Source organism: Myotis yumanensis, unplaced genomic scaffold (assembly GCF_028538775.1).
Source record: "Myotis yumanensis isolate MYYU_CA2020_CCGP unplaced genomic scaffold, mMyoYum1.0.hap1 SCAF_2, whole genome shotgun sequence".
NCBI classification, from domain to species: domain Eukaryota; kingdom Metazoa; phylum Chordata; class Mammalia; order Chiroptera; family Vespertilionidae; genus Myotis; species Myotis yumanensis.
Window position 1 is genome coordinate 164,095,449 of NW_027223753.1, and position 576,716 is coordinate 164,672,164.

Below are 576,716 nucleotides of genomic sequence, written 5' to 3' on the forward strand. Positions count from 1 at the left end.
ATTAGATAGGATAGCGATGTATAGATATATACCTATATGTAGATATGTAGATATTGACTTCAGACAGGGAGATAACACATCAATGAGAATCATTCATCGGCTGCCTCCTGCACGCCCCCTACAGGGGATCAAGTGGGAAACCCAGGCTTGTGCCCCGACGGGAATGAACGGCGACCTGGTTCATAAGCCAACACTCAACCACTGAGCCACACCAACCGCCCCGCTACCTCTTACTTCCTAGATTAATTTTCTCTTATAATTCGGAAAAAAAAATGTTCAGTGAATAGTGCTGCTACCTATCAGGCTGATGTCACTTTCCTCTCTCGTCTGAAATAGCAGGAGATTTACTGCACAGACTTAGCACTTGTAGCTCAGTCGCTATTTGGTGCGGGGGCGACTACAGTGCATGCGTCCGGGCTCTGTCCGCCAGTGACATTGTTCTCAGGTGAGGAGAGGCCTCGCCATGGGAGAACCAGAAGAAAAGCCTGGGAGCAGGAATGCCTTGAACTTAGCAAAAGGGATTGGCGGAGGGAGGGGCCATAGGGTAGTGGCGGTTGGCCCTAGCCCTTCTAAGGTAAACATTTCAGAGGGGGCTGAACTGAAGTCTCAACCCCGGTTTGTTGAGCCGCTGCAATTTCGGGGTCTCAGTTTCCACAAGCCCTCCCGCACGCGGAAGGTGGCGCCGGCCGAGGCGTGCCGGGCCGGGCCGTGGGAGCGCAAGTCCAGGCAGGCCCTGCGCCGCGCAGCCGCCGAACGTCCCGGGGGCGGGGCGCGCACGCCGCCGGAAGCGCAGGGAGGCGGAGCCACGCCCCCACCGCACGCTGCGCAGGCGGCGCTGAGGCGGAAGGGCAAGGAAGGAGGTGACGATGAAAGCGAGCGCCGGCAGCAGCCGCGGTTCCGAGGGAAGCTCAGCGGTCGTGGGCGCCGGGAGCAGGCCGGACACCTCGCTGACGGGCCGTCCCTAGAGCTGGCGAGGGCGGGGCCGCAGAGCGAGCTGCCGCAGTGTCTGGGCCCGCGGCGGGCCAGGTGAGGACTGCGGGGGACGGAGGTAAGCGGGAGCCGGGGTGTCAATTCGGCCGAATGACAGCCCCCTGGCCCTTCCCGCACCCGTGCGCGCCAGCTCAGCGCCCCGGCTTGGAGGCCTCAAGCGCTGCCCTCCTCCCACGTCCGCCACGGAGGCAGCGGATCCCCTGGGGCCGCTGCTGTACCTTTCTCGGGGCGGGAGGGAGCTCGGCCCTAGGGACCGCTGCCCTCCTGTTTCTTTCCAGTTCGAGCTGTTCGACGCAGAAGCAGAAAAAACTAGCGCCCCCGGCAGCTCCTCATGAAGGTAGGGAAAGCGCTGAGAGAAGGAATTGCTGTTAGGGGGCCTCCAGCCCCTGCCGTCTTCAAAGTCAAGGGTTTTTATTTATTCGGACAGTTCTGCTTCTTTCCTGCCCTGCCCCCCCCCCCCCCCCCCCCCAACACACACACACACACACTCCTGGGACCCTGTGCTAGGGGACGTGCACGGCACACTTGCATATTAGGGCGGTGGGAACGTGGTTTCCTGTTCTGCCTGTAAGGGCAGCAGCCACCACAGTTCCGCTGTCTGGCCACGCTGCTGGGAGCGGAGGGATGCGGAAGAGGGTGTGAGAAGCGCCTGCCGTTTGGTCGCGGTTTTCATCTCGTGCTAGGCACTTGGACATTTTTGACTGCATGTGAAGTGGAGCTTTCTTATAGGACCTGTGTAAATTCGTGGTGAGAATTAAACGGAATGAAGCAAGTGGAACGTTAAATGGATAAGGAAATCTTTGGGGGTGGGGGGTGTCTAGTTACACGCGGTTTAAGAATATCCGGGACATAGATGTGGGTTCCTAATGATGCCTTTTGTCCAGAATAACTGAGCTTAGTCGGGAGAGGGGTGCCAGAGGAGATGCTAGGATCTTGTGTGGTTAGAGCCTGCTTTGGGCTGGCCAGCATTTAGGAAGACGTCAGAGTCTCCTGGTCTCCCAGATGCCTCGTGCTTATTCGTGAAACATTATTAGTGTATGAAGAATGACCCAACCCACTTTCGCCCCTTACTCAGAATAACTTTGCCCCCCCCCCCCCCCCCCCCGCCCCGGCTCTTTCTAGGAGGAAACTGGAAGGGGTTTCATTTAGGAGGAATTCTTTGCACGTGTTTCAGAGGACCCCCTCACTCTGCCTCTAAAACATTTCATGTTAATTGAAAATGTGCAGGTAATAAATACAGGAATTTGAATCCTTTGAGTGCCTGGGCATTACAATTCTAAGTCACTCTGAGGAGGTGCCTTTCTCTGTATTGGAGAGAAGAACATTCACTGCTGTGAGATTTAATAGACCCGAAGTTAGAGAAGTATTTGGGGAGGAGGGACGGGAGATCCAGTCAGTGGCTTGAGTGAGTAGTCCCAGTTCTTATAATTGTTTGCCCAGACAAATTAAGAATGCTTTCTTTCCCTGGTGGGATGTGATGATGGCGGCGGTGCAGTGTGTAATCAAGTGCTATCTTCAGTGCTTTTGACAGCATTGTCAATTTGGAACTTTAAGACATGGATAAGAAGTGGACATTGAGGGTCATCCATCCAGTGGTTCCAAAACCTGGACATCAGATAGTCGAGAATTCAAACCAAACCCCACATGCCTGGACACTACTTCAGTGGATCTGAAGAGGAACCTGGGTATTTGTAGTTTTTAAAAAGCTTCTCAAGTGACTCAAGGTTTGAAAACACAGATGTAGATCAGGTTTCACACTTTAGTTTATAAACAGACTCAAAGATGAGTGTCATGCCCAAATAATTCGTTGTCTTCTTAATATCTTTCTCTTTCTCTTCCTTTCCTTAAGGATCTCACTTGAATCAATAGTACTGTTTCAGGTTTTGTAGTGCCTTGAGCCCAGAACTTACAAATAAGTTATTTAAGTCAGTATGTGTAAATTAGTTTTTATAGATTTCTTTTTTTAAAAAATATATTTTATTGATTTTTTACAGAGAGGAAGGGAGAAGGATAGAGAGTTAGAAAGATGAGAGAGAAACATCGATCAGCTGCCTCCTGCACACCCCCCACTGGGGATGTGCCTGCAACCAAGGTACATGTCCTTGACTGGAATCGAACCTGGGACCTTTCAGTCCCCAGGCCAACGGTCTATCCACTGAGCCAAACCGGTTAGGGCTAGTTTTTATAGCTTTCTATGCAGTTAGATTCCTTAATACTCTTTGATGAAAGTAGATTTTACAGTAAAATTTCTTACTAAATGTTTAGGTTTGTTTGTTGGAAGAATATGAAGATTATATCACTTTATAAATCAATTTTTTTATCTTTTTTAATCCTCATTTGAGGATATGTTTTATTGATTTTTAGAGAGAGAGTAAAGGGGAGATAGAGATGAATATATCTATATATATATATATATATATATATATATATATATCCTATCTAATAAAAGAGAAACATGGTAATTAGCCATACGGCCCCTACCCTTCCCATTGGCTAATCAGTGAGATATGCAAATTAACTGCCAACTAAGATGGCAGCCAGGCAGCTGACGGGAACAGGGAGGCTTGCTTGTTTCAGTGACAGAGGAAGCCAGGTTCCCCGCCTGCCTTGCCGGCCTCTCAGCTGCACTCTAAGCAACATTGTAACAAATATAGAAGCTAAACAAAACCCCAGGCTTCAGCCAGCAGGACCGCAACATTGTTTCAAATACAGAAGGTAAACAGAGGCCAGAATCCTGCTTTCAGCAGCGGAGGTCTCATAGCTGGATCCGAGCCTCAGAGCTAAAGCTGGCCCAGAATAAAAAAAGGAAAAAAGGACAGGTTGGGAGCTTCAATCACCCGCCAGCCTGAAAACGGCCCTCAGCCCCTCACCCAGGCTGGCCAGGCACCCCAGTGGGGACCCCCACCCTAAAGGGGGTGTGACCAGATGCAAACAGCCATCATCCCCTCACCCAGGCTGGCCAGGCACCCAAGCGGGACCCCCACCCTGATCCAGGACACCCTTTAGGGCAAACCAGCCGGCCCCCACCCATGCATCAGGCTTCTATCCTATATAGTAAAAGGGTAATATGCCTCCCAGCACCGGGATCAGCGGAGCAGCGAGGCCTCCCAGCACCGGCACCAGGATCAGCATGACGGGGCAGTGACCAAACCCCCTGATCGCCCTGTGACTCTATGTGTGACAGGGGGCGGGGCCACAACCTCCCTATCCGCCCTGCTCTGTTTGTGACAGGGGGGAGCTCCCCAACCCCCTGATCGCCCTGTGGCTCTGTGTGTGACAGGGTGCTGCGCCCCAACCCCCTGATCGGCCCTGCTCTGTGTGTGATGGGGGAGCTCCGCAACCCCCTGATCGCCCTGCGGCTCTGTGTGATAGGGGGTGGGGCCACAACCTCCCTATTCGCCCTGCTCTGTTCGTGACGGGAGGGAGCTCCTCAACCCCCTGATCAGCCCTGCTCTGTGCGTGATAGGGGGGAGCTCCCCAATCCCCTCATGAGCCCTGCTCTGTGCATGACAGGGGGGAGCTCCCCAACTACCTGATGGGCCCTGCTCTGTGCGTGACGGGGGGGAGCTCCTCAACCCCCTGATCGGCCCTGCTCTGTGCGTGATAGGGGGCAGCGCCCCAACCCCCTGATGGGCCCTGCTCTGTGCATGACGGGGGTGGCGCCGCAACCTCCCTATTGACCCTTCCTTGAGTGTGACAGGGCGGTGCCCCAACCCCCCAATCGGCCCTACCCTGAGCGTGACTAGGGGTGGCATCGCAACCTTCCGATCTGCCCTGCTCTGTGCATGACAGGGAGCAGCGCCCCAACTCCCCAATCGGCCCTGCTCTGAGCCCAAACAGGGGCTGCACCTAGGGATTGGGCCTGCCCTCTGCCACCCAGGAGCAGGCCTAAGCCAGCAGGTCATTATCTCCCGAGGGGTCCCAGACTGCGAGAGGGCACGGGCCGGGCTGAGAGACCTCCTCTCCCCCCCAAGTGCACAAATTTTTGTGCACCGGGCCTCTAGTGCATATATATATATATATATATATATATATATATATATATATACACACACACACACACACTCATACATATATATGATATACTAGTATATAAGGATATATATATATATACACACACACACACACACACACACACACACACATACATACAGAGAGAGAGAGAGAGAGAGAAACATCAATCAGTTGTCTCCAGTATGTACTCTGACCAGGGACCAAACCATCTGGTGCACTGGATGATGCTCCATAAATCAAATTTTTAATAGGTTTTTATGCCAACCTTCATAAACCATTGGGAAAATTCCAATTTATGAATATTTTTCTTTTGTATTGGCTTATCGATCATAAACCCAGTGCACTATATGCAGACTCCCCCCCACCCCCCCCAATCTGGTATGCATGACCACTTAACTTTGTGTCACTAGTCAGCTTCCTAAGAGGAACTCAGTTTGAGAATTGAGCTCTATATTGCCTTGTAAACACCTGATTTAACTAAAGGCTTTCACTATTTGCTTTAAGCTTCTTCTTGAATTTTTAGTCACTTTCTTTTCTTGGTTAAATTGTACTGTGCTACGGATTTTAAAATTTTGATAGATGTCAATGTCAAAGCATCAGCTGATGAGGTGGTAACAGTGCCTCGTGTATTTTTCTTATCCGTTATAGTGAAAAGCTTATGGCTTTTTTGGAGGGGAGGGGAATGGTTAATATTTAAAGAATTATTAAGGTAATAGGCTATCAGGGAAATATATTCACCCTCAAATTATTCTTTGATAGCCTTCTCATTGCTCCAGTAATTCCTATTCTGTGTTAGTAGTGAAATCAGAAATGAACACTATATCACAAATCCTGTAAAGCAGAGGTGGGGAACATCCGGCCTGCAGGCCAAATACGGCCCACAAAATCATTTGGTCTGGCCCTGTGAAGGCATTAGGGGTGAGTTAATTAAATGTTTGACCAAAGATAGCAGGGTAATTTTTTAAGTTGATAATTTTGTATGTCTCTCAAATGATGTTATAAATATCCAAATAGCCCTTGGCAGAAAAAAGGTTCCTCACCCCTGCTCTAAAGGAAGATGCTGAATTATTTTCTTTCTAAAAATGACCCCGTTTATAGCACATTAACTTCCTATAGCCAGATGACAAAGGGCATTCTAAATTCACTGATTAAAAAAGCCATGTTAGTCCAGCCAGTGTACTCAGTGGTTGAGCATCAAACCAAGAGGTCACCGTTTTGATTCCCAGTCAGGGCACATGCCTGCATTTTGGGCTTGATCCCAGTTGGGAGCATTCAGGAAGCAGCTGATGTTTCTATCTCATCCATGGTTCTATCTCTCTATTCCCATCCCTTCTCTCTAAAAATCAATAAAAACGTATTTTTTAAAAAGCCATGTTAACAGGTAGTCTATGAATTCATAACCTAGAGAAACATATGGTATGTGACTCATGAAAAACCAAGCTGCTGAGTCTCTAAATTTTTTATTTTTGTGAGTTTGAAGTATTGTAATTTTGAAGTTTTAAAAATTGTTGAATTTCAGCTTCTGATACAGCAAACTTTTTAAGTAGAGGTATTTAGAAATGATAAATATGAACCCAGGGTCACAATTTTAATTTAAACTGATATTAAAGTGGGGGAGGGGTGAGTGGAGGTGGAATAGGACAGAGGGGATAAATGGTGATGGGGAGTATGTTTTTAAAAAAAGAATTTAAAAGACCTTATATTACAGAGTTAACATAGAAACAAAAGCAGGGTTAATATAACAACTTGAAGATTCAGTGAAAAGTGGAATTTAGAAGTCCGCTTTTCACTGGTCCTTGCAGTAGTCTTCTGTGTCTGTAAGGACTTGAGACCGAAATTGGATACTTAATCCACTTTATATCTGGTGGCTGACTGTGAAGAAAGTATCATCCGTAAGTACCATAAATGTACAAGTCTCCAATTCTCAGTCTTGATCTTTTTTAAGATTTATTCATGCCCTCTGATGCCAATGGGAAGTATTTGTTTTGTTTTTAATCTTGTTTCCTACTGCAAACCATTCTGTCTCAGTTTTCTGAGGTGGGTAACCCCACTACTGTTTATTTACTACACAACAGCTATTCTCATTACTGTCTTGTTACCTCTAAAGGAAAGAACTTCTTCATAGTAATGCTTCAGTTAACCTGTCCAGTAGCTGCCCTTAAAATTTCTACCTAGCCCTAGCTGGTTTGGCTCAGTGGATAAGAGCGTCAGCCTCCGAACTGAAGGGTCCCAGGTTCGATTCTGGCCAAGGTCACATGCCTAGGTTTCGAGCTCGATCCCCAGTAGCGGGCGTGCAGGAGGCCGCCGATCAGTGATTCTCTCTCATCATTGATGTTTCTATCTCTGTATCTCTCTCCTTTCCTCTCTAAAAATCAATAAAAATATATTTTTTAAAAAGTTAAAAAAATTTCTACCCAAATATTGGGCTCCTTAAAGATTATTCAGAATTTGGGCTGTCTTAGGGTCAGTGAGTACCTAATAAGAGTTGAAAGCTTACTTCTGTTTTCCTTGTGTGTGTGTGTGTGTGTGTGTGTGTTATCTTCCAAGGAATGTTATTTGGTGAACATGAACACATAAAACATGGCTAAGAATACAGGTGTAGAAATGTAAAGGGACCTCATGTGGAGGTTGCTGTTAATTTTAATTACATGTGCTCTGAGTACAAGCTTTGGATTTGTCAGTCTTAGGGTGCACTTGCTGGAGTCTTTATTAGAGAAGCTTAAATAGCAGTATTGTTGTCTTATTTCTTGAGCTAGTTAGATTTCCCAAAGAAGAGTCTTCAGATCTCCTGCTTAGAGCTTATAAACTGGGCTCCCAGCAGTCTGGTAGCTAAATTGGGGATAAGGGCAGAAGCCTTAGCCCTCACTTAGGTTCATTGAAACTCAACTATTTTTAATATGATACCCTCATTCTCAACTGTACTAGATGTTTCCCAGTCCAGGAATCTTTTGTTTTACCCTTTAGAGCTGCATTGTCTAATAGCCGCAAGCCACATGTAGCAACTTAAATAATTGAAATTAAATAAAATTAAAGATTTAGTTCCTCGGTGGCACTGACTAGACACATTTTCAGTGGTTAACTATGTGTTAGAGGCTACCATATTAGACAAGGCAGTTGTAGGATAGTTTTGTCAGTGCAGAGTTTTATTGCACAGTGCTGTTCTAGCCTAGAAAATAATGCTCCAAGCTTCTGCAAAGATGGTGAAGGGGCAGTAGGCTGGTTTTGAGGAAAGAAGGGGGGTATCTAAGTGATTTGACCAATCCTGTTATTTTTAGCACCATATTTACCAACCCCCTCTTACAGAACATGCTGCTGCCAATTCCTGATCTGTTTTGAGGCACTGTTGTATATACTAGTAAATTGGATTGTCTTCCTCATTGCAAGCTTGATATTTAACTGTCTTAGATCTTTAAATCAACAGTCCAACTTCCAAAAGGTTCTGTTGTCCTCTCTTCCATTTTGTGTGCATATGCTTTAAAAAAGACACAAATAAATAAAACAAGCCCTTAAGATCTGTGCATTTCACTATATGTAAATTATATCTTTTAATAAGTAGTTTAAGAAAATTTTACTGATTTTAGAGAGATAGAGGAAGGGAGCGAGCGAGAGAGAGAAACATCAATTTGTTGTTCCACTTATTCATGCATTCATTGGTTGCTGCTTCTAAGTACCCTGACAGGAAATCTAATCCACAACCTTGATGTATCGGACGACACTCTAACCAACTGAGCTACCCAGCCATGGCTAAGAAGTTCTTTATTTCATATTGATGGGGTTTTAGAAGGAAGTGAAAGTAAAATGCATCTGTCTTGTCTGTTAAGTCTGCCATCTTTATCCGTAGTAAAGTACTTCATCAACATTTAAACATGTACACCTCTCTCCTTTAAAAATAATATAGCTTGATCTAATTTGAAACTGAACTGTCCTGAACTGGTAGTTTGTGAGGTGCTTGACAGATAAAGAATATTACTTTTCCCCTTTGCTTTGGAATATCTTATAACATCCCCGTGAATTCACTGCAGAATCTCAGGGTGCCTTGGCACACAGTTTAAGAACTATGGATGTAAACTGTAATAATTTGGTGTATATTCTTTTAGACATTTGTCCCCTATAAATACTCAAATATACTTACATTTTTTTCTTTCACCACAGTGGGCTCATAACAACTTGGGGGGGGGGGGTTGGTTTATTTTCATTCAAAAATATGTTGTAAAGATAGTGGAATGATAATACACATTTAATTCCACTTCAGCCTGAAAAGTCCATTAAAACGGTAGAGAAGTATGTGGGGTTTTTTAGAACCCAAATGACAAAGAGCGAGAGCAGTGAGAATAACAAAATTCTGGAAGCTGGAAAGCAGAATAGGTTAGTGATAACTGATTAGCAGACTTGAGAAAGCCAACGTATAGTCATATTTTTGTTTTAGAGCCTTTTAAAATTTTCAAGATTAGTGGTGGTATGTACTGTAAAGGTGAAGGTGGGGCAAAACATAGAAGCAATTGTGTGAAAGTCTGTTTAAGAAAAATACTTCCAGATGTGACCTTTTTGTCCCATACATGGTAAGTAGAGATTTAGTATCTGGATGGAGAGGGTAAAACAGTCTGGATTTGGTGGATACCATGCACAGCTGAGGGTGGGGTACCGGCAGAAACATCTAGCCTTCTTTCCCCACTTAATTTGCAGAGTCCTGCCCCTTTCCACCATTTCCCATTCACCAAAGGCAGCCTTTTTCAAGTCTGTGAGATATTTTTTGCTATAAACAGCAGATCTCTGAATTACCTTTTTTTAAATTACCTTTTTATAATGTTACTTTTGATTTCTTTTTAGGCTTTATAAAGGGTGTCCCAAAATTCACGCAAGATTTGAATTTTGCGTGAGCATTAGCAACAACAACAAAAAATAAAAGCCTAATTTTACTTGGTTTATTGAATCAGATTCTAATATCAGTTGCCCTTTGATTTCAATCCCTTCAATTTGATAAGCATTACCAAGTACCAATTATGGCCCAGGAGCAGGGACAATGAAGACCAATGAAGTCCACCGCTTTGCGTATGTGCCAGCAAAGCCTTGGAGGCCATTTACCTGATGTGCTATTCCATACATAACCCTATACAGTATACTTTATGAATCAATAAAAAATTCACAATTTTTAATTATAAACCTGTGTTTTCTATCAAAATTACTTCTTGTATGAATTTTGGGACACCCTTTTTATTGACTATGGAAAATAAAATAAATGAAGATTTAGTTTTCTTCTTCTCCTCACTTCTGTATACATGTACACTTTTTATTTATTCTCTCACCCATCCTCCCAGTATAGTGATACCATAATTTTGGCTAAAATCAGTTTCTCTCAATGTGGGCAGTGTTGTCATTTTGGATGAGACAGTTCTTCATTATCCTGTTCATTACATATTATTTAGCATTCCTGGACCCTGGGCATTAAATATCAACAACCTGAATTACCCACAACCATGAATTTCCCACACATTTCCAAATGTTGGATTGGTGTGTGGTATAGGGTATCTAGTTGAGAACCATTGAGTTAGATCAGTGTTTACATTATTACCATTATGTAAATGGTAGTCACAGCTAAACTGCATAGTTTACTATGATTTGCAATTACTATTTTTCCTTTCTTATACAACTTTTTGTTGACCCTGAAATTAATAATTGTCTTGTTTTGTTTGGTGTTATCTGAACTTATTACTAATTTATCTTCATGCTCTCTTCTAGCAGTCTATATCTCTATCTTTGCATTCAGACACTTTAAAAATACTGTCAGTTTTACATTTTTAAAGTCATCTCTTCCATTCTGTTCCCTTCCTTCTGGTTTGGTGGCTCTCTAGGCCTAAGGCACAATTGTCACTCTGTGATCTTGACCATTTTCTTTAGTATTCCTCTTGCCTGTCTCTTGTTTCAGATCTCATTTTCTGGTTCTCATGTTTTCTTTTTTGATTCACTGCCTCATTTTGTCAGTTATTCCTCTTGTGACTCCCTGAGAAAAAGGATGCAATCTCCGAAAACCTTTTTTCTATCCAAAATTTTGGTCAGTTGTTTGTCTAAAATTCTGTGCTCAAAATAATTTTCCCTCTGAACTTTGAAAACATTACTACATTTTCTTTTAGTTTTCAATGTTGCTATTAAGTCCATTGCCATTCTTATTCCTGATTTTTAAAATATATATTTATGTGTTATATATTTATATTTTATATATGTAGTATATGTGTATGTGTATATATCTATATCTCTATATATGTGTGTGTGTGTGTATATATATACATACATACCAGATATATACACACACACACACAAATATATACACTAGTGGCCTGCATGGGTTGGGTCCCTAGGCCTGGCCGGCGATGAGGGCCAATCTGCAGGGCGACCAACGGGGCGAACAGGGGGCTCCCGCCGGCACCTGCCTTGGCTGGCCTGGGGCCTGCGGGCTGGGGGCAGCTCCTGTGTTGAGCGTCTGTCCCCTGATGGTCAGTGTGCATCATAGCAACCGGTCATTCCAGCAGTCGTTCCACCCTTTGATCGATTTGCATATTAGGCTTTTATTATATAAGATTTTTATTTACCTGACCCCGTCCCCAAACTTGTAGAGGGTTGTTTATGACCCCAGTGTTCTGGGACTGATCTGTTTTCATTCATTGATAAGTTCTTTCCATGTGCAAAATCATGCCCTTTAATTCTGAGAATTTTATTGAGTTATGTATTTGACACCTCCTTTCTCCTGTACTTTCTTTTTTTTAAAAATATATATTTTATTGATTTTTTACAGAGAGGAAGGGAGAGAGATAGAGAGTTAGAAACATCGATGAGAGAGAAACATCGATCAGCTGCCTCCTGCACATCTCCTACTGGGGATGTGCCCGCAACCCAGGTACATGCCCTTGACCGGAATCGAACCTGGGACATTTCAGTCCGCAAGCCGACGCTCTATCCACTGAGCCAAACCGGTTTCGGCCTCCTGTACTTTCTTAGTTTATTTTCTGAAACTTTTATTTAGATATTTAATCTCCTGGCCTTATCCTTCAATTTTCTTATCTTCCTCCATTATTTTCAGTCTCTGTCATTTTGTGCTACTTTCTGGGAGAGTTCTTCAAAAATTTAAATGTTTAAGGGGGAAAAAATGTAACTTTTTACTTTGAAATAATTTAAATTTTACCAAAAAAAAATTATATACTCTTCACCCACCTTTCCCCAATGTTGTATTATGCAACATTATCAAAACTGGGAAATTAACATTAAGATAATACTGTTAGCTGATGTATAAGTCTTTTTTTTTTTTTTTTAATATATATTTTATTGATTTTTTACAGAGAGGAAGGGAGAGAGATAGAGAGTTAGAAACATCGATGAGGGAGAAACATCGATCAGCTGCCTCCTGCACATCTCCTACTGGGGATGTGCCCGCAACCAAGGTACATGCCCCTGACCGGAATTGAACCTGGGACCCTTCAGTCCGCAGGCCGACGCTCTATCCACTGAGCCAAACCGGTTTGGCTGATGTATAAGTCTTATTCAAATTTTGTCAATTGTCCCATCAATTTCCTTTTTCTGAGCTGGGACCCAATCCAGGATTTCATGTTGCATTAGTTGTCCTTTCTCCTTAGTTTTAAGTTTTTTAATCTGGTACAGTTCCTCAGTCTGTTTTTTTCTTTCATGATCTTGATTGACACATTTGAAGTGTATTGGCCAGATATCCTGTAGTGACCCTCAGTGTGGGTTTGTTGTTTCTCCTTATGATTAAATTCAAGTGATATATACATATATTTTTTTAATATGTTCTTATTGATTTTTGTAGAGAGAGAAATATCAATGAGGCACACATCAACATTGATCGGCTGCCTCCTGCACACCCCCTACTGGGAATTGAGCCTGATACCCCTGCAAGTGCCCTGACCTGGAATTGAACCATGACCTCCTGGTTCATAGGTTGATGCTCAACCATTGAGCCACTATGTCTGGGCAAGTTATATAATATACATATATTTTTTAATTTTTTTATTGATTAAGTTATTACATATGTGTCCTTATCCCCACATTACCCCTATCCCCTCCACTCATGCCCTCTCCCCCCTGTTCTCCGTGTCCATTGGTTAGACCTATATGCTTGCATATAAGTCCTTTGGTTGATCTCTCCCCCTTACCCTTACCCTCCCCTACCTTCCCTCCGAGGCCCGACAGTCCAATCGATGCCTTTCTGTCTCTGGATCTATCCTTTTTCATCAGTTTATGTTCATTATATTCCACAAATGAGTGAGATCATGTGGTATTTATCCTTCTGACTGGTTTATTTCACTTAGCATAATGCTCTCCAGTTCCATCCATGCTGTTGCAAATAGTAAGAATTCCTTCTTTTTTATAGCAGCATAGTATTCCATTGTGTAGATGTACCACAGTTTTTTAATCCACTCATCTACCGATGGGCACTTAGGCTGTTTCCAAATCTTAGCTATGATGAATTGTGCTGCTATGAACATAGGGGTGAATATATCCTTTCTGATTGGTGTTTCTAGTTTCTCGGGGTATATTCCTAGACGTGGGATCACTGGGTCAAATGGGAGTTCTATTTTTAGTTTTTTGAGGAAACTCCATACTGTTCTCTACAGTGGCTACACCAGTCTGCATTCCCACCAGCAGTGCACGAAGGTTTAATTTTTGACAAGAATACATACATAAGTGACATTGTGCCACATCAGGAGGCACATGATGTCCATATGTCTCAGTAGTAGTGATGTTAATTTATTGTTGCCTGATTAAGGCCAGGTTTTTCCATTGAAAGTCACAATTTTTCCCTTTGTAATTTTAACTTTCTTGTGGGAGATACTTTGAGACTATGTAAATAGCTTGTTTTTCATTGTACATTTTCCCTCTAATTTTAACTTCCATTGATGATTCTTGCTTGAGTCAGTTATTTCTGAGAGGAGTTACAAATGATAACTTTTCTATTTCCATCATTTCTATTTCCATCACTATATTTATTAATTTGAAATTAATAAGTAAGGAAGAGCTGTCCCTTTCCCCTATTTATTTAGTCAGTTATTTATATCACTGTAGACTGAGGATATTTATTTGTGGGTTACAATCCATAATTATCATTTTAAAAAAAATACACACACACACACACACACACATATACACATATATTAGAGGCCCGGGGCACGGATTTGTGCACTGGTGGGGTCCCTCAGCCTGGCCTGCGGGAATCGGGCTGAAACCAGCTCTCCAACATCCCCCGAGGGGTCCCAGATTGCCAGAGGGTGGTTCTCGGGTGACGCACCCCGGAATTGGCTTTCTTCTCTCTGGTTCCAGGTGCATCACCCGGGAACTGCAGCTGCCAAGTCACTGTAGCTCGGCAGCTCCTGCATTAAGTGTCTGTCCCCTGGTGGTCAGTGCACGTCATAGCTACTGGTTAGAGCGTCTGCCCCCTGGTGGTCATTGCACATCATAGCTACCAGTTGGTAAGTTGCTTAGACTTTTATATATATACTAGAGGCCTGGTGCACGAAATTCGTGCACTAGGGGGTGGGGGTCCCTCAGCCCAGCCTGCCCCCCTCACAATCTGGGAGCCCTCAGTGGATGGCCTACTGACAGCTTAGGCCCACTTCCTGTATGGCAGCAGAGGCTCGGAGCAGGTGCCCCGTGTGTGTGTGTGTGTGTGTGTGTGTGTCCACTGGGTGCCTGCCCCCAGCCACACCGCGGAGGCTTGGAGCAGGCATGCCTCTGTGTTGATCTCTCAGGCTCTTGGCTGTGCCTGCATGTTGTTCTCTCCCTTGAGCGGCAGCCAGGGCGGGCTGGAAGCTTGGCTTCCTCCATCGCCGGGGGCAACCCAAGCCTCCACCTCCATGGCCGTCGTCATCTTTGTTGGGTTAATTTGCATAGTCGCCCTGATTGGCTGGTAGGTGTAGCAGAGTGACACCAATTTGCATGTTTCTCTTTTATTAGTATAGCTATATAGATACTTATTGATTACAAAGAGAGAGGGAGAGGGAGAGATATAGAAACATCAATGATGAAAGAGAATCATTGATTGGCTGCCTCCTGCACGCACCACACTGGGGATCAAGCCTGCAACCTGGGCATGTGCCCCGACTGGGAATCAAACTGAGTTCATAGGTCAGTGCTCAACCACTGAGTCACACCAGCCAGGCCCCATTACTATCATTTTATATTCAGTTGCTCAGTGTGTGTTTTTTGGCCATTGTGAGTCTCTTAAAGTTGGCTCCTGTGTCCTTTTGACATATCTCATAAATTTTTGAGCACTTCTATACTTTCTGGCACTATAATAATAATCCAGATTTATCTTATACTTCCTCTGCCCCAGCTCTGGAATCAGCCATTTCTTTTAAGTGTAGAGTAATATTTAGAAACCAAGATCTGGGTGCTAGAGGTGCTCATTGCTACTGAGATGCTATTGCTTCTAGACTCTCTAAGTGGAGAGAGCTAGGAAATAAATATATGTGTGTGCACACTTTTAGATATTTGTGTGTGTGTGTGTGTATCACCATCAGTTCATACAAATACCTCTGGTTTCTGTCTGTCACTACGGATTCAAAGCTATCTCACTTTGTCTCTCTCATTACTTGTAACTCACCAACATGAAACCTAGCTTAGTTACCCACAACATATGTACTTACTTGATTAATTTTAGAATAATGACAAAGCAGTTTCACAATTTCATCCCTCTGTGAAAAACAAATTCAATAACTAAAGTATAGTATTTGTATAGTTCTTTTGTTTCTCATCTTACACAGTTAATGTTTTCCAAATTTGCTTTTGGCTAACTCCTTTCATTCTGGTTGTGTTGATTATTTGTAATACAGTTAGGTTCATTTATTATTGTTTGTATTTCAGTTTGGATTTACTGTACAGTAAACCCTCAATTTTGTGGACCTCAATTTAATGGACTCCCCAGAAAGTAAGACATTGGTTATCTGCCAAGGTAGGATTAGGGATCTTAAGGCTTGTTTTTTATTCAGACTTTGAACCAGTTCTTTATTTTTCCACTCCCCTCATACCCTGATAGGTATTATTGCTTTCAATTCTTAAGCCTTTCTGAGATCCTGTAGCTTGCCTTTTGGCTTCCACTACTGCTGGCTTAGTTTCTGCTCTTTTGGCCTGCTAAGTCTGTTAATACTCATTCATCTGCTTTCTTCTTTCAAAAATAGTATTGCTCTCATCTCCTTTTTCATTTTCTTTGTCCTTGAGTGTTTTTACTTTTTTAAAACCCGTGTTTGTCATCTTAATGGGATTTAGAGAGGGAACTGAGGTAAACATGTGTTTAGTCCCTGCATATTGGGAAATGATTCTTGAAACTTAGTTTATTGTGGGCAGGTATAGCAAACAGGGTCATGTTAGAGTATGCATGATTTTCTTCTCAACTTTCACTGTGGGGAATTCCTAGAATTCCTTGATCATATAGGATTTCATTTTGTCTGATAGTCTAGTTCAGCGGTTCTCAACCTGTGGGTCGCAACCCCTTTAGCTGTCGAACGACCCTTTCACAGGGGTCGCCTAAGACCATCCTGCATATCAAATATTTACATTATGATTCATAACAGTAGCAACATTACAGTTATGAAGTAGCAACGAAAATAATGTTATGGTTGGGTCACAACATGAGGAACTGTATTTAAAGGGCCAGAAGGTTGAGAACCACTGGTCTAGTTGAATTTTATGCGCTCTTTTTATTCAATTTTCTAATATATATTCCTGTGAATATATCTTTATGATCTATATTTATTTAAAGACTTTTTTACTGATTTTTAGAGAGAGGAAGGGAGAGGTAGAGAGAGAGAGCAAAACATTGATGTGAGAGCGGCACATCAATCAACTGCCTCCTGCATGCCCCCTACCTGGGATCAAGCTCACAACCTGGGCATGTGCCATGACCTGGAATCGAACCGGCAACCTTTCAGTGCACAGGATGACACCCAACCAAGCCACACTGGCCAGGGCTTGACCTAAATTTTTTTTATTGATTTTTTCAGAGAGAGGAAGGGAAAGACAGAATCATCAATTTGTTATTCTACATATTCATGCAGTCATTGGCTGACTTTGTATGTGTCCTGAATAGGGATCGAACCTGCAGCCTTGGTGTATCTGGACGATGCTCTAACCAACTGAGCTACCCGGGCAGGGCTCTTCATGACCTAAGTTTTAGGGTGGAAATGTAACTTTTCTTTTTCTCTTTTACAGCTACATCCAGATCTCATTATGCATCAGAAAGATGAAAAAACAGAGGAAAATTCTATGGAGAAAAGGAATCCACTTAGCCTTTTCTGAGAAATGGAATACTGGGTTTGGAGGTTTTAAGAAGTTCTACTTTCACCAGCACTTGTGCATTCTGAAAGCAAAGTTGGGAAGGCCAGTTACTTGGAGCAGGCAGTTGCGGCATTTCCCGTGCAGAGAGAAGGCCCTTCAAATCCAGCAAACTTGGATCCAGGATGAACCCCTTTTTGCTAAGAGAAAGTCGAATGTGGCTGCTGAAAATGTTAGTACTCTGTCCTCTAAAGTGAAAAGGAACAGCACTAAACACTTAGTTTCCTCCTCAAGGACCCTCCTGAAACTCCAAGCAGAGAATTTGCTGTCAGCAAAGAACTCTGACCATGAGTACCACGGAGAGAAAAATCTCTTGCAGGCAGTTGCTGACTTACCAGCAAATAGTGTTTTAGATCAGGCTATTGGTCACAGACCTAGGACGGAGCTGCAAGGTTCTGACTTTCCCATGAAGTTCAATGGGGAGAGCCAAAGTTCAGGTGAGAGTGGCACAGTTGTGGTCACCTTGAGCAACCATAAGAGAAAGCGCTTTTGTTATGGCTGCTACCGAGGGCTGGAGCACCACAGGAATAGGGGACCTCTGACTCCAAAAAAGTTCCAACTTAACCAACATAGAAGAATAAAAGTATCTCCTCTTATGATGTATGAGAAATTATCCATGATTAGATTTCGGTACAGGATTCTCAGATCCCAGCACTTCAGAACAAAAAGCAAAGTTTGCAAGCTAAAAAAAGCCCAGCAAAGCTGGGTGCAGGTCACTGGGGACCATCAAGAGACCCTTAGGGAGAACGGTGAGGGTGGCAGTTGTAGCCCATTCCCTTCCCCAGAACTTAAAGACCCTTCTTGTCGGCATCAACCACACTTCCCAGGTATGGACAGCAGTACTGTGATGAAGGGAAAGAACTCTCATGTGCCTGATGGCTGCACTAAAGGAAGCCCTTTCTTGGGCAAGGAGCTTAGTTTAGCTGAAGCATTCCCTGACCAACAGAATGGCAGTGCCACATGCACCTGGGACCAGTCACCCTCTTCCCCTCCTAAGTGGGAGTTTCCAGAGCTAATTCATGACATCCCCTTACCAGACCATCATTCTAGTAATGTGTTTATCTCAGAAACCGAAAGAGAAAATATGACTCTTGGTCAGGAAAATCGGACAAGTACTGTCAATGATGACACAGTAAAATTGTCAGTGTCTGGGGCAGATCAATCTGTAAGTAATGTAGATGGGTCTATGTCCGAAGAGACTGTTCAGAAAGTGAGCTCATACCAGATGGATGAGGATGGATCTCTCAAACAGAATATTCTTTGTTCTAAGTTGCTGGACCACCCTTACTGTAAAAGTCCGCTGGAGGCTCCTCTGATGTGCAGTGGAGTCACACTAGAAAATCAAGTGGGAGATGGGAAGAACAGTCAAAAAGCATCTCCAGTCGATGATGAACAGCTGTCAATCTGCCTTTCTGGTATGCACTCTTCCTTTATTCTCCCTCAACCTCCAGTCCACACTTGCTGTCCATTATCCTTTCTGGGATGGTGTTTTTCCCTTCCACACATGGATTTCCCTTTAAACAATTAGACATTCTTCTCGACATTCGTTTTTTATATTGTTTTATTATATAGATGTCCCATAGTTTATTTAATTCTTGATTGATGGACACTTGTGGTGCTTACAGTTGTTTTCTTCTATCAACAATGGTGCAGTGAAACTACTTCTTTATAATTATGCAAGAGTTTCTGTAAGTGAAATTCCTAGTAGTAGAATTGATGCTGGAAGAATATATTTAAAATTTTAAGAGAATTGTTAAATTAGCGTTCAAAAAGCTGAACCAGTTTACCCTTGTTAAACTTTGTCAGTCTTACAGATCATGAGAGTTTTCACTTTAATGTTCAGTTTTTATTTTTTTTTATCAAACATTTTTTAATACTATTGAATTTCTTGGGATGACATTGGTTAATAAAATTATATAGGCTTCAGGGGTACAATTCTGTAATACCCCTGGGGTACGTCATCAGGGGTATATCATCTGTATATTGTATTGTGTGTTTACCACCCCAAGTCATAATTTGCATTTTTTAGTTTAAAGTTTGAACATTTTTGTCTATATTTGTTGGCCATTTTTTGTTTGTATATAACTTTTCTTTGCCTGTTTTTCTATTGGGTTATTTATATTTTATTTATTTAATTATAAGAAGCTCTTATGTACCAGGCAGTGTGATAGTTCTAAGAATGTAGCATTAAATATTCTGTGAGGGTAGGATACACTGATTCTTACCTTCATAGACCTTATCATCATTCTAGTTTTAAAGATGTTAAATTTTAATTATAAATATTATAAGAGTTTAAGTTTTTCTCTCCCAAAAGATGAAAGCCTCAACTTTGTATATGATATTTTTGCTTAACAGAAATTTTCAGTTCTTTCATAGTAAAATATATCTGTCTTTATGGCCTCAAGTTACTGTGTCATGTTTTAAAGCCTAATTGTTAAAATCTACCCCACAAAATCAGTTGGCATAAACATTTTTGGAAGACACTATGGTAGTATCAATTTTTGACCCATTCCCCTTATTGCAATTTATCCAAGATCTAAAAGAGTACAAATATATTTGTACGGGGACATTACTTAAGACAACAAATGTTTCTATGGAAGTAAAAGTTATGGCACATCCAAGCAATAGTATACTATGAAGCTGTTAAGGAATAAATTTTATCTGTATTTTGATACTGAAAGTTGTATATAAAGTGAAAAAGCAAGTTGTAAAATGATGCCATTTTGTTAAATGATACATATGCACATATGTAGGATAAGCATATGTATTTATGTGTCCACATATGTATAAGATATATCTTGACAGATATATCAAATTTTTATAAATGGCTTTTCTGCGGAGTTAGGAGAGTTACTTCTTGGTGGTCTGAACACTTTGTTTGCCCAACAATTAAATCTGCATAAAAAGTTCCCAGACACACATGCAAAAAACCTCTTCAAAGTACAGAGTCCTAGCAAATCTTTAAAAAACCTATTTCTGTCATTTATACTGTCTAGAAGAAAGACAAATTTCCCTACCATGAGGTTAGCAGAACCATGATACACAAATCTAAATAGTTAATATTTACCCACAAATACCAAATTAATTTATACATATAGATGTGCACTTCCAAAAACAATAGATACATTGAATATGGCATATAGTAAAACTGTAGCATGATGTGAGGAAGTAGGAACTTTTATAGAATTTACATTTATTCACATTAGTGATCTGTATTGTAATGCATGAAAAGTATGTTAAAAACACATGTATCTCTCCATACCCAAAACTAGGAAGAGAGTTTGGTAAATCAGAAACTGAGAAACTCCCAAAAGGCAGAAAGTGGAGGGAAGGCCCAGAGCATAGCCCAGCAGCAGAAGGAAGATTAGTGTAGGAAAATGATGCAATATCAAGTGAGTCCCATTTCTGGAAGATGGAGTTAGAGAGGAAAGCGGAGGCCTATGATAAAAGACTGAGTAGGGGAATCTCAACAAAAGTATCTCTCCCTGCCTGTGCCACATAGCAGCAAGGAGGATATCTGCTATCAAGCTGAAATCCTCGCCCCCTTGACATACAGCATTGATATTCTAACCAGAGTTTGATGGAGAGAGAGGACATTTCCCATCCCCCCTGCTCCAATACTGTAACACTTGGCAAGAATGAGGAACAGTCATTTCCAGAAGAACAGTTTTTGGAGTTCTTATCATCTGCACCACATTGAAAATAGTTCAAGGCAGAGCAACATCTACTGCCCATCATAGCCCTCCCTCCACCCTTCAAGTTACCCAAGTAGACATGAGCCCAGAATCTATCACCAAACATCCGAAGAAAGCCAACACAATGAAAGATAGATTTAACAAATAAAAGAACTAAACCTGAGTAATCAGGATTAATAGAGCCATTAGAATAAGACTCAATATAGGATAGTCAGTATAGTAGATGCTCCCTTCACTGACTTCTATAGCATTAGCCAATTAAATCCCATGGTATGCTGAATGCTGCCTCTTTTCTAATATAACTGTACATTATGCTCATTACAGTGGGCTTACATATTTATCAACAGCTGTACTTCAATATACTTACTGCTTCATAATTTTATTCATTAGTTTAAATGAAATACGAGTGTAAAGAGAAAGTTACTCTCTTCAAAACCAAGTTAGATGCTTTGCAATGACAGCTGTGAGTTGCTGAAAAAAATTAATACTGAGTTTTGCTTGTACAAGATAACTTTTTAAAAGTATGTTTTTGTTGATTTTTTTAGAAAGGGGGATAAAGATGGAAACATCAATGAGATAGAAACCATGTATACCTTAAAAGACTTGAGGGAAGATATGAAAATCTAGGGTTCTGTATTAGTTATCTACTGTTTTGGAAGGAAAGAAATAGATTCCTATGTCACAACATTCTAGAATAGATGGATTAAAAATTTAATTAGGAACAAGTAAATACATAAAAAACTTGTACACAATGTTCATAGCATCATTATTCATAATAGTCAAGAAGTGGAAACAACCTAAATGTTTATTAACTGATGAATGGATAAATAGAATTTGGTATATCTACACAGTGGATTATTGTGTCATAAATAGAAATGGAATACTGATATACAGTATGCTTCAGTGCGGATGAACCTTGAAAATGTGCTAAGTGAAAGATGCCAAACAAAAAGGCCACATACTGTAGGATTCTATTGATTTGACATGTCCAGAGTAGGCAAATATGTGGAGATAAAAAGTAGATTAATGTTTGTCAGGGGCTAGGGAGAGAAGAATGAGGAGTGACTACTAACAAGTTTCTCTGTGGGGTAATGCAAATGTTCTGGAATTAAGTGATAATGGTTGCACAATTCTGAATATATAAAATCATTGAATTGTTCACTTTAAGAGGTTGAATTTTGTGGTGTGTGAATCATAGTTCAATGTATATGTATATAACAAAACTCTTAAGTGAAAAGTTAAAGTTTTAGACATGCAGTTGTCCTTTGATCCAGAAATTTGACTGTTCTGGCAACCAATAAAACAATGATATGTCAAAGGTTTAAGTACTTAGAGAACTAAAAATTAACTTAAATGGACATCAGTAGGGAATTGGTTAAAATCTGGCATATCCATGTAATGGACTACTAGGTTGTTTTGAATTGACTTAGGGAAAAACATGTATTGAAGGGAAAAAAAGCAGATTCAAGAAGAGTAAATAGTCCTAACCGGTTTGGCTCAGTGGAGAGCGTCGGCCTGTGGACTGAAAGGTCCCAGGTTCGATTCCGATCAAGGGCATGTACCTGGGTTGCGGGCACATCCCCAGTAGGAGATGTGCAGGAGGCAGCTGATCAATGTTTCTCTCTCATCGATGTTTCTAACTCTCTATCCCTCTCCCTTTTCCTCTGTAAAATATCAATAAAAAAAATATTAAAAAAAGAAGAGTAAATATAGTGTACTATTTGCATGTTTAAGAAAAACATGTTCATAAGGGTGTAAAGTTCTAAAGTAATTACAGGGTAATTGCCACTTTATTTTAAAATGTTTATGGTCATATGTTAGAAAAAAACCTTAAAATTGAAGCTTTTTCCTGTTTCAATACTATAAAAATATTCGTTCCTACTTTCTTCTAGACTATTTTTTTTGTTGTTATTAATTCATTCTTCTAGACTATTAATGTGTTATTTTACATTTAGCCATTTGGAAAAAAGATGGATCCCTACCTCATTCTTTTTTTTTTTTTAAATATATTTTATTGATTCTTTACAGAGAGGAAGGGAGAGGGATAGAGAGTTAGAAACATTGATGAGAGAGAAACATCGATCAGCTGCCTCCTGCACACTCCCCACTGGGTATATGCCTGCAACCAAGGTACATGCCCTTGACCGGAATCGAACCTGGGACCCCTGAGTCTGCAGGCCAATGCTCTATCCTCTGAGCCAAACCGGTTAGGGCCCTACCTCATTCTTTACACCAAGATGAATTCCAACTGTGAATAAAATATTTGGTCACTGGTTCTATTTAGTACTATTTATTGATTGATTCATCTTTTCCCCAGGGTCATGAGATGCCACCTGCCATTGGGTCTGTTTCCGTGCTAGCACTATTCTGCTTTAATTGCTAGTTAGTTGACTAGGCTCTCTGTTTCTTCTCTTGATCCTTATTCACTGCTCCCTTTTAATCCTTAAAAGTTTATAGGAATTTCTCACATTTTTGTCTCAAGAGGAATTTTTTTTTTAATTAAAAAAAACATGGCTTTTAATTGGTATTGTATTACATTTATAGATTAATTTGGGGAAAATTGCATTGATTACAATATTTGTGTTTTCCTGTCTAAAAACAAAGAATTATTCCATTTATTGACCTATGTGTCCCTTATAGAATTTTATAATGCTTTTTACTTAGATTTTGCACAATCCTTAAGTTTATCCTTATATTTCATTATTAAAACATTTTTTTAATTGAATGTAATGGGGTGATATTGATTAACAAACTTACATAAGTTTCAGGCATATACAATACCTCAATACCTTCCTTTTGATTTCTGGCATGTGCATTATATTTGTTGGAGAACCAGGTGGTTGCATTTCTTATGTGTATAACACAATCAGCCTTTTTCCACTTTTAGGATGGGATGCTGTTTCAAGAAAAAACTGTCCAATTTAACTTCTAAAATAATACCTCAGGTTTTATTTTTTAAATTATTACCTTTTGTACTTGCGGGATGGACTATAATTTGAACTGTAGTTTTTTGTTATTTTGTTTTTTCCTAACATTTTGTCCTTTGCTTCTCGGTCACATTGAAATTTTAGTACTTTTTAAAAAAATATATTTTATTGATTTTTTTACAGAGAGGTAGGGAGAGGGATAGAGAGCTAGAAACATTGATAAGAGAGAAACATGGATCAGCTGCTTCCTGCACACCCCCTGCTGGGGATGTGCCCACAACCAAGGTACATGTCCTTGACTGGAATTGAACCTGGGACCCTTCATTCCGCAGGCTGATGCTCCATCTACTGAGCCAAACTGGCCAGGGCGAAATTTTAGTACTTTTGAAGTAAAAGAAATTGTATTCCAAATGCACTTTTCCTTTTTGGTTCATTAGTTTGGCGATAGCAAGTGGGTAAAGAATAATAGGCCTGGCCAGTGTGGCTCAATTGGTTAGAATGTCATTCCCTACACTGAAAGATTGCTGGTTCCATTCCTGGTCAGGGCACATGCTCAGGTTGCAGGCTTGATCCCTGGTCGAGGGTGTGTAGGAGGCAGCCAATTGACATTTCGCTCTCACATCGTTTCTCTCTCTCTAAAAATCAATAAAAAATATATTTTTAAAAAGTCCTCAATTAAAAAAAAAAGAATGATGGATTTAACCCTCATTTTAAGTCTGTTTTCTGGGTAATTCTTGTCCCACCCGTGTTAAAAGGGGAAGGTGCAGTGAACAAAAGTTGTAGGGAAAAGATGATGGGTAGTTCTTGTTTGGGAGGTGGCATAGCATAAGAGCTAACTGCTCAGTGTCTGTTGTCGTTTGACCTGCAGTCAGTCTTAGTTCTGACATATGCTAGTTAGGGATCCTTGGGAAAGTTACTTAACCTCCCTAAGCTTCTGGTTTCCATTTGTAAAATAGGGATACTGTAATACATAGGGTGTTTACAAGGATGAAGTGAGATAATGCCAGTGCCAGTGAGTAAACGGTATGCATCAGTGAGACGTTGTCATCTAAGATTCTCCCTGAAGACTCAGGTAGGGCCTTTCTATGCATTAGGAATCCATATTTATCATCTGAAAGTGAAAACAAAAGTACAGATAAGGGGGGGAAAATATCCCCTTAATATCCCTCAAAATATTACCATCCAGAAATAACAGTGTTAACAGGGACACCTCTTTGCCATGGTACTTGTTTGGCATTGAAGTCCCTATGCCCTAGATAGAGGAGCCTGCTTTCTTATTTGAGAAGTTTCAGTTAAGGTTGCTGGGCCTAAACTGTAATCTTTTGTTATTAGAATTATTTTTATACTAGAGGCCCCGTGCACAAGATTTTTATATTAGAGGTCCCTCAGCCTGGCCTGTGCCCTCTTGCAGTCTGGGACCCCTCGGGATGTCCACCTGCTGGCTTAGGATATCTACTAAGCTGGCAGTCAGTCATCCCTCTCGCAGTCCAGGGCTCTCACCGTCCATGACCCCTCGCTCCTTACTGCTGCTGGGCTTGCCAGCCGAGCCCAGCTTTTAGCTGAGCTGCTCTACCCCTGTGGGAGCACACTGACCATCAGGGGGCAGTTCCTGTGTTGAGCTTCTGCCCCTTGGTGGTCAGTGCACATCATAGTGACCGGTTGTTCTGCCATTTGGTCGATTTGCATATTATGCTTTTATCATATAGGATAAAATGTCTTCCTTAAATGCAGTTTCTCAGATGTTGGGATTTTTATTTTCTGTTTTTGGCCCATTCTCCCTTGTATATACAAGGCTATAGTTAGATAACTATAAGATATGACATAGTAAATGTTGTAGGTAAACATATGCTCTATTCCTTCTTAGAAGCCCCAAATCTCTATCTCCTACTCTGATTAATCTGGATCATGGGACCTCCTTTTTTTTCCCTCTTCCGTATGCCTAAAGCCTAGATCAGGACCAGGCATAAGCAAACAACTCTGCTGTTTACTATACCTTGACCTTTGTTCTTGTCTTAAGCCTTTCCAATTGGGAGCCACTCCGATGAGAGACTAACAGGAAGAAAAATGGGGTTTTCACACCCTTTTTTTGCCCCTTCCCTATACAAAACACTCCATTTCCCAGACAGTCACTTTGTTGTGGTCCTTCCTGTTCATTCTGTGTCGATGTATAGCAGAGGCCATTCTTAAAGTTAGAAAGGAAGCTGAGTAAAATGTCTACTGTCCTTATTTTTCCCATGTTAACCTAGTAGACTTAACTGTCAGACTGATGGTCAGCGAGGCTGTTGCTCTCCCCATTCAGCATCAGTGAATAGCACAAGTCACGCCTGCACTTTTTTTTTAAATATATTTTTTATTGATTTTTTACAGAAAGGAAGGGAGAGAGATAGAGAGTTAGAAACATCGATGAGAGAGAAACATCGATCAGCTGCCTCCTGCACATCTCCTACTGGGGATGTGCCCGCAGCCCAGGTACATGCCCTTGACCAGAATCGAACCCGGGACCTTTCAGTCCGCAGGCCGACGCTCTATCCACCAAGCCAAACCGGTTTCGGCGGGCCTGCACTTTTGTGAGCCTCTCAGCCTTTCTTCAGCTTCTTTGTGTTTACTTAGAATAATGTCCTGGTTTTATTTCCTAGGGCCTTTTTAGGTATATTCAGTGGGTCATTTTGGAAGCCATTAAAATGCATATACATTTAACCTAAATTGACCTGAAGACGATTCTCTATTCTGGCCAAGAAGTCATCCTTAATTCAGTTTCCCTTCTTAAAATATGCTACTTGCTGTTATTCAGTTAAGCTTACCTCATAGTGTTTTTCAGATTATAATAATGCTATCAAATTGTATATTTAAAATCCCTTCGAATTTGTCCCTTTTTTGGAGATGAGAAATTACACACCTTTACCAAATGATACTTTGACAGCAGTCTCAACAATTCATTCCCTCTAATTGTGATTTAAATATATGTATTATATTTATATTTATTGATTTTTAGAGAGGAAGGGGGAGAGAGAGAGACAGAAACATCGATCAGCTGCCTCCTGCTAGCCCCCTATTGGGGATCGAGCCTGAAACTCAGGGATGTGCCCTGCATGACCAGGAATTGAATCAAGGATCTCTGGGTGCGTGGGACGATGTTCAACCAACTGAGCCACACTGGCCAGGGTTCTAATTGTGATTTTTAAAAAAATAATTCCTTTTAGTTACCAAATGTGATAGACACATTTAATCAGGTAATTAAGCCCTTTACTAGTATATTTCACTCTTTCAGAGATAGGATTCTACTGCAAGGTTAAACTACTAAAAGATGTCTGTCTTTAGTTTTAGCTAGCCATTTCCTAACAGTGCATTGCTAGCTTAGAAATCCAATGTGAAATGTCTTAGAACATTTCTCTATGTGGAGAGGGTCTGATTCATTTTATTTTTTTCACAAAACATAACTTTTAAAAGATTTTGTTGCCCTAGCTAGTTTGGCTCAGTGGATAGAGCATCAGCCTGTGGACCAAAGGGTCCCGGGTTCAATTCCCATCAAGGGCATCTACCTTGGTTGCAGGCTCTTGCCCGGCCCAGGCCCGGTCAAGGCTCATGCAAGAGGCAACCAATCGGTGTGTTTTTCTCACATTGATGTTTCTGTCTGTCCCTCTCTCTTTCACACTCCCTAAAAATCAATGGAAAAATATCCTCAGGTGAGGATTAACAAAAAACAAACACTCTCTTCTGCCAGCATCAACCTATATCAATCAGGAGGTCACTGTTCTATTACCCATCTGGGCACATGCCCAGGCGTGCAGGAGGAAGCCGATCAATGATTCTCATCATTGATGTTTCTGTCTCTTTCTCTCTCTCTCTCTCTTCATCTCTGAAATCAATAAAGAAAATTTTTTAAAGATTTTGTTGTTAATCCTCACCCCGAGGGAGGTAGTGAGAAAGAGAGAGAGAAAGAAACATCTAGGTGAGAGAGATACATTGATTGATTGCCTCCCACACTTACTTGCAACCCAGGTATGTGCCCTTGACCAGGAATTGAACCCTCGACCCTTTGGTGCATGGGCTGATACTCTAACCAATAAGACACACCAGCCAGGGCAAAGATTTTTTAATAGTATGGTATATGTAATACTATAGGTTAAATATAGGTTAAGTATTGGGAGAATGCTGAAAATGGTTTTTCCACCTTAATCTTTCTTTCTTTATTTAAGGATTCCTAGATGAGGTTATGAAGAAGTATGGCAGTTTGGTTCCACTCAGTGAAAAAGATGTCCTTGGAAGATTAAAAGATGTCTTTAATGAAGACTTTTCTAATAGGTTTGTCAATGATGCTTAGTTAAGCCCTTGACAATAAAATTTAGTATGTGTGACTTTTTTCTTGATTAAAAAAAGATACTTAGCAATAAATTGAGTAGAACTCATGTTTTTAATCTTCTATTTCAAAATCTTTCTGTTTCAGAAAAACATTTATCAATAGGGAAATAACAAACTATCGGGCCAGACATCAAAAATGCAACTTCCGTGTCTTCTACAATAAGCACATGCTAGATATGGATGATCTGGCGACACTGGATGGTCAGAATTGGCTGAATGACCAGGTTAGTGTATTGTAGGTTCTCATCATGGAAAAGTTGCAGAGGATGTTGGACAACAAAATATAATTAATAACTTCTGGGTTGGCTTCACAGTTATCTTTTGGAATCAAGGATTCTTTATTCCTTACTGAAGTGACTCATTCTCTAACCCCACTATCCAAAAGGTTTGATTACTGTTAGCAGTATCAATGTGTTATTCATTCTGAGTGGGATGTTCTAAATTGTATAGGGTTAGTAAGCTGGTTTTATGTTGGCTTCTTTATAGGTCATTAATATGTACGGTGAGCTGATAATGGATGCAGTCCCAGACAAAGTAAGTGAAAACTTACTCTTCTTTAGGAGCAAGAGTCCTTGTATATTAAAAAGTGTTGTTTTTAAAAAACAAACACTTTATATAACTATTTGATATCGCTTGGATTTTTTTGAAAAGGATTAATTTTGTCTTGATCAGGTGCTAGGTTTGGGCATATGTTCTACAAAATCACTTCTGCATAAGAAAGTCATGCTGGTGTTTTCCTGCTTATTTGTTTCAAAGTAGATATGGTTGTTGGTATCTTTTTTTTTTTTTAATCCTCACCACAAAGGATATTTTTCCATTGATTTTTAGGGTAAGTAGAAGAGAGAGGGAAAGACAGACAGAAATATTGATGTGAGAGAAACACACAGATTAGTTGCCTCCTGCAGGGCCTGACCAGGGCCCAGGCCAGGGAGGAGCCTGCAACCAAGGTACATGCCTGTGACCGGAATCAAACCTAGGGCCCTTCCGTCCACAGGCCGATGTTCTATCCACTGAGCCAAGCTGGCTAGGGCTGGTTGTTGATATCTTGAGAAGGCTTTTTCTTAGTTGAAGATGCACAAAAGGGACTATTTGCTTTAAGCTTTAAAATTTAACTTAGTTTTACTATCTTTTAAAAAGTGGTAAAGTAGTATTCTGCTTCACTTTATTTTGGATTAATCTTTGATACTCAATTCAAATACAAACTAAATTATAAAATGCCCTTAAGAGCTTAGTTACATATTAAAACTATTCTTACAATGTAATATATTAATTTCTTTCTGAGTACTCAAATTGCTTAGTGAGCAGCCTTTGATTTCAATGAGCAAAACTTTTCGAAGTACTTTATAAACTTTTGTAAGTCTGATAGTTTAAACAGGTAATGTAATGAATCTCAGATTGCAACACTATTTATGAAAATAGACAAAATGTCATAACTTTCCACTTAAAACCACAAATATGTTAAGTATTTTAAATTAGAATCATAAAGCTAATCTGTCAGATTGCATTCCAGATTCTGACGCATACAAAGTTTGAGACTCACTGCTCTAGAAATAGCTACTGTAAGCTCTTTTAAAAACCAATATCTTAAGCTACATGGTTCTCAAAATATATGTGCATCAGAATCCTCTGAAAAGTTTATAAAACCAGATTGCTGAGCCTCAACCTCAGAGTTTGTGCTTCAGTAGGTCTAGGGTAGAGTCTCAGAATTTACATTTGGCAAGTTCCCAGGTGATGCTGATAATGCTTGTGTTCTGGTGACCACATCCTGAGAACCTCAACAGGAAGAGAACAATTTTATCATTTCAAGTGAGTCAAAGTTATTGAGGAAACACTTAAGACCACAATTGTTTACTATCTCAGGTGGGCTGATACTAATTTAGAAGCCAGAACTCCGAAACCATGTATGCAGGACATGATGCTCCATATGATTAGAATAATTCTTTCAGTGCTAGAAATGATTAAGCTATGGCCTTTTTATAGTTGTTATGACAACAAGAATTTCCAAATTCACATTCTTCATATGAGGTTAGTTTTGTAATCCATATCCTTTTAGTTCAAGGATTACCTCATTATACCTCATTCTTTCATAGCCTCTTTTAACTTTATCACCTGATTTGGAGAAATCTGTCAGGTTGCTTGTCTACTTGATTGGATTCAGGTAATCTGTTTACTGTCCATTCCAGTTCTAACTTATGAGAACCATGCAATGTATTTTTTATATTTTGGTTATTATTTTAAAGAAGAAAATTCCCCTCACCTTTTTGTTTATCTTATATTTAAAGATTTTTAAATTTCCTTTTTTTTTTTTAAGTTAAACCTGGGCACAGTCTAATATAATCTGGGTGCTTGTATTTGATGTCTCTTCTAGGTTCACTTCTTCAACAGCTTTTTTCATAGACAGCTGGTAACCAAAGGATATAATGGAGTAAAAAGATGGACTAAAAAGGTATTCTCTTCATTCTAAATTTGAAATGTAGATGATAATCCACTTTGAGTGGAAGTATAAGAACTTTATTACCAATGTGATGTTAAGTAGAAACAGCCTTTAATGTGAAAGTTTTTTATTGTTTCTTTTAAATCTTGTTCGAAAGATAAGACGCTAGTAAAATTGAGTCTATCCACTTGATTGGAATGTGCTATAACAAAGCACTGGGCAGAAAGTTAATGGTTTGTACTACTATTAGCTTAATGTACAACTTGGACAAGACAGTTTGGGCTATAGATTGCTTATTTATCAAAATGATAAATCAGAGTAATCCCTAAAATCATTTTCAATCTTTTTTGAAATATATATATTTTTATTGATTTTAGAGAGGAAGGGAGAGGGAGAGATAGAAACATCAATGATGAGAATCATTGATCAGCTGCCTCCTGCAATACCGCCTGCTGGGCATCAAGCCAGCAACCCTGGCATGTGCCCTGACTGGGAATCGAACTGGCAACCTTTTGATGCAAGGTACGACATCCGACCAACTGAGTCACACTGACCACAGCTATTTTTTGATATTTTGACAAAATTACCAACAAGTTCAAATTTCATAGTCATAAGCCTAGAGCAACAATTTTCAACCTTTTTCATCTCATGGCACACATAAACTAATTACTAAAATTCTGTAGCACACAAAAGAATATGTTATATTTTTGCCTATCTGATTTTAAAAATAACTATAATTTTGATTCATTAACACCAGATGGCTATTGTTGTGTTGGCTGCTGTCATTTTTTTATTTGACAATCTAGGGGAAAAGAAGTCAGTGCTCTGACTAGTAAGTATTGCATGTTTTAAAAATTCTTGTAGCACACGAATTGAAAATAGCTGGTCTAGAGGTACTATAACTTTTTACTTTTTGTTGTTGTTGTTAATCCTCACCCAAGGATATTTTTCCATTCATTTTTAGAGAGAGTGGGAGGGAGAGAGAGAGAGAAACATCAATGTGAGAGAGACACATCAATTGGTTGCCTCCTGCACATGCTCTGACCTGGCCTTGAATCAGGCCTACAACCCAGATACTTGCCCTTGACCAGGAATCGAACCCGGACCCTTTGGTTCTTGGGTCAATGCTCTAACCACTGAGCCAGGGCATATAACTTTTTACTTTTTATACTGAATGGGTTAGAGAAATTAAGAGTAAATCTTAAGAGTAGATGGAAATAACTTTTTGCAAAGTACAAAAATACCTGATTGAACATTACTATTCAAGGCATCATTAGTAGTGCCAACATATATGAAATATGGTTGAAGAGTGCAAGTCTGAGGAAGTAGATATAATAAATTTAGAAATCAGACCTAGGTTCAGATCATAGTTTAGCCACTTAACTAGTTGTAAGACCTTGGGCAAATTACTTAATTTAAAAAAAATTATTGATTAATTTGAGAGAGAAACATTGGTTTGTTGTTCCACCTATTTATGCATTCATTCATTCATTGATTCTTATATTTGCCCTGACTGGGATCGAACCGGCAACGCTGGTGTATCAGGATGATGCTTTAACCAACAGAGCTACCCAGTCAGAGTAAATTACTTAATTTTTATAAGCTTCAGTTTCCTTATCTTTAAAAAAAAGAATATGAATAGTATTTACCTTGTTGTGAGGATAAATGACATAATGCATGTAAACCACTAGGTACATGGTAAACACACAGATAGTCATTATCTATAATAATAAAAAGGTGCCGAAACCGGTTTGGCTCAGTGGATAGAGCGTCGGCTTGCGGACTGAAAGGTCCCAGGTTCGATTCCGGTCAAGGGCATGTACCTGGGTTGCGGGCACATCTCCAGTAGGAGATGTGCAGGAGGCAGCTGATCGATGTTTCTCTCTCATCGATGTTTCTAACTCTCTATCTCTCTCCCTTCCTCTCTGTAAAAAATCAATAAAATATATTTTAAAAAAAAAATAATAATAATAATAAAAAGGTAATATGCTAATTAAACCAGACGTCATTCCAGATGTCTTACCTGACAAAGCCAGAGAGGAAGGGAAGCCAGCCCGGGTTCCGGGTGCCTGCGGGCAGCTGGAAAAGGAAGCCTGGGTTCTGGGTGCCGGAGGAAAGCCGGTGCCGGCACCTGGGGGAAAGAAGGCCTACTCTTGCATGAATTTTTGTGCATCAGGCCTTTAGTCTATAATAATAAAAGTAATATGCTAATTAGACTGGACAGCCAAAAGACCTTCTGGACGTCATTCCAGACAAACTTCTGGACAAAGCCGTGGCTGCGGGGCCAAGGCAGAGGCGGTTAGGGGTGGGCAGGCAGGCAGATTGGTTAGGGGTGATCAGGCAGGCAATGCGAGCAGTTAGGGGCCATCAGGCAGGCAGGCAGAATGATTAGGGGCGATCAGGCAGACAGGCAAGTGGTTAGGGGCGATCAGACAGGCAGGCAGGATATTTTTTCCATTCATTTTTAGAGAGAGAGGGAGGGAGGGAGAGAGAGTGAAGTGGATCTGATCCAGAGATGTAGGGCCTTGAATCTGTTTTGAAATTTACCCATAATGTATAGGAATCTATAGAAGGGTTTTAGGTGGGACATCATCCAGTTTGTAGTCTAACAGCACTGATGAATATGAATGAATGTGGGAGCAAAGTTGATGTAGGTAGAACAGCAGATTGATGATATTATTTTTAAAATACATTTTTATTGATTTCAGAGAGGAAGGGAATGGGAGAGAGATAGAAACATCAATGATGAGAGAGAATCATTGATCAAATGATTCTCTGGGGATTGAACCTGCAACCCACACATGTGCTCTTGACCAGAATTGAACCTGGGACCCTTTGATCCGCAGGCCGATGCTCTATCCACTGAGTCAAACCAGCTAGGGCTTAATGGTACTTTGGGATAGAATAGTAGCAGGAGAGATGGGAGATGTACACAAATATGAGTGTGATCTAGGAAGTAAAATTAACAGGATTTGGTGATGGATTGGTTATGGGGATGGAGGAGAAGGAAATGTGAAAGGTGACTTCCAAGTGTGTGGCTTATACCACCGGAATGGGCTATGGTGGTGTTTACATTAGAAAAACTTGAGGACAATTAATAGGGGATTGGTCAAATAAATAATATTCATCCATTTAATAGGATGGTACTTAACCAGCAAAAGTTATATAGATAAGGAAAAATGGTCATATGTAATGTGGAATAGAGAAAGGTTATAAATAGCATGATAAAATACCCTGGAGGTATTGTGGGTTCAATTCCAGACCACTGCAATAAAGTGAATATCATGATAAAGTTATTCACACTAATTTTGGGGTTTCCCCATGCCTGTAAAAGTTATGTTCACATTATACTGTAGTCTGTTAAGTGTACAATAGCATATGTCTAAGAAAACAGTACATGCCTTAATTAGAAAACACTTTATTGCTAAAAAATGCTAACCATTCAGGCCTGTTGGGAAATGGCACCAACAGACTTGCTCAATGCAAGGTTGCCACAAGCCTTCAATTTTTTTGTTTGTTTTTTAAAAAATATATATTTTATTTATTTTTTACAGAGAGGAAGGGAGAGGGATAGAGAGTTAGAAACATCGATGAGAGAGAAACATCGATCAACTGCTTCCTGCACACCCCCTACTGGGGATGTGCCCGCAACCAAGGTACATGCCCTTGACCGGAATCGAACCTGCGACCCTTCAGGCCACAGGCTGACGCTCTATCCACGGAGCCAAACTGGTCAGGGCATAAGCCTTCAATTTGTAAAAAATGCAATATCTGCAAAGCACAGTAAAGTGAAGAGCAATAAAATGAAGGATGCCTGTACACTCATGGAAAAATAAACACGAGAGAAAAGGACTAAAATCAAGTATGCAAGTCATTTCATTAAATAGAATGAATTAAGTTATTCTGTCTTCTGGATCCTTTCAGATTGGATTAAGTCACAAAATTCATTTTTATGCTGTATATAAGAAATAATATGAAAAAGAAAGGTTGAAAATAAAGCAACAGTTAAAGAGGTAGAAGGCAAATGCAAATCAGAAGAAGGAAGTCACACACATAAAAAAAGAACTAGCAGTATTAATAACATTTGAGGTAGAATTTAAGGTGAAAAGTAAACTATGATAATTTCAATATATAGAAACGTAAAGATTGATAAAATAATGATAGCGGGAGACCTCTTTCTTTCTTTTTTTTTTTTTTTTTTAAATATATTTTATTGATTTTTTACAGAGAGGAAGGGAGAGAGATAGAGAGTTAGAAACATCGATGAGAGAGAACATCAATCAGCTGCCTCCTGCACATCTCCCACCGGGGATGTGCCCGCAACCCAGGTACATGCCCTTGACCGGAATCGAACCCGGGACCCTTCAGTCCACAGGCTGACGCTCTATCCACTGAGCCAAACCGGTTTCGGCAGGGAGACCTCTTTCATGGTTGGACAGATCTAATAGATTAAAAAAGATCATAAAAAAAAAGAATACAACCAATATATTTGGTTTAATAGATATATACTAGATCTTTATACCTCTCAAAAAGAAAATATACATTTATTCCTTTAAGAAACATTTGTAAAAATTGATTGTATACTTGGCAACAAAGTACATATATTATTTATTTATTTTTTAAAATATATTTTATTGACTTTTTACAGAGAGGAAGGGAGAGGGATAGAGAGTTAGAAACATTGATCAGCTGCCTCCTGCACACTCCCCACTGGGTACATGCCCTTGACCAGAATCGAACCTGGGACCCTTGAGTCCAGAGGCTGACGCTCTATCCACTGAGCCAAACCGGTTAGAGCTACATATATTATTTCTTGATCACAATTCAATCTAATTAAAATAAATAAAAAGTGGTTTAAATCTTAATAATTTGAAGATTTTATAGATGCACACGTTACTAGCTATAACCCTTGGGTCCAAAAGAAAATAAAAAAGTAACTTATATACAAACTGTCTAGAAAGGGATGGAAAGGGAAGTACATCTTACCAACTACTATGAAAAGCTGTTTTGAGAAAGTTAATGGCCACAAATGCCTTTATTATTAAGGAAAAAATGAAAAATAGAAGAATTAAGTAAAATTAAATTACAGAATGACTAAGGATTTAAATGCAACAAAAATGAAATAGTGAAAGTAAGAAGAGAATCCATAAGAGAATTTTTAAAAAGCAATGTCAGGATAGTGAAGTCTATTCTCTATACAACTTAAAACTCAGATGCTATAAACAAAATTAATTCAACTACATAAAAAGAAAAATAATTTTGCATTTAAAAATAGCAATGTAAAAGGACAAATAAACTGGGACAAATATTTGTAATTCATATCACAAAACTAATTTTCTTTTTGTCTTTATTGATTTTAGAGAGAGAGAGGAAGGGGAAGAGAAAGATAAATTTGTTGTGGTACTTATTTATGCATTCATTGGTTGATTCTTGTATGTGCCCTGACCAAAGATCAAATCCCCAACCTTGGCATATTGGGATGATGCTCTAACCAACTAAGCTACCTGGCCAAGGCCACAGAACTAATTTTCTTAATGTATAAAGGGCTTTTTCTACAAATTAATAAGAAAAAGACCCCACAAACAGTAGAAAAATGGGTGAAGGATATAATTGAAAGGTTTAAAGTAAAGAAAAGCTTATCATTGGGTTCTGGATATAAGTCTTCTGTCAGATCTATGTTTTGTGATTGTTTTCTTTTAGTCTGGCTTTTTATTTTTTTAACCATGTCTTTTGATGAATAGAGATTATAAATATTGATGAAACCTAATTTACCATACTTTTTTCTTTTATAGTTCTTGATTTGTATAACCGATCTAAAGAAATATTTGCCTCTGATGTTTTCTTTTGATAGCATTATAGTTTTTAGGTTTTATATTTACATCTCTGATATATCTAAATTTTTGTGTAAGACATGAGGTAGAGATCAAGATTCTCCTCCCCTAAACCCCCACTCCCCCATATGAACATCCAGTTGTTCCAATGTCATTTGCTGAAAAGACTTCTCTTTCCCAGTTTAATTGCTTTGGCAACTTCGTAGAAAATCAATTGATCATATATATGTGGGTCTATTTCTGGACTTTATGTTCTCTTACATTAATCTCTTTATTTGTTCTTATGCTTATATCATTATATTATGCTAATACAATGTTCTTTGCATAAATATTAGAATCATTTTGTCAATCTCTGTTTTTGGTGTGTGTTTTTTTAATTTGCTGAGTTATTATTGGTATTGTATTTACTTTGTATGTTCATTTGTGGAGAATGGCTACCTTGACAATATCAAATCTTCCAAACCATGAACTGGCATATTTTTCATTTGTTTGGGACTTCAATTTTTCTCAGCAATATTTTGTAATTATTTTTTTCTTTTATCTTATTTAATTCTCTCCTGAGGATATGTATATATTTTTTGAGGACATATTTTTATTGATGAGAGAGAGTGAGAGACATACATATGAGAGAGAAACATCGATTTGTTGCCTCCCATATGCAAGGGGATCGAACCTGCAACCTGGTTATGTGCCCTGGGCCTTTTGGTGTATAGGATGATGCTCCAACCAACTGAGCCACCCAGCCAGGACTGTTTTGTAATTCTTAGTGTGCAGGTCTTGTACATGTTTTTAAAGTGTATCCCTAAGCATTTATATTTCTGAAACTGCTATAAACAGAATTTTTAAATTTTTATCTTTCAATTGTGTGCTGTTAGTATGCAGAAAAACAATTGATTTCTATATGTTGAGCTTATATCCAGTGACCTTGCCAAACTCACTCACTGGTTCTAGGAGGTGTTTTTTGTGGATTCTGTGGGATGTTTATAGGAAGTAATGTTTGTAAGTAGTGACTTTTCTTTCTTTCTTTCCAAACTGTATGTCATTTTTTTCTTGCCTTATTGCTAGGACTTCTAGTACACTGTTGAATCAAAGTAATGAAAGAGGACATCTTTGCCTTGTTCTCAATCTTAGGAGGAAAGCATTGAGTCATCCACTAATAGTTACAATGTCAGCTGTAGGTTTTTTTGTAGGTGCTCTTTATTAAGATAAGGAAGTTATCTTCAATTCATAGTTTGCTGACAGTTTTTAATTATAAAATGGATGTGGAGTTTTATCAAATAGTTTTCCTGCATCTGAAGAGATAATTTTATGGTGTCTTGTCTTTAATTTTTATTTTTTTAAGATGCACACATATATACCTCTTTAATGTGGTTCATATACATTTAGACTCTTTTCTATGTACATGGATGCATCTATTTTTTTAATGGGACTCAGACTGAAGGAGCAGCACCTAATCTTAGGACATTCCAATCTCAGCTTCAGCTTGGTCATGACATAACTTCAGTTCTGTTTACAGTACATTGATTAAAGCAAATCACATAACAGGAATACATTTCTCCCCCTGCGAGGGTCACTTGCAGCCACATGGCAATAGGCAGTTCTGTATAATTTTATAGGGAGGACTACAAATAATTGGGATCAATACAATCTAGGGAGACAAAAATATACATATGGAATAAACTCAGTATTTTATTCTTTTTTAAAATATATTTTTGGGATCAATACAATCTGCCACACACATTTAAAAAAAATATATAGTTGGCATCCATAAAGAGGGAATATGCAAATTGACTGTCACTCCACCACAAAGATGGCGGCGCCCACAGCAGAGGCAGGTGTTTCCGTAACACAAGATGGCTGCGCCCACAGTGGAGGCCAAGTTCCCATAACAAGCCTTAACGAGCAATCAGCAGGGACCTGAGGTGTGCCCCCCCCCCCCTCTGTCCCCGTGGGGCTTGACAGGGACCTCAGGCCACACCCCCCACCCGGCAGGGCTTGACAGGGGACCTTAGGCCGTGCCCCCTGCCCTGCGCCAGGCTGGGGGACCTCAGGTCGTGCTCCCCGCCTGGCGGGGCTTGACAGGGGACCTCAGACTTTGCGCCCCGCCCCCCCAGCCCCAGCACTGGGCCAGGGGACCTGAGGCTGCGCCCCTCGCCCCAGTGCCAGGCCGGGGGACCTGAGGCCGCACCCTCTGCCCAGCGGGGCTTTATAAGGGTGGGACCGGCTGAGTCTGGATTTAGCCCAATGTGCGGGGGCCAGCCGGGTCTGGGTCTCACATGATTTTCAGGTGCACATGGGTGGGCGGGGACTTGACTCTGGGTCCCATGGTACGCCCCAGACTCTGACATGAGGAAGATTTTCATACACATTTTACTAATTTCCTTTCATCTCTGACACTTCTATTATAGAGAAAGGGCAAATAGCAATATTAAAATATTTCCTCTAATTAATTCCCTTTTAATGTGCATGAATTTTGTACACCGGGCCACTAGTACAATATTATATTTGTTTCAGGTGTACAACATAGTGATTCAATATTTATTTACCTTATGAAGTGATCACCATGATAAATCTAGAAAACATCTGTTGCTATACTTAGTTATGATACTAGAGGCCCGGTGCACAAAATTCATGCATGGAAGGGGTGTGTCCCTCAGCCCTGCCTGCACCCTCTCCAATCTGGGACCCTGAGAGGGATGTCCGACTGCCGGACATCCCTCTCACAATCCAGGACTGCTGGCTCCCAACCACTCGCCTGCCTGCCGGCCTGATTGCCCCTAACTGCTTCTGCCTGCCAGCCTGATCACCTCCTAACCACTCCCTTGCCAGCCTGATCGATGCCTAACTGCTCCCCTGCCAGCCTGATTGCCCCTAACTGCCCTCCCCTGCAGGCTTGATCACCCACAACTGCCCTCCCCTGCCAGCTTGTGTCCACATGGTGGTGGCCATCTTTGACCACATGGGGGTGGCCATCTTGTGTTGGAGTGATGGTCAGTTTGCATATTACCTCTTTATTAGATAGGATTATTGACTCTGTTCTCTGTGCTGTACATTATACACCTGTGACTTATTTTATAACTGGCCATTTGTACTTCTTAATCCCCTTCACCTTTTTTGCTCACCCCTCTACCCCCACCCCACTCCTCTCTCTGGAAACCATCAGTTTATTCTATGTAACTGTGAGTTTGTTTAGTTTTTGTTTGTTCATTTGTTTTATTTTTTAAAGTCCCCATATAAGTGTAATCACACAGTATTTGTCATTTTCTGTCCAGCTTATTTCATTTAGCATTATACCCTCTAGGTTCATCTATGTTATCATAAATGGTAAGATTTCTTTTTCTTTTCTTTTTTTCTTAGTGGCTGAATAACATTCCAGTGTGTGTATATGTGTGTGTGTGTATCACATCATCTTTATCGATGGACACCTAGGTTGCTTCCATATTTTACCTATTATAAGTAATGCAGCAGTGAACATAGGTGTGCATATGTCTTTTTGAATTAGTGTTTTCAGTTTCTTTAGATAAATTCCCATAAGTGGAATTGTTGGGTCACATGGTGGTTCTATTTTTAAATGTGTGCGGAATCTCCATACTGTTTTCTATAGTAGCTGTACCAGATTACAATCCCCCCAACAGTGCACTAGGGTTTCCTTTTATCTACATCCTCATCAATATTTAGTCTTTTCTTTTTTACTTTATTAAAATACTGAGTTTAGCCCTAGCTGGTTTGGCTTAGCGCATCGGCCTACAGACTGAAGGGTTCCGGGTTCATTTCTGGTCAAGGGCACATGCCTGGGTTGCTGGCTTGATCCCCAGTAGGGGGTGTGTAGGAGGCAGCTGATCAATGATTCTCTCTCATAATTGATGTTTCTATCTCTCTGTCCCTCTCCTTTCCTCTCTGAAATCAATAAAAATATATTTAAAAAATAAAATACTGAGTTTATTTCATGTGTATATTTTTGTCTCCCCACCATTTCCATTTGTCTGACCTTCACTACTACTGTGTCCTATTGTAACATTTCATACATAGTTAAAACCAAGCAAAGGGTGGAGTTTCACTTTAAAACGAATCAGGCAATTTGGACAACACATTCTTGGCAATGGAACCTGGACAACATTTATCAGACAGGGTAGGGAAAGTTCTCACTCTGCATTATGAAAAGGACAGCCAGATATCAACTGTTACAGAAATGAAATAAGACGGAAAATTTTAACAAACTGTTTAAACTATTCTCTTAAAGAAACGTCCTCTACCGCCAGAGACCTTGACTAGCCTCCTGGTCAGTCATCTGGAAGCAATTCACATCACTGATGCACTTGGCTTCCACTTTGGGAAGAGAACCACCTTTTTCTATTTGCTGGTATTTTTGCTTTAATATCATCTACAGAACTCGGTCCTTTTAGTGTTTTAGGATTTTCCCCCATTTTTTTGAAGGATTCTTGACCTTTTGATCTTGGTGTTGATGGTTTTAAGTCTTTTCCATTATGGTTTGATTTTTGGCTGGAGTATCTCATATAGATTTCTTTACTGGAGTTTTTTCTTCAGCTTCCTCATCCTCAAAATCATCATCCTCATCTTAATCATCCTCATCTCCATCAGCAGCAACTTTTACCTTTTTTCTGTGGAACCTTGCTACCACTTCCAGGGGCAGAACGCTTAGCAGATGTACTTGGGAGTTTCATTTCCTCCTCCTCCCATCTTCTGACTGCTTCTCCCTCCACAGCTACTGAGTGCTCTCCACTAGTACTCATAGGCCCTGAACCACACTTGAGCCATAAGACAATTGTTACTTTAATTGGCCTGCCTTCATAATTCATTATCTGCTTCAACAATGTGCAGTTCATCCTTTGCACCAGCCCCTAAACTGACAGTTCTTAAAGATAACCGTTGCTCATTTTTTTTCATTATCCATCTTGAAATGATAACCTTTGTTGGTCTTTTTAAGTTTTATTTTAAAAATTGACTTTAGAGAGAGAGAGGAAGGGAGAGGGAGAGAGAGAGAAACATCGATGAGTTGCCTCCCATACGCACCCGGACCAGAGATTGTACCCACAACCTGGGTATGTGCCCTACCAGGAATGAACTGGCAACCGTTCAGTGCACAAGACAACACTCAACCAACTGAGCCACACCAGCCAGGGCTCTTAGTCGGTCTTTAGTTAAAAACTGAAAAGATAGTCCAGGGGCCTCAGGAGGCTTATGTCCATGTCCATTGAATCCTCCATGGGGTGGTGGCATGCAATTAGGTGGGAGAAAAGGCGGACAGACAGATAGCAACAACCACTTTTCTGCAGAATGGATGTGCAGGACAGAATCGCACCAGGGAAAAGCAGCACCACTCTGTTGTCTTCTTGATAATAGTCATTCTAACAGGTATGAGGTGTTATTTCATGGTTTTGATTTGTATTTCTCTGTAGAATGATGTGGAGCATCTTTCCATGTGTCTGTTGGCCATCTGTTTATCATCTTTGGAGAACTGTCTATTCAGGTCCTCTGCCCATTTTAAATTGGATTCTTTGTGTTTTTGATGTTAAATTGTATGAGTTTTTTATATATTTTGGGTATTAATCCCTTATTAGACATATCATTTGAAAATTATCTTCTCCCATTCAGTAGGTTGTCTTTTGGTTTTGTTGGGTTTTTTGTTCTGTCAAACCTTTTTAGTTTAATGTAGTCCCATTTGTTTATTTTTGCTGCTGTTTGCCTAAGGAGACATATCCAAAAAAATATTGCTAAGACTATATCCAAAAAAAATATTGCTAAGACTGATGCCAAAGAGTTTATTGCTTATGCTTTTTTCTAGGAGTTTTATAGTTTGGGTCTTACATGTAAGTCTTTAATCTATTTTGAGTTTATTTTTACATACATAGTGTAAAAAGTGGTCTGGTTTTCAATTTTTGTAAGTATCTATTCAGTTTTCCAACATCATTTATTGAAGAGACTGTCATTTCCCCATAGTATATTCCCCTTTGTCATAGACTAATTGGCCATATAGGTGTGAATTTATTTCTGGGCTCTCTGTTATATTCCATTGACCTATGTATCTGTTCTTGTGCCAGTACATACTATTTTGATTATTGTGGCTTTGTAGTATAATTTAAAATCAAGGAGCATGATATCTCTAATTTTGTTTTCTTCCTCGAGATTTCTTTGGCTATTCAGGGTCTTTGTGATATAAAATTTAATATTATTTGTTCTAGTTCTATGAAAAATGCATTGGTATTTTAAAAATATATTGATATCAGAGAGGGAGAGGGAGAGAGAGATAGAAACATCAGTGATGAGAGAAATTCATCAATTAGCTGCCTCCTGCATGCCCCCACTAGGGATTTAGCCCACAACCCAGGCATATGCCCTGACTGGAATTGAACCCTGACCTCCTGATTCATAGGTCAGCGTGCAACCACTGAGCCACACCAGCCAGGCAATTTATTTTTTAAAGAACCAGCTCTTAGTTTCATTAATCTTGCTGCTGTTTTTTAAGTCTCTGTTTTATTTATTTCCACTCTGGTCTTCATTATTTTCTTTCTCCCACTTTGTCTTTGTTTGCTCTTATTTTTCTAGGTCCTTCAGATGTAAGGTTAGATTGTTTGAGATTTTTCTTGTTTCTTGAGGTACGCCTGTATCAGTATAAACTTTCTTCTTAGAACTGCCTTTGCTATGTTACATAGATTTTGGAATGTGTGTTTCCATTTTAATTTGTCTCAAGATATATTTTTAATTCCTCTTTAATTTCTTTTTATACTCATTGGTGGCTTAATGGCATTTTTAAAAATATTTTTTTATTGAATTCAGAGAGGGAAGGAGAGGGAGAGAGAGATAGACACATCAGTGATGAGAAAGAATCATTGATCAGCTGCCTCCTGCATGTCCCCTACTGGGGACCAGCCTGCAACCCGGGCATGTGCCCCCACCGGGAATTGAACTGTCACCCCTGGTTCATAGGTCGACACTCAACCACTGAGCCACACCAGCCAGGCTAATAGCATGTTTTTTAGCCTCTATGTGTTTATGTGTTTTTTCCAGTTTTTGTCTTATAATTGTTTTCTAGATCCATAGCATTATGGTAGAAAACAGTGCTTGATATGATTTCAGTCTTAAATTTATTGAGACTTTTTGTGGACTAACATGTGATCTGTCCTGGAGAGTGTTCTATGTACACTTGAAAAGAATGTGTATTCTGTTGTTTTTGGATGTAATGTTTTGTATATGTTTATTAATTCCATGTGGTATAATGTGTCATTTAAGACCAGAGTTTCCTTGTTAGTTCTTTTTATTTTATTTCTTTAAATTATGGTTGTGTGTTGTTGTTTTTTTAGATAGAGAGGAAGGGAGAGGGCAAGAGAGAGTAACATCGATGAGAGAGAAACATAGATCAGCTGCCTCCTGTACACACCCTACTGGGGATCAAGCCCACAATCCGGGCATGTGCCCTGTCCAAGAATCAAACCAGTGACCTCTTGGTACATAGGACGGTGCTCAATCCATTGAGCCACACTGGCTGGGCTCCTTGTTATTTCTATCCATTGTAAGTGAGGGGTTAAAGTCCCCTACTATTATTATAATACTGTCAATCTCTCTCTTTATTCCACTTAATATTTGCTTTATGTATAGGTGTTCCTATTTGGGGTGCATTGATGTTTACAAGCGATATATCCTCTTGTTAGATTGATCCCTTTATCACTATATAATGCCCTTCCTTGTTTAAAGTTTATTTTGTCTAATATTAGTATTGCTACTCTAGCTTTCTATTCATTTCCATTTTCATGAAGTATTTTTTTCAGTCCCTTCATCATGTGTGTCTTTAGTTCTGAAGTGAGTGTTTTTTAGGCAGCATAGATACAGTTCTTCACTTTTTTTTTTTTTAATCCTCAGCTGAGGATATATTTTTAGTAATTTTAGAGAGAGAGGAAAGGAGAAAGAGAGAGAGAAACACCCATGTGAGAGAGAAACATTGATTGGTTACCTCCCGTAAACGCACCATGGGGGATTTAACTTGCAACCTAGGTATGTGCCCTGACCTGGAATTGAACCTGCATTCTTTTGGTAAATGGGATGATGCTCCAACCAACTGAGCCACCCGGCCAGGGCCATCACTCTTAATTATATGTGTAAAACTGCGTGTGTGTGTGTGTGTGTGTGTGTGTGTGTGTGTGAGAGAACATTAATATATTAGAAAAAAGAAGAAAAAGATCTGGAAAGATACACACCGAAGTTTTATATTTTCATCTGTAATTTTCTAATTTTTATTTTTTAATTTATTTGAGAGCGAGGAAGGAAGAGGGAGGGAGGGGGAGAGAGAGAGCGAGAGAGAAAGAAAACATCAATTAGTTTGCCTCCCACATGCACCTCCACCGGGAATGGAACCCGAAACCTGACTGGGAATGAAACCCACAATTCTTCAGTGTTCGGGAATGACGCTGCAATCGAGCCACCCCGCCAGGGCTAATTCTTATGTTAAAAATTGTTTCTATAATTTAAAAAGTTTGGTGTTTCCTCTCTTATTTTTTTATTGAGGGAAAGTTGGTATATAACATTATGTAAGTTTCAGGTGTACAATATAATTTGACATCTGTATACACTACAAAATGATTGCCATCAAAAATCTAGTTACTATCCATCACCACTCAATTGACCTCTTCACTCATATTGCCCACCCCGAACCCTCTTCCAATCTAGTAATCACCAATCTGTTAATCACCAACCTGTTCTCTGTATTTCTGAGATTGGGTTTTTGTTTGGGGTTTTCTTTTAGATTCCACATATAAGTGAAATCATGTAGTATTTGTCTTTCTTTATCTGACTTATTTCACTTGGCATAATACCCTCTAACTCCATTCAGGTTGTTGCAAAGGGCAAGATTTTATTCTTTCCTGTGGCTGAATAATACTTCAATCTATTTATATACCACATCTTCTTTATCCGTTCATTCATTTATGGACATTAGGTTGCTTCCATATCTTAGCTATTGTAAATAATGTCGCAGTATAAGGGGATGAATACCCAGTAGTGGAACAGCTACATCATATGGTAGTTCCCTTCTTAATATTTTGAGGGATCACCATACTGTTTTCCAAAAATCTTACTATTTTTTAATTATTAAAAGCTTATAAAGCGGTTCTGGTTAGGTTCTCTCCAGCCACGTGTTATAGATGTTATGAAGCTTGGTGGTCCAGCTTTTGGAGCTTCTTAAGTTGTATGATTCAGTGTTTGGGAGGATCAGGTTGGTCCAGAGAATTTCTGGAGGGTCTTAATGCCTGGCACTTTCCTTTCTGTTTGTTGTGGTTACCCAACACTGGGTATTTGGGGGTGCTTTGGGAACCTCAGACAGCGTGCATACCACTCCTGGCTAGGATGGAATGAATACATTCTCCAATCTGCAAACAACTGACCTTTAAAAGGCCACCTGGGGAACAGTGCAGGGCCACTCTCATTCACCCGTTTCCCAGATTCATATGCTGTGATGTTGCCATTATCTCAGTTGCCACGCTCAGGAATCGAGGCGTGGCTTAACTGCATCCTCTGCTCAGGGTCTCAATAGGCTGCAGTCGAGGATTCAGCCAGGCTTCATTCTCATCTTCCAAGCTCATTCAGGTTGTTGGCAGAATTCAGTTCCTATAGTGGCAGGACTGGAGCCCTCAGCTTCCAGAGGCTACCTCTCTCTGTAGGAAGCTTCAGCATGGCTATATATTCCTCCCCAAAAGTTTCTTTTTGAGAAGAATATAAATTTGGTGTAATTGAATACTGTATTTTAAATGATTCCTTGTTTTAGATATTCAAAATTTTTGAGCTGGAAAGAACCAGTTATCAATCCTTTCTAATATTTCCTTCTATCTACCTCCCAGGTTTGTGGATGGAAAAACTGAAAAGCAGAAGTGCTAATGTGCTTTGCTCTAAGGCAGTGGTTCTCAACCTTGGCTGCACATTAGAATCACCTGGGAATCTTTTTAAAATCCTGATTTCTGGGCCTCATCCTCCAGAAATTCTTTGTTATGGGGTGGGGCCACAACATTAGTAATAAAGAAACAGAATTTCTGGAGGATGAGGCCCAGAAATCAGGATTTTAAAAAGATTCCCAGGTGATTCTAATGTGCAGTCAAGGTTGAGAACCACTGCTCTAAGGTCATGTAGACTAGCAGAAGATTCATCTAGAGCAGGACATTATCTGAATATCAGAAAGCAAGGAAGGCTTGAGAACATTGCTAAGAATCTGGTGTGGTTGTAGGGGAAGTGGAGGGGAAAAGTGGGGATGTAAGGAGACTTGACTTGGAGTGGTGAACACACAGTACAGTGTACAGGTGATGTGTTGTGGAATTGTGCACCTGAAACCTGTATAATTTTGTTAACCAGTATCGCCCTAATAAATTAAAAAATAAAAAGAATCTGATGTATTTTAAAATAACCTTGTAATTGTTTTAACCCAAGGAACATCTAAAATAACCTTTAAAAGTACCTGAAAAAAAAGAAATTTATTAACTCTCTTACAGATGTTTATTAAACACCTACTACTATATCATCCACACTAGGATTTTGGTGGAATAGCAAGTATTCCTAGATTGCAAAGGACATATTGGGATATAAAGGATGAATTAGGATGTATAGGATATGTGAAGTATTATCAGGGATATTTTTCTCAATTTTGACACCTGGGAGACCCGAGGTAGTAATAATGGTAATAGCTAGGATTTATTACTTACATATCATGTGCTGAGCACAGTTCTTTGCATTTTACACTTATTATAACTCTCAAGAACTTTATAAGGTAAGTACTATTGTTATCTGTATTTTATATTGAAGAAATCAAAGCACAAAGAAGCTATGAAAATTGCCAGTTATCTGGCCAGTAAGTGGAAGAGCCACAATTTGAACTTGACCAGACTTACTTCAGAGCCCACAATCTTAACTACTATACTGAGTCTGTAGAAAGATAAAAGCTGTATAGCCATATTTTCTAATACCATGACTCCTTCCTAAATAAGAATTGAGTCGAGGTTAAATATGAACACAAGAAAATTAGTTAAGCATAAAAATAAGGGGCCAAATCATATCTGGTAGGTGATAAGCACAGCTTTAGCAGGTTAAATGGAAAACGGTGCTTTCTATATCATCAGTTTTCTTATTGTGTATTATAGCTTAATAGTTACAATATGTGCTTCAGACTAAGACCTGGGTTCAAATTCTGGCTTCACCACTTCCTAGTTTTATGACTTTGGGCAAGTCAGAGGTCAGGAAATTGAAGCAGCTGTTTATTATTGTTGATTTGGATAGCCTGTGGTGATGGCTGCATTTCTTTTTCTTTTCCTGATTAGGTGGATTTATTTAAAAAGAGTCTTCTGTTGATTCCTATTCACCTGGAAGTTCACTGGTCTCTCATTACTGTGACACTTTCTAACCGAAATATTTCATTTTATGATTCACAAGGCATTCATTTTAAGTTTTGTGTAGAGGTAAGTTAATATAATGCCCATTTTTTCCCTTTATCTTGTGATTGACCAAATATTATCTTAGCACTAGATATCACGGAGGATCGATTTCTCTCATAAAACCCCTCTGAAATGTTGGCAGAGGAAAGACTGCCAGAGGACTCTCCACGTGAGGACAGTGGCTGTCTGTATCTGGATCCTCTCTGAGATTCATTTGGATGTTATCACATTTTATTATGCCTTTCCCTTAACACTTTATTTTGAATGTGGATAGAAAACGTTCTCTTTAGAGCTGAAATTTGCCTGTATCTTCAAAATAACTTCTCAAGAGAATCAACTGGCAAATATGAGAGTTCAACAAGATGGGGGGGATACAAAGCAAGAAAATTCAGTAGGTTTCTTAATTTTTCTGCACTGGCAAGAACCAGTTAGAAAATGTGACTGAAAACAGAAAGATTCCATTTTCAAAAGCAACAAAGACATAAATTACCCAGGAATATACCCTAGCAAAAAAAAATGTGGACATTTTTAAAGATGAAAACTAAAGTATTTAAAGGAAATCTGAATAGATGGAAAGATAGACACACTCAGTATTGGAAAGAGATCAGTTCTCCCCAAACTAATATATGCCAATTCTGTCCTAGTTAGTTTCCCATCAGGATTTTGAAATAAACCTAATCAGCTTGTCATGGGATTCATATTTCAGAATTCACGTGCATGAACAGCTAAAATAGTTTTGAAGTAGAATAGTGAAGGAAGGATTACTTGGTCTACTACATGTCAAACTACATCATAATTTTTTTTCTTTAAAATTTAAAAATATTTATTGATTTTGGAGAGAGAGAGAGAGAGGGAGGGAGAGGAAGAGAAAGAAACATTGATTTGTTGTTCCACCCATCTGTGCATTCATTGGTTGATTCTTGTATATGCTCTGACTGGGGATCAAACCTGCAACCTTGGCATATCAGGATGATGCTCTAACCAACTGAGCTACCCAGCCAGAGCTATGTCATAAAGTTTTAATAATGAAAACTATGTTTATATTTATTTAGGAATAGATGAGTAAACTGGTGGTACAGCATAAAGAATCTAAAAACAACTGATGCATATGTGGAAACTTAGTGTATGATAAAGTTGGGAAAGGACAGGTTATTCAGTATATGCCATTGGGAAGATTAGCTGTCGTCTTGGAAAAGTAAAATACAGATCTTTACTTCATACTATTTAGAAAAACAAATTTCAGATGGAATAATGACCTAAATATAAAACTGTAAAAGTTAGAGTAAAATACAGAAAATGTGATGTTCTTAGAGTAGGAAGGCATTCTTACGCAGAACCAAAAGAGCAAAAGATATAAAGGAACAGATTGATAAATTATAACATATCATAATTTAAAACTTCTGTATGCCATAAAGTTAAAAGACAAGTAGACTTGAAGAAAGTGTTTGTGACATATAATAGTCACTGTCCTGAATATATAAAGTACTTCTACAAATGCTTAAGAAAAAGAAGGATCTAATAGAAATAGACAAAGGTTAAAATAAGTAATTTTTAGGAAAAATGCAGATAACCATTAAATGAATGGAGAGATGCTTGGCCTTACAGAAAATATGGGAAATGCAAATACAGTTCCATTTTTTGCCTGGTATATCAGGAAAATTTAATGGTATTCAGTTGGTAATGTGGGTGTAAGGAAACAGACATTCTCATATTTCTGGTGGAATGTATATTTGAACAGTTGCAATTCTAATCAGTTCTAAGTACCTTATAAATTATTGTATACCAATTCTACTTCTTGGTATCTACTCCATAAAAATATGTATTTATATACAAGAATGAGGCATACACCAAGATGTTCATTGCAGCGTTATTGCTAATAGTGAAAAAATCCAAACAACCCAAATCTAGTTCTGCCAACAGATTAGCTAAATATGTACATTATAGTCATACTGTTAAACTGATCATTACAGTTAAAAAGAATACAGTAAATCTCCACATTCTAACATGGAAAGATCTCTAAGACATAATTGAGTTTAAAAAAGCAAGTTGCAGGAATGATACAGTATAACATGTTTATGGCAATAAAAAATATATATGCATAATATACGTATGTGTGTATACTAGTATATGTGTGTATATATATACAAACACACACTTATGTATACACACATACACCTACTCTGCCCTTAGGGGGGTTAATTTAATTCATGAAACCTCTGCACTTTTTTTTCCCCCCTCAAGGAAGATCAGTTACTTATTTTTTAATATCTTTATTGATTTTTAGAGAGAGAGGAAGGCAGAGGGAGAAAGAGAAACATTGATAGGAGAGCTGAACATTAATCAGCTGCCTGCTGCACACCCCCTACCAGGGATTGAGCCCGCAACCCAGGCATTTGCCCTGACCAGGAATCAAACCAGCAACCTTTTGGTGCACAAGATGATATCCAAACAACTGAGCCACACTGGCCAGGGCCAACTTTACTCTTTAGAAGAGATACACAGAGAGAGATGCATGAAGAGGTTGAGGGCATGAGGGAAAATTTGAAACTTCAGTAGGCTTCATCTTAGTAGAAATTTCAGGATTCTGACTCTGTTTAGTATTTAGAATGGTTTTAATTATAACTCTACAAATTGAATGATACTTTTATGTGCAGTTCTCAAAAATATGGAAACAATGTTTTTCATTTAGTTTCAGTTATTAATGATTTCTACCATGAGTTCCTTCCATTTATTGAGCTTTGGCAGTAATTTTTAACTTCGAAATTCAGCAGGTTGACTTACCGCTGAAAAAGGCTGACTATCTCATAAAAAGTTCTTATTACAACATATATCAGTGTCCACAGTCTAAGTGCATACATACCTGAGTACAGGGGGTCAGAGTCCTTCTTAATACTATAGAGTGAAAGGTCTGAAATAAAGTTCCAGCTTTAAACTTGTTCATGCATACTCTGCCCAATGGTGGGGCCACAGTCTCCTCTTCTGCTTGTGTGTGCTGTGGGCAGGTTCCATTTTTCACCAACTGATGGAACATAGTATCTGTGTTGTTGTTTCTTTTTAACCAGAATATAAGAAAGTATTTGCTGACTGAAGCCAGAGAAAAAAATAGACCTGAATTTCTTCAGGGTTGGCAGACTGCTGTTACAAAGGTAAGTATGTGATAAATATGAAAACCCAGGCATATCAAGGGGATGGAATTATCAAAGAAGTAGGAGTCTTTAAAAGCATTTTAAAACTGGTGATGAAGACCCGGGAAGCTCAAAACCTTAGTGTTCATCATCTGGCTGTTGTTTCCCAGTGCTTGCTAAGAACAAATAAGTTTAGTAATTTCATCCCTGGGGCAACTGCTAATGATATGGTTATACTACTTTTACGATGATATGATTATTATAAAAAAAATTTTGGTGGCATCTGCCTTTGCCTCATAGCTCTTATTTCCAGGAGATTCATATAGACCCAGAGAAAATACTGAAACAACTATTTGGATCGACTAAAAGGAGCAAGTGCACTGAGCTACTTTCCAGGCAGTTGGGGAAGACAGTGGCCTGGGTGTTCCAGTGTGAGCACAATCTGGAAGCAGCACTGTTTGGCCCATAGACACTTAAAGCTGGACATGGGGCACAGTGCTAGGGCAGAGCTCTCAATCCTGTTACATATACCAGTGTCTTATGGTCACTGCTTTCATGTTTTCAAAGTGTTTTTGCTTGTGTGATCTCATTTGATGATCCTTACAGCCTGTGAGGTAAGTGGGTCATTTAGGGATAAGTATCCTCTTTACTCTATAGATGAGAAAACTGAAGCCTAGGTATGACCTTCCCCAGAGGCCACCACAGCTGTTGGTAGGACCAGATTCTTGAACTCAGGTCTGTCTGGATCATTGACACGTTATAAAGGCAGGGTTTTGAAACAAACCTTTATAACAAATAGATAAGATTTATTTGTTCATTGTTGAACTGAACCAAGAGCTAAATTTGAAACTTAAGCTTCAGTTTTATGTTTTAAATAACTTAGTATATTAGTTCAAACTAGAATTGAACTTCTAAATTTTCTGAATTTACCCAACTAGAATATGTAGGTATTCTCTTAAATTTAGTCATGACCTTTCATATTCCCACTTTAGACAGGATACAGTAACCAGTTCTTTTGAAAACATATTATTTACCTTTACAATTTCTTTTGAAGAATAGGGCTGAGTTGTGTAATATGAGATGAAAAGTGAAGACTGCTAAGCAGGATTGTTACTGTCTAAGTATTCAGAGTCTGGGCACATGTTCTCTGATCCACAATTCCATTGTCAGTATATTCATAGCGAAACTAATTATCCAAATGGAAGTTTTTAAATAGTATTTTATTTTGTTTCCCATTTCTTATATCTAGGCAAAATATTATTCTATAAATTGTGGTTCATTGATAGCTTTTTTCATGTGGTCAGATGCCTCCATAAAGTCAAACATTTTATTTTTCATTAAAAAAAAAATATGTTTGCATTTATTTGAGAGGAGAGAGAGAGAGAGAGAGAGAGAGAGAGAGAGAGAGAGAGAGAGGCGCGATTGGTTGCCTCCTCCAGTATGCACCTCACTGGAGATTGAACCCACAATCTGGGCATGTGCCATGACCAGGAATTGAACCAGCGACCTTTCAGTGCATGGGATACGCTCAACCAATGGAGCCACACCGGGCAGGGCTAAAATCAAACACTTTAAAAACCAGTGATAAAAAATATATATATAAAAATAAAACCCAGTGATACACACCAGCTGTCCTGGATAGAGATACATTTCATGTCTCTTGCTTATTTTTTTATAAAAATAAATTTTCTTATCTGAAGAGTATTATTTAGTCTTATTTTAATGATCATTTTGTTTTTCCCCCACAGTGTATTCCACAACAGAAAAATGACAGTGACTGTGGAGTCTTTGTGCTCCAGGTAAAAAAAAAAAAACAAAAAACCTCAGAATTTTCAATGTGTGAATTAAATTTGTTGGGTTTAGAGAGGAGCGATGGGAGTCCCCACGATGTGTACATGGTACTAGCTACAGTTAACAGGGTACTTTTCCTTCCTCCCTTTCTTGTTAAGAAGCAGTAGTTTCTGTATTTTCAGATGTTATCATTAGGAAGAACCATCTTTGAAGGCCAAGAATGAGTAATTGCTAACATACATGTCTTATCAGAGGTTAGTAGTGAGCCACATTGGACACTGATCTGCATTTGTCCATATCATGGACCCTTGGCATTTGAAGAATTAACTATGTATTTTTAAACCATTGGCAAGTGGTCTTTAGCTATGCTTTCTCATACTGTAGGTTCCCTTAGTGATCAAAAGGCTATTGGAAATTTTGTTATACATTATATATGTGAAGGAAATTATGGTATACCATCCATGAATTTAGAGAACTGCAAAGATCTGGGAAGATGGGCTCATTCATATGACGCATGAATGTCTGGGGTTTGAAAAATTCAAGTTCTCAGTTATAGGCCATGTGAGGTCTAGTTGTACCTTGAGAAGAAATGGAACCTCTTGTCAGTTTCCCTTTTCATAGTATTAAGTGGGGATGGGGGGACATCCCAGGCCATGTACTTACATGGAAGGTTAACTATAATTTGGAGGTAAATGTTTTAAAACAGTGCTTTATAACAAGTTTAAACAAATTTTAAAATGCTGCCTTAGACTATTTATTAGGTCTGCATCTGATAAAATACACTGGGCTGGTACATAACTCCATAGGCCATTTAATGTTTCTGGGTCCTTTGCAGTACTGCAAGTGCCTCGCCTTAGATCAGCCTTTCCAGTTTTCCCAAGAAGACATGCCCCGAGTACGGAAGAGGATTTACAAGGAGTTGTGTGAATGCCGGCTCATGGACTAAAACCCAGCAAGGCTGGGAAGTCTGACCAAGTTGGAGCAGATGGTTTGTTACTTGAATCTCCAAACACTTATTTGAATTCTAACAGATATTTCAGATTGGTGGTATTGGGCCACTATTGTTACCTCAAGTTTATTTTTAGCCCTTATTCATTTCTCTAACTACAATGTACTATTTTTTAATGTTCAGATTGGTTTCAGTTTTAACTTTATGAATTCCACATGTTCTCCCCACCCCATATTTAATATTTATTATCCAAACGCATGCATATAGACAGAGCATGCAGTGCAGAGTATTAAAAAAAACACACAAAAAAAACCTAGATTTGGTACAGCTTTTGAAACTTAGATATGAACTGAATACAGGTTTCAAATATAATCCCAAATCCTAAAAAATATGGGATGTTTTTGATACAACATAACTCTGAGAGTATTAGGTATTCCCTGGGCATAGAGGATAGCTAGTTGTTTTGACAAAGCCAGTCCTGTCTTACTTTTACCAGCAGTACCTTTCACTGACTTTCCTCTCTGAGTCTGGGAACGTGAGTTGCATTCCTTTTGAAGGGTGAGAAGGAAGTGGCCAAAAACTAACTGGTGTGTTCTCTTCCTGGAGGCACATGTGAGAAGAATTATAATAAATGCCTGAGTCTTACAAAGGCTTTTGCTGGAACACTGAATTCCCTAGATTTTTGTTTTTGACCCATTAAAAAACTTAGTATCTAAAACAAGTGGTCAAACAGATGAGAATTCAGCCTAAGAGTAACTTACAAGTTGACACTTCCCTTGTATTATCTCCCATAAGAAATTAGGATTTGCCAAATACCTTTTTATTTCAAGGGTATTTAAAATATAAACATTCAAAACTGAAGACTGGCTTCAGGTCCTTTTCAGGTGGGTGCGGGAAGAGGAACGGTTAATAGAGAAGACTTGATTCCTCAGGAGTACAGCAAGTGTTTTTTTTTTTCCCCTCTTAGCTCTTTAGTGATCTCAGCAACATGCAGGGCTCCTCATTTGGCCTCTGCTTGATCAAGGAGTCCTTTTTTTTTTTTTGGCTTCTATGAACCTCATCTTCTGGAGAAAGGCAGAAGTGGCCCTGTTCTTACACTTGACTGCATTAGGGTTAATGTAATGGATCTTGCATCTTCAATCTAGCTATTTGTGGCATTTGAAAGGAAATAAACGATGCATGTTAAACTACCCAATTATCCGTTCTGAACTGGGCAGGAAAAACAACAGATACATATGTAAGAAACTTAGAAGTTTGTACAGAAAAATACCAAGAAAATGGCAGAAGACACTTGGGATGTATGCCTAGTTAGGTGTTGAAAATAAAAAGCTAAAATGTGCAGTTTAACTTGGCCATAAGGTAGGACTGACTGCCAGCAGCAGCGGGTGGAGTCAGACATGTTTACATGCAGGGTTCCCTCCCCAGGCAGACCAAGCACCAACACCAGTGTTTACAGTGTAAACAGCCTCAGCACTTTCCTAAGTCCCCCAAGACTCAAATTCTTTAGTATAAAACCAGGTCAGTATTTCTTGTGCTTCAAGTCTTTAAAAAGACTGAGATTAGAGGCACTTCATGCTGCTATAGATAGGGTTGTGTCTGCATTAGAAAAAATTACAATTTAAAATGGGGAGGACTTCTTCTTGAGATTTTGTTTTCAGACATAAAATATGCAAAATGAGATTTTTCAAATTTGTATGTGATACATTTACCTAACTTTTTGTAGCTCTACAAAGTAGCCAATAACTAGACTATTGATTCAAAACATCTTATACTTTAGAGCTCCATATCTCATTTCCTTACTGACAGAATTCGGCATGCAGAATCTTAATTAGTGCCCAAAGCCTGAGTTGCCATTTCCTCCAATCTGAGAAACTGTTCATCATCTCCACATTGAGGCTTACAGGGATGTTCACAGAGAACCTAAAGTGAGCTGTCCAAGTCATTTCTCATTCACTTCCAGCTTTATGGGACACCTTGAGATGCACTGCTCAGCATGCTTTAGCGTAAATTACAAATATTTTAAGTCTGATTAAAATGTTTCTCTGCATTCATGAAACTTGGTTTTAGCACATAGTCACTTGTTCCCCACTTGTGATTAGTTATAAACCTCTAGGCCAAGTCCTACATTAGAATGGTCTTTTTTTCTTGATGTTTGCAATAATTGCTTCCTTGCAACAAAGACATTTTTGAAATACAGTTTAGGCTGTTGGTGGAAGGGACAGACATTGTTTTACTGGCACTAACTTGGCCCTAAATTGTTGCTCACAAGGTGGGTAGACCTTATGCTTTTGGGGTTTGAGTGCAGGCCTTGTACAAAGTAAAAGCTACTCATGATGTGTCTTCAACAAGCTGCCCGGTTTTCTCCATCAGCAAACTTACCAGTCTGTAGCTGCTGCTTTCCAATGTTTTTTTTTGTTTGTTTGTTAAATGTATAGCAATAAATGTAGATTTAATTCTTTTAGTTAAGCTCTTGCAAGAATTGTAGAGAACAAACCTTCTCTTAAGGAAAGGAACCTCCTAAAGGAAAAAGCACTTGCTCCTCAGAGTCCCCAAATCCTTTTTTTGGCTTTGCATTGTATTTTCTATTTATCATTAAATACGAGTAATATTGGTCATCTTGAATTCATAGTTGGAAAACCAGAACAGCCAGCACTAGTCTAAGTTGAGCTGCCCTTTCTCTGCAATTAATTGTGGTTCACTGGTTTAAAAGAGATAACTGGGAGTTCTGGGTGGATCAGAACCATCAGGCGAGAAAGTGTATTAATAGTGTGAATTGGATATATTGACTACCTGCTCTGCTTACTGATGTTAAGAAACCAAACTAATCTGTAATTATAAAGCACATACTTTATGTGCGGGGCTCTGCCTCCTGGCCAGTAGACAATTAAGGCGGCCTAGGGAATACCATCAGAGAAGTGCTAATTGTATTGGGGTATTACAAAAGCAGACCTAGACAAGCTGTTCATTTAAGTCGTACCTTTTGGTCAGAAAAAGTTTATTTAAAGGTTGTGATCATGTAAAATGACTCAAACCTTCTAGCAAAAATATTTTTTTGAAAAATAAATGAAATGCCTTTATAAATGTGTGTGCTCTTGTATTAAATAACATGTACTGTTTGGTGAGTAGGAATTTTCCAAGTGACATTTCAGTCATGACAGCACTCATTTATGAATATGACCAATGAAGGCTCCAAGCAGCCTATCCTTAAAAAACACTGTCCAATAGAATTGTCTGCAGTGATGGAATCTATATATATGAGGCTAATATGCAAAGTGTCCCCTTGGGAGTTCAACCAGAGACTGGGAGTTCGATTGCTCGCTATGATGAGCGCTGACCACCAGGGGTTGGCGCGGAACAAAGGAAGGCCCTGGCCATCAGTCAGCAGCTGGAAGGAAGGCCCCAATCAGCCCTGATCACTAGCCAGGCCTAGGAACCCTACCCGTGCATGAATTTCAAGCACCGTGCCTCTAGTGTTCTATATTTGCATCCACTACAGCAGCCACTAGCCACATGTGGCTGCTGAGCATTTGAAATGTGGCTAGTGTGAATGAGGAACTGAATGATTAGCTACATGTGGCTAGTGACTACCATACTAGATAACTGTCATATCAAAATGGGCATGCAAATTCTGCACATTATTCATAGATTTCTCCCCCAAACGTAATCATAAATATTCCAGAGTAAGATGGTTCCACTGTCCCTCTTTATAGATGAGGAAATGGGCACAGACAAGGATAAGTTGGTCCAACTTTATTGAAATCTGTTACAGAAGTCACAATTCCATGTAGAACCACTGTCTGGTTTTAAGGTCTGTAGAAATCTCAGTTATGTTTTACTAAAATAAGAATATAAAATACATTAAACTCAAACTATAGTGTAAAAAGAAATTTAAAAAGTCAATAGTATGTCCTCATAAAATTAAAATATCTGCAAATGTTTTTTTCTTAAGCACTTACAAGTAGTTATAGCTCTTATAAAAATTCAAATAACCGGTTTCAATGTAATGAGAAAACCTATACTTACCTAGTGTCAAAGATGTTCACATTTGAGATACTTCAGCCCCACAAACTACAAGAAGTTTGGAGATACTTTGTTGCTAGATGAAAAAATGCCACTTATGTCAGGAAAAATTATATCAGATTAGCAGTTTTAAATGAATAATAGAGACAACCAAAGTGTCCTGCGATAGGGGATTAGATAAAGAAGATGTGGTACATACACACAATGGAATACTACTCAGCCATTAAAAAAAACAAAATACTGCCATTTGTGACAACACAGATGGATCTAGAGAATATTATGCTAAGTGCAATAAGCCGGTCAGAAAAAGCTAAGAACCATATAGTTTCACTCATGTGTGGGATATAAAACTGAAACTCATGGACACAAATAGCAGTGTAGTGGTTGCCAAAGGGAATGGGTGGGTGGGGATGAAGGGTACCTAATATATGTTGACAGAAGATTTGACTTTGGGAGGCGGGCACACAATACAATATATAGATCTTGTATACTAGAAATCTACACCTGAAAACTCTATGATCCTATTAAACAATGTCACCCCAATAAATTAAAAAAGAACAGTTCAACACACTATTAGAGAGAAATCGCCTCTTGCCTTACAAATGCAAAGTAAATACTCTAGACTCCTCTCTGTGGAGACTGTTGCTATCGAGGCTCTGAAACTCAGTAAGCACAATTAGTAAAAAAAACAACAACAGACTTCAACATGACAATTGGCCAAAACATATTTCCTGAGGAAAGCATTTCTGATCGTTTTTCGTTAGGCAGTTTCTCAATCTTCAAGCTCTTTTTTCAGACCTACTCTATTCCCAAGATCACTCTGAAAATGAAAACAATAAATCTGATGGTCCTCACAGCAACCTTCAACGTGTCAAGACAATGTTTTAACTAGTGTCCTCTGATATTTCATCCCATTTCCTACTGACAATGTCCCCCACTTCCCTTAAGGTATTTGAGGTTCTTCCTAATACAAACCAACCCTGGCTTTTTTTAGCTTTAGGTAAAACACACCTTCTAAAAAATGTGCTTAGTAAATACCCTTCAAGTCCTGTGCCTAATTTCCTGACATATAAAGCATGTGAGCAGGTTGTATACCCTGGGACTGACTAAGGCTTACTTTTGCACCAACTCTTTAGGAAGGTCTGACTCCCAAAGTTTGCTTTTAGAGATTAGCATTCAACATAGGGAAAAATTCAGTTGTCTGATCCTAATTTAGAGCAAAGATATGAATATAACAAAACTCCTTTTATTAAACTTTATCTCAAGGCAACTAAAAAAATTTTTAGATGATTACAGGCCCCAATGTGTAGACCATGAACCTGCTTACACACAAACACGGTAAACAAAATTGTAAACTTTTTCCAACTTTCCTAAAAGACGTGTGGTGTTTTTGGCTGATAAATCAACATTATAGATAAACTCCGTTGCCAAGGAACACGATTTTTGACCTGGTAAGAAAATCATTCCAGTAACCTTACACATGCCCAATATTCTAAGGCCAGAATTAAAGGCATTCTTTTGGATTCTGTCCTTTAATAATTTTCAGAGGAAAGCCATGAAGTGGTGTCTGGCTCAGTAGAGACAGTGATCAAATATTTGTAAAAATGGCAGGTTTGCAGACCTTAGGTAATGTACATCAAATTCAGCAGGCCAAAGGAGTGAGTTTTTCATGATGGTTTTTGCTCACTGGTTTTGGGCCAGTTTTCCATAGCCTCCTCTCCCAGCATCATAGTCTTGTCGATACTCATCTCGTACCTTAATGAAAAGAACACAGGTTACAATATAGAGAAGATTGGTGTAACAAATATGCCTCCCATAAATATGTCAAACAGCCAAGACTTTTCAGATATAATGTGAATGAACATTCAAGCAGGATATAATTTTTTAAAGCAACTGCCTTGCAGAATTATCTCAGACTACCTCATAGTTTGGTTTTCTCGTTGTTTCTTACCAAACATCAGATGTATACTCATTCACCATCATTCAAAAATAGCTCATTGCAAGGTACTTAAATTAGGCTATTTTAAAGTAAAAACAAAATTCATTTCAGTGCATTTTGCTTTTTAAAATATATCTTTATTGATTTCAGAGAGGAAGGGAGAGGGAAAGAGAGATAGAAACATCAATGAGAATCATTGATTGGCTGCCTCCTGCATGTCCTCTACTGGGGATCAAGCCGGCAATGCAGGCATGTGCCCTTGCCCGGAATCGAACCTGGGACCCTTCAGTCCGCAGGCTTACTCTATCCACTGAGCCAAACCAGTTAGGGCACATTTTGCTTTTGTTCTAGACACTTGTGCAGGTGGAAAATATCTAACCTCTAGCAAAAATCCAGTAATGTACAGAATATATCATTGCATTGGTTAAGAAAGTAATTACTAATCCCAATGGGTGATTTGAGATTCACTTCAAGCCCAAGTTAGAGGCACAAAGTTATTTTCAAAAGAGCAAATACAAATAAAAACACTTGTCATTAGGACTGGAATCCCAGGTAAAGGCTGAGCCCAGAGAACCTTCCTGCATACCTGGCCTCCAGACCGTCCACGGCCGTACTGCCTGCCCTCCTTAAAACCTGCATCCCAGTCTGTGCGAATGATCCGGTCATCCAGACGAGTTCCGTTTATGTACCGCATGGCATTTTCTGCATCTGCTCTTGAGTAGTACCTTAAGTATAAGTATTAAGGAACACTATATAGCATTTCTCTAAACCTTTTTGGAACTACAAAAACTCAACTAGACAGAGTTTAAAGACATCAGTTTGCAAAGGCCTGTTTGAGGTTGGTCCAGAAGCACTAGAGTCAAATATGACACTTACCCATGGCTACATTGATCATGATTTCCTGAATAATCCTGTTAATAACTATTTGGTCCCATTCTCTCCATATTTTGATTGCAAAATATAAAATATGTTCAGGGCAGGTTTAATGCCGCAAAATGCACTTATCTAAGGAATCAATACCATCCATATTTGGAGCTGTATATTCAAGAACAACCTTATGAGAGGTCACAGTGCATATGGAATTGCCATTGTATTTCATTAGAAGGAAAAGACTCAGAAATGCTGATCTAGACATTTTCCCCCTTGTCTTGAATTACACAGGGAAATACTTGCTGAAATTCCAGTGTCCCACACCCAGTAATTTGTTGAATGAATGGAATGCATGCTAAAGGGCAAACAGAAAAACAACACTGCCAATGCAGCCTCTCTCTTGGGTATTTGCCATGATTGTTGATCTTTGACTTTACAAGAAAAATGCAAAAATACTAGTTCTCAGAGACTGATTATTATCTTTGAGGAGGATTTTGTCTTTTGTGTTTTCATTGTTCTCCCTGTCCCCTGTGAACTACTGTTACCAGAGGCAAAAGCAAAACGTGGACACTCTGATCCCTTGCATCTGAAGGGAGAATGGAAGGAAGAAGCTTGTAGAGCCCAGAAATTAGACACCAAAATCAAAAGTGGGGTTTCTGGATCGAGCTGATAGTGAGCACATTTCCCTCTTTTCCTTCTCAAGACCCCCATTTAAATTAGAAAAGAAACATACACCCAGGAAAGAGAAGAGGCTAGCAGCAGACTAGTGATTCAACAAAAGCCAATGGGAGAGTGTTCATGGATGAAACAAAGTCTGAAATATTCTGAAGGAGCTTAAGGAGACAGTAAACCCAGGCGGCTCTTACCTAAATTGAATAAAAAGTGAAGCTGCAGAAAGGGTTTAGTTAACAGTGTCTACGTGGGAAGGCTTGCTAGCAGGAGGGCATTAATCCCGGGCAAGTACAAATCAAATGATAGGGTTCTGAACAAACTGTCTGGAGAAACTAGGGCACAGTCTTGATGTGAGCTGGCCAAAATACAATCCCCTTTTTTCATGGCATTTGGTAAACCCACATATCCAAAGGTAAGGCAACAACTGGAGACAGCAGCTCTGCTTGGGTCCACAAAATCACTCTTCTTTCCCCTCATTATGATTGCAAACCCAAAGATCACCAGACCTTTATGGAAAATTCACAGCATAAATACAACCAAAAGAAACAGATCATTCAGGACAAAGAAAAAATTTCACATGTTAGATCATGTTTTAAATTTCTCAGAATATAAAACAAAACGACCAAAGAAAGAAAAATATTAGGAAAAGAAACAGATAAATCCAGAAGTTTCAATATTTAGTTTCCTGGGAGAGAATAAATGATTATAAATACAGTTTTGGTTTTTATCTGCAAACATCAAGCTATATATATCTAATATAATGAGTATACCTAATATAATTATATACATCTAATATAATGAGATACATACTACAGAGCCATTTTAAAAAGAGGCAGACCTACATGTGCTAATATGGAACAATCACTAAGAGGACTAGTATACGGCTACCCATGCACAGGACTTTTTCTGGAGATACCCAAGAGACTGGTAACTGACTGTCTCTGGGCTTAGAATGATACTATTCCCTTGACTTTTAAAAATTTATTATTATTATTGATTTAAGAGAGGGAGGGAAGAGAGAAATATCAACTTGCTGTTCCACTCATTTTATGAGTTCAATGGTTGAGTCTTATATGTGCCCTTGACTGGGGATCGAACCCACAACCTTGACCTATCGGGACGATGCTCCAACCAACTGAGCTCTCAGGTCAGGGCTTATGTGAGAGAAACATTGATTTTTCTCTTCTCCCCTTCCTCTTTCTATAAAATCAATAAAAACATATCTTTGGGTGAGGATTTAAAAAAAAAAACTATAAACAAAGCATGGATTTCAAGAACAAAATGTAAATGTTACCAGCTTTCACAATGTAAGAGTGCAGACATACTGGACAGAAGGTAAGAAGATGAAAGAAGAGACAGAGATAAGTGTAGGGATTGCTAATTAGCTAATATTCTCACTCATTGTTTTTAAACAGGTGACTAACCACTCAGGTCCCATCCTCATCCAACAGCCACCTAAGACACAGGAAGGATACTCCACAAAGCAGAAACCACATGCTGTTTTCTTCATTTTATCCAGGCCCATAATGATTTTCTTTATGTCACCACTTTTGCTGAAGAGTTCATAGATTTGTTCTTCAGTTGTATAAAAGGAAAGATTTCCAACATACAATGTACAGCTTTTCTTCAGTAATTTTTCCTGTTCTTCATTGTCACCCTGAATTTCAAATAGAGAAAAAGTTAAGCAACACAATCTAAGAACAGCCCTGCTTAAATAGTATTCCTATTATCAATTCTGCTTCAGAATCAGCTTCTCTTATCATCCCAATCTACCACAAATACTTTGAGGGGGCTTGGGGGGGGGGGGGGATGAGAGAGAGAGAGAGAGAGAGAGAGAGAGAGAAGAGAGAGGAAGGGGGGGAGAGAGAGAGAGGAAGAGGGGAGGAGAGGGAGGGAGGGGGGGAGAGAGGGGGAGAGAGAGAGAGAGAGAGAGAGAGAGAGAGAGAGAGAGAGAGAGAGATTGGTTCACAATGTATGAAGCAAGGCCAGATTGCTTTTAGTAGCGGGTCGTGGCTGGAGGTTGCATTGCATGCAGCCCTCCTGTACCACGCTGTCCTACAAGTGGCGTGCCTTTCCCCCGCACACTCCATATTCTCAGCACTGGATCCTTCTCCAAGGGTCCCGGTTTCATTTCCAGACCCTGAACCAATATATTATTATAAAGGGGCTTTTTATCCTTTGTAGTGAAAAAAATAATACATGGGTTTGCAGAGACGGGATACCCCTATAATACTCCCACAGAAAATGTTCAAAATAACTGCTTATTTACATGCTCACATATTTTTCACTACAATAAAATAAAAAATAAGAAGCCCTGGCATCTGAGTCAGGAAGGCGCCTCCCGGTACTCCAGGCGTCCAGGACACCCTTCCCCTCAGCGCAGTCACCGTACCGAGGCACAGCCCGTGGAAACGGGGGCCGCCACGACCGCCGCTCCAACGCCTCTGCACGGGCCCGGCGCCGGGAGCGGCGTCGAGGGGCTGGGAGAGCGAGCCTCAAACCCCCTTTCTATGGGAGAGGGGGATTCGGTGACAGCCCCGCGCCCTCGGCATCCCTTCCCCAGCAGGCACTGGGGCCTCAGTGGGTTTCGGGAAACCAGAGAGTGGGAGACGACAGTGAGACCGGGGAAAACCAACTCGCAGGGTTCTGGCCCAGGGCCCCCCCTCCTCGCGGTCCGGCCCCCCTTACCCGGAAGTGCTGGTCCCGGTACTGGCTCAGCTCCACATAGGAGTCGCTGCGCAGCGCCTTCAGGAGGCCGCTGGACATAGTGCACAGAGGTCGACGAGGACGCCGCCACGACGGGAAGAACCAGAGGTCGCGGAGGTGGGGGAACCGGAAACGCGAAAAGCGGGTTCTGCCGACCAATCCCAGCGCGGCAGTGTCGTCACCCGGCGGCGCGGGCTCAGACGCGGTCCGTCGTCGGGCGCCGCCGGTCGGAAGCCAGAGCGAGGCGCTCCGGGTTCCGGGCCGCTCCAACGATGGTTCTAAGGCGGCTGCTGGGCGTCTTGCTGCACAACCCGCAGCTGGTGGAGCGCCTGTCCGAGTCGCGGCCTATCCGGCGTGCGGCGCAGCTCACCGCCTTCGCCCTGCTGCAGGCTCAGCTGCGCGGCCAGGACGCGGCCCGGCGTCTGCGAGGCCTCGCGGCCGGGCCCGCGGGTTCCCTGGGTCGCCGCGCTGCCCGCTTCAAAGACACCTTCACTCGGGAGCTCCGCCGCGGCCTCCGCGAGCGCCCGGGACCACCACCAGGTAGCCAGGGGGGCCCGGGAGCAAACCACTAACCCCGGGCTGGGCCGGGCCGAGGTCGCCCCTCTCCCTTCCGGCTGGACACGGGCCTCGGCGCTAAGGAGTCATCCCCAGCCCCGCGCACGGCTTCTCCTCCTGACTCCTGTCGGCCTGCAGAGCTCCACGCATCAGAGAGCCCAGGCCAGGCGGGCACACCCGGTGAGCCCTGAGAGCGGACAGGGGCAGGGAGTGAAGGCAGCCCCGAAGCCAAACAGAAATGAAGATAAGCTGGGCCCCGACCCACCACTTGCAGAGCCATGGACCGTGCCACAGCCCGAAGGAGAGCCTGCCCTCCGAGTAGGAGACTGAAACTCCTGACGGATGCTGCTGCCTCTGCTCTGATGCAGTGGGGCTCTGCTTCCAGCGGAGATCATGGACGGAAAGACAACCCCGTAGACGCCAAAACCCTCTGATTAAATGTGCGAGCTGAGAAACGGTATGAGTGTGGTACTTCTCCCATCCGCAGGACGGACTAGGGTTCCTCGGACGGTAGTTAACACACATTGAGTGCTTACTCTGTGTTGGCACTGGCCAATTGCACTCTGAATGGGTTATCTCATTTAATCCTTAACATTTATAGGGAAAGGTAGGCTACTTAAGTTGCCCATGGCCTTACGGAGCCGGATGTGAATACAGGTGCTTAACTCCAGGTCCCAAGTCCATATTCAGCTTTCCATGGCATTTACCAGGCCTGATCTTCGATGCCTGCCTTCCCACTCCTGACGTCACCGCTGGGTGTTAGGACTGCTGCCTACGAAGGAACAAGCTACCTGGATTCCTGTTTCCCATTTTAGAGGGTCAAGTCATTTGAGGCCTCTGACTGAATTTCTGATCACCTCTGGTTAAGCTACACAGTTATTCCATCAGAAAGCTCAGAGCCACAGGAGAAGCTTTTAGACTGGCGGGTAACCAAACAGAATTTATACTCTGGCTTTTCTGATAGTCACAGGAAGCTGGAGAGGGCCGGAGACCTGCCCTGGGGATGGAGGAGCTAAAGTAGCTTGTCCTCCACTTTCCTTATGGTCAGACTTCTCATTGGGCATCCCATCCCCCAGTCTTCCCATCAGAGGTGCTGTGTGATCCTCTTTGAGGCCAGAAGGCCCATCCCCTAATGACCAAAGACCTGGTTTGGCATCCTACCCTCCTCTCCCATCACAGGAGAAATCGTTCTCCCAGCTAGAGGCCACTCGTTGGATTTTCCTTGGAGCCTGGCAGTGATGAGCCTAAAGAGCTTGTTCAATCTACTGTCTTGTCTGCCTCATTGGCCTCAGTCCCACCCATTGGTCTCTGGATATCAGAGTAGCACAATATTAGCAGTCCCCAGCCCAAATCCATACCTCAACATAAATTCCATACTCAGTGTTTTTTTCTAGAAGAGACAAAAAGGGAAGAAGTGCAGGAAACAATGAAATTTCTAGACAAACTGGCCATTTAGTAAGAAGGGAAATCAAGATAATTAATTTTTGTGGAAGGAGTGGATAAGAAGTCACACACACATACACACACCCTCATTTCTGTAGGAGTCTGGGAGCAGAGAAAACTGGGTCCTTTCTGCTCCTACTAGATGCCTCCCCACTTCATTGTAAACGCCTCCAGTGTTTGTAGTCAGTGGCTTGCCTTCTCACCAGTTACCCTGTTACTAAAGAAACAGACCAGGCCTAACTGCTATTGCTCAGTGGTTGAGGATCAACCCATGAACCAAGAGATTCCCAGTCAAGGCACATGCCCCAGTCTCAGGCTCGATCCCCAGTAGGGGGTGTGCAGGAGGCAGCTGATTGGTGTTGATATATATACCCCTCTCCCTTCCTCTCTCTAAAATCAATAAAAACATTTTAAAAAGAAAAGAAACAGACCAAATTCTTCCCATTGACAACAGCCTCCTAGCATGCCTTTCAGATTCTAAGCTCTGCCTAAAAGGGAAGCAATTCATCCCCTCATCCTGCAGGGCAATTCCAACTCACCTTTTGATGCCACACGGATACACACCCTTTACAGACAAATTTAGAGCTCAGACCACCACAATCTACATGGACTGCCATACCAACAGTTTCTCCAGGGAGTTCATGGCTGTCGATCCAAATGGGAAAGAGAAGAGGCAGAAGCCCAGAGGAGTTTGGGACCCTAGAGTCTTGGATGTCTCCAAGGTGGCCTTTGGAATGCCATCTTTGGCTGCAATGTAAGTGCTTATCATTTGCCAGAGATAATGCTAAGTACTAAGGGGTAGGAAGACAAATGAGCGGTCCATAGCCGAAACATGAACCAGAAGAACAATGAGTTGTCATGAACGGGTCTCTAGAGTTTAAATCTGATAGTGCGCTGGGGACAGCGTATACTATTTCATGAGTAGATCCTTGGCATCTCCTCCCAACTTGGAGTTCAGTAACATCATTTTGTAGTTTAAAATCAGCCATGTGGGAATATTGACACCACAGAAATTGGCAAATGCTACAAATTGGGGCACTTTTTTTTTTTTTTTTTTTTTGCCCCCGAGAGGACATTGCTACACGTTTAGCAGTGTACCACTGAATTTCCTCTTCCTTAGGTTGGAGTCATGAGGAAGATGTGGCACTAAGACCCTAGTAGCAGTCATAGAACAGCATACTTGTGAAGGGTGTAACTTCATGATGACCCACGGCTCTAGCCAGCAGAAGGCAGAACTAGGAAAGGACTCAGGTTTGGTCTCCTGCTCTGTGCTGACCTCCAGCTCACTGATCTCTGTGGCCTGTCAGCCTCTTGTTCTCATGAGAGGGCAGAGGTGTGAGGAGGGGGATGAGGACAGGTGTAGAGCCACAGTTCCTCAGGTTCCCAGTGGACTGGGTAGAGGGTACCTGCGTTGGGAGCAACATGCTCAGGGGTGCGATGGCTTCCATCAAAGCAACAGGTGCTGCTTTGGCCTGGGGTTTGCTCTCCCTCCTGTGAAGAGGGCTTTGCGCTTGCAGAGGGACCAGATCACATTTACAAAGAAAGGCTTCTGGGGGCACCTGTGTATCCTCAAGTGCTGCTAGATGCTGACTGAGCTCTGTGTTCTCCGCTCTCACTGGGCCAGGCTGAGGAGGGGAAATGATGCCTAGAGAGAGAATGATCCATAAAGGATGAGATGCTGAAATGTCCCACTGCCGTTCAGGGACAGGAGTAGAAGGGAGTGGAGAGAAATATTCCAGAACTACTTTTTTGGTTAAAAAACAACAGCCCGGCCAGTGTGGTACAGTGGTTGGGTATTGACCTATGAACCAGGAGGTCACGGTTCAATTCCTGGTCAGGGCACATGCTGGGTTTTGGGCTCGATCCCCAGTGTGGGGTGTGCAGGAGGCATCCCATCAATAATTCTCTCTCGAGCCGAGCCAAGGTGGTGTTGTAAAGGCTGTAGCGAACACCTGACCATGTGGAATCCCAGTGCCGGGCAGCCAGGGCCAAATCCATATCCTCCTAATGTCGGGTACCCTGGAGGTTCCAATCCTGCCCATCCACCGCCTGTCAATCCTGCCTTTCCTCCGGGCCCGTTTCCTACTCCCCTTGGCCCCTTTCCCACTCCCCCAGGAGCTCCCCAGGGGAATCCAGCTTTCCCCCCAGTCGGGCCCCCTTATCCTGTGCCACCACCAGCATATCCAGGATACCAACCATCAGGCCCCTATCCCCCTCCATACCCACCACCTGCCCCTGGCATGCCTCCTATTAATCCCTTGGCTCCTGGCATGGTAGCACCAGGAATGGTGACGGACAAGAAGATTCGGAAGAAAACGAAGAAAGCTCAAAAAAAGTCGCAGGCGCACCATAAGCATGGCAAGCACTCCTCCTCCTCCTCTTCCAGCAGTGACTCTGACTGAATACAGGGTCTGGACCCTGCCTTCAAGTCTCTCCAGTTCTGCTCTCCCATCAAGCTTCAATGCCATCTTGCCCTGGAGAAAATTAGCGATTGTGCCCCCCTACCCCTCTACCCCAATCTGAGACTCACTCTGCTGTTTAGCCCTAACTGCTTAGGGGAAATGGGAAAAGAATTGCCATGGGCTAGCAAAGGCCGTCTTCACAGTGCTTGGATAGAGCTTTTAGCTGATGAGGTTTAAGGAGAACTATTTTTTGAAGACGGTGAAACCTTTGAGCTAAATGCTGAAAATAAGTCTAAAGATCTAGAAAATGTGATTTTTAACTTTCTTTTGTAATATTTGTAGTTGGGGAGGTGTTGTGGAAACTTAATTGTGGGAGAAAAACAAACTACTTTTTTTTTTTTAATTGTGGCATGCTTGGCCAATTTAATGGCAAATACATTTCCCTGCAGACCTTTAATTGATTGCACTAACTGCAAGGCTGCTGGGAAGTAGAGTCCATTTGTTGATGAGTTCTGACTGCCATTTTGGAATTTAATCTCTATTCTTTAGTTCAGTATGCTATTTTCAGGTCCTCCCCACATTCTCCAATTCTCAATCCAAATAAAGCTGTTTGTCCTGGTCTCTGCACACCTGTGCCATTACCTTGGTTGGGCCTAGTACATTCCACTACTTTTGCTGCCCTTCCACAGTCGCTTTAAAGTGTATCAGTTTGCCCTGGCTGGTTTGGCTCAGTGGATAGAGTGTCAGCCTATGGACTGAAGGGTCCTCGGTTCGATTCCAGTTAAGGGCACATGCCAGGTTTCGGGCTCAATCCCCAGGGGGGGATGTGCAGGAAGCTTCCAATCAGTGATTCTCTCTCATTGATGTTTCTATCTCTCCCTCTCCCTTCCTTTCTGAAATCAATAAAAATATATTTTAAAAAAATAAAATAAAATAATTCTCTCTCATCATTGATGTTTCTATCTCTCCTCCCTTCCTCTCTGAAATCAATAAAAATATTTTTTTAATTTAAGAAACAACAACAACAAACAAACACTAAGATGGCAGACACCAAAGTGCAATTAAATATACCGCCACACTCACTTCCATGCTTGAAGAGCCTGTCTAGCCAGGGCACATGTGCTGCAAACCCAGGAATGACTCAGTGTTAGCTGCAGACACCTCAGAGATGCTCTGATCCATCGTACAGGTTAGAAACAGGCTGGGGGAGGGGAAGGAGGTTTTTTTTTTTTTTAAATATATTTTTATTGAGTTTTTACAGAGAGGAAGGGAGAGGGATAGAATTAGAAACATCGATCAGCTGCCTTCTGCACACACCCAGTGGGTATGTGCCCGCAACCAAGGTACATGCCCTTGACCAGAATAGAACCTGGGACCCTTGAGTCCGTAGGCTGACGCTCTATTCGCTGAGCCAAACCGGTTAGGGCAAGGAGCTTTCTTAAGATCACACAGTGAATGGCAGACCAGGGACTAGAACTCAGGTCCCCTCAATCTGCACTGCCTACTCCCTCTCCATCCCCACACTGCCTCCTTCCAGGTGTCTAGGAAGCAAAGGGTTGTCGTGACATCAAGAGGTAAGGCATCCTGGAAGGTTTGGAGGTCAGTCAAGAATGTCATTCTCAGATCCTTGTTCTTCACAACAAGGTGCTATTATATATTTAAAACATCACAGTTTCTGGAAGGAATAGGGCAGGGACCAACATTAGGGACCGATTGGTTATACAGATTTTTGGGGGCATCAGGACCTTGGCATCAGGACTGTGACTGGTCAGATCTTTGGTCTTTGAGGGCAGAAGGGTGCCAGATTACCCAGAAAGTAAAGCAAGGGCTGTGGACAGGAGAGGCAGTGGTGGGAATTCTGGAAGGGAAGGGAACGGAGAGAGTCAGACTGTCCCAGCCCAGCTTCCCAAAGAGAAGGTGGAGTGGGGCCTTCATCTACGGCCACGGATTCTCTGTCGTGTTGTCGGGCTTCTCCCCCAGCTCTAGGATGTGAAGGCTGAGATGGTCCCTCCAAGCCCCACTCAGCAGGGAGGACATGGCCGGTGGGTCCTCAAGGGTCAAGTGGGGAAACACAAGTGTCTCACTCTTGAGGGGAAAGCTGCACTTCTCCGTGGCAGGCCTGGTGGTGCCGGGCGTCACCACAAAAAGGCGGCAGAGCCACGGCCCACCGGCCACCCGGCAGGCCGGTTGTCTGGTGAAGTTGTTCAGGGTTTGGCACAGGACCGGATCCTCAGACCCACCCATTTCCATCACCTCCACAAGTGACCCCGGCGCGGGGAGGTGTAGGAGGTGCCGCGGGGGCATGTAGGTGTGGGTGAAGAGGAGTGTGTAGTGGGTAGGTACGTTCGGGAGCACAGGCGCATGAACCACCTGCTCCAGGTGCTCCAGGCCGGGCACGACGCCCCCCTGGTGCAGGCAGCCGAAGAAGAGGGCGCCCAGGGCATTGAAGAGGACCAGGGTGCCCTTGCAGGGCACAGGCTGAGTCTGTGGACTACAAAGCAGGACCAGGGGGACTAGGAGGGGGATCAGGAACCGAGCCTCCTGGTGGCTAAAAGCAGACAGCAGTGCTAGGGGCGTGAAGTAGAGGAGCAGGAGGTGAGAGCTGGGGCCGGGCAGCAGTCTCCAGGCCTCCCACACCCTCAGGGAGCGCATCTGTACCAAGACCTGGCGGCAGACTTGCAGCTGTTGCCACCCTGCCCTCAAGGCCTGGGCATGCAGCATCCCAAAGAGCAGGAAACCATTGACAGCCAGGTGAGTGAGCCGCAAATGTGTGCCGTGCCTCTCCAGGTTTTGAGGATCCAGGTTGTATTGCAAGAAGTTGGCAGGTGTCAGGACAAGGGTATTGGGTCTTTTAGTAAACGGACTGGAGAAATACCAGCTGTCCGCAGCCACAAACACTGCTGCTGTGATGGTCGCTCCTGGGAGGAGCCCCAGGGCTGCCTTGGTCAGTGACTTGAAGGCAGAGTTCGTGGCTCCGCAAATGCCCCAGAGGAACACGGGAACCAGAGCGAAGGCCAGAAAGGTGGGCCGGTTGAAGAAGCCGGCAGCCAGGATGGTCCCAAGAAGCCAGCTGTGCCACCACGAGCCTCGAGCAGGCTTCCCCGGTGCGGGGCTCCGAGCTACACGGGGCGATACCAGTACCAGCAGCCATGCAAAGAGCAGTCCCTCGATGGCATTGGAGAAGGTCCTTGTGTAGAAGACCAGGGTGACATAGGAACCAGACAGCAAGACCAGGGCGTTCCAGCGCTCCGCCCTCCACAGCGGGGCCAGGTGGTATATGGCCACGTCCAGGGCAAAGGAGAGGGCAGTGAGGAGGAGCCGGGGCCCCACCAGCAGCGCATAGCCACTTACCAGGCCAGACCGTGGGCCCAGTTCTTTCCAGATCTTGAGCAGCCAGAAGGCAAAGCCGGAGGTCAGCAGCGGGAAGACCACCGTGCGGCAGGCGCTGCTGGAATGAAACTCCCAGGGCCGGGCGGCCTCGATGTCCAGGATGTCCTCTGCGGAGAGAAGTGGGGGTGAGCCAGTCCCCAGCTCAGAGAACACGGTCGACAATAACACTTCAGGATGGCCACCTGGATCTTCCAGCCCCCTAGCGTACACTCCCTGGATCAACCCTGGGACTGTGAAGATGATGGATTTTCCTCCTGTGATTAGTTTATGTCCCGGGGGACAGCAGAACATCAGACAGGGAGATAATGCAGATGGGCCCGACATAATCACACGAGCCCTTTAAAAGCAGAAAAGGACGTCAGAGATCCAAACCATTAGAACGATTTGATGCACCATTGCGGTCTCAGATGGAGGGGGCCATTGGCAAGGCATGATCTAGGAGCCGAGATCAGCCCCTGGCTGACTTTTAGCAAGGAAGTGGGGGCTTTAGTCCCATAGCTGAAATAAACGAAATTCTTCCAACATAAAGAATGAGCTTGGAACGCAGATTTCCCCCCAGAGCTTCCAGACAAGAACTCGGCCGGGCCATACTTTGATTTCAACCCTGTGATGCCCTGAGCAGAGAGTCCATGCCGGGCTTCCAATTTACAGAGCGGTGACCTGACAGTTTTAAGCTGCTGGGTTTGTGATGATTGGTTATGCAGCACTAGAAATGAATGTAGGGGAGTCCAGCCCGTCTGAGGCCCCCCTGGGAAGGAACCATTCCTGAGATGTGAGGTGACAATGTGCCCTGGACAGGTGTATGGGGAGGATCAGGGGGAAGGTCCATTCCTCTCCTCGGAGTTTAAAGTCTCCAAAGTGAGGTAAAAAACCCGTCTCTGTAATTATGACTGTGTTCCAGGGTAGGCAGTGTGAGAAAGGGAAAGGGGATGAGCAATGTAGCTATGGTCAAAAGTGACTTTAGATTTGTCTATGATATTTAAATTTTTCATAAGAAGAATATATTCAAGCAGTACTTGTGTCATTAAAAGAATACTCGCTGCCTGAGTCTGGCCTGTGATCCTGCACCCCGTGTCCCAGAGCTCTGAGGGGTGGGGTGAAGGAAACAAACGCTTCATTTCTGCACCTCAACTCAGGCCCACAGCTTCTCATGCTCGACGACACTGCTGGTTTTGTTTAGGGCTCTTTGTTTCTCCTACTTATTCGTCCAGCCTGTTAGCCATTCTCTCTCTATGTCAAAAGGGAAACAGAAAAGCTAGGATCAGCTCAATCTGGCTGCTTTTCACTGGCTCCGGTTTTTTAAAAAGTGTGGAAAGGAAGACTGGACCTTTCCAGTTAAATCCAGCGTTGAGCCACGTGGCAGAAATAGCTAAATAGTCTCCCCAGTATCCACTCCCTCCCCCTTCTTCAGTGGGATGTTTGGTCGGGTTTGAAGGCTATATTTTTCAGCTTCCTTTGCAGGCTCGGTGTTGCCATGTGACACATTCTGACTGATGGGATGGAGATGGTATGAGAGAGCAGGCATGCCCATCAGTGGCTGCAAAGACTTGGTTTTAGACTTGACGGCTGGAGCTCGAGCAGCCATATGGAACCGAGAGGAGGAAGCCATGTGCCCCCAGCATCTGAGAACCCTTACGGTCCCTAGCAACCATCCTCATGATGTGCTCTACACCACCTGGTAGATAAATTCTAACAATGGAGCATCCAGGTCTGGGTTCCCTCGCCCTCATATAAAACTACAGAAGAAAAGTTTCCCAGGGGACTGGGTAGAGGGTACCTGCGTTGGGAGCAACATGCTCAGGGGTGCGATGGCTTCCATCAAAGCAACAGGTGCTGGTTTGGCCTGGGGTTTGCTCTCCATCCTGTGAAGAGGGCTTTGCGCTTGCAGAGGGACCAGATCACATTTACAAAGAAAGGCTTCTGGGGCACCTGTGTATCCTCAAGTGCTGCTAGATGCTGACTGAGCTCTGTGTTCTCCGCTCTCACTGGGCCAGGCTGAGGAGGGGAAATGATGCCTAGAGGGAGAATGATCCTTAAAGGATGAGATGCTGAAATGCCCCACTACCGTTCAGGGTCAGTTGTAGAAGGGAGTGGAGAGAAATATTCCAGAACTACTTTTTTGGTTAAAAAACAACAGCCCAGCCAGTGTGGTACAGTGGTTGGGTGTTGACCTATGAACCAGGAGGTCATGGTTTGATTCCTGGTCAGGGCACATGCTGGGTTTTGGGCTGGATCCCCAGTGTGGAGTGTGCAGGAGGCATCCCATCAATAATTCTCTCATCACTGATGTTTCTCTCTCTCTCTCCTCCCACCCTCTCTTTCTAAGTTTTCCCAAGCACTGAGGAAGCCTGCCGGGAGCCAATTCCAGCATGACAGCAGGGCTGGATCTGGAGTGGCAAGCGCATTTCCCCAAACCGGAAAAGGATGCTTAAATTGCTTGCTTGCTGCCAGACAGCTCAGGGCATCTTAATCTACATGTTATTGCCTCCTACTGGCCAAACACCTGAACAGCTGTAGGCTAATTCTTCCAATCTGACAATGGACTCTGTATACGAAACCCTACCCTTTGAAGTGTATATCTCTGCCTCGCCTCAGGACAAATTGTGTTAATAAAAAGCATGGGGTCCTGAGACAAGGAGGTCTTGGTTTCTTAAGCTAGGCTCTTCTGACCCCCAAATGCCTTTCAAAATTACACTTCGTCTCTGGACTCTTTATTAAGTTACACACACAGCCCTTCTTCAGATTGCTGAACCCTTCTTAATGCCAGAACAAGAACCCCGGCGAAGCCCAACTCAAATCCTTCCCCGAGAAATACAAAACAGCTTTTCTTTTCAGTGACCTCTACTGTTGGTCCAAACAGGAAAACACCAAAGAGGCCGGCATTTCATGAGTATCATCCAGAAGGTCAGTGTCACCCTCGGGAAGGAGATGCGAGGTCCCCACTCGCAAGCTCTTACTCCAGAGGGGCTCACTGGTTTTCTGCTCACGTGCACAGCCTTGTGTCTCCCTCCCCCCGGACATCCAACCAGCTCCAACCCAGACTTTGCTGTGATGAATCACAGCCACACCTGGGGCGCTTTACCTGCCATGACCTCCGGTGACTGGAAGAACTCATCTGGGTGCACGTAGCCTGTCTGTGGAAGGACACACCACACCAGGCGGAGCAGGCTGAGGCTGCCCCACAGCACCCGGGGTGACATCTTCAGATCAAGGCGCTGCCAAGACATCGGGCCAGGAGCCTAGAGATACCTCTCAGGATACACTCTGGAGCCACAGATCTGCATCTGCTGAGGGTAGCATTCGTTAGTTATTATCATGTTCAATCATCTGAACGAGCTCTAAAGCAGTGGTTCTCAACCTTCCTAATGCCACGACCCTTTAGTACATTTCCTCATGTTGTGGAGACCCCCCATTTCATTGTTCCAAATTGAACATAATTAAAGCATAGTGATTAATCAACAAAAACAATATGTAATTATATATGTGTTTTCCGATGGTCTTGGCGACCCCTGTGAAAGGGTCGTTCGACCCCCAAAGGGGCCGCGACCCACAGGTTGAGAACCGCTGCAAAGGGATCTGTGTAAAATTAAAATGACAAGACTAACAGCTGCTATCCGCTAAGTGCCTGTTAGGTGCCAGGAAGATTACACTCACATCCCATTGGATCTTTTCCACAGTCTGGGACGGTGGGTCTCATGTTCTCCATTTCACAGATAGGGGAGCTGAGACCTGTTGAGTAACCTGTTACTTGCCAGTCATATTTACTAAGTATCTACATATAACATTTGCGAGGAGGATTAGGGTGCCCTCCAAATCTGGGTCTCACAGCCCCAATCCTGTTCACAGCTCCTATCCATAGGCAAGCATGGCAGCCTGTCTCTTGCAAGTCTATAAACTTGGGAATTCTCAATGGATTCCATCCAATTCCCTGCAAAAAACGCACCACATTCCACTCCATTGTCTTCAGTCGCTCCCTCCACCTTTCACACACCCTGGAACCTTTAGAACAAGCAAGTCAAACCCGTGGCCCTCGGGCCACATGTGGCCCACAACAAATATTTTTGCAGCCCAGCCAATATAACGGTATGTGAGAAATGTTTTAATAAAAATTTCGTAACTTAATTTTTACAAAATCCTATTACACATAATTATAATAACGAACTACAACGTTCGCTAAGGACTGATTACTATAATCGTGTTGCATTCATTTCCCTTACGCGCCTTACGTGCAGGCGCACCATTTCTCTCCACTAATACCAGCAGCGAATATTTTAGCAGCCAATTGCCACATCATTAGTCTTGGACTGACTTGTGTGGTGTGCGCAACAGGAAATATTTCGCTTTTGAAGAACAAGAAAAATAGGTTTATTTGCTTTACGCTTATTAATTTGTGCAGTTATTCAGTGTCTGGTAAGTTAATGTTCAAGAAAAATTAATTTTTATTAAAATGTTCTATTATTTTATGTTAACGATTACTCATTTATTACAGCCCTTTGTATTCAGCATGTCCATCGAAATAAACCCACGTTTCTATGAAAATTGAAGCTTTTGTTTTTTTGCGGCCCACATAAACTTAAACCTTGTTTATGTGGCCCGTGTTAGCCTTTGAGTTTGACACGCTTGCTTTAGAAAGTGATGAGAACTCACTGCTAGGGTCTCTCCCCTCCCACTCATATGTTGAAATCCTAAAGCCTGATGTAATGGCATCAGGAAGTGGGGCCCTAGAGGGGAGGTGATTATGTCATGAGGGTGGAGCCATCATGAATGGGATAGTGTTTTCATAAATGAGCCTCCACAGTGCTCCCTCATCCCGTCTACCACGAAGGACACAGCCAGAAGCCACTGGCTATGAACCAGGAAGAGGTCCTTCACCAAGCTGCTGCCTGGATCTTGGACTTCCCACCCTCTAGAACTGTGAGAAATAAATGTCTCTTGTTTATAAGCCACACAGCCCAAACAGACAAAGAACTTACTTATATAACACCTCTTGCTAGGGATTCTCACTTCCTAGATTCAAAGAGGAAGGGGAGTCTGAGCCCGTTGCTTAGTGGACCTATCCATCAGCACCCATATGGCATCTCTGGTGAACAGAAAAACAAGTTGGACAACAAGTTTGTCACTTCTTCAAAAATGGTGACCCTTTCCTGACTTCTTGACTTTAAAATGCTAAAGCAGCGGTTCTCAACTTGTGGGTTGCAACCCCTTTGGCGGTCGAACGACCCTTTCACAGGGGTCGCCTAAGACCATCTGCATATCAGATATTTACATGACGATTCATAACAGTAGCAACATTACAGTTATGAAGTAGCAACGAAAATAATTTTATGGTTGGGTCACAACATGAGGAACTGTATTTAAAGGGCAGAAGGTTGAGAACCACTGTGTTAAAGCCTGACCTTAAACAACTATTGTTCTCAGGTGTGATACATCATAACGAACAAGGCAAAGTAAAGCAACAGAACAGGAACCTGGCAGATGTCAACAAGGACATCTTGGTACCGTGGACGACAAAGGGGTGCTTTAATAAGTTACAAATTCCTGCCCATTGTTCTTGTGCATCCAGTTTAACGCCTTTGAAATGTCAGAAGTGGTACCCCTCCGAGATGTAACCACCCTCAAGAGAGCCTCATCTTGTTAATTGTCCTGTAATCTGATCCCCGCTTTGCTTTCTCCCACCTTCACTTTATCTTCCTTTAATCCCTCCTTAATTCCAAATGCATAAAAGAAACTGCAAACTGTCACTCATCTAGAGCATCTTACTTTCTGCCAATTGTCAGTTTGGCTCAAATAAAATATAAAAATTATTTACAGGTTTAGCCCTGGCTGATGTGGCTCAGTTGGTTGGGCATCATCCTGTGCACCAAGAGGTTGCCGGTTCTATTCCTGGTCAGGGCACATTCCTTCCTTGTGGCTTCCATCCCCAGTAGAGGGCATGCAGGAGGCAGCCAGTCAATGTCTCCTAAACCTCAGGTTCCTCATCAGGAAAGTCAGATAACAATATAAACCTCACGGGACTGAGGGAGAATTAAAGAGCTGACTCATGGATGACACAGTGCATGGAGCTTGCATGTATAAGTGATCAATCTGAGGTTGCCATTGCTGCTTTTGGTAGCGGCACAAATAATGAAATCCTGGCTGCTTCAGACACTCTAGGACAGTGGTCAGCAAACTGCGGCTCGTGAGCCACATGCGGCTCTTTGGCCCCTTGAGTGTGGCTCTTCCTAAGCCTTAGGAGTACCCTAATTAAGTTAATATCAATGTACCTACCTATATAGTTTAAGTTTAAAAAATTTGGCTCTCAAAAGAAATTTCAATCGTTGTACTGTTGATATTTGGCTCTGTTGACTAATGAGTTTGCCGACCACTGCCCTAGGACAGTGATTCTCAGCCTTGGCCACATTAGAATCACCTGGGAATCTTTTTAAAATCCTGATTTCTGGGCCTCATCCTCCGGAAATTCTGTTTCTTTGTCACTAATGTTGTGGCCCCACCCCATAACAAAGAAACAGAATTTCTGGAGGATGAGGCCCAGAAATCAGGATTTTAAAAAGATTCCCAGGTGATTCTAATGTGCAGCCAAGGTTGAGAACCACTGCTCTAGGAGATCCTCAAATGGCACTTCCACTGGCTATGGAAAGAAATAGGATTTGGTTAGTATAACTATTAGCACAGGTAGCTACTTAGTTAGGAAGAGAGCAAATGGAATTGACCATTACGCTTGATTCATTAGGGAGCTGAATTAGACATTGAGCCTGATTCACCAGGAAGCCACAGCATTCACAGGGTCCCCAGGTGATAGCCTCATTCTCCACTAAGGAACTTAATCCCCTAAATGGGCAGGAGGAATCTGCTACTGGTCATTACCCACGATAACCGGATAACCGAAGGAGGAATAAAAACAGCAGGGGAGCCTGGCCCGTGTGGCTCAGTTGACTAAGCATCCTCCCATGTCACCAGTTCGATTCCCAGTTAGGGCACATGCCTGGGTTGTGGGCTCGATCCCCAATAGGCGCCTGCAGGAGGCAGCTAATCAATGTTTCTCTCTCATCGATGTCCCCCCCCGCCTTCCTCTCTCTCTAAAATCAATGAAAACATATTTAAGCCCGGCTGACATGGCTCAGTGGTTGAGCATTGACCTATGAACCAGGAGGTCATTGTCCCATTCCCAGTCAGGGCACATGCCCGGGTTGCAGGCTCAATCCCCAGTGTGGGGTGTGCAGGAGGCAGCCAGTCAATGATTCTCTTTCATCATTGGTGTTTCCATCTCTCTGCCTCTCCTGTCCTCTCTGAAATAAATAAAAATATGTTTTAAAAATAAATAAAAACATATTTAAAAACAAACAAAACCAAAAAAACAGCAGGGGAAATGTCTTTGCTAGCCACATGCCCAGTAGAAACCAAGATGGTGAAAAAAAAAAAAAGCCCTAGCCTACCTCAGTGAATAGAGCATTGGCCTGTGGACTGAGGGTCCTGGGTTCGATTCCAGTCAAGGGCATGTACTTTGGTTGCAGGCTCCTCCTCAGCCTGGGCCCTGGTCTGGGCATGTGTAGGAGGCAACCAATCGATGTGTTTCTCTCACATCACTATTTCTCTCTGTCTTTCCCCCTCTCTCTTCCACAATCTCTAAAAATCAATGGAAAAATATCCTTGGGTGAGGGTTAAAAAAAAAGAAGAAACCAAGATGGTGCAGGTGGAAACTAGATGATGCAGCAGAACGTTGGGGCATGCACAGTCGGAGCGTACGGGCAGAGTCTAACCTGGGAAACTCTGGGAACAGAATCAGCTTGGCCCAGCCAGCGTGGCTCAGTGGTTGAGCGTTGACCTATGAACCAGGAGGTCTTGGTTCGATTCCTGGTTAGGGCATAAACCTGGATTTCGAGCTCCATCCCCAGTGTGGAGCATGCAGGAGGCAGCTGATAAATGATTCTCTCTCATCATTGATGTTTCTGTCTCTCTCTCCTCTCCCTTTCTCTCTGAAATCAATAAAAAATATATATTTTAAAAAAAGAATCAGGTTAAATAAGGGCGTGGAACCCCGGAAGGCCCAGGAAAGGGATTGGTTAGGAGGAGGATCCAGCACAAGTCCAGGAAAACCAAAAAAGTAGGTTGAATAGTTTGAAAGAAAGCCTGCTTGTTCCCCCAAACCAAGAAATTACATACAGAGGATTATCAGGGATCTCAGGGCAACTGCAACTAGAGAGTGCCTGCCCTCTGCATCCCGAGAGTGTGTTATTTCCCTTCACCCCAATAAATCTTGTCACTACACTTCAACTGCTCCCAGCCATGCGCCCTTTGAAATTCCTTTCTTCTGATACCTAAAGAACTCATTTTCATCGGCAACACCATTGCCTAGACCAGCCGTGGGCAAACTACGGCCCGCGGGCCGGATCCGGCCCATTTGAAATGAATAAAACTAAAAAAAAAAAAAAGACCGTACCCTTTTATGTAATGATGTTTACTTTGAATTTATATTAGTTCACACAAACACTCCATCCATGCTTTTGTTCCGGCCCTCCGGTCCAGTTTAAGAACCCATTGTGACCCTCGAGTCAAAAAGTTTGCCCACCCCTGTTCTAGACACATTTATGCACGTAGCTCAAGCTTTTCTCTAAGAACAGGACTTGTACTCTGTGATTAGCATAACATACCAAACCCACTGCACTGACTGGGGACACAAACCCAGCCCACCCTGCACTGACGTGGGCAGTTACAGGACAAGCCTCGGTGTGAGTCTGCACTGCTTTCCCTCTGCAGCAACAGAAGAAATTCAGCAAGGGGACACCTGTCTAGTTCCCCCATCTATTCCTCCTTTCCCAGGTAACAGTATTCAGAATTCCCACCGCGAGCTGCATGCCTCACCCCATACCACCAGTTTTCAGTGATAAAATTATAATAGAGACCTTCACCTGGACAGAAATCAGAAGGGCCTGTGGGAGGATTGCTCCGGTGGCCCGGCTGGTGAGCATGTGGTACTTATACAGCTGTAGATGTTCTTCATGCACGTGCCTTGCCATGTCTGCATGTATTGGATTGCAATCTTTTCTTTTTATTATTTTAAAAAATATATGGTTGATTTCAGAGAGGAAGGGAGAGGGAGAGACAGATGGAAAATCAATGATGAGAGAAAATCATTGATCGGCTGCTTTCTGCATGCCCCACACTGAAGATCGAGCCTGCAACCCAGACATGTGCCCTGACCAGGAATTGAACTGTGACCTCCTGGTGTATAGGTCAATGTTCAACCACTGAGCCATGCTGGCCAGGCTCTTTTTCTTGAATGAATCCTTTTGGTGATGGAATACATAGTTGACTTTAAAAAAAAATTAAATCTTTATTGTTGAAAGTATTACATATGTCCCCCTTTTCCCCCATTGACCCCTTCTAGTCCGCCCCCACCCCCACCCCAGGCCTCCCCCAGCACCCCCACCTCCCGCCCCCCTCTTCCCTCTGCAATTCCGAAGTCAGTTCTCTGCTTCTGTGTCCCTGGATCTGTTTTGTTCGTCAGTTTATTTTGTTCATTAGATTCCACATATGAGTGCTATCATGTGATACTTGTCTTTCTCTGACTGGCTTATTTCCGTGCTGTCTCAAAGGGTAAGAGATCTTTCTGGTTTACTGCTGCATCGTATTCCATGGCATACGAATTCCTTATATGAATTCTTTTCCTGCTTACTTCTTTTAAAAATTAAAAATTCCAATAGAGTTGACATTCAATATTATATTAAATATCGTGTATAAGATAGTGGTTAGACATTTATATACTTGTGAGCTATATTCCCTATGTTGTACTTTACATCCCCATGATTATTTTGTAACTGCCAGTTTGTACTTCTTACTCCCTTCACCTTTTCCACCCAGCACTCTACTCCCCCTCCCATCAGGCAACCATTAGTCTGTTCTCTGCATCCATGAGCCTGTTTCTGTTTTCTGTGCCACTTTTTTGGTTTGTTTTTTAGATTCCACATATAAGTGAAACCGCACAGCATTTGTCTTTCTCTATCTGACCCACTTCACCCCGCACAGCACCCTGCAGGTCCATCAGTGTTGTCACAAATGGCAAGGTTTCTTTCTCTTTTTATTTTTTTTTATTATTTATTTATTTATTTATTTTTAAATTAAATCTTTATTGTTCAGATTATTACAGTTGTTCCTCTTTTTCCCCCCATAGCTCCCCTCCACCCGGTTCCCACCCCACTCTCTGCCCTTACCCCCCCCTCCACTGTCCTCATCCATAGGTGTATAATTTTTGTCCAGTCTCTTCCCACACTCCCCATACCTCTTTCCCCCTCAAGAATAATCAGTCCACTCCCTTTCTATGCCCCTGATTCTATTACAATCACTGGTTTATTCTGTTCATCAGATTATTTATTCACTTGATTTTTAGATTCACTTCTTGGTAGATGTGTGTTTGTTGTTCATAATTTGTATCTTTACCTTTTTCTTCTTCTTCCTCTTCTTAAAGGATACCTTTCAGCATTTCATATAATACTGGTTTGGTGGTGATGAACTCCTTTAGCTTTTTCTTTCTTTCTTTTTTTTTTTTAAATATATTTTATTGATTTTTTACAGAGAGGAAGGGAGAGAGATAGAGAGTTAGAAACATCGATGAGAGAGAAACATCGATCAGCTGCCTCCTGCACATCTCCCACTGGGGATGTGCCCGCAACCAAGGTACATGCCCTTGACCGGAATCGAACCCGGGACCTTTCAGTCCACAGGCCGACGCTCTATCCACTGAGCCAAACTGGTTTCGGCCTTTAGCTTTTTCTTATCTGTGAAGCTCTTTATCTGACCTTCAATTCTGAATGATAGCTTTGCTGGGTAAAGTAATCTAGGTTGTAGGCTCTTGCTATTCATCACTTTGAATATTTCTTGCCACTCCCTTCTGGCCAGCATAGTATCTGTTGAGAAATCAGCTGACAGTCATATGGGTACTCCCTTGTAGGTAACTGATTGTTTTTCTCTTCCTGCTTTTAAGATTCTCTCTTTGTCTTTTGCTCTTGGCATTTTAATTATGATGTGTCTTGGTTTGGTCCTCTTTGGATTCCTTTTGTTTGGGGTTCTCTGCGCTTCCTGGACTTGTAAGTCTATTTCTTTCACCATGTAGGGGAAGTTTTCTGTCATTATTTCTTCAAATAGGCTTTCAATATCTTGTTCTCTCTCTTCTTCTGGCACCCCTATAATTCTGATGTTGGTATGCTTGAAGTTGTCCCAGAGGTTCCTTATACTATCTTCATATTTTTGGATTCTTTTTTCTTTTTGTTTTTCCGGTTGGGTGATTTTTGCTTCTTCGTATTTCAAATCTTTGACTTGATTCTTGTGATCCTCTAGTCTGCTGTTGGATCTCTGTATAATATTCTTTATTTCAGTCAGTGTACGCTTAATTTCTAGTTGGTCCTTTATCACAACATCAAGGGTCTCACTAGATTTTTTGAGGGTCTCACTAAATTTATCGGCGGTTTCTAGAAAATTCTTGAAAAACCTTATATCCATGGTTTTGAACTCTATATCCAGTAGTTTGCTTTCCTCCATTTCTGTCATTTGTGACTTGTTTCTTTGTCTCTGCATTTTTTATGCTCCCCTGTGTTGATAGAGTGGCTTTCTGTGCTAGGTGTCCTATAGGGCCCAGTGGCTTAGCCTCCCCAATTACCTGAGGTGGACACTCTTGGTGCACCCCTTTGTGGGCTTTGTGCACAGTCTTGTTGTAGTTAAGCCTTGATTGTTGTAGGTATCACTGGGAGGAATTGACCTCCAGGCCAGTTGGCTGTGAGAATCAGCTGTGTCTGCAGTGGGAGAACTTCTGAGCTGGAGACACTCTTCTGCGGCAAGACTTGCTTCAGTGGGGCTTTGGTGCTCACTGAGTCTGCCCCCTGAGTGTGTCCCTTATGGATCTGAGGAGTTGAATCTGGATGGTCTCACTCTGACCACTGGGTACACTGGCTCTTGGATCTCTAAGGAGGTGCCAATTTAGCCTCTGCCTGAGGCTACCAAGCAAGAGCTATGGAGAGATTCCTCTTCTTTGTTTGGGGATTGGAGGTGCCCCGATGAGGCCCAGCTGTGAAGCAATGCAAGCTGCTGTGGAGCCTTGGGCCTTCTTTTGGAAGTTTTGGGTCTCTCTGACCCAGCTGCAGTTTGTTAGGTAATTTTCAGATTGCCAAGGGCCAGGCGTTTCATATGCAAAAGCCTCTATGCACAGCTTGGGTGGGGCGGGGTCTCAGGGGATCAACAGGGCGGAGCAAGCAGCTATGGCTGCTCCCCAGTCCTACCCTAAGAGGCCCCGTGTCTCAGTGTCCCGGTAATCGCTGCAAGCACCTCTGAGAGAAAGCCTCCCTTGAGTTCTGCCCGATGCCAGACAGTCCAGTTTCTCCCCGTATGAGTCTGGGTCCCCAGAGACTCGCCCGGAACTGGAGTTTAGAGCAGTCGGGAGCTTGAGACTCCCTCCCGATAGAAAAAGACAGCCCTCTCCACGTGGGCTGCGTCCTCAGTTGCCAGCCTTTTCGGCATGCGCCTCCATACCTCTGCACTTTACTTCCACACCTCCTCTGAGTCTAAGTGCTTTCCTCTTTCCTTCTAGTTGTAGAATTTCCACTCAGCCAGCCTTCCTGTAGTTCTGGATTTGTCTTTCAGTTGTATTTTTTAAAAAATATATTTTATTGATTTTTTTTACAGAGAGGAAGGGAGAGGGATAGGGAGTTAGAAACATCGATGAGAGAGAAACATCGATCAGCTGCCTCCTGCACACTCCCCACTGGGGATGTACCCATAACCAAGGTACATGCCCTTGACCAGAATTAAACCTGGGACCTGTGAGTCCGCAGGCGGACGCTCTATCCCAGTGGTTCCCAAACTTATTTGGCCTACCGCCCCCTTTCCAGAAAAAATATTACTCAGCCCCTGGAAATTAATTTTCTTAAAATTTTAATAGCAATTAAACAGAAAGATATATGTATTAATGTTTCTACCTTTTTCGTAAAATATAGTAAAGAAAGGTGTAAATTAGAAACATTGAAGTTTGAAATTATGAAACTATTTATTGAACTCAGAATAGAAAGGTAATACAAAAAAAAGTTAAGACAAATGCACCTGTGGCCATCACCGCCCCCCTGGATCCCTGCAGCGCCCACCAGGGGGCGGTAGCGCCCACTTTGGGGATCACTGCTCTATCCACTGAGCCAAACCGGTCAGGGCTTTTAGTTGTATTTTTGAAGTGGTTGTTCGAGGCAGCAATTTCCGGTGTTTACCTATGCTGCCATCTTGGTTTCTCTCTGGCAAGGTTTCTTTCTCATGGCTGAGTGGAATTCCATTGCATATATGTACTCATCTTCTTTATCCAATTGTCCATCAGTGGGCTCTTAGGGTGCTTGCATATCTTGGCTATTGTACATGAAATGTCCTTCTTTGTCTCTCGGTGTAGCCTCTGTTTTAAAGTCTATTTTGTCTGATGTAAGTATTGCTACCCCAGTTTTTTTTCATTTCCATTTGCATGAAATATATTTTTCCATCCCTCTACTTGTGTCTTTTGATCTGAAGTGGGTCGCTTGTAGGTATTACATGTATGGGTCTTGTTTTCTTCTCCATTCAGCAAACCTATGTTTTTAAAATTTTTTATTATTGATTATAGTTTATATTATATTAATATTACAATTCAATATTACTTTGAATCACCATGTCTTTGAATTGGAGCATTTACTCTATTTTCATTTAAAGTAATTATTGATAGGTATGTAGCTATTGCTATTTTATTATTCATATTTTTAAATCTCCCCTCCTCCCCCCTTTTTCTTCTTAAAGAAGTTCCTTTAACATTTCTTGCAAACCTGGTTTGGTGGTGATGACCTCCTTTAGCTTTTTCTTGTCTGTGATTTTTTGCTGACTTCTGTACTGCATTCTGGCCACGTGGTGTCCGAGGTGGCTGTCGGTGATGGGCTGCTGCCAGGAGGAAGTCAGTCACATGCTGAAAGAGCAGCACTGCCGGCTGGCTGGGCAGGGGGCCTGGGCAGACTCTGAGATGAGCACCCTCCCCCTGTGCTTGTCCCCACAGCCTTGCAGAGCTTCTCAGTCAGTCGACAACCAGCAATGCCACCCCAGCAAAACTCCATCCTGCACCCCTGCTTTTCTTTGACCATGAGCCTCATAAGCTGATTTCACCCACCCACCCACTCCATGCCATCGGCCCCTTGTTGCCCTTCTTCCGGACCGTGTGGTCCCGAGGCCTCAGTCTCAAATCTGGTCACCCTTTGAGTCCAGACACCTGCTTCCCTTCCCTTCCACAAGAACATAATAAATAAACAAACAAACAAACAAAAAGACAATGACTAGCAGTCTATCTTCTCTGTTGTTCGTTTCGGGTAAGCACCCCCCTCTGGAGGGCTGTGTGCTTCAGAGGAGGCAGTTCAGAGCCCAGCTCCAAACCCGGAGGCGAGTCCTCACTGGCAATCCATGTCCTTTGTTTTTTTTTTGTTTTTTTTGTTTTATTTTATTTTATTTTTTTTATTAAATCTTTATTGTTCAGATTATTACATTTGTTCCTCTTTTTTCCCCCAATAACTCCCCTCCTTCCAGCTCCCACCCCACCCTCCACCCTCACTCCCCACCCACTGTGTTCATCCATAGGTGCATGATTTTTGTCCAGTCACTTCCCGCATCTCCCACACCCCTTTTCCCCCCAAGAATAGTCATTCTATTCCCTTTCTATGTCCCTGATTCTATTATAATCACCAGTTCATTCTGTACATCAGGTTATTTATTCACTTGATTCTTAGATTCATTTGTTGATAGATGCATGTTTGTTGTTCATAATTTGTATCTTTACCTTTTTCTTCTTCTTCCTCTTCTTAAAGGATACCTTTCAGCATTTCATATAATACTGGTTTGGTGGTGATGAACTCCTTTAGCTTTTCCTTATCTGTGAAGCTCTTTATCTGACCTTCAATTCTGAATGATAGCTTTGCTGGATAAAGTAATCTTGGTTGTAGGTTCTTGGTATTCAGCACTTTGAATATTTCTTGCCATTCCCTTCTGGCCTGCAAAGTTTCTGTTGAGAAATCAGCTGACAGTCGTATGGGTATTCCCTTGTAGGTAATTGAGCCTCTTTCTCTTGCTGCTTTTAAGATTTTCTCTTTGTCTTTTGCTCTTGGCATTTTAATGATGATGTGTCTTGGTGTGGTCCTCTTTGGATTCCTTTTGTTTGGGGTTCTCTGTGCTTCTTGGACCTGTAAGTCCATTTCTTTCTCCAGATGGGGGAAGTTTTCTGCCATTATTTCTTGAAATAGGTTTTCAATATCTTGCTGTCTCTCATCTTCTGGCACTCCAATAATTCTGATATTAGACCGCTTAAAGCTGTCCCAGAGGCTCCTTACACTATCTTCACACTTTCGGATTCTTTTTTCATTTTGCTTTTCCAATTGGGTGTTTTTTGTGGGATCTTTGGTTTGATTATTGTGCTTCTCTGGTCTGCTATTGAGTATAATATTCTTTATTTCAGTCCATGTATGCTTACTTTCTAATTTCTTTATCGTAGCATCGAGGGTCTCATTAGTTTTCGTGAGGCTCTGCACAAATTTATGGCAAGCCCTCAAAATTGCGATTCTTAGCTCCATATCCTCCATTTCTGTCATGTTTTTTTGTCTCCGCATCTTTTATGCTTTCTTGGTGCACCCCTTTGTGGTCTCGGTGCACAGTCTTGTTCTAGCCAAGCCTTAATTGTTGTAGTTAACACTAGAGGGATTTGACCTCCAGGCCGACTGGCTATAGGGATCAGCTGTATGGAAAACGTCTGCCTTCTGGGGAGGCGCTGATCCAGCCTTTGCCTGAGGCGATTGGCAAATGGCTGTGCGCAGGGCCTGGGCGGGGCGGGATCAACAGGGCGGGCGGAGGGAGCAGTTATGGCTGCGCTCAGTCCCGTTCCCAGAGGCTCTGCTTCTCAGAACCCCGGCAGCCGCTGCAAACCTCAGAGAGAAAGCTGCCCTCAGGTTCCAACTGATGCCGGATAATCCCGCATCTCCCGTTTGATTCTGGGTCCCTAGAGACTCGCCCAGATCCGGAGCCCAGAGTCTGAGACTCCCTCCCGACAGAAAACGACAACCGCGCCCTCAGCCACCAGCCCGCTTTGCGCACGCACCTCGGTACCTTTGTATTTTCCACACTGCGCCGCCTCTGAGCCTCGATTTGCTGTTCTCTTTCCTTCTAGTTGTAGAGTCTCTCTTCAGCCAGCCTTCCTGTGGTTCTGGGTGATGTCGTTCCGTCTTTTAGTTGTATTTTTGAAATGGTTGTTTGCGGCAGCGGTCTCCGGTGTTTACCTACGCCGCCATCTTGGTCTCCTCCCCATGTTTTTTGTTATTGATGGGTGTAGGAAGGTGTATTTAATACTATTCTCACCAGTGGGACTTGGTGGAAAGCCTGCTGGAGGACTTCGGGAAAAGAGTTCTCTGATCTTAGAAAAAGATGCACATGCAAAGCAAAACCGCTTCAAATCCACGTGGATGGCTAGAATCAAAAAGCAGATCACAACAAATGTTGGTCAAGATTTGGAGAATTCAGAGCCCTCCTACACTTGCCAAACAGTCTGGGAGCTCCTCTAATCATTAAATACAGTTACCATATGACCCAGAAATTCCATTCCTAGCTATATACCAAGGGAAGTGAAAGCATTATGCCCACACTAAACGTATGCACAAGTGCTTATAGCAGCATTATTCATAACGGCCAAAAAGTGGAAACAACTCAAATGTTCAACAAAGGAATGGACGCTAAAATGCCATCCCTCCACACAATGCAATAGCATCGGTCCCTCCTCTATTCTGCGTAGTTTCTCACTTCAGCGCCTCTGCTCACATGGCTGTCTTTGCTGGCCGTGCTTATAACGTAGAGGCTAAAACCAGCTTTGGCATCGACTAGGCCTGACTTCAAATCCTTGCTGTCACTTGCTCATGGCGGAAGAGCACTTAATCTCTTTGAACACCATTTTTTTCCCGCTATAAAATGAAGATAACAATGGCACCGGCTTCAGGGCTGTTGTGAAGATGAAATGATTGTAAAAAGCAAACATAAGTGGTTTCTTGGATTATCTATTTTGCTTCCACTGCCGAGGCCCAGAGAAGCCCGCCTTAACTCCATTTCCGCAGGACCCTGTGCCAGGCTTTGCACTTGGCGGTGCACTGACCGCTGGGGCCTTCGGACAGTTTCTCTGACCTGTGTGACCGACGTCCCCCAGGTCTGGGATCCATTCGGATTCGGCAGCCCCTCGAGTCCACCTGGATAGGCCCCCTGCGGGGCCAGGGTCTCGGACAGAGTCGGAGGAGGTGGGAACATAGCGGGGCCCTGAACTGAACAAGTGCGGGTGTTCTCCCGCACGAGGCCAGCCCGCTGCTCCTCCCGGGCTTCCCAGGCCGAGGCCTGGCTGGAGCAGTGGTCCCTGTGGCTGCTCCCCGCAGGGCGCCCCGGGGGCGGGGCCAACCCCGCGGGGCGTGGCCACTACTCACCTCCACCCGGTCCCATCCTGCGGTGGCCGCGGAGCGGGAGGCTTTGGAATCAATGGACGGCGCCCGGGGCCGCGGGGACTCGGCTGTGCGGCAGGGGAGCGGGAGCTGCTGACCACAGGGGCGCCCCGGGCGCGTGCGGGGCTGTATGAGGCCAGCCAGCAGGGAGGGACCACCTCGGGAGCAGGGGTACCGCGAAGAGGAAACCACTGCGTCGGGCGCGGGGAGCGGGGGAGCTCGGGAAGAGATGACATCAGTGCGGCGAGAAGCTGGCAGGGAGACCGCCTGCCTGGCCGCCCGTGAGCCCAGACACGGGGCTCTCTCGCCGAAGCGGGGTCCCCCCACCTTCCTCCCGCGCCCGCGGAGCGCGCGGCACCGGGCGCTCTGGGGACCCCGCTGGGAACCACTATGGTCCCGAATGGCAGCCATCGCGTGGGGGCAACTTCGTGACAAAGCTGCTGGGTCGTTGCTTCCTGGGGAGGGCGGCAGGTCCCAGGTGCGACCCTTTCCCGGATCCGGCATTTGGAGCAGGGTTTTATTTATTTTTATTTTTGTTAATTCTCACCGGAGGATATTTTTCCACTGATCTTTTAGAAAGAGTGGGAAAGAGAAGGAAAGACAGAAATATCGATGTGAGAGAAACACATCGATTGGTTGCCTCCTGCAGGAGCCGGGACCAGGGCCTGCAATCAAACCCGGGACCCTTTGGTCTGCAGGCCGAGGCTCTATCCACTGAGCCAAACCGGCTAGGGCAGGTTTTTTTAAAAAAATATATTTTTATTTTATTTTTATATAGTTTTATTGATTTCAGAGAGGAAGGGAGAGGGAGAGAGAGATAGAAACATCAAAGCTGAGAGTGAATCATTGATCGGCTGCCTCCCGCACGCCCCCTATTGGGGATCAAGCCTGCGACCCCTGCATGTGCCGTTGATCAGAATCGAACCTGGGACCCGCAGGCCGATGCTCTATCCACTGAGCCAAACCAGCTATAGCTAAAACATATTTTTATTAATTTCAGAGAGAGGGAGGGAGAGGGAGAGAGAATAATTAATAGGCTGCCTCCTGCACGCCCCTTACTGGGGATGAGTCTGCAATCTGGGGATGTGCCCCAGGGGGAATAAAAGGTGACCTCCTGGTTCATAGGCCATTGCTCAACCACTGAGCCACAGCAGCCAGCGGGGCTGGAGCAGGTTTTAAAGACTGCAGGGGGTGGGAGTGTGGGAGAAGGGGGTGGGGGTCCCTGCACAACAGCATTGGAAGGTCTGACCGTGGCCGCCTCCTTTTTCTGGCAGTGCAAACGGACCCCTGCTTATCCTCTGATTAACAGAGATTGCAACAGAGCATTAACACACAGGGAAGGGTGGAAGAGAGTAAGTTCTCTCTACGAACTGGCCTACATCACTTAACCATCCGTGACCTCGGTTGCCATCTGCAAAATGGGAACTGTGCCCTGTAGGGGGGAGTTTTGCAGTGTTAACAGTTGCTTGTTTGTGTTTTAAGTATATTTTCATTGATTTTAGAGAGGCAGGAAGGGGGAGGGAGAGTGAAATATCTATTGGTGGCCTCCTGCATGGCCCACCACTGATATTGGGGATGGAGCCCGCAACCCAGGCATGTGCCCTGACTGGGAATCAAACTGGCGACCTCTGGGTGCATGGGATGACGCTCATAGTTCATAGTTTTGACAGTGATTCCCTGAGGCAAAGATGTCTGTGGTGAAGAATGACAGTGAGGCCGAAACCGGTTTGGCTCAGTGGCTAGAGCGTCGGCCTTTGGACTGAGGGGTCCCGGGTTCAATTCCGGTCAAGGGCATGTACCTGGGTTGCGGACACATCCCCGGTGGGGGATGTGCAGGAGGCGGCTGATCGATGTTTCTCTCTCATCGATGTTCTGGCTCTCTATCCCTCTCCCTTCCTCTCTGTAAAAAATCAATAAAATATATTTTAAAAAAAAGAATGACAGTGAGGGACGCCCTCCTTAAGGACAGCTGCAATAGTCCTTGCCATATTGTGCATCCCATGCAAAGGCCCAAGCAGCCACTAACCAAAGCAAGGTCAGTGCTGGCCCGCATGTTTGCCTGGAGCATCCTTGGTGACAGAGCTTTTGCCTTTGTCTGTGCCCCCATGAGACTCCTGGGCAAGGAGGCCATTCTCTCATCCTTAGGAGTGTGGTAGGCAGGTAGACAGACATGAGCAGAGAGACGACCATGGGCTAGGTACAGAAGGTGGCCAGGGCCCTGGGTGTCTAGCAATGGGCGAAACTGGAAAAATAAGGACCTGGCCCCTGGCATGTTGCCAGTGTAGGGTAGACCCCCTGGGAGGAAGAACATGGGGTGGGAGAGTGACTTCATGGGACTCCCAGGCAGGCCCTTGCATGACCACTCCCTTAAACATTAACATCTAGGGCAGTGGTTCTCAACCTTCCTAATGCCGTGACCCTTTAATACAGTTCCTCATGTTGTGGTGACCCCCAATTTCATTGTTACAAATTGAACATAATTAAAGCATAGTGATTAATCACAAAAACAATATGTAATTATATATGTGTTTTCCGATGGTCTTAGGCGACCCCCGTGAAAGGATCGTTTGATCCCTAAAGGGGTCTCGACCCACAGGTTGAGAACTGCTAATCTAGGGATAACATCTAGGCCTCAGTAGTGTTTCAGTTCCAGGCCCAGAATAGCAGCAAAACCAGAACAAGCAAGGCCATGGCTGACATCAGGACCAGCTGCATTGCCGCATGAACCCCTGCCCAGTCAGTAGAGACCAGGACCCCAAAGGACACACTTGGACAGCTGATGATATTCTATTGGGATCCACCCTGAGACCCCCAGCTAAATACCCTCAAGCTGAGGACCCAGCACGGCTCTCTCTGCGGAGCATCCTTCTCCAGGCTCCTTTTCCTTGACTTTCTTTCTCCTAAGCTCCAAGGCCCCTTCTTTCGCCTGTCACTTATTTCCTGGGCCCATTTCTTCTACAGCTCACTTCTTCTACCTGTGACTTCCCAAATAAATGTTCTTTTATAGTTTGAGCCTTGGCTCTGAATCCTTTTAGCCAGAACTCAAATACCAAGATTGCTGAACCCAGGTCCAATGGCCGGGAACATTCTGGTGCCCCTTTCGCTGCCAACAGGAGGGCAGGCCTGGCCTTAAGTGTATCTCACAAGGCCCGAGTGGAGAGTCTTCTCCGCTAAAACAATGTGAACCCATCTGCTCTCACAGGCTTCCTGCTCAGCTCTTTGCAGCGTCTTTCGGATTCATCCTAACAGGGACCCTGGGAGGTAGCATTACACTCCCATTTTATAGATGGGGAAAGTAAAGTTCCGAAACGACCACGAAGGCCCGCCCACAGCAGGAGAGGATTCAAGTCTAGGCCTTCGTCCGGGTCCCTAAAGCGGAGTTTGCCTACAGCCTCCCTTCCCCAGAAAAGTCGCAGCAGGTCTCCAGTCTCCTTCAGCCTGGTCAGTGCTGCGCCCGCGGCCGGGTTTGGGGCAAGTTGCCTGTGAGAATGTGTGGGAGCCCATAGCTCCCCTGCCTGCCTCCCTGGCTCTCGCATCTGCTGGTCTCCTGGCAGCTAGCGAAGGCAGGAATAGGAACAATTACCTTCCCCCCTGCCTTCCCCCCGCCCCCCCACCCCCACCCCGCGCCCCCCTTGACCTCCTTTAACTCCTCCGAGCTGCTCGGGCCGACTCACCCTCGCGCTGCCTCTGGGCGGCACCTGCGGCGCTGGCGGCGTCTGCACCGGGCGAGACCCTGCCCTGCGGGCGGTGGGCCGGGAGCCGCCGGGACAGAGGGCCGGAGCCGGGAGGCGTCTCCGCGGCCTCCTCTCTGCAGGGTCCAGGGAAGTTCGCAAGCTCTGCAGTGCGCCAGGCGGGGCGGAGGAGAGGCCGGGGACAGGGAGCCAGCGGGCGGGCGGGGCTGCCCACAGGCGTCGCCCGGGGTCCGGTTGCGGGCGGTGGCCACGGGTGAGGGAGAGGATGGGGGCCCCGGGGCCGTGGGGCCGTGTCCCTGGGGCAGTGACTGCGCCCTCCCCTCTCCGCACTCCAGCCCATTCCCCTGGCAGCCCCTCCTTGGCGAGCCAGGGCTGGTGAGTCGCCTTCTAGCAGTAGGGACAATTAAGCCATTAATCTAGGCCACGCTTCTGTTGTCATTCAAAAGAAAAATATTTAGTTCTATGTGGGTGGGGGTTTGCGGAAGCTCAGATGACCTGCTTCTCTGAGTGGAAGGAGGTCGGGGAGGACAGAGGCGCCGGCCTGGTTCCAGGAGCGGAGCCAGAGCGCGGGTTCTGTTACACCCGCAGCCGCCGGCCGCCGCGCGTTTGGTGCTGGAAGCCGTCCTGCCGCGGGCACGGCTTCCCTCTGCGCGGGCACGGCTTCCCTCTGCAAACGTGGGGCTCGTGGCCGCCCCGTGTCCATGTGGGTCCTACCCGCGCCCGGTGACTGACGGACAGAAGGTAGTGGCCGGCGGGCTACGACACTGCCCTCTGGCGGGGAAACGTTTCACTACACCTCTTGCTGAGGCTGACTTGGCGCGGAGTAGAACATCCATCCCTCCTTCCAAAATCAATGTTTTTTTTGAAGGGTCTTAAGCAGAACCCCTTCCCCTATGTTCTCCTTTATGCTTCACAGCAGCCCTCACATTAAACACACACACACACACACACACACACACATACACACCACATAAACACACTACTTTAGCCAGACCTGTGTGGCTCAGTGGTTGAGCGTGGAACCAGGGGGTCACAGTTAGATTCCTGGTCAGGGCACATGCCCGGTTGGGGGCTCCATCCCTAGTAGGGAGCGTGCAGGAGGCAGTCGATCAATGATTCACTCTCATCATTAATGTTTCTATCTCTCTCCCTCCCTCTTCCTTCCTCTCTGTAATCAATAAAAAATATTTTTTAAAAATACTACTTTATTGAGATATTTACATGCAGCAAGAGCAGAAATTTAAAGTACTATGTACAGTTTTATGACTTGACAAGTGAAAACACCAGGCTAAACACTATCCAGTTCAAGATGTAGACTGTTTCCATTCTGCCCCTTTGCAATTAAGTCTTTAAAAAAAAATCTATCTATATAATCTAATAAAAGAGAAACATGCAAATTGACTGCACCTCTGCTACACCCCAAGCCACACCCACCAGCCAATCAAAGCGATGATATGCAAATTAACCCAACCAAGATGGCGGCTGGCAGCCACGGAGCTGGAGCAAGCAGGAAGCTTGGTTGCCTGGGCGATGGAGGAAGCCAAGCTATCCGCCTGCCCTGAGCCAGCTGTGGCCTCTGCTCATGGCAATAAAGTTTCAATTATAGAAGACAAATGAATCCCAGATACCTGCTTCCAGCCAGCCTCCACTGGGAGCTTGGGTGGCTGGGGGCCGTGGCCAGCCTGCAAACAGCCATCAGCCCCTTACCCAGGATGGCCATACCCTCATGGGGTGAGGGTCCCCGCTGGGGAGCTTGGCCAGCCTGCAAACAGCCATCAGCCCTCACCCAGGCTGGCCACACCCTCATGGGGTGAGAGTCCCTGCTGGGGGGCTTGGCCAGCCTGCAAACCACCATCAGCCCCTCACCCAGGCAGGCCAGGCACCCCAGCAGGGACCCCCACCCTGAAGGGGCTGTGGCCAGCCTGCAAACAGCCCTCAGCCACTCACCCAGGCTGGCCACAACCTCATGGGGTGAGGGTCCCTGCTGGGGGGCTTAGCCAGACTGAAAATGGCCCTCAGCCCCTCACCCAGGATGGCCAGGCACCCCAGTGGGGATCCCCACACTGAAGGTGCTGTGGCCAGCCTGCAAACAGCCATCAACCCCTCACCCAGGCTGGCCAGGCACGCCTATATAATAAAAGGATAATATGCAAATTGACCCTAACAGCAGATTGAGTGGATATGACTGGTCACTATGACACACACTGACCACCAGGGGGCAGATGCTCAATGCAGTGACTTTCTACCTTTATTTTCAGTTTCTTATGCTTTATTTATTTAGCTGTGGTCAATTGGGAGACTATCCCAGTTGCCTCCAGCCCCATAAAATCCTCTGGCCATACTGCAATATCCTGATATAAAAGACTCAAAGTGCCACTAGCCATAAGGACAGGCTTTTTTGTTGTTGTTTTAATCATTAACCGCGATTTTGGGTAATGTGTGAATGGGAACATTTTATATGGATGGTCAGATGAAAGATACCAAAATGTCAGCGTTTCAATTGTTTTCACCTCATGGCGCACATAAACTAATTTGCTAAAATTCTGTGGCACACCAAAAAATACATAATATTTTTTTCTGATCTGACAAAAAAAAGTATAATTTTGATTCATTCACACGAGACAGCTATTGTTTTGGCTGTTGTCATTTTTTAATTTGACAACCTAAGGGAAAGGAGGTCAGTGCCCCTGACTAAATAGTCGGGTATTGCGTGTTTTAAAAATTCCTGGGACGCACCAGTTGGAAATTGGGGCTGTTATTATGAAACAAGCTCTGCTTACTTGCTCTGGCCACTGGGTGGCACCACGGATTTGCTTCTGTGACTCTGTATTTTGGTCTCAAAGGCAGCTTTTGTGTTTGAAACATATAAGGGTGTTTTTTTATGTGTGTGTGTAGGTCAAAACCAGCATATTATTGGCAGTTTCCCATGACTCTCCCTAAATTTCTCAGTGCCGCCTGCCTGTGCTGGTTACCTTTAGCTTTGTCTCTGACCGTTTCCAGGGGCTCAGCAGCTGCAGCCGGGGCTGTGCTACAGCACGGAGGGCCCGAGCCTGCTGGGGTACACCCGCTAGTCAGCTGTACTTGCTGCCGGAGACATCGAGTCAAGGCCCATCCAAGCTGGGCAGAGAGAGCTCGAAAAACAGCACCAGAGTTAAGGACAGAGCCACAGAGAAGAGTAGACTGGTGATCACAGGAATTTGCTTTGTAGAAGCAGAGGTCTCTCACTTTATAGGAGTACAATTTTCCTGCTGAGCCCAGGAAGCCATTTCCCAAGAAACTCAAAGGACACCCCGTGCCAGGTGACCCTGACCTCTGTTCCTTGCTCCCGTTCCCTCACTCCCTCAGGAGGGTGCTGGCCTTGGGCCCCCATCGTTGTGAAAGAGGTTGAGAAACAGGAAGATCTCAGATCATTAACAGAGCTGACTGGTGGCTCTGAGAGGTAGGAAGGAGTGGCTCACCTGAAGGCCGGGTGGGGCTCCAGGCCCATAGCTCCCTGGGCTCAGGGCAGGTCCTCAGGCAGAGCCCACCCTGTCTGACCTAAAGCTAAGCAAAGCTCCCTCCATATTTATAGCTGGCGAGTGGGGTGGGGGTGGGAGGCTCCTTTGGGCCATCTGCCTGTGCCTCTCTGGCTGCTACAAGAGACTCACCTCAGATCGAAAGGCACACACCTACTGTAGGTAAAGGGATGGGAAAAGGTATTTCATGAAAGTGGAAATAAACAAAAAATGCTGGGGTAGCAATACTTATACCAGGCATATTAGACATGAAAACAAAGGCTATAACAAGAGACAAGGAAGGACCCAGAAATTCCACTTCTGGCTATTTATGTGAAGAAACGCAAAACACTAAATCGAAAAGACAAATGCATTCATATATTCACTGCATTACTTACATTAGCCAAGATATGGAAACAACCTAAGTGTCCATCAGTAGATGAATGGATAAAGAAGAAGTGCTGCATATACCCGGTACACAATGGGATATGATTCAGCCATAAGAAAGGATGAAATCTTGCCATCTGCAAAAACATGGATGGCCCTAGAGGGTATTGTGTGAGTGAAATAAATCAGACAGAGAAAGATAAATGCCGTTTGACTTCACTTATATGTAGAGTACAAAAATCAAAACAACTAAACAAGCAGAACAGAGACAGTCTCATGAATTCTGAGAGTACTTTTTAAAAAAATCCTCACCTGAGAATAGGTTTTAATTCAGCGGTCCACAACCTGTGGGTCGAGACCCCTTTAGGGGTCGAACGACCCTTTCACAGGGGTCACCTAAGACCATCAGAAAACACATATATAATTACATACTGTTTTTGTGATTAATCACTATGCTTTAATTATGTTCAATTTGTAACAATAAAAATACATCCTGCATATCAGATATTTACATTACTATTCATAAAAGTAGCAAAATTATAGTTATGAAGTAGCAATGAAAATATTTTTATGGTTGGGGTGAGGTGCAGGAGGTGGGGACAGGAATTGGGCCCAGAGATAAAGGGGGCCGATAAAGAAAAGAACCAGGAGAAGGGCCTTGTGGGCTGATGGTGCTGATAAACTCTGACCCGAGTAGGATGATAAGCTCTGAACCTTGGCTGCAAGCCTGATTGCAATCTCTCCTATCAGCAGAAAGGCCCCTGCTTGTGCTCAATGACTCCAGCTGTCATGTGGCCTGTGGACAGAAGATCCTCCCCGAAAATGGCAATCAGCTGGGGGCCTGAAGACAGCTCTGGAGGTGGGCACTGCCCATTCCTGGCACCGGGCACTAGGTCAGCTGCTCTCCCAGCTCAGGCAAAACTCCCTCAAAACTGGCATCTTGCTGACTTGTGGGAGCCGCATGTACTGGAGCCATCCGGAAACTGGCTGCGGCTCAACTCGAGTTTCTGATGTCTCAAGCAAGAGGGTTGAAATCCTGCGAGCTAAGATCTCAGGCCGGGTTTCAAGGTGGGCGAGATTCTCTTTGCGGCTCCCTCTCCACCCACATCTGTTCCCACAGGAATGTCTGAGTTGGGAGCAGGTTCAGCCCTGAAATGGGCCACAAGAAATCTCAGAAAGAAACGATCTCAAGTGACAACTTTCACAGTATCAAGAAGGGAGTATTTTTATAAAAAATGTGAAGTTGCCTAAGGACTTCTCCAAAGAAGACATACAAATGGCCAGGAAGCAGATAAAAAGATGCTTGACAGCACTACTTCTTAGGGAATTGCCAATCAACATCGCAATGAGATGCCACTTCACACCCCTTAGGATGGCTATTACTAAAAAGAAAAAGAAAGTAAGTGTTAGTGAGGATGTGGAGAGATTGGAACTCTTGTTCACTGCTGGTGAGAATGTAAAATGGTGGAAAACAGTATGGAGATTCTTCAAGTGATTAAACAGAATTACCATATGATCCAGCAATTCATTTCTGGGTATATAGACAAAGGAACTGAAAGCAGTATCTCAGAGGCATTTGTACTCCCATGTTATAGCAGCTTTATCCATCATAGCTACAATGTGGAAGCAGCCCAAGTGCCCACACGACTGAATGGTTAGGTAAAATGTGGTGTATATATACCATGGAATAGTACAGTGGGGCCTGACTTACGAGTGTTCCGACTAACGAGTTTTTTGAGATACCAGCTGCCTCTTGGCCGATTTTTTGCATTGAGTTGATAGAGTAATTTGAGTTAACGAGCTCCTTAACGAGCTCGGTCTCGGAACGAATTAAACTCATAAGTCAAGGCCCCACTGTATTCGGCCTTACCATGTAAAGTAATTCTGTAATATGCTGCAATATGTATGAATCTTAAAGACATTATGCCACGTGAAATAACCCAGTCACAGTAAGACAAATACTATATGACTCCAACTATATGAGGTACCTAGAATAGTCAAAAATCATAGAGACAGAAGGTAGAATGGTGCCCGGCTGCTTTTGGTCAGTGATTGAGTATCGACCTATGAAACAGGAGGTCGCAGTTCGATTCCCGGTCAGGGCACATGCCCAGGTTGTGCAGGAGGCAGCCGATCAATGATTCTCTCTCATCATTGGTGTGTCTATCTCTCCCTCACCCTTCCTCTCTGAAATCAATCGCCATTCTCTAAAACAGTGGTTCTCAACCTTCTGGCCCTTTAAACACAGTTCCTCATGTTGTGACCCAACCATAAAATCATTTTCGTTGCTACTTCATAACTGTAATGTTGTTACTGTTATGAATCGTATTGTAAATATCTGATATGCAGGATGGTCTTAGGCGACCCCTGTGAAAGGGTCGTTTGACCGCCAAAGGGGTCGAGACCCACAGGTTGAGAACCGCTGTTCTAAAAGCAGAATGGTGGTTGTCAGCAGCTGGGGGCAGGGGGAAGGGAGAGTTAGTGTTTAATGGAGAAAGACTTTCAGTTGGGGAAGTTCTAGAGATGGATGGTGGTGATGTACTTATTGCCACAGGACATTCCCCTTAAAAATAGTTAAAATGGCCCAGCCGGGGTGGCTCAGTGGTTGAGAGTCCTATGAACCAGGAGGTCACAGTTCAATTCCCGGTCAGGGCACATGCCTGGGTTGTGGGCTCGATTCCCAGTGTGGGATGTGCAGGAGGCAGCAGATCAATGATTCTCTCTCATGTTTCTCTCTCTCTCTCTCTCTCTCTCTCCCCCTCTCCCTTCCTCTCTGAAATCAATAAAAATACATACAAAATAAAGGTTAAAATGGTAAGTTTTTATGTGATGTGTATTTTACCAAAAGAAAAAGAAATAAAGTTGCCTAAGAGGAGACTATGCAAAGCAGAAGCATTTCAATGCAAAGTCGACCCCACCCTTGGGGGTCCTTCTCAGTCTCAAAAGAAACCCAAGGCTGGGGTAGGAGGAAAGAGGCCTGGCTTTAAAGAGCTCTTTGGCCTCTGCTGGGAGTGGACATGGGGAAAAAGAACAGAGCCTTCAGAAGTTTGGAGTCCTGCCCTGGCGGGTGTGTGCAGAGGTTAGAGCATCGGCTGGAACACCGAAGGGCTGTGGGTTCAATTCCCGGTCAAGGGCATGTCCCTGGGTTGCAGGTTCCATTCCCTCCCCCCTCCCTGCTCCCATTGGCATGCGTGTGGGAGGCAACCAACAGAGGTGTCTCTCTCATATGGATGTTTCTCTCTCTCTCCCCTGCCCTTTCTCCTTTCCACTTTCTCTAAAAATCCATGGGAAAAATGTCTCTGGGTGAGGATTAATACCAACAACAACAATGTTTAGAGCCCTGAGCCACCTTTGGGTGAGGACATCTGTCGTCCTCTGCTGAGCAGGAACCAGCATCTCTGTCCTTTTGCAGGAGGAAAGGCCTGGAAACAGCTGTGCACGCTTACACTCGTGTACACACCTCATCATGCACACGGGGTACATGCACACGCACTCCCCCGGGATTGGTGTCTCTTACAGAAAGAAGTAAGTTAATTAAACCATCCCGCTGGCCACTGAAGGTGGGGCAGGTGGCCCTTGTCAGCCTGCATGTCCCTCCTCCCTGACCATATCCTCTCTCTGCCGTGGGGCAGAGACCCCCTCAGGGGGACTGGTGGCAGAGCAGATGTGCAGGCAGAAACCCTTCTCTGCTCTTGGTGCCCCTGCAAGAGGAGGAAGGTTCTTCATGCCCTGGTAGGGGCGCCTCTGGGCAGCCAGCGCGCTGAAAAAGCCTTGCTGAGGACTTCCTCTCAGAGATGGGCTCAGTCCCCAGGCCGTCTCTAACACTGGCCTCTCAGAGGTAGGTTCAGTCCCCGGGCCATCTCTAACATCGGCAGGGCCAGCACTTCTGTTATCAGCTATGAGCCCAAGCTCGACAAAGGCTGACCCAGGCCTCCTCAGCAGTCGGGCCCACCTGACCGGCCCTAGATGGTTATGGAGATGTGGAGCGCAGGAGATAAGGACAATTGCTCCTGGACTTCGGTTCCCGTGTCCTGGAAGCTGTGGGCAGGCAGCCCAGCCAGCCATGTGGCAACTTCTGAGTGTGGCCTGGGACAGACTTGCCACCACCATGTCCACATCCCAGCTGTGCCTGTGTTCCCATCCCAGCAGCCCCTTGGTTCTCACAGCCTCACCTACCTGTTCAGTAGAATGGGGGGTATGCGAATAGGCCCCTGTGGGTGTGTTGGGAGAGAGAGATGAGGTAACAATGACTGTGGGTAATTGATAGCACAAAAGGCAGCATCCTGGGAAACGTCACTGCCCATTTGCTTCCTTTCCAGCTCATGATAGTTTCCAACAACCAGTAGCCGATGCTCTAGGACGGCTGGAGCTGAGAGGGAGAGAAGGAGGTGGAGGAGAGAAAGGGAGGGTGAGGGAATTGGGGCTGGGGCTTGAGCACACCCAGGGGCACCAAGTCTGGGGTGCAGAGGGCAGCACTGGGCAGCCAGCTGCTCTCCCTCCCGGATGTGCCAAAGCCACGGAACCAGAGAGAGATCCTCTGGGCAGTCTGTACGCAGTTCAGAACCGGCTGTACTTGCCCCTTTGCTCTTTGCAGAGGGAAGGTAAGTGGGGGGTTGAAGCACATCTAGGAGCTGCTGTCCAGATGGTCTGATCTTCTCTGAGGGTTGGCCTCTCACCCAAACATCATCAGCATTGGTGGTGGAGGAGGTGGGGGTGGGGCAGAGAGGGGGGCAGAGGAACTGTGAGGCATTCTGTACCCAACCCTGACCAACAGAACAAGAGCAAACTGTTACGGTTGATTGTGTCCCCCAAACTCATAGGTTGAAGCCCTAACCCCCAGAACCTCTCCTGTGACCTTGTCTGGAGACAGGGTTGTGGCAGGTGCAGTTAGTTGGGGTTAAGTCATTAGGGTGGGCCTTCATCCAACTGCCTGGTGTCCTTATAGAAAATGGAACCTTGCGCAGAGACACGTGCCTACTTGGAGCATGCCATCTGAAGATACAGGCAGAGATGGGGGTCGCCTACAAGCCAGGAGCCAACTCCGCTGACACCTTCATTTCGGACCTCTGGCCTCCAGAACTGAGACAATAAATTTCTGTTGTTTAAGCCCCCCAGGTTGCGGTACTTGGTTCTGGCAGCCCCAGCAAACAAACACATATACCCTGGGGAAGGGATCAGCCTTGGCACCAGGGATAGACACTGGCCAGCCCCGGTGCCAACAGGAAGCTTTTTAAAAAATTAGCTCCAGTCTGAAAGTTGCCAGGAAGGGCCTGGCCACCCAGAGCTCTTAGAACTCCCCTGGGAGCAGTCCAACTTCCAGAATGCAAAGCTAACATCTTATCTCTCTCTCATTCATTCATTCATTCATTCATCCATTCAGCAAACACCTTATTGCAGTGGTTCTCAACCTTCTGGCCCTTTAAATACAGTTCCTCATGTTGTGACCCAACCATAAAATTATTTTCGTTGCTACTTCATCACTGTAATTTTGCTACTGTTATGAATCGTAATGTAAATATCTGATATGCAGGATGGTCTTAGGCGACCCCAGGGTCGTTCGACCGCCAAAGGGGTCGGAACCCACAGGTTGAGAACCACTGCCTTATTGGGTCCCAGCTGTGTTTCAGGTGGAGGTTGGCCCTGTGCATGCAGTGGGCGGAGGGCAGGCTCAGTCTGCCCGGAGAGTCCTGGTGGGAAAGGCAGACCTTCCCAAATAGAGGCCCCTAATCAAGTGGGACACAGGGCTCCAGTGACAGCCTGGCCAGGGCCCTCTGGTCTGTTCCTCCGTGTCAGCCCTCCCCATGCAGCTGCCAGGCTTTGGGGCATGAGGATAGGTTCCTGGGACAGCCTGTCCCAGGTGGGGAGGGTCCCAGCCCGGGGAGGAAACATGCTACTTCTGAGGAATGTGGGGTAGCTGGCTGTCAAAGGTCAACTTCTGTTGGGGCTGGTGACACTGCAGAACCCATCCGGCACGGGTTTTGCAATATGTATTGTAATCATTTTCACAGCAGTCCTCTAAGAGCCCTGGTGGAGCAATGCCATGGTGATAATGAGGATGACCCCTTGTTTACAGCCCTGTAAACTAAGGCTCCCGGAGTCCCAGCCAGGGCTCTGCGGGGAGTGGGGGTGGGGCGGGATGGGGCCAATGCCAGCATCAGCTGCTCCAAGCAGACTTGGCCGTGAGCAGGGGTGAGACATGGGACTTCCCCAGCCAGGCTGCTCTCCCAGAGCGCGGGGGCTCTGAGGGCTTAGAGCAGGGAGTCTGCAGGCAGCGCGCACCCAGGCAGGCGCGGCCTCCGCAGACCAGTGGGCAGCCTGCGGAGGTCAGGGCTCACCACGCTTTCTTCTTACTCCAAAAAACAGTGTAAAAAATACATGTTACCTACAAGCTACTGGACAAGGTTCTAATTTGTCAGTGTGGCCTTATCACATAGTGGCTCTAGGATTCAACTGCCTGGCTCAAATCCTGGCTCATTAGTTCAGTGACCTTGGACAAGTTCAGTGGTCGGCAAACTGCGGCTCTCGAGCCACATGCGGCTCTTTGGCCCCTTGAGTGTGGCTCTTCCACAAAATACCATCTCTTCCACAAAATACCGACTTCTGCGCATGGGCCATGAAGTTTCAATCGCACTGTACGTGTGCACCTGCACGTGGCATTTAAAGCACTAGACATGCATATGATTATTGGGATCCAGATGTGGGCCTTGGTCATTGGATTGAATTCAGAGCTGTCATGTACCGGTTGTGTGATCTCGGGCAAGTGGCTGCCTCTCTTTGTGGGGGACGCTGTGGTCCCTGCCCAGATCCCCATCACGACTGAGGCTCTCACTCCCCCATTGCTGGGAGTGTTGGCAGTTGATGGGTTCAAGCTGGGTTTCTCTCTGGGCTTTGCCTTCCCCTGAAGAGAGCCACCTTGCTCAAGGTAAGCCTGCCCTTGACCTGCATGTGCTGGGGGGTGGAGGTAGGGGAACCAGACCCTCGTGTCTCAAGGCGGGATAACCCTGAGGGACAGCAGAGTTCCCGTGGGATCATCCCGAGCCTCCCTGGCTGTAGCACTGCGTTCAGCTCTCTCCCTGCCCACCCAGGAGTCCTCATCCCCTCTCGGGGGTTTCTGAGTTCACTTCCCGATAAAGCTGCACACAAATCTCTGTCTCAGGGCGTGCTTTCCAGGGAACCTAACCTGTGCCAGTGGAGCAGGAGAATCCTAGTGATCGGCTCTAAACTGGAATTTTGGCACCACTTCATCGGGGGGCCAGCTGGCAACGAGGACTTCAGGCACGAGGCTGTGGTGTAATTGTTAGCATTTCCCAGGGGGTGAACTGGGTCGGGACACTGGTGGAAGGGATCTCACTGGTGCGAGCTGGTCACTGGACATTATGTCGTGTGCTTACTGTGCTAGTTTGAGCCGGGAGCTAAGTCGCCATCAGTAGAAAGTCCTGCCCCGTAGGCCTTGGTTTCCTGAAAGATGAGGGGGTGGAGCCAACCAATTGGACAAGCTGATTCGCTGGGGCCCTTCCAGCTCCAGCATCGAGAACTAGTGATGGGGGTTTAGGTGGGATGGGAGTGCCCTGGAGCCAAGACAGTACAGAAAACGAGGGTGGTGGGTGGGGGGTCCTGAAGGAGATTTTCCGTGTCCCCACCTTGCCTGAAGCAGAGCTTTATCCTTGGCTCAGTGCCCTGTTATGCCGCCCCCCCCCCCCCCCGGCCCTCCCCTGGGCTGCTGGGCTCTGATGCTAGTGTAACTGTGGACCAGCTCAAACTGGTCCTATTCTGCTTAAGATCTGCAGCCAAAGTTTAAACCTTGCATACACCACTAGTAACGCTTGTCAACCCTTCACTGCTACCCCTTAAAACCTTGCCCCGAATCCTGGATCAGGAAGACAGATTTAAAAAGATACATATTTTTATTTATTTCAGAGAGGAAGGGAGAGAGAGATAGAAACACCAATGATGAGAGAGAATCATTGATCAGCTGCCTCTTGCACACCCCGTAGCCCACAACCCCGGCATCGAATCATGACCTCCTGGTTCATAGATTGACACTCAACCACTGAGCCATGCTGGCCGGGCAGTTTTGAGCCTAGTGTCCTGTCTCCATGCCAGTCGACTTGCAAATAAAGCTCCTTTCTTTTCTCAAAAGCCTGAGCCACAGTATCAACTCTAGTGTGCAGTGGGCAGTGAACCTTCATTCGGTAACAGTTGGGCTCCTGTAGCTGACCCAGCTGGGCTTGGGTTTTTGTCCACTTTCCTCAGGATAACGTTGGCCTCATAGACTTCCCTCCCTCCCTCCCAGGTCTCCCCGCACCCTGACAGGAAGCTGTGGCTCAGGATCACAGGCAGTTGCAGAAGTTGGAGACGACAGAGCCCCCTGGGCAAGCAGGGGCCTCCCTCTATCCCCTCAAGATGACGGTGTGGGCACCTGACTCACCTGTCATTCACGCCTCAGCCAGCCCATGAGCAGACACTCAGGGAAGAAATGGAAGCTTTGAAGGGTTGAGTGGCTTCTTGAAGGTTCCACAGCTCGGGGCAGAGCCACACCCACATCCGGCCGGCGTCCTCCAGGCCTGCTCTGCAGCCCCACTCTTCCCCCTGGTTGGGGCCCACTCAGAACTTCTTGACAAGACATGAGGGGACGTGAGACATTGGGGCTGTGATCAGAAGAGTGGAGGGTTTTATTTTTTGTTTGATTGTTTATTCATTTCAAAGTGGAATGATTAATAATTTAGAATAATTTAAAATTCAGAATATGGAATTTAAAGAACAAAGTAAAAATTATCCTTAAATTCCACCAACTGGAGAGAGTTACTGCTAACAGTTTGGTGAACAGATTTCCAGACAGCTCCGAGTGCGTGTGCGTGTGCGATTTTATGATAATGGGATCATACACTGTCTCATAATCTGTTCTTTTTACTCAACAATATGTCATGGAAATCTTTCCATATCAATAAATATAGCTCTTAATGGCTGCAGACTACCCACTGTATTTCATTGCCAATGATAGTCTGCCCCAGCTTTTATTTATCAAAGCCAATACTGCTGGGCATGTGGATTGTCTCCCGTATTTCACTGCCATAAAAACTCCAGAGTGAACATTATGACCCCTCTGCCTTGGCCATTGGTCCACCTGCCATCTTAGGTTACATTTTAGCAGGCTGATCTTAAAGAAGAGTCCCCAAGTCCACGGCCTTGCTCGGCTGCCTCACTCGAGTCCCAGATTCCTCCCTGGGGTTCAGAGGCCCCCTCCCAGGTGCCCTCACAGCAGGTCAGCAGACACACTCAGGGAGGCAGCTTTTCCTCCTTGGGCAGTGCTGGGTAAGGGACAGGAATGAGCCCTTGCCCCCGAGCTGTGACATTTCCGAGTCTGAAGACACCACCAAGGCACAGAATCGGTCCTGCCCCCGTCCGGTGGGGCTTGTAACTGTGAGGGGGTTGGCTTTGCCCTCGGGAGGCCAACGGGCCAGCGGAGACTGAAGCAACTTGGGCAAAGGCTGCCAGTGGGCCAGAGGGCATTCCTGCCAGGATGGGAGCCTGCGCTTGATGCTCCACTGACTTGTGCTGTATTAATTCTTCTATTCAGGAAGCCAGGTCTGAGGTAGGGGCTGAGCATGTGAAACTGAAGAAGACAAGGCTCCCAGTTGGTAGGGGAGAGGCTGCTCCACCCCAATGCTCGGCTCTGCCCACCCTGCCCTTTCCTGTGCTGTTGCCTCACATAGCAAGATGCTCCCTTTTCCAGCTATTGTGTCTGCTTTCTGGGCAGGAGAAGGGGAAAGAGCTATGTTAGCGCAGTTTGTCCTTTTAAAATGCTTTTCTGACACCCATACCCTCTAACTTCCCCATATATTTCATTGGCCAGAACTGGGTTGCCTGGTCACCCATATTTTTAGCTGGGTTCATTGCGTTCCCAAACCACATTGGGGTCTGCTAGAAAGGAAAAAGGGGAGAAGGGTATTGGATGCTATGAAGTTGACTGGATTGGAATTTTTTGCTAAGAATGTCCTACTTGGTAAGTCACCAGCCCCTTCGCTTCATCCCAAAGTTGGCCACAGTAGAGAATATAGAGTGGAATTCTGCCGAGTTGGGGGTTTCTGGGATATCAGAAGCTAGGAAGAGGAAGAGGGGTATTCCGGCCACACACCTTCCTCATGCTAATCCTTGAGTCCTCCCCTCTACCTGAAAGCCTTACTCGGAAATGCAGGGTGGGGTGCAGGGGCGCAGGACCAGTGGGAGCAGGCAGTTTTGCTAGGCAGGGGAGTGAAGTCCGAAAGCTGCCCCAGAACCTCAGCACCTTCCGGGACACCGGGGCTGGGGGCTTAGGTATTGTCCTGCACATCCCATCCTCCCCATGCACAGCATGGTGGCCGTGGTCACAGGCCTCTCTCCCTTCCTCCAGGCTCGGCCCAGCTTCCTCCCTTAGGACCACTCACCCTTCCCACCCCAGCCGCCCACCTCGCTGGGGCAGGATCTGTCAAGCTATTGTGGGGCTCACACTTTTTTTCTTTAAAAAAAAAAATATTTTTTATTGATTTCAGAGAGGAAGGGAGAGGGAGAGAGAGATAGAAACATCAATGATGAGAGAGAATCACTGATCGGCTGCCTCCTGCACATCCCACACTGGGGATCGAGCTCACAACCCAGGCATGTGCCCTTGACCGGAATCAAACCCAGGACGCTTCAGTCCACAGGCCGACATTCTATCTACTGAGCCAAACCGGCTAGGGCAAGCTCACACTTTCTTTAACGGCGGTCTTCAAAGTGCGATAGCCTGATCAGTAGCATCAGCATCGCCTGAGACTTTGTCAGAAATGCACTTTCTTGGGCCCAGCCCGGCCCCTGAGACTCTGGGGTGGAGCCCAGCCCTCTGTTTCCAGCCCTCCAGGTGATTCTGATGCACGCTCGCTGGCTGACCACTGACGTAGACGGGCTCAAAGGCTCTGAAGCAGCGTCTGGGCTGTGGGTGGCACCCCAAAGGCAGCTGGGAAGGGCAGCACTCTAAAAAGGAGCCCACCTGACCCTCCACGCTCCAGCACAGGCCAGACCAGGCGATAATGCTGTGAAGACTGAGATTTGGAGTCTAAGAATAACTGTTTAGAGCTAGAAACCGATATAATTTTATAGATTTGGGCACTGAGGCTGAGACAGTAGAAAGTATTTGCCTAAATTGAATAGCAAAAGTGGAACTAGAATTCAAGTTTCCTGAATCCTAAGTGAGAGACCCAACTTTTTTTTCCAAATTAAAACATCTTTAAAAAAGGTACTATTTATACCTATTGGGAGACTCTTTTAGAAGAATGTGGTTCTAAGGAACCATCCTCATGTGAAGAAAGCCCTGGGGAGGACTCTGAGGTGGGTGAAGCCTTGTCTGCCATGTGCTGTGTGGGCCAACCTGCCTGTCCTCACGGTTGTCACTCCCCTTCTCACTGCCCTTCTTCCACCAGCACAGAGGCCTCTCCAGATGAGACCAAGGTCGGGGCAGTGGGCCTCAAGCTTACTTGTGTCTTCAGAGCCCTGAGAACAGGATCGCAGAGCTGGGCAGCTGTGCACCCAGCAGGCCAGCCCACCCAACCACTGGTGGGGCCCAGGGCCAGAGTCCCCACGGAGGCCTACCTACCATGTGGCTACAGATTTAAAAGATACAAACCAAACTAACAAACTTAAATAAAACTTGTTTTGTCTTCCCTTTAACAAATGAACCTTTATAAAGACTTGGCAAGCTGGAATATGAGGTGCAGAGAGAACAGGCTCCCACCCCATAGCCCACCCCTCCGCTTCCCGTCCAGGCTCCATCCCAGACTTGGAGGGGCCTGTGCATGTCAAGTGGACATCTCGGCCTGTTCATCTCCTGCAAAGAGCCACCTGTGACCACCGTTGGGAGGCAGGACCTGGAGAAGGAGAGGCCTGTCCAAACTCTAGAGTCTGGAGGCTGGCTCAGGACTGCTCAGGAGCCTGGTGTACAAGATGGGGTGTGGCCCGACTGGCGTGGCTCAGTGGTTGAGCATCGACCTATGAACCAGGAGGTCATGGTCCGATTCCCAGTCAGGGCACATGCCCGGGTTGCAGCTCGATCTCCAGTGTGGGATCTCTCATCATTGATGTTTCTCTCTCTCTCTCCCTCTCCCTTCCTCACTGAAATCAGTAAAAACATATTTTTTTTTTTTAAAAATGGGTGTGAGCTCTGGGCGAACGCATCCCTTTTCCTGTGACTTCTCCTGCGGCTGGAGGGGTGCCGTCAGAGAAGGGCTTCAGCAGACGCCCCTGAGGGCTGCTCCTCACAGTGTGGGCACCACCTGGGAGCTGTGTAGAGCTGCTACTCTCAGCCACGCTCCAGATCCTACTGAGTCACAATCAGCATCCTAGCAAGGTTTGGGATTTGTGTGCACATCCAAGTTAGGAAAGCACTGCTCTAACGCACAAAACCCAGGCCCAGGCTCCCTCTTGTCCAGGTTTGGGGGTACTAGCAGTAGGTATCAATAAGTATTTGCTCAATGAACGCCAAATGTCACCTAGAACAGGCCTGGTAGCCACCAGTTGGGGTGGCTGCCTGGCTCACAGCGCTTTCATTTCCTTTTTCTCTGGGGCCTCAGTGGCTCTTTTCACTGTGCCCTGGTCTGAGCTGATTGGTCCTATAGGAGTCACCTGGCCCACAATGGGCCAATCAGATGATTTCGCTCAGAAATTTGAAACTTAAGCCCCCAAAACAAGCTCCTGGAGTAAGCATGGTGCTGAGTTTTATGTGCAGTATAATCCGGTCTTCACAACAACTTCAGCAAGTGGGTGTTATTGTTCTGCTTATTTTTCAGATGAGGAGACGGGGCTCGGATGTTAACTCTCCCAAAGCTCAAGGGGGCCAGGGCAGCACCGGGAGGGCGAGGGCTGGGCTGGGCTGACACCGAGCATGTGGGGTGGGGTGGGGTGGTGTGGGGTGGTGTGGGGTGGAGTGGGGTGGGGTGGTGTGGGGTGGTGTGGGGTGGGGTGGTGTGGGGTGGTGTGGGGTGGGGTGTGGTGGGGTGGTGTGGTGTGGGGTGGGGTGGGGTGGGGCGGGGTGGTGTGGTGTGGGGTGGTGTGGGGTGGGGTGGGGTGGGGTGGTGTGGGGTGGGGTGGTGTAGGATGGGACACCGTCACCAGCGCCTGCTGCCAGGTCCCCAGCCCCAGGATGACTGGGCCAACCACCCAGGAATGGCTGTGTGCGGGGGAGTGACCCCGGCTCTGGGAGATGGCTGCGGCCGGGGAGGATGGGTGGCCGGGGGACAGAGTGAAGGGCAGGAGATGTGGGAGAGGGGAGCATAGAGAACCTCCATTCCCCAAGCAAGAGCAGGGCGCTGGCCAAGACCAGCCGGGCCATCATGCTCCAGGACAGGCTCGAGAGCTCCCACTGTGAGGACAGCTGGAGGTCGGACCCCCTTCTCCCTCCAGGGAGTTAGCGGCTAACTTGCCGAAGGGAAGGTGTGGGCAGCAGATTGTGGGGGCACAGGGGAGGGGCAGGGACGTGTGCATCTTCTTCTGTTCACCCCAAGAGGCTGAGGGGCAGAGGCAGCTGGGCTGTGCCAGGATGACAGAGGCCCTGTGAGGCCCGAGGACCAGTCCATAGGGGAGAGGGCAGCGGGAGCCTCACGGGCTGGAGGCCAGACAGGACCCTGATTCCAGTTCTCAGGGAACAGGGCTCTGGTGGAAACTGCCACCTGGGCAGGGGTGTGGCCTGGATCTGGGCAGGGGTGTGGCCCGGGGCAGGTTGGCCTCCCACCACCTCAGAAGACAAACCAATCAGCAGCAGGAAGTTCTATCAGAACCCCCGCCTCAGCAGGTGCAGGGCTGTTGGCTTTATTGAAAACACACCATCTTCTCTAGGCACTAACACAGTGGGGCCGCCATCGCCTCACATTCCACGTCACACCGCACTCACTCAGGCCACACCTCGGGCGCTCACACGCTGGCGGCTTTCTAACCCAGGGCGGCCATACTGAAGTACACGTCTCACTGCACGGATCTCCCTTTAAAAAATCAAACATCATCAGTCAGAGAAGAATCCTTTGCTGCCCCAGTGGAGCGGGTCCAAAGCTTGAGAGCAGAGGGGCTCCTCCTGGTGGTGGTGGTGGGGGGGGCCTTGCCCAGCATGGGGGCCAGGACCCCTCAGGACGGTGTGACTGTGACGATGGCCAGGGTGCTGCCAGGGGCCTCCTTTGCTGCTGAGGGAGGGCGGGGACCCCACGCCCACAGGTGGGGGCGCAGCACTGGGAGCCCCGCTTGTGGTCAGTGTCTCTGAGACGCCGCAGACTGAGCTGGAAATAGCTCCAGGCCCTCGCGGCTCCCGGTCTGCTGCCGAGGGGCCTGCTCCTGTTTCTTTTCTCTCTTTAGTTTCTCAGGGAGCAAAATTCAGGATGAGAGCTCGCAGTGCTGGAAAGGTCTCCTGGCTCCTCAGACAACTGTGGCAATAATGGGGTAGAGAGAGGACCCTCTCCAGGCACTTCCGCCGACTCACAGGGACAGGAAGAGGGGCCCTTCCTCTGGGAAAGTGGCTTCAGGTCACCCAGGGCCCGTGGCTCTTCTGACAAAGAGAAAGGCACCTCCCATTCCCAGTGCCTCAGAGGTCCTCGAGGTCCGGCCGCCCCTGCTCCAGGCTCGAGCTCCTGGGCAGTCAGTCCCTGAGGCTCAGCCCTTCGCTCTGGACCCAACTGCTGCTGCCTGGTGGGCAGGCATGGCCGTGCAGGGGGTGGGGGGGCTGGGGGTGGGAGGGTGTCACACGGCTGGTGGAGAAGCGGTTGATCTGAGATGGAGCCGAAGGGGAGGAAACGCAGGAGGAGGAAACGCAGGAGGAGGAAATGCAGGAGGAGGGACTCCTGCTGACTGGACTTCACCCCAGGGCAGAGCCTGGTGCAGCCGAATTCACTGAATGGCAGGACAACAGCATGTGTAGCTCTGAGCCTCCCTCCTTACAGCATACAGATGTTCAGGCAGAATTTTAGACCCTGACCCTGCCTCGGGCCCCAGGCCTCTTAAAAAATCTTACTAAGGAGCATTTCCTTGGTCTGAGGAGCCCTGGAGGGTGTCGTCCCAGTGGCCCAGCCCCGGCCTCCCTGGCCTCGCCAGCCCAGCAGTCGGGGGGCCAGTGGTCTGGGCCACACCAAGCCACACAAGACGAGAGTGTGGGGCTGCGGTGCCAGAGGCGTTGGCTCCGTGGAGGGAGGGCCTGGCTGCAGCTCATCTGGTGGATGCTGTGGTGGACAGACACAGTGTCCTCAGGAGGGAGGCTGGGACTGAGTCTTGAGGACAGATGGGGCGGGGGCTGATGGAGGGCAGGGTCCTTCTCCAGAGGGGAAGTGGGAACCAGCAGGGAGGGGCCAGCAGGCCCTGTCATCTCACAGCCCCCTGGGCGGCTCCAGCAGAGGGGCCGTGTGGGAAGTCCGGCTCAGCCTGTTTCCTTGGTAACTGGCCTTTTCCAAGCCCAAGCCTGTGCGGCCCCAGGTGGTGGGAGCTGCAGGTTTGGGGGGCGAGTGGGCCGTGCCTGGGAGGCGGGCCAGCTGCCTCAGGTGCAGAGGGACAGGTGGTGCGGGGAAGGCAGGGGCTGGGTTCCAGCAGGAGAGACCTGCTCGCGTCCGGCGCGAGGTTGGGGGACTTTTCTTGCACATCCATCTTCTCCCACTTGGAAGCAATCACAGGCACTTCAGTGTCGGATCACAGCTCTGAGGAGCTCCGTGGTGTCTCACACTTCCTCTCCCATCACGCGTTTCTCGCTGAGTGTTCGCTGGGTTTACTGAGGAGAACAGCCTTATTTATAGAGGTTTCTGGGTCGGTTTCCATTCCAAGGGAGGGGAGGCTTGCCCAGGGCCACTTCAGAGGGAGAGCTGGAGGCGGCCGGCCGCGAGGGCCAGCGGGAGCAGCAGCAGCGGGGAGGCGCTGGCGGCAGTGAGGCCTGGGGATGAAGCACAGGCGTTAGGCCCCAGGCACCCTGGCTGGACTTGATGGCGCACATTTCCTCGCGCTCAGCTCACCTGCCGCCTCTTTCTATGCTGCTACAATTTTTCTTTCCCGTTTTTTTTTTTTTTAACATATTCATTCCTTTCAAAATTATAGCGCCTGTATATTTATGTAGTTGCCTCATCCTTTCTGAAGGTTATTTTTAGCCTTTCTATTCATTATCCAGGTCTATCTGGGCGACACAGCCCGTTTCTGCTGCAACTCCCTGCAGTACCCCCTCCTCCCCCCCCCACCATACACTTCACCTTGATCATCTGTAGCGACCTAGAGCGCCCTTGAGTTCACTTAAGTTTCGAGTGACAGGCTCGGGAAGATGCAGGGCAAACATGGCAGGACACCTGCTCTCCTCTGTGGGCTGTGCACCTGCCCGTCCAGGGCTTTCCCAGCTGCCCCGCAGCCCCGGCCCTACCTGCACGCGAGCACTGCTGAGCCAGCATCCCTTCCAGAGCCGCCACGTAGTCGGGGCCCAGCCACTCGAGGTAGGTGGTTCTCTCCCCCACAGGCTCCGCCCGGATGGTGGCGTCCTTGAAAAGCAGATCTTGGCCATGATAGTCGGAGGAGTCGAACATTTTGAACCCGTTCTTATTGTGGTCATCTCCAAACAGGCCCTGGAAGCGCCACACGCAGGCCAGCTTTTTATCTGGGCCCACAACGGGCCACCCAGGGGCTGCTGCCAGTCACTGCCCCCCGACCCCCACCCCGGGAGGAGAGCCAGGGAGCAGGGCTTGCAGGGCACCAGGCCTCGGCCTGGAATCACAGGCTGGCAGCTCCCCGACCACGGTCGTCAGAAGGGATCGGAGTGAGGTGTGAGGAAGCTGCCACAGGGAGGAGTGGAGTGGCTATCGGTCTTTCCTGGGGGACTCAAGGATCCTCTAGAGCAGTGGTTCTCAACCTTCCTAATGCCGAGACCCTTTAATACAGTTCCTCATGTTGTGGTGACCCCCCCATTTCATTGTTACAAATTGAACATAATTAAAGCATAGTGATTAATCACAAAACAATATGTAATTATATATGTGTTTTCCGATGGTCTTAGGCGATCCCTGTGAAAGGGTCATTCGACCCCCAAAGGGGTCGCGACCCACAGGTTGAGAACCGCTGCTCTTGAGGATCTGATGAAAGTGCTCAGCCTTGTTCCTAGAATAATGCACATCCAAACAGGGTCCGTCCCCCAGGGCATGTCAGAGAGTTTGGGGGTGGGGAGGTTGTGGGGGTGGGTGGGAAGCGGTGGTTTAGGACCAGGACCCTGTTGTCAGACAGCCTGGGTGAAATTCTGGATGTGTTTTGAAAGTGCAGCCACCAGGACTTGCTGATGGATTGGATGCAGAGCATGACAGGAAGGCTGGAGTCCAAGATGACTCCCGAGAAAACGGAGGCTCAGGTGGGAAGACGGAGGGAAGGGCGTCCAGCCTCGGACTTGTTCCAAACACCAGTTGAAATCTCAAGTAGGCAGTTGTTAGATGCAAGTCTGAGGCTGAAGGGTGGGTGGCAGCGGACGGAAGATGCACATTGGGGAGCCATCGGTGTATCGATGGGAGTTAACGGCCTAGCACTGGGCGAGGGCCACAGGGTGCAGGTGCAGGAGAGGGAGGTTTAGGATTGAGCCCCGGGGCACTCCTGCAGTCACAGCCCTGGGAGGCGAGGAGGGACGGGAGGCTGGCAGGAGGGGCAGCCAGGCAGGCAGGTGTGGGCCAGGGCCAGGGCCAGGGCCAGGGGGAGGCTCCAGGACGAGGGAGCTGCGCCCAGTGCTGTGGAGAGGTCAGGGAGATGAGGCTGCGAAACGGCCACTGGACGTAGCCACCTGGGTCCCTGTGCCCTCGACCAGGGCGGGTTCCGGGCCGGGTGGGGGCCGGTGTGGAGTAGTCTCCATCCTTAAGGGAGCCCAGAAGGGGAGGAGTGGTGGCTCCAGAGCAGAGACAACGCTTTGAAGGAGTTTTGCTGTAAAGGGCAGTGGGATTATGGCTACAAAGGGATGTGAGACCAAGAGAGGTTTTTTGTTTCTTTTTAAAGATGGTAGAAATAGCAGCATGAGAGTGGTCCAGCTGAGAAGGGCAAATTAATAATGCAGGAGACAGAGGGGAGAGTGGTTGGAGGGAGGTCCTAGGCTGAGTGAAAAATCACTGAACCCCCTCCGCCCCCCCCAGCCTCAGTGTCTCCTGAGGTCGGCTCCAGGCAGACCGAGGAGTGCCGGGGGCTTGGCTCCCCTCCCGTCCACCCCCACAATGATGTGGGCCCTGCCCGGCTCACCTGGGCCTTGTCCAGCAGTCCATACACGGCAAAGATGTTGGTGTCCGGCCGCACCATGACGGCGTGGGCCGGCATCTGTGCCAGGTTGCAGTCTTTGAACTGAAACACCTCGGCCCGGGCCCCATTGGGACACAGCAGCTCATAGTCCTCCGACCGGAGCTCAGCAGCCCAGGGCTCCGAATTGTGGCCTGAGGGGAGGGAGAGGAGAGGCTGCTGTCCTCCTGGACCCCCAAATCCCTGGCTGGGAAGAGGTGGCAGTGTCTGCCCCACTCCCAGAAGCCCCCATCCTCCAATTGGTCTCCCTATTGCCGGATGAGAGAGCCTGCTGGGTGCAGTGTTGGTAGGAGCCACGGGTCGCAGGGAGTAGGGAGTGCCTACTCGGCAACAGGCGTTTCTCAAGCACTGCTCCATCCTCACGAGAGTAACAAGGCAGGCAGCCCCCCTCCCATTCTGGGGGTGAAGAACGGAGGCTCTGATCACTCTCAGGCAAAGCACCCCATCGGGTCTCCCAGGGCGCAGGCCTGAGGGTGGGATGCGTGTCTGAAGGTGGAGGTTGACCTCCTCCCCTGACAGCTGACGGTTCTCAAACCAGATGGGGTAGAGCATCCTGTGTGGACCCGTGAGAGGCCGTTCCAAGGGCCCCACCTGCAAAGAGTCTCTCTCGTTTGGTACGTCTGGGGGGCCAGGACCCTGGGCTTTAAAGCAGCCCCCGTGATTCTGAAGCAGGTTGGCCCAAAGGCTTCCGAGAAACAGTGCCCTTGGGGGTCATCACTTCTGTGTCTGCACGTCTTCACTTGGTACCCACCCTCGCCCCACTTCCCGAAGGAACGTCAGGCGGGCCCATGAGTAGAGACAAAAAAGAAAAAGGGAGCCCTGGCCAGGGTTGCTAAGGGGCTCGAGCACCAGCCTGCACACCGAAGGGTCGCAGGTTCAGTTCCTGATCAAGGGCACGGACCCGGGTTGCAGGGTTAATCCCCGGTTGAGGGTGCGTGTGGGAGGCAACCAACCGATGTGCCTCTCTGACATCGATGTTTCTCTCTCTCTCTCTCTCTCTCTCTCTCTCTCAAATGAGAGAGAGAAAAGCAGTGCCCTTGGGGTTCATCACTTCTGTAGTGACTCCACCCCTTCTCCTGGGATGAGCCCCAGGCTCAAATGACAGAGAGAGAGAGAGAGAGAGAAAGAGAGAGAGATTCTTTCAATGGAAAAATATCATCTGGTGAGGATTAACCAACCAACCAACCAACCAACCAACCAAAAAAATACACAAAAACAACAACAGAAAAGGGAAATGAGCAGCCCCGGAAGGCGGGTGTTCACTGCAGGTGGTTCTGGGGGGGGGGGGGTGGTGGTGGTGGTGGTGGTGGTGGTGGTCAGGACCAGGCAGGCTCCCAGGCGCCTGCAGGACACTCCACCCCGCTCCCGGGATGAGCCCCAGGCTCTTGGTGGAGGTTGGCAGGGGAGAGGGGCTGTGGCAACAGGGCCGGGAGCCCTTCTCAGCTCGGTTGGGGCAACTGGTCTGCAGCCGCGGTGACCTTCACAGGCCGGCGGGTCCGAGTTCTGAAATATGAACTGATGTTCTCCCTGCATGTCTTGCTTTCCCTCCACCCACCTCCGCCTCCCCTTCAGGACTCATCATGCCTTTTCTACACTGAGTTTCCGTGCAGCGATGTGTCAGGAGAGAGTGGGAGAGACTGTGCCTTGAGTGTGTGGGGTCCAAAGCCTGGGTGTAGCAGGGGCTACGGACAGTGCAAACGAGGGTGTTGGAGGGAAATGGCCTCCAGTTTTCAGACGAAAAGATTCCCTGCCAGAGGGAGCGCAGGAAGGGGAGGGACGTGGTGCATGTGAGGGGCCCTGCACCCCGACAGGACCCCGGTGGCCTCAGGGGTCCTAGAGCACAGAGGTCCTGAGCTTTTTTCCCCAGAAGGAACCCAGAAAGGCGACTCCGGAGGAAAAACCACCATGTGCCCTGAACGGGGTGGGCCCTGCCTCTCGGCTGCGGGGCTGCAGGGTGGCTCCCCTGCACCGGGCATTGACCCGCTCGGGACTAAAGACCAGAAGCTGCTGTGAACTGATGTCCCTGGAGAGAGGCCCCTGCCACCCCACCCCTTGGCACCACACAGACACCCCAGTCTCTCCACCCTGGGAGATTCCTGGTCCCTGAGTGAGACTGAGTATCTACCATTTTGGTGGAACCTGCATTTGGACTCTGGACCCGTAAAGACTGCCATGTGCCCTGTGTCCCGGATGTGTGGCCAGAGGTCTGTTCTAACCACGAGGCGCTCGGGGCCCCGGGATCCCCAAGGGCCAGAGACTTCTCGACTCCGTCTCTCCTGTTGCTGCTTGGCCCCCAATCCAGCAACACCTGGTGCCTGGATTGTGCTGGGGATGGGGAACAGCCCCCCCACATCGGGCCTTCCTCGGGCCCCAGCCCCCATCATGTACCATCTGTGTTGTCAAAGACAGTCGTGTGCTTGACAAAGGCAACGTCCCCCGCGTTCTCAGCCAGGCACCTGCCACGCAAGAGGCCAAAGCGGGTGTCAGCAGGAGGGTGGCAGCCCCTGTGCCCGGCCCAGGCCCCCTGCCAGGCCCCCCAGAGTACCTGAAGGCGCCGCGGTAGCCGAAGTACCTCTCCTGGCTGTTGCCCACACACTTGTGGCGGCCCTGCTCGTCCCCCACGCAGAGCGCACACAGCGAAGACGGGTAGCGCCCGGGGTTGTTCACGGGCACGCAGCTGGCGCTGAAGAACTCGCTCACGGCTGGGGAGCAGGGGGAGGGCGGGGCTCAGGGGCCTGCGCAGAAAAGGCCTCTAGGCGGGAGAGGGGAGGGCTGCTCCCCACAGGTCTGCCCACCCTGTCTGGCCTTATGGCTCAAGCCACCCATCTGCCCACCAGGCTCAGAGTAGCAAGGCCCCTGTGGGGAGAATGCAGAGGCTGTCTAGATACAGGGATCCCACGGGTAACCTGGTGAGCGGCCACCCAGCCTTCCCTGGAACTCCCTCAGGGATGGGGAACTCACTACCTCATCAGCTAGTCGGTGCCAGTCAGAGCCCCTGCCCAGCTGTCAGGGAGTGGAGGCAGCCAACCCCAGCACCCTCTGTGTGCTTGTGGGGGTGACTAGAAACAAGAGTGGTGTCAGCCAAGACAGAGGTGTGTGCCCATCAGCCCAAGGATCGTGCCAGCTGCCTCCTGCCCTCCTCGAATGTGCACGATTTAACACACGGGGGGCCCACAGATGGCACATGGGGGTGAGTGGTAAGGTGTCTTCTTCAGCACTCACACAGATGGAAGCCACTTGCCAACCCCCCCGGGCTGCTGGGGGGTGGGGCAGGCCCCATGCACACCCCGCTCCCCATGCCCCCTGAAGCCGGTTCCACTCTGGTGGTAAGTGGGTAGGGGCACCATGGCACCCTCCACAGAACCACCAGATACCCCGACAGTCACCAGAATATTTCCCACCCTCCCCTGTCACGGAGGAAGGGGAAACCTCTCCGGCTGCCTTCTGTGGGTCCTGGCGGGAGAGGGTCCTCGACCCCAGCCAACCCCAAGGAGGCTCTGCGTTCCCGCGGAGGGTGGCACCTGTGAGCACGTCGCAGTCCCTGGGCTGGATGAAGCCCCTCTGCACGAGGGCGCCCACGGGGATGTCCCAGCCGGCGGGGCTGCCGAGGGCCGAGTGGCAGGAGCGCCTGCCCCGCAGCTCGTTCAGGCTGAAGGCGTCGGAGCTGTTCCGCTTCACCACGGCCACCACGAAGTACGAGTTGCTCCTGTCCTCCGCTGGGCGGGCGAAGGGGACACCGTGAGGCCCCTTATCCGTGCCTTCCTGGCCTCAGCTGGGTGAGTGCGGGGCACATCCCCGGGGGCCCTTCTCCGCCGCCCCCCCTCGCCGCTCTGCACCAGGGGTGCCCAGGCCTGCGGGCTGGTGGGTGTGCAGGAGCACATCCCAGGGGACCCTCCTGTCCCCCCATCATGGAGAAGCAGCTCAGCTCTCTCTCCCACCCCCTCCCCTGCCAACAGTCATCACCAGAGGGATTTCTTTCTTTCCTTACACCCAGGTGGCATTTTCCCCGCCTCCTGGGAGAGAGGCGGAGGCTCAGCCAAGGCTGCAGAAGCATTTTTTTCTAAGCCCAGAGACTTTTCACAACTGGGTGGAAGGGACTGGAGGTCGTGGCTGAAGAAGACAGAGCACCAAGGCCTCAGCCTGGGCCCTTCCAAGGGGCGAAGGTGCCATGAGCAGGCAGGGAGGGGGTCGCCTCTGTGAGCCGCATGGTCAGGCTGGACGGGGCCCGAGGAGGCCTCTGGTCCAAGGTCGGTAAACGAATCGCCTGTTCTGTACGGCCTGGGTGACAAGCGAAGAACGGCTTTGATATTTCTAAAGGTTTGTTAAAAAACGAAGAAGAGTATGTAGCAGAAGAGTGTGTGGGCTGCAAAGCCTGAAGGGCTGACCCTTCACAGACCTCGCAGACTCAGCCAGACTTTCAGTAACAGTGGGAACACAGGCCTGGGGCCGGAGCGCCTGCCTGTGACAGCCGCTGCCAGCCCAGGACAGGGGCACTGAGGGAGAGCTGGAGCTTTGGAAACAGCCGAGAGGGGAAGTTTGTACACATGTCAATACCAACCACCTCCCAGCCAAAGCCAGCAGCCTGGCCCCTGCACTCACGGGCATACTGCTCGCCGGCCGCCGGAACCAGGCCATACGCCTTCCCCGCTGTGTAAATGTCCTCACCCCTCAAGGTCACGGCGTCGATTTGCCCAGCCTGCAGGGGGACAGAGGGGTGGCCAGGATGGGGTGGGCTTCAGGATGGCTCTGGGTGTCGGGATCTGATGGCGGTAACAGGGCCAAGTCTCTTGTGGGCTTTGGCTCAGGCTCCCTTCCCCTGTGACCCCCTCCTGCCCCATGAGCTCTTTCCTCTCCTTGTGAAGATGTGTGGGCAAGAGCGGGGGCGCCTGGAGGACCAGAGGCCTGGGGCCAACCCCCACCAGCACTCCCGCTCATGGGTGTCTTTCATTCTTCCAGCAAATGTTTTCTGAGGGTATTCTGCTGCCAGGAGAGGGTCCCTGGCTGTGAGGGTCTGCTGAGCAGAACCTAGCATGAACCCTGCCCTCTTGGTTGGTATGGGTTCTCCCCAAGGAATGCCCGCCCTCAGAGGCCTGGGCAGGGTACTGTATCCCTAGCCCCTGGCCAAGGATGGGCACACAGCACGGGTGTCAGACGTATTTGTGGAATGTGAGTGCAAGTGGACGAATTAGAAGGAAACAGTCTGCGGGCCCGTGAAGGAGGCTACAGGGCTGAGGGCTGAAGCCCTTCCTCAGGAGGCAGGGGGACACCCTGAAAAGAGCTCCTCACCATCAGGGCCCACCTACTTGCTCTTAAAAAATAGGAGGGATCTGGCCAGTGTGGCTCAGTGCTTGAGCATCGACCTATGAACCAAGAGGTCACGGTTCGATTCCCAGTCAGGACACATGCCCAGGTTGCAGGCTTGATCCCCAGAGTGGGGTGTACCAGAGGCAGCTGATCAATGGTTCTCTCTCATCATTGATGTTTCTATATCTTTCTCCCTCTCCTTTCCTCTCTGAAATCAATAAAAAATACATATTTAAAAAAAAACAGGAGGGGAGGAGTCCAGGAACCCAAGAGCTGCAGGGACACCTGTGGCCATGGTGGGAATTCATCCCTAACTGCAGGGCCTCACGCCACCACCGAACCCTAGCCTCTGTCTCCAGTCAGAGCAGCAGGACAGAGCGGAAAGGGCCTCTGACACCAGGACCAGTGCTGCTGACTGTGGGTGGCGGGCATCGTAGTGGGCCATGACAAGCGTTAAAACAACAACAAAAGCCCCCTAGAACAGTGGTTGGCAAACTGAGGCTCGGCAAACTGAGGCTCGCGAGCCACATGCGACTTCTGCACATGGGCCACAAAGTTTCAATTGCACTGTACGTGCGCGCCCGCACGTGGTATTTTGTGGTATTTTGTGGAAGAGCCACACTCAAGGGGCCAAAGAGCCGCATGTGGCTCTCAAGCCGCAGTTTGCCGACCACGGCCCTAGAAGGTAATGGAACAGGAACTATCAGCATACATTGTACTTAGTAAGGGAAGTACTGGTTTCTTTCATATCACGCTATATAAAGAATTTTTAACTTATATATCTGAGTTTTGTGTACGAGACTGTGACCTGTGTAAAATGTATTTCTGACTGTGGTTCGCTGTCAAAATGTTTCACCAACAATGACCCAAGCCCACCCCCATTGTGCACGAGGGGACACTGAGACGCAGCAGGGAGAAGGGCTGCCCAAGGCCGCAGGGTCAGCCAGGGCCGAGCTGGGCCGGTCTCACACTCCTACTCCTGGCCCCCGACCGCTCAGTGAGGAGGAGTCCCTGTGATCCCCGAGGGAAACAGCCCCCCTCTGCCTGCTCCCTGGGGTGGGGCGGCGGGTCCCTGTGGGTCCTTCCTCCTCCCCTGTCCCTGTGGAGTTGTCACAGGAGACCTTCTCCTCCCCAGGCAGCTCTGTGGGGCAGGGGGAGGGCAGGTAAGGACCATCCCGGGCACTGCCGCCGCTCCCCACAGGTCCCGCCCTGCCCCTCTGGTCAGGGCCCCACCTGGATCCGTTCCATGCAGTGCTGGGGGGACTCGGCCGACACGCACTGGATCTCCGGCCTGAGCCTCTGCCGGCTGAAGGCCACAGCCATGTCCCCACACTTCTGGATCTCAGGAGTGGACAGCACACACCAGTGCAGGTAGCGGGGCAGCCCTGTGTGAGTGTGAGCGCGTGGTCACCGCACGCTCGCCTGCTGCAGGGGCTGCCCTGAGCATGGCCCGTGGGGTCGGGGCCGTGGGGCTAGTACCTCAGCAAGAAGAGCTTGGAGTCAGACCCCAGGGAAATTCTGGCTTTTCCTCGTTAGCAGTAAGGGGTAAGGTTTTTAACCGTCTGATCCTGTGTCTACATACAGAACCAGGATAATGACCTCTTCCTTGGGGCTGCGAGGAAGCTTGAGGCAGACCATGGCTGCCAAAACTCAGTGGCACACCAGTTCCCTGGTTGTAGGTGAAGGAGGCATGGGGCTGGGCTGGAGCAGGAAGCCCATGTGTAGACTACTGCAGTAGTCCAGGCTCTCGAGACAACGCCTGAGCCAGGGCCGTGGCCATGGTGGAGAGGAGGAGGAGTGAGGCATGGAGGGAGAAGGACAGGATTTGATGACTTTAGTGCTGAGGGGTAAGGCACCTTTCCCAAGACAGACCCTGATGGCCTGGATCCCACCCTGAGAGGCGGGGCTTCTAGGGAGCCCACCACCCATGCAACTCTAGAGACACTTCCTCCCCAAACCCCAGAGGCAGGGCAGTGGAAGCAACAGGTTCCCTCCCTCCCCCTGACCCGACCCCGGGGTGGTGTCCTCCCTGGCCACCCCTCCAGGAAGCCCTGCCATTCTTGCAGTCAGGCTGGGCTGGAGCCGGAGGGGAAGAGACGGCTGGACTTACGATTGGAGTCACAGAGGAGACCCTTCATGGCACGCAGGTACTCAGGGCCCAGCCATGCCTCGTAGGTCTGTGTGGCGATGGGCACCAGCTCAGAGGTGGCGTCTTTGAAGAGCAGGTTCTTCTGGCCATAGGCCTCAGAGCTGAACATCTGGAAACTACTGTTCTCATGGCTGAACAGACGCTGCGTGTCAAGGGGGGCTGGTGAGGTACTGCAGGGGTGCATCCCTTCCTCCCAGATCAGCCACCACCTCCTTCTTCCTGTGCCCTCAGGGCAGGAGCTCACTCTGAGGACGGGGTGAGGTGCCACCTGCCCCCTTCTTCTGTGCTCCCCAGTGTGTTCTGCCTTGTCACACTCAGCTGACTAGACATAGGACTCAGGGCCCAGCTGTGGGATGGTACCAAGGACCAGCAATGGGTGTGGCAGTGGTGGCATGAACAGGGCAAAACTAAAGCTGGTGGGCCCAGCAGTCAGTAACTTGTCTCTTTTGTAAGCAGTGGTTTAGCAAGACATTAGTCACCATATGTAATTAATGGTGTACTTGGACATTTATTGGTTTTGCCATTTTGTTTGTTTGCCCCTATGTTCCGGTTTTGCTTTTCAGAGTTAGCTAGCACAGTCAGTGCCTCCTACACTGACCTGGCCTGAGGTTGGACACCACAAAGGCCTGGGTCCCCAGCTGGGGTGTGTCCCAGGGGAGGGCCTCTGGGTCCTGCTCCTCCAGCTCTGGCCGGCCCAGCTTCAGGGTGGCTCTAGCCTTGAGCTCCCACCCTGGTGAGAAACAAGTCCAGCACCTTTTAGGAAGCTGAGTGGGATGCCTTGAACTCACCTGGCCTTCATTGAGCAGCCGGAAGATGAGGCCTCCATCTGTGTCAGCCCGGACGACCACGGCATGAGCGGGCACCCGGGCCAGGTGACAGTGTCTCCATTCAATGACGTCGGCCCGGCTGCCATCCAGGCACAGCAGTTGAAAGTCCTGTGACAGCAGATCCTGGCCCCAGGAGGGCAGGGTTTTTCCTGGGAAATTGGGAAGCCTCTGGTGAGCGGACGGGGAGGATGGTGGTATGTGTCTCTTAGGAGGGCCTCAGGGATAGCCCATGAAAGGGAGCCTGGGGAGAAGTTAGGATGTCATGGGCCACAGCCCTAAGGTGAAAAGAAAGTCTTTCAGGGGGTTAGAACCCAGAACTTCACCAAGGGGTAAGAACCAGAATCACACCAGGAAGTAAGAAACCTAGAACTTCACCTGGAGCTAAGAACTCAGAACTGGACCAGGAGGTGAGACCAGAACTTCACCAGGAGGTGAGACCAGAACTCTGAATGGAGAGAAACTTGGTGGCTGTACAAGGTCGGGTGTCTTTTTAAAAAATATATATTTTATTGATTTTTTTTGCAGAGAGGAAGAGAGAGGGATAGAGAGTTAGAAACATCGATGAGAGAGAAACATCGATTGGCTGGGATGTGCCCGCAACCAAGGTATATGCCCTTGACTGGAATCGAACCTGGGACCTTTCAGTCCGCAGGCCGACGCTCTATTCACTGAGCCAAACTGGTTAGGGCAAGACCAGGTGTCTTGATAGACTGTATCTACTTCCTTAAATTTTCTACCTCACCAATTTCTACAAAGATGGATTTGAGGTTACAATACAACACATATTAACAATGCTATTTATTAAGGATAAAAAGACTAAGAGAAGCGGAAGGTGAGAGAGAAGTGCCAGGAACTCACTGCTGCCATCAGGCATGAAATCGGCTCTGAGCAGAGGGCAGCGGGCAGGGTGCCATCTGGAAACAAACTCTGACAGAATCTGTCCAGAACCACGTCCCAGAGAGAAAAGGGTAACTCTTCAAAGCTCCCCCCACATATTAATCCAATATTAATCTACTTATATTTTGGTATATTTCCTCCACCTCCAAATCCTTTTTCTATTCTAGTTTTTAACCATTTTAAATATGATTAAGGAATACTTGATAGGCAATCTTATATCCTACATTTTTTTCATTTGTCATTTTAAAGTAATTTTCCACATTGTTGTAAACTTTCCATAAAACTCATTTATAATAGAAAACAAATTTCCTGGAAAGAACGAATATTGACACCAAATAGGAAAATTAAGAAGACTAGTTTTAAAATGAGGAGGATAAGCATCTACTAGTAAATGGAAGGGAAAAGATTATTTGTGGGTTCATGAAAATTCTGTTCACCCCAAAGCTATTTAAAAACAAAAATCCACCATTAAGAGGGTAATAGTTTGGAAAACTCCATAAAGGTCATTTTTAATGACTACATAGTAATTTATAGCACTCTCAACAATAATTATTTAGTGTCATTTTCTCCTGCTCCCCAACTTTTCTCTATTTTTAAACTGTTGCAAAACCCTTGTATAAAATTCTGGGGGATCATTGGCCTTCCTGTGAGACAAATGCACCATGCAGGTATTTTGCCTGCCACTCCTGTTTCTATGGTTAGGGGCAATTAGAGTCATATTACTTCACTACTTTAGGCATTTGTGTCAGTTCCACTCTTTTGCTCTTACCAATTGTTTTGCATGAAAACCTTTTAAAAAATTGCTACCATATGACCCAACAGTTCCTCTTCTGGGTACCTACCTGAAAACTTTGCAAACATCTGTTTGTAAAGATACATGTACCCCTATGCTCACCGCAGCATTATTCACAGTAGCTAAGACATGGGAACAACTGAAGTCCTTCCATAGATGATTGTTTAAAGAAGAGGTGGTACATATATACTATGGAATACTAACCAGCCATAAGAAAAGATGAAATACTGCCACGTGCAACAAGATGGATGAGTCTTGAGAGTATCCTGCTAAGCAAAATAAGTCAGATGGAAAAGGACAAATCCTTTCTTTAATTCTAGTTTCTAACCATTTTAAATATGATTAAGGGCATACTTGATTAGGCAATCTTGACTTCACTAATATGTAGAATATAAAATAGAAAGCAACAAGTAAACACAAAAAACAAATAAAAACTCATAGACACAGACAACAGAAAGGTGGTTACCAGAGGAGAAGGGAAGGAAGGGAGAATGAAGAGGGTAAAGGGGTCAAATATATGGTGATGGAAACTAGACTTTGGGTGGTGAGCACCTAATGCAATATACAGGGGATGTAGTATAGAATTGTACACTTGAAAGTTATATAATCTTATTAACCAATGTCACCCCAATCTATATATATAAAAGGCTAATATGCAAAGTGTCCCCTTGGGAGTTCGACCAGGAGACTGGGAGTTTGATCGCTCATTATGACATGCACTGACCACCAGGGGGTGGCACGGAATGAAGGAAGGCAGCCAAAAGGGCCCGATTGGCCCTGATCCCTGGCCAGGCTTAGGGACCCTACCCATGCATGAATTTCGTGCACTGGGCCTTTAATAAATTTAATAAAAAGATGGGCATGATAGGATTTGCCTTATCTACCTCACAAAGTTGTAGTAAAACTCTAAAGAAATCATTTAAAAAATTGACTTTCTTAGATTTCCTTAGAATACCATTGAAATTCTAAAAAAGCCAATTTTATTTTATTTTATTTTTTTAAAAATATATTTTATTGATTTTTTTACAGAGAGGAAGAGAGAGAGATAGAGAGTTAGAAACATCGATGAGAGAGAAACATCGACCAGCTGCCTCCTGCACACCTCCTACTGGGGATGTGCCCGCAACCCAGGTACATGCCCTTGACCGGAATCGAACCTGGGACCTTTCAGTCTGCAGGCCGACGCTCTATCCACTGAGCCAAACCGGTTTTGGCTAAAAAAGCCAATTTTAACCAAATACATCCCTATTCTTTCTCCACCTTCCACATTCTCCTTTGCTTGACTCATCTTGGGGCCCAAATCCCTGCTGCCCATTTTCCTAGGAACATCCTGCTGTGGAGACAAGCCTACGAGCTTCCTCTTTCTTTAGAGCACTTTTTTCTTTCTCAAATCTGGCTCCTATTGCTCTCCTTCATGCATGTCAGACTACATGATGGACCTTCTGATTTAAAAGGCAAAGATTAACAAAAAAAGGAAATGATTTAAAAAAATGGACAATGCTCTGACATTCTGGAACAGGCAAAACTATAGAGACAAAGATTGGTGGTTGCCATGGGGGCGGGGTGGCGTTGACTAGAAGAAACTTTTGGAGTGAAGGGTCCGTCACAATCACCATCTTGATTGTGGTGGTGGTTATACAACTGTTAGTTCTGGGCAAAACCCATAGAACTATACTTCAAAAAGGATGCATTTTTGCTGTATATAAATTATATAACTCAATTAAAAAATGATTCTTAGGCAAATCCAAATTAAGAGACAGTCTATAAAAGAACTAGCCTGACTCTTCAAAAATACCAGTGTCTCTCTCTCTCTCTCTCACACACACACACACACACACACACACAACATAAAAAATTCAAGAAACTGTTCAAAGCTAAAGAAAACAGAAAAGACCTAATAACTAAACACCGTGTGTGATCTTACATTAGGTCCTGGCCTGAAAAAAATTGCTGCAAGGAACAGAATTGGGACAATTAATGAATCTAAAATATGGATTGTAGATTAGATAATAGTATTGATATTGCTGTAATTAACCTAGTTATGAGTAACTGGAAAGGAGCAAAGGGAAGGCCAAATATATATTTTTATTGAATCTTTTGCTTATTTTTATTTCTTAAATTAAATCTTTATCGTTGAAAATATTACATATGCCCCCCTTTTCTCCCATTGACCCTGTTTAGCCCACCCCATTCCCCACCCCAGGCCTTCGCCACTCTATTGTCTGTGTCCATGGGTTGTGCATCTATGCATAGAGTGCTTTGGTTGATCTCTTCCCACACACTCACCCTCACCAGGAGGCCAAATACTATGGGCATGCCACTTGTGCAGCTTTGCCAGAAAGCTGCAGTTTAGATGCATGCGCAGTAAAGTCTGGGTGGAATAGGGGAGGTACTCGTCTGTCAGTCACACCTGGGAACAGGTCATTGGTCAGAGTAGGTGTGGCCTCTGCAAGTGCAGCATGATAAGGCGGGCAAAATCATTTGGTCTGGCCCTACCAAGGTATTAGGGGTGAGTTAATTAAATGTTTGACCACATATAGCAGGCTAATTTTTAAAAAATATTTTTTTTATTATTGATTTCAGAGAGGAAGGGAGAGGGAGAGAGAGAAACATCAATGATGAGAATTATGGATCAGCTGCCTCCTGCATGCCTCCTACTGGGGATTGAGCCCATAACCTGGGCATGTGCTCTTGACTGGAATCGAACCCGGGACACTTCAGTCCGCAGGCTGGTGCTATATTCACTGAGCCAAACCAGCCAGGTAGCAGGCTAATTTTTAAGTTGATAATTTTGTGTGGCCCTTGAATAATGTTATAGTATTCAGATGGCTATTGGCAGAAAAAAGGTTCCCCACCCCTGTGAAAGGAATCAGCTCCTTCGGTTCACGTGCACTCTTGCTCTTAGTTGACTCTTGGCTTGCGGGGCCCTCATGCTTCTGCATTTGCCCACATGGCCCACAGCCATGTGGACCCCACACACAATGGACTAGTGAACTGCACCGCTTAATGCTACACCGCACCCAGCTCCACCATGGAACGGACACTCCGGACACTGGCCTTGCTCCTAGCTCTGCTGAAGGCCCAGCTGCACATCTTCTAGGACTGGGTTCAAGGAAAATGGGACTCTGGGAATCCAGAGATGTAATCCCACTCAAATGAAAATCACCCATCCTCCTGTGCAAACCTCAGCAAACTCTTTTACTCAAGATATAGTAAGGACCCCACTCCCCCTCGCTACAAAGAAAGACCATCCACGCACTTCTTGGGTAATAGTACTGTGCTGATGTTACATTTCCCGAGTTTGAGAACTGTGCCCTGGCGAGGGCCACATCTCCCGGGTCTGAGGAGGTACGATCTGAAGTATGGAGGGGGTGTGACAGGCAAACATGCTGTCAAATGGCTCAGAAAGAGCACAAACATATGGAAAGAACAATGCGTCAGCATGGCAAATGGAGGGGAGTTCTTTGAATTACTCTCGCAATTTTTCTAAAGTTCAGTTATTTTGAAATTTTAAAAAAATTTAAATGGCAACGATGTATTGGATCAACACTCAACCCCTCGTCCAGGGATAGAGGGCTGGCTTCTTCAGATAAGAGGAAGATGCCAGGAGAGTTAGTGCAGAGGTTTGCAAACTTTTTTTGGAAAAGCAGCACCCAATCTTCAAGTGGAAACAGAACCTAATGCCATCTGCAAACCAGGGCAGGTCAGAGCTGCTCGCCCAGCCCCCTCGCCCGCAGAGCAGTTTGAGCTCCATTGCTGAGACCACCTCTGCCCACTCCTGGGCCGCCGCCCTCCCGCTCAGCTCACCATCCGTGTTCTCCAGCACCGTGCTGTGCTTCACAAAGGCCACGTCCCCCGCCCCTTCTGCCAGGCACCTGCCGAGGAGAACGCTGTGAGCCTGGCTGGCGCTGAGCTCCCGGAGCCCTTGGCCCTGCCCAGCCTCCACCTCTGGAGGCCTGGCCTGGACGTGGGGTGGCCACGGTGGGCCTGGGCGGCCAGCTCTCTGTGGCTTGGCCACGTGTGGAGCCTTCCTAGCCTCATCCATCACCTGTGAGGTGAGGGTGAAAGGTGGCTCCTATGGGGAGAGATCCTGTGTGACCCGTAGAGATCCTGCACATCCGGGGCCTCAAAGGAGCGGAGCTCCTGTGGCAGCTGCTACCGACAGCAGCAGTCGCCTTCCTGCGCAGGTTTGGAGATGACTCTCCCCTAAGGCAGGGGATGGACTACCAGGGGTCCTCAAACTTTTTAAACAGGAGGCCAGTTCACTGTCCCTCAGACCGTTGGAGGGCCAGACTATAGTTTAAAAAAAAAACTATGAACAAATTCCTATGCACACTGCACCTATCTTATTTTGAAGTAAAAAAACAAAACGGGAACAAATACAATATTTGTATTTGCATGTGGCCCGCGGGCCATAGTTTGAGGACCCCTGGACTAGACCTTCTCACGCCATAACAAAAACTCCGAGTGCAAGGGACCAGGACTGTTCTGCATCCTCTGTATGTCGCAGCCCAGGCAGGGAGGCGGGGCAGCGGGCTGCCTGGTCCAGGGGGAGCACACAGGAGAGTGGGTGGGCGAGCCTCTGGCTTGGAGGACAGAGGACTGTTTTTCTGTCTGTGCTAAACACTACACTGACCCAGCCTGGAGCGTTCCCCTCCTCTCCCTCCCCGCCCAAGGTTTGAGGGGCTCGATGGGCTTCCATGCCAGTCCCCGCGGAGCACGGTTCCTTTTTTAAGGACAGACAGATGTGCACCACAGCTGTTAGGCTGTCTTCTGGATCCACACAGGCTCCTCTAAAATGCCAGCCTGAACCGAGATCCCTGGCAAGCTCCCCGCCCCCATCGCCCTCCCTGCAGCTCCGAGACACGGCATGGGCCCAGGGGAGTGGCAAAAGGTTGTTTTGTCATTTTCTTCGCTCTGAGCCCTCACCTCTCTAAATATAGCAAACATGTTGATTTATGAGCAATTCCAGCCTGGCTGTTCCGGTGTGTTGTTTTTAAGTCAGCCAGGGCACAGGAACTACATAAAGGGCGCTTTGATGTGATGCAGCGGCATGGCCGCTCCCCCGGCCCTCCCTGCCCGAGTGTTTTCCCAGCTCTCGCGGCCCCCAGGCCTCACCCCTGACTCAGCTCGCCGCCCCCCTGAGCGCCAGCCCCGCCCAGGCCCCTCACTCACCGGAAGGCCCCGCTGTAGTCGTAGTACCTCTCCAGGGGGCTCTTGTCACACACGCCCTCCCCAGCCGCGTTGCCCCGGCAGAGGCGACAGAGGGACTTGGAGTAACTGGTCTCTCCTGCCCCCGGGACGCAGCTGCCCCCAAAATACTCGCTGACAGCTGCGGGAGGAGAAGAGGGCGGTCAGGGTCAGCCAGCTGTGCAGCGGGGTCAGGCCCCTCGCCCTGTCCCCGAGGGCCCTGTCCCCAGGGCCGGCGCAGGCCACTCAGGCTGGAGGGGAGGGCTGGCTCCCCAGGGACAGGGCTGGACCCTTCAGGCTTCAGTTTGAGCAAAACTGGGGAGCTGGATCCCATCGGTGACTCCCAAACTGGGGCCACAAAAGTGTAGGCATTGGGGAGGGGCCGTTGTTCTTCAAAAATGGCTTCGGAAAGAAACCACTTACCCCCAAAGGCCGCATGGGACAACTAAGTGTCAACTAGATACTGTTCTCATTGAGGCTTTCGTGCCAACATCAGTATGGCTCATCAGCGAAAGCAGGGAAAGACAGCAAGTATTACTGAAGGAGTATGGTTAGTTTGATAGACAGTGCTTCTCAGAACAGGGAGGGGGGCACGGAGGAGAGGGAGGTGTTGTGGGCAAAGAGGTAGGACTCGTGGTTCCAGGCCCTGCCAGCCCGGAGGCCCATGCCCACCCTCTTGACAAATATTTATCCTGTGCTGAGGACAGCGCCGTGCGGGGAGCAGGGAGCCAGTCACAGGGTGCTCATCACCAGACAGACGCACCTTTTCCAGGGCGGGCCCTTCTGGGTCTCTTTCTGCCTCCTCCCAGGGGAGGAGCATGTACTAACTGTGCCCAGTGACTGATCAACCACCCACACCAGTGCCGTCTGAGAGGACATGGCTTCCGGGCTTTTGTGGGTCGTGCTGGTTTACTCCGTGGTGGGGGCAGTATGGGGAGCCGTGTACACATGGGTACATGTGTGTGCACTGTGGGTTTGTGCATGTGTGTACATGGTGCATGTGTGTGCACAACAGTGAAGTGCCCACCGAGAGGTGTGGAAGTTGAACTCATGATAATGACAGCTCCGTGAGGTGAGCACCTACCCCGCCCCATGCATCGTGCGAAGACCGTGTGTGAATCATCTCAGTCCTCTCAACCCCACAGAGCTCTCCTCGCCTCATCCCTGCTGGTCCCCTCGAAGGGCAACCTCCCTCCAGGAGCTGTCGTTAATTTCCCATTTCACACGATGAGTTAACTGAAGTTCAAGGAGCTAGAGTAACCCACTGAGGGCAAACTCAGGGCTTTAAAAGACCATTGTTTCTCCCGCAAAATCCCGCATCCTGCACCCACCCTCAGAAGCACTGGTCAGCGAACCAGGAGGCAGCACACGGTGGACAAGGGATTTGGGGACACCACAAACTCTACTGGGGTGGGGGTGATCCCAGGAGGACAGTTTGAGAATGTGGTGGTCACGTGTCAGGGGCCACCTCAGCTCTGTATTGTGTCCACTGTGGAGAGAGTGACAGCCAGGTGGCCAGGAAAAGAAGCCCACGGCACGAGAAGCAGGCTCCCACTCTTAGCCGGACCTCAGGCCTTCACTGACACCCCCAAGTACTGCATTCTCAGCCACCCCATTCAGCTCACCCTCAGCTCCCTTCTGCAGAGCTTCCTGTCTGCATGACAGCCCTGTTCCCTGTCAAATGGACCAGTCAGGGAGCAGCAAGTCTCTGACTCGCTACATGTGAACTTTCTGGGTACAAATCAGCAGCTTGTTTGGGTCCTGAAGAAAGAGAGTTTCTAGCCCTGACCGGTTTGGCTCAGTGGATAGAGCGTCGGCCTGCAGACTCAAGGGTCCCAGGTTCGATTCCGGTCAATGGCATGTACCTTGGTTGCGGGCACATCCCCAGTAGGGAGTGTGCAAGGGGCAGCTGATCGATGTTTCTCTCTCATCGGTGTTTCTGACTCTCTATCCCTCTCCCTTCCTCTCTGTAAAAAATCAATAAAATATATTAAAAAAAAAAAAGAGAGAGTTTCTAATTCTATGGAGGACACGTTTCTGGAAATAGCGACCTACGCCAGGTCTACACCAGGTGAGAGCTGCTCTCTGGTGAGTCACCAGGTCCCAATGGGTGAGTGCCAGCTGAGTGCTCTGGGGGCCTCCCCAGAAACTAAAACAGCGGCAACAGTGGGCGGCCCAGCATGAAGACAGGAGGGGCCGAAACACCCACTAGGTGGTGTCTGGAGGCCCCTGGAGAGGTGGGACTGTGCGGCTCCCTAAAGGAGATGCAAGATGAAGGCGAGCCTGGAGGGAGGCTGCCCTGCGAGGGGACCAGCAGGGATGAGGCGCGGAGAGCGGAACCCAGAGGCCCAGGAGAAGCGGCTGCCGTGGAAGCCCTCACCTCTGAGCACGTCGCAGCCCATCACCGAGAGGCTGCCGCTCTCCACCAGGTAGCCCACGGGCACGTTCCAGCCCACCGTCCTGTTGATGCCCGTGTGGCAGGACTTCACGCCCTTCAGGGTGGTGATGGTCAGGTTGGAGCTCCTCTTGACCACGGCTACCGCATAGTAGGAGGTACCAACCTCTGGACAGAAGAGAGGGGGGGAGTGAGGGCAGCAAGGGAGAAGCCACGAGAGAGGCCGGGGCCCTGCCCGAGAAGGCTGTGGGGAGGGTGTGTGTGTGCCACGCAAACTCGCACGTGAATGCGTGTGTGTGTGGATGTACCCGCGTATGTGTGCTTGGGGTTCTCATTACTGAGAGAGCCAGTGAGTGCAAGCCACGTGTCTTATTACAGACCCCGCCCTCCTCCACCCTCACGTGGTAGATATTATTTCATTAGTTAATTTTCACCTTTCCTTCCCGAGTCAGCTGGCACATAGCTGGATCTATGTCTATGTCAGGGGAGCTCTGCAGCTGGACCAATAGCAGGAGTGGCCTGCGAGTTTTGTTTTCCAAAAGTGAAGCCCTTCGGAGAACTTAGGAGGATTGAGGGAATGGTATTGTGGTTATGGGGAAAGGGTGGTTGAGAGGAGCAGGGCAGTGGCTTCCCCAGGTTAGAAAAAAGTGATTTCCTAGTGCTGAGGGGAAAGGAGAGATAGATAGATAGATAGATAGATAGATAGATAGATAGATAGATAGGATAGATAGATAGGATAGATAGGTGATAGACAATAGATGGGTAGATAGATGATAGATAGATAATAGGTAGATAGATAGATAGATAGGATAGATAGGTGATAGACAATAGATAGATAGGTAGGATAGATAGATGATAGATAGATAATAGATAGGTAGATAGATAGGTAGATAGATAGATAGATAGGTAGATAGAACAATGTGGTCTCACATCACTCAAGATCCTGACCAGGGTGCATGTGGGTGGGCAGGAGTCTGTATCCTGGCAAAAGATTCCCCTGGGCCAAATATGGCGGAGAAGGTGCCATTCACACAAGAGAGGAAGAACTCATCTCTGGGACGGATGACCAGAGGACACCCTATAGGTTAGCACGAATGTGCACACACTTGACTGCCCCGTGTGGTGGGTGCCCGGGATCCGAATGAAGCTGAATTCTAGAAAACAAGCCAGTGTTGTTTCTTGCACACCTGCGCCTGGCCCCTGGCAACCAAAGTGGCCTCCTCGGGTCCCACCCTCTGACTTGTCCCCTGTGCCTTTCTCTTTAGTTCCCTAAGCTCACCAGCTCTTTCCCACCCGGGACTCTGGTCCGGGCTCCACTTACCGTCACCTCCCCAGGTAAGCCCTCCTCTCCTGTCTGCTCTGTTTCCACAGGCCCCCCACACGCCTTATTTTCTCCCTCATGGCCTTTGCTTTTTCACGCACGCACCCACATCTGTAACTACATTTTTTTGGTGTTTATTTGTTTACTATCTGACTCCTGCTCTTTGGGGGCAGAAACTGGCTCTCTTTTGCTTACCACTCTATGCTCATGACTGGCATGTAGTAGGTGCTTAGTAAATGTGTTGAATTAAAGAGGAAGAGCTGTTTCTGGCCGATGAGTTAAAAGCCTGGCTAGTTTGCAGGGCTGGACTGTGTCCTGTGTCATCAAGTAGCCAAGTAACCAAGAGGGACCCTGTGCTGGGCACCGAAGGTGAGGACCAGGGCCTCCTCAGGGGACTCGCTGTGGTGACAAGGAAAACAAGACCGAAGGGGCCACGACCTGAGCAGAGTGAGTCAGCGCTCTGGGAAGCAGGAGACAGAGGCCCTTTGCAGGGGCGGGAAGACCCAGGGGAGCTCCTTGGAAATGACAACCGAGCTGGGCTGTGACGGAGGCTAGGCCTTGGGCCAGTGGACGTGGTGGGAGAGGTGAAGGGCAGGCTGAGCCTGAGGTGTGTCTGGTCTGAGGTGCATGGTCGGGGGCAAAGGGACTCACATTTCCGACCACACATGCTCCCACATGGGCTCAGTGAGTCTGTGTGACAGGGCAGGGACCACTGTCCCCATTTTACAGTCAAGGAAGTGGAGGTTGCCCGAGGCCACAGGAGGTCACAGGAAGGGGCAGAGCTGCGAGTCATGTGTGGGCTCTGCAGCTCCCCGTCACCACCTCTAGCCTGGCCCCACCCCCACTCCTGCCGCTTCTGACAGACGCCACTCAAATGTGAGGCAGCTGAGCTCTACTGACGCCTCCACCACCCCAGGCGATCACGCCCAACACCATGCCAGGCTCGGGCAGCCCCTCAGTAAGAGTTGTGGGTGCGAGTTAGGGGGCTGCTGGGATCCCTGTGAGGAAGAACAGATGCGGGTCAGCCCTCTGCATCTCTGGCATCCCCCTCGCAGAGATTTAGGGGGGCCCCTGAAGGTTTGTGTGGCCAGGATCCCAGGGCTGCTCTGAGGACAGGGTGACTGACCAGCTCCAGGGAGTCAGGGCAGGGCCAGGCCCAGCGAGGACACTTCCGCTCTCCCCCCACCTCCTCCCACTCGGCCCTCTGACCTTGATCATACACTTCACCCACCACGGGCTTCAGGCCGTGCTCCTTCCCCGCCTCATAAATGGCTCCTCCGTCCAGAGTGATGGCATCTGCCTCCCCAGCCTGCTGGGACACGTGAGTCAGCACCCCTACCCCTGCTCCCCAGCCTTCCCCACCCCTGCTCCCCAGCCTTCCCCACCCCTGCACCCCGGCCTTCCCCACCCCTGCTCCCCAGCCTTCCCCACCCCCCTGCTCCCCAGCCTTCCCCACCCCTGCACCCCAGCCTTCCTCACCCCTGCACCCCAGCCTTCCACACCCCCCTCCACCCCAGCCTTCCCCAACCCTGCTCCCCAGCCTTCCCCACACCCCTGCTCCCCAGCCTTCTCCACCCCTGCACCCCAGCCTTCCCCACCCCCGCCACTCAGGGACACCCACTCAGGGCCCCTTGAAAAGCCCGGGAGGTCCACCCTGTCCTGGGTCAGCCTTGCAGGCCCCTCCCCCACCAGGGCACAGGGGACAGCTCTCCTAGGCTACGGGCTCACCTTGTTTTTCTAATTATGTTATTTGAAAAATATTAATTTTAAAGGACTTATAATGGATGTACATGGTAACGAATCAGATAGTACAAAATGGTACGTAGTGAAAAGTGAGTCTCCCTCGCTCTCCTGTTTCCCAGCCCCCTGCTAACCTGCTCCTCAGGTTTTCTCTCTACCATGTAGACTGAATCGCATACATGCATTATGCCCGCTTCCATTTTCCCCTCTTCCTTTTAAAACACAAATGGCAGTATACTGTCAGTATGTCACGGCGTCCATGAACAGAATTACAGTTCAACAGAGATGGTTTGCGCCCTCAGAGTGGACCTGGCCCGGACCCTTGGCCCAGGTGGGACTGGATAGGGCCTGGGGGCCTATCAAAGGCTGAGGGGACCGAAAACCCAGGGCCCCTGAGCCTGCCCCTGAGGCTCCCCCCACACCTGTCCTGCCCCTAAAGTCCTGCCTCTGAGTTAGCAGGTCTCCTGCCTCTCAGAACTGCTTTCCCACCCCCCACTCACCCACCCAGGACCTCTGTCCCCTGGTCCTCCTTCCCCAGAAACCCCACAAGCCCCGATCTGGAAAACTCCGTGGCACAGTGAGGGCCCCTCCACCGAGGAGTCTGCTGTGGGCTCCCCTCAGCGGGGTGGGCAGTGTCCCCAGTCCAGCAGGGGCCTTGCGGGAGGAAAGCTCTGCCTCTGACACCTTTCCCGGCTGCGGGCGGGCGCCCATCTGAGCAGGGGCCTCTCCTAGGCCTCCTGGCGCCTGGCTGGGGCCGGGCAGGAAACAGACGGGCCCTAGTTACCTGGGAAACTCAGGAGATCCTATCGCCCAACCCTGGCGGGGGACATCCGTGCCCTTCCCAGTGAATGAGGCTGTTGTGTGCTCCTCCTGAGTCAGAGGCCTCTTGTCCAGCGGGCGGAGGTGGCAGAGCGGAAGGAGGGGACTCACCGTGATGAGCTGGATGCAGTGGTCGGCGGAGGTGCCCTGGACGCACCGCAGGGAGGGCTGGATCCCAGCTCCCTGGAAGGCCTTGCCCATGTCGCTGCACTTCTGCTGCTCCGGGTCTGAGGTGGAGCACCACCGCACCTCCATCCCGCTGAGCGCTGGGGGCAGGGGACAGTGAGGCCCAGCTCCCGGGCGGCCCAGCCCCTCCGGGGAGGGTGGCTCCAGCAGCTCTCGGTGACCCAGCCTGTGAGCACAGCCCCCCCCCCCCTCCGGGGGACACTGAGGCACAAAGAGGTGCCCCTCACTGGCAGGGCCGGCTCACTGGCAGGGCCGTGTGTGGGGCCATGCATGTCCCCGTGCTCAGGGTAGATGGGTGGCTCGAGCCTGGCCTGGCCCATAACAGAGGCAAGGGCGTGCCTCCAGGTGCCAGCTGGCTACCCTGACCCTCGGGGCCATCCCGGGAGGCCTGCGGCTCTGTGATAGGCCAGCTCCTGCCCCTCTTGGGGTCTCTGGGTCTCCTCACGACTGAGGAAGGAGGCAGAGAAGTGGTTGTGGCTGCCCTTGAGGAGCCTTGCGCCCTCGTGGAGAATCTGTGATCATGCCCGTTGCAAACCAGCGGCCTCGCTCCAGTTCCTGCTGCTCCAGCTGGTGACTTCAGACCTCTCTGATCCCGTTTCAGACGAGCAACCCAACTCTGTACTGTGAGTAAACCTAAGCTGAGCCAGGACTCGGGTCCTCAGTGGCCGCCAGCGTAGGGCCCTTCTTCTGGGGGGGACCCTGTCGGGGCCCTGATCTGACCAGGCCAGAGTCCGGAGCGCTCCACCTCGGGACCCAGAAGAGCGGTGCCAGGGCTCCCAGGTCCTGAGGCTGATGCCTTTGCAGACCCAGCTCCCCAGCCCCCCCCCCCCCCCCCCCCCCAGCCAGGCTGCCGGGACCCCTGCGCGCCCCCGGCTTTGGGTCCAGTTTCCACCTCCCACCCTCTCCCGGCAGCCAGCGCTTCCCACCCCCACGCCAAGGGTCAAGGCTGCGGGTGTCCTCATCCTCCCTTCCACTACCCTCCGCCTCCCCAGCCAGGGCGGCACCCCGGAATGTGGAACCCCCTGCCCCCCCCCCCCCCCCCCCCCCCCGGCCCCCAGTGCTCCAGGACTGCACCCTGGTGGGCGGCGACCGCAGATCGGACAGGGGTGGCGGGTCAGAGCGGTGCCTGAACCCGCCTTGCAGCAGGCTCCGCCCGAGACCCTGCAAGCAGCTACCGAGGTCCCACCCCCTCCCACGGTCCTGGCCCTGACTCCCTTGGGAGGGGGCGCTGCGGAGCCCCGTGGGGGCCCCCTTCTCCACCCCTGCGCCCTGCAGGGAGCCCTGGAGCGGTCTCTCCCTCCCCCTCCCTCCCCGGACTCTTCTCCTGTCTCCTTCCCGAGGGGCCGCCGGAGAAGTGGAGCCGCCCTGGCCCCCAAAACCTCCTCTGGCTTCCGCGCCCATCAAGAGCGTTCGCCCCCTCCACGGCCTCCGACACCCGGCTCTCTCCTCCCCGCCTCTGCCCGCGCATCAGCAGGTCCGCTTTCTCCGGGCCCAGCTCCATGCCGCTTCCTCCGCGAAGCTCTCCGGACTGCCCAGTCCGCCCGGCTCAGCGCTAGTTCCCCGAACCGTCCTCATCCGCTAGACGCGGGTTCAGGACACACTTCCCAGCCCCCAGGTCCTGCTCAGGGGCGGTGGAGAGCTCCGGGCCCCCGCCCCGGCTCCTGCTCCTCACCAGTGCGCAGAGTCAGGAAGAGCCACAGAGCCACACTCGGGCCCCGCATGGCGGGCGCCGTCTAGAGCCGGGTTGGGTCTAGGTCTGGGTCCGAGTGGGTCAGCAGTAGCCGGAGCTCTGTCCCTCCTTCCTCCCGGCCCGGGCTCTCAAGCTGGTTAAGTGTGTCTGGGGCGTGCCTTGGCGGTGTCCACGCCCCTGGGGCGCACCCGCCACCCAGGCTGGACACCTGGGATGACCAGACTGGCCTTGGCCTTCTCTCTGGCGCCCCTTGCTGGAGCCTCGGCCGGTGCAGGGGCCCGAGCTTCGCCGCTGGGCTGTCTGGATCCCCGTGCTCACCTGGGCACCACACTCAGCTGTCCCTGGGAGTCAGGTATCTGCTCTCCGAGGCCTGATTCCCTCAATTCAAGGGCTCTGTCTCCAGATCGCCGGCCTGCGGGAGCATCTTCACTTCCTCGCCTAGACCCCAGATATCATGTTCAACTGGAGAGGGAAAAGCTCAGATCTGGAAGGAAGAAGAGGTCAGAGTCTGGGCTGCAAGGACGCTCAAAGGCCATCGAGTTCACTCACCAGCCTCTCTTCAAGCACACATTGCACCAGGGATGTGGGGATACAGACACAAACCCTGATGGACACAGTCCTGGCTGGGAAGGAGCTGGGGGGTAGGGGTAGGATTTCTCATTCTAGGCAACTGCCTCTCCTGGGACCTAATGAGGGAAGTGAGTTGCCCAGATCACTCATTTGTCAGTGACAGAGCTGGGACAGACCCAGGTGGCCAGCAGAGCCTGGCTCACTCCATTAGCTTTGGAAGGTGGGAAGAAACCCAAGAGGGGAGAGGAGGAGGAAGCAGATGAGAGGAGGAAGCGAGTGAAGAAGGCGAGGGAGGAAAGGATGGGTTGTCTGTTTCTCTAGGCCACTGGTTTTCAAAGTGTGGTTCCCAGACCAGCAGCAGCAGCAGCATAACCTGGAACTTGTTAGATACACAAATTGTCAGGCCCACCTCTGATCCACTGAGTAGAAACTCTGGGGGTAGGGCCAACACTCTTTTTTTTCTTCTTTCAAGTATATTTTTATTGATTTCAGAGAGGAAGGGAAAGGGAGAGAGAGATATAGAAATATCAATGATGAGAGAGAATCACTGATTGGCTGCCTCCTGCACTCTCCCCACTGGGGACCGAGCCCAGAACCCAGGCATGTGCCCTTGGCCAGAACTGAACCCAGGACCTTTCAGTCCACAAGCCGACGCTCTATCCAACGAGCCAAACTGGCTAAGGCAACACTATGTTTGTTACCCTTGTGCACAGCAGAGTTTGAGAACCACTGTTCTAGGTAGACCAGGACTACAGCTCACCATGTGTGGTGGGGATGCAGAAATTGTTACTCAGTCATCTGCCTCCATTTATGTCCTTCTCTTTTATCACCCCCTCATGAGCACCCAGGACTGCGACCCTGCCTGCCTCAGGCAGAGGACATGTGTTATAAGAATGCTGAGCGAGAGAGAGGACCCCTGGGTCTGAGTTTGTCAGTCCTCCAGCCTGCCCTGCTCCCTGGGAAAGGAAGCCCTGGCTCCTGTGATTGGGCGGTGAAGCTGCTTGTCTCACACATGGACATGATCATGGGGGAGGGGCTTCAGGAGACCTGAGCTCTACTCTTATCACGTGTGACCTCGGCCACATTCCTTCTCTCTGGGCTGCATATGGATGTCAAAGGTAGATCATTATGGCTCTGATGCACCGTTCTTCTTCCCCTAATACAGTGGTTCTCAACCTTCCCAATGCCGCAACCCTTTAATACAGTTCCTCATGTTGTGGTGACCCCCAACCATAAAATTATTTTCATTGCTACTTCATAACTGTCATTTTGCTACTGTTACGAATCGTAATGTAAATATCTGATATGCAGGATGTATTTTCATTGTTACAAATTGAACATAATTAAAGCATAGTGATTAATCACAAAAACAATATGTAATTATATATGTGTTTTCTGATGGTCTTAGGAGCCCCCTGCGAAAGGGTTGTTCGACCCCAAAAGGGTCGCGACCCACAGGTTGAGAACCGCTGCCCTAATAGCTGTCTGCTCTGGAGAATTTGACGGGGCATGTGTGGTGCAAGCTGTGTGTCCATCCCCAGCGGGAGTCACCAAGAGGAGGAGGCACCTCTTTCTACCTCGCACAAGTGGACTGGCAGGTGGCTCTGGCAGAGGGGCTATGGCCTCTCCTAAGGGCATGGAATACATAAAGTGTCCTTAGCAAGCCCTATCCTCCTGACTGAGGATGAAAAGGCTCATATCTGCAACTCTGAGAGCAGCCAGAAGGTATTGGCAGGGTTTGTGTTAAGTTGGTCCTTTAGCAAAGCTCCAGGTGACACTGATAAGGTGTCAGATAGCAGGGCCCTTTCCTCAACTCTCAGGTCACTCCCCCACTGTCTCACCAGGGAATTTGCTGTCTCTGGACTCCAGGGGCCTCTCGATCAGGCCCACTGCCTGGCTCTAACATGCACATAGCTTGTGTGTCATGGGGAACCCTGCCTCAGCTTGAGCCTGGATCCTGCCATTTCTGGGATGCAGACATACCCAAGTGGTCAGAGGATTGGGGGGATGCAATGAGGGTATCATGAGCTAGCAATTTTACCAAAGAACAGCCGTATAGAGAAGCAGAAGCACTAAGGTTTACTGGGTCCCCAATCTGGACTCATTGAGGTGAAAGTCTAAAAAATACAAGGCCTGGTTTCACTGACGCTTCTGTAAGATGTTGGGGCCTAAGCAAGACCGCTCTGGGACCCCCGACCCTGTTCCATGATATGAAAGACAAAGAGCTCTTCTTCACTCTGCCAAGGCCACAGCTCTGGCACTTGCATGGAGCTTGCTGGTCAGGGAACTGGAACACAGTGAAGAGCGCCTCTGGGGACTCAGAGAGAAGAGGGAAGGTCCTTGGACAGAGGCAGAGAACCGGTACTGGTGGGGTGAGGGGGCTAATGAGCCAGCAAAGTGTGGATGAACAAGTCTTCTGCCCAGAATATTAGGACAATTAATGGTTTTTCATTTCAACAAGTCATACTTTATATTTTTCTATGTCTAGGGGCTGTAATGTCTTTGACTAAGAACATGTCCAAACAATTTTTTATTCTGGGGACATTTGGATGAGCTGTTGTGCACAGAGAAAATTAGAAATGCAGCAGTAAATATGTTATCAAAGAATATCAGCCTCTTACAGTAAGCCTCAATGTCGTTGATAGGTTCTCGGAAACTAACTTTTAAGGGAAATGACGTATACAAAACCAATTTACCATAGGCTAATTGGCATAAACAAGAGTTAAGTTCCTGCCGAAACCGGTTTGGCTCAGTGGATAGAGCATCGGCCTGTGGACTGAAGGGTCCCGGGTTCGATTCGGTCAAGGGCATGTACCTGGCTTGTGGGCACATCCCCAGTGGGAGATGTGCAGAAGGCGGCTGATCGATGTTTCTCTCTCATCAATGTTTCTGGTTCTCTATCTCTCTCCCTTCCTCTCTGTAAAAAAATCAATAAAATATATTTAAAAAAAAAAAAAAGAGTTAAGTTCCTATGGCATATTTCTAGTCACAAAAATGTTTCCAAATCCCTAAATAAAGACCCAAACACTCCTTTTTTAAAAATTTAATTTTCTTTATTGATTAAGGTATTACATATGTGTCCTTATCCCCCCCCATTTCCCCCCACCCCCCTGCTCATGCCCTCACCCTCAAACACTTCTAATATTGAACTTTGAAATAAGTGTGAACTATACAGACATTTAAGAAAGATCAGTAAAAACAAGTAAGATAATTGTTTTCCAACCTGCTTATTTCAGTTCAGGGTCTCAGTGGCCAGAACCTATCCTGGCACCACCCCCGGACTGGCTGCGCATGTAGGGCACATCCAGACACCCCACTCACTCAGACGTAGGCAACGCAGACACCCGCCCCCCCCCCCCCCTCCGTTCACCTCATGTGCACATTTTTGGGATGTGGGAGGAAACCAGGCGACCCGAAGAAAACCCACACCGATATGAGGAGGACGTGCGAACTCCACAGACAGTGGCACCAGCAGGGAATAGGTTTTTTCTTCTCGACATTATAATGAAATGATGTTATTTGAGGACATGCTGTACTCCTGACATCATTCACCATGAATTTGCTGACTGGTCAATACATCTGAATTTGTATATTGAGATCAATGGTAGACATTTGAGGGTTTTGGGAACAAAAGTGTTTGCCACTTTACAAGTATTTTCCCTATGAAGCTGGACTTGGGGAAGCCTGCTCAGAAATTTGACTTTGGGTGGTAGGCACATGGTGCTATATACAGATTTTTTTTTTTAAACAGGTATGGAAGCAGGACTTTCATTCTTTCTTTTTTAAAAAATATGTTTTTATTAATTTCAGAGAAGAAGGGAGAGGGATAGAGAGATAGAAACATAAATGATGAGAAAGAATCATATAGATCAGCTGCCTCCTGCATGCCCCATACTGGGGATGAAGCCCACAACCCGGGCATGTGCCCTGACTGGGAATCGAATTGTGACCCGTTTCATAGGTCGGCGCTCAACCACTGAGCAACATTGGCCGGGGCTATATACAGATTTTGTAACTTAGAAATCCCCACATGAAACCCATGTGGTCATGTTGACCAATGTCACCCAATAACACTTAATTATAAGTATGAAGAAAAGAAGCATTAAGATTAAAATGTGGGTGATGGAGAGGATATCCTATTAAGCACAACTGTTACTAACAAGATGTAGAAAAATAGTTAAAAGCTTTTTCCTAGTGAGACTGAGGAATGTCAGATAAACTAGACCTGAACTAAGTACCGAACTTTCAGAGAAAAGAAAGAAATCTGTCATCAAAAGATATCGTTTCTAGTTTTAAATACCACTAGGAAAGTAGATATTTTTGATCCACTAACTCACAAGATTTAGAAAACTTTTTTGTAGAGCTTCATAGTGTGGAACATATGGGACTTTCATCGCCTTTAGCACTCCCATCTGTGAGTTAAATGAACCTAATTTTAGACATTCTAAAGAAAGATTACATCACTCGCTCTAATCTTTTCTTCCAGAAAACTCACTGTATCTTGTTTCGCATGCTAATTGTTTTTTACAGACTTCTACATAGTTAAAAATCCATTCTACTGTTAAACATTGTCCAAATGAAATGGGTCATTAACACTGGATTAGAGAAAATAGGGATGAATATATGTTCAATTTGAGTAGTTTATTCTCACTTAGGGCAAACACCAGTAACTCCTAAGGTATAGTGTAGAGCCATTTTAAAGGAGTGACCTGATATTTTCGAAAACACACATGTGAGAAATCAAGTCATATTGTGGTAAGAATGAAGAAGACCGACAAGGTCACGTGTGCTCAGCATGCAAAAGGGTTGAGTGTCAAACCAATCAATCAGAGACCAGCTCTGGCTCAAGCATTCCCTAAGTACGCTGCACTAGAATTAGATTTCTGTTAATCACAGAATATTAGTAATATTTAAGATGCAGAGAGGTTGCCACCTAAAGAATATTGGTAGTTAATAATTTTAAAAAACAAACTACAATCCTTTGGGGCTCAACGAAGATTTTCTTAAGAGTAAGGCGTCTTGGTGGACTATTTTCTAAATTGTTACCTTATTAGACAATCTCATTTTTAACAAATGGCTGGTTTCATTTGTTGCTCAGACCATTTTCTCCTCATTTACTACTGCCCTAAATAGACGACTTATTTCCCCTGGGACACCAGCAAGGAGAACGTGGTACCAGTCATGGGCACATCTAGCTATTGGATCATCTGAGTGTTATTCCTGGGAATTTGAAATTCTAAAAACTTTAATTGCTTATTCTTGCCGTCTCCAGCTTTAGGAACAAATTTGTTCTGTATCCAGGCCCCTGGGATCTGTCATTCTTCATTTAGAGTTTATTTTAGGATGATAGGCTCCTGTGCCACTGCCACAATGTGTGGATGCGCGCGGTAGAGATAGAGGTGGAGTGGGGGAAGGCCTGTCATGGCTGTGAGATCAGAAACCCATTTCTGGTTCTGCTTCTTGTTCCTGCAGGCCTAGCGTTGCAAAGGAGTACACAAATATAGCAGGATAAACTGGAAACAAGCCAAACATCCACTTAGTGAGGGGCTAAAAAAAATTGGAGTGTATTTATAAGTGGAATACTACCCAGCAACGAAAAGGAACAAACTATTGATGCATGAGCAACATGGATGAGTCTCAGATGCATTTTGCTAAGGGAAAGAAGCTACATCCAAAATGCTACATATGATATTCCATTTATATGATATTTTGGGAAAAGCAAAACTATAGGCACTGATAAAAAATCAGTGGTTGTCAGAAGTTGTGGGTGGGAGAAGGTATTGATTACAGAGGGGCAAGCATGAGAGAAATGTTGGGATAATGGAACTGTTTTGTATTCTGGATTGTGGGGGTGGTTACATGACTCTATGCATGTGTCAAAACTCATAGAATTGTACACCATAAAGAATTTTACAGTACATAAATTAAAAAATACAGTAAGTTAGGATAGTGGCTTCCCTTGGAGTAGGAGTAATGACTTGGAGAAAGCTGATGGGGGAGTGGGGCGGGGGGGCATGTCCAGGGTGCTGGTCATGTTCTGTTGTTTGAGCTTCATGTTGGTTGTTACATGGTCACCCATGTGATGCTTGTTGCTTGAGGTATATGTACACTTATGATATTAATACATTTTATCTATGTATACTTCAATAAAAAGCAAGCAAGAGAAGAGTGGGAGAATTCCAGCCTTTACTCTCCTCTGGTCTCCTTCCCCTAATTCTCCCCATGTGTTTTTTACTACTATGGGGAATACAAACTGCTAGAAAAATTGTAGTGACACTCGCCCTGGTCAGGTTTGGTATCTGTTTCTTAAAGCCTCAAATAATACCAGGTTACCTGGCCACCACGTCTGTTCACAGTGTGGTTTAGCAGACCAGGATTTGTATTGCCAGCTCTCAGGTAACCATATTTGGGGGTGGAAAGGAGAAAGAGCTGGCAGTAAAGTCAGTGAGAAAGTAGTAAATCGTGACTCTTCTGGTCCTAGTTAAATTGAAGGAAAAAATGTACCTTATCTGGGTCATTTAAGTAATCTTTTCCAGGCATTAATAGACTCTCAATAATAAATGTTCTGGAGAATTGCTATGGATTGTTGGGTCTAGCACTATGCAGGGATGTGGGAATAGCTTATGAAATCATGTCTTTCAGTTCCATGTTGAGTTAGGGCAGTAGGTCAAAGTCACAGGCATCTCTGACAGAGTATGGGTCCTTAAAGGAAGATACGAGTAAACAAGATGATAGGAACTGAAATGTAAATAATTCCTTAACTAAAAGTCTAAGATTTCTCTACAGGGGATGAGGAAAGGTGGACCATATTCTTCTGTCTTCTGCTACCCACCATAAATAGTACAGGGCAAGAGGAAGAACAGGAAGTATTGAGAGTCAAGTATCAGATGCTGTGATTGGTATTTTGCATACACTAGTTTATTAACCCTTATAACAATCCTGCAAGTTAGTCATTCGAATCCCATTTAAAATATGGCAAAATGAAGGCTCAGGTTAATTTCTACAAGGGGAATTGGAACAATTCCAGGCTTCTGATGCCAAAGAAAAAGGGAATTAACTCATAGAGTGTACTATGTGCTAGCTAAGATTTATTTGTAATTTTACTGCCTCTCAAAATATGTCCATGTTGCAGATAAGTAATAAGAGGAATGGTACAACTTGCCCAATCTTAGTTATATAACCAGTAGGAGGCACAGCTGGCATTCAGATCAAGCTCTGATTCCACAGCCCACATTCTTCACATTATAGCACTCTGCTGCTAAAGCTAAGGACAGCTGTATTATGCAATTCTTCAGGGAGATCAATGGAATCTTCAACATTCAGCTAAAATACCAGGTAATCTAAACTGGGTCAGAAAAGTAACATTCCTGTTTTTCCTAGATATCTTTCAAATTCAAACACAGCAATAACAATCTCTTAAATTTATTGACATTTACTTTCTTTTAATTAGTAATTCAAACCTCGAGGGACACATCACCCATTAAATTCAGCTCACAGCATGGGAGGAAAAGAACTGGTAGAGTAGAAAGACCACTGTCCAGGAGTTAAAGCTTCTAATCTGGCTCTCTTCCTGGTTTGCATTGTAACTTTGGTTAAGACATTGGGACCTCTGGGCTTCTGTTTCACCACATGTAAACCGAAAGTATCCAAGACAGAGAATCTTGGAAGAGAACTGTTTATTTCTTTAGAAAACAAATTTTCCTTGTAAGTGAAGTCCCCAAATTGCCATCTTTGGAGTTTAAGTACTATATAATGGTTTAGCATGTATTTGTTAACCAGAGCAGTTCCTCCATGGATACTACAACCCATGGATGCCCAAGTCCCTTATTTAAAATGGAACGAGCTCTGCAAGTTTGCTTCATTATTTTTTGAAGAGCCCTTGGCAGATATGGAATAGGAAAGCAAACAAAGATGTGTATTCGCATTTAAAATTTTTCAACTTAAGGATATAAAGAAGCATTTATAAATAAGAAATATCTCATAAGTCATTCAAATAGTTTTAGCCTCTGTGAGTTCGAATAGTGGATACTGTTCCATTTTGGTTCTCAGGAGGTTCTTCCTTTGTATGTCACTGTGACACTTAGTGTGGCTTGTTTCCCACAAACAGTTGTTTCAGCTGTAATGGGAATGATTTGTTCTATGTGTCTGTTCCCTACTTATCATGTGATTCTGGGCAAGTGCCTTCAAATAAGTCAGTGGTTCTCAACCTGTGGGTCACGACCCCTTTGGGGGTCGAACGACCTTTTTTCACAGGGGTCGCCTAAGACCATCAGAAAACACATATATAATTACGTATTGTTTTTGTGACTAATCACTATGCTTCAATTATGTTCAATTTGTAACAATGAAAATACATCCTGCATATCAGATATTTACATTACGATTCATAACAGTAGCAAAATAACAGTTATGAAGTAGCAACAAAAATAATTTTATGGTTGGGGGTCACCACAACATGAGGAACTGTATTAAAGGGTCGTGGCATGAGGAAGGTTGAGAACCACTGATCTAAGTCTTTATCTGTAAAGGGACACCAAAATAACATAACTGAAGTCATAGTGCCTTACATAGTAGGGGCTGAAAAGAAGGCAGCATAGTATATTAGGAAGAACTAGGGGCAGAGAGACTTGGAAACAAACATCAAACCCTGCTCCTTACTAGCTAAGTCATCTTCAGCAAGTGATTTCACTTAAGCCTTATAGTGGGGTTACTAACTCTTATCTTCTTTATATTAATTAAATAAGAATATACTAAAGTGGCTGTTGCAGAGTTGTACTAAGCAATTAGTACTTTTATTAATAATTCTATACAATCTAGAACGGTGCACAAAAGTTAGTACAGTTGACCCTTGAAGAACATGAGGGCTAGTTAAGAGGGGCCAATCCCTGTGCAGTCGGAATTCTGCATATAAATTTTGACTCCCCCCAAACGTAACTACACTTGTCGCTCGGTATTGGAGGACCACCCACAGATACCAAAATCCATGGATGCGCAAGTCCCTTATATAAAATGGCGTAAACAGTGTACAGTCAGCCCCCCGCACCCCTGGATTCCCAATCCATGGTTGGCTGAATCCGTAAATGGGAAACCTGGGGATACAGAGGGCCGACTATATATTTATTGGGGAAAAAAACACAAATACCAAAAAAACCCCACATATAAGTAAACCTGTGCAGTCGAAACCCATGTTTTTACAGGGTCAACTGTATTTTCTTACAAAAAAATCAACTTACATAGTAGGGGCTGAATATACATATTTTAATACATAAGTGGAATAATTTATAACCTCTCAATATTTTACAACATTTGACCAGTAAATACTTCATAAAGTCTTATACTGGGATCTTGTTGTATGGTGATTTTGGGAGCTCTTGAAGGATTTTACAATACTTTTTTTAGTATATTTGGTTTGGTACCAATCTACTATATTTAGTATAACAGCTACAGTATTGTGTTAACATACTTAATACCGAACCTACAGAAGAAATTTTGATTATCTTGCCTAATAGCTCTTGAATTGTTTATAAATTATGTGATGCCCAAAACTGTTCTAAGAAAATGTTAGCTTGCAAAATAATATTTTTCTTTCAAAATTCAAGACACATTTAACATATGGATTTCACAATAAAGTTTATTAGCTGTTCTCCTCTTTCTCATAAATGGAATGGATAATGTTGATAATTCTTTACAAACCAGTACTCATTGTTTAAGAAACTGTAAGGTGGAGGTTGTCAAAAACACATATTTAATAAACAACACCAAAAAAAGCAATGGGAAGCTAAACAATATTATTAATATAAAAGACCAGAGAAACTGATTTCTGAAACCATATCTACCTTTCACTACAATTTCTTGAAATTGTTCACCAGGAAGATCTGTGCAACTCTAGTGAAAAGCAGCCATGAGATGAAAGGTGTTCAGTCTGAGGGGAAAACACTCACACACACAAGGTTTTTTGCCTGTTTTCCTATTAATGAAAGGAGAACTGGAAGGAGAGGCATACAACCAAATTCAAACCCAATGACAAGAATAACAGTAATAAAAACAAAATCAAACCAACCAGGAACCATTTGAAAACTTTTATAGAAAAGAGGAGAACATGCATACTTTTACATGTAATCTAATTTCCCTAAAGATTTCTTTCCATAACCACCATACCCCTGTTTTCAGTTCACATGATTAAGGAAGATAAAGTCTAATCAATTAATATTTAATTAAAAAACAAACAAAAAGAGTAGGTGACAAAAGAAAAAAATATATTTTAAATATATATATATGTTTGTGTGTGCAACTATGTAAAGAAAATAATTCCCATAGTTACAGAGTTTAGTTAAAGAAAGTTTTATATATATTTATATATATATATATATATATATATATTTATTATAACAAAATAGGCAGTTATTGTGGGTAAAATATTCATTAAAATCTGACCCCTAAGGATATGTTGAAAGTTTAGACTATGAGTTGGACTCCTTTTCCATGGTCATGATTACTATATCACCACTATAATGTTGGTTTTGTCTGTACTTTTGTCTACGAAATTTTCTCAACCTTATCTGTAAAAGGTGAGCTCCCCCTAGCACCTAAACATGGCCTCATTTCAGAAATGTGATGCTTATTACATATGGACAACTTTTGTAAGAACAGTGTTGCACAAGTATGTTAAAAACATTTAAACATTGTTATCCCTAGCAGATGTATTGGAAAGAAAAACACAAAGCCCTTAAACAATAATAGACTTTAAGAACTCTTATGAAAAATGAATATCCCTTGTGAAATTAAGTTAATCCAGACATTAATTTTGAAATGAAAAAACATACATTTTCTTATTTGCCTATAATGAAATATTTGTTGAGATAAGACAGATCAATTGAGAAAAGGATTTGAGAACTAGTATATTGGCCAAACCATGCTATTAAAGTTAAGCGTGCACTGTTGCTCCAAGTTTACTAAATCATTGATTAAAACCACTTTTCTTTCATTTATATTGAAATTTGAAAAAATGTATATAAAGCTTTTCTGAAAATCTTTTAAAGTTACTTTCCCTTAAACATTAAGGAATTTTACCACAATTTCCCCATCTTCCCAAATTCTTAATAGCTGGTCAGGCCATTCCATTTCCAGTTCTGAAAAATGGCCACAAACCAGTAGTGATATAAAATAATACAGATGCTACAACTTGAAGGAGACACTAGGTTGCAAAAATAAGTGCGATTTGCAGACCATGATGAGTGGGATAAGATTCAACATGGAAGGAGTATTAAAGACAGACTCCAGAGGAAAGGGAAAAGAAATGTCAAAGAAAATGAGACTGGAACAGAAAAACATCAGTCCTCATAACTTTTCTTTCGCTGGAATCCAGATGTAAGGACCAGACTGTTCTTCTATGATTTGCTTCACTTGGTTGTAAATGTCTTCCAGCGTATCGCCCTGTACAATAGCTGTAATGAAATCAGAAACTTCCATTAAATTGTCTATCTTCACCATTATAATTATTGGTGAAATAGTAGATACCAAATCTTAGAAATAGTTATTCATTCAGGAAGGGATACCATTTATGTATTGTTTGTTTAGTTAAATTGCTCATTTAATTAATTTTCCCATTTGTAAAATATAAAAACTTTTATTTTAAAAACTGATCAAAAAGTGGGATTTGGTAATTTTTACTTTCTTTTGTGTATTTGGGAAATACACACTGAAGTATTTAGAGCCAAAAGAGCATCTGTCTGCAACCTACTATTAAATGTTTCAGAAAAAATTATAAATGTGGTAAATGTTAACATTTGGGGAATAAGGAGTAAGAGTATATAAGAATTGCTGGTACTTCTCTTACAATTTTTCTGTAAGTCTGAAATTATTACATATATAAAAAAAAAGCAAATGGGTCACAACATCATGGCACTTAATGGTACTTAGTGTGACTACCAAGTATACACTTACCATTATTTCAAACAAATAACAATAATGACAAAAAACTGTTCAAAGATACCTAAGGGGTAATTTAAAGGACAAAATGAATTAGAAAGATTATTTGGAAATTGCTACTCATTCTTTTCTTTTTAAACAAGTAATATCTTAAAATGGATCAAGATTTATAAAGGATAAAAGTCAATTTCATAGAAGAAATAAAATCTGAGTCTATTTTTCTCCAGTCACGTGAGTTATTCTTATACATGCTATCCTAATCAATAACCCAAGAAATACTAAATTTCAAGAGTCCTCATCATCACTACCTAGGTTAGATGTATTATTTTGAAAATGATAATATCAATTACTACTGGTAGACGTGGGCATAGTTCAAAATCCTTTTCAATGGGTCACTTCATATGGCTCCAAAGCAAAATTCTACCATAAAGGGAACTGCCACATATGATGCCAACCTGTGAAATGCTCAGTAAATTCTTGTTCCAGTTTCATGGCTCTCTCAAATGTTTTTCTGGCTTGTTCTTCTGTTAGTCGCTTATTCATTTCCCTATGCAAATAAATTTAGAAATTGTTAATTACTACATTATAATACTTTCTGAAGAAAGATGACAAAGGAGAGAAGACATAAAAACATAAAATCATGAAAAGTTGAGCTCTGTTGAGACAATGAATGTCATTAAAACTAGATTCAGTCACTGAATATGTAGCTTTATACTTGGAATGACAGAGGGTTTTAACACATCTTTGCATTGGCACAAGGCAGCCAAAAAAACCCCTAAGATTTGACAGTTTAGATTTTGATAAAAACTTCATATCTAAATACGACTTACAGATCTCCTACCAATTCATAGATGATAAAGGGGACATAAACATTAAACAACACTATGATAAGGCAATTAGAAAAATATAGTCTGGGGAAAACTACAGAAGAAATGATTTAGTTTCTTCAATAAATAAATAGGAAAAAAAGGAGATATGTTTGAATCAAGTTCCAAGTAAGGTCTATTCATGACAATTCAGAAACTGATTCAAACAAACTGAAAAACATACACAAAACTTATAAGCAATCAGGAAAATTTGAACTGATGATATTTAACGAGTTATTAAGTGTGACATAATGATGTTTTTAAATAGGAAATTCCTATCTTTCAAATAAATACTGAAATATATGGATGAAATCATATAATGTCTGGTGGGGGGCAGTGAAACAAGATTCATCATAAATGATAATTACTGTTGCAGCTGAATGATGGGTACATGGGAGTTGGTTTCCTATTTATTTTTTTATTTTTATTGATTTTTTTTGGTTTCCTATTTAAAAGAGTGAAAACTTTCAATATTTCACCATTAAATATGATGTTTGCTTTTGTATTTTGTAGATGACCTTCATGAGATTAAGAAAATTCCCTTCTATTCAGTTTTTAAAATGTTTTTATCATGAATGGATGATAATTTTATGGAATGTTTTTTCTGTTTATTAAAAGGATCATATGCTTTTATACCTAAAATCGCTAATGTGGTATACAACAGTGATTAGAAAAAGCAAATAATTAAAAATTGTGGCCTGGCCGGTGTTTGAGGATCAATCAGTGGTTGAGGATCAATCTATGAACCAGGAGGTCAGGGTTGATTCTTGGTCAGTGCACATGCCTGGGTTGCAGGCTTGATCCCTTGTGTGGGGCATGCAGGAGGCAACTGATTGATGTTTCTCTCTCATCATTGATGATTCTCTCTCTCCTTTTCCCTTCTTCTGTGAAATAAAAAAATATTTTAAAAAATTGTGGTAAAATATACATGATGTAAAAGCTACTATTTAAACCATTTTTACATGTACAGCTCAGGAGTATTAATACCTTCCTTCATGTTGTTGGAACCATCACCATCATCCATCCCTATAATTCTTTTTATCTTGTAAAACCAAAATACAAGACCTATTAAAAATAACTATTCTTTCCTCCTCCTAGCCCTTGGCAACCACCATTATACTTTCTGTCTCTATGATTTTGACAACTCTAAGTACTTCATATAAGTGGAATTTGTCTTTTTTTGTGACTGGCTTATTTTACTTAGCATGTCTGCAAGGTTCATCCATGTTGTACCATATTGCAGAATTTCTTTCCTTTGTATGTATATTCCACATTTGCTTATCCATTCATCCCTCGATGAATACTTGAGCTTCTTCCACATATTAGCTATTGTGAATAATGCTACTGTGAACATGGGTATACAAATATCTTTTCAAGACACTGATTTCAATTCTTGTGTGTATATATCCAGAAGTGGAATTGTTGCATCATATGGCATTTCTATTTTTACTTTTTTTAAGAACTGCCATACTATTTTTCATAGCGGCTGCACCATTTTACATTCCTACAACAGTGTGCAGGAGCTCCAATTTTCCCACATCCTTGCCAGCACTTGTTTTTTTTTTGTGTGTGTGTGTGTTTTTGATAGTAGCTATCCTAGGACGTGTGAGGTGGTATCTCACTGCAGTTTTGATTTGTATTTCCCTAACAGCAATGTTAAGCATCTTTTCATGTGCTATTATTGTTCATTTGTGTATCTTCTTTGGAGAAATGTTTATTCAAGCACTTTACCCATTTTTGAATTGGGTTGTTTTCCCATTAAGTTTTAGGAGTTCTCTATATATTCTGGGTATTAAGCCTTTATCAGATATATGATTTGCAAATATTTTCTCCCATTCGGTGGGTTATCTTTTTACTTTGTATATTGTGCCTTTTGATACAAAAAAACTTTAAATATGAAGTATAATTTTTTTAAAAAAATCCTCCTCACCCAAGGATATGTTTTCATTGATTATTGATGAGGAGAGAGAGAGAGAGAGAGAGAGAAAGAGAGAGAGAGAGAGAGAGAGAGGGAGAGAGAGAGAGAGAGAGAGAGAGAAAAGAGGGGGGGAGACACACACACACACACACACACACGTCAGTTGCCTCCTGTATGTGCCCTGACCGGGGATTAAACCCGCAACCTAGGTATGTGCCCTGGGAATCGAACCTGTAACCTCCTCATGTATGGGATGATACTCCAACCAAGTGAGCCACCCGGCCAGGGCAAGTCTATTTTTTTGATTGTTTCATTATCTACGCCTTTAAAGTCATAACTAAGAAATCACTGCCAAATCCACTACTGTGAAGCTTTTGTCCTATTTCTTTTTCCCAGGTTTTATTGTCTTACATTTAGGTCCTTGGTCCATTTTGAGTTTTTGTGGAAGGCTTAGGTAAGGGTCCAACTTCATTCTTTTGCATGTGGGTATCGTTTTTTCAGTACCATCTGTTGAAAAAGGCTGTTTTTTTTCTCTCCCTCCTTTGAATGATCTTGCATCCTTGTTAAAAAGCAATTGATTATATATGAGGGATCATTTCTGAGCTTTCTATTCCATTCCATTGGTCTATATGTCTGTCTTTAGGTCAATACCACACTGTGATGATTACTATAGCTTTGTAGTAAATTTTGATATCAGGAAGTGTGAGTCTTCAAGTTTTTCTGTTCTTCTTAAAGACTGTTTTGGTTATTTGGGTGTCTGCTGAGAATCTGTATGACTTTTATTATGGTTCGTCTACTTCTGCAAAAAAGTCATTGGGATTTTGATAGCGATTGCACTGCATGGCACCTGTAGATCGCTTTGAAAAGTTTTGACATTTTAACAATAAGTCTTCTTCCTAATCCATGCACATGGAATGTGTTTCAATTTATTTATGTCTTCTTTAACGTTTCATAGTTTCATTGTACAGATCTTTCACCTTGGTTAATTTTAGGCATTTTAATGTTCTTGATGCTATTATAAATGAAATTTTTTTTGTAATTTCATTCTCAGATTGTTCACTGTGTAGAAATGCAAATGATTTTGTTGACTTTGAATGCTGCTACTTTGTTGAATTTATTAGTTCTTTTTAAAAAAAATATATATTTTATTGATTTCTTACAGAGAGGAAGGGAGAGGGATAGAGAGCTAGAAACATCGATGAGAGAGAAACATTGATCAGCTGCCTCCTGCACACTCCCCACTGGGCATGTGCCCGCAACCAAGGTACATGCCCCTGACCGGAATCGAACCTGGGACCCTTGAGTCCACAGGCTGATGCTCTATCCATTGAGCAAAACCAGTCAGGGCTATTTATTAGTTCTAATAGCTTTTATGTGGCATCTTTAGAGCTTTCTATAGATAAAATAATATAATCTGAAAACAGAGATAATTTTACTTCTTCCTTTCCAATCTGGATGTCTTTCATTTTTTTTCTCACCTAGGATAGTTTTTTTCTTTGATCTGGCCAGAACTGCCAGTACCATGTTAAATAGAAATGGTGAAAAGCAGGCATCCTTACCTTGTTCCTAACCTTAGAGAAAAAGCTTTCACTCTTTTACTGTGGATTTTTTATTCATGGCTTTTATATTAAAGTAGTTTCCTTCTCTTCCTATTTTGAGTGTTTTTATCATGAAAGAGTATTGTCAAATGCTGTACCTGCATGAGTTGAGATGACTGTATGGATTTTCCCTTTCATTTTGTTGATGAGGTTTATTATGTTTGATTTTCATGTCAAATCATCCTTACATTCCAGAAATAAATTCTACTTGGTCATGGAGTATAATCCTTTTAATAGACTGCTGAATCTGGTTGTTGAGGATCTTTGCATCAATGTAGTCTTTTTCCCCCTTATAGTGTCTTTGTATCAGGGTAATACTGACTTCACAGAATGAGTTAGGATATATTCTCTCTTCAATTTTTTGGAAAAGTTTGAGGATTTGCATTAGATCTTTTAAAAATATTTGGTAAAATTCACCAGTAAAGACATCTGGTTCAGGATGCTCCTTTGTTGGGAGTTTTTAATTACTGATTCAGTTTCCTTACTAGTTATAGGTCGCTTTAGATGTTCTATTTCTTTGTGATTTAGTCTTGGTAGGTTTTATGTTTCTAGGAATTTATCCATTTCTTTTGGTGCTCATTTGTTCATAGTACTCTATTTATAGTCATTTTATTTCTGTAGAATTAGTAGTAATGTCCCCCGTTTCATTTCATATTCTAATAATTTGAGTCTTCTCTTTCCCCCCTTAGTCCATCTAGCTAAAGGTTTGTCATTTTTTGCCCATCTTTTTGAAGAATCAACTTTTGGTTTCACTGATTTTTCTCTACTGTTTCCTATTTTGTTGATTTCTGCTCTAATCTTTATTCACTTCCTTCTGTTAGTTTTGGGTTTAGTTTGTTTTTATTTTTTTAGTTCCTTAAGTTATAGTTAGGTTGTTAATTTGACATCTTTCTTGCCTTTTTTTTTGAGAGTATTTTTTCCATTGCTTTTCAAAGAGACTGGAAGAAAGAGGAGAGTGGGAGGAGAAGAGAGAGAGAAACATTGATGTGAGGATACATCAACTGGCTGCCTCCTGTATGTGCCCCAACTGGGGACAGGGAGTGAATCTACAACCTAGGTACATGCCGTTGACTGGGAATCAAACCTGAGACCCTTAGGTGTGAGGACTGATGCTCTAACAACTGAAGACCACCGGCTAGTGCTTTCTTGCTTTTTAATGTAAGCATCTATAGCTATAAATTACCCTGTTAGCACTGCTTTTGCTGTGTACCATACATTTTTATGTTACTGTTTTCATTCATCTCTTAAATATTTTCTAATTTCTCATGTGATTTCTTCTTTGATCCACTGCTTGTTAATTTCCACAATTTTGTCAAATTTCTAGTCTTACTTTTGATATCTAAATTCAACCTACTGTAATCAGAGAAGATACTTATCTTTTAAAATCTATTTAGGCATTTTGCCACCTATGGTCTATCCTGGAAAATGTCGCATGTGCAAATGAGAATGTATACAGGATGGGGCAAAAGTAGGTTATAGTTGTGAGTACACAAAACAGTGATTCTTGTATTATTTTCCAAACAAAGAACTATAAATCTACCTTGGCTCCATCCTGTAATCTGTTGTTGTTGGGTAGAGTGTTCTGTATGTGTCTGTTAGTTCTAGCTGATTTATTGTGTGGTTTAAGTCCTCCATTTCTTTACTTATTTTCTGTCTGGTTGTTCTATCCATTACTGTGAGTGGGGAATTGAAGTCTCCGACTATTATTGTAAAACTTTCTCCCTTTATAATCTCATGATAAAGTGAATGGATGAGGGGTTGCTTTATATGGATGGACAAAGAAAGTGATTTATTGAGATGGAATCTACTCCTGAAGACACTGTAAAGGTTGTTGAAATGACAACAAAGGATTTAGAATATACATAAACTTAGTTAATAAAGTAGCAGTTTACTCTAATTTTTTAAAAACCTTTTCTTTTTATTTATTAATTTTTATGGACTCAAGGGTCCCAGGTTCGATTCCGGTCAAGGGCATGTACCTTGGTTGCGGGCACATCCCCAGTAGGGAGTGTGCAGGAGGCAGCTGATCGATGTTTCTCTCTCATCGATGTTTCTAATTCTCTATCCCTCTCCCTTCCTCTCTATAAAAAATCAATAAAATATATATTTTTTAAAAAAGTGCTGTTTTCCACTTAGCAGGATATTCTTTTTAATATATCTTTATTGATTTCAGAGAGGAAGGGAGAGGAAGAGACAGAAATATCAATGATGAGAGAGAATCACTGATTGGCTGCCTCCTACATGTCCCCTACTGGGGATCGAGCCTGCAAACTAGGCATATGCCCCTTGACCAGAATCAACCCCATGACCCTTCAGTCCACAGGCCAACTCTCTATCCACTGAGCCAAGCCAGCTAGGGTAGTTTACTCTTATTTTGAAAGAAGTTCTACTGTGGGTAAAATGCTATTAAACAGCATTGCAGGTTATAAGAGAAGCCATTCATGAAAGAAAGAGTCAATCGATAGGGGAGACTTCACTGTTGTTTTAATAAATTGCCACAGCCACCCCAGCCTTCAACAACCAGCACCCTGGTCATTCAGCGTCACATCCAGGCAAGACACTTCACTGTCAAAAAAGATTATGACTTGCTGAAGGCTTCAATGATGGTTAGCATTTTTAACAATAAAGTGTTTTTTAATTAAGGTATGTACATTGTTTTTTTAGACATAATGCTACTGCACACTTAATAGACTATAGTATAGTGTAAACATAACTTTTGTATGTACTGGGAGACTAAAAACTTGTGATTTGCTTTATTGTAATACTAGAGGCCCGGTGCACGAAATTCGTGCACTGGGGGGGGGGGGGGGGGAGGAGGTGGTGGTGGTGGGTCCCCTAAGCTGGGTCTGCGCCCTTTCATAGTCTGAGAGCCCTCGGGGGATGTCTGACTGACGGCTTAGGCCTGCTCCCCGCAGGAAGCGGGCCTAAACCGTCAGTCGGACATCCTTAGTGCTTTTGTGGAGGCAGGAGAGACTCCTGCCACCGCCGCTACGCTTGCCAGCTGTGAGCCCAGCTTCTGAGCGGTGCTCCCCCTGTGGGAGCGCACCGACCACCAGGGGGCAGCTCCTGCATTGAGCATCTGCCCCCTGGTGTAAGTGCATGTCATAACAACCAGTCATTTGCTATTTGGTCGATTTGCATATTAGCCTTTTATTATATAGGATTTGCTTTATTGTGTTGGTCTGGAACTGAACCTACAATATCTCTGAGGTATGGATATACTTTTGTGTGTAGTGAAGACTGCTCATTATCATTAATGTAGAACAGAAATGTTCAACCTGCATGCCACAAGAATGTTTAAAACATGCAATACCTGACTATTTAGTCAAGGGCACTGACCTCTTTTCCCTTAGTGTTAACCCTTTGCACTCCAAACCATTCTGGACATTGGCTACCAGCTACTTGACGCTACTTTGCGGCGGAAACGTGCATTTACAGACCCTCGTATTATTTAGTATAATTTTGGAACCAAGTAACGTATTATAATGATATTAGACTTATATGAATTGGGTGACATCGAGGAATGTATATTTGCAAAAAAACCAATATTTTATTGTTTATAATTTTGTACAGTATGATAAGTTTTGTAACACTCCCCAATATGCACTGCAGGCTGATTAGTGCATGTTTGACAGTAATAAGTGGTTTGACGCCTGCCACCAGGTGTTTTCCTGTTAGAACACACAATGCAGTCCCGTTTTCTTTGTCCCACATCGGGAATATGTAGTTTATTGTTTAATCCGACACAAAACCCGCTGACATTTCTTGTATATATCTTAGTAATTTTATGATATTTTGATTTAATTTCTTGTGCCATTTCAAGATAAAACTTCAGGGAAACATGCATGTCTCAAAAAGTTGCGTTGAAATAAATCAATTCCCCGTAATCACTAATAAACTGCAATGTCCCCTGAGAGGGGACATCCGAGTGATATGCTAGAATTCCGATGTCCCCTGAGAGGGGACAGCGGAGTGCAAAGGGTTAAATAAAAAAACAGTGACAACAGCCAGCACAATAGTCATTTGGTGTAAATGAATCAAAATTGTGACTATTTTTTTTGTTAGATTAGCAAAAATTTATTTTTGGGTGTGCCGCAGAATTTTAGTAATTAGTTTATGTGTGCCATGAGATGAAACAAGTTGAAAATCAGTACTGCAGAATATTTCATTGTGTGACTATGTCATAATTTATGTATTCACTGATGGGCATTTGGATAGTTTCAATGTTTTGGTTATTTTGAATAGTATTTCTGTCAACAACCTAGTACATACATGTCTTTGGTAAACATCTATAAACATTTCTATTGAGTATGTATCTAGGAATGAGACTTCTAGTTCTTAAGTTATGTGTATGTCCAGCTTTAGGAGATACTATGAACAGTTTACAAATGTGCAAGTTTCAACTTACACTCTTATCAGTGTTAAGTTTCAGTTGCTCTATATCCTTGCCAACATTTGACATTTTCTTTCAGCATGTGGGTGATAGAGTTTGACACTGTGGTTTTAACTTACATTTCCATAATTAATTGATCACCATATCTCATGTTTACTAACTATTTGGATATCCCCTTTTGTGAAGTGTCCAAGTCCTTTGCTCATTGATTTCCTGTGCTAACCTTTTTAATGTCTATTGAATATATAATGATGTTCCCACTTTAATTCCTCATATTATTTATGCCTTATTTTCTTTCCTTAATCTTTCTTATTAACATTTTATAGTATTTTTAAAGACAATTTTTGGTTTTGTTGATCCTCTCTCCCATAATTTTGTTTTCTATTTCATTAAGTTCTACCTTCTTGAGTTTAATTGACTGGTGTTTTTCTAATTTCTCAAGATCTTAGATTTTCAACATTTATTCCTAATATTTGACTTCCAGCATTCTTTCCTAATACTTATGGTTGTGGCTTTCCATTAGCAAGGCTGCTAGATCCTCCAAATTTATTTACTTGGTAATTTATTTCTTTTTTTAAAAAAAAATATATTTTATTGATTTTTTTTTTTACAGAGAGGAAGGGAGAGAGATAGAGAGTTAGAAACACCGATGCGAGAGAAACATCGATCAGCTGCCTCCCGCACATCTCCTACTGGGGATGTGCCCGCAACCCAGGTACATGCCCTTGACCGGAATCGAACCTGGGACCTTTCAGTCCGCAGGCTGACGCTCTATCCACTGAGCCAAACCGGTTTCGGCATCTTTTTTTTTTTTTTATTAAATCTTTATTGTTCAGATTATTACATTGGTTTGTCTTTTTTTCCCACCATACCTCCCCTCCACCCAGTTCCCACCCCACCCTCTGACCTCATTCCCCACCCACTGTCCTCATCCATAGGTGCACAATGATTGCCCAATCTCTTCCTGCACCCCTCAAACCCTTTCACCCCCCAAGAATAGTGAGTCCATTCCCTATGTCCCTGATTCTATTATAATCACCAGTTCATACTGTTCATCAGATTATTTATTTGCTTGATTTTTAGATTCACTTGTTGATAGATGTGTATTTGTTGTTCATAATTTTTATCTTTATCTGTTCCTTCTTCCTCTTCTTAAAGGATACCTTTCAGCATTTTATATAATACTGGTTTGGTGGTGATGAACCCCTTTAGCTTTTTCTTTTTTTTTTTTTTTTTTAAATATATTTTATTGATTTTTTTACAGAGAGGAAGGGAGAGGGATAGAGAGTTAGAAACATTGATGAGAGAGAAACATCAATCAGCTGCCTCCTGCACACCCCCCACTGGGGAAGTGCCCGCAACCAAGGTACATGCCCTTGACCAGTATCGAACCTGGGACCCTTCAGTCCTCAGACCGACGCTCTATCCACTGAGCCAAACCAGTCAGGGCTCCTTTAGCTTTTTCTTATCTGTGAAGTTCTTTATCTGACCTTCACTTCTGAATGATAGCTTTGCTGGATAAAGTAACCTTGGTTGTAGGTTCTTGCTATTCATCACTTTGAATATTTCTTGCCACTCTCTTCTGGCCTGCATAGTTTCTGTTGAGAAATCAGCTGACAGTTGTATGGATACTCCCTTGTAGGTCACTGACTTTTTTTCTCTTGCTGCTTTTAAGATTCTCTCTTTGTCTTTTGCTCTTGGCATTTTAATTATGATGTGTCTTGGTTTGGTCCTCTTTGGATTCCTTTTGTTTGGGGTTCTCTGCATTTCCTGGACTTGTAAGTCTATTTCTTTCACCAAGTAGGGAAAGTTTTCTGTCATTATTTCTTCAAATAGGTTTTCAATATCTTGTCCTCTCTCTCCTTCTGGCACCCCTATAATTCTGATGTTGGTACGCTTGAAGTTGTCCCAGAGGCTCCTTACACTATCTTCATATTTTTGAATTCTTTTTTCTTTTTGCTTTTCTGGTTGGGTATTTCTTGTTTCTTCATATTTCAAATCTTTCACTTGATTCTTGGGATCCTCTAGTCTGCTGTTGGATCTCTGTATATTATTCTTTATTTCAGTCAGTGTATGCTTAATTTCTAGTTGGTCTTTTTTCATATCCTCCAGGGTCTCACTAAATTTATCGGCGGTTTCCATAAAATTCTTGAAAAACCTTATAAACGTGGTTTTGAACTCTGTATCCAGTCATTTGCTTTTCTCCATTTCTGCCATTTGTGACCTGTTTCTTTGTCTCCGCATTTTTTATGCTTCCCTGTGTTGGTAGAGTGGCTTTGTGTGCTAGGTGTCCTATAGGGCCCAGTGGCTCAGTCTCCCCAATTACCTGAGGTGGACACTCTTGGTGCACCCCTTTGTGGGCTGTGTGCACAGTCTTGTTGTAGTTAAGCCTTGATTGTTGTAGTTATCACTGGGAGGAATTGACCTCCAGGCCAGTTGGCTGTGAGAATCAGCTGTGTCTGCAGTGGGAGAACTTCTGTGCTGAAGACACCCTTCTGGGGCAAGACTTGCTTCAGTGGGGCTTTGGTGCTCACTGAGTCTGCCCCCTGAGTGTGTCCCTTATGGATCTGAGGAGTTGTAATCTGGATGGTCCCACTCTGACCACTGGGTACACTGGCTCTTGGTTCTAAGGAGGTGCTAATTTAGCCTCTGCCTAAAGCTACCCAGCAGGAGCTACGAAGAGATCTGCAGATTCCCCTTCCTTTTTTGGGGGGTTTGGAGGTGCCCAGATGAGGCCCAGCTGTGAAGCAATGCAAGCTGCTGTGGGGCCTTGGGTCTTCTCTTGGAAGTTCTGGGTCTGTCTGGCCCAGCTGCAGTTTGTTAGGTACTTTTCAGATTGCAAAGGGCCAGGGCATTCATATGCAAAAGCTTCTGCCACAGCCTGGGTGGGGCGGGGTCTTGGAAGCAACAGGGCAGAACAAGCAGCTATTGCTGATCCTCAGCCTTGCCCTAAGGGGCCGCGCGTCTCAGTGTCCCGGTAATTGCTGTAAGCACCTCTGAGGGAAAGCCGCCCTCGAGTTCCGAGTTCTGCTTGCTGCCAGACAGTCCAGTTTCTCCCCGTATGAGTCCTGGGTCCCCAGAGACCTCCCGGAACTGGAGTTCAGAGCAGTCGGGAGCTTGTGACTCCCTCGCGATTCAAAAAGACAGCCGCATCCTCAGGTGCCCGCCCCTTTCCGCGCACATGCCCGAGCCTCCGTACCTCTGCACTTTTACTTCCGCAGCTCCTCTGGGTCTCAGTGTGCTTTTCTCTTTCCTTCTAGTTGTAGAATTTCCACTCAGCCAGCCTTCCTGTAGTTCTGGATGATGTCCGTTTTGTCTTTTCATTGTATTTTTGAAGTTGTTGTCGGAGGCAGCAATTTCCGGTATTTACCTATGCCGCCATCTTGGTTTCTCCGCACTTGGTAATTTCATTAGCATTTCAAAATACTTATTTAAGCTGATTTCTCATTTAGTTAAAAACATTTATTAATTTAGGCTGATTTCTTTTTTGACCCATTCAGAAGTATAATGTATAACCCCCAAATATATGGGAATTTTCTAGTGATCTTTTCATTATTGATTTGTTTTAATTTCATAATGGCCACAGAATATTTGTTTTTAATCATTTGTATTCTGTAGCTTAGCATATGATTAGTTTTGGTAATTTTATGCATGCTTCAAATAAATGTGTAAATTTTGTTGATGTCAAATGTAGTGTTCTACATATGTAAGGTAAAGTTCGAAATATGTGCTGTTCTATATCCTTACTGATTTTTTGTTTGTTTTCTTATTCTATTACTTTCTGACTGATGTGTTAAAGTTCTCCCACTATGATTGTGGGATTTTTCTTTTCCTGTACAGTTGTATATTTGTGCTTTATATATTTTGAAACTGAGCTACTAAATGCAAATAAATGTCTAAACAGATCTTCCTGATAGAGTGAAACTTTTATTTTTGTAAAATTGCTCTTTTATATCTCTATTAATACTTCTTGCTTTAAACTATACTTTGATATAGTAATATAAACCAGCTTGCCTATGATTAATTTTTGCATGGCATATCTTTTTTCTATTCTCTTACTTTTGGTCTGTCCATAGCCTAATATTTAAGGTGTGCCTTATGAAAGCAACATATAGTTGAGAGGTTTCATACACACTATCCCAAAATATGGTATCTTGGCATACTGCATACATTAAGATAAAGGAATTTGAAAAATGACAGGTGCAGGAAGAACTCTGACCTACCCCTTAAATAAGTCATAAGATCTTCATGTGAGAGATGACCTCCCTATACCTGGAGAAAAGAAGCATTCCTGGAGGGATGCTAAGAGGAATTTGAATGAACAGGCCTTCGTAAGTTTCCTCTAGTTTACTACTCTTAACTCATATCCTATGGTCCTATCACATTTACCCGTGACTTTCTACTCTTTGTCAAACCTATAGTATAAAAGTGCTCAGGTTTAACCATTTCTTTGGAACTTCATTTCCTTATGAAGGCTTCTATGCCATGAAAAAATTAAATCTGTAAGCTTTTCTCTTGTTACTCTGTCTTTTGTTACAGCTTAGAACCTAGAAGAGTAGAAGGAAAATATTTGTTCCTCTTCTACAAAAGCAACACACAATTGTTTTTTCTTCATCCATTCTGATGATCTTTGTTCTTTAACTGGACTATTCAGTCTATCATTTAATTGATGAAATATTTGAGTTCATTTATACCATATGACTATCTGTATTCTTTTTGCCCCACCTATGTTTTTATTTGCCCTTTTCTCTCTTCTTTTAGTTTTTATTTAAATTGTATTTCTTGCCCTCTATTATACAACGTTTTATTTCTTAACTAGAGGCCCAGAGCACAAAAATTTGTGCACTGGGGGGGGGGGGGGGGAGGGGTGGTCCCTCAGCCTGGCCTGTCCCCTCTCGCAGTCTGGGACCCCTTGGGGGATAACCACCTGCTGGATTAGGCCCGTTTCCCGGGAGATTGGGCCTAAGCTGGCAGTCAGACGTCCCCCTGGCAGCCCGGCAGCCCTCAGGGGATGCCCACTTGCTAGCGGGGAGCAGGACTAAGCTGCAGTCGGACATCCTTAGCGCTGCTGAGGAGGCAGGAGAGGCTCCCACCACCACCACTGTACTGACAGCCGTCAGCCTGGCTTGTGACTGAGTAGAGCTCCCCCTGTGGGAGCACACTGACCACCAGGGGGCAGCTCCTGCATTGAGCGTCTGTCCCCTGGTGGTCAGTGTGTGTCATAGTGACCAGTCATTCTCCTGTTAGGGCCAATTTGCATATTACCCTTTTATTATATAGGATAGAGGCCTGGTGCATGGGTGGGGGCCAGCTGGTTTGCCCTGAAGGGTGTCCCGGACCAGGGTGGGGGTCCCGCTGGGGTGCCTGGCCAGCCTGGGTGAGGGGCTGATGGCTGTTTGCAGGCTGGCCACGGCCCCCAGCCACCTAAGCTCCCAGTGGAGGATGGCTGGAAGCAGGTATCTGGGGTTTATTTATCTTCTATAATTGAAACTTTGTTGCCTTTAGCGGAGGCCAGAGCTGGCCATGGCAGGCGGGAGGCTTGGCTTCCTCCATTGCCTGGGCAACCAAGCCTCCTGCTTGCTCCAGCTCTGTGGCTGCCGGCCATCTTGGTTGGGTTAATTTGCATATAGTTGCCGAATGGCTCATGGGCGTGGCTTGGGGCACAGCGGAGGTATGGTCAATTTACATGTTTCTCTCTCTCTTTTTTTTAAAAATATATATTTTATTGATTTTTTACAGAGAGGAAGGGAGAGAGATAGAGAGTTAGAAACATCGATGAGAGAGAAACATCGATCAGCTGCTTCCTGCACATCTCCCACTGGGGATGTGCTCGCAACCCAGGTACATGCCCTTGACCGGAATCGAACTCGGGACCCTTCAGTCCGCAGGCCGACGCTCTATCCACTGAGCCAAACCGGTTTCGGCTACATGTTTCTCTTTTATTAGATTAGATGGTTACTCAGAGCTATACTGCTGCTCCATTCAGTAGGTACTAGCGCCAAATGTGACTGTTTAAATTTAAAATTCTAATACACGTTCCCTTATTCTTAAGTATATTAAAGTTGGTGATGATGATAGTTAATATCACAGAGTGCTTACTTAATCTTCACAACAATCCTAAGAGGTGGGTATACTATTAATTTCTCCATTTTACAGATAAAGAAACTGAGATACAGGGAGGTTAAGTAAATTACCTAATCTAATAAGTGATAGAGACTGAATCTCTACTTTGAGCCTGTGTCTTATTTCACTTACATGATATTTTCCACGGATTTGGGCTTAATAAAAATGGAGATTGGGTAAAGTTGTGCAATCTGTAATCTCTTTATGGCATTTCCAGACACATCAAGGATACAGTGTTTGCCCTAAAATAGAGAGAATAAAGAAGAAAAACAAGTGAAAACAAATATTTTCAATAATATCAAAGATATATTTCCTATAGGTACAGAATCAGAATTATGATATGTTTGGATCCTGTTCACTTTAACAAACTTGTTATTTTATTTTTTTAAAATATATTTTATTGATTTTTTACAGAGAGAAAGGGAGAGGGATAGAGAGTTAGAAACATCATGAGAGAGAAACATTGATCAGCTGCCTCCTGCACACTCCCTACTGGGGATGTGTCCACAACCAAGGTACATGCCCCTGACCGGAATTAAACTTGGGACCCTTGAGTACGCAGGATGACGCTCTATCCACTGAGCCAAACCGGTTAGGGCGAAACTTGTTATTTTTGTTAGCAAATTAAATAAAGACAATGAATAATGACTATGAATAATTTTCCATTCTCAAATATTACATTTAAAAAGGAATGAAAATACATTAAGAAACCTGGCTCTCATTATTGTCAATATATTAATTTGCTCAACTCTAGAATATAAATTAGTTTCACAACTGTTAGCTCATACCACTCTGAAAAACAAAAGAAGAGTTCAATATCTGTTCACAGATATTTTTGTCTTTAACCTGTGGTTCAGGATTATTGGAATTAAGACTCTCCTCTCTTCCCCTCCCCTCTTTAATGCAGTGATTTGTTTGAAATCTAGTTAATTTAGTTCCTGTTTGTATATCATTTTTCATTTCCCCTCACCTTTCTTTTTTATTTTTAAAAATATATAAAATGTTAACATAATTATAAAAGTCAAAATTATATAAAAAGGTATACTTGAGCCGAAACCGGTTTGGCTCAGTGGATAGAGCGTCGGCCTGTGGACTGAAGGGTCCCAGGTTCGATTCCGGTCAAGGGCATGTGCCTGGGTTGCGGGCACATCCCCAGTGGGAGATGTGCAGGAGGCAGCTGATCGATGTTTCTCTCTCATCGATGTTTCTGGCTCTCTGTCTCTCTCCCTTCCTCTCTGTGGAAAATCAATGAAATATATTTAAAAAAAAAAAAAAAAAAAAAAAAAAAAAAAAGGTATACTTGAAGAAATGTCAAACCTTCATCCTTTCTACCTCATTTCCATCTCCCATCCTTTTCCACCCCTTCCTCTGTAGCTAATCAATCTCATTAGTTTCTAATTTATTATTTCTACACCTTATTTTTGTGTGAATTGTGTATTCATATCTTTTTGTCTGTTATTTTATTAGGTTTTTGGTCTCTATTTCCTTAATTTTTAAGAGTTCTTTATATATTTGGAATATCAGCCCCTTGCTTGGAATTTTTTCTCTGTCAGTTGCTTTTTGACTTTGGTAACAGTGTTTCCCACTAGTTTTTGGAAAAGTTTTTTTTTTACCAAGTAAAAACCATTTTTATTTTTAATTTGGTCAAATTTATTAGTCTTTTATTGGATCCAAATTTTAATTCATAGTTAAAAACTTGCACTATGATTAGGTTATATTTTCTTCTGTCAATTGTATTACAGCCAATGTTTGTGTATAGTGTGGTTTTAAATTAATTAATTAACTTTTTTCTAGTCGTCCCAGCACTAGTTACCAAAAACTCTTTTATTAAAAGCCTTGGTGACTGGAGATTGCACCTTCATCATCCTATAATAAAACCCTAATATGCAATCGACTGAACGGCAGAACAACCGGTTGCTATGATGTGCACTGACCACCAGGGGGGCAGACGCTCAACGCAGGAGTTGCCCCCTGGTGGCCAGTGCACTCCCACGGGGGGAGGGGGGGGAAGCGCCGCTCAGCCAGAAGCCTGGCTCATGGCTGGCAAGTGCAGTGGTGGTGGTGGAAGCCTCTCCACCCCTGCGGCAGCGCTAAGGAGCAGCGAGCAGGAGGGTGGTTAAGGAGCGAGGGGTCCTGGACTGTGAGAGGGATCCTGGGCTGCGAGGGGGATGTTCACCTGCCAGCGAGAGGGTGCAGGCCAGGCTGAGGGACCCCCTCCGGTGTACGAATTTCGTGCACCAGGCCTCTAGTATACTATATTTTCATATATATTTGGGTCTTGCCTGGATTCTCTTTTCTATTCTACTGGTCTGTTTGTCTATTCATGTGACAGTACTATACTAGGTTTTAATTAAGAAGACTTTATAGTATGTTTTAATATGATAGGGCTGGAATCCCTTGTAGCTTTTTTGTATTGTACTTGCTTCTCATATAAACTTCAATTTGACTTATCAAGTCCCATAATAAAGGTGGTATTTTTTATTGGGATTGTGTTCATATATAAATTAGCTTAGACAGAACTGATAGCTCTGCAATATTGAGTCTTTAATCCATGAACATGGTGTATCTCTCCATTTATTTAGGTCTTTAATTCTCTGAGCAATGCTTTGGAGTTTTCAGTGTATTGGTCTCAATATCTTTGTCAGCTTTATCTCTAAGTATTTAATATTTTTTGGTGCCACAGTAAATAATATTGTTTTTAAAATTTCAATTTATAATTGGTCTGGTATATAGAAATACAACTGATTTCTGTATCCTTAAATCTTGCTAAACTTATTAGTTCTAGTAGCTTAAAAAAATGTTTATTTTTGTATTTTGGCCAAATTACTGGGGAGTAGGGGAGAGATATAGAGAGAGAATGAGAGAAACATTGATCAGTTGCCTCCTGTATGCACCCAACCAGGCAATGAATCCACAGTCCAGGTTATGTGCCCTGACCAGGAATCAAAACCACAACCTTTCAGTGTATGGCAGTAATGACGAACCTTTTGAGCTCGGCCTGTCAGAATTTTGAAAAACCCTAACTTAACTCTGGTGCCGTGTCACATATAGAAATTTTTTGATATTTGCAACCATAGTAAAACAAAGATTTATATTTTTGATATTTATTTTATATATTTAAATGCCATTTAACAAAGAAAAATCAACCAAAAAAAATGAGTTCGAATGTCACCTCTGACACGTGTGTCATAGGTTCGCCATCACTGGTATATGGGTTAATATGGGATAATGCTCCAACCAACTGAGCCATACCAGCTAAGGCTCTAGTAGCTTTCTTTCTTTTTATTTTTTTGGTAGATTCTATCAGATTTTTTATATAGACCATGATGTCATTCGCAAATACAGGCAATTTTACTTCTTCCTTTACAATCTGCATGAATTTTCTTTCTTTCTTTTGCCTTATTGTACTGGCTAGAACCTCTAGTATAATGTTAAAAATAAGTGGTGCCCTAGCCGGTTTGGCTCAGTGGATAGGGGGTTGGCCTGTGGACTGAAGGGTCCTGGGTTCAATTCCAGTCAAGGGTGCATACCTTGGTTGCAGGCTCAATACCTGGCCCCAAGTTGCAGTGTGTAAGGGAGGCAACCAACAGATGTGTCTCTCTGTCTCTCCCCTTCCCTTTCACTCTCTCTAAAAATCAATGGAAAAATATCCTCGTGGAATATTGTTTATCAATTTGAGAAGGTTGTCTTCTATTCTTGGTTTGTGGAGAGTTTTAATCAAGAATTGATGCTGATTTTGTCAAATGCTCTTCCTGAACTAAGCAAGTGATCATATGGTTTTCCTTTTTTAGTTACATTGACTAACTTTCTAATATTTAAATGTACCTTGCATTCTTTGGATAAACACTACTTGGTCATGACATATTACCTTTTTTATATATTGTTAGACTCAATTTGCTAACATTTTGTTTAGAATTTCTGCATTTCTCATGAGGGATACCAGTCTGCAGTTTTTTGTAATGTGTTGTCAAGTTTTGAAATCTAGGTAATGCTGGACTCTCAGAATGTGTTGGGAAGTGTTCCCACCTTTTAAATTTTATGTAGAAAATGGTATTATTTTTTCCTTAAATGTTTGGTAGAATTTATTAGTGAAGCCATCTGGATCTGGGTTTTCTTTGTGGGAAGGTTTTTAAGTAAAAATCAATTTTATTAAAGATATTGGGCTATTTCTACCTGAGTGAGCTTTATTTCTTCCTAGGATTTTATCCATTTCATCTAAATTACTTAGTGGTAAAAAGTTGTTTCTAATAGCCTCTGCTTTTTTTTCTTTTAACATTTGTAAATTCTGTCACTTCTCTCATTTCTGATATTGGTAATTTGTATCTGTTTAAAGTTTTATCAATGACACTGATCTTATAGAAAAACCAGATTTTATCTATTGTTTTTCTGTTTTCTTTTTACTAGTTTCTTCTCTGACCTTATTATTTCTCAGCATACCACATAATCTGCACTTTTATTTATACTATGTGACTTGGGATTTAGTTTATTTATTCATTCTTTTCTTGTTTGAAAAATTTTAAGGTAGTAAATTTTCCTTTAATCATGGTTTTAAATGTATCCTATGAATTCTGATATGTACTATTTCATTATTATTTTTAAGAAATTCTGTATTTTCTCTTTCATTTAAGAGTTAACAGGTGGTTTTAAAATTTCCAGTTGTCTGGGTCTTTTTGTTTTGAATTTTCTAACAACCTATAGATTTTTCTTGCATTGTGATCTGAGTATTAATTGTAATATTTCTACTTTGTGGAACTTCCAATTATTTTCTTCTCCACAAGGTTTGCACAAGAAATAGCTTGCTGTGATTTGTTGTTTACTTTTCAATTGACTAATTTGAAGTTTGGTTATTATCAGTTTTTCAGTTAGGCTGAACGTATGGTTATTTTAATTAAAAAAATATTTTTATTGACTTCAGAGAGGAAGGGAGTGTGAGAGATTGCAACGTCAACAATGAGAGAGTATCACTGATCAACTGCCTCCTGCATGCCCCACATTGGGGATCGAGTCCTGAACTCAGGCATGTGCCCTGACCTAGAATTGAACCTTGACCTCCTGGTTCATAGGTCGACACTCAACCACTCAGCCACTCCGGCTGGGCTGAATTTTTAATAAATTTGAAAGAAATACAATATTACAAATAAAATTAAAGCTACAATTTCCTGTCCATTCTTCCCAAAGGAAAACCACTGGATATTGGCTGCATTTACTCCTGAAGCAGATGTATCATTCCCATGCATGTTTTTACGTTTACTAAATATGTATTCATTAACTATACAGGCTGTTTTATGTTATTAAAAGTTTACATACATAGTATCATACTGCATATATCCTTTGTAATTTTACTCATTCATTGTAATTTTGAGATTTATTAATGTGGATACACTTTAGTACATATTAGTTTATTCATTCTAGCTGCTATCCCACTGCATGAATAAATAATATTTAATTATTCATTTCCCTTTGTTGATTCTAATTTTTCACTATTATGAAGTGGTTGGTACTATGAACATTCTTATAAAGGATCCTCATGTGTGAATCTCTACCAAGATACCAAGAAGTAGAATATCTGAGTCATAAGATATGTGCATTTAGTAGGTACTGCCAAACTGTTCTTAGAAGTTCTATTAATTTCTATCTCCACTAACAATATCTAAGATTTCCTATTTTCTCACATTCTTGCCATCACTGACATTTTCATTTTTTCAATTTTTAAAACTAATCAGAATTAACCAAACCTTTTATAGAAAAAGTAGTATTTACAGATGGAAAACTGAGATGCTGAATTACTGCTTTACATTTTGTTGGTATAATATGACTGAATTTTAAACAACTAGTTTTGAAGGTATACAATAACTTGATGGTTGTTTTCTAGACCCAAGTAGTGTTTTAAGCATAGTACCACATCTGGGTAACACTTTGGCTTCACTTTAAAACTGTTTTAACTCAATGTCAGTAAGTCATCATACTACCCTGAAGGATGCTTTCAGATAATCTCTTGCTGTTACAGTATTGTTGAATATTTTTTACATGGTCTTTTATTAATTGACTCTTTAGGAGAAATTTCTGTCTAGTTTCAGAACCAGCAGCAACTAAACTTATCTTGAACATCTGGTTCATTTTTACTGATTGACATTGCTGATCTGAGCTCCTTAATTATGCTAGATGTTGGAAACACAAGGTCTATCTCTAGCAAACGGATAGAACCTTAAAATAATCTCCCTTCTTAGAGAGATTCAAGTTATCATTTCTATCTCATTTTATCTTCTTTATCTTGTATGTATTTTCCCAAGCCATCTAATATTATTTAGTTGAATGAATTAGTAACATTAATCAATTCTTCAACATCTGTATTTTTAAAAAAATATGAATTAAAAGTTTCTATCCTACTGTCAAAGGCATATCTAATTAGAAACTATATTCTGGGATCATTTTGATGCTTACCTTTTCTGCTACTTCTCGCACAGACTGAACACTTGTTCCATACAGATGGTTGTTATACTGGCCAGCTTCAATGAATTTATGTTCCTGGATATCTTTTTCCATCTGTTCTCTTGAAGTCACAAAATGATAATCTCTTCCATCTACCTCATAATCTCTTTTTGGTCTAGTTGTATCTTTAATAGAAAGAACTTAAGTGTTTAGTATTAAAAATACACAAATCCATTTTTATACTTAAATACCTATTCTATAAAGTTCAATGCAACAGAGGTTAATTTAAATTTGAAAAAGGACAATAATATGAAGGATAGAAGAATAACTGATAAAATAACTATATAAACCACTAAAAATGATGATGTTTACTTTTACCACACACAGTGACAAAATGTTAAGAATGATAATTAAGATTTTTTTTATGGGGTTACTCACGAGGAACACATGATCCAAATTTGTCCGGAAATTCTGAGATCAAGTCATCATTTATCCTGTCTTTCATAGGTCCCAATATAATCACTGGTCGAGTGTAATTAACTATCAAGATAAGTATACTGCATGTTAAAAGGAATAAACACTAAAAAAAAATCAATGTATTTTATTTCACCAAAGAACAAAGTATCCTTAATAGATAGTAAGAATTTTTTTTCTTTTTCCACCAATGATGCCTAACTTGCTAGTTTATTAGCATTCACTAAGATCTTAAGCTTAAGTCAACCTCCTGTTGGAAGAATTGATAATTCAACCAAGTTAAATCCAGCATTTTAGCAGATAATGTTTATGTACATTGCTAACATCATCTCATTACAAATGAGAAAACACAGTCCTGTATTTTACTAATCATTTAAAAAATGTTTTTATTAATTTAGAGAGAAAGGAAGGGAGAGGGAGAGATAGAAACATTGATGTACCAACATCGATTGGCTGCCTCCTGCAAACCCTTTGCAGGGGATTGAGCCCAAAACCCGGGCATAAGCCCTTACTGGGAATCAAACTGGTGATCTCTTGGTAAATGCATAGGTTGACACTCAACCACAAAGCCACATTGGGCTACTGATGATTTTTGAAGTAGAAATTGTAAGAAAGCAGGTCAAAGAAAAACAAAAAGAAACTGAGTATTAAGAAGTGATTTAATCACAGTAGTAATCTAGAAAAATAATCTACTAGAAGCGTATACACTGGATTGTAATCATGCTGGAAGACATCCGTAGTGACAGTCAGAATTAACATTGTGGTAGTAGGGATGACAAGGAGGTGATAAATAAGAAAGATATGATAGAAGAACAATAGTTCCTAGAAACTGATTGGACAAGGTAGATAAGGAACAAAGAAAGATCAAAGATGCTTCCAAGATTTTGAACAAGGGTCAGTGGAAGGAGAGTAATACTTTTATGAACTCTGGAAAGACATTATTACTTAGGAAATAAGACACCAATACAAAACCACTAGATTTTATTATACTCTGGGCTAAAACCCGTATTTCATAAAATACATATAGTAAAGTTCCACATTTATTCATATACTAAAAAAAATAGTAAGATTCTAAAAACATTTTTTTGAGGTATGATTTAGAGCTATTTCCCAAATTAAAAAGTATATTTTTCTAGATTATAAAACATCAACAGGCTTCACAAACCTTCTTGTTGGTTCACTGGTTCATAAGACAAGACATATTCTTCTTGACCACCTATTAGAAGATTAAAATACAGATAAGAAAATCTGTAAAGATAACTAATGCTAATTTAATTCTTCATACATAACATAAAAATTACTAGGACGTTGCTAAGGAAATAGCACAGATGTAGAAAAAGGTACTTTGTAAATTATTTCTGGCAAGTTTTAGTAAAAAAGTGGCAAATCACAAAGCTATAAAGATAAGTTTGATAAATGTAAAAACAAAATGTAAATGTGCTATGTATTTCATAAGTATCTTTCTATTATCTGTGTTTACAGATTATCATTAGATCTATTTAAAATTTTCATTTGTTATGTCAAGTATGGCCCATTAATCTAAGAACTATCAAATTTTAAAAAGATTAATACTTTGATGAGCAGTTCTACATATGTGTATATTAGGTAATTTCCAGCTATTAAGAATATGCAGCTATTTTAGTCCCGTCAGGTATAACATTTAATAGAACACATGCATATTTTTATAATTACAACTATTTTACAATAAAAAATTTAAAAAAATATTTTATTGATTTTTTTACAGAGAGGAAGGGAGAAGGATAGAGTTAGAAACATCGATGAGAGAGAAACATCGATCAGCTGCCTCCTGCACACTCCCTACTGGGGATGTGCCTGCAACCAAGGTACATGCCCTTGACCGGAATTGAACCTGGGACCCTTCAGTCCACAGGCTGATGCTCTAATCAGAGCCAAACCGGTTAAGGCACAATAAAAAATTTTAATGCAGAGGTAAAACTACTGTCACTATTTCACTGATAAAAATTCATTTATTCAATTTTTAAAAAATTACATGTAAAGTAAGCTAAAAAAAAGCTTAACATAAAACTAAATCCATTCCCTTCAAACAAAATAAATCACACAGTAAAGGAGATAAAATATATTTTGCTTTTATCTTATAAGTTAAATCTTCTAACATTAATTAAAGGTTTAGAGCTGTAAAAAGTTTAGAAATCATAACTCAATGAAAAGAACTATAAAAGAGTTAACAATTTCAGGAGTTCTTAACACACACACACACACACACACACACACACACGTGAAAACAAATAGGAAGGGCTGTTAATTCAAGTGGTTCCATGAAAGCAAGCAATATTGGATAATGTATTTAAAGATTTTTTTCCTGGATTAGCACAATTCTTTAACAACCTTTTCACTAAATTTGTCAATGGTTTATATTATATGTATGCAGCTGTAGATCTTTTAAATTTACATATTGGCATAAATATTCTTTTCTACTTTAAAAGTATATTTCATTGTTCTAAGATTATTACCATAATACACATTTACAAACTGCTTTTTAAAGTACTGTATGCAAAACATGGTTTACATATTAGCAAAAACATGCAATTTTAATATTCCACACCTAATAATTCATGCAAATGATGAGACAGTATATACTTTCATTACCTCTTTTTAGTCTAGAAAGCTACTCAACTACTCTATGGTGAATTATGATTATAATAAAATGCTAAAATATATAAAATCACATTCCCATACCAAAAAAGGAAAATTATTAAGTAATTATTATGCAGAAAAAAATAACCAAATGAGTGAGGATTAAAAGTATATATTGTCAACATGAGAAATAGTAGGAACTGATATTAACAGGATGGACCTTTTGAGCAGCCATACTCATCTGTAATCAAGATTACTTTCATATTAGAGAGCAGTAAAAAAAAAAAAGTTAGAAAAGCATTTTAATTTTTAAGGTGCTAGAACTGACAATATTCATGTACTCTCCCCTCCTCCCATGCCCAAATCTGTTTAAAAACTTCACATGCTTGTAGAGTTCACTTAATAATGAACAACTTGGGGGTTAGGGATGCTGAGTACCCACACAGCTGAAAATCTGCATATAACTTTTGATTCCTAGTAGCCTACTATTTACTGGAAGCCTTACCGATAACATAAAGTTGATTAGCACATATTTTGTATGTGTATTATATACTGTAAGAATACTTACAGTAAAGTAACTAGAGAAAAGAAAATGCTAAGAAAATCTTTAAAAAATACATTTACGGTATTTATTGAAAAAAATCTACATATAAGTGAACCCGTGCAGTTCAAACCCATGCTGTTCAAGGGTCAACTGTAATACCCAGAATGTAACACAAAACACCAAAAATAAAACCAGTATTATAGTCTGAGCAACTGTTGAAAAGTCTTCCTCCATAATTTCTATATTCACCAAAGGCTGGTGATAAACAATAACTTGACCCAGACCAATACTGGTGACACAGTAAAAAAGGAAATAAAGCCAATTATAATTTAGTATTACTGAAAAATGATTTTAATGCTCATATTAAAACAAAATAAGTACTAAAGAAAATGGCAAAATGTAAGTTTACCCCTCATTTAACTATATATTTACTCCATTTAAAGATATACACACATATATGTACTATGTTCACAAATAGCACTCTTTGTAAAAAAGATTCCAGTATTTCATTAAAATTTTGGAAAGTAACTTCTATACATAATTTTTTCTAGTTTTCTGAATTTTAGTTGTCTCTCCCTGATTTTAAAAGATTAAGTATTTAATTTTCAGTTTTTAGAACACATCACTAAGGGAAAAAAATTCCAAAGAATATATATTACTTGAGATTACAAAAGAACAAGTAACTTAAAACACTTACGGTAACTACTTTCACTATCGCTGGCATTAGAAGTTACATGCTCTGAAATTGCAGGATAATGAAAAAAATAAAGAAAACACAGTGTCATGAGTTTTAAAAAAGTAAATTATAAATATAATCATAAGGTGACATTACAAAATATTGATATACACCACATACTTAATAAATTTTTAAAAAGCATTTTTGATTTTCTTTGAAAACTTTAATTTTTTCAAATAAATAAATATGAATTAGCAAGGAAAAGAACTCCTTAAGGACAATGCCCATTTTTGTATAACACAGTTTATGAACAAAGAGGTCAGAGTGATTCTAAATTAGTTCAACTGTAGACATAAAACCCCCAAAGAGAAAATGGCACCAATTAATTTAGTTTATGAAATAGTAATGACTGACAAAGGTGACAAGTTATATTTGAGCAAACAGATGCCCATTTTAATGGAGATGTCTCAAAAAATAAATGATCTTGTTTTTAGTTCAGTTTTCTTGTTCCTGAAAAAAAAAAAAGTTAAAGTCCATGATCCTGAGATCATACAGATGAAGCATTTTAGATGTCACAGATTCAGATGCTCCAATAAAAGTCAAGTGGAAGGGAATTCTAGAAGATGGGACTGTTTTCGAAAATAGATTAATATTTTTGTGAAACTCTGCTTTGATGAAATTGACAATGCCTGCTTAAAACAAAAAAGATAAAAGCAAATACGCTTTCATCAGTTGCATATTGCCAGGCCCCTCCTGAAAGTGACCCCATTTCATAACTTGATTGTTCAGTAAACACCAGGTACTCTTCTTATGTAAATGTAATCTCAGATGTCCTCTCAATAAATATTTCCCTTGAATAAAAAAGTAATTTTATTTCTAAAAACTAAAACCCAAAATTTCCCCAGGCAAAACAGTAGATTAAGAAAAAATTTCAGGAGAAATCATCTGTTGTATCATACCATCCACAGAGCCTCCTAAAGTCAAGTAGCACTATTGAAAACTTCAGAGAATGATAGAACTTAAGATTTCAGATAAAGATAACAGTTTTTGAATTGTTATAGTAAAAAATAAGTATGTTATTCTAACCTGCAAAGATAAAACTTTCTTAATTGTGATTATGTATATTTTAAATAAAGCAAAAACATTAAAAAATAATTTGTAACAAGAACATGTAGAACTGTGGTTTTTAAAAGTTTATACTTAAAAATTTCTTCCCATATTACCACATGAACTTCAAAACAATTATTCTCAATCATCATCATCATATATATAAAAGGCTAATATGCAAATTGACCGAACAGCAGAATGACCAGTCGCTATGATGTGCACTGACCACCAGGAGGCAGATGCTCAATGCAGGAGCTCAGCCAGAAGCCGGGCTCACGGCTGGTGAGCGCAGTGGCGGGAGACTCTCCCGCCTCCGTGGCAGCGCTAAGGATGTCCAACTGATGTCCACAGGGAGTGGACCTAAGCAGTCAGTCGGACATCCCCTGAGGGCTCCTGGACTGTGAGAGGGCGCAGGCCAGGCTGAGGTACCCCTCTTCTTCAAGTGCATGATTTTTGTGCACTGGGCCTCTGGTTCTTGTATAATATTTTATTAGACTGATCAGTCATGATTTACTTTACTACTTACTACTTAGACATTTTAGTTTGCTTTAAACTGTTTTCCACAAACATCAGTAATTATTATAAATGCCTCCATTTATATAGCCTTTTATCTTTTGTCCTATTTCCTTAACATTCATTCCCAGAAGTAGGAATGCAAAAAAAAAAAAGTTCTCAAATTTATATTAGGATTGATATTACACTCTGCAATCTCTAATATGTAAAGAAACATTAATTACTGCAATGGAATAAAAGGAGGGGGAGAGTAAGTGGGAGTATAGAAGAAATAATACTAATCATGAGTTGATAATAATAGAAGCCGGGTGAAAAAGAATACTCTGGGTTTATTTTATTATTATTCTACTATTGAATATGTCTGACATGTTAAATAATAAAAAGTTAAAGTTACTACAATCTTCTTTCTATCTTTTCTGGGGATTTCTCCTATTCATCTTGAGTTAGTTTTCTAAGATTACCAGTATCTTGTTACTCAAAGTATGGCCCATGGAAAAGCATAATCATCATTGCTTGAAGTTTATTAAAAATATAAAATGCTTTTTTTCCTGATAATTAAAATTAATCTTCTTCAAGGCACTTCATCAAAGATGTTCAAATATCCAATAAACATATATAAATTTTTACTTAAAGGGAAATGCAAATTAAACCACAATGAATACCTTTACCATCCACCAGAATGGCTAAAATGAAAAACAAAAACAAAACAGGCCAAGCATGGAGAAGGCTATGCAGCAACTGGGACTCATATACTACGGGTGGGTATATTGGTACAGCCACTTTGGAAAGCTACTTGGCAGTGCCTACTAAAGCTGAACATACATAGCTATGAGCTAGCAATTTCTTTCCTAGTTATTTCCCCACCTGAAAAACACACATATATATGCTCACCAAGAGACATGTATAAAGCAACAATATTCAAAATAGCCCTAAATATGTTTTTTAAGTCTGAGACTATAGTTCTGTATTTTATTTTTTTCACTTACATTGTGAAAATTTTTCCATGTCATTTAAAAAAAAAATTAATTCTTGATTGTTGAAAGTACTACATGACCCCCACTTTCCCCCATTGACTCCTTCTAGCCCACCCCCCCTTGCAGGGCTTCACCACTCTATTGTTTGTGTTCATGGGTTATACATATATGCATACAAGTTCTTTGGTTGATCTCTTCCCATCCATCCACCTTCCCCCACCTTCCCTCTGTGATCTGACAGTTGGTTCCATGCTTCTGTGTCTCTGGATCTATTTTGCTCATCAGTTTATTTTGTTCATTAGATTCCACATGTGAGTGAGATCATATAATACTTGTCTTTCTCTGACTGGCTTGTTTCACTTAGCATAATACTCTCCAGGTCCCTCCATGTTGTCTCAAAGGGTAAGAGATCCTTCTTTTTTACTGTTGTATAATATTCCATGGTATAAATGTACCACAGCTTTTTTATGCACTCATCTACTGATGGGCACTTGAGCTGTTTCCCGATCTTAGCTATTTATGTCATCATGTCTAAATATGATTTTCAATGGCTATATAATATCATAAAGTTATGGATAACTTCATTAACCACTCCTTAATTGTAAGACATTCTAGGATGATTTCAACTTTTGAGTGCCGTAATTTCTAAATAATATTAAGCACCTTGACATATAAACCCTTATCTCCATCTCTGATTACATTCTTAGGATAAATTCCTTTTTTTTTTATATATATTTTATTGATTTTTTACAGAGAGGAAGGGAGAGAGATAGAGAGTTAGAAACATTGATGAGAGAGAAACATCGAGCAGCTGCCTCCTGCACACCCCCCACTGGGGATGTGCCCGCAACCCAGGTACATGCCCTTGACCGGAATCGAACCCGGGACCCTTGAGTCCGCAGGCCGACGCTCTATCCACTGAGCCAAACCGATTTCAGCAAAGGATAAATTCCTTGATGGGGAATTATTATTAGGTCAAAAGATATGCTTTTCCAGAAAGGCTGTACCAATTTACACTCCCAATAATAATATGTTAAAAGTAGTCATTCTATAGAACCCTCAACATTACTGAGTTGTCCTTTAAAAGAAAAGTTTACCAAGGTAATCAGTAAAATGTCATTTTGTTTATTCCTTACTAGAAACACTGAACATTTTTATATGCTCATTTCATTTATCTTTTGAGCACTCTTCTCATATCTTTTGTCCAGTTTTCTAATGGAGAGTTAGTCTGTTTCCTTTCATGTTAGAAATGTATAGTGTAAGGATATTATCCCTTTGGCATACATGGTATAAATATATTCTTCAAGTTTTTGCTTTTATTTTGTTTATGGTATTTGATGAGCATAATAATTTCAAATCTCTTTAACCAAGTCTCACCTTTCTATCAAACATTTCTTCCTAAGAATGCATCATGTGTTTTCTCTTTGTGCTCTTGAAATACTACACATCATTAATCTCACGTAATTCTAGTACTATTATACTTATTCCAAGTACAAATGAAAATAAGTCTGGTTTTGGCATCTAAGAACTCTGTACAAATCTGCTTAATAAGTCTTTAAAATGACAAGAAAGGAGAGATAGAATCGAAAACTTGTGTGCCTAACAGAAGAAGTCTTTGAGGTGTTCCACAAAATAAAAAGCTATAAAAATTGAGCTATGTACAAGAGATAGGTACAAACCTTGTCTGAAATGGCATGTCATAACTACACTTCTGAGCACCTTTTATAGTCCCTCCTGAACTATATTTCTTTTGGTCACTGTTAAAGGAAATCTTACCGTTTTTTTCCTCCTGAACTTTTTCAAAATTGCCTTATTAAAGCATAAAATCTGCACAAGTTTCTATTTCTAGCTCTCTACAAGCTATCATGACTTAGTTGCATTCTCTCAGATTTCCATCATTCTCTAGTTCTGTGAGTCAAAATTAGGTTTTGAAAGACAGTTTTTCTCATTATTTCATATTCTACTGCCAACAGGGCAAATCAATAATTTATTTTATTCTCTTCTTCATAGAATCACTAAATTCATGTGTATGAAAAGTATTCTAGGGTATCACCTTTGTTTCTCTCTCTGCTCTTCAATTAAATATCCTCAAATTTTCCAGAGGTTGTGTGAAGTTACATGCAAATGTACATTTTCCTTGATGTTCAGTTTTATTTCACACCTCTTCAACAGGATTGTTTCTCTGGAATAATTTATCCTTCTATTCTTAGTCCCTTTGTGAGTCCTATTACAACAAGACTTGATGAGTACCTAATATGAGGTCACATTTATTTTCTTATATTAAAATCTCACAGGATTTTTCTTAGTTTATTCCCTGTGTTAGGACCTTTTGATAACCGAGGCCACAAATGTCCTGGATACATCCCCTTTCCTAGCATTTTCTACTGTATAATAATAGGCAACTTGCCAACTGCTAGTCTTCTGTTTTATGTAATAACCTCCATCATATCCAGTATTAGAATTTTACTTATATGTTTCTATTTCCTTCAACATTTTCCAAATAAAATCTTGATCTGATCATTAAATTACTGGGTGGATAATTTCTTTCAGTTTCTGGGAGATGAAGCACAGAAACCTACCATTCAAAGGATCTTAAGTCATTGTCCAGAAAAATTTAAATTCTTTTCTAAATCACATTGTCTGGTATTCAGTTACCATTTTTTATTTGTTGCTCTTCCCAAGTACCAATCCTCAATTAAAATGAAAGATAAAATTATGATTTGGTCAAGATGTAATTATCATCCACCGTAACAATATCAATATGGGAACTAAATTCTTCCTTAAATTCCTTTTTAAATGAATTTTCCTTAGGTCTCCAATCACTCAACAGATAATAAAAATCTGTGGGTACATATGCTGATTCATACCATCTCTAAAACATGTTATCATTCTCAAAATAAATTCTACACCATTAAAAATCTGTGGAGCCAAGGGCACATACCTAGGTTGCAGGTTTGATCCCCAGCCCTGGTTGGGGCATGTGCAAGAGGCAACCAATTGATATTTCCCTCTCTCAAAAAAAAAAAAAAAAAATTATGGAAATATTTTCCACTTTTGAAGATTTTCACAAGGGTACCATAGTGATAGTAAATTCGTGGGTTCTTGCCAAATCCTAAAGAGGCACATGCAAAAATAATAGAGAAGAAGAGAAGGGGCAAAACAAAGGGATGTCTATTGTCTGTGTGTCTAATAAAAATAATTACATATAAAGCATACTGCCTTCAGTCTAATACAAACTTTTAATTATTAAGGTTGAAATAAAAGTCAAGTTCCTATAGTTTAAAATACCAGGATAGTTAGGGTAAATCAGGAAAAATTATGAAATTTAATGATTATTAATATAGAGCTTAAAAAGTTGAAAGATACTGGTTAGATCCTTAATAATCAATGAATTATAAAAAAAGAAGTTTTTAAAATGCTTAATAACCCAAAGGAAAAGAATTATCTAGAAAAAAACTTTAGCCTAAAAGGTTACTTCTATGAGTCACTGTCACCTAAAATAACTTAGTAATATTTGATAAAATTTCACATTTAATCAAATTGAAAACACCCACATTTAAAATTGATTGCTTAAATGACTTCTTGTTTTATTCATTTATTCTAACATTTATTGAATGATTCCTATATACCATACTCTGTACCAAGCTTTATATGAAGACTAAGTTCTAGCTAGAAAATTAAACAAGAAAAACAAACAGCAGAGACAACATCATGGTTAAATAAAAAAAAAAAAAAAAAAAAATTCTTATAATTCTTTTCATAAATTACAACCTCCTTAAAAAAGATATGTAAATTTCCCTCTACAAAGACTGCTAAACTTGAGGTCCACAATTCTTCTCTAACATTTATCTATTGTGTTTTATAGTTTCACATTATAGCAATGCTTTTCTAAAATCAAAGTGATATTAAATTGTTTTTTAAAAAAAGGGTGATATAAAACTGTAAGGAAGATTATTTTCTATATTCTAATAATGAGGGCAGGTAGTACTATTTTTAAAAACGTTAAAAAGTTTTTATATTTAAAAATGTAAATATTGAGCAGAGTTTTTCAAATGACTGAAAAATGGAGCATTAGAAAAACAAAAGATGTGTGTTATAGAAATAAAAATCCCAAGCATTTTATTAACATGAAAGCCTAAAAGCAATCTAAATCATACACCTCCTCATGCCAGAAAGGCACTACCATGATTCTCAAAATGTATCTAAAAAAGGTAGGTCTGTAGATGGAGGTTAAAAAATAACTTGGGAGTATTTTGATCACTTACTCAGGCCTTTTGATCCCATGTCGTCAGGGATCTCCTGTAGAGAGTAGTTCCCAGAGAGCAAGCAATAAAAAGATAATCAAAGAAAATAGTTGTCAGTAATGCATAAAATTGGTGCTACAATAAGAGACAGTTCCAAGACCATTACAGGTGCATATCTTATAGAGCATTTTTGCAGATTTCTGAAAGCTTGAAATAAGCTAGCAGTTAAATGTAATCTACTAAAAGAATGTAAGTTCTATCTTAGAGCAGCAAAGTTTGAGATTATTACTTGCTATTTTAAAAGTAAAATCCAGGCTGTCTACATATGAAGAAGAAATAGGATAAAATGGAATAATTTCAGAAGATCTATTTGTCAAAGATTGGCAATACCATACTTTGAAGTCACTAAGTAGCTTCCCAGGTATCCATGTTTTTCCTCTAAAACATTCTTTGAGAGTATATTATTTATTGTAAGAATCCTTACATCAAATAATACTATGTTAAATGTACAGCTTAAAAATACTGTTTACTTTAAATTAAGAATTCCTAAGGTACCAGAAAAGTTAAGATTGGTATACAAATTAATTTATGCCTGTTAAATTGCCCCTGGTTAAGACAATTAGTAACCTGTTGCAGCTCTTGAAACTGTCTCCATGGTAACAACCAACTGCAGGGCAGTAGGTCCCTCTACATTTATTTTCAGTTGACCACCGGATCCACATACTTACGGTCAGCATCACTTGTTTCCTGCTCACTCTGGTCCTTGTTCTTGTAGAAGGGGAATTTTCGGGAAAAGAGGTTCTTTTTACGCTTGTCATTGAATGACTGCTGAAGAAGAGAAGGAGGGGCAAAACAAAGGGATGTCTACTGTCTGTGTGTACAAAGGCCCAGCCAGCCTAGCAGCTCTGTGGAAGCTGACTCTTGTGACCACAGTGTGCAGTTTATATATGAATTTTACTTAATTCACATATAGAGTGAATTTCTAATTTTGTATTAACTCCTCTAATTCTAATGTTTTATAACAGAAAATATTGAAAAATTTAAAGAGTGTAATTCAGTAATAGCTAAAAATAAGGAATATATGCTACTTGATAAAACTGAAAAGAATAAATCAGGTTAGGTACTACTATGGTACAGACCAAGCTAACATCTATTCATATCAATAAATATTTTTCTAGATTGCCAGGAGCTAGATGTTCTATAGCAAAAGTTATTTTAAATGATTCCTCTAGCTGTTCAAATATTTTTTATGCATTAGGTAATAACCTTCAATTTCCTTTTGCTTAAACACATTTCCCCTCCCCTCTCTTCCTTCCTTCCTCCCTTCCTTCCTTCCTTCCTTCCTTCCTTCCTTCCTTCCTTCCTTCCTTCCTTCCTTCCGTGTGGCTCCAACAAACTAACAAAGACCTCTATTTGAAAAGAAAACCCGAACAATTGAGAAATTGCCAGTGTTGAATATTTAAAACATAGTTCTATCATCTATCTATCTATCTATCTATCTATCTATCTATCTATCTATCTATCCATCCATCCATCCTTGAAGAGAAAAAAGATAACCAAATGCTTTTGGCATGAGTCAGAAAATAGGAAGAACACTAAGAGGGCTCTATCAAGGCCAAAGAGTCCAGCAAAAGTCTTATCAATGCTATCTAACCAAGGAAGAAGAGTTAGGATTGTTTTAGCCACCATGAGTGCTATCATAACTGATTCCTTTGTCTTTAAGCTTTACTATACATATCTATTTTTAAAAGTATATATAGATAATATAGAACCAGATTTGATTCACCAGCACCAGCAATCTTGAATAGAGAATAAATAGTTTGGTGCCAGTAAGAGCCAAATAGACAATTGAGATTTGAATAGTTTATACATAATTGCTATAAGGAAGATATTCCTTATTGCACAGATATTGAAAATTTTTTTTCTATTCTTGAATGTCCCATTTGTGCATTCATAGATTAAAAAAATTATATTTTTATTGATTTCAGAGAGGAAGGGAGAGGGAGAGAGAGAGAAAGAAACATCAATGATGATAGAGAATCATCGATCAGTTGCTTCCTTCACACCCTCTACTGGGGATTGAGCTAGCAATCCTGGCATGTGCCCTGACCGGAAATCAAACCAGGACCTCCTGTCCTGATTTATGTGTCAATGCTCAATCACTGAGTCATACCAGCTGGGCTGTGCATTCAAAGATTTAAAAACAACAAGCATGCAGCACAAGGAAAGATGAGCCTATTAAAAAGGAATAGTTTATTTTGTAATTTCTGTCATAGGCACACATGTCTTGAAGAAAATGACCTTACATACAATTTACACTCGAAATTATTATTATACTTTTTGAGGTGGGATCAATATTAAGAATAAAAATTTTGTTCTGATTTTTTCCCGAGTTTATTCACATTAAAAGATGCTTTCATTATTTCAAAGTGTATTGATACCAGGCAGTATGTTTTCAGCATGCCCATATTTTTAAGCATAAAAAGCCAGGTGATTATGGCTCTGAAATAGATTAAAGTGGCTTTTAGCTCAAATTCCATTACTTCAAAGACTTCATTTTGATAAGAATCTTTACAAAAACAAGGTTAAACTTTCATTTTTACCTTTTCATATCAATAATTCAGGATTAATAAGTTCATAGTTCACAGTCAATCAGATTGTCTTGATTTCAATCTTAAAATTTGAAGGCTCTAATACCTCTAAGTGGAAGTTGAAAATTAAGTTGAGTAAAAAATAATTGAAGAACTCTGGGCTTATAATTATTTTATAAACTGTCAAGTAGCATTATTTAAATAAAAATCTTTGAATCCAAATTTTAGAAAAGAGAACGAGAGGAAAACAAGTTTCAATAGAGAAAGATTTATGGTAATGTAATATCAGGGAAGGACTAAATCTTTTTGTTCATGACAATCATTGCTTTTGAATTTAGTAATCATTTTTATATCTGATAAAACTAATTTTTATATCTGATAAAACTAATCCTCCTACTGCATCTATAGTGGTCAGAGTCAGTTTCACAGCAAACAATCGAAAGAAACATGAAGTTTAAAATGTTTTGATTTTTGATATCTTTGCTGTTAGCCAGAATGAGATATCATAAAGATATCATAATATGGGACAGAAAGAAATGCATGTTAGTTAAGAAATGGATTAATTGTATTGCATTTAACATCCTCCAGGTGAAAAATATATTAAAGTAAAAATAGCAGAAGCAAACAACAGAAAAATGTGAAGGGAAAACACAAAGCTAGAGAAACCATACTACTTCCAGTTTCTCTATATTTCCTATACAAAATACTGTCTAATTACTTATTATTATTATTAATGCTACATTGCAAGAGAGACAGAGTGTAATAAATATTAGAACTGAAAAATATCACAAATTCATGATTCATATATTAAATATCTAAATATATTATCTCCATATCGTATTTCAAAATAGTTCAATGAATGTTAAAAATATTAATGAGAAACTGAAATGTTATAAGTCTGTAGTGGAAATAAAAGTCCATAAACCATGTAAGGAAAGAAAAAGAAGAATGGGAAATGGTGTTACAGAAAGAAATGCAGTTCTGTATCAATGGCAAGCGTATTTTTACCCCACTCAGTATCATGCATACTTTTGGTGCTGTGTTAGAACACAGTGACTGTGCATAAAGTTGGTTACAGTCAACAAACAAGACTAAGATTTAAATATGTCGTTAATTCAGTTAACTTCTTACAGTATAAAAGAAAAGTTACAACATGCAACCTCTTTTTAAATACATTGACAGTGTATTTTACTAAATTATTTTAAAAAACATATATAAAATAAGCACAAAAAACACTGTATAGATTTCAAATCCTGAGCATTTACTTGAAATTTTTTTCCTCCAAAAAATTCTATCTTAAATATTGCCTCAGGTCACACTATATAATTTTGTATTTTCTGAAAACTACAAGTTAATTTTAATGGAATTTATCATTCCTAAAATAACTGAATACATTATACAACTTACTCAGATTTAATTTCTTTAGTCAAGGATCATATTTCTTTTAAATTAGAAGCTTTAGGTTTGAGTGCTTAGTTATATCAGAGATGTACAGAAAATAGGTTTAATTTATTTGCTGAATTTTACATTCCTTTGAAATATGATCACAAGATGTATAAAATTTTAGCTTTAGATTAAAAAACCCTACAAAACAGAAAACATTGCTACAAATAGTATTTTCAATACATTTTGAAATTCAGCTCTTTCATCAGCCTTTTTACTAAAATATTCTATTGCAGTAATTATAAACAGTACAGGACAAAGCCCGTAAGATCTTTTTCATTTATTGACAGCCATTTGAAGCAACACTTAAATAAAAACAAAAACACGTCTAAAATATGTATAAAAGAACTTTGATATATTTTTTGACTGTCTCTTTATTTTTTCAAACTAAAAATTCATATTGACTCAAACATCTAAACATGGATTTTCCTAATAAATACTAGGTATAGAGAGAAGAACAAGAAAATTTCCTTGAATTTACTCAAAATCCCCCCAAAAACAGACATTATGATTTCATTAATAATTTTTTGGAGGCCTATTAATAATTTTTCAGATTTATTAACTATCATGATTAATTTTGGTAACACAAGTTTCTAAGTGAACATGTGAATGAAGACTAAATTAATTTCACTTGTAAAAATAACCTTGACCAAAAGTATGTTGTTAAGAAAAAATCAAATCACAGTTTTAATTTGAAAAGGTCTGTGAAATGGGTGCTTTAATTTAATTCAATATCTACTATTGTAAAGCAACACTGCCAGAGTTGTTGATAGTAATTTTCATGGCAAAATCCTCACTTTAATAATGTAGCTCAAATAAGAATGATAAAAAGGCCTATTACCCTCAACTATTAATTTCTAGAAATAAGAGATTGCATATACTCACCCCTTTGTCTCCTCTTGTTTTAGAATTGAATTTCACTGTTTTTAATCGGGCTCGTTCTTTCTTCTCAACCCTGTCGAAGTAGCCAATATTATTTTTTAGGTAGACCAAATACATCTAAGGTTCTAACTACAATTCATCAGAACTGATACCTCAATACAGGGCATCTTTATATTCTAAAACCTTAGGAAGCCATCTAGGTTTGCATCCCAAAATTAATTAGAATGTCTAAAAAATAAAATACAAGACTTATTTTATTATTTAAAAAATATTTGTGAAGTATCAAAATACAGTATATATATGTGTGTGTGTGTGTGTGTATATATATATATGTATATATATATATATACATATATATATATACATATATATATATACATGCGCACTCAATTCCATTAATTATACTGAAGATAAGACTTCAAAGTTTAGCAATTTTCCAGGTTTTATCCTTTTTTCTTTTTGTTTAAACATTAGCTTAGCATGAAACACATATGCTAAAAATTAAGCATGTGAAGAGGAGGGGAATGAGGTGGACTGGACATAATTAACCAAAGAACATATATACACAGCCCATGGACACAGACTATAATGTGATGAAGACCTGAGTAGAGGAAGGGCAAAAGGGAGGAAAATAGGGGACAGCATGAAAAAGAGAAAGCAAATGGGGCAAAATGTCAATAATTGATGAAAGTAGGTGAAGGATATGTGCGTGTTCCTTGTACTATTCTTGCTTTCTCTTGTGCTTATTTCTCTGTAGCTCTGAAAATTTTAAAAATAAGGTGAGAAATAGAAAAACTAAGTTTAACTCCAATGACATTTTTTTTAAAAAAATATATTTTATTGATTTTTCACAGAGAGGAAGGGAGAGAGATAGATAGAGAGTTAGAAACATCGATGAGAGAGAAACATTGACCAGCTGCCTCCTGCACATCTCCCACTGGGGATGTGCCCGCAACCCAGGTACATGCCCTTGACCAGAATCGAACCTGGGACCCTTGAGTCCGCAGGCCGACGCTCTATCCACTGAGCCAAACCGGTCTCGGCTCCAATGACATTTTTGTGTAAATACATAAATTAACCAAGTATAGTGTACAAAAACAGTTTTGAAGTATCTCTGGAAGGATATATAAGAAATAGTAACCTTAGCTATTCTTATGAAAGTAAAATGGCCGCCTGGGGTTAAGAGGGAGTTGGTATAGCTTTTAGATCTTTTGAATTTTGTACCTTGTTAAAGTGTTACCTATTCAAAAGAAGCAAGCAAACAAAAATATAACAAATGTTTTAAGTAGATTGTAATACCAATATGCATTTTGCAAAATTTCATGTAAATCAACCTTTTATAAATCCTTGATATCAACACAGCAATTACGTTTGTATATAGCAGAAAAACTTACCAAAACAGTCTATGAATAAATGCATTTTCTATTATTTTTTCTATATTATGCAATATAGTTTTTACTGTGGGATAGTAAAAGAACCTTAGTAGTCACAGATTTTTAAAAAAATGCTCATCCGAGGATGTTTTCATTAATTTTTAGAGAGAGAGGAGGAGAGAGAAAGAGAGAGAGATAAATTGGTTGCTTTGTACCAATGCTCCAATCAACTGAACAACTGGCCACAGCAGCAGTCATAGATTTAAAACTTATGTTTTTTACTATTCCAGAGCAATCCTGAGGATCCGTGACATGAATAATAAATTTATAATTTTTGTCTCGACACTTACTGAGGGCACTGCAAACTAACATTTAGTGAGTGAACATTTACAAGTCAAAATGGCTTTGTCTTCTAATCATTATCTTGTTTACTCAATAGTTGAAGGACTTAAATTTTGTTTATTTGTAAATGCTGTTCCTGAAAGAAAGCTATTTGTAGAGATCTCAAGATATGTCTTATATCGCTTTTGGCTTTAAAAATAAGCCTTATAGAATTTTTATACAAAATGAAAAAAAAATCTCTTTCCATCAGTCAGCTGTGTTACTAACTTTTTTCAGTAAAGCCTTATAAGAAAGATATGAAGAGCCAAGGGATAAAACAATTTTTCTGAATTCTGACCTTAATATATAAGATGTGAGGTTACTTACTGACCTGATAAGGCACAGAGAAAGCATTTCTGAATTTAAAGGAGACTATTCTATTTCACGTAAAAAATTACGCTCAGGGCTACACTGCTAAAAGAGGAGTTGCTACCAAATATAAGATCTAACTAAATAGTTGGATCTTGCTAACTATATAGCCAACAACAGTCATAAATCCTGAAACTGTAACTACATATCTCTGTAATATTTTAATATTTCTACTCTTCAACGTCTACACACACACACACACACACACACACACACACACACACACATATCCCACACATAGAAGTCTAAAATAGGTATATGATTTGGCATATTTATCAATTATAGAGACTCAACAAAATAAGTATAAACCCAACTTATTAATAAGAAAAATACAAGTTGTTACATCATAAGCCTGACCTGAAGTGAATGAACTATCCTATCCAATAAAAGACAAACATGCAAATTGACCGCACCTTTGCCACACCCAAGCTACGCCCACCAGCCAATCAGAGCAACTATATGCAAATTAACCCAACGAAGATGGCGGCCGGCGGTCATGGAGCTGGAGCAAGCAGGAGGCTTGGTTGCCCCCGTGATGGAGGAAGCCAAGCTTCCCGCCTGCCCTGGCCTCTGCTGAAGGAGTGGCTGGGGGCCTGGGTCACTGGGAGCAGGGCAGGAACTAAGCAGCTGGGAGAGGGGTGCCGGGCCACTGCTGGGAGCAAGAACTAAGCAGCCAGGAGAGGGGTGCCGGGCCACTGCTGGGAGCAGGAACTAAGCAGCCAGGAGAGGGGTGCTGGGCCACTGCTGGGAGCAGGGCGGAAACTATGCAGCCAGGAGAGGGGAGCTGGGCCACTGGGAGCGGGGCGGGAACTTCCCGGGGTGGGCGTCAGGTGTCCGGGAGCAGGGCGGGAACTTCTGCCATGTCGCCATAGCAATGCGGCAGAAGTTCCCGCCCCGGAGCTGCTTGCTCATTCACTTTACTCGCTCATTCATTCACTCATTCACTTACTTAATATTCATTCACTCAGCAAACCCTCTCTGGTCCCTGGCACCAGGCCAGACACTGAACGTGAAGCAGGATAAGACAGATCTATGTCCTCAAGATGTTAGTAATTCAGTAGGGCGAAGCAGGCACATGAACGAGGCAGTTGTATGCACAGATGCAGTGCACTGGGTTCTGTGAGGACTGTAACTAATGCCGACTTTGTTCTCTTGATAAAATGGGGCCTCGGGAGCCAGGCCACCCCAAGCCTGTAGGCCTGTGCCTAGGCCGGGAGCAGCCGGGGTCCTGGAACATGACAGAGGGTGCAGGGCGGGCTGAGGGGTCTGACCCCACCCCTCACCCCCCCACCCCCATGCATGAATTTCGTGCATTGGGCTACTAGTCCTATATAATAAAAGAGAAACATGCAAATGAACCATCTCTCTGCTAAGCTCAATCCACACCCACCAGCCAATCAGGAGCGAGTATGCAAATTAACCCAACTAAGATGGCGGCGGCCACAGAGCTGGAGCGAGCAGGAGGCTTGGGTTGCCTCCGGTGATGGAGGAAGCCAAGCTTCCCGCCTGCCCTGCCCAGCCGTGGGCTACGCTCAAGGCTACAAAGTTTCAATTATAGAAGATAAATAAATTCCAGGGAAAAAAGGAGAAGCTGGGAGCTTGGGTCGCGGGGGTGGGGGGGGGGGGGGGCGGGTGTGGAGTGGTGGGGGGAGGGGGGTGTGTGGCCAGCCTGAAAATGGCCATCAGCCCCTCACCCAGGGTGGCCAGGCACCCCAGTGGGACTCCCCCACACTGAAGGGGCTGTGGGCAGCCAGAAAACGGCCCTCAGCCTCTCACCCAGGCTGGCCACATCCCCATGGGGTGAGGGTCTCTGCTGGGGGGCTTGGCCAGGCACCCCAGAGGGGATCCCCACCCTGAAAACAGTCCTCAGCCCCTCACCCAGGCTGGCCAGGCACCCCAGCAGGACCTCCACCCTGATCTGGGACACCCTTCAGGGCAAACCAGCTGGCCCCCACCCGTGCACCAGGCCTCTATCCTATATAATAAAAGGGTAATATGCAAACTGACCCTAACAGCAGAACGACTGAGAATGACTGGTCACTATGACCACACTGACCACCAAGGGGCAGATGCTCAATGCAGGAGCTGCCCCCTGGTGGTTAGTGCGCTCCCACAGGGAGAGCTCTGCTCAGTCACAAGCCAGGCTGATGGCTGCCAGCACAGCGGTGGTGGCGGGAGCCTCTCCTGCCTCCTCAGCAGCACTAAGGATGTCCAACTGCAGCTTAGTCCTGCTCCCCGCTGGCAAGTGGACACCCTCCGAGGGCTGCCGGGCTGCCAGAGGGGTGTCTGACTGCCAGCTTAGACCCAATCCCCTGGGGAGCGGGCCTAAGTCAGCAGGTGGACATCCCCCAAGGGGTCCCAGACTGCGAGAGGGCACAGGCTGGGCTGAGGGACCCCCCCGAGTGCACAAATTTTTGTGCACCGGGCCTCTAATCTATATATATAAAGAGCCAGCAACTGTAACGCCGTAACTACCATAACGACTGGTCGCTATGACGCCCACTGTGGCGAGTGAACTGGCCCGATCAGGTACATAGGTCTCCTTTTTTCCACATTGACCCAAGAGCTCTCTATATGGTTTGATGAGGCTGATCCCTGGCCAGCATTGCAGCTTTACTTATTCCTCTGCTCAAACCTGCTCTTTTTTCATTCTTCCCAGTTACTATTCTCAAAAGTAGCCTATATAATAAAGAGAGAATATGCAAATCGACCATCACTCCCTCACCCAAGATGGCCGCCCCCATGGGTCACAAGGTGGCGCCACAAGATGGCCAGCAGGGGAGGGCAGTTGGGGGCGACCAGGCCGGCTGGGGAGGGCAGTTCGGGGGGACCAGGCCTGCAGGGGAGGGCAGCTGGAGTTGACCATGCCTACAGGGGAGGGCAGCTGGAGTCGACCAAGCCTACAGGGGAGGGCAGTTAGGGGTGACCCGGCCTGCAGGGGAGGGCAGTTAAGGGGGGCCAGGCCTGCAGGGGAGGGCAGTTAGGGGTGACCAGACCTGCAGGGGAGGGCAATTGGGAGTGACCAAGCCTGCAGGGGAGGGCAGTTGGGGGTGACTGGGCCGGCAGGGGAGGGCAGTTAGGGGTGATCAGGCCTGCAGGGGAGGGCAGCTGGGGGCGACCAGGCCGCAGGGTAGGGCAATTAGGGGCGATCAGGCTGGCAGAGGAGGGCAGTTAGGGGCAATTGGACTGGCAGAGGAGGGCAGTTGGGGGGCGATCAGGCTGGCAGGGGAGCAGTTAGGTGTTGATCAGGCTGGCAGGGGAGCAGTTAGGTGTCGATCAGGCTGGCAGGGGAGTGGTTAGGGGGTGATCAGGCTGGCAGGCAGAAGCGGTTAGGGGCAATCAGGCAGGCAGGCAGGTGAGCGGTTGGCAGCCAGCAGTCCCGGATTGTGAGAGGGATGTCCGACTGCCGGTTTAGACCCGATCTCACAGGGATTGGGCCTAAACCGGCAGTTGGACATCCCCTGAGGGGTCCCAGATTGGAGAGGGTGCAGGCTGGCTGAGGGACCCCCCCCCCCCCCCCGTGTATGAATTTCGTGCACGAGGCCTCTACTCCTTTAGTAAGTACTGCCCACTACTGGACTCTCCCACCCTGATCAAGGGCGGGGCTGGCTGGCCAAATGCCCCAACCACTTTCCCCTGGCCAGCCCCACCCCCGATCGGCCCGCCCCACCATGATAGGCCCGCAGCCTCACCCCCGAGCTGGCCCTGCCCCTGATTGCCACCCCTACCCCAATAGGGGGCAGGGCTGGCTGGCCAACCACCCATGACCCTACCCCCAGGATGCTGGTCCCCGATTGGCACCCCCACCCCATTTGGGGGTGGGGCCGGCCAGCCCACTTCCCCTTCCCATGGTCGGCCACGCTCCCAATCAGCCCCGCAACCCCATTCGGGGGCGGGGCCCACCAGCCAATTGCCTGCAGCCCCTCTGCCCAGCTGGCCTGGCCCTGATTGGCCCCGATCAGGGTGGGCTGGCCAACCAACCTCCTGTCATCTCCTCCTCCTGACAGGCCCTGCCCCGATCCACCCTGATTGGGGCTGGGCTGGCCAGACCCCACCCGTGCACGAATTCATGCACTGGGCCTCTAGTCTATAATAAATATTAATGTCACATCATTAATTTTTACTGGCTATCTTAAAACTTAAAAAAGAACTTTTAGGCAAAGATTTGGATGAATTGGATCTCATAAGTAACTACTTTAGGGGAATTATGAACTGCTATTTAATCCCTTTCCTACAAAAGAAGAGACATTTCATAGATCTTAGAGGAGGTTGTCTAAGGTGGAATCATTCTTTCCAAGACAATCTGCACTTAACCATTTTTGCCACTAGCTATAAGTATCCACCAAAAAAATATTATCATAAATGGTTAAATGCAAAGAGGAAAGGCATGATTGCACGAATACTTCTAAATTAAGCAAGAAGAGATGTGAAACATATCACCAGATATTTCTAAACATTTTGCATTTATTTACAAGGATTTCATTTTTTTACGTCTAAAACAATCAGAAGCCCTGAAAATTTAGGTTTAACAGTACCTTAATGGGAAAACTATAGAGGCTTTTAATTCTCTTTCCCTCCACTGGCATAGATACATGGCATAGTGTCTTAAAAAATACTTTGTTTTTTAGCAACTAGTAGGAGCTTTAGAAAAATTTCTATTTGGGGGCATCATATTCTCTAGTTATGTTATTGGTTACAATATAGGTAAATAAAATGGTTGTAAAACACAATATGAAAAACCAAACATAAAATCACCTCAAAAAATAAATTTAAAAGAACAGCATTTATTTGTTTATGTTGCCCAACTTGCAAGTGATAAGACTGTAATGGACTTATATTTACCTGCGTTTACTGGGAATCACCCCAACTTCATCACTCTCACCATCTGGTGTAACCTGTCTGGCTTGCCACCATTCATCATCAGAAGCATTAATAACATGGAGGATATCTCCAAATTTGAAGTTCAATCCTTGACTGGGAAGGCCACTGTCTTTAGTTTTGTCATAATCAAAAAGGGCTCTAGGGTAAGAAGAAAAAGTTCACAATTACTTGTTATAATGATGTTATTAATAGTAAATAAACATAGGATTCTGAAAATGTTTATAATTTGTGTAATAGACAATATATCATCGCAGGCAAAATAATGCCAACCTCAATTTTGTACTATATATATAAGATGAGGCAAAAAAGAAAAAAAAAAGAAAAATTAACTTGTTATGGCAATAGTTTGTTATTGGGTATAACTCTCTTATTTCTTTCAGTGTTGTATAAGAAATTTAAAAAATACCTTTAGTACAATCCAATGGCAACCTATATTTAATTCTAAAATGAAGACAAATCTAGAGTTTTTTTTACAATTAATAAACAAAAGTAAATATTAAGAGATACTCTTTTCTTCTCTTTATTTTGACTGGACATACTTGGGAAAACAAATTCTCTGATAGATTTGACTCATTTATTGTGAACTCTAAGACTAGATCAACAGATTAATTATTTTTCCAGTTAATTATTCCTTTCATTTGTTCATAAAATTAGAGTTAACAGGGTTTTCAGAATCAGTAACAATTTTGAAAAATATCTACAGATGGTTAATAGCTACCAAATATTTGGGAAAAATAATGTATTAATTTAATATAGTAACTGGAAATGTTAAGAGTATTTTTAGTTTCATAAAAAGAAAATACTGTGTCCTATGACTTGATTAATTAATGTACAATATTTAACCCTTTTTAGTCCAACATCCAGGCTGACTCGACAGACCAGGCGCTAGGAGCAGGTCCAACATGGAGCTGAGGTCAACACCGCAAACTGCTGCGATTATATGCGTTGTCAGTAAGGTGCTGGATTGCATGTGTGGAAATGTTTCAAAAGATACCACACTATGAAATGTTTTAAAGAATAAACTCTTTGATTGACCATACTTAATAATATAACCAGTGAATTTTTTGTTTAAACTTTAAAGTAAGAACATTAGAAAGTTCAACATTCAATCCTGTCAATTAATTTGGACCAGACTGTTTGAATTCCAAAAATAAAATTGGACCGCAAAAGGTTAAAATAATGAAATTCTTAGAAAAGGATCCCAGCAATTACATTTATAATACAATTTATTTGTTCTTTTGTTCTAATATGACAACTGAAAATTAGGACACAAATCATATTCCATTTCATACAACCCAACTTTTAAGAACCTATCTCTTCAAGTAAAACTGAAGAGGGTGGAATTATTTGATGACTAAATGTATTAAATAGCTAATGGTTTTCAAATGTGTTCTTTCTTTCAAGTCTTTTCAGGGAAGTGGGTGTGAAGGAAGTAGGTGGGAACCAAAAGTGGGAAGGCTTAAACATATATTAAAGCATTTATAATATATTTCTGAAGAAAAGAATTCTATAGCGGAAAAAATAAAGATTACAAATGATATAAATGCTAAGTCATTATTCCAATCCATAAATTCTGAACTCTAAGGAACTGTCTTTCTACTAAAAAATATAGCTGACCTCAAATAATACAAAAGTTAGATACAGTCACTCATTTATTAAATATTTATTTAAAAAGGTAATGGAGTAGATATGGCAAAGATAAAGATGACAAAGATGATGAGGATACAAATAAACATAATATAAAACAGAAAATAAAGTACATAAGAAAAGGAAAATAAAGTACATTAAGAGGTAGAACAAATGCCAGAAGACATTCAGAAAAGGGAAAATACTACTTTGGAACATTTTTATTATCATAAATTAATCTTTTGAATTACAAAAGTAATATAACAATATTATTAATGAGCAATGGAGAAAAGAAATCACCCCCAACCTCTCTTCCCTAATTTGTACTCAAGCTTTGTCTTTTAATATATTTGATTCATAAAATGGAACCCATGGAATATCTATGTGAGTTATTGATCATTGGAGTATAATAAACATCTGTTAACCTACTATCCAACAAAAGACTATAAACAAAACCATTAGCAGTAACTCATGTTCACCAATGTATTTTTTCCTCTTGATCCTGATTCCCGCAGATTAAGAGTAAAGTACTCTTAGAAGGTAACCACCATTTTGAATATAGTGTTTATCAGTTCCTTAACCCTCACCTTTTTTTAAAATTTGGTTTTATCACATGTATGTAAATGACTATGTAATCATGTATGGTTTTACTTGTTCCAGAGCTTCACAAATGGTATCATATTGTATGTTGCCTTTTGTACTTGGATTTTTTACTTAAAAAAATGTTTTAATTGATTTTTAGAGAAAGGAAGGGAGAGGGATAGAGAGAGTGAAACATTGATGAGAGAGAAACATCAATCAGCTGCCTCCTGCACGCCCCCTACTGGGGATTGAGCCTGCAACCTGGGCATGTGCCCAACCAGGAATCGAACCAGTGACCTCCTGGTTCATGGGATGATGTGTAACCACTGAGCACACCAGCCAGGCTATTTTTTACTTTTGAAATTAAAAATATTACTAAAAAGAATCATATGACTTCTGGTTAACTATGGGAGACAGGCTATATGTGCCTATTTCCTCACTAAAGTGACCAAAAAACAAACCAACAAAATAGACAAATACAAGAGAAACAACAAGAAAAGAGTGTTTAACACAGTGATGGTGAACCTTTTGAGCTCGGCGTGTCAGCATTTTGAAAAACCCTAACTTAACTCTGTCACATACAGAAATTTTTTGATATTTGCAGCCATAGTAAAACAAAGACTTACATTTTTGATATTTATTTTATATATTTAAATGCCATTTAACAAAGAAAAATCAACCAAAAATATGAGTTTGCATGTCACCTTTGACACGCGTGTCATAGGTTCGCCATCATTGGTTTAACACCTTTTGCGATGACGGTAACTTAACCTAGCAAAGTGAAGAAAACTCCAAATGGAGTGCCTGAAGAGAGGGATATTGAAATAAGATTTATTCCACAAGATCCTAGAAATGCTTAGGAATTAGAGATGTACAGTTCTAGGTAGGCAGATAAGTTACAATAATGAAAACAGAAGAACTGTTGAAAACACTGTATATAGCACTTAGACCCTCCCAGTCCCTTTTCCTGTTCTCAAAGCCATAGAAGGCAAGATGTTTAGTTTCCAGAGAAATTCAATTCCAAAAGCTCTGTACTTTAGAATGTGGTAGGAAGGTGGAAGATGTTGGGCGGAAAACAAAGGGTTAATAAGGAATCGGCACACTGAAAACTGAAATCTACCAACCTGTTTTATACTCCAGGCAAGAGATTAAAAATTCTTCTCTAGAGATATTTAATGACCCCAAAGGAAAGAATGACATGGAGAGGAAGAGGGCAAAGAAAAACTCAATAATCTTCCAGTTAAATCCACTAGCTTCATTCTCCATTCATAAGAATAGAAAACAAGGATCACTAAACATTTAAACATAGCCTCACATATTAAAAAAACTCACAAAACTAAAGGAAAAAAAAATCCCGAGAAAACAAGAAAACTAGAAAAAATAGAATAGAAAGCCGAGAATTCAAGAAGCAGAAGAAAACACCCCAAATTCTCCATCAAGGAGAAGTCAAAATAAAGCAATTTTCAGACATGTTAAGACTCAAAAAATACCTCCCACACCTTTCTGTCAGGAATTTACTAGAGGATGTACTTGGCAAAATAGGTAAAAGTAAATTAAGAAAGAAGAAATTGTGGAATGTAGGAAACATACTGACACAGTACAGAGCTAAAGGGAATAGGATAATGGCAAAGGCAAGTCCCAGGTGAGAGCTTTACAGCAAGTCTATAGAACAAATAGTCCAGGTTGGAACAGAAAGATGGAAAAACTGAACTGATAAGACCGTATGTGGGACCATATGTTTCATCATGTAACAAACTCTAAAGAGATTAGTAAGGACAAAGGAAGACACTTAATAGTAAGTGTAGGGAAAATTAGGCAAATCAAAATGAGACAACTATTAAGTCCAGGAAATATGAAGGGTTGCAGAAAAAAAGAAGTGTGGTCATAATAAACTGCTTGACTACGTAATGACAGGTATTACATAGTCACAAGACTCTAAATGCTATTAATTTTATTAGAAGTGATAGGATTATGTTTGAGCAATAGGGAAAGAGACAGAATGAGTGGTTTGGTATGAGAAAGTTCTCGTCTACCAAGGCAGTAAGTATATACTGTCCAAAGTTGGTAAATTAGAAAACAGCAGTATGTGCATATTATTTAAAAACTAGAGGTCCAGTGCACAAATTCGTGCATGGGTGGGGTCCGTCCAGCCCACCCCAATTGGGCCTGATCAGGGCCAGGCTGGCAGGGGGGGAGGGACGGTGGGTGATTGGCCAGTGGGTGCCGCCCCCGATTGGGGTGGAGGGGCTGACTGGGGGTCAGGCTGGCCGTGTGGAGGAGCTGTGGGCTGGCTGGCCCTGCCCCCGAATATGGTGGAGGGGCTGATTGGGGGTCAGCGGCCAGGGGAGGGGCCATGGAAGGTTGGCCAGCTGGCTCCGCCCCAACTGGTATGCAGGGGGGCTGATCAGGGGCAGGGCCAGCTGCAGAAGGGGCTGTGGGCGGTAGCCACCAGCTTTGCCCCTGATAGGAGTGGGGGGGCCGATTGGGGGCAGAGCTGGTTGGGGGAGGGGCTGCAGAAGGTTGGCCAGATGGCCCCCACCCCCTATTTGGGTAGGGGGGCGATTAGAGGCGGAGCAGGCTGGGGTGAGGGTCTGCAGGCCAAACAGGGTGGGGTGGGCCGATCGGGGGAGGGGCTGGCTGGGGGGAAGGGCTGTGAGGGGGTTGGCTAGCCAGCCCCACCCCTGATCAGGCCAGGTTCTCTGGCCGCAATGGGCGTCATAGCGACTGGTCCTTCTGGTCGTTATGGTGTTCTGGTTGCTGGCTTTTTATATATATAGATTTGGAGGTAAAGGCAAAGGAATCTGTTAGGAAAACAGAGGATGACTGTTTTAGGGAATGAAATTCTAGGGATTGCTGGGAGGTTGCAGTTATTTTTCTTTTTCTTTTTTTTTTAAAATATATTTTATTGATTTTTTACAGAGAGGAAGGTAGAGGGATAGAGAGTTAGAAACGTCGATGAGAGAGAAACATCAACCAGCTGCCTCCTGCACACTCCCTACTGGGGATGTGCCCACAACCAAGGTACATGCCCTTGACTGGAATTGAACCTGGGACCTTTCAGTCCACAGGCCGACACTCTATCCACTGAGCCAAACCGGTTAGGGCAGCTGCAGTTATTTTTCATTATAAATCTGATATAATTAATAAAAATAAAGTATTCTCTAAAAGTAAAAATTAATAAAAAGTGAAGATGACTCATTAATGTACTTAAAACAAATATAACCTAATGTTTTGAATTTTATGTTTTTATTTAAATCAGATATTAAAGGTAACACCTGTTAATTACATTAAACTTAGAAAATATAGATAAGCAAGAAAAAGAAAAAAGAATATAAACATAAATCTGTATTTTTACATTTTTTGTGGGTATCTACATATAAAATACTTTTAAGAATTTTGGATCAGAAGAGTTTAATAAATACTGCTAGAATTAGTGGAAATAGAGAACAATTTGATACATTTAGGAATTCCAGATCATTGGCAGGGTAGAAGGAATGAAAGGGGTAGGAATAGAACATGAGAAGAAAGTGAAAAAAGCTTTCTTTTATTATGTATCATAGAATAAAATTCTTTGAGACAATAAGTCATATCATATATAAACAAGTAGAGAGCACATGCTTGTTTGTATTGATATATTTATACATACCCAAACATATATAGGATACATGTATATTTTATGTCATATATCTCATTTCTCATCAGAAGAATAAAACATATTAGAAATAGGCTCCCCAATATAACCAAAAGAAATGAGAGAATAATTACACAGAATAATACAGACTACTTGTAGTAATTATCTAAAGTTAAAACAATTCCTATATAATAAAAGGCTAATATGAAAATTGACTGAATGGTAGAACTACTGGTCGCTATGATGCACACTGACCACCAGGGGGAAGACACTCAATGCAGGAGCTGCCCCCTGGTGGTCAGTGTGCTACCACAGGGGGAGCGCTACTCAGCCAGAAGCCGGGCTCATGGCTGGCCAGCGCAGTGATGGTGGCAGGAGCCTTTCCTGCCTCTGCAGCAGCACTAAGGATGTCCGACTGCTGGCTTAGGTAGTATAATAAAGTACTAAGTAAAGGCTATACTAAAAAAGGATACAAAATACAAATAAACAGGATATCTATATTTGTCGTATTAGCCAAAGAAATGCAAAAGAACAATTTATGTACTAATGATATCAATATAATATTATTAGATTTATGCTGCCACATTAATCTTATGTTATAGAAAAATGATTTTCTCCCCAGTGTTTAAAAAATGCATGTAGAAATTTCCTGAATCTGTACTCTTTTGCTGGTATTATTCACATTTGAAGCTATTATTTATATATGCTCTCTTTGCTATTATAAAAATTGCCAAGGTAATTGTTACTCAAATGAAGAATATTTTATTATAAAAGAACATAGGTAAATATTAGTGTTGGATGATATGACACATCAAGCTACAATACTGATTCAGTAAAATAACCACCTTGAAATTTTTTTCGTCCATGTTTATTTTGTTTTTCTTTACTATTTTTATTCAAGGGGTTATATAAATATCACTAATTAAATTATAACAATATTCCAATTCTTGAAAGATCAGGAAATCAACTGTAAAAAAATTTTCCTTGGTTTGCAATTTATTTTTCTATAGCAAAACTAAGTCAGTAATAGTGAAAATCCTGAAAGAATTTACATTCATAAATAATTAAGACTTGCCATAATTAGAATTAAAAAAAAAAAAAATTACCTGACATAGAGGGATCGCTTTTGGCTTGTTCGAAGAGAACCTGATCCTGAACTAATGCTACTATTCATCATTTGCTCCCGTAAGTCATGTATTTTGGCTTCAAAACGACTGTATTCTGATGAAAGAAAAAGAGAAATAAATTTAAATTTTATATTCTAAAAACTTAAGCCACTTAAAGTATTAAATATGTAACCTGACCTATAATTGGTTAAAGGTGGTTAGAACCTTAAGAGAGTAACAATTTGCCCATTATGCGTATTTCAAAAATTAATAATCTTCTAAATGTACCACAAATTAGTACTGGCTGAATTTGAATTTTCACATATGTTATTTCAAAGTTCATATCACATTTAATCAATTAAAAGACAATTTCCATGTATCAAATACCAGAATGAATCTTACATTACTAATTTAACTATAAATTAAAAAAACTAAAAATTAGAACTTATTGTAATTTTTATACTTAAAAAAAGAAATCTATAATAATTTATACTAGATGCTTTGTTTACTGACTTTTTCTCTGTGAGGAAATCAGTTATTCTTATATTCTTAAATATAGAACTTGTATAGGGTCAATTATATGGGGAAAATAGGCCTTAAAAACTGATAAATGAAGTTAAATTTACCTCAACTCATTTTATAATTTATAAATCTTCAAAATGCCAAAATAAGACACAAAAAACAATCTGAAGTAGAAAACATTTTTATTTAAGGTATTTTTAATATGATGGAAACCTTTTACTTTTTTTACTTGCAGAATTTCTGCCATCTGGAAAAAAAATGAGAAACAGTTTTATTTTTAACTTAAAGGGTCCTATCTCTTTTATAGATTTCTTTCCATGTTATTGTAGTTTTTTTTTCTTCTTCTCTGCTCACATTTTGGTATAGTCAGCTAAAAAAGGCCATATGTTGATATTGGCTGTCATCTGGAATTTCATCTGGTGCTACTGGTTGGAACATCTCCATGTAGCTTCTTCATATGACTGCTTGGTTTTCTCAGAGGAAATAAATAGAATCAAGGTAACAAAAAAGCATTTTTGTAGAGGTTCTGATTAAGAGGCACAGTAGGTGGGCACTGCACTCACTCCTCAACATGACCACTTCAAAATTACAACTAAATTATAGAACAAGCAACTTGGATAACCATCTGAAGACTAGTTGAACAGAAGTCCTATAATTAAGAATATAAAGGAGCAGCCATGTAGAGATTGGCAGGAGGGGCGGAGAAATGAAGTGGGCTGGCTCTCACACCCATGTGTGGTGCTTGAGAATCTGGAGGGTTATCTTAGCTACAGAGGTTTCCCCTGAGGAATGAGGGGACTGGGCCCCATGCTTGGTCCCCTAGCCCAGAACACCAGTGTCAGAAGAGGAGTCCACATAACATCTGTCTGTGATAATCAGTGGGAATTCCATCTGTTGGGATGAGACAGAATTGGTGCTGGGAACCCAGGCATCTTCTTAAAGGGCCAGTGCACAAACTCTCGCTCACAGGTACTCACCATGGGCTTGGCTCCAAAGAAGACAGAGGATGAAGAAGTCCACCAGAGACAAACAGGGAGAAACTGAGTTGTGTGGCTTCTGGGCGAGAGCTGGAGGGACTCCTGCCATTGTCCCTGTGTTGAGTCCTCCCACCACACAGCCAAATCTAAATCTACACTGGCTTAGTGAACTCCATTAGCTCCACCCTGATGACTCCCTGAGACCCTCTCCCCTAACCCAACTTGTACATATTGAGGCTCTCTCAGAACCAAACAGCCTAGAATTGCGTTGCAGTCTTTCTTAAAAAACTTTGGAGAAATTCTGGTCAAGCCAGAGATGTACAGGGAGAAACTGAGTAGTGTGGCTTTAGGACAGTGATGGTGAACCTGTGACACGTGTGTCAGAGGTGACAGGCGAACTCATTTTTTTGGTTGATTTTTCTTTGTTAAATGGCATTTAAATATATAAAATAAATATCAAAAACATAAATCTTTGTTTTACTATGGTTGCAAATATCAAAAAATTTCTATATGTGACATGGCACCAGAGTTAAGTTAGGGTTTTTCAAAATGCTGACACGCTGAGCTCAAAAGGTTCGCCATCACTGCTTTAGGACAAGGCTGGAGGAACGGCTGCCATTGTCTCTGTGCTGAGCCCCATCCCGCATGGCCTAAGGGCATCGAATTTCCTGGGGTAAGCCCTCCCCCCGACATGGCCAAATCTGAATCTGCATTAGCCTGATGAACAGTACTGACTCTACTCTGAGGACTCCCTGAGGCCCTATCGTAGCCAACTCAAGATGTGGTTGGAGGCTCTTTCAGCAGCAACAAGCCTGGGTCTGCTTTGCAGTCTCTCTTAAAACCTCTCGAGGAATTCTGTCCAGTTCAGGGGGTGGTGCGGTGCCAGACACATAGAAAGAAAAACTGTGTTGCATGGCTTCAGGGTGAGTGCTGGAGGGAAAGCTGTGTTGAGCCCTCCTTCCACATGGCCAAATCTGAATCTGCATTAGCCTGGTGAATTCCACTAGTTCCAGCTTGATGACTACTGGAGACCTTGTCCTACTGCAAAGGTCTGCAGGCCCCAGGTGGGTGGTGGCTGGCCTTGGTGTACCCTGAGACTTTTGCTGAGTGGCCTCAGGCCCAGATCTGGGGCTAACCTGGTGACTCCCTGAGATCCTGCAACAACCCAACTTGCACACCACCGCAGGCTCTTTCATCAGCTGAATCTTATGGGAGGTCTTGGGGTGCCTGGGGCCTTTTGCAGACCTACTGCAGGCCCGGTACTGGTGGTAGCCAGCCTTGGTTCTCAGTGTGGTCCCTCCCACGAGCATCCGGGCTCAGCACAGGCAGTTACCAATGGCAGATCATTTTGAAGCTCCTAATAAGTAGCGCTGGGCCAGTCACAGGTAGCATTTGACATTGACCTGCAATAAAGTCCCTCCCAAGAGGCCCCAGAACCAACATACTTGTTGGCTGGCATCAGACCACAACAGAACACCACCGGGTTAGCTCCACAAGTAGCACACCTAAAATAAGATCTTGGCAGGCAACAGACCCCACTGGGGCAAATCCTACTCCATGGAGTTAGGCCCTGTACAGTAGCTTGTACGCTATGGCCGTGGCCAATCCTTACAGTCAGTTAGCCTGAGGTTCAATTCTACCCACTGGCATGTCAATAGCAATCAAGGCCCAACTACAACAGAGAGCATACCCAACCCACACAAACACTCCTAAAGCACCTGCTAAGTGATCAGGAAGACTGTGCCACTGGGCTCCACAGGACATCTACAATATAATGCCACCCTGCCAAGACTGGGAGATGTAGCATACTAGTATACACCTAATACATAGAAACAAACGTAAAAGGTAGTGAGGAGACAAAGAAACATGTCCAGAATACAAGAACAGGAGAAATATCCATCAAAAGAACTTAATGAAATGGAGGAAAGCAATCTACTAGATACAGTGTTCAAAACACTGGTCATAAGAATGCTCAAGGACCTTAGATGAAGAATAAATGAACTCAGTGAGAACTTTAACAAAGTGATAGTAAGCATAAAAAAGAATATAGAAATCATAAAAGAAGAACCAGTCAGAAATGAAGAATACACTAGAAGGAATCAACAGCAGATTAGATCAAGCAGCAGATCAAATCAGCAATTTGGAAGATAAGGTAATAGAAAATACCCAATCAGAATAGCAAAAAGAAAAAAGAATAACGAAAAATGAGTATAGTTCAAGGGACCTTTAGGGCACCATCAAACATAACAACATTCACATCAGAGGGGTACCAGAAGAAGAGCACAAAGGATTGAGAACCTATTTAAAGAAATAATGACTGGAACCTTCCCTAACCTGGCAAAGAAAAAAGACATACAAATCCACGAAGGGCAGAGTCCCAAACAAGATGAACCCATAGAAGCCCACACTAAGATACATTGTAAATTAAAATACCAAAGGTTAAATAAAGAGAAAATATTACAAACAGCAAGAAAAAAGCAGTTAGTTACCTGCAAGGGAGCTCCCTTAAGACCGTCTGATGATTTCTCAATAGAAACTTTTCAGGCCAGAAAGGACTGGCACAAAATAGTTAAAGTGATACAAATGAAAAGCAAGGACCTAAAGACTACTCTACCCAGAAAGGCTTTCACTTAAAACTGAAGGAGAGACAAAGACCTTCCTAGATAAGTAAAAGCTACTCAACCAGTATTATAAGAAATGTTAAAGGGACAAGAAGCAGAAAGAAGAAAAAGGGAGAAGGAGGAGAAGAAGCAAGAAGGAAGAAGAAGGAGAAGAAGAAGAGAGAAGAGGAGAGAAGAAAAAAGAGGAAAGAAGAAGAAAGAAGAGGAGGAGGAGGAGCAGGAGGAGAAAGAAGAAAAAGAGGAAGAAGAGGAAGAAGAAAAAGATTATAAATATAAATAATACAATGATGATAACTGTGTACTATCAATAGTTACTTTAAGAGACCCACTTCAGATTGAAAGACTCATAAACTGAAAGGAAATGGAGAAAAATATTCCATGCAAAACAACAAAAAAAGTTGGGGTAGCAATGCTTATATCAGAAAAAATAGACTTTAAAACAAAGTCCATTATATCAACCCAACAAGTGGATATAACCCTTGTAAACATTTATGTTCCCAACACAGGAGCATCTAAATATATAAAGCAAACATTGATAGACATAAAGAAAGAGATAGACAATAATACAGTTACAATAGGGGACTTAAACACCCCATTGACATTTATGGATGAATCTTCCAGACAGAAACTCAAGAAGGACAAAGCAGCCTTAAATGACATATTAGACCAAATGAATTTAATTTATATATTTTTTAGAGTATTTTACTTGAAAGCAGCAAAATATATATTCTTTTCAAGTGCACAACATTTTCTAGGATAGACTACATGTTAAGCCACAAAACATGTCTCAATAAATTTAAGAAGACTGAAAGTATACCAAGCATCTTCTCTGACCACAATAGTATGAAAACAGAAATCAACTACAAGAAAAAAAACCCTGAAAACCACACAAACGCATGGATGCTAAGTAAAATGTTACAGAACAATGAAAAGGCTAAGAGTGAGATCAAGGAAGGAATCAAAAGATAGCTTGAAACAAATGAAAATGAAAACACAACCACAAAAAATCTATAGGACACTGAGAAAGCAGTCCTAAAGGGAAATTCATAGCAGTTCAGGCCTACCTCAAGAAACAAGAACAATCTCAAATAAACAATCTAACCTTACACCTAAAGGAACTTGCAAAAGAACAATGAACAAAGATAAAATTGAGAAGGAAGAAAATAATAAAGATCAATGAAACCAAGAGCTGGTTCTTGGAAAAGATAAACAAAATTGATAAACCTTTAACCAGACTCAATCAAGAAAAAGAGAGAGGACCCAAATAAATAAAATCAGAAGTGACAACTGATATGACAAAAACAAAAAGGATTATAAGAAAAAATTATAAATAATTATATGCCAATAAATTGAACAATCTGGAAAAATTGGATAGTCTTAAAAACCTACAACCTTCCAAAATTAAATCAAGAAGAGACAGAAAATCTGAATGGACAGATTACTACCAATGAAACTAAATCAGCAATAAAAAATCTCCCAACAGACAAAAGTCCTAGACCAGGTGGCTTCACAGGTTAATTTTACCAAACATTCAAAGAAGAATTAACACCTATTCCTTGCAAATAATTCCAAAAAATTCAAGAAGAGGGAAGACTCCCAAGCTCATTTTATGACAGCACTATCCTACTTACAAAACCAGTTGAGACATTACAGAAGAGCAAATTACAGGCCAATATCCCTGATGAATATACGTGCAAAAATCCTCAAAGTATTAGTAAACTGAATTCAGCAGTAGATAAAAAAGATCATACACCATGATTAAGTGGGATTTATTCCTGGCTTACAAGGTTGGTTCAATATTCATGAATCAATTACTGTGATACACCACATAGACAAAATGAAGGATTAAAATCATGATCATATTAACAGATGCAGAAAGACATTAGACAGTTGACAAAACCCAGCATCCATCTATATATATTAAAGCCAAGTGACTGGAACACCGGAACGACCGGAACTGGTTGCTTTGCTGAGCACTGCGGCCCCAACCGGCTCCCCCACTCTGATCGGGGGCGGGGAAAGCCAGCCAACCTCCCACATCCCCTCCCAAGACTGGTCTAGCCCCGATTGGCCCCAATAGGGGCGGACCCGACCCCACCCGTACACGAATTCGTGCAGGAGACCTGCAGTTTATAACAAAAACTCTCAGCAAAGTGGAAATAGAGAGAACATACCTTAACATAATAAAGTCCATATATATTACAAATCCACAGCTAACAACATACTCAATGGGGAAAAGCTAAAGTGTTTTCCTTAAGATCAAGCAAGACGGGCTTGTCTACTTTCACTACTTTTATTCAACATAGTATTTGAAGTCCTATCCACAAAAAAAATCAGACAAGAAAAATAAAAGGCATCCAAATTGGAAAGGAAGAAGTAAAACTGTCATTATTTGCAGGTGACATGAAATGATGTATAGAGAATCCTAAAGATTCCACCAAAAAACTATTAGAACTGATAAACAAATTCAGCAAAGTAGCAGGATACAAATATAGTATTTGGAAACTGGTTGCATTTTTATACACCAATAATAAACTATTAGAAAGGGAAAGCAAGAAAACAATTTCATTTATAATTGCATAAAAATAACACACTGAGAAATAAATTTAGCCAAGGACATAAAAGACCTGTACTTGGAAATTATAAAACACTGAAGAAAGAAACTGAAGAAGATACAAATCAATGGAAGCATATATTGTGTTAAAAAATAGGTAGTATATATCTTACTATACTATCTATTTTTTAACACAGTATATGCTTCCATTGATTAAGCTCCTAGGGCAATGAAAACTAAAGAGAAAATAAACAAATGGGACTACATCAAAATAAAAAGCTTCTACACAGCAAAAGAAACCATCAACAAAACAATAAGAAAGCACACTGCATGGGAGAACATATTTGCCAATGTTATCACCAATAAGGGTTTAATCTCCAAAATTTACAGGGAACTCATACAACTTAACAAAAGGAAGATAAACAACCCAATCGAAAAATGGGTAACGGACCTAAATAGATACTTTCCGAAAGAGAACATTCAGAAAGCCAAGAGACATATGAAAACATGCTCAAAGTCACTAATCATCCGAGAGATGCAAATCAAAACGACAATGAGGTATCATCTCACACCTGTCAGAATGGCTATCATCAACAAATGAACAAATGACAAGTGCTGTCGAGTATGCAGAGAGAAAGGAACCCTTCTGCACTGCTGGTGGGAATGCAGACTGGTGCAGCCACTGTGGAGAACAGTATGGAGTTTCCTCAAAAAACTAAAAATGGAACTCCCATTTGACCCAGTGATCCCACTTCTTGGAATATATCCCAAGAAACTAAAAACACCAGTGAGAAAGGATATATGCACCCCTATGTTCATAGTAGCACAATTTACAATAGCTGAGATTTGGAAACAGCCTAAGTGCCCATCAGCAGATGAGTGGATTAAAAAACTGTGTTACTTCTACACAATGGAATACGATGCTGCTGTAAAAAGGAAGGAACTCCTACCATTTGCAACAGCATGGATGGACCTGGAGAGCATTATGCTAAGCGAAATAAGCCAGTCAGAGAAAGATAAATATCATATGATCTCACTCATTTGTGGAATATAATGAACAACATAAACTAATGAACAAAAACAGATCCAGAGACAGAGAAGCATCGATCAGACCATCAAACCTCAGAGGGAAGGTAGGGGAGGGTGGGGGTAAGGGAGAGAGATCAACCAAAGGACTTGTATGCATGCATATAAGCATAACCAATGGACACAGACAACAGGGGGATGAGGGCATGAGCGGGGGGCGGGGGGGGGCAGGGGGGGAGCGGGGATAAAGACACATATGTAATACCTTAATCAATAAAGAAAAATTTAAAAAAATAGATAGTATAAACATCGATAAAATGTCCATACTATCTAAAACAATCAACAGATTCAATGCAATGCTCATCAAAATGCCAATGGCATTTTTCACAGAATCACAATAATCCTAAAATTTATATAAAACCACAAAAGACCCCAAACAGCCACAGCAGTCTTGAGAAAGAAGAAAAAAGTTGGAGGTATCACGATACCTGATATCAAATTATAGCGCAAAACTGTAGTAATCAAAACAGTATGGTACTGGTAAAAAAACAGACCAATGGAATAGAACAGAGAGCCCAGAAATAAACTCATGCCTATGTGGTCAATTAATATAAGACAAAGGAAGCGAAATAAGCCAGTCAGAGAAAGACAAATATCACATGATCTCACTCATATGTGGAATCTAATGAATATATGACAAAGGAGACAAGAACATACAATGGGGTAAAGATAGCCTTTCTAATAAATGAAGTTGGGAAAATTGGACAGATACATGCAAAAGATGAAACTAGACCACCTTCTTACACCATACGTAAGAATAAACACAAAACGGATTAAAGACTTACATATAAGACTCTAAACCATAAAAAATCCAAGAAGAAAACATAGGCAATAAAGTCTTTGATATTTCTCTTAGTAATATTTTTTTTCTGATATAACTCCTTGGGCAAGGGAAATAAAAGAAAAATAAACAAATGGGACTACATCAAACTCACAAGTTTTTGCACAGAAAAAAACCAACACACAACTATCAACAAAATGAAAAGACAACCCACAGATTGGAAGAAGATATTCACCAATGATACAACAATAAGAAGTTAATATCCAAAATATATAAAGAGCTAATTCAACACCAATAAACAAACAATTTAATTTAAAAAAATAGGCAGAGGACCTGAATAGACACCTCTCCAAAGAGGACATACAGATGGTGAATAGACATGGGAAAAGATGCTCAGTGTCACTGATCATTAGAGAAATGAAAATTAAAACCATGAGGTATCACCTCACACCTGTCAGAATGGCTATCATCAATATATCAACAAACAACAAGTGTTGGTGAGGGTGTGAACCCTCATGCACTATTATTGGTAGGAATGCAGATTGGTGCAGCCACTATGAAAAACAGTAAGGAGGTTCCTCAAAAAATTAAAAATAGAACTACATTATAACCGAGCAATTCCACTTCTGTGTATTTATCTAAAGAAATCCAAAACATTAAATTGAGAAGATACATGCATCCCCTTTGTTTACTGCAGCATAATTTACAATAGTCAAGATATGGAAACATAAGTGCCCATTAATAGATGACTGGATAAAGAAGATGCAATATTACTTGGCCATAAAAGATGAAATCTTACTGTTTGGGACAACATGGATGGCCTAGAGGGTATTATGCTAAGTGAAATAAGTCAGAGTAAGAAAGGCAAATACCGTGTGATTTCACTGATATGTGGAATCTAATGAAAAAATAAATGAACAAACAAAACAGAAACCAGCTCATAGATACAGAGAACAAACGGAAGGTTGCCAGATGATGGGAGGGTGTGTGTGTGTGTGTGTTGGAAGGCTAAGTAAAGAAGGTGAAGGGATTAAGAAGTACAAATTGGTAGTTACGAAATAGTCACAGGAATGGAGAGTGCAGCACAGGGAATACAGTCAATAATATTGGAATAACAATGTGTGGTTCCAGGTAGGTACTAGAATTATTAGGATGATCACTTCATAAATAACATAAATGTCTAAATACCATGCTGTACTCCTAAAGCTAATAAAAAATAAGATTGAATGTCAACTGTAATTGAAAAATAAAATTAAAAAAAAACAACAGAAAAAGGCATTTTAAAAATGTTTTGGGATTTTGGGTCTGATGAAGAATTTTTTTAAAAAGTACGTTTTTATTGATTTCAGAGAAAGGGAGAAGGAGAGAGATAGAAATATTGATGAGAGAGAAACATCGATTGACTGCCTCCAACATGCCCCATATAGGGGATCGAGCCCACAACCTGGGCATGTGCCCAAACCAAGAATTGAACCATGACCTCCTGATGCATGTGATCACACTCAACCAACTTAGCCAAGAATAAGGTATTCTGGGCAAGAAAAGGTACTTTTGTGAATAGATTCTGTAAATTAGCACTGAATAAGCTTTCTACCTTTCAATTGTTTTTATGTAATAAAAGCAAAAAAGGTTCTTTACAAAAATGATTTTTTTGGTACAAAAGTATGATTTTTGAAGATGGACTATTTTAAACCCTGATGTTAAAAACTATTAAATCTAGTAATAATGAAAACTTTAAGCAGTCTTTCAAAAATGCTGCAATTACATGGTTATACACAGTATCTTTTTCTCTACTTTTACAAACAAGTTATTTTACAAACAGGTTAGATCCCATCAGACTTTCTCATAAAACTAGTCTTACAGCAAGAGCAAATTACTGGTCCGGGAGTTTGTATAGTTTAAAAAGACAGGAGCCCTGATGTTTCCTCGAGCGAGGATTAACAACAAAAACAGTTAAGAGTAAGCATGATTAGCCCTGGCCAGTGAGGCTCGGTGGTTAAAGCGTCAGCCCCTACACTGAAGGATCTCAGGTTCAATTCCCAGTAAAGGGTACATTTCTGGCTCGGTCGGGGTGTGCAGGAGGCAACCAATGGATGTGTCTCTCTCACAGCGATGTTTCTCATGGCCTCCCCTCCCCCTCCCCGCCCCTGTAAGAATCAATGTAAAAAATATCCTCGGGTGAGGATTAAAAATAAAAAGAGTAAGCATGATTATTAAGTTACTCTTCAAAAGTCAACATTAATATGTAACATTCTTTTATTGTCCTTTAAAATTTAATAGGAAATATGAAGTATAAACATTAGTAGGCTGATTAGTATAATAACTGTCAACTCGGAAAATCTTTTAATCTGTAAAGACACAGCTAAAATACAGATAGATTTATGGATGAAGATATAGGTAAAAATATAAACTGAGTCATGAATTTATACTGGTTCTTCTAATTAAAATTTAGGCCTGGCCCGAGTGGCTCAGTGGTTGAGCGTCGACCTATGAACCAGGAGGTCACGGTTCGATTCCCTGTCAGGGTACATGCACAGGTTGCGGCTTGATCCCTAGTGTGGGGCATGCAGGAGGCAGCTGATCAATGATTCCCTCTCATCAAGGATGTTTCTATCTCTCTCTCTCCCTCTATGAAATCAATAAAAATATATTAAAGAATAAAAATTAGAACATTAGGTTTTTACTTAATCTATATCATATCTGTATGAATTCCTTGCATAAGAGTTCTGGTTTTCAAGATACTGGGGAATAACAGAATTAGAGTACTGCATGATGACTTACTTGTTTTATCCAATATTACATTCACAGGTCTTAAAATACCACCACCAACACTATAATTAACAGTATCATTGAGAAGAGTTAGCTATTTTCCCTAGTTCTTTTTATCCTTAGAGCAGAGGTCCTCAAACTACAGCCCGCGGGCCACATGCAAATACAAATATTGTATTTGTTCCCGTTTTGTTTTTTTTAGTTCAAAATAAGATATGTGCAGTGTGCATAGGAATTTGTTCATAGTTTTTTAAAAAACTATAGTCCAGCCCTCCAACGGTCTGAGGAACAGTGAACTGGCCCCCTGTTTAAAAAGTTTGAGGACCCCTGCCTTAGAGTATGACATTCTAGGGGTGGGCAAAAGCAGGTTTACAGTTGTTCGTATGGAAAATAATAATTGATAAGTAATAACACAAGAATAAGCTCTATTTTGAGTACCCACAACTGTAAACCTACTTTTGCCCACCCCTGTATAAATTTATGAAGGCTTGTCTTTTGTGTATGTGTATACAAAGAGACTTCACAGTGAGACTGTGTTCTAGTTACTATTGCTTTATAAAGATTAGTGGATTAAACAGTAACCATTTTATGGATTCTGTTGGTTAAGAATGCAGGCAGCATTTTGGCTGGATGGTTGTTGTGGCATAGACTGAGGTCACTTAATGGGATTCAGCTGGTGGAGGAGATGATTAGTAGAAAGAAGGGTCTATAGCAGGGGTCCTCAAACTTTTTAAACAGGGGGCCAGTTCATTGTCCCTCAGATCGTTGGAGGGCCGGACTATAGTTTAAAAAAAACAACTATGAACAAATTCCTATGCACACTGCCCATATTTTATTTTGAAGTAAAAAAACAAAACGGGAACAAATACAATATTTGTATTTGCATGTGGCCCGCAGGCCATAGTTTGAGGACCCCTGGTCTATAGCTTCACCCTACCTTGTCTTGTGTGTTGGTGGTCCTGGATGGAAGTCTAGGGTCAGAGCACCAACATGTGACCTCTGAAGCATGGGATTTTGAGGGTAGTCAGACTTCTTATATGGTGTCTGGCTTCTTCCAGAACAAGACCCCAAAAGAATCAGGCAGGAGTTTCATGGCCTCTTATAATTTAACCTTGCAAGTCACATATGATTATTTCTACCACATTCACTTGTTTACAAATGAGTAATAAGATCGATCCAAATTCAAGGAGAGATTTCGCCTCTTGATGGGGGAATAGCAAGATTACACAACACAAGAACAAATGGGATGCAGGCATCTTTGGAAAGTATCTTTCATAAACTATTTATATAAAAGGCTTGACTAAAAAACAGCATGAATAGAATTGAGATAAAATAACTTCAATTATATCAAAAGTTTACTCACTTTGTTAAAACAATTCTCAAATTGGTAATAAAGCAAAGGCTATCCCCAACCAGTATTTTGTTGTAAAAAAAGATCTAACAGTTAAAAATAAAAGAACTATATAGCTATAAAAAAAGAATGAGGAACATCTGTATATGCTACTATGGAGTGTTCTTACAATTACTATAGTTAGACTATTAGTACACTCACTATTAAGTAAAACAAGCAACTTGGAGAAATGTGTATGTTATTGTTTATTTAAGAAGGAGAAGCAATATATACATGTTTTGTATATATACACACAGTTATCCTATATAATAAAAGCCTAATATGCTAAGTGTCCGGATGTCCATTCAACCAATCAAAGCGTAATATGCTAATGATATACTAAGGCTGCTCAACTGCTTGCTATGATGTGCACTGACCACCGGGGGTAGACAGTTGACCAGTCATTATGACGTGCACTGACCACCAGGGGGCAGACTCTTCAATCGGTAGGTGAGCTTGCTGCTGGGGTCTGGCTGATTGGGACTGAGCGAGATGGGTCGGGCACGCCCTGGAGCCCTCCTGTAGTCCCTCCCCGGCTGGCCAACCTCCCACGTCCCTCTCCGGCCTGGATCGTGCACTGGTGGGGTACCTCGGCCTGGCCGGCACCTTCTTGCAATCTGGAACCCCTTGGGGGGATGTTGGAGAGCCGGTTTCAACCCGATGGCGGAACGACTGGTTGCTATGACACACACTGACCACGAGGGAGCAGATGCCCAACACAGGAGCTGCCCCCCAGTAGTCAGTGTGCTCCCACAAGGGGAGCACTGCTTAGCCAGAAGCCCTGAGCCAGGCTCATGGCTGGCGAGCACAGCAGTGGTGGCGGGAGCCTTTCCCGCCTCCGTGGCAGTCAGACATCCCCTGAGGGCTCCCAGACTGCAAGAGGGTGCAGGCCGGGCTGAGGGAACCCCGAGTGCATGGATTTTGTGCACCAGGCCGCTAGTATATACATAATTATACCAGATGGGGCAAAACTGGGATTACAGTGGTGAGTTTCGAAACTATTTATGTATTATTACTGGAGGCCCAGTGCACGAAATTCATGCATGGATGGGGTCCCTAGGCCTGGCTGGCAATCAGGGCCCATCAGTTTCCTTGCCTTCCGCCGCCTCCTTCCCTTGCCACCTGCGCGCTGCCACAGTGCAGTTTCTTGCCTCCTCCTTTCATCACTGCCCTTGTGCTACCACCACATGGTTCCCCTCCTTCCCTTGCTGCCCATGTCTGTCGCCACCCACCCCCGATTCCCCATCCCAGCCCAGGGCCCAGTCCCGATCAGGCAATCAGGACCTGTCAGCCAGGGGGAGGGACTGGCCAGGGGGAGGGGCAAACTGCGACTGAGGCGGATGGGTGGCGGGCCAATTGGGGCTGAGGAGAGGGATGGGGGGAGGGACCCAGGAGGTTGGCTGCTGGCCCCAAGGAGGGAGCCAGCCCTTGACCCCCCTGGGAGCTACCCCCAGCCCACAGGCCCCGATCGCTGATCGGGGCCTGCCGGCTGGGAGCAGGGACCAGGAGATTGGCCAGCAGGCCCCATCAGCGATCAGGGCCTATGGGCTGGGCGTAGCTCCTGTGTTGAGTGTCTGCCCCCTGGTGGTCAGTGTGCATCATAGTGACTGGTTGTTCCGGTTACTCTGTTGTAACAGTCGTTTAAGCTTTTATATATATCCTATATAAATAAAAGCCTAATATGCTAAGTGTCCGACTGTTCGTTCAACTGTTCGACCAGTTACTATAACACGCACTGACCACCAGGGGCAGATGCTCTGACCAGTAGGTTAGCTTGCTGCTGGGGTCCGGCTGATCGGGATTGGGTGAGACGGGCCAGACTCACCCTGGAGCCAATCTCCTGCGGTCCCTCCCTGGCCTCTAAAATATTTCTTCTAATTAATTTCCTTTCAATGTGCACGAATCTGTGCACCGGGCCTCTAGCAGATTATATTTTGAAAACTACTGACCGCCATGCAGTTGATCAAGGTTTTTTCTTTTCCTTTTTTTGAAGCAAAGAAAGTAAGGGTTTACTTTTAGAGTGGCCCATGCCCCAAATCACAGGTGAGCTAGTTAATGTTCAAAGACCTGGCTCCCCAACAAAAAGTTGATCAAGGTTTGACTGCTAGACGACCTACCTAGGGTGGCTGCAATGAGCAGTCCACCATCTTGCCCCTCACAGTGCAGGTACAAACATAGTTATCAGGCACTGCAGCTGTAAAAGGAAGTCACTTGACCCTGAAATGGAAAATTCACAAGCCCCGTTTCAAAAAGCCTGCCTTTTCACCCGAGCCCATTTAGTCACCAGCTTATAAAAGCAGCCAAGCAGACCAAGCTTCTGAGTCAGTTCTGAGGACCTTCCTTTCCTCTGTGCTACCTCCCATGTGCCCAAGCATAAGCTTAATAAAACATGTCTGGAAATTTCTCTGGAGTTTCCTCTTGATTTCCATTTTGGGGAACCAAGAACCTCAACGCTGATAACAGGAGAATGAATATTATAACTGGTCTAGAGAAGAAAAGGAAATATTTTTGAGTAAGAAGGCAGGCTGGTTGGAGAAAAATATGACAAGGAAAGTAAGAGACTAAAAAATTTTTAATTAGGAATCTGCTACAGAAAATCACTATTAGACAGCAATTTTCAACCTTTTTCATCTTGTGGCACATAAACTAATTACTAAAATTTTGCAGAACACCAACAAATGTATTATACTAGAGGTCCAGTACACAAAATTCCTGCACTGGTAGGGTCCCTAGCTGCTGCTGGCCGGGTACTCCCTCCCTTCCCCTGGCCGGCCCCGCCCCCTGGTTGAACTCATAGTTGAGGGGACAATTTGCATACTACTCTTTTATTATATAGGACTTTTTACCAATCTGATATAAAATAGGTATAATTTTGATTTATTCACACTGGACAACTATTGTTGTGTTGGCTATTGTCTTTAATTTTTTATTTTATTTTAGAGGACATTTATCAAAGCTGGGGACAATGAAACAAGAAAGGACTAGAAAAATGGGCCTAGGTGGTCTGTTTTGGCTCACTAAAAAGTCAGAGAAAAGGGAGTCTTGGGGACAGGCTCAGGGGGTTTGCTCTGATGAACTGCCACTGCCCACTGCTACCCTGGTTCCAAACCTTGTGGGGTCCCTTAGAGTTTAGGAGATGCATGCCTGTGGGGGAAGAAAGGGCATGCTCCTGGGGGAGAGAACAAGCATTGGGTCCTTTGTCTTGAGGCTTTTATTTCTCTCTTGCAGATGACCCCCTGCCCTGATAGTGACCAATCAGTGGAAATCATGGACCCTGAAAGAGCAAACCTAGAAAACTGATGAATATTCTGCTAAACCCTGTTCTGAGAGCCCCCCTAAGATTCCCACCTGTTGTCATTTTTTAATTTGACAAGCTAAGGAAAAAGAGGTCCGTGCCCCTGACTAAATAGTCAGGTATTGCGTGTATTAAAAATTCTTGTGGCACACTGGTTGAAAATCACTGCTATGAGATGACAAATGCTTGTAAAAACAAACACACAAAAAGCCACTAGTCCAATACAACCTCTCCATTGAAACATAAATGAAAATACTCCCTGATATAAAGATGCCTCCATCAAGATTAGAATAGTTTAAACTTTTAAATGAACTAAAGAAAAAGTATCAATCAGAAAGGCTCATTAATAGAAAAGTATGGAAATAAAAAAGAATAAAAGATAGAAAGAGAAACACAGTACAAGCATAGAAAAAGATCATCTGAAAGGGAGATTCCTGAGCCCATTCAATAACTACTCTAGGAAAAGGGTAGCCCACTATTGCCAACCATCAGTGGCAAGTATGTTTAGTGCATAAGGAGGTACGTTAAGCTTAGTTAAAAGCCACAAAATAGAAAAATAGTAAAACTAATCATCTTTGTTCTGGTCTATGCACACCAAGCTTTAGAGCAGTTCTTTCTTCTATTAATCAATTCTTACCCCCTTATTATACCAATATTTTACCTGGGTCCAAGAAGATTTTTTTAAAAAAATATATTTTTATTGATTTCAGAGAGGAAGGGAGAGGGAGAGATAGAAACATCAATGATGAGAGAGAATCATTGATTGGCAGCTTCCCGCCCCCCCCCCCCCCCCATTGGGGATCGAGCCCGCAACCTAGTCATGTGCTCCTGACCGGAAATGAACCCGGGACCCTTTAGTCTGAAGGTTGATGCTCTATCCACTAAGCCAAACCGGCCAGGGCGAAGATTTTTTCCTTGATAAACATTAGTTAGAATATGTCTGAATTTTGATCATTCAATTTTCTATCAATATAAAAATTCATTCCTTCTTAATTCAGGAAAGTTTTCTTGAATGCATTATAATTTCAAACATTTATTCTCCTCTTTAAACATCTTTTTCTTTTCCTTTTACATATACATAATTGCCTGTCTTCCAGTGCTGATATTTTCTCTCATCTATTACATAAAAAGCCTGTGGTCATCACGCCATCATGCCGTAACGACCCATCAGCAGGAGGCTGTGTGCATGGGGCTGCGGGTGTGGCGAGGTGTGCGCGAGTGGGCAGGGACTTGACTCTGGAGGACTTGACCGGAGGCGCAGATGGGTTTCTGGGTCCCGGCTCCTGTGGCAGTGGCGGAGGTGGCAGTGGGACTCTTTTTGGGTCCCACCGAGCCACGGGACACTGGGTCCTGGGTCTTGTACGATTTCGCGCACTGGGCCCCTAGTATCTTATAAAATTCGCTTTATTTTTGTTTCTTTTTATTTACATTGTATTGTATTCTTTATATCTTTTATTGATTTTTCTGCAGCGTCTTTGTGTTCCAATGTAAAATAACTTGTTTGCCTTCTTCTTTCCTGGGTTCTGCTAGCTCAAAATTAATCTCTTAAGCCATCTTTTCCTACATCTATTTTTTCATTTCTACTTTGCCAACTTTCAAATAAGTGAACACATAAGTTATTAAAAACATTAAGACCAGGGGGTTGGGGGTGGGATCGATGCGAAAAAACAACAAAGGGTATCTGTAATATTTTCAACAATAAAGAAATATTTAAACGCGCGCGCACACACACACACACACACACACACACACACAAGATAAAAATTTCATCTAATTTATGCCAACTTTTTTTTTTGGGTGTGTATACATGTCTGTGTGTGACTAACCTTTACCTGTTTCTAAGCTTTGCTGTCTGTTTCCACATTTTCTTATGAATATTTATGTATGAACGCCAGGCCAGTCACTTATTTTTAAATTTTTATTTATTTACTTATTTTTTGAATTTATTTTTATTGTTGAAAGTATTACAGAAGTCCCCCGTCTTTCCCCCATTAACCCCTCTCCATCCAGCAATGGCCCCCACCCCCAGGCCTTCACTACAATATTGTCAGTGTCCATGGGTTATGCATATATGCATATAAGTTCTTTGGGTAATCTTTCCCCACCCACTCCTGCCTTCCCCTCTGAGATTCATCAGTCTGTTCCCTGCTTCTATGTCTCTGGATCTATTTTGTTCATCAGTTTATTTTGTTCATTAGATTCCACATATGAGTGCAGATCATGTGATACTTGTCTTTCTCTGACTGGCTTATTTTCTTTTAAATTACTTATTATTTAATGAGCTGGACAAGCTATTTGGCTGGACTAGAAAGTTTTGGGGTGCAGAAGGATGGGAACACAAGTTCCATACAGCTTTTAAAACCAAAAGACTATCACATTATCTGATGCTATGAAGGCAGATTGCTTTACCCAAATATAGTTCCTCTACTTTTTTAAACCAAACCACATCAAGGATGGCTTCAGCCTGGCCACTCCAGTTACCATGAGGCATGTCATAAACAGGGAAAATGTTTTTATACTAAAAAAACAAGCCTCTCACCTTTAGGAAGTCCAATTTTCTGTCACATTCTAAATTCTGCCATCACTGAGCATTCTCAACATTGCATGTTTTTTCACTCTCCTCCTCTTTCTATGGGACCTCTACCAGAAAGATCTCCAGGTGCTTCAGCAACTGTACCTATTTTTTGTTACCCAGGTAGTCTATCTGTTTTCTTAGTTTTGCTTAATGTTAGGTGGAGTTGTATAGGTAGAAGTGTGTGTATTTGTTTTATTTTCTTTGTTGCTTTTGTGTGTTTTCTGGGAGGCCAGGGAAAAGATACTGACTTACCCTTAATCATTCTTAAATAATCTATGTTCCTTATCTATACTAGTAATAATAAAAGCGTAATATGCAAATTGACCAAACAGCTGAATAGTGGAATGACTGTCTGGATGACCTTTGGGACGACCTTCAGGATGAAGCCATGGCTGACTGTGAGGGCTGAGGCAACCGCTGGGGCTGTGAAGGTCTACTCTTGCACAAATTTTGTGCATCAGGCCTCTAGTAAACATATAAATGAGAGAGGCTTTATCTACACTAATAAAAGAGAAACATGGTAATTAGCGTACAACCGCTACCCTTCCCATTGGCTAATCAGCATATCCTTATGCAAATTAACTGTCAGGCAAGATGACGGCCGGCAGCCATGCACTGAAGCGAACAGGGAGGTTTGCTTGCTCCAGTGATGGCGAACTCCAACGTTCCCCACCTGACTTGCTGGCCTCTCAGCTGCAACTCTAAGCAACTATGTTGCAAATATAGAAGCTAAACAAAACCCCAGAAACCGGCTTTTAGTCAGCCGGGCTTCAGCCAGCCGGACCACAACATTGTATCAAATACAGAAGGTAAAGGCGAGAAACCTGCTTTCAGCAGCGAGGCCTCAGAGCTAAAGCTGGCCCAGAATAGAAAAAAGAAAAAGAAAAAAAGGAGCAGTTGGGAGCTTCAGTCACCCGCCAGCCTGAAAACGGCCCTCAGCCCCTCACCCAGACTGGCCAGGCACCCCAGTGGGGACCCCCACCCTGATCCAGGACACCCTTCAGGGCAAACCAGCCGGCCCTCACCCATGCACCAGGCCTCTATTCTATATAGTAAAAGGGTAATACGCTTCCCGGCACGGGGATCAGCGGAGCAGCGAGGCTCCCAGCACTGGGATCAGCGTGACAGGGGGTAGCGCCCAAACCCCCTCATCGTCCTGCGGCTCTGTGAGTGACAGGGGGCGGGGCCACAACCTCCCCATCCGCCCTGCTCTGTTCGTGACAGGGGAAGGCGCCCCAACCCCCTGATCAGCCCTGCTCAGTGCCTGATAGGGGGGAGCTCCCCAACCCCCTGATCGCCCTGTGGCTCTGTGAGTGACAGGGGGGAGCTCCCCAACCCTCTGATCGCCCTGTGGCTCTGTGACAGGGGGCAGCGCCCCAACCCCCTGATCGGCCCTGCTCTGTGCGTGACAGGGGGCAGCGTCCCAACCCCCTGATCGGCCCTGCTCTGTGCGTGACAGGGGGTGGCGCCGCAACCTCCCCATCGACCCTGCCTTGAGTGTGACAGGGGGCGGTGCCCCAACCCCCCAATCGGCCCTACCCTGAGCGTGACTGAGGGTGGCATCGCAACCTCCCAATCTGCCCTGCTCTGTGCATGACAGGGGGCGGCGCCCCAACTCCCCAATCGGCCCTGCTCTGAGCCTGACCAGGGGCTGCACCTAGGGATTGGGCGTGCCCTCTGCCACCCGGGAGCAGACCTAAGCCAGCAGGTCGTTATCTCCCGAGGGGTCCCAGACTGCGAGAGGGCACAGGCCGGGCTGGGGGGTCCCCCCCCCCCCGCCCCCCCCCCCGCCGAGTGCACAAATTTTTGTGCACTGGGCCTCTAGTATAATACTAAGCAACCATGATTACAAATTGGCTTCCATAAAGTATACCTATAGGGCAAGAAGTATTGGCCAGAAGATAAAAGCATATGTAGCCCCACTTACAGCTTTGTTTCTCACAAAAATTAATAAATTGGCATTGATTTCATATATTAATCCCTATTCATTCGGTTAATGTGAATTTACTTGGAATTTACCACTTATGTAAATGAATTTATCCATGTTCAGTTACTGAACCTAAACTGCTGAGGTTTTACAAGACTGCCCATATTATGAAATAGCAAGCAATGCCCAATATGCTATTTTGATTAGCTAAAAAACACGTTAGATGTTGTTACAAAAATATATTCCACTCCAAGAAAAGAATCATAAATATAATTTATGATTGCTAAATTAGAGAATGTTTCACTTGGCTCCTTTAGTCACATCATTCTTTCCTTCTTCACTTTGCTATTTATGGACATTAACCAGGATGAAATGTATTCTTTTGAGTGTTTAAGTTTTTTAGATCCCATTGAGATTTTATTAAACATTATATGTTTAATATGGCATGAACTCAAATTTTCTATTACCATCTTCTTCCCCTAGGAACTTAGTTAAGTCATATCCATGAGACTTCACTACCTAGAAACATATTACATTCCAAACTTGTAGTATTTCTTTTTATTTTAAATAGCAATAGAGGCTATTAGAAAAAGATCTTAAACATTGGTATCAATAAATATAATCTTATTCAAAAGTTAGAAATAACTGGGGTGACCTAATTTTCTTTGGCAATATCACTATCTTTGATTATGGTTTTTATTATCCTTTTGGATCACTGAGTTATTCACTAAAAGATATGTGTCTGGTTAGAGGACAGATATTTTAAAGTAAACACATGAAAATTACTCCAAATAATGGTAGAATACTCAAATGAGTTGGCAAATAGAAATTCCTACATACTATTAAAAACACTTTGACCTGGATAGTGAATTATATATTCAGACTACATATACCAGATTAATAAATCAGACCAAAACATAAAAAAAGGAATTTAATCTTGGAAAGTAAAACATTATTAAGAGGAAGACTTCTAAAAACTGAAGTAATATAATCATAGATAGGAAGAATTTTACCTTCAGGTCGATATTGTGCAACAATTGTGACAGCTTGGCCAGCATTTTTCAAAGCAGCTGCTGCCTGCTCATGGCTGGCAGTTCTGAGGTCAACACTGTTTACCTGTTAATCAAACCAAATTTTAAATTTGAAAGAAAATGATCACATTCTTTAGAAATCACAATAGCCTATTCTTTAAAGAGGCATAGATAAATTTATATGCAATTATTTTATAACCAAAATATATTCTTGTTCTGATTTACTAAAATTTATCAGTGAAACAAAATATTATTTTCAATCAAAGCAATTTTACTCACTGAAAATACTTTAAGTTCAAATGAGCAAAACCAAAACACTTCCCCCCAAGTGTTTTAGAAGGTTGTCTATCAATCACTTGAGAAATGTACCTTAATTTGACAACCTGAAAAATCAGTATGTATCATCATTTTTTACATTTCATCTCACTAGTAATTCAAGCAATGGGGGGGGGGGGGGGGGAGGGGGAAGATATTAATTTTGTAGCATCCTTTCAACTCCTGTCATATTTTCATTCTTATTTCTCACCTCAGTTCCAATTCTCTTCATTCCTTTTCCAAATTAAAGCTTCATTTTTTTTTAATAGAAAAACACTTATTTAAAAGAATTAAAGTAACTCAGATTTCAATGACTAACTACATCTAAATAGAGTGAATGTTACTAAATGAGTAAGGAGACATTTTTGAATAAAGGGCCCTTCTGGGTGAAATAATTACTGAGGTGATCAATTCCATTCCAGAATAAGAAGCAACTTATTTCTGAAAGGATGGCAATACCTAATATATACTTCAAGGTATCTTAAGAGATTGTACTTTTTCCATTGTAAGAAAAATTTAACAGGACATTCATGGAGCGTTACATTGGAATGTAACAAACTTTAGATATTCAGGTAGTTTTTCCCCTCTAAAAACCAGCAACTAATAGAATGTCAGGACCGTCACTGAACATTTTTGGAAAGAAAGAAAAACCATCATACAATTTTTACATGAGAACCTGTTTGGTCAACACCTAATCTAAAACCTATTAATGATCACATACCAATTTTGGAAATTGTAGGGATCATAAAATTTACACAAAAGAACATTTTAATTATGTAAGGTGTTTTACATTATATTTAAAGGATATCATAATGCAACTATAGAACACACATATTTCTCAAGTGAAAACCAAGGTCCAAACACCTTAATCTAAACAAATATATATATAAATATAGATATTTATATATATAAATCACATAATATATAATGTGATTTTACTAGAGAACAATATCCCATTGTAATGAATATTCCACAAGTGTTTTACTCTAGCTGAGGGCTATACAAAACTCAATACAATATATAAATAGTTCTACTTTGAGCATAAAGAAAATCCTCCTTGCCGAAACCGGTTTGGCTCAGTGGATAGAGCGTCGGCCTGGGGACTGAAAGGTCCCAGGTTCGATTCCAGTCAAGGGCATGTACCTGGTTTGTGGGCACACCCCCAGTGGGAGATGTGCAGGAGGCAGCTGATCGATGTTTCTCTCTCATCGATGTTTCTAACTCTCTCTCTCCCTTCCTCTCTGTAAAAAATCAATAAAATATATTAAAAAAGAAAAGAAAAGAAAATCCTCCTAATTTCTAGGAGAACAAATTAGGGAAGGAATATAAAGAAAGATAAAATTTCACTGATTATTGTAGAGAAAAATCACAATTTTGAAATATTCCTGAGCATCAAATCCTTTTGCTATAGAAAAGAGTTGAAGACAATCTATATAGATTCAAAAAAGAATAGTTTGTTAATAAGAAAACAAGTTAAAGACTTTCTTAAATATCAACTGAACATTTTAATGGAAGATCATCAAATATACTTTAGAAAAATGCTTGTACTGAGACATTTGTGTAAATAGTCTCAGGGTCCCTTTTCTATACTAACACTTAAAAAAGGAGATATAATTTACATAAAATTTATACTTGCATTTTTAACTAGAGGCCTAGTGCATGAAATTCATGCATGGGTAGGATCCCTAGGCCTGGCCGGTGATCAGGGCCAATCAGGGCCTTCTGGCTGCCGGCCGGGGCCTCCCTTTGTTGGCTGCCGGCTGGGACCTTCCTTCATTCTGTGCCACCCCGCCCCCCTCCCCGTGGCCAGTACATGTCATAGCAAGTGGTAGAACTCCCAAGGGGGCAATTTGCACATTAGCCTTTTATTATATAGAATCCTCGTCTGAGGACATGCTGAGAGAAAGAGAAGGGGGGGGCAATTAGAGACAGAGAAACAGAAACAAAGAAAGAGGGAGGGAGAGAGAAAGAAAGGGAGGGAGGAAAGTAGGGAAGGAGGGAAGAAGGAAGGGAGGGAGGGAGTGAAAGTGGGAGGGAGGGAGGGAGTGAGAGTGAGGGAGTGAGAGAGAGAGATGTGAGATGTGAGAGAGAGAGATGTGGTTGTCTTCCATATTTTCCCCGACTGGGCATCAAACCTGCAAACCAGGTATGTACCCTGAATGGGAATTGAACTGGCAAACTTTTGGTGCCCAGGACAAAGCTCAACCAACTGAGCCACTCTGACTGGGCTAAAATTCATACTTTTAAAGAGTAAAATTTAGTATATTCATAAGAATGTGCAACTATCACCATGATCTAATTCCAAAACATTTTCATCACTCAAAAAAGAAATACCTATTAGCAGTCATTTCTCCCTTCCCTCTCCTCCTAGTTCCTTGCAACCACTAATCTACTTTCTGACTCTATGGATTTATCTATTATGTACATTTTAAATAAATGGAGTACTATAATATATGACCACTTGTGCTTGGCTTCTTTCACTTAAAAATGTTTTCATGATTCATCCTTGTACCACGTATCGATACTTCTTTATTTATGATGGCTGAATAATATCCCATTGTAATGAATATTCCACAAGTATTTTACTCTTTTTAAATAGAATTTAAATACTCTTTAGATATTACTATAAATAGAATCATTTTCTTAATTTCACTTTCAGATTAGCCAATGCTGATATACAGAAATAGAACTGGATTTTGTATAGTGATTCTCTGTCCTACAAATGGCTAAATTTGTTTATTAGTTCTAATAGTTTTTTGTTGTTGGATTTCCTATGATTTTCTAAATACAAGATCATGGCATCTGCAAATAGAGATGGTTTTCCCTTTTGATTCAGAAGCCTTTTATTTCTATTTCTTGCCTACCTGCCCTATCTAGAAACTCTAGTAGTATTTTAGCATTTCCTGTGATGTAAGCTATCAGTTTTTCTGAGACTTGTTATAAGGTTAAAGAAGTTCTCTTCTGTTCCTAATTTGTTTTGTGTTTTTTCTGATGTAAAGGTATTGGTGCTTTTTTGGTGCCTACAGATATTCATGTGGTTTATGTCCTTTATCAAAATGGTGTCTTCTTTGGTTGGATTTTGTATGCTGAACCAACCATGCATTCTTTAAAGTCCCCTTGATTATGATGCATATTTCTTATTTTGATAGTGTATAATTCTTTTTTATTCTGCTGGATCTTTTGCTATTTTGTTGAGGATTCTAATATCTTTATACATAAAGGATTCTGGTTTGTAGTTTTCTCTTCTTGTGCTGTCCTTGTTTGGTTTGACATAAGAATAACACTGGTCTTGTAGAATGAGTTGGGAAGTGATCTTTATGTTTACTCCTTTTGGGGAAGAGTTAATTCTTCTCTAAATTTTTGGTAGACTACAGCAGTGAGGCCATTTGATCCTGGGTTTTTTCCTTTGTGGAAAGTTTTGATTAATTCAATCTCCTTAATTATTTAGGTCTATTTAGATTTTATATTTCTTCTTGAGCTAGTTTCAACAGTTTATGTCTTTCTAGAAAGTTACCAACAATTATATAACACATACAACTATATACCATATATAATCTATATAACACATATTATAAAATGTCCTTTACCTTTAGTAACAATTTTTGAGTTAAAGTTTACTTTGTCTGATATTAGGATAGCCACTTTAGGTGTTTCTTGGTTACTGCTTGCACGGTCTCTTTTCCAACCTTTTAAATTTCTGCTGAAAGTAAATAGCTTTTATTTAAAAAAAAAATAAAAATCTAGAATATGTCCCTTGTAGAAAAGTTACAGTTGGATCTTGTTTTTCAATCTACCCTGTCACTATCTTGTGTTTTAATCCTCATATGTGGGTATTTTTCCCATTAATTTTTAGAGAGTGAAAAGGAAGAGAGAAGGAGAGAGGGACAGAGGAAGTGAGAGAAAGAAAGAGCAAGAGAGAAACATCAATATGAGAAAGACATCAATGGTTGCCTCTCCCACATCCAGGGATTGAATTTGCAATGGAGGTAGGAGCCCCTGACCAGGAATTGAACTTGCAACCCTTCGGTTCGTGGGCCAATACTCCAACCACTGAGCCACATTGGCCAGGGCATATTCTGTGTTTAATCCATTTACATTCAGTGTAATTAAAAAAGAATTATATCTCATCCATTTTGCCATTTGCTTTATGCCTTATGTCTTTTTTGTTCCTCTATTCCTTTATTACTACCTTTTGTTAAATAGATGTTTTCTAGTGTATCATTTTACTAGTAATTCCCTGGTCATTTTAAAATTATGCATATTTTAAGTTATTTTCTTAGTGATTTCTCTAAAATAACATCTTATAAAATAATCTACTTTGGATTAATACTAACTCAATTTCAATAGTATAGAAAAACTGCTCTGTGTCCTCTACCCCTTTGTGACACCAGTATCATATTTATATGAAACCTTTGTACAATGTGTGCCTATCAACACATATTTAAAATTGTTTTATCCAGTTGTCTTTTAATCAGATGGAATAAAAAAGTCAAAAAACATTCACTGATGCTGTTTTATATTTACTTATGTAGTAACTTTTAAAGATGTTCTTTATTTCTTCACATGGATTTGGGTTACTCTCTAGTGTCCTTTTATTTTAGTCTGAAGGAATTCTGCATAGTATTTCTTGTAGGGAAAGTTTACTAGAGATTAACTTCCTCAGCTTTTGTTTATCTTGGAATATCTTATTTGTTCTTCGTTTCTGAAGGATAGTTTGGCTGGATATAGAATTCTTGATAAACAGTCTTTACCTTTAAAAACGTTGAATATGTCATCCCATTGCTTGTGGGCTTTGGCCATTATTTTCATTGTTTTTGACAAGAAATCACTTGTTCATCTTATTGAGGCTTCCTTGTATGGGCATCATTTCTCCCTTTCTGCTTTTAAGATTCTTTCTTTTGTTTTCTGACAGTCTGATTTTGATGGGTCTATGGTGTGGATTTCTTTAAGTTTATTCTAACTGGAACTTTTACCGAGCTTCTCAGATATGTAAAAATTAAAAAAATAAAATAAAAGGAAAAGTTTTTAGCCCTTATTTTTACTTATTTATTTTTTTTTTGATAATCCTCACCTGAGGATATTTTTCTCATTGCTTTTTCAGAGAGACTGGAAGGGAGAGGAAGCACACGTGAGGGAGTGGAAAGGGGAGGAGGGAGGAAGGGAGGGAGGGAGGGGGGGGGGAGAGAGAGAGAGAGAGAGAGAGAGAGAGAGAGAGAGAGAGAGATTGTCTTTTGCATGTACCCCAATCAGAGGTGGGGAATGAACCTGCAAGCCAGGTGTGTGTCCTTGACTGGGAATCAAACCTGTGACCCTCTGTTGTACTGGCTGACACTCAACTCCTGTCCAGGGCTTTGGCCATTATTTTCATGTTTTTGGTGTATCTCATAATTTTTTTCTTAAAAAAGGAACATTTAAAATAATATAATGTAGTAACTCTGGAAATCAGATCTGTGGCCTCCTACAGACCCCTTTGATGACATTTCTGAATGCTGTAAAATTTATATTCTTTGTTGTGTGCTACTGAGTCTTTGCGTGGTTATTTTAGCAGTCAGTTAATAATTGGACAGAGATTTATTTAAATGGCTGGACTCTTTGCTGAAGGGCTCTGTGTGCATGTTGGGTAATGTCTTCAACACTCGGGTAAGCAACTAATAACTGCCTTAATCTTCACTTCCTGCTTACACAGAGCCTTATGGTCACCCAGAGGTGAGAATTTAGGGAGTTTTCAGGTCTTTCTTGAGCATGCACACAATCCAGAACATGCAAATGTCCTGGAATATGTCAGATTCCAAGGAATATGTCAGAACTTTTCAGAGGCTCTATGGAGATCTCATTCCCAGTTTTTCCTTTTAAGTGTTTTGATTAGTCTACTGTTTGCCTCAACTGTTATCCAATGTCTTAAGCAGCCATAATGTGCCTGAAATTGTTTATTTTATTGATTTTAGAGAGGAGGGAGAAAGAGGTGGAAACCCAGGCTTGTGCCCTGACTGGAAATCAAACCTGGGACCTTTGGGTACAAGGGAAGCCGCTCCAATCAACTGAGCCACATCAGCCAGGGCCTGTAATTGTTTTGACAGGCTTTTGTAGTGGTGGTGTTCTGAATAAGGTCAAATACAGAGAATCTTAAAAGTAGGGTGTTCCAAGAACCAACTGACAGGTCAAATTTTTGTGCACCGGGCCTCTAGTTAAAAATAAATAACAGTGATGTCTTTACAAGAGTGGTTCACAAAGTTTGATTCTAGGGGTAGCAATATCAGTATCTCATGGAAACTTGTTAAGAATATAAATTTCAGAACCTCTTCAAGTTATACTAAATCAGAAAGTTTAGGGATGGGGGTCTAGAAATCGATCTTTTAACAAGGCCTCAAGGTGATTCTGATATAAGCTGAAAATTGAAAAAAGTTAAATTTGTCTAATGAGTTATTTAAATAAGTTTGTTTCAAGGTTTATTTAGTTTTGAATATATTTTCTCATGTTTTTCTCTTGTTCATAGGTTTTCCTATTGCTTTCAGTGTATTTCCATAGAGAAGCTTATAAGCATTGAAATTTTAAGGTTACTGATGCATACTGCCAAACAAGGCTATACAGGTCCTTAATTTACACTCACATTAGGATGTGCAATTGGGCTGCACTATCTGAGATGTTCAGTTTTAAAATTGAGACTAAAGGGATTTCCAGACAAAGCTTTCAGTACTAAAACTGGGAAAGTTCTGAGTGAAGCAGGTTGTATTGGTCAGACTAACATAATCTGGCAGTGTGTCAGTGACCCATATAAAGTGGTCCCTCATTGACAATTCAAAATACATCTATTTTCCTTTGAGTTTTTTAGACCAGGGCTGGGGATTGAACCTGCAACCCAGGTATGTGCCCTTGATTGGTATTAGGACCTGTGAGACTTTGGTGTGCAGTTGATGCTCTAACCACTTAAAACACTGACCAGGGCAATACTGTAACTTATTTTAAAAATTTAAATTACAATATAATTTATAAGAAAGAAAATGTACGAATTTCAACAGTTCAGTTGGAAGAATTTTCAACAACTGTATGCACCTACGTAATCACAACCCCAAACAAGATATACCTCTCCATTAACCAATCCACATTTCCATTGTGTCTCTTTATTATAGTCAGTACAATTACCAGCACCAACTTTCTGACTTCTATTAATACAAATTAGTGTTGCATGCTCATGATTAGCATGTAACTGGAATAATATAGCATGCATTTCTGTGGTGTTTTGTTTTATTCAACATGTTGTATTTTAGTGTCAGCCATGTTGTTTTGAGTTTCAATAGTTAACTTTTATTGCTGTGAAGCATATTGTATAAACATATAACAATTTATTTAGCTACTTTACTATTGATGAACACAAATTATTTCAAAATCTGGGTTATTAGGAATAAGTCTGTTACACACATTATTGTTAAAGTGATTTTTGTAGATATATGATTTTGTCGGTAAAATCTGGGTGGTAAGGTTAGATATATTTTTAATTTCTTGAAAACGTCCCAAAAGTTTTTGTAGTGATTGTATTATTTTATCTGTCCACCAGTAATGAATGAGAGTTACAATTACTCCATGCCCTCACCAATGTTTTATTATCATCAATTTTTAAAAAATCATTTAACTGGGTGGATATGATACTTGGTTATAACTTTAAACATCTATTTTTATTTAGGCATAATTTATCTTCAATAAATTAATCTTTTTTTAGTTTACAGTTAAGAGTTTTGACAATTTTAAATGTTGTGTAGCAACCGCCACAAGAGATAGTAAAGTTTTATAACTCCCACCTCAATTCCTCCAAGTCTTTTGTCACATATAGGTTGCAGGAATATGGTGATACATGTTAAGTATGTGCAGGTAAGGATTAGGTGGCAAGAGGGATTGATTGATAGAAAACTGTAAAAAGATACAATGTACATTTTTGAATGCTTTTCTTATCCTGTTCCAGCAACATATACCTTCAGTTTGAGGAGTATTTTCAAATTTTGTTTTCTTTATATTATGTAGTTGAAAAGGTCTCTATTGATTTATAAGAAATTATTTAAATAGTCATCAATATTGAATATTATTGGCGACACAGGATATAGGTTTGTTTCTATATCTCAGATCTTACAATTTTAAAGTGTTGCATAAACTTTTTAATTAAAAACAAAATAGCATACAGGGTGGGACAAAAATAGATTTATGGTTGTGAGTGTGTGAAACGGAGTTTATTCTTGTATTACTGTTTATTAATTATTGTATTATTTTCCAAATAGCATGCATAAAGCAGTATCTTCAAAGTACTAGACAACAACTGTCAACCTAGAATTCTAGACTGAATTATATTTACACGTCAGGGTAAAATAAAGATATTTTCAGACAAACTCTAAGAGTATTTATCATCAAGAAATCATTGCTGGCCCCTGACCAGGTAACTCAGTTGGTTAGAGCATCATTCCGATATGCCAAGGTTATGGGTTCAATCCCCGGTCAGGACACATAGAAGAATCAAACAATGAAGGCACAAATAAGTGGAACAATAATCGATGTTTCTCTCTCATCCTCTCTCTCTCAAATCAATCAATCAATTATAAAAAAAAAATCACTGCTAAAGAATAATCCAAGGCTCCCACTAAGGTGCATCTGGATATTTGAGGGACACTTTTGCTTCTTAAAATAACTAAGGAGTTCTACTAGCAAGAGAATGGGAGCTTAAAAGGCTAAATTTTCTACAATGAACAAGACAGTCCTATACAATAAAAACAAATCCCAATGCTGTTAGTGGCCCACTAAAAAACACAGGAGAAAATATAAGAACAAAAAAATGAAAGAATGGATTGACTGTTAAAAAAAAAAAAATGACTCAGTTTGGGGGATATAAAAGTGAAACAGAAGTAAAATACTAGAAACAGATCATTAGAATTAAAATTTCCCAAAGTCTGTGAGCCATTAGGTAGAACAGTAGAATTATTGATCAGTTTTAGTATAAAACTGTATGGACAACAGCCACATAAATGCACAGACAAATTGAAAGTAAAAAGGGAAGAAAAGATGAGGTGAATATCAAGGAAAAATGTTAGCAGTGACATTATTATCAGCAATATACCTTCTAGGATAAAAACCTTTATTATAAATAAAGGGGATCAAAAAGTTCAATTCACTAGGAAGAAATGATGATTCTAAATTTAGTGCATTTAATAACATAGTTTCATACATACAATGGAAAAAAACGCTATAAGGGCAAAGTGCTAAACACATCATCACATTCAGGCAGCTTAAAAAAATCTTTTCAAATAATATATTAAGCAGACAAAAGATTAAAACAAAGATCTAAACTAAACAAGCAGCAAGGTTGAGTTAATAGACGTATAAAGACATAGGTTGAGTTAATAGACATAGTATAAAAGACATTTATAAAGATGACACTTATAAGTAAGCCAAATATCAAAATAAAATCTGTCATATAGATCATGTTCTCTGACATCACTATAATTCTACAATTAAGCTGTAAAATGGTAAGATTAACTAAAATATCTCATAACTTTAGGATGTAAAAACAAAAATTTTTAATAATAGGTCATAGTTAAAATAAAAACACATACATTACTTTGATTAACATATCCTACCGATATAATACGATCTCCTTTTCTGAGCTCTCCACTAAGATCAGCAGGTCCTCCAGCCAATATAAAGGAAATAAATATTCCTTCTCCATCTTCACCTCCTACAATGTTGAAACCAAGGCCTGTTGAGCCACGATGAAGAACAACTTTTCTAGGTTCCCTAAAAATTAAAAAAACAATTTTGTTTATCTTAGAAATTTTATACAGAATTTGACATTGTATCAATGAGAAAGAATTCCCTATTGATAACTCTTTTCAAACTATAAAGAAAGCTAGATGAAATATAAAAGGGTTTTTGGAATTGCAGAGTAAGGAAGGAATTCTTTCTAACCCTAGAAATTAGGCTTAGAAATTAAAAGTAAAAATCATAATTTCATATAAAAGCAAAACCCATGTTACGAAACAAACACGAAACTAAAACAAAAGGAAGAAAACATGAAACTAAAACAGAAAGAAGAAAACTATGTGGAAATTTAAAAAATGATATAAAGAGCCTTCTCAGGGAATATTGTATATATAATACACTTATGAAAAATTGATGTTGTGCACATTTTATTGCCTATTTCCCCTACTTTTTAGATTTTGTAAAAGGAAGATATCACTTTGTCTTAGAGAAGGTAAGGTCCTTTTTCCAATCCCAAAGGGATGAGTTAATGATTAATTTAAGCCAGTCATTAACCCTTTGCTATGATCCTCTTCTGGCTTCTGAGAAATAAAGGGAAATTTCACTGTCACTGCCAAAGAAAGACAGACCCTAACAAGGACAAAGCACATTTGTTTGCCTCCCCACCCAACATAATACCCCCCACAAAAAAATAAATGATAAAACGCCATTACTGGTTTGAACACATAACAGTCTTGAAGCTAAGATCAAGCAGAGAAACCATGGACCTAGGGTTGCTACATAAACACTGGAATTGCCCATCTCCAGATTTTTTATATGAAACAATTAAATATCTTTATTTCTTAAGTCACATCCATCTATCTACCTCTGCTTTTTGTCCTTTCTAAGATGTACCCTTTTTTGCCCCAAATACCACCTATTTAAAATCTCTGAAATAAAAATATATCTTACCACTAATAATGTTTCATATTTGCTACCACTTATACATAGCTATGTGAAAATCAATAATTTTCTCTGGTAAGACCATGAAAATACCAGCAGCAGATTATCCTATCTAATAAAGAGGGAATATTTGTCCTATCTAATAAAGAGGGAATATGCTAATTGGCTGCCATGTCCTCAGAGATGGTGACACCCACAGCCAATAAGGAGGGAATATGCTAATTAACTGCCCTGCCCTCAAAAGATGGCAACGCCCACAGCCAATAAGGAGAGAATATGCTAATTGACCGTCCTGCCCTCAAAGATGGCAGTGCCCACAGCCACAAGATGGCTAGCAGGGGAGGGCAGTTGTGGGTGATCAGGCCAGCAGGGAAGGGCAGTTGTGGGGACCAGGCTGGCAGGGGAGGGCAGTTGGGAGTGACCAGGTTGGCAGGGGAGGGCAGTTGGGGGGGACTGGGCCTGCAGGGGAGGGCAGTTGGGGGTGATCAGACTGGCAGGGGAGCAGTTAGTTGTCAATCAGGCTGGCAGGGGAGTGGTTAGGGGGTGATCAGGCCGGCAGGCAGAAGTGGTTAGGGGCAATCAGGCAGGCAGGTAGGCGAGCGGTTGGGAGCCAGAAGTCCTGGATTGTGAGAGGGTGCAGGCTGGGCTGAGGGATACCCCCCGCCCCCCCCGCCGCCAGTGCACTAATTTTGTGCACTGGGCCTCTAGTTTTATATAATAAAATACAGAACATCACTTGAGATTAGACTATATCATATTTGATAAACATTTTTTAAATTTAATGTGATTTTTCTAAAACATCACAGAAATCTATTGATAACAAAAAGCTTAGAAGAAATAAATAAATTTTACAAATGTATTTTAGGAATACTTCCATATAATGTGAAATTAAGCTTCTTAAATGTTTGTCTACTCAAAACTTAAAATGGTATTTTCTAGTCATACAGAGGTATCAGTTTTGCCAGTTCACTTATAGTGTTAACAAAATTATATTTTCTTGTCAAAAATTGCGAAACTAAATACATACTGCTTAGGATATATTATATACACAAACATGTATGAAAGAAAAAATTCAGAAAAGCAGTTAACTTGGTGGGGCAGTGCAGAAAAGCAGGACACAGGATAGGTTTCACTATATTGGTGATGTTTTATTTTCTTGTTAGATGGTAGACTCATGGTTTAGGGTTCCTATTATGCTTTAAATATATATGAATTCTACTTCGATAGTAGTAAATAATACTTAATTAAAATTATCCTGCTGAAATCCAATAGCATTTCCAGAGAAAAATAAATTCTAATTTTTCAAAGCCCATGAAAAGATGCTTCAACATTATTAGTAATTAGGAAAATGTGTAAAAATCACAATATGTCCCAACTACTATAATGGCTATAAAACAAAACATGAAAAGCAAGTGTTGGTGAGGATGTGGAAAAACTGAAACCCTAAAATTATTGACGGTGGGAATGTAAAATGATGTGGCTTCTGTAGAAAATAGGTAGTTCCTCATCAACTTAAACACAGAGTTACCATATGATCCAGCAATTCCACTCACAGATATATATCTAAAGCAGCAATTTTCAACATTTTTAATCTCATAGCACACAAACTAATTACTAAAATTTGGCGGCATACCCAAAAATATATTTTTTGCCGATCGGACCAGAAAAAAAAAAAAGGTATAATTTTGATTCATTCACACTGGACAGCTATTGTATAATTTTGATTCATTCACACTGGACAGCTATTGTTGTGGTGGCTGTTGTCATTTTTTAAAAAAATAATGCAAAAAATAGGTTTATTTGTACACACACCAATGAAGAAAAGCAGTCTTCTGTCAAATGGAGAAGATCAAGATTCTTTTTTTTAAAAAAATATATTTTATTGATTTTTTACAGAGAGGAAAGGAGAGGGATAGAGAGTTAGAAACATCGATGAGAAACATAGATCAGCTGCCTCCTGCACGCCCCCCACTGGGGATGTGCCCGCAACCAAGGTACATGCCCTTGACTGGAATAGAACCCGGGACCCTTCATTCTGTAGGATGACGCTCTATCCACTGAGCCAAACCAGTCAGGGCAGGATCAAGATTCTTAAGCACCTGATTGATTTTGGGACCTACTACAATGAGAAGACATGCTTTGTTGCCTTCTGATGTTAGGTCTATTCACCCAACACTCAGCGGGCTTTTACGATGGGTCTTCCTCCTCCTGAGCCTGATTTGCTAATCGCTTACGATTTACTCCTTCTAGAGCAGTGGTTCTCAACCTTCCTAATGCTGCGACCCTTTAATACAATTCCTCATGTTGTGGTGACCCCCAATTTCATTATTACAAATTGAACGTAATTAAAGCATAGTGATTAATCACAAAAACAATATGTAATTATATATGTGTTTTCCGATGGTCTTAGGCGACCCCTGTGAAAGGGTCGTTTGACCCCCACAGGGGTTGCGACCCACAGGTTGAGAACTGCTGCTCTAGAGCTTTTATGCCGGGTCTCTAGTTATTTATTTCAGGCCTCTTCAACACTGGAAGGCAAATTTTACTCCCACATTTTCTTAGATATTTCAGGAATTCCTTTCCATTCTCCCTTTTCACCTCAGCTTGGTCTTCAAAGAATTTGGCAACAAGAGGTTGTACTGAGTCTTCAATGGAATTATAGGGCATCCTATCCTATCTAATAAAAGAGAAACATGGTAATTAGCGTACGACCGCTACCCTTCCCATTGGCTAATCAGGGCGATATGCAAATTAACTGCGAGCCAAGATGGCGGCCGGCAGCCAGGCAGCTGGAAGCGAACATGAGGCTTGCTTGCTTCAGTGAAGGAGGACTCCAACGTTCCCCGCATGCCTTGCCGGCCTCTGAGCTGGCAGTTTGAAACATTGTAACAAATATAGAAGCTAAAAAAAACCCCAGAAACCAGCTTTCAGCCAGCCCGGATCTCAGAGCTGGAGATGATACAGTGTTTCGATTATAGAACCAAAACAAACCAGATATCTGCTTTCAGCAGCCGAAGCCTTGGCCCAGAATAAAAAAAAAAAAGAAAAAAAGGAGCGGTTGGGAGCTTCAGTCACCCACCAGCCTCAAAACAGCCCTCAGCCCCTCACCCAGACTGGCCAGGAACCCCAGTGGGGACCCCCACCCTGAAGGGTGTGTGACCAGCTGCAAACAGCCATCATCCCCTCATCCAGGCTGGCCAGGCACCCCAGTGGGGACCCCCACCCTGATCCAGGACACCCTTTAAGGCAAACCAGCCAGTCCCTACCCATGCACCAGGCTTCTATCCTATATAGTAAAAGGGTAATATGCCTCCCAGCACCGGCATCAGCAGAGCCACGAGGCATCCCAGCACCGGGATCAGCGTGACAGGGGGCAGCGCCTAAACCCCCTGATCGCCCTGCGGCTCTGTGTGTGACAGGGGGCGGCGCCCCAACCCCCCTCTCCCCCCCACGGGCCCTGCTCTGTGTGTGATGGGGTAGAGCCATAACCTCCCCATCGGCCCTGCCCTGAATGTGAGAGTGGCGGCGCCCCAACCCCCTGATCAACCCTGCTCTGTGGGTGATAGAGGGTGGTGCCCCTACCCCCTGATCCACCCTGCTCTGTGTGTGACAGGGGGCGGTGCCCCAACTCCTCTATCGGCCCTACTCTGTGCGTGACGGGGGGAGCTCCCCAACCCCCTGATGGGCCCTGCTCTGTGCGTGACAGGGGGGAGCTCCTCAACCCCCTGATTGGCCCTGCTCTGTGCGTGACAGGGGGCAGCTCCCCAACACCCTGATCGGCCCTGCTCTGTGCGTGACAGGGGGTGGTGCCGCAACTTCCCCATCGACCCTGCCTTGAGTGTGACAGGGGGCGGTGCCCCCAATTGGCCGTACCCTGAGCGTGACTGAAGGTGGCATCGCAACCTCCCAATCCGCCCTGCTCTGTGCATGACAGGGGGCGGCGCCCCAACTCCCCAATTGGCCCTGCTCTGAGCCTGACCAGGGGCTGCACCTAGGGATTGGGTGTGCCCTCTGCCACCCAGGAGCAGGCCTAAGCCAGCAGGTCGTTATCTCCCGAGGGGTCCCAGACTGCGAGAGGGCACAGGCCAGGCTGAGGGACCCCCCTTCCCCCGAGTGCACAAATTTTTGTGCACCGGGCCTCTAGTAGATAAATAAGCAACACTGATGTGCAGCTTATAAGATGCCACTTTATTAATAGCAACACTACACTCTTCAGAGAGTGGTTGATTGGCTGCCATCTTAGCTTTAGAGAAAACCTGGCATAAACAGAGCTGTGCTATTGTCATGTTTTTTGACAATTTAAGGGAAAAGTAGTCAGTGCTCCTGATTAAACAGTTAAGTATTGAATGTTTTAAAAATTCTTGTGGCACACTGATTGAAAATCACTTATCTAAAGGAATTGAAAGCAGGGACAGAAACTGATACTCACATGCCATTGTTTATTATAGCATTATTCACAATATCCAAAAGATGGGAACAACTCAGGTGTCTGTCAAGAAATGGATGGATACACAAAATGGGGTATATACACAAAATGGAATATTATTCAGCCATAAAAAGGAATGAAGTTCTGTACATGCTACAGCCAGACACAAAAGGGTAAGTATTTTAAGATTCCACTTATATTAACAATCTGGAGTAGGCAAATTCACAGAGACAGAGAGTAGAGTAGTGGTTACCAGGAGGAGCAAGAAGGATAGGGAAATGGAGAGTTATTTCTTAATGGTTATAGTTTGTCTGAGGTAAGGAAAAGTTTTGGAAATAGTGGTGATGGTTGCATAATGTTATGGTTGCACTGAATTGCACATGGCAAATGCTATGTTATGCATATATTATCATATTAAAAAAATTAATAATGTGATATACCAAAAATCAGAGTTGTACACTTTAAGTGGGTGAACTGTATGTGGATCATATCTGTTAAAAATAAACCTTTAAATCAACTGTTGGGATTTCTTTTATTTTATTTGAGATTGGTAATGTGAGATAACCTCTGAAAGATTGCTTTAGGATTAAACTGTGGAGAACTGCTGATGGAAAAGTGAAGATTTTATATCTCAATATCTGGGCATAGTAGTGTAATTATTAAAAGGGAGTGATAAAATGCACACCAATTTGGGAAGACATATCTAGTAACCAACCACCTGAATTTTATAGAAAAGTATAGAAATCAGGTACATCCATTATGTGATACTACAAAGTCCTATACAATATTCTAGACAGCAGATATACAAGTGAAAAAGATAGGAAATAGCAATCAAGGTGCTAATATAACATATATTTTAGTTTGAAAAATAAGCAGAGATTAAAGACTAGATAAGCCATTAATTATTTTCTCTTTACTCCTTTAGGCACTATTAGAAAGCAACAAAATGATTATGACAGACTAGAGGCCCGGTGCATGAATTCATGCATAGGTGGGATCTGGCTGGCCTGCCCCAATTGGGGCCGATTGGCTGGGGGGGAGGGGCCGCGGGCAGTTGGCCGGCTGGCCCCGCCCCCTGGTCGAACTCCCAGTTGAGGGTACAATCTGCATATTAGCCTTTTATTACATAGTACAGGAGCATAGCCTAAACACTAATAGCCTTGAAAATTCGTATCATCATCACAAACACTATGCTTTCTGCTGATTTTCATTCCAAACATAATTACCGAGCACCTTTTTAATTAAGTTCTCAACATTGCGAATTCTTATAGAAGCGGACAAAGACAAACATTCCTATATGACCTTAAAGAGATCACTGCCTAAAGTAAGGAGTCTGACAAATAAAGAATAATTAGACTTATGAAGGTTCAAAAATAATAATTCTGACAATAATGCAACTAATAAAAACATAAAAATAGGCATTAATTAGCATATGTTTAATGGTAAGTGCTATAATATGAAATACTTGTACAAAGTATAAAGTAAACTGTACAAAAATGTCTTATTACTATAGTAAATGTGAAAAAGATCTAAAATACTTTTTCAGTTATTTTTTCCCACCTAGTTGAGAGTTCTTTGGGAATAAAAAGACAGTTAATCTACAACTTGAGTGCAGTTAGTAATGTTAGTTGAAAGTATATTTTAGGTGTTAGAGAAAATACTACTTGTTGAATTCTGAAAAATAAATGCCATAATATTATATGGTATATATTAGATAAAAATATGTAAAAAGTTAGTTTTAAATATCCCTAAATATGTTCTTAACTTTTACCATAGCTACTTTCTAATGATAATTTACCAATCATTAAAAAATAGCAATATTAAAAATAGAGCAGTGATTATTTGGAATATAAAATATTTTTACATTTCAGTCTCTTCAATGAATCATCCAATGGAAAAGTTAAGGTTTAGGTTCCTCATCTGTCAATAAACATTTTTAGTCCTGAAAATTATGTCTATCCTACTTGGCTGATTAGAACTCCATCTAATAGTTGGCTTTATGTAAGAAGGATGTATGTTCAGTTCCTTACCGTGTAATTTCATCATCTCCAAGCATTGCTTTAGAAACAGGTGAGTATCTGGCTGGTGATGCTGGTGTCTGGCCCAAGTAGGAAGATGGGCTAACATGGTTATCAATGGGCTGAGAAGCAGCTTCAAAATAAAGAAAGTGAAAAACACTTGAAAAATGAAACAAGCTATTCAGTACCACATTTGTGAATTATCAAATTAAAGATTAATGTATAATTCATATTCACTTATTTCTATAATAGAATTTGTTAGAGAAGATTTATTTATCAGGTAAAAAAAATTAGACAAGGTCAAGTTTCCAGGTAAAAACTAGTTCAAATATTCAGATCAGTAAAGCAAACTTGTAAAAACCAAATGATTAAATAGTATGTTTCTAGTTTAGCATATAACAAGTGTGGAAGTCATCACTCTGTCCTAAAAACAACTAAAAAGCTAAACAAACTGAAAAAAATCAACAACTATTCTTTAATCCTTAAGATAAGGGAGGTCACAGGGCAAACTGCTATCTCTCAAATTGGAGAGACTGGTAGCAAACAGAGAATCACAACTTAACCAGAACAGAAATGTCTGTGGAAGAACTGCTGGGGTAGAGAAGCCTGAATCATAATTGACAAGTTTTTGGAGGCTAAGGTGGACAACTCTGAAAGTCAAAACCACCAGGTGGACCTTGTCATTCAGGGACTCCACACTTCTATAAATTTTACCTCCTGGATCTCTACTGGGTCTCACAGTGAATAATGGGGGAAAAAAATGCCCTTGTGCTTCTTTGCAGGAGGAAAGGAAAAAGAATCATTTTGGAAGACACAAGCATTCTGTTCTTCTCAACAGTCTGCCCCTAGGAGGAACAGTTAACTAGACCCTAACCTGCTGAGCTTTTATTGGGAAATAACCAACTCCAGCCCACTCTAACCATCCTGTCCCACCTAACTAAGAGAGGAGGTTGGAAATACTGAGAAGCACCGTGAAGTTCACATTCCAGAGGCACAAACTGACTAAAAGACTGAGACCTAATCATAGGACTATATATAGAACACCTTCCTTTCCCCAAAACTGTATCGCCAAATCACTAAAGGCCTATTTACAGCAGCTCCTTTTACCCAGTACATCATGCTTAGTTATCAAGAAAAAAAAATTATAAGACATACTAAGAGGCAAAAACACAGTTTGAAGAGAAAGAGAAAGCATCAAAACCAGACTCAGACATGAAAGCAATGTTGAAATTATCAGACTAGGAATTTGAAACAATGAATAGTATACTAATGGCTCTAATAAAGAAGCCGACAGTATGCAAGAACAGATGAGCAATGTAAGTACAGAGATTGAAATTCTAAGAAAGAAACAAAAAAGAAGTACTGGAGATCAAAAACACTGTAATAGAAATAAATAATGCCTTTGATGGGCTTATTAATAGTTTGAATACAGCTGAGGAAAAAAATCTCTGAGATGGAGGGTATTGCAATAGCAACTTCTAAAACTAAAAAGTAAAAAGAACAGGACCGATTAAAAACCTAATAAAACCAAAACAAAATATCCAAGAACTGTGGGACTATAAAAGGTGTAACATAGACATAATAAAAATACCAAAAGGAGGTGAGAAAGGAATAGAAGAACTATTTGAAATAAAAATGATTGAGAATTTACCCAAATTAATGTCAGACACCAAACCACAGATCTAGGAAGCTCTATGCTGTATAAATGCCAAAATAATTACACCTAGGCAAATCCTTTTTAAATTATACAAAGTCAAAGAAAAAAGGGGAGGGGAAGAAAAATATTCCAACAAGAAACCACAGAAACCCCCCCACATCTCATTGATAAAGGTGCAAAAATGAGAATTACATCTGATTTCTCCTCAGATGTAAGAGTGTGGAAATATTTAGTGTTAAGAGAAAAAATACTTCCTTACCCTGTAAAATTATCCTGCAAAAGTGAAGAAATACTTTCTTATACAAACAAATAGTGAGGTAATTTGTTGCTAGTTCACTTGCCATTTCAAATGTGTGAAGACATTCTTCAGAGAGAAGAAAAGTTAGTAGGTCAGAAATTCAGTTATATGTAAAGAAAGAAAAAGCATTGAAGAAGGAATAAAATAAAATAAAAACTCATTTTTCTTATTACTGATCTGACAGATAATACTGTTCAAAATAATGACAGCAACACTGTATTCAACTATGTTTGTGTGGGTGTGCGCATGTGCACTTATATATAAATGAAATGAATATTAGCAATAATGCAAGTGATGGGAGGAAAAATTTAGGATTATTTTGTTATTATTAGACAAGATCGGACTCATTCAGGGTGGTATGGCTGTAGACTATTTTGTTATTATTAGGTACCCACACTATTTGTGAAGCTGTATAGTGTTATCTGAAAGTGGATTTGGATTACTTGTACATGTATATTGCAAACTCTAGGGTAAGCACTAAGCCAGAGTAAAAAGAAAGTAAGTGACATGCTAAGAAAGGAGAGAAAATGGAATAACATAAAATGCTTAATAAAAACCATAAAAGGCTGAAAAAAAGTGAATGACAAATATAAGAAAAAAAAAGGGCAACAAATAGAAAACTAACAAATATAATAGATATTATTCCAACTATATAATCACTCTGAACACCAATGGACTACATGCACCAATTATAAAATAAAGATGGTCAAAGTGGATAAAAAAAATCAGACTCAACTATATTTTGTCTACAAGAAACACACTTAACCATCTTTAACATGTACGCACCTGATAACAATGTCAAACTACATGCAGTCAAAAGAAACAGAACTGCATCCACAGCCTCTTATTACAAGTGGACAGACACAGCAGCCAGAAAATTAGTAAGGACATAGTTGAACTTAACAACATTATCAATCAACTGGATATAATGGACAAGAATAGACTATTTCAATCAACAAGAACAGAACACACATTCTTCTTAAGTTCATATGGAACATTCACCAAGATAGACTACATCCTGGGCCATAAAACACATCTTAATAAATTTAAAAGAGAAAAGATACAATGTCTGCTCTCAGACTACAATAGAATTAAACTAGAAAGCTATAACAAAAAGCTAGTTTAAAAATCCTAAAATACAAGGATATTAAATAACACACTTCTAAATAGCACATGGGTCAAAGAAGAAATCCCCAGAGAAATTAAGAAATGTTTTGAATTAAATGAAAATGAAAACACAACTTAAAATTTGCTGTAGTATTGAATGCATATGTTAGAAAAGAAGGTCTAAAATGAATCATCATAACTTCCACCTTATGAAACTAGAAAAAAAGAGAGCAAATTAAATTGAAAGTAAATTAAACTGAATTAAAAAATTAACTACCAAGTAAAATAGCCTCAAAATAGAGAGCAGACAGTTGCGGTGGGGAGCAGGGAGGTGTGAAGGGTGGGGTAAAGGGATTGAGCAAAAAAAGAAATAAAAAGAAAGAAAACTCATGGACATGGACATCAGTGTGGTGATTGTAGGGTGGAGGTGGAAGAGGGCACAGAGGAGATAAATGGCGATGGAAAAACAAAATAAAAACAAATATTTAAAAAAAGAAATCAATGAAATTGAAAACAGGAAATCAATAGAGAAAAAGCAACAAAACCAAAAGCTGGTTATTTGAAAAGATCAATAAAATAAAAAGCCTGCAGCTAGGCTAACTACAAAAAAAGGTCAAAATTTATTAATATCAGAAATGAAAAAAGGGGACACCACTACAGATCCCATGGACATTAAAATGGTAATAAAGAAATACTAGAACAACCCTATACCCACAAGTTTTATAACTTACATGTAAAGGACCAATTCCTTGAAAGACACACTTTGTTAATTCACACACAGAATAGACAATCTAAACAGGCCTATACCTATTATAAGAAATTGAATCAATAACTGATAACCTTCTAAAAGAGCAGCAGGTTCAGATGCGTTCACTAGTGAATTCTACCACAAATTTAAGAAATTATGCCAATTCTTTATAGTCTCTTCCAGCAGATAGAAGCCAAGGGAATACTTCCTAACTTATTCTATGAACCCAGCATCAGCTGATTAACAAAACCAGACAAAGAAATTACAAAAAACAAAACCAAAAAAACCTCCTAGAGAACAATGTCTTTCATGAACATAGATGAAGAAATCTTCAACAAAATATTACCAAAAAATTCAACAATGTATAAATAATTACATACCACAAACATCTGAGATTTATTCCACCTATGCAAGGCTGGTTCAACCTTCAAAAAACAATTAATATGATCCAACACATCAACAGACTAAAGAAAAAGTCACATGATCGAATCAACAGATGCAGAAAAATCATTTAATGAAATCCAATATCAATTTATGATAACTTTCAGTAAACTAGAAATAGAGGGAGTGTTTTCAACTTGATAAAAAAGTAATCTACAAAATTCCTATAGCTAATATCATACTTAATGGTAAGATCCTTGAAGCTTTACCATTAAGATTAGGAACAAGTGAAGGATGTCCTAGCAAAAGCAATAAGATAAGAAAAGGAAGTAAAAGGCACATAGATTAAGAAGAAATAAAAATATCTTTGTGTGCAGATGTCATGATTATCTGCGTAGAAAATCTGAAAAAATTTGACCATAAAACCCCTTCTGGAACTAAGCAGCAATCACAGCAAGGTTGAAAGATACAGGTTAATATATAAAAGTCAACTGCTTTCTTATATATCAGTAATAACTAGTTGAATTTGAAATAAAAAACTCAATACCACTTACATTAGCACCCAAAATGATATATGCATGTATAAATAAATCTAACAAAATATATATACGATCTATGTGAGAAAAACTATAAAACTCTGGTGAAAGATATGAAAGAATTAAAGAAATGGATACTCCATGTTCATAAATAGGAAGACTCAATATTGTGAAGATATTAGTTCTTCCCAACTTGATCTATAGATTCAATGCAAACTCAGTCAAAATACCAGCAAATTTTTTGAAGATATTGTCAAAATGATTCTAATGTTTACACAGAGAGGCAAAAGACCCAGAATAGCTGACATAATACTGAACAAGAACTAAGTTGGAGGACTCACACTGAAGACTTCCTATAAAGCTACACTAATCAAGACCGTGTGGCATTGGCAAAAGAATAGCAAAACAGATCAATGGAACAAAATAGGGAATCCAGAAACAGACCCATATAAATATAGTCAACTGATCTTTGACAAAGGAGTGAAGGCAATACAATGGAACAAAGATAGACTTTTTAACAAATGGTGCTTGGAATATCTGGATATCCACATGCAAATGAATGCTAACATATGCATTCAATACTATCACAATCTAGACATAAACTTTACAAAAATTAACTCAAAATGGATCACAGACCTAAACATAAAAATATGAAACTATAAAACTCCCTAGAAGATAACATAGAAGAAAATCAAGATGACCTTGGGTTTGGCAATGACTTTTAGATACAATACCAAAAGCATGATCCATGAAAGAAAGAACTGACAAGCACTAGAATTCATTAAAATTAAATGTTTATGCTATGTGAGAGACAGTATCTAGAGAATTAAAAGATTAGACAAAGACTGGGAGAGAATATTTGCAAAAGAGATATCTGATAAAGGACTGTTAGGGAAAATATATAAAGAACCTTAACAATAAGACAACAAAAAACCACATTTAAAATGTGCCAAAATATGTAAAGTTCACCGTAGGGAATATAGTCAATAATAATGTAAAAACTATGTATGGTGCCAGATGGGTACTAAATTTATTGAGGTGATCACTTTGTAAGGTATATAAAATGTCTAATTACGTGGTACACCTAAAACTAATATTGCATGTCCACTGTAAGTGAAAAAAATTGTCAAAGACCTTTGAGAGACAGCTCACCAAAGAAGATATACAGATGGCAAATAAGCATATGAAAAGATACTCCACATCATATGTCATCAGGGAAATGCTAATTAAAACAACCAGATACTGCCAAATACAGAACACTGATAACATCAAATGCTAGTGAGGAAATGGAGCAACAGGGATTCTCACACTTTGCTAGTAGGAATGCAAAATCATATCTTCTTTGAAAGACAGTCTGGCTGTTTCTTTAAAAAAAAAAAAAAAATCAATTAATTAATTTTTTATTTTTATTTATTTAAAGAAAGACGACCTTAAATATAATAACGTTACATGCAATAAACCTTAATATTTCTTGTAAAGCTAGCTTGGTGATGATGAACTCTTTTTTTTTTTTTTGTCTGGGAAGCTCTTTATTTGACAGTCTATTTTGAATGATAGCTTTGCTGGATATAGTAATCTTGGTCTCAGATCCTTGCTTTCCATTATCTTGAGTACTTCCTATTATTCCCTTATGGCCTGAAGAGTTTCTGATGAGAAATCAGGTGTCAGCCTTATGGGAACTCCTTTGTAGGTAACAGTTTTCTTTCCTCTAGCTGCCTTTAGGATTCTCTCTTTGTCTTTAATTTTTGGCATTTTAATTATGATGTGTTTGGGCATGGGTCTGTTCGGGTTCTTCTTGTTTAGGGTTCTCTGTGCTTCCTGAACTTGTGTGACTTTTTCCTTTACCAGGTTAGGGAAGTTTTCTGCCATTATTTCTTCAAACACCTTCTCTATTCCTTTCTCCCTTTCTGCCTCTTCTGGCACACCTGCTATTCTAATATTGTTACATTTCACATTGGTCCCCAGGTCCCTTAAGCTGTCCACCTGTTTTTTAATGGTTCTTTTCTTTTTGGTTCTCTGATTAAGTGATATTTTAACTCTGTCTTCTAATTCACTGATTCGATCTTCAGCTTCCCCTAATCTGCTGTGGATTCCTTCCAATATGTTCTTTATTTGGGTTACGTCATTCTTTATCTCAGACTCTTTTTTCATAGTTACAACATCTTTTTTCATACTGTTGAGCATTTTTGCCATCATTACTCTGAACTCTGTTTCAGATAAATTTCTTATCTCTGCTTCATTTATCTCTTCTTCTGGAGAATTCTCTAGTTCTTTCATCTGAGGGTTGTTTCTTTGTCTCCTCATTTTAGTTGTCTGTTTGGATTTGTGACTATGTTTTAGATCAGTGGTTCTCAACCTGTGGGTTGCAACCCCTTTGGTGGTCGAATGACCCTTTCACAGGGGTCGCCTAAGACCGTCCTGCATATCAGATATTTACATTACGATTCCTAACAGTAGCAACATTACAGTAATGAAGTAGCAATGAAAATAATTTTATGGTTAGGTCACAACATGAGGAACTGTATTTAAAGGGCCAGAAGGTTGAGAACCACTGTTTTAGATAGTTCCTCTATACCTCTCAATTTCTAGAGCAGGACAGTGTTCAAGGCTGTTTCTGACTAATTGGATCAGACAAAGACTCAAACCCTCCAGAGACCGCACTGCCTCTGTCTACAGATGGATAGGATTCTGACTCGAATAGCCCCAGGCAATCGTCCTCAGGTGTGGTGAGAGTTTTTATCAATGGGGTGGGGCAGTTGCTTCTCCCTGGAGGCTAATTGTTACTTTTAATTTCTTAAGTAGCCTCAGGGCAAGGTATTTTCCAATAGGGTGTGTTGACTATCTTGCCCTGAGGCAAGGCAAATGTGTATGTGGGAAAGATGTCCTCTGCTGTGTGAGGGAATGACTCAGTGCAGGAAACTTGGGGTGTCTGCCTTCTGAGCTCTATGCCCCAAGTCCTCAGTCCTGAGTTCTGCTCTCACAGCTCCAGTCCACTTCATCCTCCCTCTGCCAGAGAACAAGGTGGGTGGCTCCACAGGGAATTTTTGTGCATTGACCTTTTAAGAGTGTGCCCAAACTTTCAGCTGCCACTCCCTGGCAGACAGCACCCCACTGCTTTTCATAGCTGACGTTATGTGGGTACCCTCCTCAGATTTGGTGCTCTCTGCTGGAGAGCCCAGCTTTTGGATTAAATCCCAGAGTTCTCAGTGGTACCCCCCCACAGCTGAGATAGCTCTCCAGGACTTCAGTTCCTGTCTGTGGGCACCTGGCCAGCCCTTTCTCGCCACTGCCCCTCCTACCAATCTCTATGTGGTCTCCACCTTTGGTCCTTGGGTATCAGGATTCTCTCCTTTGAGTTTTCTGTTGATTATTCAGGAAGCCTTTCCATATTTGTTGTAATTCCAGCTTGTTCGTGGGAGCATGTCCACGCAGCAGCCACCTACTCTGCTGCCATTTTTAATCTCTTTGGCTGTTTCTTATAAAACTAAATATATTCTTAGCATTTGAACCAACAATTGCAGTCCTGGGTATTTACTCCAAAGGAGTTGAAAACTTAAGTCTAAAGAAAAACCTGTTCATGGATGTTTATAGCAGCTTTATTCATAACTGACTAAACTTAGAAGAAACCAAATGTACTTCCATAGGTGAATGAATAAATAAAATGTAGTACATCTAGCCAAAGAGTTATTCAGCACTAAAAAGAGGTTATCCAGCCATGAAAAGATATGACAGAAACTTAAATGCATATTACTACATGAAAAAAAAAAACCAGTCTCAAAGGCTATATCTATATGATTCCAACCATGTGATATGGTTGGAAAAGGCAAAACTATGGAGGCTGGATTTTTAGGGTAACGAAAATACTCTGTATGACACTATAATGGTAGATATGTCATGCATTTGTCCAAACCCACAAAATGTACACCACCAAAAGTGAACCCTAATGAAACTATGGTCTTTAGATAAGGATGTGGTAATGTAGGGTCATCAATTGTAACAGATGTACCACTCTGGTGGGTGATGTTGATAACAGGGCAGGCTATGTGTGTATGGAAGTAGGTGGTATATGGAAATTCTGAACCTTCTGTTTATTTTTATTGTGAACCTAAAATTGCTCTAAGATGTATCAAAAAATGTCTACGCCCGGACACTAGCTCAGATCTGTCAATCCAATTTATAATTATCCTTTTAAGTGTACCTATAAAGCAAAAGCACCATAAAAGCAAATAACAGCCCTGGCTGTTGTGGCTCAGTTGGTTGAACTTTGTTCCATGTACCAAAGGTCACTGGTTAGATTCCTGGTCAGGGAACAGCCTGGGTTGCAGGCTCCAACCCCAATTGGAGGCATGCAGGAGGCAGTTGATCAATGTTTCTCTCTCACACTGATATTTCTCTATCTAAAATCAATCAAACATTTTAAATAAAAAGTGAAAATTAAAAACTAACCAAAAAGTAACTATTGGTTTATTTAAATAATAATAAATACTATATATAGGTTGTAATTCTAGCAAGAGCTAAGAACAGAAAATTAAAAATTAATTTTTAAGGAATTAAAAATTAGCCCTAACTGGTTTGGCTCAGTGGATAGAGCATTGGCCTGCGGACTCAAGGGTCCGAGGTTCAATTCCGTTCAAGGGCACATACCTTGGTTGCGGGCACATCCCCAGTAGGGAGTGTGCAGGAGGCAGCTGATCGATGTTTCTCTCTCATCGATGTTTCTAACTCTCTATCTCTCTCCCTTCCTCTCTGTAAAAAATGAATAAAAATATATTTAAAAAAATTAATAGAGAAATGACAGCCCCCCAAAAGGATCAGATAACACAACGCTATTTCCAAAACCAAAATCACAGCTTAAGAGATTCCTGAAGAATTATAAAACAAGAAAGCCTAATTTATTGTCCTTAGATATCAAGATTAATTCCCAAACACTCCAAGTTTGGGAAAGAAGCAAGTAGAACTTGCAAAGTAAAAGTGGTAAGAGATATGTGGCCAAATCAAAAGTTTCACAGGTCTTCTAGTGGAAGAGAATGTAAATTAAAAATGAGAAGACAAGAACATTACAGAGAAACCAAGATGGTGGCATAGGTAAACACTGGAAATTGCTGCCTCGAACAACTACTTCAAAAATATAACTAAAAGACAAAACGGACATCATCCAGAACCACAGGAAGGCTGGCTGAGTGGAAATTCCACAACTAGAAGGAAAGAGAAAAGCACACTGAGACTCAGAGGAGGTGCGGAAGTAAAGTACAGAGGTACGGAGGCACACATGAAAAGGGCTGGCAACTGAGGACGCGGTTGTCTTTTTCAATCAGGAGGGAGTCTCAAGCTCCCGACTGCTCTGAACTCCAGTTCGGGGTGAGTCTCTGGGGACCCAGGCTCATACGGGGAGAAACTGGACTGTCTGGCATCGGTCGGAACTTCAGGGTGGCTTTCTCTCAGAGGTGCTTGCAGTGATTACCGGGACACTGAGACGCGGGGCCTCTTAGGGTAGGACTGAGGATCAGCCATAGCTGTTTGCTCCATCCCGAGACCCCGCTCCACCCAAGCTGTGCGCAGAGGCTTTGGCATATGAAAGGCCTGGCCCTTTGCAATCTGAAAATTACCTAACAAACTGCAGCTGGGTCAGAGAGACCCAGAACTTCCAAAAGAAGGCCCAAGGCTCCACAGCTGCTTGCATTGCTTCACAGCTGGGCCTCATCTAGGCATATCCAAACCCCAAACAAAGAAGAGGAATCTGCAGATTTCTCCATAGCTCCTGTGGGTAGCCTCAGGCAGAGGCTAAATTAGCACCTCCTTAGATCCAAGAGCCAGTGTACCAGTGGTCAGAGTGGGACCATACAGATTACAACTCCTCAGATCCATAAGGGATACACTCAGGGGGCAGGCTCAGTGAGCACCAAAGCCCCACTGAAGCAAGTCTTGCCCCAGAAGGGTGTCTCCAGCACAGAAGTTCTCCCACTGTAGACACAGCTGATTCTCAAAGACAATTGGCCTGGAGGTCAATTCCTCCCAGTGATACCTATAACAATCAAGGCTTGACTACAAGACTGTGCACAAAGCCCACAAAGGGGTGCACCAAGAGTGTCCACCTCAGGTAATTGGGGAGGCTGAGCCACTGGGACCTATAGGACACTTAGCACAGAAAGCCACTCTATCAACACAGGGAAGCATAAAAAATGCGGAGACAAAGAAACAGGTCACAAATGACAGAAATGGAGAAAAGCAAACTACTGGATATAGAGTTCAAAACCACACTTATAAGGTTTTTCAAGAATTTTCTAGAAACCGCCGATAAACTTAGTGAGACCCTCAAGAAATCTAGTGAGACCCTCGAGGATATGAAAAAGGACCAACTAGAAATTAAGCATACACTGACTGAAATAAAGAATATTATACAGAGTTCCAACAGCAGAGTAGAGGATCGCAAGAATCAAGTCAAAGATTTGAAATAAGAAGAAGTAATAAACACCCAACCGGAAAAGCAAAAAGAAAAAAGAATCCAAAAATATGAAGATAGTGTAAAGAGCCTCTGGGACAACTTCAAGCGAACCAACTTATGAATTATAGGGGTGCCAGAAGAAGAGAGACAGCAAGATATTGAAAACTTATTTGAAGAAATAATGACAGAAAACTTCCCCTACCTGGTGAAAGAAATAGACTTACAAGCCCAGGAAGCGCAGAGAACCCCAAACAAAAGGAATCCAAAGAGGACCACACCAAGACACATCATAATTAAAATGCCAAGAGCAAAAGACAGAGAGAATCTTAAAAGCAGCAAGAGAAAGACAGTCAGTTACCTACAAGGGAGTACCCATATGACTGTCAGCTGATTTCTCAACAGAAACTTTGCAGGCCAGTAGGGAGTGGCAATAAATATTCAAAGTGATGAATAGCAAGGGGCTACAACCAAGATTACTCTATTCAGCAAAGCTATCATTTAGAATTGAAGATCAAATAAAAAGCTCCACAAATAAGAAAAAGCTAAAGAAATTAATCCCTACCAAACAAGTATCACATGAAATGTTGAAGGGTAATCCTTAAGAAGAGGAAGAGGAAAAAGAAGAAGGAGGAGGAGGAGGAGAGGAGATAAAAAATATGAACAATAAAATGGCAGTAAATACATATCTATCAACAACTGAATCTAAAAATCAAAATAAACGAACAAGAAATCTAATGAAAATAAGTGATGAATATAACAGAACCAGGGGCATGGAAGCATGGAACAGACTGACTAATCTCAGAGGACAGGGGGGAGGAAGGGAGCGAGAAGAGATTAACCAAAAATCTTATATGCATATATACATTACCTATGGACACAGATAATAGGGTCGTGAAGGCCTGGAGTAGAGTTGGAACTGGGTGGAGGGGGACTATACGGGGAAAGAGGGGGACATCTGTAATACTCTCAATAATAAAGATTTAAAAAAAAAAGAGTTTACTACAAGGAGACTAAAAAAAGTAAGGCAACAATAACATAGATGAAAGCAAAGGGACTTACAGTTAGTGATATCAGGTGGTGCATAGCCATCATTCATATACATACTTGTAGGTTTTGCCACTTTCAAATAAACAAAATCAGATGTGTTTTTTAAAGCAGTCACTGCTTCTTCATGAGTAACTTCTTCTAAACACACACTATTCACCTAAAAGAAAATCACCAAGACATTTGTTTTAAAACACGTTCACTTGCTTTCTGCTTTTTTGGTGGTAAATATTTACATCAAAGATAAGAAAAATATGGGATTGATGTAAGGAATATAAAGGTGTGTGGAAAGAAAATACCCATTTTTATTGTCTATGAAATTAGAAAGTTGTTTATGATAAGTGAAGTTGTTTATGTATGTTAATGAAATAGCCAATTTTGATTCTAGCCCTCTTCTTCCCAATCCCCACGACTGAACTCTTCCTTCCACTCTGTCAGAGCACTTACTCCTGAACCCTGCTTGCTGGGCCAATTGTGGGAGTAAGTTCCTCCTTGATCATGCTTGATCATGCCAACTGTGGGAGCACAAGTCCTTTTCTGCTAGGGGCTGTACCCCCTTGAATGCTGGGTATTAAACAGAGAAGATATGAGAAGTGGTAGGCAGATAAGAGACTTTCTTGGAGACCTAGTGGCCATTGTTAACAAGGAGCCATCAGACAAAGTAGCCCCACAAAGCAGCCACGCAAAAGCAGCCTCACAAAGTAGCCACAGCAAACATAGGAGCCAGCCACCTGCTGGTCAGCAACACACTCTTATAGCAACTTGGACAAAAGAGAGTTCTTGCCAAATAGTGACATCAATATTTGGATTATAGAAACATATGCCTGGGCAATGCATACAGTAAAACTGCTGTGTCCTTGCCTTTGCACATGCGTATGGCAAATTGTCCTTGAACATCCAGCCTAATCCTTTGATTAGGGCTCCCACACACTCTTGGGCATTGAGGAATGTGTGTAGGTATATTTTAGTTTTGTTTTTTTAAAGAAACTGAAACTGTAAGGTTTTTGTTCTGCAACTTGTTTTTTAATATAAGGTATCTTAGAGATCATTCCATGTTGGGCCACAAAGAATTATCTCATTTAAAAAACTATTGTACAGTACCTCATTGTGGAATTCTATTATAATTTTTAAGTCATTCCAATCTTAATAGATTATTTAAACTGTTCTTCTACTCAGACCTTTGCAAACACTGAATATTATCAATTTACCGTATAAATAGAGCCTGCAAAATTGTGCATTTTAATTTGTACATCAATTATATTTAAAATTAAAAAAAATATATTTCTTTATTGATTTCAGAGAGGAAGGGAGAAAGGGAGAGATAGAAACATCAATGATGAGAATCATTGGTCGGCTGCCTCCTGCACCCCGCGACTGGGGATCAAGCCCACAACCCAGGCATGTGCCCCCGGCCGGAATTGAACCTGGGACCCCTCAATCCGCAGGCTGACGCTCTGTCCACTGAGCCAAGCCGGCCAGGGCTATATTTAAATTTGTATTTCTACTGGTAATAGTCAAGTTGAGATTTTTTTCCAATTATTTATTCACCATTCATCTATTTTCTGTGTAAAAACAGAATTGATTTTTAGGTGGTGATGGTGTATCCTACAACCTTGGTAAACTTGTTTATTAGTTACGTTAGGTTCCATAGGATTTTCTATATACATTGACATAACCTACAAATACAGTTGTACATTTCCTTCTCAATCTGAATGTCTTTTTCATTCTTTGTTGTCCTATCAGTGCAACAGTGAATAGAAGAGGTACTTTGTGTCTTTCTTAAGAATTTATCCATTTTATCTAAGTTATCTAATGTGTTGGTTGGCATATAGTTGTTCATAAATAAAAGTGTTCCCTTATGTCTCTTCTTTCATTCCTACTTTTAGAAATGAGTCTTTTTTTTTTTTTTTTTGTCAGTCTAGCTAAATGTTTGTCAATTTTGTTAACCTTTCAAAGAATCCAGTTTTGGTTTTGTTGATCTTCTTTATGGTTTCCCTACTGACTATTTCATTAATTTCTGCTCTAATCTTTAGTATTTCCTTTCTTCCCTCTGCTAGCTTTAAGCTTAGATTGCTCTTCTTTTTGGTAAATTTTTTTGGCAAAGAAATACTATAAATTTTTCTAATGTCTTAAATTAGAATGTACTAAATAAACAAATATTTGGTTTAGTATACTTTTTATTGTCCTAATTTGTACCTTTATAATCAACAGGAGAGTTTTCATGTTTTGACAAAAATTTCTAAATTTTTGTCAAACCATAACTTTCCCTACTGATTATTAATATTGCCTTTCAGGGTTTCAGCTGCATAATAATTTTTATGGTCCCAAATTATTGTGTATAGTGAGGACTGCTTGCATTTTGAAATACATAGCTGTGGTATATTGTTCCTTTGGTGGCCTGCAATGAGCCATACATCTTGGTATTCATACCCTTGTAAAATCCCTTCCTACAGTGAATCTTGCTTGGCCTTGTAACTAGCTTTAGCCAATGACATAATAGTAACTGATGTAAAGAGAGGGTTGATAAATGCCACACACTGGAGCTTGTCTTCTTGGAAGGCTCTCTCTTGGTATGTCCCTCTTGGAACCTACCATCCTGTGAGAAGTCCAATTTAGCCATGTGGAGAGGACACTAGAGAATTAAACACTTGGCTAACAGCCCCAGTTGAGCTACCAGCTGACAGCCAACAACAATTTATCCACCATATGTGAGCCAACCAACTTCAAAGTGGATCCCTGGCCCTAGCTGAACCACCCCAGTTGATACTATGTGGAGTAGAGATAGGCTGTTCTGGCAAGCCCTACCCAAATTGCAGAAGTGTAAGCAAGTAAATGATTGTTATTGTTTTAGTCACTATTTTTTTATTTTTATTTTTAGGCAGCATTAGATAGCTAATGAGTTGACAAGATTTGCTAAGGGATTCAATGTGTAGTGTGAAAGAAAGAGGATTATCCTAAAGTTTTAGACCTGGTCAAATAGAAAGATAAAGTTTCCATGTAATGAGATGTGAAGAACGTGCAAAGAGAAGGAGTTGAGGGTAATGAGTGGGGGAAGTACTTAGAAGTTTATTAATAGATATATTGAATTTGAGATGACTCTTGAAGACATATAAAAGGAGACTAGATAGCCGAAACCAGTTTGGCTCAGTGGGTAGAGCGTCGGCCTGCGGACTGAAAGGTCCCAGGTTCGATTCTGGTCAAGGGCATGTACCTGGGTTGCGGGCACATCCCCAGTAGATGTGCAGGAGGCAGCTGATTGATGCTTCTCTCTCATCGATGTTTCTAACTCTCTATCTCTCTCCCTTCCTCTCTGTAAAAAATCAATAAAATATATTAAAAAAAAAAAAAAAAAGGAGACTAGATAAAATCTCAGGGCTTTTCAAATGTTTTGACAAAAGCAATGTTAAACATTTATATATTTCATTTATGCACAAAAAGGGTGTGTCTGTGTGTGTGTAAAAATAAAACTCAAGTTCAGAAAACAATACTTAGTATTATCATATGCAAATGAACCCATTAAATCAAAGAGAGAAGAGAAAAAATATAAGGACTGAGTCTGGATCATTTTATGTTTAGAGATTAGGGAGAAGATGCACCCAAAATGAGAATGAGAAGAAGTGACTAGTGAGGTAAGCGAAATACTTTTATTTTTCTGCAACTTGACCATTTTTTTATTTGCTTAAAATATTCTGGAGTATTTTAAATACATATAGAAAAGTAGAGAATAATATGACAAATACTTATCTATACTAACAACAGGGTAATATACTAATTAGACTGAACGTCATCTGGACATCCTTCCAGAAAAAGCCACGGTGGCAGGGGCCAAGGCAGAGGCGGTTAGGGGTGACCAGGCTGACTGAGGAGGGCAGTTAGGAGCGACCAGGCAGGCAGATAGGTGAGCAGTTAGGAGCCAGCGGTCCCAGATTATGAGAGGGATGTCTGACTGCCGGAGGGACCCGCCCCCCCCCACGCTGCCCTGCACGAATTTTGTGCACTGGGCCTCTAGAAAATACACACACACACACACACACATACACACACACACACACATACACACACACACACACACATATATATATATATATATATACACACACACACACATATATATATATATATATATGATTAAATAATTTTTAAAATGCAAAGCGGTGATTGCTGGTGGGGAGGGGTAGTAGAGGGAGGTGGAGGAGGGTATAGAGGGGGATAAATGGTGATGAACAGAGACTTGACTTGCGGTGATGAACACACAATACAGTGTACAGATGTGTTGTAGACTTGTGTATGTGGAATTGGTATAATTTTGTTAACCAGTGTCCCCCCAATAAATAAAAAGGACAAAAATAATAAAATAAAATGCAAAGGAATAACAAATTGTTGGGTTGTGTAATGACTTAGCAGTTTTCATTATAAATAAAACAATCAATTAACTTAAGTATAAAACTAAATAAATAAGTCACATCTGAACAAAGAATGACATTGTGTTATGAACCCAAGAGCTATGATTAAACAATTCTGTAAATCCAAGCCCCTAACCCATCAACAAAAAATAGAAGGAAAAATAAAAGAAAAAGGCAGGGGAGCTGGTAGAGGAAATTGAAATAAAAAATAAAGATAATACCAAGAATCATTTGCAGGTTTTGATTAAAGTAAGGCTAGTATGCATTCATTTAAATCATTGAAACATTTTTGGCATGTTGAAACTCCAGAGTCTGTCAGAAAAAAAAAAAGACATAATCAAAATAATTTTCAAAACATTTCTTATACTTACTGCTAAAAGTTTATCTCCAATCTGAAGTTTACCATCCTTATGTGCTGCACCTCCTTCAATTATTTTGGTTACATAGATGCTATTATCCCCAGGAATATGTTGATTTCCAACACCTCCAGCAATGCTGAACCCAAGACCTGTTTGGAAAACACTAGTCTTAGAATCTCATCAACAAATGTGAACTAAAGTCCAGAAAGAAATGGATGGAAAACAGAAGGTGATAATTTCACACTATGTTTTTAAAATAGAAAATAATTTATTTACCTGCTTTTAAATTCCTAAATATTTGTTCTCAATCAGGGGACAACTGTAATTATAAGTGCTCCTGTTACAAATAAGTTCCTCTGTCTCCCCCTCCCAGGTTATGTCTTAAAGTCTCTTTGTGAATGAATTAGTTGGTTAGCTCAAAGAGACATTGTAAAATTATGTTTCACTTTTGTTTCGAACTTAACTGCTTCTTACTAACACTTTTAATACCTTCAGGAGATTAAAACAATTAAGAAAAAAAATAACAAAATTGTCTGCTGGTGATGGGCAGAATAAGCTTCAGAAATGTGAATATTTTTCCAATATTCTATGAATTAATTTTAAATAATGCATTTATGGAACTCAAAAATCTCATAGCTTAGTACCAAACAAATTTGTAGCTCTCTATTCCTTATTTTGTTCATTGGAGTACCACCTCTTCCATGAATCACAAATTAGAATCAATATTTCTATTTATCCTTAATTCCATCCATGTTTTCAAAATTCAGAAATCAAATCTTAATAGTCCTCATTGCAGATGAACTGCTAATGATACATTCCTATTTTCTTCTTTTAACTTAGTCTTTGTACTTGCATTTAACATACTATGGATTAAAGATTACAAGTTAATATCCACACTATACATTACTTCAAAGTATTTAAGTAGAAGTCTATTTAAGACAAAAATCAGTAGAACATAGTAGAAATTCTAAAAATTCAGGTAAATTCTGTACGTTCCCAGTATTGTTAATCTTAGAATGTGTCATAAATAACTTGGTAGTTATACTTAATTTGTCTTAGTATGATTTATGTATACCTTTAGGACCTTTAATGAGCTTTATTTCCATTATTTTTTCTGATACTGGTTTCCGTCTTTTAACATACAAGCGTACGATAGACCCGGCTTCTTTCAAAGCTTCAACTGCTTTGCTATGTGTTACATCACGAACATCTACTTCATTTACTCGCAATATACAGTCATTGACCCTGAGGAAAAATAAAAATTAAGTATTAAAAATTTAAATATCAATTTTTCATTTTGCCAATTTTTTGTTGGCCTTTTCATTTTTAAGGTAAAGAGAATTATTTGCTAGAGAAAATATAAGTGAAGAAACTGCATGTTTAATTACAATGTATCAAATACTCATATTAATAAACACAAACATTTCCCAATGGCCAACAAAAGAAACAGTACAAATAATAGATTATACAAAAATATTGAATAATAACAACTGCAATTTGTATGCTTATTATGTGTAGGCTTAATACTTTAGAAAAATAGCAAATATTTATTTAGCATTAACCACATGCCAACTACTTCTCTTAGTGGTTAATTTAACTCTTATTAGGTACATATTTATATCATTAATTTACAGAAGATAATAAGGCACAAAGAGTTTAAATAATTTTCCCAAGGCCACTCAGATAATGACCAACAGGGATGTCATTCAAAGATAAAAAAACTGAGGCTCAGAATGAATATCTAGCTTAAGGTCACAGAGATAGTAAGTGACAAAACTGAGATTTATCCCAAAATATTTTTTGATTGCCTTTTCCAAATTAGATACTAGATTTAAAAAAAATAAGTTATTTGTTGAGATTTATAAAAGTTCAAGGTTATATACTATTTAGTATATTAATTAAAAGGTTATAATGTAAATAACTTAATAACAAAGTCTTTTTTTAAAGTCTGATTCATTCCTAGTTCTAATTTTTTGCCCTAGCTCTCGTCTCATTTTGGGTGTTGGGAGAGAAGAGGAAGATGGTCATTTAAAGTTGGGTGGGAAAGGGGAACAAAACATAATTAAAATATTAATAATTAATCCTGATAAGATTCTATATCCAATTAACTTTAATATTTAGAGAAAAGATAACCAATGGACACAAGACACTGGGGAGGTGGGGTGAGGGCATGTGCTGGGGGGTAGGGGAGGCCGGGGGAAGGTCAATGGGGGGGAATAAAAAAAAAGGAGACATATGTATTATTATCTGTAATACTTTAAACAATAAAATAAAATAAATATTTAGAGAAAAGAAATGCTAAATCCAAAGACAATGATACCTTAGAGTCAATACTATAGGTATGTTTCCTTAGTGAAACAAATGGGACATATTAATATTCACATATCAGAAACACAAATAAAAGGTCAGTAACATAATCAGGAAATAAATGTCTACATTTATATGAATGGTCAAATTATTTATTTCATATCTAATAGAATTAAGTTAATATACCACCTGTCATGTCCAGTGAGAAGCTTAGAAACTGAAGAATGGCATGAGGTACGAATAACCTTAAAGTAAGATTTTTTTACAGACCACATAAATTCCTTACCCTAAAACTGCCACTATGTATATATATCATAAACAAGTGAATAAAATTCCCATAATCTATGGCCTAAGGAAACAGCTAGGTATGCTAAAGATACCTTCTGAAATGGAACACTAAATTTAAACAAGAGTTTAAATAACTGTTATTTTCATCTATTCAATTAATAAAATATATTTAAATTTACATAATCTTTATTCTTTGTGTAGGAAATACAAACTCAGAGATATCTGATCCCTGTATCTTAAATAAGTTTATATATATGTTTCATACCCAAAAAATATAAAAAATTTTGTGAATTTATGTGAAAATAGAAAGACAAAATTAAATTCCTAAATGAGAGAAGAAACAATGCTTAGAGCACAATTATCTCATTCACTCATTATTTGAGCATCTACCTTACATTAATTATTGTGATAGTGTTTCTTTCTGTGTTTATGCCTTGTTCAGTTTGCCTACAGAAAAATACACAAAGTGGATTCAGTATCTTAATATAAAGTGCAAAACATACCGCAATCTTCCATCTTGGGCAGCTGCTCCCCCTGCAATAATTTTGGTAATGAAAATACTTGAGTCATCTCCAATGTGTGGGTTGTCCGTACCTCCTGCAATGCTGAAGCCAAGCCCTGAATTTCCCTAGGGATAGAGGAAAAAAAACCCAGTGAATAATAATTATCTTTATTGATAGGTTTCTGTCATTATAGGGCCTAGAAACTGTACTAACACAGGGAACAAACTCATAAAGGTACCTATACAGGGAATATGAATATTCTAAATTAAAAAATACAAGGAAAGCCTTTTCTCTCTATGAAGAATTCAGAGGCATTATTGCTGAGTAGGTGAGACTGAAGAACAGGTACTGAGTACACTTTTGGAGTCTAGTCTACGGTTTTTTCTTTATAAGTATTTACAATTTGTCCTTGGATTAATCACCTTTCTGCAAAGGTATCACTACTAGATCTTTTGTTTTAGACTGTACCTCGCTCATGTTGGGTAAGGCAAATGTCTCTAAGAGAAAAATACTGAGATTGTTCTTTTTGTTGCTATTATTTCTGAGTAGGTAAAACTAATATATTATTTTAGTCTTTTAAGAAAGGGGTAGGGGGTGGAGCTTTTCTTCTGCTAACTTTGCCAGCAGCTTATTTCATCACTTTGTCAAAGCAGTGCTACTTTTTGCTTGTTTTACATATAGGATTTCTGAATATTTTCTTTGAAAAACGGGTTTTACTGCTATAAGTCTCTAAGGACAATTATTCTAAGCAATGGTATTTTTAAAATGTTTATTTTGCAATTTTCCATCTCTGGCTTTCAGCAATTCAAATAAGCAAACATATCTGGACCTATTATTTAACTGTTAGTATTAAATAGCTTACACAGTCATTCTACTATGATGTGCCCTAAAATTCTATTTAAAAAAAATTTTTTTTTCAGTCTCAACTCCTCAAGAGTTACTAGAATCACAGCAATAGTATCAATAGGTTGTGTGAGTTTATCAAGTTATGCAAGTACTCAGGTTCTTTTTTTATTTTCTTTTTAATAAGATATAATTTACATATACCTGTGTAAGTTTAAGGTGTACAATGTGTTGATTTGATACATTTATATATTGCAATTAATTACCACTGTAGCTTTAGTCAACACCTCTATCATGTCATAGTTATTATTTATCTTTTGTGGTGATAATGCTTAAAAGCTAGTCTCACAGCAATTCTGAAATACATAAGACAGTATCATTTACTATAATCACTATGCTGTGCATTAGATCTCAGGAATTTATCTTCTGGTTGCAAGTGTGTACCCTTTAATAACATTTTCCCAATTCCCAGTATATTCCGGTTCTTTAATCAGTGAAAATACAATGTACAGTCCTGACTAAATAAAGGAATTTAAAAGGCATTAGGAAAGAATGAAAAATGAGTAAGATAAAAAATTAAAATTTTATGTCAATTATCTCAATAAGGCTGGGAAAAAACCCAACAACAGAACACCACATTGAAATATGTACAATACATTAATACTATGCTTACTTGAAAGTTAATCAGTCATCTACCTCACTTGAATAGGAGATCCATATTCAGATAGTAGGCAATAAATATCTATTATACATGTAAATGACTTTCACTCAGAGTCTATTCTGGATTCAAATATAAGCAAATCTAATTATCTAGGATTTTCATCTTATATACAGGATGGGGTAAAAGTAGGTTTATAGTTGGGAGTATGCAAAACAGAGTTTATTCCTATAATTATTCATTAATCCTTGTATTATTTTCCATACGAACAATTGTAAAATCTACTTTTGCCCCACCCTGTATACTCAGCTGCTCAGGAAATTTACTTGTATGGAACACTTCATTTCTCCAAAATGCTAGTCATACAGGGTGGTTTTACTAAAATAAAGCATCAATTAAATGCTAATATCCTTAAGGGGAAAATATAGCAAGAAAATTTATACAACTGAATTATACCCTTAAGTTATTTTCTGACTAGGGGAGTACATAAGTTTTCGATAGGGTCTTGTTAGTTAGAAATATGGTTATTATTTTGCTATGAAAGAATATTGATACAATGACCAGGGTACTAAATACTTACTTAAAATAAATAATATTTTATTATATAAAAAATAAATTTAAAAATTAAATTAAAAATGGAAAAAATCTGAGAAACTGTCAGTCTAAAGGAAACATGGTAAATAAATGTAATGCGGTATCCTGGATGAGATTCTGGAAGAGAAAAACATCAAAACTAAGAAAATCCAATAAAGTGTAGACTTTAGTTAATAATGTATCGATACTGGTTCATTAGTTGAAACAAATGTATTGTAGTAACGTAAGATGTTAACAGCAGGTGAAAATGAGTCCAGGAAAATGGGAACTCTGTATAACATTTCTACAAATCTAAAATTATTTTAAATAAAAAGGTAATTTTTAAAAAGGTTATTAAAGAAAAGCAACATGTTCTGAAAATACCAAGGCTAATTTTATGATATGTAACTCATAAAAGAAATGAATATTACATGGCTCTGTTTTTTGGAAGATCTATTCCCTTGAATTCTATAATGAAAGAGCAGTACTGTATACTTAAAGAGTTCTTTAAAGCAACAGATTTATGCATAAAAACTTAAGATAATTAATAGTTTTTACCCTTTCAAGTGTGATTTCTTCATATTCAAAATCTGCATCAGTGCCATTAACCTAATGGAGGGAAAAAGAAGTAGCACAGAAATTTAGAGTTTAAATTTGAAATGGCAAAACATAATTTTTGCATAATTTATTAATAAAAACCTGTTAAATGTGACAGCAATAAAATAAGTTTCATTTTAATAATTTTAGGGACATGTTTTAAGGAATGGAAGAGTACAATGTGATTAATGAGTTGACATGGTATTATGATCTTCAAATATGGAATTCAGCTAATTGAATTCTGACTCTTTTCTCTGCACATCTTTTTTTTTTTAAAAATATATTTTCATTGATTTCAGAGAGGAAGGAAAAGGGAGAGAGAGACAGAAACATCAATGATGAGAGAGAATCATTGATCGGCTGCCTCCTGCACACCCCCCCACTGGGGATCAAGCCACAACCAGGCATATGCCCTTGACCGAAATCAAACCCAGGAACCTTCAGTCTGCAGGCTGTAGTTCTATCCACTGCGCCAAGCTGGCTAGGGCTCTCTGCACATCTTAATCAATTGCCAATTCTTACTGATTTGAATACTTGTTTTTCTGAAAACCATCACCTTTTACTCTCATTTTTATTACTTTGGTTCAAGCCTTTGTTAATCTCCTCAGGACTACTGCCAATGTAATCTACCCAATCTCTTAGATTAGTATGCTCTACTGCTCAAATTATTCTGCTTTATGCAGATAGATATTTTTGGAGCCCATCTATCCTATCTAATAATAGAAAAACATGGTAATTAACCGTACCTCCAACACGCTTCCCATTGGCTAATTAGGGTGGTATGCAAATTAACTGCCAACCAAGATGGCGGCCAGCAGCCAGGCAGCTGAAGCAAACAGGAGGCTTGCTTGCTCCAGTGACGGAGGAAGCCAAGGTTCCCCGCCTGCCTTGCCGGCCTCTGAGCTGCTCTCTAAGAAACAATGTTGCAAGTATAGAAGCTAAACAAAACCCCAGAAACCTGTTTTCAGCCAGCCGGACTTCAGCCAGCAGGACTGCAACACTGTTTCAATTATAGAACAAACCCAGATACCTGTTTTCAGCAGCTGAGGTCTCAGAGCTGCAGCTGGGCCTCAGAGCTAAAGCCGGCTCTCAGCTCCAGTGACAGCCATAGAAGGTAAATAAATCCCAGAATAAAAAAGAAAAAGAAAAAAAGGAGAGGTTGGGAGCTTCAGTCTCCCACCAGCCTGAAAACGGCCCTCAGCCCCTCAACCAGGCTGGCCAGGCACCCAAGCAGGACCCCCACCCTGAAGCAACAAGATGGCGGCTAATTTGCATACTGAAGGCGGGCGGCAGCAGGCAAGGCTCTCCCCGGTCCGGGACCCAGATCTGTGACCCTGCCTGGCGGGGGGCAGCGCGGGAGGCTGTCTGCTGTCCCAGGACCCAGATCTGTGTCCCTGCCGGGCGGGGGGCAGTGCTTGAGGCTGTCCGCGGTCTGGGACCCGGATCTGTGACTCTGCCGGGCGGGGGGCAGTGCTTGAGGCTGTCCATGGGACCAATACATGGATCTGTGACCCTGCTGGGCGGGAGGCAGTGCTTGATGCTGTCTGCGGTCCCGGGACCCGGATCCGTGACCCTTCCCGGTGGGGCGGCAGCTCGAACAGGGGCGGATTGGCTGGGGTTGGGCAGGGCAGGACACCTGGCTTCTGCCCAGCCCCAGTCACTCTGGGCAGGTGAGCAGCACAGAGAGCCTCTGGACAGGGGAGGCAGGCCGGCGGAAGGCGGCCTGTACTCCCCACATGGCGGTGGTGACAGCTGTGAGCGTGCTGAGCTGAAGTAGCACCTGCAGGCCATCAGTGCCCAGGAGTGGCTGCACAAGATCCACCTTCTGGCCCAGAAGGTGCAGGATCGCAGGGACAGCCACCGTGGCAGGTCAGACTGACGTCCTCCTGGCCGCACCACAGGGGTTTGCAGATCTGCAAAGCCAGAGGCCTCCAGTGTGCACATCCCCCTCTGGCATGCGAACATCCCCCAGCACACTGTCACCTTCCCCCGCCTGCAACAGTTGCAAACCAAGGCGTACACAAGTTCCCCCCGCCTCTCCACCGCACTTCCATCCACCCGGCATGTCTAACATCCCCACAGGATTTGCACACATCCCCTCTGATGCGTTCACGTCCTTTGGAGAGTGTCTGGGTGTTCTGGGTGCTGAGGGTGGGCGCCTGTGAGATGACCGTGAGAGGGTGGAGTGGTGATGCTCTGTTCCCACGGAGGCCAGTGCAGCTACGAGATCACCTCTAGGGGGTTAATGCAGGTGCTGAGGCGGAAGCAGATGCAGACAGACACACCTGGTGGGCTAGGGCGGCCCTCGCTGAGGTGCCTTCAGTCAGCGTTCAAGATCAAGAACCCAGAGGCGGAGAGGAATTCCGTCCTCTCAGTGAAACAGTGGGATAGTCGGGGTGACTTTAGAGGAGGAATGTGCACTTTGGGTGCCAGCACCCATGAGCGAAGGCTGCCCTGACTGGGCCTCACTTGCTTGGGGCCTAGCGCACTCCTGCTGGGCAGCGAATGACAGGACGTGCTTTTCCGAATTAATGAGAGAAAACGTTGATTCTCCTGCTGCCCACGAAGGTGGAAAGTGAAGTGGGGAGACATGTGGGGAGTGAGCGAGGTTCCCTGTCTGGGGGTTCCCAATCTGCTGTTGGTTTATTTCACCGCTGACTAGAGATATACAGGGTGTCCCCCCAAAATTTACATACACTTTGAATACCTACTAATTCCAATGGTTTTAAGCATAAGAAAGAAACAACAATGGAGCTGTTATCTGTTAAAAGTGTGGGCACAAACAGGCAGTTGGACATTCCCTGAGGGGTCTCAGATTGGAGAGGGTGCAGGCCAGACTGAGGGGCCCCTCCCCCCCACCCCAGTGCACGAATTTCGTGCACCGGGCTACTAGTTTATATATATAAAAGCCTAAGCAACCAATTGACCATTCAACCAGCCAGTAGCTATGATGCACACTGACCACCGGGGGCAGACGCTCAATACAGGAGCTGCCCCCTGGTGGTCAGCGCGCTCCCACAGTGGGAGCGCTGCTCAGCTGACCAATGGGCTCCAGATACAGGGCTTATGGCTGGTCACCACAGCCCGGAGACCGCAGCAGTGACAGTGAGCCTACCAAGCGGCAGGTGCAGCGGGGCCGGGATGAGCAGGAGCAGGAGTGGCAGGCTGCATTGGACTGCTGGTTTAGGTATGATCCCCGCAGGCCACGCCAAGGGACCCCAATGGTGCATGGGCACTGGGCCTCTAGTGTCTAATAACACATTTCCTCTAGAACTTTCAGAAACTCATACAAAGGTCCTCTCAGTGAAACAGTGGGATAGTCGGGGTGACTTTAGAGGAGGAATGTGCACTTTGGGTGCCAATCTATCACACAGTTTCATTCTTCACATACATATCTCACCTCTTCATGAGCTTTACATACCATCAAATGTGAATGATTTGCTCTTTCCTTTATATATACTGCAAGTTCCCACCTCTGCATCTGTTACTTTCGTGCTTCCCGTCACACATTTCACGCCCAAATTTGATTTACCATTCAAGTTCTTGCTCACATCTTAGAAACCAAGCACTTTCTCTTATTCCTTCCAATTTATTCCTTATTCCTTCCTGGAAGAAGTAATTCCCACAACAAGAGCCACTAGGTGAAGGGTGAATTGTCCTTGGAATCAAATCATTGCTTTAATATTTCTTGTGACACAAGTCTGGGAAAAGTATTAATTCTAATAAGTCAAATAAGGATTGTGATAAACTGCATTTCTCTAGATTCCTACAACCTTCCATCCTACAGGCTCTTTTCCAATGTGACTGACCTATCCTATCATCAGGAGATGCTTTCAATTTCCCCTCCCCCTGGATCTAGGCAGATCCTAGAAGAGTTTTGTTTAAAAAGACTGTAGCATAAATGATGTCGTGTAGTTTCTGAGGCTAGCTCATGTGATGCTCTGTAGTGTTTGCATTTGTCTTAGAACAGTGCTTTAGAACCCAGCACCTATAAAGCAAGGATGCCCTAACTGGTTTGGCTCAGTGGATGGAGCGTCAGCCTGCGGACTGAAGGGTCCCAGGTTCAATTCCAGTCAAGGGCATGTACCTTGGTTGCAGGCACATTCCCAAAAGGGGGTGTGCAGGAGGCAGCTGATTGATGTTTCTCTCTCATCAATGTTTCTAACTCTCTATCCCTCTCCCTTCCTCTCTGTAAAAAACCAATAAAATATATTTTAAAAATAAATAAATAAAGCGAGGAAGCTCAGCCTATGAGGAGATTCAAATAAAGGAGAATCAAAGCCCTTGACCAAAAGCACCAAGGTGCACCCCGAATCAGCAATGAGCACCAATTGCCAGCCATGTGAATAAGGCTATTTTGGATCTTCCAGCCTTTTTAAAAGTCCCAGCCAATAACATGTGAAACAGAACCATCCAGTTAACCCAGAAAATCATGAGCAATAATGAATTGTTGTTTTTTAAGCCACTAAGTTTCTGGTTAGTTTGCTATACAGCAACACAATAATGAAATGACAGAATAATTAAATTATGTAAGCTACTTTACTTTCCTCACAATATTATAAGAAAGTAACCCTTAATCCAAGTCTAATTCAGGGGCTAGCAGTTTTTTCTTGAGGACTTTTGAAACCCAACTCTACTACTTTTGGGGTTCTTATTGCTTATGGCTGTAAGGGATTAACACTCATTTGTTACTTTCTCTTCTTCCTCACAAGAGATTTTTTTCTTGCTTTGAGATTATATATTATAAATGCACACATGTGTATGTATAAATTATGATTTCTATGCATCCATACTGCAGTAGGGTTACACATAAGGATCTGCTGACAACTTGACCGAAAGTCATTTTTATGAGTAAAAATAAAATCCATATTAGCAGCTATATCACGTTTTTTATTCTAAAGGTTATTTGTATCACTTTTATTTTTTCTTGCTCAGACTTCCTAAAAGTCTATCAGTCTTTGTCAAAGAAATAGTTTTAACATTACTGATTAATCTATTAAATTTTATGCTATTACTTTCTGCTTTTGTCAATTCTTTATTCTTTCTTTAGACTATTTAAAAAGTTGCCTGAATTGAATGCCTGATTCATTTATGCTTATTACTCTCCTCTATTTTTAAAAATGTCCATTAAAGTTAATAAATTTTCCTCAGCATATAGCTTTGGCAAAATCCCAAAATTGTTACACTGGGCTCTATTATTGTTAATTTCTAAATACAGTAGTTTGAAATTTTATTCTGGAAAACATTTCCATGTGAGTGTGCTTATATGGCCTTTTGGGGTTAATATGTAAAGTTTTTGTACTGTGAGTTTATGATTCTACTTTAAGGAATTTGAGATTTTCACTATTAAGCCTTCTGAAAAGGTAGATACATAGTAAATGTCCTTGGTGCTGGTTTAATATCACATCATGAGAGTGGGACTGTGGTGGGATGGTGGAGCAAGTGAGAGGGTGGCACCAGGCCAACGTGGGTGCGAGCGGGTGCCCAATCGCCCCACCAATGGCGACCAGTGGTGACAGTGCGGGGTGGGGCCACCACCTGGCTCCTAGGCGCTGAGGGAACCAGGCAGGGGAGGGGGGGCGACCCCGATAGATTACCCTGCAGGCGGAATGGTGGAGCAGATGAGGGGGTGGTGCCAGGCCACAGCGGGGTGCCAGGTGGGGCTGGGGTCATAAGCTGGGGCTGCAAGCTTATGGGGGCATGAGCTGGGGCCCGATCCCTGCAGGCCACCCTGAGGGACCCCACCAGTGCACGAATTCATGCACCCAGCCTCTAGTTCAGCTATAAAAAGGAAGAAAATTTTACCCTTTGTGACAGCATGGATGGACCTAGAGAACATTATGCTAAGTGAAATAAGCCATTCAGAGAAAGACAAATACCATATGATTTCACTCATATGTGGAATTTAATGAACAAACTGAATTAACAAGTAATTGTTTCGATCTCCTCCCTCTTTCCTTCCCCTCTTCCCCCATCTCAAGAAAAAAAAAAGTAATTGTTTAACTTTTAAGTTGTATAATTTTTTCTTTTTAATATAATTTGCTTTAATTATAGGTATATAAGTGACATAAGGAAGCAGAGGATAATTTATAACACAGATATACTCAGTCCCCTTGGCCCAAAGATTTTAATTTTCTAATAAGCTATACTAATATATCCAAACAGTTCAGACAAATCCTATTACGTAATTGGTATAACACTTGTTCAAAGAAGACTTTTTTTAAAAAACCTCACCCAAGGATATTTTTTCTATTTACTTTTTTGAGAGAGTGGAGGGGAGAGAAGAGGGGAGAAGGAGAGAGGGGGACAGAAAGAGAGAGAGAGATTGATGTGAGAGAGTCATATCGATTGGTTGCCTCCCATACGCACCCCAGTCTGGGGCCAGGAATTAAGCCTACAACAAAGGTACATGCCCTTGACTGGGAACTGAACCCACGACCCCTCAGTCCAAGGGCTGATGCTTTAACCAATGAGCCAACCATACAGGGCCAAAAGAAGATTTTTTTAAAAGCCTAATTGTTTCCTGTTGTTTTGATTCAATTTAGTAACACCTTAACTATAGAGTAATATATTAAAATTCAAGATTTTATCTATTAATATTCATATGAATCATGATTCATATTAATGCATAATCTCAGGTAATTAAAAACCCCAAAGTCTATACCAACACAAGGTAAAAGTCTAAAAATAAAAATGTACTGGGAAGAAAATGTTCTTCCTAATGAAAAATTAACTAAATATAAAGTATTAACCCCCAAATAATTTACTTACACGTTTTTCTTAAATAATGAATAGCCATTTTGATTTTATTATCAATTATGCTACATATGAAGAAACAGAAGCTTTTAGTATATAAGAAAGCTATCAAAGTTGAACTGAATAAATTTTCCTAATTCATTGCTCACAGTCTGTCTTAAGGAATTATAAAGACATAGGAACAGAAGGGAATGATTTCAACAAACCATTTCCGTCTCATTACTGGAACCAATTGTCTTTAATTCTGCTTTTCCTTAACAGTTTTACTATTTAAGGAAAGAACAGGAATGCATGAAGAGAAAATTAACCCAAGGCCAATGAAATTATAATATCAATTAATAGTTAAAACTAAGTATAATACATCATACATAATGGTAAAAAACTAAAAGCTTCCTCCCAAGGATCAGAAACAAAACAAGGATGTTTGCTCTTGCCACTTTTATTAAACACCAGAGGCCAGGTGGGGCCTACACCCTCTCGCAATCTGGGACCCCTCAGGGGATGTCGGAGAGCTGGTTTCAGCCCGATCCCCGCAGGGCAGGCGAAATCCATGCACCGGGCCTCTAGTATGCATATAAGATCTTTGGTTAATCTCTTCCCCTCCTCCCCACTCCACCCTTCCCTCTGAGATTCATCAGTCTGTTCCATGTTTCCATGCCTGTGTTGAGCATCTGCCCCCTGGTGGTGTGTGTCATAGCTACCGGTGGAATGGTTGGACACTTAGCATATTAGCATTTTATATATATAGATTAAAATGGAGGTTATAGCCAGAGCAATTAGGCAAGAAAAATAATTAAAAGGCATTCTGACTAAAAAGAAGTAAAACCATCTCTATTTGCAGATGACATGACCTGATGTTGAAAATCAAAAGGAATCCACACATAAAAAACTTAGAGCTAATAAATGAGTTCAGTAAGTTAGGACAGATCAATACCTGAAAATCCATTATACTGCCATATCAAGCAATCGAAAAAAAATCCGTAAGTACAACGAAGAAAACAATCCCATTTATAATAGAATTAAAAGAAGAAAATGCTTAGGAATAAATTTAACAAAAGAAGTGTTAACACTAGTACAATGAAAATTACAAAATATTATTGAACAAAATGAAAGATGTAAATGAATAAAAAAGATATTTTGTGTTAATGGATTGGAAGACATAATATTGATAAGATGGCAAAAGTCCCCAAATTTACCTAGGGATTCTACACAATCCCTATCAGAATTCCAGTTACCTTTTTGATGTGCGCAGAAATTGATAAGATGATCTTAAAATTCATATGGAAATGCAAAGAAACCAAAATAACCAAAACAAACAAAAAATTGGAGGACTTACACCTTTTAACCTGAAAACTTACTACAAAGTTACTGTAATCGAGAATACATGGTACTGGCATAAGAATCTATATGAATAAAAGGCTAATATGCTAAGTATCCTTCCAACCAGTTGCTATGATGCACACTGACCACCAGGGAGCAGACGCTCAATGCAGGAGATGCCATGATGCACACTGGCTATTTTATAACGCAACTGCACTGCAGACCTGGTGCCAACAAAGCAAGACTTGGTTTCCCCCAAGTGGACACAGGCCCCACCACCACAATGGAGCAACAGCCCACCAAATCTCAGCCAATGCTGCCGAGACCCCAGGGCACAAAATGCGGCCCACAGCCCAGCTCAGCCCGAAAATGGTCGCTGTGGGCACCGGGTAATGACATCACATAGCAATACCTGGCTTCTTCTCCCTAGCAACTAGCTTCCTTGGAGTTTCTTCAGCCCAGGAACACGACTTGCTTTATAGCCAGCTGCAAACATTTTTTACTTTAACCAAATGTCTGTGAAGTGTTTTCCTGTGCTTCATCTCATTTGATTCTCACAGAAGTCCTGGAGTAGGTAGATAGGAGACTTGGTGGAATCCTATTTTCTTTTCATTAGCCGGAAAATAGAGATTTAGAAACTTGACCTGACTGAAAAGAAGTAAGAAATGGTGGGCCTTGAAAATGACTTCAGGTATTCTCACTGCACAGAATATAGTCAAACACTGTTGCAGTTAAATATTTCACTCTTTGCTCTCCCTGCATGATCTACAATAATAATCTGCTTTGAGTTGGTATTTATTGCTGTGTTGCTGACAGTTACCTAAAAGAGAAGTTGGGGTGCTTCACTGGGCTGGAAAAAGTTTAGCTACATCAGAAAGCAGGTCTAATTAAGCAAGTTTATTTTATATATTTCTCTATCTAATAAAAGAGTAATATGCAAATTAACCGTCACTCCATCACAAAAAATGGCGGGCCATGGAGCTGGAGCGAGCAGGAGGCTTGGGTGCCCCCCGCGATGGAGGAAGCCAAGCTTCCCGCCTGCCCTGGCTGGACCTGGGCTCCACTCAAGGCTACAAAGTTTCAATTATAGAAGATAAATAAATCCCAGAAAACAAAAAAGAAGTAAAAAAGGAGAGGCTGGGAGCTTGGGTTCCCAGGGGGTGAGGCCAGCCTGAAATCGGCCATCAGCCCCTCACCCAGGCTGGCCACACCCTCATGGGGTGAGGGTCCCCGCTGGGGGGCTTGACCAGACTGCAGATAGCCATCAGCCACTCACCCAGGCTGGCCAGGCACCTCAGTGGGGACCCCCACCGTGAAGGGGGTATGGCCAGCCTGAAAATGGCCCTCAGCCCCTCACCCAGACTGGCCAGGCACCCCAGCGGGACCCCCCCACCCCGAAGGGGGTGTGGCCATCCTGCAAACAGCCATCAGCCCCTCACCCAGGATGGCCAGGCACTCCAGCAGGGACCCCCACCCTGAAGGGGGTGTGGCCAGCCTGAAAACGGCCCTCAGCCTCTCACCCAGGCTGGCCAGGCACCTCAGCGGGACCCCCACCCTCACCCGGGACACCCTTCAGGGCAAACCAGATGACCCCCACCTGTGCACCAGGCCTCTATCCTATCTGAAAATAGAGAAACATGGCAATTAGCCGTACCTCCGCTACCTTTCCCATTGGCTAATCAGGGCGATATGCAAATTAACTGCCAGCCAAGATGGCGGCCGGCAGCCAGGCAGATTGAAGCTAACAGGAGGTTTGCTTGCTTCAGTGACGGAGGAAGCCAACGTTCCCCGCCTGCGGCTGTCGGCCTCTGAGCTTGCAGTTTGAAACACTGTTACAAATACAGAAGCTAAACAAAATCCCAGAAGCCTGCTTTCAGCCAGCTGGGATCTCAGAGCTGGAGTTGAAAGAGTGTTTCGATTACAGAACCCAAACAAACCAGATACCTGCTTTCAGCAGCCGAGGCCTCAGAGCTGGAGCCAAGCCTCAGAGCTAAAGCTGGTCCAGAATAAAAAAAAAAAAAAAAAAAAAAGGACAGGTTGGGAGCTTCAGTCACCCGCCAGCCTGAAAACGGCCCTCAGCCCCTCACCCAGACTAGCCAGGCACCCCAGTGGGGACCCCCAACCATGATCCAGCACACCCTTCAGGGCAAACCAGCCGGCCCCCACCCATGCACCAGGCCTCTATCCTATATAGTAAAAGGGTAATATGCCTCCCAGCACTGGGATCAGCGGAGCCGCGAGGCCTCCCGACACCGGGATCAGCGTGACAGGGGGCAGTGCCCAAACCCCCTGATCCCCCTGTGGCTCTGTGTGTGACAAGGGGCGGGGCCACAACCTCCCTATCCGCCCTGCTCTGTTTGTGACAGGGGAAGGCGCCCCAACCCCCTGATCAGCCCAGCTCTGTGCCTGATAGGGGGGAGCTCCCCAACCCCCTGATCAGCCCTGCTCTGTGTGTGACAGGGTGCGGCGCCCCAACCCCCCCCACGGGCCCTGCTCTGTGTGTGACGGGGTAGAGCCATAACCTCCCCATTGGCCCTGCCCTGCTCTGTGGGTGATAGAGGGCGGCGCCCCAACCCCCTGATCCGCCCTGCTCTGTGTGTGACAGGGGGCGGTGCCCCAACTCCCCTATCGACCCTACTCTGTGCGTGACAGGGGGAGCTCCTCAACCCCCTGATGGGCCCTACTCTGTGACAGGGGGCAGTGCCCCAACCCCCTGATGGGCCCTGCTCTGTGACAGGGGGCAGCGCCCCAACCCCCTGATCGGCCCTGCTCTGTGCGTGACAGGGGGCAGCGCCCCAACCCCCTGATTGGCCCTGCTCTGTGCATGACAGGGGGTGGCGCCGCAACCTCCCCATTGACCCTGCCTTGAGTGTGACAGAGGGCGGTGCCCCAACCCCCCAATCGGCTCTACTCTGAGCATGATTAGGGGTGGCATCGCAACCTCCCGATCTGCCCTGCTCTGTGCATGACAGGCGGCGGCGCCCCAACTCCCCAATTGGCCCTGCTCTGAGCCTGAACAGGGGCTGCACCTAGGGATTGGGCCTGCCCTCTGCCACCCGGGAGCAGGCCTAAGCCAGCAGGTGGTTATCTCTCAAGGGGTCCCAGACTGCGAGAGAGCACAGGCCAGGCTGAGGGATTCCGCCCCCCCCCCCCCGAGTGCACAAATTTTTGTGCACCGGGCCTCTAGTCCTATATAATAAAAGGGTAATATGCAAATTGACCCTAAGAGCAGAATGACTGGGAACGACTGATCACTATAACACACACTGACCACCACGGGGCAGACGCTCAATGCAGGAGATGTCCCCTGGTGGTCAGTGCGCTCCCACAGGGGGAGCTCTGCTCAGCCACAAGCCAGGCTGATGGTTGCCAGCACAGCAGTGGTGGCGGGAGCCTCTCCCGCCTCCTCAGCAGTGCTAAGGATGTCTGACTGCAGCTTAGGCCTACTCCTGCTGGCAAGTGGACATCCCCCAAGGTTCCCAGGCTGCCAGAGGTATGTCTGACTGCCAGCTTAGGCCCGATCCCTCATGGGATCGGGCCTAAGCCAGCAGGTGGACATCCCCTGAGGGGTCCCAGACTGCGAAAGGGCACAGGCTGAGCTGAGGCACAAATTTTTTTGCGCCAGGCCTCTAGTGTGTGTGTGTGTGTATGTGTGTGTGTATGTGTGTGTGTATATACACACACACATACACACACACACTCATATACTGGTATATGAATAGGTGAATATACAGATATGAAGTTTGTGCTTCAAAGGATTTATGAAATGTGAAAAGACAATCCACAGGAGAAAATCTGTGCAATTATATATCTGATAAAGGACTTAGATTTAGTATACAGAGCTCTTACAATTTACTAATAAAAGACTATAATTCAATTAAAAATGGGTAAAGAATCTGAATAGACATTCCTCCAAAGAAGATATAAAAATATCCAATAAGCACATGAAAAGATGCTTAACATTGGTCATCAAGTATATGAAAATCAAAGCTACAATGCGGTATCATTTCATACCCACTAGGAAGCCTATAATAAAGTCCAAAACATTGTTGATGAAGAATAATAAGATTGGTGATATGTGGAGAAACTGAAACCCTCATATAATGCTGGTGGGAATGTAAATGGTGAAACTGGTATGGAAGACAGGTGGTTCCTCAAAACCCTAAATATATAATTATCATACGATGCAGCAATTCCACCACTGGGAAATGAAAGCAGCGTCTCAAATTCAACACAAGTGCCGTAACCAGTTTGGCTCAGTGAATAGAGCATCGGCCTGCGGACTGAAAGGTCCCAGGTTCGATTCTGGTCAAGGGCATGTACCTTACTTAGTTGCGGACACATCGCCAGTAGGGGGTGTGCAGGAGGCAGCTGATAGATGTTTCTCTCTCATTGATGTTTTTAACTCTCTATCCCTCTCCCTCCCTCTCCCTCCCTCTCTGTAAAAGATAAAATATATTTAAAAAAAAATTCAACACAAGAAAGAATAAACCAAATGTGGTATATACATATAATGGAATATTATTTAGCCACGAAAAGAAAGAAAGTTCTGATATATACTGTAAGATGGATGAACCCTGAAAACACTATTTGAGTCAAAGAAGCCAGGCACAAAGGCTACATACTATATGATTCTATTGATACGAATGGCCCAGAATAGACAAGTCCATAGGGACAGAAAGTAGATTAGTGGTTATCAGGGACTGAGGGAAGAGCAGAGTGGGGAGTCATTGCTAATGAGCACAGGGTTTCTTTATAGGGTGGTAAAATGTTCTGGAATTAGAAAGTGGTGGTGATAGTACAATATTGGAATAACCTAAAAACCACTGAGTTATACACTTTAAAAAGGTAGATTTTGTGGTATGTGAATATCTCAACATATATTTTTTTAAGGTGAAAAGGTAGAAAAAGGTGATCTTTAGATAGAAATGCAAATTAAACCAATGAGTTAATACATTCTAAACATGTTAACAAAAGCTATAAAAGTTTATTAACACATTGTGCTTGTGACAATATGAAGCAAAAACAGGTACTTTTTGTTGAAGTATAAATGGATAGAACTCTATGAAGTGCAATTTCTCAATAATGATCAAATCTAAAAATTGACATACTCTTTGAGCAATCTACGCATATGAGTATGTTCTGATTTTATACTCACATATATATACAAAATATCTATACAAAAATTATCAGAAGGGCATTGGTTTTACCTGGTAAAAGTATAGAAATAACACATATATGCATGCATTTGCAGAGAATGTTTATAGAAGGATATAAATGATACTACTAACACTTTCTGCCTTAGTCCAGGTGAACTGGAAGATTGGAAGCAGGGGTGGAAGAAAGAATTACTTTTCACCAGATATCTTTTGGTATCTTTTGAATTTTGCACAATGTACATGCATTACCTGTTCAATTAATTACTTAATTTAGGGAAGTGTAGTGACTATAGACAAGAAAAGTTATGGTTCTAAGGTAGCAGCCATAATTTTTCTTACTTTTATTCATCAATATATAGCTAGTATTAAGTGATCAAGGAATTAACAAAGGAATAACAAATAAGTTTAAAACCATTTTGTAATACATTTTAAATTTCAGGATTAAATACCTGTTTCTTAAAAGCTTAAGGTTGTTTTACCCAAACAAAACACATGTTTTTTGCCTACATAAGCAAGAGCTATAGAGAACACTGTGTTCTTTAAGAATGATAAAGTAGCACACTCTGGCAAATCTTGCTTGAGGAATTAGAATTTATCTTATTTCTTTATGTCCAGAAAAGGGTTAACATACCAGACCTACGGCTGCTATCTCTAGAAGGGTCTTAGCAGGTATTTGGGAAATTAATTTTGGGTGTGTTCACACCATTCCATAACTGAAAGGGTAATAATTTACTATGGCTAGAGTTTATAGAGACAATACATTTTATGCTGAATACCTGCTTTCCCGTTCTGGGAGCCTGGAAATTTGATATGTGCTGGACAGAGGGTGCCTAGGTGACCAATCTGCAATAAAAAACTTTGCACTGAGTCCACAATGAGTTTCCCAGGGCGGAAACACTTCACATATAGTGCTGTACTTTTATTGCTAGGGAAAAGAGTGTTCTGTGTGACACCTCATGGAGGAAGAAAGTATAAGGAAATCTAAACATGGGATCCGCTAGACCAGTGGTTCTCAACCTGTGGGTTGCGACCCCTTTGGCGGCCGAACGACCCTTTCACAGGGGTCACCTAAGACCATCTTGCATATCAGATATTTACATTACGATTCATTACAGCAATGAAGTAGCAACAAGAATAATTTTATGGTTGGCTCACAACATGAGGAACTGTATTTAAAGGGCCAGAAGGTTGAGAATCACTGTTCTAGACATACTGTCTTATAACTTGACATGCAGAGCCCAACTTACTACATAGCTGTACTAAATCTTATGCTGAGTCTTGTGAATCAGTGAATCTCCCAAAATGAGTAGTGAGTGTTCTTGGAGACTCTCAACATACCTTGCTTAGCAAGAAAAATATTTTTTTAAATGCTATGTCATACAAACTGGAAATCATATAACTTTTGGCTGCTCAGTATGCTTATTTGCTTTTAATTTGTTGACATTTCCCCTAAAATGCATATGTATTTTCTTTGTTGATATTGTTTTCTCTGTTATTTTATATTAATCTTTCAGTTGAAAGGGTTTTAAAAATAAAAAATATTTAATCACTGACTTAGCCCATAAGCAAAACATAAGTCAACAAAGAGAACAAGTGAAGAAGAAAGAAATGTGAAGAAGAAAATATTGACAAATGTACAAACAAAATTCTGCTTAAGTACTCTACATCAATGTGAAAGATAACATTGACTAAAAAAAGTATAGAAGAGCATGTCTGTTTATTTTCAATATTACTTGAGGTTTTTCCCAAATCCCGTTATCTGATACATCCATATTCATATGAATACAAAAAAATAAAGCCAAATAGAATGTTTTAAAGTATAGCCTGAAATAAACTACGGTTCAAAAGTAAGAGGAAAGGATTTTTACAGCTTATGAAATTATGTGTCATTTGATTTTAAAAACGCACAGGTACTACTTCTACTTAAACATCTCCAAAGATATTTTCCTTTGGGGTGAAAAATGTTAGATCAGATTCTGATGTTCTGGCTAATTATCTTTAAGGGAAACAGGGCTTTTTAACTAAGTAAATTTAGAGAAAAGTAGCAATAAACTTAAAGTTATATAGTTATAACTATTTTAATATATGAATACACACATAAACCTGGTTACTAAATATTTAGTTATTCAATTAAACTTCTAAAATGACTCTGAATGGCATTGTGTTAGTGACCACTGATCAGAAATAGCCTTTGGTGAAAGTTAATCATTTTAATTTAAAAATAAAACCATAAATTTCAACATTTCTGCTTTGCATAAGTATGAGGAAAAGAAACAACCAAAAAAGGACAGTATGGCTTCATTTACTTTCACAACTGTAGATCAGTGATAGAATATTATAAGTAAACTATGTAAGAGAAAGTAATGCTGTCATCTTCATCTCTAAAGAAAACGGAACAGGGAAAGCAGAATTATTTGATGTGGGGATGAGTTGGAACTTACATAAGTCGACGTTTCCAAACTATCTGTGTTGACCAGTACTGGAGGAGGATTTGCCTTAAAGAAAGAATTATAATGTGTTAGCTTAACAGGAAAATTGAACACATTAAATATTAATGTTCACAAATATTAGAAGCGTATGACAGATTTGTTATTTCTTCAATTATAGTTTTATATGAGCTTTGCATATGTTAAACAATGTACCCAGTTTCCAGCAACAAATGAAAATAGGTATAAGCGGTTAAAATAGATTTTCTTTTGGGAAATAAATTATTTCTGCTCAAACAGATAATTTCTTAAGGTTTGCAAACAAGTTCACCAGCCTCATCAAAAAACCCACAAGTATTCTTCAGTATAATAAACTATTCTCCCTGAATTGCTTAGAAGTCATTAGCTTTTCTGTTCTCAAGGATTCCATGAAGATTTCAATGACTTTATCACCCAGAAAGAAAAAAATTCTTTCTCACAATGAATTGTGTTTGAACATGAAAAATGTCTACCACACAAAGAAATCAATCACATACTTTTAGAAAACTGGAACCAGAACGGTAATGTAAAAGCCCCAGTTATGTTCAGCCCCAATTATTGCTTTCCAACTGTTATTCTAGACCACTCACACAACAATTACAAAACTTTTTAATCCAAACAACACACACACACACACACACACAAAAGCAAATAGACAAAAACACCACAAACAAATAAAAAACAAGCAAAAAACAGAAATACATCTAATTAAGTTTGGATTGAAAAAGTTTGGTTTTCTGGTTAAGTTCAAAGTAATTATTATATGGGTGAAATGAAATTTAATGAATAAAGTGTAATTTATGCCAAATGAAAAACACATCAGAACATATCAGAAACATACCAGAAAACTGATGTGATTTCCCTCAAAATTACCATTCTTTTACATATATGGAAGTATAGAAGGAACAAATCAAATGACATTTTCGTAGAAAAAAAAGATGACTATCTTTTTTTTTCAATATTATTTTTTATTTTGTTTTATTGCTTAACGTATTACAAAGAGTATTACATATGTCTCCTTTTTTTTTCTCCCCTTGACCTTCCCCTGTCCTCCCTTTACCCCCCAGTGTCTTGTCTCCATTGGTTATGCTTATATGCATGCATACAAGTCCTTCAGTTGATCTCTTACCCCCCTCCCCACAACCCTCCCCGGAGTTCCTGCTGTAGTTTGACAGCCTGTTTGATGTTGCTCTGCCTCTGTATCTGTTTGGCTCAGTGGATAGAGCGTCAGCCTGCGGACTGAAGGGTCCCAGGTTCATTTCCGGCACATGCCTGGGTTGCAGGCTCGATCCCCAGTAGGGGGTGTGCAGGAGGCAGCTGATCAAGGATTCTCTCTCATCATTGATGTTTCTATCTCTCTCTCCCTCTCCCTTCCTCTCTCTGAATCAATAAAGAAATATATTTTAAAAAAAAGATGACTATCCTTTAAACAACTGTTAGGAATGTTTATAAGTATTAATAGTTCTAATCCAATTAATAAAGAATTATACATAAAAGCTGTATGAAACAAGCATTATATACAAAATAACCACTTTCTTCCAAGTGTACGGGCTTTTCTAAAAAGTAAATATTCAGACTTCAAATGTTTTACATTATTGCAAGCAAAGTACTAACTATAGACGATCATATGATAAGATGCTTAAAGACAACACAGTCATAGATAAATAATTATAAAGTATGCATTTGGAGTACATGAAGCAACAGGTTTAAAATGTGTAGGGAATACTTTATCTATATATATATATAAAAGCCTAAGCGACCATTACGACCGAACAGTGTTACATTTACTTCAAAATAAAACCATGAGAGGTTAGAAGTGGGAGGGGCTATAGATGATATAAAAGAATATACCAGTTGATGATTACTGTAGGTGGTGATGAGTATACAAGGGAGTTCACTATTCTATTCTCTCTACATTTGAGTATTTTGGAAAATTTTCATAATAAAAAGTAAAGCAAGAAAAACTACATTGAATCAAGCACTCAGCTATTTGTTGTTAATCCTCATACTGAGGATATTTTTTCCATTGATTTTTAGAGAGAGTGGAAGGGAAGAAGGGAGGAGAGGGAGGAAGAGAGGGTGGGGGGGCAGAGAGGCATCAATGTGAGATACATCAACTGTTTGCTTCCTACACAAATTCCTACATAGGCTGGAGAGTGAACTGATAATTCAGGTATGTGCCCTTGACTGGGACTCGAACCTGCAACCCTTAAAGATGTTCTAAGAACTTAAAAGATAAGGAGAACAAAGACAAGAAAATGATGTATGAACAAAATGAAAACAAAAATATATGAAAGAAAACATAAAGAGAAGTCAAAAGGAAATTCTGGAGCTGAAAAGTAAAATAATTGAAATGAAAAATTCACTAGAGCAACTCAAAGACAGATTTGATTAGGCAGAAGAAAGAATTGGTGGATTTAAAATAATAAAAATTATGTCTGAGAACAGAAAGAAAACACTAAAGAAGAGCGACCAGCATTTAATAGGCCTGTGGGCCACTATTAAGCAGACCAACATACCCATAGTGTGAGTCCCAAGAGAAGAGAGAGATCAAAGAGCAGAGAAAAAAATATGAAGAAATAATGGGCAAAACATTTCCAAATCTGATAATAGACCTGAATATAAACATCCAAGAAGCTCAACAAACTCAAGGTAGGATGAACTCAAAGAGATTCACACAAAGACACATTAAGTCAAACTTGGAATACAAAGACAATTTTGAAAGCAGCAAGGAAGAAGTAACTTGCAGACAAAAGATCCTCTATAAGATTATCAACAGCTTTCTCATTAGAAACTCTGAAGGTCAGAAGGCAGTGGGCTGATATATTCAGAGCTAAAAAAAAAAAGGCAACCAAGAACCCTATACAGTGGGGCCTTGACTTACGAGTGTCCCGACTAACGAGTTTTTCGAGATATGAGCCGTCTCTCTGCCGATTTTTTGCTTTGAGTTGCGAGCTAAAATTCGGGTTACGAGCCAGCTTCAGATACCCCACCACTAGTTGGTGCAGCGAATGTCACAGTGAACGCCACAACATCAGCCCAGCATCACGTGTCTCACTCATTCACTTTAAGCGGTTAGCTCTTAGTTGAAGCATCAGTGTTGTGTTCGCATTTGTGCTTGCAGTTATTTTGCAAAACTTCATTTTTTCAACCATGGATCTGAAGAAAGTAAGTGCGAAGGACAGTGCAGGGAAGAAGAAGCGGATGATGTGCATTGAATTAAAGAAAGAAATTATCGAAAAACATGACCAAGGTGTGCGTGTAATCGACTTGGCGAAGCAGTACGAGCGTAGCACTTCTACGATCTGCACCATACTGAAGCAGAAGGAGTCGATACAGGCTACAACTCCAGCCAAGGGCGTTAAAATAATTTCTAAACAGCAGACATCTATCCATGAAAATATGGAGAAGCTGCTAATTGTGGGGTTAACGAGAAGCAGCTCGCAGGAGATACCGTGACGAAGGCTATAGTCTGTGAGAAGGCACGAGCTATTTATGCTGATTTGCTGCAGCAGACCCCAGGCACTTCAATGGACGAGGCATCGGGCGAGCCGTTTAAAGCCAGTCGGGGCTGGTTCGAAAATTTTAAAAAGAGGGCCGGCATTGACTCCATTGTCAGACATGGTGAGGCAGCGAGCACGGATATAAAGGAAGGTGACATCAACGAGCTCATCGAGGAGCACTCTGAGGAACTGACAACGCAGGAGCTAAAGGAGTTACAGAAGCAGCAGCACACGGAGGTTTTGCAGGAAATAGATGACACGGAGGAGGAGGTTATCTCTATAAGTGAGATAAAGGAAATGTTGGGAATGTGGGAGAAACTTTCAAACTTTATTCAAAAGAAACACCCAGAAAAAATTGCAACTGGGTGTGCGATGGAGCTATTTAATGACACTTGCCTAACTCATTTCAGAAATATTCTGAAAGGGAGGATGGAACAGATCTCATTGGACAGGTTTTTATCGAAAACTCCTGTACATGAAAGTGATGAAAGCGTGGCGAAAAGGGCAAAAATCAGCAAATAAGATTCAGTTATTCAGTTCAGTCTTTCTTCTCCAACTCCATCAGCATCTTTAAGTCATTTGATCTCCAAGGTAAATGCTGTACATTAAATTTAATAAAACAAGTTTATTGCACTACAGTCTATTGTTCAGTATTGTGTTTTTATACAATATTCGTTATTTTTAAATACATTTTTCTTATTTAAAAACATTTAACAAAACAATTGCGGTGTTTTTTGGGTGTCCGGAACGGATTAATGGCATTTCAATTCATTGTAATGGTGAAAATTGATTTGACATACGAGTAATTTGAGTTATGAGCTCGGTCGAGGAACGAATTAAACTCGTAAGTCAAGGCCCCACTGTATCTGGCAAAAACTGTCCTTTCAATGTGAGGGAGGAATTAAGATATTCTCAGATAAACAAAAACTGAGGAAGTTAGACCATCCCTGAAAGAAATGCTACAGGGAGTACCGTAGGTTGAAATGAAACAACAGCATACAGTAAATCATGGTGTTTGAAGAAGTAAAATCTTCGTAAAATAAATACAAGAGCAATTATAGAAGCTCGTATTAATGTAACTGGTTTATAACATCACTTTTTGTTTTTTACATAACTTAAGATATTAATATTTTAATAGTTATATTTAAACTAGTGGTTCATGCACGGGGGGGGGGGGGTAGGGGGGGGATGGGGGAAGGTTCCCCTCAGCCCAGCCTGCACCCTCTCCAATCGGACATCCCTCTCGCAATCTGGGACCCCTGGCTCCTAACTGCTCACCTGCCTGCCTGCCTGACTGCCCCTAACCCCTCTGCCTGCCTGCCTGATCACCCCTAACTGCCCTCCCCTGCCAGCCTGATCTTGCCCCCAACTGCCCTCCCCTGCTGGCCTGTTTGCCCCCAACTGCCCTTCCCCGCTGGCCTGATCTTGCCCCCAACTGCCCTCCCCTGCCTGCCTGATCTCACCCCAAACTGCCCTCCCCTGCCGGCCTGTTTGCCCCCAACTGCCCTTCCCCGCTGGCCTGATCTTGCCCCCAACTGCCCTCCCCTGCCTGCCTGATCTCACCCCAAACTGCCCTCCCCTGCCGGCCTGATCGCCCCTAATGGCCTCTGCCTCAACTCTGGAAGATGGCCTGTCTACCCGGTCTAATTAGCATATTACCCTTTTATTAGTATAGATAGATTATATAGGATACGATTGCTTAAATGTGGGGGGGGGGGGGCGGGGGAGGAGCCTTTTTCATCAGGAGGAGATGCTCTTGGCAGACAAAAATACATCATCCCTATATCTGGTCTGATAGCCAGCCATATGCACTATACTGAACTTAAGAGACACAATAAATAAATCAGACCTAATAATAATATGAATATACATAATATAACTAAACTGTAAACTTAAAAATAATTAAAGTGGTAAATTTTACATTGAGTATTGTATCACAATAAAATAATTGGGAAAAATATATGACCTCCATCTAATTATGACTATCAAACAAACACAAATTGAAGAATATTATACAAAATAGCTAGGCTGTTCTCTTATAAAATGCCACACTCATGAAAGACAGACAGACTATGGAGCTACTCTAGGATACATAAGACTAAAAGATCATGAAAACTAACTTTAATGTGTAGCATTGCACTGACCTAAGGACCTGTTTTTGGTTTTCCTATAAAAAACATTATTGGGACAACTGGCAAAATACAATTAAGGTCTGTAGATAATCCTGTATAATAAAAGGCCTAATATGCTAAGTGTTTAGTCAACCGGTTGGCTGTTCAACCAATCAAAGTGTACTATGCTAATGATATGCTAAGGCCGCTCAACCTCTCACTATGACGTGCACTGACCACCAGGGGGCAGACACTCTGACCGGTAGGTTAGCTTGCTGCTGGGGTCCTGCCAACAGGATAGAGCGAGACGGGCTAGACATGTCCTCGAGCCCTCCCATGATCCCTCCCCGTTGGCCAACCTCCCTCATCCCTCCCTTGCCCTGATTGTGCACTGGTGGGGTCCCTCGGTCTGGCCTGCGCCCTCTCACAATCTGGGGATGTCAGAGAGCTGGTTTCAGCCCAATCCCACAGGTCAGGTCGAAGGACCCCACTGGTGCACGAATTCGTGCACCGGGCCTCTAATCCTATATAATAAAGAGGCAATATGCAAATTGACCCTCACACCCTTGCGTCACAAGATGGCCACCCCCACGTCATCACAAGATGGCCGACACAAGATGGCCACCCCCATGTTGTCACAAGATGGCTGGCAGGGGAGGGCGGTTGGGAGGGGACCAGGCCTGCAGGGGAGGGCAGTTGGGGGCGATCGGGCCAGCAGGGGAGCAGTTAGGTGTCAATCAGTCCGGCAAGTGGTTAGGAGTCAGCAATCCCGGATTGTGAGAGGGATGTCCCAGATTGGAGAGGGTGCAGACTGGGCTGAGGGACACCCGCCCAGGGCACGAATTTTGTGCACCAGGCCTCTAGCAGTATTATATTACAGTAAACCCTCAATTTTTCAGACCTCAATATAATGAACTTTGGATTTAATGGCAAAATTTTCAATCTGTATGCCAATACCTGTTACTTTTAAAATGCTTTCAACTGTGATTTGCTTATAATTAAATTAACACGTTATTTTTGCTATTATTTCACTGTTATTTTTAACAAATTTTAGCAAATAGGCCATATGTGGTGCAGGAAGCCACCCACTGCTGATACTATCATGAAAGTGCACCAAGGAACGTGGAAGGCCGATGGATCTTGGGCGCTAGCAGGGCTGACACTATGCACTGATTGTTCATGTTGAGATAGTGGTGGCTCAAGGCAAATTCCCTAACTTAATAATCCTTTTTCTGTTTACCAAACTTTACCTTTGATATACTAGTATGCATTGTTAAAGGGCAAATGTGTATTCAAGTAAATAAAAAGCGGACTAGCCAGAGGTCAGTGTGCTCTTCATGAAAGAGACACCACCTGGCCCCAACTCCTTAAAAATTCATATTTCTTGTCTACTTTTTTCATCTGTGCGTTGGCCCCTCCTTCAGATCCTGAACCCATCCGTGCAAGTTGTAGCAATGTGGGAAAAAACACTGTAGTAATTTCACTGACATAAATAAATATTACTTATCTACAACCATAGTCTACATATTTAAATGCAAGAGTCACCACTCATAAGCAATGTTAGGTGAATGATTAGCATGTGCTCACGTGAGGTAATTGGCTCTGTTGTCAAGTGGCGAGTCTTTCTGCAGCAGTTTTAATGCGTGCCGGCTGATTTTCCAACATATGTGAAGCCACGCCCCCGCCATGTGCACTAGTTTACTCACAGTGACTGGTGAATGCACACATTTACTAGACCTATTCAGTGTAAATTTAAAATTACTGTTCTACATATAGGAAACTTTTCTGTGAAATTAAACTTTTCATACATATTTAATTTCAATTACCCAAACATGTCTATATAAGTAAAAACAGGTTAACTAATTTGTCAATTTTTTAACACATGCATTTGGAAAACCTACTTTATTTTATAACAGACTTTTGGCTTTAATGAATATCCCCTCTCTCAAATTAGTCCATTATATCGAGGTTTTACTATAATGTCAATCTTCTGATTTAGCTCATTGTACTATGGAAATATTATTGTTCTTAGGAAAAAATATTACATATTATAAAATATTTGTTTTTAAGGGTAAAAGGGGTATGAGTGAAACTTTCTTTTAAATGTTTCACAAAAAATAATATCAGTTAATTATATAGGAAGAGAAATGATGGAGTAGATGTAGTAAGTAAAAATATAAACAACTGGGGGATCTGAGTAAAGGTACTTTTTTATATTATTCTTGCAACTTTCTATAAGTTTGAAATGATTTGAAAATAATACAAAAATAAACAAAACCGCAAAACCAAAACAAAACACAAAAATAGAATAAAGGCCCCACAGTTACATATTAGTGTGTGGTTAAAAAAGACTCATCAGGGTAATCCAGAGTATGCTATTCTATTTAAGATTACCAGTAAAATGAAAATATATCAAGTCATGCTTTAGATTATATTAATGGCCAAATCATTTAAGACTCAATACACCAGATGTTTTGTGAAACTTGAACAGTCCAGAAGCAATAGGATATTCTGGATTGGATATATTTCTAATGTAACTATTCTCATGTCATGTGGGAATTGTTAACTTGTCTCTTGCAGATAGTAGGCTCCTAGAAGACAAGGACAATGTTATAGTCATCTTAATATACACAACATTAGAGTAACAAACTGAACTAAAAGCAATCCCTCCAAAGCACATGTCTGAGTATGAACAAAGACTTTGATATACACATAAAAAAAATTGCATGAAAGCATTTTCAACAGTACTTTCATTAAATGACAGCTCTTTACAAAACTAGTAGAAACAGAGGTCTAAAGCATCTGGTTCTAAAGCAGAATATTTACTCTGGGGTGTAAATAAGCCTGCATATTTAATAGGCCAGTATCATAGAAATTATATGATTATATCTCCAGTAGGAAGAACTAGCATCCGTTATTCACCTACCATGTGCTCAGTTTCTATGTGGAGAAACTGAGGCGCTGAGCAGCTGAGTAATTTCCCCACTATCACACAGCCAGAAAAGGGTAAGGCCAGGAAATAGTAAATGAGGCCAGAAAGTGAGACGTAGGTGCATTATAAAGCCCTTGCACTTTCTGCAACTTCAAGCAGCCATTGAATATATATTTTTCTGTACCACTCTGTATAATAAGCATGATAATTCCTATTTAAATGGCTTTGATAAAATTTAAAGGACATGGTATCAATAAAAAAAATCACTCTGAAAAGTATAAAAAGTTCTACAAATAATAAAAAACAATTATGATCTGTCTAGCTATCTGTCTGTCTAATTTGCTTGATCCTCAAACTCATTTTGAAGTAGTCAGGGAGGTGTTATTCTCCCATTTTAGTAGATGTAGGGAGTATAACACTCAGAAAGATTAAGTTACTTGTTTATGAGTCACAAAGGCAGGACTAGATTCTGAATCTTACGTCTTCTCCTATTTTTTCCTTAAAAACAATATTTTTATTGATATCAGAGAGGAAGGGAGAAGGCGAGATAGAAACACCAATGATGAGAGAGAATCACTCACTGATCAGCTGCCCTACACTGGGGACTGAGCCCACAACCTGGGCATGAACCCTGATTGGGAATCAAACCACAACTACCAAGTCCGTAGGTCGATGTTCTACCACTAAGCCACACCAGCTAGGCTGCTTCTATTTCTATAACATCATGATGCATCTAAAATGTAAACTCATATGCATTATGCATAGCCCATGGATACAGATAGTGTGGTGAAGGCCTGGAGAGGGGGCAGGAAAGGGATGAAGGGGGTCAATGGAAAAAGGGGAACATCTGTAATACGTTCAACAATAAAGCTAAAATAAAAAAAATTACGAAGCCCTATTAATGCAGCAAAAGATCATGGAAGAAAATGTTAAGGGAAAAAAAGGTCATGTAGATCCTTAGAAGAAAAATTACATGCATTTAAAATGTTAAAATTTGCTTACATATTAAATATAAACTTACAAATGTATTTGGGGACAGACATTTTAATCAGTTGTATTAATTTTATAATGTACTTGTTATACTTGATTAATTAGCAAAACACTTATTCTGGAAAATGAGGCATACACATAGGTTTTTCACACAATACAACATAAATTATTAAGTTCCCCTACATGAACTTTTGTAGTGTATTTAAAACCTAAAGTGAGGCTAGGTATAATAAACTAGTGGTCCGGTGCATGAAATTCGTGCACATTAAAAGAAAATTAATTAGAGGAAATATTTTAATATTGCTATTTGCCCTTTCTCTATAATAGAAGCTTCAGAGATAAAAGAAAATTAGTAAAATGTATGTGAAAATCTTCCTCCTGTCAGAGTCTGGGGCACGCCGCGGGACCCAGAGTCAAGTCCGCCCCCACCCGCATGCACCTCAAAATCGTGCGAGACCCAAACCCAAACCTGGCTGACCCTACCCCCGTCAAGCCCTGCTGGGTGGGGGGCACAGCCTAAGGTCCCCCAGCCCAGTGCCGGGGGGCACAGCCTAAGGTCCCCCGGCCCAGTGCCGGGTATGGGGCTCAGTCTCAGGTCCACCGGCCCAGTGCCAGGACGGAGGGCGTGGCCTGAAGTCCCCCAGCCTGGGCACCGGGGCGGGGGGCACGGCCTGAGGTCCCCCATCAATCCCCACTAGGTGGGGGGCATGGCCTGAGGCCTCCCCATCAAGCCCTGCTGGGCCAGGGGCGCAGCTTCAGGTCCCTGCTGATTGCTTGTTATTGCTTGTTATGGGAACCCTGCATCCGCTGTGGGAGTAGCCATCTTGTGACAATATGATGGAGTGAGGGTCAATTTGCATATCATCTCTTTATTACATAGGATAAGCCTCTCTCTTGTACAGATATCCTCACTTGTTTTTATAAATTTGTTCCTTGGTTTATTATCTCAAAGAAATACGAAATAACTAACAATATGAATAGCCAATATCATAGACCAGATACCCATCCATGCATTATCATTCTTTTTTTTTTTTTTAAATATATTTTATTGATTTTTTACAGAGAGGAAGGGAGAGAGAGAGATAGTTAGAAACATCAATGAGAGAGAAACATCGATCAGCTGCCTCCTGCACATCCCCCACTGGGGATGTGCCCGCAACCCAGGTACATGCCCTTGACCGGAATCGAACCTGGGACCTTTCAGTCCGCAGGCCGACGCTCTATCCACTGAGCCAAACCGGCTTCGGCATGCATTATCATTCTTTTAATTACTATAAAACATGTCAAGGTAGTACTACTATCATCTTCAGTATTATAGATGAGTAAATAGAAGCTCAGTATGGTTAAGTAAACTGCTTGGTTACATGATTGTAACTGGAATTCTAAACGAGATCAAATGAACTCTTGAGACCTTTATAACTACATGGTAACGTCTCAACAATTTCCAAGTGTGGTGTGATGCTATGTTAGGGAAACTTAGAGTATATGAATCAGAGAACTCTCAACAGGAAAGGTCAGGTTACCTATTGAATATAATAAAAACAGAAACCACTACAAAATTTTAAAGGATTCTAGAAAACTATTTTAACATCAAAAGATGAATTGAAGTGACAAGAGAAAATAAACTTTTAAATCTCCTACTAAAAAAAATAATGGTATTACTGAATTCCAGATACATGGAAAGATGCTACATTATTACAATAATCCTTAGGCCGCTTATTTAGAATTATTTATTTTTAAAAATCTTTATTGTTGAGAGCATTACTAATAGATGTCCTCCTTTACTCCCTTCCCCGAGACCCTCCCCCCTTTTACCTGGTTCCTACCCCCTGCCAGGCCTTCACCACTATTGTCTGGGTCCATAGGTAATGCAAATCTCTATAATAATAAAAGTGTAATATGCTAATTAGACCAGACAGCTGAACAACCTTCTGGATGTCCTTTCAGACAAAGCCAGGGCTGCAAGGGCCGAGCCCCTTGCACGAATTTCGTGCATGGGGCTTCTAGTATGCATGTAAGTCCTTTGGTTAATCTCTTCCCCACATCCCCTTTTCCCTCTGAGATTCATCAGTATTCCAAATCATTCATTTGATTCTCAGAATCCTCTACTCCACTGTTGAATCCCTGTAAATTATTCTTTATTTTAGTAAGTGTATGCTTAATGTCTGACTGGGCCCTTTTCATGTCTTTGATGTTCTCACTAAGGTTCTTAAAATTCTCACTAAGATCCTTGAAAATCTCACTAAGTCCCTTGAAGCTCTCATTAAGATCCTTGAGCAACCTTATAACCATTTTTTTGAACTCTGTATCTAGTAGTTTGCTTGATTCCATTTCATTTAGTTCTGTTTCTGGAGACGTCTTCTGTTCTTTCATTTGTAACCTGTTTCTTTGTCTCCACATTTTGGCTGCTTCCTGGTGTTTGTTTCTGTGTATTCGGTAGAGCTGCTATGTCTCCTGGAATTGGTAGAGTGGCCTTATGTAGTAGGTGTTCTGTTGCGTCCAGTGTTAGGCCACCCAGCAGGAGCTACAGAGTAATCTGCTGATAGCTGCTACTTGTACTGGGTTTGGAAGTGCCCAGGCAATGCCCAGCTCTGAAGGAAGGCAGGCTGGTGCTAGTGCCGGGCCACTTACTGAAAGGTATGGGGCATGCTGATGACAGCAGCTGCTTGTTTGAGAGATTTTAGGGAATTCTGTAGCCTGAGCCAGGACAGGCCATTCATATGCAATAGCTGCTGCAAACAGCTTGGGTGGGGCTGTAAATTGGGTGGGGTGTGGTCTCAGGGAATCACCAGGGGGCAGCAAACAATGTGAGACAAGCCAGTGACAACTCAGATATGGCTGCTGGTCAGCTCTTTGAGTTGCGGGGAGATCCCAGCATAGGAACAATGAACCTTGTGAGATCTCCTGTCTGGAAGAAAGCTGCACCTGAATTCCTGCCCTGATGCCAGACAATCCAGTTCCTCCCCATATGTCCCTGGATCCCCCAAAGCTGCTGCCCCAGTGCTGGAGCCCAGAGGGATTGAGTCTGAGTAAGTCTGTGTACTGTCCCTTTAAGAAGAACTACATGGGTCTCCAGCAGCCTCCATGTCACTCAGTCACAATCCCCACTGTTTTTCACAGCCCGAAGTTATGAGGACTTCTCTTCCCAGCTCTGGAATCCTGGGTAGGGGTCTGGAAGCCCTTGCTTCTCACCTGAGACCTCTGCAGCAGAGCTATCCCTCCATATTAAACATGCCACATGTGGGTGTTGCATCAGTCTGTTCTGAGCCTCCACCCCTCCTACCAGTCTCGATGTATTTCTCCTTTACTCCTCTAGTTGTATGACTTCCATTCAGCCAGATTTCAGGTGATTTTGAATGATGGTTGCTCTGTATTTTAGTTGTAATTTTGATGTGGCTGTGGGAGGTGGCGAGTACCAATGTTTACCCTACACTGCAGTCTTGGTTCTCTCTCTTATTTAGAATTATTAAAGTTTTAGTATAATACCTGTAATTTCTCCTACAATCATATTTTGTATGATATTCCTATTGATTTTTATTTTTTAGGAGGGGTAAAAGTGCATGGAAATGCTCATAATCATAGTTGATATTCCATTTCCCCCCACAATGGAGCTTATTTTTACCTAGATTTTATACTATAGATCATTAATTGTAAAAATACATAAAGATGTACTTATTCACACTTTAAATAAGATTGAGATCTTTCACACCTAACATCATTATTATCTACCCTATATAATAAAAGCCTAATATGCTAAGTGTCTGGTTGTCCGTTCAACCAATCAAAGCATAATATGCTAATTATATGCTAAGGCCGCTCAACCGCTCGCTATGACGTGAACTGATCACCAGGGGGCAGACAGTTGACTGGTCGACCAGTCACTAGGACGTGCACTGACCACCAGAGGACAGACATTCCGACCGGTAGGTTAGCTTGCTGCTGGGGTCCGGCCGATAGGGACTGAGTGAGTTGGTTTGGACATGGCCTGGAGCCCTCCTGCAGTCCCTCCCCAGCTCCCACCGCCCGTATCCCTCCCTTGCCCCGATCATGCAAAATCAGGAAAAATGTCCCTCGGGCTGGCCTGCACCCTCTCACAATCTGGGACCCGTTAGGGGATATTGGAGAGCCAGTTTCAGCCTAACAGTGGAACAGCTGGTTGCTATTATGTACACTGAATACCAGAGAGCAGACGCTCAAAGTAGGAGCTGCCCCCTGGTGTCAGTGCGCTTGCACAGGGGGAGCACCGATCAGTCAGAACCCAGGTTCACGGATAGCGAGCAGAGCAGCAGTGACAGGAGCCTCTCCCGCCTCCACGGCAGCACTAAGGATGTCCGACTGAACGCTTAGGCCGCTCAACCGCTCGCTATGACGTGAACTGATCACCAGGAGGCAGACAATTGACTGGTCGACCAGTCACTAGGACGTGCACTGACCACCAGAGGACAGACATTCCGACCGGTAGGTTAGCCCCGAGGGCTCCTGGACTGTGAGTGGGCGCAGGCCAGGCTGAGGGACCCCCCGAGTGCACGAATTTTGTGCATTGGGCCTCTAGTCTATATATATAAAAAGCCAGCGACCATAACGCCGTAACGACCGGTCGCTATGACGCCCACTGTGGCCAGCAAAATGGCCCGATCAGGGGGTGGGGACATCCAGCCAACCTCCCGTGGTCCCTCCCACCTGGCTGGCCCACCCACCCTTTCCCCCCTTCCCTGGCCAGCACGCTCCTGAATGGCCGCCCCACCACGATAGGCCTACAGCCTCTCCCACTGGCTGGTCCCGCCCCTGATTGCCTCCCCACCCCATTTGATGGCGAGCCAGCAAACCCATCGCCCACAGCCCCTCCCCATGGCCATACTTAATTTTGTTAAAAATTAACAAAATTTCCAAAAGCAAAAATATTTTTAAAACTGTTTCACATTTACAAGTACAAAAGACATGATAAATCTAAGCAGGTTCAATATTATGAAGTTCAGAATGTGTCCTATTTCATAGAGTAACTAATAAAAAGGCAAATATTGAACCCACTTTAAAGCAAATCCTTACAATTTTATTTATAAGATAATTAATTTATATTAATTCCCTAAAAATATCAATTGAAGCCCAAAGTGAATGACCAAATCTAACAAAAAATAATTAAAACACTTACAAAAAAGAAACATTAGAAACAAATTAAAATTTATAAATAAAAAAGAAACTAATAAAAACCTGTGGTATGGTGGATAGGATGACAGTATTCTCAGCAGGGACTGGCAGGACAGGGATCACAGGGACAGTGGGAGAAGAGAGAGGTACAGCTTCTGTTGGCTAAAAATCATCAATGACAAAAAATCAGGAAAAATGTCAAAATAAAAAGGAATCACATAACAGAAAGTTTGTCATAAATTATAGTTTTCAGAATGAACTGAAAAGTAGGTAAAATATTAATATATTACCTCAATTTGAATGAGAAAATGATTTCCAGAAAGTATTTTATTAATAATTATATCACAAATATTTTAATTACTCTGCAGTTAAAAAGAGTGACTACTCCTTAGATCAGTGGTTCTCAACCTTCTGGTCCTTTAAATACAGTTACTCATGTTGTGACCCAACCATAAAATTATTTTCGTTGCTACTTCATAACTGTAATGTTGCTACTGTTATGAATCGTAATGTAAATATCTGATATGCAGGATGGTCTTAGGCGAACCCTGTGAAAGGGTTGTTCCACCGCCAAAGGGGTCGCGACCCACAGGTTGAGAACCGCTGCCTTAGATGTTTAAATGAAAATAATAAAAGATAACAATTTATAATGCTCCTCCTCAAAGCAACAAGACACTAGCTTCAGAGACAGACTACAAAATATTTTTCTAGCATCCAGAATATATTTGACTACTTTCCTCCTTGTATTGAAAGAATCAAAAGTAATTCCATTTGCCTATCAGGTAGATAATTGGGCCTTACAAATCTACAGACAAAAGATTCAAAAGATTCCAAAATTGAATCTGTATAACTTAAGCTAATCTGTGCTATTAACCTCTATTATCAAGAACCTGCCTGTAAAGTCATTAATGCAACTAGCATTCATTGAGTATCTATTATATGCCAGACATATTTTGGAAAAAATGAAAAAAGAAGTGGCAACTCTAGTGACATAAACTATAAAGCTTTGATATTTGTACTAAACTAGTGGCATGGAGCACAAAATCTGTGCGGGGGGGCGGGGGGGGGGGGAATCCCCCAGCCTGGCCTGTGCCCTGTCACAGTGTGGGAGCCTCATGATCCATCGCCCCAAAGAGGTAGGCCTTGCCCACCCATCTGGGGCTCCTCGATGGATTGCCCCAAAGAGGTAGGCCGGGCTGGGCCGCGACGGAGGCTTGTGGACCCCCAGTGCAGGCATGCGGAGGCTTCCGCCGCAGCCCTGTCCCCGGCCCCGACACTGCAAGTCCCTGCCCACCTGTGCCTGCTGCGCACGCAGCCTCCAGCTGATTGGTCATTACGCATGAGGGCGTGCCAACCATTTGCATATTAGCTTTTTATTAGTATAGATTACTCTATCTGACTTGATTCAATTATTTTTATAAAGCTGTAACTGGAACACAGGTGTTTTCTAACGAGTTCCAAACCTTATAAACGGAATTAATTCATATTTCCTCTATCAATGACATATTCTATATGTATAAAAACATTAAAATTAAATTAATAAGACAACAATGTACATTAAGAGACTTAAAACAGAAAACAAATTGCTAAACTTGAAACTATGCTTTTCCTCATTGATAAAAATTCAAAATGAAATTAAAATGTTAACTTTCTTTCTCTATCAGGCAATGAAAATTTATCAAAAATGTATGAAGTCTCTTCAATAAGGTATTGAGACACTGGATATCCACATGCAAAAAAAAAGTTAAAACATTATATATAAAAACTAATGGAAAATTAATCAACAACCTAAATATAAGTGCTAAAACCATAAAACTCATAGAAGAAAAAAGGGGTAAATTTTCATGACCTTGGATTTGATAATAGATTCTTAAATATGACCATTAAAAAAGCATAAGTGATGAAAACAAATTAGGATTTAATCAGAATTAAAACTTCTTGTACACCAAAAAGCATTATCAAGAGAGTGAATACACAATCTACAGAATGGGAGTAAATCTTTGCAAATCATACATCTGATGACGGTTTGATATCCAGAATATACTAAGAACTCCAACTCAACAACAACAAAAAACAATAAAAAAATGGGCAAAGGACCCAAATAGACATTTCTCTAAAAAAGCTATACAAATGGCCAATAAGCACATGAAAAGATACTGAACATCACTATTCATGAGAGATATGCAAATCAAAGTTACAATATCACCTCACACCTACTGGAAGGCTGTAATAAAAAAGGGAAAACTGAAACAAAAAGTAACAAGTATTGGTGAGAATGTGCAAAACTGGAACCCTCAAAAACTGCTGGTAGGAACGGGAAAGTGTGCATACTCTGTGGAAAACAGTTTGGCAGCTCCTCAAAAAATGAGCCATAAGCCTACTATATGACCCAGCTAAGCTACTCTTAAGTATATGCTCAATAGAACTAACAACAGGAAACTGGATACTTACACCAACGTTCAATGATGCATTATTCACAACAGTCAAAAGGTGGAAACAGCCCTAACTGGTTTGGCTCAGTGAATAGAGTGTCGGCCTGCAGACTGAAGGGTCCCAGGTTCGATTCTGGTCAAGGGCATGTACCTTGGTTACAGGCACATCCCCAGTGGGGGGTGTGCAGGAGGCAGCTGATCGATGTTTCTCTCTCATTGATGTTTCTAACTCTCTGTCCCTCTCCCTTCCTCTCTGTAAAAAAATGAATAATAATAAAAAAAAGTGGAAACAACCCACATGTCCACCAACAGATGAATGGATAAATAAAATGTGTTACATGCATTAAATGGATATTAGTCAGCCATAAAAAATAAAATTTTGATATATATCCTACAATATGGATTAATCTTGAAAACATTATTGCTAACTGAAATTAATCAGCCGCAAAAGAACAATATTGTATGATTCCACTTATATGAAATACTTAAAATAGATAAATTCAGAGACAGAAAGGAGAATAGAAGTTATGGGGGCACGGGGAATCATTGCCTAATGGTTACATAGTTTGATGTGATAAAAACAATTTTGGAAATAGTGATTACTGCATAACACTGGGAATATAACTAATGCCACAGAATTATTCAATTAAAACTTGTTAAAATGGTAAATTTTGTTACATATATTTTACCACAATAAACAAACTCAAAAAAATTTTAATACATGGGAACAAGTACTCTCTCACACTGCCCTTGGAAATATAAATCCATACAAACTTTATAAAAACCAACTCAGCAGTAATTGTCTATAGCCATAAAAATATCTAACCTCTCTGACATAGTCATTCTGGAAATCTATCCTCAAGGGAATAATTTAAAAAGCAAAATGTTTTAATACTCTTAATATATTCCCCTGAGCATTGTTTATACTTGGGGAAACGTAGAATATCCTAAATATCCAAAGGTGTTGAAATGGTTAAGTAAATAATGATAATTATATAAGATTAAATAAATATCAGGCAATAAGGATAAATCATTTGTAAAAACAGTTTGTAAGTCATATAGAATACTGCCAATGACATGACATTAAACAAAAAAGGAGAAATGAAAAGTGCAAAATTATGGAAATAAATGTGTGAAAAGTTAACCTCTGGGGGCAGGATTACAAGTACCTTCTCTCCCCACTGCCTCACTTCACACTAAAGGCCGGGTGCGTGAATTCGTGCATGGATGGGGTCCAGCTGGCCAGGGGGAGGGGACGCAGGAGGTTGGCCGCCAGCCCTACCCCTGATCAGACTGGTTGGCCGGCCGCAGTGCACGTCATAGTGACCAGTTGTTCCAGTCACTTGGCTATATATTCTATTTTCCTAATTGTCAACAATAAATACACAATATTATAATGCAGTGTGAGAAATGGGAGACCCACTGTTCATATCAAGAGAAAATCAATTATGATCGTTTACCATCCAATTCTCTAAAAGATAAAAGGAAAACCCATTTCACATGAGTTGTTCTAAAAGATGCTAACAAATTTTAGTGATATATAAGACTATTAGAGATGAAGGGTAAGGATCAAGTTCATTTCACAACTGAGGTTCAGCTCACAAAAGGGAAGCTGTAAAGAATTAGGAAAAGAATTGCTGAATTTCTGTTATTGGATTTCTTATTTCCCGTAGAAAGAGATTTTTAGCAACTAGATTTTGTTTCCTTTATCTATTTCTAAGTACCCTTTTTTAAAAACCCTGAAATTTACACAATCTTAATCCACTCTCTTCTCTATAGGGCACTAAGCAAATACTTTGAAAAAGAACATTTGCCCCTGCCTCCAACTTAAGGCAAATACTGCTGAGAAAGTCTTCAAAAAAACAACTGCCAATAAATGGCTAATTATTTTGTATCTACAATTTGGTAATAAATTTATTTTGTATACTGAAAAAAAATTGCTTTGCCCTAAACCAGATTTCAGAATAAAACGTACATCTTGGGCCATAGCGCCCCTTGGCATACCTAACTGCAACCACAGCATGGTCTTCAGATCATTAATGCATTTTGATATACTCAAAACGTATTCATATTTCACAATAAACACAAATTAATTATATACAACAACAACAAACTGCCATATCGACACACAGCATTTCCTAGCCACAGCTGATAATCAATTCAGGTAACAAAGATTTATAAAACAACAAAGTAAATTTTCATTTGAAACAAAATTACAGCCTTAAATAATAAATAATGAAATGAAGGTTAAATGATAAGGAACAGTTCAGATATTAAATCATTAAAATGAAGAAAAATAAGAGGATATTTTCAATGCAGGATTAACAGTATGGTAAAATTTGGGGAGCTCTATAAAAAGATTCTAAATTAGAAAATGTCAAAATTTAGGATTCTAATATAAATATTGAGGCCGCAATATACAGTGACCATTATATTTGGGTTATTACAGAAAAGGAGGCATTTCAGCATAAGCTTTTTAAACTTGAAAAATCTTAGATACATATTTCATTAGACAATAGTGATTATTAGTCATCATTCTCTTGCTGCTCCATCTGTATCACTCAATAAGATCATCTCCAAGAATAAAAAAAAATCTTGACCAGGTGATTAACAACTGTCTCAGTTGTTTCTATCCATAGCAACACCATGGAATCATTATCCTTCGAGTTGCCTTCAGAGACTTGTTTCCATGACAACAGAGGCCATATAATATTAACACTGTGTGAAAGAACACTGCAGAAAATTGTAAATTCCTGTAAAATAACTGGATTGTACATATTTTAAAAACACTTTTGTAAACCAGTATTCAAATTGACAGCTTTTTGAAAAATGTTGAAATTGATTATTAGAGATTCTTATTTTCTTCATATCTTTATATTTCATATTTAATGTGATATCTTAAAATTCTGAAATCAGCTTTTAAAATGTAATAAATTTTCATAAAAGTGGTCTGAGCCTCATTAGGTACAGCCAGGTACATAATGTGTATTGCACATCTACATTTACGACTATGCAGCACCCTCTTCCACTTTCATTCACTCAATAATAAATAAAAAAAAGGTATATTAAGTGTATCTACCTGGGTTAAATCTCTTTCTGCTTAATATAGTTAAAGTGGTTTTCATACAGGGTGGGGCAAAGTGGGTTTACAGTTATTCACATGGAAAATAATACAACAATAAATAACACAAGAATAAACCTACTTTTGCCCCACCCTGTATATGCATAATGAATCCTGACTGATATAGGAATAGACAGAAGGGACAATTGAGAGGTTGCTGTAATAATCCATCCTAGAGGGGACAGTGGCTTAAACCAAATGGTGGTCATGGTGGAAATGGACATGAATAGGCAAATCAAGATAGATTCTGAATATATAATTTGCGTATCTGGCGACTGATGGGAAGTTGGGAGTGAGGCAAGACTATTAAGAATAATACCCACAATAGCCACTAAAAATTATCTGTTACACATCATAGTTAGACCCAAGTATAAAAGATCTGCAAGGTTATCTAAAAAACACTTAATATTTTTTCTCACTAAATTATTTATTAAAATGATTTTCATAGCATAAAATGAAACTCTAAAAGATAACTGAAACTGTACTATCAGGTAATTAATAATTGTTTATATCTTATATTAACATGTTACATGAATGGGATAAACTGAGCTTGGGATATACATAAAAATCAGTAAGATCTGAATAAATGTATATTCATGGAAAATGAAATACAGGAATTAGAAAATCTTTTATCAATACATTAGGTCAGTGGTCGGCAAACTCATTAGTCAACAGAGCCAAATATCAACAGTACAACAATAGAAATTTCTTTTGAGAGCCAAATTTTTTAAACTTAAACTATATAGGTAGGTACACTGTTATTTACTTAATTAGGGTACTCCTAAGGCTTAGGAAGAGCCACACTCAAGGGGCCAGAGCCGCATGTGGCTCGCGAGCCGCAGTTTGCCGACCACTGAATTAGGTAATAAGGCGAGTAATTACCCTTGTGTAACTATTGGTCAATAAGAACCTTATTTTGTTTTTGTACATCATAGTTATTCTTTTTAAAAGTATTTTTATTGATTTCAGAGAGGAAGGGATAGGGAGAGAAAGATGGAAACATCGAAGACGAGAGAAAATCATTGATCTGCTGCCTTCTGCACGCTCCACACTGGGGTTCAAGCCTGCAACCCGGGCATGTGCCCTTGACTGGGAATCGAACTGTGACCTCCTGGTTCATAGGTTGATGCTTAACCACTGAGCCAAGCTGGATGGGCTGCATAGTTAATATTCTTAATCCAAATTCCTTCGTTTAAATATCTATTATGCTGTAGTGAGACATGTTTCTCTGATTTAATGTCAAAGAAGTTATCTAAGAGGGACAGTGAAACCAGGAAAAAAAAAAATCTGTGAGCCTTTTGCATGTTTACAGAAGAATAAAATACAGCACAGTAGATATATCAAAACTCTGCTTGAAAGTCACTGTACTCAGCAGGGATCCAGTACCTTAAAATAAAGATGTTTTTCATTGTTTAAATCTGTTTCTTATTTGCTTCAAATGCCCTTTTACCACAGTTACTGCAAACAAGTACCATCAATATAAGCTGGTACAGTGGGGAAAACAAACAAACGTGCACTGGGCCTCTAGTCCTATTATAAAAAATGGGTGCTGATTTGTTAGTTCATACAGACAGATCATCTAGTTCATGAATCTATATCTGCTTGCAAGATTCGTGATATTTAGTTAAGGTTTACCACCCCTTTATTATGAAAAGATGATATTCTATCAGAATTTAGCTGATCATTTTGTATTGGAAGAAGGATGAGCCAACAATCAATAAAAATTTAAAATAAAGACCTAAAAATTGGACTTAAAGGTTACATAATTAACAAATAGGTATGAAACTACCAACTGCAATATGCTTTTTTAAAAACTTGATTATATCAGAAAGTGGCTAAAGAAACACACACGACCATGGACTAAAGGATTACTAACCTAAAACGGGTTCTTAATGCTTCCTAGTAATCACACATTTATCCTATTCTATTCATTCTTCTACAAGTCCCTAATTATTCAAGCTCGGTACATTTCTGAAGTCATCCTCCCACTTAATATTTCAGCCATACTGACCTCCCTCCTGTTCCTAAAGTATCATAAAGATGCTCTGGCCTCAGAGTCTTTTATTTACTACCAGAGGCCTGGTGCACAAAAATTCGTGCACTGGAGGGGGGAGTCCCTCAGCCCAGCCTGTAGCCTCTCACAGTCTGGGAGGTCTCAGGGGATGTCCTACTGATGGCTTAGGCCTGGGGCAGGTCTAAGATGCAGTCTGGCCTCCCTCTGTGGAGGCGACCAGGCCAATCAGGGGAAGGTGCCGCCCCCATCACCTTGCTGCTGCTGCCACTGCCAGCTGCCACAGCTGCCAGCCCTTGGCCCTCACTTCTTAGCACTGGCCCCGCCCCCTGCTCACTGGTGGGTGGGGGGCAATCAGGGGCCAGGCCGGCTGAAGGAGGGACTGTGGGAGGTTGAGGCACAGCAGGTCGCACCCCATCCAGCCTCTGTGGAGGTGTGGCGCCAGGACTGGGCCCGCGCCGCTGCCTCTGCAGAAGGGGCAGCACTGGGACCAGGACCGAGCAGCCCCCTCTCCTGCTGCCTCTGCAGAAGGGGCCACGGCGCTGGGCCGGCCTGCGCTGCAGCCTCTCCCGCGCCACCGGCCCTCATAGCCACCGCAGCTTTGTCTGGAAGGACGTCTGGAAGGATGTTCAGAAGCCATCCAGTCTATCCGGTCTAATTAGTGTATTACACTTTTATTAGTATAGATTCCTCTGCCTAGAATGGTCTTGGCTTCAGATATCTACATGGCTCAATTCTACAATTTCTTTCATGTCTCATTTAAATATGACTTTCCAGTTGAAGCCCGTCTTGGTTATCCTATTAACCCTCATCACACACAGATACATACATTTGCTATCATCTTTTTTTTTTTTTACTTTTTCTCCAGAAAACTATATATTTTAGTTAATTGTGTTTGTCTTCTTCCCTTATAATATAATCTCTTTAAAAGTAGGGATTCTTGTTCTATTCACCCCTGTATGCCCAGTGCCTACAATAGTACCCAGCACATAGGAAGTATTTATTATATATCTGTTGAATAAATGAAACCAGTGACTGCCGAAAGAGATTGATTTCATCAGCATTCTAAAATGATAAAATGACTGAGGGAATAGACTGTGTACATCCATCCCTCCTCCAATCCCCTTTCATGCTATATACATATCAGTTATTGCTAAAAGATTCTTTCTGTGTGCTTGGGCAACCACTACCAATCAGAAGGTATTCAAAACGATCTACCACTTGACGACCTTAGGTTCCAAAATTTAAAAACAACAACAAAATCCCAGGTCTTGCTCACAGCTCATGTTTTAAAACCTATAGGACCCTTCCTCCAAACTTCAGGGATCTACTAACTTCAACTTGGTTTCTAGGTTCCTCACCAGGTGGTAGCTGCTTCCTGTGGTTTATATCTCTGTCTTACCTTGGTGTTCCCTTTTGTCTTCGGTTCTCCAATTCCATTGTAAACACCACCCCATAGCAAATTCTCTTTTGTTAAAATAATTGCTGTGATAATCTGTTTTCCTGATGGACTCTGCCAAGATTACCAATCCTTTGGCTAAAACATAATTCTTTATCATTCTATAATTAGGTTGCTTCTCCATATCTCTAGACTCATCACTTAAGAGGCTAGAATATTTTGTGGAACTAATGACAATGGTAGTGGTGATGAAGATGCTAGTGACAATGATAATAAGTACCTTTCTGATGTCAGGTACAAAAAGGGTTTTACATGTATTGTCTTAATTCTCACTAAATCTTGATGCAGATATTTTCAACCCTACTTTCTACAGGTGGAGGAAAGAGACACAGAGAATTTAGGCAATTTGTCCAAGGTACCACAGCTAGTACTAGATGTACTAGTTAATAATGCGGATATTTTTTCAATGAAAGAGACACAGAGAATTTAGGCAATTTGTCCAAGGTACCACAGCTAGTACTAGATGTACTAGTTAATAATGCGGATATTTTTTCAATAGATGGAGTTACACATATGTTGATATATATGCGATTTGATATGTATGCTACTTTGTTGTATTGACAGCAAGTTTCAAAACTTCATATGTCAAATTTACTGAAGGTGTTAACATCAAAGATATTTTTACCCTTTAAAATGTTGAATTTTGTGCCAAAAAAAGAGCATTTGTGGGAAGTTTTAATTCATTACTTGATTTTGAAGAAAAAGGTATCGTATACTTCGGGAAGCTTATGGTGAACATGCTCCATTTCAAGATGCTTGTGAACTCTGGTTTAAACGCTTTAAATGTGATGATTTCAATGTGAAAGACAAAGAATGTCCAGGTCAACCGAAGAAGTTTGAAGAACAACAATTACAAGCATTTTTGGATAAAGATGCGTGTCAAACTCAAACAACTTGCAGAAAGATTAAACGTTGCTCAGCAAACAATTTCCGATCGTTTACAAGCAATGGGAAAGACTTTAAAGGAAGGAAAATGGGTGTCACATCAACTGAACAAAAGACAAATGAAAAACCAAAAATTCATCAGTAAAATGTTGCTCCAACGGCATTGAATTGTGACTGGCGATGAAATGTGAATTTATTTTGAGAATCCCAAACGCACAAAATCATGGGTTAATCCAGGTCAATCATCAACTTTGACTGCAAGGTCAAATTGCTTCTGAAAGAAGACAATGCTCTGCATTTGGTGGGATCAGGAAAGTGTGGTGTATTATGAGCTTCTAAAACCAGATGAAACCATTAGTACTGATCGCTATCCACAACAAATAATCAATTTGAACCACACTTTGATCATGAAATGACCAGAATGTGCCAGAAGACACGGCAAAGTAATTTTGCTTCATGATGATGCACCATCACTCACTTCAAAACCAGTTAAAAACACATTAAAAGATCTGGCCTGGGAAGTATTAACCCACCCGCCTTATTCACCAGACCTTGCTCCTTCAGATTACCACTTGTTCCGATTGATGGCACATGCACTTTCTGAGCAGCACTTCAAAATGTATGAAGAAGTGGAAAATTGGGTCTCTGAATGGCTTGCCTCAAAACAAGGAAAGTTCTATTGGGACAGTATCAACAAATTACCTGAAAGATGGGGGAAATGTGTAGCTAGCGATGTACATTACTTTGAATAAAGCACTTTTGATGTTTCTCTTGAAATTATCGTGTTTTCTTTGATTAAAAATCCGCCATTGTTAACCAGTACACCTAGTATGTGGCAGAACAGAGATTTAAACCCAGACCATCATCGTCTAAAGACAGCATGCTCAAGTAGTAAATTGTCTCTTTAAAATAGTTCAAAAAAAGTTTATTGTCTTTATTGTTACTACTATATTTTAATAGAAAGACAATATACAACAATGCAAAAAAAAAACTTCATTAACTCTTAGGTCAAAGGTTAGCAAACTTTTTCTAAAAAGGGCCAGGTAATAAATAGTTTAGACTTCAGAGGCCATGCACTTTCTGTTGTAATTACCCAACATGACTGTAGTAGCTTGAAAGTAGCCACAGGCAATATCCTAATAGGCATGGCTGTATTCCAATTAAACTTTATTGACAGCCCTGGCCAGTGTGGGTCAATTGGTTGAGTGCCATGCCATGCCTTGAGAGGTCACCGGTTGGATTCCAGTCAGGGCATGCCCATGTTGTGCTCTCACATTGATGTCTCTATCTCTCCCCTTTGCCCTCTCTCTCTCTAAAAAATAAATAAAAATATTAGAAAATAAAAACATTACAAAAACCCCACATTATTTATAAAAGCAGATGGCAGGCTGGATTTGGCCTATAGGCTGCAGTGTCACTTTAAAAAAGAAAAAAGACTGATTGTCAATGAAGAAAATAGAAAATGACTTCAAGACACCCAGCCTAGCTTTTACTAACCACAATTGGTTTAATTATGTTGCAATGTTTAATCTATGATAATAAAAAAAAGCAACTCCTCCCCCTAAACTGGAAGTAAGAATTAAAAAAAACAAAAAAGTACATATGGAAATTTTAAGTTTCATCTAGAATTCTTTAAAACATTTTTATAAAAAAGGCCTATATAATAAAGCTGTGTTCTTTTAACTGAAAGAATTTAAGCTCTATACTGTATATAGTCTTTCAGTTTGGACAAAGTGATTAAAATGACTGTTGTTCTGTTCCCCTCCCTCCACCCCCCACCCCCATCCAGCTATGGTACTTAGCTGAAACAAAGAATATCAAAATCTGTATGCTTCTTGTTTGATTTTCCTCTCTTTCAAACTGATTTTCTTTTTCAAATTTATAACACTTTGATATATTAGATGGGTCTATGAAGATTATTCCTTTAAAAACAGAAAAATAACCCAACCTGTATGGCTGAACAATTGAGCATCGATCCAGGAACCAGGAGGTCACTGGTTCGATTCCTGGTCGGGCACATGCCCAGGTTGCGGGCTCCATCCTGTGAGGGGTGTGTAGGAGGCAGCTGATGATGCTCTCATCGATGTTTCTATCTCTCTAACCCTCTCCCTTCCCCTCTCTCTGAAAATCAATAAAAAAGAAAAAAAAATGAAGCTTGGGTCTATTTGTTCAAATCTCAGATTATAATCTTATTTTCTCAGGACCAACAAAAATTTAGTAGGACAATCAATTAGTTCCATCCTGTCATAACAACTTCTTCACACTCCAGAGCTGGCTGAGTCAATGGTCACAGTTTAGATTTCACAATATTGTAAACACAGTTCAGAAAGAACTAAACTGGGGTTTTCTAAAGGATAAAGTATGAATTGGCAGGGCTCCTGTGAAGGGGTGAGGGAGAAAAATCTTTTAAATAAATTTATCTAGGGGCAGAATAAGTAGTGTTCAGGCTTCTCCTAAAATTCCACTGCTTCCAGATGTCATAGCCAGTTGATTTATACTTGCACAAAACAGGTCCACTCTTTGTTGACTGATTTGCATGTGCCTATAAAAGTATCACACCAATTATATGTATATATATGTATATATATGTGTGTATATATATATATATGTATATATATGTATATATATATATACATATACATATACATATATATACTAGAGGCCCGGTGCACAAAAATTTGTGCACTCGGGGGCGGGGGAAGGGGGTCCCTCAGCCCGGCCTGTGCCCTCTCGCAGTCGGGGACCCCTCAGGAGATAATGACCTGCTGGCTTAGGCCTGCTCCCGGGTGGCAGAGGGCACGCCCAATCCCTAGGTGCAGCCCCTGGTTGGGCTCAGAGCAGAGACGATTGGGGAGTTGGGGCGCTGCCCCCTGTCATGCACAGAGCAGGGCAGATCGGGAGGTTGCGATGCCACCCCCAGTCAAGCTCAGGGTAGAGCCGATTGGGGGGTTGGGGCACTGCCCTTTGTCACACTCAAGGCAGGGTCGATAGGGAAGTTGCGGCGCCACCCCCTGTCACACACAGAGCAGGGCCGATCAGGGGGTTGAGGAGCTCCCCCCTGTCATGCATAGAGCGGGGCCGATCAGGGGGTTGAGGAGCTCCCCCCTGTCACTCAGAGTAGGGCCGATAGGGGAGTTGGGGCACCGCCCCGTCACACACAAAGCAGGGCGGATCAGGGGGTTGGGGCGCTGCCCCCTGTCACTCACAGAGCAGGGCCCATCAGGGGGGTTGGGGCTCTGTACCTTGTCACACACAGAGCAGGGCCCATCAGGGGGTTGAGGAGCTCCCCCCGTCACGCACAGAGCAGGGCCGATCAGGGGGTTGAGGAGCTCCCCACTGTCACGCACAGAGTGGGGCCGATCAGGGGGTTGAGGAGCTCCCCCCTGTCACTCACAGAGTAGGGCCGATAGGGGAGTTGGGGCACTGCCCCCTGTCACACACAGAGCAGGGCGAATCAGGGGGTTGGGGCGCTGCCCCCTGTCACTCACAGAGTAGGGCCGATAGGGGAGTTGGGGCACCGCCACCTGTCATACACAGAGCAGGGCTGATCAGGGGGTTGGGGCGCTCCCCCCGTCACACACAGAGCAGGGCCGATCAGGGGGTTGGGACGCCACCACTGTCACACTCAGGGCAGGGCCGATGGGGAGGTTATGGCTCTACCCCGTCACACACAGAGCAGGGCCCGTGAGGGGCGGGGGGAGGGTTGGGGCGCCGCCCTCTATCACCCACAGAGGAGGGCTGATCAGGGGCTTGGGGGCGCTGCACCATCTCACACACAGAGCCACAGGGTGATCAGGGGGTTGGGGAGCTCCCCCCTATCAGGCACAAAGCAGGGCTGATCAGGGGGTTGGGGCGCCTTCCCTTGTCACGAACAGAGCAGGGCGGATGGGGAGGTTGTGGCCCCACCCCCTGTCACATACAGAGCCGCAGGACGATGAGGGGGTTTGGGCGCTGCCCCCTGTCACGCTGATCCCAGTGCCAGGAGCCTCGCTGCTCCGCTGATCCCAGTGCTGGGAGGCATATTACCCTTTTACTATATAGAATAGAGGCCTGGTGCACGGGTGGGGGCTGGCTGGTTTGCCCTGAAGGGTGTCCTGGATCAGGGTGGGGGTCTCCAGTGGGGTGCCTGGCCAGCCTGGCTGAGGGGCTGAGGGCCATTTTCCGGCTGGCGGGTGACTGAAGCTCCCAACCGCTCCTTTTTATCTTTTTTTATTTTAATCTGGGCCAGCTTTAGCACTGAGGCCTCGGCTGCTGAGAGCCAGTTTCTGGCCTTTGTTTTTCCTTTTGTATTTGATACAATGTTGCGGTCCGGCTGGCTGAAGCCCGGCTGACTAACGCAGGTTTCTGGCGTTTTGTTTAGCTTCTATATTTGCAACATAGTTGCTTAGAGTTGCAGCTGAGAGGCCGGCAGCGGCAGGCGGGGAACGCTGGAGTTCACCATCACTGGAGCAAGCAAGCCTTCCTGTTCGCTTCAGTGCATGGCTGCCGGCCGTCATCTTGGCTGACAGTTAATTTGCATAAGGATATGCTGATTAGCCAATGGGAAGGGTAGCAGTCGTACGCTAATTACCATGTTTCTCTTTTATTAGTGTAGATATATTTCTTTATTGATTTCAGAGAGGAAGTGAGAGGGAGAAAGAGCAACATGAATGATGATAGAGAATCATTGATCAGCTGCCTTCTGCACACTCCCTACTGGGGATCGAGCCTGCAACCCGGGCATGTGCTCTTGGCCAGAATCAAATCCAGGACCTTTCAGCCCACAGGCCAACGCTCTATCCACTGACCCAAACCAGACAGGGCTCAAATTTTAACAATAAGAATTTAAGTCCTTTATATGTGTAGAATACACACACCTCAATTTTTCTCAGATGGCTTTGAATTACTTTTGAAATACTAGTATACACAATTTTACAAAATCCTACATAATGTAGAATTGCTAATTTTTAAGCCATAGTTCTATATAAAAATGGCGTGGGAAATCTACAGTGGCCAAACTATATTTGGAAATGCCAAACTTCCTTGCAGCCATAATCAGATTAAATGAAAATAAACAACATATCACATTTGTTTATTCATTCAGCAAATATTTCTAGAGTGCATTTACCACGCTAGGCTCTGATTATACAAGAGAAGAAAACATACATCTTGTGAAGCTTATGTTTTAGCAGCTGACATTAAAAAAATCATTGCCCAATTGGTTACTGAAATACAGTTGTGATGAGAGGTATAAAATAAATTCTCATGAAAACAAACACTGCTTGAAAATAAACAAAGGGCAAAAATGTAGCACAGGCTGAATCACCTATCCTGACCCCATGAGCATGTAGGTCAGTCATTTTCCAGCATTTTTTTTTTTTTAAACCTACTTGTCCTTGACAAAAAAGGGCCATCTAACAATCATGATACTATGTAGAAGCTACAAAGATGAATGCAACACACTTCCTATTTATAGAGATTATATACAAATTTCACTCATTTAGGTCTCCAAACTAAAGCCAACTTAATTTACATTAAGATATTAATTTTGTTTTTAATAGACTTTACTTTTTAGAGTAGTTTCAGGTTATCAGCAAAATTGGGCAGAAATTAGTTTGCATAAAACCTCTGCACACACACATGCATATAGCTTCCCCACTTATTAACATTTGCCACCAGAATTGTACATTTGTACAGCTGATGAGACTACATTGACAAACTATTATTACCCGAAGTTCACAGTTTATATTAGGGTGCACTTTTGGTGTTGCACAGTGTCTGGCTTTAAACATGCCCACTATATAATATTATACTGAATAGTTTCACTGTCCTAAAAATCCTGTGCTCTACCTATTCATCCCCTCCCACTTTCCTAACCCTTGGCAACTGCTGATCTTTTTACTGTCTCCATAGATTTGCCTTTTCAAGAATGTCATATAGTTGGGAGCATACAGTATGTAGCATTTTCAGATTGGTGTGTTTCACTTAGTAAAATGCAGTTAAGATTACTCCATGTCTTTTCATTTTAAAAAATACACGAAATAACATTCTATTGTCTGGATGTACCATAATTTATTTATTCATTTACCTACTGAAAGGCATCTTGGTTGTTTTCAAGTTTGGGCAATGAAGAATAAAGCTGCTATAAACATCTTTGTGCAGGATTTTGAGTGGACATAAATTTTCTACTGATTTGGGTAAATACCAAGGATTATGATTGCTGGATTGTATGATTAATTTGGTATTTTTTAAAAGCTTATATTAACTACTAGGGGCCCAGTGCAAGAATTCGTGCACCTTCAAAGGAACTGTGGGCCGCGAGGCTGTGGTAGGCACAGGGGCGCATCTCGGCCCATCCTCCACGCCCCTGCCTGGCCCCTCCCGCCGCAGCCCCCAGTCCTGTCTACCGGGAGCCCCACTCCCAAGCGCTGACTGCACGGAGTGATTGGGGCCGGCACCAGCAGCGGGTGTGAGCAGGGCAGGTGCTGTCAGTGGGTGTGAGTGGCGCTGCTGGTCCCGATCACCCTTCAGAAGCAGGGGGAGGTGGAGAAGTCTACAGGGGCGGTCAGGGTTGGCAGCCGCCACTTGCACCCGCTGATGGCCCCGAGTGATTGGGAACAGCAGCGGGTGCGAGCAGCGTCTCTGGCGCTGGCTGCAGGTGCAAGTGGGGCTCTAGCTGGCAGCAGGTGTGAGCGCCAGGTGGGACCGTGGCACGCAGGAGCAAAGAATTTTCAATAACCACCAGAGGCTGGCCCTATGACAGCGACCGGCGCCCTACCTTGGTCTGACGCCACTGCTCACCTGCTCCACCATCTCACTGCGGCCAATGCCCGTCATGTTCCGCACATACACCCTGGTGGTCAGCACATGTCATAGTGTTCAGTTGTTCCACTGTTTAGTCTATTTAGTATATAGGACTAGAGGCCTGGTGCCCGAAATTCATGCAAAGAGGGGGGGTGGTCCCTCAGCCCAGCCTGCACCCTCTCCAATCCGGGACCCCTTGGGGGATGTCCGACTAAACTGCAGGTCAGACATTCCACCCGTGATCCCAGACCACTGGCTCCTAACCGCTCACCTGCCTGCCTGACTGATCGCCCCTAACCACCCTTTCCTGCCGGCCTGACCGCCCTATCCGCCCTCCCCTGCCAACCTGATTGCCCCTAACCGCCTCTGCCTCGGGCCCGCCACCATGGCTTTGTCCGGAAGGACGTCTGGCCTAATTAGCATATTACCCTTTTATTAGTATAGATTATAAACAATTACTTTTTATTTAATCTTCATCTCTATGTTTTTCTAAACTGTCCTAATGTGCAAATGACTAGGTCTTAAACATCGTTTAACATATTTTTTGAGTAGGTAGACATATAGGTTCCCTGAAAAAAGTCCACAATATTCTTTGGGTGAAAAGGGAAAACAAGTTTCAAATCTGAGTCATGGTGTTAATCATATAAAATTAGTGGCCTTTTGAGTAGAAAACTAAACTCTGTCAAAACGCAGCATCTCGCAACCAGTATAATAGAGTTTTTAACTTAATTTTGATCGTTTTGGTTAGTCAATACCCAAAGGAGACTATTTCTACCCATTCTCCTGGAAACTATCCTACTATCAGAGTCAGCATTTCCAAAGTAGTTTCAGATTCTCTACCTACTGTGTATATTCTAGTTTAATACAAAGACATTATACTCCTAAATATAAGCAATTTCATTCCTTAGAAATGCAGAAAAAATTTATATTTGATCATCACTTCAAAACCCCATTATCATTAGGCATTAGGCTAAATGTATATGAAACATGAACAGATAAAGTTAGGCCAATCCAGGATGGTCTAAGATGAAGATGTCTTAGTGTGAATATTCATACCAGCTGCCTGGTGGGAACTGTTAGAGGATTAATGGTTATAAGTGATGTACCATATGCCTTTGTCTGCCTGGGAAGTCTGTATTTATGTCTCTTGTCCCAATTTAGGTATGAATAGTCCCCTCTTTTCATCAAAAGTGCTCCAGTTCGGTTAATGAGATACAGCCATCCTAATTTAAGGAAACTGAATGGTTTCCTCTCCTCTTTTTTCCTTGCACATAGTTCTCCCCAGAATAGTAAATATAAAGAAAACCACCAGCTAGAGAATCAGTATAACACTAGATAAAGTGTGATATAAGCCTCACAGAAGGTCTCAGGGAGAATTCAGACAGATAAAAAATTTACATTAACACGTTAAGCACCAAGCCTGTTTTGTCTTCCTTTCTGTTTCGGTCACGGGTGACTGACATGGTGCTTAACGTGTTAATAAAGGATCTGACTGCATTAGCTGCTATGAAGCAAAAATTTTTTTTAACACATTAAGCGCCAAGCCTGTTTTGTCTTCCTTTCCATTTCAGTCACTGGTGACTGACATGGCGCTTAACGTGTTAAACATAAAACAGGGTGATGTTTGGAGTGAAGGAATGCCTGCTACCTTAGATAAGAATCTGGGAAGGCCTTCTGAGAAGACAACAAATGAGCAGAAATCTGAAGGAAGTGAGAGAATGACTCATGAGAATATCTGGGGGTTGGGGGAGAGATGCTCCAAGCAGAGGAAACAGCAAGACAAGGCTCTGAGATGGCCACACACTTGATTTTTTAAGGAACAGGAACAAGTTCAGTGAGCTAGAGTAGATTAAGGGAACAATAGAAAATGGGACTGGAAATATTGCCAGGGGCTAGATTATACACGGTCTTTTGGGTTACCTACACTAATAAAAGAGAAACATACAAACTGGCGTCACTCCGTTACACCCATCAGCCAATCAGAGTGACTATGCAAATTAACCCAACAAAGATGGAAATTAATTTGCATACGCAGATACGGAGCGAAGACTGAAGGCTTTGGCCAGAGTGAAGACTGAAGACTGAAGAGGCTTGGCTTCTCCACTGCGGCTGCAGCGGAGAAGCCAAGCCTCGCTGCGGCTGGACCAAAGGCCTGGGTCCCGAGTGCCAGAGGAAAATCGGTACCAGCAGCCAGGGGAAGGAAGGCCTATTACGTGAATCTTCGTGCAACAGGCTTCTAGTCTATATATAAAAACCCCTAATATGCAAATAGACCGAATGGTGGAACAACCGAACAACGGGTCACTATGACGTGCACTGACCACCAGGGGGCGTGCATGGAACATGGTGGGCGTTGGCAGCAGGCAGCAGAGCATAGAACATGGTGGGCATTGGCTGTGGCGGGATGGTGGAGCAGGTGAGCAGGGGCAACAGACCAAGGCGGGGCGCCGGTCGCTGTCATTGGGGCAAGCCTCTGGTGGTTACTGAAAACTCTTTGCTCCCGTGCGCCGCGGTCCCGCTGGGTACTTGCACCACTGCCACTGATAGCACCCAGCACCAGCTCTGATCCCTTGGCGCTGTTAGCGGGTGTGAGCGGCGGCTGCCGGTCCCGATCGCCCCTGAGAGCTACTCCATCTCCCCTGCTCCTGAGCGGTGATCGGGGCAGCAGCCTCCTCTAACACCCGTTGACGGCACTGGCCCCACTCCGACCCGCTGCTGGCGCTGGCCCCAATCACTTGGTGCTGTCAGCGTGTGGGAGCAGTGGTAGGAGCAGGGCTGCCGGCAGACAGAGGACTGGAAGCCACGGAGGAAGGGGCCAGGTGGGGGCATGGAGGATGGGCCAAGACCTGCCCCTGTGCCCACCACAGCCTTGAAGCCCACAGTTCCTTTCAAGGTGCACGAATTCGTGCACTGGGCCCTTAGTAGTAAATAAGTATTTTATTATCTATTGGAATGGAACCTATGGGAGGGTTAAAATCAAGGTATTGACATGAACTGAGATTCTGTAAGGAAGACTGGCTGCTAGGTGAAGAACAGACTGGTGAGAGGAAAGAACAGACACAGGGAGAACAGGCAGATGTTTACTGCTGTAGTCAGGCAACAAATCAAATACAGTTGACCCTGTACTAACATGGGTTTGGACTGCATGGGTCCACTTATATGTGGATTTATTTCAATAAACATATTGAAAAAAATTTTGCAGATTGTGACAATTTGAAAAAACTTACAAACCACATAGCATAGAAATATCAAAAGTTAGGAAAAAGTTAGGTATGTTATGAATGCATAAAATATATGTAGATATTAGTCTGTTTTATCATTTACCACCATAAAATATACACAAATCTATATATAAAGTTAAAATTTATAAAAACTTACACACACACTTACCTCACGGTTGAGAGAAATGTAAAGATACAATACCTATCTATCTATCTATCTATCTATCTATCTGTCTATCTATCTATCTATACATATAAAAGCCTAAGTAACCGTTACGACCAAACGACTGGTCGCTATGACATGCACTAACCACCAGAGGGCAGATGCTCAATGCAGGAGCTGCCCCCTAGTGGTTAGTGCACTCCCACAGCGGGAGCGCTGCTCAGCCAGAAGCTGGACTCACAGCTGGCGAGCACAGCTGCAGCAGCGGGAGCCTCTCCCACCCTTCCTAGCAGCACTATGGAGTGGCGGCGGCCAGCAGCGGTAGGTGCAGTGGGGCAGGGATGAGTGGCAGTGGAGCTGCGCCGGGCCCCAGCTGGGGCTTTTCCCCAGCCGCCTGCTGCTTCCGGCAGTCCGACATCCCCCGAGGGGTCCTGGATGGCAAGAGGGCACAGGCCAGTCTGAGGGACTCCACCCATGCACAAATCCGTGCACCCGGCCTCTAGTTAAATTATAACTGCATAAACTTAACTGTAATAATTTCGTAGCCACCTTCTGTTGCAATTGCATTGACCTCAAATGTTTCCAGTAGCTGCTTAAAACACCATGTGATACTAATCATTTCCACATGAGCAGTTCTCTCTCCAGAAAAATATGTATTGTAGTAAAAAGTGATCTCTCATTGTTCATGTGCAGTTTTCACCGTGTTTAGTACACCACTGAAAACCTTCAATAACACCACAGTGATCCTGAAAGTGCTCCCAAGAAGTGGATAAAAATCATGACATTACAAGACAAAGTTGAATTGCTAGATATGAATTGTAGACTGAGGTCTGCAGCTGTGGTTGCCCTCCATTTTAAGAGCTGAATTCATTTAAATGAATCCATCATAAGGACCATTGTAAAGAAAGAAAAGAAATTTCGTGAAGCCATCACTACAGTTATGTCAGCAGGTGTGAAAAGCTTATTTTTTTTGTGAGAAATACCTTCTTATCTCATACTGAAATGCATACCTATAGACTAATATGATTCAAGAAAAAAAAACAGCCCTAGCCGGTTTGGCTCAGTGGATAGAGCGTCGGCCTGCAAACTGAAGGGTCCCAGGTTCGATTCCGGTCAAGGGCATGTACCTTGGTTGCAGGCACATCCCCAGTAGGGAGTGTGCAGGAAGCAGCTGATCGATGTTTCTCTCATCGATGTTTCTAACTCTCTATCCCTCTCCCTTCCTCTCTGTAAAAAAATCAATAAAATACATTTTTTTAAAAAAACACAAAAAGAAAAAACAACCCGAAGTCATTATATGACAGCGGTTCTCAACCTGTGGGTCGCGACCCCTTTGGGGGTCGAACGACCCTTTCACAGGGGTCACCTAAGATCATCGGAAAACACATAATTACATATTGTTTTTGTGATTAATCACTATGCTTTAATTATGCTCAATTTGTAACAATGAAAATAAATCTTGCATATCAGATATTTACACGATTCATAACAGTAGCAAAATTACAGTTATGAAGTAGCAACGAAAATAATTTTATGGTTGGGGGTCACCACAACATGAGCAACTGTATTAAAGGGTTGAGGCATCAGGAAGGTTGAGAACCACTGTTATATGACAATTTAAAGCAAAAGGAACGTTAAGGGTCTAAAGTAGGAGAATTTAATACCAGCAAAGAATGATTTGATAATTTTAGAAAGAGTTTTCGTTTTAAAAATGTCAAGATAACAGGAGAAGCAGCCTCTGCCGACCAAGAGGCAACAGATGAGTTTCCAGAAGCCATTAAGAAAATCACTGAAGAGAAAAGATTTGCTTGAACAGGTTTTTAATAGAGACAAAAGTGCTCTATTCTGGAAAAAAAAAAATGCCACAAAGCACATTTATTAGTAAGGGAGAAAAAAGCAAACATCAGGATTTAAGGCAGGAGGGGACACTAATTCTACTTCTTTTGCAAATGCACTTGGGTTTATAATCATGACTGCTCTCATCTATAAAGTTACTAGCTCCTAGGCCTTGAAAAAGAAAAAAAACAAAAAAAAAAACCACCAGCTGCCAGTCTTTTGTTTGTACAATAAGAAGCCCTGCACAAGAACCCTCTTCTGGATTGGTTCCACTGATGCTTTGTTCCTGAAGTCAGGAAGTACCTTGCCAGTAAGGGACTGCTTTTTTAAATTATTTTGAAATTAGACAATAAACTTGGCCACCCAGAACAGCATGAGTTTAATACCGAAGGCAGTGAAGTGGTCTACTTGCTCCCAAACATTTGTCTCTCTAATTCAGCCTCTGGATCAGGAGTCATAAGGACTTTTAAGGCTCATTATACACAGTACTCTATGAAAAGGATTGTCAATGCTATGGAAGAGGACCACAAAAGAAAGAATATCCTGAAAGTCTGGAAGGATTGAAGATGCCATCACTGATCGGGAAAAAGCTATGAAATCCACCAAGCCTGAAACAATTCCTGCTGGAGAAAATTGTGTCCAGATGTTATGCATGACTTTACAGGTTTTACAACAAAGTCAATCAAGGAAACCAAGGAAGAGATTGTGGATATGACAGAAAAAAAAAAAAATGCTGATGCAGATGAGTGCTTCTGAATCAGTACAGACAATAAGGAAGACAATGAAGAAGCAGTACCAGAAAACAAATTGATATTAGACAATCTAGCAAATGGTTTCAATTGTTCAAGAGTGCTTTAGACTTACTTTTTGACACAGACCTTTCTATGATATGGACACTGAAAATAAAGCAAATAGTAGAGAAAAATTGGTATCCTATAGAAACATTTTCAGATAAATGAAAAAGCAAAAGAGTCCAAAAAATTACCATGTATTTCCACAAAGTTATATCATGTGCCTGCCTCTACTGCCTCTCTTTCCACTTCCTCCATCTCTTCTGTTTCTGTCACCTGAGGCAGCAAGACCAACCCTTCCTCTTCCTTCTCCTCAGCCTACTCAAAATGAAGGAAGATGAAGGCCTTTATGATGATCTATTCCCACTTAATGAATAATAGGCAATCATGCAGTACAATTAAACTTATCTGTTGTGTGTCTTTTCCTGTGATAATCTAATAACTATGACAAGAACATTTTTAGACATTGTGTGTAGTCGTCGTCATTGTCATCCTCTAGGTATTCATCATGTAGAACATCATGTGCATGATTTGATGAAAGTGGATAGCTTATCTTCTCTCTCATCATCGTCATCCTCTGAGTATTCATCATGTGCATGATTTGCATGGAGTGGATAGCCTATCCTTACAAAGGCATATAGTAAGTGATAATGTAGAATAATGAGAGAGAAACATGCAAATTGACCGCCCCCCGCTATGCCCACCAGCCAATCAGAGCGATATGCAAATTAACCCAACAAAAATGGCAGTTAATTTGCATACACAGATGAGGAGCGAAGACTGAAGAAAGGGTAGAAGGAAGCCAAGCGCTGCAGAAGGGAGTGAAGCAGCGGAGAAGGGAATGGAGCCAAGGTAGCGGAGATGGGAGAGAGCTAAGTGGCGGAGGAGGGAGCGAAGCGGCGGTGAAGGGAGGGAGCCGAGGCAGCGGAGATGGGAGGAAGCGAGGCAGTGGAGAAGGGAGCGAAGCCCCCTCGGCGGGCTTCACTCCCTTCTCTGCTTCGCTCTGGCCTCAGGAAGCCCTATTCTTGCAGGAATAGGCCCGAGGAAGCCCTATTCTTGCAGGAATCTTCTTGCAACAGGCCTCTAGTCTATATATATAAAACCCTAATATGCAAATAGACCTAATGGCGGAACAACTGAACAATCGGTCGCTGTGACGTGTGCTGACCACCAGGGGGCATGCGCGGAACATGGCGGCGTTGGCTGCAGCGGGATGGTGGAGCAGGTGAGAGGGGGCACCAGAACAAGGTGGAGCACCGGTCACTGTCATCGGGGTGAGCCTCTGGTGGTTACTAAAAATTCTTTCCTCCTGCGTGCCGCAGTCCCGCACAGCACTTGCACCCGCTGCCGGCGCTGAAGCCGCTGCTTACACCCACCGCCAGGGCCGGCCCCGTTCACACCGGCAACTGGTGCCAGAGCTGCCGCTTGCACCCACTGCCAGCGCCATCCCCGATTGCTCGGTGCCATCAGCGGGTAAGAGCAGAGGCTGCTGGCCCCGATTGCCCCTGAGGGCTTCTCCACCGCCCCCTGCTCCTGAGGGGCGATCGGGGCAGTAGCTGCCACTCATACCCACTACTGGCACCAGCTCCAATGGCTCTGCGCCGTCAGTGGGTGCGAGTGGGGCCGGCACTGTCAGTGAGTGGGAGCAGTTATGGCAGGACTGCCGGCAGACAGGGGACCAGGAGCTGCAGTGGGAGGGGCCCGGTGGGGGTGCAAAGGATGGGCTGAGACCTGGCCCTGTGCCCACTGCAGCACTGTGGCCCACAGTTCCTTTCAAGGTGCATCAATTCATGCACTGGGCCCCTAGTTTAATATAAAATAATTTGTTAGTTTTCTTACTGTTTTATAGCATCGCTTTCAAAGAATTACTTGACTGTACAGTATGCCTCTCTCTCTTGTAACTGGAGAAACCGCATATCAGCCTATTATTACAGACTAGAGGCATGGTGTATGACATTCGTGCACTTAGGAGGGGTTCTCCTCAGCCCGCTCTGTGCCCTTTAGCAGTCCGGGAGGCCTCGGGGGATATCTGACTGACAGCTTATGGCTGAGTGGCGCTCCCTAGGTGGGAGCGCACTGACTACTGGGGGCAGCTCCTGCGTTGAGCGTCTGCCCCCTAGTGGTCAGTGTGCATCATAACAACCGGTTGTTCTGCCATTCGGTTGATTTGCATATTACCCTTTTATTATATAGGATAAGTGGTTTCGTTTTTTAAAAAAGTAACAAATTTTATAATACTGTATTATGAATATGATTGTAATACTGTATGTCATAAATATTTTGTAACAATTCATTCATTGATGTATATGCTAGGCTACCATGAAGTAATCATATCTAATACACTAGGCTACAATAAAGCAACCATATTGCTGCTTCTTTGTTATAGCTGTAAATAAATATAAATTTCTTTCTCAAATTATCTTTTTATTTTTGATGTCTAGTGTTAATAATACATATAACATCTACAGCAGTGGTTCTCAACCTTCCTAATGCCATGACCCTTTAATACAGTTCCTCATGTTGTGGTGACCCCCAATTTCATTGTTACAAATTGAACATAATTAAAGCATAGTAATTAATCACAAAAACAATATGTAATTATATATGTGTTTTCCGATGGTCTTAGGCAACCCCCAGGTTCAGAACCACTGGTCCACTGTATTTTGTATCATATACTAGACAATATTAATGTAGATACAAATGATTTATGTCGTAAATAGATGATGTAAACTTATAGTATTGATAAATACAGTACAGTGCTGTAAATGAACTTTCTCTTATGATTTTCTTAATAACATTTTCTCTAGCTTACTTAATTGTAAGAATACAGAATATAATACATATAACATACAAAATATATGCGAACCAACTATTTATGTTATGTAGGACTTCTGTTCAACAGCAGGCTATTAGTAGTTAAGTGTTCGGGAAGTCAAAATTTATACACGAACATTTAACTGCATAGAGGGCTGGTATCCCTAAGCCCCATGTTGTTCAGGGTCAACTTTAATTTGTAGTTGTAAAAGTGGTGAAAAGTGGTCAGGTCATAAATATATCCTGAAATAGACTCAATAGGATTTGCTATTAGACTGAATGTAGAGCAAAGGAAAAAGGAATAGAAGATGATACCAACCATTATTGTCTTCAGCATCTCAGTAAATGGTATACTGAAGAAGATGAAACTCTTCATCATAAAATTAGAAACTCTGTTTTTGACATGTTAACTTTCCGATACTTATTCCAGTGGAGATGAGTAGGAAGCTAGATACACAAATTTAGTGTACAAGCTAAAGATATAAATAATTGTTATTTAAAGGCACAGGACTGAATGAAATCACCTGAAATGTGAGTATAAAAAGAGAGACGTTTAAGGACTGAACCCTTATTAACATTAGTAGTAGAAAGAGGAGGAATATACTGCAAAAGAAACTGAGGTTGGGGAATATACAAAAAGGGGTGTTCAAGAGTCAAAAGAGTAAAGAATTTAAAGGAGGCAGTAGTCAATTGTGTATAAACTAGGATTAAGTAAAATGAAGATTTAGAACTGATTATTGGATTTGACAATCTACTGATTATTGGATTTGACTTCAAAAGAGGCTTCTTTTGGTTGGTTATTTTAATGAGAGGTATTATAGCAGTAAGTATGATGATGATAATGATTTAGTATACGGGGAAACACAGATAATGCAGAAGAGAGAATTTCAGAAGTCCATGAATAGTTGAAGGGCCTAAGCTTTAATACAGAAGCAAAGGGGTGAGCTTTGGGAACACAGATGTATAGTTTATTTTAACAGGCCCAAATACAGAGTAAGACCATCAATTGAGAATGAGGGCCAGAAAACAGGTATTTGATGTGCTGCTTTGTCAGTGTGCAAGAGGCAGAGCAGACCTGCAATCAGTCAGGTTGGATCTTACCAATGAAGTGACAGAAGGGCAAAAGAGAGCTGAGATTACAAAAGACAGTGTTTATAGTCATGGACCAAGGAATCTGAGCAAGGCAAGAAGGCAAGTGGGAGCACAAAAGAAATGATAATAAAAAGCTGAGCTGGAGGTCTTAAGAGGGTATATATAAAAAAATCTTGGTAGTAGGGGAAGTGAGCTGAATAGAAAGAAAGAGCTAGTCAGATAGTTTGAAAGCTTGCAACTTAGATTTTGTAAGTGATATAGTCCAGCGATTTTCAACTAGTGTGCTGTAAGAATTTTTAATACATGCAATACCTGACTATTTAGTCAGGGGAACTGACCTCTTTTCCCTTAGATTGTCAATTTAAAAAAATGACAACAGCCAACCCAACAATAGCTGTCCAGTGTGAATGTATCAAAATTTTAGCTCCTTTTTTTTGTATTTTATGGTGTGCCGCAGAATTTAGTAATTAGTTTATGTGTGCATAAGATGAAAAAGGTTAGAAAATAGCTGATATAGTCAAAGCTAATGGGTTCTTGAATATAACCATTTAAGTAGGTCATTCTAGTGCAGTGGTTGGCAAACTGCGGCTTGCGAGCCACATGCGGCTCTTTGGCCCCTTGAGTGTGTGGCTCTTCCACAAAATACCGACTTCTGTGCATGGGCCACGAAGTTTCAATCGCACTGTATGTGCGCGCCCGCACGTGGTATTTTGTGGAAGAGCCACACTCAAGGGGTCAAAGAGCCGCATGTGGCTCGTGAGCCGCAGTTTGCCGGCCACTGTTCTAATGAAAGAAAAAAACAAGATCCTGGAAGTTAAAGATATCAAAGAATTAGGAGTGACTGGGAGAAATGCAGATGACTAGAAAAGAAGGGGAAGTAGAAAATACCATCTCATTACATCTGCATTTATTTTTAGAGGAAATACAATGATCCATAAATATCAATACGATAAGCAAGGAAGACAACCCATTGTTGGTCCCAAAGTGCATGGGGTGTGACAGACAATAGTTTCACTTTTTGTGAAGGTTGTAGTCTCAGACAAACGCCAGGTGTGGTGGTGATTAAGGTTAAAAGGAATGTGCAGTATAAAATTAGTCCCGCCTCAGCCCATTTGGCTCAGTAGATAGAGTGTCAGCCTGCGGACTGAAGGGTGCCAGCTTCAATTCTGGCCAAGGGCACATGCCCAGATTGCGGGCTTGATCAATGATTCTCTCTCATCATTGATGTTTCTATCTCTCTCTCCTTCTCTCTTCCTCTCTGAAATCAATAAAAGTATATTTAAAAAATAAAATTAGTCCTGGCGGTATGCTTGGGGAACTTGGTAAAAGGTAGATAGTCAGTTAAATTAGTTGTCTACTTGTGACTGCTTTAGTAATTTGCAGAAGGGAGTGTTAGGAGGGGAGGCAAGGTCAGGAAATTGGTGGTCTCAAGGAGAATTTGAGGTGCTCTTTGGGGCCCTCCCTTAAATCCTGCAATTGAAAGTGGTGGGTGTAGCTTTTAAAAAAGTGTACAGCTTGCACTTAATTAACTTGTTCAGTCAACACTATTTACTGAATGCTTGAACTAACTACACTAACCTAGGTGATGCAGTTCCTAATTATCTATATTTGAATTTGTCCACACACTATCCAAGTTAAGCAATCTATAATAATAGAAGCGTAATATGCTAATCAGTCCGGATGTCCTTCCTTCCAGAGAAAGCCACGTGGGGCGGGGCCAAGGCCCTTGCACGAATTTTGTGCATCGGGCCTCTAGTATAAAAACAAAATAATAATAATGGAATAAAATAATAATAGTAGTTGCCAGGCACTGTTCTAAGTAGGTTAGATATATTAAATAATATAATACAATTAACTCAATGAGGTTGATACTATTATAGTCTTTTTTTAGACAACATATCCAATGCACAATTCTAAAATTTAAATCTTTTATAATCCAGAATGCATTTGTTTAGAAGAGTATTCTTTTTATACAAATCAGCCTTTATATTTTCCACACGGGTATCTGAACAGTGTTTTTCTGTATTTTAATTTAGCAAAGGGTTTTTTCCTCTAAAAAGATTATTTAATTCATGTGGCTAATATCCACTCGTATTAAAATTTTAGAGAACAGTTGTCAGTTGTCAGAGGGGAAGATGGTTGTGGGACTGGGTGAAAAAAGGTGAGGGGATTAAGCAAACCCCCTCAAGAAACAAAAAAATAAATCCCCTAAAACAAATAAAAAACCACCACCACCACCCCTCAGAGACACAGACAACAGTATGGTGATTACCAGAGAGAAAAAGGAGTGTAGGGGGAGGCAGAAGAGGGTATGGGGGGATAAATGGTGATGGAAGGAGACTTGACTTGGAGTTGTGAACACACAGTACAATATACAAATGATGTATTATAGAATTGTTCAGCTGAAACCTATATAATTTTATTAACCAATGTTACCCCAATTCAATATAGAGAAAAAAATTTATTGTTGTATTTCAATTATAAGTCATCATGTCTATTCCATTCACTCTTAGGAAGAGAACTTTGCCGTCTTAAGCTTAATTTGATATGTCGATTCTGGGGCGATGGGAGAACCCAATTTGAATATTTATAGTGATCCATGTTAGGGATCTTCAAGTAGTCTAAAATTATAGGGACAGTTGCTAAACACACATTCAAAGTGACCTACACTACTTCACAGCTGTTCAAAGTTTGTAACTACTATTCTCATTAATAAAAATAATATTGCCAAGTGGTTAAAACTTTTTATATAGGAGCTAATCAGGTAGGAAAGTCTAGAAGTATTGTGCTGGATTTTTTAAAAACCTTGCTGAATATAAAATTTGGTCTAGATTGGAACAGAGCTTGGATATGCTAAGGGCAGATTGCCATCAGTTGATCCTAACTGTAAGAATAGAAGAAATTCTGTGGTGTGAAACTCAGGAGGGCTTGACAATGCATAGGCCACTTTTCCTATACTATAATTATTCCAAATTAAGAACATAAGTAGTGTGAAGCCCCCAAAAGTAAAACTTACACCACAGGAAAACAAGTCACGAGAAATTGATCTTAATTTAACATAAAAAACACACACCCCAAAACAGACAAACAAAACCCCACAATTTAAATTTTTGGGATAGAAGTAAATGACAAAAATTACAGATAGTTTATAAGCTGTATGGTTACATCATTAGGTGGGGACTCAAAACGGTGAAGAGAGAAGGTGCATGGAGGAGTTTTGTGGCTTGAAGAAAATATGAAGAATGCAGGGGAAGAAAAGGGAAATGGAAGAAGAGATGGGCTGCTGTGAAAAACTAAAGGCACTTATATGAGAGAAGAGAGTAGATATAAATGTAATTACCCAAGTGGTTTCAGATTAGGTGCCATATTTTGAAAGGCCATGAGCTAATAAGGTTCAAGGTGACTGACATGGAAATCAATCAATTCCATAAACATGTACTGAGCACTAATCATATAACAAGCTCTATCCTAAAAGCTGGGGATCTTGTTCAAGTTTATAACCACTTGGCTCCCTTATCATTTTAAAAAAACATTAATGATTTCCCATTAATTTCCAGATATTACAGAAGGACTGGGCAAATAATCTTAGTTATGAAAATGAATACCTCCAACAGACAAGCAATTTAAATGAATCTGTAAAGAAAGCAATTTTTTTTTTCATCAGAGTAATGACTTTCAAATTAATAAGACTTGATTTAATAACAATTCTCTAAACTGCTAGAAATAGCATATAGCATAGTTATAAGAAATTAGATTCAAAGTTAATCTTGCTATCAAATCTTAAAAAAAATATTTCTGACAACAGTGTAATAGAAGACCTAATCATCATCATCACTGTTGTTATTTATCAATCATATAAGAAAACACTATCAATATCTTACTACTATATTCACAGGTATATATAGTATATGCTCACTTAAGAAATTTCATTAATCTACTTTGTTTTTAACTCTATAGAAATCCTTTTAGTGCTAAAAAAATAAAATTGCCAGCCATGAGTCAGTAGATGAAACAGAAAAATGTATTCTGGCATCAGACAATGGAAAATATCATTTACTATTAATCTACAATGAATAACAATGTCAAGCTTTAGTCTTTGTGACCCTTTTTGGTATATGTAATTATAGTCAAAATCAAGGTAGTTAAATTCTTGGTGCAATATTCAATCTAAGAGTTAAATCAATTGTTGCCTCTGAATAACTTTCATTATAAGTGATCTCAGTACCTACATAAAAACAATTAATGACTTTAATGACTCTCCCTAGTCCAGTAACTCTATTTCTCTCAACCATGTAAGAAAAATAGGTAGAATTTCTTAAGAAATCTGACATTTTAAAATCAAAACTATTGAAAGGTAATTCTAGTTCCAAAATTAAGAAGCTGTTGATTGCTTCTAATTATTTAAAAAAATAGTATTAAAGAATTTTTAAATGCCCTAAGGTATGGTCATATATTTTGTTAATTTAAATATTATTGATGTCAAAAAACAGAAACATTCTTACCTTGTTTTAAATTAGACTATCCTTTCATTTTTATGAAAGTTGAATGAATATCTATCAAAAATGTTTTAAAATAAGAATACTGCCCCAACTTTCCTTTAATACCAAGTAATAGGTATTTCACTCAACTATTAATTTTATATTTTTCCTATTTTCAATACTCATTTCCTTAAAAAGAAGTGATTTTTAAAAAAATTTGGCAGATTTTTCGTGTTTGCTCACCTCTCTAAACTGTCAATTAAGTATTTGAAAAAATATTCCTATAATTGTGTAATTTCACAAGTTAATCCTAGATAATATATAGAGAGATTGAAAGATTTATTAAATTCCCCCAAAAAACAGTAATTTAATATAACTTTAAGATATAAGGATACACCATTCAATTTATTTTCAAAAATGAGAAAATAAAAATATTTTAACTTATCTTCTTTTACCTTATTACTACAACAATATTCCAAAGGTTATTTAATGGCTTATAAAAGCTAAACAGGTATTTTCTTTGGTCAGACATACTTTATAGCATTTAACAGTCTTAAAGATAAGGAGACAAGCATTGTTAATTTACTTTTTAATTTATATATCAATGGCTTTATATTTTTAGAGAAGTTATTAAACAGAACCCAAGACTGTTTTGTTTGGCATTACATAAGATCAAAAGGGAAAATATTTTTTCTTTCCCTTTTCATGCTAAAGACCTGAACAGATGGACTGAAAACATACATTTTTGCGTACCCAAGGTTTCAGTGCATAAGATTATACTTTTTAATAATAAGAAATCTATACTATAGTACATTTCTTTCAAAACAAACATGAACCAAAATATATTGAAAATAATTTCAACAAGTGGTATGTTACCTGCGTGGAGCTGGTGGCTACTGAGATGCAATCAATAAAGCTGTGCCTTCGAGTGAAAAATGCAACTATCTGCTGCCAGCGTGAAGGTTCTGGCTCAGCTTGCAGTTCATCTGATGAGTCCTTTTTTGCCCCGTGTTTCTGCTTTGGGCCTACAGAGCCATGGCTAGAGCTAGCATTGCCTCCTCGACTGGCGCGAGAGTACAGAAGTGTGTTGTTCCCGAAAATGTAATTCATCTCTGCAGCCCTGCAGGTGGTTGCCAAGCAGTCTTACTTCTCTACCAGCTGCTGAATGGTGAATGATCGGTAAAAACTGCAGCTAGAATTACAGCAGCATCACTTGTAGATCAGGGAAAATAAAAACCTGGAGAAATGATGCTCATTTTCTCAGTAATTTCTTTCCATGAAAGAGCTTCTATCTTCTTCCCTCTGTACCTGTTAACTGCATGATGGCTGAGTTTACATTTGCAGACAAAAAAGATGGCATAAGGTAGATTTCTTTCTCATGAGTATTTTTTTTTCACCAGCGTCTGCAGGAACCAAAAGCTGTTCTTTTGTTAGATGATAACTAGATGGACTCAAATCCAGGAAGTGAGGTCGATTAGCAGGTAAAGAAGGATGTTCTAAACACTGTACTATCAAGACCCTTTAGAGCTGCCTGATTTAATGCACTGGGTGGAGAAACCCTGGATTACCCAGTTTCAATCACAGTCTGTAGTAAAATCCAATGGCATCTTCACCACTCAAATTATAAATACAAATTGAATTTAAAAATACAAGAGGATTCTCTTCCAATAGTTGATTGTTTAAAATAATTTTACTAAGTGAACCTTTGTCATTGACATACAAATTTCTACATCTGGAAGGAGCTTACATTAATTAGCATTAGTTCTAAGTTTTTTAAAGGTACTCTCTCTATTAAACTCTGAGGATTTAATGATAGAGGGAAATTCATTTGTAATGTAACATGATCATTTTATGTAATATTTTGGTTTTTAATGCTTTGATAATTGGGTTTGGAGGCAGAAACAGATCAATTAGCAAAATAAATATTTGGCTTCTGGAACTTTCATGATTTTCAAAAAACTGCTATTGCCCAACCTGTGTGGCTCAGCAGTTGAGCGCTGACCCAGGAACCAAGAGGTCACTGGTTTGATTCCTGGTCAGGGCACATGCCTGGGTTCCAGGCTCAATCCCCAGTAGGGGGCTTGCAGGAGGCAGCCCATTAATGATGTTTATTGTTTCTATTTCTCTATCTTGCTCTTTTCCTCTCTCTCTCTTTCTTTCTTTCTTTCTCTCTCTCTCTCTCTCTCTCTCTCTCTCTCTCTCTCAAAAAAAAAACCAAAAAAACTACCCAATAAAAATTAAAACTTAACAACTTTGTAAAAAACTGTTATTTTTAGCATCATCTCATCTACACTAATAAAAGAGAAACATGGTAATTGGTGTATGACCGCTACCCTTCCCATTGGCTAATCAGCATATCCTTATGCAAATTAACTGTCAGCCAAGATGGCGGCCGGCAGCCGTGCACTGAAGTGAGCAGGAAGGCTTGCTTCCTCCAGGAACTGCAGACTCCAACGTTCCCCGCCTCACTAGCTGGCCTCTGAGCTTCAGTTGGAAACATAGTAACATTTACAGAAGATAAACAAAACTCCAGAAACCTCCTGTCAGTCAGCCGGGATCTCAGAGCTGGAGTCGCAACATTGTTTCGAATACAGAAAACAAAAGCCAGAAACCTGCTTTCAGCGGAGCCTCAGAGAGAAAGCCGGCTCTCAGCTCCAGTGACAGCCATAGAAGGTAAATAAATGCCAGAATAAAAAAAAAAGAAAAAAAGGAGAGGTTTGGAGCTTCAGTCGCCCGCCAGCCTGAAAACGGCCCTCAGCCCCTCACCCAGACTGGCCAGGCACCCCAGTGGGGACCCCCACCCTGAAGCAACAAGATGGCGGCTAATTTGCATACTGAAGGCAGGCGGCAGCAGGCAAGGCTGTCCGCGGTCTGAGACCCGGATCTGTGACCCTGCCGGGTGGGATCAGCGGAGCCACGAGGCCTCCCGCCACCGGGATCAGCGTGACAGGCGGCAGCACCCAAACCCCCTGATTGCCCTGCGGCTCTGTGTGTGACAGGGGGCAGCGCCCCAACCCCCTGATCAGCCCTGCTCTGTGGGTGATAGAGGGCGGCGCTCCAACCCCCTGATTGTCCTGCGGCTCTGTGTGTGACAGTGGCGGCACCCCAACCCCCCCACAGGCCCTGCTCTATGTGAGACGGGGTAGAGCCATACCTCCCCATCGGCCCTGCCCTGAGTGTGACAGGGTGTGGCGCCTCAACTACCCCCCCCCCCCCCCACGGGCCCTGCTCTGTATGTGACAGGGGGCAGTGCCCCAGCTCCCCTATTGGCCCTACTCTGTGCATGACAGGGGGGAGCTCCCAAAACCCCTGATTGACCCTGCTCTGTGCATGACAAAGGGGAGCTCCCCAAACCCCTGATGGGCCCTGCTCTGTGTGTGACAGGGTACGGAGCCCCAACCCCCTGATGGGTCCTGCTCTGTGCGTGGCAGGGGGTGGCGCCGAAACTTCCCTATCGACCCTACCTTGAGTGTGACAGAGGGCGGTGCCCCAACCCCCCAATCGGCCCTACCCTGAGCATGACTAGGGGTGGCATCGCAACCTCCCCATCCGCCCTGCTCTGTGCATGACAGGGGGCGGTGCCCCAACTCCCCAATCGGCCATGCTCTGAGCCCGACCAGGGGCTGCACCTAGGGATTGGGCGTGCCCTCTGCCACCTGGGAGCAGGCCTAAGCCAGCAGGTCGTTATCTCCCGAGGGGTCCCAGACTGCGAGAGGGCACAGGCCGGGCTGAGGGACCCCCTCTACCCCCGAGTGCACAAATTTTTGTGCACCGGGCCTCTAGTCTACACTAATAAAAGAGAAACATGGTAATTGGCGTACGACCGCTACCCTTCCCATTGGCTAATCAGCATATCCTTATGCAAATTAACTGTCAGCCAAAATGGCGGCCGGCAGCCAGGCAGCTGGAAGCGAACATGAGGCTTGCTTGCTCCAGGGACTGCAGACTCCAATGTTCCCCGCCTGACTTGCCGGCCTCTGAGCTGGCAGTTTGAAACATTCTAACAAATATAGGCGGGATCTCAGAGCTGGAGTTATACATTGTTTCGATTATAGAACGCAAACAAACTAGCAGAAGCCTCAGAGCTAGAGCCAGAGCTAAAGCTGGCCCAGAAGAAAATGAAAAAAAGGAGCCGTTGGGAGCTTCAATCAACAACCGCCAGCCTGAAAGCAGCCCTCAGCCCCTCACCCAGACTGGCCAGGCACCCCAGTGGGGACCCCCACCCTGAAGGGTGTGTGACCAGCTGCAAACAGCCATCATCCCCTCATCCAGACTGGCCAGGCACCCCAGTGGGGACCCCCACCCTGATCCAGGACACCCTTCAGGGCAAACCAGCCGGCCCCCAGGCCTCTATCCTATATAGTAAAAGGGTAATATGCCTCCCAGCACCGGGATCAGTGGAGCCGCGAGGCCTCCTGGCACCGGATCAGCGTGACGGGGCAGCGCCCAAACCCCCTGATCGGCCCTGCTCTGTGTGTGACAGGGTGTGGCGCCCCAACCCCCCCACGGGCCCTGCTCTGTGTGTGACAGGTTAGAGCCATAACCTCCACATCGGCCCTGCCCTGAGTGTGACAGTGGCTGCGCCCCAACCCCCTGATCGGCCCTGCTCTGTGGGTGATAGAGGGCGGCGTCCCAACCCCCTGATCCGCCCTGCTCTGTGTGTGACAGGGGGCGGCGCCCCAACTCCCCCCCCCGCCCCACAGGCCCTGCTCTGTGTGTGACAGGGTAGAACCATAACCTCCCCATAGGCCCTGCCCTGAGTGTGACAGTGGCTGCGCCCCAACCCCCTGATCGGCCCTGCTCTGTGGGTGATAGAGGGCAGCGTCCCAACCCCCTGATCCGCCCTGCTCTGTGTGTGACAGGGGGCGGTGCCCCAACTCCCCTATTGGCCCTACTCTGTGAGTGACAGAGGGGAGCTCCTCAACCCCCTGATGGTCCCTTCTCTGCGTGTGACAGGGGGGAGCTCCCCAACCCCCCTGATGGGCCCTGCTCTGTGCATGACAGGGGGCAGCGCCCCAACCCTCTGATCCGCCCTGCTCTGTGTGTGACAGGTGGCGGTGCCCCAACTCCCCTATTGGCCCTACTCTGTGAGTGAGAGGGGGGAGCTCCTCAACCCCCTGTTGGGCCCTGCCCTGTGTGTGACAGGGTATGGAGCCCCAAGCCCCCTGATGGGCCCTGCTCTGTGCATGACAGGGGTCGGCGCCCCAACTCCCCAATCGGCCCTGCTCTGAGCCCGACCAGGGGCTGCATCCAGGGATTGGGCCTGCCCTCTGCCACCTGGGAGCAGGCCTAAGCCAGCAGGTCATTATCTCCCGAGGGGTCCCAGACTGGGAGAGGGCACAGGATGGGCTGAGGAACCCCCTTTCCCCCAGAGTGCACAAATTTTTGTGCACCGGGCCTCTAGTATATTATAAACATCAAGATCATCAAGTTATGAATCCGTAAAAATATAAAAGAATTAAAGATAATTTTTTTAATAACCAGTGGAACATGTTTTATCTAACATTATATAAATAATACCCTGGTTCACAAAATAATATTATTTGATTGCTAAATAGACATTATCTAACATCTAATACCTAGGTTTATGTTTTTCAACATTATAGTCCACCTCAGGATAACTTAGGGTACTGGTTAAAAAACAGACTGGTTCCCCCACCCCATCAGAATTTTCAGGAGTAAGGGGGATCTGGAAATTTTCATCTTTAAAAAGCTCCCTATGACTCTTAAGCACACTCAAGTTTGAGAACCAGATTCCTAAGTTTGTCCTCTTAACACCATGCTACAAATACTAGTAGTATGAAATACAATATATGGTCATTCAAAAACAACATATGAATAAAAATACTACTTAATAATTTACTAATGGTTGAATAATTCAATTTTTAAGTTGATATAAATACATAGTTAATTCCCAAACTCAGCCATGGATATTTTTTCAGATGTAGATGATAAAATCTTGCTTCTTATGTGCTTACCAGCATCAACTAAATGCAGTCTAGTAGAAAGCAGCATTGACAAACTAAAATCTCCAGGTCCGTTGCAAATCCTGACTCGGTAAGAAAAGATGCTAATGTTGTCTTCTGTGATTCCATGCCTAATTCACAGACATATGTCTAACAAGAGTTATGTGGGACTCTTTGGAGTAAGATGCTTTGTGACAAAGATTACAGCAGAAAGTCCGGTGCTGCTTCTCAAGGACTGTGCATACAGTATTTGATAATTTTGTGGCCCTAGACAGACTAGTCCTATCCATTAGGGGGTAGGGGAATACAGCAAAAAACTAAGGGTTAACGGAAAACTAAGAATTATCTCTGAAGGAAAAACTAAAACCTCCTGAAAAAAAATTCAAGTTTTATTATGGACAGGTATTTACAATAAAAAATTGATCAGTGTTGTTTATACAAATGCAGTATTAATTGGTTTGGTCCCCAAATATGTGCTGATCCATGTCTGATGAAAACCTGAGGAAGGCAGATTCTGTTATTCTAGATTGGTATGATGATGATTTTGAACACAAATTTCCCACTCAAGGTGCAAAAGTACCAATACAGACAGAACAGTACACTGTTCATTACACAGGTTTCTTATCTTAGAGAGCCAAAGAACTTGTGAACAATCTAAAGTTGTCATTCCATCCCATATATCCCAAGTACAGAGAAGAAATATTTTTCAGTGTATAAATTCCCTATTCAAAGCCACTGGATTCATATGATTTGATTAAGAGGTGTAAGGCATCCAATTCCTCACTGACCTCTGTTTTAGAGTAGCCCTACTCATGTAGCAGAGCTGAAAGATAAACTCTATTCCATTCAAACAAAATTTAAGTTCATTATAAAACTTGGGAAGTTTAATATAATAAAATAAAATACATAATACACAATGTCTAAATCACCAAAAAGAGTTACTATTAACATTTTAATATGATACATAAAGAATTAAAATTCTTTTTTCTGTACAGTCTAATGCTTGTTTTTACAGAATGATATTATTTATAGCAGAACTCTCAACATAGAGGAGAAAGCTTAAGTAACCTAAGTACAACCAATTAATGATTATGGAACCTAAAAGATTATGATAAAAAATTTATGACTGTGAGAATTTTTACCTTAGAATATTAAATAGAAGTAAAGGCAGTTTGAAAATTTCTACAGGATAGGCCTTAAATTATCTGTACACCTTTCCAAACTCAGAAATAAATCCAGAAGTCTCCAAGAATAGTAACAAAGGCAAGGATTAAATAATCTTTGTGGGATATTTTAAAAGGTTGAAGGATGAGAGGAAAAACAATATCAAAACTCTAAAATACAAAATAAATAAATTACAAAGTAACTGTACAAAAATAATGCACTGTAAATGCAGCATAATAGGCATCTTCCTTACACTTTTATCTTTATAATGTGGCCTATTAAATTTCAAAACGTACGACTGTATTAAGATAAGACAAGACTTAACTGAGAAGTTTCATAACAGATTTGTTATTTATCTAGAAAAACTCTGATCACATAGTAGCATGTACAAATCCCTTCTTTATGAGCACCATCTAGTGGTCATTGCATGCAAACTATCCGCTCATCTTAATACACCAAGGTCATCCAAAAAAAGTAAAATAAATTTCAACAATATTTCAATATGTTCCAGAGATGCAAAAACAAAGTTGACTTCAAAAAGTATCCATTATGTACTTAAAATGAGAAATATTATATTCCTGTATCATTTATATTCAATGGACATAAGCAAATACAGAGCCTCCGTTCTCTGCTGTTGCATAAAATGCTTATGTCCATTTCTCTACTACCCCCATTTCTTACAATATTTGAAAAACCACCAACTGTGGTGGTGATTTCATTTGATAATATTCTACTAGTGGATAAAATGTATCCAGGCTAGGAAATATACTTACTTAAATAACTGCCTGCTCTTGGATTTCAAGTCCTTCTTAACTATATGTACTTTGCACATATTAGGGTAAACATAATTTTTCTTGTCACTGAAGATAAAAGCAAAATATAAATTCTTTTGTTTCCTCAATGATCACTGCAACATTCCATACTAAGCAATGAACTTAATGCCCTCCGTGTCACTTTATCTAGATTGAAATCTACTGTTTGTTTTAGTGTTCTGACCATTTTACCTAATTCCCAGTACATTTTCAGTTTTAAGAATCTTTATACTGTCCTTATTAGTGTCATACTACTATATTTATAACTGTTACATACAACAACAAAAATTCTTATTGTGTTCTTTCCTCCCACATTAGGATTTTCTATCATAATAGTGCCAGTTTTTTTCTTGAAACTGTGTAGCACACTCGAAATTTTAAAGAAAAATTACCAATAGGCTAAGTTCTGCATAAAGTAACTTTCAACCACTATCTTATTTCATTCATTATTTCAGTAATGAGAATCAGCACTAGCACCTACAAAAACCTGATAGATTATCTCACAGCCAATTTCATGATGGCAAACCCTTCTTAATAGGGTTCAGGATCAAGACCCTTCATACTTTGCCATCATTTCCTAACAAGCACCCTAAACATCAGGTATATATCATGAACTTTCCTGCAGTTTTACAGTTTCCTCTGATAATCATTCTCCTACTGTATTTTCCTCAGTAACTGCCTTATCCTATGAATTGGGATCTTGCACACATCCTTCATTCAACACCTTGTTCAAGAGTCAATTTTCTCTTTTCAGAATACTCCAAGAATTTCATTTCTCTATTTTTCATGTTAAATTATACTGTGCTATAACTATCCTATCTAATAAAGACGGAATATGTTAATTGACCCTCACACCCTTGCAAAGATGGCGGTGCCCACAGCTAGTAAGGAGGGAAAATGCTAATTCTGCCCCACCCTCAAAGATGGCAGTGCCCACAGCCACAAGATAGCTGGCAGGGGAGGACAGCTGGGGGCAACGGGGCTTGAACGGGAAGGCAGTTGGGGGCGATAGGGCCGGCAGGGGAGCAGTTAGTTAGGCTTCGATCGAGCTGGCAAGGGAGTGGTTAGGGGGTGATCAGGCTGGCAGGCAGAAGCTGTTAGGGGCAATCAGGCAGGCAGGCAGGCGAGTGGTTGGGAGCCAGCAGTCCTAGATTGTAAGAGGGATCCCAGATTGGAGAGGGTGCAGGCTGGGCTGAGGCCCCCCCCCCCCCCAGTGCATGAATTTTGTGCACCGGGCCTCTAGTCTATAATAATAAAAGCATAATATGCTAATTAGACCCAACATCCTTCCAGACGAAGCCAGGGCTGCAAGGGAAGCCCGGGTCCTGGGTACCTGCAGGGAGCCGGAGGGAAGCCCAGGTCCCAGGTGCCAGAGGGAAGCCGGTGCCGGCAGCAGGGGGGAAGGAAGGTATACTCTTGCACGAATTTTGTGCATCAGACCTCTAGTCTCATCATAAAAACACAAAGCTACTAGACCAGATGTTTAATAAATGTTTGATGAATGCATTTATTGTTTGATAAACCAAACTACTATTCTAGCAGTTAATTTTTTTAAAAAGTACCTATTAAATTAACCTTATTTTTTAGCTTTCACAAGAACTGTTAAGAATAAAGTAGTGCATAACTTACTTTGCACTCAGATCATTACTATCCAAAGATAATTTTTCAAATTACAAAAACAATTCATATACTGAATTCCATGTACAGTATAATAGTTACTTGCTTGCTTCATTCCAAACTATAATACTATAAAGTGGAAAAGCTCCCTATATTAGTTTTTTTTTTAAATATATTCTATTGATTTTTTACAAAGAGGAAAGGAGAGGGATAGGGAGCCAGAAACATCGATGAGAGAGAAACATCGATCAGCTGCCTCCTGCACACTCCCCACTGGGGATGTGCCCGCAACCAAGGTACATGCTCTTGACCGGAACCGAACCCGGGACCCCTGAGTCCGCAGGCCAATGCTCTATCCACTGAGCCAAACCGGACAGGGCAGTTTTTTTTTTTAAGAGGTTACTAATCTGATTAACTGACAGCGTAACTAAAATAAAAGATATCTCATTGTGGAACTTCCTAAAACATTTGTGCTGGTTCTCAAAAAAATTAAAAACAACAACAACATTAAAACTTATCTTATGTCAAAACAAAAGTTTTTTTTTAAATATTTGATTTTCTAATAAAGTTAAAAGGACCCTAACCATTTTCCTATTACCCACACACTCCTAGTCTATCTCAATCCTTAAATAATTATTTTTTGAGGTACCTGCCACAGTAACCTATGCATGAAATAGGAAAAGCAGGAAGAAATTCCCCAAATAGGGCAGCTTTACTAATTTTTAAATTATAACTGTATCAGTATATAGCCTGTCAAATGTATCAAAAACTTTGAGAAAGTTCATATGCTTCTGACCAAGTAATGTGACTCCCAGAAAATAAACTCTAAGGCAGCGGTTCTCAACCTGTGGGTCGCAACCCCTTTAGCGGTCGAACGACCCTTTCACAGGGGTCACCTAAGACCATCCTGCATATCAGATATTTACATTACGATTCATAATAGTAGCAACATTACAGTTATGAAGTAGCAACGAAAATAATTTTATGGCTGGGTCACAACATGAGGAACTGTATTTAAAGGGCCAGAAGGTTGAGAACCACACTGCCTAAGGAACTAAACCAAACACTTTTTATGTCCAAAGATTATTTACTGCAGCCTTCTTTACAAAACATAGTAAAAATAGAAATAACAAACAGCAAAGACCAGAAATGTTCATCAAATTATGGTACAAATATACCATGTAATATTTCTGAAGTTTTAAAAATTTTAACATAGAAAAAATGTGTATAACAAGTTTATAATAGGAAAAAAGGCTTCAGGTTTAATTTCTAAAATGTCTAGAAATTCTGGATAACAAAATCTTGTTTGGAATACTGCTTTATTTGCCTAGAGTGAGCATTTTATGCAACAGCAGAGAACTGAGGCTACATCATATATTACTTAAATTTTTATTTATCGATTTGAGAGAGAGATTTTTTTGTTGCTCTATTTATTTATGCTTTCATGTATGTTCCCTGACTGGGGATTGAACCTATAACCTTGGAGTATGGAGACAATACTCTAAACAACTGTGCAACTTGGCCTGGGCTCATCCATCATATTTTAAGAGGCTATATAAAATACTTCATACTTGCTGGCTCATTGTCTGCTTGTGCCAGAGCTACATACTTATGAAAATAACTACCAAAATACCAAGAAATTGTGGAGTAGTTGGGTGTGTGCAAACTGGCTTTGCATAGTTTGTAACAATCAGAATGACCAGAAATTCAAAACATCAGAAACAAAAGATACATACCTGGCAGGGGTTTTCAAATAAAGTAAGAAATAGTTTATATTATTTCAGTCAAGAGAAACAGGTATAGGCTGATAAGAACAGCATATAAAGCAAGCAGGAGTGATCAGAGTTCAATTGTTTTAAGGTTCTTATGTTATTTAGAATGAGGGTAAACGATTCTTATTGATTTTAGATTTTTCTGAAATTAAAAATGTGTATTAAAACTTCCAGGATAGCCATTAAAGGAAAAGAAGCGAATAAAAAACTTCTAGGCTAATAAGAAAAGAATGAGATAAGAAAATATAATCTAAGCCCTAACTGGTTTGGCTCACTGGATAGAGCGTCGGCCTGGGGACTCAAGGGTCCCAGGTTCGATTCCGGTCAAGGACATGTACCTTGGTTGCGGGCACATACCCAATAGGGAGTGTGCAGGAGGCAGCTGATCGATGTTTCTCTCTCATCGATGTTTCTAACTCTCTATCCCTCTCCCTTCCTCTCTGTAAGAAATTAATAAAATATATTTAAAGAAAAAAAAAGAAAATATAATCTAAAATAAGACATGAAAGAAGTGTCTCCTATGTTTAAAGATTAAAAAGCGTATTTCTAAGTAACTCATAAGATAAACAAAAAAAAACCATAAAGAAAATGTTAGATGACAAAAAACATTACATATTAAAATTGGGAGGATACAGCTAAAGTGCTATGTAAAAGAAAATTTACAAACTCAAATACTATTAGAAAAGACTGATAATGCAATAAACAACCTATTTAAGAAACTAGAACAAAAAGCCAAACTGAAATAAACTCAAAGAAAGCAGGAAATAAAAAAATAACACAATAAAAAAGAGAAAAGGAGAACTGTGTCCCTCATTTAGTCTCCCAAGAAAAGATCAAGAGTACTTCAATCAAACACAATCTTCTATTGGTATGTAGATTATCCACACATTTATATTTATATATCTACATAAACAGGTGTATATATGTATGCATATGTATGTAGGAAAACAAGGGGGTGAGATGGCAGCACAGGAGGAGGGACACAAGAGAACGTTTTCCAAAAAGGGATGGTTCTTTGAAAACAACCACTTGGAAAATAATCTTGGTGTTGCCCACAAAAATGTGTATACACAATCTATGTTTTTAACAGCACTTTTTATACTGGTAATAAACACCTCAATGTTCATCAAAAGTAAGATAAATTATAGTATATTTACAAAATAGAAAACTAGAACAATGAAAATAATGAGTCTCAGAATATATATAATGTTAAGCAAAAAATGCAGGCTGAGATTATATACAGTATAATTCTAATTGTATAAAGTTCAAGATAGGCAAAATAAATAATACACTGATCAGAGATCTAAATATGTGATAGACTTTTATAAGAAACCAGGATTGTGGTTATTTCTGAGAGGGAAGGCAAGGTAATGGGATCAGGTAAAGCCACATACTGAACTTCAAAGAAACTGTTAATGTTTTTTCTGTACCTATTAATACTTAAAATAAGTGTTCAAAAATATTTCAGTGTGTGGTATTTGAATTATAATAGTTATTTCCTTCGTAGGAATTTTTAAGCTTAAAGGTAGTATCCCTGATAAAATTCATTTATAAAATATATCTTTAAAAATGTTCTTAGAATGCTAATAAATATTATAAAATTCCCTATAACTACAAAACCAGGAAAATCAAGGAGAAGGAAAACCTATGTGAAAGAATAGTTCTTTCTGAGCATGAGCTATACTAGTAATGTAAGTAATATATAATTCAAGCAACAAAATGATCTTACCTTTATTGGTGAAATATGAGAATGAGAAACAAAGCCATGGACATTCTCAATTTCTGACAGGTTTTTCTCTGAAATATGAACCAATTCTGGACCTATCACCTCATTAGCGATTTGTGGGGAAATGTGCTCTTGAGGAGGTGTATCTTCATCCCGATACCGGTATTTCTGTAAAGTAAAGAAAATTGTTAAATATGAAGAGGTCCTGAGAAGCAAAGTGAATTCAATTAAATCAGAGTTTTCATAACTAGCAAATACTCAATAATATTTAACTGTATGAAATGTATTTTATGGCTTAACACACAGAGTCTGAGAGAAATTGGCCTCCGTTTTAAAGTCATGCCAACATTTAAATGAAATTATTAGATTAAAAATAGTTCAGATTCTGAAAAGATGGAGTAGCAGGAAGCCCCAGGAATCTGTCTCTGTACCTACATAACAACTGCACAGGCAGACTATGATGTAACTATTTTGGAAATGTGGAGTCTGTTAAAGGCTTATAACTTCCAGGGGAAAACTTGGATGATAAATTGAGGTTAATTTTGGTCAACTTCACCACTTCTATTCAACATAGTAATAGAAGTCGCAACCAGAACAATAAGGCAAGAAAAATAATTGAAAGGCATCCAAATTGACAAGGAAAAAGTAAAACAATCTGTTTGTAGATGACATGATTTTATGTAGAGAAAATCCTAAAGACTTGGCAAAAACAGTTAGAACTAATGAATTCAGCAAAGTAACAGAATACAAAGTCAATACACAAAAATAAGCTGCATTTCTGTACACAAACAATCTAAAAAGAAAATGACAAAAACAATTCCATTTACAACAGCATTGGAGCAAATAAAATAATTAGAAATGAACTTAAACCAACAAGGTGAAAGACTTGTACAATGAAAACTATAAAACTGCTGAGAGAAATTAAAGATGACAGAAATAATGGAAACACATCCCACATTCATGGATTAGAAGACTTCATATTGTTAAGATGTCAATAGTACTCAAAGCAATTTACAGGTTCTAATCAATCCCTATCAAAATCTCAATGACATTATTTTCACAGAAACAGAAAAACCCAATTTAAAATTCATTTGGAATCTCAAGGGATCTGAATAGTCAAAATAATCATGAAAAAGAACAGAGCTAGAAAACACAAATTTCCTCATCTCAAAACTTGATTACAAAGCTGTAAAGTCAACCCTCACATTTATGCTAAAAAAAAAATAAAAAAATAAAGTAAAATAAAAAAAATTGGCAAGGGTGCTAAGACCATTCACTAAGGAAAAGACAGTCTTCAACAAATGTTGCTGGGGAAACTGGATATCCACATGCAAAAGAATGAAGTTGGACTCTTACCTAGCACCATATACAAAGATCAATTCAAAATGGATCAAGGATCTGAATGTAAGACGTAAAACAGTAAGACTTTTAGAAGAAAACATAGTACAAAAACTCTACAATGTTGTATTTGGCCATGAATTCTTAAATACGACACTAAAGACATAGGTAACAACAACAACAAGACAAACTGTACTATAGAAAAAAACTTGTAAAAATTGCACATCAAAAGACACTATCCACAGAGTAAAAAGGCAACCCACAGAATGGGGAAAATTATTTGCAAATCATATACCTGACAAGGTATGAATATCCAGAATATATAGAGAACTCCTGAAACTCAACAACCAAAATCAAACACACAATTCAAAAATGCCAAAGTGCTTGAATAGACATTTCCCCAAATTAGATATACAAATGGCCAATGAGCACAGGAAAAGATGTTCAACATTACTAATCATTAAGAAAATGCAAATCAAAACTACAATGAGATACCATCCATACCCATTAGGAGGGCACCTATCAAAATAACAGAAAACAAGTATTGGTGAGGATGTGGAGAAACTAAAACCTTTGTGTACTGTTGGTAGGAACATAAAATAGTATGTCAGTTCCTCAAAAAATTAAAATACAATTACCATATTATCCAGCAATTTTAAATCTGGGTATATATACCCCAAAGAATTGGAAACAGGGTCTTGAAGATTATATATATATCAATAAATAAATGTAAGACCTAAAACAATAAGACTCTTAGAAGAAATAGTAGTACAAAAACTCTACGATGTTGTGTTTGGACATGTTCATAGCAGCATTAGTCACAATAGCTAATACATGGAAGAAACCCAAGTGTCCATCAACAGATGAATGGATAAACAAAATGTGGTATATACATACAATGAAAATTATTCAGCCTTAAGGAAGGAAATTCTGCACTATGTTACAACATGGGTGAACCTTATGGGCATTATTCTAAGTGAAATAAGCCAGTCAGAAAATACAGTTGTTTAAGTGAAGAGATACAGTGTTGAGCTAACATTGGGGAAGAAATAGACAAATAAATATTCAGGGTTTTAAATTTCTTTTTTTAAAATTGTGGTAAAATACACATAGCATAAAATTACCAGCTTAACCATTTTAAGTCTACAGTTCAGTGGTATTAAATACATTCACATTGTTGTGCAGCCATTACCACCATCCATCACCAAAACTCTTTCAACTTGTGAAACTGAAACTCTATACCTGTAAACAATAACTCAAAATTTTGCCCTCCTCCAACCTCTACCAACCATCATTATACTTTCTGTCTTTATGATTTTGACTACTCTAAGTACCACATATGAGTGGAATCATAAATTATTTCTTTTTCTGACTGGCTTACTCACAACTATCATTTATCACAATGAAATGATACAAATAAAAATCAATAAAGGGAAAATGTACATGTGGTGAAGTCTAGGGGAAATTGTGAGTACACTTCTACAGTTCTCTCCCAGTAGAGTCACACAGGATGCCCTTAGTTTTCCCAGCCACAAGTTGTGGTAACACGTGAAATACTGCCAACCAGGCAAGACTGTGAGAGACTTAGAACCCAGGGTATTGACTGGCAGCTGGTCACGTTGTCCAGGCCTCTGTCTAGCACTCATTAAAATTCTAGACTCCCAGAAGGAAATGTTCAGCATAAACCATACTGTTTGCACAAACAGTTTAGGCACAGTGTACCACTCTTATCAGTCAGTGGTGGGGATCTTCTTGAAATCTAAGTTCCCAGACACCAGGCAAGGACCAAATTTGCAAGCAGGCCTTTTCAAGGATAGCAATTTAGGTTATGTTACTCTTTTCTGCATACCACCAATAATGGGAAAGAGAAGAAGAAAACTGCCAAAGACATTTTACAATTACGAGCTGATCAGAAGATGAATGAAAATAAAGTGAACAACACTGTCGATTAATAATGATGGTTAATTTGAATGTGTAAGTGAAACCTGAGACGATAAGTCTTCAGATGACAATATTCTAAATGAATTTTCTGAAATTCAAGAATAAGATGAGTGATGCCCTGGCCAGTGTTGCTCAATGATTAGTGTGTCAGCCCATGCACCAAAGGGTCACAGATCCCATTCCTGGTCAAGGGCATGTACCTGGGTTACAGGTTCCATCCCCAGCCCCAGTTAGGGTATATGTAGGAGGCAACTAATTGATGAATCGATGTATATCTCTCTCCCACATCTCTCTTTCTCCCTCCCTCCCTCTTTCCACTGTCTCTAAAAATCAATGGAAAAAATATCCTTGGGTGAGGATTAAAAAAAAAAAAAGAATAAGCTAACTGAAAAACTAAGGACAGAAAGGAAATATCAAATTTTCATTCACTGAGTTCAGGATTTTATCATAAAACTAGAGGCCCAGTGTACGGATTCATGCATTGGTGGGGGGCGTGGCCAGTGGGGATCAGCCCGCTATGGGAGCACTGCTCATCATGGTCAGCCAAGAGGCTGTGGACCCACCCTCTGAGCAGCTGCTGAACGAGGAAATTAGTCTGAGCTGATATTTTGGGGTTATGTCTTGGGTAAAGGCATGTTCTGTGTCCTGGAAAAACCTGGTGGAGAGCTTTGAACCCCAAAGCCACTCAGTGAATGTCCTTGATGTGTGATACCAGGTCGGTGATACCATCGGGGATATTCAGGGCAGCCGTGCTCCAGGATCCTCATCCATCGGGACAGCCACCCCTGGGGGGAGGGGAGGGTCCACAGTCACGTCCCTCTTGCCACCCGCCTATGCCAGCTCCCCGTGTTCTTTCTAGAACACACCTTAGAGGGCCTGCATCAGCTAGTGGGGTCAGGCCAGAGTCTGGATTGTCTCAGGTATTTGATAGGTGCAGAGACTCGGCCTTCCCCTGGGCCTGCTAGCGGCTGCTCCTATTGTAGGAGCAACCACTCATCTTGGTCAGCCAAGTGGTGCTCCCACTGTGGGAGTACACTGACCACCAGGGAGCAGCTCCTGCATTGAGCGTCTGCCCCCTGGTGGTCAGTGCGCGTCATAGCGACTGATTGACCGGTCATTCTGCCGTTTGGTTGCTGGGCTTTTATATAGATACTAGAGGCCCGGTGCACAAAAATTTGTGCACTCGAGGGGGGGGGGGTCCCCTAGCCCGGCCTGTGCCCTCTTACAGTCTGGGACCCCTCAGGAGGTAACGACCTGCTGGCTTAGGCCTGCTCCCGGGTGGCAGAGGGCACGCCCAATCCCTAAGTGCAGCCCCTGGTCAGGCTCAGAGCAGGGCCGATTGGGGAGTTGGGGCACCACCCCGTCATGCACAGAGCAGGGCGGATCGGGAGGTTGCAATGCCACCCTCAGTCACTTTCAGGGTAGACTGATTGGGGGGTTGGTGCACCGCCCCCTGTTACACTCACGGCAGGGTCGATGGGGAGGTTGCGGCGCCACCCCCTGTCATGCACAGAGCAGGGCCGATAGGGGGTTGGGGCGCTGCTCCCTGTCACTCACAGAGCAGGGCTGATCAGGGGGTTGGGGCGCTGCCCCCTGTCACTCACAGAGCAGGGCCAATCAGGGGGTTGGGCGCTGCCCCCTGTCACTCACAGAGCAGGGCCAATCAGGGGGTTGGGGCGCTGCTCCCTGTCACTCACAGAGCAGAGCTGATCAGGGGTTTGGGGCGCTGCCCCCTGTCACACACAGATTAGGGAAGATCAGGGGGTTGGGGCGCTGCACCCTGTCACACTCAGGGCAGGGCCAATGGGGAGGTTATGGCTCTACCCTGTCACACACAGAGCAAGGCCCGTGGAGGGGGGTTGGGGTGCCACCTTCTATCACCCACACAGCAGGGCCGATCAGGGGGTTGGGGCACCGCCACTGTCACACTCAGGGCAGGGCCGATGGAGAGGTTATGGCTCTACCCTGTCACACACAGAGCAGGGCCCGTGGGGGCAGGAGGTTGGGGCACCGCACCCTGTCACACACAGAGCAGGGCCGATCAGGGGGTTGGGGCGCTGCACCCTGTCAAACACAGAGCCGCAGGGCAATCAGGGGATTGGGGAGCTCCCCCCTATCAGGCACAGAGCAGGGCCCGTGGGGGGGGGGGCGGTGTTGGGGCGCCACACCCTGTCACAAACAGAGCAGGGCCGATCAGGGGGTTGGTGCGCTGCACCCTGTCAAACACAGAGCCGCAGAGCAATCGGGGGATTGGGGAGCTCCCCCCTATCAGGCACAGAGCAGGGCTGATCAGGGGGTTTGGGCACTGCCCCCTGTCACGCTGACCCCGGTGCCGGGAGCCTCGCTGCTCCGCTGATCCCGGTGCCAGGAGGCATATTACCCTTTTACTATATAGGATAGAGGCCTGGTGCACGGGTGGGGGCCGGCTGGTTTGCCCTGAAGGGTGTCCTGGATCAGGGTGGGGGTCCCCACTGGGGTGCCTGGCCAGGCTGGCTGAGGGGCTGAGGGCTGTTTTCCGGCTGGCAGTTGACTAAAAGCTTCCAACCGCTCCTTGTTTTCTTTCTTTTTTTTATTCTGGGCCAGCTTTAGCTCTGAGGCCTCGCTGCTGAAAACATGGATACAATGTTGTGGTCCGGGGCTGACTGAAAGCCAGTTTTGTTTAGCTTCTTATTTGCAACATAGTAATAGTTGCTTAGAGTTGCAGTTGAGAGGCCAGCAAGTGAGGCGGGGAACGTTGGAGCCTGCAGTTCCTGGAGGAAGCAAGCCTCCCTGCTCGCTTCAGTGCATGGCTGCCGGCCGCCATCTTGGCTGACAGTTAATTTGCATAAGGATATGCTGATTAGCCAATGGGAAGGGTAGCGGTTGTACGCCAATTACCATGTTTCTCTTTTATTAGTGTAGATTTTGTGACAAGAACTTGGACCATCCCTGTATCCTGAAAGTAAGTGTGACAGTACCCTCTTATTTTTTATAATTATGCACCATGATTTGCTTTGTGCAACTTATAAGTAGATAACTGTTGAAGGTAGCTACATACACAGGGTGAATGAAGGAAACAGATAATGCAAAAATAAAAAAAGTCATTAGGTTGATCATTCTAACTGGAGTCAAATCTAAAAATGAAATGCCTTGTGATTAAAGGTCAAAGATAAATGAATGTTGTCCTTTCTATTACAAAATCACAGCCATCAAAATTCATGAAAGTATTGTGCTTTGATGTCAAATGAAGACCAAAACCTATCTGACATCTGGAATCAGTACGTACCAAATGGATATATATTGCATGTTCATGTATGTTAGCTGATTAATGGTTAGTTACATTCAAAGGACATTGAACATTTTGGGTATAAATACCTAAAAAAAACCAAACGTGTTATATACATATAATGGAATACTATTCAACTAAAACAAATGTACTACGAATACAGGCAATGATATGGATAAAACTCAAAATAATTAATCTGAAAGAAGCCAGGCTAAAAAAATAGAACATAATTTCATTTAAATAAAACTCTACAAAATTCATATTAATCTACTTGACAGAATCAAACCAATAGAAGTCTGGAGGAGACAGGGAAGGAAGTGATTGAAAAAAAAAAAAGCTTGTGGAAAGTTTTGGGAATAATGGGTATGTTCACTATTTTGATTGTTGTAGTGATGGTTTCATAGGTGTATACATACATATGTTAAAACTTACAAAATTGTACCCTTTGAATAGATACAGTTTATTGTATGTCAATTATATCTCAACTAGAGGGCTGGTGCATGAAATTCGTGCATGGGGGGAGGGGTGTGTGTCCCCTAAGCCCAGCCTGCACCCTCTCTAATCTGGGACCCCTTGGGAGATATCTGACTACGGGTTGAGGCCCAATCCCCGGGATCAGGCCTAAACCGGCAGTCGGACATCCCTCTCACAATCCTGGACTGCTGGCTCCTAATCACTCACGGCCTGGTCGCCCCTCACGCCCGCCACCCCCCCCCCCCCCCCCCCCCCCCCGCCGGCCTGGTCGCACCACGCAGCCTGCTGTTCAGTCTTCTGGTCATCCCTTACTAACCCCCCTACCAGCCTGGTCACCCCATGCAGCCTGCTGCTCAGTCGTTTGGTCGTCCCTCACTAACCCCCTGCCGGCCTGGTCGTAGGCAGCCATCTTGTGAGGGCGTGAGGGTTAATTTGCATATTACCACTTCATTATATAGGATAAAGCTGATTTTTAAAATTAGGTTGGTTTGCTAATTTAGATTCTAATTTAAAATGTATAATGAAAATTTTCCTTATTCCTTCATTGCTCTGAAAATTATTTATAAAAAGACTTACAATATTTAAAACTGAAAAAGAATGGCAATAAAAAAGAAAAGGATGACAAAGAGTGATAAGTAATTCTCTAGGTACACTGAAGGTTAAATGACTGTTTGCTAAGATAAATGACGAAGGCAGTCGATATAGAAGATATCTAACTTTAACAAAAATATGGGGGGGGCATAATGGAATTTATGACAATCATAACTTACTTTATATTTCAAATTTGTAAAATCTGTTCAACTTGCATTGTGTTTTTTTCTCTAAAACCAAATTGAGAATCCCTTTTTAAAAATTCTGCCAGGAGCTTCCAGTGGTCTGTGTTTCACACCTCTTAATGACTATGAAATTCTAGGGAAGATTTCTTTTACATGTATTTTAAGTCCAGCAAATGCCAAAAGTAGCTTAAGACAGATTAGTTATTTTTTAAAAACACAGGTGTACTATTGGAACAAAACCCACTCCTGGTCCTTAAGTCCAGAAAAAAAAAGTAGCCAATTTGTTTCCCTCCTAAAACTTTATGTTGTCAAATAAAAGTTATTACTATTTTCTACTTCTGTAAAACTAAAAAGTAATCAGGAAGTATAGCTTCTGCTGCTAATATGCTTTTATTTCGTTATTTTTTAAAATATATTTTATTGATTTTTTTACAGAGAGGAAGAGAGAGGGATAGAGAATTAGAAACATCGATGAGAGAGAAACATCGATCACCTGCTTCCTGCACACTCCCTACTGGGGATGTGCCTGCAACCAAGGTACATGCCCTTGACCGGAATCGAAACTGGGACCTTTCAGTCTGCAGGCCAACGCTCTATCCATTGAGCCAAACCGGTTAGGGCTGCTAATATGCTTTTTAGAGATAGTTTCTAATTGATAGGTTGTATTTTGTCCAAAAATAAGTATTTTTCATTATTTGAAACAACTTGAAATAATCTAAATTATGATCCAAAAGCCAACCACTAAAAAGTTCACTTAATACATTAGTTCAAACATAGCCATCAAACACACACATATACACACATACATGTGTATACATGATACTGTTTGAAATTAAAATTCAGATTACCAAAACATTGTTTTTCTTCCTTAGCTTCCATTACCAAAGACATGCTCAAGATGTACATTCTTCTTTGTAGTAGCAAATAGGCAAAGGGTGGCCAAAGTGAAACAGAGGGTACCTTTCTTAATCTGAAAATTTAAATAACTTTTAAATCAAATGTTCTTAAATCAGAGCACCCTTACTTTTTCTTTTAGTAATCTACACTGATAGAATATGTTCAAATCAAGGTTATGAATGCTTGGTAAACTTTATAATAAAATGTTTTCCAAGATTATGATGTATCATAAAAATTTTACATTCCAAACTTCCCTCATTTGCTCATGGAATTTTGAAGGCCTAAGTCTTCCTTAATAAGGACCTTGTTTAGGGCTGAATTGTTCCCCAAAATTCATATGTTAAAACCCTAAGTCCTAGTATGTCAGTATATGACTGTACTATATGTAAAAATAGAGCCGTTAAAGATGTGATTAAGTTAAAACTAGAGGACCGGTGCATGGGGGTGCACCAGTGGGGTCCCTCGGTCTGGCCTGTGGGGATCAGGCCGAAACTGGCTCTCCAACATCCCCAAGGGGTCCCGGATTGCGAGAGACCGGTTCTCAGGTGACGCACCCAGGAATTGGGCTTTCTCCTCTCTGGTTCTGGGTGCGTCACCAGAGAACCACAGCTGCCAAGTCACCGCAGCTCGGCAGCTCCTGTGTTGAGCGTCCTGTGTTGGTGGTCAGTGTGCAATCATAACTACCAGTCAGCCACTCAGATGGTCAGCCGGTCACTTAGGCTTTTATATATATAGATTAGGCCATTAGAGTATGATAATCTAATCTGACAGGTATGCTTATAAGAAGAGGAAATGTGGATACACAGAGACACGCATCAAGGGGTACCTGTGCAGAGGTAATAGCATGAGAAAAGACAACAAGAGGATGCCATTTGAAAGCCAAGGAGAAAGACCCGAGAGAAAAGCAACTCTACCAGCACCTTCCTTCATCTTAGACTTCCAGCTTCTAGACTACTAAGAAAATTTTGTTGTTTAAGCCATTCACAGTCCATGGTACTTTGCTATGGCAGCCCTGCAAACTAATAGAGGGCTTAAAAAGCAATCACTAATAAATCCTATGCAAGTTTTCATTCCAATATTCTGACAGAATTTCTAAATTTATAGCTATCAAGGAGAAACATTACAGGAAGGGAATATGATTAGAATATAAAATCCATGAGAGCAGGATTTCCTTTGTTCACTAATATATCCCCAATGCACAGGTGCTCAATAAATAATTACTTAATGAATAAGTAAATGCATGGATCAGTAAATGAGTGGCTATGATTTTCTTTGTATAAATTACAAAGACATATATACTGTTGTAACTTCTGAAATAATGCCACTGTCTCAATGTTATATATTCAAACAAGTATTTGTTTTAAAGTGAAATATTCTTTCAAAACTTACTGTCAAATTTTCCATTTGTAAATCAATTGTGAAAAAGAAAATTTCACAAATACATTCTTCAAGGACATAAGAAAAACTACATTCCAAAACAATAGATTTTCAAATAAATTAAAAGGCTAATTATTAACATAACACAGTACAGTAGTATAGTTCTAAATGGATATGAGAGAACAGTAAACAAGCAACTATTTCTAGCTGCAGACTTATTATGGACCCATTGCTATCAGCAAAGTGCTATTAGAAACTATTTGCCAATACATGAAAGAATTATTTATTTTAATCCATTCACTTTAAGGAAGGAGTGTAATATAGCATGCTGAAAGGCTGAGGAATTGCTGGAGTCCCAGAATCACTGAAGAATACTTTTCTCCTTTGGAGGAACCATGCAGTTAATAAAAAAGGATTCCAAAATAGAACAATACACTAAAGATATCTGTTCAATGTCAAAGTTTGGAAATGCAGCACAGCCAAGAGAAAGTACTTTTAATCTTAGAACAAGGAGGAAGATATTAGACAATGTTTGTGCTTAACTTCAATTGCTGTTCAAATTTATTTTAATCCAATTAGAATGCATTATTCATTACAGTATATTTTCTCAATTTGAAATCTATTTGGAAACTGTACCCTTAAATAAAAATATTTTGTCATCTATTAATGCTTAGTAAACTGGTTTTAAGAAACCCTTAGATACTATATACCTTAATCCAAGGCTAAAGGGACATACTCCTTATACTTCAGGGCATAAATAACGAATCCATAGATAGCTTTTTGCAACATCTACTTTTGCTTCTAAAGGTTGGAGCAAAGACGTCCAAAAAGTGAAAAGAGAGCCTAAACTGCCCTACCTGTTTTGGCTCAGTGGATAGTGTCTGCCTGCAGACTGAAGGGTCCCAGGTTCGATTCTGGTCAAGGGCACACGCCAGGGTTGTGGACTAGATCCTCAGTAGTGGGCATGCAGGAGGCAGCCAATAAGTGATTATCTCTCATCACTGATGTTTCTCTCTCTCTCCCCCTCTCCCTTCTTCTCCAAAATCAATAAAAATGTACACACACACACACACACACACACACACACACGCCGAAACTGGACTTTACTGCTTTATTTAGCATTCTCTATTAGCATCGCTGAAATTAATCTAACTTCAGTAAAACAATACTGCACTTATGCACTAAGTCAGACACTGTAGGTTGCTCCACCCAAAACTATAATTTCTTTATCTTGCTTTTCTCTAATTCAGAGGCTATCAAAGCTAAATACTACTTTCCTACTCTCCCTTAGTACTGAGAGTCCATGTGAAACAGTTCTAATGAATGAAATAAAAGCAAATGCTTTCTAGCTGCATAATCCACACCTGTTCCCCCTTTCCACTTCCTCTTCCTGTTTTTAGGGCTGGAGCTCCAACAGTCTCAAAATGAGACAAAGGTCGAGAGAAAAACAGATAAATCAGTAGCCGTAGCAGTTTGATTAAATAAAATACATCCACTGATTAAATTAGAAAAAGTAAAAGTCCACTTGTTTAAAGCCATTGTTAGTTTAGTATTTAATTATTTGCAATCACAATCTAAGCATAAGTGAACTAAGTAAATGGCCCATACTGTTTAAATCTATGCTGTAAGGCTTTCCCCCACTGGGGGTAGGGGCAGGGTGTAGGTAAAATGGGGAGGGCAATTATATAACTGTAAGGCAATGTTTTCTCAAACTTTTCTACTAAATGTCTTGTAATAGGCAAAAAAAAAAAAAAAAAATCATTACTTTAAGATATGAAAGACATAGCAAAGAGTCATAACTATGCATACAGTATTTCTTAAAAACCTTACCAGTATCTTTAACCTTACACAAATCTCACATATACAATTACATATGCAAATTAAATGACATGTCACAAGTTTCAATATGAAAATAAGATTTTAAAGCCTCTTTTTCTTATTTAAAAACTAGAGGCCCGGTGCACAAAAGTTGTGCACTGTGGAGAGGAGGCAGGGGGGGTCGCTAAGCCCGGCCTGTGGCCTCTCACAGTCCAGGACCCCTCACTCCTTACCAATCAGCTCACTGGTCCTTAGTGCTGCCGCGGAGGCAGGAGAGGATCCCGCCACGGCCGCTGCGCTCACCAGCTGTGAGCCAACTTCTGGCTGAGCCACACTCCCTCTGTGGGAGCACAATGACCACCAGGGGGCAGCTCCTGCATTGAGCGTCTGCCCCCTGGTGGTCAGTGCGCATCATAGCAACCAGTCGTTCTGGTCGTTCCGCTGTAACAGTCGAGTAGGCTTTTATTATGTAGACTAGGGGCCCAGTGTGCGAATTTGTGCACCCTGAAAGGAACTGTGAGCCATGAGGCTGTGGTAGGCACAGGGACGGGTCTCAGCCCATCATCTGTGCCCCCGCCCAGCCCCTCCCCCCATGGCTCCTGGCACCCTGTCTGCTGGCAGCCCTACTCCCACCGCCATTGCTCCCATGTGTGAGTGGCCTCGGTGCCACTCACACCCACTGATGGCGTGGAGCGATTGGGGCTGGCACCAGCAGCAGGTGCGAGTGAGGCCGGCGCCATCAGCGGGTGTGAGCGGTGGCTGCTGCCCCGATTACCCCTCAGGAGCAGGGTGAGGTGGAGACCTCAGGGGCGATCAGGGCCGGCATCTGCCACTCGCACCTGCTGATGGCACTGAGCAATCGGGACTGGCACCAGCACAGGCAGCAGGTGCGAGTGGCGGTTCCGGCGCTGGCTGCAGGTGCGAGTGGGGCCGGCAGCAGGTGCGAGCGCCGGGTGGGACCGAGGTGCGTGGGAGCAAGGAATTTCCAGTAACCAACAGAGGCTTGCCCCATGACAGTGCCCACCTTGGTCTGGTGCCCCTGTTCACCTGCTCCACCCTCCCATCATGGCCGATGCCTGCCATTTTCTGAACACGCCCCCTGGTGGTCAGTGCACGTCATAGTGACCAGTTGTTCTGCCGTTTGGTCTATTTGCATATTAGCCTTTTATCACATAGGATATGTTCAAGAAAAATTTATGTTATAAAATGACTTCTTGGTACCACAAAACACACCATATTTGTTCCTGAAGCTACTTGTACCAAGGCCAAAAATCATATCTGTAAAAGGAACTATATCAAGGTTTAAGACCTTAGAAGGCACTCATAGAAACCTTACTGGCTTTTTACTGGGCGTGTTTTCATCTCTCTGGGATTCTCTCACTTTAATAACTACTGAAATCAAATATACTTTAATGCCCTATTACAAAAAACTTTATGACAGCTTCCCTTAGGAACCATTACTAAAAGCAAGAATTTGTAAGAGCTTTTACTCTTAAAAGCATATTATGGAAGAACAAAAAAAATGTAGCTTCCTTTATGAAATACAAGTTTCTGATCCTAACACAGCTAATTTCCTTCTAGGTAATCTTAGGCTCTGGTCTTACTGCATCTACTATTTTGAAATAGCTAATCCTAACCTAAAGAATTGGCACTCTCTTAGAGTCAACATAAGTTTGTTCATTTTTGTTAACATCCATCCCCAAGGAATTGCATTATAGACAGCTTGCAAATCTCTAGATTAAGAATCTGAGTGCTCTCTGCACTCTCCCCACATTTCTAAGGGACTTTTCTCTGAGTTCTAAGGAAGCCTCTTTTTGGAGACTGACACTAAAAATTAACTCATCTTTTGGTGATATTGCTTCATCTACCCACCTATCCACACACAGCCACATGCACCCACACACCCACAAGCACATGCCCACAGGACAGCACATACACACAAAAGCTTTAAGATTATATAGTAAACAGATGATTGCTTCCTCACAATAATGTATTAATGTAATTATCTTGGATGGATGTCTCATAAGACATTTCATTTCTAACAAACAAGATGGTACCTTTTATTACTTTTCAAAAGTTCCCAGCAATAAATAAAAGTACTAACTGTATTTTTAAATGTTATTTGGAATTTTAAAATTCCTATTTATCTATAAACTAAGGAAGCAAACACTAATAACTGATATTAAAAGTACCAGTGCTATCAGAAAATAAACTTTCTGCATATTGATAGTATGTTTATACACTAGAAAGATTTGTTTACCCTTATTGTTTAAAGCTATTTCTAATATGTACTAATCAAAAGCTGTGGGATAATTTCTATTTTTTGTTGATATTTTCCCTGACCCCAAAATGTGCCCTGCTTTGATTGCATATTTAAAAAAAAAATTATTTAAAATTTAGTTGTATTTATTGTAAAACTTTAAATTTTGAATATATAAAAATACCTTAATGAAAAATGCAACTAGAACCAAGTAGTCTTAGAAGCTCTATTTCTGTATACAGTCTTTTGTCAATACTACCAGCTATAAAATTCAAAGTGTGGGAAAAGGCCTTTAGAAATTCTATCCACAGAAGTTTAAGTAAAGAAAAACATTATTTTATTACCCAAACTAAATTACCTAATGATTTTCTAAGTAGATAAGTATAATAACTTAGATGCCCTTCTAACTATAATTACAAAGTATGACCACAGCAAGAAATTTTCAATAAAATATTTTTTCACATCAAGGGGCAACCAAGAACCTCAAGTGGTAGTTTGTAATGAATACCACAGGATGGATCTAAAGTGGTTTAAATGATTTAAGGGTTTGGGGGTGATAGAGATGAAAAATTCTATGGTATGCTACTTCGTTAAAACTGATTCTAGGATAAAAACAGCATTCTTAAAACTTCTTATAATACTTCTTCATAAGGTGTTTAATTTGTCTAAATATAAAAAAGGAAATTTCAGTATGGTTAACTTTATAAAAATATTGTTTGAAAAATTTTAAACCCTTTTCCTAAAATATCCTGTTGTGCATACTACACCAAAAAAAGCAGGCTTAACACTCAGAAAACAAAACTGTAACTGGAGCTATTAAAACCCATGCATATGAATTTTATACCACCTCACGGTTTAATGACCAATACAAATGTTAAAACAAACTCATAAAAAAGCTATTTTTATAAGTAGAATATTTTTTTCTTGCACAACCACTTCCAAGTTATATTTCAGAATATTTCAGAAAACATCACTTGGAAAATAAGAATTCTCTGGAACTACAAGGAGTTTAAAGTGGGGGTAAGGGGAAAATTTAGGTGACCAGAAAAGCAATCTATTCTTTAATGAAGGTGTAAAGAAACCTGTTTCAGTATAATTTTTTCAGTCAACTAGCAATTTGGAGACCTCTCTACATCATCAATTAGGAAGTTTCAGTCCTATGAAAACTAAGAAACAGCTTTCATTCAAAATAATACTTCAGAATAAGTAATTACTCCCCCAAATACTATATTCATTAGAAAGCTCTTCTGCTTCCAACTTGGTTTTAAACCATATGTAGTTTCTGATTGCAGAAATCAGGTAAAAACACATCAATTCTTTTTTATTAATCCTCATCTGAGGGTATTTTTTCCATTGATTATTTTTAGAGAGAGTGGAAGGGAGAGGGAGAGACACACAGAGAGAAACATTGATTCAAGAGAGACACATTAATTGGTTGTCTCCTGAACACGCCTCCAAAAGGCCAGCGTTGGCCTGGGATTGAGCCTGCAACTGATTTATGTGCCCTTAATCGGAACCGAACCCATGACCCTTCAGTCTGCGAGCCAATGCTCTAAAAGTCAAACCGGCTGGGCAACACATCACTTCTTTATGTCATTTAATATTTTATATGGAGAAACCATTTATCTTTTAGGCAAACGTTACATTTATTTTAGAGATATCACTGCATTAATACAATCACTGTTTCACTTATAGGGGATGGGTAGGCTCATGTTTCTTTTGTTATTTGCTTTGTTTAAAAGCTACCCCCCCCCCCCCCCCGCCCCACACACACAATCTAAATACCAACTCTTGATTTGGTTATGAAATCACAAAGACAATGAAATAATTCTTCCATATCAATGTTGTTTCCTATATACTTAATTCACAGTAGCAAAACATAAAAATAAGGTTAATAATTAATCTTCATGAATGGAGAATGGCATTTTACATGTAACCTTCATAAAAATCAGATCTTTTTTCATTACACTTTCACTGTACATAAATCAATTTTTTACTTGTGTCATACACACAAAAGACAGGTAATTAATTATATGCCATGAATTAAAGTCAATCAAATAATCTAATCTGAATCATAATTCTTTGCTGAAATACTACTGAATTTTAAAACTAAGCTTTTTCAGAAGTATTATTCAAACCCACCTTAGATCCAAAAATTAAAGACACTGTGCTGTTGTTGGTGCATCCTACTTTACAGTGACATAACACTGGAGAAAGGCAATCCAAGTGTTTGATGCTACGAGACATTTTTTCAAACACGTCAATCAATCCAAGACTGAAATTGCAGAAAAATGCCTTGGTAAATTCTGCTTTCTGGCTGTCCTGAACATTTAATCTAGATCCAAAGCATACTTTTAAAAAGATTTATATTAAAATGTTGCATTCTTCAGCTGTTTTCACCCCCGCAGCAGAGATCAGGTAAGCGCTTTGTGAATGAAATTAAGATGCTGTTTCTTTTTCCTATATAATAAAACAGTTTCAATAACATTATAATCAAATTCCCAGAATGAAAGTTCTCATTTGCACCACTACGTCAGAGCCCAAAACCTTGCTAATAATGCCCTTAAAATTTAATGCAATATCAGATTAATCATAGGAGCTCCACCTGCTACAGTGTAAGCACTACTATCTCCTCCATGAGAATAAGATGCAACAAGAGTAGAGCCACTATGCTGAAATATTTTCTGGCTGCCTTCGGAGAGGGGCCGCGAAGGACTCATTATATAGTGTAATTATAGATGAGCACGAGCTTATCATACATAATGCTTTCTTACGACAACAGTAAGCATTCTAGGCTAATTTACAACGTAGTTTAAAGGTAAAAAAAGAAAAAAGAGTACCTCAATCACTTTTTTGTGGTTTGATTCCTCTTTTTGAACCATTCCAGCAACAAAAAATCAATTATCTGGCAAAGTTATACTAGAACTAATAAAAAAAGTTCAGTTAAGTAAAAATATTTTAATACATCAAAGTAACTTAAAATTTGGGGAAATGTTACTGAATCAATTTTGATGTATATCGGTAACTCACAGAAAATTTAAAGGCAAAAAGTCAAGCATTTAATTCACTGATATACCATTTATCTGCTCTTCCAAAGATTATTTTCTGTGCTTGGCTTTTTAAATCAATATATCAGCAGAAAAGTATCATTACCTCATTACATCCAAAACAACAAGTAAAACACTATGAAAATGGCATTCTTAGAGTATTGTATATATAAAATTTTGCACATAAATGTTACATCTTATACCATAGCTTTGTTATAATTAAAATGGGTAATATTTATTTAAACTTAAAAGTTGGTTAACCAATAATAGCAAAATCCAGGGTAACAATGGAAAAATACTTATTCTTTCATCTATGTAATTATCTTTTCTTTCTCCTACTATATATGGGGTTTTCTAAGCAATAAATGTCTACTGAAGTTAGGAAATTATCAGGATAATTGCTAATGAAGACTACTGAATTTTACAAAACTAGAGTTATCAAATCATATATTTGTACTCAAACACCTTACTTCTCTAACTTAATAAAGCTTTTTAACAAATATATATATTTATTGATTTTAGAGAGAAATGGAGAGGGAGAGAGAGGAAGAAACATCAATGATGAGAGAGAATCGTTGACCGGCTGCCTCTGCATGCCCCACACTGGGACTGAGCCTACAACCCGAGCATGTACCCTGACCGAGAGTTGAACCATGACCTCTTGGTTCATAGGTTGATGCTCAACCACTGAGCCAAGCTGGCTAGGCAATAAAGCTTTTTATGGAAAGATATACTTTGCAATACCCCAAAGACAGTGAGCCAAAAGACAAGAACTTCCTATCACCAATCACTACTCTAATTCCAAATCTACCCAAGGGTACATTTAATTCTAATTTCCTAAACTTTCTCTATTCTGTCCCATTCCTAGTTAAGCAATTTTATAAAACAGGGGTGGGTGCCCTAGCTGGTTTGGCTCAGTATATAGAGCGTTGGCCTGTGGACTGAAAGGTCCCAGGTTCGATTCCGGTTGGGGGCATGTACCTTAGTTGCCGGCACATCCCCAGTAGGGGGTGTGCAGGAGGCAGCTGATCAATGTTTCTCTCTCATCGATGTTTCTAACTCTCTATCCTTCTCCCTTCCTCTCCGTAAAAAAAACACACACACACACACACACACAAAAACAAAGAAACAAACAGGGGTGGGGACTGTCCTGCCTGCAGGCCATATAAGGCCTGCAAAATCATTTGGTCTGACCTGCCAAGGCAATTGCAGGCAAGACTCGAAATTCAATAAATCTAGGAGCTCTTTTCATAGCTGCACTATTCTTTATTCTTATTTTCATAGCTGCACTATTTCTTATTCTTATGGCAACCTCTGCCCTTTCATATTCCTTTTACTTCCCCTCTATTTCCTATTTTTTTTTCCTTTTACCATTCTTGTTCTCTGTTCTCTTTCCTAGTTCTCTCTCCTTTTGTGGTTGTTTTTGTTACTATACTAGTCTTCTGTATAGTTTTGTTTTGTGTTTTATTTTGTTCTGTCAGCACTTGCACAACAGCTTGCATGATGCGGTAGGGGGTGGGCCTCACAGTAAGCCAGGCTGGGAGGAGATTCCATCCACAAATGGGACCACAACATTCAAGACCCAATTATAACAGGAGAAACCAAATAACGCACACAAGGGACATTCCTAAAGCACCCAGCTTAGGAGATTGCACCACTGGGTCACACAAAACACTTATACATAAGGCCAACCCTCAAAGACTGGGAGGCATAGCAGTGTGAACTAACACATAGAAACATATACAAAGGGAGAGCAAAAATGAGGAGACAAAGAAATAAAACCCAAATGAAAGAATCACCAGAAAAGGAACTAAATGAAATGGAGGAAAGCAACTTGTAAGATAAAGAATTAAAGTATTAGTTATAAGGGTGCTCAAACAACTTCGTAAGATCTACAAGCAACTGATTAAGAACTATTAAGTTCTTAATAAGGATCTTAATGAGAACTACACTAACATGAAAGAAGAGATAGAAACCATGAATGAGAATCAATCAGAAATGTAGAATGACAGAGCTGAAACAAAGAATACCCTGGAAAGAATCAACAGTATACTAGAAAAAGTGGAGGACCAAATAAGCGAATTAGAAGACAAGGTAGAAAAAAACACCCATTCAGAGCAACAACTGGAAAAAAAAAGAAAGAAAAAGCAGGAGAGTTTAAAGGAGCTGTGGGGCAACATGAAATGTAACAACCTATGAATCATAGGGGTACCAGACGGAAAAGAATCTAAGCAAAGAATAGATAACCTGTTTGAAGAAATAATGACAGAAAACTTCCCTGACCAGGTAAAGGAAAAAGTCACACAAATCCAGGAAACACAGAAACTCCTAATCAAGATGAATCCAAAAAGACCCAAACCAAGACACATAATTAAAATGGCAAATGTTAAAGACAAAGAAAGAATCTTAAAGGATGCAAGAGAGAGAAAGTAAGTTAGCTAAAGGGAGCTCCCATTATACTGTCAGCTGATTCTTCAATAGAAACATGTCAGGCCAGAAGGGAGTGGCATGAAGTATACAAAGCAATAAAAAACAAGCACTGAATCCAAGACCACTCTATCCATTAAGGCTTTCATTCAAAATAGATGGTGAAATAAAGAGCTTCACAGAAAAAAACAAAGGCTAAAGGAGTTTACTACCACCAAACCAGCACTGCAAGATATGCTAAAGGGACTGTTGTAAGAACAAATAGAGAGGGGCATAGACATAAAGAATAAAAATGGCAACAAATAAGTACCTATCTATAATAACCTTAAATGTAAATGGCTTAAAATGCTCCAATCAAAAGATAGAGGTTGCTGAATGGTTAAGAAAACATGACCCATATATATGCTATCTACAAGAGATCCATCTCACATCAAAAGACTCACACAGGATGGAAGTGAAGGGACTGAAAAAACTTTCCCATGCCAATGGTAATGAAAAAAAAAAAGCCAGGGTAGCAATACTCATTATCTGACAAAATAGACTTCAAAATGAAGGCCATCACAAGAAACAATCAAGGCCATTTCATAATAAGAAAGGAATCAATACAACATGAGGATATAAACCTGGTAAACGTATATGCACTCAAAACTGAAGCACCCAAATATATATAAAAAAAACTTCTGGAGAACTTTAACAGAGAGATAGATAGCAACCCTAATATATATAAAAACCCTGGGTCCATCATGACCACATGGAGGACCAGTCCATCCCCCGGCCCTCAGGCTCCACTGATCAGGGGATGGCTAACAGGGTAACTGGGTCCCTCAGGCTCCAATGAATCCGTGGCAGCAGCTACTGGTGAGTGGGCGGAAGGCCGACTGCTTGGTCCCTCCCCTGGCCTGCAGGCTCCCATTCATCAGGGGATGGCTAACAGGGAAGCGGAGTGAGTGAGTGGCGCTCACTCCGGTTCCCTGTTAGCCATCCCCTGATCAATGGAACCGGAGACTGGCAAGCAGCTGGAAGGCAGGCCTCTTGGTCCCTCCTCCTGGCCCTCAGACTCCAATCAACGGGTGGCGGAGGCGGGGCAGAACTGGGGACTGGCTTCCTTAGTAGTCCTGCAGGTACAATCTCCAGAGGACAGGCCAGGCACCAATGGACCAGCGCCACCGGTACAATGCTGATAGCGGCACAATGCTGATAGCGCTGCTGGCCTCCTGGAACTCAGCCTCAGGCACTGCAGCCTCTTCCCCTCCCTAGACACTACACAAGGAAGAAAGGATATCACAGCAGCGCCATCTAGTGCTGTTACTGCTCTACAGTGCCAGCGGTTACTGCTCTCCCTGTGCTTCCTCCAGGTTGCCCATCCTGCTCCAGCTGAAGTGTGTGCACTGCACACGGAGGGAGATGTGAGTAGATAGCACACAGGCAATTAATTTCAAAAGATTTTGGACCAATCGTTTCCCTCATTGGCCTGTTGGTTTGTTCCTCTCTAAGTATTTCCTCAACAACCTCAAAAAAGGAGCAGATACTAATAGGAACAGTCCATTAAGGCTAATTAAAGCCATTAAAATTACTTTTGTTTGGAGATTTATTGGGAAATTTGAGACTCAGATTGAGACCATTGATGCACGCCGGGAGTCACCCGGCAGAGCCCCTGAGATGACTGCTGATGGGGGCTGTGACACAGTGGCTGCCCCGTTGCCCCCCGCCCTGCAGGCCTGGTGCCTGCTCTGAGGGGCTCTAGCGCTCTCACTGCTTAGCTCATCATCATAGCTGCACCTCCAACCCCTTCAGGTTGTGAGAGGAGAATAAGAGGGTGTGAACCATGAAGGCCAAACTGGGAGACATTTTCACAAGAAGGTGGACCCGGCCGTCATTTTATGATGTGGTTTGTGAACTATTAAATGTCCCCCCTTAAAATATATCTTCAGGGTGTGCCCAGTGCCAGGGAGCCCACGGGGAGCAGAGCCCTTAGATGTAAGCATTCTGTGCATTTCGGAGTCTCCTGAGGGTGTACGTCCTCCAGAGGGTGAACCCCAGGCTTCAGGGAGGCCTCAGACCATTGTTTGAACTTACAGCTCTCACAATGTGTGAAGGCAGGAAAACCGGTTGTGAAATTTGCATCCTGTCCCCAGGTGTCACAGGGCAACACGCAAAGCTAAACGGGTGGAACTGCAATGGCGCCTCAGCTGACTGAGGTGGGAGGGTGCCCTGAATCCCTGGGCCTCTGTGATTGCGGGAGTCCTCGCATGGGGGTCTGAGGGAGGCAGAAGGAGGACCTGCGGAAGTGTGAGGGGCTCGGCTGTTATTGCTGAAGGAAGAGGCTGGAAGCGGAGCCAGTGGTTCTCCCAAGCCCCTGGGCAGATGCGCCTACCACACCCAGTGCTGCCACTGTGTCCCCACCGACAGAACTGCAAGTCCATCAGCATGCGCTGCTGTCAGCCCATGTGTGTGGTCCTTCATTATAGGAGGATGGAAACTGGCCCCCAGGGGGATGGGGTCAGAGGCTCTGTGGTCAATGAGCAATCAAGTGGAGAGTAAGTGGCGGGGAGGGTGAGGCCAGCACTTCAGAAAGAGAGGTGTACTCAGGAATACACTGGGGGACACTGAGTGGTGCAGGAACACTGGAGCTGGGCAGACAGCGGTGCTGCCCGAGAGGGGAGGTGGTGCCAGAGGGCAGCGGGGGCAGTAAAACCCGAGTGGACTCAGCCAGCAGCAGGCCTGGGTCTCACAGGTCCTGTGGTCAGAGTGGGGCAGCTTAGAGGACCCTCTACTCCAGCTCTAACACGCTGTGCAAGGCTGCAGCGAGCGGGAAGCCTTCTGGCCCACACTCATCGGGACGCTGGCAGAGCCTGTCCTGGGGACGTCTGACTAGAGGCCCAGCTGCGTGCTGGCTGTGGACAGAGACGCCCTGAGGTCCTAGAGGTCACCCCGCTCCTTGCCACGACTTCTCCAGTCCCCAAGGGGGCCTCCCCCCGGAGCTGCCATGACTGAGCAGGACAGGCCTCAGGGAGCCGCAGGAGCCACATCCCAGCTCCCTGGCTGGGCTGTTAGGAGCAGCCACGGCCTCTCTCACACTCGAGAGGAAACATTCACATGAGGCAGGACACCAGGGCCACTGGGATCTGCCCACCATGGACACCAGTCACCCTGGACCCTGTCACAGTGTTGCCTGGATCCTAAATGTTGAGAAACGTGTGACTCCTGCCAACTGTTTGTCTGAGGAGACGATGGGTCCATTCTCCATGGTACCCACAGGCAGCTGTCAGATCTCCCAGGAGGCCTTGCAGAGGCCGTCTTGCTGGGGGGCCTAGAGACTCAGATCTTTTTGTCAATGTGAAACAGTCCAACTCTAGCATGTCAGACACAGATTCCACTGTAAGAAATGTACAAATGAACAAAAGAAAACAAATCTGAGAGTCAGATAAGCCAGTGCGGTGTCTGACAGCAGTGTCTCCTCGGAGGGACCATCGGGGGTCACTGGTAGAAATTCCGTCACCTGGGAACCCAAAGAAAGACTGCTCAGGGCTAGAGAAAGCACTGGAGATGTTTTAGTTCATGACAATATGGTCCCTGATTTCTTTAATAGAAGGGACATTTTAGGCCTTATCACACAGCCTCTGTTATGGTGTATTTACATCATCCTATATAATAAAGCCCTAATATGCTAAGTGTCCAGTGGTCCGGTCAGCCATTCAACCAAAGCATAATATGCTAATGGTATGCTAAGGTTGCTCAACTGCTTACTATGACATGCACTGACCACAAGGGGGCAGACGCTCCGACCAGTAGGTTAGCTTGCTGCTGAGGTCCGGTCCATAGGGACTTAGCAACATAGGCCGGACACACCCTGCAGCCCTCACACAGTCCCTCCCCAGCTGGCCAATCTCCTGCATCCCTCCCCGAATTTGATTGTGCACTGGTGGGGTCTCTTGGCCTGGCCTGTGTCCTCTCGAAATCTGGAACTCCTTGGGGAATGTTGGGGTGCCGGTTTGGCACGACAAGGGAACGACTGGTCACTATGACACGCACTGACCACCAAGGGGCAGACGCTCAACACAGGAGGTGCCCCCTGGTAGTCAGTGTGCTCCCACAGGGGGAGCACTGTTAAGCCAGAAGCTGGGCTCACGGCTGGCGAGCGCAGTGGCAGTAGTGGGAGCCTCTCCTGCCGCCATGGCAAGGCTAAGGATGTCCGACTGATGGCTTTGGCCCACTCCCCATAGGGGGGAGCGGGCATAAGCCGTCAGTCAGACATCCCCTGAGGGCTCCCGGAATGCGAGACGGTGCAGGCTGGGCTGAAGGACCCCCCACCCCCCATGCATGAATTTCCTGCACTAGGCCTCTAGTCTATATATATAAAAGCCTAAGCAACTGTTAATGGCGGAATGATCAGTCACTATGATGCGCACTGACCACCAGGGGGAGCGCCGCTCAGCTGGGCCTATGACTGGCAAGCACAGCTGCAGCGGCAGGAACCTCTCACAACTCTGCAGCAGCACTATTAAGAGGCGGCAGCAGGCACAGCGTGGTGCCCAGCCCCGGTTTAGGCTCCTCCCTGGGCTCCTGGCGCTTGGCACACTGTTACATCCCCTGAGGGGTCCCGGACTGCTAGAGGTATGTCCAACTGCCGCCTTAGGACCGGGCCTAAGCCGGCAGTCAGACATCAGCCAAGGTGTCCTGGACTGCGAGGAGAAAGAAAATAAATACCTGGGTGCATTAGAGGGAAAGCACAAAAAAACAACAACAACAAAAAACCAAAGGCAGAGACCATCTTTTTTTTTTTTTTTTTTTAAATATATTTTATTGATTTTTTACAGAGAGGAAGGGAGAGGGATAGAGAATTAGAAACATCGATGAGAGAGAAACATCGATCAGCCGCCTCCTGCACACCCCCCACTAGGGATGTGCCTGCAACCAAGGTACATGCCCTTGACCGGAATCGAACCTGGGACCCTTCAGTCCATAGGCCGACGCTCTATCCACTGAGCCAAACCAGTTAGGGCAGGCAGAGAACATCTTAAAAGTAGTCAGAAGAAAACTGGCAGGTGGACATCCCCCGAGGGGTCCCAGACTGCGAGAGGGCACAGGCAAGGCTGAGGGACCCCCTCCCCACCCCGCCCAGTGTGCGAATTGCGTACACCGGGCCTCTAGCACAATCATACTAGGGCAGCGGTTCCCAACCTGTGGGTCGCAACCCCTTTGTCGGTCGAATGACCCTTTCACAGGGGTTGCCTAAGACCATCCTGCATATCAGATATTTACATTATGATTCATAACAGTAGCAACATTACACTTATGAAGTAGCAACGAAAATAATTTTATGGTTGGGTCACAACATGAGGAACTGTATTTAAAGGGCCAGAAGGTTGAGAACCACTGTACTAGGGGATTGTAACACCCCATTGACATCACTGGATAAAGCTTCTAGACAAAAAAATCAATAAGGAAACAGCGACCCTAACATGACATACTAGATCAAATAGATTTGACTGATATTTACATAACATTTCAGCCCAAATTTGCAAAATATACATTCTTCTCAAGTGCACATGGGACATTCTGAAAGATAGGAACACATGTTAGGACAAAAATTAAGCCTCTAAAAATTCAAGAAGATTGAAATCATATCATGCATCATCTCCAATTACAATGGCTTGAAACTAGAAATCAACTACAATAAAAACATGCAAAAACATTAAGCCACATGGAGGCTAAATAGCATGTTATTAAACAACTAGAGGCCCGGTGCACAAAAATTTGTGCACTCGGAGGGGAGAGAGGGTCCCTCAGCCCGGCCAGTGCCCTCTCGCAGTCTGGGACCCCTCGGAGATAATGACCTGCTGGCTTAGGCCTGCTCCTGGGTGGCAGAGGGCAGGCCCAATCCCTAGGTGCAGTCCCTGGTCGGGCTCAGAGCAGGGCCGATTGGGGAGTTGGGGCGCCACCCCCGTCATGCACAGAGCAGGGCAGATCAGGAGGTTGCGATGTCACCCCTAGTCACGCTCAGGGTAGGGCCGATTGGGGAGTCGGGGCACCACCCCCGTCACACTCAAGGCAGGGTCGATAGGGAGGTTGCGGCGCCACGCCCTGTCACACACAGAGCAGGGCCAATCAGGGGGTTGGGGCGGTGCTCCCTGTCACGCACAGAGCAGGGCCCATCAGGGGGGTTGGGGCTCCATACCCTGTAACGCACAGAGCAGCGCTGACCAGGGGGTTGAGGAGCAGCTCCCCCGTCACGCACAGAGCAGGGCCCATCAAGGGGTTGGGGAGCTTCCCCCTGTCACGCACAGAGCAGGGCCGATCAGGGGGTTGAGGAGCTCCCCTCTGTCACTCACAGAGTAGGGCTGATAGGGGAGTTGGGGCACCACCCCGTCACACACAGAGCAGGGCCGATCAGGGGGTTGGGGCGCCGCCACTGTCACACTCAGGGCAGAGCTGATGGGGAGGTTATGGCTCTACCCCGTCACACACAGAGCAGGACCCGTGGGGGACGGCGGGGGGGAGGTTGGGGCGCCGCACCCTGTCACAAACAGAGCAGGCCGATCAGGGGGTTGGGGAGCTCCCCCCTATCAGGCACAAAGCAGGGCTGATCAGGGGGTTGGGGCGCCGCACCCTGTCACACACAGAGCCGCAGGGCGATCAGGGGGTTTGGTCACTGCCCCCTGTCACGCTGATCCCGGTGCCAGGAGGCCTCACGGCTCTGCTGATCCCGGTGCTGGGAGGCCTCGCTGCTCCGATGATTCCGGTGCTGGGAGGCATATTACCCTTTTACTATATAGAATAGAGGCCTGGTGCACGGGTGGGGGCCAGCTGGCTTGCCCGAAGGGTGTCCTGGATCAGGCACAGAGCAGGGCTGATCAGGGGGTTGGGGTGCTTTCCCCTGTCATGAACAGAGCAGGGCAGATAGGGAGGTTGTGGCCCCGCCCCCTGTCACATACAGAGCCGCACTGGGGTGCCTGGGCAGCCTGGATGAGAGGATGATGGCTGTTTGCAGCTGGTCACACCCCCTTCAGGGTGGGGGTCCCCATTGGGGTGCCTGGCCAGTCTGGGTGAGGGGCTGAGGGCCGTTTTCAGGCTGGCGGGTGACTAAAGCTCCCAACCTGTCCTTTTTTCCTTTTTTTAAAAATTCTGGGCCAGCTTTAGCTCTGAGGCTTGGCTCCAGCGCTGAGGCCTCGGCTGCTGAAAGCAGGTATCTAATTTGTTTGGGTTCTATAATTGTAACACTGTTGCGGTCCTGCTCACTCCAGCTCTGAGATACCGACTGCTGAAAGCAGGGATCTGCATTTGTTCTATAATTGAAACAATGTTGCGGTCCTGCTGGCTGAAGCCCGGCTGGCTGAAAGCAGGTTTCTGGGGTTTTGTTTAGCTTCTATATTTGTAACATTGATTCTTAAACTGCAAGCTCAGAGGCCGGCAAGGCAGGTGGGGAACACTGGCTTCCTCCATCACTGAAGCAAGCAAGCCTCCTGTTCGCTTCAAGCTGCCTGGCTGCCGGCCGCCATCTTGGTTGGCAGTTAATTTGCATATCGCCCTGATTAGCCAATGGGAAGGGTAGCGGAGGTACGGCTAATTACCATGTTTCTCTATTATTAGATAGGATGAGTGAGTTACCAATGAGATAAAGAACAAAATAAAAAACTTCTAGGAAACAAAAATGAACACACAACAACCCAAAATCGATGACACCAGCAAAAACAATCCTGAAAGGGAAGTTCATAGCACTACACGCCTACCTCAAGATACAAGAAAATTTTGTAATAAACTAACTCTACAATGTAAAGAATTAGAAAGTGAACAACAAGAAAAGCCCAGAGTAAGTAGAAGAAAGAATAAAGGTCAGAGTGAAATCAAGAGCTGGTTCTCTGAAAAGATAAACAAGATTGATGAACCGTTAGCTAGAATCAACAAGAAACAAAGAGAGAGGACCCAAATAAATAAAATCAGAAATTAAAGAGTAAAAGTAAAAACTGACACCATAGAAATACAAAGGATTGAAAGAAAATACTATGTACAACTATATGCCAACAAACTAGAAAACATAGACAAAATGGACAATTTCCTAGAAAAATACGATCTTCCAAAACTGAATCAAGAAGAATCAGAAAACCTGAATAGGCCAATAACAACTGGTGAAATGGAAGCATTCATCTAAAACTCCCAGCAAACAAAAGCCCTGGTCTGGATGGCTTCACAGGGGAGTTTTACCAAATATTCAAAGAAGAACTAATACCTTTTCTCCGCAAACTATTCCAAAAAAATCCAAGAGGAAGGAACACTTCCAAGCTCTTTTCACAAGGCCAGCATTATCCTAATTCTAAAACCAGACAAAAAGCTACAAAGAAAGAGAATTACAGACCAATATCCCTGATGAATACAGATGTTAAAATCCTCAACAAAATATTAGCAAATCAGATTCAACAATATATTTAAAAGATCATACACCATGACCAAGTGGGATTTATTCCAGGGATGCAATGCTGGTACAATATTCTTAAGTCAATAAATGTGATACATCACAAACAAATGGAAAGATAAAAACCATCCTATATAATAAAAGGCTAATATGCAAATCGACTGAACGATGGAATGACCTGTCATTATTACGTGCACTGACCACCAGAGGGCAGACGCTCAACGCAGGAACTGCCCCCTGGTGGTCAGTGTGCTCTCACAGAGGGAGTGCCGCTCAGCCAGAAGCCCGGCTCATGGCTGACAAGCACAGTGGCGGTAGCCTCTGTCATCTCCGCGGCAGCACTAAAGCTGTCCGACTGATGGCTTAGCCCTGCTCCCTGGGCAGGTCGGGCTGAGGGATGCCCCCCGCCCTGCCGACTCCAAGTACACAAATTTCATGCACCAGGCCTCTAGTATGATCATATCAACAGACAAAGAAAAAGCATTTCACAAAATAACAATACCCACTTTTGATAAAAACTCTCAGCAAAATGGGAATAGAGGGATAGCTCAACATAGTAAAGGCCATATATGATAAACCTAGAACCAACATCATACTCAATGGGCAAAAACTAAAACCATTTCTCCCAAGAACATGATCAAGACAGGTTTGTCCCCTATCACCACTTTTATTTAACATTAGAGAACTGGTGCACGGGTTCTCTAGTGTTAAATAAACACCGTTTATTTGTGCCCTCTAGCAATCTGGACCCCTCAAGGGATGCTGGACTTCTGGTTTCGGCCCGATCCCCGCAGGCCAGGCCGAGAGGCCTCACTGGAGCACGAATCTGTGCACTGGGCCTCTAGTATGCATATAAGATCTTTGGTTAATCTCTTCCCACCCTCCCCTCTGAGATTCATCAGTCTGTTCCATGTTTCCATGCCAGTGCATTGACCATCTGCCCCCTGGTGGTCAGTGCGCGTCATAGCTACTGGTCGAATGGTCAAGTGGTCACTTAGGCTTTTATATATAGATAGATAGTATTGGATGTCCTACTTATGGCAACCAGACAAGAAGAAAAAATAAAAGGCATCCAAATTGGAAAGGAGGAAGCAAAACTGTCATTATTCACAGATGACATGATATTGTACATAGAAAACCCCAAGGACTCCACCAAAAACTACCAGATTTATTAAATGAATTTGGCAATGTAGCAGGATACAAAGTTAACACCCAGAAATTGTCGGCATTCTTACACACCAATAATGAACTCTCAAAAAGAGAAACTAACAAAATAATCCCCATTTATGAATGCAACACAAAAATTAAGATACTTAAGAATAAATTTAACAAAGGAGGTAAACACACACACACACACACACACACACAAACTTGTACTCAGAAAACTACAGAACCTTGAAAAAAAAAGATAGGAGATATAAACAAGTGGAAGAATACACCGTGTTCATGGATTGGTAGAATTAACTCATTAAAATAGCCAAACTACCCAAAGCATACTATAGATTCAATGCAATCCCTATTAAAATACCAAAGGCATATTTAACAGAAATAAAACAAATATTCAAAAAATTTATGTGGAACCAAAAAGGACCCTTAATAGCCGAAGCAATCTTGAGAAAGAACAAAGTTGTAGGGATCACAATACTGGATTATCAAGCGATACTACAAAGTCACTGTAATCAAAACAGCCTGGTATGGCACAAGAACAGGCATATAGATTAATGGACTAGAATACAGAACCTAGAAATTGACCAAAGTTAATACGCTCAATAAATATTTGATAAAGGATCAAGAGCATACAATGGAGTAAAGGCAGTCTCTTCAATTAAATGGTGTTGGGAACATTGTACAGGTACATACAAAAAAAATTAAACTAGGCCAAAAACATACACCATATACAATCATAAACTCAAAATGGATAAAAGACTATTGTAAGTTGTGAAACCACAAAAATCCTAGAAGAAATCTTAGGCAGCAAAATCTCAGACATCTCACGTATCAGAATTTTCACTGATACAATGCCTAAGACAAGAGAAACAAAGAAAAAAAAGAAAGAAATGGGACTATATCAAACTAAAAGGCTTCTGCACAGCAAAAGAAACCAGCATCAAAATGAAAAAGAAAACCCACTATATGGGAGAACAAGATTTGCCAATGATACATATGATAAGGGGTTTATTTCCAAAATATATGAAGTACTCATACAACTTAACAAAAGACAAACAATCCAATTGAAAAATGGGCAGAGGAACTAAATAGATACTTCTCCAAAGAGGATATACAAATGGCCAAGTGACATATAAAAAATGCTCAAGGTCACTAATCATCAGAGAGATGTAAATTAAAATAACAATGATGGTGCCCATCAGTAGGTGAGTGGATTAAAAAACTGTGGTACATCTACACAATGGAATACTACGCTGCGGTAAAAAAGGAGTTCTTACCATTTGGAACAGCATAGATGGAACTGGAGAGCATTATGCTAAGTGAAATAAGTCAGTCAGAGAAAGATAAATACCACATGATCTCACTCATTTATGGAATATAATGAACAACATAAACTGGTGAACAAAAACAGATCCAGAAACAGAGAAGCATTGATCAGACCACCAAACCTCAGAGGGAAGGTAGGGGAGGGTGAGGGTAAGGGGGAGAGATCAACCAAAGGACTTATATGCAAGCATATAGGCCTAACCAATGAACACAGACAACAGGGGGGTGAGGGCATGAGTGGGGGAGATAGCGGGTAATGTGGGGATAAGGACACATGTGTAATAACTTAACAAAAAAATTTTTTAAAAAAGCATTTGGTTGCTACATATATAACTAAGATTTTTGTATCAGAAATGCAAAGACAAATATTTTAAAGAAATAAAAATAAAAAAATAACAATGATGTATCACCACACACCTGCCAGAATAGCTACCATCAATAAATCAACAACAGTCGAGGATGTGGAGAAAAAGGAACCCCAGTACACAGCTGGTGGGAATGCAGACCACTATAATCACATTGAGAAGCCATGTGGAGTTTCCTCAAAAAATTAAAAATGGAATTGCCATTTGACCCAGTTATCCCACTTCGAGGACTTTATCCCAAGGAGCCTGAAACACCTATCAGAAAGAGTATATGCATCCCTGTGTTCATACAGTGTTATTTACAACTAGTGGCCCGGTGCACAAAATTCGTGTACAATAAAAGAGGATTAATTAGAGGAAATAGTTTAATATAGCTATTTGCCCTCTCTCTATAACAGAAGTGTCAGAGATGAAAGAAAATTAGTAAAATGTGTATGAAAATCTTCCTCCTGTAAGAGTCTGGGGCACGCCGTGGTACCCAGAGTCAAGTCCCCGCCCACCCACAGCGCCTCAAAATCGTGCGAGACCCAGCCCCAGCCAGCCCCACCCTCATTGGGTGAGATCCAGACCTGGTTGGCCCCACCCTTGTCAAGCCCTGCCGGGCGGGGGGGCACAGCCTCAGGTCCCCTGGCCCGGTGCTGGGGCGGGGGGCACAGCCTTAGGAGCGAGGGTGTGGCCTGAGGTTCCCTGTGAAGCCCCACTGGGCGGGGGGGTGCGGCCTTAGGTCCCCTGCCCCAGCCCAGCGCCACACAGCCTCAGGTCCCTGCTGATTGCTCATTAAGGCTCGTTATGGGAACTCGGCCTCTGCTGTGGGTGCAGCCATCTTGTGTTACGGAAACCCCACCTCCGCTGTGGGAGCCATCTTTGTGACGGTGTGACAGTCAATGTGCATATTCCCTCTTTATTAGATAGGATAGCTAAGATCTGGAAACAGCCCAAGTGCCCATCAGTAGTTGAGTGGATAAAAAAGCTGTTGTACATTTATATAATGGAATACCATGCAGCTGTAAAAAAGAGGGATCTCTTATCCTTCGAGAAAGCATGGAGGGACCTGGAGTATTATGCTAAGCAAAATAAGTGAGAGAAAGGTAAATATCACATGATCTCACTTATATGTAGAATCTAATGAACAAAATAAACTGACAGTGTGGATGGTATGATTCAGTGGTTGAGCATCGACCTATGAACCAGGAGGTCATGGTTCAATTCCTGGTCAGGGCACATACCCAGGTTGTGGGCTTAATCCCCAGTAGGGAGCGTGCAGGAGGCAGCCGATCAATGATTGTCTCTCATCATTTATGTTTCTATTTCTCTTTCCCTCTCCCTTCCTCTTTGAAATAAATAAAAATATTTTTAAAAAAATAATAAACTGACAAAGAAAATAGACCGAGACACGGAAGCATGCAACAGAGTGACGATTCTAAGCAGGAATGGGTGGTGGGGGTGGAGGTGGGGGCAAGAAGAGATTAACCGAAGAACTTATATGTATAGATGCATAACCCATGGACACAGACAATAGTGTGATGAATGCCTGGGGAGGGGGCGGGAGTGGGGAGCAGGGTGGGGGTCAAAGAGAGAGAAGAAGGGGACATCTGTAATGCTTTCAACAATAAAGATAAATTTAAAACACACACATACACACACACACACACACACACACACACACAAACACACGAGATATCACTACACACCTATGAAATTTGCCAAAATAAAAAATAGTTTTTTGTTGTTGTTTTTTTGTTTTTTGTTGGTGACACCACCAAATGCTGGAGAAAATGCTGAGAAACTGAATCATTCATACATTGCTGATGGGCATGTAAAATGGTATAGCCACAAAGAGTTTTGAAGTTTCTTAAAAAAATAAATATGCAGCCCTGGCCTGTTTTTCTCAGTGGTTAGAGTGTCGGCCTGTGGACTGAAGGGTCTCAGGTTTGATTCCCAGTAAAAGGGAACATACCTCTGTTGCAGGCTTGACCCTCAGCCTAAGTCAGGGCACATGCAGGAGGCAACCGATCGATGTGTCTCTCTCACCTCACACACTCTCTTTCTCTCTCTCTCTCTTTCTTTCTCTCCCTCACTCTCTTCCACTCTCTCTAAAAATCAATGGTGCCCGGGTGGTGTGGCTCAGTGGTTGAGTGTCAACCTATGGACCAGGAGCTCATGGTTTGATTCCTGGTCAGGGCACATGTCTGGGTTGCAGGCTTGATCCCCAGTAAGGAACGTGCAGGAGGCAGCTGATCAATGATTCTCTCTCATCATTGATGTTTCTATCTCTCCCTCTCCCTTCCTCTCTGAAATCAATAAAAATATGTATATTTTAAAAATAAATGGAAAAACATCCTCAGGTGAGGGATAAATAAATAAATAAATAGGCAAATAAATAAGTATACAATTACTACATGGCCCAGTAATTTGCACTCTGGGTATTTATCCCGGAGAAATAAGTACTCATGTTCACACAAAACATGTTCACAAATGTTTAACAGCAGCTTTATTTATATAAATAGAAAAAACTCTGATGTCCTTTAACAGGTAAATGGTTAAACAGTGGCACATCAATACCGTAGAATAGTACTCAGCAATAAAAAAGAACTACTGAAATACACAACAACCCCTTCTGGATGAATCCCCACAAAATTATGCTGAGTGAAAAAAAAAAAAAATGAAGCCAATCCCAAAAGGTTATATACTGATGATTCCATTTATTAGTATATGAAATTCTTAAAATGATAAAATTATAGAAATGGAGTACTGTTTAGTTGTTGCTGTGAATTAAAACAGGCTAGGGTGAAAGAGAAGTATGGCTAGAAAAAGGCAACATGAGGGAACTTTTGTGGTGATGGAAATGTTCTGTATCTTGACTGTATTAATTAATGTTAATATCCTGGTTTAATGATATTGTACCACAGTTACCATTGGACAAAACTGAATAAAGAATATGTGAGATTTCTATATTATTTCTTACAAATGTACCTGAATCTACAACCACCCCACACAAAAAGTTTAATTATTTTTAAAAATATGGAAATTTCAGAATATAAATTAGTCTAAAGAACCCAAATTCCTAAGAGAGAAGCCTTTTCTTTTCTTTTCTTTTTTTTTTAACAGAGAGGAAGGGAGAGGGATAGAAACATCGATGATAGAGAAACATTGATCAGCTGCCTCCTGCACACTCCCTACTGGGTATGTGCATGCAACTAAGGTACATGTCCTTGGCCAGAATCGAACCTGGGACCCTTGAGTCCACACTCTATCCACTGAGCCAAACCGGTTAGGGCAGCCTTTTCTTAATAAGGCAGTCACTAAACTAAATGGAATACTTGTCAAGTTTACAACCAGATGGGCCAAGAATAGGGCCAGATATAGTTTCAAGAACTCTCTTGGGGAAAGAAGTAAAGTTTTTAATGACATGTGGCATAATAAGTTGGAAACTGGAGGAGCCTAAAATGAACCACCCTCCTAGGACATTTACTGAGGATACTGCAGTGTAGAAGGCTGGGAATTTGGCTGGAAAAGCAGTGGAACATTTCTGCAGTCTCATAGTTCTTAGAACTTAAAGTCTTGCTGGTGAAAAGGACCTATAAAAGACATAGAACTGACCTCATCCTAATGTTACTGAGAACAGAATTGAGCTGAAAGCAACTAATACACCAACTTAGCCCCAAACAAACTCAAATCCTAAATGATTACAGTAACCTTTCCTCCCCACCCCCCTCGCCCTCCCGCAAGTCCTAAACAAACTCAAATCCTAAATGATTACAGTAACCCTTCCCTCCCTCCCCCCCCCCCCCCGGGTGGTGTTGCTTTCTAGGTTTCAGTTACCAGTGGTCAACCACAGTATAGAAACATTAAATGGAAAAGTCCAGAAATAAACAATTTATATTTAATTGCATGCCATTCTGAATAGTGTGATGAAATCTCGTGCTATCTGTGTTGTTTTGCCTGGGACATGTATGGCCCCCGCTTGGTCCACTGTATTGTAGTGCCTGTGTTCAAGCAACCCTTATATCACACCTAATAAGAGCCCCAAAGCACAAGAGTAGTAATGCTGGCAGTTCAGTTTTACCAAAGAAAAACCGCAAAGTTCTTCCTTTAAGTGAAAAAGTGACAGTTCTTGACTTAATAAGGAAAAAAAAAGTTGTATGCTGAGGTTGCTAAGATTATGGTAAGAATGAATCTTCTATCTATGAAATTATGAAGAAGGAAAAAGGAAGTCGTACTGGTTTTGCTGTTTCTCCTCAAACTGCAAGTTACAGCCACAGTGCGTAAGAACTTAGTTAAGATAGAAAAGGCATTAAATTTATGGTGGAGGTCATGAACAGAAAATTTGTTCTGACTGATGACAACATGTTGCATCAGAAAGCATTGAGCCTCTACAAAAACTTCAGCGTGGGATGCCCTGAAATGAGTGACATCAAGCCATTTACTACAAGTAAGGGATGGTTATATAGATTCAGTAATAGGTTTGTCAATTTATAAGCTCACAATATCACAAAAAGAAGGGTATATACAGTACAATAAGATATTTTCAAAGAGAAAGAAGCCACATTCATATAACTTTTATTATGGTATATTGTTATAATTATTCTATTATTAGTTACTGTTATTAATCTCTTACTGTGCCTAATTTTTAAATTAAACTTTATCACAGGTATGCATTTTTAGAAGAAAAAAAATCCTATCTAATAAAAGAGTAATATGCAAATTAACCATCACTCTGTCACAAAGATGGAGGTGGCCACAGAGCTGGAGCTAGCCCCAGCAATGGAGGAAGCCAAGCTTCCCACCTGCCCTGCCGGCCCTGAGTTCTGCTCAAGGCTACAAAGTTTCAATTATAGAAGATAAATAAATCCCAGATACGTGCTTCCAGCCGGCATGGCCTCCACTCAAGGAGGGGCTGGGAACCTGGGTTGCCAGGGGCAACCCAGGCTTCCAGTGGAACCAAGGCAACAAAGTTTCAATTATAGAAGTTAAATAAATCCCACCCTGAAGGGGCTGTAGCCAGCCTGAAAACAGCCCTCAGCCCTTCACCCAGGCAGGCCACACCCCCATGGGGTGAGGGTCTCCACTGGGGGGCTTGACCAGCCTGAAAACGGCCCTCAACCCCTCACCCAGGCTAGCCAGGCATCCCAGTAGGGACCCCCACCCTGAAGGGGGTTTGGCCAGCCTGAAAACAGCCCTCAGCCCCTCACCCAGACTGGCCAGGCACCCCAGCGGGACCCCCACCCTGATCCGGGAAACCCTTCAGGGCAAACCAGCTGGCCCCCACCTGTGCACCAGGACTCTATCCTATATAATAAAAGTGTAATATGAAAATTGACCCTAACAGCAGAACGACTGGGAATGACTGGTCACTATGAAACACACTGACCACCAGGGGGCAGAGGCTCAATGCAGGAACTGCCCCCTGGTGGTCTGTGCACTTCCACAGGGGAGCTTTACTCAGCCACAAGCCAGGCTGACGGCTGCCAGCACAGCGGTGGTGGCGGGAGCCTCTCCTGCCTCTTCAGCAGTGCTGAGGATGTCCGACTGCAGCTTAGGCCTGCTCCCCGCTGGTAAGTGGACATCCCCTGAGGGCTCCCAGGCTGCCAGAGCGATGTCTGACTGCCAGCTTAGGCCCGCTCCCCCCGGGGGAACGGGCCTAAGCCAGCAGGTAGACATCCCCCAAGGGGCCCCAGACTGTGAGAGGGCACAGGCCAGGCTGAGGGACCCCCCCGCCGAGTGCACAAATTTTTGTGCACCGGGCCTCTAGTAGTATATAATATATACATACACACAGGGTGGGCAAAAATAGGTTTACAGTTGTTCATATGGATAATACAATAATTAATAAATAGTACTATAAGAATAAACTCTGTGTTTCACTTGTTCACAACTGTAAATCTACTATATATAGGGTTTGGTACTATCTGCAAATTCAGGCATCCACTGAGGGGGGTCTTGGAATGTATCCCCTGTGAATTGGGGGGAGGGGGGGGAGGAGCAGTTTCATTCTAGCTTCTTAAAAGGGAAAGAACATTGGTTCAGTCTCAATGGTTCTTTTACATATTATATAAAGCACATGACAAAAAAATTTCAACATATAGGAAGAATCAGAAAAATGTGAATAATAAAAGAACAATTAAAAGTAGACTTGAGAGCAGAACCACAGAAGACAATGATGTTAGAACTAGCAGAAATGGACTTATAAATGGCAATTTTAAATATCCTATATAAAAAAGGCTAATATGCAACTGTCCCCTCGACAGGGAGTTCAACCAGGAGTTTGACCAGGGGGCAGGGCCGTCCTGCCAACTGCCTGTGGCTCCTCCCCCCAGGCGGCCCTGCTCCATAACGCTCCCCGCACCCCGATCAGGGGGCAGGGCCGGCCGACCAATCTCCTGCAGCCCGTCCCCCCAGCTGGCCCTGCCCCCAATTGGCCTCCCAACCCCCATCGGGGCGGGCCAGCCAGACCCCACTGGTGCACAAATTCGTGCACCGGGCCTCTAGTCTATATATATATAAAAGGCTAATATGCTAAGTGTCCAACTGACCTACCAGTCGCTATGATGCACACTGACCACCAAGGGGCAGATGCTCAATGCAGGAGCTGCCGTGACAGGCACTGGCACGACAGACCTGGCACTCACAAAGCAATACTCAGCTTCTCCCAAGTGGAACAAAGGCCCTGCCAAATCGCAGCCGACGCTGCCGAGACCCCATGGCATAAAATGCAGCTCACAGCCCAGCCCAGCCCTAAACAGTTGCCGTGGGCACCAGGTAATGACGTCGTCACGTAGCAACACACAGCTTCCTTTCCCTAGTGACGACTAGCCTCCTTGCAGTTTCTTCAGCCTAGGAACAGGACTTGCTTTATAGCCAGGTGCAAACATTTTTTACTTTAACCAAATGTCTGTGAAGCGTTTTCCTGTGCCTCACCTCATTTGATCCTCACAGAAGTCCTGGAATAGGTAGATAGGAGACTCAGTGGAATCCTATTTTCTTTTCATTAGCCAGAAAACAGAGATTTAGAAAGTTTAGAAACTTGACCCGACAGAAAAGAAGAAATAGTGGACCTTGAAAATGACTTCAGGTTTTCTCACTGCATAGAATATAGTCAAACACTGCTGCAGTTAAATATTTTACCCTTTGTTCTCCCTGCAAGATCTACAATAATAATCTCCTTCATGTTGATATTTACTGCTGTGTTGCTGATAATTACCTGAAAGAGAAGTTGGGGTGCTTCACTGGGTTGGAAAAAGTTTAGCTACATCAGAAAGCAGGTCTAATTAAGCAAGTTATTCTATATCTATAAAAGGCTAAGTTGACTCGAGCATGTGCGATACATTATAAAGCTCTCGTTGGGTACCAATCGCACGCATGTGTTTCGATCTGTCATTGTCAATTGTTAATTTGGTTGACACTCTATTATAGAGAAAGGACGATAGCAATATTAAAATATTTCTTCTAATTAATTTCCTTTCAATGTGCATGAATCCGTGCACTGGGCCACTAGTATATAAAATAACACAGAGGAAAGGCTATACAATGTGAATGCAATAATGAATTTAAAAAGGAAAATGGAATCTAAAAAGGAGCTAACTGACATTCTGAAAGAGAAAAGTAAAATAAATGAAATTAAGAAGTCTTGTGACACATCCAAACAAACAATGAAATAATTTTAAATACTATAGAACTGTATTGATGATGGGTAAGGATTTTCAAAATATATTAAATACAAATGACCCCATTATTCTGCCAAGTTCTCTACCCTTCTCAAATCCTTCAGCCACTAACTAATGACAACACTCTTTCCTTCAACCTCTTATCAGAATTCTCAGCAATGACTTCTAAACACCCAACATCAACCAAAGGTGGCATCAGAAATAAACTTATTTGATTTACTCAAAAGGTAGGTTTCCTTAGTCACAGGGTTTATAAAGAAATGTAAAGTTACCACTTTATAATGGAGCAGGTGGTCTACTCAAACTTATAAAGTAGTTGAATATGTCTCTGATTCCTCCTTCCCACTTTGTCCTATTAAACAAAAACTTTCTGGTAAGGACCCTACAAGATGAATTTAAAACTCTACCTCCCAGGAGAAGTCGCACACACCCAGGAGAAGTGTGTCTGTCCACAAAAAAAACCCTATATAATAATGCTCAGCCCTGGCTGACGTGGCTCAGTTGGTTGAAGCATCATCCTGTACACTAAAAGGTTGCAGATTTTATTTCCAGTCAGGGAACGTACCAAGTTTCGGGTTCAATCCCTGATAGGGGGTACATTTGGGAGGCAACCAATCAATGTTTCTCTGTTCAACTGATGTTTCTCTCTCCCCGCTTCTTCTAAATTTTTTTTTAATGTTCAAAGCAGCTTTATTCATAACAGCTTCAAACTGGAAACAACCCAAATGCCCACAATAGCAGAATAAACAAGTTGTAGTATATTCATACAATGCAATACTACACAACAATAGAAACAAACTACACACAGTTGCATAGATGCTGAGTAAACGAAGCCATAAGGAATCCATAAATACTGTATGATTAAATTTGTAAGAAGTTCAAAACTAATCTACAGTGATATAAATCAGAAAAATGATTATCTCTGGGGGAGAACATATTATTTTAGAAAGGGCAAAGGAAGTATTCTGGGTTACTGGAAATGTTTTATATCTTTGTGGGTAGTGATCAAAGCTATAAAAAGGCATTCTGCCGCATATTTAAATTTGAGGATTTTTACCCAAGTCATAGCAATGATGACGATGATGATAACGACACTGTGAAGCAGGATAACTGCTAATTCCTAATAAACAGGAATCTCTAGGAACTATTAGAAGATGTTAGTACACTACTGAACTGGGAGAATGGTGCTAATGATGAAAGTATACTTTCCTTTATTTAAACTACTCCTGGCATTCTGTCTATGTGTCCTCTTTAAACATCCATTTAAAATTATACTTTTAGATATTTATCTTCCAGAGTTCATCTGGGACAGGAGTCAGCATTTTTTTAATGGGCAGATAGTAAATATTTTCAACTTTGCAGTTCACATTGTCTCTGCTGCAACTACTACTCAACTCTGTCATTGTAGCATTGAATGCAGCCATAACAATAAGCAAATAAATAAGCACAGCCTGATTTAGCACACTGGCTGACCCTCGATCTAGAACAAAGACTATGTTAATAATCTTTGTTTTTCCATTATCTATCATTTACATATTACAGTACTTCATATACAATAGGTACTCAGCAAAATAAAGCTAAGGTGAATCTTTAAAATCATCCCTTCTAATGCCTTCATTTTTAAGTAAAAAACATGAAATCCAGTCCTGGATGGTGTGGCTCAGTTGGTTGGGCATCATCCCATGCACTGAGAGGTTGTTGGATTAATTCCCAGTCAGGGCACATGCCCGGGTTTTAGGCTCAATCCCAGTAGTGTGTGTGCAGGAGGCAGCTGATCAATGTTTCCCTCTCCCTCTCCCTCCCTCTCTCTCTAAAAATCAATAAAAATGTTAAGAAAACAAAACAAAATGTAAAACCCAGAGGTTAATATTTTCTCAATATCATCATTGTTTAGGTAGTGCCTCTTTTTAGTAAATACATAAAGATCTTATATCTATATTTAATAGTGATTAAAATTTCAACTACATTAAATAACAGAAGATAAATTAAAACAATGATTATTTTAAAAATATTATCTTTATCTGTAGAATTTACTTTTAGTTTAATAGCTATCAATACAAGCTCTGAATCACATAACCAGGAGGAATCAATCTAATAACTACTTAAAGTACACCATGTAAAATGAGAAACTAAGACTAAAGTTTGTTCCAGGATCCAAGTTTTTCTGAAAGCCAAAATGATGATAATGAACATAAATTAATGGGAGTCAGTATTAGGTTATAACTATAATTTAACAACCAAGTTATGAGAATAATGTTTTATAAAGTTATACTCCAATCCAATAGGATATATACTTAAACTTATCCTAGTACAGGTTATTGAACATTTTTTACACGGCAGGAAAACAATTAGCCAACAGTAGAGGGCAGCAATTCTATTCACTATTAAAATTTAACTTTCAAAAATCTAAAAACCCTGAAGTCTCTGTACTGGGACTTTCTTTGAAAAGGTTTAATTAACACCCCTTTCAAAGCTCTGACTAACATACAATAATATAATACAATCTAGCACAAGTAAAAGTGCCCTGACACATAACAATCCCTTTTCTTTATCCATATAAGATGCTTACACACTAATCACCAAAAGTATAATAGTTATTATAGTCATGAATTTTTTGTAACTAGAGATTCAGGGAGCTGTCTCCAAAGACCAGGCATTAGCATAATTCTAAAATCCAAAATACAAGCATCAAAAGAAAAGGTAAGTAATGTAAAAATAGCCATGAATAGAAGTGTATTTCATACTTTTTCATTTTCCTTTTATTCCTACTTCCAACTTGCCTTAATGATAAAGCTATACCTAAACCATCCACCACCTCTAATAAGGAAAGAACAAACAGCAAACTAGCCATAAAGGCAAGGAATCCTATATAATAAAACCCTAATATGTAAATCAACCAACCAGCGTATGACACGCACTGATCACTAGGGGGCAGAAGCTCAACGCAGGAGGCGACTGGCAGCAGCAGTGGCGGGGGGCGGGGCCAGTCAGCGGGTAGCACCAGGCCACCAGCCAAGGTGGGTGCCAGCGGGGCTCCCCCTCCCCCCCCCCCATCTCCCCGCCCGTCAGTTCCCCCACAGATGGCCCTGATTGCCAGCCAGGACTAGGGACCCTACTCTATATATTGGGAACAGTGTCTTAGATTTAAAAATTAAAACCTGGCCAAGGCTTCTCTAACACTGAAAAAACAGGATGATGCAGTGATGACATGCATGGACTCTGGCTTGCACATTTTGTGGTCAGCCCTGATTCTAACACATAACTGTGTGACAAAGCCAATTACTTAACTTCTCTCTGCTCTAGTTTTTTCACCCATAAGATGGGGAAAATGTTACTACTGCCTCAGAAGGATCATGTTATGTACTACTTTTTATAATCAGGGCAAAAAAATGTAGCTCCCTTTAAAACAGCAAGATGCCTTTCACCTATATAAAAAGTATGGTCACTGGTGCACGCAGCGTCCTGGATTGCAAGAGGGATGTCCAACTGCCAGTTTAGGCCTGACATCCCCTGAGGGGTCCCGGATTGTGAGAGGATGCAGGCCAGGCTGAGGGACCTCCCCATGCCCCCCAGGGCATGAATTTCATGCACCAGGCCTCTAGTAAGAATTATAAAAGAGGGAAAGCCAAGTGTCAAAGACTGAGACAATTAATCAGAAAAGACTGTTCTGTCCCACCAGAAGGATATATATTTTATTACTATTTAATAAAAATTATGAAAAAGAGCTGTTAACAATAAAGTCTTCCTATGTGGTAGTCATCGTTTCACACACTTGGGAGGTATTAGCTAATTAATCTTTAATAACTCTGTAAAGTAGATGCTATTATTTTCTCCATTTTAGAATGAGGAAACTGAAACATAGAAGTGTAAGTGAGCTGTCCAGGAATTAAGGGTTGGGACTAGAAACTCAACGGTCGTCAAAGCCTGAGCTCTTAACTGTTATCCTTTACTCTTGCCAGACCAGTGGCACAACTTTAGTTGAATGACATTGCAGAATGCAGACTATAAAGAATTTAAAAAGTGAGAGAAAGACAAAATAAAAAAGTGGAAGTCTTAGTTATTCCCATGCATTTGAAAATCCAACTATAAACGGATGAGCAGAAATATTGTAGTATTTGAAAGCAACCTCTATTATTTCAATTTAGTATAGGTTCCAAATAAGGTGAACCGAAGGTGAACATTGATTGGGTATTAAAAATTAACAAAAAGGTGAAATAGTCAAGAAACAAGACCATATATTCTGGAAAGTTCAAAGAAACTCAATCAGTATGAATAATATTAGGAGCTATAATGAGCTTTTCCAGATGTAAGTAGGATGTAACTTGGTGAAAATACATTTAATATAACATAGGGCATTTTAATGGGAAAGTAGCCTGAGGTGGTTTAAGTTTAGAATTGTGGCAATATTTATAAAAACATTTAAAATGATCGTACCTTTTATACTAGAAATTACTCACCTATGGAATCATGGTTATGTTTAGAAACTAAACATCAAATACATCATTTAAGAGAAAAACAGAAATAATCCAAATGTTGACGGATTAAGCAAATTATAAAACATCCAAATAATGGGGTCATTTTAAATGCTATAGATAATCTTCAATAACATGTAAGGAGTTGCAAAATATATTAAGTACAAATGACCCCATTTTTCTGCCAAGTCCTCCACCCTTCTCCAATCTCTTAGCCATAGCAAAGACTAATAACTGATGATAGTACTCTTTCCTTCAACCTGTTATCAGAATTCTCAGCAAACTTCTAAATATCCACTATCAACATAGTCCTCTGAGTATCCAAAATCAACCAGTTGGTACCAGAAATAAGCCTAGTTCATTTATTCAAAGGCAGGTAACTTTAGTCAACCTGTAAAGTCATGGAGCAAAGGGCTAGACAAAACTTATGAAACAAGTAAAATGTATCTCTAATTAAGCAAAAATCAACTGCTAAGAACTCTAAAGGAGAGTTTCCAGCTAGGGAGAACCAAGATGGCAGTGTAGGTAAAGGCAGGTAAATGCGCAGGTACTCTCTACATCCCACAACCACATGAAAATTACAAGTCAAATACAGAACAACCATCATTCAGAACCACCTGAAACCTGGCTGAAGGGAAGTCCTACAACTAGAGAAGTAAAGAAAGTACATCGAGACTGGTAAGAGGGGCAGAGGCACTGAACGGATGGTCCAACACCCACATGTGGCGTGTATTTCAATAGGGAGAGGCCTCCCGAGAGAAGCAAGGGGCCCCAGCCACACACCAGGCCCCCAGCCTCAGTTCCTGAGCTGGAAAGAGAAGTCCCCTTAACTTTGGGCTGTAAAAACCAGCAAGGATGTAAAAACCAGCAGAGATTGTAGCTAAGTTACAAGGAGGCTATTGGAGACCCAGTAGTTCCTCTTAAAGGGCCAGCACATGACTTACCAAGGGCTCGCTCCCTCTGAGCTCGTGCTGGGGCACCAGGACTTTGGGGGACCCAGGGATATATGGGAGGAACTGGATTATCTGGCATTGGGGCAGGAACTAGGAGGCAGCTTTCTCCCAGACAGGGGTGGCTCACAGAAGTCATTGTTTTTGTGCTGGGACCTCCCCCCAACTTTGAAGAGTTGACTGGCAGCAATATCTGAGTTTCCATCAGCATGGCTTACACTGTTTGCTCCGTCCTGGGGATTCCCTAAGACTTGCCCCATCCAATTTTCAGCCTCACCCAAACTGTTTGCAGAGGTTTCTCCATATGAATGACCTGTCCTGGTTCAGGCTTCAGACTTTCCTAAAATCTCTCAAACAAGCGTCAGCGTGACCCAAACCTATCAATAAGAGGCCCAAGACCCAGCACTACAACCTGCCTGACCTGCTTCACAGCAGGCCTCACCTGGGCACTTCCAAGCCCAATACAAGTGGCAGCTATCTGCAGATTGCTCTGTAGCTTCTGCTGGGTGGCTCCAGGCAGTGGCTGATTTTGCCCCTCCAAGGAGACCCAAGAGCCAGTGCACCAGGTGAACAGCTTCAGACGATACCAGATTACAACTCTACACATCTACAAGCAACACACTCAAGGGGCAGACTCAGTGAGCACTGCTCCACAGCAGCTCTTCCACTGTAGTCACAGCTGGTCCTCACAGCCAAATGGCCTGGAAGTCAATTCCTTCCAGTGACGCCAATAGCAATCAAGGCTCAACTACAATAAGACTGCACACAGCCCACACAGGGGTGCATCTAAAGTGCCCAGCTCAGGTGTCTGGGGAGGCTAAGCTACTGGGCCCTACAGGACACCTACTAGACACAAGGACACTCTACCAATTCCAGAGACATAGAAACTCTACCTAATATGCATAGAAACCAACACCAGGAAGCAGCCAAAATATGGAGACAAAGAAACATGTCACAAATGAAAGAAATGGAAGGAAGCAAACTACTGGACACAGAGTTCAAAACAATGGTTATAAGGTTGCTCAAGGATCTTAATGAGAGCTTCAAGAGACTTAGTGAGACATACAAGAATCTTAGAATTTCAAAGACATAAAAAATGACCAGTCAGAAATTAAGCATAAACTTACTGAAATAATTAACAATTTACAGGGATTCAACAGTAGAGTAGAGGATTCTGAGAATCAAATCAACAATTTGGAACATGAGGAAGCAAAACACCACCCAATCAGAACAACAACAACAAAAATAATCCAAATATATGAATACAGTGTAAGAAACCTCTGGAACAACTTTAAGTATAACAACATTCACATTATGGGGATGCCAGAAGGAGAATAGAGAGAGCAAGATATTGAAAACCTATTTGGCTCTAGCCAGTTTGGCTCAGTGGATAGAGTGTCGACCTGCGGACTGAAGGGTCCCAGGTTTGATTCTGGCCAAGGGCACATGCCAGAGTTGCAGGCTCGATCACCAGTAGATGGGCGTGCAGGAGGCAGCTGATCAATGATTCTCTCTCATCACTGATGTTTCTATCTCTCCCTCTTCCTTCCTCTCTGAAATCAATAAAGAAATATATTTTTTTTAAAAAAGAAAGAAAAAGAAAACCTATTTGAAGAAATAATGACAGAAAACTTACCCTACCTGGTTAATGAAATAGACTTGTAAGTCCAGGAAGCACAGAGACTCCCAAACAAGTGGAATCCAAAGAGGCCCACGCCAAGACACATCATAATTAAAATGCCAAAGGTTAAAGACAAGGAGAGAATTTTAAAAGCAGCAAGAGAAACACAGTTAGTTACCTACAAGGGAGCGCCCATATGACTGTCAGCTGATTTCTCAACAGAAACTTTGTAGGCCAGAAGGAGTGGCAACAAATATTCAATGTGATGAATAGCAAGGGCCTACAACCAAAATTGCTCTACCCAGCAAAGCTATCATTTAGAATTCAATGTCAAATAAAGAGCTTCACAGACAAGAAAAAGCTAAAGTAGTTCATCACCACCAAATCAGTATTACATGAAATGTTGAAGGGTATTCTTTAAGAAGAGGAAGGAAAAAAAAGATCAAAAGTATGAACAATAAAATGGCAATGAATACATATCTATAAACAATTGAATCTAAAAATCAAAATAAATGAACAAGAAATCTAATGAACAAAATAAACTGATGAATAAAATAGAATCAGAGGCATGGAAACATGGAACAGACTGACGAGTTTCAGAGGGAAGAGGGAAGGGGGAGTGGGAAGAGATTAATCAAAGATCTTACTAGTATATGCATATATGCATTATCTATGGACACAGACAATAGGGTGGCAAAGGCCTGGGGTGGGGTGGGGTGGGGTGGGAACCAGGTGGAGGGGGGCAATGGGGTAGGAAGAGGGGCATCTGTAATACTCTCAACAATAAAGATTTTTTTTTTAAAGGAGAAAAAAAAATCTAAAAGATCTATTTAGAATCCTACTCCCCAAGCTAGGGAATCAAGAAAACTTGGTCTAGTCTCTGGTTGGTAGTCTATACTACTAGTATGGAAGGTACCTAAGAGATAAACTTACCCAGCTCTCCTGCCTCTCCCTTCTGAGTAGAAAATATTCCTTAAGGTGTATTAGTTTTTTAGAGAATGTTCCCAATACTGAAACATTTTTTTCTCCAACTAGATAAGTTGATTACAAAGTTTATATGGAAAAACAAACAGGAAAGAATCGCCTTTAAGGAAAAAGCTCAAAAACAGAGAAGCAATGAGAGCAGTTAACTGTATTAGATGTTAAGGCATACTAAAAAGCTTTAATAAGCAAAATAATGTCAAGTTGGTTCTTGAATGGACAGACCAATGAAATAGAATTAAATATCCAGAAATAGATCTAAACACATATGGGAATCTATCTGTCAAAAAGTGGCATCTCAATTTAGTGGTGGTAAATATGGACTTTTTAATAAATGACATTGGAACAAATGGGTAGCCATGTGGAAAAATATTACATTAGTTCCACAACTAACACTATATATCAGGATAATCTTCAAATGGTCCAAAGATTTAAAAATGAAATTCTATATAAATACCAAAAGAACATCTGGTTGAATTCTTTAGAACTCTGGAAAGTAGAAGGTCTTACTACAACTCAAAAATTCAGAAGAGAGAGGAGCGAAAAGAGGACTGATAATAACACCATGACAAAGTGTGGGGGGAAAGTGCACCTCTTACCATAGACAAAGTCTAATCTCCCTTTTATATAAAGACCACCGAGAAATTGAGAAATAGACCAAAAACCCAACAGAAAAAAGTACAAAATATAATTAACCTGCTTAAGTATAAGAAATCCCAATTAAAATTACATTATGCACCATTTCTCACCCAACAAATTGAAACATACAAAAACTTGAAAATACATTCTGTCAACAAAGTTACAGGGAAACCATCACTCTCAATACATTCATTGCTGGTGAGAATGCAAATGGCACAACTCGAAAGGAGGGAAATCTGGCAATAGCTACCAAAATTAAAAATGCATTTGTTTACTCTCTAAACCAGCAATTCCATACCATACGGATATTCCTGCACAAATGTTAAATAATATGCATACGAAGTTGTTTACTGAAGCACTGTTTATAGTAAAAGGTTAGAGTATAACAAAAATACATTTATATCTTTTGAAAATTTGGAATATTTCAAGATTGCACTATTAGGTGTAGATCCAACTTTCTTCTTTCTCCAATTAGAACCAGTTGTTGTAGGTCATTTATTAAAAAGGCCATGTTTGGGTTAAAGAAACTATGATATATCCACATAATGAAATATAGTTCTGTAAAAATGAATCAGAAAAAGTTCTGTATAGTAAAATGAAGAGGACTTCAGGATACTATAAGTAAAACCAGTAATACAAATATAAAACATACCACCTACTATATAAGGAAAAAATAAAAACATTTTTAATTCTTATAAATGTATAAATACTAAAAAGATAAATAGAAACAAATAAATATAGTTTTCTATGGGACCGGGGGGAAAGAGATTGAGACAAAGCGATATAAACTTTTTAATAATAGTTTTGTTCTTAAGTTTATTTTTAATATGTGAATTTATTACCCACTCAAAATTGTTTTTAAAAATTCAGGAGTAAGTAAGTGAAGGCCTCGCTGTTGTATGGAAATGGTGGTTATAGATCAATAATCCGAAGTCTATTTAAATTAATTATTAAAATTCAGTTCCTCTGTCAAACTGACCACATTTCATTGCTAGTGGATAGGAAAGCACAGATATACCAGTACAACAATTCCATTACTGCATAAAGTTCTATGAGACAGTGCTAAAGTAGTTAGTTAACATTTTGCAGCCTGGAGATGGAAGTAAGCCCTTTAAAATGAAAAAGGATCTGTCTCTCCTAAATAGAGTCTAAGCCAGAAGAAAAAAAAAATACACACTTTACATATACAGTCAACAAATCAGCCAAGTATTTAAGTGGCTAGTAACCAATTAAGTGTCAAGACATGATGATGTAATCCATTCACAACATAAACTAGGAAATAGGTAGATGGGAGTTTCCTCAAAAAGTTAAAAATGGAACTCTGATTCAACCCAGTAATCCCACTTCTAGGATATATCCCAAGAAATCAGAAACACCAATTAGAAAAGACATATGCACCCCTATGTTCATAGCAGCACAATTTACAATACTTAAGATTTGGAAACAGTCTAAGTGTCCATCAGCAGGTAAGTGGATTAAAAACCTGTGATACATCTACACAATGGAATACTACGCTACTATAAAAAAGAAGGAACTTTTACCATTTGCAACAGCATGGATGGACCTGGAGAGCATTATGCTAAGCGAAATAAACCAGTCAGAGAAAGATAATTTGTGGAATATAAAGAACAACATAAACTGATGAACAAAAACAGATTCAGCGACAGAGAAACACCCAATGGACTGTCAAACCTCAGAGGGAAGGCAGGGGAGGGCAGGTAAGAGATCAACCAAAGGAATTGTACGCAGGCATATTAGCATAACCAATGGACATGGGGCAGTGGAGACTTGTCCTGGGGGTGGGAGTGGCCGGGGAGGGGTCGATGGGGGAAAAAGGAGACATATGTAATACTTTAAACAAACAAACAAACAAATAAGAGAAATAGGTAGAAAATACTGGGACGATAAGCCACTTTGAGGATCTTTTTGAATTCATTATAAATACAAAAAGATAAATTCTAGTAACAATTTTCCAGGATGTCAAAATATAACCATATTCAAAATGGGACAATATGTATTAAAAGTAAAATTTTCATTTTTTTAATCCACAAGTTTAGAACATCTGTGCAAAAGCTTCATTCATTCAATAATTATTTACTAAGTATTCACTATATGTAGATACTCAGACACTTGGTCAGGTATTTGGGATACCAAGGAGAATCACACAAATACATGATAATACTGAATGTTATAAAGGAAAAGTAAGGTATACTTATACAAGTAGAGGAACCTTCCTTAATCTTGGGCATCATGGAAGGCTTCCCTAAGGAAGTAATATATAAGCTAGAATCTGAAAGGTCAGTAAGAATTGGGGGTAAGGACCTGCAAATGGAAGAAATTATGCATGAAGATCTCAAAGAAGAAGAAAACACCTCACAAGATGTTTTTTTAAAAGACCTGTTAACAGAAATAATGAAAACCTTGTTTCCAACTCCTAAAACATGTACTAGCAGTTCCTTAAGTGGAAGAGACCCCCAAGACTGTATACCCTTCAAATATTGCCCTAATCACACTTAATATGAACTCTGAGTTTGGACAAATAAGTGAAATAATAAAAATAGTAATAACTGGTATCAAGTGTAAGAGAATTTCCTGAGATATGAAAACTCCTGTTCTCCCTTCTAAGCTTAATCAAGAATACACAGGAAAAAAAAAATTTTTTTTTCTTATTAGGTCTTTGTCCTGCCACTAAACTTCTGCTAAATGACTCTAAAATGAACAGAGATAGAAAACATCCCTTTTCTACTTGATCAACAGCAGTACAACAAAAGATGGAGAAAGACATAATTCTACTGAAAGAAATTCTGGTACTAAGTTTATGCAACTTCCTCTTTCTCAGAAGTTAATGGACAGCTGGGAAACCTCTATACCAGCTATTTTCAACCAGTATTCCACAGCAGGCACATTGGTATGCCACAAAAAATTTAAAAATATACAATACCTGACTATTTAGTCAGGAAACTGATCTCTTTTCCCTTAGACTGTCAAATAAAAAAGTGACAACAGCCAACACAGCAATAGCCGTCTGTGAGAATTAATAAAAAAGTATACCATTTTTTGTCCTATTGGCCAAAACTGTATTTTTTGATGTGCTGCAGAATTTTATTAATTAGTAATGTGTGCCATGAGATGAGAAAGGTAGAAAATTGCTGCTCTATACTGAAGAATATGAATGCCCTTGGATGCAGTTTATACATAGTACTTTACTGCTAATAAAAAAACATAATCATATATAACAACTAGAGGACCTATGCACAAAATTCATGCAAGAGTAGGCCTTCCTTCTCCCGGCTGCTGGCACCGGCTTCTCTCTGGCATCCAGGGCCCAGGCTTTCCTCTGGACGCTGGCAGGCACCCGGAACCCGGGCTTCCCTCGCAGCCCCGGCTTCGTCCAAAAGGACATCTGGTCTAATTAGCATATTTTGCTTTTATTATTATAGATACTCCCAAATCACTCTTGTTGGACCTGGTATGCTCCAAGTTAATTTTCCTATAGTGATAACGAGCCTGACAAAACCACACTTCTCTGCCTAGCCCCCTCACAATATTAACTCCACACCAACAGACATACATTTACAAAGGAGCTAACTAAGAACACAAGGATTTACAAACACAAAAATAAATACCTTTTAGAAAGGCATTATGTAAAAAAAAAGCACCAACTAAATATTGTATCCAAGCCAATTACACTAGACAAAAATCTATTTATGAATAACTAACAATAATCAGAAATACTGCCACAGTAGAAATGCTCACTAGGATATTTTCCCCTGCAAAATACATAAATTCAGAACAATATTTGTAAAATGTATTTCCTTCAAAGAAGAAGTACATTTTTCATTTTCACTAAGAGGCAAAACAAATACTACATTTGTGTTTAAAATGAATTAACCAGAAAAGGAATTTAGAGCTATCTGTGATTATTTTAAATTAGCAAATGGCATTAATACTCTGTAAATTAAGGGCAAAATTTGGCATTTCAGTAGCAGTGATGATTTAGTCATCACATCTCCAGTCTAGTCATTTGCAAACATTTTAAAATAAGAGCTTCATTGTGAAGAACATATAGTTATGGGGAGAAAAACCCAGAAAACTAATCATCGTTGCTTTAACTCAACCCACATGCCTGTTCTTAAGGGTATCCATGGTAGCAGTGATGCAACATGCCTACCTAGCTCACGGTGCCTACACAAGTGGGAGAGAGGGGAGGCGGACGATGAAAAAATTTCACTTGGAAAAATGTTGTAGTATTAACATGATAGAATTATATCAACTATACTGTCAGACTTTTAAAACACATATAAAGCCAAAAAGCTCTCCAAAAATCAGAAAAAGAGAAGAGACCCGTGGGAAGAAAACATTATAGCACTTCAGTTGAAAAGAAAATTAAGAATTTTTTCTTCCTGCTGTAGTTAGTGGTTAAATAAATTCAAAGGGTTTTATAACTAGCAACAAAAATAATTTTAATTTAGCTCTTTTAAAAGTAACTACAAATAATGTTTTAGGCTTTCTAATTTCCAACCTATATCTTTTCTATTTTTTATAGTTACTTAATGCAAATTGATAAAAACTTTAGGATATTGATTTCATATATTTTTTAACAAGTTTTCTTGCTTTAAAAGGGTCAAATGCAATATTTTAAAAAATTTGTCAAGAAGGATATAGGTTGGAGAGAAGAGACAGATGCCTTGATAGAATATCAGAAATAAAAATTCAAATGAATGGTGATAAAAAATAAATCACAGGAAGAACCAACCACAGACAACCATGAAAAGAACTCAAAGAGAAAAAAAACAACAACACCCTGATTTCCAGGCTTATTACCCTTTAAACATTCTTTAAGAATATTTCAATAAGATAGTTTACCTAAAGGCACACAGAAGACATCCCCTTTCAAACTGGATGGGATCAGATAATGAACACGTTTGTATTCAAAGCTCCTACTGTCTGAACTATGATTCTGTGAGCAACAAACAACTAATTTATATCAATTTTCTCACTTTTCCTCTTCTGAGAAACAATTCACTATATAAGAATAGCCTACTTTCACAATTTACAAATGACTTTATTCTTTTATTACTGAACGTAACTTAAAAATCTCAACAATTTCAACTAACAATCACTATGTGTGCTAAGTTAATAGAAATAGACAAAAACAAAAAAAGTAAGTTATTCTGTATTTTGAAAACCAATGTATAAGTTTAAAATGTAAGCATCCTGAATCTTACACAATTGCAATATCATCAACTGGTGTTCAGAAATAAGAGAAACCAAATATAGAGGTTAAGTGAAGTATGCTGCACTTCGAGGACAGTCAGCAAAACAGACTTCAACCAAGTACTTTAATAAGTACTCTAATCATTTTAAGGCCAAATCAACATCTTTCCAAAGGCAGCACAATGAGAACTTATTTCCTTCTTCTTCTTAAAAAAATGATACTTGTATAGATAGAAGAGTCCAGAAAATTTTCTCAAAATGAGTTATACTTTCAACCAGCATAACATGTTGGGACAGAAAATAAAGTAGAGGGAAAGAACTCTGAAACTATATTTAGAAGATTTAAATATAATCAAGGCTTTATAAACCTTTGCTGTGGGAGAAAAGCTTCCTGTAAGTCTCAAAGGGAAAAAAATATCCGTTCATTACATTATTTTTAGCTATCTGAAACACATTTCAAAATACTACCTTCCCTAAAGGATATAAACTAAGCATCACATGGATTCAAATATCTGTTTTCAAATATATAACAATGGTTACACTTTATTTTTGAAATACATTATGAACAAAAAGGTCTCTCACATTCTGTCACTAGCAATGAAACATAGAAAGCATACAGTATCTTACCTTTGTGGTTACAATGCACAGGCAATCCATTACTTTACCATTACAATATAAAGCAATTTATTGCAAATTATTTTAAGTTGCCTATATGAATAAAAAATTAGAAATAAAAATTAAAATGAGGTTGTGAGATGAAAAACATAGATGAAAGTTACAACTGTGACAAGATCTCTCCAGGATCCATTCTTAGAGGTAGCAATTTTTCTACTATCTGAAATACAAAAAAGCAGAATGTGTCATGTGCCCTACAATCTTCTTTATGTAATCTGTATCTGAAGAAAATGAAGTTATTCCACAAAACACTGTGGAAGATGTCAGGGTTTATTCCACAAGAATTCACTGCTGCTTCAGATGCTATTTCATTAATCTCTCTTTTCAAGATATGAGGTTGACAGTGAGTCATCTGATGAAATGCTCCACAAAGAGCTTTCCCCGATATAAAATTACATCTGCTTCTTGTTTGCTACAGTTTGGATATTTAAAAGACAATTTTTTAAAAATCACTAAAAAAAAAAAAATGCAAGCCAACATTTCTTCCACTATACCATTTCAGCAACTGCAGCTTGCAAAGTAATGACTTTCTCAGGCAGTAATGAATGGAATGTTCCATGTGGTATTTTTGAGAAGGGGTGATAGAAGAACAAAATGCAATAATTTAAAATATTATTTCTAAAACTTATCTATTGTCTTTTTATTAAATAATAATATTTTACCAATGAAGCCAGATTTTAACTTTAGTGCCTTACTAAATCCATTCTGTCTAAGTCCATACCAAAAAAAAACAAAACCCAAAAAACCCATCAATACCACAAGAAGATAATTATAACTATGTACCATTTCAAACTCAAGAAGACTTCGTTTTTAACCCAGAAGTTGCCTAACTTTGTGAATTCACTGTACTGTCCTCAAGATCATTGGAAATAGAGCTAGATAGGCTGATAGGAGATGAGGCATAGGGATGCAACTGGCTTTCAATCTCATAAGCTTGTAGTCACACTCCTCCATTAAAAATGTATAATAAGGAAGAGTATTACATGCAATTTCTTATAGTCCACAAGGTTTCTCAGAGTCTACAGATACTGTGAATGGCCTCAAATTAAATCAACTGAACTGTTCCTATTAGCTTCTTATACCCTATTCCTACCCCTAACGATTCAAATATCATAGGCTGCATCAGCAACTTACATACTAAACCAAGTTTCACTATAAGAGTTATGAAAAAGAGTTAATGCAAGTATATCATTTAGATAGTACCTATCATATAAGTAAGCATCATCATTTTATTACTATTATTGATGACTATCAGGTGTAGCCTTTTGTTTCAAGCCTAATAGGTTACATCTGAGATAGATAAAGTGGGACTTTACCTTGAACAGTCTACTAGGATGGTTGTAATGATTAAATGAACTATACATGCACAGCACTAAATAATGACAACCTTGTTACCTGCACAATAAATGGTAGTTACATCTATCTACCTACCAACCTACCAACCTACCTTCCTATCTATCTATTCATCTGTAGCTATAAGGCTTGGGGGAGTGGGGTGCAGAAGTAAATTTCATCATGAGCTAACACCCTTCCCCTCTTGTGAGACAGAAAGCCTGGAAATTACATGCTCAGTTGGAGAGTGAGAGTATCCCCTTCTTCCTAGCCATCCCAACATGAAAGAGTAAAGGCCACTCAAGGCTCATGACTCTTTAAATAATTAAAGTTTATTACTTTTAGGAAGATTACTGAAAACAATGTAGGTAATATCCAAGTACTAACTAGGCACTACATTCTGGAAAGAAGCAGGTGAAACAATTACCAGAGCTCACAAAGGGCCAAGAATAATTGAAAAACTCATAATAGCCTTGGCTGGTGTGGCTCAGTTAGTTGTGTGTCATCCTATGCAGCAAAAGGTTGCTGGTTTGATTCCCAGTCAGGGCATATGCCCAGGTTGTGGGCTCAATTCCCAGTAGGGGGTGTGCAGGAGGTAGCTGATCGATGTTTCGCTCTCACATTGATGTTTCTCTCTCCCTCTCCCTTCCTTTCTCTTAAAAAAAAAAAAAAAATCAATAAAAAAACTCAGTATATACAGGTCCCTGGGTAGAGTACTCAGAATAGTATTGCCACAGGTCTGGGACAAAATTAACCCTATTAAAGGCTGTTTGACCCAACTCAACAAGCTTAAAAGCAAACTTCAAAAGGATCAAGTTATTTCCAAGTAATTTAACTGCATCTCAAAACAAAGCTCAAGAATATTTAAAGGAATACAAAAAGATCTAGGCCCCTGAAAAGGTTAAATTGATAATGCCAATAAAAAATTACCAGGTATATAATAAAGAAACAGGAAAATACAACTTGGAGAGGAGAAAAATCAATCAATGAAAAAAGACCAGAGGGAGAGGACAGAGGACATATGAAGAACAGAGGATCGGGGATCTGGGCTGGAGAAAGAGACATATGACCACTGGGACAAGAGGGTCAGAAGAAACCTGCACTGCACCAAGTCTGCGTCCTTTGGGGACATGTGTAACACTTGACTGTGGAAGGAGGTCCACAGGGCTGCTGGCAGCCAGGGAATCCTAATATATAAAAGCCCAGGGTCATAACGACCGATCACAGACTAAGGCTGACCAACCAGGAAATCCTTCAGTCACTGCTGGGTTGCCGTGGCAACCCAGCGGGTGCTGTGAAGAAGCAATGGCTGTTTAGGAGGCGGAGCTTTTGACGCTGACTGGCATAGGAACCGACCAATCAGAACCAAATGTGGGTGCTGTGGGGGAGCCAATGGCTGCCTAGGAGGCGGAGCTTTTGATGCTGACTGGCATAGAAACCGACCACTCAGAACCAAATTGGCCAGTAGAGGAGGGAAGTTGAGGGGTGAGATCAGGCCTGCAGGGGAGGGCAGTTGGGGGCAAGATCAGGCCAGCAGGGGAGGGCAGTTGGGGCAACCAGGCTGGGAGGGGAGGGCAGTTAGGGGTGATCAGGCTGTCGGGTAGAGGCAGTTAGGGTGATCAGGCAGGTGAGCAGTTAGGAGCCAGCGGTCCCAGATTGCAAGAGGGATGCCCACAGGGATCAGGCCTAAACTGACAGTCGGACATCCCCCAAGGGATCTCCAACTGGAGAGGGTGCAGGCTGGGCTGAGGGAACCCTCCCTCCGTGCACAAATTTCGTGCACCGGGCCTCTAGTCTAGATATAAGTCCACAGCTGTGAGAGGCTGAGCCCAGAAAGGCAGCTTGAAGAATTTCCCTAGCCGTGTGGTACCAGGGGAGAGAAACACGCGGTGGCATGGTTCTTTTGCCTTTATATTTTCCTTCCTTTTATTTGCTAAACCTAGTTCACAGGACCTTTCAATTACAAACACTCACTGAGGCTGCGATGCAGGTGGAGGTGCAGTTTCGTGGAGGCGCAATTTCGTGGAGGCTAGGGAGAGGCTGTGGAGAGGAGCAGGACAGGGAGATGTGACCAGGAATCCATCACTGGGACATTCTGGACCCTCCAACCAGAAGCAGCAATTTTTCTCCTGAAGAGCCAGCTCCTCTCAGCAGCACCTGCAGGGCATCTAGTGCAGCCACACCCAGCCTCGAACTTTGCAGAGGAAACGAAGAAACTGAATAGCCCCAGGGACCCCTAGGGGAGTGGGTTGAGGGGTCATTTGGTCCCAGAAACTAATAAAGCAACACCCCTTCCTAAAGCCAATGTCAGAAATAGGTGCTTGTGTAAATAAGACTGTAAGCAGGCAGAAAAACAAAGCGGGTAGATTGGTCCCACTTGTCTACAACTAAGGCTGTGGAGACAGACACAGAGCAGTGGTGGATCACTGGGAACTTCAACAAGTGCTGACTAACAAGAAACTGAGAAGTGGCAGATAGAACAGTAGAGAGGGGTCTTAAACCAGCCCCCATGGGACATTAAAACTCAGATGAACTGCCGTAACCGGTTTGGCTCAATGGATAGAGCATCAGCCTGTGGACTGAAAGGTCCCAGGTTCGATTCCGGACAAGGGCATGTACCTTGGTTGCGGGCACATCCCCAGTAGGGGGTGTGCAGGAGGCAGCTGATCAATGTTTCTCTCTCACTGATATTTCTAACTCTCTATCCCTCTCCCTTCCTCTCTGTAAAAAATCAATAAAATATATTTTAAAAATAAAAAGAATAAGAAAAAATAAAACTCAGCTGAACCAAACAACAATTCACTTTATTTTTCTTGTGTGTGTGTGTGTTCTTTTTTTAATCTTTTACTTTAAAAATTTTTTAACCTTTTACTATTTGTATTGTTTTTTTCATTCTATTTTTATTATTTTATCATTATCTTACTTTATCTTATTTTCTTTTTTTTCACTCTTCCTCACTTCTTCCTTTTTCATCCTATTTCTCTTCTCCTGTCCCTGCTTTCATTTTTCTCTCTCCTTTCTTTTTACTCCTGGTTAAAAATTGATCTTCTTTATCTGCTTTATTGGTGATGATTATTATTGTAGTCTCTAATGGCTTACTCATATATCTAATTTCCTCTCCCCTGCTACAAGTCCATGAACCCTTCTCTTTTCTCTTTCTTTGCTAGCCAATTTTTTCTTATGCTTTTGTTTTCCTTCTCCTCTCTTGCTCTCTTCTTCTCCTAATTGCTTAATTAGTTTCAATCACTAAACTCAAGCTTATCTGCTTGCTCCTCTATTCTCCTTTTCCAAAAATAGATAAGTATATAAATTGAAAGAAATTTTTTTAACTTTTTATTTTTTTATTATTTTGTTTTTTAGCCTTTCTTCTTATCCACACATTCTCTTTCTAGCTCCTCTATACTGAACTGTGGCCATTCCCCTAATCATTTAATTCCTTTACCTTACTTTCAGGATATAAGCTCTGCCTCTACAGATTCAGTCCCCCCTTTTTACTGGATGTTTCTTGTTGGCATTTTTTGGTTTATTTGTTTGTTTTGTGGATTTTCTCCCTATATATGTGTATTTTTCCCCTTCTTTTTTCTTCTTTTTCTTTTCTCTCTTACATTTTTTTCTTTTTCTCAATATCATCTTTTGCTTTCTTTTCTCACTCCTAATTCTCTTTTCTCTGGTGGGTACTTTTATTGGGATTATCAGTGTCATCAGTACATTCATGTTCTATTCCCTCTATGTCGTGTCTTGTCTAATTGTATTTTGTGCTATTCGGTCAACATGGTATAGAGTGAGCCACATAACCAGACACCCTGAGAGGAAACTCCATCCAGGAATGGGACAATAACACTCAAGACCCAACTACACCAAGAGAACCCAAATATCCCAAGTAGGGGGCATCCCTAGAATACCCAACCCAGAAGACCAGAGAGACTGCACCAGTGGGTCCCACAAAACTTCTACTATATAAGAAAAACTCAAAAAAATCTGGGTGACATAAAAGTTTGATCTAATACATAGAAACAACCACAAAAGGACAGCAAAAATAGGGAGACAAAGAAAGAACCTCAAACGAAAGACAAGGAGGAATCACAGAAAAGGCAGTATACGAAATGGAGGCAAGCAATTTATCGGAGAAAGAATTCAGGGCAATGGTTATAAGGACGCTGAAAAGGATGGAAGACACATTCAATAACGTGAAAGAATCAAGTGGCAATGAAGAAGAACCAGGAGGAAATGAAGAATGACATAGCTGCAATAAAAAAAAAAAAACAATGGAAAGAATCAACAGTAGACTAGGAGAAGCTGAGGACCACATCAGCAAGCTAGAAGACAAGGTAGAAAAAAACACCCAAGCAGAGCAGCAACTGGAAAAAACAACTTAAAAAGCAGGAGAGCCTAAGGAAGTTTTGGGACATTATGAAACAACATCTGCATAATAGGGGTGCCAGAAGGAGACGAAACACAGCAAGGAATAGAAAGCCTGTTTGAAGAAATAATGACAGAAACTTCCCTGATATTGGGAAGAAAAAGCTCACACAAGTCCAAGAAGCACAGAGTCCCAAACACGATGAACCCACAAAGACTGACACCAAGACACATCATAATTAAATTGGCAAACACCAACGACAAAGTAAGAATCTTAAAGGCTGCCAGAGAGAGACAGAAAGTTACCTATAAGGGATCTCCCATTAGATTATCAACTGATTTCTCAACAGAAACACATCAGGCCAGAAGGGAATGGAATGAAATATACAAAGTGATGCAAAGCAAGGAACTGAATCCAAGAATACTATACCCAGCAAGGCTATCATTCAAAATTGAAGGTGAAATCAGGAGCTTTACAGACAAAAAAGGGCTAAGGGAGTTTATTACCACTAACCCAGCAATGCGAGAAATGCTAAAGGGAGTGCTGTAAAAAGAAATAGGAAGGGAAGAAGGGGAACACAGGCATAAAGAATAAAATGACAATATAAAGTACCTATCAATAATAACCTTAAATTTAAATGGATTAGATGCTTCAATCAAAAGACATAGGGTAGCTGAATGGATAAAAAACCCTGACCCATATATCTGCTGTCTACAAGAGACCCACCTCAGAACAAAGGACTCACACAAACTGATAGTGAAGGGATGGAAAAAATTTTTTCAGGCAAATGGAAATTTAAAAAAAAAGCTGGGGTAGCAATACATATATCTGATGAAATAGACCTCAAAGTGAAGGCCATAACAAGAGATAAAGAGGGCCACTTCATAATACTAAAGGGAGCAATGCAACAAAAGACTATAACTCTGGTAAACATATATGCACCTAATGCAGGAGCACCCAAATACATTAAAAAAAAAAAAAAAACTTGTGGAAGATATCAAGGGTGAGATTGACAACAATACAATCATAGTAGGGGACCTTAATAACCCATTGACACCACTGGATAAATCCTCTAAACAAAAAATCAGCAAAGAAACATCAATCCTAAATGACTCACTAGATCAGACAGAATTAATTGACATCTTCAGAACAGTTCACCCCAAAGCTACAGAATATACATTCTTCTCAAGTGCACATGGAACATTATCAAAGATAAACCACATATTGGGACAAAGGCAAAGTCTCTTTAAATTCAAGAAGATAGAAATCATGTCAAGCATCTTCTCAGATCACAATGGCATAAAATTAGAAATCAACTACAGTAAAAACAATGAAATCAAACACTTGGAGGCTACATAACATGCTATTAAACAATGATTGGGTTTTCAAATAGATCAAAAAAGAAATAAAAAGCATCCTGAAAACAAATGACAATGAAAACATAACAATCCAAAATCTATGGGACACTGAAAGCAGTCCTGAGAGGGAAGTTCATAGCTGTACAGGCCTACCTCAAAAAAAACAAGAAAAGATGGTAATAAATTATCTAATTCTACAACTTAAAGAATTAGAAAGAGAGCAACAAGAAAAGCCCAGAGTAAGCAGAAGGAAAGAAATAATAATGATCAGAGCAGAAATAAAGGACACAGAGACCAAAAAACAATACAAAAGATCAATGAAACTAAGAACTGGTTCTTTGAAACAAGATTGATGAACCTCTAGCCAGGCTCACCATGAAACAAAGATAGAAGACTCAAATAAACAAAATCAAAATGAAAAAGGTAAGGTAAAAACAGACCCCAAAGAAATACAAAGGATTGTAAAAAAAAACAAAAAACAAAAAAACAATACTATGAACAACTCTACTCCAACAAACTGGACAACCTAGATGAAATGGACATATTCTTAGAAACATAAAAGCTTCCAAAACTCAATCAGGAAGAATAAAAAAACCTGAATAGGCCAATAACAACCGATGAAATTGAAGCAGTAATCAAAAAGCTTCCAGCAAACAAAAGTCCTGATCTGGATGGCTTTACTGGGGAGTTTTACCAAACATTCAAAGAAGAACTAAAACCTATCCTCCTCAGACTAATCCAAAATATTCAAGAGAAATGCACACTTCCAAGCTCTTTCTATGAAGCCAACATTACCCTAATTCCAAAACCAGGTAAAGACACTACAAAGAAAGAGAATTACAGGCCAATATCCCTGATAAACACAGATGCTAAAACCCTCAACAAAATTCTAGTAAATCGGATCTAGCATTACATCAGAAAGTTCATACCCCATGACCAGGTGGGATTTATTCCAGGGATGGAAGGCTGGTACAATATCCGCAAATCAATAAATGTGATACATCACATAAACAAAATAAGAGACAAAAATCACATAATCATCATATCAATTGATGCAGAAAAAGCATTTGACAAAATCATACACCCTTTCTTGATAAAAATTCTCAGCAAGGTGGGAATAGAGGGATCATACGTCAACATAATAAAAGCCTATATGACAAACCTTCAGCCAACAGGAACAAGACAGGGATAACCACTTTCACCACTCCTGTTCGACATAGTACTGGAAGTGCTAGCCATAGCTATCAGACAAGAAGAAATAAAAGGCATCCAAATTGGAAAAGAAGAAGTAGAACTGTCATTATTCACAGATGACATGATATTGTACATAGAAAACCCTAAAGACTCCATCTAAAAACTACTAGACTTAATAAATGAATTCGGCAATGTAGCAGAATACAAAATTAACACCCAGAAATCTATTGCTTTTTTATACACCAATAATGACCTCACAGAAAGAGAAACTAAAACAACAATTCCATTTACCATGCACCAAAAAAATTAAGATACCTAGGAATAAACTTAACTAAGGAGAAAATAAACAAATGTGACTACATCAAAATTAAAAGCTTCTGCACAGCAAAAGAAATCATCAACAAAACAATAAGAAAGCCCACTGCATGAGTGAACATATTTGCCAATGTTATCTCCCATAAGGGTTTAATCTCCAAAATTTAAAAGGAACTCATACAACTTAACAAAAGAAAAATAAATAATCCAATCAAAAATTGGGCAAAGGACCTAAATAGACACTTCTCGAAAGAGGACATCAGAAGGCCAAGAGACATATGAAAACATGCTCAAAGTCACTAATCATCCGAGAGATGCAAATTAAAAACAACAATGAGGCATCACTTCACACCTGTCAGAGTGCTACCATTAACAAATCAACAAATGACAAGTGCTGGCAAGGATGCGGAGAAAAGGGAACTCTAGCACACAGATGGTGGGAATGCAGACTGGTGTAGCCATTGTTAAAAACAGTATGGAGCTTCCTCAAAAAATTAAATATGGGACTGCCATTTGACTCAGTGATCCCAATTCTAGGAATATATCCTAAGAAACCTGAAATACCAATAAGAAAGAATGTATGCACCCCTATGTTCATAGCAGCACAATTACAATAGCTAAGACCTGGAAACAGACCAAGTGCCCATCAGTAGATGAGTAGATATAAAAGCTGTGGTACATTTATAATATGGAATACTATGCAGCAATAAAAAAGAAGAATATCTTACCCTTTGAGACAACATGGAGATGACCTGGAGAGTATCATGCTAAGTGAAATAACTCAGTCAGAGAAAGACAAGTATCACACAATCTCACTCATATGCAAAATCTAAGTAACAAAATAAACTGATAAATGGGACTGATCCAGAGACATGGAAGCATGGAACAGAGTGTGGAATCCCGGAGGGAAGGCAGGGAGGATGGGTGGGTGGGAGGTAATCAACCAAACACTTTGTATATATAACCCATGGACACAGACAATGGGGCAGTAAGGGTGTGGGGTGGGGGGAGGAGTGGGCTGGAGAGGGTTAATGGGGGAAAAAGGAGGAGATATATAATACTTTCAAGAATAATTATTAAAATAAAAAAACTGGAATTAAGTGACACAACATTGTAAATTTGTTGGTGGGAGAGGAAGTTCAGACTAGTGTTTCTGACGTACTGTCTTTGAGAAACAGAGACATTCTGCTAGAGAAATAAAGCATCAGAAAGCACGATAAGAACCCTAGGGCACTGATAAAGGAAATAGCAAAAGGAGCTGACCACCAAAACATGGGATTGTAAATAATTCTGAAGGCAAGAATTCAAGATTTCAACAATTCATAAGGTTGTACTGTAAAATTTTGTCAGATGTAAGGTTGGAGCATCATCCTGTTCACCGAAGGGTGGCAGGTTCTGTCCCCAGTCAGGGTGTATATTGGAGGCAGCTGATAAATGTTTCTCTCTCACATTTATGTTTCTCTCTCTCTTTCTCTCCCTTTCACTAAAATCAGTAAACATATCCTTGGGTGAGGATTAAAAACAAAAAGGACTGAGATGGAGTTCTGCTTCAGGAATATAGAATTATAGGATAGATGGTACCAAAGATAAGAAATGTACTAAATTTGAACATAGACTGATAATAACACTGTATCAATTTTAAATTTCCTTAGTCTGATAATTACATACTAGATTTTTTTTAGAAATGTTCATAAAATAGAAAATTTTTTAAAATTTTAGGAAAATGTTCTTCCCTTCAAAGGAGATACATACTGAAGTACTTAAGAGTAAAGCAATTTGCTCTCAAGTGGTTCAGCAGAATTTTTTTTAAGTTTATATATATATATGTGTGTGTGCGTGTGCAGAGAGCAAGAAAATGTGACAAAAATGGCAGTTTCTTATTTTAATTTTTCTGTAGATGTAATTTATTTCAAAATAATTTTTAAAAGAGATTGAAAAAGGCCCAAATGACAGTAAAATATAAGTCCCAGAAGAAAAGTACAAAGTACTTATTAAATAAAAATCTCTCAATCCACAGTGATAGTTTTTTAAAAGAGAGAACAAGAAAAAGTGATGAAACTTATTAGCCACCTTTGAAAGGGATTATTGCACAAGCTCTACTCTAAAAGCTAGTCTTTGAAAGAAAATATAAGCTTTACCTTGTTTTTGTAGGAGGAACAAAGGTTCATCCCTAGTTAATGAGGAAAAATGGTATTCTCCTTTTTTCAGGAGAATACCAACTAATAAATAAGATTAACTGATAAAATTAGGAAAGGAAATCAACATTTTGAAACTTCTAATGAAGTGAGTGATTCAGGCAAGGATCATTAATGAATAAGGTAAAAATTCACTCAATATAAGGTGTTGAAGTACCACCCCCTAGATACTTAATAACTACAAAGAGAACAATATACCTATACAATGGAGGATTTGGAGGTCACCACCCTTAAGTAATCAAGCATCAGCACAAGTGCAACAACCTGATATTCTATGGTGCCTAATGTAATACCATGTGAAGTACAATATATAATCATGAAGTCTGCTTCCCAAAAATGAGTCTAATCAACTTTTACATCTACCTTGGTACCAGAAATACAGGACTTAGTGGAATGACTTAAACACAAGGCAACAAACTAAACAAATACAGAGTGTGTGGTATTCTATAAAATAGCTAGCATAGTCTCTTCATAAAGTTAATGCCATTTAAAGGGGGGCGCAGAGGTGGGAGGGCTATTCCACTAGAATCTAGTGACTAGATCATAAGAGAGTAGAGACACTTTACCAGATTTAGTATGTGCCCTCACAATTCATTCCAATGTTTGCCTCCAAACTGTCACATCTGCCTTCACCTTAGCAGCCTTAGCAACACCTTGTGCCTCTGGACTCTTGTCCACCTCTCATCTCTCACCTCCACACTTGAAACTTTCCTGTTAAGTACAAAACTAAAAACCATATTCCTTGCACCCAACAAATCCACATCCTTAAAGTTCAGGGGAACTGATGCCAGTAGATAAATTCTTTCCCTTTCTTTCCTTCGATATATGGCTTCTCAGGGATGCAAGCTATATATTTATGATTTGTGCACCTTTATGTACAAATAACACAAAGTACTTAAATAATTTTAAGTCAGTGTTTAGAGGACTTCAGATTAAACCTAGTAGACTAAATATATGCTTTTAACTCTACTATCTCCTAAAACTCTACATAAATTAAAGCAGATGGATTGTTTTAAAGCATTAAATCACAAGGTCAAAAGGGAAAGGAGATGCCCTCACTACATTACTCAGTTAATTTCCCTCCCCTGAAGATGAACTCAGCGGATTGAAATAGGGAGCCTGGAGACAGCAGGGACAACTGAAAACAAGAGAATATTATACAGTGAAAGTGGACTAAGTATTATTCCAGACATATCTAACCTCTCACTTTTTTCAGTTATATTATACTTGCTGTTATGAAACCTGTTTTCAATAACTGAATAACACGTAGTGGATAAACAGATAATATTTTTATGCCTGCTATTTTATACTGCATTAAATGGCTACACCATAATGTATTTATACAGTTTCTTACTGATATTTGTATTTGTTCCTTGATGGTTTTTACTAATATCAAATATTGCAATGAACATGCACATATATACAAACACACATATATGTCTTTTAATATATATCGATAATTTTTAAGTACATTTGGAACATATGCTAGATCCAAGATATGAATATGTACTGTCAAGCTATCTTTCCAAAAGGTTACACCACTGTATTCTCCTATCAACAGCATAAACGTTTCTCTTTCCTTGTTTAATTAATCTTTGATAATCAAATTAGAATATTCCCATTGTCAATTTGCATTTTTTAAAAATGAAGTTGAACATCTCTTCATAGGCTTATTGGTCCATTTGTGTTTATTTTTCTCTAAACAGCCCATTCACATTCTTTAGTCACTTTCCTATTGAATGTTGGCTTTTTCCTATTTGAAAACAGATAACATTTTGTTTTTAAACTAAACTCTTAAAATCAGAAATATCATTCAACAGACACATACCAGAGTTGAGGAAAATTTTTTGAAAAAAGAAAAAAAAGCACTGAGAAAATTAACTTATTTTCTACAGAATCCTAATAGAATTAAATGTTTTAATTAGATAGTAATTTACTTGCTTTCTTATACATTGTCATCTTCTCTAGTTTATTGGCTTTTTTTCTTACTGATCTGTAAGAGGTTTCCTGAGAGGGTTGGAAATTAGTCCTTTTCCATAAATATGACAACTTCCCCCCAGTTTATCATTTCTCATTTTATTGTATCTTTCAAGATACAGAAGTTCTATAATCAAAGTTCAAACAATCAAACTTTGTGAAGCCCACAAACAAAATTCTACAAAGTCAGCATTCTTAACCCTTTCTTTTAATTTTTCTGGGTTTTCTTTGTTGTCATGCTTAGAAAAGCTTTCCTTATCCAAAAATCATTTAAAAGTTTATTTTTATAATTTCATTTTTTAAATATATATATTTTTATTTCAGAGAGGAAGAGTGAGGGAGAGATAGAAACATCAATGATGAGAGATAATCATTGATCAGCTGTCTCCTGCATGCCCCCAACTGGGGATCAAGCCCGCATGTGCCCTTAACCAGAATTGAACCCAGGACACTTCAGTCGGCAAGACGACACTCTACACCAGCCGTGGGCAAACTACGGCCCGCGGGCCGGATCCGGCCCGTTTGAAATGAATAAAACTAAAAAAAAAAAAAAAAGACCGTATGTACCCTTTTATGTAATGATGTTTACTTTGAATTTATATTAGTTCACACAAACACTCCATCCATGAACCCATTGTGGCCCTCGAGTCAAAAAGTTTGCCCACCCCTGCTCTACACTGAGCCAAACTGGCTAGGGCTATAATTTCATTTTTTTAACCTTTGAACCTTTGATCCACTTTAAATGTACTATATTATCAGGAACAGGATTACCACAGATTTAATTTAAATGTCCCCCAAAATTCATGTTGAAATTTTAAGCCCGAATGCAATGGTATTAGGAGGTACTTAGGTCATGAGGGTGGAGCCTTCATTAATGGAATTAGTATCCTTATAAAACAGACCCCATTTCCTTAATGTAAGGACACAGGGAGAAGATGGCTGGCCATCTATGAACCAGGAAGCGGGCTCTCCCTAGACAAAGAATCTTCTGGTGAGTTGATCTTGGACTTCCCACACTCCAGAACTGTGAAAAATAAATCTGTGTTGTTTATAAGCTATCCAATCTATAGTATTCTGTTATAGCAGACATGATAGTGCACCTTTTTCTGTTGGAATTTCTCATTAAATTAGGCAATTTCTCTTACCCCTACTTGCATCTTGCTTCCTTTCAAATACTCTACCTTACAATCTCTAAAAGTAGCACACTTCTTTTAGAATTAGGATTGTTTTTATGAAAATGACACATGCTCATTATTTTTTTAAAAAGTAATAAAGCATAAATAAGAAAAAAAATCATCACCCAGAAACAATCATTCATATTAAACAAATATTATTCCAAACATCTCTCTAGACATATGTACAAAGTAAAGGGCACACATACCAAAAACAAAAAAAGTTATATGAAAAGGAGATATAACCATATTACTTTAAAAATCAAATTGTATTATTAATTAACATTTAAAAATCTATTTGAAATGGACTATTATAAGCACAAATGATATATCAACTAAAGGGAATGGAAACTAAAATTATCCAAGAGAAAGTGATGAAAAATATAAAGGAGGAAAATAAGGACACAGAAAATACTACACTAGAATTTCTAATCAAAGGGAAACACAAGGACATATCAAGATTAGTAAAGAGAACTGTAAATTGCGTTTTAAGAGGTCTGAAATCCAAAGGTAAACTTTCCCAAACTAGCTGAATAAGCTAGGTCTCAGTTTTTCTTCTGGATCTCAGTTTCTTCATCTTTAAAATGAAGGAGAGGGATAAAATGTTTTGATTTTTCTTGCTCTAAAATTCTGTTTTGTTGCGTAACATAAACAAGAAACTGAGAAACTGTCTCATTCATTGCCAAAGGGCTGTCTGATTGCTGCCCACCACTACTTGTTCCTGATTTATTACACACCAAACAGAAGCTGATTCAATTTTCCAGGCAATTCTCTAGGACTAACTACAAGGGACTAGAATCATATTCAGTCAGACAACCACCTTCAAATGACTAATGTTTTTCAGACAGAATCTTCATTACAAAATGCTTCATATCTCTGTTATGTCACGTCTAACTCTACCAGCAACAATATATAACAAAAAAGAACATTATGAAAATAGTTATGAAAACTCGACAGTTTTAATTACAGAAAAATATAGAAACAAATGCTGACCTTTGGCTTTATTGATCAGTCTCTAAAATTTTAATAATACAATCTTTCAGGACAATAAACAGAATCCTTAGGATAAATGTAGCAAGTAAACTGCCCAGGACTACAAAACTATATTCAACTTCTAAGAAAGAATACCAGAGCAAAACTATTTTTTCAAAGTACATATAGTTTCTATCTATCATACAAAATATTTTTTAATAGTCTAAAGCCAGTATTTCACACCTCAAACCATTTACACCATTTTAAGACCAGGGCACCAGAGATTCTGAGCTTTTCTTTTCAAAAGTATTTTTAATCCTATCCTCTTTATTCCATTATAAATAGTAGTTCCACAAAGTGTCCATTTTAATAAAATGAAAAAAAACTTAGTAGCCCTAAACAGCTTGAGGGAAAAATTTTTTATCTTACCTCTATACTAGGGCTAAGGCTGCTTGGCAGTGTTTCTGAAGTCACAGTAGTGCTTGGAAGGCTGGAAATTTCCCAAGTATTCACAGGCTGTATTGGTTCGGACTGCTTTGAACGATCTATACATTTTGGATTATCCAGTAAGGTCACTTCATAAAATTCTTGAATATCTACAGATGAGGGAAGGAAAAAAAAAAGTATTTATATTTTCTAATTAAACTATGCATTGCTAAAACAACATAATCCAAAGGCAAAAATTTTACTCTAGATTAGCACAGTTAAGTCCAACCTTAAAGCATGCTTAAACAGTAAATATGTTTCACTTTATTATATCACAAGTATATCAGAACCTGCAGGGCACAGAGTAAGTCATAGGCTTTTTACACTTCAAAGTCAGTACTGAGTTAAATAAAATACCTCCTTTTTCACCAATTAGCTACATATTTAGGCAAGTTACTTACCTCTGATAACTTGCCTTTTATCATTATGAATTGTTACAAGGACTGAATAATATATGCAAAATGCACAATGGCACATAATAAGCTCCTAATAAAAAGCAGCTAATATTATTATAAATTCTGCATATATGACTTATTACTGATATTTTATATCTTTGTACCACCAATACCCAGGCTGGGCATGTAAACCTCTTAAGTGGTTTTAATGGCTCTTCTAACCAAACGATAACAAAACAAAAAATAAGTGAAAATAAAATCAATAAACTAGAAGCATTTTTAGATATCTCTAGTCTGGATATTTAAAAATAGCTAAGTTAAACAGTTTATGTTATTTTAGAAATAATCAGTTAAAGGTCTGACAAAACTCTAAAAGAAATCATAAACATACTAATAGCAGCACACGATAATTCAGAATATCATGTTACTTTGTTATCAGCTGGAATTATATAAGCTTGATACATTAACACTGATTATTCATGCTGCTGAGAAGCTCTGAGTGATACTTTATTCTATATTAGTTTACGACAGTTAGTTCTTTATTCACCTACTGGTTTAATTTTAAGTTGATCTTTTTAAAGGAGGGAAATTAATATCAGCAAAGGTGGCCATTGTTCTGTATAGAATTATACACAATAACTATAAATAACAGATGGAATAACTTTTACTTCTTGTTTCTCAGAATGATGAAAAGATTAGTATTTCCTTTAAAAACATGTGATAGTAGAGACAAAGTAACTCCCTTTTCAGTTTTAATAACCAGTGAAATTGTACAACTTTCTAAGTAAAGGGCTAATAAAAAACTAACGTCTACGTAATAAAGAAAATAACTGACTTCAAAGGATATTACTAGAAAAAATTGTATATGAAAGCATTTATAAATCATAAATCACTATATAAAACTATTCACATAACCATCACGAAAATAAAAAATTCAAATTCAGAGCACTGGCTACAAAGTGTTCTTACCAAAATTTGTTTAACCTGAACCTAAAGCAAGTCTTTAAAATCAACTTCTAGTTCACAGGAAATAAAGGGGATAGAGGAACAATTATATGACACCAGGAAAGCAAGCAACAAAACAAATCGGGAAGGGGACATTCTACAAAAATACTGGCCTGGTTTCTGTAAAAAATTAATATCATGATAGAGAAAAACTGTTTGAAAGCAAGAATTTTTCTGTATAAGAGAAATGAAAAAGACATAGCAACCAACTACAACATCTGAGCCTTGACTAGTATATGTGGTGGGAGGAAGAGAGAGGAGCTATAAAATACATTGTAACAAATTCGGAAATTCAAATATGGACTATTTTCCAGAAAATATTAGGAAAAATTTTTTTTTTTTTTGTAGAAGATATATGTGTGAGAGTATGTGTTTATTTATGTAGTAGGGCATATATTTCTATATATGTAAGATATATATTTTATATGTGTAGGAAATATCCTATACTAGAGGCCTGGTGCATGAATTTGTGCACCAGTGGGGTCCCTTGGCCTGGCTTGTGGGATCGGGCCAAAACCAGCTCTCTGACATCCCCCAAGGAGTCCCAGATTGCAAGAAGGCACAGGCCAGGCCGAGGGACCCCACCAGTGCACGATCAGGGTCGGGGAGGGACACGGGAGGTTGGCCAGCTGGGGAGGAACCACGGGAGGGCTCCAGGGTGTGTCCAGCCCATCTCGTTCAGTCCCGATTGGCTGACCCCAGCAGCAAGCTAACCTACTGGTCGGAGCATCTACCCCATGGTGGTCAGTGCATGTCATAGCGAGCAGTTGAGTGGCCTTAGCATATCATTAGCACATTACTCTTTGATTGGTTGAATGGCTGACCAGACACTTAGCATATCAGGCTTTTATTATCCTATCTAATAATAGACAAACAGGGTAATTGACCGTACCTTCGCTACACCTCCCATTGGCTAATCAGCGCGATATGCAAATTAACCGCCAACAAAAGATGGCGGTTAATTTGCATACGTAGGCTCCAAGCAGCAGAGCGAAGACTGAAGGCGAGCCGGAGCAGCGAAGACGGAGGATGGAAGGCGACTCTGGCCAGAGCGAAGGCCTGGGTCCCAGATGCCAGAGGAAAACCGGTGCCCGCAGCCAGGAGAAGGAAAAGCCTATTGCATGAATCTCTTCGTAGAATAATAAATTAATCTCTAGTAGAATAATAAAAGCCTAATATGCTAAGTGTCCAACCTAATGGTTGACCACTCAAGCAGTTGCTATAATGAGCACTGACCACCAGGGGGCAGGTGCTCCAACCGGTAGGTTAGCTTGCTGCTGGGGTCCAGCCAATTAGGACTGGGCAAGAGGGCCAGACACGCCCTGGAGCCCTCCCACAGTCCTCCCCCAGCCGGCCGGCCCCCACCGGCCCCGATCGGACCCGATCACCAGCCAGGCCGAGGGACCCCACCCATGCACTAATTCATGCACCGGGCCTCTAGTATATTTATAACTATCAAGAGAGAGGGGGGAGAGAGAGATAGACAGACACAGGTATTTCCTACTAAAAAAACAAAAATAACAATAACAACACGAAGAAAATCCAGAACTCCTAGTATAGTATTTGCCTCAAGAGCACTAAATGAGTATTAATTGGTTAGTTACCAATCTTTAGCCCACATCACTACATAAAATTATTACTGTAAATCAAATTTCAAATCTTAAATTTCTATGTGACCTTTTATTCTATAACTAGAGGCCTGGTGCACGAAATTCGTGCACTCAGGGGTCCCTCAGGCCAGCCTGTGCCCTCTCATAGTCCAGGAGCCCTCGGGGGATGTCCGACTGCCATGGAGGCAGGAGAGGCTCCTGCCACCACCACTGCGCTTACCAGCTGTGAGCCCGGCTTCTGGCTGAGCAATGCTCCTCCTGTGGGAGCGCACTGACCACCAGGGGGCAGCTCCTGCATTGAGCATCTGCCCCATGGTGGTCAGTGCACGTCATAGCGACCAGTCGTTCTGCCATTGGGCCGAAACCAGCTGTTGGACATCCCCCGAGGGAGTCCCGGATTGCGAGAGGGCACAGGACAAGCCGAGGGACCCTACTGATGCACAATCGGGGCCGGGGAGGGACGCGGGAGGTTGGCCAGCTGGGGAGGGACCGTGGGAGGGCTCCAGGCTGTGTCCAGCCCACCTCACTCAGTCCTGATCAGCAGGACCCCAGCAGCAAGCTAACCTACCAGTCAGAGCATCTGCTCCCTGGTGGTCAGTGTACATCATACCGAGCGATTGAGCGGCCTTAGCATATCAATAGCATATTACGCTTTGATTGGTTGAATGGCCGACCAGACAACCGGACACTTAGCATATTAGGCTTTTATTATATAGGATTAACTAACAAACACCGCTGTATTCACCCTTCAATAACATCTCTAATGAAAATCTGGACCAATGCTGTCCAGAAGAACTTTCTGCAATGATAAAAATGCTCTATAGTTGCCCTAGCTGTGCTAGGTTTTGCTCATCGGTTAGAGCGGCTGGTTTGATTCTGGTCAGGGACACATACTAGTACCTAGGTTGTAGGCTCTATCCCCATCCCTAGTCCGGGCTGTTGCGGGAGGCAACCCTAGTCCAGGTTGTTGCGGGAGGCAGCCAATTGATGTGTTTCTCTCACATTGATGTTTCTCTTTCTGTCTCTCCCCCTTCCTTCCACTCTCTCTAAATATGGTAGCCACTACCTACATAAGACTATTGAACACTTAAAATGTGACTAGTGTGACTGAGGAACTGAATTTATCATTTCATCTAGGTTTAATTAATTTAAATAGTTATATTTGGCTAATGGCTACCATATAGGACAACTGAGATCTAGACTAATATAACTCAGAGTAACATTTTACTATCTGGTATGGTTAAGGAACAAAGTGTTCCCTACATAAGTTTTTCAAAAGTTCATTTGCATCTAGCTACTAGCAATTGAAATGCCTTAAATCTAGGTCATATATTCATCTATCAAACAGGCCTTTCTAGTTTGCTATATCTGAGCTCCCATGGACTAGAGCAGCAGTTGCCAACTGGTGGTCCGCGGACCACTGGTGGTCTGTGACGTCTAAAAGATTGGCGACTGCTGGTTTAAGAAAACCTTTGGAGCAGCAATCGCTCACTGGTGGTCCGGACCACTGGTGGTCTGTGAGGTCCAAAAGGTTGGCGACCGCTGGACTAGAGAACCAAATATTCATATTATTTAAACAATATCAGGCTTAAGACAAAATAAGCTGAGTAAAATATCCATTAGGATAGCTAGCATCATCAACAAAACAGAAAATAAAGAGCCTTGATGAGGATGTAGAGAAATTAAACCCTTGTGCATTGTTAGCAGGATTATAAAATTATGCAGCTACTGTAGAAAAAACAGTACGTGTAGTGGTCTTTCAAAACATTACACATAGAATTACACTTGACCCAGCAATTCAACTTCCAGGTATATAACCAAAAGAACTGAAAGTAGTGACGCAAAACAAATACAGTCCTACTTCAGAAATATTGCAAGTTTGGTTCCCAATCACCACACAAAAGCGATTATCCTAAGACAGTGAATACTGCAATGAAACACATCACACAAATATTTCTGTTTCCCAGTGCATATAAAATTATATTTACACTACACACAGACAAGCACATGAAAAAGTGCTGCACATGTCATCAAGGAAATGCATGTTAAAACAATGAGATACCACTCTACATCTATTAGCATGGCCAAAATACAGAACACTGACAACACCAAATGCTGGCAAGGATATGGAGCAACAGGAACTCTAATTCATTGCCACCCACTTTGGAAGACAGTTAGGTAGTTTGCTACAAAGCTAAGCATACTCTTATGGTACAATCCAGCAATTGCACTCCTGGATATTTACCCAAATAAGTTGAAAACTTAAATGTCCACACAAAAATCTATACACATGTGTTTGTAACAGTTTTATCCATAACTTCCAAAACCTGGAAGCAACCTAGATATACTTCAGTAGGTGAAAAGATAAACTGGTACATTCAGACAATCAATATTATTCAGTACCTAAAAAAAAAAAAAAAGAGCTATCGAGCCGTAAAAGGATGTGGAAGAACTTTAAATGTATATTACTAAATAAAAGAAGCCAATCTGAAAAGGCTACATGCTGTGTGATTCCAACTATATGACATCCTGAAAAAGGCGGAACTATGGAGATAGCAAAATAGATCAGTGATTATCAGGGGTTAGAGGTAGGAACAGGATGAACAGGCAGAGTACAGAGGAATTTTAGGGCAGTGAAACTACTCTGTATACTATAATGGTGGATACATGTCATTATACATTTGTCCAAACCTATAAAATGTACAACAGAGTGAACACTAAGGTAAACTATGGACTTTGGGTAATAATGATGTGCCCATGTAGGTTCATCAACTGTCACAAATGTACCATTCAGGTGGGGGATGTTGATAATGGGGAAGGCTATGTTATATGTTGAAGCAGAGAGTATATGGGGAATCTCTGTACCTTTCTCTCAATTTTGCTATGAACCCAAAACTGTTCTTAAAAATAAAGTCTTTAAAGATATATATATATATGAGCTACCAAGCCATGAAAAGACAGAGAAACCTTAAATACATGTTGCTAAGTGAAAGAAGCCAATCTGAAAGGCAAAACTATGGAGATAATAAAAAGATCATTGGTTGCCATGGGTTCTGGGGGAGGGAGGAAGAATTAACAGGTGGAGCACAAGAGATTTTTAGGGCAGTAAAACTACTTTGTATGATACTAAAATGGTGGATACATGTGCTAAAGCAACAAATGTGAATGTCAATTTTATCAGTATAACACAAAAAGTGAACCCCAATGTAAATTATGAACTTTAGTCAATAACAATATATCAATAATGGCTTATCAACAGTTAACAAATATACCACACTAGTGCAAGACGTTAATAATAAGGGAAGGGGGTGGAGGGTGATGATGATATGGGAACTCTGTATTTTCCAATCAAATTTTCTGTAAACCTAAAACTGCTGAAAAAAATTAAAGTCTAATAATTTAAGAAAACGTACAAGGGAGCATAATAAGTAACAAATTCTGTTTTAAAAAGCAATCTCATACTTCATTTCAAAATAATTTCCAATCTAGCCCTGGCCAGTGTGGCTCAGTTGGTTGGTTGCGGGTTCAATTCCCGAAGTGCCCTAACATACCTAGGTTATGGACTTGATCCCGGTCGGGACATATGTACAGAAGGCAACTGAACGATGGTTTCTTTTTTCTCTCTCTCACTTTCAAATCAATTTATACACACACACACACACTCAAGTGAGGATTAAAAAAATAATAATTTCTAATCTATTAAAGATTTAAATGTTAAAAATGGAAGCCATGAAAGAATTTAAATATAATAATAATCTTAGGGATAGGAAAGCCTTTCTAATCATGGTACTAAAAACAAGAAATGAGTGTGTGCGCACACACACACAATTGGTAAATCTAACCACATATAAACATACCTATCTGTTTTTTAAATAAAAGTTTAAAAACAAATGACAAACAAGGGAAGCTAGTTGCAACTTACATGGCAGATAGAGTTAATATCTCTAACAGATTTTATACCTCTAAAAAAAAAAGGGGTAAAAAGGTGATGGGAGGGGCAAATGATATGAACAAACAATTCACAAAATAAATTAAAAGAAACAATGTAGGAAAATTCTGACATCATTGGTCATTTCTTTAATCAGAGAAATACACAATAAAACATCAAAATGACTAAATATACATTTTACATATCAGAATAAAAATATTAAATAGATGAATAATACTCCATCTTGTTTAAGGTATAGTGAATCAGTCATTCTTCTACATACTGTCTAAAAATTTGAATCAATAAAATATTTCTAAGGGTAATTTAATGAATTACATCAAAAGCCTTTTAAAATCCATATCCCCTTCTACCTAGCAATTCATTTCTAGAAAAATATCCCAAGGATATAATAAAGGATGCAGAAAAAAGAGGCATATACAAATGCAATATTGTCTATAATTACAAAAAATTATATGCCTAAATGTTCCTAGGACATCATTAATAAAACTATAGTAAATCTATATACTGTAAACAGTCATTTAAAATGGCACAAATCTACTAAAATGGAAAGATATCAAATAATAAATTTTGTAGAATAAAAATAGTTAATATGGATAATACAGAAAAGTCACACTATATGCACTTGGGCAAATTCACCTACAGCACCTCCTTCTACCAAAAAAAGATAACGTTCTACCTGTCAGACACCCCAAGTGAATGTCACAAATAAAAAATTAGAAGGGTGAAGATTGTTCCCTCATATAGTGTCCATTTTCATGCATTTCTCATAATGTGAGCACCTCTCTGTATCTTACTGTGCTGAGTGTGATTCTAACACTTGGAGTGCGGGTGAATTCCCGCCAAAATATAAGATGGCTCTGTCTTTTGGTTTTGTTCCATCCACCAAAAGGGTGGATTACAAACAAATATTTGGTAATACGCAGTTACAATCGGCCCGAGTTTACACGTTTCCCGCACTCCACCGCAAATCTATATGAACCGAGTTAAAGACGGCTCCCGCGGAGTACGCACAATTCACGCGAGCCGACTTAACTCGTTTCCCGCACTCCAAGTGCTAGAATTATGAGCCTTTAGTATAAGAGGTTACTTAATCACAAGCCAACTACTTCATCTATTGCTCAACTGAAGAAAAAATTATTTCTTTCCACTGGAGGAAAAAACAATTGTACTGTAGTTAATGACAGACAGTGTTAAATTCCGGAAAAATTTTCAAGGATAATTTTAATCTGATGGGATTTTTCACTTTACACACTGATTTTAACACATTTCGTACCGCTCAGGAGTTTTCTCGTGTTTCGCGCACCATCTGTTAGGACCGCTCACGAGTGTTCTCGTTTTTCACGCCCATGGAAAAAAGAGCGAATCTAGATACTTAGGTAAATTTTGTTTGGTCCCTCTTCATAGAGGAAAATGTTTTACGCAGTACCATACGTTAAAAAAGTACTAGGAACTTTAATTGTTTAATTGTTTTTGTAAATAAAAATGTTAAAATTATTGAAAAACAACACCTAAAGTGCATTATGATGATTTAAATGACGTGCAGTTTGCCCAAAAATGTGCGGTCCCTGGCATATGTTTTAGAGATTTCTATGCGGTACGCAATGTGTTAAGTATCAATTCCCATGAAAGAAACAATTCTATTTGTGCAGGGAGTTTGCAAAATGAAAGTGCATATGTATACACAAAGAATAACATTCTAAAAGGATATTCACCCTATGGAACAAAGAGGAGAGAAGGCTGAATGAACACTGAAACATAACCCTGCCATTTAGAGAGAAAAACTTGTATCAGTTAATTGACTAAAAGTACAATGTTTTTATTAACTAAGAGAGACAATTGTCAAATCTACTCAAGCACAGATTCACTGTTTTCTTCTAAGCCAATGTACATTTAAATAGCCTTTTTGATCACCAAAGAATATCATATAAAGCTTAACTGTATTACAATTTGTGCTTTACACTAGAAACAGGAAAAATGTCAAGCCAGTATCCAACAATAAATTACTTTACTTTAAATACTATTTGACTAACAGCCATAGGGTATTCACATACATATTCTTTAAAACAAGGGGTGTATCAAAAGGAACTAGAGCTTCTCAGAAATGGCTGATTCCAAGGCTGGGGCAGGATATGTACAAGTGAACCTAGATTATCATGTTATGCCAAAAGTAAGAAAATGCTTTAAAAAATGATAGGGGTATGTCATAAGGACAAAAGAACAAGTTTGTGAGGGCTCCCACTAGATAAATCTGAGACAATCTGAGCACCAAAAATATTAAGGATAGTAATAAATTATCAACTATTGAAAGAAAATAGATACATCAACAGATGGACAGATAAATAGATGGGGGAGAAGGGCTCTTAATTACAGTAAGATGCCAAGTGTTAATTGGAAAATGTGGAGGAGTGCTACTTTTATAAAACTGTTATTTTGAACATAGTAAAAACTGGTTCAGGCAAGCATCATCAATGAATGCTAAATTGTAGGTGATAATTTTGCTGTAAAGCAATCTATACTAATAAAAGGGTAATATGCTAATTAGACCGGATGTCTTCTGGACATCCTTCCGAACAAAGCCGCAGTGACTGCGAGGGCCGAGGAGGGCCGGCAGTGGCAGCAGCAGCGGGGTGATGGGGGCGGCGCCTTTCCCTGATTGGCGTGGTCACCTCCGGCAGAGGGAGGACAGAGGCAGCAGTGGCGGCGGGGTGGTGGGGGTAGCACCTTCCCCTGATCAGCCTGGTTGCCTCCTGCAGAGGGAGGCCAGACTACGGCTTAGGCCTAAGCCATCAGTAGGACATCCCCTGAGGGCTCCCGGACTGTGAGAGGGGGCAGGCCGGGCTTAGGGACACCCCCGCCCCCGCCCAGTGCATGAATTTTCATACACCAGGCCTCTAGTCTATATATATAAAAGCCTAAGAGACCAGATGGCCAGACAACCAGCCAGTAGCTATGATGCGGACTGCCCACTAGGGGGCAGACACTCAATGCAGGAGCTGCCCCCTGGGGGTCAGTGTGCTCCCACAGTGGGAGCACGGGAGCACCGCTCAGCTGACGGGCCACTGACTGCTGGCGAGCGCAGTTGCAGCAGCGCTAGCCTCTCCTGCAGACACTCCCACTGCAGGCGCAGCAAGGCCGGGAGTAGCGAGGTGCCCAGCCGCCTGCTGCTTCATGCACTACTTTGTGCTGTGTGGGATCAACGTGGACAGCGGGCTGGAGCCTGACAAGCTGGCGGGTGCGCAGAGGTCCACTGATCCCTGCAGGCCAGGCCGAGGGACCCCACAGGTGGACGAATCTGTGCACTGGGCCTCTAGATAGCTTATAAGATGCAAGGCAAAAAAACAGTAACTGTAGAGCAGCGGTTCTCAACCTGTGGGTCACAACCCCTTTGGGGGTCGAACATTCCTTTCACAGGGGTCGCCTAAGACCATCGGAAAACACATATATAATTACATATTGTTTTTGTGGTTAATCACTATGCTTTAATTACGTTCAATTTGTAATAATGAAATTGGGGGTCACCACAACATGAGGAACTGTATTAAAGGTCGCGGCATTAGGAAGGTTGAGAACCACTGCTGTAGAGTAATGATATAACATGAGATAATACTTTAATTGGGTGATCAAAAGTAACATCAATGAAGGGCAGAAGATGTGTACCTCTGGATGTGCAGAACCCTATGGAATACATAATCTAAATCTAATCAGGACAAGCATAAGAAAAACCCAAAATGAGAAACAATATATAAAAAAATAAGAGGAATGGAAAATTGTGTTCTTCAAAAATGTCAATGTCATAAAAGATAAAGGAAGACTGTGGAAATGTACCCAGGTTAAAGGACACTAAAAAGACATGACAACTAAATGCAATACCTGGTCCTAGACTGGATAGAGTACTGAAAAAAATAATTAGAAAAGGAAAAATTCAGCAGAGAAATTTGACCCTATATAGATGAAATAGCTTGACCTACAAGAAATATTTATAGATGCTTTACAGATGTGATTAAAAGGTCCTTAAGAGAATTCAACCAGATTCAACATAATCAAAGCACTGCCTCAGAGCAGTAATAAATGAAACTATTAACAAATAATCTAATTCAATCAAAATCACCAACTAAAAATTTTATAAAATTTTCCTCCAATTCCATAAAATTTTAGCTAATAGTTGATCCACATCCATAAATGTTTTCCTTTCTCAAACCTAACTTGCAAAGTTACACACACACACAGCAACAGACTAAAATATAACATTACTGGAACCAATAAAAAGTCAAAAAATCTAAGAAATTCTGACATTTTACCATTATACCTGGAAGTTCGCCCTTTGATTACTAAGTTAAATACACTTTTCAAAATACATAAATTCCATCATCATGAACATTCACCTTCAAAGTAAAAACTTAAAAAAAACACAACACAACAGACCCTACAGATCAGTATCTATGTTAAATATGATTGTTGTTAGTGGTCTTTATCACATTAAAATATTCAGCCCTAACCGGTTTGGCTCAGTGGATAGAGCGTCAGCCTACAGACTGAAGGGTCCCAGGTTTGATTCTGGTCAAGGGCATGTACCTTGGTTGCGGGCACATCCTCAATAGGGAGTGTGCAGGAGGCAGCTGATGAGAGAATCTCTCTCATCGATGTTTCTAACTCTCTATCCCGCTCCCTTCCTCTCTGTAAAAAATTCAATAAAATATATTTTTTTAAAAAAAAAAGAGTCCCAGGCCAGTGGGAAAAATACACATTTATAAAAAAAATATTCAACTTATGGAATATCCTACTAGTTGGCAGTGAGGAGAGGCTCTGGATTCAGATTAGCTGAGTTCAATTTCTGGCTCCACAATTTAGCATCTTTGGGCAAAAGATGTCATTTCTCAGTGCCTCAGTTTTCTAATCTATAAAATGGTATAGTCATCTCATAGATGAATATACACCTCATAGGATTATGATAACTAAGCAGATGCTATATTAACACATAAAAAGTGCTCAATGTTAGCCATTATTTCTGTTTACACACACTTAAAAGTGTCATATTCTGATAGCCATTAAGATGGCTTCTATGGAAAACAGTATGATAGTTCCTCAAAAATTAAAAAATATAGCTACCATATGATCCCGCAATGTTGATTTACAGGTGTAAAGTACATTATCACACTATTTCAAAAACAATGGTGTAGGTGCAGAGGAAAAAGAAAATCGTATTGACCTAAATATTTTCAAACACTGAATAAAGGCTAATAAATTAATCTAAATTCAGCAAATAAAAAGAATGCACATATTTGTCAACAATTCAATTACAGAATGTAAACACACAAAAACCTCTACTAAATCTACCTGTTTCAAAATTCCTAAAATCTATTACTTTCCTTAAACCAAAATCTGATACCATATCCCCCCGCCAAAAAAATTAAAACATAATTAAATCTAAGTATCAAAGTAAATTCACAACCAACAAAATTATGCAGGACAAAGATTCACAAATGTAACCTTAATAATTAGGAAACTAATTCTATCAGAATTCAATTATGAATAAGAATAGATAAAAACATTCAAAATAGGCAAGGCAGAATATGTAAAAAAAAATTTTCTCCAAACATAGCAAATCTACCTCCAAGCTACAGAGAAATCTAAGCATAGACGGTTTGGTTACTTCACTAAGCAACTAATTTTCTTAAGTTGCAGACTTCACACAGAGGAAGACTGCATCTGTCTCTGTCTACAACTATATGTAAAAGAGGACTTAATACTCATACTACTTTTTTAAACAGTTACCCCACAAAACAAAACATTCCTAGGTTTAATGTTGGTTTAGAAAACCAAAAAACAAAAAATTATTTTTCCTTTCCTTTTTTTTGCTGTTTTTACAGAAGAATCCAATTTGATCATCCATTTGGACCTTAAACATCAGTTTAGAAATTCAAATATAAAATATGTTCATCAGTTTAAAGGTAAAAAACAAAAAACAAAATGTTGATTAATTTTTAAGGTGTCAGATATATAGCAGTTCATTATACTGTTCTCTCTAGTCTTGTATATTTTTTAAAGTTTATAACGTTAAATTTTAAAAACTTATTCAGGTGTATTGAGTGTTTTTAAAATCTTCTTTAATTCTAAAACAAATTTAGTAGAAAATACCAATTTACCAGCAAGTTATTTCTGAGTACACTAACTTGAAGGTGGACCTCAAATCACATCAAAAGTTTATCTATCAACAGATAGATGAGATGTAAAGCCGTATCTACTTGGAAGTTACTGAGGAAATAACTATAATGCAATGAAGTACAGGTCTTATTTTAATAAGTTATATAGTCAGTGACTAATAAAAAAAATAAAATGTTATTCTTAGAATTGGAAGAGACAAATTTTTAGTTCAGTGGTTTGCACACTTTTCGAGGTAACTGGAGGAGAGGGCCAGAGACCAATCACCTTGTTTTATATACTGGTGACTGTTTACAAAACATAAGATTTTGTTTTAAAAAAGGACCTAGCTATTTTTTTAAAAAGTCTTAAAACCACTATTCCACTGCATCCACATTCTAGGTAATATAGTATCTAGAAAAGGTTATATAATTTATGTACTATCATTCAATTAATGGCAGGGTCAGGAATAGAATGCAGGACTCTTATTTGTTCAGTTCTCATTTAAAACAATGCATCACTTCAAATTTACGTTACAATTAAGAATACAACTCTGTTTCAATGTTCTTGCCTGTAAAATATGATTGGACAAGATCATCTCTAAGGCCATTTTCAGATCTAAAATTCTGAATGCCAAGTTTAAACAGAGGTCTGTGTTAAGGTAAATGAATGTTCTGTTACTCTTCAAACATTTTCAAGGACTCCAAAGAAATACAAGTCAAATACGGAAAGCTAACAGTTACTCAGTCGTTACCTTTAGGGTGCTGAAACATTTCTGTAACTACACCCTCTTTTAATAGTTAATACTAGGACAGGAAACATTGTTTTCGAAGACTACTAAAATAATCATAGTGAAAGGCTGTCTTAGATATCTTTGGAAAGAATACTGGCCTATCGAAATATATAACTCACTGGATGTTCAAGTTACTGAATGCCTCAAAGAGAACCAAGTACATCACTCTCTTAAGTTTAAAATAAGTTAAATCAAAGGAACATTAAGCCTAGCTGACACATAATGGTCACAAATAAAGTTTTAACTCTCACCTATTAAAGCCTGAAAGAGGTTGCTCTGAAATATGTTAATAACCCGTTCTATGGAACTTCTGAGCTGTCTGTCTTCAGTTTGGCTTAGTTTCGAACGATATTCTTCCAGAAGTTGCAATGCTCTCTGGGTATCTGAGGGAAAAAAGAGAGTCTGATTAAAATTAGTTTACGAGGAAGTATTACATAGTAGCTGTGCAGCAAATGATTCTGCAAGGCATCTATACAGTTCCCAAATCCTCCTGGTCAACTGATGCTACCATGTTCATGCACACCTCTATTCCTTAGAATGATTCAAAAAAATTTAAATATATGTCACAGTAGAGAAAGGAGGAAGGTACGTGGTTTTAATAAATGTGTACTGGTAGTCTACCACAATAAAAGATCATTTTAATCAAAGTATTGGTAACAGTTGCAGCCGATCTGATATGCAAAAGCAGATAATCTATAATTTGTCATTATAACCCAAATATTAACTGTTACAAAATAATAGTTTTTTGCCAGTATCCCACACTGCTCAAAATAGTGTTTAGTAAGAATGATATCGTGAAACATGAAAACACCAATTCTGAGTTTTTCAAACGACGTTCCGAGGTAAAATATCCATTGCCCCTCTAGTTTCTAGAGAGAGATCAAGAAAGTTTGACACACATATGGATGTGTCCATCTTCTGAATGATGTGAGGCTTAGATCCCCTAAGCAGGGAGGACAGGACTGTGCTGTCTCCTTGGAGTTAAACACTAATAAAACACAGCCATTAGAAAACACACATACAGAAAAGCCAGTGCCGTCCACGGGAACAGTGCCATAACCAATCCTCACCTTGCTTCCGGACCGGCATTTTCCCCCAGAATCAGGAAGAGGGCACACACCTGTAAAACAGAAATCGGAAAAGAAACAGAACTAAAGAAGAGAAGAGAATCGTGGTGAACCTGGCACTCCCCCCCCCCACCCCCCACCCCCCCCCACCCCCCCCCCACCCCCCCCCGGCCCCAACATCTCACATCGGAAAAACTCCGGGCCCCACCTGCCCAACCCACCTGGGCAAAGTTTTCCCCCGTGAAAGGCAGAGCCTGGAGCCCCAGCGGTGCCAGGCAGGCTGGCGAGCTTTCACCTGGGGGGCGACCCCTCTGCCCACGGAGCGCGGACCCACGTCGGCTCCCCAAGCCTCCTCGAAAGCTGCCCCCTCTCCGACCCGCACCGAAAGCCGAGACGGGAGGCCACCCCTCCCCCGGCACCGGCGCGCAGACGCCCCGCCGGCGACGGGGATGGGGACCCGGCGCTCCGACCCTCAGCCCCGAACCGGCGGCGGCGGTCAATCGCTCCGAGGAAGGCACCGGCGGGCGGAGCGCCACGCCGCGCCCGGGCCCCCTCCCCTCGCTTGCCTGTCTCCGGCCGGGCTCGCTTCCTCCGGGCGACTCCAGCGGGGGCCGGGCAGGGCAGCGGCCGCTCTCCGCGACGCCCTCGCGCCCCACATGCACACCTCCGCGGGCCCCCACACCTGCGGCGCCGCCACAAACTTCCCGGGAGCAGCGTGCGCTCGGCGCTGGGGTGCGCCCCGGACCCACTCGGGGCGGCTCCCCCGCCCTGCCCCGCTCCACGTCCCCCCGCCCCGCCCGGGGCCGGAGGAGCTCAGCTGAGGGGGGTGCGGGAACGGGGGAGGAGCTCCCGTCGGCGGCCGCACCCCCGCGGCCTCGTCCTCGTCCCCGGCCGCCGCCTCCTCGCTCGCCGGGGCCCGCTCGCCCGCTCGCCCTCGCCCCTCCTAGCCGTCCCACCCCCGGAACCTCGCCTCTTTCCGCGCCCCCAACCTCTCTCCCCCCAAACTTTCCGCCAAGATGGCGGCCCCGAAGCTGGCCGGCCGCGCCCCCACGTGACCGCCCTCCCGGCGCTCGCAGCCAATGGGAAGTGAGGAGGCGGCTCGCGCGGCGCCCCGAGCTCTCCGCGCTACCTTTGGGTGGGAAGGGGGAGGAGGGCCGGGCGGGGGCGGGGGCTGGGGAGGGGGCGGCGGCCCCGCGGCGTCCCGAGTGGCCCCGCTCGCGCACAGGGGCGGCCAGCGAAGGGCTCCGAGGACAAAGGCGCTGACACACAGACTCTACAGGTGGCCCGGGCGCCCCGGGAAGGCTCGCCGTTCCCCCGCCCGAGCCCACCGGGGTGGCCCGCCGTTTGGAGCGGGATGCACCCCAGGCTCGAAAGGGTCTGTCTGCAGGCAGATGTGGCTTCACCTACAACAGGTCCGAGACACAGTCGGGGACACGCTTTAAGGTTTAACCTCACTAAGCACGTGCTGTTCCCAACTCCACGTCGGGAGACAGCGCCTGTCGCCCCCGGGGCGGATCTCCGACCGCGAAAAGCGACCCGGCGGAGGAGTCGCCGGCACCAGCCACGTCAGGGGGCGGGGAAGGCGGAGCCTGGGAAGGGGGAGAACGGAGGTGCTGGGGCCGGGGGTACCGTCTCCGCACTGTCTTCCACTTTGTGTGGATTTTTTTTAAAAAGTTACTCTTTGCCCCTTCAGTAAAAGTTTTGCGGGGGGTCAGGGGGTGAATTAAAGAAGGGCACGTAAAATGGGGAGATGGGTTACTTTGATCAAAGTTTTAGGGTTTTACTAGTGGATTTTAAAATCTCCGTGATTAATTCCAAGCAAGAATGCATTTAAGCGTGGGAAGGGAAAGCCCGTTCCTTCTTTTCCTCTCTCATTCATTCATTCATTCATTCATTCATTCCCCCCGGCCGGCGTCCCCCGCCCAGTCTTCGGTCTCAGGTGTGACCCCGGCGCCAGCGGCCCCTTTAAGAACGCACCTGTAGCCACCGCCTCGGAAGCCGCGCTGGTTGAAGTTTGGACTGCACCTCGGAGCGGGCGGCTGGCGGGACTGGACCCCGCGCAGGGGCTGGGCTACCCGGTTGGTAGGAAAAAAATCTCGCGGAAAGCTCTCCAGGTCGCTTCCCAGGTCTTCGAGCCTCTTCGGGATAACACGGAGGTCCCGGCTCTGAGGTCCAGAGGGAAGAATGTGCCCAAGGTCACCCAGGGTTGGTAACCAAACTGGAAACTCGGAGACCGAGCTTTCAAACCCGGAAGACTCTTCCCAGTCGGTGAACTTGACAGCCTTTCCCCGAGGCCATAGCCTTGGGACAGAAAGGGAAGTCCGGGGAACCTTGTACTGTAACCGTAACAGTTACTCAGAGGCATGCTGACCACTGCTTTCGCTTTCCCATCGCACCTGGGAACCCAGACTTGGGAGGACCCCACTGGACCCTCTTTCTCAGTTTAAGGTAAAGGAGCTGAGGTCTGGAGAGAGGGAGCAAACTTGTCCAAGGACATCTACGCGAATCGGTGACAGCAGCCCAGAACCAGGTCTCCTGATTCCATTCCAGGGCTCCTTCCACTGTGAGTTTTGGGCGACTTCGGCAGCGGTCTGTTAGTCTATCTGCAGCAGATCTCTTTGCTCCCCTGGATCAAGCACCTTGGGAGTTTGAGCAACAGTGAAAGCAACATTTCATAGAAGAAATGAATGGACATGTAAAAGGAAGCTCTTAAAAGCAATGAGCTTAAATAGAGGGGCTTTTTAAAATAGTGAAATGGGGTGTTGTTGTTTTTTAATAGTGAAAATGTCTGCTGTCAGGCATGCTATTATTATTGAAACTGCCTTGAGGAACTGTGATTCCTCTCCAAGAATGGATTCTCCAGAACTCAGAAGGAGGAAGGTATTTTGCTCTCTCCCTTAATATCATTCATTGTTCTAAATGTTCACTTGCTGGGCAATGGGGATAGAAACAAATAAGATCGGAGCCATGCTCTCAAGGACCCACAGCCTACTAGCAGGACAATGCAGCTTTTCCCAGGAGCCACGGGAAAGCCGAAAACAAAATGTGTGTGAGTTCTCAATGTGATCCTAGTCCTCCCCTAGGAGGCAGAGGAGACAAGAGGGCCTGCTTGCCATCCTCTAGCCCTATGTGGCTGTCAGCAGTGTCCTGAAGTAGAAATGAAGCTAGTCCTTGTTCCACCCTTAGGGGCCAGGACAAGTCCAAGCCTAGTATGAGCAGCCTTTACTTTTCATCCCTCCTTTCTATCCTATCTGTGTTAGTTATCTATAGCTGCATAACAAATTCCTCAAACTTTAGCGACTTACAACTTAGTAGCTTAGTAATCTAAACAGCAATAAACATCATCTCACCGTTTCTCTAGGTCAGGGATTCAGGAGGATCTTAGCTGGATAGTTCTGGTTTGGGGTCTCAAAAGATTGCAGTCAAGATACCTGTAAGGGCTGCAGTCATCTGAAGGTGTGACTGGGATTAAGGGAGACTCTTCCAACATGGCTCACTCACAAGGCTACTCAGTTGCTGGCTGTTGGCAAGAAGCCCAAGTTTCTTACCATGAAGATCTTTCTATAGGGCTTGAATGTCTTCATTGACATGGTGGCTGACATCCTCCAGAGCAAGTGATCCAAGAGAGCAAGGCAGCAGCCACATCTTTCATGACCTAATCAGAAGTAACATCTATCATTTCCACAATATCCTATTGGTTACTTAAGTGAGCCTGAAGAGTATGAATAAGGAGATAAGGAGGTAAGAACCGTTAGGGGCCATCTTGGAGACTGGCCAGCATACTATGGCAACATACAAAGCAACGACATCTGGATTTTTCCTAACAACATTTATTTCTTTGAAGTCTTCCTTGCTTTATGCAAGTAGCAGCTGCCATTGAATAGGATCCAAGATAGGATCTGATTACTTTTCCGACCTCCTCATTAAAATATATATTTTCAGCTCCAAATTAACTTTACTATCTCTCAGTTCTAAATCTTCCCTTCCCAACCATCCCAAACAAGACACTCTATAGTTCCACATCTGTCTTTGTTCTCTCCCCTGTCCAGGTCCCCAGCCTAGTCTCTGTAAAGGTGCCTAGATGCAGCCGGACTCGACTGCATCTTTTGCTCTCACTCTGGCAGAGTGGCAGTGTGCTGCCTGTGCCAAGGCAATCACTAAAGAGAAAGGATTTGATGCTGTCAAAAATGCTTATGCCTGCTTAGGCCACAAGAAGAGGAATAGTGTTGAGAATGATGGAAGTGATCATGCTGGTCAGATCTTCACAAAATGCTCAGGAAGCATTTCCCAACAGCATACTTTTTAAACAATATAAAATTGATTTCAGAGATGAAAGGAGAGAGAGAGATAGAAACATCAATTATGAGAGAGAATAATTGATTGGCTGCCTCCTGCATGCCCCACAAAATCACTGGGCCACACCAGCCAGGCTGGCAGCACACTTTAAGAGGGATCTACCAGCATCTGGAAAAAAGAGAATAACCAGAACAATAGGGAATATGAAACTTTGCCTTAAGGGGAACAGTTGTAGAATCTAAGGTCATTTCTTTGAGAAAAGACAGTATTCCAAGAAGCTTGACTTCAGTCTTCAAACAGGCTTATTCTGTGTATCCACGGGACAGGACTAAAACTAATGGATGAAAGTTACAAAGACACAGGACATTTTTTAACATGATTTGTCAAAACTGTCCAAAATTCCAAAGAGCTGCCCCAAGGTGGTGGGCGTTTCCCGTCAAGCAGAGGCTGAAAGAGTCCGGCAAAGCTTCCTTGACAGAGGGAGTAGAGACTTAGGACAGAAAATTGGACTAAGTGACCTCTGAGACCAAAGTTTTGAGCACTTAAAACTTTAGTCCTTTCTTTGCTACTAGTACCATTTTATCTACATCAAGAATCCATCCTACCCAGTTTAATTGGTACAGGGACTAACCTTTTGCATAGATAACTCCTATTAGAGCAAAACCTTCTGCATAGATAACTCCTATTAGAGCAAAAGGTACAAGTTGAAAACAAGTCTTTTTAAAATGTGGACAGTTGCTCATTTCCATGACAATTGCATTGAACTCATGCTTTTTAATGGGTGATCCATTCTCAAATTTTTATATTGTTATGTAGTGGGTTCCAAAGTAGGTGTTGGACTAGTAACTGCCTCCCATTCAAACTGATATACTCTTATACTGGTATAGACCTTCATATAGTATTCAAGGACATCTGAGATAAACTTACTGGTTATGTTCTCCCACTTTGCAGGGGAAGACACCAAGCAAGAACAAAACAAATAACTCAGTCTAGGCAATGAGCCTGGGACTGAACATTATTAGTTCATTGTTTTTTCCATTAGACTACATTGCCTTTTCTCTACTTGACTACTTTCTAAATTAAAACAAACAAACAAACCCTGTGTCTGTGTGTATGTGTATGTATGCCCGCTCACGTACCAGAAAGACAAATACTAAGAGAAAAAAGAGGAGACACTGAGAGATTCTGAGAAAATAAAGTGTGTGTAAAAAGCTAGTCTGTAACCTAGTTATATATTTGAATGCCTTTAACAGTGGAGACAATTTTGATGAAAATAGGAATGTCACCTCTGATGACAAAGAAATAAATATCCACACCTAGTTATATGTTGTGACTAAATGAAATTTTTAATGCAAAGGTGTTTACTTAAAACACTCTGCAGCTTCTTTTTCTCCTTCCTCCATTTACAATTATAAGTATCCCAGAGTATGAATGAGTGCTTTCACAGGTGTATGGGGCATCGCACTGGCCCTCAGACACTATTTAGTACAATCGTTTCATTTCATGGACATGTGAAGTAAACTCCAGAAAAGCTCCCAAACTGTATCAGCACACAGTTATCAGAGGCCTTTTTTCGTGATAGCATAATGCTACTGGCATTTCAGGAACAATCCATCTTCCTCTTCGTAGGGAGAGGAAGTGGGAATTGGTAATTTTTTCTAAAGCTATATTTCTAAGTTCAACCAAATTTGCCTGTCTGCTTTTGAAGAACTCAAGGTATTGACAGAACCTTAGGATCCCATATTGAAATCCTTAGGACAGTGATGGTGAACCTATGACACACGTGTCAGAGGTGACACGCGAACTCACTTTTTTGGTTGAGTTTTCTTTGTTAACTGGCATTTTAATATATAAAATAAATATCAAAAATATAAATCTTTGTTTTACTATGGTTGCAAATATCAAAAAATTTCTATATGTGACACGGCACCAGAGTTAAGTTAGGGTTTTCAAAATGCTGACACGCCGAGCTCAAAAGGTTCGTCATCACTGCCTTAGGATTATACTCAAGTCTTCTTACATGAGAAAGCTGCCTTACCTCACTCCCTGCCAAGAGGATTACCAGTGTCTATTCAAAGAAGGCCCTGGGTATGGTCCCTTCATCGAATTATCCTTTCATAGGTGAAGAACACAACTTGGAAACTTAATTGGAATTTGAAGAAAGGCTATTAGAATTTTAGGATGTCATTTGTATTCCATTTTTAAGATGTGGCTTGGCTAATGAATTCTAATAAGCAAAAGAAGCCAAAGTATTCTTCATAACTGGATGTGGATTAAGTCCTATGACCAAACTGCTGTAGCACAAAATACTGCCACAGTCTTCCAAAAGCTTTCTGTGCCAGCCTTTCATTTTTGGGAAATAACACTTGTTAGAGCCTGTAATATCCCTGTTCCTCATGTTGTATAATCCTAAATTCCTTTGTTATTTTCTTTTATTTTAAGCTTACAAGAAGAATAATAAAGACAAAAGATTATTTGAAATCTCATTTTCTATTTAAATTTCTTTTAAATTATATTAATTTCTTCTAAAAGATAATTTTATCAACTGTGATCAAAACATCTATCTTTTATAAGTAAAGTTGAGGAAACTTGCAAGTATGCTTCTTAAAAACCCTGCAAATTTGTCTCAAGTTGTGTATCATTTCAAATTGCAAATTACCACATAAATAAATAAATCCAAGCCCAAAGCAGATAGGAGATAACAAAATAATAAGCACAAAATAAAAAATAAAGGGGGGGGGTTTATCAGTTGCTAAGGAAAATGAATAAAATAATCTTTCCTAATAATAGACAAACATGTAAATTGACCATCCCTCTGCTACGCTCACCAGCCAATCAGGAGAGTATGCAAATTAACCCAACAAAGATGGCGGTTAATTTGCATACATAGGCGTGAAGCGGCATAGCGAAGACTGAAGGCTCTGGCCGGAGCAGCAAAGGCCTGGGTCCCGGGTGCCAGAGGAAAACCGGTGCCGGCAGCCAGATTCATTATTGCATGAATCTCTTTGTGCAACGGCCCTCTAGTCCTATATAATAAAAGGCTAAGATGCAAATCGACCGAATGGCAGAATGACCGGTCACTATGATGCACACTGACCACCAGGGGGGCAGACGCTCAGCGCAGGCGCTGCCCCCTGGTGGTCAGTGCACTCCACCAGTGGGAGTGCCCCTCAGCCAGAAGCTGGAGCCTCTCCTGCCTCTGGCAGTGCTAAGGAGCAGCAAGCCAAGTGGTAAGGAACAGTGCGCAGGTGGCTGGTAAGGAGCGAGGGGTCCCGGACTGCAAGAGGGTGCAGGCTGGGCTGAGGACCCCCCCCCCCCCCCCCCCCGTGCACAAATTTCATGCACCGGGCCTCTAGTTTAAGAATAAGGGAGGAGCAAATATTTAATAAGAAATGCTACCATAATAGTTTAGAGCTTGGATTCAAGGGAGCAGAATAAAACTATGTCTCTGTTCTTCTTTCGTTCAGGAAATCACTCCCAAAATATTAGAACAAGAAGAAGCTTGTTCTTTCATCTTCAAGGAAAATAAAAGTGCTTAGTAACCCCAACAAGACAGGAAGTAGTTATAGAATTTGTCAAATTCAAATGCCTGGGCTGGGGGTTGGGTGAGTGGAAAATATCCCTCCCCAAACAAAGGTACCAAAAAACACAAAAACAAAACCAGAAAAAAACACACCAAAAAAACAAGTAGGGCCATACCTCCAACTTTGTTCTTCTTTCTCAAGATTGCTGAGGCTATTTGGAGTCTTTTGTGGTTCCATATAAGTTTTTGGAATATTTGTTCTAGTTCTATGAGATATGCCATTGGTATTTTAATAGGAATTGTGCTGAATCTATAGAGTGCATTGGGCAGTATGGACATTTTAATGATGTTAATTATTCCTATTCATGAACAAAACATATACTTCTACTTATTTGTATCTTCCTCACTTTCTTTCTTCAGTATCTTATAATTGTTGGAGTACAGGTCTTTTACCTCCTTGGCTAAATTTATTCCTAGGTACCTCCTTTTTTTTGTTGCAGTTGTAAATGGGATTTTCTTAATTTCCCTTTCTGATAGTTCATTATTGGTGTATAAAAATGCCACTGATTTATGAATATTCATTTTGTAGCCTGCTACTTTACTGAATTCATTTATAGTTCAAGAAGGAGAGGTATTAATTCTACTTTGAATATGTGGTACAATTAACCTGTGAAGTCATCTGTTTCAGGACTTTTGTTTGCTGGGAGTTTTTTTGACTACTGCTTCCATCATTAGTTGTAATTGGTCTACTCAGATTTTCTGATTCTTCCTGATTCAGTTTGGATATAATTTCACTTATATGTGGAATCTAACGAACTAACAGACTCATAGATACAGAGAGTAGACTGACAGCTGTCAGAGAGAAGGGGGTTGGGGGGCTGCGTGAAAAAGGTAAAGGGATTAAGCAAAAACCCCCACAAAAAAACAGACATAGACAACAGTATGGTGATTGACAGAGGGAAAGGGAAGGTAGTAGAAGAGTGCAAAGGGGGGATAAATGGTGACTGAAGGAGACTTGACTTTGGGGGATGAATGCCCCATACAATACACAGATGATGTATTACAGAATCATACACTCGAAACCTGTATAATTTTTATTGACCAACGTCACCCCAATAAATTTAAAAAAAATAAAAACTAGGGGAAAAAAGCATGTGTGTGTGTGTGTACAACTGTAACATGTTAATTCTGCACAGTGACTATAAGGTTGTCTGTTCTGTTTAGCCTCTGTACTTTTGTGAATATTTGGAATATTCCTTAATTAAATTTTTAAACCTAAAAATAAAAGCAGCTACAATTGTCTTGAAGAACTCTAAAGAGCTAAAGAAATAGAAGTTTCTGATACCACTGAAATGGAGTGCAGCTAGATATGGCAAGTGGGAGCTGAAAAAAAGAGAATGGTTAAATGCCTATACAGACATAAGGAGAAGTTACATGCTAGATTCCCACACATTCAGATAGGTGGTTACCTTTCCTACTCCTCCAAAAGAGAAGAGTTTTGTTTACTGGAGAAAAAGAAAGGCTGTAGATTTTGGGACACCAGACACAGAGGAAGATGTGGTGAGTTACAGTACCCAAAACAGGAGAATGAGGGAAAATCTGCACATTGAACAGAGATTCTCCCTCACCAGTCCCCTTCCTCCTTCTACATCCAGAAACCATAGCTGGGCAGATATCCTCCAGGAGGAAAATTGAATTTCCAGAGAAAAAGATTCATAGAGACTTATAGTTGGGAGGTTCACAACAAAAATTAGGCTGAGCCATCAAGAAAGTGCAATCAAAACCACGATGAGATACAACTTCATACCCACTAGGATGGCTATAATAAAAAAAAAACTCACACAACATATCTGTGAAGGCATACCTATTATTAAAACAAGAGCTACCTAGAAAGTGGAGCAATCAGAACCCCGCCTCATACATTGCTGATGGGAATGTAAAAATGGTGCAGCCAATTTGAAAACGCTCTGGAAATTTCTCAAAGGGTTAAACATACAGTTATCATATAACACAACAATTCCACTCCTCGGAATACACCAAAAAGAATGGAAAACATATCTCTACACAAAGACTTGTACACAAATGTTAGAGCAGCAGTATCCATAATAGTCAAAAGTGCAAATAACCTAAAAGTCCATGAACTGATGAATAGATTAATAAAATGTGAACTATCCATACAATGAATTATTATTTAGGAATAAAAAGAAATGAGATATTGATATATTCTACAATATGGATGATCTTTGAAAACATTATTTTAAGTGAAAGAAGCCTGTTACAAAGAACCACATATTGTAAGTTTCCTATTTTGAAATGTCCAAAATAGGCAAATCTGTAGACAGGAAGTAGATTAGTGGTTACCTAGAGTTGAGGGAAATGGAGAGATGAGGGGTTAGTGGTGGAAAACTAAAGGGTGAGGTTTTTTGTGTGTGTGTGTGTCTGTGAGGTTAATAAAAATGTTCTAAAATTGATTATGGTAATGGATATACAACTCAGTGAATATACTAAAAGCCATTGAATTGTATGCTTTAAATGGGTGAATTGTATGGTATGTAAATAATCCTATATAATAAAAGGCTAATATGCAAATTGTCCCTATGGGTGGGAGTTCGACCAACCATGAGTTAGACGTGCGCTGACCACCAGGGGGTGACGCGGAACATGGTGGGCTTCGATGACAATCGTGGGCGGCAGTGGAGGCACTGTCGGCACCGATGGGCCCTGATGAGAGCCGGACCATGGTGGGATGGTGGAGCAGGTGAACAGGCAGCCCCAGGCCAAGGCAGGTGTGAAGGGAGGCCCTGGTTGGCAGCCGGCAGCCGCTAGGGACTCTACTTGTGCACGAATTTTGTGCACTGGGCCTATAGTAGCTCCATAAAGCTGTTTTTAAAAAGTCATGTTAGCCAACTTAGTGCCCTTCAAAAATGTTGCCCTGTCAACAAGCCTCTCCCAAACACACAGAACTTCCAATCAGCTCAGCTTTCAACAGGAAGAGGCAACCAGGAAGAGGCATTTAGGAAATGCCTCCATTATGAAAGATGGAGACTAAAAATGGACAAAATAGGGGGGAAAAAAACTCAAAGAAAACAAGAGTTCAGAGTCAATGCAAAGAATATAGGAAAAATCAAGAAATTATACTCAATATTCTCAGAGAAGACATTGGATCCATAAAGTGAAGACTATAAACAAAGGAAAGGAAGAGAAGAAGAAAGCTAAAAAGACACAATGAGAAAGAAAATATAGGAAAATGAGAGGTTTGGTAAACAAGGGACATCAAATAATAGGTATTACAGAACAGAGATTAGGGGAGGAAATTAACAAGTAAATAATATAAAAAATTAACAAAAAAGGAGAACTTAACAAGTAAGTAATGCAAGAAATTTATCAGAACCAAAAGATAGGAGTCTATAAATAAAATTTTTAAAAAGCTGGCTAAGCATCAGTAATAATGAATGCAAAAAAACCCCACACCAAAATCCATTATTATGATATTGTAAAACACTAAAAATGCAATGTAGATGCCAAGAGACAGAAAAACAACAGTTTATATACAAAGAATTGGAAATTAGAAAGGCATCAGAATGGTAAGAGAGAGTGAAACAATTCATTTAAAATTCTAAGGAAAAATTACTTTTCCTTAGGATTATATGCCTAACCAGATCATCAGCGTGGGTACAATTTAAAAAAATCTTTTCACTCTCTCAAAAAATTTATCTCATAGGCATGCTTTTTCAGGAGGCTTCTAAATGGATGTGCTTTAACAAAACAAGGCTGTAAAAAAAAAAAAAAGGAGATGTGAATCCAAGAAACAGAATCCAACGTGGAATAGGTAAAGGGAATTCCCAGAATATTGGTGTAAGACTATTTCAGGATTACAGCACTGTAGCAGGACTTTGAGAGGAAGCAGTATAGATTGGAAGGTTGGAGGTCTTCAGGATCAATGTATCCCAGCTAGACATGGAATTGGTAAACTTGTTGATAATTCTGATCATAAGGAAAATGTTTCAAAAAGAGTTTTTCAAAGCTGTTGGTGTGTGTGGGGAAAGTTAAGGAGATGTTGAAAGAAAAATAAACAAATGCAAAACATCTAACTACACTATTTGGCTCAAAAATACAATATTTTTGTAGTTCTAGTAATGAAAATATAATGTAGTAATGGAAACTGATTTAACATCAACAAAAATTAAAATAGGAGAATGAACATCAGTAACTAAAAGTTCCACCTATCATAATAGAAAATCAATTAATGACATCAATTGCTGAACCTAAGTATCAGTCTTTAATAGCATTTAGTATTATAGAAGTAAATTCCGGGGTGGGGGGGGGGGGCGGGGAGCTAAAAGAATTGCAGATTTTTCTACAGATGGGAGCAGTGGGGAGGGGAGGAGAGGGCAAGGTACTACTTTTTTATTTTTACTATAAGACTTTTGGCACTCTTTGATCTTTAAAAACTATTTGCATGTAATAATTTGATTAATGATAAAGGTAATTTTGAAATTTATATAAAGAGAAGGTAGGTGATTCTCATTGACTCCCATGCCACATTGAATCCTTAAGCAGAATTCCATTGCTAAATGTAGATGTAAATAATTTGCTAACTTCAATTGCTGCAGCAGCCACCCTCCCTGAAGAATGAAACAGGTGAAAACAAGAGTGCGGAAACTCCTTTTCTAGGGGTTTCTGGGGTTCGCTCTGGACACTTTTAAAATTGCTTCTGAGAACCTTTCCAATGTAATATGTGTGTAAGTCCCTAAAATTCTTAGAAATAACTAGAAGATCTTTTGAGAGTGAAAAATTTAAGTTTCTTCCTCCATCACAAAAACTCCAAACAAAATCACTCCATTACCATTCAGTATTCAAATATTAGTATACCTTAGTTTACATTCCGATGCTTTCTTTAAGGGTATATTTAAAAGTAAACATGCAATTTTTAAAATTATGAAACTAATATCTATTTGTGATTAAGAAATAAAACTGCAGCTTAGAAACAGTATATTTAGAAACAAAATTTGTTCTCCATTCCCATCTCCTCACAACTCACACTCTTTAACAGTGGATTTTAATAACTTGGTAAAATCACTCTGTATGCCACTATATTTTGAGACTTCAAGGGGGATGGAGATTAAAAAAAAAGCAATTCAAGAAATTGACTGGTATATATGTTGAGAGACTGAATATATGCAGAGGTATGGGATAGACAATAGATCTCTAGCCCAGGGAACCAAACCACAATCTCTGCAGCAATTGGTCTACAATGATCAGGACTTTGTCAGTGACTGCCAGCTTACCTATTTTATTTTATTTTTATGCTTGCTTTTAATTCAGGACTAACCAGAGAAAACCAAATGTGCTCCGCAAATCAATCCCACAAAATGCCCTACTTCTGCTTATCCAGCCTCCAGCTTTCTCATGTCAACAGTAAAGCTTTCCCATTCTATTGCGTTCCTTTGAGTCCCTACCAAACAAAAGTGATGGTAGCTGACTCCTGAGCTATAGCAAGTTCTGAGTAAATAGCCACTGTTCTCATTCAGGTGGTCATCATTTATTTCCACAATGACAAGAAAAAGTTCCTATAAGAACAAAGATAATATTAGAAAGACTGTTTAGTTTGCTACTTTAATAAAAGCTTCATTCATTAGGTTCAGCTAATATATATTATGCTAGTATGAGTCAGGCACAAAAACAAATTTTATTTATTTGGGACAAAACTTGTCAAAGAAGGAAACTACATAGCTGAATCTTCGCGAGTTGGAAATTCAAATCTTGAGTCATTGTTTATGATCTATAGCAAGTAAACTATTTAATTCAAACTTTTCAAAGTTCCTTGGTAAAACATAAATGAAGGCCTCACCGATTAACGTAAGGGCAGAAAAAGAATTACTAATAATAATGTTTTGTTGCTAGTCTTATTTTAAAAAATCTCTTAGTACCCCTGAAGGTTTGTAACACTATCATTAGTCATTTTTTAAAAAATTATATAAATTATTATTTGTGTAAGGATTATTGTCCACATCCCTTCAATTATGTTCAATTTACTATTCCAGACCACAAGGTTTTTCATTAATGAAGTTGGCAAACAAAGCATCTGAAAACATTTTGCTTCAGGGAATTATATTCTGGTAAGTTTTACTGAATACAACATTTTCATTAGCTCTGCTAATGAACTGTGCTTATTCCTTTTGGGAGCCATGATTTATTAAAATAATTAAAAGTTTGAAAAAACACCAAAAGAATTACACTCATTCATTTTGAATATGACCAGGGTATTTGCAATAGAAAAATTACTGAATATTCCCTAACGTCATGGTGGCTTTTAAACACTGCATAATTCTGGGTATTGCCATCAGGAAAGCATTGTACCGTTGCTCATTAGAAGGATAATGTCATTATAATAGCTTTACTCTGAGGGATAAACCAGTTAAATGAAGCACCAAAAAAGAAAAGCAAAAGTTTGTTTGGTGAATCATTCTTTTTTAAAAAGTTATCTTTATTGTTGAAAGTATTATAGATGTCCCCCTTTTCTCCCCATTGACCCCGCCTCCTCTCCACTCCCATCTTCTCCCCAGGCCTTCACCCCACTATAGTCTGTGTCCATGGCTTATGGATAGATGAATATAATTTCTTTGGTTTCTCTCTTCTCTCTCTCCCCAATCCCCTTTACTCTGAAGATCTTCAGTCTGTTGTATGCTTCCACGTCTCTGGATCTATTTTGCTTGTCAGTTTATTTTGCTCATTAGATTCCATATATGAGTGAGATCATAGGGAATAGATCCCAATCATTTTGTTCTATAGTTTGTTGACTCCGCATTGAGCCAGAAGGAAATGTTGTAAGACTATACAGTTGTTATAATGGGTTTCTGGGCTTCATTATCTCTGCTCATGAAGTTATCTGTTCACACTTAGCTTTAAAAGTTAATTGTGATCAAATCAGGAGAGAATATAAACTCAAACATAATGTAGCATTTAGGAAGATCTCCTTGGACCAGTGCTTTGGTCCTCTTCTTTGCATTGTGACCTTGTACTGGGAACTTGGGTGTGATGGTGCTGTTCTGGTCCAAAGTGCCAGGAAGTTCAGATCAGGTCAAAGTCAAGCTCAAGCCAGGCTGACTCTGAGGTCAGCTTATTCACATGTCCTTTTTTTAGGCTGGAATCACTTGAGGAACAAAGGCTACTGGAGATCAGTAGAGCTATTCTCCAAAGCCAAACCAGTGGCTTGTCAGCAAAAATGCCCTGTGTGTTAGATCTGGACTCTGAGCACAGAATATCATTGAGTACCTTTTACGTTTGGACATGAAGAGAAGGCTGGGCAGGAGTGAGCAAGAGAGACTCCTATTCAGAGAAAGCGCTGACCCCCAAATCCTCCATACTCAAGGAGGAGTTTGCTTTAAAACACTTAACCATGGTCTTCTTAATGTAAAAGATAGTTTTCTAGAGAAGTGATTATGCTAGGGGCTTATATTACAGGATAACAAAGATTTGATCCAATCCAGAAAGAGAACTCCATTAGTCCTTTTGCCCAAAGGGAAGCCCTCCTGTCCAAGTGTTCTGTTGGGGATGGTGCTGATGGATAGGAGGAAGCTGGGTCTCTGAAGGCTCTAGAGCAGTGACTCTCAACCTTCCTAATGCCGTGACCCTTTAATACAGTTCCTCATGTTGTGGTGACCCCCAACCATAAAGTTATTTTTGTTGCTACTTCATAACTGTAATTTTGCTACTGTTATGAATCGTAATGTAAATATCTGATATGCAGGATGTATTTTCATTGTTACAAATTGAGCATAATTAAAGCATAGTGATTAATCACAAAAACAATATGTAATTATATATGTGTTTTCTGATGGTCTTAGGCGACCCCTGTGAAAGGGTAGTTCAACCCCCAAAGGGATCGCGACCCACAGGTTGAGAACTGCTGCTCTAGAGGTTGGTCAATACACCAAAGTCAAGGGTCATGGAAAAGCTTGTTCAAGTAGGAAATGTGAAAGCATTAGCAATAAGGAATCCTTAATGGTCAATTCAGTTCAACCAATATTTAATACCACCTAGTATGTTCTAGGTAGTATGACTACAAAGGTGAATGTGACCCAGTTCTTGCCCTCAAAGAGCTTATATTTAAATGAAGGAAGTTGATACAGATAATCCTATATAATAAAAGCCTAATATGCTAAGTGTCCAACCATTTGTTCAACCGTTCAACCAGTTGCTATGACATGCACTAACCACCAGGAAACAGACGCTCTGACCAGTAGGTTAGCTTGCTGCTGGGGTCCGGCTAATTGGGACTGGGCGAGATGGGCTGGACATGCCCTGGAGCCCTCCTGTGGTCCCTCCCCGGCCTGGATCATGCACCAGTGGGGTCCCTCGGCCTGGCCTACGCCCTCTCGCAATCTGGGACCCCTCGGGGGATGTTGGAGAGACAGTTTTGGCCTGATCCCCACAGGCCAGGCCGAGGGACCCCACCAGTGCACAAATCTGTGCACCAGGCCTCTAGTTTAAGTATAATGCCATATGTGATATATATATATATAAAAAAGTAAACCCTGGGCTGAGCCCTGAAGGATAAATTAGGAAGGATAAATAAGGAAGAAAGGTGGAACAAATTTCCAGGCTGGGAAGAGGAGGATGAAAGGGAGCAATGAGGTCTGGGAAAGTCAGAGGCAAGCTAGGCACAGAGAGGATTCTTCCTATTATTATGGATTTAGGACTCTATATTTCTGTATATTTCTAAGAAGAGGAGTCTGAGTCTTTCTAGTTGCATGTCATAGCATGGCAACCTTCACAATCAGAAGCTGTATTCAGCATCTCATTGAAGTCCCTACTGAAGTGTGTACTATGTCCTGCACAGAGGGCTGGGATTTAGCCATCATCCATCCTTCCTTCCTTCCTTCCTTCCTTCCTTCCTTCTTCCTTCCTTCCTTCCTTCCTTCCTTTCTCTCCCATAAGCTTCTCTAGTCTTCAGATATATCTCTGTTAATCTTCTTTTCCTCCCTCTTCTTTGCTTCCCCATTGAGCTTCTCCAAAATGACCTCATTTCATAAAGCATGTTAATTCTGAGCTGAATTTGGGTCCCTAAAATGACCCCATTTGTAGGAAAGCTTGAAGTTCCCAGCATACTTTGCTCCCAGGGAACTTAAGTATCCTGATATCAGGCTATTTGGGGAGTGATCCCATCAGGCAGGTGTTAGTTCTAGAAAGATAGCTTAATTGAGCAGGAGACTGAAAGGGAGAGATGGCACAGGGAGGGAGGAAAGGAGGGAGAGAAGAATGGGCTCTAAAGACTGGGATCTTCCCGGGTTTGCAGCTGCTCTCTAACATTCCAAGCTCCTAAGGGTCCAACTTGCAGAGGGATTATTAGTTCCTGGGCTCAAAAATTATATTGGCACAGTTACCATAGTTTTTGGAAAATTTGCCATCTGATGAAGTGAACCCTAAGATTATTTTTTCTTCACTTACATTTTAGTCTAGTTTATGTGCTCAGTGAAGAAACTTTAGAAAACAGAAAAGTACTAAGAAAACAACAAAAACTGCACAACCCAAAGAGACTTCCAATATTTGCTGTAGATATTTCTAGTATTTTTCATACATATATATTTTCCCTAAAAAAATAATATTATACATGTTATTTTGTAGCATCTGTTTTTAAAAGGGAATTTACATTTATTTTTCAGCTTCAAAGAGTTTAACAAGTGATAATGACAGAAAATTAAGAATCTGCTGAGTGATTTTTATTCCTTGGAAATGTGTGCTACAATTCAATTAATGGATTAAACATTACAATATGGGCATTTTCCGGTGTGGTAGGGACAACCCCGGTCAGGTCGAAACGGCCCCGGTGTGGTAGGGACAACCCCGGTGAGGTTGAAACGGCCCCCGTGAGGTAGGGACGACCCCGGTGAGGTTGAAACGGCCCCCGTGAGGTAGGGACGACCCTGGTTAGGTCAAAACGGCCCCGGTGTGGTAGGGACAACCCCGGTCAGGTTGAAACGGCCCCCGTGAGGTAGGGACGACCCTGGTCAGGTCGAAACGGCCCCGGTGTGGTAGGGACAACCCCGGTCAGGTTGAAACGGCCCCCGTAAGGTAGGGACGACCCCAGTCAGGTCGAAACGGCCCCGGTGTGGTAGGGACAACCCCGGTGAGGTTGAAACGGCCCCCGTGAGGTAGGGACGACCCCGGTGAGGTTGAAACGGCCCCCGTGAGGTAGGGACGACCCTGGTCAGGTCGAAACGGCCCCGGTGTGGTAGGGACAACCCCGGTGAGGTTGAAACGGCCCCCGTGAGGTAGGGACGACCCTGGTCAGGTCGAAACGGCCCCGGTGTGGTAGGGACAACCCCGGTCAGGTTGAAACGGCCCCCGTGAGGTAGGGACGACCCCGGTGAGGTTGAAACAGCCCCTGTGAGGTAGGGACGACCCTGGTTAGGTCAAAATGGCCCCGGTGTGGTAGGGGCAACCCCGGTCAGGTTGAAACGGCCCCCGTGAGGTAGGGACGACCCTGGTCAGGTCGAAACGGCCCCGGTGTGGTAGGGACAACCCCGGTGAGGTTGAAACGGCCCCCGTGAGGTAGGGACGACCCCGGTCTGGTAGGGACAATCCCGGTGAGGTTGAAACAGCCCCCGTGAGGTAGGGACAACCCCAGTCAGGTTGAAACAGCCCCGGTGTGGTAGGGACAACCCCGGTGAGGTTGAAACGGCCCCGGTGTGGTAGGGACGACCCCGGTGAGGTTGAAACGGCCCCCGTGAGGTAGGGACGACCCCAGTCAGGTCGAAACGGCCCCGGTGTGGTAGGGACAACCCCGGTGAGGTTGAAACGGCCCCCGTGAGGTAGGGACGACCCTGGTCAGGTCGAAACGGCCCCGGTGTGGTAGGGACAACCCCGGTCAGGTTGAAACGGCCCCCGTGAGGTAGGGACGACCCCGGTGAGGTTGAAACAGCCCCTGTGAGGTAGGGACGACCCTGGTTAGGTCAAAATGGCCCCGGTGTGGTAGGGGCAACCCCGGTCAGGTTGAAACGGCCCCCGTGAGGTAGGGACGACCCTGGTCAGGTCGAAACGGCCCCGGTGTGGTAGGGACAACCCCGGTGAGGTTGAAACGGCCCCCGTGAGGTAGGGACGACCCCGGTCTGGTAGGGACAATCCCGGTGAGGTTGAAACAGCCCCCGTGAGGTAGGGACAACCCCAGTCAGGTTGAAACAGCCCCGGTGTGGTAGGGACAACCCCGGTGAGGTTGAAACGGCCCCGGTGTGGTAGGGACGACCCCGGTGAGGTTGAAACGGCCCCCGTGAGGTAGGGACGACCCCAGTCAGGTCGAAACGGCCCCGGTGTGGTAGGGACAACCCCGGTGAGGTTGAAACGGCCCCCGTGAGGTAGGGACGACCCTGGTCAGGTCGAAACGGCCCCGGTGTGGTAGGGACAACCCCGGTCAGGTTGAAACGGCCCCCGTGAGGTAGGGACGACCCCGGTGAGGTTGAAACAGCCCCTGTGAGGTAGGGACGACCCTGGTTAGGTCAAAATGGCCCCGGTGTGGTAGGGACGACCCCGGTGAGGTTGAAACGGCCCCCGTGAGGTAGGGACGACCCCAGTCAGGTCGAAACGGCCCCGGTGTGGTAGGGACAACCCCGGTGAGGTTGAAACGGCCCCCGTGAGGTAGGGACGACCCTGGTCAGGTCGAAACGGCCCCGGTGTGGTAGGGACAACCCCGGTCAGGTTGAAACGGCCCCCGTGAGGTAGGGACGACCCCGGTGAGGTTGAAACAGCCCCTGTGAGGTAGGGACGACCCTGGTTAGGTCAAAATGGCCCCGGTGTGGTAGGGGCAACCCCGGTCAGGTTGAAACGGCCCCCGTGAGGTAGGGACGACCCTGGTCAGGTCGAAACGGCCCCGGTGTGGTAGGGACAACCCCGGTGAGGTTGAAACGGCCCCCGTGAGGTAGGGACGACCCCGGTCTGGTAGGGACAATCCCGGTGAGGTTGAAACAGCCCCCGTGAGGTAGGGACAACCCCAGTCAGGTTGAAACAGCCCCGGTGTGGTAGGGACAACCCCGGTGAGGTTGAAACGGCCCCGGTGTGGTAGGGACGACCCCGGTGAGGTTGAAACGGCCCCCGTGAGGTAGGGACGACCCCAGTCAGGTCGAAACGGCCCCGGTGTGGTAGGGACAACCCCGGTGAGGTTGAAACGGCCCCCGTGAGGTAGGGACGACCCTGGTCAGGTCGAAACGGCCCCGGTGTGGTAGGGACAACCCCGGTCAGGTTGAAACGGCCCCCGTGAGGTAGGGACGACCCCGGTGAGGTTGAAACAGCCCCTGTGAGGTAGGGACGACCCTGGTTAGGTCAAAATGGCCCCGGTGTGGTAGGGGCAACCCCGGTCAGGTTGAAACGGCCCCCGTGAGGTAGGGACGACCCTGGTCAGGTCGAAACGGCCCCGGTGTGGTAGGGACAACCCCGGTGAGGTTGAAACGGCCCCCGTGAGGTAGGGACGACCCCGGTCTGGTAGGGACAATCCCGGTGAGGTTGAAACAGCCCCCGTGAGGTAGGGACAACCCCAGTCAGGTTGAAACAGCCCCGGTGTGGTAGGGACAACCCCGGTGAGGTTGAAACGGCCCCCGTGAGGTAGGGACGGCCCCGGTGAGGTTGAAACGGCCCTGGTGAGGCTCAGACGGCCCTGGTGAGGTTGAGACTACTCCAGTGAGGTTGGGACAAATAAAAGGGACCAGTATGGACTGATGAATGGGGGTAGATACAGAAGCAGAGCAACATTGAACAGAATGTTAAACTGCAGTGGGAAGCCTGGGGAGGGTTGGGGGGGGGATTAAGAGACCAACTGAAGGACTTATATGCATGCATATAAGATTAACCAATGGACACAAGACACGGGGCCGGGGGGGGGGGGGGGCGCAGGGTAGGGGCCGGGGGAATGTCAAGGGGGGGAAAAAAGGAGACATATGTAATACTCTTTGTAATACTTTAAGAAATAAAAATTATTAAAAAAAAACAACAATATGGGCATTTTATATAGATGTTTACTCATTTACAATGATTATTAAACATACTAGAGGCCTGGTGCGTGACATTCGTGCACTGGGGGTTGGTCCCTCAGCCCGGCCTGTACCCTCTCATAGTCTGAGTCCCGCCACCATAGCTGTGCTCACCAGCTGTGAGCCCGGCTTCTGGCTGAGCAGGGCTCCCCCTGTGGGAACACACTGACCACCCAGGGGCAGCTCCTGCATTGATCGTCTGCCCCCTGGTGGTCAGTGCGTGTCATAGCGACCAGTTGTTCCGTTGTTTGGTTGATTTGCATATTAGCCTTTTATTATATAGGATACCATATATCTATACAAATATACGTTCTCTAACCTGGGAATCATATCTGAGTGGTCCTGTCAATATTTTGCCCTCGACTCGATAAGCAATCTCTTTTTTTGGTAATAAAATAGTAGACTTTATTATTTACACGATTTGTTTCTTTTTTTTTCTTTATTGATTAAGGTATTACATATGTGTCTTTATCCCCCTTCCCCCCCTCCTCCACTCATGCCCTCACCCTCTTGGTGTCTGTGACCATTGGTTAGGCTTATATGCATGCATACGAGTTCTTTGGTTGATCTCTTTCCCTTACCCCTACCCTCTCCTACCTTCCCTCTGAGGTTTGATGGTCTGATTGATATTTCTCTGTCTCTGAATCTGTTTTTGTTCATCTGTTTATGTTGTTCATTATATTCCACAAATGAGTGAGATCATGTGATATCTATCTTTCTCTGACTGGCTTATTTCACTTAGCATAATGCTATCCAGTTCCATCCATGCTGTTGCAAATGGTAAGAATTCCTTCTTTTTTACTGCAGCGTAGTATTCCATTGTGTAGATGTACCACAGTTTTTTTTTGTTTTTTTGTTTTTTTTTCATCTCTAAATTCCAGTTTTTATTTTATTTTATTTTATTTTATTTTATTGCTTAAAGCATTAAAAAGGGTATTACATATGTGTCCTTTTTTTTCCCCGCCCTTGACAATACCCCGGCTTCCCCTACCCCCCAGTGTCTTATGTCCATTGGTTATGCTCATATGCATGCATACAAGTCCTTCGGTTGATCTCTTACCCCCCTCCCTCCTTCCCCCCAACCCTCCCTGGCCTTCCCGCTGCAGTTTGACAATCTGTGTGAGGCAGCTCTGCCTCTGTATCTATTATTGTTCAAAAGTTTATAATGGTCTCTATTATCCATGAATGAGTGAGATCATGTGGTATTTTTCCTTCATTGACTGGCTTATTTCACTTAGCATAATGCTCTCCAGCTCCATCCATGCCGTTGCAAATTGTAAGAGTTCCTTCTTTTTTACAGCAGCATAGTATTCCATCGTGTAGATGTACCACAGTTTTCTAATCCATTCATCTACTGATGGGCACTTAGGCTGTTTCCAGATCTTAGCTATGGTGAATTGTGCTGCTATGAACATATGGGTGCATATATCCTTTCTGATTGGTGTTTCTGGTTTCTTGGGATATATTCCTAGAAGTGGGATCACAGGGTCAAATGGGATTTCCATTTCCAGTTTTTTGAGGAAACTCCATACTGTCTTCCATAGTGGCTGCACCAGTCTGCATTCCCACCAGCGGTGCACAAGTGTTCCTTTTTCTCCACATCCTCTCCAGCACTTGTCGTTTGTTGATTTGTTGATGATAGCCACTCTGACAGGTGTGAGATGGTACCTCATTGTTGTTTTGATTTGCATCTCTCGGATGATTAGTGACTTTGAGCATGTTTTCATATGTCTCTTGGCTTTCTGAATGTCCTCTTTTGAAAGGTGTCTATTTAGATCCTTTGCCCATTTTTTGATTGGATTGTTTATCTTCTTTTTGTTAAGTTGTATGAGTTCCCTATAAATTTTGGAGATTAGGCCCTTATCAGATATGACGTTGGCAAATATGTTTTCCCATGCAGTGGGTTTTCTTGTTGTTTTGTTGATGGTTTCTTTTGCTGTGCAGAAGCTTTTTATTTTGATGTAGTCCCCTTTGTTCATTTTCTCTTTAGTTTCAACTGCCCTAGGAGCTGTATCAGTGAAGAAATTGCTTTGGCATATGTCTGAGATTTTGTTGCCCTTGGATTCTTCTAGAATTTTTATGGTTTCCTGTCGTACATTTAAGTCCTTTATCCATTTTGAGTTTATCTTTGTGTATGGTGTAAGTTGGTGGTCTAGTTTCATTTTCTTGCATATATCTGTCCAATTTTCCCAACACCATTTATTAAAGAGACTATCTTGGCTCCATTGTATGTTCTTGCCTCCTTTGTCAAATATTAATTGAGCATATTGTACCACAGTTTTTTAATCCACTCATTTGCTGATGGGCACTTAGGCTGTTTCCAAATCTTAGCTATTGTAAATTGTGCTGTTATTAACATAGGGGTGCATATATCCTTTCTGATTGGTGTTTCTAGTTTCTTGGGATATATTCCTAGAAGTGGGATCATTGGGTCAAATGGGAGTTCCATTTTTAGTTTTTTGAGGAAACTCGATAAGCAATCTTAAGGGAATCAAGTCAAATTTCCTTTCTGGATAAAGTCCAAATTCTTAAACATAGTGTATGAGGTCCTATATTGTCAGGTCCATCCAGCCATATAAGATCACATGCAGTTCCTAGGATGTACCATGTTCTTCTGTACTTGCATGTATTATAAACATGATTTTTTTTTTTTTGCCTGAAATACTGCTTCCTATATGCCTCAATAACTTGCCTTTGACTTTTAAAAATATTTAATTGTGGTGAAATACATATTACAAAGTTACCATCTTAGTAATTTTTAAGTGTGCAGTTCTGTAGCGTTAAGTACATTCACATTGTTGTGCAACCAATCCCCAGAACTCTTCATCTTGCAAAATTGAAACTCTATACTCATTGGACAACTCCCCGTGCCTCCCTCTGGCAACCATCACCCTACTTTCTGTTTCTGTGAATTTAACTGTTTGAGGTGTTTCTTGTACATTGAATCATACATTGCTTGTCTTTTTATGACTGCTTTATTTCATTTAACATAATGTTTTCAAGGCTCATTCGTATTGTAGCATGTGTCAGGATTTCTTTCCTTTTCAAGACTGAATACTCCTCCATTGTATGTATAAACCACATTTGTTTACCTATTCATCTGCTCATGGATGCTTGGGTGGCTTCTACCTTTTGGCTATTTTTAATAATGCTGCTATGAACATGGATATACAAATACTTCTTCAACATCCTGCTTTAAATTTTGGAGGTTATGTATCTAGATGTAGAATTGCTGGATTATATAGTAATTCCATTTTTGTAGCCTCCTTTGTAAACTTTACTTTTTCATATTTCAGTGTCCTAGATTAATAATAAGCTAATTTTTTACAGAATGGCTTTTATTATCCAGAGTATGTTATCAAATGAACGTACTTATTTAATTGGTTGCTTCCAATTTTTCATTATTAAAAACAATGCCAGATAAATAAATATTCATCCATAAGATTAATTCTTGGAAGTAGAATTGCTGGGCTAAGGGATATACATTTTTAAGGTTTTGCTGTATAGTGTCACAGTCAAGCCCAAGCTTCTAAAAGCTTCTTTTTAATGTATATGAGCCTCTGTTGCCAGTATCCCGTAGCAATAAGACAAGGGTCAGCAGTTTGAGGCTCCCATGGTCTCTTTAATATTTAACCCAAAGAAAGGAAATCTTTGTATCAAAATTGTTATTCAGAAGTGAAAGGTATTATGTAAGTCATCAGTCACAAGAAATAATGACGATCAGATCTCTTCAAAATTTCAGTTAATATAAGTGATATCAACTCCATCTTAAAAGGGCCCTCCCTAAACAAATATGCAAAATCCCCTTAAGTTTGTATATTATGTTTCAGTTTACAAACCACTTCTACTCACATTTTCTTACATACTCCTTATAGTTAGTTATTATTTTTTTCTAGTTTACACATGAAAAACTGAGACCCAAGGAAATGGCTTGCCTGTGGTCACAGAGCTGATAATCAGTGTTTTCTGGCTTCAAGTTCATTGCTTTTCAAATTACAGATGATTCATTTACCAGTCTTATCATAATGAGTAAGCATAGTGCAAACTTTTTTATTTCTTTTCAAGCTGGAAAGAGACAGTATTGGATTGGGGACAGTAGCTAAAAGCTGTGATTTAATAAGAATCCATTTTGTGGCTGATACTATGGAAATAAAAACAGCATTTCTTTTCACCTTTTCCCAAGAACTGTGTGAGGCCCTACACGGTGCTGGTCCAGTGTGGTGTCAAGCATGATGGGCTCTACGGTCACCCTAGTTGGATTTGAACCTTGGCTTCACAGCACAAGTTATGTGATTTGAACAAACTGACCTCTTTATACTTTTGTTTCTTCACCTATAAAGTGAACAATTTAACCGCTTTATACTTTCGTTTCTTTACCTGGCACCTGCTAACTGCCTGATACATAACAATTCTTTTTTTGTTGTTGTTAATCCTCACCCAAAGATATGTTTCCATTGATATTTTCTAGAGACAGTGGAAGGGAAGGGGTGAGACAGAGAGAGATAAATATGGATGTGAGAGAGACACACATAGATTGTTTGCGCCCTGACCAGGACCGGGAATCGAACCTGCAACCGAGGTATATGCTTTTGACCGGAATCAAACCCAGGACCTTGAGAGAGAAAGAGAACAAGTAAGGAGGAGTGACACTGTCAGAGAAAGGTCCAGAACAAGAATATTCTGCAGAGCAGAAGTGACAGCAATAGCACCTTTCGTTTGTATGGCATTTTGAGGTTCACAAAGTACTTTCACCTTCATTATCCCCCATAACTTACATGACATCCATTCCTGGTAATTGGTATTACTATCGCCACGTTACAGATGAGAATACTGATGCACAGATAAATTTAGGTGGCTTAGCCAGCGTCATATACATTCTAGTCTAGGGCCATTGCTAACATTCTCACTGACCGATAACCTCTTCCATTCAGGTATTTAGAAAAAAAAGGCTTAGATTCTCTGCTCAAGAATTTTTTTTAAAAGATTTTTTAAAAATCCTCATCTGAGGATATTTTTCCAATGATTTTTAGATAAGAGTGAAGGGAGAGGGAGAGACAGAGAGAGAAACATCTATGTGAGAGAGACACATTGATTAGTTGCCTCCTGCACACGCCCTGACTAGGGCTGGGGATTGCAGGGCTGGTAATCTAGCCTACAAACAAGGTACATGCCCTTGACCGGAATGAAACCCGGGACCCTTCAGTCTGAGGGCTGACACTTTATCCACTCAGCCAAACCAACTAGGGCTATTCAAGAATTTTGATGCACACTGGGACTATGATGGACTTTCATAGTTCTTTAACCTTACTCCACCCCTTTGTTAAATTATTTATGGAAAACTAAAGGAACTTTGCTACCACTCCCAATTTGTTGGTTTCTCTCACAATAGAAAAGACATTGTGTAGTGTATTGGGAGGGGTCAATAGTGTTTTTCTCATAAACATACTGACATTTATTAGCAGGAAGTCCACTGATGTCTTATGATGATCCTGGGACATCTGCTTCACCTTTAGTCATTAATTAGCCCTTGCATTACTGCTATGTTATAGCCTTCTTTTCAACTTTGGGAAGTCTAGTCTAAGAATGGCTGAGTGATGTATAGCAGTATAGTATAAATTGAACTGGGACTCATTCTTTTTTTTTCTTTTTCAGGAAATTACACCAGCAAATCAGTATTACATCAGTAGTTTTAACACTTTTTATTTGTAGCAGAAGAACACATTTTAAAAATAAAACTCCACGTGGAGCCCAACTATATAACTGATCTGGCTGAAGAGGGGTGGGGATGGGAAGAGTTGGAGCAGCCAGAGTTCTGCCCACTTGAAAGCTCCTTATATCCCATACTAGAGGCCCATTGCAGGAAGATTCCTGCAAGAATAGGGCTTCCTGCCGAAACCGGTTTGGCTCAGTGGATAGAGCATCGGCCTGCGGACTGAAAGGTCCCAGGTTCGATTCTGGTCAAGGGCATGTACCTGGGTTGCGGGCACATCCCCAGTAGGAGATGTGCAGGAGGCAGCTGATCGATGTTTCTCTCTCATCGATGTTTCTAACTCTCTATCTCTCTCCCTTCCTCTCTGTAAAAAATCAATAAAATATATTAAAAAAAAAAAAAAAAGAATAGGGCTTCCTATGGCTGGAGTGAAGCAGAGAAGGGAGTGAAACCTGCTGAGGCGGGCTTCGTTCCCGTCTCCGCCGCCCAGCTTGTTTTGCCCCAGCTGGTATATGCAAATTAACCGCCATCTTTGTTAGCGGTTAATTTGCATATCGTGCTGATTAGCCAATGGGGGGCGTAGCAAAGGTACGGTCAATTACCATGTTTGGCCATTATTAGATAGGGTGGTAAACTTGAGGTTCTTCTGTTGAACCCAGAGTTCCAAAGAACGTGGAAAAACACTGACCTTTGTAATAAAATTAAAATATCCATTTACCCTTCCTTCTGTCCACACAGCATGCATTGAGTCCCCCACTATGTGTGAGATACTGTGTTGAATCTTGGGTGATGCTAAAGGATAGTGGGGAGAATATAAAGATGAGACACAGATCCATACGTCAAGGAGTTCACAATCTAGGAGGAGTAAGTCCACAAAGGACTATAATACAAGGTAGAAAGGCTAAATTCCACAAGAAAGATTGAGATCAAGGGCCATGGAAGCATTCTCTTGACTTGAGGGCTCTAAAGTTTAGAAAATCCAACAATAATAACAAAAACCATGAACGGAGTTGTTTAACTTTGCCCTGGTGAAACTTAGAGGAAAAATTTCAATGTGTGGAAGTTATCTCTGAGAGGACAGATTATGGTCAGTTTTGGGCTGTCATCGTGCTTTTTAATAATATTTTTCAAGTTTCTACACATTACAAGTTTTACTTTAGCTTTTAGAGAAAACCTTGAGAAAAATAAAAGAACATCAGGACAAACTGCATGAAATGACATTATCTCTAATGTTGAAGTAAAACAGCAGATGAAATGCTATTTTAAACTTTACATGTATTATTTTAGTTTGGATGAGCTTGAAAGGGATAAACAGGAAAGATGACTGAAGTGTTAAGCCCCTGTTTAGAGACGCCCGGTTGCTGGGCATTCTAGATACTTCATCATCTCCATCATCAGCCTTCACTTAACTTCCCAGCCATAGCAACCCCAACCCCCATCCCCTTCCTCCTATAAACTCTGAATTCCAGGCACACAGACTGATATTCCCCTAGCAGACTCTGTACTTTCTCATTCCAAACCTTCTCTCATTGTTTCCTCTGCCAGAATACTCTCCTTCTCTTCTCTCCACTTGTTAGAGTCCTCTCCACTTTTCCAAGTCCAGCTCACTTGCCACCTCCTCTGGGAAACCTTCAATATCTCTGCACCCCTCACCACCTCCCTTCTCAACCCAGAGGAATGCTGCTCTCTGTTCTGTTGTCATACATGCTGTTGATTCCTCTGTTACTGGATTTACCACAGACTGTTGTGCAATGTTTTTTGTGTACATCCCTGCCACCACCCGAGGGCATGGAATGGTGCCCTTTTCATCGGTTTCCCTTAGCATAGCTTCTGGCACCTGGTAGGTGCTAGACAAATGTAGAGAATGAAGCAAAAGAAACCTGAGGAGCTGAGGCTGAATAAAACAACAAGAATTCTAAAACAAAAGAAAGGGATCAAGAAAGCAGATGGAGTCAGTAGGAAAAATACCTTCCCTCAGGTATTTCCTCTTCAAGGAAGACAGCTTGTTGAGCTTACCTTTTGCCAAGACCTGTTGCCACCTCATTTCCTGGGTTACCACAACTCTATTTCTCTTACCTTCACAAAGTGGGGTCAGAATTAGTTAGGGCTGTTTGTTGTTGTTTGTTGATCCTCACCCAAGGACATTTTTTCCCTTTGATTTTTAGAGAATAGAAGATGGGGGGGGGGTAGGTGGGGGGGGGGGGGAGTGGGGGGGTGGGAGAGAAGGAGGGAAAGAGAGGTAAACATGAATGTGAGAGAGACTCAGGGAATGATTGCCTCCGGAACACACCCCAACTGGGACCAGGGATTCAACCCACAATGGAGGCACGTGTCCTTGCCCAGGAAGGGAATCTAACCCAAAACCCTTCAGTGTGAGAGGTGGGGGGTCGGAGGGTGTCAGGGTTGGGCAACGCTCTAACTGCTGAGCCACACGGCCAGGAAAGTTAGGGCTGTTTTGCCTTAAAGTAACAGAAATGTAATCCACTAGTAAAGAAATAAAATAAAAATGAGGTGAGGGAAAACTTGTATGGAGGGATACTTGGAAAACTCTTAAAACTTGATGATAAAAAACCAAACTTCCCAATTTAAGAGGGCAAATATTTGAATAGATAATTCACCAGAGAAGACATATGGATGGCAAATAAACAGATGAAAAGATGCTCAACATCTGTGGTCATGAGGGAAATGGAAATTAAAACCACAATGAAACACCATACCTACTAGTATGTCTACAATTAGACCGACTAAACGAAATGTTGGTAATGATATAAAACAAGTAGGACTCTCATACACTCTGGTCGAAAGTAAAAGTGATACCATGACTTTGCAAAAACAGTTTGGCAATTTCTTAAAAAGTTAAATACACATCTACCACATAATCCAACTGTTCCATTCCTAGGCATTTACCCTGGAGAAATAAAAGCAGACATCCAATGCAGACTTTGTACATCAATGTTCACAACAGCTTTACTTGTAGTAACCCGAAACTGCAAACTACCCACATGTTCACCAATAGTAGAATGGATAAACAAACCAAGGTATATCCATAAATGGAATACTTGTTGGCAATAAAAAGGAATTAATTATTGATACACACAACATGAGTGAATATCAAAATAATTATGCTGAATGAAAGAAGCCAGACATCCCACCACCACCAAAAAAGGGGAGCATGTTCTCATTTATATAACATTCTAGAAAATGAACACTAATCTACTTTCCATCTACTGTGAAGGAAAGCAGATCAGTGGTTTTCCTGGGATGGGTTGAAGGGCACTTGGGGGAGGAGGAAGGGATTACCAAGGGCCACGAGGAAACTTTGGGTGGTAGAGGATGTATTTATCATCTTTATTGTGGTGATGGTTTCAGGGTATATATTTTCATCAAAACATAAAATTGCGCCCTAACCGGTTTGGCTCAGTGGATAGGGCGTCAGCCTGCGGACTCAAGGGTCCCAGGTTCGATTTTGGTCAAGGGCATGTACCTTGGTTGCGGGCACATCCCCAGTCGGGGGTGTGCAGGAGGCAGCTGATCGATGTTTCTCTCTCATTGATGTTTCTAACTCTCTATCCTTCTCCCTCCTCTCTGTGAAAAATCAATAAAATATATTAAAAAAGCAACAACATAAAATTGTACTCATTCAATACATGCAGTTTATTGTATGTCAATTATACCTCAATAAAACTTTAAGAAGCTAATAAACAGGTGGTTTATTTTAAAATGAAACATGCACTTACCATACTCAGCAACTGTACTCTTGGACATTTATCCCAGAAAAATGAAAACTTATGTTTACATAGAAACCTCTACACAAATGTTCACAGCACCTTTATGTATCAGAAAAAACAAACAAACAAAAACAAAAATAAAAACAAACTGGAAACAACACAAATATCCTTCAGTGGGTGAATGACTGAACAAACTCAGTTATATTTATACAATGGCATACTATTCCTCAAGAAAAAGGAACAAATAATTGATATATGCAACAACTTGGAAGGTATTATGTTTAGTGATAAAAGGCCACCCGAAAAGGTTACACAGGTATTATTCCACTTATAATTGTCCTCGAATGATAAAACTTTAGCAATGCAGAGCAGATTAGTGATTGCCGAGGGCCAGGGATGGGTTAGGGAGGTATGACCCTGAGAATTCCTTTGTAGTGATGGAACAGTTCCATATCCTGATTGTTGTGGTGATTGCACAATTATAAGTGGAATCAAATGACAGAACTACACACACAGGCATACACACAAATGGGTGCATGTAAAAACTGGTAAGAACCTAATGGGATCTATAGTCTACCTAAGAGTATTGTACTAAAGTCGGTTTCCTTGTTTTGATACTTTACCACAGTCAGATAAAACGTCACCATTGGGAGAAGAGTGGTTCAAGGTATTCTATGAGCTATTTTTGCAACATCCTGTGATCTATAACAATTTGAAAGTAAAAAGTTTACAAACATGTATAATGGAGACTAAAAACCCCCCACTTTTCTAGAGACTTCAGATTAAGCGGTTGAAGTTAAAACTCTAATAGACACACTTTTCCCCACGAGCTCATTTTAAATTCCTTTAATTAAGGTGCCAGCATGGGATAAAGAACAAATGAACTCATATTCCTCCCCATATTAAACAAAGGAAAAAGCCCAAAAATGTTGAACAAATTTTCAAACATATTGTTCTGATTGGTTTTATTTCTTCAAGGCAGAGGGCACTAGAATGTGAGTTATAGAGCAGAGACGGCATCATCATAATTCTAGGACCCAGCACAGAGCTTGGCTCATAGGAGCCCAGCAAAGGCTTTTGGTAGGAAAGAAGGTAAGGAGGGACAGGGAAGAGATTAAATAAAGGGAAGAGGCCTTGGACAGTCTTCTCTTTTATGTCAGTGGAAAACGGTTGTGTTTAGTTAATGACGGATCAGTGTAGAGGACCAAAGCCATGGGATGGAGGGAATTTGGGCAAGGAGGGGAAAAGGTCCCCTATGTAAGCCTCTGCATCCTTAGAAAATGAATATCGTAACCCCTGAACTCCCCTTTCTCCATGGGCAAGGGTTCCCAGCTGAGGCTGCATCCACTCTGGGAATGGGAGGGCCTGAGAGCGTCACCAAAGCAGTCAGTAGTGGAAGATTTTAAGGTATGAAGATGAGCTGAGGTCTTGACAGAGGGCCCTGATTCAACCGAAGATGAACAAATACCAAACACAGTTCAGAAATCTGGAGTGGAATCCAAGGGGAACCTAGAATCAGGAGTTAGAAGGGGACAGGGTTGGCATGATTAAAGAAAACATCTAAGTAGTGTTTGTGGGGTGCTGCTCCTTGCTTTCATTTGTCCCGGTGCACACCTGATGGCAGACATACAGACACAGTTGAAGCTGACTATTTCATTGTGATTTACTTCATAAGGAGGTACAAGAATATGAAACTTTCTAGAATGTCTTAGACTACAAAATGTTAGGAAAATAGTTAATACTTATTCAGATTTATAGGGCTTCTCTCTTCAACACTATTTTGAAGAGTGCATACTTCAGCTTTGGTAAGTTGTCTGGGTTCAAAGTCAATAACATGACCAAATTGCCCCCCTTGTTCTAATTCATACCTTCTCCTCCTCCAGGACTTCAAGGCTTTGTGTTTTAAACAGTGTCAGATTGTTTGGGGGCGTCGTCCCATTTCATTATGTAGTTATATTGCCTCCCCCTATGCTATGTGGCTTCAAGTTCCACATTTGCTCCTGTAGTCTTTGCACTATGGCATAGCCACTCAAATTTATAGGGTTCACAGATATAGATTCAATGGAAATAGATACCTAGTTTTTCTAAGAAATACATTGAATGTAAAATTGTGAGGCTATGTGTTCCTTCATGACTTACACTTCTCGTTCATCTTCTTAACCTTTCACATCATTTCCTGAAGCCATTTCGTCTTCCTTCTAAAATGCCAACCTAAAAATAAGCAATCACACTGTAAAGGATCCAGATGGAAACAGAAAAACATGGACACACTCGTTTGGTACGTGAAACATTTTCTATATTTGTCAGTACACTGAAGTTTGCTTCTCATCTTCATTTCTGCCTCATCCCAGAGGGGTGTTAGAGTTTAACAGAAATGTTTTGGCCACTTGAAACAAAATCCATTGTATATTGCTTCTGATTCGGGTGGGTAATAGTTGATTTGGGCACTGTGAAAGCTTAAGAAAATTATCTGGAAATAAATATGACTAATTCATATTTTTCATGTAATCAAACTAAGACTTTAGAATCTTGTATGTGTTCTTAAGAAGTGTATTTTGTTTGTTTCAATTAGTTGGGAAAAGAAGGTTGTGTCAAGCTCAGAATGTGGCAAATCCCCTAATTTTTCTTGGTGTAGAAATATAGAAGACTTTCTAAAGCAAACCTTTGGCTTTTTAGACACAAACAATCAGGAGTGGGACCCAAGAGAGCCCTAATTCAGGGCTTGTTTTTATTTAGAGTCACAAAAACAAGATGAATGCTGTAGATTATAAGGAAAGTCAGAAGTGTAATATCTGATTAGACTGATCAGAATCCCTAGTGAGCTATTATTTTTAAAATTCTCTTGTTTTTATTTTCTTTTTAGATAAAAGAAGAGCAATACATCCACAAACAGGGATCAGAGAGGATTTAGTGAGAAACCGTTGTTTCTAGCTTCTTTTATTTAATGCTGACTTTTTTTTTAATGTTCAATATTATTTTGTATTAGTTTCAGGTGTACAGCATGATGGTCAGACAACCATATACTTTACAAAGTGTTCCCCCCAATATTTCCAGTGCCCACCTGGCACCATACATAGTTATTACAATATTGTTGACTATATTTCCCATGGTTTACATCCCTGAGACTATTCTGTAACTATTAACCCGTATTTATTAATCCCTTCACCCTTTTCACTCAGTTCTCCTATCCCCTTCCCCCCTGGAAACCATCAGATAAATATGACTAATTCATATTTTTTATTTAATCAAACTAAGACTTCAGAATAGTGTGTGTGTTCTTATGAAGAACATTTTTATTTGTTTGTTTCAATCAGTTAGGAAAAGAAGGCTGTGTTAAGCCTAGAACTTGGCAAATCCCCTAATTTTTCTGGTGTCAGTACACATTCATCTACATCTTTCTTTTCTTTTTTTAAAAAATGTATTTTTATTGACTTCAGAGAGGAAGGGAGAGGTAGAGAGAGATAGAAACATCAATGATGAGAGAGAATCACTGATTGGCTGCTTCCTGGATGCCCCCTACTGGGGATCGAGCCTGCAACCCAGGCATGTGTCCTTGACTGGAATCGAACCTGGGACCTTTCAGTCCACAGGCTGACTCTCTATTCACTGAGTCAAACCAGCTAAAGCCATCTACATCTTTCTTATCTACAGTTTTGCTCAATGGAAACTGGCATTCAGAATGAGAACTGAGACATCACAAGATATTGAATCACCAAAGAAAAAAATGACATTTATTACTAAAGCAAGAAATCTTTTTACACCATATTAGAACAATTATCAAAATAAAGAGTTGAAACAAAAAAAAATGTTTACTAAATGACTATCTTTTAGTCAGGAGAGGTCTCATTTTCTAGGCAGTGTGAGGAATCTTTATGAAATGATATTAACGATTTATACATTTTAGGACTAAACTAATGATTTAAGCCATCAAGGTCTGTAAATTATTCCCCCACAATTTGAAAAAAACAAACAAAACAAAACACTCAAAAACATTAGCCCTTAAATTGTGTGGTTTTAGAAAATGGCCTAAGTGTGAGACTCAAACCTGATACAAGCAGGTTTAATTCTATATGAATTATGGGCCACAATTTGATTACCTTTTAGGTTCCAAAAGTATTCCTAAATTTCAAATTACAACAAACAAAATGGTTGATGTGTACATCCCCCTGAAGAAGATGTTGAGCCTCAAAACCAAGAAAGCACAACATTAATTAAAAATCTTGAAGGCAGCAAAAGTACAGCCACTATATCCTCCATAGTCACATGACCAAATTCTACCACTTAGGTCCTGCCCAGACAGCCCTGACTCAGGTTGGATGTGGCCTTTCCCACTTTCACATTCTCCAAACTGAAAGTGCTAGAATGTGACTCCAAGACAGCAGTTCATTCCCTGGTCAGGGATTTGTTCTTTTTCTTGTGACATGCACCATACTCTATTCTGAAATACATTAATTTATCTACATGCTTCATCTCTCCTACTAGATTATAAACTTTTTGAGTGCATGGACTATATCTCTTTTATCTTTAAAAAAATAACACAGATGAAAGTTCAGTAATTATTAAATACTTTCACAGGTCTAAGTTTCTATTTTTGTGAAATGATTTTCATCTAGTAGTGCCTACCACAGTGTAGATGCCCAATAAAGTTTTGTTGATTAACTGAATGAATGAACACCTTTAATTATTTTCTCTTATGACCAGAATTCCATGTGGTATCTAGTAGAGAGAAGCCCAGCAAACAGAAGGTCAACTCTCTAAAGGGCATTCATTGGAATGGAGTCTGGCAGGCTGACCTGCCATCCTTGGTTCACTGCCCATCAAACACCAGTGCCACCAATGATTCTTCCATTTCACACTATAGGATTTGGTTGCACCCTGTGGCAACCTGGCAAGCTGTCCAGCAAAGTGTCCTCAGGAAAATGTGGATGCCTGACCCCACACTAAAAAGGTATTTCGGGGCTAATGAGTGCAGCGGTTGCCCCAAACTACTCCCACCATTTGGATGTGCAAATAGCAATCACTAGTACAAGACCTTTCCAGGATGCAAGGGGAACCAAAAAAACAAGTAAACCCAAGTGAGTATCTAGTTAAAAGACACCATTCTATGAACTATGCTTTGTTGCTCTCTCTATGCCAAATGCACAGGACTAAATAAATGGAGAGAAAAGTGTCCTGCTTTCAAAATGCTTCAGAATTTTGCAAGGCTTTCTAAATTGCTCCATCAATTATAATCTGTCCTGGAACAGAGATGTTACCATGAGGGGCAAAAGCACAGTCTTGTGTATGTGGAAAAACTCTAAATAAATCATTCTCATTATGAAGTATTTCTCCTTTTTTTAACTTCAGAAAGGAAAAAAAATGAGATTTTAGAATGACCATTTTCTATATTGAACTGATAATCTAGTGGCCTACTGGCCACCTGCTCCTAGTTAGTCCTTTATTTTTGGCTAATCACAGGTGAAGTCACAAGCACTCAGATGCTATGACATGGTTGCAATGCTTCAGTTAGGACATTTACCAACTACTGTGTGTGTTTTTTTCCACAGAGTCTCACTATTTCACTACAAAGACTAAGAGAACAGGCCCCTTGTTCTCAGTCAAGAAAAAACAGAAGCTGCATTTGTTCATTATTTTTAGCCACTATGCATTTGGTGTGCTTTATAGCTTCTTCAGTGATTATCTAATTGTGAGTATATTGGCATGTGATTTGAGGTCAGCTGTTTGTTCCCTGGGTGGTACAGTCAACCCATAATCCTGACAGGGAGAAGTCTCAGTAACATTCAGCTTTAAATCCTAGGCTATCAACATATCTCTCGCTCTTCAAGTCCTCTGTCTCTCATAAAAAAAATTCTGTTTAATTTTCTTTGAATATTATTTAGAATGTAGTTTTTAAAGCATCTTCCCTCTTCTTTTTTTGTTTTAAAAAATGCAGATTGGCAAATAGAAAAGAAAATTGCCTCCAATTCTCCCAACCAAATATAATCACAATTAATATTTTGGTATATAGTCTTCTCAGCTGGTTGAGAGAGTTTTTTTTAACAAGCACAGAAACAAACTCAAAGTGAGCTTTACCAGTGTGGCCACATTCTTCAAAAAATATTTAAAGCTAAAATCACATAAAGTAAGATTTTTTTTAACTTGATGTTTTCAGTTTGCCAACAGTATATAGCTCAAATGGGCCATCAGTCTTGGAAAAATGGTCATTTTAAAGAAAAAGGTGGTTTTTTGCTGTTTCAAAGCCCATTACAAGAATGCCTTGAATTATTACATTTCACCCATTTTCTGCTCCTCCCAGATTACCTCCACCCAACCCCAGCACTTCCTAAACACCTACTCCGGGATCCCTTCATCTGGTTCTTTTGCTTCTAGCTTTGCCTCTGAGGCATGAGAATAGGATCAAAGAAATAAGATTGGAAATAAATACAACAAAATATTAAAAGTTATCAACTCTAAGCAATTTGAACACAAGTGCTGATTGTTTTAGTTTATATTCTTACAGATATTTTTAAAGTTCTAAATATTAACAAAATAAAACAAAAGATGTGGTCCTTGTGTTCAAGGAGCTCAAGGTCTGGTATAATGTGCAAATGATTATAGTACATTCAAGACTTGCAAACAGATCACTGCTCTAGAGAGCTTTCTTTCTAACAGAGGTTAGCATACGGTGCTAGGCTCTAGCAGGAAGAGGACACAGAACAGAGTACCCCTCCCTTTCCTTTCGTGGCTTCATAGAGAATGTAGGAAGGCTTCAGCACGGAGGCAAAGCTTGACTTAAGGCTGGGAAGATGAGTAGCTTTCCGTGGTTTCAGTGTAAGAGTGCACTGCAGAAAAAGCCATGACATGTGTGAAATCAGATTCGTAGACCATTCTGTGTGCTTGGAGAAGAGTATATTTTCAGTGTGGCTGGGGTTGCTCTGTGTCAGCAGATGAGCTTGGAGAGGTGAGCATTCACTTAGGTGAAGAGTCTCATATGACAAGCAGCCCAATGGTTGATGAGGAACCAATGAAGCAAGTGAAGGGCCTAGTGCAACTTTTCTGTTGGCAACATCCTTCAGCGGACAGTGTGGAAGATAGAGGGGAGGGAGGCCGAAGGGAGGCCAGGATGCTAATTAGGTGTAAATTCACTGAGATTGGGAGGAGCAGGAAGACAGGGGGACAGATGAGTAAATTTACAACATGCTGAGTTTGGGGAAGCTGTGATATAGCTTAGAGTTGCCCAAGATATCATGAGGTATAGCAATTTGGAGTGAGCACAGCATGGGCACTCTCTAGGCTAGAAGTAGACTGATCATGGGAACACCACCATGGATGAGGTCATGACTGGCTGAAGGTGTCTTGCGACAAGTGAGTGAGAGAGGACAGAAGCTGGAGTTCTTGTTCTTGTTCTTGTTCTTCTTGTTCTTGTTCTTGTTCTTCTTCTTCTTCTTCTTCTTTAAAAAACTTTTATTTATTTATTTTATTTTGTTAATCCTCACCCGAGGATATTTTCCCATTGATCTTTTAGAGACAGTGGAATAGAGAAGGAAGACAGAGAGAAACATTGATGTGAAAGAAACACATTGATTAGTTGCCTCCTGCACGTGCCCCAACCAGGGCCTGGGCCGAGGAGGAGCCTGCAACCGAGGTACATGCCCTTGACCAGAATCAAACCTGGGACCCTTTGGTCCACTGGCCGATGCTTTATCCACTGAGCCAAGCCAACTGAGGCAGAAGCTGGAGTTCTTGGGAAGATCAACGTTTAAGAGACTGAGAGGTGGTGCAAGAGGAAGGAGGAAGACCAGAATGTAACATCTGCTAAAAGAGCAGATCATTTTAATAACAAAGGTACAGTCACTAGGTTAGAGCTGGCAGACAGTCACTTAAGATAACTTGTCCTCAGATAAAATACAGAATACTAGGTAATTGTAATTTCAGATAGAAATACAGTTTTGCTTTGTTTTTATTATAAGTATGTTCCCTATTTTTATTTGCTAAATATGGTAATCCTAGTAAGATAAAGACTAGAGTGTGCATGCAGATGCAAACGATAGTTAAAGCAGACTCAGAGGACCACAGGGTGCAAACACAGAAGGGAACTGGGAGACAGTGCAGGTGAACCCATCTTGCTAAAAATCAATAGGGTAAATGCTAAGCAATAGGTAGGGAGCAGGGTTAAGGCAGGGAGGATTTTCTTAAGGGAACAGGCATTATATGTTTTACCTGCCCCATCTGCCCCACTCAGCTAGAAATCATGTGAGATTCTTTGTCTTTGTAATCAAAGTGCTGACCCACCCAGACCCTTTCTCTCGTGCATCAGGAACTCAATAACTGGCTGCAAAATCAAATTCTTCGACTGGGTTTCTCCAAGCCTGGAGGAAAGAACTGAGGTAATTAAGGAAACGCATTACCCATGCCTCTATCTGAAAATTAGGACCCTACATATTTTGGGCTACAACAGTTTATATTTATCAGAATGAGCTGAAATATGGCCTTAGCTCTCCATTTCTATTTAGCTGTGAAGGTACATCTGAGAGGTCAAATGTCCTCTCCCCCCTCCCCACACCTCACCCCCCACCCCCCGACCCCTTGCTCATATACCGTAGCAGCAGGGGTAGCCAGGAACCTCTTACCTACCTTGTGCTTGTCAAAACTATTCCACTTTCCAGGCGAGTAAAACAGATTCTGAATATCTGGCTGAGGGGAAAACAAAATAAAACAAAGGTTGCACCAAACCTGCAGAGTAAGTTGCTCAAGAGGGATTTTGAGGCCTGTGGGAAACTTCAGCTGCTCCACTTGGCTCACAGACTGTCTTTCCTCCTTTGCACAGCTAAGTGAAATCTACTCACCCTGTCGGAGGAATAAACCAACCACAAAACAAACCTATTAAAAGGCTGCTCAAGCCCGCTTTGTGGGATTCAAAGCAGGCAGGCAAGCAAATGCGCAGGTGCTTTCAAAGAGGGGTCTTCTGCCTTTCTGCTCCTAAAGCACTCTTGTGTCAACACTGGGACAAGGTGGACTTTGCTAGGCCAGGAGGGAGGAAGGAGAGTAGTGCTGAAGTGAGGGCCCCAGGGCCGCTATGCTATGGAACAAAGGCTCCCAGATAGGGTGGAAGGGGCAGTGTCTGAGGACGCTTCCTTTTGGTGGAAGGAGGAAGAGAAAAGTGATTTAATGAAAAAGCTTGAATTTTGAGATTGAATTAGATCCAGGTTCAGGTCCCAGACCTCCGCTAGTCTAGTTTTGTAGTGGTGGGTTCTATAATATGGTGGTTAAGAACAAAGTTTTAAAGTTAGACATTTGGATTTAATTTCTAGCACTACAGACGGAATGCGGATATTATTTTTCAAAATACTTTCCTTATATATTCTTCTTGCGGCCATTCTGCCATTATGGCTCTAAGAAAGGGAAAAAGGTGAGCAGCACCCAGGAAGGAGGAATGTCCGGATCAAACAGTGGGCTCCGGGAAAGGAAGCCCTTCCAATGGGGGTGAGGGGTGAGAGGCAAAGGGAAAAGGGATGGAGAGGGGCAAGTGGCCAGAAGAGGAGGGTTAGAAGCATTCAGTTTAGTTGAGGGGGATTCCAGAGCAGTTGTCTGTAACTCTCTTCCTGCTTAAGCAACTCTGGGAGCACAGCCCTTAGAGGGCTCGCACTGACCTGGGTGGGCTCATGGAGCAAAGAGGGGACCTGAGGTGGGACTACCCCTCAGTTTGGTGCACCCCAGCCTCAGTGGGGTGGGCCCTCAGTGGGGAATGCAGAAAGTCACTAAGGGCTAGGCCAGTGGTTCTGCCATGAGCCTCTCCGGCAAGGGGAGGTGTGAAGCAGAGACTGTGAGGAACGTTGACCACACCACCAGGGACAGGCCAAGACCCAGGTCTGCTGTACTAGTGAGAGCTGGGGTGCTGCTGAGCCAGCAGCAGGAAGGAGAGAAGGAGGGAACACCAGGCCCTTGCTGAGCCCCAACAGAGCCCAACCAGGCCAAGAGAAGAGACAAGAAGCTTCTGTGGCATGGACTTCACTTTAGGCTCAGGTGTGAATAGGACCCATGAGCGGGCACATGAGGAACTCCTCCACTTCGGGCAGTGAGGACCTAGAGAGGAGGAGAACCAGCATTACTGTCACGGTCGACGAGAGGCAAAATTTAAGAGGGGGCAAAATCTGGTAAGGAGTTTGAGTCATGAATTATACACATACTTGTTCAAAAGAAACAGATAATTGGAAACAAAGCAAAAACAACTTTTACTTCCACCCCCTGCCCTCCCCTCCCCACCCTCCACCCCCCAATAAAAACACCTCTGAGATCTTTGACTTAGCAAGTTGTGTTGTTTTGTTTTGGGGGTCTCAGAGGACAAAGTAATTAGTTATTGAAAATAACCCACTTATTATGCACATTTGAGGTATAGTGTATAAATTTATAATCCCCACCTCCCAGATGAACTTTGTAAATTTGGATTACCTACATCACTCCTTTGAGCCTCAGTTTCTTCATCTATGAGGATAACACTACTTCACAAGAGTTGCTGTGAGTATTAAATGAAACGATGCATGCGAAGCACTGGGAACAGTGCCCAGCACATAGCTGTGCCCGTTAATGATTATACAGCTTTATTACTTAGTTTCCGTGAGCTTCATTTTCCACCTCTGTAAATGGGGGACTTCAATATCCAGTTCACACAATATGCATGCAAATAGTGTCAATTGCCCTTTCCCTTCTGTTCCCTTTTCTGAAGAGCTACAGTTTATCTTACAGCTCAAATAAATACATCTCATTAATTTATTCAATCAAAAATGTTTTCTGAGTTTCTGTTCTCTACAGGCCACTCTCCTGAAGGTTTCCAAGATACCTGTAAAGTATATGTCATGTCATTCACAGTCTCCTGCTGGTGGGGGAAGGGCAACACTCTCACTTCTTTATAATAAAAGGGGAAAATGATGAGTGAGACTGTCAAAGCACTGTGGTAACTCAGAAGAAGCGGTGTTGATTTCCAGTTAGAAGTCATGGAATGCTTCTCGCATAACATGGCATTTGAACTGGGCCTTGAAAAACGAGAAATACTTAGGCATGAGGACATTGCAGAGACTTGTGAAAGCAAAGGCACAGTGTAGGGTGTGCCTTGAGGATGGGTGAGTGGTTCAGCGTGACCAGAGCAGAGAGAATGAAAGATTGAGGAGTAATGATAGGCTGATATGATGAGCCCATGATGCTACCAAACTTACAGTTGTCAACTCTTCACTTTCTCATAATATTTTGTGAAAGGAAAAAGGAGGACAAGTGCCGGAAGCCGGTCCATCCTTGCTGCTTGACACAGTCGCTGCAGAAAAGAAACATCTGCACAGCATATGTTTCAAGGGACCTGGCATATATAGCATATGGTTCTTAATATGTTTGCTCTCCTTAGTGCCATGTGTTTTAACCAAGGTCACCTCTCTGAGAAAGGTTGTTTCCCCAGGTGGGGATTTTCCCCTGAGGTTAGGGAGGGGATACAACCCCTTAATTAAGTGCCAGGCGGGTAGTTAAGCTACATAATCTTTACTCCCTGGAATGGAGATAAGAAACTCCCTAACCTTTGTAATAGAAATTGACAGGATTAAAATCGGCTGGTATAAATACGGATGTAACAAGACAATAAACATGAGATCCTCATCAGATCCTCATCAGTTCCTAACCAGAACTCCGACCAGAACTTTGGCTGGAGATCCTGGCTAGAGGTCCTGACTAGGCTGCTGATCAACTGAAGGCTGTCTTGTGTCATTCCTTCTTTGCCGACTCCGTCCACACCTTTGGGGACCCCTGGACCCGCTGGGGTTGGACCCCAGCAGACAAGAAACTAAAATGCTTCCTGATACTTGTGAGTCATTGAACTGAGAGTGTTACTGTTGTAATTAGTTATTAATAATAGGAAAGTAGGAAAAGGGAGGCCAGACATGATAAGTAAGGTCATTTGGGCAGCTTCATTAAGAAGTGGCAACATTACATTCCCCAGGGAACCACCGGTCCATTCCCTGCAGAGTACTGGGGGAAGGGACTGAACAAAGGGGAAAAGGGAGCATGCTCAGTAAAGTCAGGCTGATGTAGGGAAGGTGCCTGCCAGTCAAACCTGGGAACAGAGATCGTTGGTGAGAAGGGATAGAACCAAAGCAAGCCCACGAAGATTTGGGACCACATAATCCCCCAGACAAAGGAGTTCTCTCTCTTGGCTCTTTTGGCTGTTGGTTCTTGTGGCTCTCTTGCATTCACCTGTGTTCCTAGAAGCTGTGTGGCCCATGGCCATGCACACCCCACACACAATGGACTGAGCAGGGAACCCATGCCGGCCTGATGCTGGACTAGACTACGCCCCAAACATGGAATGGAAACTCTGGGCCATGGCTTTAATCCTAGCTCTGCTGAGAGCAAAGTGAGACTTTTTCCTTGGCAAGACAAAGGGAAATGGAACCTTGGAAACTCAGGTATGCAACTTCATGCAAATAAATGCCACCCATTCCCCCATGGGAGTCTCAGTAAAGTCCTTTTCTGTGACATCACAAGAAGCCCACTCCCACCAGCAACTGGAGAGCTCCTCACCGATAAGAAGACCATTGTTTTATGTATAGTATTTCTAAACATTATGGCCATTCTAAGAGGTAGGTATTCACAGAGTAGGGAACTGAGGTTTCAGAGAGGTTAAGGAACTTACTGAAGGTCACACAGCTAGAAATTAATCCACTGAGAATTAAATCTGGGTTTGCCTGACCCAAAACTAGTGCCATGAGACAAGGTCTTCAGACCTTACCTGTTCCACCTGTTTCCTTGTGAAAGCACAACTTCTTTCCAGCTTCTGTGTTTAAGGAATTTCTGTTACCAATAAATTAGCAGGAAGGATAGGCTGGAAGCAGTCTGAGGACTTGAGACCCACTGGGGAGATGTTTTGGTTCCAAGATTCAGGGTCAGAGAAAACTGCCAGGAGATGGGTCTTTTCCTCCAAATGGCCCATGAGTGGTCTGGCAATATTGAGCCACCCAGAGAGAAGAGTATCAGGGACTGAGAACCACGGTAAGCGGGTAATGGAAACCTAAATGTAGGAAACCCCAAGATACTCTCACCTGCTGTGCATTTATGCTCCATTTAAGTCCCAGGGGATTAGGTTTTGTGGTGGATTTTAAGTCAGGATATATGATAGACTAATGTTTATTTGTGAAAGGACGTCCAGAAGAGAAGGCTCAACCACACCTGTCTCCTCAGCTGGAACTGACACATGAGATCCAAGACCTTTTTGGTTTTGTACCACAAGCTTATGCCTGTGGAATGAGAGATCAGGTCTGACCTTGTGAGCCTTGGGGAAGTGACTGTGTTTCAGAGAGATATTCTGACACATGGGAAGGGGCAAAGACAAGATAAGAGCCCAAGTACCGCGATCCTGTGTGTGGGTGACGTAGGGAAGGTGCCCGTGCTGCTCAAAGGAGAATAAACTGGTCTAATTGGGGGACTGAAAAGCGGTTTATGCTCTCAATGGCCTGTGAATGTTTTATGAGAATCATAGAATTTTTTACAACTGAAGGAGACAGTAAAGCTCATCTGTTCCAATTAATTCGTTTGTGTTCAGAATAGGAAACTGACTTGCCTAAAGTCACAACTACATTAGTGGGGGAGCCTGGGCTAAATCACAGATTCACTGCCTGTGGTCAGTGCTCTTTCCACTAATGTTTACTATTATGTTTCACTGACTATTTCCTACCCCCACTGCCATGGCCCCTCCCTGCACACTCACATGTGGAAAGTCCAGAGGTAATCAATCAATCACTTCCTTACATCTAGACAGGCATACCTTTCCAGTGTTATGAAGGAGATTAAAATGTATCTGAATTTCAAATCAACCAGTGAAAGCAATTCCCAAGAATCCGGTACTTTTCTGGTTTGAAAGCCTCTGCATTTTTTCCGCGTTAAGTCTCAGAAAGTCAAAGCAGAGAGTCATATTTTTTCATGAAGCTCCTCCAATGCTAAGCAGATTTCCTACACTCTCAGTAATAAGAACACCCTCTTGGGCCAAAATCCTGCCCCATTTTTTTCACCCCAGAAATATTCATGGCCCCACATGCATCTCTGCCTGTCTCCTGCCTGGGCAGCCAGCAAGCCTCCCAGGCTGTTTTGCCCTCTGGAACAAAAGGCCTGGAGTCCCTCTCTTCCCCAGCCTTCTTTTTCCAGGGAAGTGTGTGTGTGTGTGTGTGTGTGTGTGTGTGTGTGTGGCCATGACTTGCTCCCATTTACCAGAGAGGCTATTTCCCATTACTTCCTGCATGAGGTATTTCATGGAGACGGGGAGAAGAAACCCTGGTCTCTGCTCCCCTTGGGATTCATGCTATTCCCCCCTCTGTTTCCCAGAAGTCCCTTTCTCTAGGTCTGACATGACTTTCTCCTCCTAGACAGAGTCCATTTGTGTTCTCGCCCTGCATTCCTGCAGAGTCCCTGGGGCACTGTGGCTGGAAATGATTTGTGCAGGGAGCTCGGCCAGCCTCCCTTTTAATCACTCACATACTCACAGACACAGGGGATCCCACCCCACTCGCCAGGGAATGGAAGGAACCTCTCTCATTTTGACAGGGTCTCCCTAAGTGGTGGATAAACAGTGAGTCTATCTCCAGGAAAGATGTTGTAAAGAGCCTCCTTCTCTGAGGGTTAATTATGAAATCGATATCTTCAGAAGCCCTCCCTCTTCCCTAGAGCTTCTGAAAGCAGACACTGTTCAAATACTATCCCAGCATCCACTCACCTCACAGGGCTTCCTGAGCACCACTCTGACTGGGGAGGAGGGTGGGATGGCCTGGGCCTGGAAGAATGGTTAGGCTTTGCTTAGGCCGGTCAGGCAGGGAGAGAGTGTCAGCAGAGGCCTGGAGAATGGATGAGCTGGGGGTGGGGTGAGGAAGAGAGAGTCTGGGGGCAGCTGGAGGGGAACAGAAGTGTTTGCTGGAGAGAAGGGAGTGATAACTAGTCAGGGTCCCAACAGGAAACAGTATTATAGAGATTTTCCAGGCAATAAATTAGGAAAATAATATTATTTTCTGCATTTTGTAATATTTGTGGAATTTGTAAGTTTTTTTAAAAATAGCTGTCCTTGACGGATCTCTGCTTTGTCCTCCACCCAGAAATGAGGATTCTTAAATCTGCTATCTCCAGCCAGCTGGCCTCCTGAGTTCCTTTGATCCAACAACACACCTCTGCTTCAGTGGCCCCAAATCCTTTTGAGGCAACGTATTGAAAACCAAACTCACTAAATCCTGACAATTCTGCCTTCATAGTATAGCTCAGATCTGTTCTTACCTCTTCCTTCTCTGAAACTCCCCACGTAGGCTCTGACTACCTCTGCTCCAGACCATTGTAAGGAGCTGTCATAATCCGCCCCACACAGTGCCATGGTGAGATTTCTAAACCGACTGTATCACTCCTCTCCTCAAAAACCTCCGTGGCTCCCTGAATCAAGCATGCATGTGATATTGCAATTATTTTTAAAATAGATTATCATGTATTAGCATTGTTTGACCCAGACAACCACACTCCCCATTAGACAGTGAAATTTGTTGACGCTCAGGAAGTGTTAGCTCAATAAATGACCACTTTTACCTTGGTTTCCTTTTCTAGATTATTCTCCCCTACCCACCCTCCCACCCTTAAGTTACTTAACTCAAGCTCTCTCCCCTCTGCCCAAATTCTTCTCTCATCTGCAGTTTATACATAGGTTTCCCACTGAGGGTCTTTCTTGACTAGCCCTCTGGCCACTCCTTCCCAACATCTGTCAACATATATGTATTTGGGCACTTGTACACACACACACACACACACACACACACACACACACACAAGCTGCTTTCTCCATGAAGCTTTTCTTGCTTCTTTCTCTTATCCTCTTCCCTCCCCAGGAAGTAATCTTCCCCTCAGAACTCCCTCAGCATTTGTTTGTATGCCTCCCGTGGCTTAGATCATATTTTGCTGACACATTTCACTTACTGATTTACAAGTCTTATCTTCCCTATGGGACAGAGATTGCCTCCAGGACTCAGCTGTTTATGATTCATTTTCTCCTGAATAGCAACTGGTCTATAGTAGGAATTTATGAATGGATTAATGGACACATTTGACCTTCAAAGCATGAAGGTCTTTCTTCTTGTTATGGGTTAAACATATTTTAATTCATTCTTGTAAAACACGTGATTCAGGTAAAACTAAAATTCCTTTTGCTTTTCTCAACCCCAGCCCCTTCCCCATTTACATACCTATACAATGAAAGTAAAACATAGTTTTGCTTTTTACAAAAGTAATATATAAATTATTCTGCAGCCTGCTTCTTTCATTTAACAATGTGTCAAAGACATCTCTTCATTTTTATATCCATTAGCTATATGGTACCTCATTCTTTCTAATCACTGTAAGATTCCCCACCCCCAGGTCTTCACCAACCTACTGTTCGAGTCCATGGGCTATGCATGCAAGCTCCTAAGTTCCTTAGTTTATCTCTCCCCATACCCCAACCCCCATATGGACATGTATCAGTCTGTTCCATGTCTCCATACCCCAGGTCCTACTTTGTTGGTCAATTCATTTTGTTCATTAGATTCCACAAATAAGTGAGATCATGTGATATCTGTCCCTCTCAGATCTGCCTATTTCACTTAGCCTTTTGATTTTCTTGAGGGTGCCTAGTTTGCTATTTTCTTTTTTGATCCAAATTCGAATTTTTCCAAATATATATATTTTTTCCCAATACTCTTTATAAAATATCCATCTATTCCCTGGTGATGTGAAATGTCACTTTTACCAGGTAGTAACATTTCCTACCTGGATCTTTTCCTGGACTTTTAGCTTTTCTTTATCACTTTGTTGAAGGTATATTTCTTTAGACAGTATGAAGATAGATTTTTGGTTTTTTTTAGCCCGATCTATAGATTCTGTCTTTTAAAGAAAGAATTTAGTTCATCACACATAGCGTAACAACTATTGTATTTGATTTGATTTCTTCTGGTCTGCCTTATGTTTGTTATGAACTTTTTTCTTTTTCCTTAATTTTGCTAGCTTGCTCAGATGGTTGTTCCTTCCCATCCTTGTCAATGTGGGAGTCCCCTATAGTTTTTCCATCCAATTAATAGTTATCTCCCCCTTATTTCTGGTGCTCATAATCAAACTACTTTTTTACTATCACAGAAAAATGAGATGTTATTTCTCCCACTTACTCTGTTCCCTTACCATTTCTCCCTTTTAGGAGCTGCTTCCCTCTGCCAATGAGCTATTTAGAATACTTTTACTTTCTCTTGCCTCAAGGGCCTTTGGGAATATTTTACTCTGCACGCCCTGACCCCAGCTCCTAGGTTTTGCTGAAATTGCATAGTACTTTTATTTCTAGATCTTATTAGAATTTCCTTTGCAGTATTTCACTTCTATTTTAAGAATCCTTATTCAGCAAAACATATTTCCAGACAGTCTGTCATCCATTTACAGTGAACTATATATGCATACACATATATATACACATGTTATATATGTAAGCATGTATAGATACATGTATATATGTATGTAGTGTTAGTTAAACATGATTTATTGCTCACCCCTGATTCCTCTCTTCTCTGTTGATAATTCATTTGATATTTTCTTCAGAGAGTGCTGTCATTTTTAATCCTTGCATATCTGTAAGGATTATATATTTTGAATCCTTGCATATATGCAAAATAATAATTTTTAAACAACTCCGGTGAGTGAATGACGACCTGGCTAAGTATAGGACAACTGGGCTGTAATTCTTGATCCCAGGAGTCTGTAGATATTATTCCACTGTCTTTTTTTGGCCTTTTTGTCCTCTGGAACTCAATTAGTCCCATATTAGGTCTCCCAGATCTGCCTTCAGAATCTCATATAGTCTTTCGTGATTTCAATTTCTTTGTATTTTTCTCTGTGGTTTGTGATATTTCTCATACTTTTATCTTCGAAGACACTAATATGAGTCTCATCTCTATCTTTTCCCTTAAACCATCCATTTCATTTCTTGGTTAAAATAGCACGTGTTTTAGTTTCAGGGCATTTATATTGGGCTTTTGTTGTTGTCGTGTCTTCTCTGGTGACTCTCTGGAAGCCTGTTCTGGATGTTTGGTACGTTCCTCCCCTTGTGGCTACCAGCCTCTTGGGTGTGTTGTTTCCTTTCTTTGCCTGATCACAGTCGCTAGGAAACTGACATGGTTGTGGAAGAGATCGTCAGAGCAGACAGGCAGCTAGGCAGTCTCCTGTTGAGGCAGCAGGAGGAACTCTCTGCTCCCGGGTCTCAGAGCCCCAAAGGTGTAGCATCCTCTGCTCACCTGTTCAGTTCCTTCTTAGCTTTCCAGGGGCCAAGAGACTTGGATGTGCACATGCGGCCAGAGTTGCGTTTCCTTCAGAATCTCATCTGGGCTCTCTGAAGGGGAGAAAGCCCCATTTTAACTATCCGATCTCTTTCCACCGGGGCCTCAGCAGCTGGTTGGCTTACAATTAGTGGGGAGGTAGAAGCTGGTGTTGTATGTGGAAGGAAAGTAGATACATTAAGTTGCTGTCATCCCAGACTCCACTTTGTCACTCTCCATTCAGTTTTCTGGGGTTTTTGTGTGTGTGTGTGTGTGTGTGTGTGTGTGTGTGTGTGTGTATTTCTGTGCCACTACCTCAAAGTCTTAATTACCATAGCTTTCAAGTGAAAATATGCTCCCTAGTAAGGCAGATCTTCCCTGTTTGTTTCTTTTTTCCAAATTTGCCTTGGCTCTTCCTATGCATTTCCTTTTCCTGATAAATATTGGAATCAGCCTGTTGTTCCTTAGAATAGCTCCTTGTTGTTGTCTTGGAAAGGATTGAACTAAATTTATAATAAATATAGAGAAGATGGACTTCACTCCAGGATTATGCCTTCCCATCCAGGAACAAGATAACCATTTATTCAAGACCTCTTTTATGTCATTTAGTAAAGTTTTATGGTATTTTAAATCTAGGTGTTGCACATTTATTTTTAAGTTTATTATTAAATGATTTTATAGTTCTGTGTGCAGAATATATTTAGCTTTTTATTATAGAAAATTCCAAATGCACTCAGAAGTAGACAGAATAGTATAATGAACACTCATGGGATCATAGCTCTGTGGTAAAATATATATAACATGAAATTTACCGTGTACAGTTGAGTAGTATTGAGGAATTCATATTGTTCTACAACCAATCTCAATAACTCTTTTCATTTTGCAAAACTGAAACTGTTTACCCATCAAACAACAACTCCCCATTCTCATCTCTCCCCAGGCCCTGGCTACCACCATTCTACTTTCTATCTCCGTGAATTTGACTACTCTAGGTGGCTCTTGTAAATGGAATCATACAGCATTTGCCTTTTTGTGACTATCTTATTTCACTCAGAATAATGTTCTCAAGGTTCATCCATGTTGTAGCATGCCAGGATTTTCTTTCTTTTTAAGGCTAAATAATAATCCATTGCATGTACATACCACATTTTTTTGTCCATTCATCTGTCGATGGACATTGGGTTGTGTCCACCTTTTAGCTATTGTGAAAATGCCATCACCCAGCTTTAATAATTATAAATTCAGAGGCAGTCCTGTGTCACCTATAACGCCATCATTTCCCCTTTCTATGTTATTTTGAAGTAAATCTGAATGGGATATTTTATAAATTATATTTACTATTTGGTTCAAGATCATTCCCAGGGAGAATCAGAGCCTGGAAACCAATTCTATTTCACCCCAAATAGCTTAAATCTCTTTGGCATAAAGATGAAGGGCAGATGAGGTGGGAAAGCTGCCACAGACAGGGTGGATAAGGAAGGAGAAATAGGTCAGAGAGCGGCTAAGGCTTATCACATGTACATGGGCTTCTGCTCTCCCTTACTGTTGCCTCCTTCTCCCTCAGACCTCTCAGCCCCAGGTACCTGAAGCAGGGAGGACTCCAAAGCTCACAGACCACTGCAACCATCCTGGTTTGGGGACTCGGAGAAGGTGCTGCAAATCTCAGTCCACTGCCTATAGCTGGGGTATTTTCCTTTGGCGATGCTAGGGCTGGTGTCTAGCTATGCCTTGAACTTGCTGACACTGTCTTGGGAGCCAAGGTCTATTCCTGGAGAAGAGATTAGTGGAAATTCCTTAGGAAGAAATTGGCTGCCTGTGAATGCCAGGAGACGTCATTAGATAACCTACCCGGAAACAAGGGTTCTAATGTTCATTTCACTTTAAAATTATGCTGGATATGGCACCATTAAAATAAATTACCTTGGCCACTCTCCAGAGCAGACAGAGACTCTCTGCTGGGACTCACCTTGGGGGAGTGGTGACCCTTTGCCCTTGTTACCTTGAGAAATGGGACCTTGTACTAAGGCAGTGGTTCTCAACCTTCTGGCCCTTTAAATACAGTTCCTCATGTGACCCAACCATAAAATTATTTTCGTTGCTACTTCATAACTGTAATGTTGCTACTGTTATGAATCGTAATGTAAATATTTGAAATGCAGGATGGTCTTAGGCGACCCCTGTGAAAGGGTCGTTCGACCGCCAAAGGGGTCGCGACCCACAGGTTGAGAACCGCTGTTAAGGGACCGTGGCAGTAACCATTCTGGAAGTGGCTTCCCAGTGGTTTGGGGGGGAAAAAACAACAACAACAACAAAATCCCAAAATCATTCTCATTTGCCCTTAAAGGTTCCTTTACTTATGGCCCCCAGTTTTCTCTTCCTAAGCCCATCAACATAATAAATAACCCCTTAGTATTCCACCATGGACAGTTCAAACCTCGACTGGTTTACACCCAAAGGAAATCTTTGTTGCTGCAGAAAATCTCTTGGTCTCTTCCTAACCAGGCCAGTAGCCCTCTCTTCTCTCCTTTCCATTCCACTGGCCTGAGATTTCTCTCCACCCTGTGAGAGCATCAGTAAGTGTGGGTTAGTCCAGGGTTTGATCTTGATCTCTCTCCAACAGGAGATGACGCTTCTGGGGCCTACTTACCCCACAAACAATCAGTAGATGTATATCTTGAGCTGGTGACATGACATTGCTCTTGGATGTCAAAGAGGCAGCATCTGGTATTGCAGATTTGGCTCCACCCCATTATTCCACCAACTCTCTAATGAACACATACCTATCACTTCTACTCCCTTGGCCTCAGCTTTCCAGTAAAATTAGGGTCCTGAAGTCTCCTTCTATCTTGGAGTCCTTGAAGAAAAAATTCACAAAACCTGGAAATTAGAAATGCCAGTGTTGCTCTAGGCCAGGGGTCCTCAAACTATGGCCCGTGGGCCAAATGCAAATATAAAAATTGTATTTGTTCCCGTTTTGTTTTTTTACTTCAAAATAAGATATGTGTAGTGTGCATAGGAATTTGTTCATAGGTGTGTTTTTTGTTGTTGCTTTTTTCTTACTTTTCTTTTTATTTTTAATTAAATCTTTATTGTTCAGATTATTACATTGGTTCCTCTTTCCCCCCCCCCATAACTCCCCTCCACCCAGTTCTCACCCCACCCTCCACCCTCACTCCCCATCCATAGGTGCACGATTATTGTCCAATCTCTTCCCATGCCCCCCATACCCCTTTCCCCGCCAAGAATAGTCAGTCCATTCCCTTTCTATGTCCCTGATTCTATTATAATCACCAGTTCATACTGTTCATCAGATTATTTATTCACTTGATTTTTAGGTTCACTTGTTGATAGATGTGTATTCGTTGTTCATAATTTGTATCTTTACCTTTTTCTTCTTCTTCCTCTTCTTAAAGGATACCTTTCAGCATTTCATATAATACTGGTTTGGTGGTGATGAACTCCTTTAGCTTTTTCTTATCTGTGAAGCTCTTTATTTGACCTTCACTTCTGAATGATAGCTTTGCTGGATAAAGTAATCTTGGTTGTAGGTTCTTGGTATTCATCACTTTGAATATTTCTTGCCACTCCCTTCTGGCCTGCAAAGTTGCTGTTGAGAAATCAGCTGACAGTCTTATGGGTACTCCCTTGTAGGTAACTGACTTTCTTTCTCTTGCTGCTTTTAGGATACTCTCTTTGTCTTTGCTCTTGGCATTTTAATTATGATGTGTCTTGGTGTGGTCCTCTTTGGATTCCTTTTGTTTGGGGTTCTATGAGCTTCCTGGACTTGGAAGTCTATTCCTTTCACCAGGTAGGGGAAGTTTTCTGTCATTATTTCTTCAAATAGGTTTTCAATATCTTGCTCTCTCTCTTCTTCTGGCACCCCTATAATTTGGATGTTGGTACGCTTGAAGCTGTCCAAGAGGCTCCTTACACTATCTTCGTATTTTTGGATTCTTTTTTCATTTTGCTTTTCTGGTTGGGTGTTTTTTGCTTCTTCGTATTTCAAATCTTTGGCTTGAATCTTGCGATCCTTTGGTCTGCTGTTGGGAGTCTGTATAATGTTCTTTATTTCAGTCAGTGTATGCTTAATTTCTAGTTGGTCCTTTATCACAACATCGAGGGTCTCACTAGATTTCTTGAGGATCTCACTACATTTATCGGTGGTTTCTAGAAAATTCTTGAAAAACCTAAAAAGTGTGGTTTTGAACTCTATATCCAGTAGTTTGTTTTCCTCCATTTCTGTCATTTGTGTCCTGTTTCTTTGTCTCCACATTTTTTATGCTTCACTGTGTCGATAGAGTGGCTTTCTGCGTTAAGTGTCCCAATTACCTGAGGTAGACACTCTTGGTGCACCCCCTTGTGGGCTTTGTGCACAGTCTTGTTGTAGTTAAACCTTGATTGTTGTAGGTAAAACTGTGAGGATTGGACCTCCAGGCCAATTGGCTGTGAGAATCAGCTGTGTCTATGGTGGGAAAACTTCTGTGCTGAAGACACCCTTATGGGGCAAGACTTGCTTCAGTGGGGCTTTGGTGCTCACTGAGTCTGCCCCCTGAGTGTGTCCCTTATAGATCTGAGGAGTTGTAATTAGAAAGTCCCACTCTGACCACTGGGTCCACTGGTTCTTGGATCTAAGGAGGTGCTAATCTAGCCTTTGCCTAAGGCTACCCAGCAGAAGCCAGCTGTGAAGCAATGCAAGTTGCCCTGGGGCCTTGGGGCAGCTGCAATTTGTTAAGTTATTTTCAGATTACATGCAAAAACCTCCGTGCACGGCTTGGGCGGGGCGGGGCTCCAGGGGATCAACAGGGCGGGCGGAGCGAGCAGTATGGCTGCTCTCAGTCCTGCCCTCAGAGGCCCCGGCAATCGCTGTGAGTGCCTGCGAGAGAAAGCTTTCCTCGAGTTATGACCGATGCCAGACAGTCCTGTTTCTCCCCTGTAAGTCTGGGTCCCCAGAGACTCGCCCGGAACTGGAGTTCAGAGCCTGAGACTCCCTCCCGATTGAAAAAGACAATCGTGTCCTCAGCCGCCAGCCCTCTCCGCATGCACCTCCGCACCTTAGTATTTTACTTCCACACCGCATCTCCTCTGAGTCTCAGTATACTTTTCTCTTTCCTTCTCGTTGTAGAAATTCCACTCAGCCAGCCTTCCTGTGGTTCTGGATGATGTCCGTTATGTCTTTTAGTTGTATTTTTGAAGTGGTTGTGTGAGGCAGCAATCTCCGGTGTTTACCTATGCCGCCATCTTGGTTTTCTCCCCATAGTTTTTTTTAAATTATAGTCCGGCCCTCCAATGGTCTGAAGGACAGTGAACTGGCCCCCTGTTTAAAAAGTTTGAGGACCCCTGCTCTAGGCCCTAATTCAGAGACCGTAGAGACCACCTGGGCTAAAGATGGAACTGAAGTGAAAATGGGAGCTCCAGGTGTGGCTTCCGAAGATGGAATCTGGAAGGTGCTTTAGCATGTATGGAAAGAGATTAGAGAGAGTGGAATAGCAAATAAACTGTTCCAGCCTGGGGTAGGGCTGGGCCAGGCTGTCTCGGTTATAAAAACTTGTTCCTGACATTGTACGGATAGGATCTTAAGACACCACAGAGTTTAGGTGGCTATGGACCTGAGGCCCAAGGTGAACTTGGGGGCATCACAACAAATAATCCTTTCTTCATGCATAAGGACAACTGCAGTAATACACAAGGAGTCGAAGATTTGGAACCCAAGGAGGGGTTTGACAAGAGCTACAATAAGCAATGTCCCGAAGAGCACAATGGAGGCTCTATATTTTAAAGCAGGTAATAGGTTCTCAGGCCTATTACACATTAACATCCTCTTTAGGGCTTGTTAAAAGAGTGCTGGCCTCACTCTTGGAATTTCTGATTCAGTGGGTCTGAGGTGGGGGTTGAGAACTGCATTTCTAAAACATTCCCAGGAGATGCTGATGCTGCAGGTCTGGGGGACACCCTTGAGAATTACTTCCTTAAAGAGATTGGAAGGAGATGTCACGGGGAGAGGGGTGTGGAAGAGCACAGCCAGCAGCAATGCCCTTTACCAGACGCGTGCAAGCTCCATAGCCTCTCCAAGCTTGTTTCTTCATCTGTAAAATGGGATTGAAGTGAGGAGTAAGGATTTGATACTTGTAAATAACTCGGATAGTGTCTGGCAAAGTAAATGCTCCATAAATGTTAGCTATTTGTGCCTCTCGATTTGGTGGCTGATAAATGTAAAGCCTCTGGCACCTGGAAAGTATTCAAAAGTGCTAGTTTTGTATGTATTAAGCTGGTGCTTGGATACAAGCAACAGAAGTCCAACTCGAGCAGCTGGAGCTATGAGGGGATCTTTTCCTCCTGTGATAAGACGTCCAGGTGTGAGCAGTCCAGATCTGGTGCGGACCTCTCAGGACTCAAGTTCTTGCTATCTCCCTGCCTGGCTTGCTTGGTGGATGGCTTTCAAACTCATGGTTGCAACGTGGCTGCTGCACCTCCAGTCCTCATTCCAGGCAGGAAGGAGGGGCAGCCTGAAGGACAAAACAGCAAAGCTTTCTCCTTGTGATATTTGACTTTATATTTTTGAAGAGAAGTCCTTCCCAGGGACTTTCACCAATCTCCCACTGGCCCCATCTCATCCAGCTCAGGATGGCCACATGATATGAGGAGGCTGGCAAATTAAGTTTTTAGTTTTCCAGACTCTATGGTGGAAATGACAAGAGAAAGCAGATTGAAGTGGGTATTGAGAGAGCCAACCAAGTTATCTGTCATTGGATGATTCAAAGCTTAAAAACCATGGCAAGTTCAGTGAGCCATGGGAGTTTGAAGCCCACAATTCATCCTATGTCCTTAATAGATTCTGCATGTGTTTGGAGGGGGACAGGGGGCGGCAGGTAGGAAGTTTGCTATTTCTCTTAGAAAACCTATGTCACTGTGTCTTGCAGGATAATCTGTGAGCATACATTTCATTCCTCATCCTTTCTCCATTTCATGGTCCACCTCCACAGCATCGAAGATTCCCCAGGTTCATGATTGTCTTGACTACCCACTATTGGAGAAACACTGTGCACAAGGCATGTCTGTAGCCCAGCCTGCATGAAGCTTAGAGTCTAGCAGGAAAAACATTAAACATTAAAATGAAAAGGCACTTAAAATCATTTTTAATAATCTGTAAATGATAGGAACTTGTCCATGAAATTGAATTGCATCTGGTTTATTTGATGAAAAAAAAGAAAAAATTTGCCAACAGACTTCCTTCAAAAAGCCCTTCTTAAAAAATTTTTTTATTGCATTTACTGGGATGATATTGGTTAATAACATTATATAGGTTTCAGGTGCACAATTCTTTAATACATCATATGTGTATTGTATTATGTTTACCATCCAAAGTCAAGTCTCCTTCCCTCCAAAAAGTCTTTTTAGGAATCTCTCATTCGGAATGCCTGGTACTTATTAGGCCCTCCAAAAATCATGTGCTGACTGCTAATGACCCTCCCTTTTGAGTAACTAGTAGTTCTCCCTTCCTAGAGCTGTACACTATTTTAGGTCAGAGGGCATAGCTGATTTGTATCTATACCCTCAATGTCAAACTCAGCACGGGCACACAGTAGGAACTTGGGAAATATGTGCAGAATGGAATGGAATTAATTTTGTCATCAATAAAGACTGCCAAATTGGCAATTGGGCCAAAATCCATTTGGGGTGTGTTTTCTCTTGGTTATGTATTCAGAGTAATGACTTTTTTAAACCTCATAACTTTTTTATGTGAAGCCACAGTCTCATCTTGGCACCAAATGCACACATCTTGTCCCTGTGAGGTCACTGCAGGTTTAAATATCCCTGAGCATGTGCAGCACAGTACAGTGCCTGCCTGGCATGCTTCAAGTGACTCTTGCTTCCCTTGAATCTGTAGAAGTAATGACTGTGAATGGGACTCTTCTCTCCACTGAAGGAAGTAATGCGAGTCTACAGATAGAATAAATAAATGTCTTAAAACCTGCTGACCAGAGAAGGAGCTACATTTGGAAGAAAGTATCCAGAGAGCCCTTCCTTCACTTCTTAGACCTTGAGGCCTAATCTAGTGGGGAAAAGTCTTCTGCCACAATAATGAGAATGTCGGAGAAACCAAGACGGTGGCATAGGTAAACACCGGAGTTTGCTGCCTCGAACAACCACTTCAAAAATACAACTAAAAGACGGAACGGACATCATCCAGAACCACAGGAAGACTGGCTGAGTGGAAGTTCTACAACTAGGAGGAAAGAGAAAAGCATACCGAGGCTCAGAGGAGGCGCAGTGCTGAAGTAAAATACTAAGGTTCGGAGTGCATGCAGAGCGGGCTGGCTGCTGAGGGCGCGGTTGTTGTTTTCAATCGGGAGGGAGTCTCAGGCTCTGAACTCCAGTTCCGGGCGAGTCTCTAGGGACCCAGACTCATACGGGAGAAGCAGGACTGTCTGGCATCGCTCAGAACCCTAGGGCAGCTTTCTCTCCATCGGGCTTGCAGCGATTACTGGGACACTGAGAAGCAGAGCCTCTGAGGGCAAGACTGAGAGCAGCCATAATTGCTAACCCCACCCTGTTGATCCCGTGGGACCTGCCCCGCCCAAGCCCTGCAGGGAGACTTTTGCTGGATAGCCTCAGGCAAAGGCTAGATTAGCACCTCCCTAGAGATCCAGGAGCCAGGAAGCCCAGAGGTCAGAGTGGGACCATCCAGTTTGCAGCTCCTTGGAACCATAAAAGACACACTCAGGGGGCAGACTCAGTGAGCACCAAAGCCCTATCGAAGCAAGTCTAGCCCCAGAGAGGTGTCTCCAGCACAGAAGTTCTCCCACTGCAGACACAGCTGATTCTCACAGCCAATTGGCCTGGAGGTCAATTCCTCACAGTGATAACTACAATAATCAAGGCTTAACTACAACAAGACTGTGCACAACGCCCACAAGGGGGTGCACCAAGAGTGTCTACCTCAGGTAATTGGGACACTTAGTACAGAAAGGCACTCTATCGACACAGCGAAACATAAAAAATGCCGAGACAAAGAAACAGGACACAAACGACAGAATTGGAGGAAAGCAAACTGTTGGATACAGAGTTCAAAATCACACTTTTAAGGTCTTTAAAGAACTGTCTAGAAGCCGCCGATAAATTTAATAAGGCCCTCGAAAAGACTGGTGAGACTGCCGATAAATGTAGTGAGATCTTCAAGAAGACTGGTGAGACCGCCGATAGTTGTAGTGAGATCCTCAAGAAATCTAGTGAGACCCTCGATGTTGTGATAAAGGACCAACTAGAAATTAAGCATACACTGACTGAAATAAAGAACATTATACAGACTCCCAACAGCAGACCAGAGGATCGCAAGAATCAAGTCAAAGATTTGAAATACGAAGAAGCAAAAAATACCCAACTGGAAAAGCAAAATGAAAAAAGAATCCAAAAATATGAAGATAGTGTAAGGAGCCTCTGGGACAGCTTCAAGCGTACCAACATCTGAATTATAGGGGTGCCAGAAGAAGAGAGAGAGCAAGATATTGAAAACCTATTTGAAGAAATAATGACAGAAAACTTCCCCTACCTGGTGAAAGGAATAGACTTCCAAGTCCAGGAAGCACATAGAACTCCAAACAAAAGGAACCCAAAGAGGACCACACCAAGACACATCATCATTAAAATGCCAAGAGCAAAAGACAAAGAGAGAATCCTAAAAGCAGCAAGAGAAAGAAAATCAGTTACCTACAAGGGAGTACCCATAAGACTGTCAGCTGATTTCTCAACAGCAACTTTGCAGGCCAGAAGGGAGTGGCAAGAAATATTTAAAGTGATGAATACCAAGAACCTACAACCAAGATTACTTTATCCAGCAAAGCTATCATTCAGAAGTGAAGGCCAGATAAAGAGCTTCACAGATAAGAAAAAGCTAAAGGAGTTCATCACCACCAAACCAGTATTATATGAAATGCTGAAAGGTATCCTTTAAGAAGAGGAAGAAGAAGAAAAAGGTAAAGATACAAATTATGAACAACAAATACACATCTATCAACAAGTGAATCTAAAAATCAAGTGAATAAATAATCTGATGAACAGTATGAACTGGTGATTGTAATAGAATCAGGGACATAGAATGGGAATGGACTGACTATTCTTGGGTCGGGGGAAAGGGGTGTGGGGGTGAGTGAAGAGATTAGACAATAATCGTGCACCTATGGATGAGGACGGTGGGTGGGGAGTGAGGGCGGAGGGTGGGTGGGAACTGGGTGGAGGGGAGTTATGGTGGGAAAAAAGAGTAACTAATGTAATAATCTGAACAATAAAGATTTATTTTAAAAAAATAATGAGAATGTCAGCTTTAGCCCAGTTAAAAGAAAATTAAAAAATTATAGTTTTATGAATTGTAAATTTTTCTTACACACATTTTTCTTAAGCTCTCAGTGTGTGTGTATGTGTGTGTGTGTGTGTGTGTGTGTGTGTGTGTTGGTTTTGTTTTGATCACTGGCAAGATGAAGGGAAAGCAAGTGAAATATTTTCCCCAAACTCCGTAGACATCACTGGAGACCTTTGCTACCATGACTAATTGAAACAGCACTGGTCCTGGACATGCTCAGAACCCACCTGCTGCTTAGAAGACAGGGAATGGAGGTCAGCTTGATCTGATACTCAGTTATGCCCAAATGTTTCTATGTTCTGATCTATTCACAGAAAGAACACTCAGGTATAAAAAGAACCAACTACAATTGACTAAAAATTTGTCTTTGGTGTGACAATGGGGCAACCCAGTGGCTTAAAGTCTGACAGTCCTGTGTTCTACTCTTAGCTCTTCTACTCACTAGTTGTATAATTTGGGTTAAGTTACTTAATTTCTCTGATCCTCAGTTTCTCCATCTGTAAAATGGATAGAGATGACTACTTACTTAGGATTTTTGGTAGGATTGACTAATATAATATACGAAGAGTGGCTGATAATATCCCTGATCCAAGAAAAACATATAATAATCCTTATTATTACTCTGATTCATATATTGGTTGCTGGATGATTATTTTGAGGAGGGGGAGTTTAACTTGGCCACAGGTGTATATAGTCAGAAACTCTGGATCCAGCTGTCCTTTCAAACGCTTTCAGATTTTGTGGCCTTGCATTGCTTTATCTATTATATTCTCATTAATTCTTTATTCATCCCTCAGCTCCTGCTCCACTCCTGCCCATTTACTTAGAGAAAGCAGAAACCTGTGGTTTTCCTGCTGGCATTTTGTTCATACAATGGTCTCTAAAGGTCTTTCCTGCCACTTGGAAGAACCAAAGAACACAAGCAACAAGAGTGCTGATCCCTCAGAGGGCTTCACGGATTCTTGGACACAGCATGTCATTGCCTTTATGCTATTCCTTAGGGTGAGAGGAGATGGCCTTACTCTTGTTTGTGAAGTGAGCGTGGATGGAGCCTTGCTTCGCATGCCCAGAACTCGTGCTGCTCCAGGCTTTCTCTCCCTGACACTGGCTTCATGTGGCCAGAAGGGAAGATTCCCAACCAAACTGTTGTTCCAACCTGGCATATGGACCTAGCCCAGCAGTTCACCTCGCTCTGTTCTGTGAAGCCCCTGAGAGGCTGAGAGAGACCAAGAATCAAAAAGTCTGGTGTGGCTCAGTTGGTTGGGCATCGTCCAGTGCACCAAAGGGCTGCTGGTTAGATTCCCGGTTGAGGTACACATGCTGGGTTGCAGGCTTGATTTTTGCTTGGGGTGTGTGCAGGAGGCAGCTGATCCATATTTTGCTCTCACATCGATGTTTCTCCCCTGCCCGCTTCCTTTCTCTCTCTCTCTCTCTCTCTCTCTCTCAAAACAACAACAACAAAAAAAAATGTTTTTTAAGACAAAGATTGAAAGAGCAACACAGAAAGAGATAAAGAGATAGGAGAGGGAGGGAGAGAGAGAGAGAGAGAGAGAGAGAGACAGAGAAACATACATAAGACTAAGAGAAACAGAGACACACACACAGAGGGAGAGACAGGAGAGGGGAAGACAGAAATATGGAGAAAGAGGCTTGCAGAGAGATGGAAAGAGACAGAACTATAATGAAGGAGAGCTCTGGACAGAGAGACCAGAGACATTCAGAGGGAGAGAGAAACAATGTGTAGAGAGAGGTGAGGCTGAAGAAAGAAGCCAGACTTAGGGGCAGGCAGGATAAGCTCAGCTGGGGACACGCACAGTTTGCAACCAGGAGTCTTCATACTGAAGTGGTTTCTTAGCTCTCAGCAGCCAGCTGAGTGTCATGTTTAGACGATATGCTTCAGAAAGTGGGCTGGGCAGACTTCCAGGGACAGCCAGGCTTTAATCCATGGGCTGGGGCTGCAGTCAAGGCCTGGGAGCTCAGAGCAGGCTTTCCCCACAGTTCCCCACAGGACCACGACAAGAGCCTATGGCCCTAGGCAGCCAGGGCCAGGAGTCACCGCAGGCACACGTAAGCATCTCTTAGCCCAGAGCCTGTAGGGGAACTGGGGCCTGCACCCTGCAGCTGCCGGTCCAGCCCGCCTGTGGGTGCAAGCCTCTGCTGCCATCTTGGGAATGTGGGGAACTGCCAGTCCATTTCCTAAGCAAACCCTCCCCATCAGCATGCCTATGCCCACACAGACCAGTATGCTTTCCTGTCTACCAGGGGAATGGCTCCTCTTAAGCAAAGAGAACTTGATACTTGAAGTGAGCCATTGCAGCATTTCCATATTTTTCAACACAGTGGGCCAAGGTGCTTCACCTAGGAAATCCTAGTTAATTTCGTCAAGGTACCATCAGACACATAAGATGCTGAGAGATCATTTGGGGGCCCTGTTCCCAGAGCCTCACCCTCACGCCTGTCCCATCCTCACTCCCTGACCTGTCCTGTGTTTTCCTGGTTGCTGCCTGTTCCCCTTCCTGCTCCAAGGACAGCTGAGGCGTCTCTTCCTCTGCCCTTGCTCCCCTTCCCGCACTGTGGTTGCCCACTCCTACTGCCCCAGGCTCTTCCAGAGCTGCCTCTGCCCCTGGACCTACTGTGGGTGGCTGCCTCTGTTGCGCCACACCCACTCCCTGCTGGGCATGAGACATTGTTCTGAGGCTCCAAGAGAGGTGCTATCATCTCCTTGTTGGAAAGGAAGGTGATACTTAAAAAAAATGCTGTCCCTTTGACCCTGGGACCTCAAAGTAGAAGTGGCTATATAAACAAAGCCACCTATGGATTAGGAAACTGGGCCCGGATAACTTGAAAGATACGTGCATTCCTGTGCCTGTCCCCAGCTGCCTGCATGAGTCAACAGAAGTTTGAAGCAACTCAGTATGGTCAGTACACCAAAGCGTGAGGCCTGTGCAGGACCTCAGTGCAGCGTTACAGCCGGGCCAGATGCACCCTGGGACCTCAGACTGCTGGCACAGCATGTGGCTTTGTCAGCAGGCTGGCTCAGAGCCCTCATCAATGCCCGCAGTCATGCTCTCTCTTTCCATTGTACTTTACTTCCCAAAGCACTTTCTTACTTATTATCATACTTCATTCTCCCCACAATTCTTAGGAGGTAGGCAATTCCTCCCTTTAGTAAAGAACGTGGGGATTGGAGAGGTGCATGTGCAGAGCCAGCACCCAACTTCCGGACCGGGGCGCCTTCCACTCTGTTCAGCTGCTTTATGGTGAGGCACTGTTCAACCAGCATCTTATGTTCCGTCCTTTATTTTCATCTAAAAAGGAAAGGCTAACGTGGCAGGAGAGGTCTTGCCTGTTGTTCCTCAGGGAGTGAGGCAGTGCTGGAGCCACGCAGAAAACTTGTAGCCTACAGGCTTCCTTTGCAGCAGTTAGCCCTCCCAGTCCTTCCCCTGGATACATACCGCCGCCCTGCCCTGCACATGGGCCAGAAAAAGGCACACATGCCTGGTCACAGAATAAGAATTGGTTCCTGGCTCCAGGGCGGCATAAAAGGGCCAGGGGATGAGGGAATTCGTTGTGTCTTGTCTCTAGTTATTGCTGAGCTACAGGAAAGCTACTGCTCTGATGTGTGTATCTTATATCCAGCCTTTTGCTTATTACTTATTAATACTGCTGTTTCCAGTTGATTCTCTGACATTTCCTAATCATAATTTTCTCTCCTTTCCAATAGTACTACTTCTTATTTCTATTTTATTGTACTTACTAATCAGATGTCCCTGTATTAAAGAAATGTAGTAATTGCAGAGACTTTTGTTCCTGATTTTAATGAGACTATGTCTAATGTTTTACAGTTAAGTATATGATATTTGCTGTTGTTGTGAGTTGCCTTTGATGGCGCTAAGGAAGTACTTTCTATTCCTAGCTCAAAACTATTTTTTTTAACAAGTCAGGAATGAAGGTTAAGTTTTCTGATGAAGAGGTAGCAGCTGAGAAATGCCTGAGTCAAGAGAATGGATCAGAAGAATGCCTGTTGGAGTGGTGTGTTGTGGTGTGGTTGTCAGTGTAACCTTGGAGGTCTGGCAGCCATTGATGGGGAGACCTTGGGAAGTCACTTAACCTCTCTGAGCCTTAATCAGCTCATTTGTAAAAGGGGATAATGGCCTCTACCGGCTAGTTTTGTCTGGATGAGGTGAGATGGTGTGTAAAGTACTGAGATAGCCCATCTCCAAGACGGCTCTCAATAATCTCTGCCCCCTGATACACCTTATGTAACCTCCTCTCGTATGCATTCGGATTGGTCTGTGTGACCAATAGTATACGGCAGATGTGATGGTGTGTCACTTCCAAGGCAGGGTCACAAAAGGACGTTGAGGCTTCCTGCTTGCTCAGTCTCTTTCTGGATCACTTGTTCTTGGGGAAGACAGCTGCCATGTTACCTGTGGAGAGGCCCACATGGCAAGAAACTAAGGCCTTCTGCCAACACGGTGGGTGTAAGCCATTTTATTAGTGGGTCCTCCAGCTCCAGTCAAGCCATTAGATACTGCAGCCCTGGCTGACACATTAACTGCAACCTCAGAGACCCCGCTGAGACCAGAACCACCCAGACAAGTCAGTTCTTGCTTCCTGAACCTCAGAAAGTCTGTGACATAATAAATATTTGTTGTGTTAAGCTACTGAGTTTTGGGATATTTTGTTACATACCAGTAGATTGCTAATATAAGTACCTAGACAGTGGTTCTCAACCTTCTGGTCCTTTAAATACAGTTCCTCATGTTGTGACCCAACCATAAAATTATTTTCGTTGCTATTTCATAACTGTAATGTTGCTACTGTTATGAATCGTAATGTAAATATCCGATATGCAGGATGGTCTTAGGCAACCCCTGTGAAAGGGTCATTCGACCGCCAAAGGGGTCGCAACCCACAGGTTGAGAACCGCTGAATATGGTAAGTGCACAATCAAGGTTATCTATTTTATCAGTATTAATATTAATGAGCATCTGAGTAACTAAACAATAACCCAACTGACCCTACATTGAAAACTGATGTAAAAGTTTAACAAAACTCTCCATTCTTCAAAAGATCTTTCTTGTTATTCAGGCTTAAAATTTTAATCAAGTCAGGTTTTCTATTAAGCCTTAGATACACAAAAAGAGTTACATGAAAATAAAATTTTTGCAATTTAGCTTTTGGGGCAAATCATTTTTTTGAGAAGGTCACTTTGTTGGTTTCTTTGCATATGAATTGAGAGGATTGGAATAGATCTGACCTGTTCAAAATGGTAGCTACTGGCCATATAAACTATTTACATTTATATTAATTAAATTTAAATACAATTAAATATTCTATTTCTTAGTTGTACTAGCCACATTTCAAGTGCTCAATGGCCATATGAGGTTAGTAACCACAGTATTAGAACAAAGAAAGAGAACATTTTCATCATCACAGAGAGTTCTATTGGACAGCACTGGTTTAGATGTCTAGTAAGGATGTCTATGAGGCTGGTGTAGAGTAAGGATGGCACATAGACATCCTTACTAGACATCTACAATTGGCACAATTCCCAGAACATACTAGGTTCTCTTTCTTTCTGCTCTCTCACAACTCTGGGGCAGGTACAGCTGGGCCTTTGCTTCATATAAGCAGCCAAGAGATGCTGAAACTGATCTTAGGAAGAGCTTTCCCACCCTCACTGCTCACCATCATTTCAGATTTCTGTTTCTATCACAGTAGTCTTGACAATGATTGGGCCCTGTATCCTCAATAACCAGTTATACAATTCCAACTTGTTGCACTTCAAAAACGCAGAAAACCAAACTCATTCATTATCTGCTTCAATCAGCTTGTCTTCTTGTGTCCACCTTCTCTTGGAGGACTTCTCTTCTATTTCTCTCATACCTTGATCTCTCTTTCCATCGTACTTTACTTCCCAAAGCACTTTCTTAAACAATATATGTAGATTCAAACCTTGGGATTCCTAGAGCACCACAATGAGTCCTGGGTGGTGCAAAAGACTGGGGGAAAGTACTAGCTTTTTTCAGTTATTGAAGCCTTCCCAGCTGGAAAAGGCAACTGGATTAATAAATCACTAAAGCACTGCCTTAGGTCTCTGCGGATCACTCACCCCAGGTCAAGTTCTCTTCATTCACCCTTAAACTAACTTTTGTTCCTGTTCCCTCCTCTCCATCTCTACTGCCACATCCTGTCTTGGGCCCTCATCATCACTGTCCTGTGAATGGTCTGATGGGTGTCTTGCTTTGTTAAAGATCCAGTGGAAAAGCAGAACTAGAGCTTGGAAAGGAAGGCAGACTAGTCATGTGGGGGCAGAAATAAGGAATCTGCAAAGAACCAGACACAGAAGAGTGATTTGGGAAACCAGTAGGTCAAAATGACAATGACATTCATTTCTGATGACAAGTCATCTGAGCAGTTGCCAGGGGAAAAGTGGAGTCCCTAAGGGTCTCTAAAGGGCAGAGCAGTGAGGTAATGCACATATTCATCAGTGGCCCTCTCATCTCTTCCTGCTGCTCAACGGTGCTCCTTTCACCCTAGCAACCAAATCCTACTCTTCCATTACTCATTCATTCATTCATCCACTCAAGTAACACTTTCTGAGCCTCCACCCTGCCTAGGGCCCTGAGTTGGACTTTGCTATTAGGACTCAGAGATAAATAAGAAGTGTACTCTGCCCTCTGAGAGCTCATAATCCATTTGAGAAAAGTAGGTGGATAATTGGAGAACCAAGGGACTCCAAAGAAGTATGCTTCAAATTCTTCTGCCTACATATTGCCCCCTCAAGGGGGTCTCAGTGGACTAAGCCGGGATACTAACTGCCACAGCAGGGACTTGAGGGAATAAAGACAGGGTCTAGAGCAGTGGTTCTCAACCTTCCTAATGCCTCGACCCTTTAATACAGTTCCTCATGTTTTGGTGACCCCCAACCATAAAATTATTTTCGTTGCTACTTCATAACTGTAATGTTGCTACTGTTATGAATCGTAATGTAAATATCTGATATGCAGGATGTATTTTCGTTGTTACAAATTGAACATAATTAAAGCATAGTGATTAATCACAAAAACAATATGTAATTATATATATGTTTTCCGATGGTCTTAGGTAACCCCTGTGAAAGGGTCGTTCGACCCCCAAAGGGGTCGCGACCTACAAGTTGAGAACCGCTGGTCTAGAGGCTGATGTGCAGGAGAGCAATACACAACCTGTGTGTGCAACTGTTCATGGAGGCCCTGGTGCTGAGCCACGGCTGAGCTTGCCACAGTGCAGCAGGATAGTCAGAAGTCTGTTTAATAGTTTGGGGACAGGGCCTGACCCAGTAGGTGCTTAAAGTTTGTGTTTGGATTCTTCTTGGTCTTTGATATATTTGAGCAAATGTTTTCTTCTGCCCTTTCTCAGATCTCCAGCCTAATGAAGCATACAGTGAGCTATGGGTCCAGTGTGCAGAGCTGGGTGGCATCAGGTTGGAAATGTTTCCCATGTTCCATGATAGGAGGTTGGGGAGGGGGGCGTGTAAAGCTGGAAAGCGTTATCTAGACAAGCTGTTTGGCCACATCCTTTAGATATTATAAGAAGTACAGTGCAGACCAGCTCTTTCTTCTCAGCTTAGTGACTAAGATTCAGCTTGCTCTGGGTTGTTACTTAACAGTTCAAGGTCAGCAGGGGGTGGGTACAGCTTGTCTCAGGAGGCTGAAGTGCTAGGGTATTGAGTAGTGCTGAATGCCATAACCCTCTCTCTCTCTCTCTTTTTTCGAAAAGAGGAAAACATCTTGGAAGAACCCCAATTGAGAAACATCAAGTGTAGTGATTTATTAATCCAGTTGCCTTTTCCAGCTGGGAAGGCTTCAATAACTGAAAAAAGCTAGTACTTTCCCCCACAGTATTTTGCACCGTCCAGGACTCATTGTGGTGCTCTAGGAATCCCAAGGTTTGAATCTACATACATTGTTTAAGGGCCTGCTATGGATAAGTTACTGGGAGACCTTTCAAGAGGCGGCAGGTACAATGCCTGCCCTCATGGAGCTCATTGGACTCAAAGACAAGTGGACAAGAGAGGGACACTAAATGCTTGGTGTCTGACATCCAAGTAGCAGAGGTTGGAACCAGAGAGCCAACAGAATCTGGAAATTGCAGCTTGGCCACCACCACCCTTAGTTACATATCAGAAAACAGTCATATGGAAGACAAAGTCACACTAAGCCAGTGTCTAATATTAAGACTGATGTCTTGCCTCTTCTGGGCCTCTCCCAGAGCCACAGAGCACAAGGAAAGCTGAGGACAGAGGAAGACCTTCCAGGAACGAATCCCCAGATGCCTTCTTCCCTCACTAGTCTGTTAAATGCACTTACTCTTTTACTTGCACTTAAACACGTATGTGTTAAATAGTTTTTGATTTATGTGTATGTTTAATACGTGCTTCAATATCTGTCCATGATTTCATTCTCTGTCTTGGTTTCCAAGCTCCGTGAAAGTGCAGACTCTGCATTACATGATTAATATTGCTCCGTAAAACGCCTGGCACATTGCCACCTGGTGCTTTTAGATGATAACAAAGACGATAAAGTTCAAATTCCTCACTCGGGAAGACTCCAGACCTTCTATCATCCGACTCCTCAAACTACTCCCCTCCCCGCTCCCCAGTATTCTTCACAACAGTCAAACTAGCTGACATTCCTGAGCATCTCATCTCCATGATTTATCTCAAGCTGTTTCCTCATCTTCATATCCCTTTCCCCTTTTTTCTATCCCTGAGTAACTAAGCCCAACCCATCTTTGGAAGGTCAGCTCTATTACTCTTCCCATGATATCTCTCCTTATTGCTTGTGCAAGAAAGACCTTGCATCTTTGCTCTCCCATGATACTTCATTTCAACTGTGTATGGATCTAACGACATCTACTCTGTATCGCTGTTTCCCCTGCTAATCTGGAACTTCTTGGGGGCAGAGGCTGTGTCCTATCCATCTTCTTTTCTACAGGGCTCACCCCAGGCTGGTTACCTGGTATTTAGCTCTGCAACATGAGCAAGTTCTACCCAGCTCTGAGTGTCAGCTTGGTCATTAGTAAGTGAGGGTTTGGACAAGATGATAGCTAAGAAACATGGTAGCTCTGAGGCCTGTGGTTTATAGTCCATCAGAGGGTCATTGGTTGACTAAAAGTTTGAAGAGGGTGTCTCCCAGCACAAGAGGTTGTGCTTTGGGGACTTGTTGTTAATGCAAGCCTAAACATTCTTGGATTGCCAAAAAGTTGGGAATTCAAACCTTATGCACCAGATTTCTCTCTCCCCATGAATGGGAATGGCATTAAGTGATTCAGAGAATAGTTGGCACAAAGACTTAATCTCTGTTCTCCAAAGTTAGCACTAAGGGCTTCTCCTGCAGTTCTCCTTCCTCCCCTCAAGAAGCAAAGGTGGGATCCATGATACTTCCTCCCTGTGGAGGTTGGCGGTGCCCTACAAACTTTAACCCAAGCTCCCCCTGTGGCGAGGTTTGGACTACACACTGGTGTCCAGGCCCCTCGTCAGAGGATCTGCCTGCTACAGCACTCGAGACCCTGAACCAATACTTATTTTTGGCAAAAATTATCAAGCATTTTGTAAGAACCTGGGTGCATGAGCAAGTCTTTTAAAAATAAGCCTCTACTGTCTCCCCAGATTCCTGGCGGTGACTCGGCACACTGTACAGTAGCTGTGATTCACAGAGTGTAGGCCCTGAAGGCCTGTGGGTGAGTCTTGGCAACTGTTACTCTCTCCCTTAGAATCCAGAGGGTCACAGCCAAGGAAAGGTGGTACACACCCCTCCCCCACAGCCCCAGTCTTCTGGAATGCCATTGTCACCACTAAGCCACAGGCTTCTCTCTGCTTATAGATGTGGACAACCATCAAGGCCAAGAGCATTGGTCAGGGCAGCTCTCGAGCTGGTGTAGGGTAGCACACTGATAGCCCCGTTTGGGGACAGATACTTACCTATGGGCTTGGGAATGAGAAGGAGGGGTCCACAAGAGAGAGAGAAGAGGGGAGGATGGGGAATGCCCCAGCTGATAGAAGTCTCGCCAAGAGTCTTGGGCTCCGGGCCCAGCTGAGCTGCTGACTCAATGCGAGCTCTTAATCTCCTGTGGAGAACAGGCCCAGCTCCTGGAAGCCTAGAGGACTTAGTGGTATTTGTGCAGCTACAGAAGCGGGACCTGTGGGCTGGCACGAAGCCTCGCCTGGCTATGGACGGGAAGGCAGGCCAGCAGGACAGAGTGGGAGGCCGCAGTAAGAGACAGGATGAGGTGAGCCTGCACCAACCTGAGTCATGACTGTTTGCAGAAGGGACTCACAGAGAAACAGAATGTGGGGGTGGTGTGTGGGAGTGGAGGAGAGTCAGGGAAACCTACACCCATGAAGTCAGTCCAGGCTGCCCACCCAGGTTTAGGAAGAGATGGATTATACATTTTTCCGTTTTCATAGCTGAGTCAAAGATTTCAATTTTTTCAAATATCCCGGATCTGCTCAGAGGTTTAAGGAGCCTAACAAGTACATCAGCAGAAACTCAAGACCCACTTCATCGCTCTTGTTTCTCTCCTTCTGGCCCCTCTACTGTACCTCCTGCCCTCTGAGGGCCCCGATATTCACTTAATTCTCTCCTCTGTCTTATTGTACAAACATGAGATGGGAATAAAAATGCACCCCCCCCCCCCACCCCCCACCTGCCTCTTCAAATGCTGAGAGAATGATGAGTGAAAATCCAGGAAGAAGCTTGTGCATCCCAAGGCTCTGTGTAAAATGCTGAATCTTGGCACAAAATGTGTAGAGTGGAGCTAATGTTGTTTCAAAATATTTTCAGAAGTATTTCTATCCCCTATAAATCTTTCTGCTCGGGGAGTGTCAGTGTTTCAGGGGAAGGGCACATGTCTGCCATCGCTGAGGTTTCACGGTAAATTAGCTTTTTGTGAGCCCCCCCAAATGACAATAAGCTTGAACGTTAAACACTAAAGAGAGAGGATTTTCTAAAGAGCTGGAGGATCCCATCACAGAATTGTATCAGGGGGAGGTTGCTACAAGGCAGGAAGAGGAAGGGGAGAAGCCCATTCCTGTATTTCCAACAGGTTCTGGGAAAAGAGAGACAGACAGGGCGGTCCAGTACTCTGATAGGCATGTGTCTCCATCTCCCACCCCAGGTACCAGTCTAGGGGGAGATGTTTTTTATAAGGTTAAGAGAACATACTATCCTCTTTCAGAGTCTGCAAGGACCACCTCACACATTCCCGGCACCAACTTGGTCGTGTCTGTGGCTACATCCAAGGAAATGCAGCTGGCATGGGTTTCTCTAGGGCTTCTAGAGGCTGATAAGGAACTTAGCTAAAAGTCTGCCTGGGGAGCTGGAAATGGGGCTCTTCCTGCCACTGCAGCCAAGATCAGACCTCCTGGGTAAGTCAGCCTGGAAATCCAGCCAGACTTTAGGCCTTGTGGAACCCAGAGAAAATCCTCGATGGGCCAAGTCAGAACAGAGACAACTGAGCCCTGACCAAATCGCAGCAAACACCAGCAAAACATTCATCTATTACCCGTGGCCCAGTGTGAGCCCTCAGACCAGCAGCTCTCAACCAGGGCTGCACAATAGACTCGCCTGGATAAGTGAGCCCAGGCTCTGCACCCAAGGGTTCTGATTTCATTGGGGTGAAGCTGTGGGATTGGTATCTTTTTAGAAAGCATCCTGGGATTATGAACCAGGGAAGTTAATTGCTTCCTTTAGGGTTAGAATTATCCTCCACATCAAGGCCAGGACTATAATGAGACAAATGAGGCACCTAGGGTACAAAATGGAGGGAGATGCTCACTGTCAAGGTCGTGAAGTACAGGTCATGTCTGAGAGTGCCTCCTCCCATGGGTGCTATCCTTGCCTCACCCAGCCCTGCTCTACCTCCTCTCCAGATAGGTTCATTGCCTGGCCCAATTTGAAGAGTAACCCAGGCCATGAGTCCCTTTTCTCTGGAAGGCACCAGAAAGTTTCAGATAAAAGTGTCATGGGGCCACAAGACCTACTGGGGAATGGGCTTGGAAAAAGAGTAGGCAGAAAACAAAAGAATGAAACAGACCAAACTATTACCTTAAGTGCTTTGCTGGTTTCCGGGATGAGAATGACATGATGTGACTATTGGCTACAAAATACAGTGTAGTCATTTCTACCAGCCCTCTAAAGCCAGGGCATTTTGGGTTAACTCACTGTGGGGGAGGGTGGACTAGGTGCAGGATTCTTCAGAAAGGGATTCAAGTTACACAGACTGATGTGTGTTCATGTTTGTTAGAGTCACAAAGACGAGGAGTGTATGCCTTTCTCTTAATAGTGTGTGGGCAAAACTCCGGGATCCCTGCACAGCTCTAGGTTGCTCTCCAATTGTCCCACCCACAAATCAGTCTCAGTGAATCAGGCCTCAGCACCACAGAAGGCAGATATGTATCTGAGGAGCATTTGGAACTGATTACATTGTTAGTGTGAGCTCAGGCTCCAGTGAATGGCACAGCACTGTGCAAAAGCGCAGGGCTTCACACGCTAGGACAAACGCGTTCTTTGTAAATAATAAGTGACCTTTGTTTCCCTCTGGCCGGCCTCTTTGCCCTCCCAGCTTCATCCCAGCCTCAGCATGGATCATGGTCCTCTAGAAGGAAACCCGATCTGGCCCTGCCCAAGGAATTGTGCACCCTGAGCCACGATACAGCTGGGATGGGGGTGTCATTCTGTGTTTTAACCCCAAGTCCTTCTTAAAGGGGTAGGGAGAAGGGCCCTGGCCTTCAGGAGCAGAGCTGTGTTCTGAACTGTGTCAGGGCACCTTTTAAAGCCTGGTTCTGTTTCTGTCCTCTCTTGTCATCATCTCAGTGTTGACAGCTGTGGGGAGAGCTGTCAGCGTCAAGGAGGAAGAGCAGGAAGGCTGGAGACTTAGCTCCTGATCACAGCGCTAACTTCCAGTCGATGCTCAGGGCCCTGTCGCAGCCTCTGGTCCCAAGTCACAAGCCTCCAAATCCTGAACCAGTTTCCGTTAGAAAAAGAACTTGAGGTTTGACTTCCTTCAGATCTGCTGGCTTGGCCCAATCTGCTGGCAGAAGGGAGCTACCTGCTCATGGGGGCTCTGGAAAGGGTTAGCACGTGAGCAGCTGTTTTGGCTCTCTAATGAACTAGGCCACTTCAGCTCAAGTTGTTTCTCATTCTTGATTTCTGCTGAGAAAAGCAGCATCAATGACCCATAAAATTTGAAAACTGTTTCCTTTACCCATTTGCGGGGATCTATTAATCACTTCCGATAGCCAGCAGCTAACCGGTCTGCAAGACACCTGGTCTTGATTTAATTAATGTGCAAAGCAAAAGAACACCAGGCAGGTAAAAATCTGTAATTAGCAATAGTCTCTCATGATTTTCTTTGTTAGTTCCCCCACCTTCCCCTTTCCAGGCAGTGGGAGGGGAGGAGAATAAGCCAAAGGCAAACATGGTTTAATTCCATCCTGAGCAATTATGCCGGAAAGCCCTCTAAAAAAATTGCTGGCTGTTTAACTCAGCAATTTGAGCTTGCATTTGGGATCATCATCAAACTGTAAATGCTTTGATCTTTTTTATGCTTCTGTACATAAAGAAAACCAAGTACACCTAATTCTTATACCGTGTTCTCGTAAGCGTCAGAAACTCTTGGCACATGGCCACAGGCAGGAGGCTCTAGAGGGGCTGGCTTTGTTGGAGAAGGAAACAGCTGGATGCCTTGGAGTGAACATCAGAAGAGGAGCCAAGAGGCTGGAGCTCTGGTCCCTGCTCCCCAGTGACTCATGAAATGACACTGGGCAGGACATGCCCCTTCCTGACCTCCATTTTAAAAAAAGGGGTTAGGACAGATAATTTTAAGGCCCTCCCTCCCCAATTCCTCAAGATCTGCCATTCGTTGCTTCTAGGAAACACATTATTTTCCCCACACCACACACCCAGGGGTGAGGCAGGCTAAGCAGGGGCAAAGGTAAGTAGGTACAGAGGCTTGCTCTGCAGGCTTGATTATCAAAATATATAAGAAGAAGATGACCAATTATGGATTATGAGATTCCTTTGAACAGCGGCATACCATGGATGTGGTGTTAAACCTGTAGCCACAAAAGAGAAATATTTAACTGGCCTCTGGGGGTTTTGTGGAGCACCTGTGACCTCAGCCTTAATCAGCATCTCATGCTTTCCTATAACACTAGAAAACCACATGGACTTTAAGCAGTCACCCAAGTTAAACCATTGCATGCTCTTCTCCTGTTGGGGAAGAAATGCAAAACTGGGGCAACAGGGCAGAGATCCATTCGTTCATTTCTTCACTTGGGCACCCATTCAGCAGATGCTAGGTCCCTATAATACATGGGGCCCTGTGGATGAAGTAAGAATTGAATGAAGCACAGCTGAGAGGCTACCAAAAGTTCTTTGAGCGTCTATGTTCACTTCTTTAGTACTTTATGTACCCGATTTCTAATAACACAAGCTATCCATAAGGAGACATCTTCTAGTTCTTAAGAGCCGGAATGGCCACAGGTCTTTAACCAAGAATGCCACTTCTCTCTGTTGAGTTCCTATTCTTTCTTCAAGGCCCAATTCCATGCCACCTCCTCTGGGAAGCTTCTCCTGATAGCCCGAGGTAGATGTGATTTCTTTGTCTTCTGGTCATCCATGGCATTTGGTTGGTCCCACTCAGTTGGTTTTTTTATACCCAAATTTGCACAATTTTTGATTCTGTATGTGTCTTATTCTCCTATAGACTGGTAGCTCCTCAAGGGCAGGGACAACTGAGGTACAGGAAGGACAGACTTTGTTGGAGAGGTCAATATCCTGGTTGTGCTATAGTTTTGCAAGTCTTAACCAGTTAAAGTACACCCAGTTTCCCTCAATTATATCTGTATTACGGTATATCTCATAACTGCATATGCATCTACAATTATCTTCAAATAAAGAGTTTAATTAAAAAACAGAACACACAGAATCATAAGACCTTGAAGCTGGAAGAAACCCAAAAGGTCCCCTAGTCCTGCCTTTCCCCAGTGTGTGAAGTTCTGCAACAGCATCCCACATACAGATTAAACCAGCCTTTTTCAAACTGCAGCACTAGAGAATTCACTCTTTCATAAGAGAGAACATTTCATTTTCAGACAATTCTAATTCTATCCTGAAACAAAATTGCCAGGTGATAACTTCTACCTGGAGCCCACACAGAACAAGTCGCTCCCTTATCCCCATGACAACCCTTTAGGTATGTGAAGATGGTTGTTATGTCCATCTGAGTGTCCTCCAGGCTGCAGGATTTCAGTTCTCTTATCTCCATAGTTTTGCGTCCTCATACTAGTCTGGAGCCTTTTCTCTAAATGTACCTCATATGTTCCTCTGATCTGAAACAGGATCAGAAACAACCTCCTTTGTTTGGACACTCCACTGGCTCCAATGTAGTTAAGGACCACATTAGCATTTTTATGCTAACTCCATACCATTGGCTGATAGTAAATGTAGGGTCCACAAAAACCTTTGTCTTTTTGTTACACTAGCTGCAGGCAAACTCCCATCCCCTATGTTGGCAATTGTTGTTTTATTTTATTTTTGACTCAAAGGTAGGACTTTACATTTCTCTATACCCAGCTGCAGTTCTAACCTTTCATCAGTTGGAAACTTGAAGGAGGTCTGAATCAGTAGTGAGATGTGGAAGACTGTGAGTAAGAGAGTGTGCCCCTGTGCATGCTGCCATGTGTTGGCCAGCATCCTTAGCAGCATGCCCAGAGATGTATGAGTATTTCCAGAGCTGGCAACCCTAGGGTATTTCTCATTGTTGTTGAATAGCAAGATAGATTTATATTTATAACAAGCATTTACTGCAGAACAGCTTAGCAGAACCTCCGGGGTTTCACAACTCTTCCAGCTCAATTACATATGCAGAATAATGCCAGCCTGGCTGCCATCCTTGTTCCCCATTCCCATAGAGACACAACTGGGAACCAGAGCATCAGCTAAAGGTTCAGTGCCAAGCATCTGTGCCCAGGGCTCGGGGAGACAGGGAGGATGTCTCCATGGGACATTAGAGGGCAGAGCCTCTCACCCCAAACTGAAAGAGAAGAGGAGGCAAGGCTTTTGGGCTACTTAGAGCAGAGTGGCACAGAACACCTGCTTATGTAGAATCAGTGAGGTCTAACTCTCCTTGGGAAGGGATAAACTCAGTCCAGCACCCACTGGCCCAAAGCTTCATCTTAACTTGTGTTCCCTTCCTTTGCCTGTCTTGGCATCAAAGCATTGTTGCATTGGCCCATGAGAGGTCAGGGGAAGCACATTCCCTTCTTCCTCCAGTTAAACATCTTCACTGGCTCCTGTCATATGGATTCCATTCCTGCTGCTCTTTTCACATGACTGACATGTCTTTTTGGTGTGCCCTTTCTCCCCATCTATTGTCAAAGTCCTGCCTATTCCTTCGGGACTTGGCTCAAACGCATGTTTACATGAAGCTTTCCTTAGTTCTTCCAATGATTGTAATCTCGCTCTTCTCTGTGCTTCTGTCTTTTCAGTGTCCTGGGGGACACAGTACAGGCAGGCTTCACAGAGGAACTGTTTGCTTGGTATCTGAACTTGCCTGACATGGGCCCTATTTTGCCTTACTTCCATCTAGTCTATGCCCGTGGCAGAATCTACTTGGCGTCCCCAATATCTATTTTTCCCTTATGATGGCAGTAGGAATTTTAGCAGACTTTTAGCACAGGGTCACCCAGAATACACACGACAATCCCCATCCTCCTTTGTAGCTGGGCGTTGCCATTTGACCAAGTTCTGGCCAACGGGATGTGAGTGGAAATGGTGAGAGCAAACTCTTCGCCGTTAAAGAGAAGGAGGCTTCCTTCCATGGCTCCTTTCCCGCTTTCTATTGGTTGGAATGTGGATGTGGTGGTGAGCCATGCTGAACCATAAAAATGAGGACAACAACCTCGAGATGATGAAGCAAGAAGAGAGAAGAAGCCTGGGCCTCTGATGATTCACTACATGGAACCCTTTTACCAGCTCAGAGTTTACTTAAGAAAAACATTTATTTATTTTTTTCTTTTTCACTTCTATCTTTTTAAAACCCGGTTACTCTGGGTCTCTGCCCTATGTAGTTAAACCTGCATCCTAACTAATATAATGTCTCACCACACTTAATTCTTGGATCCCTGATCTGCTTCTGCCCTCTCCTTGCCTCTCTGACTTTCAGCCCACTGCTTCAACTCCCAGCTTCTTGGCTTATCTCTTCCCACCTGGCCTGGCCCAACCTCTGAATCCTTTTTCTGGCATCATCCTGATGAGCAAGTATGGGTCAAAGGATGGTGGTGGCCAAGCTGCTGCAATTTCCAGATTCTGTTGGCTCTCTGGTTCCAACCTCTGCTACTTGGATGTCAGACACCAAGCATTTAGTGTCCCTCTCTTGTCCACTTGTCTTTGAGTCCAATGAGCTCCATGAGGCCAGGCATTGTACCTGCCGCCTCTTAAAAGGTCTCCCAGTAACTTATCCATACCAGGCCCTTAAACAATGTATGTAGATTCATACCTTGGGATTCCTAGAGCACCACAGTGAGTCCTGGACGGTGCAAAAGACTGTGGGGGAAAGTACTAGCTTTTTTCAGTTATTGAAGCCTTCCCAGCTGGAAAAGGCAACTGGATTAATAAATCACTACATTTGATGTTTCTCAATTGGGGTTCTTCCAAGATGTTTTCCTCTTTTCGAAAAAAGAGAGAGAAAGAGAGAGGGTTATGGCATTCAGTACTACCCAATACCCTAGCACTTCAGCCTCCTGAGACAAGCTGTACCCACCCCCTGCTGACCTTGAACTGTTAAGCAACAACCCAGAGCAAGCTAAATCTTAGTCACTGAGCTGAGAAGAAAGAGCTGGTCTGCACTGTACTTCTTATAATATCTAAAATTAACTTCTCCTCCTACACCTGAAGGGGGGGGGGGGAGGGGAATGACTGGGAAATGCAATAGAACACCTGAATTAAGTAGCTGATAAAAGGACAGGTATACCCTCTTTACTAAACTTCTCAGGGCCGAAGGAACTGTAAGACTTGGGCCAGTGTACTGGATGGCATGGTAGATCAAATCCGGGGGCAAGGGGCACGTTGTGGTGGGGCTTTCCCATTGTCTCTTACCGTGACTAGTGTGGGGAAGGTTCAGTGGGAAATTGGAAGCCATTGGATGCAAAGACAGAGCTCCAGCTTAGAAATGAGAAAACCATGTCCCAAGTACCAGCTCTGCCATTTCCTGCTTCCTCAGGCAGGTGGCCCTGAACAAGTCCCCTGAGAGTCCTGGACTCATTTTCCTCTTCTAAGTGAAAAGTGGACGAGATGTTCTCCAAGTCCTCCCAGCCACAGCATTCTCGGGTTGTTTCTCGTGGTCATCTGCCTCATAGCTTCCTTCACCCTCTGTCTGCCTGCTCTCTGCCTCCACCCGAGCCTGGCCACCCACAGGCACGGCTGCTTTTCCTCACTCCTCCCGGCCATCTGCTCCTCCGGACACTGGACTAGAGTTAGGGACAATCAGAGTTTCCCATAAACATAGACTCTCATGAACACCAAACAGAGAGGGACTAGGAGGGGGAGGCAGTGCATGAGCCAGGCCCTGGGGGTTTCCTTAGTGACTGCCTGCTCTGTGTGCAGCCAGGGGCATAAAGGGGACAGGAAATGGCTGCTCAGTCCCTTCCATACATGTGAATGATTTCTTGAGGGCTCTGACTTATTTTTGTTTTATTTTACTTTTCTGGCCAGTTCCAAAGTCTTGCCACACATCCTCACCACCTCATTTACTCATCAACGTGTACCTTCTTTTACTCGCTTTCTTTCCTGCTCAGATGAATACACATAAGCTGCCACTGGCTCCCAGAGGAAAGAGTACCAAAACAGTCAATATTTGAACCTTGCCTGCTGTCTCCTAGCAAACTTCCCCCAAACTATGCTCTACTGCAACAGCTTGGCCTTATTTAATTAAATTTTTGTAAACCTGTGTGGCAGATGGCAAGAATGGCCACAATAATGTTTTTTTTAATCCTCACCTGAGGATATATTTTTTAAAAATTATTTTAGAGAGGGAGAATGGGAAAGAGAGAAGGAGAGAGAGAGAGAGAGAGAGAGAGAGAGAGAGAGAGAGATACATCGATGTGTGAGAGAAACATTGATCAGTTGCCTCCTATAGGTGCCCCAACTGGGTTTCGAACACACAACCTAGGTATGTACCCTGAATTGAACCTGTAGTCTTTTGGTACACAGGATGACGCTTGAACCAGCTGAGCTACCCAGCCAGGGCTGGCCACAATAGTTTGTAGCTCCTCTCTGTAAAAGAGAAATCTATTTCCCCCACTCCATTTTTTATTATAAGATATACATAACATAAAATTTACAATTTTAACCATTGAAAAATGTACAGTTCTGTGGCATTAACTACATTCATATTGTTGTGCAACCATCATCACCATAATTTTTACATCTTCCCCAACTGAAACTCTGTACCAATTAAACACTAACTCCCCATCCGCCATCCTTTTTAAGGATGAATAATATTCCATTGTATGCATACACCACATTTTATTTACCCATTCATACTGTGGTTACCCATTAAGCACTTGGGTTGCTTTCACCTTTTGTCTATTGTGAATAATGCTGCTATGCACATGGATGTACAAATATCTATTTGAGTCTCTGCTTTCAATTTTTTTAGGCATCTACCCAGAACTGAAATTGCTGGAATCATATGGTAATTTTATGTTTAATTGTTTTAAGAATCACAACACCATTCTCCACAGTGGCTGCACCATTCCCACAAGGAAAGCACAAAGATTCCAACTTCTCCACTTCCTCACCAACACTTGTTATTCTCCATTTTTGGATAACAGTCATCCTAATGGTGTGAAGTGGTATCTCTCTGTGGTTTTGATTTGCATTTGCATAATGATTAATGATGTCACACATGTTTTTGTGTGTTTACTGGCCACTTGTATATCTTCTTTGAATCTGGGCAGGTCATTAGAGTGAACAACTGTCCCAGTTTGTCCAGAACTTTCCAGGTTCCTGTCCTGGGAAACCCTTCAGTCCAGGGCATTCTGGGACAGTCGGTCACTCCAGCCAGCCTTGTGTCTTGCTTTGATCAATAGAGTGATTTGGAAGTGACAATGTACAAGTTTTAACCTGGGCCTCAAGGGGCTTTGCAGCTTCCTGTCTTGCTGCTCTTGGATATCTGCTGCCACATAAACACGTGTTGGCCGGCTGGTTGATGAGAGGCATGTGGCCCAGTTGCCTCATAACTCTTGCTAACAGCCTGCTAGCCACCAGACATGTGAATGAGGCCATCCTCAATCATCAACTGCCAGCGGATTCACCAGCTGACCACAGATGCATGAGAGCCCAACAGAATTCAGCCAAGCTGGCCAAGACCAGAACTGCCCAGCCAGCCGGCAGAACCAAGATCTAAATAAACAGTTGTTTTAAGCCATATAACATGTGCTATGGTCATTGTTCCTGTAAGATATTTGTTGTAGACAGGACCCCTGTGCTCCAATGCCCCTATTCTTAGTGAGAAGAGCTTTGCTTACTCCTTTATGGCAGCCTGGCCACTGAAGCAGCCAAGAGGACATCATTCTCTCAGCCAAAAGCAGAGAGAAGTTCTCCCCCTCCCCACTTCTGAGTCATCCCCTCGTCATCACTTTTCACTGCACAAAGAGAGATGTGCTCATTAGATTTAGAGACTGAAGTGGCCATAAGGATCCTCCGCATACCACATTCAGCCACGTCTATTTCAGTTTCTATTTTTTTCTCTCCAGTCTCTTTCTTCTTGATCACAGCATACATGGAAGAATTCGGACTTGCTCCCAGGGCTCTTTCTCCAGTTGGTTGAAGCTTTTGTGACTCACTTCTGTCCAGTTTGTTTGGTTCTCTGGGGAATGGTTTTTCTGGCAGACTCTGATCATCACCACCCTATATCTGTTTCAGAGCTGTTCAGAATGTCTCATTCTGGGAACTGAAGGTCAAGCAGGACGCGCTCAGTCTTCTAAAGGAGTTCTGCTTCCTGCTGGAACTTTCTGGCTCTTAACCTTTTCAAGAAATAATGAACTGATATTAACGGTCTAACGATAAAGGCCCAAAACAAGCAGAATATGTTTTTTTCTTCTAATCCTTGACGAGCCTTTGCACCTCCAGTGAGAGTGGTCTACCTAGGCAGCTGGCTGTGGATGGCAGAGCTGATTCTCAGCCTCAAAGTGATGCAAATTCCATGCAGGACCCTTACCTTAGCCCTATAAGGGTAGGACCAGAGAAATGTCAGAACTTCAGAGACTTTAGAAGTTACCTGGTCCAACACTGCCATTTTACAAATGAGGAAACTGAGGCCCACACTTGCCCAAGGCTGCCCAGGGCTAGAGCTGTGACTCTCTAACATTAGTTTGGTGACAATTCAACTAAGCATTGCTGCTGACAGATGTTCTCCAGGTGTTTTCCAATAGGTGATTCACTTTGGTTGATTTCTGAAAAACGAGTTAGGAGAAGTGAAGAGAAGCTAAGGATGTTCTGTAGACCAAACTGTCAGGTGGCAGAAACAGAAGGTGAAAGGCAGTGCCTTTAAGGAGAAAGGCTTCTCCTGTCCTCTCCTCGAGCTGAGAACATCCACACGACAGAAACAAAACTTACAGGAAAAGGAGCCAGGCCCCTTCCCCAGGCCAGTGTAGGAACTCCTACCAGAAGGAGAATGCCTTGTCCTCCCGCCTTTCTATTTTATTTAGGAAACACCTTTCCTATGAACTTACTTTTCCAGAGGAAAATCCCATTGTATATTAAATATCTATGTTTCTGTCAATTTCCTTCTGATGCTGTCAAGTTTGATGTTGTGAAATCAGTGTGAGTACACACTTCTCAGTGTTTTCTCTCTGATATTATTTCATATTCAGATAGTTTTTGTCAACAGAGTCCTCATGTTGTTTATTTTCATTGTAATACTATGCCCTCTAAGTGGGTATATCACAATTTGCTTTCTAATTTGCCTCAGCTTGAGTATTTGTATCATTTTTAGTTCATTAGTATCAATAACATCAATATAGTTATTTTTGTTCTTTAGCCCTAATAACATCAATATGGTTTATTTATTTGTTCAGGGTGTGCTTTCCTAGGTGAAATGAATGGATCACAGTTATGACTCAGCATTTGCTATTGCCAGATTACTTTCTAGAAAGATGCAGCCAATTTGTAGGGCCTCTAACTCCATTTAAATGTGCTATTTCCCTCAGCACAGAATGGTGCTGTTGTTGAGTGTTGTAATTTATATTCATTTTTGCCATGTCAAATGGGGAATATAGAATATGAATCAAGGGAGAGGATCTATGAGATGAAGTCAAGAGGCAGAACTGTGCAGAAGCTAAGACAAATGCTCCAAATCGGACAAAACTAATTAGGTTCATTTGTTTTATTTTTATTTTTTAAATTCTTACCCAAGGATATGTTTTCATTGATTTTAGAGAGAGGAGGGGAGAGAGAGAGAGAGAGAGAGAGAGAGAAACATCGATGTGAGAGAGACACATCAATTGGTTGCCTTTTGTATGTGTCCCTACTGGGGATTGAATACACAACCTAGGTATGTGCCCTGAGCAGGAATTGAACACACAACCTTTTGGTGTATAGGATGTCTCTCCAACCAACTGAGCCACCAGCCAGGGTGAATTAGGTTCATTTTTTTTTTATAACCACTTGTCCCTGAGTAGGTGGTGGGCAGGTGGTGGGCTGGCCTGGGTTGAAAATTCCAAGTCAGGGTGGACACTAATTTACCAAAAGTATAGTGGGACCCAAGACCTGTTTCTACCTTTGCATTTTTTTTCTCCCTTTTTAAGCCAGCCTATGCATCTTTCTGTGGATAGTTTACTGTCTGCAATATTTTTGTGCATTATTTCTTATTTCTTATCCTGAGGTCTCTTTTGTTTGCTTTTGCAAGCAAAAATCAGAGTCCCTGAATCATAAAAGTGCATAAGTACCTTTCCTCCTGGCTTCTCCTCACCCTCAGGTCCCCGTGACTCACAAGAAGGCATAGCAGAGTGGCTTCCAAGTGCCATTCCCAGAAGAATAGCTCTTCCTGATTGTGTTTGTCTGGCCAAGTTGACAAGAATGGAACTGAGCTCCTTGGGAGCTGCTGAGAGAAAGTGGTAGCTCAGGGAGCAGGCATGGTGGACCAGAGAGAGAACCCTGATATCCATCTATTTGGGCCCAGCTCTGCCTTTTCCCACCTTTTCTCACCCACATGCAACTGTTTTTCAGAGTGGTATAGTACAGCCTGACTTTCAGAGGTTCCCTTGGGGACTGGTAGACCCACATTAAGAAGTCTGTTGGCCACATGGTCTGTGCAGAAACCTGCAATATGTAAGATGTTATATTTGTTCTCCCAGGGAGAAACCAAATACAGGAAGCCAATTTGCAGGGTACAACTGCTATTTTTATAAGAAGCATCTCTGCCTAAGTGTTTGGTGAACTCTCAACCCCCTGAGACAGGACTATGGATTCCCTAGTCTTAAATAGACATGTGGACAAGCAGAGGCTTTAAGAAGTAGAACATTCTGGGGTCCTTGACAGCCCAAAACAAGGTCATTGTCATCTTGTTCAATCTGGATCTGATTGGCATGAGAGCAACTCTCTCAGTCAGCCCAGCATCCTGTCCATGGCCTGGGTTTTAACCTCCATTCCTCTTGGAAGTCTGGAATTGATGGGGGACAGAGGGTAGAGGTGGAGAATGGATGATCTAATTTGAGAATAAGAGGAGAGAGTAAGGCCTTCTCCCTTACAGTGGTCCTATGTGGCATGTTCCCTAGGTGTGAAATAAGGCCTTTGGACTCCAGCCTTCAGGGATTCAGCAGAGACACACAGGTGTGGTGAGGGCACTGCCACTTTTCCAAAGGGGGCAGATGATATAGGCCATCTCCTACCTCAGTGTGGGATTCAGCATGGTTACAGAGAGTGACACTCACTCAGGTTAGGCAGAGAGAGCCACAAGACCAAGCAATCAGACTTGTTGACTACTCTTGAGCTAAACATGTGAGGCCAACATTAGTATTTGGTGGAGCCACTTGTGGGAAGAAACACCATCCACATAAATCAATGGAAAATGTCTTAGAAGTAAGAGCTCAGCAAACAAGAAATGACCTGAGCATCACGCAGCAGCAGGGGATAAGAATGGCATGAGGGAGAAAGGTGAGACACAAATACACAGAAGAGTTTTTTGCAGAACTGGTCAACGCAGGGTGAACCGAGTGGAATTGATTCTCTTGGCCCTACAGTCCTTGGTGATGAGAAAATGGAAGTTAACAGCGTAACACGTGCCCAGCTGGAGCCTCAGCACCATCAAAGAGCAGACTCTGCGTTTAGAAATCCTTGGCCCTCTCACTGAACTCAGTTTTCAAGGTTTCGATGATGAGTCACTTAATTCCCTCTCACCAGCTTCTGTCTTTAACCATAGCCCTGACATGTCTGAACCTGTAAGCACCTCCAGAGCTGAAGCACCCATCACCTTCACATCATGATGACTAACCATGGCCTGCTCACAGTCTCCTAATTATCACAGAACAGAAATGCTACATGCCTGAAAGCTGAGGTGTGAACAGTGCGTTTGAAGAGCAGAAGAGACAAGAAGCAGCAGAGAGACAAGGTGGCAATGAGCTGACCTTTTGACAGGCCCTTGCACTCCTCAGGAGCACAGGACAACAACCAAGGATCCAGATAGGGTTTTCTCTTTGGCAGGACTTTACTGTTAATATCATTCATTACTGCCTCTGATTAGGTTCCCAGGCTCATTAAGATCTGTGTGCCTTTGACTGTTTCTCTTGGATCAGATTGGATTCCACTTTGCAGAGAATTGTCAGGGCTTTCTAGTGTCCAATGCAGGCAAGATATCATCTCTTGGCTTGACTGCTCCCTAAAGTTTCTTCCTTTGTGCTTCTGCATGTGCACTGCTGACGACGCAAGTCATCATCAATGCTGGCTCGCAGACTCACTGCTACCAGCTGAACCAAGGGCTTCTCTTAAAGCCAACATATAAAGTCCAAAACAGTTGGACTAAACTTACCCTAAAAATTATGGAGGTACAAGACAGGAAAACACACTCGGGTTAGACACAGAGAATGACAGCCAATACATCTTTTTATAAAAAATATATTTATTGATTTCAGAGAGGAAGAGAGATAGAAACATCAATGATGATAGAGAATCATTGATCAGCTGACTCCTGCGCACCCCACATTGGGGATTGAGCCCGCCACCAGAGCATGTGTCCTGACCGGCTATCGAACCGTGACCTCCTGGTTCATAGGTCAACACTTAACCACTGAGCCACGCCAGCCAGGCCAAGACATCTTTTTAAAAGGAGAGTAAAGAGGGGCTCTTACCCTTTCTGATATTAAGATATATTATCTGGCCATTCCCTGGCTAGGTAGCTCAGTTGGTTAGAGCATCATGCCAATACACCAAGGTTGAGGGTTGGATTCCCCAGTCAGGGACCATGCATAAATAAAAATGGAACAACAGATTGATATTTCTCTTTCTCTCGCTCCTGCTCTCTATTTGTCTTTCTCTCTCTCTACCTCTCTCCCTAAAATCAATTTTAAAAAAAGATATATTATACAACCATAATGATAAAAATGGTAATTTAAAAAACATACAAATAGACCAACAGAACAGAATAAAGAGATCAGACAGACTCATGCATGTCAGAACTTAATATAGGCTGTTTAGTAAATGGCATTTGGGAAACTGGCTAATTATATGGGGAAAAATTAAAATGGATCCCTACTTATTACCACATACAAAAGAGGGCTCTGGGTGGTTTAAAGACCTAAGTGTAAAAGGTTAAAGAAAAATAGTAGAATTAAGTACAGGAAAATGTCTTTGTGATTCAGAAAAGCTCCTTTAAAATAAAATTTTAAAAGCATAAACATAAGGTAAAATTTTATGAGTTTGGTTACATCAAAAATAAGGATTTCTAAGCAACAAAAGATCCCATGGGCAAAATTAATGGATTGTTTGTGAAATAGGAGAAGCTATCTGTAACATCTAAAACCAATGAAGGATTTCATATATACAATGGAATATGACTCAGCCATAAAAAAAGAATAGAATCTGGCCATTTTGACAACATGGACGGACCTAGAGGGTACTCTACTAAGTTAAATAAGTCCTACAGAGAAAGACAAATACTGTGTGATTTCACTTAGATATGGAATCTAAGCAACAATATAAACAACCAAACAAAACAGAAACAAACTCATAGATACAGAGAACAAATTGATGGGGGGAGGGTTTTAAGGATGGGTGGAAAAGGTGAAGGAATTAAGAAGTACAAATTGGCAGTTATAAAAAATAGTCACAGGGATGTAAAATACAGCATTAGGGAATATAGTCAGTAATGTTGTAAAAACCATGTATGGTGTCAGGTGGGTACTAGGCTTCCCGGGGTGATCACTTGGTAAGCTATATACATGTCTAATCACCTGAAACTAATATACTATTGTATGTCAACTGTCATTGGCAAATAAATTTAAATAAATAAATAAATAAAACCAATGTGGGATTGATATGAAGAATATGCAACTATCTTAAACATTCATGACTGCAAAAGAAAAAAAATAGGGAAAGGATTTAAACAGATATTATACAGAAGATAAAACTCCAAAAAGCTTACAAGTTGGTGCAGGTCAGTTTTCCTGGGAAGTAGATTCTGAGATGGAGAATGGTGAGCAGGAGGATTATCTGAGAGTAGTTTTGGCAGCAACACTGTGAGGGACTGAAGGAAGCAGGATTGGGGGTAGAGCAAGAATCTGAACTGTGGTGCAGTTGCAGCATAGGCTGACCCATGGCGAAATGTGGAAGCTGGGGTGTCTCTTTAGAGATGTGCTGAATTTAAGCAAAGAGCCCGGGCTCTGTTTCCCTGCATTGACTAATCATTGAAGGCTGCTGCCTCCCAGGAGGCCTCATAACTTTGGGTGAAGCAGCTTCTTGGGCTGAGGACAAAGCTGGGGAGGGTCACACCTGTGAACCATCAGCAACCAGCACTTCTAGCAGCTGGGATAACAAGGGCCTCTGTCTTGGAGCAGGGATCTAAGCCATACAACATGCATCCACCCTAGCAGATATGAAGGGAGACTCAAAAGCATTAGTAATATGAAAAATGCAAATTAGGACAACAAAGAGATATATCACTCTATGTCTTTTACATTAGCAAAATAGAAAGAGGGTAATGCCGACTATTGGCAGGGACGTGGGACATGACCACTCATGCATTGCTGGTGAGAAGATGGACATCAGAGAAGTGCATTGGCAAATAGCCTTGGGATATTCCAGCATTATGAGTCAAATTTAGTGTAGCACAATAGCAGTTCCTCCGCTAGGGATACATCCCAAGAAATCCTTATACAACTCCATAAGGAGATATATACGTGAATGTTTCCTGCAGTTATTTCTGGTGGGAGTTGGGGGCTACCTGAGATTTCATCACTGAGATTGAGAAGTAAAATATAGTGAGTGCACACTAGGGTGTACTATACAGCAAGTTTGAAGCAAATGATCAGATGTACACATAGCAACATGAAAGAATCTTGAGAATGATGAAAAGAACAGAGGAAAAAAAACAGTGATAAAGTTAAGAAATCTAATGGGATAGAACATTTACATAATTTAAAAATACTACAAACAAATACTGTTTGTATGAAAACATGCAAACGGACACACACTAAACATATAAAAATCACTGTGGGTAAGAGAGGAGAATGGAATTGTGGGATGGGGAGAAAAGGAATAAGGAAGTAAGTAAATCCAAGAGGAATCTCACAGGGACAAAAAATGCTAATATCCGTGAACTAAGGAGTCAGATTAACTCAACCCCGTACACATGACTTCTAAAACAAGCAAGAGTCAGTGACAATCACCACTTACGCCCTGGGAAATTGAGACCATATTCTTCACTTTCTTTATCTCTGAGATCTCTCCTCAAAGGTCACAGGCTTCGTCACAGGAGAATCACAGGGCCCTACTACACACACTCCCTGCTCTTACCTGTGAATGAAATAGCATCTACCTCTGATCTTCAGGGGGATGAAAAGGTTGGCACCTGGATAAAGATTCATGCCTCTCTCAAGCAGAATGACTTTGCTCACAGGGTGCCTTTTCATTTTCTGTCCCGTGAACTTTCCCACCTTTGATTCCAATCAAAGTCATCACCTTAACTGAAATGCAATAGGCATAACCGCCAATGCCCTCCTTTGATCAGGGCTGGTATGAAAGACAGAGAAAACACAACCAACTCGGAGCAATGTCTTAGATCTTGCCCACCTGGGAGAGGGCTCAAATGGAGAGATGCCATCCCACTGGGAAATGGGCATGCTTTGGCCCATTGGTATGGCAAGCCCTTTTTGCTAATGGGGAACGGGTGAGGTGTGAGCTCCTCTTGTGAAATCCATCCTGCATGACCCATCAGTCTCAGAAATAGAGGAGATCCTGAGAAAGCCAAAAGGACAATGAGGCTTATCAGTTGGTCTTGGTTCCCATTCCCCAAGGTGGCTATTCCAACCATGACTGCTGGCCCTGAAGTACCTAACTCTTTCCTGCGAGCAATTGAGAACCAAGGTCAGGTTACCAGTCCAAAGTGAGGAACACAGAGATGGAGATCCAAGGAGGCATAGGAGAGCTGAGCTAGGAGGACTGAGAGAAGTCCTGCCTTAGGCTTATAATGTGGAACAAGAAGGTCACAGTGGCCTACATACTGCTTTTGAACTTCCTGGCTGGTACCAGGCCCTGACTCCCAGGTTAACCCTTACTTGCTCAGACTGGGCCTTTCTCAGTTATCACTATCTAAAAGGTTGCTTCTAGACACCAGCATAGTGTTCCATGAACATGTCTCTGTAATAAATAAGATCCCTAGGAAAAATGAGAATTCCAAGGTACATGGGAAGGGAGTTTGTGTGGGTATCACTTTTATCATGTTTCCTTCTGGGTCCAGAAACTTCTGTGCCTGCTTTAAGGCTTTTAATTCTGGAAAGCTCAAGGTAAGATCAATCTTGCTGTTTAAAGGCTTCCTAAGGCAGAAGTTGGCTGATGAATGTATAAAATGCCTGTGCATGGTAGGCCTTCTGCAAGTGTGAATGCCCTCTTCACACCCATTTCCTTCTCCCTTGTTGGTGGAGTTGAGGAGTCATGATGGCACCCAGGACTCTGGCCTCTGTTCACAACTCAGACATCTTTTTACAGAATGATCTCAAGCAAGAGGTTCTCCCTTCCCCCAACCCTCTGCTCCCCTGACTCTAGTTTCTCATGTTTAGAAGTAGAGCTAATAAAATCTGTCTTGGTGGTGGCCAGGTTGGTCCCTGCCTCCTTTTCTCTAGGTCTGGGAAATAAAAAAAATATTATTGGATTTTAATTTTTTAACTAGAAAACTATAAAGAAGTAGTAACAAAGTTAGCCTAATTTCACAATCCAGGTAAATTTTGTTGGGATTAAAAAGTGTTAGAAAACAGAAGCAATACAGAAACATAGAAAATTAAAATGAATTCCCATTGCTGAAACCGGTTTGGCTCAGTGGATAGAGCATCGGTCTGCGGACTGAAAGGTCCCAGGTTCGATTCCGGTCAAGGGCATGTACCTGGGTTGCGGGCACATCCCCAGTAGGAGATGTGCAAGAGGCAGCTGATTGATGTTTCCCACTCATCATGTTTCTAACTCTCTATCTCTCTCCCTTCCTCTCTGTAAAAAATCAATAAAATATATTTTTTAAAAAAATGAATTCCCATTGTCCTTGGTAAATAACTACACCCCTAGAGTAAATAACTACTATTAATGGTTTCTAACAATTCTATCCAGAAATATTATGCACATATACTTACATATATCCTTTCTAAAAAGTACACAGAAGTGATCATATCTTATATAGTATTATCTAATTTGCTCTCTTTTAATTTAATGAATCATCTATATTAATTTACTTTATTCTTTATAACAGCTAAATACTATTTCATCAAATGAACTTATAACTCAGTCCAAGAGGATTGTGAATTTTTCTCCTTTTGTGGACACCAGTTCAGCCTCTTGTTCGCTGATTTCCTCCCAAGGGTCAGGGTTAGCCAGGGACTGTGATTCAGGTGCCAACTGAGATTGAAAAGTCCCATGTATCTAAATGTTCAGGGTGAAGTCACTATGAAAGTGCCATAGGTGCCATGTGCTTATTTCCCTTTCTGAAGAAATGTTCATTAGTCAATGGCTAACTTGCCACATATGTTGATGGCTGAATGTTTTGGACAAATTTCAGTGTTTTCAAATTAAGAAATTTCAGTTTTGGAAAGGATCTGAAGGTCATTTGGCTTACCTTCTTGAACCCACTATAGGAATCCCTTCTACAAACTTCTATGTTATTATTTATTTTCATCATTATATCATGCCATGGAACAGCTTTACTAATAAAAACGTTTCCCAAACCAGCTCCCGGGCAATGTGCCTGCATTGGTCCTCGTCCTGCCCTTTGAAATATCCTTGAACAAGTGTATTTCTCTTCCCATGGCTGCCCTCCAGAGTCTGACAATTCTCATATTCCCTGTACTTACCCCCGTTCATTCAACAAACATTCCTCCAGAGACTACTGTATATGTACCAAGCACTGTGTTAGGCGCACGGTAAATTTCATGAGGGCAGAGAGTTTAGCCTGTACCATAGTGTGCCATCTCCACAGCACCTAAAAAGGCCTTGCATTCCGTAAGCATTTAATAAATATTTGCTGAATGAATTAATACAAGATGAATAATAGTTTCTGCCCTCAAGGAGCTGTTAGTCTAGCGGGTGGGAGAACCTCAAAGGAGAAGGTCTAACCCAGCGTTCATGGCTCCCACCTCCCTGTGCACTGTAATGTTGATCACATCATTATGCCTGATGTGTCTCCATGTGGATCTTTCCCCTACCGGACTGTTAACTCTTTGAGGACATAAACTATGTGTCACTTAGCTTCATATCCCTGATTCTTAGCACAGGGTCTGGCATAAAGGAGATATTTCATATTTGTTAAATGAAGTGACTGATTAATGGATGGCTGAATGAATTAGTATATTAATATTCCCAGAGAAAAAAAATTAAGGGAATTTCTTTTATTGGCTTAATTTAGTGTTACCTTAAGTCCTATCACTACAAAAAATTGGAGAAGTATAAGTGACAGAAGTCTTGTTGCAACAAACATTTAATGAGCACCTACTCTGTGCTAGGTACACTGACAGATTCTAGGACAAGACAAACCTAGATACAGTTCCTGCCTTTAAGGAGCTCCTGGTGATGAGCGCTCTGACTGTGCAGAGGCTGCTGTGAGGGACCAGGGGGTCAGAAAGGATTCCTGAAAGAGAAGATGTCTGAACTGAGTGCTGAGGAAACTGTCCAGGCAAAGAGATGGAGGAAGGCCATTCTAGGCAGAGGGACAATGTGGGCAGAAGCCCAGAGGTGTTTGGGAGTATTGTGTCTGTGGAGTGAGGGGGTGGGAGGGGAGATAGAGTATCAGGGCTAGATCAGAAGGGGCCTCCTTTGGCCCTGCTAAAGAATTTAGATTTTACCTTGAGGGCATGAGGGAGCCATTGAAAGAATTCTAAAATCCCATAATGATCAGGGTTGCATTGTAGAAAATTACTCTCGCAAGAGTGCAGAAAATGGATTGGAGGAACAAGAATGCTGTAAGAAAGATCAGTCAGGAGAATACTTGGAGCATACTTGGAAGGCGGTGGAGCGAAGAATAGACATAAAAGGCAGCAGAGGGTATTCTGCCAGAATTCAGTGATCCGATGGTTACACTGACTCTCAGGCTTCCGATGTGGGTGACTGGGTGGGTGGCAATACCATCATCCAAGGAAGAGAAAGTATAAAGAGCAGGTTTGGGAGTGAAGACAATGAGTTCCTCTGGGCATGGAGAGTGTGACGAGCCTGTGGGACATCCCGGCTGACCCCTGAGGAAGATGGACATGTGGGTCAGAAGCTCAAGGGAGGGAACTGGTCGCTGTACAGATCCAGGAGCCTCCAAGGCAAGCATTTCAAACTCACTGCCAGCAGGGCCGCATGGCAGTGAGTCTAACATGCTTGCTCCAAGGGATGAAGGTGAAACTATGCTAGTGGGAGAATCACCCAGGGAGAGGGGGGGAGGTGGGAAGAAGAAAGGGCCATCTGAGAGTCTCAACCACCTTTTGTGAAGATTTCCAAAACATTTTTTTTTAATCCTCTGGGTGCCTCAGAAGTACTACCATTTAAGAGCAGCCTCCTGTCCCAAAGCAAATATGGCAAATTCATGAGATAAGCAATTAGAGAAAAGCAGCAGTGCTGAGAGGGGAGCCTGATTTCCAGGTGTCCCTTTGTAGGTAGCAACAAAGGGCCATGAAATGAGTTTCAGGAAAGAAAAGAGGAAGGCATCCAGATAAGGCCTGCTTGAGCTATGTGGTTTTTGCTTATTTGAGTCATGCCCGGGGCATGACCTGTATTCCCCACCCCCACCCCCACCCCCACCCCCACCCCCCCAGGTCCAACATTTAAGCTGTAGGCTTCCCAGGGGTGTCCATGCAAGCCTGCATCTTTGCCTCCCTGGCTGCTTCAGTCTCCTGCAGACTGAAGGCCCCACTCAGTCTTTCAAGTTACAGGCATCTGAGGTGGCCTGATCTAGACAAATGCTTGTTTAAGCTGTCTCCTGACTGTGAGGAATAAAAATCAATATTTCAAAATCTGAATTATTCAGATGCTGTACCCCAGAGGTGATTCATAACCTGAGAGCGCCTCAGTAGGAGAACGGAGGCTGAGGAGTTGTGTAAACTGGCTTAGCTCACAATTTCCCATGCAATCAGTCAAAGGGCTGACAAAAGATAAAATAACAGAATTGTTCTTACACAGTGTCCTGAGGAGAGCTTGGAGGAGCTGGGCGGCTCCTGCTAAGAAGTTGAGACTGTCATCATAAGAAGAGAAGCTACTTGTCCTAATGAATAACCAGAGGGTCCCCTGGACTCTGTAGCACTGGTGTCGAGAAGTCCTAGGCCAAGCATGTCAAACTCAAAGGCTAATATGGGCCAAATAAATGAGGCATGCGACCCGTGGGCTGAGAGTTTGACATGCTTGTCCTAGGTCCTTTGCACAAGGGAAGGCAGGTTAAGCTGGGGAGAGAGGATTATTCCAAGTACTTCCTTTTAGAATACAATTTAAGAGCTTCCCTAAAATAAGGGGCTATCGTCTTAAATCCCTGACCTGAAGTCACTTAAACCTACTGCTGGGGCTGGCATGGGCATGTGTATCAAGATCCTGAGTGGATGGCTGGAGTGGCCAAGGGAGGGGGATGAAGCTAGAGTGTGGATGGCTTGATGAAAACCCACCCCACAAATGGAGAAAACACCAACACCCGTGGGCGGGGTGGGGGGTTGGGAGTGGGGGGTGGGGTTGGGGGGGGCGTAGTACAGGCACAGTGCATGTTCCCTGGACTTGGAGGGATTGTGGCCTGAGTTCTGAGTCCCTCCCTGGCTGCACCACTGTGTGACCTTGGACAAGACAATTTTCTCTCTCAGCCCCAGTTTCTGTGACACTAAAATGCTGATAATAATCCCCCACTTACCAGGTTCTTGGGAGGATCAGAGTTAAGATATGCAGAGGCACTGTGCTGTCTCCTCAGACTGTTGTTAGTGAGGATATTGCTTTGGATGCTAGAACAGAGACCAACATAGATATTTATTTCTCTCCCATGTAAAACTCCAAGCGGGCTTGGCAGCTCTGGTCCGAGAAGTCATCAGAAACCCAAGCTCTTTCTGTCTCATTGCAGAGGGTGTCATCTTCCTTTGCTCCAAGAAGGCTCCCACCACTGTCGCCTTACAGCTAGTAGGAGGGGCAAAGGATGCCAAGCCCCTTTCTCAAATTCCAGAAGTTTATATAGCACTTCCTCTCATTTCCCATTGGCCACAATGTGGTCCCCTGATCACATTCAACTCTGGGAGAGACTGGGAAGTATCCTGTTCTGCACTCACTTAACTGAAAATTCTGTGATTACACAGTGGCAGGTTAAGCTGGGGAGAGAGGAAAAACAGGGGATGGATATTGAGAGACAATTCACAGTCCCTGCCAATCCCCTTTTTTTGGTCTAACTTTCATCCCCAGATCTCAGATTCATGTCACTTCTTTGGGGAGCCCTTCCCTGACCCTTCTGACTACAACCTCCACACATCTCTAACTTTTGGCTTGCTGTCTATTTTTCCAACTATAATGTCCATTCCATGAGTGTGGGGCTGCATCGATCTTCCTCCTCCCAGTGGCCTCCCGGTGTCAGCCCAGAGCTGGGCACAGGGTGATTGCACAATACATCTGTGCTGACTGACTAACAAGGTCACCAAGGGGCCCTGGGAGTTCCTCGGGTGGAACTTTATAGCTCTGAGGCCACTAACCAGTGATCTCCGACTCAGGACTTGTTTGGAACAGAACTGGTAGCTCCTGCTGCTTCCTGGGTGATAGGGGGGCTGTGGTAACCCTGAGGACAGGTAGAACTTGCCTTCCACTCCACAGTCCTGTCTTTGTAGGCCTTTGCAACTGTGTCCATCCTGCTAATTAGACAAAGTCCTTGAGAGGGTAACGGTTCCCTTTCTTAATAAACACTTGCTCTGCAGCTCTGTGTTTTTAAATCTGGGAGTGAACAGAGTATTAGGGGAAGAACTTCCACAGCACAGGGGCCAGAAATGAGGACAAAGTTGAGACTGGGTTTTCCATTTCTATTCTCTGCCTCCGGGATGCAACTACCAGGCCTGATGCCTTCCTGGGAGGAGGAGGAAGGAACCTCCGTGGAGGATGTCAGCCTGGCTCGCAGCCAGCCTCCACCCCTGTGGGGTAGATGTCTGCCCAGAAAGTGGGCCTCTGTGAACCCACTGTCCCTGAGCAGCACCTGGGGGCTCCATGTTAGTGACGTCTCCTTACTCTTGATTTGACATAAACCTCATCATTTTCTTAGAAATATCCTTCTGTTTAGCTCATTTTCTTTGTTACCAGGATGCCTTTAGGGAATCCCGTCAAACATAACTGGTTCCTGGGTGGCGTGGAGGGCATGCCCTGGGACTGACCTCCAGCCCACCAGACGCATTCTTGCCATCCTCCGTTTTTCTCTTTGATTGGAATTTGAGGACAATCGGGCTTGGTCTCAGAGTGGCCAGCCCTTTTTGGCAGTCTCCGGAGTCACTGAAGGGGCAAGTCACCAGAGACCAAGCCCTGGGGGTTGCTAGGTGCTCAGGTTACACTGATATACAAAATGAGCCTATTCAAGAGCCAAGCTGAAATTTCCTTGCTTGTATTTTTCCAGAGAGTGGGGGAGGAGGGAGCAGCCATATCCTGCCAGCAGCCCCTTAGAGCTCTTCCCCCAATGCCTAGCATCAAGGGAATCTTTTCCCATGCATCTGCGCCGTTGGACTGAGCTGGGAACGAACACGACTACAGCTTCATTCCAGCAGTGGGGTGTTTTTCCCATATAATGGCAGTGTCCCTTTAAGCCTCTGCAGGATTCCTCTCTTGGACTGGCTGTAGGTTAAATGAATCAACTGACCAGACTTTTCTCACTGGGGGTTCTGGGCTGGAAATTCCTCCTACTTGCTTCAGCTTGTGCGCAGGAACAAAGCGTAGTTAAGAAAGGATTAACTTTTCCCTCTGTTGGTTTCTCTCTTCTTTCTCAGAATAATTCCATTTCTAATTCAGCAGTTTAGGTTCTTCTGGGAGCCCTGCTTCTTTATTGACTGGCTGGAGAGCTACAGAAAGCTTCCTAGCTGCGTTGGTTTTCCCTGCACCCGCTCTGGGGAACAAGTGTCTCTCACGTGGATTTCTCAACATGGCTTCTTGCATCCCTGATGCTTGGCTTTACCCATTTCTCTCCAGCATAAACCCTGGACTGGCCCTCTGTACTCGCCAAATAACGTTCTATTCATAAGGTTACTGCCTGAGGAGCCCCCTCTTCTTGGAAAACAATATATTCCACTTATACACATACTGGTACTAGAGGCCCAGTGCAAGAAATTCATGCAAGAGTAGGCCTTCCTTCCCCTGGCTGCTGGCACCGGCTTCCCTCTGGCTCCCTGGACCCAGGCTTCGCTCTGGCTGCCAGACGGCACCCAGGACTGGGGCTTCCCTCCAGCTCTGGCTTCATCCAGAAGGACATCCGGAATGACGTCTGGTCTAATTAGCATATTACCCTTTTATTATTATAGATTCCCATTCTCATTAACAGTTGAAAGCAATCAGTGGTACAAAGAGCACTGGTTAGGAGCTGGGATTTCTGGGTTATTGTCTTACCTCTGGCATTACCTAATGTGTGACTTTGAGAAAGTCACTTCTCCTGGCTGAGCCCTACAGTCCCCTCCATAACTAGCACTAACATTTTAGTGTCTGTATTGGACAGTCATGTAATCCCCGTGACTCTTGATCATCATGATTACGCACAGAGGAAGACCTGACCTGGCAACCAAGGTGATCACAATAATGAGCAGGATTCCAAAGCACCAGGCCTCACAGGCCAGTTACCCAGACTAGATCTTGCTCTATCCGTGCTCTTTACAGAAAAGGTTCTAACAGACTAATGGGAACCCATTAACTAGGACCCAACTCAGAATGGACACAGAATCAGACCAGAGTCCTGATATCCCAGGATCTATGCCATTTCATTTTTATTCCCCAAAGGGGCACTGGGTGTTTCTGTGGTTCCCTGCTGAGTAAGTTTGAATTAGAATCAACTGGTACCTGGGACAGGGTTGGGGTTGGGGTCGGGGTCGGGGGTCAGGGGTAAAAGGTTCAAGACAGACCACCATTACCTTATTCAGTTCTCCTCTTTGAGGTTCTGCAGACAGAAAAGTGCCACTTGCAGCAGCCCCGGGACTGTTCCACATCAGACTTACCCCTTCCTGTCCCGAGCATGGCCTGAAAGGCAGGTTTGGCTGTGCTAGGAACAAGTGATGTTTGCACTCAGCAACAGTATTACCCTGCAGCCATGTGTCGGTGACTTCAGCTTTCCAAAAACCTGGAAAGAAATCTGCTCTCCAAACAAATGTGAAATATTTGCAAATTTTCAAAAGGGAGTTAAGTCTGTTTCTACAGGAGAGAAATGTGGTAATTAGAAGCAGACATTTCTTTCATTCTTTTAAAGCAATGAAGATGTTGTAGGGCTTGCTGATCGGACCTCTCCGTGAGAAGGACCATTTGAGGACACATGAATTTGGCAAACAAATTCAGGAAAGCAGGCTTTGCCTCAGCAGGGAAGCTGCAGACCTGCAGCAGCCAGGATGCCTTTTCTGGAGCCGGGTTGTGCCCAGTAAACAAAGTCGCCTTCAGGATCGGCCCCGGGCATGTGTTTGGGGGTGGGAGGAAGATGTGGTGTAGTAGGAAAACATCCTTGAGATGGATGCTTCAGGTTGTTTAATGGAATTCTCAAAAAGATGACGCCACAGTCTTCTGTGGTTCCAATGTCTATGTGAGGAGATTGTGTCCTGGGTCTAATCTTACTTTTCCCCACACCCTGTAACACAGTTAGGCCATTGACTTTCACTCAGGCTCCCCCAATGAGAGAATGAAGAGTGAATCATGACTGCCTCTCACATTTATTTTTTTTAAATATATTTTATTGATTTTTCACAGAGAGGAAGGGAGAGGGATAGAGAGTTAGAAACATCGATGAGAGAGAAACATCGATCAGCTGCCTCCTGCACACTCCCTTACTGGGGATGTGCCCACAATCAAGGTACATGCCCTTGACCAGAATCGAACCTGGGACCCTTGAGTCCACAGGCCGACGCTCTATCCACTGAGCCAAACCGGTTAGGGCATGCCTCCCACATTTATACAGCCCTGGCTGTACTAGAAACATGGAAACTGGTTACTAAAACTTATTTGGCCAAATTTGTTTGTCCATGTTATTGTTTTACTACCTCCAAAGATCTGGTTAATCTGGGTAGCATTGGGACGAGTATCTCTGCTTTTCACTATATAGATACAGCTTCCTGTTGGTTTTATTTGACTTAAAGTGTGACTATGTTAAGTCTTACACAAATATTAAATTAAGTTACTATGCAAAACCTATTCATTTTGGTAGTGTTCAAAGCAGTGATTTGCTTCCATGGCTGCACATTGGTATAAGCAGGGAAGCTTTATAAAAATTCCCATGCCTGAGGCCCACCGCCAGAAAATCTATTTTAATTGATTTGGAGTGGGGCCTGGGCATTGATTTTTTTCTTTAAAGCTCCCTAGATGATTCTAATTGCATCCAGGGTGGAGAACCATTGTTCTGAATGATGCCTGAGAAATGTGCTAATTTAGCAGGGGAAAAGCAGTCAAATGAGATCTTAGTTTGAATTGGTTGGCTTGTTTGTCAGTGTGCAGCCCAGTATCTGGATAGGAACAAAGCCAAGATTACAGTGCAGTTATATAAGGTTTGGAGAACGAGCCACATTTCCTAAAACTGACTCATTACTATATGTATATTTCTTCTAGAGCAATTGGAAATATTGGGCGGGAACCTGATGTTTTGTGAATACAATTAATATTCAATAATCATTGCTCTATGATCTCAATGGACAGGAGACAAAAAAGGAACTCTCACATTTAAAATAATCTGCACTGGAAATGTCTCTGTTAATATCGGCTCATAATAAGCCAAATGGCACAGATTTATATGGCCGTGAATTTCAAAGCATCACTGTAGGGATTTAGATGACTAGAGGCTCACATCACCATCTCTTGCCCCTGAGATGACTTTCTGGTTCAGTGTGTCTGCAGGTGGAGTGGGGAAGACAATCAGGTAGCAAAGGAGACCTGAACAAAGGACAATCAGTGAACTGGCGAATCTGAGCTGCTGGTGTGCTGGGGCTGATCACCTCTCAGCGGGATTTTCAGAAACTGAAATTGATTGGAACCTTTGTTTTCCCTTCTCTGGGAAAGGCAAGTCCACTGGCCCTCCTGCTGCATCAGAGCTTAATTTGTGTTTTTTGAAACTATGGAGGGGACAGTACATTCCAAAAGTTAGAGGACAGCTAAGGGAGATAGTCCTCTTTATAGGATATCATTAAGCATACGGTGCCTCAGGGGGGTGGGGCGGGCCATTAACAGACAGGAGCCAAGAAAGGGATTAGCTCATAGAAGAGAAGGTGGTTGAGAGAAGTTGGATTAGATACAGGAAGAGCTGCCAGGAAGAAACCCAAGCTTGGGAATTAAAGCTCAGGTCTAATTGTGTTTTTAAAGAGCTGTCATCTTTTGAATATACACAATAAAGAGTTAGGAACTGCCCCCAGGAAGGAGATGCAATACATTCACAGAGGACCAAACCCCAAAACTTTCAGTAGCTAGGGCCTCTTCCTGGGGCTAATTCTAGAACAGGGGGTCTGGCTGCCCCCGACTAATGTTGGGGAGCTTAGGCCCCAGAGTAACAGTACAGGCTGAAGTAATACTCAGAGGGTTACCTGATCCCACATTTGCACAGGCAAGAAACTGACATTTAAGGCTTGAATAGTATTCCTTTTACAAGGAAATGACAACCTGCAAAAAGGACTAAGTCAGCTGCTTGACATTTTCAAAGTGACTTCTATTCAAGGAGACCCAGGAGATTAACTTTTACTCTCCTCTCATCTAGCCTCTAAATGGAAAGGGAATCCCCAGACCCATTGTGGTTCCTAAATGATGCTCAGTCATGCCCATGGCTTAGCCTACTCTCTTCAGTGGGATGAGAAAGACTTTGGCAGAGGCTGCTAGGCTAAGAAATAAGCCAAGAGCATCTAATTGGCAGTGCAAACTGAACACCAGAAAGATAAGGTGAGAAAGGGGCTGCATAATTGCAGACTGAAGCAGAACTTTCTGAGACTGAATCCTGGGGAGGACCTGTTTCTTATGGCCCTCGCTGGATGGTCATGAATTAAATGGAAACACTTGCCTATACTGGAGGCTGAGTTCAACTCCTTTACCAAATAAGTAAAAAGTCGGTATCTATTATATAGAGGTAGATATCTATCTGCCCAGCTACCTCTTTGTGCAATCCCTGACCTGCCCCAGATAGGGCAAACCACCTCTCCCTTGTGTTCCTGAAGCAGAGCCTTTCATGGATGTTACTGAGCTTCTTAGACTGTGATTGGCTAAATAAGTAAATCTCCCAGACTAAAATGGACCATGTTTTACACATCCTGCATCCTCAGCAATAGAGGCCTCTTGGTAAATGAATCTGTGTGTTCATGTCTATCTATTGTCTATAATAACATTGAAAAACAAAGATCAGGGAACAGAAAAGGAGGTATTGGGTAAAGTAGAAGTACATATAGGGTTAAAACATAGTATTAGACTATTCACAGCAAGTTAAATTCTCTCTCTCTCTCTCTCTCTCTCTCTCTCTCTCTCTCTCTCATCACCTCACTCCCCACATCTGAAATGGAGGAAGTGAAGTGCACAGGTTTTGGTTAAGTGTCCAGGGGACCTGAATCAAGAGTCAGGCAATCTGTCTTCTGTCTGTGTGGCCTGGAGTAAGTCCCTCTCTTTTCCTGGGCCTCAGTTTCCCCTTCTATGGAATGAGAAGATTACACTAGATAATCCTCTCAAGGTCCTTACATCTCTGTCATTTTGTAATAAAGAACAAAATGGGTTCTTTATTACAAAATGTCATTTTGTAATTTTATGCATAATCCCAAGATATTTTACACACACACACACACACACACACACACACACACGGGTGGGCAAAAGTAGTTCTACAGTTGTGAGTACACAAAACAGTTTATTCTTGTATAATTATTTATTTATTTATCGTCGTATTATTTGTTACTATTAATCTACGTTTGCTCACCCCATGTGTGTATCACAACTTTTTTCCCTCATTTAATTTAATTATTGTTTTTTACCCTCTGACTCCAAGGTACTGAAGAAAAGGCAGTAACTGTGGTTTGTGGGCCAGAGGACACTGCACAGAATGTGCTGGGCCTGCGTTTACCCACCAGCCCTCAGCTCTGGAGGACTCCAGTGAGGCTCAGCTGAAAAACACTCAGTGTCACAAATGCCAGACCACAGCTGCACAAAATAGGAAAAATCTTGTTAGGAAATGACCACTGCCCCCTGGAGCTGTGGAAAACATTGCCTCAAACAAAAAGGATTTTCCAGTGGAAAAAAAATTCAGCAGTATTGTGTCTGCTGAGGCTGTCTGCCCAAACCCTGCCTCTTCAGGGCCTTGGCTCCGGGACCGTGTTTTTCCACCTGATGTTGGTCCGGATGATAAATGCAGGCTCTCTCCTCTTCTGGCTCCAGCTGTTCCAGGAATCAGGCTTGGAAGCCATTTTCAAATGTATCTTTGGGCTGCCTGACTTTTAAATGCTCCCCCCAGAGGCAAAAATCACAAAAACACTTTTTAAAATTTTTATTATTATTATTATTATTATTATTATTGTTATTATTTTTTATTGCTTAAAGTATTACAAAGGGTATTACATATGTGTCCTTTTTTTCCCCCCCGCCCTTAACAATCCCCTGGCCTCCCCTACCCCCCATTGTCTTATGTCCATTGGTTATGCTTATATGCATGCATACAAGTCCTTCGGTTGATCTCTTACCCCCCTCCCTCCTGCCCTCACAAAAACACTTTCATCAGAATGAGTCTTAGAGATCATCTTGTGATCCTAATTTCATTCCTTAGAGAAACATCATGTCCCAGATAGGGAAGTGCCTAGCTCAAGGTGACAGAGGTCAGGGGGAAGAAGTTCTGATGCCCACTTCAGGGCTCTTTATTATTATTTTTTGCATTTTATTTATGATTTAATTTATCTTTATTTCCCCCACACTGCCTCTAACCACGGAGTAAAATCTCTACTACCTTCTCATGGCAGCTGTTTCCAAACCAAACGACTGACTAACCAACCTACGAGTCCTTCCTATGAGCCTAAGACTATACACTCTTAGCTGCAAATAATTTTTTTTTTTTTACTGTCCCCAAGTACAACAGCAAACACTCACACTTTGGCCTAGAGATGAGCTGGCCTGCATCGTTGAGTCTTCCTCCGATCTCTGGAACTGAAACTTAGTGTTCCACTTATTCCTTAGATCTAGAATTAGTTAAAAAGAGTTGCCCATTTTTGTGTGGGTCATATCTCAGTTCATGGTCTGGGTGTTGCTCAGACCACACAAGGAGCAGCAGCAGGCAGCGAGACACCCCCGAGCCAGCTCAGGTGCCCGCCCATGCAGCCTCTCTGTCTGCCACAGCCACACCTCCTCTTTCAGAGGTTCCCAGGCTCGACCAAGCGCAGCCCTTGCCCAGTGGATATTGTCCAGGCTCATTCACTCAAAATGGAAATAGCCCCTTTTTTTCCTAAGGCCATCACAGACAAGACTAGAATTTTTAGAGAAAATTTTACTAAACTAAAATAGAAAATAAAACCTAGATATAATAATGTTTATAGACTTATAAAATCTGAAACTCATGTTTGTGGCAGAAAACTTGAAAAACATTTAAGAATCCACAACCCCATCACCCAGTGGTGTACTGTCTCATACGGTAGCACTAGCCATATGTTATTATTGAGCACTTGATGTGCTGAAGGTGTAAAATACACACTGGATTTTGAAGATTTAGTACCCAAAAAGGAGTATAAGATATATCACTCATAACTTTGAAAAAAAAAAAAAAACTTGCATGCTTGAAATTATAATATTTTGAACACCTTGAATTAAATAACATATATTAAAATTAATTTCACCTGTTTCTTTTATAATGTAGCTACTAAAAGCTATAAAATTACATATGTGACTCACATTACATTTCTATTTGACAGTTCTGATCTAGAGAAACCACCATTAACATTTTGGTGTATTTCCCCTATTCTGTGTGTGAATGTATTGGAGGAGCCTGGCTCCTGGTTAGAAACCTATGTGTGATTTTCTCAGGCCTGACTCGAGGAGCCTACGAAGCGTTTACCTGGCAGGCCTTACCGGGCCTGCTGCCCTGTGCACACGGGACGTGGCACACCGCCTGTGCATCGCAGTCTCTGGAGGAAGTTGCTCTCTAGGCCTCTGGCCCCCTGGGCAGTCATGCCCTTCACATTTACATTCCTAGCTCCAGTGTCTTCATTCTTAGGTCTCTGTATTGAAGGCTTTGGGCAGAGTCCTCAGGTGCCTCTGCGGAGATCTCCTTATGCAGGGAGGAGGAAAAACCTTGAAGACACTACCCCCCAGTGAATCAGTACCCAGCACTTTTCCACTCCTGGTCCTCACCTCCCTCCCCCACCCCAGAGTCCATGGAGCTGCTGAGGCTCTTAGTCAGGGCTTCCACAACAGTGAGATGACCTCGCATCGGTGCCGGTCCACCTGACCCTCTAGCAGTGTGCCATTGGACCTGGAAAACGAAACAGGGGAACGGTGTGTTCTCTGGTTTTAGCCTCTTGCTTATACTATCACAGTAAGTGATTAAAGGCTTCACTGTTACTTTCATTTTGGCTCATTGTTGCTTTAATCAGCTATTCTGACACCTGACAGCTCAGCGCTCTCTCCCAGCTTAGCTGAGCTCCTCACAGTATTTTTTAAAACCAAATGGGAGTCCTACTGAAATCCAGTTTTCTAGCTGTATCCGTCAGGGTCCCTACAGGAGACACACAGCACTGTCAGATTAGAATAATTCAGGGGGCTATTCATAAAGAAGCAAACTAATAACAAAGATACAGTTGGAGTGTGGGAGAACCACCAAGGAGCATTCAGAAACCCAAGTCCAGCTGCCACAGAGCTATTACTATCCTTGAGAACCAGGAAGAAGAGAACTGTGCAGAGGCCATGTCCCAGGGATGGAGCTAGCGGAATAAGTACCTGGCATCCCTCTCCTCCTTCTTTGCTGAGGCTCTTTCTTGGCGGAAACCAATCAGAAGCCAGAGGACATGCAGCTGTGGCTGCTGTCCTTTCTCAGTGCAGAACGGAGTGGAGGAAAGTGAATCTAGAGAGGCAGATAGCATCTGGCACTTTTCTCATGTTATAGTGCCCTAAATTGTAGTTAATAACTTGATTTCCTCCCTAGTGTAACCAGTGTCTAGTCCTTAGTTCTGACCGTCACTGAGTGGGCACAATTTTACAGGACACCCAATCCCAGTACAGTGGGGCCTTGACTTACGAGTGTCCTGACTAACGAGTTTTTTGAGATACCAGCTGTCTCTCAGCCGATTTTTTGCATTGAGTTGATAGAGTAATTTGAGTTAACGAGCTCGGTCTCCGAACGAATTAAACTTGTAAGTCAAGGCCCCACTGTACCTCAATGTTGTCTGGACTTCTAGCCAGGGGTAGACTGAGCGGGTACTGTTTGTTATTGTATGTGTGTGTGCACGCACACGTGTGTGCACAAATGTGTGTGTGTTATAATCTCAGTCCCTCCCAGAACACTTTTCCTTCAATAGTCGTCCTCAGTGTCTCTGCGCCTCTGGCCTTGCAGGGGTGGCCCACAGTGTGGCTGGAGGCCTCATTCCTTTAAATCCTGCCCTAGTTCCCACCCACCTCTGCCTTTTCTGTCTTTACCTCGCTCCACACCTCCCACCACTCCATCCTACTCCAGTACTGCTTCTCCCTGCTGGCCAACCACAAGCAACTGGTGCCCTCCTAGATACCAGTAGGCCACTAAAAGGGGGTCTAGGAAGGGTGGGAGGATCTGCTTAGGCTAAGATGTTCAGAACTAAGTGAATCCCTGGGACAGCATGCAAAACTCCCCACTCTCTAATCGCATCTTCAATGTCCAGTCCAACTTCGCTGGGAAAAGAAGAAACTACCCAGGCTAAATAATCCTGGAGCTGAGGGCCTGGGAATGCAGCAGGGCAAAGATTGTGCGTGAGAATACAGGGCTGACCTTCTTCTTTTATCACCTATCTACAAAGCCAGGGGATGCTACCTTGAGGCTGAGTCCCACCAGATGCCCAGAAAGGGGGTCTGAGGTCAGCTGGGGGAGCTGTGCTGAGGTTTAGGGACAAGAAAGGGTATCTGAAAAGAAAGAAGGAGCCCAAGAGAGGACTGTAGAAAACACCGAGAGAAGGTAATGTCATGAGGGGGTTGTGGTGAGCAGACGGGAGTCATTTTATTGAACAGGAAACAATCTGTTGTAGGAATTATTATATCTCCAGAGGAAGAAAAGACAATTTAAATTCTGAGGGGAGAAGGCAATGTGAATGTAAACAATTGAGGAAGCCATCTGAAGGAGCATTCATTCTGTGCTTGTCAAGGCCTTAAAAATTCAGGAGGACCCATATCCTACAAGGGGCAAGCTCTGGGGCAAAAAAAAAGAAGCCTTTCTGGCTTGGAGGAGGGTGAGCCAACAGCAATGAAGGGAGTTCTTCCAGCACCAGGCCTGGCACAAAGTGGGCCCCTGGCACACTGATGCCAAGCTGGCCTTCGGTGTCTGGCCAGTCACCGGATGTCCATCAGATGCACCTTTATGTTCCTTCATCCAGCCCCTCATTCATTCTCTTCTCCAACAAATAATGGAGCACCTCTACTCTGTGTTGAGCGTAGTGCTAGGCACTGAGAGATGAAAGGAAGACCAGCCAGGGTCTTCGCCACCAGGGAGCTGAGAGTGCAGTAGAGCAGACCATCAAACAAATTCCCAAGTTTGCAGGGCAACAAGGGGCAGTGACAGGGGGGAGCTGAGTATGATGGGAAGAATTAGAGGAGTCGAGGAAGCCTCACCTAGAAATAGAGAGGTGAGGAAAGGGAGCAGGGACTGAGAAAAGGAGGAGAACGAGAAAGAGCTTATTAGGCAGGTGCTCAGAAACTATTTCTTGACCTTCTCCCAATAAAAATGAAATGCATACGTCATAAAGATTTACTAATCTGTCTTGTGAGTCCTGTCATAGATGGAGGTTTTCTCTTGGATTTACCTAGTAAGGTGGGATTTACTCATTAGGTTTTCCATGGATAAGGCTGAGGGACGCTGAGATCCATTTGGGTTTACAACTCCTCTGGGGGCTGGTCCGTGGACAGCTGCTAAAAAGTGTACAGACCTGAAGAATCGCTAATAGTGGGAAGCTGTGAAAGATCCCTGGGTGGAGATTCCAATTTTCCAAACCAGGGGGCCAGAGAATCTAACAATGGCAACTCAGGGCCTTTCAGTTGTTCCTGGGTGAGAAGCTGAAAAGCTGCTCCATTGAGCCACCAGGTTTGAGGGACCTCTTGAATGGGAGGCCTCTGCTTCCACCTCCCTTGCCCAGGCTCACCCTTGGTTTACATTCAGCTCTGTCTCTGCATTTGGAAGTCTGCTTCCCCTGGAATGGGGCTCAGTGCACCTCTCATTCCCAACCCCTCCGTCCTGTCGTGATCCTATTCCCGAATTTTGGCAAAGTGCCTTCTGCTTTGGCCGACCTAGCAGGGCTCCAGGTTCCTCTTCTGTTAAGCCCAGGGGAGTCTGGACACAACAGAAATATTAGGCTCTGGAAAGCCCTCACATTTTCTAGCTTACCCTAACCATTCTCTTTCTTACAGGACTGGACCTTCTGGCCTTCCCACTGTCAGTCACTTATGGCCCTTTGAGAGCTCACCATTCTGGAACCTGCTCTCCCAGCCACAGGCTTACGGTCACCAGTAACTTCCAGCAGAAAGAATTTAAAATTACCATAAGCACATAGATCTTGTCATGATGAGAATGAGTGGAAATGATGCCCCAAACTGCCTGTATCCAGACATGAGCTGACAACCTGAGATAGTTTCAACAGAACTGAGGACACCGAAAGAGGTTCTTTAAAGAGCCAGAACAACAGCAAGAATGTGAGTAGTCTGATTAATCCACCAGGGGCACAGCTACGTGTCACCAAACAATTGTGTGTGTCTTGTTCTCTGTGTCCCTGGATGGTTCCTCGTACATGCAAGACCCTGAGGATTTGCTTTTTAGATGAGCACACGAATATGTGAATACTTAGACTGACTTGTCTCAAAGTGCCTGAGGTTTTGACTACTCTGCCTAGATATTTTGGGGTCATGATGACCCAAGCACTGAATATTTAAATACATCTGTATTTCAGATGTAAGCATCTGGAGTTCACAAATGTCCTTGTTATTTGCACACTAGGAAACTATGGGAGAGGCAGGGAGAAAAATTTCTGGTATGTGTTAATAATCATGAGGGAAAGAGGAAATTGCGAAGTGTGTGCGCACATGTGTGTTTAACTGAGGCTAGGGAAAAAGAGAAAATTATTCAACAACTGAAAATCCAAATTTTAAATATTTTTCTTTATGAGGACTCCCCTGATCAGTTCTCTCGAAGAGGATCCCATCCCTTGCAGTTCACATTACCCATCAATCCTTAGGAGTCTGCTCTGAGTTTGTAGTTGGTTGGTCTCCGCTTCCCAGCTCTGGGGCCTTCCACGCAGAAGTCGAGGCCTTGTGCAGGAACAATGAGAGCATTTAATTCCATGGCTCTCTCACTGCAAGGAAGATGTCCTAACTGTCCGCGAGATGCTTGCTGTGCCCTCCCAGGGACAATGATGTGTTGGGTAATTTTATAATTAGAACTGGATCTGCTGCGGAAAAGGTGGAAACCCTGTCTGAGCCCCAGGGCTCACTATTGGCCAATGGAGTAGTAGACTCCACTTTACTTAGCGGGGGACCAAAGGTGCTGAGAAGGAGGTAAGCAAAGGAAGAGAGGTATACCTAGAGAAGTATAACAAAGGAAGAGATTGTTCCAGTGAACTCAGCACGGGTCTGGGTAGCAGGGAGGTATGGTGAATGCCAGGGCAGCCTGCCAGCCTCACAGGGATCTGACTTCTGCCTCCCAGCTGATGCACAGGCAGGGGAAGCCAGGGCTACCACAGGAAATGGGACACTCCTGGGGTGCGGCTACCAGTGTGGTTGGGAGGCTCAGAGTCATGCTGCCGGGGAGAGCGGGGATCATGGAGCGAGCAGGAGGGCCGTGCTAAAGGGGTTAGAACAGGCCACCCTTGAAAAGGCTCTTCCTTTCCCAAATCACAGACTTTCCCTAAACATTGACATGATGCTGTTTATATTTCCCAGCAAAAGATGAAATCTTCCACTGACCAGATTTGAAGACAGATTGTAAACTTTCTTTCCCTTCAAATGGTATTGGGGTGGGAGGGGATAGAGACATTCGTAGAAACACACACAGACAGACACGGCCATGATGAATTAGTCTTCCTGTGAAGTATTTGACCACACACATTAAATTAATTGGAAATCAGCAGTCAGCCTTAATATCTGTTTATGCCCAAGTGGAAACAGTCAGACTGCGAAGTTTCTGTTTTCTGACATTTTAATAGCATGAAATAAAAATCCAACAGTGAGAGACAGCAACTGCTTTGTTTCCTTTTGCTGCGGGGTGAGGGAATGGGGAATAAAAAATACATCACATACCCTTGTCAGTTAATAGATTTTAGTGGAATTGCCAGGCCAGAGAGTATCCTATTACATGGAAAGAAACATACAGGGTTTCCAGTTTATTACTAACTCAGGGATCGGCTTCATGGTTTGGGCTGATGTTTTCTTTTTTTTTTCCATCTCTTTTTCTTTAAATGAAAATGGAAGTTCCTTCTGTAAAATCTCTCTAAACTTTTAGAATAATCTAATTGTTCTTAAGTCACATGTTTCCTGTGGGGACATACGAAGGGCACTTCTAAACCCATAATCTAGGCTATAAAAAGGATCTAGGGCGACTGATCAAAGGTGAACTGTCATTTACAACCTCTTTCAAGGCTGGTCCCATCTCCCTGATGGTTTTATAGAAGTCTTTCTCTTTTGCTTCAACCCAGATCAAAGATTTGGATACAAGGAATCTCTATACCCCCCACCTGGCACGGAAGGAAGGGATTACCCCAGGAATTAAAAACCTCAGTGAAGTGAGTTTACCTACCTCCCCCGGGGTGGGGGCAAAGCCTGGAGCCTTTTTTTTTTTTTTTTTAACCAAGTTTTGAGCAGAACCAAACAAAGGCAAAAAAAACTCAGGGCCCTTTCTCTGTTCTGGCAGCAGAAGAGATAAACGCTGTCTTCCAGCCTTCAAAGAAAAAGCCTCTGATCTTTTGTGCACAGTTTCAGTTGGTAGAATCATGTTTATTTATTTGTCAATGACCTTCTCTTCCCTCCCACCCATAAAAACCCAAGCAGCAGTTCTCCACCAGGGCACTGGAGGCTGCCCTGAACCTGAGTTTGTGGCCTCAGTGAATAGGGAGGAAAGTGGGGAGAAAGTAGGCATATTGCATCGGTTCAGGCCACCACGTCATCCATTTGGTCATCTCTTTCCAGTACCGCCCTCTACCCTTTCCTGGGCACACTTGAATCTGCTTTGGATCTTAGTGGGAGACATACATTTCCTGGGAATGCTTATTTGAGGACTAGAACTGCCTCAGTCCCTAGGAGCTCAGGCCCTCATCCTGTAAAGAGACACTAAGAGGCAGGAGCAGGAACGCCAGGAAGCTCCTCTTGCTCTGGGAACCACCTAGTGACTTCCCCTCCTATTCGGCCTGGATCCAGCACCCTAGGGTAAGGTTAATGCAGACCTTCACAGCAGCAGTGTTGACAGGGGTGGAACACACAGGGTCCCCAAACTGTGGAATCTTTCTGTTTGAAGGGACTTGAGAGATCATCTAAGATGCCATGTGGTATAAAAGAATCCTACAGAGAGGCGGTTCACCCAGAGTCACCCACCCTAGCCAGACCCTGAAGCCAGGTCTTCTAACTCAGCCTCTGCTACCCCACCCTGCTACACCACCACGCCTTAGAGATCAACACAGGATGCTGCACAAAGAAAAGTTAAACTCCTGAAGAGTTTGGTCCTTCGGGGACTACTGGTTTGACTATCAGTGGTTCTCAACCTTCTGGCCCTTTAAATACGGTTCCTTATGTTGTGACCCAACCATAAAATTATTTTCGTTGCTACTTCATAACTGTAATATTGCTACTGTTATGAATCGTAATGTAAATATCTGATATGCAGGATGGTCTTAGGCGATTCCTGTGAAAGGGTCGTTCGACGGCCAAAGGGGTCGCGACCCATAGGTTGAGAACCGCTGGACTAGATGATCAGGGTTTAATGACAACGGATATAAAGAATTGCTTTGGGAGATCTGCATCCCCAGCATACTCTCCAAAATGGTCATTTCTGGGGAGACTTTCGAGCCTTCTAGGGACCTATGCTTTAAAGCCCATCTCAAGTCTCATCCCTCTTCCTCCTCTATTATGCATCATCTACTCTAGACCCTGGCTACTCAAAGTGTGGCTGCAAACCAGAAGCACCAGCCCCACCCCAAAACTACTTAACCTGATTCTGCATTCTAACAAGATACCACGATGATTTGTATAAATCATCAAGTGTGAGATGCACTGCTCTTGACCAATGGTGCTCAAATGTAAATTCTTGAGCTCTACCTCAGACTTACTGAATCAGAGGGGGTGGTACCCAATAATCTGTGCTTTAACAAGCCTTCCATATGATTCTGATGCACATTCAAGTTAAAGAAACCATACCCAATCCTGATCTTATTCAGGGACTTCATGGGCATTTGACCATGGTGTAATACCTCTTATTGCTGGCTTGAAGTTCTTGATTTTACCTTTGAACTTGTGCTTTGCAAGTGAAGTCTGATGAGACACTGGTGTACCCACATGAACAGAGGAGATAAGCACAACATGTGTCCCCACACATACATCGTCCACAAGGCCCATTAGTACAGAATTCCAGTGGATCCTGCATGGGGTTCAGCCAGATTCAAAGTGAGTACAAGGTAAGTGTGTCACCTCTATGACTGAGTGACTGGGGTGAGGACTGATCTGAGGAGCCACAATCTCCCTTAGAATCAGAACCTGCTTTGTACACAGAAGAAGGTAATCATATTTTAACAAACACCGACCAAGGAACGCTATCATACCCTTTCTAACTCGTGTTACTTCTCTGTATTCGCTAATTGCTTGCGCTGAATATTATGACATAGGAGAAAAGGGAAAGGTAAGACAACCCATAATTTCTTTGCCTTTCAGCCCCTCTTTCTCACCAGTAAGCTAAAGGTAAAAAAGTGTTGGTAGAATGTGCATGTGTCCAAAGGTTAAGTCAAAATAGTTGAGTCCCTTTGGTGCAGAATTAAGAATAAAATACTTATACACATACGAACTACAAAATGTGAATTGTGTAATTTTGGTGATTCCATTACAAGTTAAATGCTCTTGTATTGCATTTAAAACTGGCATGACAAAATATAAAGATGAAAGGTAAAATTCATGTTAATAATTAATTTTTTCTTTACTTAGAACTCCATAAAATGGCAAATAAGAACCACCATTACAGGTCAAGAGAAACTGCAGAAGAAAGGAAAAAGTTTTATATTATAGTAACTTTAACAGTACTTTTCTTTTTCTTACTTTTTGAGCAAGGGCCTCCACATTTTAATTTCGCACTGGGTCCAGCAAATTATGTAGCCATCTCTGTCCTATCTTGTCCACTATTCAAAGTGGGACACGAACTGAGAATGACCTGGAACACTCTTAATAATTACACGTAGGCCACAGGTATAAACTGGGCCTGTCCTAAGCAGCCTGGGATGTATGCTCATCCTCAATTTCAAAGTCTGTTATGGTGAAGAGGACAGCAAAATAGGAGTAAAGGTATCCTGCTTTCTTTCTATCAAAATGATATTTTACGAGGGTTTTCTTTTTAAGTATGCCTTGTGTTAACTAGTTCTAACAGACTATCTGATGTGCTTGGAAATGGGTTGTGCCTGTTCTTTGTCTGTTCTTCAGAACATAGTCAGAAGAATCTTCTTGGCTATTTATCTTTAACTCCCCCAATCCTTGAAATCTCAGCTTTTTATATGCTTCTACTTCCTTCTGACATTCTTAAAAATTAGTGAAGTTCTTTTATAAACATCCTTGATTTTATGCCCCTCCTTCCATCTTTGTGTGTGTGTCTTCTTACAATCAGAGCTCAATTAGCAGACATGCTGTTTTCTTTAGCTATCTCCTCTTTTTCTTCCTCATCGGGATCATTCACAATTTTAGGTTCTGAATTTTATTGTTTGAGCCTTTTTAAGCCATACTCCCTTTCAGAGGTTCTCACCATGGGATCATCTATTTTGAACTTTTTGAAGTCTGCTTTCCTCAAGTCTGTAAGTCCAAAGATACAAATCAGACTTGTCCTTTAAGAGGATGGACACTCTCTCAAGCTCTCAAGAGTCCCACATCACTAATAGTTATTTGCTGTCAGATTCAAGTCTGGAGTATCAGTTCCCCTTGCTGCAAACTGTTCCTTCCAAGTGATGAAATTTTCAAGCAGTCCACTTAACTTACTAAATGCTCTGCTTTTTAAAAAAAGTAGCAGCCTTATAGACTTCCACAAACAGTCCCTTTTAAGAAGTCAACATTTTTCGCTGTATTTTCTCTCTCTGCTGGTTTTCCAGTAACGTCTGCAATATCTCCCATTCGATTTAATCTTCTTACTACGTGACTGACATATCTCCCCTCAAGAGGTAGGATCTGTGTTTCCATCTCTTAAATTGGGCAGGTTTGTGATGGTACCGGAAGGGATGTTATGTGAATTTGGAGTTTAGATCATAAGATGCAGTACAGCATCTACTTGGTTCTCTCTGGAGATGCCCACTCTTGGGACCCAATGCCCATGCTGTGAGGAAGACCAAACTAGGTCATGTGGAGAGACCACATGGAGAAGTCTCATGTGAGTGTTCTGGGTGACAGGAGCAGTGAGGGCCCAGCCAATAACCAGCAGCAACAGCCAGACATCTGAGCGAAGAAGCCTCCCAAATCAGATGATATGAGCCCCGGTCACACCCAGACTTCATGTCTTCCCAACTGAGGTCCCAGACATTGAGGAGCAAAGGCAAGCCATGTCTGCTCTGTCCTGTCTGAATTCCTGACTCATGGAAACCATGAGAGAGAATATAATAATGGTTTTTAAGCCCCTGAGTTTGAGATGACTTGTAATGCGGCAATGGAGAACTCATGCAATATCTAAAACACGTTATACTAACAAGGAAACTTCAAGAAAAAGAAATGTAAAAAACAATTCCTTTTGCAATTGCAAGAATAAAATACATTTAAGGAGTAAACTTAACAAAAAATGGGAAAGACCTATATACTAAAAACTACAAAGCATTATAAAAGGAGATTGAAAAAGTCACAATGAAATGGAAAGGTATTCCGTGTTCAGGAATTGGAAAAATCAACATAGTTAAAATGGCCTTATTATATTAAGCAATATACAGATTTAATGCAATCCCCACCAAAAATCCCAATACCATTTTTTGTTGTTTTTTTGTTGTTGTTAATCCTCACCTGAGGATATTTTTCCATTGATTTTTAGGGAGAGTGGAAGAGAGAGGGAAAGACAGAGAGAAACATCGATGTGAGAGAAACACATCAATTGGTTGCCGCCTGCACCTGCCCTGACCAGGGCCCGGACCGGGAGGAGCTTGCAACCAAAGTTCGTGCCCTTGACCGGAATCAAACCCAGGACCCTTTGGTCTGCAGGCCGACGCTCTATCCACTGAGCAAAAACGGCCAGGGCCCAATGCCATTTTTTAAAGAAATGGAACAAAACAAAAAAATCATCAGATTTGTATGGAACCACAAAAGACCTCAAATAGCCAAAGCTATCCTGAGAAAAAGGGACAAAGCTGGAGGCATTACACTACTTAACTTCAAATTATACTGTGGAGCTAAGATAATCAAAACAGAATGGCATTGGCAGAAAAACAGACACACAGATCAATGGAACAGAATTGAGAAGCCAGAAACAAAACCACATGTATATGGGCAGATAATTTTTGACAAAGGAGCCAGAAACATGCAATATGGAAAAGAAAGCCTCTTCAATCAATGGGGCTGGGAAAATTGGTCAACTGTCTTCCCCCCAGGCAAGGCAAATGTCTATGTGGGAAAGATGTCGTTCGCTGCGTGAGGGAATGACTCAGCCCAGGAAACTTGGGGTGTCTGCCTTCTGAGCTCTATCCCCTGAGTCTCAGTCCTGGTTCTGCTCTCTCAGCTCCAGTTCACTTCACCCTCCCTCTGCCTGAGCACAAGGTGGCTGGCTCCACAGGGAATTTTGTGCATTGGCCCTTTAAGAGGGTGCCTGAATTTTTAGCTGTCACTCCCTGGCAGACAGCACCCTGATGCTTTTCACAGCCAGATGTTATGTGGGTACCCTTCTCAGTTTTGGTTCTCTCTGCTGGGGGGCCTAGCTTGGGGATTAGATCCCAGAGTTCTCAGTGGCAACCCCCCCTCCTCCCCCCAGCTGAGATATCTCTCAGGGACTTCAGTTGCTGTCTGTGGGCACCTGGCCAGCCCTTTCGTGCCTCCGCCCCTCCTACCAGTCTCTATGCGATCTCCACTTTCGGTCCTCAGGTATCAGTTCTCTCCTGTGAGTTTTCTGTTGATTATTCAGGAAGTTTTTCTGTATTTTCTGTAATTCCAGTTTGTTCCTGGGAGCATGTCCGCACAGCATCCACTTACTCTGCTGCCATTCTCACAGAACTCTTAATCTTTTGACCAACAAGACAAATTCAGGATTCAGATCAGAGAATATTTTTCACTGAAACTCCGCCTCCCTGGGATGTCCCCGGCCAGTGCCACTGCTGGGAAAATTGGAAAACTACATGTAAAAAAATGAAACTAGAGTAGTTTGTCCCCATGTACAAAAATTAATTCAAAATGGATCAAAGATATAAATATAAGATCTGAAACAACAAATTACATAGAAGAAAATATAGGTAGTAAACTTATGGACCTTGAGAACCTTGTATGAATTTGACCCCAAAGGCAAGGGAAGCAAAGGTAAAAATAAATGAATGGGACTATATTAAACTAAAAAGCTTCTGCACAGCAAAAGAAACCAACAACAAAACAAAAAGGCAATCAACTGAATGAGGCTAATATCTAATATATAAAGAACTCATAAAACTCAACACAAAACAAACAATCCAATTAAAAAATGGGCAGAGGACCTGAACAGACACCTCTCCCAAGAAGACATACAAACAACCAACAGATATATGAAAGGATGTTCAATTTCATGAGCTATTAGGTAAATGCAAAACAAATTACAATGAGATACCACCTTACACCTGTTAGAATGGCTATTATCAACATGACAAATAATAACAAGTATTGGAGAGATTGTGGAGAAAAGGGAACCCTCGTTCACTGCTGATTGGAAAGTAGACTGGTACAGCCACTATGGAAAATAGTATGGAGATTCCTCAAAAAATTAAGGATAAGTTACCATATGACCCTTGCCTGGGTATCTATCTGAAAAACTCAAAAAGCATGTATTCACAAAGATATATGCACCCCTAAGTTCATTGCAGCATTATTCATGGTGACTAAGACATGGAGACAACCAGAGTGTCCTTTGATAGAGGACTGGGTAAAGAAGATGTGGTACATATACACAATGGAATATTACTCAGCCATAAGAAAGGATGAAATACTGCCCTTTGTCACAATATGGATGGACCTTGAAAATATTAAGCTGAATGAAATGTCATTCAGAAAAAGCTAAGAACCAGATGATTTCATTCATATGTATGATATAAAATTAAAACTCGTGGACACAGACAACAGTGTGGTGGTTACCAGAGGGAAGGGGTTGGGGGTGGTGGTGGGTTGGAGGGAGCCTAACATATGATGACAGAAGATGGTTTGACTTTGGGTGGTGGGTATGCAGTGTAATATACAGGTCTCCTATCATAGAAATGTACACTTGAAATCTATATGATCCTATTAACCAATGTCACCCCAATAAATTAAAAATATTTTAAAGCACATTAACTAACAAATAAAAATTAAGACTAATTAATAAAAATTAAGGCTAATTAAGAATGCACCATCTAAAAGAAAAAAGAATGCATCATCTATATCCTTCTGACTGATCAGTCCTTGGTTTACTCCCATTCTAAAAAGCTATCTTTGTAACTTAAGTCCAGTTTCACCAGGAAGAAGTGAAGCCATGATGGCATAGTCCCCAGTTATTGGGCTTAGATTAAACTCCCTTTTCTAAACCATACCTTTGTATGAAATTTAATCTTGGTTATTAAAGCCTTTAGATCATTCCTGCTTAGTATCCTGTGTGAATTTAAGAAAGAGCAAAATTAAAAGATCTCTCACACACCTCTCTAGCTGATTAACATAACACAATTCTATCTAACTTCAGACCCCCTGCTGGAAAATGTTCCCTCCTATCCCAGTTTATTGAGTCACAGATCATTTGGTTGCAATGAACAGAACCCATTCAAGCTGGCTTAAGAAAAAAAAGAAAATTTATTAGAAATAGAGGGATCTGGTGGAAACCAAAGGCAGGAAATGAGGCCAGACTTCATAGGGACTGACGCCAGAAACTGCAAAGCTGATGAGAGCCAGGCTGGCTCGTCTCTCCAAACCCCTTCTCTCTAGAACTATATTGTCTGTTACTTCTGACACTATAAGGCACATGCTCTCTCTCTCCCTCCCACTCTCCCTCTCGCTCTCGCTCTTCCTCTTGCTCGCTCTCCTTTCTCTCAGCCTTATCCTTCAGAAAGCAGTTTAACATATAGTTAAAGGCAATTGCTAGAGTCAAACTGCCTAGATTCAAATGCAAGCTCCATCACTTAGTTGTTCATGAGCTTGGGCAAGTTTCTTAAGCTTCTGTTCTCTAGTTTCCTGATTTATAAAATGGGGATGCAGATAAGAATGGCACTTACCTCATATGATTTGTAGATTAAGTGAATCAATATACATAAAGTTCTTTAATCAGTGCCTGGCACTTTGCAAATGTTTGCTTTTATTATTATACTAGAGACTCAGTGCATGAATTCATGCACCGGTGGGGTCCCTCAGCCTGGCCCTTGATGGCGGGGGGGGGGGGGGGGGAGGCAGCTGGTGGGGGAGGGGGGAGGGACCACGAGAGGTTGGTCGGCCGGGGGGAGGGGCCACAGGAAGTTTGCTGGCCAGACCCCCTGTGGAGGGAGGGACTGCAGAGGGAGGGGCTGTGGGAGGTTCTAATGGGGGTGGTCAGGGCCAGCCAGCCGGAGGGGCATGGGCTCAGGTAGGGGCCGCAGGAGGTTGACTGGCCACAGAAGGTTGGCTGTGGGAGCGCACTGACCACCAGTGGGCAACTCCTGTGTTGAGTGTCTGCCCCCTGGTGGTAAGTGCACATCACAGCAACTGGTCGACTGGTGGTTCCAGTCGTTTGGTCATACCGGTCACTTAGGCTTTTATATATATAGACTAGAGGCCCGGTGCACAAAAATTTGTGCACTGGCGGCGGGGGGGGTGTCCCTCAGCCCCACTTGTGCCCTCTCAAGGTCTGGGACCCCTCGGGAGATAACGACCTGCTGGCTTAAGCCCACTCCCGGGTGGCAGAGGGCAGGCCCAATCCCTAGGTGCAGCCCCTGGTCGGGCTCAGAGCAGGGCCGATTGGGGAGTTGGGGCGCCGCCCCCTGTCATGCACAGAGCAGGGTGGATCAGGAGGTTGCGATGCCACCCCCAGTCATGCTCAGGGTAGGGCCGATTGGGGGGTTGGGGCGCCGCCCCCTGTCACACTCAAGGCAGGGTCGATGGGGAGGTTGTGGCACCACCCCCTGTCACGCACAGAGCAGGGCCCATCAGGGGTTGGGGCACTGCCCCCTGTCACACACAGAGCAGGGCCGATCAGGGGGTTGGGGAGCCCCCCCATCACGCACAGAGCAGGTTCGATCAGAGGGTTGGGGAGCTCCCCCTTGTCACCCACAGAGTAGGGCTGACAGGGGTGTTGGGGCACCGCGCCCTGTCACACACAGAGCAGGGCAGATCAGGGGGTTGGGGCACTCCCCCCTGTCACACTCAGGGCAGGGCCGATGGGGAGGTTGCAGCTCCACCCCGTCACACACAGAGCAGGGCCCATGGGGGGGTTGGGGCGCCACACCCTGTCACACACAGAGCAGGGCCAATCAGGGGGTTGGGGAGCTCCCCCCTATCAGGCACAGAGCAGGGCCGATCAGGGGGTTGGGGTGCCTTCCCCTGTCACGAACAGAGCAGGGCGGATAGGGAGGTTGTGGCCCCGCCCCCTGTCACACACAGAGCCACAGGGTGATCAGGGGGTTTGGGCACTGCCCCCTGTCACGCTGCTCCAGGGGCCAGGAGGCCTTGCGGCTCCACTGATCCCGGTGCTGGGAGGCATATTACCCTTTTACTAATAGGATAGAGGCCTGGTGCACGGGTGGGGGCCGGCTGGTTTGCCCTGAAGGGTGTCCTGGATCAGGGTGGGGGTCCCGCTTGGGTGCCTGGCCAGCCTGGATGAGGGGATGATGGCTGTTTGCAGCTGGTCACACCCCCTTCAGGGTGGGGGTCCCCACTGGGGTGCCTGGCCAGTCTGGGTGAGGGGCTGAGGGCTGTTTTCAGGCTGGCGGGTGACTGAAGCTCCCAACCTCTCCTTTTTTTCTTTTTCTTTTTTTATTCTGGGATTTATTTACCTTCTATGGCTGTCACTGGAACTGAGAGCCGGCTTTAGCTCTGAGGCTCGGCTCCAGCTCTGAGACCTCAGCTGCTGAAAGCAGGTATCTGGTTTGTTTGGGTTCTATAATTGAAATACTATTGCAACTCCAGCTCAGCCGGCTGGCTGAAAGCATGGGGTTTGTTTAGGTTCTATATTTGCAACATTGTTGCTTAGAGTGCAAGCTCAGAGCCCAGCAGCGGCAGGCGGGGAACCTTGGCTTCCTCCTTCACTGGAGCAAGCAAGCCTCCTGTTCGCTTCAGCTGCCTGGCTGCTGGCCGCCATCTTGGTTTGCAGTTAATTTGCATATCGCCCTGATTAGCCAATGGGAAGTGTGTCAGAGGTACGGTTAATTACCATGTTTGTCTATTATTAGATAGGATTTCTCTGATCACTTAACCATGGCCATACATGGATGCCCCAATCCCAACTTCATATCCAGTTCATGTGCCTAGTAGAAACCTACTATGTTTCTAAGACCCAATTCCACATGCCCAGAAGAGAGCATCTGATTGATCTAGTTGGGGTCACCTGTTTACTCAAGGTCAAATCAGCTGAGCAGAAGGTAAGGGAGTAGATGATGAGAGGTCTTAGCAGGGACAAGGGGAGTAGATTCTCTAAGGGGACATGGGTTGGTTCTCAGAAGAGGCCTTGGAATCCAGTACTCCCACATATATAACCACCTACATTTCCAATATGGCAGCTCTTGCCTCTCGTTCTCTATTCAGCAGGGGCTGCTCATATTATTGACTGATCCAAATGGCATGAAGAAGGTGGCTCCCATCAGCCAAAAGGCACTCTCCTCTCTCCCACATAACTAGCTCTCCTTCTGCTCAGCTCTGGTCCTCTGTGATGCCAAAATATCTCTTCATATTAGAAGATGGCTTTTACAAAGCCTCACCTCACCTAGATACCCCCTTCTGAAGTCAGAGTGAATTTTCCCTCTCAGAGAGGACAAAAGAGGAAGAACCACTTTAGAGCCTTCCCATCTGGTATTGTGAGTTTAAGCTATTAAACATGTGGTGGCTATTTGCTTGCTGAGAGTCCCACTGGTAATGGAAACTTTGAGAAACAATACTTAACATTTTTGAACTTACCATAAAGAAAAACAAAATTAAACAATGTTGAACAGAAAGCTAATTGGTTTATCAAAAGGATAATGAGATTTAAGGAAATAACTGCTCAAGTCTCCTTTCATCTCTATATATCATTCTAATCTCCATTAGATTTGGTCATTTGGGGTAAAATGCTCTGAAACTGCATATTTCAAACCCTAGTCTTCAGAAATACTTGAATGTCACAGACCAATCGATAGCACTTTAAACCATGGAACAGAGGTCATTAGCGGTCCTCCCAGGGAGAGGCAGTGGCTGCGACTGCCTACTCAGTGCCAGGCCCGTCTCCAAACTGGCATGCGCTGACCTTTTCCCAGAGTTCTTGTCCTCTTATGGGTATTCTTTCTGTAAAATCTCAGAAACCTGAGGTTGCCATGGCTGATATTGTTTTAGGGTATTACCATTAGACTTCCTTCCTTCCTTCCTTCCTTCCTTTCTCTCTCTCTTCCTTTCTCTCTCTCTTCCTTTCTCTCTCTCCTTCCTTTTCTTTCTTTCTTTCTTCCTTCCTTCCTTCCTTCCTTCCTTCCTTCCTTCCTTCCTTTCTTTCTTTCTTTCTTTCTTTCTTTCTTTCCTTCTTTCTTTCTTAGCATTTTGCCTCCTTTCAGAGAAAATAAGAGGTTAATGTTGGTGGAAATAACCCATGGCTGATTATTAGCTTTGTTAAGTGACCAACTTGAAAGGAAGTATAATGTTCCCATCAACCATAAATGAGAAGATTGCTCACAACTTATGGTCCATATTCCCTATATACAATGCCCTCATTTCCTCTCTTCTGATTCATCCTTTAATGAATTAATTGCTTCCTCTATATTTTTCTTCATGGAAATTGCTCTCTAGGCAAGATTATCAGATTTATTTGCAGTTTGAGCCCAAGAAGCAACCTCTTTTACTTCATCTACTTCAACTAGAACTACCCTAATTCAATCTGAGGCTTAGAAGAAAACAAGAAAAGTATGGCCTGTTATTAAATTATTGTCAAATACTTAAACTATAACCCTAACTGGTTGCTCAATGGTTAGAGCATTGGCCCACTCACTGAAGGGTTGCGGGTTCGATTCCTGGTCAAGGGAACATACTTAGGTTGCAGGTTCAATCCCAGTCCTGGTCAGCGCTCATATGGGAGGCAACCAATTGATGTGTCTCTCTCACATCAATGTTTCTCTCTCTCTCTCCCTCCTTTCCTTCCACTCTCTCTAAAAAATCAATGGAAAAAATATCCTCAGGTGAGGATTTTAAAAAATAAATAAACTGTAGATGTAAAAACTAATACATATAAATGCTTCAGGACATCCTAGACAGTTTGGCTCAGTGGATAGAGTGTCAGCCTGCAGACTGAAAGGTCCTAGGTTCGATTCCGGCCAAGGGCACATGCCTGGGTTGCGGCAGGCTCAATCCCCAGTAGGGGGCGTGCAGGAGGCAGCTGATCAATGATTCTCTCATCATTGATGTTTCTATCTCTCTCCCTCTCCCTTCCCCTCTGAAATCAATAAAAGTATATTTAAAAAAATAAATGCTTCAGGACATGTGGAGACAATTAACACAATTTACTCCAATATTAATTATAGGGTCACTTATACTTAGTTCAGAAGCCTATAAGAAGTATTATATTTTATTGCTGAACTTCCCTGACCAGTTTCTCTAAATAGGCCACCCAACTTCTCTTTAGCCCATCGCTTTATTTAATTTTTTATGTAGCACTTGCCACTCTCTGATATTCTTATAGTTCTTGTTTATAGTTTTTTTAAAACTTATTTATTGTTTACATTCCCTACTAGAATGTAGGGAGGGCAGAGCCCTTTTCTATCTCTTTGTCACCACTCTATTCTCAATGCATAGAAAAAAGCCTAGTATATTGTAGGCACTCAATAAATATTTGTCCCATTAATGTACCCACAAGTGTCCAGGGTCTTCCAGCCTTAAAGAATGCATTATCTACCTTCTTGGGTTCTTCTTGGTGTGGAACCCTATTGGTTCTCCATAATCCACTTCTTTGGAACTATAGCTATAGTTGTAGCTGTAGCTATTGCTGCTGCTGGCAATAATGAGGGTGGCTAGGTGATCAGTTTGCTGGGGAAAAGGAGCAATAACCTCTGGAGGCATTTCATAGGCTAACTCCATCTTCAAAAGCCATCCCCCCCCCCCCCCCCCCCGCCCCTTTGGGGAAACTAAAAGAGTCCAGTCTTGCTATGGACTTAGTTTCTCATTAGAAATCAGTCAGGCACATAGAGTGCAAATCCATGTAGCAGCCCATGAGGTGCACTGAATTCCAGGAAACATCCAGAAGCCGGGCTTAATGGGTGGTGAGCAATTAAAACTGCAATTCTAGCAACAGAAGGTACAAAATGGAACCAGGTTCTCCTCAAAGACCTCCATATTCCTGACTCCCATCTTGAAATCATATTATCTGTGATTTCATCCCCCTCTCTGTTTGTATGTCATCCAGAGCACACCAAGTCCTCTGTAAAACCCTCCTGCTTTAGCCATCACACTGCACCTCTCATGCACTGACAACTTCCTGTTGCAGGTCAGTTGTTTATTTACATTTATCTCCATTTATAGAATAATAGTCCTGTGTGGCCAGAGACCATGTCTGGTCATTTGTCTCCCCGTCCCTCAGCACAGTGACTTTCATGTAGTAGGAATTAAAAACTATATACCATCTGCCTAACTTCATGACTTGCTAAGTAACAAAGCTAATCTAAAGACTACAGATTATACATAAATATGAAATGTAATGGAGATATTTAGGGGATGGTAAAGCAGTGCTTTTTTGTCCTTAGTTTTGGATTGTCTTGCAGGTCCCATATCAAAAGCCAAGTCTGAGAGCCTCAATTATTAATTCCTTCCATAGTGTAGAGAAGATCCCCATTTAATGCATGAGGTAGGCTATGAGGGCACTGCCCTATGGAAGATGGAAGATCAGGGGGAAAGAGGTGAGAAATAGGGTCCTCAGAAAGGGCTGAGGGCTACGGAGGCAGAAGAGAATGATGGAGAGTTGAGTTCACAAGGACTATGTCTAGGTATTTGAAAGTTTGGAGTCATAGCTGATATGGGGAGGAAGAAGACAAAAGGTGCAACATCTTAGAACTTCCAAGGAATACTGACAGACATTAAGAGCCAAAAGGCCCCAACTCTCTAATACCCCGCTTTTTAAAATCAATCAATCAATCAATCAAACAAACGGAGACTTTGAGAGGTCAAGCCAGTAGATCTGGGTCACAAGCAAATAGCCCAGGGATATGGAGGCATGGCTGGAGCCAAGGCCAGGCCCATGGCTCCCTGTGTGGTGCTCCTTCAGTCTTGTGCAGCATCCCTGTACCCCAAGAAGAGACAGTTTGACCCAGAACGTAGCCAGAGTAAAGAAGAAGGACAAACAGGATTTTTAAAAAAGTTAGAAACCCCATAAAACGTTGCCTATTAATAATAGATAGCATTCAGTGAACAGTATTTTATCCTGTTAAAGTTTTGGGAGCAACTGGCAAACCACTGAGCCCTTCTTGATTGGAAGGGAATTACTGATGAAAGAATTTAATTGAGGTCAATGCCTCTCCCCATATGAGGCCAGAGCAGCCGTGGAGATCAAGTGCCACCCAAATCTCCTCAAGGTGAGCCCAAGGGCATGGTAAATGTGTTGCTAGTGAAGGAGATATTCATTATGGGGTTAGACCAGCCGTGAGCAAACAACGGCCCGAGGGACGGATCCGGCCCATTTGAAATGAAAAAAACTAAAAAAAAAAAAGACCGTACCCTTTTATGTAATGATGTTTACTTTGAATTTATATTAGATCACACAAACACTCCATCCATGCTTTTGTTCCGGCCCTCCGGTCCAGTTTAAGAACCCATTGTGGCCCTCGAGTCAAAAAGTTTGCCCACCCCTGGTTTAGACTGTTCTGTTTCTGAAGGGGAAGATTTGTTTGCTTTTGGGAAACGTGCTTTCTTTAACTGGTCAACCACTGAAGGAAGAACTAGGTCAGATATGAAAATCCACGTCAGAGGCTCCTATTGTCTAGGACCACAGGTCTAGAGCCCCCACCTTTGGGGCTGTGAGACAGGGTGGTACAAATATCCATGCTTGTTTCTCTCCCACCTGGGTTTCTCTGTTGCTGGGGTCTTGACAACTCAAGAAGGGTCCAGAGAGAGAGAGTTCTTTATGATTTTTTCCCCCTCAAAAATTAGAAATTGCATTGACAGATCTGAGAGCATGTGAATCAGGTTAGGAGAGCGAGGAAGTGCTGCCAGGGAAAGCTCATTGCATCGTTGTCATCTGTGGCAGGGAAGTTAAAGGTCATCCAGAGTCCATTGTGGTGAGGTGAAGGGGGAAAGCAGGCTGGAAGTGTGCACCACAATAAATATGGATCTTAAAGGCATAGTACTGGGAGAAAGGAGAGAGAAATTAGAATGTGCTATTTGACACAGACCATTTCCATAAAATAGAAAAACATCACCTGAAATATACAAAAAGATATACATTAAATCCATGATTGCCTCTAGGGGCCAATAATAGGAGGGGTCGTGCAGAAAAAAAGGGAGTGAATGACTAAGACAAGAGCAGGGCCATAAACAGACCAAAGAGGATAGTGTGCCTCTGCACTTTAGGTCCAAAAACAAAATAATGGAGGTGGCACCCAAGTGGGCGGTCCCTAAGAACAAAGTCTTTCCTTGTGAGATCCAAGAATAAGGAGAAATAAACTAGTGCTCTATGTTCTATTCCTATTTTCTGAAGTTGCCCTAATCCTTCAGGAAAAAAGTCTGCATGTGCCTGGTGTGTGCTGTTATGGAGGTTGAAGGGCCAATGGATTAAGAGAAGAGGGGACTCTCATTCAGTTGCCGGTTGGATGCCAGGGGCACTTTGGCTCAGAAATCCAGGTGCCTTTGGGATTACAGCAGGGTGACCCACAATGAGACAGCAGCAATAGAAAGAAGTGCTGCTATGCACAAGAGGGGGTGCATGACAAGACACTGATGGAACCTTCTGATGATCTCTGAAGCAAATTTTATGCTCTGAGAAGAGAGGAAGTGGCTCCCAGAAAACTCTTGGAGTGCATGTTATTATCAATTTGCAGATAAGTAAACCGAGGCGTAGAAAGGTTAGGCAGTTTGCCCAAGGTCACACAGCTAGTAAGTGGCAGAGGCAGGATTTAAATCTAGGTGTGTACGACTCTAAAATTTGAGCTCTTAACCACCATGTTACAATGCATCCAACATAAGTCTTTGTGCCACATGCACACATGTGCACACGCACTCTTACATAGGCATGTTACCGAAGTTACATATCATGAGACAAATTTATGCTCTGGAAGCTTCTTCCAACCTGGGCTCTCAAGACACTGTGGAGAGGTGTTTCTCAGGGGCAGAAAGGTCATTTGAGATGGTCACAGAGTTCCTCAAGTAAAACCAACAAGGATGGCAAGGGGAAGACAGGGTGGGGATGGGAGGGGCAGCAGAGGGGACAAAATAGGTAGTTTCCCAGTGAGTAATATGGATTCAGAAATAACCATTGAAGACAGATCAGAGAAAGGCTTTGCAACAGATGCGTCCTTGTGTGCAATTCCATCTGAGGCCAAAATAATAGATGGGAGAGAAAAACGAACATCATCCAAGTGGTTCTGATGCGCTATGTTACCTGAAGCCGATGAGTCTGGTGGAAGAGACGGTAGCATTTCAGAGGTATTCCGCGGTTATCTCAGCTAACTCCTCAGTGGATGCTGAAGAGAACAGTGACTTGCACCAGGTCAAACAAGGACAAGAACTTAGGCTGCTGGCTCCCTGGCCACTGCTTGCTCACCTGTGTTACATCGCTGTCCTCACGTCAGCTTGGAGGGACAGCTCCCTCTGGCCACCCATAGACTCTGCTCCTTCCTCTCTGCTCCTTCTCCTGCCAGCATTTCCCCTCTTTCCAGGAGATGATTGCTTCTCAGGAAAAGGGTGAGAGACAAGGAGGCCAAAGGAGGCCTTTGGGATTGGAGGGCAAGTGCTCAGGGCTGAAATTCTGGACAGATGAGCAGTTTGGCCATGGCTGACTTCCCTCCATGCAACTTCTTCTCTGGCCTCTTCCTTATATCCTTGCATCCCTCCCAGCCCCTCTAAGCCCACCACTTTATTTTCAAACCTGGGATGAGAGACTATGGCCTTGATCTTTAAAATTCTGGTCAGTTTATTTTTCAGAGAAAGACCTGGGCCCTGATGCAAGCACAGCAGGGCCTCCCTCGGCAGGAGCATCAGAGCCTGTCACAACACATTTTCTTTCTTTCCACCAAAGCGAGAGACACTCCCTGAACACAAAAGATACTGAGAATCCTGTCTCCCTGGGGAATTTAATTATCACCATTAGTTGCTCTTCTCTTCAGTGGTGGCATCTTTACCTCACTGCTTCTAGAGAAGAGGGACATAGAATTCCAATTGTTATGCAGGCTGGCGGGAGACAGTCTCACCCAGGCGCGCAGTGGGAAGTAAGATAAGTGGCCACCATTTCAGAGGCTCCGAGCCCCCAAAACACAACCACCATTCACTAGCTGACCCCTCGAGTTCACCATCATAGTTGTACTTCCTTAGCTTTGGAGTTCATTGGACAGTCAACATGTATATTTTCCTGGAAGGGATGATACCCATGACCAGCCATTTGCAACTTAGTATAATTTTTTCAGATCACACTCCAAAAGCATTTTTTAGAGCAAGAGCAAAAAACAGATGGCCAAGGAAGGAAAGAAAGTGGGGGGAGAGAAGGGCCCACAAATTAGAAGAAAGGGAAGGGCCCAGGAGGAGGCAGGGGAACTGAGGGCAGACAGCCTGCCTCATAGTTGGCCTAGAGCAGTGGACCTCAGTGCGGGCCCAGGGTCAGCAGCACCAGCTTCCCCTGGATCCAGAATTAGACAAGCAGATTCTAGGGCCCCATCACAGACCTACTGAATCTGAAACTCTGGGCTGGGGCAGAGAAGTCTGTGGTAACAAAGCTGAGGGTGACTGTGATGCATCATCGAGTTTGAGAACCACTGTCTGGCAGTCTCTGCCCTTTGTGGCAGGACCTGCCCCCAAATAGACCCCTTTCTCTGGTTTGCCTTCTTCCCCTCTGCCCTGCAAGAAGGAAACACGAGAAACTATCACTGTGTGTGGCTAAGATAGTGTGTGGCACATTGTAAAGCTCTGAGGCCATAGGCGGTGGGATGGTGTCAGAGAGCAGGGCTGCCTTTGGCCAGAAGGGCCAAGTGGTTGGGTTGGAGCCTGGGGAATTGCTGATGAAGCCTGGTGAGCGAGAGTGAGTGCTCTGCTGAAGGAAGTTCCCCAGAGCAGCCATCGGGGCCTCTGAGAAAGTCAAGTGGGTATGTTGTTGAGTGAGGAGCTAGAAATATAGAGACAGAAGCGTGCTGAGGAGGGCTCAAGCCCTGACTGGGGCTTCACAGGGTGTGGGTTCTGGGCCACCAGGCATGACAGGATGGGGAAGCTTACCTCCTTCCTTCCCTCAGCATGTCCTCACTCTGGGTCAATATGCTCAAGATGCATCTCTTAGACCAACTCATCTCCTGTTTATCCCCCAACAATTCCAGCTCCCAGTTGCCATCTCTGCCCAGGCAACCCCTATGGCAGAGGCAAGGAGGAACCCCAGAGAATCGGATGGTGAAGCCGGAGCAATCCTCTGCAAGCTGGGCATGTCTTTGAAGTGAGCTTCCCTGCTCCATTTTCCTCCACAGCACTTATCAACAGCTGAGATACCACGTGTGTGTTTCCTTCCATTAGAATGTGATCACCATGAGGGCAAGGATTTTTTTTTTTAAAACTGCATATTTACTGCTCAATCCCCAGGCCTAGGACAATGCCTGGCCCACAGTACTCATTCAATAAATATTTGTTGGGGGAAAATGAATGAATCTTAAATTTGTTCAAACCTTAAACTTTACTGCGTGATCTCTAAATATTTATTGTTAGTATAAATGATTTCTCCTCAAATGCTTGAATAGAAATCAATGTGTCGTGTTTTCCACAAAGTGGGGGCATTGGATGCCTGCACACACCACAGCTCCAGGCTCCACCACAGAGCAAAGTTTTGCTTATGATCAGCAGCAAGGATGAGAGAATAGGGCTGTGAGCGTCAGGGCCTCCTTGTGAAGGGAGAATCATTGTGTAAAAGGCTTATGTCTCTGTGCCTCAGCCAGATCAGTGTTTCTGGGAGGTGGAAGTACAGGAAAGTTATACCCAAGTGACAAGACAATGTACACAAACTTGTTTATCCAGTACCTGACACACGGTGGGCACCTAATAAGGTTAGAAAAATCTCTATTTACATCTGATCTCCAGTGAAATCTTGATGAACAAGACATTCAGGGAACAGTCTGTACAAAACTCCTTGACCTCAGAAAAAGAGTCTTTAGTCCCTTTGTTTTCCTAGTACTTTGCACAGTGTGTGCTTAAAAGGCCCTTAATGAATACTCGATGAATGAAAAATAAAATATTGATTTTTCTGGATGTTATATTTCAGGCCTTGTGGCTGAAAAACATTCTAAAATATATGCAGCAACATTTCTACAGTAGCAAGAAAAGAGTAATGAATGTCCTTATATCTTCCTATGGAGATACAAATAGTCATCAGCTCCTGACCACGTGTCATTGTAGGAGGCTACAAGAGGAATAAGTACAAAAAGGGTATGAGATTGAATATTTTAGGCCCAAGAAATCATGGAGCATTGAAAGAATTCCCTGATATCTGTTCTTGAATCTCAGGGGCAGTACTTATGAGGCACTAAGATCACCTAGCCCCATAACCTCATTTGACAAATGGGAAAACCAAGGCTGAGGGAGAGGAAGGGGCTTCCCGAGGGCACTCAGTAAGTGAAGAGCATCGGCAGGACTGGGACTTGGCTTCTTGACCTCCAGTTCTTTTTTGTTTCGTAGATTTGACTCTATCTCCTAAGATTAGAAAACAGAAAATAATTCTGATGAATTCATGTTTAAAGTCTATATTAAGGGAAAGATATTAATTTGTCTATAAGGGTGTTTATTGAGATCTTACTTTATACTTAGTACTGGCTTAGCTACTGCAGTATATGAAGCAAACGTAAAATTGTGTGCAATGATGTCAACATAAGAATGGCCAAGCCTGTAGAAAATGTGTATAAAAGTTTACTAGAGTTTATTTGAGCCAAAACAGAAGATACACCTGGAAGGAAGATCTCAACAGACTGAGAAAAATGCTTCTGAGAATGGCAGCTTGCAGCTTCTTTTAAGCATTTTGAATAAAGGAAGGAACGTAAGGAAGATTCCAGGAAGGTGGGAGAAAGCAAGGACTGAATTACAGGATGGTTAACAAGATTTGTGCTCTTTTAAGAGTGGTTTCCTTCTGAAAAGAGGCATCTCGAAGGTGTGTTAATTTAGATGCATATAAACAATGGACAGAGCTTGCTTAAAGCAAAGGTAAATCTTGTACTAAAGAAGTTATATGCCTAGGGCATGACTATCCACTGTGACCTGCCCAGTTAGAAATTTATGATTAGATCATCTGTGAGATTACTTTCCTTAGAACCCCTTTTGTCCATGATGTTGATGATGATGATGATGATGATGATGATGATAAGTTTCAATTTTTCACTACCTGAGAAAAATTGGGTGCTTTACATGTATTACCACAAGTAATTCTTACAACAGCCATATAAAATAGATGCCTATGTTTCCCCTCTTTGGGTTGCTCATGATAGACACCAAACCCAAAACAAGCTTTAAAGGGGTGGTGGTGTTATTATTTGCATACATAAATGAAAATATCAGGAGTTATCTAGCTTCTGGCTAGGCAGCATCCATGTGCTCAAACAATGTCATAATATCTCTCCCCTACCATCTCCTCTATATCAGCTTCAGTTTCTAGTATGTTCTTTCCACATGATGAAAAAGATGATCTCCAGGAGCCCTGGCTCCCAAGAGCCTTAGAATTAATAATTCCAGAAGGAGAGAGTCCTGTTCTGACTCAACATTCATTATGTCTAGGAAAATGGGATATTTTGGCCAGTCCGTATCTCCATAGGGTGGGGGAGGAGCGCTTCTTCTATCAGTGGAATGGAAGAGGGACAATTCATAACCCCATTCAGAGACTCAGAGAAATCAAATAATTGCCCAAGGCCACAGACAGTGGTTCTCAACCTGTGGGTCACGAACAATGAAAATACATCCTGCATATCAGATATTTACATTACGATTCATAACAGTAGCAAAATTACAGTTATGAAGTAGCAACAAAAATAATTTTATGGTTGGGGGTCACCACATCATGAGGAACTGTATTAAAGGGTCGCGGCATTAGGAAGGTTGAGAACCACTGCTAGAGGCAGAGCTGGGACATCAACTCAAAATATTTGTCTTCAAAGCCTTCGCTTTTTAAAAAAAAATTAATTTTATTGGGGTGACAGTAGTTAATATGACCATATAGGTTTCAGGTGTGGGTTTCTATGTTATAAGAGCTGCATATTGCACTGTGTGCCCACTACCCAAAGTCAAATCATCTTCCATCACCATATATTAGGCCCCCTTTACCTCCCACATCCTCGCACCCTTCCCTTTGACAACCACCACACTGCTGTTTTTGTTCACAAGTTTCAGGTTTATATCCCACATATATATTATATCCCACATGAAATTATATGGTTTTTAGCTTTTTCTGAATAACCTACTAGTATTTCACTCAGCATAATATTCTCAAGGCCCATCCATGTTGTTTCAAATGGCAATATTTCATGCTTTCTTATGGCTGAGGAGTATTCCATTGTGTATCTAGTTCTCTATCACAGGACACGTTGGTTATCTCCATGTCTTGGCCACCATGAATAATGCTGCAATGAACGTAGGAGTGCATATATCTTTGTGAAAGCATGTTTGTTGGGTATATACTCAGGAGAGGGATTGCTGGACCATATAATAGCTCCGTTCTTAATTTTTTTGAGGAATCTCCAGACTATTTTCCATGGTGGCTGTACCAATCTACATTCCCACCAGCAGTGAATGAAGGTTCCCTTTTTTCCACAACCTCTCCAACACTTGTTATTGCTTGTCTTGTTGATAATGGCCACTTTAACAGGTGTGAAGTGGTAGCTCATTGTAGTTTTGATTTGCATTTCCCTACTTGCTAGTGAGGTTGAACATTTTTTTCATTTATCTATTGGCTGTATGTCTTCTTGGGAGAGGTGTCTGTTCAAGCCCTCTGCCCATTTTTTTTTGGGGGGGGGGGGGTTGGGTTGTTTGTTTAGTGTTGAGTTTTATGAGTTCTTTATATATTTTGATATTAAACCTTTGTCGAAGTGATTGTTTGCAAACATCATCTCCCATATGGTCAGTTGCCTCTTTGCTTGGCTGTTGGTTTCTTTTGCTGTGCAGAAGCTTTTAAATTTGATCAAAGCCTATGCTTTTTAATGTTTTCTGGGTTTGGGTTTTTCTTGGATAGGGGAAAGGGGAGGTAATTCACAGACCTTAAAATCCACCATTTAAAAAGTGTACAATTCAATGAAAAGCCTAGTTTAATCATCAAGCCAGATGTTCTCAACTTCGGTATGATCAGTGCTCAGTTGTGAAGTATGTGTTTAGCAATCTGTTGCTATCAATGGTTGAATTACCAAAATTACTGAACGATTTACTTTTAAAAATATAAACCAGGATAAATTAAAGATTATCCCTCTAATAATGTCCTCATTTCCTTGCAGTCTGAGGTACTCTTTTACGTGTAGCCACCAAAACACCTGCTGAAGAGGGTGCTTCACCTGTTTTGAGTGTTTCCAAGGGAGAGATGGCGGAGACCTGCTACAGCTTGTCATTAACAAAGCTTTCCCCTTGTAAGACACTCCAAGAGAGACATATTGTATTCTAGGAATATTAGTAGAAATGACAAATTTGTTCGGCAACATTGCAGATTATAAAATTAAAATTAAATCAGTACCATGTCTAGATGCCAGTGAGAAAGACTAGAAAAAAAAATACAATTAAAAAAAAAAAAAAAGAGAACTCATTCCCTGAGGGATCCAAAATATTAAGAATTTTGGGATTCATTAAAATACCAATGGCCTTCTTCAAAGATCTAGAACGAACTCTCCAAAAATTCATCTGGAATAAAAAAAGACCCCGAATAGCTGCAACGATCCTGAGAAAGAACAAAGTAGGTGGGATCTCAATGCCAGATATCAAGCTGTATTACAAAGCCACTGTTCTCAAAACTGCCTGGTACTGGCACAAGAACAGACATATAGATCAGTGGAATAGAATAGAGAGTCCAGAAATTAGCCCGAACCAATATGCTCAATTAATTTTTGACAAAGGAGGCATGAACATACAATGGAGCCAAGATAGTCTCTTCAATAAATGGTGTTGGGAAAATTGGACAGACATATGCAAGAAAATGAAACTAGACCACCAACTTACACCATACACAAGAATAAACTCAAAATGGATAAAGGACTTAAATGTACGACAGGAAACCATAAAAATTCTAGAAGAATACAAAGGCAACAAAATCTCAGACATATGCCAAAACAATTTCTTCACTGATACAGCTCCTAGGGCAGTTGAAACTAAAGAGAAACTGAACAAATGGGACTACATCAAAATAAAAAGCTTCTGCACAGCAAAAGAAACCATCAACAAAACAACAAGAAAACCCACCTCGTGGGAAAACATATTTGCCAACGTCATATCTGATAAGGGCTTAATCTCCAAAATTTATAGGGAACTCATACAACTTAACAAAAAGAAGATAAACAATCCAATCAAAAAATGGGCAAAGGATCTAAATAGACACCTTTCAAAAGAGGACATTCAGAAAGCCAAGAGACATATGAAAACATGCTCAAAGTCACTAATCATCCGAGAGATGCAAATCAAAACAACAATGAGGTACCATCTCACACCTGTCAGAATGGCCATCATCAACAAATCAACAAACGACAAGTACTGGAGAGGATGTGGAGAAAAAGGAACACTTGTGCACTGCTGGTGGGAATGCAGACTGGTGCAGCCACTATGGAAGGCAGTATGGAGGTTCCTCAAAAAATTGGAAATGGAACTCCCATTTGACCCTGTGATCCCACTACTAGGAATATATCCCAAGAAACCAGAAACACCTATCAGAAAGGATATATGCACCCAGATGTTCATAGCAGCACAATTCACCATAGCTAAGATCTGGAAACAGCCTAAGTGCCCATCAGTAGATGAATGGATTAGAAAACTGTGGTACATCTACACGATGGAATACTATGCTGCTGTTAAAAAGAAGGAACTCCTACCATTTGCAACATCATGGATGGAACTGGAGAGCATTATGCTAAGTGAAACAAGCCAGTCAATGAAGGAAAAATACCACATGATCTCACTCATTCATGGATAATAAAGACCATTACAAACTTTTGAACAATAATAGATACAGAGGCAGAGCTGCCTCAAACTGATTGTCAAACTGCAGTGGGAAGGCCAGAGAGAGTTGGGGGGCAGGAGGGAGGGGAGTAAGAGATCAACCGAAGGACTTGTATGCATGCATATAAGCATAACTAATGGACATAAGACACTGGGGGGTAAGGGAGGGTAGTGGTTTGTCAAGGGCGGGGGGGGGGAAAAAGGATACTTATGTAATACCCTTTGTAATACTTTAAGAGGAAAATAAAAAAAAAAAATATACTAAAAAAAAAAAAAAAAAAAAAAAAGAATTTTGGGATTAACCTAAAAGGACACACAAAAATTATTCAAAGAAAGTTGCAAATCTCTAAAAGGAAAAAATATATAACATTGAATAAATAGAGCTTCTGGCTGGGAAGATGCTACTTGGCAAATGGTACAAAAGCCCAGGCAACCTTGGGCCACATTAATACTCTGCTTTAGAAAGAGGGAGGGGATGGCCCTGAGCAGACCACACCCTTAGGGAAATCCAGATAAACTAGAACGTGTCTTCGGCTTGGGGGGGGGGCGGGGGGGCGGGGGTTGGTGTATGTGGCCAGGCTGGCAACAGGTCTAGAAACCACGTCATGCAAAGAACTAACTGAGCAGGTTAATCTGGATGCTAGAGAACTGGGAGCATTTCCACTGGGTAAGAGAAGATTTAGGGGCTGGGTTGAAGCTCGGCAGGGCGGGGGGGGGGGGGGGGGGGGGGGGCTGTGCACAGAGAGGGGGCTACAGTGAGTGAAGATTATTGGAAGAGAGATCTTGGTTAAGACAAGGTAGCAGCGTTTGCAAGTTGAAACTGTCATCGGTAGAAATTAAATAACTCTGTGAAGCTGGCAGGCGGATGATGTTACCGTCCCTCACAACGAGATAAGGTCCAATAAGCACAAACGACTTGTCTGTAGTCACCCAGGAGGGGCTCCTAGCGCCGTGCCACGGCTCCAGGCTGCTTTTGAACCCAGCTGTGAGCTTAAAAAGATGCAGCAAAGCAGGTGCGAACAGCCAGCAGCAGGGAAGTCGCGGGAAAGCTACCAATGTCAGAGCGTGACAAACAGCTCTGCGTGTCCTGTGGAGAGGAGGGTCGGGCCTCGAGCAGCGGTTTCCCAGGGGGAAGTAATGACTTCTGACAAGAAACAGGGCTCTCTGTCAGGAGAGCAGGGGTTTTTGACAGGAGCACGGTGGTTTAGGACAGAAATACAGGGCTTTCTGGCAGGAAATGTTGATTTCTGACAGAATATCAGTGATTTCTGATGAGAGAACAGAAATTTCTGAAGAGTGGTGCTTTTTCTCGGGACAGGGTGTTTTAGAAGAAGAGTGGTGATTTCTGACAGGAAGACTGTGATTGCTGACAGGAGAGCGTGGATTTCTGACCGAACACTAGTGCCCGTTATATGGGGGAGTAGTGCTTGGTGACAGAAGGGTTCGTCACAGGAGTGAGGGTTTGGAAAGACAAAAAGCAATCCCACAGAAGAAACTGGAAAACAACGGGGAGAATCGGGAAATAGCTGCCGGTCCCCGGCGTGGAGGAAGTGATCAGGAACAGGAACAAGGTGGATGATGGATCAGGGGAGGCTCATGTGGCAGAGGGGGGCTGAGTGGGCTGGAGGAGGAGTGTCTAGGAGATTTACACCATAAAGACTTGGAGGCAGGGGAAGAGAGGGAAATCTGGCGCTTCTTCAATCCCCACGCCTTGGTTTTGACTCAGGAAACGAATACAAGCTTTTGTCCTTCTAATTGATTACATATTCTGGGCAAGGGGAGCAGGATGGGAAAGACGTGATCTCTCTAAGGCTGGAGCCCCAACGTCACCCAGGAAGCAGGTCCTGGAGAGAAGTCAGCCTTGTGGCAGAGAGGAAACAGAATTAAAGGAGGGGGTATCAGGACAGAGCTTCTGATAGAAGCCCCGGGCTGGCAAAATCCTGATCCGAAGGGCAAGTGATTCCCGCTGTCCCGGAACCGGAGCCTGGGTCATTGCAGGGTCCTCTTCCTGCAGGTGGGTAGGTCTGCTGTGCGCCAAGCCCAGCGGTGCACACCCGAAAGCAGGATGTGTCTCCGAGGGGAGGAAGGCGTCTTCCCTCAGACTGAGCGCCCATTGACCCCAGCTCCAGCACCACGTCTCCCACGTGACTGGATTCCTGCGGGCGCGGAGCGCTGGGAGAATGCTAATTGTGCAGCTCCCAGAACAGCTGCAGCTTCCCCGGCCAGGAGCTCCAGACTCGCACTTCCGACCGGACGCGGGGCTCAGCACCGCTTCACACAGCCCTGAGGGCCGGCGGCAAAGGAACCACAAGCCTCCTGCCGTTGCTCTCTCCGGGAGTCCCTACCGCGTTCTTCCTACCGGCCCCGGGAGCATGGTCTCTTCTTTCCAGCTGCCACCACCTCTCCTCCGCCTTGGGGTTCCTTTGAACCGCAGGCTGGATTCAGAGCAGGACGCAGAATTCCCTGGCTTCTTTCCTCCCACCCCTGTGCCCCTGGCTGGGCCTCAAGCCATTTTATTGCTGCAAATGCCAACTGGGGAATAGACAAGGTAGTAATAAAATTACAGATGAGAAAGCAGATTTGAGATTTTATTTAATCTTCAACAAATTGCATTTCTGAAGAGAATGGTGATTTTCCTCAGGAGATGCCAAGTGGCTGGTTCTCTCTCAGGTTGAGGACCACCGTCACAGACCTCCCCAGGCAGAGCCCTTCCCCACATGCCTGCCTGAGGAGGTGGCTGAAAAGCTCTCCTGTCCTCGCAGTGATTCTTACTCTTTCATTGTCCGGGTCACTGCTAAGCCACAGCTTGTCCCGGAGAGCGGCACTGTGTCCCAGTAAGTGAACGGTTCAGAACCTCCAGGTCAGTCCCTTCCTGTGCAGACCTGCCAAATCTCCCTCGCTGGGTGGCTTTGAGCAAGTTAGCTCATCTGTAACATGGGGGTAAAAATGCCCGTTTCACATGATTGCTGAGGTGATTAAATGAGATTAACAAAGTGTTCATAAAATAATGCAGCATCTGGCACCCAGAAGGCGTGGTCAGTTTGGTCTTACTTCTCACTGGGGGAAAGCGGTGCCCTTGAAGGCACCAGCGGCGGGAAAGGCTGCCTTCCAAAGGCACCCAGCTGACAGCTGGGTGGAGGCTGAATCCCATGGGAGCCTCACTGCAGCGTCAAGTGCTCGGGGGGGGGGGGGCTTTTCTGCACAAAGGCTGTGTCTCCTGCACAGTCACCAGAGGGCAAGCAGCAGCTGCTGGGTGTCTGTGCCAGCACCCAGCCCACCCTGCCGGGTCAACCATTTGTGTTACCTCCCTCCCCACAGAGAGACCAGGTTCCTTTGCTCTTCTTGTCATCAGAAGCCTTGGCAGGTGGAGAGCGGCTGCTATTGCCATGGGTTCCCCTGTTCTCATCAGAGGGGCCTCCTTGAGTGGGGACTAACATGCCTGTTTTGGGGGCCTGGCAACCACTGGCCTCCATTGGGGTGATTTGCAGGATCTCAAACTTAGAACCTCCTACCGTTATATCCCATGGCCCCTAAAGAGGCTCTCTTTAATTAGCTGCAGCAGGAAAATACTTAAAATTGAAGTCCAAGGCCCTAGCCATCCTGAGATGCTGAGTGCCTCAGCACGAGAGAGGCTTCCTGTGCAGGACTATGGTGATCATTACTCCTTTCTGTCTTCATTTCTGTCTCACAGAAGTCGGTAAGACGGAAGACAGGGTTGCATCTCCAAGGGTTAACCTGTGTGTCTCCCTTTCATTCTGCTCTCTCACTGGTGCCCAAGGGCACCCCAGTCCACATACAAAAACCGCAGCAGACTTAGACACAAAGGCTCAGAGAGTGCTTGCAAAACCAGATTTTCCTCTCCAAAGACTAGACAAAACCAGGGTTGGGGAACAGCAAGAGTCAGACAGCTGGAGCCCAGATAAGAGGAGTGAGGGCACCTGAGTCCTTGAAGTGAGGGGAGTGGGTAGAGTAAGGGAGCAGATGGGAGGGCACTCAGTGTGAGGCTCAGCATGGGTCCCCGCCCACCAGCAGCACTGAGTGCGTGTAAGGCCTGGAACAGCAAATGGTGGCTTGGGGAACTAGTGGTAGGGATGAGGTCAAGAGGGAAAATCTTGCTCTTGAGCAGAACCAGGTGGAAACTTCTCTAGAAGTAGGAGCATTGATGAACTCTGCACTGCAGAGGGCGTTGACTGTGGTAAGAAGGCTCTTCTCAGATAAAGGAATTCCCAATGGAAGAATTCTTTGCAAAAAGGTGTAACCATTTTAGCCCAAACTCTCAATTTATAAGCATAAAAATAATTGAATTTCTCAGGTAACTGGAATACCTTTTTATACTATTTTTAGGAAGAAGAGATAAATAATGAGGAATCGAAAACAAATCAAGGATTTATTTTCTAAAACAACAAAATATCAGAAACTTCCTGGAACTCCCCTGGCCAGAACAACCCGTCCTGTTACACTTTCTCCATAAGAATAACTGGTGTTCCGACAGATGACCTTTGAATCACCAGGTCATCAAAGGAAAGTTTCGGTTTACTCAGCTGCCAGAAGTGTCATTTCCTTTGCAATATAGTGAAGTGGAGCCTGACTGTGCTTCTAAATTAACTACAAGCTCCTTGAAATTGATTTTTCAAGAATTCTAACATCCTTTGGAAAAAGGTGACACTGTATATAAATCGAATGTATTGTGCACTCAGGAATGAGTTGGTCTTTGAGAAGAACCGCATATGGTTGCATCCTGTAGCCATTTGGCTGGAATGGTTAATGCTAGTGGTTCTCCACTGGGGAAAGGGAAATATTTCCCCCCTATGGAGTATATGCAGACATTTCTGGTTGTCATAACTGGGGGGTGGGAATAAGGCAGGGTGCTACTGGCATGTAGTAGAGAGAGGCCAGGGGTGTTATTCAACATACTACAAATGCACAAAACAGCCCTCAACAAGAAAACAGTAACTGACTCAAAATGTCAATAGTGCTGAAGGAGAGAAATCATGGCTCTCGGTGATGCAAAAAGAAGATACCCTTCTAGCAAGGGCCAGTAGGGTGGCTGCCCAAAGCTATTTACAGGCCTCGGGGCCAGGATCCAGAGGCCTGCCTATCAGCCATTTGGAGGTCTAGTCTCACCTTTCCCAAGCTCTTGGGGTGGTTATATGATCTAAAGCCAGGACATTCGTCTGCAATGAAATACAACCATCGGAATGTCTGGCTGCTCTCTGCTGGCAGCAAGGTCTCGGTTGAGTCTGGAGCGGGACATAAGGAGTTGGTTGTTCCAGCAGGACCTGGGACTGAGCCCCTCGGTCAGTGCACATCTTCCTCGGGCAGGACTGGGCCGGGGCCGCCCGTGTTCACCTGGTGCAACTACCTCTTCCGACTTTCATTGGCAACCAGGTCTTTTTGTGACCAAAACCTTGTTTCTTTGGATGTGTTAATGTCATCAGTAAAGTCTAACTTCAACCAGGGACCAGAGTTCACTTAACACATGGCGGGCGGATCACGAGCATTCTCATGTTTTCATATTACGCAGTGTTTTACATAAATGTTAAAGGCACGCCTTAAAGTCAAATACCCATTGCATTTTGAAGTGATTTATTACATGTTCTTACAAGCTAATATCTTTTTAAAGCATGATACTTTGTAAAATGTTTTTTGTACTCGTTCAACAGAAACTTATCTGGCCACTGGGTAAAGCTAGCAATAAAACTACTGGTGCGCAATGTGTTAAGATGATTGCATTACTTGGCTGTGGTTATTCATTGTGTTTACATTTTACAGTTTAATAAAGGATTTCCCTGATCTGAGAGTAGAGGGAATTATTTTTGAGAAACTAGCTAATCTGTGAGTGCCTGGAGGTTGGATAACTAACATAGTTTGCTCTAATCTACTATCAGCATTTGTCAAAAATATTAATATGATGTAGCAATTAATAAAATGTACATAACAGAAAGAGTGATCACAATTCATAATAGTTTTTTGTCCATGTGTATTTTCTCAATCAATAAATATAAAAGTATAAATATTATCATGTGGAAGTGGGCCTGGGAATATTTTGATGATAAAAAGGACTCAGATTGGAAAAAGTTAGGAACCAGTGGTTTGATTCTCAGAAGGTTAATTTCCCATTTTTTAATTTTTAGGCAGGGAGGCACAGACTCTCAGGTTGGCCTCCACAAACTCATGTGACTAATCTCTATAAGAAAATCAAGAACAAGTACAAAAAATTGGCTTAAAATTGATGCATTATAATTGGCTTACAATTGATGCTTTAAACCACTTTTGACGAAAAGTTAAGAGCTCTTCTATTGGAATGTAAAGTATGCAGACTAAAAAAATTCCTTGCAAGTGACTCAAATTCTCTGAATTCTAAACAGACACTCAAATGGCTATAGTGTTTAGAGAAAACTAGTAATGGAACTCTTTGCCTTCAGTTCTTTGTGATGAAAATCTAAAATCTCATCATAAAAACTTCAAAATAGATTCCAGTGCAACTATCTCAAGGGGAAGAAAAATATATTTGTTAGACTTAATCTAGAGTCTGGTATTGACTGGTATCCACGAAGGGACTTTCTTCCTGTCGTTAAAATATATATATATACTGTAAAATTCCATTATTCATACAATATCTTTTTATTTGATAAAAAAAAGTAACTATATTACATTTGTAAGGGGGAGATGGGATTGATTTGGAAAGGGAAACCATGGATATTTTTCTAGATGGATATTTTTACTTTCCCTTTTACATGGAAGATGACAAAATTAGGCAGGAAATTACAAAAGTCTGTCACACAAAGAAGGAAATTACTTGTGTGGTGTTCCGTGTAGAAAAAATACACTGATTTCGCTGCGGAGGTGCTGCAAAGTGAGGGGCTTGGTAAATTTTTTGTTTGTTTCTGGGCATCACTGCCCACACCAATACCAAGGGCCATGCCCTAAGTGGGGCACTAAGATGGGTAAGGTGCTGTTCCTGCCTTCAAGATGCTTATGGTCCATTCAGGGGAGAGGTGGGCATATAACTGGACAGTTCCAGCCCAGTGTGATCAGGGCCTTCATGAGGCCAGTACGGATTGTGGGTGGACACAGCGGGGCTCTCACACCCAGGATTCTGCCTGGACAGGACTAACGTGCTTCCCAGGACTGACGTTTTCCACGTGGCTCTAAAGAGAAAAACCACTACAGAATCACGAGGTGTGATAAGAATCCTTCAGAGAGAAAAAACAGGACATGGAAATACTGTCAAATCTAATACCTTTACTCATTCGCACTTGGAAAGAGAAGACCGGCAGACACAGAGGCTCTGGGGTTGGCAACACCTTCCTCCCAGGTTTGCTCAGGTTGTTAAGGAATCTCCAGGGACATCCACTCTTCCCATTAGCAGTGAATTAGACCAGAGGACGCACCACAGCTGCACTAATCTTTGCTGTATTGGATTACAAAGCCGAGTAATTGCCATTTAAGTTTCAAGTAATGGTGAGGGCATTCATCTATGATTCATTCATTTGTACAGCAATTAATTTGTAACTAAATTAACAATAAAAATGGTTATGTGATCCAATAAAGTAGTCATGATAGCAGGAAAAAAAATAATAATCTCATCTGTTTTACTCTACTAGTAAGGCCAAATCACTCTTTTCCCCTCCCACTGTTGTTTGTCTCTCTGGAGAAGTTTATTTTCAGGCAAGCAAAGTGTGGACCGGGTGTGCATTCTGGCGCCTGTCAGGGGTCCAGCCTCAAAGGACAGGAAAATGGGATTTGTGTGACACAAAGCATTGTTGACTTGAAATGGTACAGGCAGGCAGGTCACTACTGCAACATGCTCCCTCATAAGGCCAGGAAACAGGCCCTCTGGAATTGTTCAAGGCAAAGACAGACAAATTAGTTCAGAAGATGTTAGCAGGGAATTAGCAAACTGGGGCTCTTGGACAGCATATGGCTAGCAGACACATTTTGTTTGGCCTCAAAGGGTTTTTAAATCTTTAGATTTGTTTCCAATGCTTAAAAATTAGGCTATTTCACATGACTATTCAGACCTCAAATTTTCTTGAAAAGTTGGAAAATTGTTTGCACTACATCTACATTTTTGTCTGGCAACACTTGTCTGGAGTAGAGTTGGCAATGCTTGGCAACTTACTGCAGTCTCCACCACTCCCTATTGTCCTATACTGTGCCTGCCTCTTTCATTATTATTATTATTATTATTTGCCTGCCTCTTTCATTATTATTATTATTATTATTGTTTTGTTTTTGCCTGCCTCTTTCATTATTAACATGCCAGGCTTCTATAGGATTTGAGTGTGACCCCTGTTTTAGCCTTTGCCTAGGCCAGTGGTTCCCAACCTTGGCTGCACATTAGAATCACCTGGGAATCTTTTTAAACTCCTGATTTCTGGGCCTCATCCTCCGGAAATTCTGTTTCTTTGTTACTAATGTTGTGGCCCCACCCCATAACAAAGAAACAGAATTTCCGGAGGATGAGGCCCAGAAATCAGGATTTTAAAAAGATTCCCAGGTGATTCTAATGTGCAAGCAAGGTTGAGAACCACTGGCCTAGTCACTTACAGAAGTAACCTGCTTTGGTTGCCCTATCAACTTCACTTTTTAACTTTCTGGGACATTTTATTTTTTCAGAGTTTGAATGTCTTCTGCATGGAGAGTGTTCCTTGACCAAGGGTGTTTTGGTTTTGACGTTAAACCTATTGCCATAGAACCATAGACTTATCCAAAGGGAAGTTAATTTGGAGAGCCTGCCTCATTTAGGAGCAGAGGCTCAGAGAGGCCAAGATCCATGTTCAAGTTCACACAGCAACTTGAGACAGAGCCAAGACCAAAACCAGTTCTAGTACTTTTCCTACTACATTTCAGCCCTTCTGAGTGCTCATTCATGATACTGCATGTCCCAAAGCAAGAATATAATTTCCTGAGTCACTGTGCAGTATTCCCACCTCGGAAAAGTTTGAATGTTGTAGGCTTATTGGGCATGGTTATCTGTTCTCTAAAATGGCCCCTGGTGATGAGATGCAGTGTTGAAAGCTTAGTTTCTGATTTAGTCTGTTAACTTCTGAGAGCCCTGAACTAGGAATGAAGCCAAGTGGGATCAAGTCCCAGCGTTCCCTCTTACCAGCTGTGTGACCTTGAGCAAGTTTCCTCACCTCTCTGAGTCAGAATTTCCCAAGTATAAGACAGGAACGCCTGCCTCACAGGATGTTGTGATGATCATGGGACATAACACACATGAAAGTTCTCAGAAAAATGTGAACAGATAAGTGCTAGTTACTATTACAAGCTCTTCAGCTTTGGTATCAGAGAATCTCAGAATTCCCTCATTTTAAAGGCAAGGCAGTGGAGGCTCAGCCAACTGGGCCATCCAGTCAACCACGGACATTGTTCAGATAGCAAATAGGCCTCATGTCCTCAGTCACAGTTGGACTCAACGGAGCTCAGTTAAAGCCATGTAGGTCCAAACACCAAACATGTGGGCAGCAGAGGAAGCTCCGCTGGCCATGGGGTGAAATGGAAATGCTTTAACCTCCCCTTCTTAGCGTTTGTGGAAGCAGAGTCCCAACCTCAGACACAGAATCATTAAATGGCTCTCATTCTAGGGGAGAGGCAGAGGGGAAGAAAGATGTTGACACCCTCTCTCCTTAGCGTCCTCAGGCTGGGACTCTGGGTAGCACCAACTGACTCACAGAGTAGGAGACTTCGTGACCCTGGAGAGAAGAGCCCCACACTTGCTGGTGGCTGAGTCCCTGTCGTGAGCATGGACTTGGAGTCATTACACTGTGCAAATGAACACCCGCTTTGCAAAGGGGTGGGACCTGCCAGCTCTCTACTTTAACTAGATCTCTGCAGTGACATCCAGGCATGTTCTGCATTAAACCAGAGTTGGTAATTTCAGAGGGAAACAGCCCTGAAATGGCAAGAAAGACAAAATTCTGTTCCTTGAAAAATGGCACCATATGTGTCTGCATTGCTGCAGTTAGGGTAAAAGGCTTTTCCTCCTTTTGTTACTCATCAAGCCGCCAATGTTAATGTCAGATTTGCAACAGAACCATATACTAATGGAACCTAAATTAGCTCTAAAATTAGCCCTTAACAAGAAACTGGAGGCTAGCTCAAGGCAAGCAGATTTCTCTGACTGTGGGAGATGGGAAGCATTTTAGCAAAGCAGCCGCATATCGATGGTCTCGAGCCTCTAAAAAGATTACCCTTTGCTCTGAGTGAATTGCCCAAGAAGAATTGTCTGCTGTCTGCCTATGTGTCAGGAACTAGCAGCTCAACCTGTAGTTTTAAGGAAACCTTCCCCGCAAACAAAGAAGCTATTGAGAGATTGGAGTGAGGGTGAGGATGAGAGAAGGATTTAGATCAGCGGTTCTCAACCTGTGGGTCTCGACCCCTTTGGGGGTCAAATGACCCTTTCACAGGGGTCGCCTAAGACCATCGGAAAACACATATATAATTACATATTGTTTTTGTGATTAATCACTATGCTTTAATTATGTTCAATTTGTAACAATGAAAATACATCCTGCATATCAGATATTTACATGACTTTTCATAACAGTAGCAAAATTACAGTTATGAAGTAGCAACGAAAATAATTTTATGGTTGGGGGTCACCACAACATGAGGAACTGTATTAAAAGGTCATGGCATTAGGAAGGTTGGGAACCACTGATTTAGGGGGTCAGATCTTGGTTGACGATGGATCCTGGGAGTGGCAGTGTTCTGGGTTTTAGAGCATGTTCCATTATTACTGTTTATCTAACACCTTCAGAGAACCCAGACACTACAGGAAAACCAGTGATGGAAAATACTTGAACAATGTTTAGCAGTTGAAATTGATGATTTTGAGTTATCTTTCACCATCCTGAAAAATTATGGAGTGAAAATTTTTCTAGTGCATCCTATCAGTAGTAACATCTCTGAGATATTGATAGAGTGATAAACTTCACGAACAAGCCAAGTATTTATTGCCCCTGGCTCCTTAATGATCCTAGGTTGGAATTTAAAGGTCATTGGGTCAGCAGTTTTTAATAATTTTGTTTTCTTTTTAAATCCTCACCCGAGGATATGTTTATTGGTTTTAGAGAGAGAGAGGAAGGGAAAGATTGAGAGAGAGAGAGAGACATCAATTGGTTGCCTCCAGTATACGCCCCAAATGGAGATCAAACCTGTAACCTTTTTGGTGTACGGCATGATGCTCCAACCAACTGAGCCACCCGGCCAGGGCTGGGTCTGCATTTTGAAGGCCATTTTGATTTGGGAGTTCACTCCAGGTTTGTGGACCAGGGTTGGTGGCAAAAGGAGAATGTAGGAAGTAGGATGGTGATTAGAACCACTGAAACCTACCCAAGGAAAAAACCAAAAGAACTAGGAAACCAGATAGATGCAGTCAGAGAGCAGCAGGAAGCTGACATTAGTTTAGGTGCAAGGTGGTCTGAATTAGGTACCTCCCACACGCAATCAGGAAAAATGTATCCAATTCTGTCAACGAGGTGCCTACATTCCTCATCCACTTCCAGAAAGTATGAATTCCTGTGTAGCCAAGGAACATCTCTGAACCTCACATTTGGGGCATGTGAATTCCATGCAGCTCACACCCTGCACCTGCATAGAGCACAGTTGGTTGAGCATTGGGGTGGTTGGGCTAAGTCCTCCTCTCAGCCTCCCAGGGCTCAGTCTATTGGGATGATAAGATGGGTACATAGACAACCAAAATATACATGAGAGGGGCTCAGAGCTCTAGCAAGGGCCCAAGCTTGGGGCTATGAAGGAGCAATTAGGTCTGTGTTATATCTGGGGAGTCTGCACAGAAGAAGTGATATCTGAACTGGACCTGGAAGAAAGGGTACAAATCTGTTACAGAATTTTTAGACCATCAGAAGCCAAAACTCTAAGCCTATTTGTGAAGAAAAAAAAAAAGATGGTGTCATAAAAAACACCTTTGTCATGGGTTCTAATCCCAGCATAGCATTAAAAATTGCTGTTGTCCTTGACTAATTCGTTTAACTTCTCTGCATTGAACTTCTCTGGCAATTAAGCAAGATGGTGTGTGTGAATGTGCTTTGTAAAAGATAAAATACTACACAAATTCTTATTGTTAGAAATGATACGTGTACTGCTTCACGAGGTTGCTATGAGACTTCTTTGAAAGTGCTAGTCAAAAGAAAGTTGTTATTATTATTTTTAAAAATCTAGAATCTTCTGGCCCCAGAAAGAACTGCAGATGTAATAAAAGTTTATCAAATTATTAACAACTGAAGGAAAAATGGAAGCCCGGAACACACTGTATTAGGTTAGCTAGAATTACAATGGGCAGAAACCTATTTCTTATTAAATAAAAAGAGAGCCTTTTCAGTGAGACAAGCATCAAGTTCTCTACTGATGCTTATAAATCAATTTTTAAGGTAAAGAACTTGCTATCATAATTGTTCATTTTTCCTGCCAGTGCTTGGCAGGGCAAATCTCATAAACTCACGACCTTTTGTGTTGGTACACATACATCCATCTTCTCAGATTATCTCTGCAGTTTAGGATCTGCCGTGCAAATATACCAACACTGGTGAGCATGGGCTCCCATTTTGTCCTTTTCTAAATCTGCCAAGAGCTTCATGAGATCATTTCTGATAAACCTCATCAATAAAACAAGCTCCCTTTGAATATATCCCTCAAACGGAAGAAAAAGAGAGATTCCCAATTAAAGACAGCCACAGACCACAAAACTTGACAGTACACAAATGGGAAGCATTTCAGTTTGCTAGGCCTGCCATAACGAAGTACCACAGAATGAGTGACTTAAACAACAGAAACCCCACCCCCACCCCCACCCCAGGGTGTGGAGGATGGAAGGACAAGATGCTGGGCCAATAGCATTGGCTTCTATTGAGGCTTCTCTCCTGGTCCTGTAGTTGGCCTTCTTTTCCCTGCGTCTTCACATGGTCTTTCTCTTGGTGCCCAAATTTCCTCTTCTTCTGAAGACACCAGTCATATTGGATTAGGGCCCATTCAAACGACCTCATTGTCCCTTAATTAGCTCTTTAAAAGTCTTATCTCCAAATACAGTCACATTCTGAGGTACTGGGGGTTAGGACTTCAATGTATGAATTTGTGGGGGGGAGGGGGAGGTGTCATGATTCATCCTGTGAGAGGAAGGCACTCAGTACTTCATGTAATCTCTGAAAAAGCAAAAAGCCCCTAGGTAACCTCCACAATGCCAGTGGAAGACAAAGACATTCACACCTCCTCCTGCACAAATGGCACACATCTGTAATATGTGTGTTGTCCACGCTTGGGGCTGTGTGCGGCCCATGCAAGGGCACAAATGGCACCATGCAGTACCTTTCCGTTGCAGCAGCCCCATGGAAGGGGTTGTGGGAGAGGAGGAGGGGCTTGTCAAGGTCAGCTGTGCTGGCATCTGAACAGCAGCTGCAGGAGCAGCGGGAAGGAATGGGGAAAGGAGAGAGGGGCGCCATGCAGCTTTGCCAGGAACCATGTGGGTTCTTTCCCCTGACAATTTTACTTTCCTAAAGGAATTCCCCTAGCCAGTTAGGAAGCCAGGGAGCAGATCCTGAGTCCCTGGGGATCTGATCCCCTTCCCACCCCCAAGCCTGATAGATGCCATCTGATGGGGAAGATGGAGATGGAAAACACTGTCTCATTAACAACAAGCTCTGCCCTTTCAAATTTCCAACGAAATCTGCAAAGAAAAACAAGTGTGTTCAAACGCCACTTCACCCCACCCTGCAGCCGGGGGCCTGGGCCCCACGGTCCGGAAGCTCCCGAATTTCCTATGGGAACGGTATCTGTGCTTTAAGGCATGCTCCACAACGCCTGTAATTTTCCACCTGTAGGACCTCCCTGACAGATACAAGCCTAAACAGGAGTGACAAAGGGAATCGGGGAAGCACAGCTCTCAGCCTAATGAAATAGGATCGCCGAGAGACGCTTAGAATTAAACCAGTCAGAACAATGACCAGAATTACTGAATGCCTCCTGTGTGCAGGCATTTACATACACGGTACAACGTAACCCCCTCGCTCTGAGGTAGCGATCATTGCCTTCATTTTACAGAGGAGGAGGCCCAAGTGCAGCAAGTTTCTTCCCCAGGACCAACAGCTATAGGTGAGAGGGCCAGGGTTTGAAAAAAAGCGGGGACAGCTGTTCACCGAACGGTCCTACCTTCCCCCGCACACAGGCTACTGGCAGCATGGCCCCTGGAGTCAGCACCACATGGCCTTCCTTTCACCTCTGCCAAGGGTAGCCTCACGCGGCCACTCAGGGCTCTGCTCAGGAAAGCACCCGGAAGGCCCATAACAAAGGGGTATCGAACTCAAGTGTCACTAGGTCCTGACAGAGGCCACACTGGGTCATGGGGTGGATGCCAGCGCCCTGATTCCCGACAAAGTTACTGGAAGGCCTGGGAGAGTCCTGGCTGGATTAGTGACGTGCTGGCCTGTGGGCCACGGATAACCGCTCAGCTTCGGTCCTGCTGCGCGAGGGACAAAGTGGACAGAAGCGGATTTCCAGATCCTGACGGAACGGCCCTCTGAGATCCATGGGGGCCCCTCTTCTTCCCTCTTTAAAATGTCGGTGTTTAATCCAGAGACGTTACAGTGATGTCTAGTCTGAAACAGCAATTTAACCGAGAAGACAGAACGTGGAGAGCAGTTATGCCTCACACGGTCGGGTCGCTGTTCTCTTGGGCAAACTGTTTCTCTATCACATGCTTTGCTTCTCTGGCTGCCAAACTAGGCCAATGAAGCTGACCACCTCTTTCCCTGAGGGGAAAGGAGAAAGTGTTTACATTCAGCAGAGCTTGGAGCTCCTGGAGAAAAGTGTTAGCTAAACACTGTGCCTTTCCAATGGAATCTGGGCTTGTTTTCACTGTCACTGCCAAGCTCAGAGTACGCAGCATTCCAGATGTGTCCTGTGGAGCTTTAAGAACCTTCTTTATTTCCTGAGTGTTCTGAGAATGAAGGTGCTAATGTGTTGTAGAAAACTATGTATTATCTCTTTTGAAATTTGGAAGCTTTAGCTAGGTAAGGGAAAATCCGATTAAGAAATCAATCTAGTCATTAATTTCTATTCACACACAGACCCTCCCTCTTGGCAGGTGTCGATCAAAAGTTTATAGAAACACTGTCAATCTCGGGGAAACCCTGCCTCACTCTCTCATCCTCAGGGAGAGGAAGTATTTATTTTTCCTTTTTCTTAATCAAAACTCGTTTCTTCCCCAAAGCGCTTTCTAAACAGCATTGATTTTCCCTGGCTTGAACTGGCCATTAATAATGCTGAGTCCTCCGGAGCCTCTTGAATGCCTCGCCTGTGTTTGGGGTTATATTTGTTTGCTGAGGCCCTCTGGGAGTCCGCCTCCCAGCTGAAGGTGGGTAACCCAAGATGGGCTTTCAGGGTGATTCACATCACAGCCACATCCCAACCTGGGTCAGGGGGTGCGGGACTGAGTTTGTCTGAGGCTCACCCCACCCTCAGCACCTCCACCTACAGCCAGGTCCAATCAGTGACCGTCTCCTGCTCTCAGCGCTTGGCCAGCAGTCAGGCACCTGCTACAGAGCTCACTGGTAACTAAGGTATGACCTGCTAATGAGATGAAGGACTGTCCCTGAGCCAGATACCTTTTAGGGATCTCTAGAAACTCTCTGGCCTCTCCAAGGGCCACTTGTTTCAGCCCCAGTCTTCACTGCAGTGACCAATTCTGTGTGGGTCCCAGTAACCTTCACCTGGCCTGACCCAGGCCACACAGTTCACCTCCAGTCATGGGGCTTCCCTGTTGATCCTGACACAAAATGCCCCGTGGACCACCTGGTGTTCATGCATGCACACCGTGGAGGAGTGGGGGAATTCACACTCCGTGGGCCAATGTCTCCAGTAGATGGGCGCCAGTAGATACCTCGGTCTCTTCCTCCTCCAGGCTGAGAAGGAATGTTGTATGTAGTTGTTATTGGCCTCAGAAGATGGTCTCATAGAATGAGCAGTTGTAGTTTATACAGGCTGTGGCCAGCTTGGAAATACGCCCTTCTCTTGGCTCTCCCTCAGCTGTGCTCCCTTTTCCCTTACTCCTGCTCCTTGGGATTGCCTCCCTGATAAAGCAGATATACTTAACACTTACATCAGGCCTGCGTTCTGAGGAATCCAGGGTAGATAATCCTTCATAAGTATGTGAGCATGTTAGAGGGGGCATCTAGAAGGAGGAGCTATTAAGACTCAAAGAAAGGCATTCTAATGATGGAATCATGGACAGCGTGGTTGAAAGAGGGTGATGTCAGTCCAGATTTTCAAAGAGAGTGTGTGTCGTGAGGGAAAGGTGAAAGGGTTCCCTGACTCAATATCAACAAGTATGGAGGCTCCCCCACACCAACAAGCAATTCTCGAACACCAGCGGGGTGTCCAACAATTCAACTCAATTCTGACACTGTCCACCCAGAGGGAGAATCAGACTCCACCGGGCTACAAGATTGCCCCTGCTCCCAACTTCAGACCCCAGTTTGAAGCCCAGGTGCCTATATTTCTGACAACTGACTATAAATCAGAGGTTCCTATGACCCCCTCTGGGGGGTTTGATTAATTTGCTAGAATGACTCACAGAACTTAGGGAACCCATTTACTTGCTAGAATACTGATTTATTACAAAGGATATTAGAACATACAAACCAGCAGTCCGACAAAGAGATGCAGAGGCTGAGGTCCTGAACACAGGAGCTTCTGTCCTCTGGCAGCTTGGGGAAGCAACGTGGAAACGCTCGGAAAGAAAGGATTTCACTGTCCTCCTGGGTTTGTATGAAGGCTTCCTGGTCATGACTGATTAAGTCATTGGCCATTGGAAACTGAACTAAATCTCCAGCCCTTCTCCCCTCCCTGGAGGTCCTGGGGGTGGGATTGAAAGTTCCAAACACGTAATCACAGGGTACCTAAGGAAGGGGTCCAAAAATTACCTCATTAACTTAACAAAGACATCTCAATCCCTTTCCATTTAGGAAATTCAAAGGGTTTTTCAGAACTCTGTGCCCCAAACTAAGACTACAACCAAATATACTGCATATTCCTTATTATACATCACAACGTCACAAAAGGGAATAACGCTCTAGTCTCATCTTCCTTCTGCCATTGCCTTGACCCAAGCTTCTCTCTGCCTGGCTGTGCTGTGACACACTTTCTTCCCACTCGCACATTCTGCTTCCCAAGGTGTTTCATCCCAGAGAAACACCTGCTCCCTCTGAAGGAGGCTGCCTGAATTATAAATGAGCCTCCAACAGAGAAAGATGTGCTCCAGAGAGGGAAAGGAGAAAAACAGGTAAACAAGTGGGTCACAATGTTCCTCTGCGTACCTCAGGATGACGCAAACTTCACTTTCTCTTGGGCCCCTGGTTTGAGCCCTGAAACCCTCAGGACGGTCTGCAATCACCTTGACTGCCACTTTCTTCGTGTGCTCTGGGCTTCTGCACCTCTGTCCTTCCTTCCCCTCAGCCTCTTTCCTCTGCTCACATGTGCCCTTTTGCTCTCCTCTCTCTAATGTCCAAATCCTCTGCGTTCTTCAGAACAAAGTGCTAGCTCCTCCAGGAAGCCTTTCTGGATTCCCAGTTGGGCTTGATCTCTCGGTCCTCAATCTTTTCCCTTCTTAACTTTCTTACCTCTGACTGTGAGCATCCTATTTTCAGGTGTCTGCTAATTCTCCTCTGCGAGTTGGTAAGGAAATAATGAGGGAAGGCAGGAAGGAGACTCCGTGGGCCCAGACAAGTGTCTCCTGAGTCTGGGAAAGGCAGGGTCAGTTTTCTTTGCTTCCTCTTCCGAGTGCATTTCTGATGTTGCTAATGACAAGTCGCAGCAGGAAATCTCAAATGTGCTGCTCTCGGGTAAGGTGTTGCCTGAGGTAATTCTCGCTTGTTGCCTCCCTTTACCTGGCTGTAAAGCCTGTGCATCCAAAGCTCATTACTGGCTCCAGTATGGACTTTGTAGAGAAAAGCTGCCTAAGGACATGACAGGTGCTATGGCTGGGCACCAAGCACCCAGAGGGAGAGAGGCTGTGCTGGGGGATGGGAGGCCCCTGAACCTTACTTTCTCCTCAGTCCTCCTCCCCAGCCCACACTCTTGTAGTTCCCGTTGAGTCTGCTCACCTCTCCTTCCTTTAACACTAGGTTTAAATCCATGAGGACTAGATCTATTATCTTGCACATTTGGACAATACTCTTTTGCACATAGGGAGCTCTCATACATCTGTATTGAGTTAGTAAAGACAGACCATTTCCTTAATCCAAATTGCTTGAAGAGTAAGGGGACACGGGTGAGGCGTATTGGAGATCCTAGTTGCCTTCTAGACCTGCTGAATCCTGTGCTTGATGTGACCCAGGCATCCTGTCGACTTGCCGGAATAAATATAAGACACTCTCCCAGACTCCTACCCCCTAGCACAGCACAGGAAGGTGGACAATCACTATCTGTTTAGTTTGGGGAACCTGAGGCCCAGGTTGTTCAGTGACTTGCTGACAGAGCCGGGAATAGCGCTGGGGGAGCCAAAACAAGCCCTGGGTCTTAGGCTCCTGGTGCTGTGCTCCTCTCTCCTGTGTAGCCCACCTCCAGCTCAGGCCACTGGGCTCCAAATTAATTAGGCAACAATGAAGTCTTTGGAGGAAGCTGAAAGTGAGAGCAAATGCCCTGAAGGGACTGGTGTGGGGAGGCAAACCAGAATGGCCTGTTTTCATTGATCTTTGATTGTGCCAATAACTGCCAGCTCCCAGGGCAAGCAGCTGCCATTTCTGAGTCAGCACCCTCGGGTGAGACTAGGCCTGCCCAGAGTTCAGGCATTTCTGGCTCTTTTTATTCCCCCAAGTTCTTTGTGTGGGAAGTGGGTCTATGCAAAGCAAAAGGTTTCTGCTTTCTTAATTAGCCAAGCAGCTTGGAGCCTGAAGTCCTGAGAATACTGTCCAGGGTCACCTACAGCTCTCCCCCGCCCCCCCCCCCCCTAAGTTTATCTTAGAATCCTCAAGAGACCCACTCTGCTGATGGAGCTAGATACAGCTCTGAAGATGCTGCAGGAAGCTTTGAAACACAAATATTTTGTGAAGGAGTTTGAAAACTTCCATGCTGCTTAGCAAGTTTCTTAGCATTAGCAGTTATTCAGGGCCACCCAGGGTGCATATCCCCGGGAGAAAGAGAAGGCCTCCAACAGGAAGAGAAAATAAATTCTCCAATCCATTGGCTGTCTTGGAACAGTGAGAAGGACCCTGGACTTGGGAGTCCTCTTGCCGCTGAACTCACATAGCTAAGGGCTTGCCTGCATCCACACAAAGATGTTTAACCCACATCTCAGACCTAACAGAACCCTTGATTCCCTCCCTCTCACCTCAATATGCACCTCCCTTAATCTTCCCCATTTAAATAAATGACCTCATTATCTACTCCAAAATAAATGGGTTTGAGCTTAAACCAAAAATCTAGATTCATCCTCAATTCCTCATTTTATCACATCTCCAAAGCAAATCTTTGGTTCCATCATCACAAGATATACTGAATCTGCTCATTTCTCTTCATCTCCATTGCTACCATTCTCTTCCAAGCAGCTGTATTCCATTCAAACAACCCATTTGGGTCTACCCACAGCCACCCTGGCTCCATGACAATCCCTTTCCATCATGCTAGCATAGTAGATGCTCAAAAAATATTTTGGGCATAAGTGAATATTTTCAACTAGAGTCAATAGACTACAGTGAGCTGACATCCAGAGCAGCAATTACAAGGGCCTGGGAGCTGAACCTGCAAGTAGAAGGGAACCTGTAACTGTACGAAGCCAAAGCAACTCTCTGAAAAGAGAAATTCAGATAAACCAGTTATTTGTTTTCACACAATTTTCTTTTAAATCTTAAAACTGAATTTAAAATTTTCCCCACAGATTTCAGTAAGCTGGTCAAGAAGGCAGCCTGCAGTTTATAAATGCCTCTACCTCCATCCTGTATTTGACTTCTCACAGCGCAGTGGGCATGGTATTGGCTGAAGAGGCGGAAGCTCTGAGGGAAAACATGGCTAGCCCAGGAAAGAGCAGACTGGGATGGAGGGCCAGCCCAGTCAGACTCCTTGGCCAGTACCCCTGAAGGCAGCAACTGTGTTGGTTTCACAAGCCCTGGTCAAGGTCCACCAGACACAGTGTTTGTTTGGAGCTGCATGATAGATACTTGAGAATAAGGATGAGGACAAGATGGGAGAAACTTCATTTAGTTTTAAAAGAATCTAACTAGCCAGGACTTGGGTATTCAGATATAAGACTGATTCTGTACATCAATTCCATTAAGAGAAAAAAGACTCTAGAGTAAACCTTTTTGAGGTCACAGTTCCATAGTATTTTGGAGCTGGAAGAACTGTGTTAGGTTCTGGGAAGAGCCCTTGTCCTCAAGAAGAATACAATCACAGGCATGGGATTAAGCACCAAATGGCTCTAAGACAAAGCAGAACATCCTAAGAGTGTCACCAAAGTTTCCAGAAGCAAGTCTTTTTAGCCATGACCCTTAAGGAAAGTTTCATGAGGGAGGGAAGATCCTTGTGACCTAGGTATAGAGGAAAAAAGTGCAAGTTTCACAGGCAGAAATACATTCTGAGAAGAGGGAAGAGTTTGAGCAAAGGAGACCAGAAAGGTCAGGGTGTGTTAGCAATATGGGGAACAGTGGTGACATGACCACAAAGTGAGTTGAGACAATCAGCTCATTCTTCACAAGGACTCTTCAGTGGGAGTACCACTGGCTTGGGTTCCAGCCCCAGCTCAGGCACTGATTCCCTGAGGGACCTCACTCTCTGGACCTCTGGGCCTGTACCTTCATCTTACTAATAAAAGCCTAGGTGGTCCTCACACCGTCACGCCGTGATGTCCTCACGCTGTCACAAGATGGCTGCATGCACAGTGGGTGTGCACAGGTGGGCGGGACTGGGCTTGATGCTGTGTGTGCGGCATGGAGCCTGTCTGGGAGTCCCGCCTCCTCCCAGCTTCATGCATGGCCAGGCCTGGGGGTCCCATGGCTCTGCACAGCGAGGGGGAGGCGGGTCTGGCGGGTCCCTGCATGGTGTGGAGGCCTGGGGGGCTCGGCCTCCCCCGCATGGTATGGGGGCAGCGGGTCTGGTGGGTCCCTGTGCAACGCGGAGGCCTGGGGATCTGCAGCTCTGGCCTACCTTTTTGGGGCAATTCATCAAGGATCCCCGGATGGATGGTCAGGGCCCACCTCTTTGGGGCAATCTATCGTGGGGCTCCTGCACTGTGAAGAACACAGGCCAAGATGGGGGACCCTCCCCCCCAGTGCACAAATTTCGTTCACTGGGCCACTAGTCCTATATAATAAAAGGCTAATATGCAAACCAACCGAAAAGCAGAACGACCGGTCGCTATGATGTGCACTGACCACCAGGGGGCAGATGCTCAATGCAGGAGCTCTCACAGGGGGAGCACCGCTCAGCCAGAAGCCAGGCTCATGGCTGGCGAGCACAGTAGCGGTGGCAGGAGCCTCTCCCACCTCCGTGGCAGCGTGAAGGATGTCCGACTGCCATCAGACATCCCCCAAAGGCTCCCGGACTGCAAGAGGGCACAGGCCGGGCTGAGGGGACCCCTTCCCCACGTGCGCGAATTTCCTGCACTGGGCCTGCAGTCTATAAATAATAGGGTTTTCCAAAGATGCTGAGTGAGGCCTCAAGTTCTACAGAGCTGCTGCTTTGATAAGCTTTCATATTGAGCTGCCTGGGGAGACTTTATTTTAAGAATGGCTTTTGTGCTTGAAACATGTTTAAAAGCCACTCATCTGAGTAAATGAGTTCCCTCCAACTGTATAATTCTATTTCTGCTGCAGGCTTGAGAGTTCCTCTGGTTTGTCATTCAAATGAAGTATGACTCATTTAGGATTCACTAGGTGCCTCTGAATTGTCTATGGCTGTATTAAGTCATTTGACCTGTTTTTAGCAGAAAATCCAATTTTTATTTATATCCTTAGGCGAAAGGAGCCTGGTGCAGCTAAAAGAGTCTTAGGAAGCAAGTCAGCAGATCTGGCTGGTTTCATGCTGTAATAACAAATATCATTCATAATAAATACAAATAAAAGAATGAATATGTGTTGACTAAATGCTAACTAGCTACACCATCTGAGGAAGTCTCCATGCCTCTCTGATATTTATTTTTACCATCTCCAAAATGCCTGCCTGGCCTGCCTTAGAGCAGTTTTAGGAGGATCAAATGAGAGAATATGCTTGGAAGCTCTTTACAAACTGTAAAGTGCTCTATAGGTATAACCAGTGGCCCAGTGCACTGATTCGTATACATTGAAAGGAATCAGGCTCCCTTCTCTCTGGTTCCAGGGTGCGTCACCCGAGAACCGCTGCTGCCAAGTCTCCGCAGCTCGGCAGCTCCTGGTGGTTAGTGTGCATCATATGTATGGGCCAGTTGGCAGGGCACTTAGCCTTTTATATATATAGATGTACCAGGTGGAGCATGGGCTTGCGACAGCAGCTCTCCTTGGTGACTACAGAGGCATGGTTTGACTCAGAGATCTCAGGAAGTGACTGATTTTCTCAGACAAGCCTTTCTCAGCTTGTTGGTAAGCAAAAATAAATTTAAAACTAAAAAAAAATAAAGACTCGTGCTGCCTATTTTAGATGTTTCGTCTCACTCCAAGTCCCAGCTAGACTTCTCAGCCACAAGGTAATGGTAGAAACCTAAGGAAGGAGGCTTGGCCAAGACAAACCTGAGGGAAGTCAGAGGCGGAAGGTCTTGTCTGGCTTCCAAAGATATTTATCAGTTCTTTGCATTGTTTGTGAGCTCAAGATGGGGCTTTTAAAGTTATTTTTGAATTCCTAATCAAAG

At 42.4% G+C, this 576,716-nt stretch overlaps 6 protein-coding genes and 2 pseudogenes across 34 annotated transcripts; 3 read left to right on the top strand and 5 right to left on the bottom strand.

Moving 5' to 3' along the window:
- Positions 1-867: 867 nt before the first annotated feature.
- On the top strand, positions 868-58,461 carry SENP5 (SUMO specific peptidase 5). Of its 7 annotated transcripts, XM_070406488.1 has the most exons (11): positions 2,243-2,675; positions 17,215-17,509; positions 18,608-18,752; positions 28,156-28,261; positions 28,404-28,542; positions 28,805-28,852; positions 30,687-30,764; positions 47,893-48,030; positions 51,069-51,152; positions 52,880-52,930; positions 53,758-58,461. In XM_070406488.1, the coding sequence occupies exons 1-11, from the start codon at positions 2,635-2,637 to the stop codon at positions 53,866-53,868; spliced, it is 1,236 nt and encodes a 411-aa protein (XP_070262589.1). In that variant the 5' UTR covers positions 2,243-2,634; the 3' UTR covers positions 53,869-58,461. The 7 variants fall into 7 exon arrangements, with proteins under 7 accessions (XP_070262584.1, XP_070262585.1, XP_070262587.1 ...); XM_070406483.1 differs by lacking the exon at positions 2,243-2,675 and adding an exon at positions 868-1,048 and having other exon boundaries at positions 17,215-18,752; XM_070406484.1 differs by lacking the exon at positions 2,243-2,675 and adding an exon at positions 868-1,026 and having other exon boundaries at positions 17,215-18,752.
- LOC139003964 (nucleophosmin-like) lies at positions 40,458-41,808 on the bottom strand (annotated as a pseudogene).
- NCBP2 (nuclear cap binding protein subunit 2) lies at positions 57,607-64,197 on the bottom strand. Of its 2 annotated transcripts, none has more exons than XM_070406496.1 (4): positions 64,061-64,197; positions 62,848-63,029; positions 60,417-60,555; positions 57,607-59,646 (listed from the first exon to the last, which is right to left on the bottom strand). In XM_070406496.1, exons 1-4 carry the CDS (start codon positions 64,136-64,138, stop codon positions 59,575-59,577), a joined length of 471 nt encoding a protein of 156 aa, XP_070262597.1. In that variant the 5' UTR covers positions 64,139-64,197; the 3' UTR covers positions 57,607-59,574. The 2 variants fall into 2 exon arrangements, with proteins under 2 accessions (XP_070262597.1, XP_070262598.1); XM_070406497.1 differs by lacking the exon at positions 64,061-64,197 and adding an exon at positions 63,765-63,979.
- Positions 64,198-64,256: 59 nt separating this feature from the next.
- NCBP2AS2 (NCBP2 antisense 2 (head to head)) lies at positions 64,257-65,088 on the top strand. Its single transcript, XM_070406498.1, has one exon. The coding sequence runs from the start codon at positions 64,351-64,353 to the stop codon at positions 64,648-64,650; it is 300 nt and encodes a 99-aa protein (XP_070262599.1). The 5' UTR covers positions 64,257-64,350; the 3' UTR covers positions 64,651-65,088.
- A 68-nt stretch (positions 65,089-65,156) lies between these two features.
- LOC139003962 (proline-rich protein 13 pseudogene) lies at positions 65,157-69,385 on the top strand (annotated as a pseudogene).
- Positions 68,744-93,647, bottom strand: PIGZ (phosphatidylinositol glycan anchor biosynthesis class Z). 6 transcript variants are annotated; one of them, XM_070406493.1, is made up of 4 exons: positions 93,038-93,647; positions 76,842-76,948; positions 74,951-75,152; positions 68,744-72,122 (listed from the first exon to the last, which is right to left on the bottom strand). In XM_070406493.1, exons 3-4 carry the CDS (start codon positions 75,093-75,095, stop codon positions 70,414-70,416), a joined length of 1,854 nt encoding a protein of 617 aa, XP_070262594.1. In that variant the 5' UTR covers positions 75,096-75,152; positions 76,842-76,948; positions 93,038-93,647; the 3' UTR covers positions 68,744-70,413. The 6 variants fall into 6 exon arrangements, with proteins under 6 accessions (XP_070262594.1, XP_070262591.1, XP_070262592.1 ...); XM_070406490.1 differs by having other exon boundaries at positions 74,951-75,155; XM_070406491.1 differs by lacking the exon at positions 76,842-76,948 and adding an exon at positions 87,989-88,353.
- A 19,113-nt stretch (positions 93,648-112,760) lies between these two features.
- Positions 112,761-138,582, bottom strand: MELTF (melanotransferrin). Its single transcript, XM_070403594.1, has 16 exons — positions 138,500-138,582; positions 136,753-136,907; positions 135,292-135,391; positions 132,747-132,929; positions 130,352-130,508; positions 128,984-129,051; positions 123,448-123,635; positions 122,621-122,801; positions 121,744-121,895; positions 119,806-119,902; positions 118,728-118,922; positions 117,752-117,908; positions 117,595-117,662; positions 115,153-115,340; positions 113,315-113,513; positions 112,761-112,840 (listed from the first exon to the last, which is right to left on the bottom strand). Exons 1-16 carry the CDS (start codon positions 138,546-138,548, stop codon positions 112,761-112,763), a joined length of 2,217 nt encoding a protein of 738 aa, XP_070259695.1. The 5' UTR covers positions 138,549-138,582.
- A 10,118-nt stretch (positions 138,583-148,700) lies between these two features.
- DLG1 (discs large MAGUK scaffold protein 1) lies at positions 148,701-422,904 on the bottom strand. Of its 17 annotated transcripts, none has more exons than XM_070406504.1 (27): positions 422,579-422,904; positions 422,016-422,065; positions 421,197-421,328; positions 406,999-407,165; positions 338,591-338,755; positions 294,508-294,606; positions 279,740-279,793; positions 264,025-264,075; positions 261,393-261,517; positions 259,370-259,539; positions 258,307-258,443; positions 253,548-253,692; positions 241,332-241,452; positions 233,813-233,969; positions 223,866-223,968; positions 202,356-202,470; positions 195,372-195,548; positions 188,410-188,479; positions 183,512-183,545; positions 176,674-176,715; positions 175,653-175,688; positions 173,982-174,032; positions 172,781-172,882; positions 172,355-172,527; positions 166,046-166,155; positions 151,471-151,562; positions 148,701-150,531 (listed from the first exon to the last, which is right to left on the bottom strand). In XM_070406504.1, the coding sequence occupies exons 2-27, from the start codon at positions 422,032-422,034 to the stop codon at positions 150,425-150,427; spliced, it is 2,754 nt and encodes a 917-aa protein (XP_070262605.1). In that variant the 5' UTR covers positions 422,035-422,065; positions 422,579-422,904; the 3' UTR covers positions 148,701-150,424. The 17 variants fall into 17 exon arrangements, with proteins under 17 accessions (XP_070262605.1, XP_070262602.1, XP_070262601.1 ...); XM_070406501.1 differs by lacking the exon at positions 183,512-183,545 and adding an exon at positions 184,219-184,315; XM_070406500.1 differs by lacking the exon at positions 183,512-183,545 and adding an exon at positions 184,219-184,318.
- Positions 422,905-576,716: the final 153,812 nt, after the last annotated feature.

Excerpts from the sequence above, each read along its gene's own strand:
- SENP5 (XM_070406483.1), top strand. The coding sequence starts at position 17,246 with ATGAAAAAACAGAGGAAAATTCTATGGAGAAAAGGAATCCACTTAGCC. Across the intron at positions 28,543-28,804 it reads AGAATTGGCTGAATGACCAG|GTCATTAATATGTACGGTGA; the intron begins GTTAGTGTATTG and ends GCTTCTTTATAG. Across the intron at positions 52,931-53,757 it reads GTGGAGTCTTTGTGCTCCAG|TACTGCAAGTGCCTCGCCTT; the intron begins GTAAAAAAAAAA and ends GGTCCTTTGCAG.
- NCBP2 (XM_070406496.1), bottom strand. The coding sequence starts at position 64,138 with ATGTCCAGCGGCCTCCTGAAGGCGCTGCGCAGCGACTCCTATGTGGAG. Across the intron at positions 60,556-62,847 it reads TGTGGTTTCTGCTTTGTGGA|GTACTACTCAAGAGCAGATG; the intron begins GTATCCTTCCTG and ends CTTATACTTAAG. Across the intron at positions 59,647-60,416 it reads GTGGACGGTCTGGAGGCCAG|GTACGAGATGAGTATCGACA; the intron begins GTATGCAGGAAG and ends CTTTTCATTAAG.
- NCBP2AS2 (XM_070406498.1), top strand. The coding sequence starts at position 64,351 with ATGGTTCTAAGGCGGCTGCTGGGCGTCTTGCTGCACAACCCGCAGCTG.
- PIGZ (XM_070406494.1), bottom strand. The coding sequence starts at position 75,095 with ATGTCTTGGCAGCGCCTTGATCTGAAGATGTCACCCCGGGTGCTGTGG. Across the intron at positions 72,123-74,950 it reads GTCACCGGAGGTCATGGCAG|GAGGAAAATCCATCATCTTC; the intron begins GTAAAGCGCCCC and ends AACTAATCACAG.
- MELTF (XM_070403594.1), bottom strand. The coding sequence starts at position 138,548 with ATGCGGGGCCCGAGTGTGGCTCTGTGGCTCTTCCTGACTCTGCGCACT. Across the intron at positions 117,663-117,751 it reads GGCTACCGCGGCGCCTTCAG|GTGCCTGGCTGAGAACGCGG; the intron begins GTACTCTGGGGG and ends CTTGCGTGGCAG. Across the intron at positions 112,841-113,314 it reads TCAGCAGTGCTCGCGTGCAG|GCCTCACTGCCGCCAGCGCC; the intron begins GTAGGGCCGGGG and ends CTTCATCCCCAG.
- DLG1 (XM_070406500.1), bottom strand. Across the intron at positions 294,607-338,590 it reads CTCATATTTCACCAATAAAG|CCAACAGAAGCTGTACCTCT; the intron begins GTAAGATCATTT and ends GATGATTTTTAG. Across the intron at positions 188,480-195,371 it reads GTGATTCCCAGTAAACGCAG|GGTTGAGAAGAAAGAACGAG; the intron begins GTAAATATAAGT and ends CTACTTCGACAG.